This window comes from Eulemur rufifrons, chromosome 17 (genome assembly GCF_041146395.1).
Source record: "Eulemur rufifrons isolate Redbay chromosome 17, OSU_ERuf_1, whole genome shotgun sequence".
In the NCBI taxonomy this organism is placed as follows: Eukaryota; Metazoa; Chordata; class Mammalia; order Primates; family Lemuridae; genus Eulemur; species Eulemur rufifrons.
Window position 1 is genome coordinate 34617528 of NC_090999.1, and position 576716 is coordinate 35194243.

The 576716-nt window shown below is 37.7% G+C and overlaps 9 protein-coding genes and 4 pseudogenes across 20 annotated transcripts; 4 read left to right on the top strand and 9 right to left on the bottom strand.

Annotated features, from left to right (window-relative positions):
- Positions 1–1768: 1768 nt before the first annotated feature.
- CDC20B (cell division cycle 20B) lies at positions 1769–51262 on the bottom strand. Its single transcript, XM_069492385.1, has 12 exons — positions 51200–51262; positions 50820–50882; positions 32685–32913; positions 29690–29820; positions 26196–26289; positions 21086–21202; positions 16474–16670; positions 15323–15417; positions 12994–13219; positions 8374–8499; positions 7772–7889; positions 1769–2931 (listed from the first exon to the last, which is right to left on the bottom strand). Exons 1-12 carry the CDS (start codon positions 51260–51262, stop codon positions 2834–2836), a joined length of 1557 nt encoding a protein of 518 aa, XP_069348486.1. The 3' UTR covers positions 1769–2833.
- Positions 41034–44534, top strand: GPX8 (glutathione peroxidase 8 (putative)). 4 transcript variants are annotated; one of them, XM_069492496.1, is made up of 3 exons: positions 41034–41237; positions 41833–42094; positions 44194–44534. In XM_069492496.1, exons 1-3 carry the CDS (start codon positions 41034–41036, stop codon positions 44355–44357), a joined length of 630 nt encoding a protein of 209 aa, XP_069348597.1. In that variant the 3' UTR covers positions 44358–44534. The 4 variants fall into 4 exon arrangements, with proteins under 4 accessions (XP_069348597.1, XP_069348598.1, XP_069348599.1 ...); XM_069492497.1 differs by having other exon boundaries at positions 41034–41084; XM_069492498.1 differs by having other exon boundaries at positions 41034–41084; positions 41959–42094.
- Positions 51263–83470: 32208 nt separating the features above from the next.
- MCIDAS (multiciliate differentiation and DNA synthesis associated cell cycle protein) lies at positions 83471–89951 on the bottom strand. The gene is made up of 7 exons (XM_069492852.1): positions 89835–89951; positions 89653–89749; positions 89391–89482; positions 85646–85718; positions 84867–85090; positions 84129–84239; positions 83471–83911 (listed from the first exon to the last, which is right to left on the bottom strand). The coding sequence occupies exons 1-7, from the start codon at positions 89949–89951 to the stop codon at positions 83471–83473; spliced, it is 1155 nt and encodes a 384-aa protein (XP_069348953.1).
- Positions 89952–93722: 3771 nt separating this feature from the next.
- On the bottom strand, positions 93723–96112 carry CCNO (cyclin O). The gene is made up of 3 exons (XM_069492664.1): positions 95652–96112; positions 94884–95069; positions 93723–94439 (listed from the first exon to the last, which is right to left on the bottom strand). Exons 1-3 carry the CDS (start codon positions 96036–96038, stop codon positions 93954–93956), a joined length of 1059 nt encoding a protein of 352 aa, XP_069348765.1. The 5' UTR covers positions 96039–96112; the 3' UTR covers positions 93723–93953.
- A 16137-nt stretch (positions 96113–112249) lies between these two features.
- DHX29 (DExH-box helicase 29) lies at positions 112250–155909 on the bottom strand. 3 transcript variants are annotated; one of them, XR_011235944.1, is made up of 27 exons: positions 155729–155909; positions 147289–147362; positions 146283–146396; positions 144849–144978; positions 143990–144135; positions 142905–143033; positions 140995–141121; positions 140107–140268; positions 137745–137910; positions 137366–137489; positions 135565–136173; positions 133808–133951; positions 131409–131585; positions 130516–130656; positions 129200–129344; positions 128956–129073; positions 127963–128047; positions 126100–126188; positions 124921–125049; positions 124750–124825; positions 123752–123976; positions 122376–122512; positions 121834–121927; positions 118355–118737; positions 116866–116997; positions 115441–115537; positions 112250–112731 (listed from the first exon to the last, which is right to left on the bottom strand). XR_011235944.1 is itself a non-coding variant. In XM_069492634.1 (27 exons), exons 1-27 carry the CDS (start codon positions 155907–155909, stop codon positions 112676–112678), a joined length of 3957 nt encoding a protein of 1318 aa, XP_069348735.1. In that variant the 3' UTR covers positions 112250–112675. The 3 variants fall into 3 exon arrangements, 2 of the variants coding, with proteins under 2 accessions (XP_069348735.1, XP_069348734.1); XM_069492634.1 differs by having other exon boundaries at positions 118435–118737; positions 135718–136173; XM_069492633.1 differs by having other exon boundaries at positions 118435–118737.
- Positions 150448–150657, bottom strand: LOC138398573 (U2 spliceosomal RNA; annotated as a pseudogene).
- A 409-nt stretch (positions 155910–156318) lies between the features above and the next one.
- Positions 156319–248852, top strand: MTREX (Mtr4 exosome RNA helicase). The gene is made up of 27 exons (XM_069492635.1): positions 156319–156463; positions 165055–165192; positions 166750–166816; positions 170369–170431; positions 171369–171481; positions 180334–180508; positions 181665–181755; positions 182749–182873; positions 184243–184341; positions 184813–184915; positions 186293–186424; positions 188113–188192; positions 189393–189503; positions 191243–191344; positions 197081–197206; positions 202400–202550; positions 204674–204846; positions 205426–205494; positions 214256–214384; positions 222588–222698; positions 224783–224971; positions 230438–230601; positions 232385–232490; positions 235457–235513; positions 236658–236820; positions 247164–247268; positions 248791–248852. Exons 1-27 carry the CDS (start codon positions 156330–156332, stop codon positions 248841–248843), a joined length of 3129 nt encoding a protein of 1042 aa, XP_069348736.1. The 5' UTR covers positions 156319–156329; the 3' UTR covers positions 248844–248852.
- LOC138398363 (serine/threonine-protein kinase H1 pseudogene) lies at positions 194970–196345 on the bottom strand (annotated as a pseudogene).
- A 433-nt stretch (positions 248853–249285) lies between the features above and the next one.
- PLPP1 (phospholipid phosphatase 1) lies at positions 249286–336766 on the bottom strand. 3 transcript variants are annotated; one of them, XM_069492639.1, is made up of 6 exons: positions 336312–336766; positions 282970–283121; positions 278113–278393; positions 268017–268074; positions 249927–250103; positions 249286–249417 (listed from the first exon to the last, which is right to left on the bottom strand). In XM_069492639.1, exons 1-6 carry the CDS (start codon positions 336367–336369, stop codon positions 249286–249288), a joined length of 858 nt encoding a protein of 285 aa, XP_069348740.1. In that variant the 5' UTR covers positions 336370–336766. The 3 variants fall into 3 exon arrangements, with proteins under 3 accessions (XP_069348740.1, XP_069348739.1, XP_069348738.1); XM_069492638.1 differs by lacking the exon at positions 282970–283121 and adding an exon at positions 302045–302199; XM_069492637.1 differs by lacking the exons at positions 282970–283121; positions 336312–336766 and adding exons at positions 302045–302199; positions 325372–325496.
- Positions 336767–403915: 67149 nt separating this feature from the next.
- On the bottom strand, positions 403916–451688 carry SLC38A9 (solute carrier family 38 member 9). 2 transcript variants are annotated; one of them, XM_069492000.1, is made up of 14 exons: positions 451620–451688; positions 437851–437983; positions 434369–434490; positions 434172–434235; positions 433843–433936; positions 433078–433248; positions 432090–432149; positions 430989–431183; positions 428814–428921; positions 421879–421985; positions 412443–412556; positions 410684–410832; positions 406389–406478; positions 403916–405192 (listed from the first exon to the last, which is right to left on the bottom strand). In XM_069492000.1, the coding sequence occupies exons 1-14, from the start codon at positions 451658–451660 to the stop codon at positions 405027–405029; spliced, it is 1614 nt and encodes a 537-aa protein (XP_069348101.1). In that variant the 5' UTR covers positions 451661–451688; the 3' UTR covers positions 403916–405026. The 2 variants fall into 2 exon arrangements, with proteins under 2 accessions (XP_069348101.1, XP_069348102.1); XM_069492001.1 differs by lacking the exon at positions 451620–451688 and adding an exon at positions 448901–449358.
- A 25407-nt stretch (positions 451689–477095) lies between these two features.
- DDX4 (DEAD-box helicase 4) lies at positions 477096–537963 on the top strand. 4 transcript variants are annotated; one of them, XM_069492087.1, is made up of 21 exons: positions 477096–477181; positions 484873–484933; positions 492833–492910; positions 495777–495854; positions 497000–497047; positions 500202–500261; positions 509283–509384; positions 510342–510422; positions 510941–510988; positions 513270–513317; positions 513422–513469; positions 513700–513842; positions 514624–514776; positions 516659–516813; positions 519656–519785; positions 521455–521621; positions 525455–525600; positions 534577–534676; positions 535782–536052; positions 536202–536312; positions 537273–537963. In XM_069492087.1, exons 1-21 carry the CDS (start codon positions 477110–477112, stop codon positions 537348–537350), a joined length of 2178 nt encoding a protein of 725 aa, XP_069348188.1. In that variant the 5' UTR covers positions 477096–477109; the 3' UTR covers positions 537351–537963. The 4 variants fall into 4 exon arrangements, with proteins under 4 accessions (XP_069348188.1, XP_069348190.1, XP_069348189.1 ...); XM_069492086.1 differs by having other exon boundaries at positions 477110–477181; positions 537264–537350; XM_069492089.1 differs by lacking the exon at positions 509283–509384.
- On the bottom strand, positions 488565–490729 carry LOC138398364 (S-phase kinase-associated protein 1 pseudogene; annotated as a pseudogene).
- A 26603-nt stretch (positions 537964–564566) lies between the features above and the next one.
- On the top strand, positions 564567–565365 carry LOC138398023 (PSME3-interacting protein pseudogene; annotated as a pseudogene).
- Positions 565366–576716: the final 11351 nt, after the last annotated feature.

Here is a 576716-nt window from a genome sequence, read left to right on the forward strand (position 1 = left end):
ACCAAGCTCTTTAAAATTACCAACGCCCAGACCCCACCTCTAGACATTCTGATTTAAATGGTATTTGGTGGGACCCAGGATGTAGTACTCTTTATGTGAGCTCCCCAGTGATTCTAATGTACTGTCAGGGATGAGAACCCTTATACTGCAAAGTGAGGTCTAATATCTAAAAGAGAGGTCCGAAGAGAGTCAGTAGGATGATATTTTAGATATTTGTTATAATCTCTAATTCCTAGTTAGGATTTTAACTACAGTAAAAGGATGGAATAGTCCCTATTAGCGATATTTATTACAGATTTTGAACTCCATTTAAAGGGTAGTAGTATGGAACCCTCATTCATTGCTCATGAAAGTTTAAATTAGCACAACTTCTTAGGAAAATTGGTGTTGTCCACTAAAACTCAACATCCACATATTCTATGACCTGGCAATTCCACTCCTGGGTGTATACTAAACAGAAGTGAGTGCTTTTGTCCACCAAAGATGTGTTCAAGAATGTGCACAGCATCTTTATTGTTGTAAGTCAAAACTGGAAATAAATATCCATCCACAATAAAACAAATAAATAATTGTTATACATTCATACAATAAAATATTACATAGCAATGAAAAAAACAAACTATAATTACATGCAATACAATGTTGAGTAAAAGAAGTGAGACAAAAAAGGAATATATATGGTATGATTCCATTTACCTAAAGTTGGCATAAAGAAAAACTAATCCATGGTTACAGAGGGCAGAATAACGGGAGAGTGTTGACTGGGAGTTCACAAGGGATCCTTTTAGGGTACTAGAGATATTCATGTCTTGATCTGGATGGTGGTTACACAGTTATCTATTTAAAAATCATCAAGCTATAAACTTAAGGTTTATATACTTTACTTCATGTGATAAAAATTTTTAAATAAATTAATAAATTAAATTACAAAATTAAAAAATCAGTTGTACCAAAGGCTTCTGTTTTGGGTATTATCTGGAAGTTTATTTTTTTCTTTATGAAAACCATATCCCAAATTTCCCACCAAAACTAATAGAAGGTAAAAGATATATTAATATTGTTCTTAAATGAGAGCCCCTTGTTCACATACCAGTATGAAGAGACATGGACTTTGATCATGACATAGTGTCATGAGTGTTAAGACAGAAGTCCCCAGAACAGAATGGTGGGGGACTCTGGAAATGATCTAATCATCTTACTCATTTTCTTCTAAACATTTTCTTACAGTTTATAGCTGTCTAATTAAGAAGAGCAAATGAAAACCATTAGCTTAAACAAGAATGTGCATTGCAGAAAAGTATCACATTTATAGCTTTCAGTGGCCTAAAATTTTCTAAAATAAAAATTACTAGCACTACACCAAGCAGATTTTCTAAATTTAAAAAATAGGGAAAAGAAAAACAATTTATTGACAAATTAACACTAATTTACAGAAGAGTTCTAATTCCCCTTGTATATGCTATTCCACTTTTGAATTGTCAAAGCTTCTGTTTTGTTTTATGGATTTTGGTGGCATAAGGGAGTGGGTATACATTGGTAAAAAATGTTTTATGACAAAGCAAAAAGAAAAATCAACCAATATTTATTATCTGGCATGTACAAACATTCTAAGGAGCACGAAAAAGTATAATTCATGCTCCCTCAACTCCCATAACATGTTAAAACTAGAATAACCAAAGATTCACATAGTAATAAAAGATTTTTTAAAACAACTACAATAGTATATTAATACCAAATAGGTGATACAAACTAATGCCAAGAATTCAAACCCAGGTAACATCATTTCAAAACACTTCCTGGAGAGGTTAGGACTTGTACAGGTGTGTAAAGAAAAGGGAGAGAGAAGCAAGAATTCTAGATTAGAAGAAAAGCTCCAAGAAAGGTATCAAGGCCAGAAATCACCAGACTTAGCCAAAGGTTAATGTAGGAGATGAATGGGGATTAACATTAACAAGACAGAGCAGTGGACTGATCAAGCCTGACGGAACCTTAGCAGTGATCAAATCCAAATTCCTATTCTGGCAGATGTTGCGACACAGCCAAGGTTACACAGCCTGTTTATGGCAGAACCAAGGCAAGAACAGGTCCCGGAACTCCAGGTCCTGGGCTCAGGACTCCAGAGATGGAGGCCAAAGGGTTTAGGTAACAGGGTGTCATTGAGTTTACCAGCAGGGCACTGAGGGGATCGGCACGATGCTTTTAGAGGCTTAACCCCACAGTGCTGTGGAGACCAAAGATTAAAGACAGGAGGACCAGTTAGGAGGCAGTTACAACAGATGGGCCGTCAGGTACTCAGGACATAACTAGGAGAAACAAAAGAAAAGAGAGCCTGGGGTGAACCGAGGCAGCGTGGAGCAGAGTGATCAGGAGGCTCCCTGAGTGACAGTATGAATTTAACAAATGTTTTTTGAGTGAATGAGCTGTGTTTTCAAGGTATTGAGATTGAGCTAAAGCCAGGAAAGGATCTCAAAAAGGAAATATCCAGAGGCAGTCAGAAATACAAGGCTGGAGTTTGGGAGAAAAGTCAGGTGGGGGAAAAGTAGAAACCTTTGATATAGATACTATCTGAATAAAGTCATGAAGATGAGTCTTGAAAGAGAAGAGGAGGAGGAGGAGAGCAGAGAGATGAGAAGTCAAAGACAGTCTCTGGGAAACGCAATGGGAGGACGTGGAGGGAACAAAGTAACCTAGCAAGAAGATGAGAAGGCGTATTCTCATCAGGAAGGGCACTTCATCGTGCTCAATGCTCATGACAACCCCATGGAGAAGACACGCCAACGTCGTTATCTTCACTTAGAAATGAGGAAACAAACTCAGCGGGGCTGGGTGACTACTAGCACTTCCACACAGAGGCTGTCCCATCAGCTGCAGCAGAAAACACCCGGGTCTGGTCCGGACTCAAAGCCAGGTGCAGCACTCTGCCTCTGTGGCCTGGGGGAAGAGAGAAAGACAGTTCAGATTCCTTCCGCAGGACAAGGGCTGCTGCTGTCCCAGGATAAAGGGATTCCCACAGCCAGCGCGTTCAGAGCTGGCTCCTCCTGAGCCGCGCTGGCAAACAGCAGTCAGTGCTGGCTGGGACACCCTCCCATAGCTGAGGTGTCTCTTCAGTGTTTCCCCTTCAGGGTTATTCTCCCACCCCCAACCCTACCAGCATCCTGTGGCTGCCATAACAAATGATCACAAACTGGGTGGCTTAAAATAGGAGAAATGGATTCTCTCCAGTTCTGGAGCTGGGAAGTCTGAAATCAACGGGTCCGCAGGGCTTGCTCCCTCGAGAGACTCTAGGCGGAATTCTGTGCCTGGCCTCTTCTGGTTCCTGGCAGCTGTTGGCAATCCTTGATTTGTGGCCACATCACTCCAGGCTCTGCCTCTATGGTCACATCGCCTCCTCTTGCATGTGTCTGTTCTCTGTGTGTCTCTTATAAAGACACTTGTCATTAGATTTAGGGCCCAGCTGGATAATCCAGGATGATCTCATCTCAAGATGCTTAACTTAATTACATCTGCAAATGTAACTTTTCCAAATAAGGTCCCATTCCTAGGTTCCAGGGATTTGCCGTGGATATGTTTTGGGAGACATTTCTCAGTCTGCTACACCACTCACGCCCCACACTGTTCTCAGCTCTGTCTTCCCTAATCCACCCACAGCCAGGAATGCCAGAGCTGTGCTCCTGCCACGCAGCCCACCCTCCCCCAAAAGCCATCCCCTTAGGACCCAGGTTTCAGGGCACTAATCAAATAAATTGATGCAGCCTAATGAAAAATGACCTAAAAAGCTCTCCCACAAAGCATGTGTGAGTCTCACTTAGAAAATTCTAGAGACAATACCCTTCCTGTTGTCTTACACTAGTTCTACATGAGGTTAATAGGTATTAAAAATGAAAAGAGCATTTCATGTTCACATTAATTTTGGAGGTTTGGGTTAAGAAAATTGACCATATTTCCTTATTTCAGCACTTCTTTATTTTAGGACTACTACATGCATCGTAAACGTTTTGGAGATGAGGCCACAATAGGCACCACTGCTCAGACTGATTTGATCACAGTGTCCTTTTGACTTGAGAATCTCAAGGGACTAGTGTTCCTTGGAAAATGCTTTGCAAAACCTGGCCTATTCCAACAGTGACTTTAATGCTGAAAACTTTAGGGCAAAATAGATGAAGCTGACTCCATGAAAGGAGGCTGGGACTAGGAGAATATGGGCGGAAGGAGGTCGATAAGATTTTGAGTGGGTAGATATTTGGGGGCACAACTAAAATCAAACAAGATGGGTGGTCAGCTCCTCAAAGGACCCACACTGCTCACAACTCACCTGAGAGATGGAATTTCAGAAATGATCTCATACTCTGATACAAGGTTCTCAGCAGAAAGGAGTGTAAAAACACTATTCCCTCCTGAAGGAGCCATATCTCAGACACTTGGAGGCTTTCTCCATCTACACACATCACTCCCAACACTCTCCTATGTGCACACACGCCAGTAAAAGGTGCCCCCAAGGACATGGGATTGGCCCTTAAACATAAAGAAGTTTAGATTCATAGATAAAATGCAGCCCCCTGATTTTATAGGTGAAGACAAAGACTTAGAGATATTAAATGTCTTGCCCAAGGTCATCCAGCGAATTAGTGACAGAACCAGAACTAGGATCCAATTCAATGCTCTAACCATTTGGACCATACTCCAAACTCAGAACAATAATCTCTTTTTTACTGAAGGCCACTGTCCATTTTTAAAAAAAAAAAAAAAATTAGAACCATATAAATGAAAAGCAACTGGATTTAGTTGTTTTAAAAGGATAAATACAGGAGCCAAGTTCAGTGGTACACACCTGTAGACCCAGCCACTCAGAAGGACTGTTTGAGCCCAAGAGTTCAGAGCTTCAGTGGACTATGATTGAGTCTGTGAATAGCCACTGCACTCCAAAAAAAAAAAAAAAAAGATAAATGTAGAGCATTACACTAATGCTTTTAAATTAAACCTAAGAAAGAACAGTCTACTTAATAAATATAATAGGTGATAAATATGCCGTCATTCTTTTGTGTTAAGATGAAGAGGAAGAGAAAAAGGAAAAATAACAGTGAAAAAAATTCCAAGCCTTTTCTAAAGCATGCTTTGAAAACTATCTTGAATTAAAAATTGGATAGCTATTTCTGTAACTTGTTAGGAAAATGGCATTTGAATAGAAAGCAAAGGCAATCTTGAAGTTCTTCTCTCACATTGATGATCTTAACTTACTAATAATGGGAAATGCCATCTTTATCTCAGACAAAGGTTCTTTTTAAGGGTTTACATTCCCAAGTTCCAAGAATGCTGTCACTGAAAGCACTGAAAGTTTGGTTTTCTTTATGCAGCTGTAGTCCCAAATGAGACTACATACTAATACAGGTGCTATGAATTGATGAAACCAAGTCAAAGGCCAGATCTCACCTGTAAGCTAGGAAGTTATGTACTCCTGTTGGAAAGCTGAGAAATTATTAGTATAATTCGTTAGTAAGTGGGAACAATTACAAGTTACCTTTCTTCTGTAGTCAGGTGGGTGTGGCCTCTTTAACTGAAATTTTCCCCCAGAGAATCATGACTATGGTTAACAGGGTGAGGCTTAGTAAAGGTATGATCAGAATCTAGAATAGCTTTTTTCCAAACTCTGACCACAACCCATAGTCAAAACTACATTTTATGTAGCAAACCCATATGTACGCACATAAAGGTACTATATAACTATAGTAAAAATTTCACAAAATACTTACTTTTCCATTTTTTTCATTCTATACAATTCTATTTCATTTTTTTAATACTGAACTTGACTCACTACATTCATAATCCACTGGGTCACAACCCCCCATTTAGAAGACCTGATCCAGATCTCAGTCACCAGGGTGGACGTCCAGAGTGCTGTCCTTCACCCACAGTGGACATGTGGACTCACAGTGAAAACACGTGGGAACTAAATACTGAGCAGTCCATGCCACACAGCAATGCTCCCTAAAGTGTGCTCACGGAACACGTACCTCAAGATGCCCCCCTACAAAAGATTCCCCAAATGTGTTTGGGAAATGCTGAATGCTATAACCTTGTCTTACAGATGTACAATGTACATAATATGAATACATCCAAGCCTTTGAAAGGTCCTAAAGAAATAAAATATGTTCTTGTTTAACCCAGAATTTCCAAACTTATCTGATCACATGACATGTTTTTTTATAACAACCATCCTGGTAGACACTTTCGGGAAATACTGTATGTAGGAGAAACTACTGGGTTAAAGATGGAAATTAGCATCTAAGAGCTCAAAAGTAAACTCATCTTCTCCAACCATAATGTTTTAAGAGGAGAAATGGTTAATTGTTCTCTTTGAAATTCTGTCTAATATTAATGAAAAAATTTCACAAGAAGTTAAAACTAAAACCGTTTGTTAAGGCCAGAGAAACAAAGCAATGTACCTGCAGAGTGCATTCTTCATTCTCGATTCTAAGCATCAGCAAAATGATTTCGAGTATCTGCCGCATGTCCCCACCTAGCTTAAGGTCCTGCCTAGCTGCTGGAATTGTAGTTTTGTGAGGAACCAGGATTTAAGGCTTAATTTAAAATATTTAGGGAATTGCATGTCTTATGATTAAAAACACGGAAAGTATCAACTTATGCTCCTCCTACACTTGTACTTGGCCACCAAAGTGGCTCTGTCAAGACCTGCCTATGTTCTTATTTACCACACCACACAATGTCACAGCTGGCCAGAGGTTCAGCCATGCTGACCAGCAGAGGAAGGAAGTCTATTTGAGAAGGGTGTTTTTTTGTTGCCAAATAACATTCTCAGAATCTCCGAAGAGAGCTGTGGTATTATCACTGCCTAAAATTATACATATTTGTTTTCAGTGTGTCTCCTGCCACAGAAGCATAGGCTCCATGAGGGCAAGGACATTGTCTCTCTCATTCACCTGTGTGTCTCCAGCACCCCAAAAAGTGCCTGGCATAAATAATAGTGCATGCTTCATAAGTAGATAATGAATAAATAAATCACAGGGGTTGACCAGGAGGCCAGGTGAGTGGAGAGGGAAAGACAACAGGATATAGAATCAGAGTCTACAAGAGACTGGATGCCAGGGCTCTCTCAGTTCCTTCATCAACCACCACTTCTGTCTTCCTGTTTCCCAGGCTGGCTAGGAGACACCCATTCACCCTGAGCCACCTTTAACATTCCAGATGGCACCTACGAGGATTTAAGACCCTGGAGACAGAGGCTGGTCTTGTTCCCCATCATGGGGTCTTTCTCTCAAGAAGCGTCCAGTACAAGTCTGTAGAACTAAGCAGAGGGAAAACAGCAGTCTGCCTTGCGAGGGTGGGGTTCACAGGAGAAGTCTCACCGCCGGCAGTGGCTTCCCCACATGTAACACTGTCTCACCCTTCTGGATCTCCTTGTCCCCCACACATGCTGGCACTGCTGGCTTTCCTTCACAATAAGATGGTCTGTGATGCTTCCTCCAGAGTTCAACAACACAGCTCAAAAACTGCTCAAGATCCCCACTGCATCGTTCATACACATATGCGGGGAGGAGGAGATCGGACAGTTTTGAGTGATGAACAATCTTAGTCAAATTCAGAAACATTCATCTATTAATATACACTCTGTGAGGCGTAGCGGGCATAGGACTTTTTCCTCTTATGAAATATATACTTCAAAGAACCAGAAGGAGAAAATCTTTTATACAGGGCTTTTCCCTCCACTGGCTCACTTTTCTATAGGGACATGGCATTTTACTCACCGATTACTCACCAAAAAACCCACCTGACCTGGACAGAGTGGGACAGGTCCACAGAGTCACGTCATTCTTAGGAGTACCTTGGCCAGTTGCAATCTCCTTTGTCTTAGGTAGCCAGATTAAGGAACAAATCTGTAAAAATGACCAAAAAATAGAGAATTATGGCCATTTCCAATTCATTATGAATGTACTTTAACTGACTGTAGGCAGTAGGCTCTGTCCATAACCCATCCTCCAGTACAGTAGGGTTGGGGTGTTACAGGAATTACGTTAGTTCTAGGAAAGTTTATCCCAAGGCAACAAAGGGCCAAGTGTACAAATAGGCTTAGGTTCAATGAACTGAAGAATTCAAGTGAACTGTGGCCACTGGCCGGGAATAGTCAGACTATTCTCAAATTTCACAGTCAAAGCAGCAGTGAGAAAGGGGAAATGTGAAAAAAAGGAAATACAAATTAAATCGAAGAGGTTATATAAAAAAGAAACTCTTGGGAACTGATATTCCTTATGGATTCAGTAGGCAAAGAGAGGTGTGTTTGGGTCCTATGTTCTATCATAAATTATTTTTATAAGATTCTAGAAAACTGGAATAAAAGTGAACTCCAGGGGAGAACTTTACCTGTGAGTTTGTGCTTGGGGTCTGGATGCTTCTCCCAGTATTTAAATCCAAGATGCGTAAGCATCCATCCTTCATTCCGCCTCCAACAGCAAGGACTGCAGACCGCCAGGGACACCAATCCATGGCCTTTAAAGTTCCAAATAATAGCACAGGCAGGTCAGCCTCAGAGAATGTGCAGTTGTCAATGTGATGCACTCAGGTAGGCAGAAGTCCCAGAGCTTTGCACACAGGGCAGCTCTCCTGGACCTCCTATCCAAAGGTAGGAGCAACCACCCCTCCAGAGATTACTTCTCAGGGACTACAAGTCACTTCTGGAAGAGAAGGCACCTAAAAGGACTCTTCCTCAAATTATGATAATAATTGTGGATATTTTTAACATGAAAAGATTATGTAATAAGATGGGTGAAAAACTACATGGAACACATCATATGGGGCAAAAATCTGCTGCTGGAGTAGCTCACATGTGCCTGTACAAACTAGTTCTGGAATGCAGCCTTTCTGTTTGTCTCCCTGTGTCCTTAGGTTCCAGGTAGTGGTCAGAGAAAAGGGAGCTATACATGACTGCTCACAGCTCAAAAATCTCATGCATTTCAAATCCTAATACGTTTCAGAAAATAAAATTGCCTTTTATTTATTTAGAAATTATTATAGTTAACTCTGAAAAATAGGATTTAGTATCACACATTTATAGTAATCACTGAAATGACTAGTAACAATCACTTTAGGGGGAAAGGCGGTACACGGGCAATGTATGTAACCTGCAATTCTGTATCCCCCATAACAATAAGATGAAATAAAAAAGAAAAGAAAAAAAACAATCATTTTAAAGAACATTTAACAAATGCTTCAGTTATATTTATCTGTATGTCTTTAATCGTCCTGGTAACTACCCTCATTTTTGTATATTATCTTCTGCATGTAAAAATATTTTATTAAGTAGCAAACATAGTGCTTTTACTATTTAATTTTCCTGTTGTTTTACCTATTATAGTTTTCCATGTTTTAATATACTTTTTATAATTGTCATTTTTAACAATCCTATAATATTCCATCATGTTTTGTATGCTGATTAATTTTTTTTATCCTAATGTTGGACCCATGTTGGTCTTTTATTTTATTTTGGTTTGGTTTGTGTTCGGTTCACTTCTTTGGAGAGTAGATTTTTGTTTATTTTTTGTGTCTTATTTGTTATTTGTTCTTATAAGAACACTGTAATAAATACATTCTATATGTTTTTTGTTTCTGACAAATTTTTTAAAGTAAATTCCAAGGTTCAATAGAGTTGACACAAAGTTTTCCAAACAGTTATAACATTTTACAACACCAGAATCAAATGAGTATACTAATTTCATCCTGGCTAAAGGTTACTTGAAGTTAAAAATGTTATTTTGCATCTAATGACATTATAATAATTGTAAAACAGATAAGGATGATTTTTCATTTATTTTCTTATCAGCATGAATGAATTTTTTCCTATGCATTTGTCTCTCTAGCACTTCCCCCATGTAAATTGTTTAATTTTTTTGCCACTAAAATACCTATACCGTAACACTTCCTTACAAGCTCAAGTCCATCTTTTAAAAACACACATCTGAACATATAGTAGATGCTCATCAGTCTTCATTTAACCAACTTGCTATATTTACTAAAGTTCTCCATTTCTCCTGTAAAACATATTTACTCCTACCATAACGTGCTGGGAGTCTATTCTCTAGAAGGCTCCAAACTTCTGCTTCTACTAACTAAGCTGTAAGTTTGTAGAGCCCACTGTGTTCTACCAAACCTGTTTATGACAGATGAACTTGGTATTATAATTGTGTGATTTAATGAAATCACACGTAAATATTTGATTGAATCAGCTACTTTATTTGGGCTTAGAGATGACTGTTATTTCTATGAAAACTTAGTTGGAATATGTTGGAAGCTCTTTAGAAATATAGGCTAGTTCCTGAAAAGAGAATGTTGAATCAAAAGTGGCTGAATTAACTATCAAAAACTAGGAAATTTTTATGGAAATTTACAAGGACTATGCACTCTGATTGCTTCATAAGTGGCTTTAGGTTCTCACTCTAAAGATTCTGCAGCAGACTGTATTTTCCTAAGATAGCTGCAACACTATCTGCCATCCAACACTCCTTCTAAACCTTGCCCATTCCCTCCATCAGTAGGCAGAATCTAATTCCCACCTTGGAATCAAGGAGGATTTGTGACTAGCTTGTAACCAATAGAATACAGCAAAAGTGACTTCTGAAATTAAGTTCTAAAAGGTGATTCCACTTTCACTTTGCTCTCTGAAGCACTCACTGAACCTATTGCCCTGAGGCATAAACTCCAACTGGCTTAAGGTGATCATGTTATGAGGAAGCCCAAACAATGGTTGAGAAGCTCTGGAATTATAGGAAGAGGGGAGCGTCACTGCCTGGCCAACTGGTCCAGCCCTCAGCACTTTTAGCTTCCGTCACTGTCTGACTACAACCTCATGAAAGAACTTGAGCCAGAACTGCTCAGATGAGCCTTTCCCAAAGTCCTGACCCAGGGAAATCACAAAAGATAATAAAATGGTGGTTGTTTCAAGCCACTAAGTTTTGGAGTCATTTGTTGCACAGCAATAGACAACCAGAACACATAACATAAATAGAAACTTTGAACAATAAAATATGGTTATAGTTCCTACAAGAAAGATAATGAAGAACTCTAATCAGCCAACCTACATTCAAAGTAAAGGCCTTGGAACTACATGGTGAATGAATGTATAGTCTAATGAATATGGTGAATATAATATTTTCAGTCAAAATAAAATACTATATATGTATCATACTTTACAGGTACCTACTTTGTCTTTTTTAAATAATCATTCGGCTACACCTCTGACTGGGTGAGAGAAAAGGACTACCCCCAGTTTTACCACATGATGGATTTCAATATTTTTTATATTTATTAATAATCATTTTCTTAAATAACCTACTTCCAAATAGCTTTTGCTATAAATAAGCTGTTTTGACAAAACTAGAAGTTATACCATGAGAGGAATCACACAGATGTCAACCTCTCAAGTCCTGTCCTGCTACACCAGTCGGTTAATTGGTGCTGAATATAGAGATGTAACTAGTGACTGCTCCTGTGACTCCCCAGGTATTAGCTATCAGGCTTGGCTTGCTCCAGTTTCCAGAGACTCTTCATGAAGAAGACTTTCATTTAGTAATTCAATCCATTGTATTTTTAACAACAAGGCATCTGAGAAGGCAACTTGGCTGGGCACAGTGGCTCATTCCTATAACCCCAGCACCTCAGGAGGCCAAGGTGGGATAATCTCTTGAATCCAAGAGTTCAAGATCAGCCTGGGCAAAATAGTGAGACCCCATCTCTATATAAAATTTTAAAACCAGCCATGCATGGTGGTACATGCCTATAGTCCCAGCTACTCAGGAGGCTGAGGCAGGAGGATTGCTTAAGCCCAAGAGTTCAAGGTTGCAGTGACTATGATTGTGCCACTACACTGTACTCTAGGCAATAGTGCAAGACCCCGCCTCAAAAAAATAAAAAGATGGTAACTTGTTTTGCTTGGCTTTAGTTTTTCATCTGTTTGTTTTGTTTTGCTTTGTTATGTTTTTGTATTTTGTTTGCAGACAGAATGGTTTCCATACTTTTTTCCTAGTTTTTTTTCCAAGTCATGAATAATGGGTATTTGGACCTAACATCATTTTCAATGTCCTGTAGACATTAAGAGCCACAAGCCAGACACTGTGTAGTAGCAGCAATCACTATATATTCCACCCTATATTATGAAACTTTGTGATAAACTTGCTTATAGTTATAAGGTAGAACCATTTGTTTTTTCTATGAATGATAAATATTCTGAGACTACACTGAGGTCAAGACATACATCTGTGACACCAAGGCCTCCAAGAAGGAAAGTATGGATTTTTGTACTAGGAATAAGAATTTAAAATTCAGAGAAATAAATAATTAAGTGGAGCACAGTGGAGCAACGGTGTACCTCTACAGCACCCTTTTTGTCTTGGGTGTGAGCTTGTGACCCAGGCCCATCAGTGTGCCATCTCTCTGGCTGAAACTACCAACTGAGAGAGGAGAACGTGACCAAAGGCAGAGCAGAATCCTCCCTGGCACTTTTCTACCTGAGTTATAAGGAAAGATGACTTCTTATCCAGCTCCCACCTAAGAGAATCTAAATCAAAGCTGCCAAGAGCCATTCTGCCTACAAAATGAAATCCGAAGGAAGACTGAAACTAAACAGAGACAAGCAGAACCAAGAGCTAAAGAGTTGGGCTCAGAGGACGTTATTCAAGGCCCTACATCCAGCCAATATTTGAAACCAGCTGTATGTACACAGGGCTCCCCAGTTACATGAAAACATAAGTTTATTTTCTTGCTTAAACTGAAGCTTGACTTTGGTTTCAGTCATCTACAACCAAAAAATCTCACAGGTGGGGAGTATGAACAGGGTTGTCTTTCAGGATGGTGATGACAAAATCCAAAACAAATTCTGGAGGAAGAAAAATCTCAAAATGTTGGCTTACTGTTTTTTTTTTTATTTTATTTGTGAAAGATATTCAGTGGCCTCTGAGTAAAGGAAAGCTAGAAAGCTGTTGGATTTCTTACCTTGACTGCTGTAGATTGGGGTATGACTATCAGTGGTTGGCCCTGTGCACTGGCACCTGGATCGTGGGCCCACACTGTCAGCAGTCCGTCACTACAGCCACTGGAGAGCAGACTGCCTTCTGGTGACCACTTCAGAGAACACACAGCTTGCTTGTGGCAAAGAGTTCCAACACGATGCTGGGCCACCCGAACATCGTGATGATAGACACGCCCCAGCCTTGACCCACTGCAGGGGAGGTAAAAAGGCAGGTTTACATGACAGAAAAATGAAGCCCTATTGCCACATAAGCATTCAAAAACATGGAAGGAAGCAGAGTTCAAAGTAAAACTACTGAAAGACTCCTTCGGACTGGTTCAAAACACAGTTGGAAATTCCTTAGGTTAGTAAGTACGGGGGAGTAATCTGTCCAGGTGATTCTTTTCACAAGTGAATAGATTTTTTAGCAGAGTTTCAAATCTGGAATTGAAAAAGTATCCTTTGATAGATATTTCTAATGGCTTCTATATGATGCCATGGAAAAGATAAATGTAGATGATTGCCAGATTTTCCCAGGTAGTAGTTCATATCCTAGACTTTTCTACAACTCAGAATATTTCAGATTATCTCAGTGAAATGCTTTTAGTATATATTTATAGTAAAATGTTAGAAATTTATTATTTCCTTTTTCTAACTGGTAGATTCCTATGAATCTATAGATGCACTCTTAGTTTAGCTAATGTTACTAATATGTAAAAGAAGTTTAAAACTAACTGAATGTCACAGCAAACTGCAATATGATTCAAAATCAGTGGATAATGTCTCTACTCATTGTCAGTGACTTGGATCCAAACAATGATAAAGATCATATCTCCTTTTTAAAATAACAAAGTCTTTCTAAACTACTCTAATTTTCTCTAAGGAGCACATAAATAACATCCTACAATTATTCATAAAATTTCTCTAAGTCCGCTGTTAAATTTTTTAAAACGATTCGGGTACAATGCTGAATAGCATTCTGATTAACAACATGGGCTCTGGAGCCAGACCACCTGGGCTCAAACCCTGACTCTGTCCCTTGCTAGCCACATGACCACAGGCTAGGGTCTCAGTTTACTCATCTGAAAAAAAAAAAAAAGTTGAGGGTAAGAAACCACCTGATAGTGTTATCACAGGGATTAAAACATGGCGTGGTGGCTCACACCTGTAATCCTAGCACTCTGGGAGGCGGAGGCAGGTGAATTGTTTGAACTCAGGAGTTCGAGACCAGTCTCAGCAAGAGCGAGGACTGTCCCCCCCACCATCTCTACTAAAAATAGAAAGAAATTAGCTGGACAACTACAAATATATAGAGAAAAAATTAGCCAGGCATGGTGGCGCATGCCTATAGTCCCAGCTACTCAGGAGGCTGAAGCAGAAGGATTGCTTGAGCCCAGGCGTTTGAGGTTGCTGTGAGCTAGGCTGACACCATGGCACTCTAGCCCGGGCAACAGAGCAAGACTCTGTCTCAAAAAAAAAAAAAAAAGACCAAACATAAAATCATCAACTCTCAAATTTACATTTGAACTACTTAAAGGCCTTGGAATTGGTCTAATTTGAATCTACCTTAAGAACTACAGTACAAAGATAAATGGCTATTATTAAAAAGCAATATATATTTAGACCAATTACCTAAGATCATAGGAACAAGTCATTTAGCTTTTCTGGTTAAAAAGAAGCAGTTAAACTAAATTCGTAGTTCTCAAAGTGAAGCATTATCAGCATCAACTGGGAAATTAGAAATGCAAATTATCAGCCCCTCCCCGCCAAAACCTAATGAATCAGAAATTCCTGCAGTGAGGCCAGCAATCTGTATTTTTTGGAGCCCTCCAGGTGATTCTGACACATGTTCAAGTTTGAGAACCATTGAACAGTATAATCTGTGAGGTTCCTTCTAGCTCTAACCTCTAGGGGTATGTAAATTGGAAACATGCCCCAGAAGGCTTAACATATTCCATAGTATTAACACTAATAGCAATAAATACTTGACTTCAGCAAGTTTTTATTGTTTATGTTATATTACTTGGTACAGAGAAACCTTTCCCTTGAAGAGAATTTCACATTTTATCTGAGCAATTTGGTGAATCCTGTGCTGAAGGCACACGGCCACCATGTACGTGTGGCCAACAGAACACTTACATCACCAGCCCATTTGAACACTGAGCGGGCAGGATCATAACTGATACTAAGGCTAATGTCCTGTTTTGTTTTATTTTGTTTGGTGTGGGTTTTAAATATTATAGTACTGTTCATTCGGGCCCCATAATCAATTGGTGACACAAACATCATTGTCTCCAACAAGATGCTTCTTACCTGCTGAGGATACAGTGATTCCAGCTGAGAGCCCCAACTACTGACAGATGGCCAAGCATATTTCTCAGCCGCTTTTTAGTTACCACATCCCATAACTGGAAAAATGAACAAGCAGAGTTACGTAGCATTGGCGTTTTCACAGCCCACTGTCTTCTCAAAGGCCTGTCAAGTACTGTTGATACTGTCAGTTTTTACAGTAAGTGAAAACTCAGCACCTTTAACCAAAAGTTCTCAGCGTATTAGGATCAGCTGGGGAGTGTGTAAAACACAGACTAATGCTAATGCGCATACTGATGACGCATTTGGTGGTGTAGAGCCTGGGGATACAGTATTTGTTTTAAAGCTCCCCAGGTGAATTCAATGTGCAGCCAAAGGTTGAGAATAATTATCACACTTCTGGCTCCTTCCAAATTGTGGGAATTCCAAATATGGAAGTCTACCAGTTAACCAATAAATATATTAATAAAATGTGGGTGTCTGGACACGTCCTAAAGAAGTTCCACTTACTGCTAAGAGACTCCTTTCCTGCAGGTACAGATGATATTTGACCCATATAAGAAATGACTTTGGTGTAAGAAGAAATCATGACATAACCTTACAGCATCCAGTATCATTGCTGAGAGGAGAAGGCAGTGAGAGCCTTCTGTGTCCCTCCAAAATTATCTAGCACATGGGCAATATTGTTTACACTATGGCTAACAATAACTATAATGTATGATAAATTAGATAGAGTGATGGAAACTTGGTAAATCCCAATCTCAGAGAGCCTATCAGAAAAAAAAACTCACTCATTTTATATAACTCTACTCCTAATCATGGTGTCAGATGAGAAAGAAGAACTGGCAAGGTATCTTCTTCTCTTTAAAGTCCCCAAATTGGAGATTCTACAAGCCCAACTTCAATTTGAGAGAAAAGATTTTTTAAAAAAGGAAAGAATGTGGGGGAAACTAACAAAGGCATCCTTAAGTCCTCATTAAGCACCATTCAGGAAAAAAAACAGAATGGTATCTCTTCTCACTCCCCATAGCTTCAAGTGCCATAACTAATCTATTAATAGTTTCTCTGCTTTTTTATTAACCTGTTATTAAATGTCGATTCTAGTTTATCTATTAATTACATAGAGAACATGAAGAAAAAAAATTGTCCATTACTTGCACTTCTCCCTCGCTGGTGCCAACTGCCAGGCAAGTTCCCTGTTTTATCCAGGACACAGAAGATATATAATTACAAGTGGGACTCAAGTCTATGATTTCGGTCCTCTTGTGGTTCTCCCCATTCCAGATGGATACAGCAGATCCAAGGGCTATAGCAACAAGATTCTGAAAGCTCCAGTCTAGGATATTCAGATCTGTAAGAAAAGCGCTTCAAGTTAGGGTGATTAGACAGCCAAATAAAAACATTTTCAAATAAGCAACTTTATAGGTAGAAGAGAAAGATTAATACTTTCTCTATGGTCAGTTGGACAACAGAAACATGGATCCAGGCAGATCATTGGAAGTTCAAAAATGAAAAGCGGAATAGAATCTAGTGTCAAGACTTACATCTAATAAGCAATAATACTTATCATTCATGCTCAAATATACTTATTTAGAGGCATTTGAAGAACTTGGCGGGTTAATCTACCATCATTAGTATACATGGACTTCATCTAACAAATCACTGAAAACTAGAAGCATATAATTCTTATGGAGACATCCTTGGACCCATATCTACGATACACCACCATCATATCTAACCAAAACACCACCCAGTTAGAACATATCTAGAGAGGTAGTGGCTCACTTATGAATGATACCCAGAAGTTCTCAGCAGTATTCTCTAGCTTCTACTAATAAGATAATAAGAACACTTTGACAGCTAAACAAACCCATGTTGTATGATCACTTATTAAAATATACCCTCTTTTTTTTTTTTATTTTTAGAGATCAGGTCTTACTCTGTCACCCAGGCTGGAGTGCAGTGGTGTGACCATAGGTTACTATAACCTGGAACTCCTAGGCTTAAGCAATCCTCCTGCCTCAGCCCCGCAAGTAGCTGGGACTACAAGCATGCAACACCATGACTAATGAATTTCTTTAGAGATGGGGTCTCACTATGTTGCCCAGGCTGGCCTTGCACTCCGGGCCTCAAGTGATCTTTCTGTCTTGTCTTCCCAAAGTGCAAGGACTACAATCATGAGCCACCATGCCTGACCCCCTATCTTATCAGACAGAAACTCCTATTCTGACTTACACATCTCAGTACAAAACTATGAAGCGCACCAGTCCCACTACAGTGGTTTAAACCCGTACAGTGCATCCCTCCTACTGATGACAACTATAAACTTGTACAAATATAAAAAACAAACACCTGAAGACCCTGAAGAGTAAGCAAAAGCAGGTAAACTCAGCAAGAGAGTCAACCTGCCCAGGGGTGAGTTTCCCACTTTTTTCTCACATGCCCTGAGGACAAGCCCCAGTCATGGAGTAGCACCAACTGCTAAGACTCTGACAGAGAGGCCACCAACTTCCTGGTCAGAAGAACCAGGGAAAAGAGGCTGAAGTGGCCAAAGTGTGTGGAGAAAGTTCCGGAGGGGAGAGAGTCAGGGAAAGGAATCCTCTGATTATTAGTATATGAACCCACACACATCTCAGACTTACTCCTAAATCATTTAAGTGCAGAGGAGACTCGAATTAACTTAGCAAAGGCTTTAAGAACTGAACTGAGATTTGAAACATCCATACAAGTCTCAGCCTCGACTCTGATCCACACATATGAGGGACAGACCAAAACAAGCATAATAAAAGCTTTAAAAACTGATCTAAGATTTGAAACAGCACTCAGAGATGGCAAGACAAAACTTACAATGTGAATCTAACTAGGACAAAAACATCAACATTCCATGCAGGACCCAGTGAATATAACATAACATCTACAATGTCCAGGACACAATTCAAAATTACTGAACAGATGGAATAATCAATAGATGAAAACCCCAAGATGACCTAGGAATAGAAATTATGAAAGACCTTAAAGCAGCTATTATATTTTCTATGAGGTAAAGAAAAACATACTTGAAATGAAAAAAAGATATGACACTTCAACAGAGAAACTGAAAAAAGAAACTGTTTTCTATGTAAAGGAAATAGAAACCATAAGATGAAACTCTAAAATAGGAATAGAAGCTATAAAAACCATAAAATGGAAACTTTGAAACAGAAAAATACAATATCTGAAAAATTCTTTGGATAGGTTCAATAAAAGCATGAAACTAACAGAGGAAAAAGTGAGTGAACTGGAATATAGATCAACAGAAATTATCTAATCTGAAGAACATGAAGGAAAAACATTTTTTTAAACATGAATGGAGCCTCAAGGACTTGTGGAATAATATCCAAGATCTAATGTATATATAATTGGAGTTAGGTCGTAGAAGCAGGAGAACAAGGTTTCAAATGACCATGGAGTTCTCACCAGAAACTATGGAGGCCAGAGTCAATGGAACATCTTTAAAATGCTTAAAGAAAAATCTTCCCAAGAATTTTATATCCAGCAAAAATATTATGAAACAGAAGCTGAAAAATCCAAGAGAAGTCTGCCAACAGACCTGATCTGCAAGAAATGAAAAAGGCATCTCTTCAGGCTAAAGGGAAATAATATGAGAGGGAAACTTGGATCTTCAGGAATGAAAGAGAACATTGGAATTGGTAAATATTTGGGAAAATATAAAGGACCATTTTCCCCTCTCAAGCTATTGAAAATACTTTTTAAATTTTACTTCTGAAAGTAAAATGTATAATGATGGTCGGGTTTTCAATGTATGTAGATTGATGTAAAACACATGACAACTACAGTGACCTATGACACAGTTGGAGAGTTGGGGAGACCAATGTGATTGCAGGATCTTTACATATTGTTTGAAGTGTACAATAGTAACCCTAAGTAGACTGAGAAAGTTTAGATTACATTGTAAACCCTAGAGCAATGACTAAAAACACAATACAAAAAGATGTAGCCAAAAAGCCAAGAGATCAATTAAAATAGAAGTAGAAAAGAAAAGACGTCCAAGGAATGAGCCTTGGGTACTACAACATTTAGAGGGCAGGGAGATGGAAGAGAAACAGAAACCAGCAAAAAAAACCAAGAAGGAGTGAACATAAAACTAGGAGGCAAACCAAGAGAGTAAGATAGCAAGAAGGAGGGATTGATCAGCTGTCTCAAATATGGCTGAAAGGGTTAAGTAAATGAGATCTATTAATAAGTGTTGGATTTAATAATGAGGAGTTCTTTGGTGACATTTGGTAGAGCAGTTTCAATGAAGGATGGTGGAGTGGAATTTAAAGCCTGACTAGAGTGGGTTTGAAACAATGTGGGGAGAGAAATAGGAAATTTTGAGTATAAACATCTTTTGACAAGTTTTGCTGTCAAGGGGAGGAGACACAAGGAGCTATGGTTTAAAGGAAAAATGGGAACAAGTGGGTTTTTTTTTAAATATGGGTTTTGTGTTTTTTTAACATTCCTTGAAAATGTATCCTCCTTAGTTGGCCATAAGAATAAATTCTCTTGGAGAAGGAGCTGTATGAGTACGTAGATAGAGAACTGTTCCCTTTAATGGCTTTGCTCTTTCCTGTTTATTCCTCTGATGTTCAACAGAGCCCAGGCCCCTTCCCTCTGCTTCTGTTCCCCTCACCCAGAGAGCTCACACTGGCTCCTGGCTTGACCTATAATCATCTAACCTACCTACCAGTCCACCCTCTCTTTCAACTACCAACTTCATTTCTAATGATCTGCCAAACCTATTCTGTGTCTCACTGTCTCCTTTAATTTAATATTCCAAGAACAGTCTTCCCTCCCCAAACCACCTCCTCTGCCAACCTGTCTTCCCAGTGACACCACCCTTCTCTTGCTCAAAAACTTGGAATAATCTTAAATTCATTTCTCATTCCAGATATTTTTCTTTATGGAGGAAAAATGAGCCCTTACTCTTAGAAGGCTTGTTCCTGCTAAATGCATTCTGCATACTCTGCCATGAATTTTCCTTTTATGTTTCTCTTAGTCAACAACTCCCAAGATAAATATAAATTTCTAAATTTGAATCTCTTCATAATCTGTATCCACCTATTTATTCCCCAGTCTCCGATACATCCTCTTCATTGCCATTAATTATCATTAATTACCAACATCCTGCTTTACTCGTGCTGTTAACAATACCAAAAATGGTCTTTCTTCTCCTGTCCACCCTCCCAGGTCCTACCAATCTTTCAAGACCCAGCTTAAGTCTGAATATCTCCATGAAGTCTTTCTGGACAACCTTAGAGTTCACTGAGCCCCTTGTAGTCTTTACAGCTCCTTATACCCCATAATCCATTATTTATATTCTACATTGGCATGTTGGTGTTGGTTCCATGTGGGTTAGTCCTGTCTTCCAAACTAGATTACAAGCTAGGTACATAATAAGCAGACCCAATGTGGTTGTTTGATTAGAGTTACCCAAGTTTAAAATATATATGTAAGAATAGGCCACTGTTAGTACAGTTCTTTCTAATATAGTAACACAAAATGTATGTTTCTCACGCCCTATCAACATTAACAATACTCATTCATGAACATGAAAGTTGCAAATGAAAAAAATGACTACATTAATCATATTTGCATTGTACACCACTGGACATGAGGCACAAAGAGCATTTGGTTCTTCCATAATCAAATTACAAGTTTATGCCAGAGTACAGGATGTATTTTGTCATTTCAGATTTTTAATTCACAATCTAAATGATAACTTACAGTAGTCATTTCGAAGACCAGTAAGATGGATCTTCACTTCTGGTTGGATCATGGAAGACTTTACGTCACTGAACCTTTTAAGATAGAAGGATTCATCTCTGACTCCATCTCTGCAGCCTACAAGAAACAAACACTTCTACACATCTCTATGATCCTGAAAATATAATATTTACCCTTGTGGGTATCAAGAAATAACATTCATTGACAAAGATTAATTATGTGGGAAAAAAAGTGATCATCATGATACAACTGTAGTACCAAGAGCAAGAGAAGAAAGGCAATGAAGAACACTCCAGTATTAATTTAAAAAATAATATTAAAAACTTATTCAATGGAACTTTCTAACAAAAAGCACATGAACGCCAGACCTAAATGTAGATGACAGATCTTGTAAGGAGTACACAGAGACACTACATGATGCTTTGAATATTTATTCTGTCATTTGACATTTTTAAAACCAAAGCAAATTTTGCATATCCATATGTCTGTCACACCCACACTTACCTAGTATGGTAAGCCTGGTATACCTAAGCCCTACTCTGAGTCTTTGTAAATAAATATTTGTTGATTCATTGATTTTTAACTATTTCCCTCACTATTTCTGTACCAGAGCACATAGAGTTATTACTTTTGGCTAATTTTACCCATGACTATCTGAGGTCAGGATTATATATGCTTTGCTAAGTTTTATTTCTCATCAAAAGACCCCACTAAGTTCAAACCACAGGCTGCTGTCTTTTCATCTCCAACCACTTGGTTTGTGATCAAACTGAGAATGATATAATCAATAGAAACCAAGACCACTCAGGTGACTTGTGGTGTCTATGACCAGATGGCTTCTGATAAAAGCATGAGAGCTTCACAATGCTGTACCAAGAAAACCAAGAAACCAAATTGTTGCTCATAAATCCCTGCCTCAGTGTTAGCTGTGAAAACCTGCAGTTATAGGAAGAACTGCAAGGTTACTAGATATACTCAGGCCTGTTAATAAAGAATCACTAAAGGTTAAAAAATTGATATCCAAAGAATCAACAAAAAAACTCCTGGAACTAATGAGCAATTATATAATAGTAAGGTTGCAGGATACAAGCTTAATATACAAAAGTCAGTTGCATTCTTATATTCTAGCAATTCACAATTAGAATTTCAAATTAAAAACAAAATACCATTTACATTAGTACCTCAAAAAATGAAATACTTATGTATAAGTCTCACAAAATATGTACAAAATCTACATGAGGAAAACTAAAAAACTCTGATGAAGGAAATTAAAGATCTAAAGAAATGGAGAGATATTCCATGTACAAAGATAAGAAAACTCAATATTATTAAGATGTCAGTTCTTTCCAACTTCATCTGTAGATTCAATGCAATCCCAATCATAATCCTAGCAAATTACTGTGTTGATATTAATTTTGATTATTTTGTCAATATCAACAAAAAATTATTTTGATAATTTTGTTAATTCTAAAAGTTATCTGGAGATGCAAAAGATCCAGAATAGCCAATGCAATTATTGAAGAAGGACAAAGTGAAAGGCCTGTTACTACCCAACATCAAGACTTAGTATAATGCTATAGTAATCAAGACACACACATTAAAAATGAGCCAAAGATCTGGACACTTCACCAAAGAAAATATACAGATGGTCTACAAAGCATTTGAAAACATGCTCAGTGTGGTATGTCATTGGGGAATTGCAAGTTAAAAACAATAAGATACCACTACACACCTATTAGAATGGCCCAATTCCAAAAACACTGACAACACCAAGTGCTGGTGAAGATGTGGAGCAATGGGAACTCTCATTCATTGCTGGTGAGGATGCAAAATGATACAGCCACTTGGGAAACAGTTTGGCATTTTCTTACAAAACTAAACATACTTTTACCATATAATCTAGCAATCACACTCTTTGGTATTTACTCAAATGAAATGAAAACTTAATGTCCATACAAAGAAAATCTACACACATATTTACAGCAGCTTTATTCATGATTGTCAAAACCTGGAAGCAACCAAGATGTCCTTCAGTGGGTGAATGGATAAATATTAACTATGGTATGTCCAGACAATGGAATAGTATTCAGTGCTAAGAAGAAATGAGTTAACAAGCCATGAAAAGATGTGGAGGATCCTTAAATGTATATTACTAAGTGAAAGAAAAACCAATCTGAAAAAGCTATGTACCGTATGATTCCAACTATACAATATTCTAGAAAAGGAAAAGTTACAGATACAGCAGATACACTAAAAAGGTTGCTATGGGGCAGGGATGGAGGGATGAATAGGCAGAGCAGAGAGAATTTTTAGGGCAGTGAAACTATTTTGTATGATACTGTAATAGTTATAATGTCATGATAAGTTTGTCAAAACCTGTAGAATATACAACAAGAATGAAGTCTAGTGTAAACTATGGACTTTGGGGGATAATGCTGTATCAATGCAGGTTCATTGATTGTAACAAATGTACCATTCAGGTGTAGGATGTTGATAGTGGGGAAGGCTGTGCATGAGTGGAGGCAGGGGACATACGGGAACTCTCTCTACTTTCTGCCCAATTTTGCTATGAACCTAAAACCACTCCAAGAAATAAAGTATATATATACTTTATACATATAATAAAGTATAATTTTTATATATATTATCTCCTAGGATATTATAAAATATAGGTACATTATCTCTGGCTTCATAGAAAATATGTTTTTTATTTTAAGTCAAATATCAATATCTTACAAAACAAAAAGAAGATAAGAGAGCTGAGGGAAGACATGTCCCCAAACATTTTGTTTTGCTTTTAAGAAAATCTCATTCTAAGGGAAGAATAAAATTCACTCTCTCATCCCAACCATACGTTTCCAAACCCCCAAAAGAACATTTAGAAGGCCTGAAACTTTATGCCATTTTTATGCATCTAACTCTATCTTTTTTTCCCTTTTTACTTCTGGGAAACAGAGGCTTGAAAAACAAACATGCACAAAGTTCTAGAAGGTAAAAGTGTTATCTATGTATTATATGTATAATTTTCAAAAGAAAATTTTAATGAAAAATTAAGATAGGACATAAAAACAAAGTATACTTTAGCATTGAGCATTTCTCTCTCCTTGTTCACATTTATATTTGAGATTCTTTCAAAGAACCCCATGGATTTGCTTACCAGAACTTATCCCAGAGGGAAATGTAACAGGCAAGTTTCTCTGACATTGATGAAATGAACCACTAGTTCTCTCAACAAGTTTCTCACAGGCTCCCAATCACTTCTTTTCCAACCATGATAACAATCTCATGAATAACACAAAGATTTCCAAAAGGGAAAGAGAAAGCAGGAAGGAGAACATACGGGGCTTTAGGTAAAAAGATTTGGGGAGCTCTAAATGCTGCCTAGAATGAGGACCTTCTGCAAACAGCCACAGGCATTACCTCCCCACTGCATGATTGCAGAGCTGCCTGATACATTCTCAAGTTTCCTACCAGCTAAAAGGTAGAAAAAAACAACGACGAGATGAAAAATAGAACAGAAAAGACAAGAAAATTGGAGCACCAGTTCAGAAGCACCAACATAATACTTTCAGAAAGAAAGAAAAAGAACAGCTAAGAAATTATTAATATTAAAGAACAATTCCAGAAACTTTCTAAGAACTCTAGGACATGGGTCTCCAGATTGAAAAGGTCCACCAATGGATTTTTCAATTAAAATGAGTTTTTTTTTAAATGCCAAGCTTTATCATCATGAAATTTTAGAACACTGATGGTAAGAGACTTTTCTAAGAGCATCAAGAGATAAAAGGCAAAGTATAGGAAGTAAAAATAGCATATGACTTCTCAGCAATAGTGGATGCTAGAAAACAATAAAGCAATACCTTTAAAATTCTGAGTGAAACTAGAATTCATAACCAGCCAAACTATGAATCAAGTGTAAGAGTAGAATAAGTAGAATTTTCAAACCAGCAAAACCCAAAAGACCACTGCACCGCTGCCAGGAAATAGTGGCTCTAACATTGAAGAAGAGAAGTCCCAGGATTACAACTATGCAACTGGCCAAGAGAGCAGCCTGTTCAGCAGGCTCCAGGAGGGAGGTCACCATGGAAAAGAAGGAACTGGAGTGAGCAAGTGTGTAGAAAATGTTACTGATAGTTGTAGAACAAAACACTGGAACATTTAGAGGGAATATGAATGGTGTCCCATAGATACCTATTATAGTAAATGAAAAAATAAGCAATTTTTAATTCTCAGAAAAACAGTTCACTAGAAAAGACACATAATTATAGCACACTACTTAACTTGCTAGTTGGAATAATAGTTGTATGGTAATATGATGTAAACATTGAATACTAATTTTACTTTCTTGAAGTGTGATAGAAAGCACGTCAAAAACCTGAAGACACTGAATGAGGCAGGAGGAGAACTAAGTTTTTATCCACTGTGCTAGAAAGTCATGAGAAAGTCTAAAATTATAAGAAATAGCAGTTTACCGATATTATTTAGAAAATAGATGTAAATACCAGGAGTAACAGCTGGGAGAGCTGAGGTTGGTTGCCTCTAGAAAATGGGACTTGAGGCCGGGCGCGGTGGCTCACGCCTGTAATCCTAGCTCTCTGGGAGGCCGAGGTGGGCGGATTGTTTGAGCTCAGGAGTTCGAGACCAGCCTGAGCAAGAGCGAGACCCCATCTCTACTAAAAATAGAAAGAAATTATATGGACAGCTAAAAATATATATAGAAAAAAAATTAGCCGGGCATGGTGGTGCATGCCTGTAGTCCCAGCTACTCGGGAGGCTGAGGCAGTAGGATCGCTTGAGCTCAGGAGTTTGAGGTTGCTGTGAGCTAGGCTGACGCCACGGCACTCACTCTAGCCTGGGCAACAGAGAGAGACTCTGTCTCAAAAAAATAAAATAAAATAAAATAAATAAAAAAAGAAAAAAAAAAAAAGAAAATGGGACTTGAGAATGGGGTTGGTTAAGGCAGAGGATTTTAAGAACTATCCAAATTTTGTAATTATGTTAATTTAGTCTTGTAAATATTAAAAATAATATATTTTAAGATAAGGAAGAAATGAAGGAGGCAGAGAGAGAGGAGGGTAGGAAAGAAGGACAAACAGTCTTTGCCCCATACCTTTCCAAACACACTGGGATTGTGCACAGAGCTGCATTTTTCCATTAAGCTGCTGAACCACCTTCTGGGTTGCAAACAGGTGGTTTCGGCATTTCTGAAAACAAATACACATAAAGAGAATACTTCCTTAGAAACATATATGTACATCTCAGGCATGATGCATGATAGAGTTAGAACTGATAATTCACTGACGTTCAAAGACATTTTCCAATCAAACACCACAATAATTGCTAGTATGTATTAACTAAACACTGTGTAAGGAACAGTGCTGAGCATCTTACATATATTGTTTCTAATCTCAACAGCTCCATTAAGCCAGTATTGCTCAGCTAGAATAAAATCCTTTTTTATTCCTCTAGCCTAAATACTCATGTAGCCAATAAACCGTAGGCCAGTGGTATCACCAAAGGCTGCAAAAACTGAAATGTCAGGATATTTCTAGTACTCTCTGAAATTAAAAGACCTCCCCAAAATAATAAAGTTGAACATTAGTAGGACAACATTTTGCAAGAAAGATTTCTTTCAAGGAGTGATTCTCAACACTTAACCCAGAGATATTCTCTCAGTTTGTTACTGAGATCTTCTCTGGGCCTCAATTTTCCTCATCTATAATATGTTTGGATTGGACAAATCATCTTAAAGGTCCTTTTCCATTAACACCTTTACCCACTAGAAATGGGGACATCAGCTACTCAGAAGGCTGAGGCAGGAGGATCTCTTGAGCTCAGAAGTTTGAGGTTGCAGTGAGCTATGATGATGCCACTGTACTCTAGCCAGGGCAACAGAGTGAGATGCTGTCTCAAAAAAAGGAAGAAAGAAAGAAAGAAAGAAAGAAAGAAAGAAAGAAAGAAAGAAAGAAAGAAAGAAAGGCAGGCAGGGCAGGGCAGGGCAGGGCAGGGCAGGGCAGGGCAGGGCAGGGCAGGGCAGGACAAAAGAAAAAGAAAAAAGAAATGGGGGGGCACATCACATCACGAGATCTTAAGTAACTTGACTAAATTTCCATGACCACAAAAATCTGATTGATATTTCCTTGGGCCAATATATAAAGGGCACTTCTGGCTAGGCGTGGTGGCTCACATCTGTAATCCCATCACTTTGGGAGGCTGAGGTGGGAGAATTGCTTGAGGCCAAGAGTTCAAGACCAGCCTGGGCAACATGGCAAGACCCTGTCTCTACAAAAAATTTAAAACTTAGCTGGGCATTGTGGCATACCCTTGTAATCCCAGCTACTCAGGAAGATGAGATGGGAGGATCACTTGACCCCAGGAGCTCCAGGTTACAGTGAGTTATGATGATGCCACTGCACTCTAGCCAGAGTGACAGAGTGAGACCCTGTCTCTAAAAAATTTTTTACAAAAAAAGCGCTTCTGACATTCTTACATTCAATTTCCATCAAAAACAGCTAGGAAAATTAGTAATAAGTGGGAAAAAAAGTACTTATTGGAATTTTCTAAAAACATAGTGTTGAATAGTTAAACCACAGAAGATTCTTTTTTTCTTCTTTCACAACAATATATTTGTTTTCTTTTTTTCTATTTTTAGAGATGAGGTCTCACTATGTTGCCCAGGCTGGTCTCGAACTCCTGGTCTGAAGCAATCCTCCCACTTCGCTGGGATTACAGGTGTGAATCAGCACACCCGTCTCTCACAATAATATATTTAATCTCACACACATGACAATCACTGAATCACCATAGTTTAGACAGACGTCTCTCTGACAGGCATCACTTTGATATTTTGGTTTTCTTCCTCAATGTTATGACAGATAACAGGCATTGCCAGTCAATGAATCATGGGTTTTTAGGTATTCAGATAGAACAATTAACCATATATAAGGGTTTCCCAATCTCAGCATTATTGGCATTTGGCGGCAGATAATTCATTGTTATGTGGGCTATTCTGTGCATTTTAGGGTGTTTAGCAGTGTCACTGGCCTTTACCCACTACATGCCTTCCCCCTGGGTTGTCACAATCAAAAACATCTTTAGACATTGCCAAATGCCCCCCTGGGAGCACAGTCACCACCCCCCTCCCCCCAGTAGAATTCCTAGAATGACCTGCTGGCCAGGAGCTCAATGAACTCTTCACAAACTCACTTCTTCATAATCTCGTGGTTACCATAAAATTGACCATAGCACGGTCCAGCACACAATTCAGCTCCATAAACCCAGGGTGCTCTTTCCTAGCCGAGATCTACTTATTCCTTTAATTAGCAACTGAGCATAGACCTCGCTGACTATGAATTCTGACAGTCTCCATGCTACCCTCATTGCAGACATACCCTCCAGATGGTCAGGGAAAACCACATGAAGTCCACACACATTTATGGTAAAGACCTCTCTTTGTATCTTTACCACTCTTGGGTCATGACAACAAACACTCTGCATTGAACAGTAAAAACAGTTTCCATTATCGTCTGCCCAGGTTCTTCGGTGATCCTGGGATTGTGTTCTAGCTGCTATAACAATTGCTATAAAGAGGTATCTTGCCAACACCATCGTGAGCCCACAGACAGAGCCACCAACCTTGCTGCCACTGGTCACCAGAAAGGATAAGGGGCAGGGCAGTAAGAACTCCAATCAGCAGTAGAGGGTGGAAAGGACAGGGGTGTTAATAACCTGGCCTGGGCATGAGACCACCAGCACTCCCTAATTATTTCGGTAGAACTCCCTGGTCATTCCCCACTCCTCAAACCCATACTCAACAGTAAAACAAAAGACCTGCTCTAAAACATTTGTTTCCAATTGCATATGAGTTCAAATATTTAAAATTTATATTCACAATATTTTATTGTCCCTCTGCAAAATATACATGCCAAACACAGAAAAGGCACACACTAAATAAGTAATTTTGCCTAAATTGAGAATATATGAATTTTCTAGTTAAAAGCTTTTGAAATGAAACACTCATTTCTTCAAGGGCTCCTCATTGGATTTGATGAACACATGCTATGGATATTTAATATGCCCAAAAGATTCATGTTGGACTCTAAAGATCTTAAAATAGTAATGGGTAAGAACTACCTAAAAGAAGTAAATATACTTAATCAAAAAACAAATGAACAAGAACAAAGGCTTAAGAGAAATATTTAAAAGGTCATCTTATAGAGAAAGAATTTAACTTATCCTGAGACCCCAAAGGAGAAACCACCTCACCGAATAGTTGGAAATGACTGCTGCAAGAGTCCTTTGGCTGAGAGGAAGCAAGTCATAGCAAATAGAATTTTATATTTTTAATCTTTTGCCTTGTTGATGGTTATTCTCTTTTCACTTTTTGATTGGTCCTAACTCAACACTTTCTCATGTTTTGGGGGAGTATTTTCTTTCTTATATAAAGTGATTCTATTTGTGCCCTTCACTCATTTTTTCTATCAGGAATCCATGACTTTTTTATTGATTTGTAAGAGGAGCAAAGCAGCTCTTTCCTCACATTTGGGACTTAAGTTGTCTGAGCTTCTCAAGACATGGGATCTTCAGTTTTTTCTCTCTACCTACCTGGCGTTTTGAGGCAACATTTTCCTTCCAGCCTCTATCCATTGCATGAGTTGCCTTGCAAAAATGGAGAACAGAGTTATTTGTTTCAGAACTTCCTTTGATGGGGGTCTTCAGTGGTTCTTTGAAGGATCCTACAAGAAAGACATTTAGCTTTGAATTTGGTTTTTAAAATAAGATACTCACTTTGATTGGAGATCTAGCCACAGCATCTTTCACAGTAGAATAGAATATGTAGGCCCAGGCTCTGGTCTCTCCAAAATCCATGCAGGAGAAGAAGATCAGAGCCTTACCCAGAGCACTGGGTTTTTAAGTTTCTTACTTAATGGGAAACTGCCTCAGTGGCCTCGAGAGTGGGGAGGAAATACCAGGTTTAAAGACCTGACTTCAACTGGAGCACAGCAGGGGAAACGCTTACCTCTGTATGGAAAGAACAGATTTGCGTATTTGAAGAATGGAGAGGAACAGCTCAATAATTTAAAGTGATGGTGCGGAGAATATCTGGTTTGCCCAAGCTATGATCATCCTGCCAGGAAATAACTATGGGGTGCTGGCTCTGCCAAGCATTGACATTAGCTACATCATCATGAGCAAATCACTTTGCCTCTCCTCCTTCCTATTTCAGAAAGATGTTGTAAAGGTAGTTTGGGAGGGCAGCGGTGAAATTCTTTCTAGATTAAAATAACAGAAGATTCTGTGTTATTTGCATCAATATTATTCACATTTATTCTCTTCTCAAGATTGAGAAAGCCCTTGACCAGACTTTTAACTGTACTGGAAACCTGTCAAGTCATCCTCTAAAACTAAATATCTGCCATACCACTTGTTCATCAGAGGAGCCAAGAGACCATTAAAAAATCTTGGCCTTTTGCCATGTGACAATCCCGTCTTCATTTGGACAACCACAGGCTTGATAAATTGTCACTGATGTTCCTAGAGTTTGGCACCTCAAATCCTAGGATCTCATAAGAGAAAAATGTTACATTTCAGAAGGAGGATGGAAACATGAAATGTTCCTCAAGTTTTAGATCTTGCTCTTTGTCCCAAGAAATTATGCATGCTTGCTTTCTAGTGCTATTTGTACAAGAGTATAGAGCAGAAAAGGCCAGCTCTCAGAATCTCAAATGAGAAGGAAAAAGCTGTAATTGGATGCTAGTACTGATGATCATCCCAGTTATTAAAAAAAGAGGCCAAGTCCACCACCTAAGGAAGCAGGGACAGAGCATGACTGCAAATGAACCTCCGTACATGTCCCTTTGGGGATGGGAAGATCTTCAGTGTCTACTTTTCTGAAAGAAAAAGAAAGAAACCCCAGCAGCAAAGCACTCAGAAACCAATGTATCTGATTCATGCTCAGTATCAACTTAAGTAGAAAATAAAATAGACATTCTTATAAAATCCTTTAACTGATATCTGTCTCTTGGAATTTTGAATTTCTTACACAATGCCTTACAAAAAATAATAAATGTAGGGCCTAGAATGAAAAGGGAGCTCCTAATTTTAGATAGAAATTCTTCTAAAACAATCAGCATCAAAATTGCCCCTCAATCACAATAGGATTATGAAAGATTTCTTTCAGAAAATAGGGATAACAACGGTGTTTCTGAAAACCCTGTATTTCCTGCTGCTTCAGTCAGCTACTGTCAGTATTGATATTTGTCATTACGTGGGTATTTCATTGATTTGAAAAGATTTGGTCTCCCTTTCAGTCTGCAGAACTGCAATGCCTCATTGTGCCTAACATCATTGAAAAGAGTTGGCACTGCTATTAATATGTCTTAACTAAATAAGCATGCTGACAGTCAAAGAATTATGTTGCCTAGGATTTTAAAAGGGAAGAACAGGAATTAAATCACCCAATGATAGGTAGCAAATTTGGCTTCTGAAGAATGGGAATAAAAATGGCTGTGCCCGAATGAGAATGACATATTTCAGAAAGAGCTTGTGTTTCAGGGCTCTGACAGGTTGATCAGGAATCCTACTCATCACAACAGGGCTTTGGTGCCCTTTTTCCATCTGTCCATCGATCCGTCCCTCCATCTCTCCCTCTCTCTTGTTCCCTTCCTTTTACTTTCTCTTCCTCTCATCCTCTACTGCTTTCATCTTTTCACATAACCATTTCATATCTGATTATTCCATTACTAACATAAGTTTCTTCTGACTGCCATAAGCCAGGAGCCTTACCAGGGTCATTAAAATCCTATACTTTGCAAAACAAAAGTATATATACATTTATGTGGATATACACACACACACACATATTCACACATTCAGTCTCCACAAAAGTAATCATCTACCAATGCAAGTCTCAAAAACATGTTTAAAATGCAACATATGTTAAATTAAACTATATTTGGCCTGAGGAAGCCTCTATACTTTGAGCCCCTACATCATGAATTGCAACCTAACTTAATGTGTAAACAAACTGAAAGCCTAACTTAGGAATATACAAGCGCTGTCTGGAAAGCAGCTAGCCATGTAATATGAAAAATTATGGAAATTATGGCTGGATACTTTCCGGATAGCCCTCGTACTTTTGCAACAAACAGCGGTGCCTCAGCGAATCACAGAAGCCGAGCTTCAGTCAGTCACAGGTGGCCTCTAATCAGATCATGTCCAAATAAGGCCAACACTGAGCTGTACCCAATCAAACTGTTTCTGTACCTCACTTCCGTTTTCTGTTCATAAATGCTGCCTGTCCCCACGGCGTGGCGCACGGACTCTCTGAACCAATTCTGGTTCTGAGGCTTCCCCGATGAATGCTCTTTGCTCAATTCAACTCTATTAAATTTAATTTGTCTAATATGCGGTTTTTTTATTCATCCTTTCTTTTGTTTTTGTTTCATTCCCCCCAACCCCCACTTTGGAAATTTCTTATTTAAGGGAGAAAAAGAGAAAAGCACCTAACACTAGATAGTTCTAAAAGACAAAGTTCTCTCAGGGAATATATCTTTTATTAACATGTCAAAATTGGGCTGTGGCATTTCTGTCACCTTACCTAGAGTCAAGGTCTCTTTCTGAGGCGTTATCTTCAGCACTGATCCAGAAGATTCTGGGAGGTCCACGACAGAATGTTCTTCTCCAAAGGAGCAGGCTGACGAACCCCTGGTTTGACTGTGCCGCCATCTTGTGGAAATTGGGCTACTGGCAACAGGCTCCTCAGCTGACAGCCGCTCCACAAAGTTGCTCTTAAAGTTGGAATATGTAGTATTAACTGAATCAAATACCTGTTTAACAACAAAAAGAGCTGTAATTCATAGTGGCCTCGGTGATACAAAAATAAAAATTCCTTAAAAAAGAATTACAAATGACTCATTTAGTACAACACAAATAGAATATATACATGAGATTTTTAATTTTTGTAACCTGAGAGAATGTTATTTTATATATATATACTAAAAAAAACACCAAAACACCATTACATACTTAGAACTTCTGCTCAAGAATCTGTAGGTATGCAAAAGTAGTTTAGGAAGTAATTATATTTATGGTTATTACCACTACATATCAATGTAAAATATGACATATGAAATAACACTATAACCAGGCATGGTGGCTCACACCTGTAATCCCAGTAACTTGGGAGGCAAGAAGATTGCTTGAGGCCAGAGGTTTGAGACAAACCTAGGCAACATAGCAAGACCCTCATCTCAAAAAAAAAAAGAAGAAGAAGAAAAGTTAGCCAGGCATGGTGGTGCATGCCTACAATCCTAGCTGCTCAGGAGGCTGACACAGGATGATCACTTGAGCCCAGGAGTTTGAGGCTGCAGTGAGCTATAATGCCACTGCACTCCAGCCTGGGCAACAGAGTGAGACCTCATCTCTTAAATAACTAAATAAATACAAACAAAAGGAACACTATGTACTGAATATACAAGATGTGTGTATAAAATCATAAAATTTCAAATCAGGAAATAAATAGTAATTTTCTAATCCAACCCCTTTATTTCATAGGTGGAGAAACTGAGGCCTAGAGACGTTCAATGACTTGCTCAGCATCTGTCCATCCCTTCTGAGTAACACCAGGAGTTTGATATTTATAGATCCTATAGTGGTGAACCATGCCATTTAGCTATGTGACATTAAACCATAATTGACAAACTGGAAATTAATTATTTTTTAACAAAATGACAGACAAATTAGGTTAATATCCTTATATAAAGAGCTCTTATAGAAATTTAGACAAGTTTACCAGCCCAATAGAAAAACTGGCATAGGACATGAAAAGGCAATTCACTAAAAAGATATATAAATTCCTAAAAAAAAAAAAAAAAATTTAACCTCACTAGCAATTGAATAAATGCAAATTTAAAAGAACAATGAGATATTAGCAATGATTTTTTAATGACAATCCCCAGTGTTGAAGGTGCTAAAAACAAACACTGGCAAACACTGCTGGTGGAGTTTAAATTAGTATTTGGAAAGGACAATTTGACAATCTATGTCAAAGGCCTTCAAATATGTGATAACTTCTTTTTTTTTACCTTTTTATTATAAAATATCAAAATAGATACATAAAACCATGCATAACAAATATATAACTTAGTGAATATTATAAAGCAAACACTGTTACAGTCATCCATTATGTAGGTCAAGAAATTGCTCTTTGCCAACCTTTGCAGAAGCCCACCCCATGCCCATTCCAATCACAGTTTCTCCCTCCAACAGTAACCTGTATATTCCCTATTATCTTAATCACTGCCTTATATTCTTTTTGTGTTTTATTGACCATGTATGCATCTTTAGACTCAATACTTTAGTCTTGCCTATTTTTAAAATGTTATAATGCCTTTTAGGTATGTTTTAATCTACTCATTTTTCCTCCCATATTTTTCTTTTTCTTACATTTTATCTGTTGGAGGACTCACACCTTTTGACTCATTTTCCTACAGTCTGGATGATGCTGGCTGTACATTCATGGTGCAGTTCAACACATTCTTCTGTCCTCTGTATTTTCTGCAAATTAGCAGCTGGATCCAGAGACTTGATTAGACTCAGGTTAAATCCCTTTGTTAAGTCTGTAAGTGGCTCAGTTGTCTCTCTTGTAATGTTAGCAGTCTCTGAGGCTCATTGTCCAGATCTATTAACGCATTGACAGTAGAAAAATTCTACTTATAACATTTTGTAACCACTTATTAGCTGGAAATATATGTGCATAACTTCTGATCCAGCAATGTAACCTCTAAGAATTCAAGGAAGAAATCGAAGATATGAGCAAAGATGGAGGAAACATCCAGTATCTACTAAGCGCTTACCACATAGGAGCCCATATGTTTAAGGGTTTTGCTCATATTCATATTTAATCCTCAGAACCACCTGTGAAGCAGGTCTGTTATTTATTCTTATTTTACCAATGAATAAACTGGGGTTTACAGGTTAAGTGAATTGCCTAAAACAACATGGTAAGTGGAGATGCCACACCCTAAGTTCACCTGTTTGACTCCAGAGTGCAGGCTCTCAGCTGACAACATGAGGGTTTGCACTGCATTGTATATGTTCACAGGGACCAAAAGATGGCGGCGGGGGAGGGGGGGAATATTTACTCCTGGAGAATTGATTAGGTAAACTACGTGATATCCATAAAACGGAATACTCCGCAGCCGTTAGAGAAAGACATACATTCGGGAAATGTAAATCAAAACCACAATGAAGTACCACTTTACACCCACTAGGATGGCTATAATTTTTAAAAAAAAAAAAGGAAACTAACAAGCATGGGTGATCATGTAGAAAAATTGGAACCCTAGCACATTGCAAATGGGAATATAAAAGGATGCAGCCACTGTGGAAGACAGTTTGGTGGTCCCTTAAAACGTTAAACCTAGAATTTCCATGTGATGGCACAAAACTTACGGGATCCATGTCACCCTGAGTAAGTCCCACCCATGACGTACTGAAAGGGTTTGTCCCTGGCCTTCTGCTAGTCAGCTTATTAGCAGTGGCTTGAATAGAGATTTATTTATCAGAATTGTTGATTTCTCTAAGTTGAAATCATAGTTAAAATATTAAAAAACAGGACTATAACTCAGCCGGGTATGGTGGTGTCCCAGACTCAGGAGGCTGAGGTGGGAGGATCGCTTGAGCCCAGGAGTTCAAGTCCAGCCTGGGCAACATAGCAATAAAAAAAAAAGAAGAAGAAGAAAGAGAAAAAGAACAAAAGGGAAAGAAGTAAGACTCAGAATAAAGTCTGGGACAAGGGCCAAAACCAGCAAAATTAAATTCAACAAGGATGCATGAAAAATCTTCCCATCTAGATGTTTATTCATTGCACGGGCATGAGATGGAAGAGAACTGACACACAGTGGAAAAGACTAGCAATGTTAGACAATTACCACCAGAATATGAGCCAACAGTATGATGAAATTACCTTTTTCTTTAAAAAGCGGTACAATTTTCTTTAAAAAGCGGGAAAATAGTGTTCAGAACAGGAGCAGACAAAACCCCGTTGTCTCTGCAGTCAGAACTCATCCAGGGAACCATGTCCAGTCCCAGAACTGTCCTTTAAGAAGGGACACGGACAAGTCAGGATTCAAAACCTGAGCTCATTTGGAGGAAAGGGACCACAGGGACAGGGGCCAGGGTAAACACAGCAATGGAGCAATGCCCCAACACATGAGAGGGTCCTGCTCACATGGAGTGAGGAAACCCAGAGCATTGAGTGAAAGAAGGCCCAAAAGGAGCTGTCTTCAAATATTTAAAGGGGTGCAATTTATGGAAAAAAGAAAATTCTCCTGTTATTGCTTTCTATGACAAAGCCAGGACCAATGAATGGGTGGAGGCAAATTTTTATTCAATTCAAAGAATTTTGAAAGAGCACAATTTCTCTTAACACTTTGAATATAAAATATAATTCTCAGTTGCTCCCTGCACTAGAGACATATGGTTTATAGTGGTACAGATGAACATTATGTATTTTAATGTGACGTATTTTAATGTACATGTTTAAATGTTTTAAAACTTTCAGTGTTGACATAAAATTTTTCCTTATAAAAAAATAATTTGGAAAAAATAAGTATATTGGAATACTCATTTGTTAGTATGAGTATTAAAATGTTCAGTAAAGAACAAATGATATGCAGATATGGCAAAAATCACGTAGGTGGTATGCAAATGACCACAGTTTGGGAAACACTGCTGTAGATTGTGCTATTTCATCTTCAATGTTTTTAAACTTTTGTTCCAGGATCTATCTCCTGCTGAGGAAATGCCTGTCGCATAGTTTTGAATGACTCAAGTATTTATTAATAAAGAGGAAGAGGAAGATAAGAAAAATAAGACAAAGAAGGGAAAAAGGATGAATGACTCGATACTCCAAGCACATCAGTTCAGTTTGTTTACCTTTAGAGTTCACATCATATTGACACTAAATCGGGAGGAATTCAGAGCACTAGGGCCAAAAAATGAATAGAAAGGAACCTAGAGAGGTTAAAAATAAGGTCAGGAAGTTAACAAAATGAAACAACTGAGAAAATAGAAACAAATATAGCTAATGACAAATAATCTGACACACAAATATTCAGTGGGCGGGAAAATCTGGACGTGCCAGAAAAGACATGCTGGTGATGCCAGAGACTTGCTAGAACCTCGTGACAAAGACAAAAGTAACAAAGATGGCCCCGTTAACTCTCAAGCCCCTTCCTTAGCCTCTGTCTGCTATCGCAGTCACGCCACAACCACTGCCACCAGCCCAATGCAACAGCATTCAAATTTAGGGTCTCCATACTATTTCAAATCAGTCATGAAGACCAAAATGTTCATCCTCTTATTTTTGAACCTCCAATGTCCTTGCATCAGGTAGGCGTTATCCTTTGTTCTCCATTGCCAACGCCTGCCACTGGGGCCCCCAGAGCAACTTTAGCACCTACCCCTTTCCTCCTGTGGCTTTGGCCAAGGCTGCCTTCGCTAAGTCTGTGTTATCTGTCATCTTGACTTGTTGCCTGCAGACTTCCTGTGACCCCTTCCAGATAACTTCAATACACAGGAACAAGCTTTTTTGGTGGTGTTTTCCACTCCCTCTCCTCTTCAGACCCTTATGGTGATTTCATTTAAAACTAAATGTCTCCTGATAAATAAAACTCCTTTACCAGAGTACTACAGCAATGTTGCCGACCATATTTTCTTCTAAGTAAATATATTTATCTATTACAGAGAAATGGTTTAATGCAGTTGAAATAATTTTGGTTATGAATTTGAAAGTCCTAAACTCTATTCTTGGTTGTTCCATTCATTAGTTCGGTGATCTTGGCTGAGTTAACTTCTTCCTATTTCAAAGAATTATTGGGAAGGAAATAATATATATACTAAAGGAGATTGTGTATGATATAAAGTTCTTAAAAACATAAGTCAATTATTTAGCACTCAGTGATTTGCTGCCTTGTCATTCTTCCTTGTTTTGTGTGTGTTCTCATATCTCCAAAATCAATGTTGTGTTTGCATGAGGCTGGCTCCTTCACTTGCACTTGACTTGTACTGCTACAGTCCTGAGTTGGTGGATTCACTGAGTCAATTGCCTTAGACCATTCTTGACCCGAGGTCCCCCTTCCCAACCTTGACCTTCAACACATCAATCTCTTCCCCTCCTTTGGGAAGCCTGCCTTTTTCTACTGAAAGATGCAGGTGGTTTTTCTAGCATACTACCCGCTATGCAGAGAAATCTGCAATTTTGTTATATAGTCTGAGAATAGTGTTAGTATAGACAGAACATGGGAGCAATGATGACAGGTTCCCAGAAGGCTGAGAAATGATGACATCAAAACTTATACCAAGAAAGACTCTGCCAAATGAACAAAGAAGAGGTACGAAAGGAACAAAAACTGTGTGTTCATCCAACACTGTGCAGGGCGGGAGTTCCCCACACTGTTGTCTTGAAAGTTTGGTTAATGGGCCTGTATGGAAATTTATATACCATGCTTTCACTGTTTGAAGCTCTTATGCCTTAGGAACATTAAATTAACAAACTGGCTCTGATTTCATCCTTGACAAGAAACGTACACTTAAGCTTTCAAAGTCATGTTCATATAATAACAGATTTTCTGGTCAAAGCAATCTGAACATCAGGCCTGCATAATAGTTTTATGTCTGCTTGTAAAAACTGGCATTCTGGTTTATACAACAATCATGTGCAAGTTTGTACAACATAATTTTGGCCTTTTCAAATCCACTCAGCTCTGGATCACATGATGAGAATTTCTGTACTTTTAAAACAATGGACTAGAAACTATCACAATAATTTTATCAAAATAGTATCACCCTACGGGGCTGTGCCTGAGAGGTGATCAGTCAACATCCCTCCCAGAGATAACCACCTCCGTCTTCCCACCTCAAAGCACAGTTACAACGGGATGGGTTTACATGGTTCAAATTATAGCAGGTGTTCCATGAATCAACTTTTAAAATGCAAGTTCCTGAGCCAATAGCTTGGACAGCCTGAGGAGTTAGTTAAAATATCTCATGCATTGAAAGAGACATGAAACACACTCACTACGCAAGACAAGGGTTGAAACAAACAAATAAAAAAAGAGATCGATGTCTAAAGGTTCTCAAACTCAAACGTGCACGTGAGTTATGAGGGGATCTTGTAAAAATGCAGGTTCTGATTCAGGAAGTCTGGGTGGGGCCTGAGATGCTGTGTTTCTAACAAGTGCCCAGGTGGTAGCGATGAGTGATGCTGCGGGTCCAGGGGTCCCCCTTGGAGAGCACAGCCAGAGAGTTTAAGTAACGTAACAGTGTCAGTGTGCAATATTAACACAGGGATTTGACTTTTTAAACAACTCAACCAGAGAACATCAAAGTAAAATTATCACAGTTAAGAAGTAACACGTCTTGTGTACATTTTTGTTCTTTATTAGACATTATGTTGAAAAGGGAATATTTTCTGCATAATCATTCTTTCTATTATATCTATTCTTATTGGGCCGCAACAGTGGGAGTAAAGTGGTTTCTCTCACAGGTTTTACATGCCTAAGCTGTGAGCTTTGCTTGACTATCCCAAACACACACCCCCCACAGAGCGGGCACCGGAAGAGCAGCGCAGCCCCCCTCCCCCACCAGCACATCTTCTAAAGCTCCACAATCTGTAGCGATGAGAAGGGCACTCTATGAGCTTCTCAGCTCATTGCCTGCACTCTGGAAACACACCATGACACCAAAGGTCGGGTCCAAGTTGAACAAAGCACCTTAATTCAGAACTTTCTTGTGTCTTAGGGCAGATTCTAAGGTGACTAAAGCAACCATGGATTTGAGGATATGCAGCCCTCAATTGCCTTCCCATACCGACCCCTAAAATTCATGACCTTTAGCAACAGCAGAGTTAGGCCTCCTGTAGCAGACAACAGCCAGCGGAAAAAATAAAGATAAAAAATGAAGCAATTAGATGATGTACCCAAGTAAAAGTGGTTTGGAGTTTTTTGTTCTTGGTGGATTTTTGTTAAAATTACCATATTTAACTATTACATTCCTGCTTTATTATAGAGTTCAATGTTTTCCTGTCTACACATTGCAGCCCAGTGGTGAATCATGGAATCATTTTCATGGGTCAGAACCAGGCTGTTTTAAAAATGCAATGAGATACATCATAGTTCAAAGGGGAAGTACTGTTTCATGAAACTTTTCAGTTGTATGTGTATGTATGTATGTGTGTGTACTCAGTTATGTTGTAAAGTGCATTTCTTACCTGAAGTCATGATCAAAAATTTGAAAAACCCTATAGTTTGCTTTACGATAGAGGAGGGATTTTCAACACCTTCATTGTTTTCAATCTATCTTTACTGTATTCACCTGGCATTTGATTGCCTTAGCTAGATGAAGTCAGAGTAAATAGCCTTTTCAGATATTTCACTGCTCTTTCCACTATAAATTCCTTGAACTCATATAGCATGTTTAACCCACACATATAATACTAAATTCCTTCAGGTCATCATATTAATTCACATTTAATCAACATTCTAAACTTCCTGGGTATTATACTCAACCCACTTCATCCAACCAAGGTACATCAGTATACGGGATCCTTACCATGGTAGAGAGCACTTCATGGCTTTCAAGTCACAAGAGCACCATCTTCTGGTGAAATATTTTCTTTGTAGGGCCTGCTAAAGAGCTACCAAAAATGTCCTGATTTTTCTAGTAAAAATTGCAATTACATCACTAATACATGGAAATTCTGTAAAGCTCCTTGTTTCACTCAGGACTTTCACTCCATTCTCCTCCTAAGAAGTGTCTTTCTGTTTTTTAGCAGTGAAAGGAGCTAGTCTGTCCTTCCCGGTTTTCCCTTAAACTACGCTGGTTTCAAGTTTCAGCCCCTCCTTGAATTCCAGCCTGCTGAGACTTCTCTCTACAATCATCCAAAATGGAGCCTCTTACAGCTTACCCATTAAAATGTGCCGGGCCCAAAGCAAAGGTATTTGCAGTTTTGCTGTCGATGGTGCTATGCACAGTAATGCTGTTTCTTCTACAACTAAAATTTCTAAAACCTAAAATCAACAGTTTTTATGCCTTTGAAGTAAAGGATGCAAAAGGAAGGACCGTGTCTCTGGAAAAGTTTAAAGGCAAAGTAAGTTGTATCTTTTGATTTGTATTTTCATTGTTTTTCCATATCTCAGCTTATTCTTTTAATGGAATCAATTTTTTACTGTTACATGGTTATAAGTTAGAATTCAGTCTTCAGAATAATGGTATTAGTACATAACTTTAGTTATCAAAGTTCTGATAGTTAATATACTTGCGATAAACTCTGATTATCTTGTTTCCTTTAAAATGTTTTCATTTCTGTGCTGAATTAATACTTTAAGTTGCTTAGAAAATGCTTATAGTTGATAATGTGAATACAGTGACATTTATTAGCAAATGTATTAATTCTATACGCTAACATTCAATTATCCTATTATCTTTTATTTCAAAACAAACTTTCGGGACATGAGTACCTAATGCTTTTTTAATGACAGTACTATTTCAGGGTCTGCTTGAAATACACTCAGGTTATGGTTTTTAATAAAATTGAATATATCTGAAAATATAAAATAACCATCTATCAGAAGTTATAGTCCCCCCAAATGCTTTAAGACTTTAATTACTTGCAGGATTTTTTTTTTTTTTTTTTTAAATCTTTTGCTTCACTTTCCGGTTGGATTTTTTTCTTTTTCCGGGAGGTTTCACTAGTTGTAAACGTGGCTAGTGACTGCCAACTCACAGACAGAAATTACTTAGCACTGAAGGAACTGCACAAAGAGTTTGGACCATCGCACTTCAGCGTGTTGGCTTTTCCATGCAATCAGTTTGGAGAATCGGAGCCCCGCCCGAGCAAGGAAGTAGAATCTTTTGCAAGAAAAAACTACGGAGTAACATTCCCCATCTTCCACAAGATTAAGATTCTAGGATCTGACGCAGAACCTGCATTTAAATTTCTTGTTGGTAAATATCTACCTTGCCTCACCAGTATAACGTTTTCGATTGCTTTTTGTTTTTAAACAAATATACCAGGAAAATACTTTCCTATTTCATTTGAAATGTTGGATTGGGAAAGTTTATAAAAACTAACAAAGAGCGAGAATCTCATCCTTTGTAACTTTCGAGAAGTTATGCTTCCCTGAAATCAATGTTTTAGCTTCTTAGATGGCAAAAGAATTCCACTCCAATGTATTTTATTCCTTGAAATTACTTAAGGTGTAGCCACAGCTATTTTCACAAAATATCTCAATTCTCCTCTCATTTAACTAGCATTTGGGGAAATGTCCCTTCCCATGATTAAAGCTGCGTGAGCAATATTCTCCTGAATATTGCTGAGCATTTTTAAGCATATCTTTGTGGTTAATTTTATGTTGCCTTTCTTATCTGGGACAATATCCTCAAGGATGAATATCTCAGTTTACCAGATTTTTGCTAAAATTCAAAACAATATGACCAGATTTTTTCAGAGGGCAGTAGTATTAGGCTACCTCTACAATTAAGCTAGCTACAGAAATCTATTTAAAGACTTGCCAAGGTCAGTTAGCATGAAGGTAGTGTGGTACAGTGACAGTAAAGGCTTTGGCCTCAGACTACCTGGGTTCAAAAGCAAACTGTTGCTTTTGCCGTGTGGCTTCAGGCATGACTTAACTTCTCTGTTCCTGTTTTCTCATTTGTAAAATGAGGCTATCAAAGTACCTACCTCCTAAGATTGTTTGGAGGATTAAGTGTGTTAATAGTAAAAATAAAGTACTTAAACACTGCTTACTCTATGCCATTCTAAAGGACAATGAGCTAATGTTCTCTCACCTAACTTATTTCGATAACATCTTCAGACCTATTTGCACTGTAGATAATTTGAGTTTTGATAATACTATGACCTAAAGCAATCAAGCTTTCAAACCAACCAACCAAATAATGATGCCCTATAATATTTCCCGTAAGTGTGAAATCAGAATCTTCTGAAAGTATCATATTCAATTTGTAGGGAAAGTTGATATAACACCTAACACCATGAATAGCAACCACAGTGAGGTCTTTATTCCTTTTGTTCTTGAGGTACACTGAGGAAAGAAAAGCCAGAGCACATGCCCTTGAACTAATCACTCCTCAGTTACAGCAGCCAGATACTTGGGCACAATAGCTCAGAGGTCATTCCCCTTTATCACTAAGAAAAGCTTCTGAAACCCCACTTATGCTGTGTAATCAAAAAGGTAACGGTTTCGCTAAACTTAGATGCGAAGAGTAACAGAGCCCACAGGTTAAGAGCACAAGCTCTGGAGTAAGAAGGCCTGGGCATCGGTCCGGCCCTACCCCTCACTAGCTATGTGACCTTGGGTCTAGGCCTCCATTTTCCTCATCTGCACAATAGAGATAATAATAATATCCCTCCCATAGGGATGCTGTAAAGATTAAATGAGAGGATCCATTTAAAGCACAGAGCATACATTACTAGACACATAATAAGCACTTAATAGGTTTTAGTTATATTTTTCCTCATGTTAGTCAGTAATATGAACATAAATCCTGAGTGATATAAATAGAGAAAACATCCACATTTCTTGCATAAAGTTATATTTATCAAAAGGACATCATAATTTCTCAAAATGAGATGATTATTTAGAATTCCTTACCATTTTCAGCTACATAATATGCAACAATACTAAAAACATTGGTATATTTAATGTGAAAAGCAATCCATATATTTCCATTACCTAAGACATCATTTTGTTTTTAAAAGTGTTGAGAAACTGAAAGTTTTGAGCTGGTGACAGGTAAAATATTTTTAGATCAATAAATCTAAAATATTAATAAGCAGCATTGTTTCATTTCATGATTCTAGATAAGTAGATTCATAAGTAAAGTCATCAAATATATTGAAATCCGGCTACTCAAACCTTGAATTTTGCTTTGTTTGGGTGTTTTGCTTTATTTTTTTTTGTTTTTGACATTATGACAAACTAGTATATCATACTAAAGTTATTACTTACACAGATACTAATAGAAATAAAAATCTTGACAAAGAATAAAATTATGCTCATGCAAATATGTTCTGGATATTTTAGATTCTTCAAAGAAGGAACCAAGGTGGAATTTTTGGAAGTATCTGGTCAACCCTGAGGGTCAAGTTGTGAAGTTCTGGAGGCCAGAGGAGACCATTGAAGTCATCAGGCCTGACATAGCAGCTCTGGTTAGACAAATGATCATTAAAAAGAAGGAGGATCTATGAAAATGCCATTGAGCCATTCTAATGCAATAGTCAGAACACAGAAATGTCTCCCTGAGGGTTTGGTCTCGTTTAAACACTCTGACAATCAAATGTGGCAATGAAGGATGACTTTTTCATGTTATCTTGCTGGTCTGTGGTAATGAATGTCCCCAGGATAAAAATGTTACCCAAAGAAAAATAAAGAGTAGCCAAAGAATCAAAAGGAAATATATAAAATACCATACTAAAAAATTCAGAATACACAGTGATCAATGTGCTTCAATAGCATATTGCTCAACTTGACATTTTCTCGAATTGTATTTGATGCAAACACCAACACACTAGACCACTGTTTGGATTCAAGAACACTGTTACTGTGTGTGACTGAAATTTTTGGAGTAACTGTAAATGAATATGTTGATGTAATACACACAAAATAAATGTTGAAAAATGTAAAAAATATATACATAAATTCAAACCTTTATATATGATTGTTTTGTGTACAGAATTTTGTATGGTTTGTTTTGGGGTTTTATTTTTTAAGTCCTAGTGTGTTTTACTATATCTGGCCAGTCATTTATAAAAGGTATTATCATAACATTTGAAAAAGCTTTCATCATTTTTAATATTTCTCTCCCCATTATTTTTTAGAAGCAACTCAAATTGCATAATTAGAATATTAACAGTTCAGTCTATGTTAATTTTTAAGTGAAAATCCCAAGTGTAGGAAAAAGGACATGAGTATGAGCATTTAGCTTCATTCTTTATAGGTTGATTTTGGTTGCTAATATATTCACACTGGATTAGCCATTTGGAAAGAATCAATGCTCCATCATTCTGATAGCTATCAACTCCAGTCAAAACTCTAATGTAAAAAAGGGGTTGATTGCAATCACACAATCCTAAACTGTGGATCAGCAATCACTGAACCTTTTGGTGGAGTCATAATATACTTTTTCTCTCCAAGTCATGACCTTTATATTTTGTCAACCTTATAATTATTAACAAAGCAAGTTGCCAAGTTGGTGAAGGTTAATTACTGCTCTATGAAATATATATTCATTGCATAAAAGATTCAAACAGGGAGACAGGCCAAAAATATATGTGAAAATACAGTCAGGTAAAATTTGGCTAAGAAGGAAGAAGACTCAATTTAAATAGCCTGTGACTTGATTCCCAAATTCTGACCTGATGGATGCAAGTGAAGATTAGGGGTGTGGGCAGAAGTGCACATGCCAGCTCCACATGGGCAACAGAGACTCCCCACTGCCAGATGGGCGATAATGGAAATGCACAGGACTGTTCCTATGAACGTGATGCAGATGAACATCCTGCCCGAGTCACTAGTTCTCTCCAAAGCCACATAAAGTGGGTTTCTTCCCTTATGTATTTCCAGCCCTGGTTGCCTTATTTAACCTGTAGTCTCCACTATAGTCAGTGCTTGACTCTCTCCCCTTGCCTTTTGGGCAGGCAGAGCAAGCAAATGGGAATTTGAAAGTTTGTCATACATATTGCCTTGGAATAAATGAAATTCCTGTGTCCACTCAGGGTTCCATAACAGGCTATTTGTGCCAAAAGAGGAAGTGAAGCCATTTGCCGATATGCTGCTACCCGGAACTCAACTGTCTCATAGGAATGCCGCCAGACAAAACACACACTGAGGAAAAGTTAAATCTTTCTTGAATCTTGTCTCTACATCAAAAAGCCTGGGACATAGACTGCTACAGGGTGCCTGAACTATGGAGTCTAACTGAAAAATACCAGGCATCACACAAAAGAGTATTCAGTTGTTGTCCACATGACAAAAGAAAGGGGCAAAATCGAATGCATTTTAACTGTGGTGATGAATCCACTGACGGAGGTTTGCTTTGGTTTGTTTTCTTTGGTGGATGGTGGAGAGGAATACCTCATACCAACTCCATCATCTCACGGCAGATGTAACTACAGAGAATGTCAGAGATTGGAATAAATATGAATTTGCCCAAAATGTACCATGAAAGTTGTACTTCATTTTTGAAAATGTTTAATAATTATAGTGTATCTATAGTATGTACATACATACAAGTATATATAATTCTTAAGTATAGTATATATGGCATATACGTAATGGTGGCTGATAAATGTTTAACAACAGACTCTGGAGGAGGAACCCTAAAGTGCAGCATGCGCCAGTCTCCATGTAAACGCTCCCACGTGGCCAATTTCAATCTTCCAATGGTTTAATAACCAGCTTGGAAAATTTCTGGAAAACTTAACAATTAGTTCTTATAAACCAATACAAGCTGGCTCCAGCACACCAACATTCTTAAAAATTAGATTTTATCAGGGTAACATAAGACTCTCCAAAGGAAAAAAATCTATATCAAAAACATATCATGTATACTCTCTTTCATTATAAATACCCTACTTGACAGGTGTTATAAAAACGTGGAGGTATATGCAGTTTCTGAGTTATGAAAGGCTGCTAATAGTATTCTGCCTAGTCACACTAAAATCTAATGACCTTACTGGATTGTCTGCAGATAATATCAAGTAGGAAAATGGATGGAAGGAAGGAAGTCCAAGAAGAAATACAAAATATCATGTTAATTTGTGGTGTTTCTTTGAAAGAAAAATGACATGTTTCAATGGAGCTGATACAGGGTCACTCTGTCCATATTTAGTCCTCGGCTTGATTTCATCTTTCCCATGGAATAATAAAACTAATCCATCACACTCCTTCCCACTCTTCCCTTCCCCCCTCCTACTGAACTGTTAAGGCTGTACCTTGCGGAGTGTCACAGTCTCTTTGTGTTTGGGGGGGTGAGGGGTTGGAATAAACAGCAGCAAGGAGTGAGGAATTAGGCAGCCATTCAGAGGACAGTGATGGCAAGTGAGCCTCCCACTCCTCTCTCTCTCTTTTTTTTTTTTTTTTTTTGAGGGTCTCGCTCTGTTGCCAGGGCTGGAGTGCAGTGGCATCATCATAGCTCACTGCAACCTCAAACTTCTGAATCACGAAATCCTCTTGCCTCAGCCTCCCAAGTAGCTGGGAGTACAGGTGTATATCATCATACCTGGCTAATTTTTCTATTTTTTGTAGTGACGGGGTCTCGCTATGTTGCCCAGGCTGGTCTTGAACTCCAGGCCTCAAGTGATCCTCCTTCTCACCTTGGCTTCCCAAAGTGCTAGGATTTCAGGCGTGAGTCACCACACCTGACCTTCTCCTTCTCTTTTTTCAATCCCTTCCCCTCCGCTTGTTCCATGACTTCCCAATGTATATCCCTTTCTTTCCCTCTCCCTTCTATGGAAACATTTTCTTTTTGAATTTATGCCTTCATTTTCCTCCTTACCCATTGATCTCTTTAACTTATTATTATTTCATTCTATTCTTTCCCTCTTTTCTCATCATCTCAATAGTACGGAACTAAAGAACAACTTTAAATATGTATCCTGTTTATTAAGTATAAATGTTGGTGTTTTATGTCTTGCTCTGTAATTTAAAAAAAATTAAAACACAAAGGCCAAGCCTTCTAAATTTAGTAGGTTTTATTTTTTTATTTTATTTTATTTTTTTTTTTTAGACAGAGTCTCGCTCTGTTGCCCCTGCTAGAGTGAGTGCCGTGGCGTCAGCCTAGCGCACAGCAACCTCAAACTCCTGGGCTCAAGCGATCCTCCTGCCTCAGCCTTCCAAGTAGCTGGGACTACAGGCATGTGCCACCATGCCCGGCTAATTTTTTTCTATATGTATTTTTAGTTGGCCAGATAATTTCTTTCTATTTTTAGTAGAGACGGGGTCTCACTCTTGCTCAGGCTGGTCTTGAACTCCTGACCTCGAGCCATCCACCCGCCTCGGCCTCCCAGAGTGCTAGGATTACAGGCGTGAGCCATCACGCCCGGCCTAGTAGGTTTTATTTTTATCAACAGGTCAGTGACTCTACATAAAATAAGATGTTGAAATTTAACCTTAAAAAAAAAACAATATGAAAACAATATTTACATGCAAGAGATACTTAAACACAAAGATCCTGAAAATAAAATAATACTTGGGCAACAACAAAAATAGGATGAGATTGGAAAGTAGCAAAATGCATAAGAATCAAATTGTAGGTATCTACTTAACCTATGTTCTAGAAATATGTTTAAATTTAAATAAAGTAAGCATAAAAATTATTTTACCAATAACTTATAATCCAGTACAGTAGAGAGTGTGATATATTTCTCACATCTCATTTAGGGTGTAACTAACTGACCAGACCACCAAAGTCAGTTCCACTAACTGGCTGCAGGTGTCCACATGAGCACACTGCACACCTGGGAGCCAGCGCACATCTGCTGCTGCTGCACAGGTCAAAGTGGCCTCCAAAGGAATGAGAAAATATTCAAAATCACACTTTATGGTCAGTTCTTCCCACTTCACAAGTTAGAACTCATGCTCTCTTCCAAATATTTTATGAGCCTGTGATTTGACAGAAAATGAAGTGAAGAACTGAGACAAATCTTCCAAACAATTCAACCCATCCCCCACGAAAGAAAAATCCCCAATGTTCTTGATAGTTCAAATGAAAATGTTTTAGTTGATCGAATCATCTGAAAAATTACCTCGAGTCTCCCTTCAGCTGGTACATACACGGTCATGGTTATAGGGATCTACTCTAATGCCATATAAAGAAACTGATGGCCCAGAAAAAATACCAAAGATTTAGTTGAAAATTTGGGGAAACATTGTAGGCTCTCCATTCAAAATTATCATTATATTCTAAATCTTATATTAAGAATATATATATATATATATAATTTCACAAATACTTTACCACTGTCTACCTAGGACACCAAAAATAATACCTGAAATTTTTTAGGTAATTAATTGTAGTACTTTCTTCACCATTAAAAAGCTATTCATTGTATCATAGTTGAGTAACTGAACAGCAATAATAACTTTTGGTAAACAGTGCCCTGCTTCACAGCAAACACACACACACACACACACACACACAAATTACAGATTTAGTTACACTCCGATGTTCATTGTATATGCAATAAGATAGCAGTTGCATGTTAGCTGATGCCATTCACATAATCAACCAGCTAACAATACACTGCCAACCCATCACACACAGGTCACCGATGCACTTCACTAACAAGAAGAATTTATCCAGAAGCAAGTGGCAGGGTAGTTGTGGCTGCTGACTTGACCCAAAGCAGCCAGCTAACAACACACTGCCTACCTGATTCAGGTCATTGCCCATTTTCATGGCCCATGAAGTCACTAAGGCTAAATTTATAATATGAAACACAGTAGCAGAACTTTAATCTTACTTAACAGTCACATTAAAAAAAATTTATAGGCAAAAGTTGTTACTCTAAAACTATATGGAATAAAATCAATATTTTCTTGAATCTAGCCCAAAACTTGAAAGTTAAAAAAAACTAAAAAAGAAAAGCTTTCAGAATACTTACACTTAGGTTTTCCAAATTAAAAGTTTGGATAATGAAGATATGTTATCATTATACAAATGAATTTAAAAAATACTTAACTATAGCTTTTTAAATTACTTCTATTTACTGACCAAAAGATCAGTTGTCTGTAGTAGACAGTAAAATTTCTAGAAGTCATAATAATACATAAGCTGGGCATGAGACAAAACTGCAACAATGTTTGGGGGGAGGGGAGTCAATATTAAAGTATTTAAGGAATTTAAGTACTTAAATGACATTAGTTTTCTCCCACTATAAATGATATTAGTCATTGAGTTATGAAAGTGCAGTTATGTGTTCACTTCAGAGTGTCACCACTTGAATATAGAAAAATTTATAGAATATCTAGAAAAATCTATAAAAATGATGATGGATTTGAAACATCTATGAGTAAAGGTTAAAGGATGGTTAACTATTTAGTCTAGAGAGAAACATGGTAAATGATATTCATGAGAGATTTAGAGCATATGAGGGCTGTTATAAAAAATCATTTAAACTTGGTTTATTTTTACACTTATTAGAAGAGAAACTAAAAAGACTTTTGGGTTTGTTCTTTCAAGGAGAAAAGGTACTACGTTTGATCAACTTTTAAATGGCTAACGTAAAAGCCGCGCGTTGTGCCACTTCTCCTCATTGTCCACAAGATGGCACCATCTCCATTTCTTTGGGGAGCAGGCTTCCGCGTGCAGCAGAGGGGAGTGCAACCAGCAGCTGTTAAACTGACCTTGTAACAGCCAGCTGGCAATGCACGCCTACCCGACACATCCGGGCTTTACCTTTCGCTGTTGAGGCAAAAACTAGAAAGCACCAGATAACAAATGAGTACCATTATTTGTCCGTGATCTTCAGTTTCTTAAAGGACTTTTTTTTAGCATGTAATCAGATCCTGTAGTGACAGAGATTGATTTTTTTTTAATCCTCATATTTTCAGACCAGCCCACACTTCCTACAAATACCTTCTTTAGCAAGAATGAATTTGTTCAAGATCAGCATTGAGATAGTGAACAAGAACAAGCGCTGGACACTCACCTTGGGAGAACCTTGACTTCTCTTCTGCTTCATGTCTTCGGCGAGCACCTGCATGATACTCCCCTTTGAAAACACAGACAACATTGAGAGAAACTCAATTAGGAACACTATAATGTCAGGTGTGGAGCTTCTCTAGATCCTGTGCTTGTCAAACTACCTCCACTTTTAAGCCACTAGGCATCTCCAGAATATAACTAAACTACACGACTCAAAATTAAGAACAATCTGTCTCTAGTTCAGGACTGTTAAAAATAATAATACCACCAGGGTGTAGAGTCTTGTACCACCTCTTGATCCTAAACAGGTATCACAACCGGTGTCTTCGGCAAGAAGCCGCTTTACGGCGTCGTCGGGCGAACAAAGCAAAGGGCATGACTCACCCACAGCATCTCCTCCTCGGTGGGGACCCTCCGCGGGGCGGTGCGCTCCAGTTTCCACTCCATCTCCCACCTGAACTTCGGCCTCTCCTCAACCGCCTCTGGTTTTTTCCTAGGCCTGAGCCAGTCTTGACGCCTAACCGTCAAACCCCAAGAGCCTCGTCCCCCAGGATCGTCATATTTCACCACCTACCTCTCTTTGCCCCACTCCCCCCACAGCTCCAGCACGGCGTTCCCCAGGGTCCCACTTAAAAAGCCGGCGGGGCGGCACCGAGAGCGGGAATCCCCCTCGCCGGCTTCTCATTGGCCGGCGTCGCAGTGACGTCACAGCCCGGGAGGGCTTCCCCGCCCGCGTCTCCCGCTCGCGGCGCCCCCACCCGGCCGGCCGAGGCGCGCAGCCGAGCGCCAAGCTTTGCCGCCGGCAGTGGCGGGCCCGCGGCTGGGCCCAGCGCCGAGGGCTGCCGTGGTGGCAGGAGGCGGAGGGGCTGGCGGGCGAAGAAGCGGGTTCTGGGAGTTTATAATCTTTCCATTTTCAGAAACAAGAATATTTACTTATAACGGCCCTGATCCCTTTTCCTTAGCTCCCGCTGCTCTTTCTCCACCCCCACCCCGCCTCGGAGGGTTCGGAGGGTGCAGTAACTCCCGGGCCTCTGTCGGTTGGTAACGATCAGTCACCGTTTGTGTCAGCTACTGATTTTAGACGTGTTCCCCCATCAACTCTTCCCCCGTTTTAAACAGGCAAGAAAACGTGGCAAGATTTCTACGCTGATGGGAATATGCATTGACAGATTTATTCAATAAATTCTTCTCTGCTCTATACCCATTGGGAAGTGGTCAGGTTCTCACTTGAGCTTCGGCGCTACGTTCCTAAACTGGAGGTTGGTGAGAGAGGCGAAAGGTAGTGGAAGAGCCAGTGACAGGCTCAGAAGGAGTGACAAGCCAGCAAGACAACAGAGCAGACTGGGGACTCAGGGATAAAGGGGAGAGGATGATACTGAGGGTTGAGGGAGGGGTCTGGGGGGGAATAACAAGGAGCCAGATGGGCTGTGCAGCCTTAGCTGCCCATCTGAGCAGCCAAGAGAGGCAAGCTGTGCCATATGGCATGAGGGTAAACTGTGTCTGGGAAACCTCTGACAGTCTGGCAGCCTACTTTCCCTCCCGCCCTCTCTCCCTCTCTCTTCAGCTTCTCCCCCGCCCCCCACCGCACTTGACATTGGATTGCATTTTGCTCTAGTGCAATATGCGGGTTTCTGTATTTTTAAGGAAAGAGTTCATAGATACCAAATACTCAAAAGGATACGTGATCAAAAAAAAAAAAGAAAGAAAAAGAAAACCCTTTTTAAAACGGACTCTCCTGCTTTCCTTCATACTGAAAACAAGAAAAATTGGCGTTCACACTAAGACCCAATCTTAGACTAGTTTTCCACGTACAACGATAATGCTGCACAGGGTAACTTAATCTTCAAGTGAGATTTACCAAATGCTTGATAGTCAAATAACTCTCGGATCTCTAAGTTTCACTGACAAGAATTCTACTTTCTTTGCGTTGCATTCAAAGGAGTACTCTCATTCCAACTTCCAGTAAATCCTTTCAGCAAATATTGAGACTAAATAAAGTGAACTATCTTTGGATGAATGTCAGATGCATTGTTAAGTTAAATGATCAGTTTTGCAAATGCCAACTAAAACTAGCAATACGTCAGAAATAATATGAAAGACATTTTATCTGTTCTATTTTTAAATGTAGTTTACATTGACCCATTTTGTATTAACACAGAAGTAATAAAAAATTCAATTAGTAAGCTGGTAAATCCATGTAAATTGGGATTTTTAGAATCCAAGGTATTGCAAATACTAAGAATAGTGAATAATTCATTTAGAATGTAGTTATTTATAAGTAATACATTTATAAATTCCATTTTAGCCACTAATTCCACAGCCTATTTATATACAGCTTCCAAGTACCTTTTTTTCCTAGTGTAAAGTAGAAAATTATTAGTCAAATAGCTTCCTTTAAAAAGTTATTGTACCTTTAAGTATTCAGATTAAAATTTAACGTCAGAATGATGGAAATAGAAAATGGCAAATACCAGTTGGCAAATACCACAGTAATAACTGTCATAGTCAAGAATTACAAATGCTAAAATTATTGTGTATATGACGAAGATATTTGCCCCCGTGATTAAACAAAAAAAGTAAAATCGCAACTTTTCTTTGGACAAACCCAGAAGAAACCACCTTCACCAAGTGATTGTAAATATCATCACAATTATGAGACACATTGCCATCATGTGCCTCCTGACATGCTGCACTGAGAAGGGCACATCACTTCTGTGGTCTTCTCGCCAAAAATGCATAACCTGAATTTAATAATGAGAAAATACTAGACAAACCCAAATTAAAGGAAAATCCACAAAATAATTGGCCAGTACTCTTCAAAAGTGTCACAGTCGTGCAAAAAGAAAGACTAAGAAATTGTCACAGATTAATAGAAACTGAGTAGACAAGCCAACTGAATGTATTGTGAGGTTCCACACTGAATCCTAGATCTGAAAAAAAATAAAAGACATCGGTTGGATAATTGTGGAAATTTGAAATCTGTTGATTAGTTAGTTAATACAGTAGTAGTAATGCTAATTTCCTAGTCATTATTGTACTATGGTTATGTACAATGTTAACATTTGAGGAAGTTGGGTGAGGGACACAATGGGATTCTTTGTACTATTTTTGAAACTTTTTCCTATATCTGAAATTATTTCAAAATAAAAAAATTTAACATCATGTGGTCATTTTAATAAAAACACTTTGGTACAATTGTTTAGGGAAAAATAGAAATATAAACATTATCTTAATTTTTATCAAATACGGTTTAGGGACATGTCTAATTCAAATATTCATGTGTCTGTGAGTAATTTACTATCTTCGAAATGTTTCCCCTTTGAGAATGGGTTTTGCCGGGAGGATGTGTGGCGTAGAGAAAGGCTGTGAGGGGGCCTCTTCAGCAAAGGCCAATTCGAAGGATTTCAAGTAAGAAGGTGAGGGAGCCGAGGTGGAACAGTGAGGAAGGGAGAAAGAGTATGGAAATTTCCTTGACTCTCAAATTTGTTGCTGCTCTAAGAATCTGACCATGTCCCTACCAGTGGAAAGCAAGAGGATATTCAAGCTTCTAAAACGCAGATTTTTTTTTTCAGTTACATAATTACATTTTTGTTCTAAGTAATAGTGATGTTAAATATCTCAGAAATATGCAATGTACAAAGTAAACTCCATGCGCTCTCCCAACCTCCTTCCTCCCCCGGAGCTTCGTCAGCCCTTTTTCCACGTATACCCACATGTGTACACGTCGCAGTCTGGCCCTATGAATCTTCCCACATAAATGGGATCTCATTATACTTATCGTTTTGCAACTTGGTTTTTCTACTTCGCTGTATTCAACGGCTTTGCCAGCAATGCAAACTGCAGAGCTCCCCAGCCCAACTCCAACGGCCGGTTCGCGCGCCTCTCCGGCCCGCGGCCCCTCCCGCCGTGCTGTAGGCGGGTCCCGCGCCCGCGCGCGCGCCCGCCCGCTCAGGCTGCGGCTCTGGCTCCCGGCGCCCGGAGCCCCGCGCCCGCTCGCGCCCCAGCTCCTGCGCGCCAGCCCGACCCGCCCTAGCGCGCGCCTGCTGGACAAAAGGGACCGTTGGCGTTCTTTTCAACAGTCCCTGGGGCACGTGGCCCCGCCGCGTGGGGGTTGGGGGAGCGCCGCGCGGGCCGGCGGGCGTTAATCCAGCTCCAGGCTGAGTGGGACAGGGGTTAGACTGCACGGAGGGGAGAGGTTGGGATGGCTACACTCTAGTGGAGTGAGGATGTCAGCCCTGAAGGGAAAAAAAAGGGAAAAATGATCCCGGAAAAAAAACTCTCTGAGAGTGTTCCCCAGAGTAATAGAGCTCAGAATCGCGCGTGGATGGATGAATGAATCCCTTATAATCCAGACTATCAGTGAGGCTCGAAAAACTTAACTTGATGTCCAGCACTGTCCACTGTCCTGCCTTCGCACCTTTGCTGAGGCTGCCTCACTTTTGGACTTTTTCCCTATCTTCTCCTGGCAAAATAGTACCCTTCAAATTTCAGCTACCTTTTTCAAAAAGCCTTCTCAAATCATGCTAGCTAGAATTTCTTTCTCTTCCTTATGTTCCCATTGCATAGTTTGTACTTCTAGTCTACTTCCAGATTTTACATATATGTGTGTGCATACATTCTCCACTATATTGTAAGCTTCAAGAATACGAAGTTCTTGTCTTTTTCATCTGTGTTCTCTTCAGTGCCTTGCACATAGTAAGCTTTGCAATTGGTTGATGCTCAATAATTTTTTCACTGAACCGATTTGTAGACGAGATTAGAATCTTTCCCAAATCATGAAATTAGGATTATAGAATCGCAAAATAAAGACCTTCATATGGCCATGCTTAGAATGTGATAAACTCAATTTTAAGAAATGTGGTAGTTAAAAAGTGTAGTGGAAAGCAAAGTTTCTTGGAGTAAGGTAGGTCCTAGGCTTGACACTTACTAATTGTGTAACTTGAATTCACTCCTTTAAGTCTCAGGTTCCTTAACTATAAAATGGGATAATTATTATTAACTCTACAGATTCATGATGATGAGAATCAAGAGAGAAAATATATTAATAAAACCCCTAAAAGTATACATTTATTTCTTTGAGGATGAAGTGATGGTACTTAAATGGTGAATTTAAAAGGGTATTTGGATAATAAATATGTCTTTATAAAGCGCTTGTTCAGAAGACAGTATCCTCAGGTCCAGAACTTATATACAATAGGTACCTGGCACATAGTAGGTGGTCAACAAATATTATATGAGTGAATTCTAAACTTCAAACTCAGTTCTTTAAGTAGAAATATCTTCTAAATCAAAAGGAATCCATATGGCTACTGTAGTTAGTTATATCATTAGACAATACACATTTACATTTAAATGTGGTGCAATTCTGTGCTCACCGAGCAACTTTTTAATTTATGACTTAAGCTTAAATTTGGGAAGACTTAACCCTACAAGGAAAGTGCCCCTACTATGACAGCTACATATCTCCAATTGCAAATGAATTGGATTCTGGTTTATCCACCAGATTGAGCTTGGTTAATGTAGTCAGTACCCCATAATCGCTATAACTTGATAATGGTTCTGGAGTAGAATTGAACTAGACTGGTGAAAAGAACAGTGGAGTTCTGCTCCAGGCCAGATACTCTTGCACTGCCATTAACTTGCAGTATGATTTTGGTCAAGTTACTCCTCTCCGAAAGTCTGGTTACTTATAAAATGAAGAGTGTAAATAGTGGGAGTTCTAACATTCTTTCTGCCTCAGTATCAGTATAGCTCATGAATCACCAACCAGAGTGACCTCTGCATGGTGCTACTTGACTGGGAAGCTCTTTCTGGAATCACAGCCAGTCAGCCTCTCGACACGTCTGATGATGGCAACACTAAAGCCCACAGGAACCATAAGCACATGAGAAGTTAGTCTTCTAGATCTTAACATGCAAGGAAGCAGAGTAACACCAATGGACAATTTGGAGTTTTAAGACCTAAAAGCAGAGCTTCTTTATACTAAGCCAGGGGGTGAAGAGCTGGAGGATCAGTTTAGATAAATCCATGCAAAAAGTTGACTAATTTAAAGATCCGTAGTTGTCCTTTGTTAACTAGTTTATGATTGTTTGCTCTTACACCTTCTTTTTCCAAGTTTTCCAGGGACTACTGATTCTTTAGGTATAAACTTTTGGATCTGGGGTTTGATTTTATCCAACTTACAATCTAGTAAGTTAGCCCATTACTGTTTCATGGATGCTAGCAGAAGACACAAGACTCCTGGGTCAGAGAGAAAGGACTTTATTACAACACAACAAGCTGGGTGAGCATGAGATTTACATCAATTTACCTTGCTCCCAAATCCCACAGGGGCAATGGAGAGGGCCCAAATGGAGGCCTGCACCTGCAAGAGGTTGCATTAGAGGAGAGGAACGCTTAGCTTGAAGAATCTACTGTTTTAATGGTAAGCAAAAATGAGATTGCTCTTTGCCCCACATTACCTCAACCCTTAAAATGGCTTGCTGAAAATCTATTCTGAGTCCAGATAAAGAGTCATCAAGATCTTGCATTCCTAGCATATTCACCAAGGCATGTAGAAATGGGAGACACCACGGAGCAGTGTCTTCCAAAACAAATGTTGGGGTTGCCGCCCCTAGTGAATTTTACTTTTACTGAATTTTATTATCTCCTTTAAACTCAGAATGACATAAAGTATATGTCCTCTTGCCCTTTAGCTTCTTTGCAGCATAGGATTGTGGAAAGAACACAGGCTTTGGAGTCAGAGGACCTGTTGGACTCCTAGATTTTCCATTAACTGTTGTGTGAACTCAGTCAAGCCATTTAACACTCCCTTCCAGAGCCTCAGCTTCCTCATCTGCAAAATAGCAGCAATATCTACTTCAATGTTGCTGTGAAGACTAAATGGAAAAGAAATTGAGAAAAAACGTTGTAAAAGGTAAGAGCCAATCAGCAAAATCTGGGAACAACCCAAATCCACAAAAGTGTCTTTCACCTGGTGAATGAATAAACAAAGTATGGTAAATCCACACAAGGGGCTGAGCACTACAAAGGAATGAACTATTGATACAAGCAACACCATGGGTGTATTGCAAATGCATTGTGCTAACTAAAAGAAGGCAGACTCAAGAGGCTACATACCACATGATTCTGGAATAGACAAAACTGTGAGGACAGAAAATAGATTAGTGGTTGCCAGGGGAAGGGTTAACCACAAAGGAGTATATGGGAATTCTTTGAAATGATGAAATTGTTCTATATCTTTATTATGGGATGGTTACAGGATCTTAGCTAGCCTGATGCAACCTTTTGCCTGGGTCCTTACCAAATATCCAGAGTCCTGTCAACTTCAAGCACACAGCATCCGCCTGCCATACGCCTCTTGTCCCAGAGGTTGAGGTTATCTTTCCTAAAATGGCTTCTTCGTGTGTCTTGTCAAACTTAAAGTGGGATGGAGGAAGCCCCTGACCCACATCATAAGGAGTCATGCATTTATTTGAGCACTGTTTGTAAACTGAAAAAAAAAAAATACTGGAAACAATGTCAATATCCTTAGATAACAAATCGTTTTTTAAATGGTAATATATTCACAGCATGGAATCTTACACAGCCACAAACAGAATGAATTTAAGTTATGTCTGGTGACTTGGAGGGATTTCCACAGCTGACATTAAATTTAAAAAGCAAAGTGCAAAAAAAGAAAAAGCATATCATTTGAATTACTTTTTTATAAAATAATGATCAAGAAATTCAGTTGGGAGGCCAGGTGTGGTGGCTCACGCCTATAATCCTAGCACTCTGGGAGGCTAGGGTGGGAGGATTGCTTGAGGTCAGGAATTCGAGACCATCCTGAGCAACTGTGAGACTTTCTCTACTAAACATAGAAAAATTAGCTGGGCATCGTGGTGCAAGCCTGTAGTCCCAGCTACTTGGGAGGCTGAGGCAGGAGGATCAATTGAGCCTAAGAGTTTGAAGTTGTAGTGAGCTATGATGACTCCACTGTACTCTACCCGGTGCAATAGAGCAAGATTCTGTCTCAAAAAAAAAAAAAAAAGAAAAGAAAAGAAAAGAAAGAAATTCAGTCAGATTTGGTGCTCGTGCCTGTCATCTCAGCACTTTGGAAGGCAGAGGTGGGCGGATCACTTGAGGCCAGGTGTTTGAGACCAGCCTGGGCAACATAGCAAGACTGTCTCTACAAAAAATAAAAAATAAATTAGCTGGGCATAGTGATAATGTGCCTGTAGTTCCAGCTACTCAGCAGGCTGAAGTGGGAGGATTGCCTGAGCCCAGGAGTTTGAGGTTGCCCTGAACTATGATGCCACTGCACTCTAGCAAGGGTGACAGAGCAAGACTCTGTCTCAAAAATGAATTAATAAATAATAAATAAAAATGGCTGGTCATTATTTGTAATGGCCGAAAACTAGAAACAGCCCAGATGCCCTTTTGCCAACATGTGAATATTTAAAGAAACTGTGGTATATCCATACCACAGAATACTATTCAATAATAAAAAGAACAAACTATCTTTATTTAATCTCCAGGGAATTATGCTGTATGAAAGAAGCTAATCCCAAAAGATTACATACTATATGACTCTATTTAAATAACACTTTTGAAAAAGCAAAATTTTAGAACTGGAAATAAGATTAGTGGTTGCCAGGGATTAGGTATGTAGTAGGGGATGGGGAATCGGGATGTGTTTATAAAAGGGCAACATGGGGGATCCTTGTGGTGATGGAACTGTTCTGTATGTTGACTTTGGTGGCATTTCTACATATAATCAATATAAAAATTATTGAGATATTTTATGGTTATTTTTGTATTAGGTCTTCAAAATCCCGTGTGAATTCTACATTTTATAGCACATCTCCATTTGTACTATCTGCATTTCAAGTGCCCAGTAGCCATGTGTGGCTTGTGACTACCCTATTATATACAGGACAATGCAGCTCTAGTAGCTCTTCCCCTTCTCCTTCCCCAGGGATTTTAATCTGAGCCACACCAGCTTCCTCAACCAATTTTTCATACATTGGGCACTATTTCAAGTACTAGAAGTCAATAATTGTTTAATCACATTTATATTTGATATAATGGCATATAATGGAAAATTTCCTTATGAGACTGGTTAAAAGAACAAACGATCAAGGGAGATTGTTAATCACTTGAAGATATGTAAAAATTCCATAATCTATATAGGATGACCTAAGTATGGCATTTCAAAAGAAAAATAAATTAGAAATCACATGTATTTCATTTCTAGTCACTTTTTTCTAATACCCCACTTCAAGATTTAAAGGCTAACAGGTTGGTCTTTTGCATTAAGCACAACCAGGCCCAAAGAGTCAGAGTAGACATTATCACGGCAATCAATTAAACAAACACTGTCATTATTACACCTGATCTTTAGGTACTTGATCTAGCCCCCTCCAAGAAGGATGCATTTGCACTAAATTAAAATGAACACTTTTCTTTCCTGAAGGTGGCACTGTGAACGTGGAAAGTAGTTAGCTCTGTTCACTAAGTATTCAGGAACTATGGGACTATCTTATCAGGTTAAAAAATGCAACATAATATGCATCTCAGTTATTCTGATGCCTCTGATTATCTTAATTGCTATTTTCCTTTCATTTTGATTCTTCTCTCTTCCTTTTTGAAATCAAATTTATTGTCTATAGTAACTGTGCCCATCAACTTCTTGGGTTTTTATATTAAGATATTGCTTTCTTTAAAAACAACACAATAGCTAAAATTTATTGAATGCTGTGTTCAGCCACTGTACTAAGCACTTTAGTTTATAGCACTTTTGTACTTCAGTGGTGGGATAAAGAAAGGAGCTATTTGAAAAGAGTATTTAAGTCCTACAACTCCAACTTACTTGATTTTGCTAGGGAAATTAAGAGTTTATAAATTTGTTTCTCTGCTTTTTTTCTGGGACAACATATAAGGAGACACAATACGATGTTTGTCTGTATTAACTGGAGACTTGACCAAGTAAGAGCCTTTATTTTGTTCCCTGCTACCAAAAAATACAAAGAAAGAAAGAAAAGCAAGAAAGGAAGAAAGGAAGGAAGATGTAATTAAGGATATTTTCTGGTTTTTGTTAATAAACAACCACCAACAACCTTTACCAGAATCAGACTTAGTTTAACAAGGTATAAGCCAACTAAAATATTTTGTCATCAAATGTGGAAAGTCATGATTCAAACAACTTAAGAGTTTGCAGTTATACCTTAACCTTACTGCTCAAAAGACTAACATTTTACAATATTCCTTAAAGTCTGAGACGGCATCATTTGAACACATGAATTTGGTGTGTGCCACAGGTGCTACCATTCTTAATTTTTCTATAGATATTCTACAACTTTATCTCCTAGATATTGAGTCAAAAAAATAAAAACCAGAAAACTTGAACTGCATCACTGCTATAGAAAACTTGCCCCTCAGCTGCACTGCAAAATTGTCAGCTCATCATACTTAAATGAAACACTTCCAACTGTGCTTATCCAGTAAGCAAACATACCTGTGTAAATACAGAAGCATTTGGTTAGCATTTCATACAATTCAAATCAGCATGTGTGTCTAATTTCCACACAATTATGTTTACATTTTAGTAATATTATATACAAGGACCTGATTTACTAGAGTAAGACAGTGAGGAAAAGCCCTTAAATTCTTCTTCATGGGAATAGAAAACCAAACAGTAGCATACCATTAAAATGTACAGAGTCACGTGGCTAGCGATCCCTTTAGAAGCTTATAAAAATTAGCGTAGTGACTGTATTTAGTACTAAACTATCCCTGCTGTCTCCTCCTTTGAGATGTCATCATGATATATTCAGCTTTAGCTCAAAAAACATTTACTCTTTAAACAGCACACACTACAGGGGAAATAGATAAATTAGATAATTTTCTCTGGGAACTCTCAGACTAGAATGGAAAAGGAGACATAAACAATGATGACTCTAATACTGACAGTGTGAGTGATATAATGAAAATACAAGGTGCTATAGGATATTCTTTTTAGGTAAAGAAACGTAAATGTAGCCATCTTTAAGCCTTCTCTTCTTAAGGTTAAATAATTTCAATTCCTATTTCTCAATTCTTTGTTTACTGCCCTCCTTTGAATCCTCAGGTTTCAATGTTTGTCTTAGATTATAGAACTCAAAACTGCACCCTCATCATAAAGGCCCAAAAGGCTGAATTTGGGAAGAAATGGTGTTTACTTCCTTTAGTTTCCTAGTATTTTATTCACTTTTGAAATAATTGCAGGAAAAATTAATGATCCAGTGTGTATTTGTTAAATATCCAACCACAGGGCATTGGTTAAATAAGTTATTCCACATCTATACAGTAAAATGAAGTCATTAAAATATTTCAGACATAAAAATTATAAAAGAATCATAAACACTGTTAATTAGAAGAAAAAGGAGGTACACAGTGGGTTGTGATTCCTATTATTTTAAGTATATATTTGTCTGACTTTCTATATATATATGTATATTAAAAAAAGAGTCTGGAAGTCACCATCAAAGTGGGAGAGATACAGGTGGTTTATGTTATTCTTTTGGCTTGTAGTCATCAATTTTGTACCAAGAAAAAAATAAGATACTTCATTTTGTAACATAATTCTCAAAATTAAAGCAAATGTTTAAATCTTAGTTTACTAGCATAAGAGTCTTAATAAATCTAAAAAAAAGTAGTATGGGGCTGGACATGGTGGCACTTTGGGAGGCCAAGGTGGGAAGATCATTTGAGCCCAGCAATTTGAGGTTGCCGGAAGCTATGATGAGGCCAAGGCACTCCAGCCTGTGTGACAGAGTAAGACTCTCTCAAAAAAAAGAAAGTAGTATAAATTAGTATATGTAAGTATACTTAGTATAAAGTAGTACATGTAAGAGGATTCTCACATTTTTAGGACTTTTAAGCTAATCTTAGAATAAACAAAATTTATAATACATGCTAAATCACAGGCTTATCATCACAAAAATCAGAATCTCTCCTAGGAGTACAAAGGCCAGGCTGTCTCCTGAATGCTGTGATTAGAGATTTGCATTCCTTTGGATTCTACAGGCTCTTTTGGTTTTTAAGACTTCTCTTTTTACATGGAAATATCCTTCGCTGGATCCCATTTTGAAGCATTATTTATGACATCTTAGCAGAATTAGGTGAAAGCAAGAATCAAATGGTAACACACCCTGGGTATCGTGGAGTGGAGAAGAGGCCAGACAGGGACAGGTATGAGGAGGGTTTCAAGGGCCAACAACAAGCTGCTCAAAATTTTACTGAGGCAGAAGGAATGAAAATTTCCCAAGTACTTCTGTTATCAAGTGAGAAAATGTATGTAAGAGTACTCGTAAAATGTTAGAGCACTCTACAAACAATAGCTAACATTATTAAGCTCTACCCGTGAACGCTGCACACAAGCTTGTTAGCACACTCAGTTATGTTATGCATAAAGCCTATGCATAACCACCTCTGAGTGAAGCAGCCCCTGACAGTATCTCCATTTTCCAGACAGGAAAATGAGGCACAGAGAGGTTAAATAACATGCCTAAGATCCCACAGCTAATAGAGGGTGGACCTGGGATTAAAACCCAGAGCACCAAAGCACCTCTAAACCACTCCGACATTTTTGATTTAATGTTGGTGTTGACTGGGTTTCTAGGTTTTCTTGTTGCTTTCTTCAAAGACACTAGATGTGTTGTTTGTTTTTCCTGAAATGGGGTCTTGCTCTGACACCATGCTGGGATGCAGTGGCGCAATCATAGCTCACTGCAGCCTCAACCTCCTGGCTTCAGCCACTGAAGTAGCTGGGATTAAGGCGTGAGCTGCCACACCCAGCTCAATGCTAGGTTTTTAAACAGTTTTATTGAGATGTGTTAATAGTTCACATAGCATAAAATTCACCCTTTTAAAGTGTAGAATTCAATGATTTTTGGTATATTCACAGAGTTGTGCAACGATCACTACAATTAATTTTATAATATTTTGTTCACCCCAAAAAGAAACCCCTAACCCTTTAGCAGTCACTCTCTATCCCTCCTCTCCTTATCCCTAGGCAACAACTAATCTATTTTCTGTCTCTATAGATTTGCCTATTCTGGAACATTTCTCACACATAAAATCACGTAATATTGGTCTTTTGTCACTGGCTTCTTTGATTTAGCATAATGTTTCCAAGGTTCATCCGTGTCGCAGCATATATAGTATTAATACTTCATTCCTTTTTATTTCTGAGTAATATTCTATTGTATGGACATACTACATTTTATTTATCCATCAATTGATGATCATTTGAGTTGTTTCCACTTTTTAGCTATTATGAATAATGTTGCTATGAACATTTGTGCGAAAGCTTTTGTGTGGACCTATGTTTTCACTTCTCTGGGGTAGCTACCAAACAGTGGAATTTCTGGGTCATATGGTAACTTTTTTTAACCTGTTAAGGAACTGTCAAACTGTTGCTGTATCATTTGATCTTCCCACCAGCAATGTATGAGGATTCTAATTTCTCCATGTCTTCCCAACACTTGTAATTATCTTTTTATCATAGCCATTCCAGTGGGTATGAAGTGGTATCTCGCTGTGGTTTTGATTTGCATTTCCCTGATAGCTAATGATGTTGAGCATCTGCTATGGTCTAAATGTGTCCCCAAAATTCATGTGTTGGAAACTTTATCTCCAATCAAGTGTGTTGGCAGGTGGGGCCTTTTGAGAATTGTTAGGTCACAAGGGCTCTACCCTCATGAATGGGTTAATGCTGCTATGAGTAGGGCTTTCGGGAGTGGGCCCTCTCTCTCTTCTTCTTTTCTGCCAAGTGAGGACACAGTGTTCCTCCTCTCTAGAAGACACAGCAATGAGATGCCATCTTAAAACCAGGGATGAAACCTGCTGGCACCATCACCTTGAGCTTCCCCAGCATCCAGAACTGTAAGAGAATGAATTTCTGTTCTTTATAAATTATCCAGTCTGTGGTATTCTGTTATAACAGCATAAAATGGACTAAAACAGCATCTTTTCAAAAGACACCATGTTTTGATTATTTCCAAAACATGGAAAATCAAGACTTGAACCAATAGTAATATGGGAAAGACCCTAACCTAGGAAAGATCAAGTTCCTGACAGTAGGTTCCTGATCTCATTCATCTTGGAGACATTTTCAGGGCAGAGCACCATTTTTACATAGTAAATGTGTTCCATAAATGTTTGCTGAATTATTAATACACTCCTGATGTTCTTTTGTAAGTCATTTGCACTTTCCTATAGAGTTAATTTTAAATGGTATTTAACTTCCCAAATCAATCCACAAAAGTCTTTTTAACCTATAATGTAGCAAAGCCATGGTATTAATAATACAAGTCTGCATCCTGGGTCCTGTTAACACAGCAATGCAGTAGAGGAGAGAGCAGGAGAAGCAGAACTCTTCCAAACCTCTCCTACCTTGGGCAGAGGGCCAACGCTAAGGGGAAACACTTACTATTTCACCGACGCATGACATACGTAAAGCACACTAATCTTAAGTGTATAGCTTGATGTTTTTTTCATATGAATACACCTGTGTAACCATCACCCACCCAGATAAAGACATCGAACATTTCCACCCCCATGGGGTTTCCTCATTCTTTTCCACAGTCAGTACCTCTCACCACAGGTAACACTACTCTGACTTCAACACCCCAGGGAAAACTTATTTAGAATTTATCTCTGCCACCCTCCCACCTCTGTTCTGGACCCCTTTCTCTGGTTACTTGGAGGATGGGATTGTCACATTTCACAGCTCTTCTGTGTCCTAGAAAGAACTAGTCAATTTCAAATGGACTAGTGTAGACTATCAGAGAATATAGAAATGGGCCAGGAATGATATAAAAAACAAATTTTTAAAAGAAGGAGATCGATCGAGAGCAGGTTATGTATTAAGCAGCTCTGACCCAGAGCTTTCTCATCACCCTCCTGGGAAATGACCGGCAGTTAATTGCAAGCACACACTGAGGCTATCACCCTTTGTCATCTGCTGTACACATGAATGTACTTGTTTGTAAATTATACATGATTTGTTTTACAGGGTGTGAATTCTCTTTTTTCCAATAAATCAGTTTGTGTTATAACACAAGGTAAACGAATCTCATTGAGTATTTTCAAGGAGAAACATTCAAAATGGGTTGGCCCCAAAAATATTCTTAGATACTCTCCTGGGCAAGATCTTATGTTCAGCTGAAATCTTCCCACTGTAACCACCTCCAAAAATGAACAAAAACAAACCTAAGAGATTGTTAGACCTCTTAACAAGCCACTAATTACCTGATTAACTAAAAATCAGCTGTCAATATTATATAATACAGTAGGTGCCATAAGCTGGCTTGATAAAAATGTGTCACCAGTAAATATAATACATTTAGTGTAGAATAAGGACATTGTCACTTATATAACAAAAACTAGTTTACATTTTTACATTTTGACAGTGTGGTACTGATGTGCTCTTAGTTTTAATTTGTCATTCTAATTTGATCTAGTAGTTCCACTTGCTTGATAGCTTTTCAATCTAGCCATAAAAATTTTCCCTCCAGTATAAATCTATTAAATCTTTTTGTGTCTTCACATAGCTAGCTTTAGGGCGCTTTAAATTCTTTGTTCAAAAGATAAAATACTTCTTTGGTAAATAATTTTCTACACTAAACTCAGATACAAATTTCATTCCACTGTTAGAGTTGTGGCTTTTATATGTTCATATTTCTTTATCCCACAATTATATAAAGATTTTTAATAATATAGCTATTTGCATTATTCACTGAACAACTTTGGATTTATTTAAAAGTTCCCATAAAAGTAGGTTTAACACATAGGTCCATTTCCTCGGCACACTGTTCACAGCAAGCTCCCCTGTACCAACGCTCTTCTTTCCACTCCCCCACTTAGAAGAGTAGACACTCCATTCCTGGTATACACGCATTATGGTTAAGCCACTTACTGTGGAGTATTTACTTTTAAGAATAGGTATCAGCAAAACTTTCCAAATTTAAATACAAACATGTCTTGCTTTCAATCCAGAAACAAAAGAACTTAAAGCTAAAGTCTCTCTAAGTGGTAACACCTGTAAGTTCTCTGTTTATTGTCAGATTTGTAGTTTACATTTGCTTTGGCAATACTGGTGTTCATCTTGCTTTCCAAGTAACATTCTAATTTTACTTTTTAGTTTTTGCTCTCTGGTGGTTTCCTAAGGATTACATAAAAACCTAGCTGTAATTTCTCCCCTCCAGTCTGCTGAAGTATGTATAAAGTTCATTATTCAAAGACAAATGGGGGGATATTTTTTCTTGAAAGTCTTAAAATTTACAAAGAGATAATTAAATGTAACAAGGCCCAGTGAAGTAGAGGCAAAGCTAGGAATCAATTGTAGAGGCAGCTCATCCATTGATTTGCTGTAAGAATTTAGTAATGGCACTCAACCACTCTGTTCCTTCATCTGTAAAATGATGTTAATGGCGCTAGGCTACAGGCTTAACTATTGCAAAAATAAATAATAATAAAGTGGCACAGAGAGTTTTATTTTAGGTAAAAGCCACATATTAGTCAAAATGAAAGGAAACATAACATCATTCTGCTTAGTTAAGTTGTGGCATAGACTTGGAATTTATTGAGGCTTTTAATAATCACATATGGCCTATTTTTATAAATATTTCCTGCTATCTCTGAAAAACAGTGGATTTTCTTTGTTTGATATGCATATATATGTACTTAGATGTGCATCTATGTAATTTGAGCTTATTAATTCTTCATATCTGTGTTGATTATTTGCTTGAGCTTTCAGTTTCTCAGAGGGGAATGTTAAAGTCACTGATCACAGCTGTTCATTTATTTCTGTCTTTGTCAGTTGTTGCTTGATATACTTTGAAACTATGTTAACGGATATATAATTTTGATAATTATAAAAAAAGTTGTGGCATAGATTAAAAAAAGATATGTCACTTTAAATTTAGAAATAATATTGAACTTTATATAGCAAGGTAATTTATTCCTGTTTTCTTTGTATAGCCTGAAAAGGAAAGAGCAAATAGAGAGATGACAGATAGATAGAAAGCATTAAAATACAAATGTTATGAGGGATAAGAGACAAATTTCCCATGCAGAAGAACTTCAAATAATTTATGTGGCTGCTCCACTCCGAAGGAGAAGCAGCATTAACTCCCACTGCTAAATGCAGGCTGCACATAGCGACTTCCTTCCAAAGAGTACAGTATGGAAAGTGGGGTGTGGGGTGGAATATCTTTACAGTGGGAACACCTGACTAACACTACATCAGCCAGGTGCTCAAGGTCAACACTGATAGTCAGAAATCATGTTGATAGCATATACCCTTGGTATGTTATGATCTCTCCCCAAAAAATACATACTCCCACTCTAACCATCAGAAAAAAAAAAAATCAGACAAATTTTCAACAGAGAGGCACCCTACAATATATCTGACCAGTACTTTGCAAAATTATCAAGGACATCAAAAACAGGAAAAAGTCTTAGAAACTGTCATAGCCAAGATGAGTCTAAGTAGATATGACAACTGAATGTAATGTTGTTTCTTGGGTGAAATTCCGGCATTAAAAAAAAGGACATTAGGTAAAAACTGAGGAAATCTGAATAAAGCATGGGCTTTTGTTAACAATAATGTATTAATATTGGTTTACTAATTATGCCATACTAATGTAAGATATTTACTTTCTACCAATATATAATAGTAATATGGGACACTGTGTGCAGGGGGATATGTGGGAACTCCGAGCATCTTCTCAAATTTTCTGTAAATACAAAACTGCCCTGAAAAATAAAGTTTGTCTAAAAGTATATATAAATATTACATATGTCAAACCAAACCAAATTATGTTAAAATATCATAGTCCAAATTCTACAGATAATGTCTATCTCATTTATATCAGTATGTAATTGATACCTAAGTAAAGTAAAAGAAAATTATGTAAGGTAAAAGATTATTGGCTGGGTGTGGATGGCTCAGGCCAGTAATCCCAGCACTGTGGGAGGCCAAGGAAGGAGGATAGCTCAAGCCCAGGAGTTCAAGACAAGCCTGGGCAACATAATGAGACCCCTGTCTGTACAAAAAAAAAAAATTAAAAATTAGCTGGGCACAGTGGCATGCATCAATAGTCTTAGCTACTCCAGAGGCTGAAGTGGGAGGATCACTTGAGCCCAGGAGTTTGAGGCTGAAGGCTGCAGTTAGCAATGATGCTATGATCATACCACTCCAGCACCCTATCTCTAAAAAAAGAAAAAAAAAAGGATTATTAACTATTTAAGTCTCTAAGTCAGATGTAGGATGTGTACTAAACATCTAAATGGCTCTTTTTTAAAGTTTTCAAAAGATTCAAGAAAGAAACCACTTTCATTGGTTTTTCTTTTTGATATTTATGACTTTTATTTCTTTGCCTTATTAAACTGGCTAGACTCCAGTACACTGTTGGCTAGAAATGGTGAAAGTGGATATCCTATCAACACTAAGTACAACATTAGCTGTAGGATTTTTGTAGATGCCCTTTATCAGAGTGAGGAAGTTTCCATGTATATATAGTTTTCTGAGAGTTTTTATAGGGGAGATATACTGTATTGTCGGGTTTATAACTTACTTCTATGAAATACATGACAATAGTATTAAAAGGATGAAAGGATTATCAATAGAATTATACTGTTTAAAATTTTGTATATTTTACCTGAAGTCATTCAATACAACTCTAAGTAGATTATAATTAATTGAAGATACAGATTTTAGTCCCTAGATTAGCAACCACTAAAAAAAAAGTGATACAAAGAAATATAGCTAAAAGATATGCATATACAATGGAGGAATTAAAATGGAATTCTAAGAAAATATTTTATTAAAGCAAAAGGCAGAGAAAAAAAGAAACAGAGAAACCAATAAAAAGCAAATGGCAAAATGCAGACCTAAATCTAATGACAACAATTACATTAAATGTAAATAACTGAACACCACAATTAAAAGGCTGAGATTGTCAGACTGGGTTTAAAAAGCAAGAACCCAATACATGCTCTCTGTAAAAAAGTACTTTAAATACAAAGATAACAAGTTGAAAGTAAAACAAGAGGAAAAGATATTCCATGCACACAACATGCATAGGAAAGCAGGAGTAGCTATATTGATATCAGGCAAAATAGACTTCAAGACAAGTCTACTACTATAGACAAAGGGGGATACTGCATAATACTAAAATGATCAATACCTTAAAATATATATAAAACTTGTAAATACATGTGTCTACTAATAGCACTTCACAATACATGAAGCAAAAACTTACAGAATAAAAGGAAGAAATAGACAACTCCACAGTTGGGGATTTTAATAGTATTTGATAAGACAAAAAATCAAAACCAGTAAGGATATAGAAGGCCTGAACACTAATATCAACCACCTTAATCTAATTGACATTTAAAAGGTGACTACACCCAATAACTTCAGAATACACATTCTATTTAATGCACTTGGTACATGTACCAATTTAGACCACATGCTGGATCATAAAACAAACCTAAGTAGGTTTCAAAAGATCAAAATCTTACAAAGTATGTTCTCTAACCAAAATAGAACCACAACTAATTAAAGCAGAAGCTTTGCAGGTGAGGCACACACATTTTATACAGGTGTCAAACTTCCCCAGGTGATTCTAATGAGAGCCAGTGTTGAAAGCCAGTGACGTAGAGATATGACTTAAAGATATGGCAGCATCGAGCACCAGAAACAGCTGCATCTGGCGAGCGAGTGGGGATGGGAATATGAAAAGAGGCAGATGATTATTTTACATATAAGTTCTCTATTTTATTTTTTAATCAAGAGTATGTACTATTTTGATAAAATTTTAAATTTAATACTTAAAATCTCTTCCTCAGAGATGCATTCCTTGAGCTTCCTTATATAAGTGGTTTCTCCACTGTTATTCTCTATCTCTGGTCTCTGGTCTCTGTCTCCATCAAGGCATTTATTCCAATTTTAAATTATTAAATACATATGTGGGCTGGTCCAAGTACAGTGGTGTTTATAACTAATTGATCATAATCAGTTACAAATTTCTTTGTTCCTTTTCCACTCCCACTGCTTTGACTAGCCTTTTGAAAAAATAAATTAAAAAAATTTTAATTACATATGTGTTTATGTGTCTTTATTTATGTGTTTACTGTTTGTCTGTCTCATGCCCAAGTTTTTAAGCTCCTCTCAGGCAGATCCACATGTTTTATTTTATTTACCAATGTTTACCCAATATTTAATAAACAGTAGATACTCAGCATGTATTAAATTAACAAATTATTAAATAAGCAGATTTTTCTTTTCTACAATGAATGTGTATTACCATAATGAGAAGAAATACAATTATACTAAAAACATATTATTTAAATCTGAATTAATGTGGTATTCACATTCATGATTGCTTAAATTCCTTTCTTGGTTCAGTCAATTAAAGAGGAAAGAAATACAATGTAATTCTCAAGGCTCATTTTACATTAATTAAATCAGGCTTTCTTGTTTTCTAAGATCTTAGGCTATTATTTTATGATTTCTTACTCATAAATATTTTTATAAAATCTAAAGATTCGTGTGGAGATGGAGACATTTAGGTTAAATCTTTATGTTTAAAAGTAACTCTATACATATGTTGCTTTCAAATGATTTGCAATATTTCTATTTTTAGGGAAAAAGTAGTTTTTGGTTTGAACAAAAAAAAAAAAAAAAAAAAGATTTCTTCCACTCCTTTCTCTTTTCTGTTCCATGTGCTCTAATCTCCAGTAACACTATATTGACCTAGGTTGGAGGGGAGGATGACGGCTGTTTCCACCTAGTGACCTTTGTAAGACATCTCCCCCCCTCTCCTTCCCTCCCTCAAACATAGTAAATGGTGAAAGCCAGTCTACAGTAAATTTTTTTTGATTACTATATTTCTTTAAACGTTATTAATATCCACAAGTAGAAGGTGTCTAAATTTTAGTCATAGCTTTAAAAATATCCTCTTATTTACAGCAAGTGAAAGAAGCCAGTCACAAAAGACCATGTATTGGCCCGGCGAGGTGGCTCACGCCTGTAATCCTAGCACTCTGAGAGGCCGAGGCGGGAGGATCACTCAAGGTCAGGAGTTCAAGACCAGCCTGAGCAAGAGTGAGACCCCCGTCTCTACTAAAAATAGAAAGAAATTATCTGGACAGCTAAAAATATATAGAAAAAACTAGCCAGGCATGGTGGCGCATGCCTGTAGTCCCGGCTACTTGGGAGGCTGAAGCAGAAGGATTGCTTGAGCCCAGGAGTTTGAGTTTGCTGACGCCATGGCACTCTAGCCCAGGCAACAGAGCGAGACTCTGTCTCAAAAAAAAAAAAAAAAAAGAAAAGAAAGACCATGTATTATATAATCTCATTAATATAAAATGTCCAGAATAGGCGAATCTATAGAGACAGAAAATGAATTAGTGGTTGCCTAGGGCTGAAGGATGGGGGAGGAGAATGAGAAGTGACTGCTAATGGGTACAGGATTTAGGAAGGGCAAAAATATTTTAAAGTTATAAATAGACTGTGGGGATAGTTGTAAACCCCTGTGAATATAATTAAAAAACACTGAATTGTATACTTTGGGTGAATTATATAGTATATGAATTATATCTTAATAAATCTGTTTTAAAAAATAATCTCCTGGCTCAATCAGCCATTGGTGGTGATGAGGATGATGAGAGATCAGGGAGAGGGTGACAAGCCCAACCACACAGATCCAGCTGTGTATACGTGGGTCTATTCCCAGAAAAGGGAGAATCACTATGAGTTTGGAGCAACCGCAAGAGGTATCTTCTATATTAGGAACTTCCATTTAAAGAAATACATGCAATACAAATCCTGAAACCTTGAGAGTTAGGCATGATCTTATGCAAGTGCTCAACACAATTATTATCACACACAGAACATGGTATTTGTGTGTATTTGCTTTAAACCATGGCATGGCTTATAAGTAATTGAATTTTCCACATCCTATAACTAAATGCAGTTTCTAATTATTACTTGGCTACCCATATAAACCCTAAGCAAATCTGTGGAGTTTCTTTTCCCAGTATAATACAAATAAATGTCAATAATTGTCATGTCTGATTTACCTAGTATTTTGTTAAGCAGCTAAAAGTAAATATTGAAAATAGTTGTTAACTATGCAAGTTTGAACAGGTGTTTTCCTAAAGGAAGGCTATACATCTTTAAATTTAGGAATGATTGAATCAAAGCAAATTACTACCCTGATTTCCTTACATTTAATGGTACTCATTTTAACTGTCATTTCCTCCCCACAATTGCCTAAAAGTGTTAAGAAACTGTTGTGAATGTACTCCAGCACTTACTAATAAAGCGGCTCTCTGGATTTCCTCCATTTGACAAGCTCCAGAATATAGCTGTGGACAAGGACACCATTATTGCTCTCCCGGCAATCCATGCCCACACCTTTGACATCAGACTCATGCCTACATTTTTAGTTCTTGGGCAATTTTTTTGTCCAGTTGGAGGCAAAAGGGAGGTACAACACAAGGGGAAGTCAGAGAGATTCCACTGTGAGTAGGATTCGACACACCATTGCTGGCTTTGGATGTAGGGGCCCATGTAGAAGGACCAGAGTGATATCTCTAGAAGTACAGAAAAGTCCTCAACTTACAACAGGCAAGAAGACAAGGACTTCCATCCTACAGTTGCAGGAACAGGTTCTGCCTACAACTGAATGAGCTTGGAAATGGAGTCTTCCCAGAGCCTCACGGTCGGAGCCCAGCCCACACCTTGATTTCTAAGAAACCCAGAACAGAGAAACCAGGTGAGCCAATCCAGAGTTCAGACCTACAGAACTATGAGATAATAAATTTGTTTAATTTCAAGCCACATTTAGTTTATGTTAATTTGTTACAGCAGCAGTAGAAAACTAATGCAAACAGATAACACGTATTGAGTACCAGATGGTAGACACTGTGACAAACATTTGATATGCCCCACCACACTCAATCCTCACAATTTTTATTATCCCACCTTCAGAGTTGAACAAAGAAGTCCTTAACACATTCCATGAATAATTTTATTCAGACTTTTCACCTGCATCTTCAACATCAACACCTTCATCATCATTGAAGCTATCTTCTGTCAACCAACATCATTTTTCAAACCATACCGTCATCACTTCCAACTGTTTGAAACATAGCCTTTTGAATCTGGATATGATTTTATCATTAAAAACTTAATCCCAAATCATAAGAATCTTTGCAGAACGTTGTCAGTTGGTTTTTGTTTTTTAAAGTGATCTTTAAAAGGCTTCTTTACAACAGTGGGTCTCAAAGTGTGGCTCCAGATCCCAGCATCATCTGGGGACTTGTGAGAAATTCACATTTTCAGGCCTTACTCCAGACTTACTGAGTCAGAAAATCTGAGGAGGGGCCCAGAAAGTGCGTTTTAATGAGCCCTGCAGCTGATTCTGATACACCTTACAGTTTAAGAATCTCTACTTTACAACAACATCTAACTGTTGCAGTTATGAGATCATGTTGTTGGGAGTAATCTAGATAAAATGCGTGTACCTCCTTTTTAAAACTGATTTTACTGTTATAGAAACTGTTCTAGAAATACCCCCACCATATTATCTAAAATGGTAACTCCTGTCACACCTTATCCCTATACGCTGCTTTATTTTCTTCATACCTGAAACTAACTCCAGCTCACAAATCAGCACTCTTCTGACCTGGTGCCTTCTTCACTTCTTCAGGGAAGTTAGCCCCCCAATGCCTGAGTGCTTCTCTGAGCAGTGAGGGAAGCAATGGAAAGCAGTGTCCACCCATTCGTGTCCTTATATGGTGTGAATCCTTTGCACTACTTGTTACTGGCTTACTAGGAAACTTCAGTGAGAGCAACTTGGAACTGAATCTGAGTCATCTTTCCCATTTTTCCTGGACCCAGACCAGCTATGTGGTATAGCCTAGTTCATGAAGACATGTTGGCCTTCATTTCAAATAGGACCAGGCACTATTCTAGTTGTTGGGGAGACAACCCTGAACAAAACCAGTCTTTGCCTTCATGAAGCATGCATTCTAGTGGGGAAAACAGATACTAGACAAATAGATATTATGAAATAAAAATAAAATCCTAAGCCCCCTGCTGACCAAATGGACCCCTCTTGACCAAAGGGACCCCAGAGCAACCTTAAAACTGAATTCCCAGCCATTTGAGAATCATTTTGCCAAATAATAATGTCTGTTATATATCAGACATTATAAATTATTAACTGAAAAGAAAAACGAGGTTTATAATTTGGAAAAGGACAGCTTTATTTCTCGCACAGGGTTTACAGCCCTCAGTAGCCATTCCCACAGACTGGAAAACAGGGCTCCCCGACACAAGCCAGGAACCCATGCTTCAAGGGAGGGACAAAGGAAAAAGGATTTTATACAGACCAGGGTGGCTAAATATACATATTTAATGAACGATAGGACCATGGGGCTTTTTGTTGTTTTATGGGGTCCATGTTTTTAAATGGCTGCTCTCTGTCAAAAAGGTGAAAGGAGGACATGAAAACCCTTCCGTGTCTATTCTGTAGACTGTTAAAACCACTTCATGGTTGGTGGTCTTACCTCAGGAAAGAATGCTGGTCTGGCCCCTAGGAAGTAAAGCCTGATGACTGTTAGCAAGGGAGGGGTAAAATGATTCTCAAATGGCTGGGAATTCAGTTTTAAGGTTGCTCTGGGGTCCCTTTGGTCAAGAGGGGTCCATTTGGTCAGCAGGGGGCTTAGGATTTTATTTTTATTTCATAATATCTATTTGTCTAGTATCTGTTTTCCCCACTAGAATGCATGCTTCATGAAGGCAAAGACTGGTTTTGTTCAGGGTTGTCTCCCCAACAACTAGAATAGTGCCTGGTCCTATTTGAAATGAAGGCCAACATGTCTTCATGAACTAGGCTATACCACATAGCTGGTCTGGGTCCAGGAAAAATGGGAAAGATGACTCAGATTCAGTTCCAAGTTGCTCTCACTGAAGTTTCCTAGTAAGCCAGTAACAAGTAGTGCAAAGGATTCACACCATATAAGGACACGAATGGGTGGACACTGCTTTCCATTGCTTCCCTCACTGCTCAGAGAAGCACTCAGGCATTGGGGGGCTAACTTCCCTGAAGAAGTGAAGAAGGCACCAGGTCAGAAGAGTGCTGATTTGTGAGCTGGAGTTAGTTTCAGACTCCACATGTTTAAGGGCTCAGTCCACAAAATTTTCTTCACTTCAGATGCCAGTCACATATATTAGGTGCCAGTGTACCCACACTTCTGTCCAACTTGGCAAATTCTGGGGTTCCCATAATGCCTCCTCAGGTCCAGTAATTTGCTAGAATGGCTCACAGAACACAGGAATACATTCTCTTACTATTACTTGTTTATTATAAAGGATACAACTCATAAATAGCCAAATAGAAGAGATGCATTGGGCAAGTCATGGAGAGGGGAATGGAGCTTCCATGTCCACTTCAGGAATGCCACCCTCCCAGCACCTAGATGTCTTTACCAACTTGGAAGCTCTCTGAACTCCATCATTTAGGGGGTTTTATGGAGTTTTCATTATATAGGCATTGGCCATTGGGGATTAACTCAATCTCTATCCCCTCTCCCCTGCATGCAGCTGGGGGCAGGGGACAAGGGGCTGGAAGTTCCAACCCTCTAATCATGGCTTGGTCTTTCTAAAGACCAGCCCCCATCCTAAAGCTACCTAGGGGCCTCAGCCTCTAGACACCAGCCATCACATTAACATACAAAAGACACTCTTCTCACTGGTGAGATTCCAAGGGTTTTAAGAGCCATAAGCCAGCAACAGAGGACAAAAACCAAAAACATATTTATTATACCACACTCATACAGAATTCTTGATAGATCTCAGTTACTGTTATTAGTCAGGGTTCTCCAGAGAAACAGAACCAATAGAAGATATGAGGAGATTTATTATAGGACTTGGCTCATAAAATTATGGAGACTGAGATGTCCAGTGATCTGCCATCTGCAAGCTGGAGAACCAGGAAAGCAGGTAGTATAATTTAGCCCTAGTCTAAAGGCCTGAGGACCAGGGGAGCCAGTGGTACAAGTTCCAGTTCAAGTCTGAAGAGCTGAGAACTAGGAGCACCAAGTCTCAGGAGATGATTAATGGCTCAGCTCAAAAAGAAGCAAATTCACCCTTTCTCTGCCTTTTCGTTCTATTCAGGCCCTCAGATATTGGGTGATGCTCATCTACATTGTGAAGACGTTCTTCTTTACTCAGTCTACCAATTCAAATGCTAATCTCTTTCAGAAACACCCTTATAGGCACACCCAGAAATAATGTTTTACCAGATATCTGGGCATCCCTTAGCGCAGTCAAGTTGACATATAAAATTAACCATCACAGATACATACTTCTGTGTCTGTTCTCTACAGAATCATGCTCCTGTACCAATCTGATCATGGTCTTCTCCCCCTTCCACAAATAGTTCAGAATCCCCTAAGAGTGCATTCTATGGCATAAGAATATGACATAAGTTGTTCTAAATGTTGTCAATGCAAACTCTTTTCTGAGGGAAAATTCATGGAAGTGGAGGGGACTTTGCCTATAGCCAAACCTCTCTGTTCCCACTGTCCTCCCATCCCTGTCCCAAAGAGGATCCTTACTATTCTAGGCATCGTTCCTTGGGATACATGTGACTGAAAGTGGGTATAACACCAGTGACTCCTCTTGGGCCAGGCTTGATTGCTGAGCCTCCATCTGCAGATGCTTGTTCCATGGGGAAGTCAAAGGGTCCAGTCGGCATGGCTCCATACTTGGGTACTCTGCTCCCTTCCGTCAAAGCAGGGCCTGCCCCCACTATTCCATCCTCCCCACACATGAGAAGTTGGAGCTTCGTGTCATTGGCATATGTTCTCATACAGATTTCCCTAGAAAATCAGGAAAATCTCAGAAAATCATGAGTCTAATTATTATATTGGGTCTTTCTTAGAGAGAAAAATTAATTAATGTCAGGAATAAAAATGTCTTTGTGGCCATATTATGTTGATCATAAGAAAGGTATTTCTAATTCATTTATTCAAAACAGTATAAGAAAAAGCAAAGCATATTCAATATGCCTCTCACATTCTGTTTTCCCAGATAAAATCACAACAATATTCTTTGGGGAATTCCCCAAATGCACACGGCATCTCTCCATTCTTCATCTTCCAAGGGGAGAGAAACAACATAAATCTCCTATAAAATTGCCATTACTATTTATAGTAGTTATTATACTTTGGGGTTTTTTTGAGGTTTTTCTCAATAAAGCTTTCTTTCTTTTTTTGTAGAGATAGGGTTTCCCTATGTTGCCCATGCTGGTCTTGAACTCCTGGCCTCAAGCAATACTCCTGCCTTGGCCTCCGAAAGTGCTAGGATTATAGGTCGTATTATACTTTTGATACATCATCTTTATTATGCACAATAATTATTTCCCTATTCATTTCCTTTAAATGCTTCCTCACAAAGAAATCTATTATTAATAATACTTCAATTTTCTAGGGTTGTTTGCCATCTTCATTTATGAAGTTTTTAAAATCTGATTTCCAAGATTCATTTTTGAAAAATCCTCCTCAACTTTTTAGTTTTTGAGATTCCATAAAATGATCCAAGCCAAGGCAAGGGTCTAAAAACAGAGAGGCATCTATAACAGGCCACCCATTTTTTCTAGTAAATTCTTAGATATCTAAGGAGAGGAAAGCATCTCATCCCATCCTTTTTGTTTTTTTAACAGCAGGGCTGAAAGCAGAATCCAGGACCCTACTTATGTGGGATTCCTCAGCTTTCATATTAGATGATTGAACTAAATAATCTTTAATATCCCTGTCAGTTTTCAAATTTTATTCCATGCGCCTATTCAAACAGCAAATGTATATTTCATTGGACTAATTTGAACTGAAGGACTATTTCTCTAACTGTAGAAAAGTACCTGCTTTATACGGTACCTGCTAATAAGATGATACCTGCTGATAAGCATTTCACATGTTCACCAATTGTTTGAACACAAAGTTCTTCCTTATCACTGCAGTAGTGCCCGGGGCTCAGTCCTCAGAATTCTCCACGTACAATCTCCCTAGGTGATCTAATCCTGTCATGGAGCCTTATATGCCATACATAGACTGATTTCTCCCGGCTCCAACCTTTCCTCTGTACTCCAAACAAATATTTAGCCTATTCAACATCGTCCAGCTAGATGTCTAAGCTTAATAAAGTCCAAAAATAAACTTCTGATTTCACTGAATCCCCTCCAACAGCCTTCCTCAACTCACTAACTGACAACTCCATTCTTTCAAAAAACGTGACTCCTTTCTTTCTCTCACTCCACACAGCCAACCCATGCACATCCCAGGTGCTCCACTTTCCAAATACAGACGGAATCTGACGACTTCTCACCACCTCCATCCCTGCTACTATCACTAGTTTCTATCACTCCTGTAACAAATAACTACAAACCCAGTGGCTTTAAATGACCCAAATTTATTATTTACAGTTTTATAATTCAGAAGTCTGAAATAGGTCTCACCAGGCTAAAATCCAGATGTTGGCAGGGCTATCTTCTGAAGGCTCCATTTCCTTGCTTTTTAAAAAATATATATTAATATAGTTTGTTCATTTCCTTGCTTTTGCCAGCTTCCAGACATCACCATATTCTGTCCCTCAGGGCCCTCTTCGTCCATCTTTACAGCCAGCAAAAGAGGGTCAAGTGATTTCCACATCGCATTACCCGACCTCCTCTTCTGCCTCCCTCGTCCACATTTAAGGACCCTGGTGATTCCATTAGGCCCACCTGGAAATCCAGACTAATCTCCCTATTTTAAGGTTAATTAAGCAACCTTAATTCCATCTGCTGACTTAATTCCCCTTTGCCAAATAATATAACATATTCACAGAGATTAGGACATGGACATCTTGGGTGCGGGGTTGGGAGGAGCATTATTCTGCCTACCACAGCCACTTTGGTATAAATTATAATTATCCCTCACCTAGATTATTCCAATAGTCTCCAGATAGGTTTCTCTACTTCCACTCTTGCTTCCCCATACCTGCCCCACTACAATTCTCCCAAAGAGACCAGAGCACTCCATTTAAAATTTAAATGTGATCCTGTGACTCCTCAGCTGAAAACCTCTAATGGCTTCCCATCTCGCTTAGAATAAAGTCAAAGTCCTCAACAAGGCCTAGAGGAGTCCTGTCACCTCTTCCACTCAGTGTCCCCCATTTCCCTTCATTCACTCAGATCTAGCCACAGTAGCCTGCTTGCTGTCCCTACCAGTTAGACACCCACCCACCCCAACTCCCAGCCCCCATAGGACCTTTGCACTTCCTGTTCCCTCTGCCTGGAATGCTCTTCCCCCAGATATCCACAAGGCTTATTTCCAAACTTCCTCAAGTCTCTGCTCAAATGTCACTTTATCAGCAGGGTCTTCCTGACCAGACTGCCCTATTTAAAATAGCATCCCTGCCCCCAAGTTTCTCTGTTATGGACTGGATGTTTGTGTTCCCCAAAATTCATATGTCAAAGCCCTAAGCCCCAATGTGATGGTATTTGGAAGTAAGGTCTTTGGGAGGTAATTAGGTTTAGATGAGGTCATGAGAATAGAGACCCTATGATGGAATTAGTGCCCTTATGAGAAGAAGACACCAGAACTGTCTCTCTCCCAGTTATGTGAGAATACAGCAAGAAGATGGCCATCTGCAAATCAGAAAGAGGAACCTAATCAGCCAGCACCTTGATCTTGGACTTCTAGCCTCCAGAACTGTGAGAAATAAATAACTGTTGTTTAAGCCACCAGTCTATTTCATTATAAAAGCCCAAGCTAAGACACTATCCTTATTCTTCTTCATCTTCTTTATAGCACTTATATATTTATTTCTTTAGTATTTATCTCTTCCCAGGAGAAAGTTAGATCCATGAGGGCAAGACCTTTGGGTTTTGTTCTTTTGCTGTTTTCTTAATATCTGCATTACTGAGATTCTCAGTAACAGTCAATAAATATTCGTTGAATAAATGAATGAATCTAATTTTTTAACTCTATTACTGCTAACTAATGCAAAGTCAGTCATTTATGCCATTAGTTCACAAAAGAATTTTCCCCTTACCCCCAGAAATAAAAATACACAGTTAGAGTTGCCAGTGGCTAACATGACAATCATAAGGCTATAATATTAAAGGCAGTAAGAAGTATAAGTTTTTTAAAATCCAGGCATAAGACACACAGAAAAAAATACCTATAAATATTTTTTAAACTTTTTGGTTATTGTAAGTAATGCATATGAGAATACTAATACAGGAGTGAGAGGAAAAGACTTTTGATAAACTGATTGGTTTTTTTGGGGACAGGTTAATGGAGGGCGAGGTTTTGTTTTAATTTTATTTTTTTCTGATCCTGTACTGATGATCCAAACTTTATATTTGAGCTGATGAAAAAAAAAAATTCTGAACCATTCACTGTATTTTTTAAGAGTCCATTTGTTAGACAAAATATGAGGAAATGTGGTCTATTTTATCACCTTTTTCTTTTTCTTTCTTTCTTCTTCTTTTTTTTTTTTTTTGTTTCTAAATGGCTATTTAAATACAGATAACTGTGTGCACAGAACAAACTGGAGCAGCAGGTTCTGTCACCCTACCCAACTCATGGTGTTACCTGATATCTACACTCAGACTGGCAGAACCAGCAACACTGTGTGGTGTAACATAGTTGGATGCTTGCCCAAACCGAGCCCCCAAACACAAGGAGCAGCCCTCATGTTGAGAAGCATGAAAGTCAGGACAAATCACTACTTGACAATATGCCACTCAAAGAATTTCAGAACAGAGTAGAAAAGGAACCCCAGACAAAAGGGAACAGAGGAAAAGTCAAAGTGAAGGCATTTTGAAGTTTTGATGTAAGAAGTTTTTCTGACATGTTATATAGATCAAGCTGAGAAAGATCAAGCTAAGAAATGTAAAACATGAATGTGCACTCCAGTTTTATCTGTGGAATTCAAAATCTTTCACCAAGATTTCCACACTTGGTTTCTGGCAAAAAAAAAAAAAAAAAAAGAAAAGAAAAGAAAAAAGAAAAGTGAATATTCTTTCATGTGGTATATGCCGGGTTTTTTGTTTGTTTGTTTGTTTGTTTTTGAGACAGAGTCTCACTCTGTTGCCTGGGCTAGAGTGAGTGCCGTGGTGTCAGTCTAGCTCACAGCAACCTCAAACTCCTGGACTTAAGCGATCCTACTGCCTCAGCCTCCCGAGTAGCTGGGACTACAGGCATGCGCCACCACGCCCGGCTAATTTTTTGTATATATATATTTTAGCTGTCCATATAATTTCTTTCTATTTTTAGTAGAGACGGGGTCTCACTCTTGCTCAGGCTGGTCTTGAACTCCTGACCTCTAGCGATCCACCCGCCTCGGCCTCCCAGAGTGCTAGGATTACAGGCGTGAGCCACCGCGCCCTGGCCGTATGCCGTTTTCTTAAAACAACTTACATTTCTTATTAACAATGTTTGCTTTGGGGGTATTCAGTTTGCACACACACACACAAAAAAAACCACTATATGTATAATTAATGTAAACATTTACCATAAATCTTCAAAGTTATATGAATGACCATTACAAGCTTAGCACCCATTTTGTTTATAGCCCATTGACTCTGAGAATCTGCAATTTCAGAAGATAACTGTTTAGGTTACCTTTCCTGATGTTTTATTCTGGCAGCTAAAATAAAAGTCTTCAATAGTAACGAAATTAGGTGTCCTTCCAGGACTGAAGGAAATTCAGTAATGTATTAAAACATTCACCCAGAGGCCAGGCTTCTGGGCCTAGAATACCTAAATTGACCAATGACAGTGATTGGAAGGTTCCAATAATGCTTTCTATTGTAGAAAATTGCCCTCTTAGAGCCTCCTTTTCCTCCTTATAAAACTAGGACATTACATAACTATAAAAGTGGCTACAGTTTCTGAATCCTTTCCTGCTCTAAAAGTACATAATTCAAAGCTGTTAAAAATAAATATTTCTTGTCGGGTGTGGTGGCTCACGCCTATAATCCTAGTACTCTGGAAGGCTGAGGCAGGAGGATGGGTTGAGCTCAGGAGTTCAAGACCAGCCTGAGCAAGAGTGAGACCCCATCTTTAACAAAAATAGAAAAAATTAGCCTGTGGGCCCCTGTAGTTTCAGCTACTGGGAAGGCTGAGGCAGGAGGATTGCTTGAGCCCAGAAGTTTGAGGTTGCAAGGAGCTATGATGACACCACTGCACTCTAGCCAGGGCAACAGAGCGAGACTCTGTCAATCAATCAATCAATAGATAGATGAATAAATAAATAAATAAAAATATTTTTAATTGACTGTGATGTATGTGTATACACACACGCGTAGGTACACACATACATACACACAGTTTCGCTGTGCAAAGGGGAATAGCTAATACAATGTTTTGTAGCAGAACTTTATAGTGCACCAGTGATCAAATACTTTTTTGTTCCTGAAAAAGTAACTTTCAGGGTGGCATTCGCACTGCAGGGAGAGTTCTTCTAGGAAGCCAGATTCGATAAACAGTTCCAGCTATTCCCGCTCAGCCTCCAGGCACTTCAATTGAAATACAGGGCAGTGTTTTGGGAGACCACATTTCAGCTTAACTAGGGACCCAGCGGAATTTGTAACCCCCGTTGGCCGTGCGGATGGTGAAGGCATTGCCCTGAGGGAAGGCGAGAGTGCGGATGGTGCTGTGGCTGCGGATGGGAGTGCTGAAGGAGCCGCCCTCCTCCAGCTCGCTGTGGCTCAGGTGCAGCGCGCTCGGGCTGCAGTCGGTGCGCAGCCCCTGGAAGGCACCGTGCAGATTCCCCGGCCTGGTGTCGGTATTCGCGGGCCCTGGCTGCAGTCGGGGCCGTTTGGGATCGCGGCTCTGCAGGGCTTCGTCGCAGCGCTCGGAAATCTCCCTCAGGATGGCATCCACTTCCTCGCAATCCTGCCCTGCAGCACTGAATAGCTCCTCCAGGCTCCTTTTGGCTGTCGCCTTGAGCAGGAAGGGCTCGGCCGCCACCCCGCAGTCCCGGGACTGTGAGATCATCAGCTTCTAAGGAAGATAGGGAAGAGCGCCGCCCTGGGGCCTGCCGGACTCGCCCCGTGCGGGGCGCGCAAAAGGAGACCTGGGTGCGCTACGCACGGCGCGCGCCCAGCCGTCCTCTTTTCTCCCTGGCCCCCGCTGGGTTCCAACACAGGGAGCAGTGTGGAGGGGGCACTGGAACAGTTCCGACGTCCTGCACTGTCCCACGTTCCCGCGCCCCACTTACATCCAGCACGGAGGCCAGGTGCCGGGTCCGGCTGGCGAGTTCCTTCAGCTGCACGTTCCGCTCCTTGAGGGAGGCGATCTCCTCTTGTTTCTGGGTTAGCGTTACGTGCAGCTGCGGGAGGAGACCCAAACATTCAGCGGTAGGCCACTGTGCTCAGTCTTGTCGGCATATTCTGCATGAATTAAACCCAGATCCTGACGTTTCATAGGAACTGGGAACTCAACGGCATTTACGCTGGTAAGAATGACTTTTTTTTTTTTTTTAAACAAAGCACTTGGACTAAATGTATCTCAATTAATCTTCAGTGTAGCCTGGTCGTGAAGAGAACTGACTTGGGCAACAGGTAGATCTAGGTTCTATTTCTATGAAGTTCAACCATCATTCGATTTCCTTACCTGTAAAAGGGGGCCGGTAAGAGTAGCTAGCTCTGTGATTGTGAGCATTAATCGAGGGAAGAAAGTAAATTGATAAGCTCAGGGCCAGGCACACAGAAAGCTTCAATAAATACTGGCGGCCTTATTAACAATCTGGTGGGATAGGATTATTCCCACTTAGTGAAGTTAGAAACTGAGGTGGAGCCACCGGAGCAACAGCAGCCACGTGAATCCCTAGCCAGTCCACTGGTTCTGACATCCACAGGAATGCATCACCGCTCTTGCAATTTCCACTTCCGCGTCTCCCCACCCCCATACCCTGTCCCCGCCCCAGGATTCCTGATCGCCAACCCAGGGTCCCTACTTGGTTATTCTCAACGAGCGCGTCCCCCAACGCCCTCTGGTTCTGGTCGGCCACCTCCTTCCAATACTGCTCAGGCGGGGGCACGTCTGGAGGGCGTAGCGACGGTGACTGCAGGGCTCGTGGGTCCAGCGGTGGGGAGAGGCAGGGCCCGAATGGTGATACATCGCAAGGAGAGAAGGGGAAGTCTCCGCTGGCAAGGGGAGGTGACATCAAAGAGGACGACTCTGGGGAAGAGTGAGAGCTGGGTTTGCAGCCTCAATCTCTAGCCCCGCTAGCTATAGGAGAAAATGCCACTCTGGGTGTAGGGTTTATGTGAAGATTTTCCTTTATTAAGTAAAGCACCCCTCAGTCCACACCACCTAAGATTCCCAAGCCCTTCCTGATATCCTGTACGTACACAGCAGGTGCTCAATGGATGCCTGTTGAGTTGACCTGAACTCAATCAAGAAAACCTGCAGAGGCCTGTAAGTCCCATAGGCCTTAGATTCTCTTAACACTCGTGCCATTCAACCTCTCCCCGTCACATCACAGCGCAGGGCTCCCTCTCTCACAACTCCAACCCATAGTCGATAAAGAGCTATAGATCCAGCAGTCAACTTCTCCATTGCCGGGAGGGGAATGTTCAAAATATGAAAGAGCCAGACCCTTTGATGAGTTGCTGGACTGTCATAGACGTGTGGCTGGGTTTACCACCTTCAGGATCACAAAATCTAAACTAGTCTGATTTGGGGGTGGAAGGCAATCCCGCTGTTATCTAACTGCAAGGAGACTTCACTTGCCTGCAATGAGATCATCCACCGTGTCTCTGAAATCCTGCAGACCGAAGGCTGCTTCCGTTTGGAGGGAATGGTTCTAAAATAAACCAGAGGTGCAAACTGGTTAAGGTCGACTCTAGCTGGTCTGGGACAATTCCTAGACCGACAGACGTCCTCTCGGGCTCGACAGCGGGTCTGCACTCACTCGCGTTTTCAGCCCAGCCTCGTAGCTGAAAACTCAAGCCCCAACACGGACAGGGAACACGGCAGACTTGCACCGCCATGGTGGGGAGCAGGGCGCACGGAGCGCAGACACCGACCCGGAGACTGCAGTTCGCGACTCCCTGCAGGCGCAGACACTGTGAGCGCGGGTGTGTCTGCGGTCAGTCCTTCAGCTGGCGGTGCGGGGGACTGGCGCCGGGCCTCGGGCAGCTGCGCAGTCCCGCGTGCCTCCCCGTTGCGGCCCCGCGCGTTCCTCTTGAGCCCACAGAACCTCAACTCCGACTTACCCCCGACCTGCCGCCGAGCCACCGCTTTAAGAGCACAGAGCACCACGTGAACGCCTAGTCTTTCCTCCCCAGACCCGATCCGCTTGCAGGGTCTTCCAAAGCAGTAACTTGAAGCTGTGTTTTCCGCCAAGTCTCGGTCATAGCTATCCCCACTCCCACAACGGAGGGTGAAGGGTAGGCTATGATTTGAAGGACCTGGGATGCTACGGAAAATACTTCTGTTCAGCGCACAGCAGTGTGTCCTCTATTGCTCTTTTCAGTTTCTCAAAAAGTTGGGCTACACCTCCAACATCTTGAACTGTACCTCTCCTGGGCTCCTGCGAGGTGTCAGGGTGCGCAAAAAGCTGGATGCCCAGAATCCTTCTTAGTCCCTTAAATCAAGAACATTTAGAGTCGATGACACTCTTTTACATAGAGTGTCTTAGTTAATCCTCACACCAGTGCGGGAAGCAGGCAAGGCCTGGGAAGTGATTCCTCTTAAACTGAAGAATCTGAGGCTCAGAGAAGTTGTTACCCAAAGTCATCCAGCTCTAAAATAGTAGAATGGGGACTCTTGCCCTGGAATGCTACCTATTCCGTCCCTCTTCCCTCTATATCTCATTGCCTCTAGCTTTTCTCTCTGTTTAGGAAACCTGGCTTCCAAGCAAAGGCGGCCGGCCATGGGAAAAGAAGCAGCTCTCAGGGGCCATGCTGTGAGGCCAATATACCCGTCAGAAAGAAATAGCTATTCCATGGTTCCACTTACTGATATATTCCTTTGTGTTAATCACATTGTTCTCCCCAAAGCCCTTCTTTACTGTTTAGATATTTCTGGGAAGAGGAACTTATCCTGGCCCTAACTTCAAAGAATGTGCAAGTATCAGTTTTCTTCAGGGAGGGAAGAGTCAGGCAGGGAGGCCTCTAGCACCGGTTGGACACTGAGGCTATAAAGAAAAAGGAGCTGAGAAAGGAAGGACTGAGGGCCCTAGACAAATCCTGGAGTTCTGCCGTCACTGAATAAGTCAGAAATGAGACTCATTCTTCAAGGACTAAAAGGTCTTCCTTTCAGCAGGAATCCGAGAAAAGCCCTTACCATGAGGAGACTGGAGGCCAGCTCAGGAACTGTGGCCCAGCAAATGCTGCCTCCTATGCCATCCCAGGTTTTGGCCTATTCTTGACCCCAAACACTTCCATAGCACTTCCTCTCTCTGTCCACCTTCCCCAGCAGGAAAGGGACTGGGAAATATGACCTGAGTGTGTACCAGCCAGGGGTCTCACTAGAGGTTCTTCCCCTAGGGTCCTCTCTCCTCTGTATTAGCTCTGTCTTTCCCAGGAAAAATCCTGGACCGTTCAGACCATCTGGTGTGAGCTCTGTCCTTAAAACTTTGAATCCTACCTCCCCAATTGCATAAATCTGGCATTTCTCCAACTATAACAGCAAGAAAAAAATTACTAACACAGAACATGATGTCAAATTTAAATTTTGTATACTATCTGGCTGTGATGGCTCACACCTGTTATCTTAGTACTTTGGAGGACCCAAGCAGGAGAATTGTTTGAGGCCAGGAGTTTGAAACCAGTCTGAGCAAGAATGAGACCCCGTCTCTACAAAAAATAGAAAAAGAATATTAGCCAAGCTGTGGTGGCATGTGCTTGTAGTCCCAGCTACTTGGGTAGTTGAGGCAAGAGGATTGCTTAAGCCCAGGAGTTTGAGGTTGCAGTGAGCTATCATGATGTCACTATACTTTAGCCTGGAACAGAGCAAGACCTTGTCTCAAAAAAATAAAAAATGAAATAAAATAAATTCTGTATGCTTAAGCAAAAAATTCAGCAAGAGTTGCTTGGTTTTTGTGACTTGGAAAATAACATGTTGGGGTAAGGGAGTGACCTAGTCCTCTAAGTCAGTTGGAAGATGCTCAGACATTGTCTTTCCTTATTTGAGCATCCAGATCAAAAAAGCACAATTAAATGGCCCCTGCAGTGCAATGTCAACTTCTACCTCTTTCCTTAACAATCTCTGCTCTTAGCAGCCACCTACCCTAAGTCACCGTGGGCTCTATATCATGGTTGTAAGAGACCTTTGGAGAAGGCCTGAGAAGCTTGCTTCACCATCACCCCTAGTTCTGGGAGGTGGTCAAGTCTTTTGGAGAGTTCTGCATTGGGCCTCTCTCCAGGCCCTAGCACCTGCTGCCAGGAAGCCAGAACTGGCACTCTTCCTATGGGTTGCATCTGGCTAAGCCCTCCTGTCCTTCTGGGCACTTCATATCCCACCCATGAGCCAGGCTTCTGGCATCCAAGACACCAGTACTGGGAGGCTCCATCCTCTGCTGAGGAAGTGTCAGAGCTTGCAAGTGGTGGAAGTGGGATGGAAGTAAAAAAAAAACCACCACCACCAACAACAACAAAACAGGCCTAAGAGGAAAGAAAAAAGTCAAATGCCTTTTGCCCCTTGATGGTAAGTGAATAGAGCTTTTGGAGGGGCAGAAGAGGACCTTTTAAAAAGTGAACTTCCTTATTCTGAGCGGATGGGAAAAATAAGTAAATAAAAAGTGAACTTCCCCGGAGGAGCGAACTAGCCAAGCACAGAAACGGCGAACCCTCGGGCACGGAACACGCAGACCCTGCCCGGCCCCAGTCAGTGGCTACACCTTACTCTCCAGCTTCCCCGGCTTGCCCAGGGGCCTGCCCAGCACCCCCAGCATCCTGTTGGGACAGGTGCTGAAGAGTCATTTCCGAAGAGAGGGAACGTTTTCTGTCAGATTTCTTCCAGAGTCTTTTGTCCTTCCTGCTGTCTCCAAATGCAGACTCTCTTCCTCTTTTTCAGTCTTGATAAAGGAGTTATCCACCGACTTTCACTCTCCTTAGATACTCATGGAATGAAAATGGTCAGTGAATGGCCAGAAGGGGGATGTTGAGAAAACAGGACATGCATCAGGTGCCCAGTACGCAACTTCACTCCCACCCACCCACCTGGTCCCTCAGTGCTCGATTTCCACACTGCCTGTGCTCCAGAATAGATGGGGAAGGCAATGGCAGGAAGCCCCCCAGGTGAGCCCCGCTGTACCAAGTTGATCAGAACAGCTCCGGAAATGTGGCTTTCATAACATGCTAGAGGGGAGGAGGAAGTTTTGATCCAGAAGGCTCAGGTTGCCGCACCTCGCCTCCCTCCAACAGCTAAATGTGCCTGCGCTCCTGGCCCCAGACAAGCCTTTGAGGAAATAAACCCACCGTTCCGGAGTCGGGGTTTGGGCTACGCAAGGCTCCACGAGAAGGGGAAGTACCTGCGAGGCGGCCGGGTCACCACCAGGCGGCGCGTCGGACCCGAGTAGCGAGGAGCAGTCCGCGAGGTCCTGCAGGTCTATGGTGGTGAGCGCTGCGCGGGGAGACCGGGAGACACGCGCCGGGCGGACCCTGAGCCTCTCCGCCAGGCTTGCCGCTGGAACCCCGGCTGGAAAGTCAGAGCCCGGCGGAGAGAGAGCCGCGAGCGCCGCAGCCACCCGGTTCGGGGAACCCGAAGGGTCGCGCGGGTGCCAGGGGGCTCACCTGGCAGCGTAGCGGGCTCCGCGTCCTGGGGATCCTCGTACACCGACACTGGGCTGTAGCCAGTGTACCCGGGAAAGAACTTCCGCGGAGAGGCGAACTAGCCGGGCACAGAAACGGTGAACGCTGGTCAGCCCTCGGGGCACGGAGCGCAGACCCAGCCTGACCCCAGTCAGCGGCCCCACCTTCCTCTCCAGCTTCCCCGGCTTGCCGAGGGGCCGGCCCGGCACCCCCAGCATCCTGTTGGGGCAGATGCTGTCGAAGGCCCGGCGTCCCGCCGCACCGGCCCCGCACGCCTGCATCTTGCCACCAGGTGTCAACTGCTCGGAGGCGACGGCTGCGGCTGGGATGGCGACCCACACCCAGCGCTCCGCCCGGCGCCTGCAAGCTCAGATGCCCGCCGGAGGTTGAGGAAGGCGCGTGGCCGGGGAGGGGCCGACGGGCGGCGGAGGAGGTGCGGAGGGAGGGCGGAGAGGAGGGGGAGGACCGCCGCGCGGAAGGGGAGGCTCGCGCCTGAGCGCCAGAGGTGGCGCCTTCAGCACCGACAATCTGCGCGCGGGCGGGGGCGTCAAACCGAACCTGGCAACTAGGCTTCCCCCGGGAGCCGCCAGCGCGGGGCCCGGGCCCGCGAGCGCCCTTTAGTCCAGCGTTGGCGCCGCCGTCTCCCGGCCGCGCCAGGCGAAGAGAGGGAAAGGAGGGGCGGGCGAGCGCCAGCCGTCCCTCGCACTGGGTCCTGTCTTCCCGCTCCCCGACAGCGGGAATGGAAAAGTTAACGATTCTTATTTCCTTTTCTTGCCACTCCAGCCATAAGGCACGAAATAAACGTGGAGTGACACTCGCCAAAGCTAGGCTCCGCGTTTGCTCTGCCCTGCAGGATTTAGTGGGGTTGTAGAATTCCAGGAGGGACTCCCTGGAACAGCACCTTCCTCTAAACCTGGGCAGCATTCTGGGTCTTGATTTTGGGGCTTCCACTTATTCTTTCTTGGCCTTTATGTCAAAAGCCGCGCCCACACCCCTAGCCCCACACTTTTCTGGACAGTAGCCTGTGAGCACAGCCTTTAAAAGAGAAATTAAGAAAAGGTGACTCTACAAACCCTCCTCCAGTTTCTGAAAACGCCAAGGTGGACAAATCCCACCAAACCCTGTCCTCTCTCCCCTAGTGGCCTCACTGACCATCGCAACGTTTTGCTGCTCTCTTTACCGCTGGCCTTGCTGTGCCACAGTCTTAGGTACGATTTCCAAGCCTGACCCCTCTCCCAAGAAGGGGTATCTCCCAAGAAGAGGCATCTCCCAGAAAGGGGCATCCTTGGTGAGGGGCCTCTCTCAGGACTACTCATATTCATCCAATTTCAACAATCATCTGAAATCGGAATCTTTGTTTTCCCCTTATACCTAGTAGTAGTGAAAGTGTCACCGTCCTCTTTTATTTCCACCCATTTTCTGGAGTAAGAAACAAATACCCCTAACAGTGGTGGAGGGTAACCCAATGATAGGAGTGGAATTGACTTAGAGATCCTCTGACCTGTGTGTAGATGCAGGAACTGTATTGGGGTGAGATCTGCCAGCTAGAGTTGGTGTGGTGTAGCTGATGGTGAGGAGGAGCTTTGGCTTTAAGGTCAGAGTGCCCAAGGACCAGGTCTGTGAGCCCCAAGTGTTTAGGAAAAATAGTAACACTGACCTCAATAGAGTTGCTGTGAGACTATTTATGTAAAGTGGTGCTTAGTATGGGTAAATTAATAGAGTTGTTTGTTTGTTTGTTTAAGCAACCCTTTCAGCTATGCTTCCAGCTTCCCACAGCCTGTTTCTGGCTATGTCTCCTGATTCCTGGGTAGTACAACCGGTAGCCAGTTTATTTCCTCCCCATCCTTACCCACTTTCCAGTCTGTAAAATGAGTAGGGGAGTTCTTAGCTGAGTTTCCAGGAGATCTCTACGCATGGAGACAAGATTTTCCAGGATAAGCCCATTTCCCAATAATCATCATTGAGTTCCAAATTGGGGTAGAGAAATATGGGCATTGTACAATAGATTATCTGTAATAACAGGAACTGGAATGGCATGATTATATGACTCCTACTCTGGATGATCCTGGAACCAGTCATCTGTAACAATCATGGCTGAGTGATGGGGTAGATACTGCTGAAGACACCTCCTCCCAAAGTTACTCTTTTGCAGAAGGGCCAGACCCTACCCCCATACAACCAGGCAGAGGTTCCCAGATAATTTGAGACTGGTGACAGTTGATATGATCTTCCTTTTCCTCCTTTTTCACCAACACAGAATAGGTTTCCCCCAAACAGCTTGGAAATCCACCACTTCCTTTTTCCTGAGCCAAGGAAGAGAAAGTTCCTAGAGAACTGAGTGTATCAACATATCACAAGAAGGGTCCAAGGGGTCCAGAATAAGGCACCCCTGGCTCTGGAGAGCACTTGGAAGATGCCTTTGCAGTGCAAAGAAGTTTCTCTAAATTTGCTTTGAATTTGCTTTTTATTTGCTTTTGTCATATATTTTGATTATTCTATATGTGGTGGAATGTGACTGAGATTTTCCCCTCAAACTTATGGGTTTTTTTCAACCATACAGAAAATTTGAAAACACAGTACAATGAACAACCCCCAGTTAAAATTTTCCCATATTTGCTTTCTCTCTTGTTCTGTTCTCTGCTCCAAGTCTTTCTGCACGATCCCTCTCCTTCCATCATCGTGCAGGCCACCATTAGCCTTCTATTCTTGAGGGCTTCCCCTGTGCCAGGACCCGTGCTGCATTTGTGTGGAGCATCTCATTAGAGCCATACCTCAACCATATTAAATAGGTGCTATTGTTACAATTTTTACAATTGAGACATAGGCATAGGGGCCCAGAGCCCACTCATTTAATCACTGCTTTATTCTACCTCACAACACTTAAGCTTAATCTCATTTAAGCTTCACAACCACCCTGGTATCAAGAGAGCATAAGACATTTGCTGGAGGTGACAGAGCTGAGATTCAGGACCTGCAGCAGATTCACCACAGTGAGGCTGAAGATACTGTGACAGTATCAGAGTCACAGAACTCTAGCAAAAGCCTCTCATTTTCCAACACGTTTTTCTCATCTATAAAACAAGTCCTGTAACATGACTGGAGGTAAGGAAGGACTGTGCTGGCTCTCCAAATATATTCTCGATAGCCATGTTGAATGAAGAGCACTGAGTGATTAACTTGCCCAGCACTTACATCAGGGTTTTGTTTTGTTTTGTTTTGGTTTGGTTTTGGTTTTTCTCTTTTTTGTTTTTGAGAATTTCTAGAGGCCTATTACTGGAAGAAGTTTATCGGTGTGGCTAAGAGCATGAGTCTAGACTCATGTCACCTGCCTTCAAATCCTGGCTATTCTACTGTTAACATCTCTGTGTCCCAGTGTCCTCCTCTGAAAAATGGGATAACAGACTCTGCTATATAGAATTGTTAGAAGGTTGAAATAACCAATGCTGAATGAACACAGTACCTGGTACATTGCAAGCACTCATATAGCCATTATGACGTACGCCATTGTTACCCTGGGCTTACATGCAGCTTCGTGAACAGCTGAACCGTGCAGGGTAAATTGGCTCACCTTGCAATGACCATGACCACCTGCAAATCCTTCCTTTCTAACATCGGCCAGTTGCACCAGGGATTCTCGGTCTCTGGGTCTCTCGTTTCGCCCTCCGCTAATGCGCCTGCGTGGTCCCCAAAGCTTCCCAGCCCTGCTTATGTCGCACCTGCCAGAGCAACCCTGGCCCCTCCAAACGTCATCGACTTCTGTGGGTTCTATTTGGCCTCATATTCCACCCGCACCCTCTGGAGCCCTGGAGGTGCACAGTCCCCAGCCTCCTGACATGAAGGTCACAGGACCCAATCCCACAAGTGATCCTGGCTCCCCTTATCTCTGGAACCTTGGTATCTGGGACCTTGCCTGATCTGGCGTTCCTGCAGAGATACCCACGACAGTGGATTTAGAGAGAGGGAGGAGGATCCCTTGGAACGTTGGCGATCGCCCCTATCCCTGAGCTGACTTCACCTTCCCTCCCCGCAGACAGACACGTGCAATAGCAGCATTCAGACAAATCACGACTGACTGTTTATTGGAGAAAGGCTCGGCTCCTCGTGTGTTCTCAGCGAAATAAACTACTAGATGCTACTTTCTACACTATTTACAACCTGCAGCTGACAAAGCAGGAGCCCTGACCCCGCCCCCCACGCCCCCCGTGGACCAATACTATACTCTTCTAAAGCAATGGGAGGGCCATCAGTTGGTCCCGGGAATAAAAGGAGACCAAGGGTCTGTTTTATTTCAAGCTCGGGGACAGGCTGCACTTCTCACAGATTTGGAGGGGCAGCATCTGAGTCAGGGAGGTACTGTTTATGGCCACCAACAGCTGCAGCTTGCTCAGGCAGTCCTGCAGCGCTGCCTCCGGGTGCTCTCCCAGGCGCAGGTCCACCGCGCACGGGAGCCGCAGCATGCGATCAGCCAGCGTCAGGCAGCAGATGGCCAGCAGGGAGGGGGCATAGCTGGTGAAAGCATAGTCGGCCAGACTCAGCTCCGCCACCCCTTGGGCCAGGGCTTGCGCTTCCAGGGCTTCGGAGACCTCAACCTGCCCCGCCTCCACGCGAGCGTGTGTGAAATGCTCGAGGAAGAAGCTGATGGTGGGAGCGCCCAAGCTAAAGTGCAGCTTGTGCAGCACGATGCACTCGAGGTTGCAGAGCTGCTGCCGGGAGAAGGCGCCGCAGCATAGGGCCAGGAGCTGCTTCACGCGCGGCGGGTGCACCTCCACCTGCAACACAGGGCGCTCTCAGTCCCTCGCCTCGCGGCTGCCGGGGCCGAGACCCACTCCAGTCTGAATTCCGGGAGAAAACCGGGAATCCCCCTCCATCCCTTCCAGAAAGACAGCCCGTACTTCACACCTCTCCACTGCTGCCACTTAAAGTCACCTGGGTCATACTTCCAGCACAGTTCCTCTAATGTCCCCCCAAAAATTTTTTTGAAAGGTTTTTTTTCCGGAAACTAGAATATAGGTGCCACGGAGAGCTGTTCGGGACCGACTACAGCCTATTTCTTTGGAGGCTGAGTGACAGGATTGTTAGTTTGTGGAGAATTGTGACCTTAAGGCTGAGGGATATATAAATTTGCAAATATCTGCCAAAAAGAGTCCAGGGAACCCAGCACTGAATCCTGCAGCCGGGAGGCCAATTCGCCCCTCCCTGCCGCGTGGAGGTACCTGTTTGCAAGCGATGAGGAGCGAGGTGACCCCGAGCAGCTGGAAGCAGTCTGCAGCCACCGGCGTAGTGGTGAGGAAGCGGTCCAGAGTGTTCACCGTCAGGCACAGCGACTCGAAGGAGAGGCCGAATTGGCGGTGCACGGGGATCAGCCAGCTGAGCAGCTTACAGCGGGATTCCGCCGTCACCTGGCGGGAGGGAGGAGGGGAGCGGGCCGGTTGAGCCTAGGGCAGAGAGGGGCTGCGCGTGTGAAGGGCCAAGACGACCCAGGGAGCTTCCCCGGAGGGAGGCAGGAAGAAGGGGGGCGGGTAGCTAAATGCTCTGGAAACCGGGAAACTAGCGGGCAGCGCCGAGGCGGAACGCCTGCGCTCTGACCCGGCGCTCGGCCGGGTGCTTCACACGTGCTACCTCTAGTAATCCTCTAAGCAATTCATGGAAGGGGAGGGGGCCCATTTTGCAAACTCAGAAATAACCTCAGGATTGTTAAGTAGCTGGTCCGAGGTCGATAGGAATCTGAACTCGAACCGAGGAACTAACTTCTCTTACACTAAACAACTTGGAGGCTTGGGGCAAGTCCCTTAGGCCGTCGAGGCCCCACTTATCTCCCTCTGTAAATTGAGGCCGGTGACCCGCCCCTCCAAGGCCCCTGCTTGCTCCCACTGGGAGCAGGAACTGGGCTGGCGCGGGCCAGGGCAGACACAGCGGGAAAGAAGAGAGCCTGGGAGAGGAAGAAGAGTGGCGGCGGGGAGCTGGCTCTACCAGCGCCTCACTTGTGGCTGCCGCGCCAGCGACTCCCGCGGGTGGAAGTGGCTCTCCTGAGCCTTGCGGAAGGCGTAACAGCTCTGGCCGTAGTCACGGAAGTTCTGTAGATCTAGCTGCACTAACGGCTGGGAAGGGCCGGGCGGGGGGTTGCAACCCCGCGCCGCCGACGCCGTGGGGCTGTCTGCACAGTCCGAGCCGGAGCTGGGGGACTCGAACAGGTCGCAAACTCCAGAGTCTCCGGGGAGCAAGCATGGGTTCAGGGTCTGCAACGGCTGCTTCCTTCGGAGGCGCGGGCGCCTGCTCTTCTTCACCGGGGCGCGGAGGTTCTGGTCGTTGTCCCGCCTCCCCACCCCGGTGGCAGGGCTCGCCGGGCTGGTAGGACAAGGGGCCACCATGATGCAGCCGGGTGGCCGCTCTACCCACAACGCCCCGGCTGCGACGGGCTGCAAACGCAGGTGCGAAAGAGGCCAGGCTCTATGGCTGGCGCGTCCTTAAGTACCCGGTGGGCTCTTTCTCTCTACCACACCTCTGGCCGCTCACTGGCTGAGCCCAGAGCGGCACGAGAGCCGCGCTTTCCCTGATGGAAAACCACTTCCCCCAGCGCGCAAGCAGCGCGTCGCAGCCGAGGTCCGCCAGCGGGAGGAGGGGCTGCAGCCGTGCCTGCCTTCCGTCGCCCGCGTCCGCCGTTGCCCAGGCAACCGGAGCCCGGGTCGCTGAGGGAGCTGGGCGCGCGGAGCGGGTGGGAGTGGAAACCCGCGGCGCAGCCAGGTGAGCGGCGGGCCTCGCTGACGGGCTCGGCTGGGCCAGAGAAAGATATTCTCCCAGGGGCATCTCTCTCTCCTTGGCCAGATGGTCTTTACACTTTCGAGCACCTTCCATGCCGGCGCTAATCCAGGTCGGTAATTTTGTAAAAGTCTGCTTCTGAGCTCCAAACCAAGGTCGGGCTAGAATTCCGTCATGACAGGAGAAATTTTCTTCAGTGACCCAAACAAGCCGTAGGGTTCATTCAGTTGCGTTTGTGTTTTTTTGTTTCAGTCAGTACCCGCGTAGCCAGCGTCCCTTCCTTCCGCGGGTCTCACGGAGCAGTCTCAGCAGGTTTCCCTGTGCTGCTGTGCGTAGGAGCTGGTCCAGCCAGCCAGGCCTTCGTGCACAAGACAGAAAACTGCCCGTGAACCTCAAACAGCACGTCTTCAGTCCTGTGAAGACTTTCTCCCACACTTTCTACCCCAAGCCAAGTTAAGCTGAGGCTGCAGAGGCTTAAGAACACATTTGGAGGGTTGCATTTCTAGTTTTATCGAAACAGCCTGGTTTTTGTTTTGGGGGGGTTCTTTTTAGGCCATTAGCTTCTAGCCTTCTACCCCCGAGTGGCCTAATCCTTTCTTGATTATTCCCTGCTTCCCATTTCTGCACCTCCAGGGTGTTAAGCTCAGAGAAGCAGAGCTGGAATGGGGACGTGGCAGTTTCCTCAAGGCACCACTGGTCTAGTCCATGGCCTGCCTCCTGTCCTTGTAGAAGCTGAAGTCCTCCTCTGGCCTGAGTGGATCTTCCTGAGGGTCCCTGACCCTTGAGAAGGGGCTCTAGGAACACGAGTACCCCTAATCTTCCCATAAGCATTTCCTAGTGGCAGAAAGGCCAGACACCCTCAGCCTGATGAGCTTTCCAGAGGTGTTCGGAGAGGTGAGGTTACCAAGTGCCAAACCAAGAGCAGGTTCAGCCATCCTCGCCTCATTCCAGAGGAAAGCTGACAAATGTATGTAATCACCGTGCAAGTTTCTGTCTCTAAAAATTCAGTAGAGGGTGTGGTGGTGTCTCCTAGAAGTGTAGGTGAAAGAAAAGTAACATATTTCAGGTTCTGGCCACTGTTACCCCTATTTCCCTGTAACTCTAGCAAGCTCTTTATTTTCCTGGCCTAAATAGTGTCATCTGTAACGTGGGAGATGAGGTAAGAATCACCTGGGAGGGATGCCAGGCCTCCCTCTCTCCTCTCAGGCTATTGTTGGGGAACATTATGGGAGGAGCAATTGGATCTGTGGAGAGATCCCCATATCAGACTTCTTCCTACAGAAGCTTTCTGAGTGACAGAAAGAATCCTGAATTCGGATTCTTCATTTTGGCCCACATGGCCAGTGTGGTACAGTAAAAAAAGCATGAAGTCAACTCCTGAGGGTCAAAATTATCACTTGCCTTTATTGGTTATCTTAGGTAAGAGATTTACCTTTTCCCAATCTCCATTTCTTTATTTGTTAAATGTTTATATTGTTACTTGCCTTGAGGGTCAAGTGAAATAGGTGTGAAAATTCAAAGTCCTCTTTGAATGTAACATAGAGGGGTTACCTTAAAGTTGTTATTGGGGAGTCACTAATATTATCACACTGGAGATATTCTGAAAAGCAGTGTCATCGTTTGATTCACCTGTGGATGAGAGGGTCTCCTTGCACAGCACTGAAAGTGTTTTGGTCACCCAGGGAATTTGCCTGCAGTTAGAGTCAACTCTCAACAGGTGGTGCCTGAGCTTTGGCTTCAGGGCTCTATTTCTCAGTATTTGTGGAATGCCTGCTGAGTCTAAAACAGTAAAACTGCATGGGCCCTGTCCTCACAGAGCTGACATGCTAGTGGGGGAAACAACCACTTGTCCCACTTACTTTAACGATTAAAGTGTGATAAGGGTGATGGTAGAGGATTTCCTGGTTTAGGGTTGACAAAATACAGGACACTCCATTCAAATGTCAGATAAACACATTTTCAATTTATAAATATGTCTCAAATATTGCATAAGACATTTATAAGAAAAAATTATTCACTGTTTAGTATATTATTGCATGGGACATACTTATACTAAAAGATTATTTATTGTTTATCTAACATTCAAATTTAACAGGGCATCCTGACATCAGGCAGCCCTACCTGGTGCCACAGAAGCCTACAGTAGGAGCCACTAGCCAGGTCTGGAATGGCTTCCTAAAGCAAGTGCTGATTAAGACAAAAGGAGGGGGGCAGAAAGAAAAGAGGAGGGGGATTTGGGAAGAACATTGCAAATAGAGGAGCAGGATGTAAGGGGATCTGGAGGCATGATTCCTGGAATGTCCTAGGGCCTACCTCATACAGAACGACTAGGACACAGAGTCAAGGGGAAGAGATACAGGAGAGGTAATCACTAATACTTACCTAAAACTTATATGCCAGGTACTGTGTTATGCTCTTCGTGTATATTATACTCATTTAATCTTCACAACTGTTCTATAAGATAGCTTCCATTATTGTCCCCATTTTATAGATAAGAAAACTGAGGCATAGAGTAATTTTCCCAAGGTCACAAAGCTAGTAAGTGGCACAGCTAGGGTTCAAACTTAGCCTAGCTCCTTGCTCCATAATCACCATGCTATACTACTTGAACAGCAAGATCATGGCCTTGTTGGCAACATTAAATGTTTAGACTTTATCTGAAGCTACTGAAGAGACCTGACCAAGAGAAAGAGATGATCTTTTGTTTAAAAGATTACTCTGGCTGATGTCTGGAAAATGGATTGGAAGGGCAAGGATGAAGCCCAGTCAGGCACAGTAATTCAGACAAGGGATGATGGTGGGGAATGAGGACAGAGATAAGAGATTAGATTGTACAGATTTAGGAAACAGATTAAAAGGCAGGCTCAGTGTTGAAGGTTAGAAGTCAGTGAGGTCTCTGAGTCTGGCTTATGCATCCAGGTAAGTGAATGGATGATAGTTAAAACAACAAAGCCTCCATCAGTCTGGTTAAGGTCAAAAGAAAATCTCATGTTTCCATTCAATTAAGCCTTTACTGTAAAGATAGATTGCATCCTCAATCAGGAGGCAAGTATTGAAGGACACTAATTAAATAATGAATATACATATATAAGTACAAGTGGTTATCTTTTGTTCTCAATTGTTGCTTAGTTGAAACAACCCCAATATTTTGATTGAATTAATTCATGAAAATATTCAATATAAACTTGTACATAACTCCATCGTGCTTCATGGAATTTGGGGAGGAAGAAACTTGAAGGAGCTTTTCTGACTTAGTGTAGTATCTCAGTCATAAGCAGTCTCTTTTTTTCCCCCACCAATGGGTGAATAAAGACATACGCAGTCTTTTATTTTAATTCAGGTTTTTATGTTTTTTCTAACTCTTACTGTTGGTGAAACCTCATTTCTAATTGATTTAACTTAGATATAAATGCTCCTTCTTATACTTGCCTTCAAAAGTGAGGGCTAGATTTTATATCTAGGACTCCTGTCTACTGCTTCCTGGAAGAGCTATGTGTCATCTCCCCTTGGTTATCTCTCTGGCATTTGGGGTTTCTGCACCTCTCCTCTATAGAGTAGGAAAGCAAAGACTCTCAGCCATCTCCCCATTACAGTGGCCAGCATGACATCCTTACCTCTTTCCTCCATCCTCTGAAGTTATGGCTTGTATTCATTGTTAAAATCAATGTTTTCTTTTAGTCATTCATCAGCTTACCAAATATTTACTGAGTGCCTACTGTTGTGTTAGGTACTTTTCTAGGTGTTGGAAATACAGCAGTGAATAAACAGATGCAAATTCCAAGAGGCATAATAATCAAATAACTGTATATTTAATATGTTAGATGGTTGAAAAGAGGAAAATACAGCAGGAAAAGGGCATGGGGATTACAGGAATTTTAAATAGGAAGGTTAGGAAAAGCCTCAATGAGCAGTTGATGTTTGAGCAAAGACTTGAAGGAGTGGAAGGTGAGTCATGCATATTCTGGGGAAAGGGCATTCTAGGCAAAGGGAATAGCATATGCAAAGGCCCTGAGACAGGAGTGTGCCTGGAGCAGAGTAAGGGGTTAGAGTAGCAGGAGATGAAGACAGAGAGGTTCCAACAAGGGGTGCCAAGATTTTGTAAATCAAGGATGTTATTACAGTTAATTTCATATCTTTTTACTCTTTCAGAAAGTTAAAAACTATTAATACATACGTGGCTTGGCTCACATCATCTTTCTGTCGGGTCAGCAGTCTGAAGTGTGAGTTCTTGATGTGCTCTTGGCAAAAGAATGACCAGACACACCAAAAGCAAGGTAAGCATAAAATGAGGTTTATTAAGGAGAGAAAGATAGGATTACAGAGTAAGAGCAAGATACATTCACCACAGAATGGCAAACAGGGCCTCTTGTCATAACAAAAAAAGGCCTTGGTTATAGTCTGGGTCTTGTTTCATACTGTCTGGATTGGGACCTCCCTGTGGTTCAGACGTCAACATGAACCGCTTTGATGGACAGTTGGGAGATATATGACCTGAGTCTTACTGCGCCTGTGGATCTCCCATGAGCCTCTCTGAAAGCCTATTTGGGTGGGTGAACCGCAATGTAGATTTAAGCTAATGACATGATAGCTAGCCTTAGGTTGTCCTAGGTCACCTTCCAGACCCTATTGTACTTCTACATTCTTTTGCATTTGTTGTGCTAAGTTCTGATTGGCAGATTTATAGGGTGTTCCCTCCTCCCCCAAATGTAGCAATTGCAGGAGGGGCCAAAGGTCTCTGGCTGTCTACCTAACATTTCCATTATACACACTGTTGTAGAAGCATCACCCAGGCAGAAAATACATGTGGGTGGCCAGAACAGGGAGACAAAAGCAGAAACAGAAAACCACTCAAGAGGCTGTTAAAATAATGCAGGTGAGATATGATGATGCCTTGAACCAGGATGTCAGTAGTAGAGGTGATGAGAAGTGGTTAGATTCTGGATGTATTTTGAATATAGGCCAACAGAATTTGATGTAAAGATGTAGGACATGAGAGAGAGAGTCAAGGATGACCCCAAATTTTCTGGCCTGAGTAACTGAAAAGATGAAGTTGTCATTAAATGAGATGGAAAAGACTAATAAAGGAAGGAGAAGATAAGCAGTTTGATTTGAGTGTGTTAAGCTTGAGATGGCTGAGTGTTATGCATCCATGTGAGGATGCTGAATACACAAGTTGGGAGTTCAGGAATGAGGTCCGGGCTGGAGATGTGAATTTGGATGTCATCAATGAAAAAGGGTAAATGACATGATTGACATTCATGAATTTTGTGGCTCCCTCCTTCTTACCGCAATATTTTTCTGATATTCTACTCCCTTATTATAGAACGCACTATGTAAACCCAATTCAATGTTTAGCTTTAGACGGGACATGTAAAGTGACATACCTGCACATCCCCCAGTCACATGCTCCACTTTCTGAAGTTTTTAAACCATGACTATCACTCAGAGACATCAGTGCCACATTTTCCTTTTCTCAGTATTGGTGGTATGAGCAATATGGTCCAAGTTAAGATCTTTTTATTTTCCCCATGAAAGGTCTTTAAAATTAATTTCTGTTTACTAATCTCTCTGGGACTGGGCCCAATGCACCTTAAATGCACTAAGTAAACTTAAAATACTTTAAAAATGTAAAACCTAATTAAACCCAGGCTTCTAAAATGAAAGCCGCTTAACCACAATTTGACCTGTTTGTTTTCAGGTGTGTTTTATAAAATCTGCAAGGGAATATTAACATAATGGAACCAAAGTTGGTTTTGTTTTGTGTTTTTTTTTTTTTTTTTTTTCCTAGTTTGGCACTTCAGCTATAGATAAAAGCCCCTACCCTCACCCTGCCCTAGCTCTGTGGTGGGGGTTGAAGTAGGAACAATGAATTTACTGAGGGTACCTTGTTTTAGCAAACAAAATGAGTTGTCACCTAAATGTGGACAACTTTGTTAGCACCTTTAATAATACTTAAACTCAGATTTGATGTCACTAAAAACTAATATTTACTTAAGACTCTATTTTCTATTAATGTATTCAAGCATCAAAATTGAGAAGTATTTAAGGTACTTGAAGTCAGACAAGTTTTGCTGGTAGTTAGTAAACAAAGGACAAGAATTTTCAGCACATTTTTTAAATCCGAATGTTTGACTTACATGTCTAAATGACCACCTGGGGAAAAGGCTATCCTTTGTTACCTACTTTCCTGGCATTTTGCCAATTGCCAGTTCATCAAAGGTTCAGTACACACCACATGTTCAAGTGGCCTGTTTCTCCCCTCATGCATAGATGTGCTTTTTGTCCCAACGCACACCCACCTATGGCAATGTGCCCAGTACAGGCAGTACCGTACAATGGTTAAGAGCTTTGGTTCTGGAATCAAACCCCTGAAGTTCTATCCCAGCCGTAGCACACAAGCTCTGTGAACTTGGGCAAGTTACTCAATCTCTTTATTCCTCAGTTTCTCTAGCTGTTAATAAAAAATAGGGTAGTAAGAGTATCACATAAGATTGTTGTAAGGATTAAATAAGACATATAATATGTTCGTGTAGTGTTCAATATGATCAGCTTCTGCTTTGATTATGTTTCTTGTCCAGCTCAGTTATAAGGTATATGTGTTTTTTCACCCAGGGCAACTGGGGAAAATAATACCTGATCTTTAGTTTGTTAGGATTTTGTGTGTGTGTGTGTGTGTGTGTGTGTGTGTGTCTGTAAGACTTATAATTGCAAAAAGGCTACTTATTCATATTACATTTCTACTAGACTTTATCTAAGACCTGAGTCTGGTCTTTAAGTGTTGAAATAGAACTGTGGCCCTCCAAATAAGCATTACCTGGGACAGCATTTTAAAAAGTTTTACTTTTATAAAGTGTATGTCTCTTTGCCACATTCAGATGCTGAGTTCTAGCTATTAGAAGGAAAATGTAATATTGGGGTAGAAGGTCTCCAGCAGTAGCTTCTGTCCTTCCACGGTCTGGATCAGAAGTGGATGTCAAGAGAACTAAAAAGATAGTAAGCACAAAAGCATAATATGCTCGAAGTCAGCCCAGGCCTCAGCTTTCTCACAGTTTGGGAGACTAAGTGATTTGTTTCTGTGGGCCTCGAAAACATTTCCTCAATTTGTGTTTGTAGCCTGATGCTCACTCTACTGGATTCCCTTCATATTGATTGGTTGCTGGTTTCCCTTTAGATCTGCGGTCCCCAACCCCCTAGCCACGGATCAGTACCAGTCCGTGGCCTGTTAGGGCCCTGGCCACAGAGCTTCACAGTGGAAAAATTGTCTTCCATGAAATTTGGGGGAAGAGGGGCACACAGCAGGAGGTGAGCAGTGGGCAAGCAAGAGAGTGAGCAAAGCTTCAATGGTAATTATAGCCGTTCCCTATCACTCACATCGCTGCTTGAGCTCTGCCTCCTCCACAGCTCCATGCCATCTGTGGAAAAATTGCCTTCTATGAAATGGGTCCCTGGTGCCAAAAAGGTTGGGGACCACTGCTTTAGATGGTGGTATTGCCCACGTAGACTCAGAGTGTCAAGAGCAACAAATCTTCCTGACACTGGGTATATAACATATAGGGTGTTACCATTCATTTATGATATGGTCATGATGTTGTGTTATTAGACTTGTTTGGGTACTTACTACATGGCTTTATTAAGCTATTACCAGTGTATGGGGGGAGCATCGTCTCACCTGAAGAATGAGGTCATTCCTGATGTCATTTGCTTGGAGAAAAGGTACACTTTCCAGACAAGAAACCAGAGTAAAGGAAAAGATGTTGGTCATTTGCAGGAAGGAAATGTCTCCTTCCTGTATGTGCTACATGTTCCCCACCCCCCGCAATTGGGATATCTAGGAGATTTGCTCATCAGTGGTGAGTGTTAAAGTAATATGCCTCAGATTTTGTGATCCTCTCAGAATAGAAAGTATGACACAAAACCAAGATACTGTAAAAGAAAAGATTTATAGAGATTTGATTATGAAAAATAAAAAAAAAGTATTACTGGGAAAAACTGTATTTCTAGTCAAAACTGGAAAAATAATTATATCTCATATCAGAAACACAGGCCTAATTTTCTTAAAATATAAAGAGCTCCTATAAATCAGTATGAAAAAGAATGACAATCTAATAGAAAAATGAGCAAATATTTGAATAGACAGTACACAAGAAAAATGTTTTATATGAAAAGATGCTCAAATTCATAAGAAACATGCAAATTAAAACTATGAGATATTATTTTGCAATTAATCTGATTGATAAAAATCCAAACATTTTCCTGTTTCCTACTAATTGAGATTAAAAAAATCCAAACATTTGATAAGAGGATGTAGGGAAATAGGCCCTCGATCTGTTGTTGGTGGAAATGTAAGTTACAACCATCTGGAAGACAATTTGGCAAGATCTGTAAACATTCTTTTATTTATATATACATAAATAGGGTCTCCATCACACAGGCAGGAATGTCAAACTCCTGGGCTCAGGTGATCCTCTGCCTCAGCCTCCTGAATAGCTGGGACTACAGGCACATGCCACTGTGTCTGGCATTAAAAACATTTAAAATGTATAATAATCTTTAACTCAGCAGTTCTAACTCCTGGATAATTATTCTATATCAATGCAAAATGACTTTATAAAAGTACATTTATTACAATATCCTTGTTAAAAGTAAAACATTGATTGTCCTTGGTAAGGGACATCCAAAAAATGGAATATTATACAGCCAGTAAAAAGAATGAGGCAGATGTTTATGGACTGATACAGAGGGATTTTCAAAATAGAGTGTTAAAGCAATGCACAAAACAGTAGGTAAAATATGTGTACATATTTACACTTGTGTAAAATATATATACACACACACATCCTTATATAGGCACAGAATCTCCCTATAAAGACACACAAGAAACTAACACTGGTTGTCTTTGGGGAGAAAACCTGGGAGATTGAGAGACAGAAATAAGAAGAAGAGGGACTTTTACTGTATACCCACATCTACCTTTTGAATTTTGAAATATGTATATGTGTTATTTGTTTTAAAATGGCGCTCTTCATATGCAGCTGGCTGAAAGAAAGCAGCGAGCCTAGGAGAGGCCTTTGAAACATTGATAGCTGTCATATGTGGACATTAGAAAAGAGTAGATGCAATAAAATAGGGCCTGGGCATCCCAAGAGCTAAGTTGTGTAACTTCGTATATGAGACTGGTTTTGACTTTTATTGTGGCACTTGGATTCTATCAGTGAATAGAATAAACATCCCTTCCTTCATGGAGCTTATTTGGGGTGGTGATATAGGGAAAGACAAACAGTACAGGGAGCAGGGCATTGGGAGTGCCAGAGGGCAGGCTGCGGTATTAAACTGGTCAGAAAAAGCCCATTGGAAAGGTAACACTTGAGCAGAGACCTCTAGGAAGCAGAGGAGTTGGCCATGTGGACATCTGTGGGAACAGTGTCCTATACAGAGAAAAACAGCCCGTGCAAAGGCTCTGAGGCAGGCCTGATGTGTGGAGGAACAGCAAGGAGGCCAACATGGCTGGAGTAGGAGTGAGAACGAGAATAGCAGATGAGGTCAGAGAGGTAATGGGGCCAGATCATGTAGGATGTTATCATTAACATTTGCTGAGTTCTTTAGCTTATAAGGTTGCCTGATATATTTATTGTGGCATTTAATCATCACCTCAACCATATGAGATAGTACAATTATTGTCCCCATTTTGCAGATTGGAGAACAAGTTCAGACAGATTAAGGAGCTTGCTTGAAGATTCACTGCTAGTAAGTGGAATATTCAGGATATAAACCCAAATCTGTGATTCCATTCTGGACATTCACTGCTATGCTGTTCCATATTTATTAAATGCTAAGAGAAAACTAAGGGAATGCCATCCTTGGGCCACTGCTTTGAAGGGAGAGCAAAGCTGAGGGGGAGAGCCCCAGAGGAAGGAGGAGCCCACAGGGTCTGAGCCGGTTGCACTTTCTTGTGATAAATCCTGGAGGCTCTGAGGTGTGTTTTAGCAAGGCAGGCAGAATTCCCTTGCCCAAGTATGTGCCAGCACGTAAAAACTGAGCTAGAATTGAGAATGGAGTAAAGGAAGCAAGGCTTTAAAGCCAAGAAAGTATAAAGCTGTTTGAGTGTGATGACCACAGAACGCATCTAATTTCTATAAGCCACCTCTTAGGAGGTAATTACACAAGGAAATGACAGTTTACTTCACCTTTCAGAGGAAGCACTGGTACTGAATAGATGAGTTTAAATTGGCGGAAAAGTGCAAAGTCTTATATCTGGCACTCACTGGGAGTCAAGAGAAGGTCTCAGAATGCAGGCTGGCCTCAGGAGTGAGAGCAGCTCGTATCTTTGTTCTTGAGCCATGACTAATAGCCTGCTGGAAAGTACAGCTTATCTTTCCACCTCCCATTCCTGGTACAAACATATATTTCACATGAAGTAGCAGATCTAAGATAAACTATGGAAGGAAGCTCTTAAAAAGTTCTCCTGTTACTAGAATGTAACTGTACCTGGACACTATAGTTGCCTCTCTGTTCTTCTGTTGCCACCCAACCGGGTTCGTTTGCCTGCTGCCCAAGAAGCAGCCAATATGCTGAGCCAGTAGGTTTTACGGCAGAGAAAGAGTCTTTATTCCACATAGCACTAAGCAGAGAGACAGGAGAAATTTCTCAAAGAAAATTCTCCCCGAGAACTCAGGAGACAGGGTTTTTAAGGATAGTTTGGTAGGCAAGGAATTAGGCAATTAGGTTCGTTAATTGGGGCAAAATTATAGGGATGTAGAAATCATCTGCTTGTGTTGTTTCAGTGCCTGGGGTCACAATTCCAGTTGAGTCAGTTTCTTGGTATGGGCCACTGGTCTGGTTGGGTCAATCAATCCACTGGAATGCCAGACCTGGCAGATACCTTAAAAACTACCTTTAGGTTTCAAAAAGATGATGTTATCTATGGAGAAAGTTAAGAATCTTTATGGACACCAGCTATGGGGAGAAGTTAAGAATCTTTATGACCACCAGCTGTGGCAATTAGAGGGGAACAGTTACTAACAATTATCATTATTTTTAGCTAGGCCCTTACCACAGTTCTAGCCTTGCACCCCTGTTATTGAAGGGCAGTTTGACTTCCATAACAAATATTTAACAAGTACCTACTAAGTGCCGGGCATTGCTCTAGGTTTGCAGCAGGGGATAAGACACAAAAGGGCTGTGCTTGCATTGGGCAGGGACTGAGTAGGCTGAAAGTGAAAACATGAACTCTGTCAGACAATAATAAGTTCTCTGGAAAGATTTAAAAGTGTGGTGGCCTAGAGTGTGAAGGGGTAGCTACTTTAATTGCAGGGTCAGGAATGCCTCTTTGAAGAGGGTTCTCATGCGTTGCTAGTGTTCACAAGTCAAAATGTCAGTCTTTTTCTTTTAATGTGTAAAACCATTACCTAAGTGAGATTTCTCACAATGTTGCTGAAGTTGATATGTCATTGTTTGGGGAACAACATTTTCTGGTGAGTGGGAATCCTACAAATGTTTAGGTTCTGATAGTTAAATCCTGCAAAAATAGTTATTTCAAGGTAATCTACAAAGAAGTAGGAGTGTGAAGCAAGCCCACTGTATGCCACGAATACTTCCTGACTAAATGTAAGATAAAGCTAATGCAACTGTGTGTTGTTATTGATGATGATGATGATGATTTTAAATGATGAGCATCTAGCTTATATTAACATAACCTCAGGCTTCTCTGTTACGGACAGAACAGATCTAGCCTATGTTTTCTTTCTCTACCACATAGAAAAGAAAGAGGGCAGCAATTAGTACCTTCAGACCATGGTAAAATAAACCCGTCCCAAATGTAAAGCAAAGCTGGTCCTATTGAAAAGCAACAAAGGGGAAGGCTGATGGGGACAATGTGTAATGTGCCTACTTGGATGTCAAATCATAGGGTGCAGATCAAAACAGAGCAGCTGTTGAGGGCTGTCTAGTCATATGCTGCTTAGAATTTATGAGAAAAGGCACCAAGGATCTGTAGATAACAAAAGCACTGAGTGTATAGCAGATTGGACTGCCTGTTGAGAGGTAGAATTCAGTCTCTAAGTGTGTTCAACTATACAGATTCTAAATGAATTGATGAAGTGGCTAGTTGTTTGTTTGTTTGTTTTTTCTTTTTTCCATGTGGCAAGTCTGGATGTTAAAGTTGTTTCTTGCAGGAACAATGTTTTCTGATAGCTTTGGAGAGACTGAGAAATTCTATTTCCCTCAGTGTTCTAATGTGCGTTTCCATGTTATCATATCTGCTATTTCTAAATCAGCTTGTGGAACTGTTGAGTCCTACCTTACAGAAATACACGTATGAACCATTTATGGCACTCTATTCTGTTCCATTGGTCTATATGCCAGTACCATCCTGTTTTGATTATTGTAGCATTATAATATGTTTGAAATCGAGAGGTATAAGGTCTCCAGCTTTGTTGTTTTTTCTCAAGATTGTTTTGGCAACCCAGGGTCTTTTGTGGTTTATATAAATTTTAGAATTGTTTATGTCTATAAAAAAATGCCATTTGGATTTTGATAGGGATTGCATTGAATCTACAGATTGCGTTGGGTAATATGGACCATATTAAGTCTTCCAACCCTTGAACACAGGATATGTTCCCATTTATTTGTGTCATCTTTAATTTCTTTCAGCAATGTTTTATAATTTTCAGTATAGAATTCTTTCTCCTCCCTAGTTAAGTTTATTCTCAAGTATTTTATTCTTTCTGATGCTACTGTAATAGGATTGTTTTCTTAATTTCCTTTTTGGATTGTTTGTTGTGTTTAGAAACACAATTGATTTTGTATGTTGATTTTGTATGCTGCAACTTTGTTGAATTTATTATTTCTAACAGGTTTTTTTTGTGGAATTGTTAGTTTTTTACATGTAAGATCATGTCATCTGTGAACAAAGATAGTTTTATTTCTTTTAAATTGGATGCCTTTTCTTTTTCTTGCCTAATTGCTATAGCTGATACTTCAGTTGAATAAAAGTGGCAAGAGTGGGCATCCTTGTCTTGTTCTTATTCTTACACAAAAAACTTCTTAGTTTTTCACCATTGTGTATGATGTTAGCTGTGGACTTTTCACATATGGACTTTATCATGTTGGTGTAACCTCTCTCTATTCCTAGTGTGCCATTTTAAAATTGGATTATTTGTCTTTTTATTAGAGTTACAAGAGTTCTTTATATATGCTGGATAAAGTCCCAAATCAGAGATAATTTGTAAGTATTTTTTTCCCATTTCATGGGTTGTTTTTTCAATTTTTTGATGTTGTCCTTTGAAGGACATACAGTTTTATTATTAAGTTGTATCCAGCTTTATTGAGATAAAATTGAAAAATAAAAATGACATATATTTAAGGTATACAAAATGATATGATCTATATATACATTGTGATATGAGTACCAGAATCAAATTAATTAACACATCCTTTACCACAGTTACCATTTTGTGTATGTGTAGGGGTGAGGATACTTAAGATCTGCTCTCTTAGCAAATTTCAAGTAAAAAATATAGTATTACTAACTATAGTTACCATGCTGTACATTAGATCCCCAGAACTTATTCACTTTATAACTACAAGTTTGTACCTTTTGACCATTATCTCCCCATTTCCTCCATACCCTGGAAACCACTGTTTAACTCTCTGCCTTTGTAAGTTTGACTTTTTTAGATTCTACGTATAAGAAGGATCATTCAGTATTGGAAAAATGTTTTAATTTTGATAAAGTACCATTTATTTTTTTCTCGTTTTTTGTGCTTTTGGTGTCATATCTAAGAAACCATTATTTAATCCAGGGTCCCGAAGATTTACTCCTGTTTTCTTCTAAGGGTATTTTAGTTTTTACATTTAGCTGTATAATCCACTTTAATCTCTGTATATGGTGTTTTAGGTAAAGGTCCACATTCATTCTTTTATATGTGGCTATCCAGTTGTTCTGTTACAGTGGGTGGTTCTGAGGACAAACCAAGGGGCACATGCAGAGTTGGAGAATCAAGGTTTATTCCCCGGCAGGCTCAGAAGAGTCTTGCCACCAATTTCTGATCCCTGTCTACTGGGTTTTTTCCACATTTATTAGGTTGGGGTGGTCCAAGGGGTGGGGTCTCAGGTGGCTGATGCAATAATAGGTAAGCGTGATTGCAGAAGCCAGGTAATAGGTAAGTATGAGGGTCTTCCTTATCAGTTCCAGCACCATTTGTTGAAAAGTCTGTGGTTTCCCCATCAACACTCTTATTGAAAATTAGCTGACCATAGACACATGGGTTTATTTTTGAATTCTCAATTCTATTCCATAGATCTATCTACAGATGCTCCTCAATTTACAAGGGGGTTATATCCTGATAAACTCATCATAAGTTGAAAATATCATAAATAAAAAATGCATAATTGCCTTTCTCCTCTTCTCACTAGAAGCAGGAGACAAAGATAGGCATTTTGTAGACATGATGGGATGTGAAAACATAAAACACAATATGCAAAAAACACTGGCAACACAGTATACTATAAACTATCGCTTGTTTCCCCTTGTGATATTGTGACTGACTGGGAATGTGGATCACTGTTGCTGCCCAAGAGTATCATACTGCATATTGCTAGCCTGGGCAAAGGTTAAAATTTAAAATTCAAAGTAGTTTCTATTGAATGTGTATGACTTTCACACCATTGTGAAGTAAAAACATTGTAAGTCAATTCATTGTAAGTCAGGGGCCCTCTGTATATGTTTGTCCTTTTGCCAGTGAAATAACTTTCATGTCTGTGTGGAAGACTCTAACCCTATGACCCTACCTGTGAGCCACTGTTTCAACTTTTCAGAGGAATAATGATTACATTTCAGAAATTTAAATATGCCTGGAGCCATAATGCCTCTGTCACTTACTATCAGTGTGATCTTGGACCCCAAGGTATTTCACTTCTCTATGCCTCAATTTCTTCATGTGTAAAATGGTGCTAATACAGTACTTACCTCATGCATGGGTTGTTGTGAGTATTATGTAAGTTAATAGACAAAATAACTTGGGGCACTAGCTTGCACACACAAAATGACTGATCAATCAGGACTCCATGATTCCTCTGCCTTCATGCTTCCCAAGTGGAACTGCCTCCAGCATCCAATCTAATATTTCTTTCTCCTGACAAATCCATTTGTATTAATGACACTAGACAGAGATTCCAAACCACAGTCACATTTGACTCCTTGCTCTCAATTCCCTTGCCACACTCCAAGTAGAAAACTAAAATTAGAGATTGCCACTAAGCATTATTTTTACTTCCATCTGCACATAAGGTGAAAGTATGGCCTCTTTTATTTGTTCATCAACAAACATTAAAATTGAGTACCTATTATGAGAGCCAAGGTTCTAGCCAAGGTACTAGGTACCTATTCTAATCTTTTGTCCTTCAATTAAAATTTCTGCCATTTGATTTATGGAGGACTATATTTGAACTTCATCAATAATCTATTGATAGGAAATGAACAGAAATCCCTCTAAGTAATCAAAGTGGAGTTTCAAAAGATCCTCAGTAAGCAAAACAAATGAGATCACTGAAAAATATCTAAGCACGCTCTAGTATCTCAAGGTTACTGACCATAGCAGTTCAATTGTGGGTACAAAAAGGATTCAAGGGCAGTGATACCAAAGCTTTGGATTAAGGAAAATAGTGCAAGCTATCCAACCCAAGGTTGGCAGTAACATTAGACAATCCTGCACTATATCTGTATGCCTTTTGAATGTTACTGAAATAGGTGGCATCTATTAATAGTGTACTTACTTAGGTTCTGATTTTGAGTATCAAATATTAAATTAACTGATTTCTGAAGTTGTTCCTTTTCATGGATATGTAATTATAATTGGTTTTGGAACTCCTCTTCTGGGTCAAGATGGTCTAAATTCTGCAGACATCAAGGTCTGATAGAAGATTAGGTAGCTACATAGGGAATCACAACATTAAGTTAAAGACAATACAGACACAGGCTGTGCCCTTAAGGCACATAATCATGTAAAACTGGATGATACTAAAGAATTTATTGTAAATGTAGTGGCAAATACACTGAGAATCATCATCATTAAAAAGGAACTAGAAAATTACACGTTTAAAGTATGTGCTTTTTTCCCCCCACCACCTTTACATTAATGACCAGTACCAACATTTTAAGTAATGAAATACTTAATGGGATGTCCATTTTCACATAATTTCATGACTGCATCTTCATCTTAATTTTTAAAGGAGTTGACCATGAATTTTAGTTTTAATTAATATTCTCTGTTTTTATCAATTCCGTAATGATTTGAAGAATCTTGTCATCTGAGTGGAAGAAAAAAAAAAACCATGAGTAACTGCAACACTGGCTAATTTTTCAGTGTATACACGTGTAAATAAGAGGTATACTTCATTAAGATTTTCTTAAATTAGAATACAAAATTAAGACCAGCAATATTCACTATGAAACTAGAGATGCCTACAAAATATTTTTTGCCCTACAAATATTAATTTAAGTATCACTATAATTATATTACACCCACTTCAACAAAAAATTAACATTCTGAAAAAAGTTAGTATCTGAATATGTATAGGTTAAGGCCCAAAGAGATAATATGATATAAATTGTTACTTCTTTATAAGGAATTATTTCTTTAAAAATTCCTTTAAGACAAGAAGTTTCCCAGTTTTTTCACCTGCTTAAAATATACTGCAGGCTCTACTGACTCTTCAGTGTTCTTGAAGAGTATGGCAGGATTTCCAAAGTATGTGCATGGAGGAAAGAACTGTTATCAGATGTTTCTCCGTATTTAGTCCAAAGGAAACAAAAAATTCTAACAGGGAAGTGCTCTTAGAGAGGTGTCAATAGGAAAATGATGGCCCTCTTTACACAACAAAGGAATCAAACACCGGTTGATTTGACAAACAGAGCAACAGAGGCTGAGTTATTTGCTAAGGAAGTTTTGTTAACAGAGCTTCTACTTTTCAACAGTTGCTCTGAAATTGTGACTTCCTAGGAACCTCCTAACCACTCATTTGATAGTTATTAGGGCTGTAAGACTGAAATTCTACATTTATATTAGATAATAGAATGCTTTGGGTTTCAAGGGTTGCAATGGGAATTTTGATAAATGGGCCCATGGCCTGACACTCAGGTTCTCGGGGGCTACAGTTGCAAGGGAAAAAAAAGAAGTGGGGTGGGGAGAAGAAAGGTCTCTTGTCTGAAGTGGAATAATGGCAGGTCTAGAAAGGACTATGATTTTTTAATTTGAGGAAGAGCAGAGAGTAAAAGAAAGCACAAGTGCAACTTTAGTTACTTCTTTTCCAAAAGTTTGGCATTCTACCACAACTTTTCTTTATAAGTCCACTAACAGAGGACACTAATGTACTTCATCCTCCCTCCCAAGTCAGAAGTATACATAACATCCAAGAGTAAGTTTTGCTTTCTCTCTCTTTTTTTTTCTTTCCCTGTTCTGAAATAATGCAAGCGTGATTTCCCTTTTATGGCAAAGGGAAATACTGAAATCATTTAAAAAATTCATTTTGATTTATTTAAAAGTCGAGGTTCAATCTGTCTTTTATATTATGTAATGCTTTCTAATGTTAAAGCTGTAATAATGCACAGAGCTCCTTAAGAGCCCACATGTCTTAATATATCAAGACCTAATCTCAGTTTCCAGCAGTACACGAAAATCAATACAGTTTAATGCTTATACATTCACATTCAGTTATACAAATAAACAGAGTATGGGGCTTCGAAGTAGCAGCACAAGATCAGTAGCTCCCCAACCTGCCTAACTGAGAAATAACTGAGGATACTTTAAGTACGATCATACTGAACCCACTGATCAATTCTTATTATTAAAAGCAGGAAAACCAAATTTAAGCGCTTCCTGATGTGATGCAATGGGAAGAATACAACATCAACTAGAAAACACTTCTTTCCCTCAAAACCTGAATTTAATCAAGCCTCCAAATATAACTACCAAGTTTATAGGAAATACAAGAAGCAGAGAACATGTTAAAGCATGAGGATGCAACCAACCAAATCCTAAATGTGGGACATTTTACTTAAAACCCAGTTTAATAAAAATAAATGCATTTAGAGAAATGTTACAGAATAAAAGATTAAAAATAATAATGTAGCCATAGGCCTATCCTATAGAGGAGATCAATAAGTCTACAGGAAGTAGGTCTTTGGACCCTGTACTTTTTTACAACTACCAGGATGATTCTGATGATTTGGCAAGTCTGAAAAATACTGCAAAATAAAAATCAGGTGTCCATTTCAGATTTCTGTTGAAGGATAATGTATTTATTTTATATAGACCTAAATAATACCTCTGCATTTGTGAGAAAATGTATGCTAGAAAAACAAGCTGGGATAAGCCTCACAGAAAGTCCCTAATTCTTTCATATATATATATATATATATATATATTTATATATATATATATATATATTTTTATATATATATATAAAAATAAATAATTTTTAGAGACATAGTCTCACTATGTTGCCCAGGCTAGACTTGAACTCCTGGGCTCAAGTGATCCTCCCAAGCAGCAGGGACTACAGGTGTGAAGATGAAGCTGGTTTTATTTGTCATTTTTTTTTTTATTTTTTAAATAATAACTAGATTACCAGTTTACCAGGATGCTCCTAAGTAGCAAAGTTACTATGCTCAATTTTTTTTAATCTCTTTATTCCCTCATGAAATGGCCAGAAGTTCAGATATGAAATTTAGAAGACACAGGAGTAAACTAGATGAATCTTAGGAGGATAATTAGCTTGTGAATAATAACAAATTACCTGAGTTTGATGGAATTCAGAAAATAGATTTTATTAAAACAATTTTTAATCACATGGAATTTAAGATTCCAATGTGCTATAGTATATCCCAATGTTTCCAAAAAAAAAAAATCACAATTTCTAGAATCAGTCTTTCAGACTTTCTCTTAGAAAGTTTTTCCACACGTGCACATACACATACATGTATACTGTTTTTCACCTACATTACAATCACACACTTACTTTCAAGGGACATCTTTGGATTTTCAAGCTTTTTTCTTAAAACAGAATCAATGAGAACTCTTAGCTGCTTGAAAATGACGGCTATCTTTACAGGGGCCTGTTGAGAGGAGATGTAAAATTGGACAAAGTTAACCCAGGACAGTGTGAATGTATTTACATAAATCCAGGTAAGCATATATACCTTCCAATTTGCCATAGCACATCTTGATTTTAATATAAAACACAATGGGAAAAGTAGACACAAATTACTTCTGGTAGCTAAGCTATGTAAATCTCTCGATTTCCATATTAAATGTGACAACTCTTTCTAAAATAACTGTTATTCTACTAACTGTTTTATTCTCTTACATCAACTCTGGGGAAGGTAAGATTGCAGACTGCAGTTCTGGAGAGGCAAAATTTTTTAAACAGCTTTATTGAGGTATAACTTACAAACCATAAAAATTCACTCATTATTAAGTGTCTAATTTCAATGACTTTTAGCAAATGTATAGAGTTGTACAACCATCACCACAATCCAGTTATAGAACATTTCTACCATCCTAGTTTTTTTGCACAAACTGCATGTTTTTTAAGTTGCATTTAAAATTCACCTCTCCAATTCTAGATAAACAGCTATCACAGTATAATATGTTAATAAAAGATTTCTTACTGTGCTTGAGTGTCTGTCTATAGAAAAGAAATTATAGAAATTCTCTAACAAGGTTGTTAGGATATTATATTTGAGATACTCCATAAAGTTCACTATTGAAGTACCCAACACATAGTAAGTTAGAATTGTTATTGATGATTACAATTTGTAGTAGCAATATAGTTTTGTTTTGTTTTTTTGGAGACAGTCTCACTCTGTTGCCTGGGCTAGACTGAGGTGGCCCAATCATAGTTCACTGCAACCTCAAACTCCTGGGCTCAAATAATCCTTCCTGCCTCAGCCTCCCAAATAGCTGGGACTATAGGCATGCATCACCATACCTGGTTAATTTTTTTTTTGGGGGGGGGGGGTAGAGATGGAGTCTCACTATTGCCCAGGCTGGTCTCGAACTCCTGGCCTCAAGTGATCCTCCCACCTCAGCCTCCTAAAGTGTTAGGATTTCAGGCACAAGCCACTGTGCCCAGTCTAATTTTTTTTTTAAAGAGATGGGGTCTTGCTATATTGCCCAGGCTGTTCTCAAACCCCTGGGCTCAAGTGAGTAGCTGGGACTACAGGTACATGACACCACAACCAGCCTGTAATAGCAATATAATTTGATTTTCAAATTTTAACAGATTTAAAACCATATACCCATGACATAATAAGGAAGTCTTCTACCTTAAGTCATATTATAGTAAGAAATCATGCAAACTCTAAAATTTTAAAAATTCTACCTCAGTGGTATTAGAAGTTGAAAATTTTTAGTAATCCATAAGATCAGTTATACTATGTACCTGAAAATAGATCCAGCCATCAATAGAAAGAAGACGTTCTCGGTGTTGAACTTCTATATCACCACCAAAAAGTAAAACTGGAAAAGGGGTTATTAAGGTAGTTTCTCTCAGATATACTCTGGCATACCTTACCTACATGGGAAAAAAGGGGGGAAGGGAAAGAACTTCAAAGTCTAAAAATATAATAAATTCATTTATTTTTTTCATGTAAGCATTTTTCTATAATTTGTTCTGTATTTTAAGCCATAGGTTTTTGTAAAGCTATGTGTTTTCATTTATGTGCACAATTTGTCCATTTTATAATAACTGCTATTACTACCTGTGCATTTATACTATGAAAATGCATTTTAAATATTACTTGTGAGGCTGAATTATATACCTTGAACATAAATGAAACTAGGTACAAGCAATTTTATAATGCTAATGATCTTAAATAAGGTTAAAATGAAGTTATGGTTAAATTTCCAAGTTTCTGGTTTCTAGACCAGTGTTCAGCTGTGGCCATCTGTCAGTAATTTCTCATGTTTTCCATTTAAGTTTGATGATATGTTGGGTGCTTGAAATTATGGATCTTTATTACTTTAAAGGTCAAGAAACATAAGGGAGGTACTCTTTTAGTAAAGGGAGAAGAAATATGTTTCAATTTGACAGGTTTCCTTTTCTTCTCATACTGCCTTAAAAATGAGTGAATGAGATAAGCAATAAAAATCCAAAATATGAAGAAGAGAAAATGCCATCTTAACCTTCACTGTATGTTAAAATCTAAGACAATGGAGTGGCAATGCAGTTATAATTCAAAGGTTAGCAGTTTCAATTGTAATCTATAAACATTTGCTATTAAATTATCTTAGGTGATACTGTGACTCAAACTGTTGCCGAATCAACCACAGTTCTACCCCATCCAATTTTTTCCTTGTTTGGAAACAGCACATAAAACTTGTCTTTTTTTTTTTTCCACTTTTGAGATGTGAGCATGTTTAGTAAAATATTCAGGGAATTAATACATTATTAACCAACAGCTATTTACTATTTTTCTTTTTATTCCAAGTAGAAAAGATGATGAGCAGAATAGAAATCTTACTTTTTTTTTTTTTTTTTTTTTTCCCAGAGACAGGGTCTCATTCTGTTACCCAGACTGGCGTAGTAGCCTGATCATAGCTCACTATAGCCTCAAACTCCTGTGTTCAAGGGATCCTCCGGCCCAACCTGCCATTATACGTGCATGCCACCATGCCTGGCTAATTTTTAAAAATTTTTTGAAAAGAGATGGAGGTCTTGCTTTGTTGCCTAGGCTGATCTCAAACTCCTGTCCTCAAGCGTTCCTCCTGCCTCAGCCTCCTAAAGTGCTGGGATTACAAGCATGAGCACCTGGCCTTTTTTCTTATTTGAGAGAAATGAGCATTTTTTTGTTTGTTTGAGAAACTATGTGCGTCTTGATTTCAGATATGAACAAAAATGAACAGCTCAATTTGAGAACCAAATAAAATACTTGTTAAGGCATCCTAACTTGTTAGGAATGACTTCTAGAATAACGCCCTGCGTATTGGAATTTAAAAATGAGTACTTTACCTTCTCTTGGTATAAAAGCCATCCATAGGTTTGCAAATCTCTATTTACTGAGGATGGATGTACTTGTGCTTTGCCTTGGGCTGTCTCCACAATGCAAGCCAATTTTTCTGTAACATCGACTGACTTTGTATAGATTATCTTCCCCACATTGTCATACAGTCCAGCAGCCAATACAGCTTTAAGAAGGGCAATTTCTTGGAAAGAGAGGGTCTGTGAGGCTCTGTTTCCTTCCCAGCTGGTAGAAGTTGTGGAAGATGAAAAACCTGCCGCCTTAACCAACTTTATTAACTCCTGCTTTACATCCTGGATTGGTTTATGTTAAAAAGAGAAATAATCATAATTGATTAAAATAGAGAAATTTCCAAATAACTTTGCAGTTTACATTGTTTCCTATAAAAATTGACAAGATGTCAATTATTTAGTTAGCATAACCCAAATTAGGTTAGGGAAGAAAAATAAGATACTGGGAAGTCAAGAATTGGAGCCAGCTGTTCTCCCCTCCCCAAGACTTGAAATGCCAAACATAAGATTGTCTAAAATGTGAGAGCAATAAAAATGTGTCTAGATACATTTTGATTCACTACATCTACTTCAATAGTAGCTCTTTTTTGGGACATTTTTACTCAGTGAGAATGGTCAATATTGAAAAAGAATTACAGAAAAATCTTGATCCTAGGCTTCAAGTATCTTCATTTGGTTCTAGGAATCTCACCTTAATTTCTTAAAGAACACTGACAAAGTTTATTAATGGCAAATTCATTTAATCTAAAATTGTCACCTAAAATATTTTTCTACCTTTAGTAGTGCCAATCAGCAAAACTATTATAGGAAAGATGAGTATTTTTCAAAGTACACAGGATAAAAGCAATTAAAAGGTGACATTTACATTTAGGATATCCTTTAGGTTTTTGGTTTGGGTCTTAAGGGACTTTGATTCCAGGGGAGGAAAGACCAGACAGCTGCTGTAACACCACAGGGTTGGCAAAGACATCTAAAACTTTGCACCCCTGAGGAGGTGAAGAAAAGCCTCGCAGAAGGAAGGGAGTGGAAGGCAATTTGGAAGTTGGTAGGAACTAGAGAGGGGACAAAGGAGAAAGTGCTATATTGAAGACACAGCCACCTCTGGGTCAACTGACTGGGATTTTCACATCTTGAATCCCAAATCAGTTGGCCCAGAGGTAGCTATGTCTTCAATGTAGCCCTTTGTCTGCTTTGAGAAAAACAAAGTTCATTCTAGTTAGAGAAGTCCCTGCTGTCATCCCAGCAGTTATTTTAAATCACAAAAAGTAGTGGGTTAAATTATAAGGGAAAAAATATTTTTAACCTTGTAAAATATGAGTATAAAGGAATTATGTGAGAGATATATTAACTTTATTTTCTATACTTTAATAGGATATCTATATTACACATCATTTCCCTTTAAATAAATATCAATAAAAATATAAAGATCATGTTTGTGAAGGAGCACTGCTTTTCACAATCACTTGTCTTTACATTTTAACCACACTTCTATTGTCTGTCTTCCCAGAAATAATCCTGGTCATGAATGGCAACCTGAGTGATGGGCATAAGGATCTTGTTTCCCTTTCTAAGAGCAGACTGATAAACTTGGTCATAACCAGCCAGAGGGTATGATGCCTTGGATACCTTTTCATAACTAGCCATTCCACACTGTAACCAAATACCTGGCCAATATTTATGAACATATAAAAGAATTTCATTAAAAGGAATCAGGGCTTTTTGGAAAAATGACTAATTCCAAGCCTGGAGTATAAAATGCACAAGATATGCCTGAACAGCTTGTCCTACCCAAAGCAAGGAAGCCATCAAAGGTTGCTAGGGTTATGTGAAAAGGATGCAGGGGCCAACTTGAAGGGGCTCTCACTTTCCAAGCAATGGGCAATCTGAATTTTAAAAAATTAATATTCATAGAGAACTGAAACACATCAGATATATTTAAATCAATAAGCTTATAATGATTTTTATAAAAGACAACATTCATTGATTACCTGTGGAGATGTTTAAGAATCAACTCATTATGAAAACTGCTAAGTAAAATGAAAGAATCAAGCATTTATCCTAATTTTCTTGTATAAAATGGTACCTTGGGGTATTGAAATATTGATAAGGGAAAAGTTCTTTGTGAAATAATTCTAGCTAATAATCAGAATTATAGTGTCACCATTTTGCAACCCCAATAAAACAATGGATCTGAGTGTTATCAATGGCTGCTAAAACAATTACATTGCGGGGTGGGGGGACAAGGGCAATATACGTAACCTAAACTTACGTACCCCCCATAATATGCTGAAATAATAAAAATAAATAAATAAAATCATTACATGAAAAGCCAATGGGGAATTTTATAGTGGATGAATCTGGCTGACTCCATTGAGAAATTTTAACATTACAAAAAGGGAGAAAACTCTAAAAGGAAAAGAAAAATGAACCTGAATTGTATTAAACCCTCTTGACATAAAACACCAATTTACAGGGAATATAGGGCACAGAAGATCATATTAAATAATGTCACAAGGACACAAACAGCCATCTCCAGAATGTAGGAAATTCTATAGGACAATTTACCTGGTTTCTTCAAAAAATAAATGGCAAATAGGAAGAAAATAAGAGGGGGTAACTACAGATTGAGATTTAAGGGACATATCAACCAAATTTAATATGTGGGCCTAGTCTGGATCATGATTTGAACTAGCTGTTAAAAAAAATATTTATGAGATAATTGAAGATATTTAAGCATTGTTAGTATATTTGATGATATTAAGGAATTTTTTTTTAGGTGTGATAAGGCTAAAGAAAAATGAATCCTATACTTTAGAGACACACAAAAATCTGATGCCTTGGATTTGCTTCAAATTACTCTAGAAGGCAGAGAGTTGAATAAGGCAAGTATAAAGTAAAACAAGACAGACCACAAGCTGATAACTATGAAAGTGGGAAATGGGTACCTGAAAGTCCATTATACTATTCTGTCTACTTTTACGTATGTTTGAAATTTTCTATAATTAAAAATAACAACCAAATTTCAGAGTTGAGAAGAACTATAGATTATTCTCCTTCAACTCATGTTTTTAAATGAAAAACTGAGACTTAAAGAGATTAACTATCCTTCTTCCCAAGGTAGTGTTATTTTTATGAAACCATGTTGCCTCTTTTTAATTATTTCTTAAATATGATTGTTAAATACTGTTTTACACTGTGTAATATATATAGGTTACTTGTTGGAAGAAACAAAAAAAAATCACAAATATATTAATTTAACAAATATTTACTAAGCCCTTACTATGTGTCAAACACTATCCTAGGCATTCTTTTTTCTAAAATAAGCCTATTATAGTTTATCTATATGACTCTGAATTAGGGAGCTGTATTAAGAATTACCTCTAGGGTTAACAGTGATGTTCTATTAAGAAAGTTCCTCCGGCAATATGCAATTTCAGAACGATAGCCTCCTTCTTGCCGTGCTTTCTTCCACCTAGATAAATAAAATGTTAATTAAGTAACAAAGGTCACCATGTTTTCTTTGCAAACTCTCTTCCAGAGCTAGTAACCAAAGTTAAGATTTAAATAAATTATGATCATTTAAAAAGGGGAGAGGTCTTGCTTGTTGTAGCAGCTACCCATTGTATATAAGAATTTCAACTGCAATAGATATTTTTTCTGTTTATGTGTAATAGTAAGTTATTAAGTGACTGCAAATATGAGATAAGATACATATAATAATGTCAAGTATATGGTTCTTAAATTTTAGGATTATAAAACACATAAATCTCTAAAATAATTATACCTTGGACGATGAAATAACTAAAAATAAATTAAAATTTTAGATGTATAATTTTAATGATAGTCAAAGATAAATTTTTTAAAAAAGTAAATAACCTCAGGTCATTGGCTTATTGATAACATTTAGATCATTTCTTTACCCCAGATACGCATTGTAGATCGTCAGATGGTCTGAATCTGCCATGGCCAAAGCTGACTTTGCAAGATCTGCTTCATCTTTTCGACCAATTGGTGTGGTAAAAGGAGACTTCTCTGTCATAACTGCGGCCAGTGTTGCCTATCCATAAATAAGCAAACAATTTGTCACTGAAGAGGTATACAAGGCAGTTAATTTGTAAAAGAAAGTATATTATAAAACAATCACACTTTAAGTTGCCTGTTCCTTGTTTTCAGTACATTTATCATGTTCTACCATAGCTAATTTATATTTTCATTTTACTTATTTACTTATTTTTTAAGAGACAGGGTCTTGTTCTGAACGTCACCCAGGCTGGAGTACAGTGGCATCATCATAGCTCACTGCGGCCTCAAACTCCTGGGCTCAAGCTGTTTTTATTTTAAATAGTTACTTTTAGTTTCATTTTATGGAATTTAAAAAATATATCACTTTATTTTTATACCATTTATGTGCAATAAGGAGGTAATATCACCACAATCCAAGAAAAAAACTAAACATTTGTGTAAGTGATTTATAGTCTGTCATATAGTTAGAGGCAATTTAGTCTGTTTTCTTGACTCCTAGACTATTGAATTTCTATTGTCTGCAATGCTCTTTAAAAATAATTGGGACTACATAACAACCCATTTGTTGTTGCAGGTTATCCGATAAACCATCATGAAAGAGGTTATTTTTTGAACTTGGGCACAATTCTGGTGAGCACCTATTTCTGATACTAAAGAAAAAGCCCAGATTAGTTAATTCACATTCTCTCCATTCTATTTTTAATATAGCCTCAACCTGTAATCCCAGAAAAGGCCACAGCTTGATAAAGTTGGAAAGTTGGAATGAATGGCACAGCAGGCATAAATGCCCAGAGATTCAGACATATGCACAGAATTTGTTAATTCTGAGATAATTTGAGAAAATAGAACTCTGATAATTACTGCCTCAGAAAAAGAACCCAGAAAAGGAAAGGAAAAAATTTTTGATTCTATTTCTCAAAGTCTGTGGTGTTCAAAGCTTCCTGAGAATTGTCCACTACATATTCAATTAAATAAATATTTCATGTGGGTCATCTGATAGCAAAATTCTAGACAAGCCAAACTCACTTACAAAATAGTACCTACTATACACTTAAGAAAATGAATGGATTTTCAAGTATATAAATATAAAAAATTAAATATTATATTAAAAAATTTTCATCAAGCATTTAGGCCCCCTGGGTTTTAATGTTAGTACAGACATTCTAGTTAGTTAAAAAACACTTAAATTAAAACTTAAACATTGTTTCCAAATTTAATAATTTCCTGGCCAAATGACATTTAAGTGAAGTAGCAGCAGCATCGTTTGACTTACTACTGGGTCAAGGCAGCCAAATATGGCACCAAAAATAAGCATCTTGCCAATCTTGACATTCACAGGTAAAGCTGCCAGGTGTTGGCCCAATGGAGTCAGTTTTGGCTCATTTAGTTCACAAGCTCCAATTTTTCGGAGTAAATTCATTGCATTGCTGATTACTTGAAGCTGAGGAGGATCTAAGGCTTTAGAGAGGAAATCTTCAGGAGAACCAAGATTACATTTCTGCAGATTAAAAAAGAATGATAAAATTGGTATATGATCAGAAACAATTAACACTACCCAAAGACATGATATTGGAACTAAATCTCAGTTTAGTAAAATTTTGACCAAAGAGGGTGAAATTGTGAATACACTATCCTATTATTTTTCTTATAATGGAAGGGGGAGAGGGAGAGAGTATTGTGAGTATATGTGTGTTTTTTGGGGGGGGAATGCATAAAGATGAGATCTTCCAACCCACATTTTTAGTTTCTTCATTCCTGATTTTTACAGTCAAAAACCCAAGAAATGAAGGGCATTATACATCTTTCATTCTAGAAAGACCATGGTTTAGGTCAGGGTTTCACAGTCTCAGCACTACTGATATTTAGGGCTGGATAATTCTTTGTTTTAGGGAGCTGTCCTGTGTACTGTCAGATTTTTAGCAACATCCCTGATCTCTATCCACTAGATACCAGTAGTATTTTACACCTGCCCAATTATGACAACCAAAAATGCCTCCAAACATTGTCAAATGTCCCCTGGCAGGCAATATTGGCACCAGTTGAGAATTACTGGTCTAGGTTATGAGGCCATATTCTAATCTATAAAGTATGAGTATACAAAGCAAAATCAAAACACAGAGGATTTACTTATAAAAAGATGGAAAGGGACATACATTAAAGAGTAAAATACTTGAAAATGTAAAGCAATATAAGGTAAATAAATTTAGGTCTTCATTTTTTTCTAGAAAGAAATGAAGAACAAAACTCATCTGCACCTCCCCCAGGGATTACCATAATATGAAGACATAATTCCTCCAAAGGTACACGCAAAATTTCAGGAACCGAATAGTCCATAAAGCCTTCAAATCTGAAAAACAAAATAAAATAATACTAAATATACTTTATCAGAAATGTCACACAGTACTGATTTATGGGCTTGAAATTTCCAGTGCTATGCCATACCTTTCTCTTGTGTACATTCGGAAGCAGAAGCCATCCCTGACTCTCCCAGCTCTACCCTGGCGCTGCAGAGCACTGGCTTTACTGACAAATGTCTCGACCAAAGAACTCATCTGACTGCTTTCATGGTACCTAAAGAAATGTTTTAGGAGAGAATATGTAGACAATTGACTTTAAATCAAAACTGGAAAAAGCTGGGAATATGTGACTCTTTAAGTTGAACATAGGCTAAAAAAAGTTATTATAGTGGACCAACATTTCTCAAATCATTTTTCATATTTAATAACTTATTAAATAGCAAGCATTGCATACTAAATCTCATACTACCAAATTAAAAGCTCTGGCACAAGAAAAAAATTTACCCTTGCTCAAACTAATCTGATCGTGGAATCTTTTTTATTTTAGACGAATATCTATTAATTATACGATGAGAATCCTTTGAAATAGTTTGAGAAATGCTACTGTGAACATTACAATTCAAGGTACCTTCCACAAGATACAGTTAAACCCTGAAAACATTTCCTCTAAAGGCACAAATCAAAGAATCAAGAATTTATTTTCTATTGAATATTCTTTTTCAAATATTGCTACGGTTTCCTAATATTGGGGATAGTATATATAGATTATAATAAATTACTAAAGGTGGTCTCCTCTATTTATACAACATAAACATAATGTAGTAATCTTTTTGTTAAAGATTTAGTTATGGTTACCTATTATGTTCCAGTTACTGTACTAGGCACTTTCAGATATGAAATTTTCATTTTCCCCATTTACATATGAGGAAACTGATGATTAGAGAGGTTATATTACTTGCTCAAGAGATTTAAATCCAGCTCTGACTCCAAAACCCATGTTCTTTTTTTATAACCCCACAAATAATGCTTTTTCTTAAATAATTTATTTTACAAACAAAAAAGGATCTATAAAAATTTATGTTCTGAAAATTTTCTCAGCATTTTTCTAAAAGTAGCAGTACACTGGCATTACTTATGGGAAAACTCATGACATGAAATTCTGACATTTACTCTAAGACATTTTAAAGTTTCCTATAGTTTCTCTAAAGCTTCTTGCTTTGGGCAGAATTAGGACATTTGGGATTCCTCCTATATAATTCTATGACTTCTAAGAATCTAAGAGCCCCAGGTTAAAAATGTTTTGATTTGGGAAATTCAAACTTACTTATTTTCTTTTGTTCTTCCAGTATCAATTACAAATACAACATCTGGAATAGTGATACCCGTCTCTGCAATATTTGTTGCTAAAACAATCTGAAAATAAACAAAAAGCTAAAACATTTAGGCAACTTTCAGCAATATACCATCATTTAAATTTCTTTAGATAGTTTGAGCTGATGGATTTTTAAAAGTGAATTTCAATTTTATTCACAAAAATTTATAATCTATTTGCTATTGTATAATTTTGATATGTTCTCTTAGTTTCATAAGCTCAGCTTGCTAATTAAAGTTATAGATTTTTATTCTAAAAAAAATATCATTCCCCTAATTTTAGTCAGTCATCTTAAAAATAACAGAAGTAGAATGGGAAGCTGGGTCAGAGAATGGAGATAACACAACCCTTCACAATTATTAGGAAAAAAAATAGCACATTAATGAGAAGAACTGGGTTGCTGTCCTGGCTCTGTTATTTATTAGCTTTGTGACCTAGGAGAAGTCACTTTACCTCTCTGGGCCTCAGTTACCTCAACTGTAAATTGGGAGGTCGAAATGGATGATTGCTTAGGTCTAGCTCTAAAGTTCTTAACAATGATGGCTGAATAGTGCAATCTTCTGCATTTTTTTCTGTTGAATCCTTGGAGATAAAACGTTTAGGAAATTCCAGGTCAAATTCAATACGTATTACTCTATTTCAGCTGTGTAGTTCAATATTGAATGATTGCTTTTCTTATTCATTTATCCTAGGAAATGGAACCCAGATTATCATTAAGAGCTGCATGGGACCTACACGATCATTCTACATCAGTAGTGTTCAAATTTTATTGTTAATGGATGGAACTCTTCTTTAAATCAAATCTTACAGGGAAGCACAAATGTTACAGATAAGAGCACAGCCTCAGAAGCTCTGGAGTTCTTAGAGCACAATTAGAAAGGCATCAGTTATATCCAATCCCTTTTAAAGGTAAGTGAGGTTGGGTGGTTGCCAAAGGCTATACAGATGGCAGCAGTTTAGGAACTACAGCCCTGGCTTCCTGCATTACAGTCGGGTTCTTTCCAGATGCTCTGTGTTTCCCACACTTCCCACATTGTGCTCTTTTTACTCCTGAGAGAGGGTTCAAAATCTGAGAAACTCTTAGGAGGCCCAGGCAGGAGGATCGTTTGAGACCAACTCACGCAACATAGTGAGACACTGTCTTTATAAAAAATAGAAAAATTAGCTGGGTGAAGTGGCGCATGCCAGGTACTTGGAAGGCTGAGGCAGGAGGATCACCTGAAGCCCAGGAATTCAAGGCTGCAGTGAGCTATGATCATGCCACTGTCCCCCAGCCTGGGAGAAAAAGCAAGACCCTGTTTCAAAAAATAAAAATAAAAAAATCTGAGAAACTCTTTGCTAAGCAACTTTTCATTCAGAATCCTGAACAGAGGACACAATGAAAACTCTTGATGTTTTTTCCCCCCTACCTAATGGTCTATGTACTGTAAAAATAATCAGGGATGAACAGTCTAGAGAACAAGAATCCACCCAGGACTTAAATAGCTTCTGACATCCAATCTCCTTCATGATGCTTTCTTCGGAAAAAGTAGTGATTTATTTTATTTTATTTTTTTTGCAAGCAACATCCATACCACATTTCTCAACTACCACTCCCCCCAAAAGTCTGGTCCCTTAAATAGCACATAATGTAAATATTCAAATTGCTTGAATTTTATTATTGGGTTTACTTCTCATTATGTTAACCTGCCTGGAGTCTGCCATGTACTATATGGCACTTAATATTAACAACTGACTTTGATGATAAAAAGTCACAATGCTGTCATGAAATACTCCCAGGTGGACCACATGTAAGTTTGCTGTACTGAATTTTACCTTCCTGACTCCTGGAGGAGGGAGTGTGAATGCTGCAGCTTGATCTTGGGTTGAAAGAATAGAATGCAGAGCTATCACTTTATATCTGAAAGTTAAAATCATAGTTCTTAGCAAGAGTTTCTCTTTAGAAGACACTGCAAAGAATAACAAAATTTATTTGCATATAGGAAGCAACTTAAAAATTTTTTATTATGAAAAAATTTAAACACAAGAGTTCACAGAATGGTACAGTGAAATCCCATATATACCCATCATAGAGAAAAAAATTTAATATGAATAAATTGTATGAAATATAAGATTAAAAAATGTTCTAATGTTGAAGTGATAACCGTTACAGCAGTAATAAGCTATATCAAAAAAGACATAGTAAATAGCTGATTCAATACACATGGATGATAAACAGCAACATTGCTGGGGTTTTGCACAATTGAGTGGGTTGGGGGAGGGGAGTCACCACCTTACTCTTAAACACACGATCCCCTCTGCATATCATATTAAGAAAATAGAACAAATGCAGATATAGTACCTAAACATTTTTAGTAGATAAAATACTAAAATAGAAATGTAAAAAAACAAAAAGAAAACTTGTTTCACAATGGACAATTTTAACTAAAGGTGAAAAGACTGAAAACTCTGATCATGAGTTTTAATGTACCAAGCAGTTTTCTATTTTAACACACTAACTGCTATGAGAGTTGTATTTAACTCACTCTAGTTTTGACGCTGGGGCCACATGAGGCATATATAAAATCTTACTTATCAATGTTCTTATTGTTACAATTAATATTGACAATTTAATTCTAAAAACATGGGTTAAAGGAATAGAAGTCAATAAACTTCGTTTTTCTATTTATATTTACCTTTAAATTACACTTGAAGTTTTTATTCTATTATGGTAACAAACACTGTGGCCCCAAGGAAAAGTTTCTGGTTTTTTTATGTGGCAGACAATGTGTTAAAACTGCCAGAAATAAAATGAAGATGTATAGTTACCGTTCAGAATAAAATCTTCTATCATTTGACAGGAGATCATACAACTGTTGAATATGAGCAAGACCTGGTAAAAAGATCAATACTGCTCCTTCAATATTTCTGAATTGGGGACTTTTGTCTGAAATTTTAAAAAAGACACAATATTTAAAATAAGGAACAACACATAAAATATTAATAAAAGATCTCCCATTAGCAGAAATGTTTTATCAAAACAAATGGAGACACATTAGAAAAAGAAAGATACCTAAGTATGCAAGAAGTTCCAAAATGAGATCCAGGTTGATTTTATGAGGATTCATGTAGAGAATAGCATACTGAGTGCGGTTGCTGTACTTTTGGTAAAATGGATTTAAATCAGCATTCGCTCCAGTCTGAACTGGGATGTATTCCTAAAAGAAACCCAACCAGAGGGAGCTGAACAAAAACATTAAGTATCTTTATAACACAAAGAAGGAAAAAAGAAGGTATTCATTCAAATCTATATTTTCCTCATTGTCACCATTATTTTGTTAAAACATAGGAAGAGTACAATTTTTAAAAGTGGAAAAAGTTTCAGAAAATTTCATATCTCTCCTATAATTTAATTTCATCCAGCTCCTAATTATGGCAAAATCTTTTAATCTTGTCACGTATATACTAAAAGAATTGTTAAAAAATATATTATAATCATGTATGCATTATTCTGTGGTAATTCAAAAGCAGCCAGGCCAAGAGAGATTAGAATAACTTTAATAAGTAGTTTATACCTGCCTTATTCCTTCTATGTTCTACTTTGGCTACTGAATTCCAATCATCTCTTTTGAAAGAACTATACATTTCTGAAATCTTTCTTAGTTTGTAATTTTTATCTCCAGTGTTTTAGGGAAAAATTTTAGTTTTTGCTTTCTTGGTTTATCTGTTTATTAAAAGAGAAAGTAGCTTTAACTTTGTGTTTTCACCAGATTAGATATATGCATAAAATACCATGGACGTAATGAAAATGCTGGATCTAGTACCACTGGCTAAAATGCAAAAGAATATAGCTTTTGTGATATTTCTAAACACACATAATTTAGACTAATTCCCTAGGAAGAACTATGCTTGCCCTAGATAGCTTCACTATAGAGCTAAGGTTGGCTTCTGCCAGGACGAAGGCTGCTAAGAAAACCAAAGGCAAGGATCTAGGTTTTGGGCCTGCCCCATCCTGACTGACCACCTATGGTGTTGAGACAAAGTAGAGAAAATCACTATAAATTTGGTCAATAATTGATCATTGGTATGAAATTTTTATAAGAAGTTGTTTCTTATATGGTTACTTGATTTTATATTTGTATCTAAATAGCCCAGAACAGTGTAAAAATACAATTAAAATATCACAAATCAAAGACTATAGTCTATGAAATAAAGATTAAAGAAATGAGCTTTAAAATTTGCTCATACTCATATCTGTTCTTCTTCTACCAAATTATACTCAAATTCACTGTGTTAGCCATATGATTTTAACTCCTGGGGCATAACTCTCTTGGCAGGTTATGCCCTGGATATCATAATCGAACATCTTTCAAAAAGTTTTCTTTTTACCAGATACTTTCTTATTCCCCCTGCTTTGCTTGTAACATTAATGGTTATTTCTTCTTCCTCCTCCAGAAATTTCTGACAATACTCTGAGTCTTTCTCCAGCACAAAGCCTGTTTCTTCTATTATATCTTCAAGATGAAAAACCTGCATAGAGTAAGGCATGTAAGTGGGTGAATTCAAATTCGTTTCAATAAATATCATTTTAAAGAGAACAAGGGCGGGTACAATAACTTTGACTCGAACTGTACAAAAGCAATTTATGTAACCAAAAAGTTTGTACCTCCATAATATTCTGATTAAAAAAAAGAGGAAAAAAGAAAAAAACAAAACAAAAAGAGTACGAGGGGATCATCACCTTTTGAATGTCACGAAATGCTAATTTACAATATCATGAAAAAAAAATTTTTTTAGTATTATTTGGGAATGAAGAACTTGGTTGATATAAATGGGTTGTCCCTAAAGTCTCAGGGCAAATTACATTACGGTGTATAGGTTTTTCTTTTTATGTGAAAACGATAAAAGGAGGAGATTTTTATCAGCTGAACTAAAAAGGTAAGCATTAAGAATAGAATATGCAGAAAGGAAGCTTCAAAGACAACCCTAAATTTGAGGGATGGGTAAAAGAGGAATTCCTTACTGCCAGGTAGCCACTCGTAATCTGGATATAATGATGATGTGAAAATAAGTTTTATATTCTGTAGCCCTCAGGTCTGTCTTTCATCAGAACTCTCTTTTCTCTCCTACCCACCCCTCAGGCAAGGCAGCACCAGTCATGTGATTCTCAAGGCTGCCTCCAGGTTCTCTGTTGACTCGCTGTACCTAGGAATAGTCTTCTGGGGAAACTCCCTGTGGGGACTGCAGTTTCTGCTTACACACACCTTAGAAAGAAAACTTACCTCAACAGGATAACTTCTTCCTGAAATTCTGAGAATAGGGCAGTGTGTGAAATATGTAGAAAATTTTTCACTGTCCACAGTGGCACTCATTAGAATCAAGTGTAGATCAGAACGTTTCTGTAAAATTTCCTTCAAGATAATTAGTAGGAAGTCTGACTGAACACTTCTTTCATGAACCTAGTATAAAGGAAATAAAAAAACTAATCATATCCTATATAAGGTCTAGTATGAGGCTTATACAATCAAACACTCAAATCTACTAAAAGTTAATCAATATTTAAGTATAGTCAGTACACGAGCAGGGAAGGAGCTGTATGTTTCAAATAAGGCAGATCTTCAGAATTAAAAGTAAAGTCATTCTCTAATATTGAAGCCATTGAAAATCAGCATATAATGCACATGATTAGCCAGGACAGTAGGACTATCCCAGGAGATGGTTTGTAAAATCAAATCAGATGTGGCTGATAAGATTAGGGTATATCCCAAATTTCACTTAGAAACAAGGGTGACTCCTAAATCTCTGCCACTAATATAAAACGGTATGGTCACCATTACCACAAGACAATTTATCCACTATGTAGAAAATGGGGAGTTGACCAGTAGGAATATGACAGGGTATCTATCACTGTCCAGGAAAAAGGGTTTCATGGTCTTCCAACAAATGTATTTTAGGGAATAGCGCTGTAAAACTGCTATAGAGTATAGGCAAATTATATTGTCAGAACTTAACAAATATTTGCTGAATGTATAAGAATGTAAAGAATACTGAATGTATAATGTAAAGATAAGTCTGTCTTTCAATTTTCTGTACTCTGATTTATTTCTACTCCATTTTATTTCACAGCAGACTTGAGGTAGTACACAAAGATAAAGTACATCAAGATGATAAATTAAAACAGGTTTTATTCATTTACTTGGAAGGGAGATGGTGGTTAAGTGTTCAGGCTCTGGAATCAATTGCTTGGGTCCAATTCTTGGCTTGGTCACTTACAGGATGACTTAATTAAAGTTATTTAAATATCTCTAGGTCTATTTCTTCTATAAAAGAATACAAATAACGCAAACTTCATAGAGCTGTGACAATCAAATGAGATAATGCAAAGCCTTTAGAACAGAGACTAACAAATAGTAAGTACTCAGCATTGCGTTAGGTGCTACAGATTAAAAAGTGACCAAGACCAAGTTCTCTTCATTTGAGAGTTTTTAGTGCAGTAAGAAGATATTGTACAGGATGGTTTGAAATTACATATGAAGGGGAGCTAATCCAGATGGTCAGAAAGGTTACTAGGACAAATTGCCACTGATGCTGAGAACTGAAGGATGAGTTTGAAAAGAAAAGAAGGAAGAGGAAGAAACAGGATGAGAAAGGAAAGAAAAAGTGTTCATGTCAAGGGACACTGTGTACAAAAACACAGTGGAAAGAGGGATAATAATCATTTCAGAAACTGGAAAAACAAAAACATTTGAGAATGGGATAACAGATGGGTAAGAGACAAAACTAGGTACTGAATAAACTGCTACGCAAGGCCTTATAAACCATGGTAAGGAGTTGAGACTTTACCCTAAAGAGTCACGGAGGAGAGTGATTAAAGCATTGTAAAACAGAGGAATCATGTGATCCGAGTTTTATTTTAAAAAGGATAACTCTGGCTATAATGTGGAGAATGTGGTGGAGAGTAAAGCAGAAAGCAGGAAATTTAATTCATTAGTGGCTTCTGTAGTAACTAAAGAGATAATAATGGTGGACTCTATAAGGATAACACCAGTGAATATGAAGAAAAGTGAATGCATTTGAGAAAGGCAGAATAAAAGGACTAGGTAAATGGATGGAGGCAATGTGGGAGAAAGAAAGAAAAATCTTGGACGTTTTTACTTTGGTGGTTTGACCAGGTGATTGTGGGGATCATTCACTGAGATTCAGGAGAGGAGGAGGGGCAACTCATATAAGACGAGCAGGGAGAAGATGTTGAGTTTTGGAAAGGCGGAGTTTGAAGTTGCTGAGACTGAAGGTATTTAAAAGGTAGTTGGCTATTTATGTCTGAAGCTCAGGAAGCTCCTGATGGATGACATAGATCTGGAAAACCTCATCAAATAGATGGTAATTTATATAGATAAGAATTAAAAAAAAAAAGAAAAACCAAATTATATACTACTTCATTGGGTTGCTGAAAGGATTAAATGAATTTATGTAAAAATACATTATATATAAAATAGATAATTTGCATATAGCAAATAGTATTTATGAAATAAATCAATTAATATGAGACATTTGTTAGGAAATTACATTATTACGTATGAAGTATCTGGCATTTGGTAAGCACAGAGAAAATGTTAAAAGTAACGTCTCTTTAATATAAAAATATTTCAAATTTCTGGATGCAACTATAAAATCTACTCACCTCATCTACAATAACATGAGACACATTAGTGAGAAGACCATCTTCTTGAAGTTTCCTTAGCAAAACGCCTGTTGTACAATAGAGTAACCTGGTAGATTCACAAGCTCGAGATTCCATTCGGATCTGATATCCACACAGAGAATTCTGAAAGAAGAATACAAGGCCTTAGATTCTCCCAAGTAATCTGGGAAATAAGCTTTAAAAAGTAAAGCATGGGTGCTCTTCTTGCTACTATATGGAGCAGTCTAAGCAAATCTAGTGCAATTTATTATATTAGTAATAAATAACTGCATTTAATTTATTAGTAATATATTAGTAGTCAATCTGTTTAGTGCCATTTGTTACAATCTATTTAATGTAATTTATTATTAGAAGTATTTTCCATGGTCTTCAATTAATAATATAAAACTATAAAATTTGTTTTGGTAATTTTAAGCAGAAAAACCTTTGTTCTTTTCATGGTGCTGAGAAAAAAGCTATTCATTTTCTTCAAGTATAATTAACATAATTATGAAAACATAATTGATGTTCAACTACTTTCTTAATAGAGCAAAATATTGAGGTACTCAGGTATAGAATTTTAGCACAGCTTCTATAATTTGCTCTACTTTTCTACCAAGGTATCATAAAACTTGCTCCCATTATCATACCAGTGGTGCCTAATGGGAATTTTAATGTCCCATCTATTCCTATCATATTTTCTTACTCTTTCAATCATCCCTTTGTCTTATCTGTATACAAGTCTGTCATCCTCTTAGGCAGAAACTGTACCTTTTTATCCTCCTATGTTCCATAACAGAAACCCAATTTGCTAAATAAAAAATTGTTAATGAAGGGGTACCCATCCTAGAGACAAAAATATCACATACCATCTCCACAAAGAACAATTCAAAGTATAAATAATCTGATTTATATGAACTTTCAATTCATTGTATTTGGTTCTAACCACTGTAATTAATTCCCACAATTTGCAGTCATTCTGGTTAAGGTTTGGCCAGTTTTGTGTAAACTTGCATGACAGTAAATATTTAAGTACTTTTCCCATTAAAAAAAAAATGCAGGGCTTGAAAATAATCTAGCATTTTTTTTTTGCTTTCTTTTTTTTTTGAGACAGAGTTGTCACTCTGTTAGCCAAGCTAGAAGGCAGCGGCGTCACCATGGCTCATGGCTCACTGCAACGTCAAATTCCTGGGCTTAAGCGATACTCCCGCTCTGCCTCCCAAGTAGGCTGATTTTTCTATTTTTAGTAGAGACAAGGTCTCGCTCTTGCTCAGGCTAGACTCAAACTCCTGACCTCAAGCAATCTTCCTACCCTGGCCTTCCAGAGTGCTAGGATTATAGGTTGGAGGCACCATGCCTGGCCTAGCACTTTCATCTGTATTGTTTTTCCCATCTGCTCATTGAAAAGAATAAATAAAAATCATTCAGGATATATTTCACAGAAAAGATCTGCATATATTTGAGATACTGAATGTTCAATTTAGTGTGTAACATATTTGAATATTTAATTACTAAAGTTAATATATTTTTTCTTTTAGATGAGAATTTTAATGACAGAATTACTGATAACCCTTTTTGTATTAAGGACAGTGGCATATTAACACGTCCATTAAAGAAAACATGAAAAGTGCCTGAAATGTACTATTGAACAACCAGGAACAGTTAAAACTCATATATGTTACAGGTTTCCTTTGGATGCCAAGAGCAAAGGTGAGTAATGTCATCATTCACTGAGGTGGAGTTGAAGGACAGCTTACCCTTCCTCCAGGTCCATTTTCACAGCCCAATTCATCACATACTCTGGTGGCTAAACTCACTGCTGAGATTCTTCGGGGCTGGGTACAGACAATGTTGCATTTACTTGCTCCCCACTCATTTAGGAGTAAATCTTCCAAGAGAAAATGTGGTACTTGAGTACTTTTACCACTCCCTGTTTCACCTGCCACAACCACTACTCGGTGCCTTTTAAGAGTTTCAACAATTGAATCTCGATGTTTGAACACAGGTAATTGTTGTCTTTCCTTTAGAAGTCTCTGATACTTAGGTGTGCTTTGCAACTTTCTAAAGAGGTTTCTAACAGGTTCCAAATCTTCAGCATTTGCTGATTCCATGGGCAGTGCAGAAAAATCCTCATCAGAAACTAAATTTTCCCAAGATTCCTCAGGATCTTCGGAGTTTTCTCTCTTATTTTCAGAATGTTGTTGTTGTTGTTGCTGCTGCTGTTTCAATTTATTAAGAAGTTTAGCAATAAAAAGATCACGTGGTTTATTGGTTTCCATTTTATTTAATTCTTCCTTTTTCTTTTCTGCATCACTCCACTCCAGCCAAACATCTCGGTAAGTGGGTGGAAGTAACTGATGAACTGACTAAAGGGGAAAAAGACAGCAGTACATTATTTTTGGTAACTACTGAATATCAGAATTCAATTGGTTAGAACTTTGGATAGCTATATTCCTCTTAAGCTGAAATTTGGCTCTAAACTACTAAGTTACTTTAATATGCATATGATGCAAACTCAAAAATAGCATACCATATTGAGGGTTCTGGACTTGCTAGCTATATGATCCTGGGTGAGTAACTTAACGCGTATGTGCCTCAGCTTTTGCATTTTTAAAATGGGGTTAGCAATAGTACCTCCCTTATAGGAATATTCTGAAGGTAACTTTAAGTTAATACATGTGAAGTGCTTGTTCCTGGAACACAGTAGACTACTAAATAAATGTTTTATTATTATTCCTGCAGCGGTGCTATATAAAATGTAGATGAACCATAGAGCATTTCTAAAACATATAAAGCTTCTTTTGACATTCTAGGTAGTTGTATAATGTTACAGGACAAAGTATTTTAAATGAACTACACTGGATAGAATCTAAGTTATTCTAATTCTGTGCTATAAAAGAATGCACAATTATCTCTGACACTGACAGTCATTTTTATCAAGTAAACACAAGTTATGATACCTTATTTTCCAAAATAAGAAAAATAAAGACATTAAGAACATTTCCTGGCAGAAACTAGAATGGAACTATTGTTTAGAGTTTACTTAATCAGTGTCTAAAATTTTCAGTGGTTCTAATTTCCTATGAAGAAAGATATACACATTTATTGTAAAAAAAAATTGATAATCTAAATTTAAAAAAGGCATTATGTTCTCTTGAAGAGCTTCCTCCAGCAGCACTTTAATCCTTCCTTAAACTGGAAGTACATAGTTAAGATAACTTAAAACAAACTTTAAAAATCTTAATTCAACTAGCACAACTATTTTTAATCTGTAAATTAGTATAGTTCAAAAAGTTGAATCAATCATATTGTCTCTTTCAGACTTCTGGTCTAAGAAAGAAAGATTGAGCTGTGTTTAGAGTTGAAAGGAAGCCAAACTATGAATAACCAGAAATGAAGATTAATCAGAAGAAAACAGTCAGTAAAGAGAAAATTGGCACAGAAGGCCATAATTAAATACTACCTTCCACATGCAGATACAGTTTTATGTCAACAAAACATAGTACAGTCATTACTCCGCAAATGATTTTTGAAGCACCTAGGCCTAAAAAGTCTTACCTGCCCTTTCACTAAACGATAAAGGGCTAAAGTAGCTCCCAGATGCTGAGCTTGCATGCCATCCTCTGTTAAAATCGTAGGACATACTACCAGGATATCATCTTCAGACTTGATTACCCTTACCCTACAAAGAAGCAAAATATAAAAAAATAAAATTGATGAAGTCAGACAAATTCAGAATTCCATTAACATTGAACTTAATTGATGTTAATTATTTTAATATTTCCAAGGAAACCATGTATTAGATAATTTATAAGCACTATGAAACTGAGATGCAGAATTAGAGAGCTTCCTAAATGTCTATTTAATTCATAGGAAACAAAAAGATTTTTATCTTACATCTTTCCAAAAGTTCACTGAGTTAACTAGAAAAACATACCTACATTTCCAGTATCTACCTACTGGAACTTTTTCAAAGGAAGGATTTGGACTCTTGGGAAGATTCTTCCTGACCCAATCAATCAGAAATTGTTTGGGAGATTTTCCAGTCCAACTTCGAGCAGTATAGTCAAAATTTCTTACATCATGAGGTTCTTTCTTTTTATCTAAAATGGTAGACAAAGATTGGTTCTTTAAAAATGGCCATGCAATAATATAAATTCTCCTTTGAGTGCTCAAAGTCCCTCCCTTTTGGGAAGAGTACTTTTAGAAAAGAATAGGTGAAGAAAAGACAGATAGAAAGGCTTGCTTTTCTCTAAGTGATGTAACAAAATGCTCTTACTGGACGGAACCATGGAAAATTCTCAATCTTTAAAAAATTATCTTGAGGAAGTTATGTGTTCTTCTAAATATCTATGATACTATCCATATGATGAATTTAGGATACTTTGAATTATAATGTTTGGTAGGCTACCCTCTAGGTAAGATCATCAAAAAAACAGAAATCAAATGTCATTTCTCTGCTTAACAGCAGCAGCCGCCGCTGCTGCCGCCGCCGCCGCCGCCACCACCACCACCACCACCACCACCACCACCACCACCACATTCAATGGTTTCCTATTACATATAAAATAAAGTCCAAATTCCTTAATACTGCCTAAAAGCCCTCAATGGTCCATCTCTGCCTATCTGTTGCCATTTTTCCCTCAGGCTCACTATTTTATAACTACATTGGCCATCAGTCAATTCCTCAAATCTTCTAAGTATGCCTGTCCCAATACAGTAGCCACCAGCCACAAGTAGCTAGTTAAATGTAAATGAATTAAAATTAAAAATTTCACCTTCTCAGTTACACTAGTCACATTTCAAGTGCTCAATAATCAGAGTTGGCTAGTAGCTACCACATTGGATAGTGCAGATACAGAACATTTCTATAACTGGAAGTTCTGTTAAACAGTGCTGCTCTCTTTTGCACCTTAGACTTGCAAGGTCCTGTGATCCTCTCGGAAGGCTCTTTCCACCAACTTGTCACCAGGCTAACATCTGATCTGTCAGATCTCAGAGTAAATGTCTTCTGGAAGGTCTCCCCAATCCAAATTAGATCCCCTTGTCATCTCTATTAGAAGCTCCTTCTTTGATAGCACATACCACAATTCATAATTATGTATTATTTATGTACATTTAAAGCTTATCTTTTCTATTATATACTTCAAGAAGGCAGAGGCTAGGTTATTTTTTTCATTACTGTACACATAGCACTTGTCATTTTGCACAATAAGGATTCAATAAATATCACTGAAAGAATGAATAATTTTAAAAACTGACAATTTAGTGTGGGACTCAACTAACTACAATATAATCTTATAAATACTATACTACATATATCAATAATTGGGAGCACAAAGACGCATACAATTACTTCTGTCTGGTGGTATGGAAGCAGTCAGGGAAATCTCAAGAGATGCTGTTTTAGTTGAACCTTGAAGCTACACGCTGGCCAAGTAAGGGTTATTAGCAGGATGAGCAAAGTAATGGAACCATAAAACAATAAACGTTTTAAAGAATGACGGGGCTGAAGTATATAGCTGGGAGAATAAATAAAGTAAAAAGGTAGGCCGGGCGTGGTGGCTCACGCCTGTAATCCTAGCACTCTGGGAGGCCGAGGTGGGCGGATCGTTTGAGCTCAGGAGTTCGAGACCAGCCTGAGCAAGAGCGAGACCCCATCTCTACTAAAAATAGAAAGAAATTATATGGACAGCTAAAAATATATATATAGAAAAAATTAGCCGGGCATGGTGGTGCATGCCTGTAGTCCCAACTACTCGGGAGGCTGAGACAGGAGGATCCCTTGAGTTCAGGAGTTTGAGGTTGCTGTGAGCTAGGCAGACGCCACGGCACTCACTCTAGCCTGGGCAACAAAGTGAGACTCTGTCTCAAAAAAAAAAAAAAAAAAAAAAAAAAAAAAAAAAAAAGGTAGATTGTGGCAGAATGCAAAAAATCTTGAATGCAATGCTACAAGGTTTAGACTTGTTACTGATGTCAGTAGGTTTGGAATTACTAAAGGTTTTTATCAGAAAACTCATGTTTAGATCTGTGTTGCAGAAAGATAATTCTGGCAGTTTGGAGATGGATTGGAGAGAGATGAGACTGAGGCAAAGTACATATCTGTAATTATAAAATGTTATCCATGTAAGTTATCATAACTGTTATTAATAGTACTTTTTCAAGACAACTTATGGGTGTAACTTCATTGCCATCTTATGTAGCTTGCCAGAATGCAAAGTAACAAATTTTTACAATTATATATTCTTTGACATTTTATTATTTGTTAGTTACATCCTGACCACTTTCCCTCCGTTTACCTTTCTCTTCTTCAGTAGTAGCAGCTATAGATTTTTCAAATAAATTAAAGTTCAAAGCACTTTCTCCTTCTGGGGCTACAGAAGGCTTTTTCCTTTCACTTTGTTGATGTGAAATTTTCACAGCTGGATTGAATACTGGATGGTCTTCTAAAGTTTCCATTTCTATCAAGAAAATAGATGAAGTTTAGTTTCAGAATTATTTGTTTTTTTATGCCTTTTTATTGTACAAAATGGTTCAAAAACAGTTAGCATTCCTTCTTTTTCCTTGTAACCAATTATTTAGTAATTCCTACAAGGAATCTGCACTAGAAGTCAGAGGCAATTTATTAACTTTCACAACATATACTAAAACTTTAAAATAAATTGTGTAATAGATGTAGTAAGTCTAGAAAAACATCTTCATTAGAAATAAATACTCATGGAATTGTATTCACCTTTCTTTCTTGAATGGAGATGGTATTTTGTGGTATTATTTAGGGGCTGGCAAACTGCTGGCCAAATCTAGTCCACTGCCTATTTCTAATGGCTTGCAAGCTAGAATGGTTTTTATATTTTCAAATGGTTGAAGAAATAAAAAGAATATTTGGAGACATGTAAAAATTTATAGTTCAGTGTCCATAAATAATGTTTGATTAGAACATAGTCATTTGTTTTGTATGGGCTATGGCTGTTTTTATGCAGAAGAGTTGAAGAGCTGTGATAGAGGCTATATGGGCCATGAAGTCTGTAATATTTACTATTTAGGCAGTTATAGAAAAAGTTTGCCAATCTCAGGTATAAACTGTCAGAAAAGAGCAGACATACTAAAAAGAGGCATCATCTATTCTAGGAAAGTCAACAAATACAGGATAATTACATTTATACATCTAAGAATTTGAAAGCATTTACCTCTTTGAAATTTCCTGATTTTTTCTTGAGCCTCTTTTTGGCCTTGCTTGTTTTTTTCTAGTTTAAAGGTAGCTGCTTGCTCCTTTGCATCCAGAAGTTTTGCTGCAAGGTGCAAATACCTTTCGTTCTGATCCAAATAAAACCATAAGGAGGAAATGAAAAGAAGTGCAAGATTATCTATGGTCAACATAGTATATCAAAACCTATGATCCAGCAGATCTAATTTTAGGAATTTTTCATAGAGAAATAAAACAAATGCACAGATTTGCAGGTACACAGATGTTTACTGAAGCACTGACTATAAAAGAAAAACTGGAAACCATAAATGGTACATCTTTATAAAGAAAACTTCAATCATTAGAAAATAAAATGAGGTAGCAAAAGAAACAGGGTAATCCACAGGGAGAAATACCTTTGACATGTTAATAAAATAAAGAAAACTGCAGAATAAAAAGTATGAGCTCATTTTTGTAAAAACTGTTTTACAAGTATGTGTAAAGGATAGTACGTGTAATAATACAATAATACTCATCTGCAGGTTACCTTCACATAATCTCTATCTTATGGAAGATAGTCAGGGACATTAAAAAAAATGGCTTATAAAGAAAATGGATGTCACACATACTCAAGGCATGACTCAGATGGGCAAAAACTGGAGAGAGTTTAAACTAAATTACTGTGTTTTTCCCTTAGGCTAATAAGTGACAGCAAATTAGAAGCATAAAATCATGGGTTGGAGAAGATGATGGCATATGTGGTGCTGCTATGAACACAACTGTTAAGAGGAAGGGAAAAGAGAAAATTAAGCAAGCACAAGCAGCAGAATTCTGGGATCATTTTGTGTAGAAGCAAATATCAACACAGTGTAACAGACAGGAAGGTTAGCTATCTCCACAAGTTTACCCTAATCATATTTATCTTTCCATCTTTCTTGTACTTAGCACTGATACCACCATCCTTCCACTTACTGCATCTTTTGTCACCTTTGACTCTTTAATTCCTCCCCCCCAAAATTTACCACCCTAACCATTTTTAAGTGCAGTTTAGTGGTATTAAATACATTCATATGTGGTACAACCATCACCACCATCTATCTCCAGAACTCTATCTGGCAAAACTGAAACTCTCTACTCACTAAACAGTAAATCTCCATCCCCACTGCCATATGACTTACAGGTCACATGGTAAGTATATGTTTAACTTTATGAGAAAGGACCAGTTTTCCAAAATGGTGGTAACATTTTACACTCCCATTAGCAATATATGAGTGTTCCAGTTGCTCCACATTCTCCCCAACACTCAGTATTACTGATCTTTTTAACTTTAGCCATTTAGATGGGTATATAGTGGTATCTCAGTTTTCATTTCTCTAATGACTAGTGATGTTGAACACATTTTCACATGTTTATTGGCCATCCATATACCTACTTTTGTGAAGTGTCTGTTTCTTAAAAGTTCTTTATATTATTGTGGATTATCTGTCCTTGGTCAGATATATTTATTGCAATATTCTTTCCTATAACTTTTTTTTTCACTTAATAGTTTATTTTCTGTCTTATATTTTTATCTTACCTTATGATGTCTGTTTTTTCTCTACACTATGAACTTCTTTTGTAAAAGAATGTGCTTTATCTTTTTCATTACTGAAAGAATTTAGCATAGTCCTCACACATAGCAATCATTTAAAAATAATTAATGATTATGTCTCTAAACATGGGAGAAATGTAATTAACATCTATTAAGCAGTTATTTTGTGCCGGATTTTTACCTAAGTGTTATTTTGTTTAATCTTCACATCAACCCCAGAGGTATTTCTCTGATTTAAAAATTAGGAAACTAATGCTCCGAAAAGTTACATATATCTTGTGTAGGAATATCTAGCTAGAAGCCTAATCCAAATTTCTACTCACAGGGTCAAATTTTTCCTCCTCTTCTAAGCTTTTAGAGTTTTCACTCTTTTCTTCTTCATTTTGTTGCTCAGCGTACCGCAAAATCCATTCTTTCATATTTATTTCTATATTTTTTTCTTCCTTTTTTGGCTAGAAACAGAAAACAAATGTCTGAAAAACCAAAGTTAAAAAAAGGTATCAAAACTATCTTGCCACTGTATTTATAATTTCTTCACACTCAAAAACAGCAGGCACAGAAACCTCAAAAATCATACTCTATTGTTCAGTGAGTGAGGGACAAATGAATCGAACTCAACATTACTTTAAAAAGTCTACACTTGCAGAATCCAAAGAATATGTTTACTTAAAGGGGCAAAAAAGAATGAAAGGAGAACTATTAAAAATTAGTGTTATTCCTTAGAAACAGTGGTTTTATGAGGATGATGCTTCCATAGATGTTTTATAACATGTAAAATATTTAAATGTAATGCCCCAATGAACTACACCTCCCAGTATTCATGTCCTTCTGTAATTCCCTTCCAGAGACTTTGGCCTTGGCCATGTGACTTGCTTCAATGCATGAGACATTAGTAAGAGTGATAAAGCAGGGGCCTGATAAGAATTTGTACTCTGGGGCTTATTATCTTGACATACTTGCTCTTTGAAGCCAGATGCCATGTAAGAAGTCCAGCCACCCTGAGACCACCATATGTGAAAAAACCCAAGCTAGTCATGTGAAGAGACCACATAGAGAAAGGGATGCCTGGCTAGCTTCCAGCCGAGGCATTAGTCATATGCATAAAGAAGCCATATTGGATATTCCAGCCCCAGCAGATACTACCTGGGACGGAACAGCCTAGCTGTGCTTAACCCAGACTACAGAATCATGAGAAATAAATTGTTCATTTAAGCCACTACATTTTGGGGTGGTTTGTTATGCAACAATAGATAACTGAAACAGACAGTAATAGAAAAATTCGGCAAAATGATTAGCTATTTTTAAGAAGTAAAAATGTTACAGAAACCTAATCTTTATACTCTTATGAACTATTACATGTGCTTCATTCTGATTTTATAGAACTTTAAATGCTTAATTCTTAAATTACCTTAATTTTAGGGTCTTCTTCCTGTTTTTTGGTTTTAGGTTGCAATGGAGGTGAAATAGTGGCTTGTGTTTGAGGAGACTGGAATTTTGGTCTACTTTTAGATTGCTGCTCTTCAAACTCCTGACTGAATCCTTCAGGGAGTGCATCTTAAAATAACAGAAACTGTGTTGAAAATAAACATGCATATGATACATAAAAAAACAAACATTTGTTAAGCATATACATAAACCAGCTTAGTCTTAATGCACCTAATTTTCTTCTATTCCCTCATCTCCCAAGAATAGAAATCCTACGATGTTCCTGGTTTTATCTGTTAAATTAGAAGTGAGTACACTCATCGATGATAGCTAGCCCACTTGTATTTGACCACTGATTTCACACTCAGTATGTTAAGTTCCTAAATTTTCATAAAAGGATCTTAACCCTTCCCACTCTTTAGTTGTCTGTCATACTATGTGGTAGTATCCTTCGTCAGTGACACAAGCTATTTGCACTCCAGGTTCCTGCCAAAGATTGCAACCATGAGGCTCTGCTTAATGAAATATTTATCCAAGAATAGCCCTAATTTCTAACCAAAATCCAGGAGACACAGCCTAATATGTTACTGATAGGCAAACTTTGAGAATCTGTTGTACTCAGTACATTGTAAAATGAAAGCAACACACACAAAAATTTCCTTCATAGACCACAATCTTAAAGGAGAATATACTGAAAAGAACAGAAAAAGGTAAGAACATTTTAAAAGTAAATAATTACAACAGTGAAAAAACTCAAGTACAAGCCAAAAGGTTGATACAAATACTTAAACTATTTCAAAAGATTTTAGAAACTGAAAAAATTTAATGATGATGCTGTTTACCATCTGAAAGGTTTAAACAGAGCCAATCCAAGGCAGAATGAAGATCACCTCCATGTAAGAGTGTATTGGTCATTGCATCCTCAATGTCCTTAGTCTTAAATGAAAATGCTTGCAAAGCCATATATAAATCCTATGAAAGCAAAATGTAAGAAAATCATATTTGTCAATTTCTTCTTCTTTCATAACTAATTTTATTCTCCCATTCATTTTAAGCCAGAAACTCTTGACACAGATTCTAATTTCAAAAATATCTTTTTTTTTTTTCCAGTTAGAAGTTAAATGTGTCATTGAATTGAGAATTTGGACGGTACAGATATATCTTAAAAAAAAAAAAAAAAAGACCAGGAGAAATTGTTCATATTCTCACTATTCAAAGACACTATTTATAATGTAGTATGTTCCTTTTCAGTCATTTTTCTATGATTTCATAAAAAGAAATTTCACTTAACATTATGACATAAGTATCTTCCCAAGTTATTAGGAAACTCTTCATCATCATTTTCAAGTTACATACATATTCCATTGGGTAGACCTGTTACAATTACACATTTTCCTATGGCCGAAAATTTAGGATATTTTCTTCTGTTACAAGCAGTGCTTCAACGAACATCTTTATACATAAAGACAAAGCATTTTTATTTTTAGGTTGTGAGGAGGGTGTTCAGTTGCCTGTTTTTTGTTGTTGTTGAGACAGAGTCTCACTCTGTCAGCCTGGATAGAGTGCAGTGGGGCATCACTGTAGCTCACTGTAACCTCCAGCTCCTGGGCTCTAAGCGATCCTTCTGCCTCAGCCTCTTGGGTAGCTGGGACTACAGGCACTGCAATGCCAGGCTGGGTTTTTTTTTTTTTTTTTTTTTCCTTTCTTTTTGGTAGACACAGGGTCTCACTCCTGCTCAGGCTAGTCCGAACTCCTGAGCTCAAGTAATCCTCCTGCCTCGGCCTCCCAGAGTGCCAGGATTACAGGCGTGAGCCACTGTGCCCTGCCAAGATAAAGTATTTTAATGTACTTTCTAAAGCATGATCTTTAGAGTTGGACAGAACTGTGTTCAAATCCACACTGTTTACTACTTACTAATTAATAACCTTAGGCTATAACTTATGTCATCTTTCCAAGCCTTAATTCTTTCAATTAAATGGGGCCAAATACATTTACCTTGCAGGATTGCTATGTCAGAGATAATGTAAGCAAAGTGCCCAGGACAGAGTCTAATATAGTAGGTGCTCAATAATATAATTTTGGAAATATAACTTAGTTTTCATATCACCATTTTAATGGGTACATCTGTACCTGGCACAATTCCTTCTCTATTCTTGAAGATGGAAATGGCCTACATAAAATCTCAATGTTGAAAAAGTCATTTTTGGCTCACATGTGGAACTGTCTTAAAAATGCTCCAGTAAAACCAAGGAACTTTTGAAAAGTTTGCAAAATACCTGCAGTTTTTTGGCAGTAAGTCTTCCAGAAATCACTCCCTTGTCATTATTTTGCTTTTTATGCTCATTGATCACTCCAATAATTCTTTGCTCAAGTTTGTTATTAATTACCACCTGTTGAAGCCAAAAAGGTCATTATTAAATTAGAAGCCAAATTATTAAAAAACCAGAAGCAAACCATAGAATTTTCTATATTTCTGCCAACCAAGCCCAAAATTCCAGCTAAAATCAGACACAGTAATTATCATTTTTTGGACTACCATTCATTTGACCACATTTCTATCATATATTTAAGAAAAAATGGGATATGGAAAAAGTGGCAAGATAACGTATGGCAAGAAAAAAATCCTTTCCTAAAGCCTTTTGAGGCCAGTGTCAAGACATTGTCCTTGGGCTACCCTTGGGTTGCGATCACAAAGATTCCTATATCCTATCCTAAACATACTGAACCAGAAATTCTTAGGGATGCAGGCCAGACATCTGCCTTCATGTAAACCAGCCCAAGCACACAGCCGGAAAGAATGAATGCTACATGAAAAAAGGGATTAATCAAGTGAAATTTAAAACTAAATATATAGTAATAATAGGTTACACAAATTCTTTTGGCTCTCAGAGTTTGATTCCTATTTTTTCTTAATGGCCACTTTACCTTCTGTTCCTACAAAAATACTTTTCTTTTATTACTTCTTAACTGAATGCCTACTGGAAACTAAGCACAAAAATATATTTCAGGAATTCAGTCTAGCCCAGGAAACATATATAAAGAGACAAATTATAGCCCAGCATCAAACCATGCTTAGAAGTTTGGATCTTAACCAGACCCTCCTTAATTTCTTACCAACTCTGAACATATATGTATGACTTACTTCTATTTAGCAGAGATAAGCTCTTAGTACTATTTATAAAAATTTTAAATGTCCCATTGTTTACTTTAAGTATACATCATTTATTTTTTTTGGAAAAAAGGGAACACTTTTTGAAATGTCTCAAAACCTTGGTTACTTACTTTCAAAATAGATTTATCCAGATTTGCAGGGCCACCAGAGTCATTTGTAGAATTAAAACTATAAATTTTTGGACCTGTATATAACAGACAACAAATAGTCAAGGCAATTTAGTAATATCCATTGTGCTATTTTAATTTTCCTCTAAAGATTGATAAATATTAAATAGTTGATTTCAGTTTCCCCCCTACTTCACCAAATAGCCCTGTCTAGTAATACCCTCTCTAAATTTTCAACATTTTTCCAATTAGCATTTCTGTAAGTTAAACCAGTTTCAGCAAATGCCTGTATATCTTTTGGGTTAAATTTACCTTCATCTTCATATTTTTTAACCAGATGCTTTTCTTCCTGGCACTTAGCTGAGGCAAGACTTCTCAGAGGACACTAGATTGTTGTCAGAGAAGACAGGTAAATTTTAAAGAGACAGCATCTCTCCCCAAAGATGGAGTTCCTATCCTTTTTTCCTTGGACTCAAGTTTCCTAGGGCTGCCGTAACAAATCATCACAAACTTGATGGCTGAATACAACAGAAATTTATTCTCTCACAATTCTGAAGGCTAGAAGTCCAAAATCAGGTATGAGGACCATGCTCCCTCCGAAGCCTCCACGTAAAAATGCTTCCTTGTCTCTTCCAGCTTCTGGTGACCCAGGTATTGCTTGGCCTATGGCAGCGTAACTCCAATCTCTGTCCCTTCTTCACATGGTCTTCTTCCCTATGTCTCTCACTGTACAAATCTCTCTCTCCATTCTCTTGTCACTAGTCACTCTAAATCTAGGATGATTTCATCTCAACACCCTTAGCCAATTAGATCTGTAAAGACCTATTTCCAAATAAGGTCATATTCTGAGGTTCCAGGTGGACACAAATATTCATTCAACTTGCTACAGTTGCCAAGTGTGTCCCAGTCAACAGAAATGTCATATGTTCTCAGTCCTCTAATGAGTAACCAGGAAGGAATAAATATTATTTTCAAACTTTTGGTCTTATGACCTCTTACTCTCTTAAAAATTACTGAGGATCCAAATAGTTTTTGTTTATGTGGGTTATATATACTGATATTTGCTATATTATAAATTAAAGGGGAAAATTTTAAATATTCATTAAAAATAATAAACTTGTTATATTAATATAAATACTTTTAATGAAATATGACTGTATTTTCTAAAATGAAACAAAGTATTTTCCATTTTTGCAAATCTCTTTAATGTCAGAGTGCCATAACAAAGTACCATAGACTGCTGGTAGCTTAATCAACAGAAATTTACTTCTCACAGTTCTGGAGACTGTGAAGCCCAAGATCAAGGTGACAACAAGGTAGGTTTCATTCTGCAGCCTCTTCTTTTGGCATGTAGGTGTCTTGATGTATGTTAATATGGCTTTTCCTTTGTGCTTACTTGGAGAGATTGAGCTCTCAGTTATCTCATCTTATAAGGACACTAATGCTATCGGAGCAGGGCCCCATCCTTATGACCTAATTTAATCTTAATTATTTCCTTAGAGGCCTTATCTTCAAATATAGCCATACTGGGGGTTAGGTTTTCAACATATGAATTTTTTGGGGACACATTCAGTCTATAACATCTGGCTTCTGCATTCAATCTGCTGTAATATTACATATCATGTAGCCTCCGAAAAACTCCACTGTACACTCAGGAGAAAGTGAGCATGAAAAATGGCAACTAACATCTTAGAATTATTATGAAAATAGTTTGACTTCACAGAGTCCTTGCCAAAAGAGTGTCAGTGTTCCTCAGGACCTCCTGAGTATACTTTGAGAACCACTGCTGTATAAGAATAATCCCAGAATCTTATAAAACCCAGTTACTGTTTCTATAAACCTTAAATTAAGGAAAGTTTTTTTTCACTTTGAGATACCTGAACATTAAGTGTTGTTTATTATGATTTTAATGTGAAAGACTTTAGTCTCTGTTGGGTTACATTAGGGTCTTCGTTTTAAGATACTAGCTAATATAATTAGATATTTTAAAACCAAAAGTTTTGAGAATAACTACTTGAAAGGAACTACTTTTATACTTGGGCAGTCTGAACTAGGGATATTTGTAGTTCCCTGAATTACTGCTGTGATATAGTTAATAGAAGAGTACCCAAGGCTACCTGGAATATGTTAAAAGATAGTAACAATCTGGCATAGTAATATTATTAATACTTTCCTTATTTTCTAGTCTCTGATTTTACCTTAATTCTAGTAATCTCATAAATTCATGTCAATGGTCATAAAGGAGAGTATATAATTAGTTGCCTTTAATCATTTCTGGGACTCTTAACAGTTATAGTAAGCTCATTCACAAATTTAGCACACAAAGTTTTAGAGGTTCCCAAACCCAATGAGCAGCCCCAATTATATTCTTTTTAAAAAAGTACACATAGATGAGCAGTTCATTACCAAGACTATACTGAGAAACAGTTCAAAGTTGATGTGTTATTGACAGGAGTGTGATTGTAATTTCCTTTAAAAATACTGTTGGTTTTTCTTTAATTTTGTGAATTGAAAAGATTGAAGTTAACTCTCATATGTCTCCTCCAAATATTTCACCTAAGACTTTCGACCATAATACTTCCTTTAGGTCAGCTTATAGTGAGAACTTCTAGAGGGCAAAGAAGAAAAGAGCTGAATCCCTGAAAATCATCAAGGGAATCAGGGAATCCTGCTGCCACATTCAATGGGTGGCAATCAAGGTCCCTAAGAATGGATGTGTTTTCATTTTAATCAATATCCTGAGGAACTAAAGCAATAATGAAATCTTACCATAGACATATCAACAATTAAACCAGTTAGCACCTATCATCCTCAAATTCTTCCTGAAATATGTTTATATATAATTTTTAACCAGCATGAATAAAATCTCCAGAATTTGGAATGTACTTTTAATAATTTTTGAAGGAAATCCTTCTAAAATGTATTTATACTTCCTGCCATAGTATAGAGTATAATAAGCAAAATTCAAAGCTTTTTATGATACATTTATATTATACATATCTATTAACGCACTGAGGTTTGCAGAGGCTACTGGAAACGCTCAGTTTACCTTTTATGCAATTCTCTGCAACTGCTCTAACTTTCTATCTGATGAGTCTTTCCTCTTCTCTCCTGTCAGCTGTCAATTTTCAGAACCTCAACCTAATAGCTCCCCACCCACAGCTTCTAATCTGTTACCTAGGAAAAAGTGAAGATGCCAGAAGAAAACGGATATTCAAACTTGTTAAATTGGTAACCCTAATTTCAAATATGATTTTAAGTTAGTAGGCCATGGAATAAAGCTGGTTTCCACTCTTTTGCCAAGTAAAGTACATAGGATTTATGATAGCTACTTCTCTACACTTGATCTTAGCCAAAGGGCCAAGAAGAGATAGCTAGCTACTTTCCTTACTGTTTACGAGACCTTTCTCTACAACTTTTGGTTTTGTGTTTCAGATGGTGAAAGTTATTGAAACCCTGACTGGAAGTAAGGATGTTCGTATGCAGAATCTCAAAGGCAAAGGTATTATGAATTCCAAATTTATAAATGACAGATCATGGAACAATGCAACATATATAACTGGCTCTTAAAAAAATTTATTACATGAAAGTTGAAGCACAGATAAACTAAGTGATTTCCTCAAAATGACTCAGCTAATTAAAAAAACATCAACTGTAATCAGTTTCTTATTGCCCAATACTCTTTCTTTTGATCCATATTCTTTTTACAATGTATTTTCTATCAAACAATGATGTTAATGACCCACTATCACTAAGACATTCACTTTGACTTGTTAGCAGTCTGACTCTCTTCTGATCAATAACGTGTATATCTCCTTTTTGTGCCCTTCCTTTTGCTCTCCCTTTGTGGCAACAATAGGTCCTTGCCACAGTGGGTCCAGTCGTCATCTGTGGCGTGTGTACCATGCTCTGTAAACCTATATCTTGCTCTGGCCCTATAATCCTATCTTTCTCTCCTCAATAAACCTCATTTTCATGCTTGCCTTAAAAAAAATAAAAAATAAATAATGTGTATATCTGCAAAAAGGTTAGGCAAGGAATCCAAACAGGGACTTGGCTCTGGTGGTAAATAGGACCCAGTCCTTATCCTCATGGGGCTTATACTCTGGAGGAGTAATGTAATTAGTAAGCAACTAATTACCCAAATAAGCTATGAAGGGGAAGTACAGAGTGCCAAGAGACTAGATGAAGGTAAATTGATATACTCTGAGCAAAAGGTAAATTGATATACTCTGAGCAATTATGGCCTATGAGGCTGTACATGCTGCTAGAGCCACCTGACTAATTTTGAAATATAAATCAGCTAAAGTCTCTCTTCTGTTTAATACCAATGCCAGCCCACCACTTCCCATTGGTCTGGCTCCTCCCTTAGACCTCCAATATCATTTTAATATTTTTCTTCTCTCATTACAGCCACACAGAATGCTTTTTTTCAACCTGCCAAGCTTGTTTCCACCTTAGGGTCTTCGGGCTTCTTGTTCCCTCTGCCACAAATACTCTGTCTCCAGGTCTTTCGACAGCTTGGCTGCTTCAGAACATATCAGCTTAAGTGTTTCCTAAGGGAAACTATTCCTATTCCAAACCAAATTAGACACCCTGCCCCATTTAATCTTTATCAAGTCACTATTTTCTGTGACTTCTGTGACTGTGCTTTATTTTGGTGACCAGAAAAAAATATTTATAATGGCTTTTATGAGTTTATTCATGACATCAGCCCTCCCTGTAAGAGGGAAATAAAATCTTATAACATTTTATAATAGAGATTTTAAAATCTCTTAAGATTTTAAGTTTCAGCTAGGTTCATGGATTTTTCAGAAACACAAACCTTTTGGAAAGAAGAGAAAATTTAAATTATTGAACCTCTTATTTTGGTCTCATTCACCCCACGATAAAGCAGCTGAGCTAATTATAACCAGGCCAAAGGCAGTGGCACTTCTAAGGCAAAAGCACAGGAACAGAAAGAAAGGCAAAGGAGAGGGCAGAATGGGAAAGATCTTGCTGTTCTTAGATCATGCCAGCCTTGCATCTTAAAGCCTTGCATCTCAATGCCTTTACTGTTCCCTCTGGCCAGAGGGCTCTTTTACCAGTAATCTGTGTAACTAACTTTACCTACCTCCTTTGCTTAAATGTCACTTTCTATATGATGCCTGACGCACCCTTTTTAAAACTGAACCTCTCCCCACCCTCCTCCCTATTCTGCCTACTAGCTTTATTAAATCCCATGGCTCTTATCATCATTCAATATAAAAGAGATTTCAGCTGTTTATCTTCCACCCCCAAAATGTAAGTCTCCACCTCCCACCCACACTCTCACCATAATATAAGTTCCATGAAAGCAGAGATTTGTCTCTTTTGTTTGTGTGGTATCCCCAGTGACTAAAATTTTGCCTGGCATATATCAGCTTTTTGCAAATTTTTTGATGAACAAATGAAATGAAAAAATAAGAGTGGTAAGAAAGCCCATAATTGTGCCAAGAGTCATTTGGTAGTACCAACGATTTTGTATCTCTAGATTAGAGTACAATCTTGAGCAACTATCCTGTGTATAGTCCTTCAAATTGGGAAGATAAGGAGGAATGGAAGTAGAGTAGAACAATTACATTTATATTAAGAACTACAAAGAGTTGAGTACTTGTGCACTTTTTTCCTCCAAAGTAGGTTTATTATATGTTATCTAAAAGTACTCCAAAAGGCTGAGCACAGTGACTCACATCAGCATTTCAAGAGGCCGAGGTGGGAAGATCACTAGAGGTCCAGAGCTTGAGACCAGTCTGGGCAACTAACTGAGCGAGACCCTGTCTCTACAAAGAATTAAAAAAAAAAAAAAAATAGCTGGGCATGGCAGAGCGTGCCTATAGTCTCAGCTACTTAGGAGGCTGAAGTGAGATGACAGCTTGAGCCAGGAGTTCAAGGAAACTGTGATCAACACCATTGCATTTCTGCCTGAGAGACAGAGCAAGAACCCATCTCAAAAAAAAAAAAAAAAAAAACCCAAAAGAAAAACAAAAAAAAATCTATACAAATTTAGTAGTTAATCTCTCTTTTTTTCTCTTGATTTCTTGGTCTTAATAATCCCTTTGAATTTTTGCTTATCATTTATCCAAGAAATTTTTTGAATGAACACATGTATAGCACTGGAGTAGATACTGCAGAGATATTAGTACATATCCATGACAGTTCTTACCTCCTGTAACTTTTTAGGATATATAAAATGTGTAATTCCTCACATATCATAAAGCAAGACCTAACTATCAAAAAGAATGAGGAAAATAACTATGATACATGAGCTGTGGATATCAGGAAGAATTCAAAAAGCAGATGATATCTGAGATGGGTATTTTAGTGTTTTGGTAGATGGTGTTAAGGATGGATTGCACTCTGTGAAAACAAAATGGCAAGAATAAACATGAGGAAGGAGAAAGCCAATGGTTCCATTTGGAACAATGAAAATACACCAGATTTGTTATTGCTGAACACTAGGATTAGTAAAAACAATGGATAAAGGGTCTCAGATGCTAGCTAAATGGTTTGGATTTTATCATAAAGTCAGTGAGGACGCTGTGGCAGAAAATGGGAAATGCTATGACCAAAGCAGCATTTCTGGAAGATCAATCTGATGCTGATAAGCAAGACAGATTGGAGGAAAAATGAGCAAAGATAGGGAGACTCATTAAAAGGCTTTATTGGTAATCCAGGAGTTCATGAGACTAGGGTGTGAACTACACAAAAGTGAGAGGGTATATATGAGAGACATGTTAAGTGAAAACTGCATAGAGCTTGGCAACAGACTAAGTGCAAGGAAGAAAGGAAAATATTAAAAGTAACTTTTGACCTAGGATAAACAGGAATATGGAAAGACAGAAACAAGGAAATAGGAAGAAAAGTTAGTTTGAAGAGAGAAGAGTAGTTTAGTATTAGCCATGTTAAAGTAGAGATGTCTGCAAAAGATAGGGCCAAATGGGCCAGGTACATGTAGAAATGGCTGACTTGAGCTTGGAAGAGAAGTCTTCTACAAAGGAAAAGATAACAAATAACAGAAATATATGAACTTTTCTAGAAGGGCTGTAGGAGGCGACTATACTGTCAAGGATTGAATCCTTGAGAAAGGGTCCCATTTGGGGGCTGGAGCAAAGGGAAGCCAAACAATACAACAAATGACTACCAGAAAGTTCAAATGATTCAGAGAAATTTAAGTAAAAGTCAAAAACAAATTGATCCACAGAGAAAACTGCCACAGCACTCAAGGATTAAGTCTATGCATTTGTAATTACAAACATACTAACTTTGTAACTAAAATATTACAATAAATTGCAGAACAAAGAACTATTATCCACTTTCTAGGTAAAGGTTGGTACCTGCCTACTTTTTCTGACTGATTTCTCCTTTGGCAATGCCTTTATTCTATGAATTCCTCAAGGGCTTCAAGCTCTTCCCTGACTCAAGATCTTTGCACATGGTGTTCATTATCTCTGCCTAGAATACTATTTCTTCCATGTTTCAGAGCTAACTCCTTTTCATCCTCCTGATCTCAGCTTAACTGTCATTTTATCACAGAACACCCACGATCCTTGCTCCCCGCCCCCCCAGTAAAAATTAGATTACACTGTGATTTTCTTTGTGGCACTTATCAATTATAAAGCAATATGTTATCAGTTAATGCCTCTCTCTGACATTAGAGTGGTAAGCTCCATGAGACGTGATGTCTCTATTTTGCTCACCTCAATCCCAACAGAGGAATGATACACGTGTCAGATACACGGTTAAGTACTAGTGCATATACACACAGATGGGCAATAATTATTTGTTGAATATTCCAGTAAGAAATACAAGCAAACAACCCAGGCAGAACAAAACAGCATATAATCGTTCATTTTTTGAAACCAGCCATAATAGTGGCCTGCTGATCTGGAGCAGGAATCGGCCATCACCAAGTTGAGTTATCAAACCAATTTGCACGGTAAGCAAAAATACATGGCTGCAGAAAAAAGCGCATATAATTTCACAATAGGCTACATCCATGCTCAGTGTGTAAGTTTTGTAATTGTTATTAAGGATCGATTTTTCCCAGAATATGTGGAGACACAGGTAAAAAATGGGGCTGGCACCAAGAGATTAGGAACTCCACTCACTAACATCTCTGCACTAGCCTATCTAGCTGAGATGACGGCTCAGGACAGATCTCTGCTGAAACAGAAGCTAATGCAATTATTTTGTTCTTGGAAGGGAAACGCCAAGCTGCAACAGTGTTACCATCAGAATTTTGAAGTACCAATGAGCCTAGCCAGAACTAAACCGAGGCCACCCCCATGAAGAGCCAGCAGCCCCGGGTGTGGTAGGTAACAAATTTTGAGCCCCAGGGTCCGTCCGGGTTCGAAGGCTTCTTCCTCCGGACAAGCAGCAGGATCTCGGGACAGATAGCCAGGGGCCAGGCGACCTCTCGTACCTTGCTTGACTCGGGGATCCCTGGCACAGGCAGCGGCGGCGGGGGGCGGCCTGGCCACCGGCTTCTTGCTTTGGGCCTCCCCGGCAGCTCCGGCCTCGGCGGATTTGGCTCTGGAAGCAGACACGGCGGCCCGAACCGCTGCGGCTGCCGGCGCCTTGTGTTTCTTGTTTTTGCCGCCCATGTTGCAGCTGTGATAGAAGATTCCTCGCGGTCCAGGCCCCGGCGCCACCACAGCACAGCCACCGAGAGCTCTTCACATTCCCCGGCTCCGGCGCCGCCACCCTGCGTCCTCCATCCGGGCTTTTCGGGCAGGGGCGACCGCTGCCTCGCAATTGGTCCGATTCTCCAAGCTCCGCCTTTTTGCGTCCCCGAGTACCTGCCGCATGGCGCCGTGTTCCCTCTTAGCCATTGAGCTACCTACTCAGTAGAGGTCGGAAAGAAAAAGAAAGATCAAAAAGGAAAAAAGTCCGGAGAGAATTTCCGCGCGTCGTGCGACTCGACTTCTTTTGTCTCCCACGGGCCACTGTTTTGCCTTTACTGGGCGTCACTGGGCAGTCGCGGGGCATCGTGGGAAGGTTATTCGGTCTCATAGCTCTGAAAGATGGCGGACGCATTCGGGGACGAGCTATTTAGCGTGTTTGAGGACGACTCAACCACTGCGGCCGGAACCAAAAAAGACAAGGAAAAGGAGAAGGGGAAATGGAAGGGGCCTCCGGGGTCTGCAGACAAGGCTGGGTAAGGAAAATATACCAGTTATTTTTATTTCTTTCGGTGCTAAGGGAAGAAAACACGACACCCTTATGAAGAGCGCGAGAAAGTGAGGTGTACGTTGAGTGGCGTCGGTAAGTGAAGGGTTTTGAGAAAAAAGTTGGAGCGGGGAAAAGAATGCTGGTTCGAGGAAACCGGGTCTTGGCGTTTCTTGATGTAGGCAGGCAGCGTGAGCTTCTGACGCTTCACTTCCTTACGTCTGTGTTGCTAGCTTTCCCCCATCATCGCGGTGAGTTGCAGGCAGGTAAGCTGTCCGTTAGGTTGTATAATCACAGCACCTGCACACACCTGGCACATGGTGTTTAATAAACGAAACAAATGATTAGTTGAGTAAAGGGGGAAGAAGCTTAGAAAAGTGATTTGAATTGATTTGGGGGTGAGGAGGAAGGGCAAATAGCAACAGGAGAAGGGAGAGAAATTTAGTCTCCGAGCAGTTTTCTCTCTCATAAGATGGAGATAATTGTCCCTACTACTAGGGTTGTTGTGAGGATTAAATGAGGTAATACGTGTAAAGCACCTAACAACGTTTAGCACATTAGAAACTAATGAACGCTAGCTATCGTGAGTTTATTTAGAAAATTCTTTAAAATTACTGGATTCTACACATATGTGTAGACTGATGTATATAACCACCAAAAAGTGTACAAAACTGTTTATAGTAGAACAAGGAAAAGCTATTACTTGAATTAGATAAAGTAAGGTGACTCATTATTAATCAACAAAATGTACTCTTGGCATGGAGGGGGAGATACCTGATAGGTGCTTGAAATTAAATTAAATATTATTTTTGCTCTCAAGGAATTCGTTCTAGGTAAGAAGATAGAACAGATACACATTTTAAAGAGTTACAGTACAGGTTAGTAAGGGATGGACTTAAAATGGGTGTTACGTACAGTTAAGTGTTATAAAAGTTGAGGAAAGGGAGATATCTAGTTGTGCCTTTTGGGGAGGTTTACATGCAAGAGAATATTCTGGTTTGAGGAAATGGCATGTTAATGGTGCCAAGATATTTTTAGGAGCACAAATTGGGCTAGAGGGAGTGTTTGCTTAGGGACCACAAGAAATAACACTGGGAATATAAATTGGGTTTAGATAATGAGGGTCCTTTAATATCAAGCAGAGGAGTTTTTGGGTCCCACCCGCCCCAGGCAGTGTCTTTCTCTGTCCCACAGGCTGGAACTTCTGGACTCAAGGGGTCCTCCCACCTCAGCCTCCTGAGTAGCTAGGGCTACAGGAACTACAGGCCTGCGCTACCACAACTGGCTAATTAAAAAAAAAAAAAAATTTTTTTTTTTCCCAGAGATTTGGGTCTCAGGCTGGCTCAGCATGTTGCCCAGGCTGGTCTTGAACTCCTGGTCTTAAGTGATCCCCCTGCCTCAGCCTCCCAAAGTTCTGGGATTACAGGTGTGAGCCACCGAGCTAGTCCCAAAACGAGGAGTTTTTTATTTCATTTTTAAAACCCAGTTGAACAAGATTTTTTATGTTTTTATTTCCTAACTTAGTGATTGGATAAATAGAATAATAGTTTAGGAAAATTAATATGGTAGTGGTTGGCAGGGTACCTGTATACTGAAAAAGAATAAACACTCATAATAAGAAGGTAAATTAGTAAAGTGTTTCAGTTATCCAGTTACAGAAGTGAAAAGACCTTCAACTCAGGAGGTGGCAGAAGGGATGAAAAGATAGGAACATGTTAAGGAAAAATATTTGACAGGCCTTAATTAATTAAGGAAAATAATGGAAAGGGAGTCAAAAGAGATTTTTAATTTGGATGTCAGGGTAAAAAAAAAAAATAAGGAAGTTCAGAGGTTTTAATTTGGAGATAAAATTGGCTTGAGACAAAGTGAGATGATGGTAGTATACCTGTATGGAAATGTCCATTGAGTAGTTTTAATAGGAGTTTAGAGAGAGATCAGGAGTGGAGGTATATATTTGAATGTCATTTGAATTGGTGTTTGTTGAGGTGGAGATCCCTGTGGGAAAGTATAATGTTACTTAGCACAGAACTACTGGAGAAGATGCATAACACTAAAGGAGAGATTAGAGGGAGAGCAGAAAAATCTGTGTGAAATGTCACATAAACGTAGAACAAAGAGGAAAAATAGCTTCCACTCATTGATTTGGAGGGAGTGGGAGAGTTTGGGGGAATTTTTCAGGGAAAATGAGAAAGGAGGACAGGTTCTTTTTATTTTTTTCAGGACAGGAATTAATAGTTGCTGGTGTGTTTAAATGGGCAACTCTGACATTATGAAGACAGTGTGTATATTACCTCAAAATAGGTATTTTACTAGGGTAAAATTAGTTTGATTTGCAGCATAGTAGGGACAAGCTGTTTCACAAACTTCCACTTTGAAAATTGAGGAAATAAAAATAATCTGATTTACATTTTAATTTTATTGGGAAATATGTGAACATTAGAGAAAGGAAATAAGAAAAGAAGTACATTAGTAGATTAAGGGGCTTTGTTTACTACCAACAATTCTAGCTAGACCTTGTCTTCTAGGTATTTTTAGGAAAAAGTCCAATTTACCTGATTGCAACTATCATTATTTGTGTGAATTGTGATATTCCCATCTGATTTTTGTAACACAGGAGGGCAAATCATGGAACTTTAGAAGAAATTGTCCTGTGTATTTAATACTCTAGACCAAGTAGGGATTTTTTTAAATAAAACTATGAGAATTGTCTAACTGTATATATTATATAACAAATGTATGAAGAACTTCATGTACCCATAACTCAGCTTCAGCAATATCAGGTCATGGTCAATCTCTTCCCACGCCTTCTTTTTTCTTTTCTTTTTTTTTTTTTGAGACAGGGTCTTGTTCTGTCTTCTGGGATGGAATGCAGTGGTGCCATGATAGCTCACTGTAACCTCAAACTCCTGGAGCCTTGAGCAATCCTCCTGCCTCAGGCTCTCAAATAGCTGGGACTACAGGCGTGCCCCATCACACCTGGCTAATTTTTCTAAAGACGAGATCTCGCTATTGGTCAGGCTGGTTAGGAACTCCTGGCCTGAAGTGATCCTCCTTCCAGGACCTCCCATAGTGCTAGGATTATGAGCGTGAGCCACCACACCTGCGCCCCGCCACCCTTTTTAAAATCAAATGCTACTCATCTTGTTTTTTTCTCCATAAATATTTCAGTATTCATCTCGTCCAACAAAATAATAAATAATTCCTTAATATCATTGAATACTCAATCCCCAGTGAGATTTCCCCATTCATCTCAAAAGTTTTTTGGTAGTTGGTATTTGAATCAGGATCCAGAAAAAGCCCATACACTGTTTGGTTGTTACTATATATCCCATACGTCTTTTATTCTGTAACATCCTCCCTCTTTTTTTTCTTATGCCATTGATTTCTTTTTGGAGGGATGGGTGAGGGGAGAAACCAGGCTCTTCTCCCGTGGAGTTTCCCACATCCTGGATTTGCTTTCTTAAGCTGTATTTAACTTAACTCCTCTATCCTCAAGTATTTTCTGTAAACTCTCCTTACTTCTAGAGCTGCACTGTCTGATGTAATAATCACTATTCACATGTAGCTACTGAGCACTTAAACTATGACTTGTAAATTGAAATGTGAGGTAAGTGTAAAATACAAGATTTTGAAAACTTAATATGAAAAAATTGTAAAATTGCTCATTAATTTTTATCTTGATTATAATTGTGCTAATATTTTGCATATGTTGAGTTAAGTGAAATGTATTAAATTTATATTACTTGTTTCTTTTTACCTGTTTTTAATGTGGTTACCTAGAAAATTTCAAATTATGTGCATAGCTTGCATTATGTACGTTATATATTAGTGCTGATCTAGTGGCTTGATTAGATTCAGGTTCAGTTGTTTTAGATAACAATACTTTATAGTGTCACAACGTATCTCCTATTGCATTACGCCATGAGACACACAATGTCTGCTTGTTCCACTCTTCTGAGATTGATCAGTTGGTTAAAATAGTGTCAGCCTAATTCCTCTCAACCTTTCATGTGATGGCTTTAGCACCTGTTGATGATTGCGTAGGTCCATTATTTCATTAGTAGTTGTAAAATACTACTTGGAAATTGAAATGTGAGGTGAGTGTAAAGTACACACCTGTGATTTTCTATTTTTATCATTTCTTTCTGCATTTATTACCTAAAATCCATCTATAGAAAAAAAGAACATTCCCTCATCAGCTGTTTGTTTACCTTGAAATATTAATATGATTCATAAAGAAAAGTCGGGATAAATGCTTGATTCTTTCACATTATCAATTTTAAGAGAGATAAGTTGTGCCCTAAAGGAACTTTCAGTGGTGACCAATATGATTTTGTATTTATGAATGGATAGATTTTTATTTATTTGATGTGTTTTACTCCTTTCACTTATTTTCTTTTTCTTTTTTTTTTTTTTAACTTTATTGGGGTATAATTGAAGTATAGTAAACCATCACCACAATCAAGATACACATTTTCATCTCCTCCAAAGTTTTTTGTGTTGCCCCGCCCCCACCAAAGAGAAGGAGTCTTACTCTGTCACCCAGGCTGGAGTGCAGTAGCCTGATCATAGCTCACTCCAGCCTTGAACTCTTGGGCTCAAGTGATCATCCTGCCTCAGACTCCTGGGTAGTGGGACTATAGGCATGTGCCACCATACCTGCTAATTTTTTTGTTTTTATAGAGATGGGATCTTGCTTTGTTTGTTGCCCAGGCTGGTCTCAAAGTCCTGGCCTGAAGCGATCCTCCCACCTCAGCTTCCCAGAGTGTTGGGATTACAGGTGTGAGCCACTGTACCCAGATTTTTGCCCCTTTTTGATGCATCCCTATCACCACCCTAGATCCCAGGTAATCACTGATCTTTCCGTCACTGTAGAACTGCTTGTATTTTCTAGAATTTTATTTAAATTTGTTAAAAATTTTATTTATATACAGTATGTATTCCTTTTTACCTGGCTTCTTTTACTCAATCCAAGGTTTTTGAGTTTCATTCTTGTTGAGGCATGTATCAGTAGTTTGTTTCTTTTTATTGCTGAATAGTATTTTGTTTCTGGATATACTGTATTTGTTTATCCTGCATCTGTTAGTGGAATTTGTGTTGTTTCCATTATTATTTTTGATACTTGGATTTCCAGTCTTAAGTCAGTGAGAGCCCTTCAAGTTGGCTTTGCGTCTTTTTGACAATACCCAATCAATCTTTTGATAGCTTATATTCTTTCTGGATTTTCTGGACTCACTATACATTTTCAGCCCCAGACCTGGAATCAGCCATTTCTCTAAGGAGTTTCTAGTTTCCTGTAGTGAGAAATGTTATTTAGGGCTTAGAATGCACAGTGCTACTGGATTTCATTGCTTTTAGGCCTTTATCATGCAAAGAACTAGGGAATCTTCTTAGAAAAAATACAAGTGGTACTGACATTTCCAAGACAATTCATATCATAGGGTTTTTAATTTATATCTTTGATTTTTATAATTGTATCCTTTTTGGGTTTTTGCTGAAAATCCTCATTCCTAATGACAATTACCTAAACTTTATCTTACATATACCTATAATAGCTTAAAGATAAGAGTGAGAATATTGCCATTAGGAATAAAATTTTAAATGCAGTTTATGGTTCTGTTTGTCCTTAGAATGTATCATACCAACAGTAAATACTCTACAGTAGTTCTTTTGTTTAAATGTTTATGCTACTAACTTGATATTTATTGTGTTCATTCATTTCAGTGTATTTTCGGTTTTAAGGATTGCCAAAAATTTAATTTTTAAGAAATGTGAAACATGTTATGGTTCCCAAATCAAAAATATAAAACATACATTCTTGCTTCCATCCTGCCCCTTCTGCCCTGTTTCCTTCTTCTCCTTTAGTTTTTGCTTTGTCCTTTATTTCTCTTCAAAAATATCAAAAAATTGTGTACATGTGCGTGCACACACGTGCATGTCTGTCTTCTTCACTTCTCACTTCTTGTGGTAGCATTTAAAAACTGTAATTTAGCTTGCTTTTTTACACTTAATGTTAGGACAGAGATCATTCTATATCAATATATAGAGATCTTTTTTATAGCCGCATAGCTGTAATCTATTATGTTGGATTGATTCAATCAGTGCTCTTAATGAATGTTGTATTACTTTTAGTCTTTTGCTATTAAAAATGATGTAGCGGCCAGACGCGGTGGCTCACGCCTGTAATCCTAGCACTCTGGGAGGGTGGATCGTTTGAGCTCAGGAGTTCGAGACCAGCCTGAGCAAGAGTGAGACCCCATCTCTACTAAAAATAGAAAGAAATTATATGGACAGCTAAAAATATATATAGAAAAAATTAGCCAGGCATGGTGGGGCATGCCTGTAGTCCCAGCTACTCGGGAGGCTGATACAGGAGGATCCCTTGAGCTCAGGAGTTTGAGGTTGCTGTGAGCTAGGCTGACGCCACGGCACTCACTCTAGCCTGGGCACCAGAGTGAGACTCTGTCTCAAAAAAAAAAAAGAAAAAAAGAAATGATGTAGCAATGAATACCCTTGTATGTGTCTGTTTTTTGTTTGTTGTTTTTGTTGTTTTATCTTTGGCATAGATTCCTAGAATTGGAACTACTAGGTCAAAGGGTAATTAAGTGTGTATTTTGGCTAGGTGTTGCCAAATTCCACTCCACAGGAGATGTACCATTTTGTGTTTTCAACAATGTGGTAGGCAAAGTGATGATCCCCTAGTGAGGTCTATGTCCCAATCCTTAGAACCTTTGAAAATGTTAGGTTACATGGCAACCTAACGTGTCTGTTACTGTTATATAAATGGAATCATTTAAAATATATTCTTTTGCATCTGCCTTTGGTTTAGCATTGTTTGTACAATTCATGACTGTAGCTGTAGTAGTGATTCTCAAAGTGTGATTGAGTTTTGGTGTGGAATCAAAGGGGGAAAGCCACAATTATCTGAAGTCTATTAAAATACTCTGCCCTTTTTCAACTACATATCTGTATGAGGCTGGATTTTTCTTCATATGCTTAACCAAAACAATGTATCACAACAAGTTGAATATAGAAACAGATAAGAGTCCAGCTGTTTCTGTTAAGCCAGATGTTAAATATAATTACAAAAATATAAAACAATGGCATTCTCATTAAAAATGTTTTTGGAAAATAGTTATTTTTTTTTTTTACCAAAAATGTTAATTATGTTACTATGCAATGGTTTTATTGTTGCCATTTTAAAGTGAAGCAATAAGTAAATATTTAAAAAAATTTTAGTTTTAAAATCTAATAATGGCAATAAATATAACAACATAAACAAAATTCTTTGCAGTCCTTCATAACTTTTAAAATTGGGAAAAGACTCTGAAACCAAAAAGTTTCAGCAACTGACCTGGTATTGTCTAATTTATATTTCACTGATAAGGAATGATGGTGAGCTCCTTTTTGTATGCTTGTTGCACATTTGTATATCATCTTTTGTAAAGTGCCTGTTAGGTCTTTTGCTCATTCTTTAAATTGGGCTGTCTTTTTAAAAAATTGACTTATTATCCTCACCCCTCAGTATTTTAGATACCTTTTAAAGTTATGTTTCAGATGTCTTCTCCCACTCTTGTCTCTTTACTCTCTTAATGCCTTTTGATTAACAGAAATTCCTAATTGTAGTGCGTTTGATTTACCACACTTTTTGGTTAGTAGTTTTATGTCCTGTTTAAGAAATCATAGCCGGGCGCGGTGGCTCACACCTGTAATCCTAGCACTCTGGGAGGCCGAGGTGGGTGGATCGCTCGAGGTCAGAAGTTCGAGACCAGCCTGAGCAAGAGCGAGACCCTCGTCTCTACTAAAAATAGAAAGAAATGATCTGGCCAACTAAAAATATATATAGAAAAAAATTAGCCGGGCATGGTGGTGCATGCCTGTAGTCCCAGCTGCTGGGGAGGCTGAGGCAGTAGGATTGCTTAAGCCCAGGAGTTTGAGGTTGCTGTGAGCTAGGCTGACGCCACGGCACTCACTCTAGCCCGGGCAACAGAGCAAGACTCTGTCTCAAAAAAAAAAAAAAGAAATCATGAAGATGATTTTCTCATTCTGGAGTCTTTATTGTTTTTGCTTTTTCATAGTTATATCTAAAATTCACAGGAAATCGATTTATGTGTATGATGAGGGTAGAGGACAGAGTGGATTCCCCTATGGATATGCAGTCTCTTGAGCACCATTTATTGTCACCTCTTTTGACCAGCAAATCCAACTAAAAAAAATTTTTTTTCCAAATAGACATATCATGCCATCAGAGAAGGCATGAAATGTTTATTGAGGGTCCTCATATAAATGCTGAATGGTGTCTTAATTTATAATTTTAAAGAAAATTATGTTAATAGTTATGTTAGTGTGAGTTTTACAGTATTTTTAAAACAAACCTTCCAAGAAAATATGAAATGTGAAAGGAGTAATGTTCAGTTTTACTAGTTATAAATTTAGTATTCTGGGCTCTAGCCAGTTTTGATTTGTAACATTCATCTATTTAAAATATGCCTGGTAATGCTATGAAGCAGTATTTTATGGTATCACTCACAAAGTAAGAACTGAGATTATGGAATTAATTCTGAACTATTTACTTATCAGGAAACGTTTTGATGGCAAATTACAATCAGAATCGACTAATAGTGGAAAAAATAAGAGAGATGCAGATTTTGAAGGCACAGATGAACCCATCTTTGGGAAGAAGCCCAGGATAGAAGAGTCAATAACTGAAGACTTAAGGTAATATTTCCGTGGTCACAAATGTTAGTAACTCTTAATTTAGGTGGTTGCATGAAATTTTAAAAATTGATTATATTGATATTTTTAAAAAGTATTTGCTAAGTTGGAGAAAGAAAGGTAAATATTCTGTATATATTCATACAAGCATGTAAATATAGAACATTTATCTGAATTTGGGGAATTAGAAGACAATATATAAAAGACTCATCTTTTACTACTTTAGAATCCAATTTTGAGAAAGAATCTTAAAGCCTGATTTTTTTAAAAGAAGGAAATAGATGTTTCCCTTTTTCATTAATGTCTCAAGGCGAGGATCACTGGAAGAATGGAATAAAAGGAAAGAGTAAAACTGACCCAATGAAAGGAATAAGTGGGAAGGAACATTAGAAGAAATTAGATTTTCATTGTCACATGTAGGAGTAGAGTGGCTATGAATTTCAAGACTCCCGCCATGGATATCTGTGGCTGAAATGGCTGGTATTTATCTGATTTTGAAAGCTGGAAATTTATAAAAGTTGATGCCAGTATCTTTGGGTGGCTTGTTTCTTATTGTGGTGATGATCTTTACAACTTTGCTTCTCCCTTCTTATGTGCCATATTCTAGCTTGGCCCTACCGTGAAGAGTTTATTATTTCTATGATTTTTTTTAACCATTTAACTGTTGTTATAGCTAATAAAATCATCTTCTATAAATAGGGATAGATGTGTCACTGAAATATTTAAGATACACCATTTGCCCAAGCTACTGTAATAGGTTATAAAATAATATTGGTAGTATAAAGTCGTTTCTTATTGTTGAAACTTTTGAGTTTTATCCAAAATATTATTATTAACTTAAAGGAAATATCAGAAGCACAGTAAATAAGAGAGTAATGAATCTACCACAGACATTCATCTATTTTTCTTCAGTTTATTGGCAGTTGTGTCCTTTCAAAGACCAGAGAACCTTGATGAATATAACTTCCAATTTTGAGGACAATAAGGAAAACTTCTATGAATTGTAGCAACATCTGAATTGGGCTAGCCTATTTTGTACTTTCTATTGTATAATGGTTTTTATAACCAGCTTTGTGTTTTGAAGTAGTGACAATGGTTTGTGAAGGTACTTTTTATTTAAAGTAGTTATTGGAACTAAGCTGACATAATTCTTTGGATAATATACTTGCTAGTCTGTTGTGTATTTGTAAAAAAGATATTAACAGACTAGGCTCGGTGGCTCATGCCTGTAATCCTAGCACTTTGGGAAGCTGAGGCAGGAGGATCCATTGAGCCCAGGAGTTTGGGGTTGCTATGAGCTATGATGACGGCATTGCACTCTAGCTGGGGTGACACAAGGAGACTGTCTCAAAGGAAAAAAAAAAGATCTTATCTGACCATTTTGGATTCTCAGCATGTATGTGAATAATGTGAAAAAAATTTCTGAATAGCAGAAGTTTTTCTGATTTGGAATACTGATAATTGGGCAGTATCATTTTCCTTAACAATACAGATGAGAGGCTTATCAAATTATAGAAAAATAACTTATTTTTATGTAACTTTAACAATTTTCTTTTGAAGTCTGGCGGACCTGATGCCCAGAGTCAAGGTACAATCAGTTGAAACTGTTGAAGGGTGTACACATGAGGTAAGTGCAAATGGCATACAGTAGGTTAGTGTTAATAGATGTGATTTTTCTTTGAACTGTCTAGTATAATGATCAGCAGGCAGTTTAGCCTTGAGGGCCTTTGAAACAACAAATAGTTTGGGGTGCACATAATCTAGTGGAAGAGCTGGGTTTTTTGTAATTAAACCTGAATTCAGTCCTGGCCCAGCCTTTTTCCTAACTACAATCTTGGGTAAATTTCTTAACCTTTTGAACACTGGTTTTTTAATACATAAATTTGGAATAAGGGGATCTACCTCATGGGGTGGTTATGAAGATTATATAAGAAAAGTACTCAGCACAGAGTAGATATTTAGTACATGTTCATTTTCATGCTACTAAAGTCAAGTAACAGTGCTATTTTTGCAGGTTACATCTTATTTTATGTCTTGCTCCAGTGACTGAGAAATTGCAGTGTTTTTGTTCTGCCACAAGATGGTGGTCATTAATAGCTTTTAGTATCCTTTAGCTGTGAGAATTTAAACATGAAGGGGACATAAGGGAACTAGAACACTATTTCCCTCTTAAGCCTTTTATCATTACAGTATAAACTTTAGAGCAAGTTAGAATTACTGGTACTTGGAGAATCTTTTGAAAAGTCTATTGAATAAACAGTAATTCCAAATTAACAAAAATTGCTTTTGATATAGATTTAGAACCTTCTCTTTTAAAATACCTATTTTTCTACTGAAAGTCCTTTATTTTTCTTTAGAAAGAGGACTTAGTCTGGCTGGTATAATATCCATTTGGTCATTTCTTCAAGATTTATGTTAGAACCTGTTCAATCCTCTGGGCTTACAAATCATGGGAAAAAATACACACCCCATTCCTCAGGAGGTCAGAAGCTCTTTTTGTGCTCCACAATTATCTTCAAGCCCACCATTCTGTCACCTCCTCTCACCTTCTCAACAGGCTAACTTTACCTTATACTTCAGAAGCTTGAAGATATTAAATTCAGTGTCCTCTGATTATAACCTCTATTACCAAGCCTATCTGTACCTGTCACATTTCCCTTCCAGGCTAAGGATGGTGGTTCTGCCAGTGTTCTTGGTTGTATCTTATACTGTCTCCACTAAGACCTTGTTTCTTTTCATTTTCCTTTGACTGTTTCTAGAGTCTCCTTTTTTCTGTTTGCCATTTCTTATCAGTGTATGGAACAAAAGTTTCTCTTTTGTTCTAGGTTGATTTTCAGCCATTATGTGGTTTTCTTCTTCCCTGTTCTTCCAGGAAAATCCTGGGACAATATTGAAAAACTGTCCCCCAAACTGAGAGGGAGCCAAGAGACCAAAGAATGACTCAGACAAGTTCACCTTGCTGAGTTGGATGACTTTATTAGAGGCTGCTTACAAAGGCACTTGCTCCTGGGCGGCATAGCAATTTCTTTCTTGCATGCACAATCTGCATCATTGTTGCCGCCTTAAGTCCCCTGCCAATGAGTGAAGCAGAACTTTTACATTGTAACATTGTTCACAGTGAAACAAACCACACTTGAGTGTTACTGTCATCGTGGGCTGTCATACAACCCATGTTATGTTAATAATATTATAATTTCGTAGTAGGCAGATTTTAGTATTACAGTTAGCTAAAGGGCACTGTAAGATAGCTAAAGCAGTTTTAAAGCAATGAGGACTGGTCTGAGCTGGCTGTTTCAGGGTAGGAAAGTGCTGGGCATTCCCCCCACTGCTAGTCATCCTGTTACTTGCTTAATCTACTTTTTAACAATTTCTTGAGCACTCCAGGCTAGCACAGTCTTTCTGTTCTGTGGTAGGGAACTTGCATTTTTCCCTCACAAATTGTACTCATTTATTCAGTACTTACCTTTTGAGTACTTGGTGCATTTTAGTTTGTATTGAAGATAAAGACATAAACAAAAGAGACATGGTCCCTTCCTTCTCAGAGTTGTCTGTTTGAAAAGAACCCCTGTTAGACTTTCCAAACTTCCATTCATTTTTTTAATCCACTATAGTTAGATTTCTTGTCTCCATTTCTTTGAAACTACTCTGTCAAAAATCACCAGTGAGCAATTGCTAAGTATTTGACTCTTGATCATCCTGCTGGTGTTCTATTTTTCTGACTGCTTAGTCTCTTAGACTTCTCTTCTATATGTCATATGTTATTGTTACCCAGACTGTTCTGAGAGTAAAACATAACTCTTTGATTCTTATGGATGCGAAAACATAATTTTGTTTTTGGTGGTGTTATATCCGAGAGATGTTAAAAATCTATGCTGATATTCTTATTCATGTCATAGAAAATGTCAGGAGAGATGATAAGGTAGGTCAACTAACCAAGCAGTTATGCACCACAGGTTGGTCATACCTTAGTGGAGATCACACCATGATTTAGAGTTGTTACATTTTCAGATCTAGGAATTTGATTTTATTAATGGTGTCAAGAATTGGACACTTTAGGATAGACTCACTTTCATCATACTTGTTAAAGATGGAGGTATATTGAAGAATCTCATTTCAAACTTAATTTAATGGATAAGTCATCTTCTCACTATTAAACTATTTAATACCTGGGATTAAGAATTATAATAAAGGGGAATATATTGTCTTAAAGGAAAAACTGGTGAAAACTATCCCTATCCCCCAAAAGTGTTCATTCACTAATAAAAACAACTTGTAAGTTAACTCTCTCCTAAACTGTGCTGGACAAACTATCAAATCTAACTTTAGTACCCTTTTATAGGTTTCATTTAGAGCATCACATTTCTTCTGACACATTCTTCATACTGGGTATTATTTATAAGGTTTCATAATTTATTAGATTATATTTTTCTTAATTAGAGTCAGATTCAGTCATTCCTTTCTGAAACTACCCACATCACCTTGATTATAATTGAGTTGCAATTTTACTGACAATCTCTTGATATTTCTAAGGCAGCTAATCTCATCTAATACTTGTTTATTGAAGTTTTGCTCTTTGAAATAATTCCTAATTTCTGTGTGTACTTTACTTGATCCTGTGGACTATTTATACATTAATTGGTTAGATTCCTACTGTACAGGGAGGAATATGTAAACATTGCCAGTATTAACTTTTAAGTCATGGGGATTTAAGTATATTGTGAACTCCAGGTCTTAATCTTCACTGGAGGAAAATTAATTTCCTGTTCTGGAATATAGTGACTGTCATTTTATTTTACATAGTTTTCTTTCATGTGGTGATGTCCTATTTTATGTCTGTTCAGGTTTTTTGAGCATTGATTAATGTCAGGCAGTACATTAGGTGTGGAAAATATAAAGATACCCAAGATAGGTCCTAGACCTTAATAAACACACAATTTCTTCAGTGAGATAAACATAAGCTTTCAATTATGATTAGACAAATGCCAGTAGAGATATTTTTTGAATGTTGAAACTTTAGTTTTTTGCTTTGCTCTTAAAGGTAGTTGTTTAATTTACAGTGTCTAAGGCTTTCAGAAACACTCTAGTTCATCACTTTTACTTTTCAAATCATCACTGGTAAGTGCTGAGTGCATCAATTCTCAGTAAGTTGATGATTTTTTGTTTTTAACTTTGACATCAGGTTGCGCTTCCTGCAGATGAAGATTATTTACCACTTAAACCTCGAGTTGGAAAAGCTGCAAAGGTCTGTACTTTGGATGATATAGTTTGTACAGTTTTGTGAGTCTTTTTTTCTTAAAAATAAACTGTTTCAAATGAGATTCTTGTACTTCCCTCTGTGTGTGTACATGTGCGCGTGTGTGTGTTCGTATGTATGTATATCAAGAAGAAGACAACTGGAGAAAAATGATATAGTGAAAACCAAATAAGAAACCATGCTAGAAACCAACCATCATGTGATGAGATTTTAAAACATTAAAATAGTGATTCTCAGCCTTTAAAAAAAAAATCTAATGAAAGTTAGGTAAATGCATGTATACAAGTTTTGCCTATAGTTTTAGCAGTTTAACAAGCTTCCAGTGAAACCCAAACTCTGTGCCTCTAGTAGATGGATTTCAAAGTCCTGATAGACCTTAAAAGGTTAACAGATTTTTAAGGTTAAATTTTTCAAGTAATCTTCTGTAAATAAAAAAGGCAGTATGGTGTAGTAAGCGTAAACTCTTCAAGTCTAATAGATATATTATTCTGCCTCTGCTGCGTGAACTTAGTGAGGGACTTGAGTTTTCAGCACTTTAGAGTTCCCATCTATGAAAAGAAATAATATCTGTGTAAGAAGTTGTGAAAATTAATAATAATAATGGAGAATATGTTGCACAGTACCTATCACAGAGCATGTTTTTGATAAATGGTAATGATTATTATTAATAATATATATAAACATAGTATAATAATTGAAAGATAGCAGAATTAACTTCTGTGATGTCTGGATAAAGATTTTTTTTATTCTTCCTGATTTTCATTAGTGGGTCATATGTTTTCTAAGTAGAATCATAAAAGAATGCTCCCAGAACACTTCATGCTCCCAGAACACTTTTAGGAGTAACCTCTGTTTTGATTTTAAGTGTGCTCTGATATGGCTAAGTATTTTCATGCAGATACTAATTAATATTTTGTTTTTATAGGAATACCCATTTATTCTTGATGCTTTTCAAAGAGAAGCCATTCAATGTGTTGATAATAATCAGTCTGTTTTAGTTTCTGCACATACATCAGCAGGAAAAACTGTTTGCGCTGAGTAAGTAGCTCTCTTTTTAAATGAAATCTTAAGATCACTTTGTTTCTCATCTCTTTAAAAGTTTTTTTCTGTTTGATTTCTGCAAGTAAACACAGTTTTACTAGTCTCTTTCTATTTTGAGTAACTTTAATTTTTTTTTCTTGTCTTATTGTACTGGCTAGGACCTCTAGTACAATGTTCAGTAGAAGTGGTGAAAGGTGGCATTCTTGCCTTGTTCCTGATATTAGGGAAAAAATACTCAGTCTTTTATCCTTAAGCATGATATTACCTTTGGGTTTTTCATGGATGCCTTTTATCAGTTTGAGGAAGTTCTCTGTTACTAGTTTGCAGAGATTTTATTTCTGTATGTGTATATGTATATGCACATAAAATATTTAGATACTAGATTTTGTCAAGTGCTTTTTTTTTTTTTTGCATTTATTGAAATTATTTTTTTGTTCTGCTAATGTGATGAATTACTTTTGTTTTTTTAAATGATAAACCTGAGATAACCTTCACTTGCTCATGACATCTAACCCTATTACATATTGTTGGATTCAATTTGGTTTGTTAAGAATTTTTGCATCTGTGTTCATAGTGGGTATTAGTTTTTAGTTTTATTATATGTCTTTCTGGTTTGGGTATCAGGGTACTATTTGTTTCTTGGTTTTTTTTTTTTTCTGATTAATCTGGCTAGAGGTCTATCAATTATGTTGATCTTCACAAAAAAACAGGTTTTGGTTTCATTGCTTTTTCTCTATTGTGTTTTCTGTTTCATTGATTTTCACTCTGATCTTTATTTTCTCCTACTTTGGATCTCATTTGCTTTTCTTTCTAGTTTCTTAAGAAGCAAAGGAGGTAATTGATTTAAGACCTTTCTTTTTCTAGCATATGCCTTTAGTTATGGAAATTTCCCTGTAATATTGCAATAGCTGCTTCCCACAAATTTTATTATGTTCAATTTGATGTGTCTGTAAAATGTTTTTGATATGTTTTAAAAATAATTTAATAGGTCTTGATAGGTTATATTAGATCCATTTTTTTGTATGGCATCATTTTCCTTCTGTCTGAAGAAATTCCTTTAGCATTTACGGTAGGGCAAATCTCCTGATGATTTTTAACTTTCGTTATGTCTAAAAAAGTCTTACCTTTTCATTTTTGAAAGATATTTTCCCTTGAGATAAAATTCTAAATTTTTTTAAGATTGCTTTTGACTTGCATAGTTTGTAACAAGGCATCCACTATGATCTTTACCTTCGTCCCCCTGTATATAATGTGTCTTTTTCTATCTGGCTGCTTCTAAGATTTTATCTTTATCATTGGTTTTAAGCAGTTTGTTTATATTAGACCACTTAAAGTTGTCTCACAACTCACTGGTGCTATGTTCTTTTTTTCTCTTTTGAGTTTCATTTTTGGGTCATTTCTAATGCTATGTTTTAAAATTTACTTTTGCATCTGAATTGTCTAATCTGTTAGTCTCATTGAGTGCATTTTATTTTATTTTATTTTATTTTTTTGAGACAGAGTCTTGCCCTGTTGCCTCTGCTAGAGTGCCATGGTGTCACCCTAGCTCACAGCAACCTCAAACTCCTGGACTGAAGGGATCCTACTGCCTCAGCCTCCCGAGTAGCTGGGACTACAGGCATGTACCACCATGCCCGGCTAATTTTTTCTATATATATTTTTAGTTGTCCAGCTAATTTCTTTCTATTTTTTCAGTAGAGATGGGGGTCTCGCTCTTGCTCAGGGTGGTCTCGAACTCCTGAGCTCAAACGATCCGCCCACCTCAGCCTCCCAAAGTGCTAGGATTACAGGCATGATCCACCGTTCCCGGCCTCATTGAGTGCATTTTTAATCTCAGATATTATATTTTCTTTGCTTGAAGTTAAATTTATTTATTTTTAATATCTTCCATATCTTCTTAGCTTTTCCTTTAGCTTCTTAAACATATGGGATACAGTTATAAAAGCTGTTTAATGTCCTGGTGACTACTTCTTTCATCTGTGTTATTTCCTGGTCTGTTTTGGTGGATAGACTTTTCTCTTCATGTCTTCTGCTCTTTGCATACTGCTTTGATTGGATATTTTGGTGCTCTAAATTTTATCACTGACTTTAAGCAGTTTAATAATGATGTGACTTTAAGATAGTTTCTTTCATGTTTCTTATGCTTGAGTTTGTTAGGTTTCTTAGACCTGTGGATTTATTATCAATATAGTTTTCATCAAATTTGGGAAAATTTCAGCCATTCTTTACTTCAAATATTTCCCTTCTTATTCCTTTAGGGACTCCAATTATATTTATAGCAGGCCACTGTTAAGTTGTCCCACAGCCCACTGATGTTCTTTTTATTATTATTTTATCTTTTGGTGTTTATTCTCTTAACTTAGGATAGGTTCTATTGCTATGACTTCAAGTTTCTTCATCTTTTTTTTGAAATGTCTAATTTGCTTTTAATATTATCCAGTATGTATAATCTTAGACTCTCTGGTTTTTCAATTATAAAAGATTGATTTAGGTCTTTTAATATTTTTCATCTTTCTACTTAACATGCTATTAAATCCTCCCTCAGCCTTCTTGAGCATATGGAGTACAGTTATAGTAACTTTTAATATCCTTGCTTAATACCAGACACAGTGGCTCACACCTGTGATCTCAGAACTTTGAGAGGCTGAAGTGGCAGAATCACTTGAGGCCAGAAGTTGGAGACCAGCCTGGGCAACACAGGGAGACCCCATCTCTTAAAAAGAAAATTAGCTAGGTGTGTTGGTGTGCCTAGTGACTCGGGAGGCTGGGGTGGAAGGATCACTTGAGCCCAAGAGTTTGAGTATACAGTGAACTAAGATCAGGCCACTGCATTTCAGCCTGAGTGGCAGAGCAAGACCCTGTCTAAGAAAACCAAAATTCTTGCTTACTAATTCTGTCATCTGTCTTATTTCTGCATCTGTTTTTATTGATTTTTTTCGTTTTCATTGTAGGTTGTATTTTTTTGCTGCTTTACATACTTGATACTTTTTTTCCCCTCTAGATCCTTAGCTGAACCACACCTGACACCTTTTTACTATATACCAAAATATTGTGAATTTTTCCTTGAATGGTGCTGAATATTTTTACGTTCCTATACATATGCATGCAATTTGTTCTGGGGTATAGTTAAGTTACTTGGAAAAAATGGAATCCTTTTGAGGCTTGCTTTTATGATTTTTTAGGCAGGACCAGAACAGAATTTACTCTGGGGTTAATTTTCCCCTCTACTTAGTTACTATTCTATTCAATATTCTACCCAGTGTCTTGAGAATTGTGAGGCTTTTCACTATAGTGGGAACCCAAATTATCCCCAGTCATGTGTGAGATTTGCTAATTTTTATCTCTTTTCCTTTTCATTGGTTTTTCCCTGTCATCAGGTAATTCTTAAGACTTATTCCCTGATCATTGCTACCTGAAGACTTGCAAATGATTGGCAGATTTTCAGAACCCTCTCTGTGTGGTTCTCTCCACTCTGGTATACTGCCCTGCTTACTGTAGCTGCCTTGGCCTCCCTTAGACGCCAATCTTGGTTTGGTCAATTTAGGAAACCTCTAGAATCTACTTGGGTTGCCCCTCTTAGAACTGTGGCTTGGAAAATATAGACAGTAATCTGGAATTACCTACTTTATTTTCTCTTTCTCAAGGATTACTATCTTTATATCCAATGTCTAAATTATTGTTTCATATATTTTGTCCTCTTTTATAGTTGTTTCAGGCAGGTAGGTAAAGCCAGTCCCTATTGGTCCATCTTAGTATAAGTGGACATTTTCTCTCTATTTTTTTTTTTCTGGCCATCCATGGTACCATCTGTATTATTTTTGCTGTATATGTTACTACAGTAGTACACATTTTGTTAGGTGTCTTTTTTTTTATAAAATGTATTTAATAACTGTGGTTCTGGAGTCTCGCTACTCACAGTATGATTCTTGACATAACCTGAGAACTTCTTAGGCCCCACTCTAAAACTACCGACTCAGAATCTGCATTTTAACAAGATCACCAGGTGATGAATATTCATACAGTAAAGTTTGGGAGAAACTGGTCTGCTCCAAAAGTGGATTGTACTCTTTAATATGAATGATAATGTGCAGTCTGCTGTAGATTGACTTTTCTGGGTTAAAAGTTAATAATTTGTAGCATATTTTACTTCTCTATGGCCTTTGCTATTGGGCAGCTCAATTAGGTACTCTTAACAAAGAATACCTAAAGAGTAAAGAAGACCATAGGAATAGAAACAGATAAAAATGGCACTAATTACCTTGTCCAGCAGTCTCTTTACCTTGACATGGTGGTTCTCTTAGTGTGTTTTCTGTTGTTATAACAGAATACCATAGACTGGGTAGTTGTTAAAGAACAGAAGTTTATTTGGCTTATGGTTCTGGAGGCTGGGAAATCCAAGAGCGTGGCACTGGCATCTTGCAAGAGTCATCCCATGACAGAAGGCATCACATGGCAAGGAAGGGAGAGGAAATTAGGCCAAATTCATCCTTTTATCTGGCACCCACTCCTTCAACAACTAATCCACTCCCAAGATAACATAATTAATCCACCCATGAAGATGGAGCCTTAGTGACCTAATTACCTCTTAAAGGCCTCACCTGCAAATACCCTTGGTGATTAAATTTCAAAATGTGGGCCGGGCGCGGTGGCTCACGCCTGTAATCCTAGCACTCTGGGAGGCCGAGGTGGGCGGATCGTTTGAGCTCAGGAGTTCGAGACCAGCCTGAGCAAGAGCGAGACCCCACCTCTACTAAAAATAGAAAGAAATTATATGGACAGCTAAAAATATATATAGAAAAAAAATTAGCCGGGCATGGTGGCGCATGCCTGTAGTCCCAGCTACTCGGGAGGCTGAGACAGGAGGATCGCTTGAGCTCAGGAGTTTGAGGTTGCTGTGAGCTAGGCTGACGCCACGGCACTCACTCTAGCCTGGGCAACAGAGTGAGACTCTGTCTCAAAAAAAAAAAAAAAAATTTCAAAATGTGTTTTGTAGGGGACATTTAAATTATAGTAGTGGTAGAAATATTTCACAAGCCCTGGAATATTATTTTCCTTATCTGGTCACTGTATTATTAGTTCCTAATTCTGTCATCTGTATCATTTTTATATCTGTTTTTATTGATATTTTCCCTTCTTGTTATGGATTATATTTTCTTCTTTGCAAGAAAATATAACATGGTACTTTTTTATTGCATACCAAAACATTATCAGTTTTACCTTGTTGGGTGCTGAATATTTTTGTATTTCTGGTCAGGTCTTATCTGGTCACTGTATTAATTACTTACAGACCTTGGCTTAGCTGTGTAAGTCCCAAGTTTTCTCTATGCAGAGTTAGAGGAATGAAGTTTGGATTTTATAGTGTCATCTCAATGATGTCAGCCAGTTACAGTTGCAGAATAGTTTTTATTTCTTATCCTCAAACACAATATGGTTCTTTACGAATGAATTCTGTTCAAGGGAGTAAGACCATTTTCTCAGTGGTCTACTCCTTTTTAGAAGGTGCTGAAGTCATAAGCTAGTTTCTTCCTAGGGAACAGGTATAGATGAAGAGTTTTGACTACTTAGTTCAATTTTTTAATCTCACTCAGAGAAACAAATTTAATAGTATATTTGGCGCATTATGCATTTAAAGCCAAAATATGTAGTCATTTGAATTCTCATCATTAGTATAACCTTGGTTTCATTTTTTTCTACAAGAGGAGAGAGATTTTCAGTGGAGGAAGTTTTCATATATATGCTGAAACCTGCTCTCAAACCCTGGGCTAGGAAACCATGAAGAGAATTTTAAGAAATTCACCAGGGTCATAGACACTTTTGAAAATCTGATGAGGGTTGCTGTGGAAGACAGTCTGGCACTTCTTCAAAAAGTTAAACATAGAAGTATCATATGACCCAGCAATTCTCTTAGATATGTACGCGAAAGAATTAAAAACAGGTACTTTGACAAATAACTTGTACATGAACATTCATAGCAATACTATTAATAATAGCCAAAAGATAGAAACAATCCAAATGTCCATCAGTGGGTGAATGGATAAATAAGATGTGGTATATCCCTACAGCGGAATATTACTCAGCCATAACAAGGAATGAAGTAATAATACATGCTACGATGTGGATGAACCTCAAAAATATTATAGTTAGTAAAAGAAACCAGACACAAAGGTTACTTATTATATTATATGATTCCATTTATGTGAAATATCCAGCATAGGTAAATCCATAGAGGCAGAAAGCAGATTGGTGGATGGCAGGGATTGGTCAGAGGGGGGAGTAGAGAATAACAGCTTAATGGGTGTAGAGTTTTTGGGGTGTGATAAAAATTTTAGAATTAGATAGATGTAGTAGTTGCACAAAATTATGCATATACTGAATTATACATTTTAAAATGGTTAATTTTATGTCATATGAATTTTACCTCAACCAAAATAAAACTGATAAGGTATAGATTTGTATATTCACACCAGTAGTTATAATTTCAGGGAGTGGGTCATTCTCAGATAAAGATTTTTCCTAGGAATGAAAGGACTTCAGGTAAACTCCTACTTTAGCTGATAACTGTAGCAGGATGTAACATTTTATTTATAAACCTGGTACTAGGACTAACATATTGATACCACGCTATTTATGAAACTGAGTAGTTTTCTTGGCCCTAATGTGAATAGCTTTATTATATAATTTACTTAACATTAAATTCACCAATTGTAAATATACAATTGAGTTAGTAAATTAGTACAATTGTGCATCCCTCACCAGTTTTAGAAGACTTCCATCCATCCAATTCTCTTGTGTGTGTTTGCATTCAAACCCACTCCTACCTCCAGCTCTAGGCGAACACTGATCGTGTGATTGGCTATTATAATACTGATAAGAACATTCATGTGCAAATCTTTTAGGAGACATCTGTTTTTATTTCTCTTGGGTAGATACCTAGGAATGGAAATGCTGGATCTTACGGCAAATATGTATTTAGCTCTTTAGGCAACTGATAAACTCTTTTTCAAAGTGACTGTACCATTTTATATTCCTACCAGTAGTGTATCAGGGTGCCAGTTTCTCTGCATCCTCGTCAACTCTTGGTATTATCTTTTTTGATTCTACCTGTTTTAGTGGGTATGTAGTGACGTCATGTAGTGGTTTTAATTGGCATTTCTCTGATTTATGTTAAGCATCATTACATGTGTTTATCTGTTTGTGTATCTTTGGTGAATTATTTCAGTCTTTTGCTGATGTTTTAAATTGGATTCTTGGTCTTATTGCATTGTAAGGATTCTTTATTACTATATAAATTTTGGTTTTTGTTTGTTCATTTTTTTGATGCAAGATCTGGCTCTGGTTCATTTTTTTGATACAAGATCTGGCTCTGTTGCCTGAGGTAGAGTGCAGTGGTATCTGCCTTTCTCTTTGTCATTCAGCAGTTTAACTATGATATTTCTAGGTGTGGTTCTTTTTCAGTTTTTCCTCCTGTGTTCATTGAGCTTCTTGGATCTGTTGATTAATGTTTTTAAAATAAATTTGCAAAGTTTTTTATTATTATTTTTTCCTGCCTCTTTCTCATTTTGAAATTTCCATTGGGACGCTTGAAGTTGTCCTGCAGATTTCTGAGTGTCTCTTGTTTTTCTTCTATTTCTTTGTTTCTTTAGATATAATTTCTCTTTTTGATTTATCTTTATTTTCACTGATACTTTCTTCTGCCATCTCAGATTTGCTCATGAGCCCATGTAGTGAATTTTTCATTTGTTTATTGTAATTTTAATCTGTGGAGTTTTCATTTGGTTATGTTGTTAATAGTTTGAATTTCTCTGTTGAGATGCCTATCAAAGGCATTGTTCTATTTCCTTTTAATTCTTAGAACCTGTTTCATTGCATTTTTTTGGACATCTTTCTAGTAGCCGCTTTAGAGTCTTTGTCTGCTAAGTTCCACGTCTGTGACCACTCAATCAATTTCATTTGATTTTTCCCCCGTAAGTATGGATCATACTTTCCTGTTTCTTTTTACATCTAGCAGTTTTTGTTAAACAGTAGACATTTTAGATATATTGTAGCATCATGTATTCTTCTTTCTTTCTTTTTTCTTTCATGGGTATCTCTTACAATTCATATTTGATCATGTTTGGACAACTTTTAATTTTTTACTTGCTTATTTCACTATTTTGGAGGATACTTGGGATGAATATTATTTTTATTTCCCCAAATAGATCATAAGATTGTTGTGGGCAGGAACTGTATCTTAAATAAGGGGGATCTACCACAGTTTTAAGCTTAATCCTGATTTCATGGTCTATATTTAAATACTTACCTGAATTTTCTTTAAAAACAAATAAAACTACTGTATTACGTCCTGTTCATAGCTATGGAATGACTTTTCCATGATCAGAATGTACCATAATTTTCATAACTATTATATGTAGGAAAAGAATGCATATGGATTAACTTAGCTATGAAACTTGGGGGAAAAACATTTCATATTACAGGGACTATAAATATTTTCCTAATTGTCTTCTGTATACACATAAACTGACAGGCAGAGGTGCTAAACTTTTAGAGGATCATCTGTAGAAATAGGTGTTTTACTTGTAAGAAATAGGGTAACCACTAGTAATCCACTGATGTTAGTAATTAAGTTGCATTAACTCTAAGTGATCAGAGTTAAAATGTTCTAGATTATTTAGACCACTACATTTCAGATTTATCATAATAATTATTAGTGGATAAGATATTAATGTTCTGTAAAGTCCATTTAAGATAATTAGGAAAAAAATTAGATGTAATTATTAACAGAATTTTAAAAATCATATAATTTAAAGACAAGGTTTTATAATTATTTTTATTTGTTTTCACATTTTTAGATATGCCATTGCATTGGCCTTAAGGGAAAAACAGCGTGTAATATTTACCAGCCCAATTAAGGCTCTGAGTAACCAAAAATACCGTGAAATGTATGAAGAATTTCAGGATGTTGGTCTGATGACAGGAGATGTTACTATTAACCCTACAGCATCTTGTCTTGTTATGACCACAGAGGTAATTTATGTAGTGCCCCATCTGACTTTTCCTTTTTAATTTAATTAATGTGTCTATTCACTTAGAACACATAATGTTTTATTGCTTGCTCTGTTTAAATAAAATGTAATACTTTATTTTCTGAGTAGACTTATGTGAAGTGAATATAATTTATCCTAAAATGTTTTAGTAACATGTTTATTTCTAAATTACCAATATTTCTGGTATTTGTCATATAATTTAGATACTTTTTCTTCAGTTATTTTCAAAGGCTTATTACTGTCAATGACATGAAAATGTTTTATTGGTCTTATATACATAGTTATTAGTATTTGAATACATAGTTTCTTATAAGTAGTGGCTCTTTGTTTCATGTGATTTATTTCTTCTACATCTGAGTATTAATACAAGTAGGTAAGTAACGTTAAAGAATGCAGTATTACATTTAGCTTGTTCTCATAATCACTATTAATTTTTGCATATACTTATAACATCTTAAATTTTAGACATGATTAGCTATCTTTACTGTACTGAGTACTTTTGTACTAATACATACTTTAATTATATCTTTGCGTTTTATGAGGATATGGTATAATACAATAGTGAGCGTAACTTAGCTTCTGGTCTGCAGAGCCAGCCAAAGGCATTGCTCACTTTTCATTTTGGTGCCCCATGTAAGTTTATTTTCTGTTCTCAAAGCTTCTTCCCATCTGTCGGAGATTTTAACTCCAAAAATTAGAATAAATATTGCCAGGAAGTGCCCTTTTATAATTAGTCAAGGCAGAAGAAATTGGGCAAACAGTATGGGATCCAGTGTTTTGGATACAGGATAATTTAAGTTGCTCTCATGTTTTAGGAAGTCTGGATCTTGGAAAGGTGCTGTGCATATAAGGAAGTCACTTCGTATTCTAGATATACAGAGAGCAGGAGTGATCATAATTCTCTATGTATGTTGTATCTGATTAGTAACTGTATAGAAGTCATTTACTTTGGTTTTGTGAGTGAAGGAAGATGATTTGATTTATGAAATATTCTTAAGATCTGTAATTCCCTAAAGTTATTTTAATATTTCTATTTAATAAAAAGTACCCAAAATTCCTTATTGAAAACAGTTTTTGTTTAACTATTAGTTGTTATGTCAAAATCTTGCTAAGTAAATCTTATACTTCTTCTTTAGATTTTGAGAAGTATGCTGTACAGAGGTTCTGAAGTTATGCGAGAAGTTGCTTGGGTCATATTTGATGAAATCCATTACATGAGAGATTCAGGTATACTCTGCAGTGTTAAGATGTGTACCATGTATTTCCTTTAAGAATGGCATTAGGAATTTTGAATGAGAAGTTGTTAAATTTTGCTTTTAGTTTTTGTGTGGTTAGAGTTCTAATAAACTATTGCTTTAAATTCTGAACAGCATGATATAATTTTCACATTAGGATTTCATTTAACTCCTTAAATAGTAACTTTTGCTGGATGAAAAAATGTAAATTCAAATAGAGCAAGTAGAATTATTAATAAAAACTGGCTTTTAATAGAGAACTTACTAATGTAACTAATGTTAAAGAATTTCTAAAACTTCTAGCTTACAAAGTTAACTTTCTTGCTTTTTAATAAGTTAGTTTACTGTTTTAAAAAAAAAAACTAAATGGCTGGGCACAGTGGCTAATACCTGTAATCCCAGCACTTTGGGAGGGTGAGGCAGGAGGATTGCTTGAGGCCAAGAGTTCAAGACCAGCCTGGGTAACATGGTGAGACCCTGTCTGTACAAAAATTTAAAAAATTAGCCAGGCTTTGGTGGCACGTGCCTATAGTCCTAGCTACTCAGATGCTGAGGCGAGAGGATTGCTTGAGCCCAGGAATTCGAGGTTATAGTGAGCTATGATTGCACCACTGCCCTCTAGCCTGGGTGACAGAGTGAGGTCCCATCTCTATAAGCCAGTAACTATTGCTTCTTAAAGTGAAGTGGAAATACTATTCCCCTGCCTTCTCTTTGGGGCTCTTGTTATGTTGTTTGAAAGGATTCAGTCTGGAGCTGCTCTTTGCAGACTGTTTTAGAGTACATTGTGTTTATAGTGGTTTGATATGCTAACTTTCTACTGGATAGATTCATGGTAAGAACTAAAGTAGTTTTCAGTAAGGTTCTGTGGCTAAAGATATTCTTGCATAAAGTGGTCTGCATTTCTAATAATAAAGCTTAAGAGAATATAATTTTAGATAGTGTTGCAAAGTGACATTGTATTCCAAGGTATATTTATTTTTTCCAGAACGTGGTGTAGTATGGGAAGAAACCATTATTTTGCTTCCTGATAATGTCCACTATGTCTTCCTTTCGGCTACTATTCCAAATGCCCGACAGTTTGCTGAATGGATTTGTCATTTACATAAACAGGTATTTTTTCCCCTTTTTTGATGTGTTTAGTATTTAAAATGTTAAAGGTTGGCCTTACTATACCCTCCTATAATTTTTTCCTAATGCTGTCCAGAATAAAGAAAACATTTTTAATGTGAAACTACTTCTTAAATCAAGTAGCTTAACAAAATCAACGGACTAGCTTTTTAGAAATGTTGATTTCTGAAGCCTGATCTCAAACCCAGTATATGTAAATGTATGGGAGGAGGGCTTTGGAAGCTCTGATTTTCAAAAGTTCCCAAGTTGATCCTGATGATCTGCCAGGTTTAGAAACTGCATTTACTCAGATAGTAATCCGTGAGTAAACAATGGAGAATTTCTTCTAATGCCTTGATACCAGGAAAAGCTGGGGGCATTTCTTGAGCTTTTTTTTTTTTTTTTTTTTTGAGACAGAGTCTCATTCTGTTGCCCCGGCTAGAGTGCTGTGACATCAGCCTAGCTCACAGCAACCTCCAACTCCTGGGCTCAAGTGATCCTACTGCCTCAGCCTCCCGAGTAGCTGGGACTACAGGCATGCACCACCATGCCCGGCTAATTTTTTCTATATATATTTTTAGTTGTCCAGATAATTTCTTTCTATTTTTAGTAGAGACGGAGTCTCGCTCTTGCTCAGGCTGGTCTAGAACTCCTGAGCTCAAATGATCCACCCTCCTCAGCCTCCCAGAGTGCTAGGATTACAGGCGTGAGCCACCGCGCCTGACCTTTCTTGAGCTTTTGATTTGATTTTTCTCATGTAAATTTAGACTTAGTTCCATTTTCTAGTCCAACTTTAGCGTCTGTGTAGGACTTTATAACAGCATTTGTTTACATATGCTGAATTTATTCTTGTTTTTATTTTTCTGCCTTTACTTTATACCAGTATCCTCACGAACTTATTCTTACCTGTTTATAAGCTCTGTAGATGTATTTTTATAACATTCCCCCATGTTGCTCCTGTAGGATAGAAACCCAGTGGATTTTCTAGAGGAGCTTAGGTTTTGAAAAGCCTCTGTGGGGCAGAAAAATTCCATTTTATCTCAGAGAAACCTTTGTATCACCATAGTACTCCATAGAAACAGATATCTTCTGTAATTACAGCATCTCAGGGCTAGCTAATGGGTAATTGAAGCTCAGGTTATTTATTTGGCACTGATTAGGGAATGGTAAATTGATGAGATGGTAGTATAATTTGATAGACCTAATTTTTCTATATTATTGCCTGGTTTTTAAAGTATATTTTAAAAAGTTGGTTTCTTTTTGAAATGTTGGATTCACAATTTTATTTCCATAAGGTCTTCTAGATAGGTCAAATACACAATTTTATTTTGAAGAAATAAAACTTTACATGTTAAATTCTTTTTTTTTACAGCCTTGTCATGTAATTTACACAGATTATCGGCCTACTCCATTGCAACACTACATTTTTCCAGCAGGAGGAGATGGCCTGCACCTTGTTGTTGATGAAAATGTAAGAGAGTAATTGTCATTTCTTATTATCTATAATGTCATACTTTATTGTTAATACCTTGCTTTTCCTTAATTTTGAAATAGAGAATAATGGCAGAGACCTTTTTTGGGCTTTTTTGGTCTCAGTTTCACAGTTCAAAACTGATGGGGTTTTTTTGTACTTTTTCTCAAAAATGTTATATGTGAATTAGATTTTCCTCCTTTCTTAGTATTTAAAAATGCCTGGAGAACAGGGGCTCCAGACATGTTTCAGATGTCTTAATGTTTTGCTGTTTCCAGTTTTATTACTTCCTTATCATCTTTTATTACCTTTTACCACAGGACATTTTTGAATTATTTTAGTGACCTTTGTTATAATAATAATATTAAATTATTTTATTATTTTAGGAAGCTTTGTGTTTGAGGTATGAAAGTAGTTTGAATTATGATTAAATATTAGTGAAGTTACATAGAAAAAAATTCATGATTACAGGGTGACTTCAGAGAAGATAATTTTAATACTGCAATGCAAGTGCTTCGAGATGCAGGTGATTTGGCAAAAGGAGACCAGAAGGGACGGAAAGGAGGAACAAAAGGTAATTTAGAACTTTACATATAAATTGTGTATTAAATTACTCTGACTTTTTTTGTCTTTTATTTTTTTCTCAGGAAGCTAAATAAAGATCTAGATGGTATATGATAAAATTGGATAAATAAAGGTTGATCTCTTTTTTTATATGTGATACAAATTAAGTATAATTTACATCCTATACAAATCAGCCATTTAAAGTGTATAGTTGAGTGTTTTTAGTATATTCACAGAGTTGTACAGCCATCATTACTATCCAATTCCATAACATTTTCATAAACCCCAGCAGAAACCCTGTATACATCAGCAGTCGTTTCCCGTTTCCCCCCAACCTCAGCTCCCTCTACCTGCTAGACTTAGGCAATTACTAGTCAACTTTGTGTCCCTATGGATTTGCCTTTTCTGGACATTTCATATGTATGGAATCATAATATTTGTAGTCTTTTGTGACTAACTTCTTTCAGTTAACATAATGTTTTCGAGGTTCATTCATGAACTTGACACTAGCTATGTCAGTATTTCATTCCTTTTTATGGTCAAATAGTGTTTCACTGTATGAATATACCACATTTTATTTCTCCATCAGTGGACAGACATTTTGGGTTGTTTCCAGTTTTTGACTGTTAACGATAGACTGCTGTAAACATTCATGCATGTGCTACGAGTTTTTGTATGAATATGTGTTTTGTTTTCTTCCGGGTATATACCTAAGAATGGAATTGCTGGCTCATATGGAAGTCTGTGTTTAATCTTTTGAGGAACTGCCAAGTCATTTTCCAAAGGGCTGCATCATTTTACATTCCCATTAGGAGTGTATGAGGATTCCACTTTCTCGATGTCCTTGCCAATACTTAATATCATATCTATTTGATTATTGTCATCCTAGTGGGTGTGAAGTGGTGTCTTAATATGATTTTTGATTTACATTTCTCTGGTGGCTAGTGATGTTAAACATCTTTTCATGTGCTCATTGGCCATCTGTATATCTTCGGACAGGTGTCTATTTAAATCCTTTGTCCATTTTAAAATTGTATTTTTTGTCTTTTTGTTGTTGAGTTGTAAGAGTTCTTTATATATTCTGAATTATAGACCCTCATCAGATGGATGATTTGGAAATATTTTCTCCCATTTTTTGGGTTGGGGTTGTCTTTTCACTTTGCTGATGGTGTTCATGAAAGCACAAAAGTTTTTCATTTTAATGAAGTGCAGCTTATCTGTTTTTTTCTTTTTTTGCTTGCGCTTTTGCTGTCGTAGTCAAGAATCCTTTGTCTAACCCAAGATCCTATATTTCCTTTTAAGAGTTTTATAGTTTTAGCTTTTACATTTAGATCTGTGATCTATTTTGAGTTTATGTGGGGATGTGATTTATCTACTCTCTTTGCAGGACCATCAAATGTGTTCAAGATTGTGAAGATGATTATGGAAAGAAATTTTCAACCTGTAATTATTTTCAGTTTTAGTAAGAAAGATTGTGAAGCCTATGCACTTCAAATGACCAAATTAGATTTTAACACAGGTAATACATAATTTTGGTATAGTTTTAATGTTATGTGAAATGAGTATAAAATATATTTCTGGTAATATATTTATCTATTGTGTATTATTAAGACATGCAGTTCACCCTACAGTTAACAATAGTGGGTACTGAGCAAGTTTTAAGAGGCCCTCATAATTTCTTTTCTTTCCTCTCTTCTCTCTTCTTTTATTGAAAGATACAAGTACATTGCTATGTGTAAAATTCAAAGAACCCTACTTAGAAACATAAGAATCATACCTTCTTATGCTTTATTACCATAAACTCCTTAGTTATGGTAAGTACCTTGGTTAGACCACCGAGGTACTTATAGAAAGTACTGTGCTTCATTCTCACTGAATTCTAAACCAGGAAGCCCTGCTCTTTGCTTAACTATGCTATAATTTTCAAATTAATATAACTTCTACCAAATTAATAAATAATTCCTATTATATTAATGGTAAATGCAACTCAAAGTCACACAGTTAGATAAGAGCACAGCCTGGCTGTCTCTTTTTAGCTGCTATAACAGAATACCTAAGATTGAGTAATTTATAAAGGACTGAGATTTATTTCTTATAGTTCTGGAAGCTGGGAAGTCCAAGTTTGAGGGACCCCACATCTGGTGAGGGCCTTCTTGTTGTGTCATCCAACAGCCAGAGGCAGAAGGGCAAGAGAGTACACGAGAGGGAAGTAGGGGTAAGGGGGCTGAACTCATCCTTTTATCAGGAACCCACTCCCACTAGAACTAACTTTATCCTATGATAAAGGCATTAATCCATTCATGAGGGCACTGCCCTCATGACCTAACTGCCTCTTAAAAGTCCCACCTCTCAGCACTGTTGCATTGGGGATTAAGTTGTCAACCACATAATCTTTAGGGGACACATTTAAACCATAGCACTGGCCAAGAATTGCAGTGTGCTAAATACACAGTTGTCGTTCAGCTCTGCCTTTTACATATGTAATCCCATATGGTGAGAAGTAAATAATATCATGAATCATCCTGAAATTAAATTTCAGTTATATTGTTTCTTTATTAAGATAGATATTGTTTATCTATGCATTTTAAAGATGAGTCTTACTTTTCCATGGGTGAAAGTAACAAATAACAGATAATTCAGATAGCCTCCTAACGCTGATAATATTTTATGTTATTTGAGTGAATTGTTCTGTTTACGAACATTTTCTCTTAACTACCAGTGCTGAGTATGCTTAAAGTTGTAGGATTACATGTTGATTAATTTAACACATATTTATTTAATGCCTGTTATTTGATAGACACTGTACAGGAAAGCAGTATAGTAGTTGGGAACATGGGCTTTGGATTGTTTCTCTAACAGTTAATAGCAGTGCTGATTATTTACACTAGCTTCATTTTCCTCAGTAGTAAGAGGTAGGTTATAATAGTTCCTGTGTCCTGTAACCATTAGAATGAAATGTTTTATGTAAAGCAATGGGTGTAGTTAGTGTTACCATTTATAAGATAGAACTTTTCTTTGTGGATTAATTCTGCTAGATATGTTTTGAAAGGCAGTGAATTTTATTAGTATGTGGTAATTTTTATCTCCTTTTCCTTTTGACCATCCTGACTTTTTTATTCTTCTTAGAGTCTTATTGTTTGTAATGTGAAGTTTGTTATTACTTCACTCATTTTGATATTTTTTATACTCTTGGATTTACCCTCTTAGATGAAGAAAAGAAGATGGTTGAAGAAGTATTCAGTAATGCAATTGACTGCTTATCTGATGAAGATAAAAAACTCCCTCAAGTGAGTTTTTAATATCAGTTGGTAAAATGTGGGTATTAATAGATGGCATATATTCACCTTTCATTTCTTGGTTTTGTTACTGTGTTGTACTATTTGCATACTGCAACATGTGTGTTGCAGTACGCACTGAAATAATACCTTGATTTGTATTTTAAACTTCTGAAAAGGTGACAGGAAGAAAGATTTGCTGCCTCAAAGAACTTTCTCTGAAAGCTAGTATGGTCTGGAAATTACTGCTAATGTTCCTGATGTGACAATATTTTTAATATTAGTTTTAAGTCATTACATTTTTTAATTCATAAGGCTACCAAATAAAATAAGAGAACACACCTAATGAAAATCACGTGTTCAGTGAGGAATTTAACATCTACTTTGCTTTAATCTGGTGTATTTTTTTCTTTGAGTATTGAAATTGAAAATTCTAAAATATGCTGTTGCTTGGGTGCCACTTCCAGAAATGCTAATTTAATTGGTGTGATGTGTGTCACGGTCATTTAGAATCTTTCAAAAGCTCCCAGATGATTCTGCTGTGCATCTAGAGTTGAGAACTGCTTTAGGCAAACCTAATATATGAAAAGTTATTGTATGAAAAGAAAAATTGGGAGGTCACACTCTGCTTTACAAATAAATGCGAATGCTTTGATTTGTAAGAGATTTACCATACATATTTCTTGGTGTTTAAAAGGGTATTTAATTTCTAAGCTTTGTTTTGTCATTCTCCTTCCCAGTTGAATTATTAGTATCTAAGGGCTGTGCCATGTCTTTATACATCTTTGTTATCATTGCACTTTTCGAATAGTAGGTATTTAATGGCATTTGATAAATTGTTAATGAGGGTGAACTCTTCAGTAATTTGTTTGTTTTTAGATGAAGTACATATTCATGTTAAATATGTTTTATGGTTATTTGGAGGAGATGAAGTGATACTGGAAAATTTAAGGCAGCAAACCATTTGTAAAGTTTATTTACAACATGCCTCTTCTTGTTAAAGAGAGCTAGGTCTGAATTATATTTTGAGTTTAATAATCTGGGGGAATGTAGGGTTTGGGTTTGGCTTTTATTCTGAAAAGGTTTTTATTAACAGTTTCTTTAAATACAGAGCATTATTTAATCACCCATTTTTCTTAATTTGGTTAGTTTAATATTTTAAAATTCCTTCCCTCATATCATTATAAAATACACATTATTCTGAAATCACAGGTTGAACATGTACTTCCTCTTTTGAAGCGGGGGATCGGTATTCACCATGGTGGTTTACTTCCTATTTTGAAAGAAACTATAGAAATTCTCTTTTCTGAAGGATTAATAAAGGTATGGTTTTTGTTTTTATTTTTTTTTTTTTATGCCCCAGAGTTGTTTTGTATGAACAGTTTGAAAATTGTGGAGAACATTGTTTCTAGGCAGTTTTCTGTAGTTTTTTTTTGACTAGTTTATATGGAATGACTTAGGTAATGAACTTGATTTTTGTGTGTAGTCTTATACTTCATAAATTTTGGACTGTAGGTATAAAAATCTACAGTCCAATTTTCTCTCTTAAAGTAAGAAGTGGTAACACTATGGAGATGGTAGAATTATGAAGAAGTTGCTATTTAATTATTAGATGTGGTGTTGATAAGTGGACTTCTTTCTACATACAGATTAAAAGGATTAGTTTAGTGAAGACAAGGAGAATTGCTGGTTAGACTTAGAGAAGAGTTTTTAGGATGTTCTAATTTAAACCAAAGAGAGTCTGATTTAGTTTTAAAAATAAAATTACATTGATGTCTGTACCCCAAAATGGGAAATTAAAAATGTGAAACAACTTCAAAATTTAATCATAAGTCTACATATGACTCATAAATCATTTTATTTTTAAAAATTATTATAATTTTAAAAATCATATGGGAGATTTATCGTGAAAACCTCAGCACTAAGTAGAATATATAAGAGAAATTTACACACCTTGAAGAATGTATTTGGAGTAATTTAGATCAATAGCTGGTCGATATTTCTACCTGGGTCCTGGCAAGTCCCTGTTAGTATTTCCTTCCAGATTGTATGTTTTGTTGATCCCTACTTTTAAAGGATCTTTAAAAAAAATGAGTGATACTTGTTGGTTGTAAAATTCAAATAGAACAATTGTACATATAGTAAAAAAATGAGAGATCATCCCCTTCGCTTCCCAGAAATGTCCATTAGCATACATAAAAATAACATGTGGTTTATTTTCTAAACAAGTCATTATGTACTACCCATGTTATTTATGCAATTTTGTCGTATGTGTGGTTCTTCATTCTTTTTAGCAAATAAGTAGTATTCTGTTGAGTTGATGAGCTGAAGTTTTTTAATCTTCTTTCCTATTGATGAAAATGTAGTACTTCAGTGACTTATTCATATATCCTTTTGTATCTAAACCACTAGTTTTGTTGGTAAAGTCCTAGAAGTGAACTTAAAGAGTCACTGATTCTGATCTCCTCTAAAAGATCCTAATAGTGAAGTGGTCCCCCAAACTCCACATCATTAGTGAAGAAGCAAGGAAATTTGCCTATGTTTATAAAATTATTCTGTATCCTAAAGCTTTAACCATAATACCAGTGTATTCTCTCCAGTTACCATCACTAAAATTTAAGAAAGTAGATTTTCCTTTAATTAAAAATTTTCTGGGATATAGGGACATTAAATATTATTTAATAATTTTGTGTATGAAATACTTCTGGGACTGCCATGTTGTTTGTTACTTTTCTAGGGTCTCATTAATAACTAATTAAACATCCTGGGCAACATAGCGAGACCTTATCCCTACAAAAAATTTAAAAAATTAGCTAGGTGTGGTTCCAGCCAATCAGGAGGATGAGGCAGGAGAATTGCTTAAGCCCAGGAGTTCAAGGCTGTAGTGAGGTATGATCACACCACTCCACTCAAGCCTGGGTGACAGAGTGAGACACTGTGTAAAAAAGAAAAACTAAAAAAAAATGAATGATACATTTATTTACACTTGAATTATAAAACTAGGTTCACAGCTTAAAATGCATGTTTAGTTACGTAATTTATTTTATTATTCATTTATTTAGGCCTTATTTGCCACAGAGACTTTTGCTATGGGAATTAACATGCCAGCTAGAACTGTTTTATTTACAAATGCCCGCAAATTTGATGGGAAGGATTTCCGATGGGTAAGTAAAGTAATTCACATATTGAAATAATTTTTCTATCTAATTGTTTTACCTCAGATGACTTTGGCTCATATAATTTTTGAGATTTTTCAGTCCCAACTACTTAAGAACTTGTACCCAAGCTAATACAGATTTTTCAAGGTTAAACTCTGGATCCTTTCAATTTCTATCTTGTCACTCCCCACCCTCAAACAAAAAGATTCCTTTAGGTGAAGAAGAAGTTTGGGGATGGGGGTTTAGTGTGTAAGTGATTCATGAATGCTTTAAAACATTTTTTTTTAATCTAGAATTTTCGTTTCTTTAAGGTACTCACTACTACAGTGGCTACAGTTGCTAACTATTTTGCCTTTCAGGTTTAAATAGAAGTTGTAACAGGTTTGCACACTTCTTTTCCGAGGCAGAAGGAAAGAGAAAGTTGGGAGCATGAATGAAACCATGAGCTGGGGTAAAAAGTTAATCCTTAATCCAGAGGCTAGTACCCCATTTAGCAAACAATTACCAAACTTAAAATGTGGATTTAGAACTCTGGCAGATACTGGGGTTGCTAAAGTAAAAACAAAAATAAAAATATAATCCTGAGTCTAAAGAAGCTTCAGTTACAGTGAAAGTTAATAGACATACGATAAACGTTATGTTATAAACACTTTGAGAAGTATGTACGGGAAGGATATAGCATAAGAAAGAAATTCAGTTGTATATATGGGGTCAAGGAAGGCTTCATAGAAACAGACAATCCTTAAAATAAGCAGCAACAGCAGATGAGTATTTGCCAAGCAGGCAATGGAAGAACATTGGCAGGGGTGAAAAATAGGTGATGAAAGAAAGAAAGATTTCTAGTTTGAGTATCCATTGCAAGCCAAAGACTGACATAGTCTGAAATTTGGGGAAAATCGTGAGTAGTCCTTTACTTAACCTTTTATCCTTGAAATTGGCAATTCTTTGCACTTAGAGAAATTTCTGAAAGTAATTACGAATCATTAAAACCTTGAAAAGTACCCATGTTAGAACTGTAAAGACAAAGCATTTTTCTTCATTTGTTTCATTTTAAAATGCATTGGATGCTATATAAAAGGGAAATCTAAGTATAGTAAGGCAATGCCTTTTCTGTTTAGATATTTTTACCTAACCTTCGAAATTTTTCTGTAATTTATGACTTTAAGTTGAAGGAGGACTAATTCATGTAGAAGATGATTTTTAACTATAATGCAGTTAAAAGTTTTTCATATATTTTAAACTAACGTAAATTTTTTGTTCTTCATAATCAGTTTAAAACGACTTAATTCTGTGAATAAAATTAATGCCACAAGAAGATAAATAAGTCTTTTGTTTGTGACTTTACTTGTTCTTTGGCATTCCTTGTCCTTTTGTAGGTGGTACATGGATCCCAAGTGAGAGTAAATGGATAACTGAATTTAACAGAGCAGCCTTTTCTTCATGATTCCAGATCATAATTGTGAAATTTAAAAATTGGAATGTGTACAATGTAGTGATGCCCTTGGTCCCTGTTGAGATTTTATTGGACTGCCTTTTTGAAACATTCTTTTCTGATCTTTATAGAGTTGGGGTTTTTTGTTTATTCTGGTACCTTCCTTGCTCCCAGGTTTCAGGTCTGCTATCAGTAGTATGCCTTCTTGTAGCATAGTTGTTTTTCCTCCAACCGAACAAATGGGCAGCCTATTTATTGAATACAGAAGATACGTTTACAAACTGAGTGCGCAAAAACATGCACATTCTCCATCTGCAGTCCATGGCATGAAGGCCCACGTGGGCCTATCAAAAGCTCAAGTTTCTAAACCCTCTCTGTCCTACCCTCAGGACCAGGCCCATTCTAGGCAAGAGAGCAAATAAATCCCCAGGGCTTCAGGTACCCAGAGATACTTGGGGAAGTGAAGGGAAATGCTAAGGCCATGGGGCTTGGCTTTCCATTGCCTCCTGCCCAGGGAGCAGTGTGGACAGAAGGAAAACGGTGTGTAAGGCACAGTTGACTTGGTATAGAGTAGCGTCTTTGATTTAGTTCCCACTGGAGGTAGCATATGCAGACAGATGAGGGCCTGGCCCAAGGCTGTCCACTGGGAGGAGCCAAGTGGGAACCAAACCCTCCCTGCTGGCAGGGGCCCTGCAGTCTAGCTAAGGCCAAAGGAGGCTCTAGCCCCATCCCACCTATTAAAAACAGCTGTAGAGAGAAGGGGCTTGGGTTCCAGCCTGGATTTGTGGTAGAAGGAGACCCCATGACAGATATGGGGATGGTTCTGGCTCAGGCCTCTGGGAAAATACCCTCCCAACCCTACCCACCTCCCACAGGGGCTCCCTCTGGCCTGAGACTCAGAAGGGCCCAGACTGGAAAGTTAATGTTGTGAAAAGAAAGGCACAGAGTAGACAGGACAAGGCCAGCTGTGAGAAGACCAATGCCTCAGGCACCCAGGGTTCAGAGGTAGGTCACACAGTATGGCTAAGTTCCAGGGAGAGGTGCATAGTAGCTCAGCAGAAGGGTAGAGTTGAGCAGCCTGGGACTCTCCCCCAATATAGCAACTCCTTCCTTCCCAGTTCCTCGTGGAGGATAGTGGGTGTGCAGTGATCATTCCCAAGCTAACTGTATTCTTTTCAGACACCACGTGGCAACTTCATGCAGCTGCAGAGGAGAGAGCTATGGAGTGTAAAATTAAAAGGCAATTGTCTATACCAAAGGATCAGACTTGGGCTAACAGTGGAATCCTAATGGGAAACCCTCTGCCTTGGCCACTAGGTGCTCCCATCCCCCAGATAACAGCAGCTGGGCTCTCATTAAGCCCCATAGTTGGAAAGAAGGCTCCTGGGGAATGGAATGGGCATCCAAGGGGGAGAGGGAGGTAATGGTGGGCTCAGTAAAGAAGGGATTGAGGGTGGTGGGCAGAGACCCTCCCATTGTCAGAGGTTGGAGCCTCAGGCAAGCCTGCCACTAGCATGGCCACACTGTCCAGAAGGACTAAGTTCCATGCCATGACCCTATCACCAGAGGTCTTGGCAAATCGTGGGGCCAGGAGGGGTCTCTGGGGGTACTGTGAAGGAAGACAGATGTTGACCGAGAGGTTAAGGGACTGTTTAGGTGGAGCTATGTGCTTAGGGTCTAGTCAAAGCATGAGCTTTGTGCCTGTCTGGGCCTCCTGCTGGAGCATAGTCTCCATGGAATGTCGGGGGCCAGAGAGGAAAGCTCTGTGGAGGAAAGCGGGGAGATTCCAGAAGTAAATATCCCAAAATGCCCAGATGCTATAGGGCACCCACCACCCAGCATTGCAGGCCCATTTGATCTGGGGAAGAGCCAAAGCGCAAGGGAAACAGTGAAGGCCAGGTCCTGTCCCTTCCCCTACCCCGTATCAGAGCGGTTGCCCACCAAAAGGGTTGTCAGTGCCAGGCTAAGGTTCCTAGTTTGGAGGAGTCACAGTCTCCTGGGCCACCTCCACTCTGTCATATTTGGCCCAGGCCCATGGTGATGATGGGGGCTGCTGAAGGCACAAAGAAGGGACTGGAGCCAGACATTATGTACTGCTGCTATATAGTCCTGTCTTCCAGAGAGGGTACCAGGCCCAGATGGCATAGCAGTGAGTGGCCCAGCTGGGACCATGGCATGTCTGTACCATAGCCAGGTGGCTTAGCCATTGTACTGCTGTCGGTACCACAGGTTGAGCTCCCATAGCTCATACTTCCACACGTAGCACAACTTGTTGGGGTGTGTTGAGCAATTGGAACTTGTAAGTTAGGCAGATTTGGTGCTTTAGCATTTGGAGGAGGTTCTGGGAGATGGAATGGTACAGATTCTTCATGGATGAAGAGGCTGCTATGCTCACCACCCATGGGTACCTCAGGGCCTGCAGTGCAGTTATATGGGCTCTGGAGTCTGCTGTCAGCAGGTGGTCAGTGAAAAGCCAGGGCTCCCCCAAGTAGTTATACTTGTCCCTGAGGATCTGCTGGTAAAGCTGGGTGCAGGTATCATTTTCAAAGGGCATGGTGCCACTGAGTAGGATATAGGTGATGATACCTGGTGCCCACATGTCCACTGAGTTGGCTTGCAGACCAGAACGTCGGGGGCAGTGTGCATGGGCATGCCACGGGTGGTCTTTCTCAGGCAATTGTCACCCTTCTTGTAGGCACTGGCCAGACTGAAGTCAGTGATGATGATCTTAGAGTTGGTGCACAGGTGATAGCAGTGCAGATTCTCAGGCTTGAGGTCTCAGTGTGTGATGCCCAATGCATACAGATACTGGACACCATCTAACACCATCTGCAGCACCTGTGTGGCATCACGCTCAGTGAAGGAACCCTTGGTGATGATGCAGTTGAAGGGCTTTCCACCCGTGGCCAGTTGTATCACCATGTGCACATGCTTCTGCATCTCAAACACCTCCACCAACTGGATGATGTTGGCATAATATATACCAGGCACAGCACATGCAGATCAGATTCACATACCTCCTGCCCCTCCTGGTACTTGGTGTCAATCATCTTGATGGCACATAGCTACCAGATTGCCCAGTGCTCCATGTGTACTACTTGGCTGAAGCTACATAGGCCAGTCAGGGCCTTGGTATCATACTTAGCTGTCACACATGGGTCTGACGTGGCCCTGTGCTTTGCCACCCTGACCCTGCATAGAAGTTCTCTGTGGCCAGTAGTGGGGGCCCTGTGGCAGAGGTGTGCGTATTGACTGGCTGCTGGGAGTCTGGCTTTGAGAGGGCCAACATGTCCACCTCTGCGATGACGTGCCAGTACACATCACTCTTAGTGCCATTGAAGGGCTCCACCTTGACCAGATCCAGCTGGACATCCTTGTGATTCAGGAAGGACCTTGCATGCTTATCCCACAGTCTATCACGGACACGAGGGCATCCTCCATTGAGGCTGACAGGATCTGCTCTGTAGGCAGTGCCCCATCCACACTTTGTGCAGGTGGCAGGCTCTTCAGTGTCTTAGTAGCTCTGTGGTGTCTGGGCTGTGGTCACCTTTGCCATCCTCAGGCATCATTGTCATGGCCCATAATGGTTCTTAACTCTTCTTGAGTCATAATTTTTTTTTTTTTTTTTTTAGAATCTAGACCCTTTCCACAGGAGAAAAGTACACATGTGCACATAGAAAAAATGTTGCCCAGTACTTACGTGGTTCAGTGCTCCCCTGAAAGCCTATGTTTGGGAGGCTTACTAACTTCTTCCACAGGGTTGTTCTTAGTGACAAATGGACTCTACCAAACTCCAAGCACACATACCAAGAAAGTAGGGGAGAATTGTGCATTTTTTAAAAGTGTTAATTTATATTCATCTCATTTTGCAAATTAAAAAAGTTTATTATGATCAACTCAGAATTGATATTTGGTTAAGTTTGGGTCATTGTTTGCATTCTTAGATTTTGCTATTTTTCAGAATATCTAGCTCAATGATATTTTTTTCTGTCAGTAGATTAGCCAGTATTTCTTGGTAGCTATGGTATATTTGAAAGAATAAATGAACAATTATCGGCTTACTGTTAAAATCAGGTCATTTTGTATATAAAATTTAGTTTTGTAAGGTTATTCTCAAGTGTTTTACATTATTGTGCTTTTACTTGAACTCTCCTAAAAGTTCTTGCTGTTTTTAATCATGTTTAAACATGTTCAATCATGTTTTCTTTCTTGGAGTATAGCTTGTGAATTTTACAATTAGCCAAATTTTAAGAATGTGTTTTTTAACCAGGTTTTCTCCTAAACCCTGAATTTTAATTATGTTCATTCAGATTTCCTCTGGTGAATACATTCAGATGTCTGGTCGTGCTGGAAGGAGGGGAATGGATGATAGAGGAATTGTAATTCTTATGGTAGATGAAAAGATGAGCCCAACAATTGGAAAACAATTGCTTAAGGTAACTAAGTCAAGATTCTGTGCCTTTACCAAGAATTCTAGAAACATACTTCAAGAGCCACTTCAAAATTAATTGTTTCAGTCCATATACCTTTCTAAGATAATTTACTAAACTATTTGGGCTTGGGAAGGTAGAAGAGTCTAACTGCTCAAAATACTGATTATCTTGTATATCCTACTTCACCTAGTAAGTAGTGAGCAACTCATGCAGTGGATTGGGTGTGAAGATCCCCAGAGAGGGCAGAAATGTTCACTCTCTCCTCCAAATTTAAGATATCTCTGTATCTGCTCCCTCCACTGCATGAGTTGTTCTTGAACTATCAGAACAAGAAGGACGCATGATGTTAGTGTTTGGGGCAGGCAGACAGCTTCCCCTACCTTTGTAAGCCCAGATAGCTTAATTAATTAATTCAACAATCTATCTTTCTAGTTTACCATATTGATTATACATATCCCAATCATAAATTAGAATTTTTAAGCCTTATTACAAATTACCATTTTATTTTTCTTGCTTAGTATTGAGATTTGGATGGTGTAGGATTTTTACTTTTGTTTTGAAGAGTTTCTTAAGGAAATTTGACATGGTTGCTTTCTTTCTTTTTATCCGTGTAGTAAGAAGTTACTGAACAAATCCCTAGAGAAAATTGTTAATAAGATAGAAAACTTTAATTAAAAACATAAAATTAATTATCAGCTCATTAGCTACTTAAAATGATGATTGAAAACATGTTAAGACACACTGAGGTCAGTATCTATAGTACAAAATATGCTGTGTTCAACTTGGGCACTGTGCAGAGAATTTGAGATGAAGTCATAGGAAGCTTGTTTATGCTAAAGCAAAGGTAGACAAAGGAGCCATGTTCTATATGAGTAAAGACAAAGCTTGTCTGTACATAGGAAGTTTTATTTTCAGATTTAGAAATTAACACCTGGAAACCTATTTTTAAGGGTCCATATAACTTTAGTTCTTCGTGGGAGGAAAATTACACAAGACTGAAAATTTGTGTTTTTATTCTTTTCTTTAAATCGTGTCATATATAACAAACACTATTTTTCTTTCCTTGTACTCTATGTATGAAAAGAACAGATGCCAGATTGTAGAAGGTAATATTTTAATGACAGTATCTGGTTCCTTTAGTACAGAGTTTTTATTCCATGTACATGACATTTCTGGATTTATTACCCTATAAATGTAAAGTTCTATTGTCTTTAATTTTTTAAATTAACTTTTCTAATAGCTTTATTGAGATATAATTCATATACCATACAGTTCACTCATTTCTATGGTTTTTAATGTATTCAGAGTTTTGTCATCATCACCACAATCAATTTTAGAACATTTTTGATCAATCCAAAAAGAAACCCTGTATCTACTAACAATCATTCCCCTTTCTTCCCTAGTTTCCTTCTATACCCGCCCCCCACCAAGTCCTAGGCAACTATTAGGTCATTAAATATGAACTATCCGATTTCGAATCAAAAGTATAGGCAACTTATTCAGTAACAATAACAACTAGTACTTATAGAATGTTAAACATGTCCCAAACATTAATCACAATAATTATTATTACTAATTAACAGTAATTACTGTTAAACCTCATTTTACAAATAAGTAAGGCATGGAGAGGTTAAATAATTTCTTCAAAGTCATATTGTTAAATGACAAATCCTGCTTTTGAACTCAGGCAGTCTGACTTCGTAGTCCATGCTAACCACCATAACCACTGCTTCTCAGTACCTCATGCAAATAGGCTTTTCAACTGTTACCTCAAACACAAGTTGACATAAGTCAGCAGTTTGTTCTTTGATTACTTAATAAAGTATATGAGCTTTAAAAAATTAATTCATTGTAATGTCAGGTGTATTTTGTTTTCTTATAAGCAAAAATAATTGAGATTCACTCTTAAGTAATAGGACTGTAATAAATAGAAATACTGAGTATTTAAAGTTATTTTCTCAAATAAAAATTAAAGCATGTAACTTCTTCACATTCACCTTATATGTAAAAATAATAGGTATACTTTGTACATTAATACTATTCAGATCTGTTTGTCATATTTAATCATTTTTCCTCTTGTTGAAATTAGCAAGAAAGATGGCAGAATACACGTTTCTTGCTTGCTGGCTAAAGGATATTTGTAGTAGTTCTCAGTCTCTCAGTATATGCTTACACATATTTATGTATTTGAGCATGTAAATAATGATTATGAATTTGAAATATTTTAGTAATTTTTTTCCCGTCACCTTTTTGGCTTAACTACTTTTAAAAGGAGCAATAGAGAAATCTATTCAACTTTTTCAGTCCTTTTATTGCAATATCTTTTATTTTTTAATACTTTCAAATCCATTACTTTTTAATTATTGGGCAGATATTTTAGCTATAGGTGAAACAGAATTTGACATAAGACAGCAGTTTGTTCTTTTGATACACTTTTGATATACCTGATATGAGCTAAAAAAAATCAATTCATGGTAATATTTCTTCACATGAAAAGTTGAACCAGTGGAAAAGTGTGTGTTTAATAGCCTTTTAGAAAGACTGGTGAAGGCATCTTTTATTCTTTAGCAGTTAAGAGATATTTTACATTTCTCCAATATAACCAGAGGAAACATATGTTCCAATATAGTGCTCATATTTTCAAAAGAATGTAAAAATATCACAGTGTAAATGTCATTATTGGTTTTATCAATATAAAGCCATTTCTATTTCTGAAATGACAAAATAAACTTACTAGTTTCTTACAGTACATAAAGTGCTAATTCTAGCAATGTGGTGCTTCTAGTCAGTAGTGTGTTCTTTTCAATAATGAACCAGATTGCTAATGGATAAGGAAAATTAAACTGATTTGAAGGAAAAATAATTTAGACCTTACTGGTTATTTAAATTCTTTGTAACTTTAGGAAGAATATACCTAATCTCTTAAGGTTAATTCTGCATCTATACTTGGGATAACTACTTTTGGACCTTTTCTGGAGAAATGGGATGACTCACATTTATGTGTTCCTCCAACTTGTGCTGTTATGGTTCATAATGCAAAAATATTTAGATTGGCAGTTTGTTTTAGAACTACTTCTCCGAATGAACCATATATTCTAAAATGTTAGAGATCATTATAAATATACTAGTATTTGCAAAATATTACAAAGCTGCTCTAGAAAGTGTATCTGTTTGGCTCTCTCAGTCTTAATGTCTTTTCAGTAAGCAAATAGGCAACTAAAGTTTGCCTAGAGTGCTTCAAAGTTTGGATTAAATCTTATCATTAGTTGCTTGTCTTGTTCCAGTCAAATTTTAGGTGACTCTTTCATTAAGCTAAGGAATACCCTCTTTTGAGACTCAGGTGCAAGCTCTCCCCTTTCTCTTTATAAAATCCTGTCTGCATACGTTTAAAATTCTGGATTCTATAAGATTGGCCTGTGGACCTCAATTTAAGAGCTCCTGAGTACTCTAATAGTATTTGTGTATTTTGCTATGCCGTTTAGAAATATGTGGCATATATAGTGATACTTAAAAATATTTCTGTATGTATCTTCCAAGAATTTGTTCATTCTATGTAACTATTATGCATAACCATTTTCATACTTATGAAGTATTTTCATTAAAAAAATACTTTTGAAAAACATTGCTGAAAGAAAAGTTTAGATGTCAGGAAAATATTTTGGATATAAACCATGTTGTCAATTTAGGGCACATTATTCTACAATAAAATTCTACAATAGAATTTATTGTGTCTTATAATAAAATAGTTTATATTGTCTAATCATTAGCCAAGCCCTTCTTTGGTAAACAGCCACAGTTAGGAGGACAAAAAGAAATTATTAAAGTGTATGGGAATTCAGTATATTGAAAAAGTATCTGCACTCCCATGTTCATTGCAGCACTATTCACAGTAGCCAAGTTATGCAATCAACCTAAGTGTCTATCAGCAGATGAATGGATAAAGAAATTGCAGTACATTTACACAATAGAATATTATATAGCCACAAAAAAAGTGAAATCCTGCCATTTGAAACAACATAATGGAACTGGAGAACATTATGTTAAGTGAACTAAGCCAAGCACAGAAAGAAAAATCTCATATGTGGGAGCTAAATATTAAAAACAATTGATCTCATGAAGACAGAGAATAGAATGATGGTTACCAGAGGCTGAGAAGGGCAGTGGGGAGTTGGGGGTTGGGGGGGAGGCTAAAGTGGGGATGGTTAATGGGTACAAAAAATATAGTTAGATAGAATGAACAATATTCAATAGTACAACAAAGTGACTCTAATCAACAATAAGTTAGGGTATACTTTTAAAATAACTAAAAGAGTGGAATTAGAATGTACTTAAGACAAAGAAATGATAAATGCTGGAGGTAATGGATACCCCAATTACCCTGATTTGATTAATTCACTTGTATGCCTGTATCAAATAACATCACATATACCCTGTGAAGATACAGAACTTATATGCCCATAATAATTAAAAATTAAATTTTTAAAAAAAAGAAATCATTAAAGTGTAAAGAATGCTCTGTAAATTTGGGGACAATACAGTAGCAGTTTTATGTCATCACAGGAAGCTGAGAGTTTTAAGATACTCATTTTTATCTGAGTATCATTCTGAAATAAATTTAGTGTACTCTGTCAGTACAGTATAGGTTATGCTACAATAACAAACCTAAGTCTCAGTAACTTAAAGGTTATTTCTCTCACCTGCTATGTGTTCACTGTAGGTTGATAAAGGAGGTTCTGGTCATCATTACTGTTTAGGGGTCCAATCTGATGGAGACACCACCATCTCGAACATTGTCAGTCACTGTGCCAGAAGGGAAAACGATAGCTTTTCACAGTAGCAATTAAATACTTGGCTAGGCAGTGACACATCACTTTCCCTCACAACTTACAGGTCCCACTCACTGGGGGGCCAGAAAAAGCAATCCTATGTCATGTGCTTGTAAGACAAGAGGGCTAAACGTATTTGGCAAACAGTGTTTTTAACTACTTACTATCCTACTGATCTTTTTTCCCTTTGCTTTCCCAAAGATCAACTGTTTTGTCCTTTGTATTGGGCAACTAAAAGAAAGAACTAACACATTTCTATATTATTTCTTAACATAGGCTAAATTATTAAGCATTATAGCAGGTTAAAAATATTTGTGTAAATTTATTTGGAAAACCTACAAAATTGACTTTTTTTCCCCCGCTCTTTTAGGGTTCAGCTGATCCTCTAAATAGTGCTTTCCATTTGACCTATAATATGGTTTTGAACTTACTACGTGTAGAAGAAATTAATCCTGAGTACATGTTGGAAAAATCTTTCTACCAGTTTCAGCATTATAGAGCAATTCCAGGAGTTGTAGAGAGTAAGTATAAAATCACTTAGATAGAACTTAGTTTAGCTGGAACATTAAACAGCAATATGACTGCATAATTGGCTGCTTTGGCCATTGTTTTTTTTTTATAGTAATCCAAATTTTGGTCCTTATAGAAAGGACTGCACAATTGTGCTCTGGTCGTTGTAACTGAGTAGAACATTTCAAAGGGAAGGTAAGAAAAGTCTGGTTTTTCTATAGTTGGCTCAAACTTAGTGTAATTTCTTGTTTCAGACATATATATCATATGATAATTTATGTCCCTGGATAATGATATAACAAAAAGCCCGGTATATTCAAATTTGACCTGTAAGAAGCATGTGTAGATTAGCCTTGTGTTATCCTTTCTTCATTCTCATTATAATAGAGTGTCATAGCATAAGCTTATGAATGATTAAGGAAATATAATGCTTTAACTTGCATTTGAGTTCAGATTTTTTGGGATATTCAGTTCCTAATGTTAAGATGATGCTTATTACAGCCCAAAAAGTAAGTGTTCTATATTCAAGTAGTAGAATTGTGCTTTGATCCTTATTTTAGAAAGCATTGTAGCTGATCATCCTAAGAGTTGATTAAAAGCTAAAATAGAGGCAAGGACTTAAATTACTGGTTTGGATAAATCTTACACAAGTAATGCGTAGTCATCGTAAAAAGAAAAAAAAAATGCAGCAAAAGATACAGAGGAAAGTTAAAATCCTTTGTAATCTCACACAGAAATAGCTGTACAACCACCATTAACACTTTGTAGTTTTTGTCTTTTTTTTCTTACATATATGCTTTTTTTTTTTTTAAGGCAAAGTCAGATGTAGAATTTTTGTAATAATGGCATTTACACCAATAATGATGAAATTTATAATTGGTACTATTTGTTAAGTATTTACTGTATGTCTAGCCTTGTGTTAAATGCTTTACATTTACCAGCTCCCTGATTCTGGCTTTTTAAAATTTAATTTCAAGCATCCTTTGAAGGTATGATTTTTAATGACTGATTAGTATTTCTGTTTTATAAGTGTACTGTGATTTAATAACGATAAAGGCAAATTTGAGATTCCTTTCTGTCACAAGTGTGTAGGACAAGTCCACTCATTTCTCATGTTGCCAAAATTAAATGAAGTATAATAAGGTGCCTTAGAGGAATAAAAAAGGTTTAAAAGATCAAGTGAGTTAAATTCTCTTTTTGTAACCCTTGTCTGGATAATAGATCATATTTCCTCTTTCCTTAATACCTCAGGTCATGGTTAAGAAAAGCTCCTTCTTTATAAACCATAGAGCCAGCAGGAGCTTTGGCATCATTTTATAGATTTTTTAAAAAGGGAGGTATCTAGAGGCATTAAGTCTATATCTTACTGTTAACACATTTGATGGATGGCAGAATTGAAATTTCGAATCTTGGACTTCCGCTACCAAGCAGTGCAGTTTTTATTAAAGCATGGGTCATCCCTTTTTAATAAAGTGATAAGAATATATGTAATAATTTCTCTAACTGGAAAAAATCAAAGATGACCCAAAAAACCTTGAACTAGCTGGTTTTAAGACTTACCTTTACTAAATTTCCACAAGTAGAGTTATTAATTTTTTAACTAAAACCTTTAAGAATATGCACATCATTGGTCATAAGAGAAATGCAAATCAAAACCAAATTGAGATACCACTCCACACTCACTAGGATGGATATTTTTAAGAAAAAATAGTATCAAAATGGTACATATACTGTGGAATATAGTTTGGCAGTTTCTCAACAAATTAAATATGGAATTGCCACATGTGCCGTATTGTACATTTTAGGTCTAGAATTTCCGGAAATACTGACCTCTCTCCTCCAGTCCACAGGGATAGAATTAACTATTAGTAACTGCTACCAATTCAAATTCACTTTGAGTGTTTACTTTGAATGAGTTGGAGAACTGTAGGAAGAGAGAAAAGGTGAACCTTGATGGAGAGAGGGGAAACGAGAGCATATGCCTTATAGTCATCTCTTAAGAATCTTTTCCTCAAGACTTCTTTTGTAATCTGACTTTGTTCTCTACAATTGTAGTAGGAAAAAAAATATTTCTTGGATATAATTTATGTAAGGTCTATACTTTTTTGATTTTATACATGTGTTTTATTTACAGAGGTAAAGAACTCAGAAGAACAGTATAATAAAATAGTAATTCCCAATGAAGAAAGTGTAGTCATCTATTATAAGATCAGACAGCAGCTTGCCAAACTGGGTAAAGAAATAGAAGATTATATTCACAAACCAAAATATTGCTTACCATTTCTACAACCAGGTCGTTTGGTAAAGGTATGTCATTGTTTCTTCATAAAAATAATTGAATATTTCAATATTTAAAAATATTTTGGATAAAGATTCTAATTTTTCTTATTTTGGTAAAATGCTTTCTGCTACAATAGTTGACCTATATTAATTATATTATTTTACCTGTTTTAACATGGCACTGATTTAGGAGCTCATGTGAAGACCTTTTAATCACCACTGATTTTCATTTTGGGGAATTTAAGTTGAAGTAGATAGTTTTGGAATTAACTTATATTTTCAGTTATGAAATACTATTTTAAAATAAGATAGTTTTACGTTCTGGATGAATTCATTAGATACGAAAGACTTAAAATATTCTTGGAACACAGGCACTATGTCATTTTTAGCATTTGTTTGCCAATTGAGAGATTCCTGTTATTGCTGTTCTAGGGGGCTATGAAATTTGTCATTGATTGTTTTCTTTAAGGTTAATATCTTGTTCCTTAAATTTAGCAGTGATCTTTCAAAAAATATTTTATTGGGAAAATTCAGAAAGTTTTATTAGCTTATAATGTGAATGTGGAAAGCTAAAATTATTGTTTACTTGCTTTATTTTCTTTTCAGGTAAAGAATGAAGGAGATGACTTTGGCTGGGGAGTAGTGGTGAATTTCTCAAAAAAATCAAATGTTAAGGTAAACCATTGTCCTTAAATTAGAATTATACATAAATTTTTAGTGAAATGTCTTTTCAGACTCACGAAATTGGTCTAAGTAGAAAACTATTGCCTCAAGAGAAGCAGTAATATAAATTCTGCCGTAAGGAATTAATTTTTGGAGTAATCTTAAATTTTGTCCTTAAAGTGGTATGGTTACTTTCCTAATAACATTAATCGGTTTTCAGATGTTAAACCAACTTTGGGTTCCTGAGGTAAATCCCACTGTGTTTCGATGTATTATTTTTTATATGTTGCCGGATTCAGTTCGCTGACATGTTGTTCAGGATTTTTTGTTTTCACATTCATAGGAAATACTGATGTGTGGTTTTCTTGTGACATCTTTGGGTTTAGTATTAGGGTAATGCTGGCTTCATAAGATAAGTGAGGAAGTGTTCCCCTCTTTTTCTATTTTTTGGAAGCGTTTTTGAAGAACTGGTGTTAAATCTTTAAATATTTGGTAGAATTTGGCAGTGAGGCCTCTTAGGCTTGGGCTCTGTTTTGTGGGTAGTTTTTTGAGTACTGAGTCAGTCTCTTTACTTGGTATGCCCATTTGGATAGTCTCTTTCTTGAGTCAGTTTTAGTAATAAGTGTCTTTTTAGCAGTTAGCCCTTTTCATCTCAGTTATCTAATTTATTGATATATAGTTATTCATAGTATTGCTTTATAATCCTTTTTATTTCTGTAAGGTCATTAGTAAAGTCCCCTCTTTTTTTTGATTATAATAATTTAAACCTTTCATCTAGTGAAAGTTTGTCAGTTTTGTTGATCTTCTCAATCAGCTTTTGGTTTCACTGATTTTTTTTTCCTTCTCTCTCTCTCTCTCTCTCTCTCTCTCTTTTTTTTTTTTTTACCTCTACTTCATTACTTCCTGCCTCATCTTTTTTTTATTTCCTTCCTTCTTCTAGCTTTAGGTTTAGTTTTTTTAGTAGAAGCTTAGGTTATTAACTTGAGATGCCTCTTAATATAGGCACTTACAGCTATAAATTTCCCTCTACAGATGCTTTAGCTGTATCTTATAAGTTTTTATATTGTATCATTTTCATTCATTTCTAATTTCCCTTTTTATTTCTTCTTTGACCCATTCATTAATTATTTAGGAACGTGCTAATTTTCATGTTTGTGAATTTCCCAAATTTACCTCTATTTTTTATTTCCAATTTCATTTTATTTTTGTCAGAAACAGAATTATTTCAGTCATTTTGAATTGATCTATGTTTGTTTAATGGCCTGACATGTGGTCTTATCCTGCAGAATGTCCCATGTACAGTTGAGAAGAATGTACATTCTGCTGTTTTGGAGTGGGATGTCCTGAAAGTGTCTTGGGTCTGGTTGGTTTAGAGTGTTGTTCAAGTCATTTGTTTCTTTCTTGCAGATCTTTCTGTCTGGTTGTTCTATCCATTATTGAAAGTAGGGTAGGGAAATCTCTAAACTATATTGTTGTATTGTTTGTTTTTCCCTTCATTTCTGTCAGTTTTTGCTTTATGTATTTTTGTGCTCTGTTAAAGATTATTTTGTCTAATGTTAGTAATAGCCATCTGAGCTTTCTGTTAATTGTTCTTTTCATGATATATCTTTTCCCACCTTTTTTATTGTCGGTCTTTTTTGTATCAGTAAATTTAAAATGTCCCCTCTGTACACAGCATATACAGTAGTTGGATCTTGGTTTTTATTTTTTAATCTAATTAATTTATTTTTTGAGATGGGGTCTCACTCTGTTACCCATACTCAAGTGCAGTGGTGTGATCATAGCTCACTGTAGCCTCCAGTTCCTGGAGCGATCCTTACATCTCAGCCTTCGCGGTAGGTGGAACTACAACAAGTACACCACCACACCTGGCTTAGATCTTGTTTTGTTGTTTTTTTTTTTTTCCTATCCAATCTGAAAATCTCTGCCTTTTTTAGGTTGCTTAATCCATTCACATTTAATTTTGTTATTGATATAGTTGGATTTGTGTCTACTTTTTTAATTTTGTTTTCTGTGTCTCACATCTTTTTTTGTTTTTCTAGGCTTCCTTTACTGCTTGCTTTTGCATTTAGCAAATATTTTCTAATGTGGCATTTTAATTTCTTTAATGATTTTTTTCACTATATGTATTTTTTGTTATTTTCTTAATGGTTGCTAGGGCTTTCCATATACATATCAAATTATTAAAATAAGCTTTAGATTTATAGTGACTGAATTCCAGTGAGATATAAGATGTTATTTTTATATATCTCTATTCCATTTTCCCTCATTTTATGGTTTTATTATTATACATACTACACTATAAATCTTATAAACCCAAGACATTTTTATAATTATTACTTTATATAATTTTATGATTTTTAAGGAAGCTTAGCAAGGAAAGGAGAGCAAGTATATATTTATAGCTTTTGTTACATTAACCTTATTTATCATTTCTGGTTGTCATCATTTGTACCTGTGTATTCAAGTTCTCGTCCAGAGTTATTGCCTTAGCCCAATACAGCTTTGCTCCCAGCTGCCTCCTTTGTGCTGTTATTGCCAAATATATTAAATCTTGATATTTTACACATTCAACAATACAATATACATATTTTATATAATTGCTTTTTAAATCATTTAAGAGAAAAATACTCATTTATTTCTATCTTTTGTAATTATATGTTATAATTACCTTTACTAATGTTCTTTTGTGTCTGTGTGTATTGAAGTAAAGGTCTAATGTCACTTGCTTTTAGCCTGAAGAACTTCCTTTCTTAGTTGTTCTAAGGTTTGTCCGCTAGCAACAAATTCCCTTTGATGCCAGCCCATTGCTTTCTGGCCTCCATTGTTTCTGCTGAGAAGTTTCTGCTGTTAATCTTATTGGAATTCCCCTGTAAGAGATGAGTCTTTTTTTCTCTTGCTGCTTTCAAGATGTTTTTCCTTGTGGTGTGGATTTCTGCATTTTTACGAAGATAAAAGTGTCTGTGAACTTCCTTGCATTTATCCTACTTGGAGTTTATTGAGTTTTCTGGATGTGTAGATTAATTTTTTTTTAATAAATTTGGGGACATTTTCAGCCATTGTTTCTTCAAATATTTTTCCATTCCTTTTTCTCCACTCCTGGAATTCTCATTATGGATATGTTATCATTATTGATGTCCCATAATTCTCTGAGGCATGGTTCATTTTTTTCTTCATTCTTTCTCAGTTCTTTGGATTGCCTAGTTTCCATCAGTCTATCTTCAAATTTGCTAATCCTTTTATCTGCCAGTTCAGATCTACTATTGGGTCCCTATAGTGATTTTTTTTCATTTTAGTTAATGTATTTTTGAACTCAAAATTTCCTTTTGATTTTTTTTTTATAATTTTTCTCTTCATCGATATTTTGTTTGATGTTGTTATTGTACCTTCTTTTACTTCTTTAATTGTGATTTCCTTCAGTTCTTTGAACATATTTATAATGCCTACTTTTAAGTCTATTTAATCCAACATCTGGTCATTCTTACTGTAGGCAGTTTCTGTTGCCTGCTTTTTTTCTGGTATCTGGGTCATGATTGTACTTTGCTTCCCTCTTTATTGGAAATTGGACATTTCAAATAATATATTGAAGTAACTCTGGATATTCTCCCCCTCCCTTTGCCAGACTACTGTTGTTATTTGCTTGTGTATTTATTTAGTGACTAGCTAGATTACTTGAGTGAAATCTGTTCTGCCTCACTGCCCCTCCCCACCCCAGTGTTCAGACTTTTCTATTGCTCCTGAGGTGAGAGTGGAAGGAGGCACAACTTTGGCTATGCCCACAGTCCCCTTGGGATGACAGTGGTTTTGGCAGGGGTCTTTTTGACTGTATATTTCCTTGGGTATAGCCAGCTGTTATGCTCTACTGGCAGGAGGGCTCCTCCTGGCTATCTTTTTAAAAATCAGGTTCTCTCCTGCAATCTAGCTGGTGTACAATTTGGCCTTTATCTCTAGTGAATACAAATCTACCAATTGTATTTCACCATAACCTCCACTGCTTTTGAGAGTTCCATTAGGCTTGAACTCTCAAACTGCAACAGGTTTAGTTGCAGATGAAATCAGTTCTTTGGGGAGAATATTAAGAGCTATCCGTTTTAAGACCTACTTCTCACTGCAGGCAAAATCTCAAAGTTCTAAAGGTGGGGCTAGGGATGGTAGCACACTGTTCTCTGATTGTCACCCCTGCTTTAGGAACTGAGGGCTACGTGGTGGATGAGGGTGGTAAGGGTGGTAACCTCAGGTCTATTCAGCTTGCCTTTCCCAGCATGGAACCAGTGACTTTTAAGCCAGGGAAAGGGCTGTTGGGGCCCTTATTCTGAGCAGCGCCACACCCAAGATAGAGCCTCTGGCCAAGCTGTAGAGGCTGGGTGGAAAAAGGGAGCCCCCACCTCTCAACCTCACTTGCTGAGAACTTAGCCTCAGCCACAGGTAGGTGGGAGCAGGATGAGAATGCCGACATCCTCCCCCACCTGGAAAGCTAGCCCTCCAACTGAGAGCTGCTGGGAAAACAACCCTTCTGTATTTTTGGCTTCACCAGTCTGGAGTTTCTGTTTCAGTGAGCTAGAAGTAAAGGAGGGAGCAGTGTTGGCTCATCTACCACACACTCTTGCTGTTCTCACAGAATTTTAGTAAATTTTTTGACTAGCTGTTTCTTCATGTGATATATTCCCTTAGGACCATTTCCAGAGACTTTAAATGGTTGATTTTTCATAATTTTCTTTGGTTTTGCTGAGTGCCAGGTTTACAGAACTCCTTATACTGACTGCCATGCTCCAGTAGTCAATCTAAGGTTTTACATTTTTAGGAGAGAAAAATTATAGCTATCATAACTACATTTATGTACTTACACACAGAGGATATTTTTAAAAAGTTATCTGCCTTTTTGGATCCTTAATGCATGTAGCACGAGTTGATGAGAGTTCTTTCAGGCAAAGATGGAATGAGGCCTAGAGAAGAACACATTCTTTTTTTTTTCTGTTTAAATTGATAGTGAAACTAATTTTTCCATTGAGCTACTTGTATTTGTTCACTAAAAATGTTAAGTACATTTTTATTAATTTTGGAATCTAGATCAGAATACTAATCCAAAGATTTTTGTGGCCAGTAGAGTTTGCCAGAAGTAGATGGAGAATACACACTGATGAAGAAAACAGTTTGAGGCATTTTTAAAGAAATTTTAAAAAATGTAATTGTGAGTATTTGCTTTATATTGTTTGTTTCTTTGCATTTACAAGTTTGGGATTATCAAAATTTTGTTTTAATTTGGTAATTTCAATTTACAGCAAGAAATTAGCCATATTTTAAAAGGAGCAAAAAGATGTTAGGAAAAAGAAAGTTCAATTATATAATTAAGAAGTGAAAATTAGTGCTGGGTGCAGAGGCTCACGCCTGTAATTCTAGCACTCTGGAAGGCCAAGGCAGGAGGATCTCTTGAGGTCAAGAGTTTGAGACCAGCCTGAGCAAGAGCAAGACCCCATCTCTACTAAAAATAGAAAAAATTAGCCAGGCGCAGTGGAGCACACCTATAGTCCCAGCTACTTGGGAGGCTGAGGCAGGAGGATCGCTTGAGCCCAGGAGTTTGAGGTTGCAGTGAGCTGTGATGACATTAGTGCACTCTAGCTGGGGCGACAGAGCAAGATTCTGCCTCAAAAAAAAAAAAAAAATGGGGACGTATTAACAAAAATCTAAAGAATTTAAGGTAAGACAAATCATTGGAAAGCTAAATAGCTATTTTTTCTTATGTGAAAGGTGATGTTATTGATCCATCTTTACCCAGTTCAGAACTAGAATAAATTAGATAAAAGATTTTATAGTCCTAGGAAATATTTTTAACAGCAGTTTTCTATTGAATGCTACAATTAAGAATGCTTTCCAGTGTATTTCCAAGGTAACAACTATTTCCATAATGTTGTTATAAGTGGTTTGTTTTGGTAGCTCTATAAAGACGGATGATTATGACATGCTTAAGTTCTAATAGTCATTTCTGTGATTGTTGTATCTTGCAAATGGATATTAAATTTATAAATAAAATCTATAATAATTGGAACCAAACCCAACAACAGACTTCTAGATTATCTAGATACATTCAAGATTGCATAAACTTTAGATCAGTGGTCCCCAACTTTGATCAACAGTCGCCAACCTTTTTGCCACCAGGGACCAGCTTCCTAGAAGACAGTCCTTCCATGCGTTGGCTGGTGGGGGGTGGGGGTGGGGATGGTCCCAGAATGACCCAAGTGCACCACATTCATTGTGCAGTCAGACTGCTCTGCCAGTGACAATCTGCATTTGCAGGCACTCCCCAGTGCCAGCACCACTATCAGGCCCCAGACTCTCACAAGGAGCATGCAACCTAGATCCCTCACATGCGCAGTCCACAGTAGGGTTGGTGCTCCCGTGAGAATCCAGTGCCACCGCTGATTGGGTTGGGGACCACAGCCTTAGATTATTTTTGTCCAGGTACGCACATGTTCCCTAATACTTTGCAGTTAATATTCATTCATCAAATTGCAGAATGTATCTTATTTAGAGTTTTTCCCCCCTCTGAAAAGCTGTGACAACCACTGAGTCTTTTTGTAATCATTGGCTCCTGAGGAAGAGTTGACAGTTGGTCATAACTATTTGTTTAGCTCATTGTTTATAAAACTCATTTCATAATGAGTAAGTTGTATATATATATAATCTTTGCAGATAGAGATCATCTAGTCAAAAATACTATCTTTGTGTTTAAACCGAGGAATGTTTTGAAACTTCTTTTAAAATAACCATGTTTTGAACAAATATATGCTGAGAGAAAGCTAGTTTTTCTTTTGGTTTGGAGAAATGGATCTTAGGCTTTCTTTGAGGAAATTTGAACTCAATGATTTAAAATAACTATGATTGCATTCTTTTTTTGTATTTGGAAGTATGTCTTATTCTTGTTAAATAATTGGTAGTTTATTGCAGAATAGATTTTAGATAGGGGTTTGTTATCATTTATTGACAAATTTTCATCTTTTAATAAGGATTGTCCTGGGTGGAGGCCAAGCAATCTGGTCTTTGTAATGTTTCCTCTTCAATCAAAGAAACTTTCCTTTTATCTATTTTATGCAAAAGAGATTATTCAAATATCTTATTTAAAAATATAGAGAAATTCTTTATTAAAACTATTTGAAAGACACTACTCAAACATAAATTATCATAGTGCAGAAGATGTGGTTAGTCCTCAGATCTTGAGAATCATAGTTTTACTAGAGAGTATAAAAGACTTAAAAAAATGATATGGGACCGGGCGTGGTGGCTCACACCTGTAATCCTAGCACTCTGAGAGGCCGAGGCAGGCGGATCATTTGAGCTTTAGGAGTTCGAGACCAGCCTGAACAAGAGCGAGACTCCGTCTCTACTAAAAAAATAGAAAGAAATTACCTGCATAACCAAAAATATACATAGAAAAAATTAGCCGGGCATGGTGGCGCATGCCTGTAGTCTCAGCTGCTTGGCATGCTGAGACAGAAGGATTGCTGGAGCCCAGGAGTTTGAGGTTGCTGTGAGCTAGGCTGACACCACAGCACTCTAGCCTGGGCAACAGAGTGAGAGACTCTGTCTCAAAAAAAAGTGCTATGGAATCATACTATAGAAATGCCTGTATAATCAGTAAAATAATCGATCTGTTTTTTATATTGTTTAATTAGGGCGATTTGAAGATTTAAGTTAATTTTTTGACACTGATAATTTGTTTTCTTTTTCTAATTCTGGAATAATATTAAATAAAATTATAAACTAATTATTAGAAACTTTGAAGTGGCATTCTGTGTCACGGTTGACGGTGATCATACTACCAGAATGAGTGTCTGAGGCAAGAGTCTCAATCAATCGAAGTTTATTAAGCCAGAGCTTGAGGGCACACCCCGGAAAAAATGTGAGTCACAGAGGCATCTGTGGCTGTTTTTTCCAAAGAGATTTTCAGGAGGTTTAGTAATTATGTATTTCCTTAAAGGGGGAAAGGCATGTAGGAAGAGAGGCAGTAAAGTGGTTACATTTTTGTGAGACTTTAGTGCCCAGTATAGCTACATTTTTTTTTATAATATAAGGTGAACAGTTGGAAGAATCGGTTTTTGCAGATGCCTCTGGGTAGGTGGAGGAATGATTGATCTCATCTTGTTCTGCACCAGGGAAGATAAATTTGTAATCTACATTATCGGTGTTGAATCACATTATCAGTGTGGAAGGTATCAGACTTTAGATTTAGGAGCTACACTTAGATTGTAGACCTAGTTACAATTGGCATGTTCTTGTTTATGGGAGGATACATGTTGTGGAAGGTTTAGATGTCAGCAAAGAATTTACTTTGGGATGATTTGTGAGAGCAGTCATCTGGAGATGCTGGAGGCCTTTGGTCTTTGCTTACAGGGTCTGGCTGATGTATAAATGCTTTGACACAAAGTTGTGAAGTGACAGCTATTCATTTGGAAGAGGGTGTTGCTTCACTCAGCCTCCTGGCTTAACTTTCCCTTTGGCATGAGGAGTTTGGGAGTCCTGAGATTTTTTTTTTCCTTTACATACTAAATTAGAATTTATAAATATCAAGTTATTTCTATGTTTTCTCATCCAGTGGAACATGTTGAAGAATGCAGAGAGACAGCCTTCATTTCATAAAATCAACATTTGCTGCTCAGTATGTGCTAGACACAATGCTAAGTGCTGATAAAACAGTCCCTGTACACATGGAACTTAAAATTCATGGGCCAGTTTTTATGAAATAATGAACTTTTATCCTGTTTTGTTTTTTTTTTCCAAGCCTAATTCTGGTGAGCTGGATCCATTATATGTAGTAGAAGTACTTCTACGCTGTAGCAAAGAGAGCTTGAAAAATTCAGCTACTGAGGCTGCAAAACCAGCTAAACCTGATGAGAAAGGGGAGATGCAGGTTTGTACTTTACTTTTCATCTTCAGATTTGAGATCTTTTGTGAATTATTTTTAATCACTACAGTTTCTGAATGTGATTATAATGAACATACTATCATGATTTCTAAATTAGAAGTTTTCAAAACTTTTTGAGGTATATTATTAAAACCATCTAAAAGTAGGATGATTAATAAGACTTCAGTTTTATTTGTATCTTATCAAATTATTACAAGGAAAATAATGACAGTGAAAGCTAAAGAGAATAATTTAAAGTTCACATGCCCCTGTATTTTACCAGGGCTATATAGATTTTTCATTATCACTGTGACTGACTGATTTTACAGTTTGAATCCATCCATGGTGTTTATTTTCTGTTCCCGTGTAAATACAGGTGGTCCCTGACATAGGACTTTTTTGACTTTATGATGGTGCAAAAACAATACATATTCAGTAGAACATTAATAAATTACATGATATATTTGACCCTTATAGGCTTTGTGTTAGATGATTTTGGGCAATTATAGGCTAATGTAAGGGTTCTGAGCATGTTTAAGGTAGGCTAGGCTAAGTTATGTTTGGTAGGTTAGGTGTTCCTGTATTAAATGCACTTTTTACTTACGATATCTTCAACTTACAATGGGTTTATCGGGACATAATCCCGTCGTAAGTCAAGGAGCATCTGTATTGATTCAAGCAGTGTTTTGATAATGAAAAATTCTGCCCATTTCCTCATTTAAAATCATTTAATTTACATATGCATTTAACTAAATGCAAAACATTTGACTTGCCACATGAGATGCCCCTATTTCTTGAATGTTACTCTATTTTTATATTAGTATAAATAAAAACAATTGTTGGTGATATCTTATTGTAGAGATTCCAAAGTATCTAAAGTCTAACAGTGGAATTCTGTTATTTTTAAACATTGGTTTAAATATGTGGTACTTGATACTGACACTTGTATAATGATACTTGTTGTAAGATACTTGTTATATGTTATAAGGTACTTGTATAATGATACTTGTTATAAGAAGCTTGTTTTGTAGAAAGTAAAGTCTGCCACTGCAACATTATAGACTGTTTCTTCAGATCAATAAATCATTATGGGTTTCAGACTTGGCAGTATTTAAAAATACAGTTCATTGTTAATCATTTTTTAAAAGTTTATTTATAATTCTGAATACTACCTAGCCTTTGTTCTCTGTTTTTCAGTCTTTTAATGTGTTTGCCTCTGTAATTCTACCAGCAGGTGAAACTTGTATATTTTACCTAACATTTATTTTACTGATTGACTGCTTAATCAAAAATCAAGCTAAAACTCCCACAGTTTGGTACATATTCATTGTATCCAAAGGGACCTTAGGAGTTATTGCAGCTTGGAATAGCAAATGTGTGGCACACATCTCAGCATTCTCCCTTTCTCTTGGCAGACATTGTTAATAAATCATAGCACTCTCTCACACTGAAAGCTCACTCTTCCGAGAAAATTATATAGGCAGCTATGACTAATTCCTTGAAGTTAGCATTTTAGGTGAAACCTATTTGCTATCTGTCTCTGTTCTGGGCTAGGCCAAAATTTTATTAAGCCTAGCTACTGTGCATGTTTTACTTAATGATACCAAGAAACTTTGCCATCCTTTTTTTTTTTTTTTTTTTTTTTTGAGACAGAGTCTCACTCTGTTGCCCAGGCTAGAGTGAGTGCCGTGGCATCAGCCTAGCTCACAGCAACCTCAAACTCCTGAGCTTGAGCGATCCTCCTGTCTCAGCCTCCCGAGTAGCTGGGACTACAGGCATGCACCACCATGCCCGGCTAATTTTTTCTATATATATTTTTAGCTGTCCATATAATTTCTTTCTATTTTTTTAGTAGAGATGGGGTCTCGCTCTTGCTCAGGCTGGTGCCATCCTTAATAATCATGATTTGGTTCAGTTCAATAAACAACCTTTCCAGGGAAGCCTTCGCTGAATCCTGGGCAAATTGAGGATCTTTCTTCTATTCCTGTAGCATTTTTTATTCCATTTATTTCAGTCTACACTGCTAAAGAAATTGGGGTAGGGGGGTTAACATGAATTTTTTTGTGTGGTTTCAAGGCGATTCCAGCTTATTGGGGGAGCATTTTGTGCTTCAAAACTGTCCAGGGAGGGTAATTAATAAAGAAGCCTTTATAAAGGAAGTAGTGAGATTTGTACAAACTTGTAGGAACACAAGAACTTTTTTAGACAAAAATTATATTACCAGCAAAGGAAGCAACATGTGCATAGCATGAAACATTCTCTTTAGAAAGACCTTCACATTGTTCTCCTCTTTGTGGCCGAATGACAAAGGCATAAGAATAATACAGAGAGGTCTGTATCTTAAGAAACAGAATATTATATCGTTAGCTTGTGTATATTGCTATCTTGAATAGGAATCCTAAACATAGGGAAATAGTTCCATAGGCAACGTATAAAGAAACCTAAGCTCTCAACTGCAGTGATTGTGTAGCAGCCTTCCATTGCATGAGGTGTGAGTGGAAGTAGTTTCCATAATCATCCTTTCCCTTCAGTGATTTTGTATGTGATGCCAAATTTAGCTTTTTATCAACCTTTGTACAAGACTACTTTCTAAAGTGACTTTTCCTCTTACCTATGAAATATAATAAGTATTCTTGAACTTTCTTTTCCCTGTGTGTGCATGCGCGCGTGTGTATGTTTTTGTGTCTGAAGAGAGAGAGAGAGAACATGCTCAAGAGCGCTCTCTATACAGCAGCTTTGGATTACATTGGTTAACAGAGGTTAACAGTTTAGACTGTGTTTTAATGATTGCTTGCAGTTTTGTCACTGTTGCTTTGCCAGCTTCAAATGTGTCTGACAACTACCCCTTATCACAGCCACTTCATAACATTTAAATGAGACTCCGTGTCAGGGAGTGAAGACGATAATTGCAGGGTCTAGGTAAGTGAGTTCTCTTTTGTTTCTCCAGGCAAGGAACTCTCTAGAATCAGCATTAGATAAAAACATCTTTTAAAAGGACATGGAGTAGAAGATTACAGATCACAACTGTATACTTATGATATGTAACAATTGCTTGAGGATCAAGATACCAATAGTTGTGATAGAATGAGACTTTGCAGTTTGGACACTTTTGTAGTTTGCATTAAGGATGTACTTTAATATAAATCAAAGTCAGATTTTTGGGGGGTAAACTTTGAACATATTTAAAATAGCTGATTTAAACTCTTTGTCTATTAAGTCAAAATTCTTGGCTTCTTGGGGACAATTTCTATTAACTGCTATTTTAACTATGTGTGTAGGTCATACTTTGTTATTTCATTACATGCCTTACAATTTGTTGAAAACTGGATATTTTAAATAATGTAGCAACTCTGTAAATCAGTTTTCCTGCTCCCCCAGAGTTTATTCTTGTTGCTATTTGTTGTAGTTGGTTTTTTTGTTTAGTTACCTCTTAATTAATTCTAGTAAGTTCTTTTTTTTTTTGGTTATTGTATATGGCCACTGAGGTCTCTGCTTGGTTAGTTTAATGGTGGGCAACTAATTGTACTGAGACTTGCTTAAATGTTGCAGTCATTAAGTTCCCCTTCTTTGTTTAGGGTCTTTGTATGCATAGTCTAGGGCCTTTTCAGTCTTTTTTGAGCATGCACATAGCCTTATGTATGGACTTCTAGATTCCCAGAAATGTGTGAGAGCTTTTCAAATTCCCCATGGAACTCTTCCTCCCCAGCTTTTCCTTTTAGCTGTCTGGTTAACCTGTTGTTTGCCCCAACTGCCATCTACTACCTTGGGCAGCCATGGTGTTAACAATTGCCTCTTACTATTTTCAATAAATGCCCCCAGGGAAAAGATTGTTTGTACTGGGTAAGCTCAGATCACATAAAAACAGCGTTGTGAATGGAGTTTTCCAGGGAACCACAAGACAGGTGAATAATGACAATTTTTTTGGAGTGTGCCTTTTGAGATGGTTCCAACCCTATTCTTTTCCCTCCAGTGGCTACCAGACTGATTTTCATTATGATTGTAGCCTGTTGGTTTTTAAGCTACTGAGGGGCTAGGGAGTGGGAGAGGGAGAAGGACAAATTAAAACTGCCACAGAGCTTGCTATTCTTACATAAAGTCAGCCATTTTTCTTGAATGGATGCTTCTTGGATTGCCGCAAACCTTTGGTTAACTTTCAGAATTCTGAAGTTGTTTTGGACAATTTTTGCCGGTATTGTCATTGCTTTTATGGAAAACAGCATTTTTGGAGGTCCTTGCTCTACCATTTTCACTGACATTCTCCTGGATAAACTTAGAGAAAACATCTGGTACATTCAATGGATTATTAGTCAGATTTTAAATTAGATCAAGACACAAATTCAATTGTTTAAGTCAGAAATATAATCAATAACACATTGGTTTAAATAACTGTCTGCCTTGACTGGATTAAAATTTAGTTGGTTCAGAAAACAGCCTGCTTGTTTGAATGAAAAATTCAAAAACCGTATCGTAGGGAACGACACCAATTGGATATCAGACTGAGGTGGGGGGTGGGGGAGGGGATGGGGGTATGCCTACACATTGAGTGCATTGCGCACTGTTTGGGGAGTGGTAACACTTGAAGGCGCTGACTCAGGAAGGGGGGGTGGGGAAGGGAGGGATATATACCTACACGATGGGTGCAAGGCGCACGACCTGGGGAACAGACACGCCTGGAGCTCTGACTTGGGGGGAAAGGCGGTACAGGAGCAACGTATGTAACCTGCAATTCTGTATCCTCCATAACAAGATGAAATAAAAAAAAAAAAAGTTATAGATTAAAAACAAGGTACATATTTAAAATAAGTGGGGCAAAGTTGCAAGCACTGAAAGAGTTAATTTTAGTGATTAGATTAAGTGTAAATAAGAAGGAAAACTTTTCTTAAGAAAAACATTCCTAAAGTCAAACAAGAATAGCCATAGCAATATGATGAATATAAAATGGCAAAAATCTTTAACATTTATATTGTTAACTTCATTTAAGCAAGACAAATGAAGATAAGAAAATCTACAATTAGAAATTAATCAAGAACTTTTGGGAAAAGACAAAAAATAACTGACAAAAAATTATCTGCCAACCCATTGAAATACTGAGAGTTGAGAAACTACATGTATCCAAGGGTGAAAAGACAATTGGCTATCACTTATGGAGCTACTTATAATTACTTGCGAAAAATGCCAGTGGATTAGAAGCCCTCTAAGATGAATGGGAAATGCAAGAGTAGCTCTATTGATCCTGACCTTGCCCTGTAGATATGACATCAATGCTTGGTAAAATTAAGACATGATAACATGTTCAGACAGGTGCAAATACATTAGGAATCAGTGTGATTGAAGCTATTCTCTGGAATTAAATTAGGCACTTTTTGAAGACTGTATTGATTAACTTTTCTGTCCTTTAAGGTGATAAATAATAAAAAATAATGATAAAAAAAAACCGTATCGTATTGCAGCAACTAGTCTTGATTTGAAAAAATTGCCTGAAATTTATTTATAATGTATTGACTTAAAACTTACTGACTTCTTATTTTATCTACCATATCATTTGTGTATTTATCTGCCATATCATTTGCTATTTTAGGGGAAATTGTAATAGCAAACTTGGAAAGATCCAAAAGGTCTAAGGATAAAAATACTTTCTGCTATTGGTATTCTAGCAAGTTTCCAATAGTTGCCCACGTGGTTATTTGGATTTATATAGACCAGTGTTGCATCATGATGAATCTGAATTCTGAGTTATTTTATAAAGGTAATTAGGTTTAGAAAATTGAATAAACTGCCATATGCAAATATACATTTTAAAATCTCTTTGAATTTAGAGATTTATAATTTTGTGATGAATGAAGGAGCTCAGGAAATTTCACCCCAAAATGTGACTCCTTCATATAAAGAGCATTTTGAATTAAAGGCCCTTAGAGATCAACAGGCCTTGGAAAGGGGCTTTCTCTCTTTCTTCATTGAAAAACCAGACCCATCAAAAAGAACAATTTTCTCTTTCCTGTTATCTCAATATATCACAGGAAAGAAGAATGCAACCAGACCTGGCCCAAATAATTTTAAATGTATACATTTCTCTCAGGTTAACTTAATTTGTGAAGAGAATCATTTATAAGTCAATCTGTTTTCCCCCTTCCATTCATTCTCCCAAATATCTATTCATCCTACCTAGTAACCATTCATTGCCCCTAAATAGAATTACCTATGTTCTTCGTCTCTCCCTCCCCTGTAAAATGAGAGTATATAAATTTCTGGACCCCACTGGGATATTGGGTAATCACTCTGTGATGTCTTCATGCACACAGTAAATAAATCTCTTTTTCTTATTAATCTGCCTTTTGTGAGTTGATCTTTCAGTGAACCTTCCTGGGCAGAGGGGAAGTTTCCCCTCATCCCCACACAACTATTTATTTGGTGTTTTCCTTTTTTTTTTTAACCTGCCTCCTATGTGATGATTATTTGGTTTTTAAACATTTAACTTCTCCTACATAAAAATTCATGTTTCTAATTAGGGAAGTCTTAGGATCTCCCTTTCTTGTACTTAAGGAGACACTTATAGGAGGGCGTTTGTAGTCTCTTTTCTACCATTAATGTGTTAGTTGACCATTTCTTGGATGGAGTTTATTATAGGAACCAGCCTTAGAAATAAGACAGTTTCCGTCTTCAGACTGAATCAAGTTTTCACAGAATAGTTTTATTCTGTTTTGGAGGAAATTCTTAGATACCTGTGCATATTGAATTCAATTACAAATACATAAAAAATATTCTTACTCTTCCAAAGCCAAGTGAATTATTTTTAATTTTTATGCCATTTGGCAGACTATTAACAGTTCGAAAAACGTAGTAGAGAAATTTGTTGAGAAAATACAACGAACAGTTCATGGTATTATTAAGTTGTTTTCAAGTAGAACATTGGCTAATAATGTTGCTGTGCAGGAAAAATACTAATTTTTTAATGGCTAGGAAATAGGGAAAATGTAAATTACTTGTCAAATTTTAAAAATCAGGACTTTGAAATAATTTGGATTTCTGGCTTTAAAAAAAAGAAAGATCTTGAAACACTAGTACTGCATTCCTGCCTGGCACAATTGTAGTTGTCTTCTTTAAATCACACAAGTGCTCTCTAGTTTTTCAGTCTCCGTCACTTATTACCACTAAAAAATATTGCTTACGTTTTCTCTTTGGCATTTGAGTAAATGACCTCTGCTGTTTTAACACTGTTTTAATACAGATTTGTTAACATGTGTTGGACATTTGTTACACTAAATAACTTTTGAGAGATGTTTTAGGTACTAATTTAAGTATTTTTACATACATTATCTTATTTCTCAAAATAGTTTCATGAAATAGGTATAATTTTATCCCCATTTTTATGAATGAGGAAAACTGAAGTCTAGAAAGGTTAATTTGTTCAAGGTCATGCAACTAGCTGAAGACTTCACTTTAAACTCAGGCAGTCTTAATGCTGGAACCCATGTTCAACCACTTTGTCATTAAAGGACAGTGAATATATTTATCAGCAAGCCAATGACAATTGTGTTTTCATTGGTGATAAGTGTAAAAGTAGCCATGAGAGACCAACATGTTGACTGATTTGGACCTGTGAAAACATTAACCTTGCCCTAATTTATAGAGGCCCTCTGGATTCAAGAGCAATGTAAAGGGAGCAAAATTTGATAGTGGACACAGGGTATTGATAGGAGAAAGCATGGAAGAAAGTTTGTAGATAGGTGTTCTTGAAGACTGTATCTAATAGAATGTGCTGTTTTCTCTGCTTGAAATAATGTTTTTCATCTCCCTTTAATTCAGGACCATTCAGAAGTTACATGAACCTTACTTGGCCATCTAAATCTGTTCAACAGGAGTCTTTGTTCTTTTGTAGTACTGTAGTACTTCTATGTATTCAAAAAGTGCCAGAACTAAGAGCACAAAAATGAATAAAGAATGGATTCTATATTGAGGAGATCTCTTATTTTTATATATCATTTATTTTCCTGTTATTTAGAGGTTTGAATTAGTTTTTCCTTTTTAAATATAGTCTCTACTAAGATACAAGCTTTTGTGTAAGGAGCTACTCCACAGTGATTATTATGTACTTCTTACAGCTGTCACATATTGTAAATGCACTTTCTTTTTAATGATCCAAGTTTAGGAAACAGCAGAATATGAATATGTGCAATTTAAATTGTAATATTATATAACTTGTCATTCATAGGTTGTCCCAGTTTTGGTGCATCTCCTGTCTGCTATCAGCAGTGTTAGACTTTATATTCCTAAAGACCTTCGGCCAGTGGACAATAGACAGAGTGTTTTAAAATCAATACAGGTATGTGTTAATTTTATAAGTTAAATATAAAGTTTATATATGTAATGTAAATAAGATTTATAAAGAGGTAACTGAAATGTTTTAAGTATCTTACTTTCTTTCAGAAAAAGTATAATACCAATAATGGCAATTATTTTTCATAAAAACAGTGGCAGCAGATCTGCATGCATATTTGTCCTCTCTTTGAATCCACCAACAAAGTGAGTTACTAAAGGAGTACTTGCAAAGGAAAACTGCACCATTAATCTTCACTATTATATGCTAAATATGTTCTGCTTTATTCATTACAAGTGAAAATAACTATAGACTGTATTAAAAGTTTTATGTATAAAATAATATGCTGCCAGAACTTTTAACCATTTTTTAATATAGTTAATAAATGGATGAAATGATTTTTTTCAATAGGAAAAATTATGACTTTCTAGAAAATTTAATTTTCCAGTAGAAAAAAGTAGTGACCTATTTAGTCAATAAACCTTTGAATAGCATTTACTGTGCAGTGAAGGCTCTGTACTGGACTCTGAGAAAACAAAGATAAATAGGATGCTTTCAGTGTAGAGTAGGACTTTTTAAGCTATGTTCCATAGGTAGGCTTGCTGAAATGAATGATTCTCTTGACAGTTTTACAAAATTTTTATGTAGATGTGGATATCATTTCAAAAAATCAGTATAGAAATTTTAAAAACTAATAGTCTGGTGGTAAATAAATATTTTAAGGTCACTGAATTATAAAGTCCCACTGAAATTGTTTTTTCTAATATTTTCAAAATAGCAGCATAGTTTTGAGAAGAAATACACGTTATTAAGTTAGCATAAATAATTTCATTATTGTGAAAAAACTGATCACTTTGTGCTTCGGAATTAGGTCAGTTTTCATTTTGCTAAATTTAAACTTAAATTGAAATGTATTTTTCTTGAGGTCTATTGGCAAATTTCAGGTTTGTCTTTATTTGCCTTAAACATCACTGTGCTATGTCTGGCGATGAGATATTTCAGCTTTGACATTAACTTTAGCAACAGCCTAACTCTCAGTTTTGCCTCAGTATTTAAATAAAGTTAGACTGTTGTTTTCCTTGGTCCTTCATAGACCTTTATGTTGATCACCACATATTGGGAAAGAAGGAAGAAGAAGAAGAATCAGAATCAGGAAAATGAGCCTGCTAACAGACCCCTTCACTTAATGACTAAAGAGTTCCCTTTTGCTACTTAATTATACCTTTTTAAACTTTAGAACTACAATTTTAGTGTTTTCTCTGTTCTTGAGCTTTTTACCTGTGACTCAGTTTCTTTATATGTAAAAGTTGGCCAGGTTGTACTATATGCACTTAACAAAAATATCAGTCTCTTAAAACCGTGCATTATTTACATATTTAGGATGGTAATGTTCAAAATGGCTTTGAACCCTTTACATTTATGTTTTTTATTAACATGCTCCCACCCCCATACCCCTAATTCCTAACCAGCCAAATCCTATCTTAACTTTAAGGCCTATCCAGGACCCTGAAAGTTTCCCAGCGGGATACCAGCCCATAGTGAGCTATCCCTTCTCTGTGCTCTTATGCTTATTATATTTAATCATTAATTATGTACCTGAAAAAGTTAGCAAAAGGAATCAGGACCTTTTAAAAAGTTTAAATCTTCCGACTGAGTAGTGCTCTCCCTAGGAATCAACCCCAAGGAAATAATCTGAAATTGAAAACAGTTTATATATAACAGATGATCAATATAGGATTACTGATGATTTCAAGAAGTTACAGCAACGTAAATATACAATGATGGGTTTATTAGTAAGTTGTGCCACCTCCAGGCCTATTGAACTATATAATACTAGACCTATTAGTAAATTATAACACATCCCTATATCAGTTAATGATAGTACAGCATTAAAAAGGAATTTTCAGAAACACAGTGGGAAAATGCCCTACAATTTAAATGGGAAAAAGAAAAAATTATATGTGGACCATCCTTTTTTTTTTTTCTTTTATGTCCATGTGCATAGGAAAAAAAGGAAATATTGATTTAGCTTACTCCTACTAATTTTGTCTCTACAAGATGAAAAATAAATTTTACATATTTTGTTTTAGGAAGTTCAGAAACGTTTTCCTGATGGTGTTCCCTTATTAGATCCTATTGATGATATGGGTATTCAAGATCAAGGACTGAAAAAAGTCATTCAGAAAGTGGAGGCTTTTGAGCATCGAATGTATTCTCATCCACTTCACAATGACCCAAATTTGGAAACTGTGTATACACTTTGTGAAAAAAAAGCACAGGTATGGCAGAAACTTTTTTTTTTTTTTAGTAGAATTCTATGTATAAATGAATCATCATTATTCATTTTCTTGTACTACTGATTTTATCAGCTAAAACAGGAAAATGTCTGTCTTTTAAAACTATCAGCTCTGTAACCTGTAAATTCTTATCAGCAAGACAAAGTAAAGTTCATTTGCTATAGCTTTGGTATTTGATGTATGGTTTTTTAAAATTTTTTGCTTTTTAAAAATTGAGATATAATTCACATAAGGTAACACCCACCCTTTTAAAGTGTCTAACTGAGTGGTTTTTATTAATGGTACATACACAGATATTTGCAACCATCATCACTATCTAATTTCAGAACATTTTTATCACCCCTAAAAGAAATTTTATATCCATTAGCAATCACTATCTGCTCCCTCTATCCTTCAGCCCCAGGCAACCACAAATCTATTTTCTGTCTGTATGGATTTGCTTGTTCTGGACATTTCTTATAAATAGAATCATATAATATGTGACATTTGAGTCTGCCTTCTTTCACTTAGTATAATGTCTTCAAGGTTCATCCATGTTGTAGCGTGAATCACTACTTTATTCCTTTTATGACCGAATAATGTTCCATTGTATGGATATACAATATTTTGTTTACTCATTAATTAGTTGATGGATATTTGGTTTTTCCCCACTTTTTGGCTATTATGAATAATGCTGCTATGAACGTTTCTGTACAAGTTTTTGTGTGGACATGTGTTTTCATTTCTCATGAGTAGAATTGGGTAGGATTGCTGGGTCATATGGTAACTAATTTTTTGAGAAATTGCCAAAGTGTTTTCTATGGTGGCTACACCACTTTACATTCTTACCAGCAGTTTATGAGAGTTCCAGTATCTCCACGTCCTCACCAACACATGTTATTGTCTGTGTTTTTTACTATAGCCATCCTAATAGTGTCAAGTGGTAGTAGTTCAGCTTTTTAGGGTAATTAGCTATAATCTCTCACTGGTAAAAGCATTTTTATAGCCATTATCTGTAATGAATTTAGAAAAAGCTTTTTGAAGTGAACACATTCCTTCTCACTATCCACTTCTTTTCAACTAGAATCTATTATACTCTACAAATCTCACTTCTTTCATGAAACTTATAACTCTTTTTCAACTTTTATCACATACCAGCCTTTACCCAATACATCTGTTTCTCTGTCTCACAAACTATATTTTAAGCTCCTTTAGGTCAAGTGTTTCATTTCAACTTATTTACACTCTCTCATAATGGTCATCTTTATAAAATAAATGCCCAGTCTTGGTTGGATATATACATGAGTAGAAATTCTTTTGGTTTAATAGAGTAATATGTTTAGTTCATAGTTATAAAGCACTTCTCCCTTTCTGTTAATAGCTTTTTGTAAGCTAACGTCACATGGCCCTGTATCCTATGGAACACAGTGACTACTTGCTTAGTGAACACATATTATGCTATGCTCCGGTCTACCATGAAGTACTACTAGGCCCTCTCCAGGAAACTTGCCAGGTGCTTCTCAAGATGAAGAAACTGAGACACAAAAGCTTTAGTTATTTCCTCAAGTATCTAGTTGTGATCCTGGCCTGTTCATACCTCACCAGAACCATTGCAGCTGCTCCCTACCTGATTCCAACCACTCCCCACATGGCCACCAGAGGGTCAGCCTTAATGTTTCCACAACACAAGAACAGGGAGACTTAAGCATCGTTGAATGTTGACTGGAAAGCATCCGTGGAAATGGTTGAAACCATTATTGAGCTGCTTAGATATACTGAAAAAGGCATTAGTGTCTAGGTGAAGGGGACAAATAAACTTGTTATAAAGACTCTGCAATAACATGGAAGGATGCTTATGTGCGAGCATTAGGTGAACAAAGCAGGATCTGAAATTGATATGGCCCATGATTACAACCTGGCAAAAATAAAAATACACACTGGAAAAGACTAAAGGAAAACTTAAGATGGTTATGTTAGGGCAGTGAGATTATAATAGATCTTTTTCATTTTTTTTCCTCCCTTTCTCTCCCTCCATTGTCTGTAATGTGCTTTTTTTTTTTTTTTTTTTTATGAAAGAAAAATACAAAGAGTTAGCAATTTAGGGAAAAACAAGTCTTTTTATGGCTTCCTAGTGACTGCAGGACACATTTCACATCCCTTAGCCCTGCCTAAGAAGCCTTCAAAATCTGGTCCTTCAGTTGTCAACATTTTAAGTGGTTATACCATCTCTGACCCAACTTTCCAACCTCTAGGAATTGAAACTACAAAGTGAAGCAGTACAGAGGATGTTCTTGTAGCATAGTTTGAAAAAGCAAATGAATATAAGCCACCTCAGTCTTCATCAGTAGGGAATTAGATATATGAAATATTCCTATCCACACATTGGAAATTAACATGGCCATTAAGAAAAATGAGGTAGGCCGGGCCGGGTGGTACTCACGCCTGTAATCCTAGCACTCTGGGAGGCCAAGGCGGGTGGATCGCTTGAGGTCAGGAGTTCAAGACCAGCCTGAGCAAGAGCGAGACCCGGTCTCTACTAAAAATAGAAAGAAATTATATGGACAACTAAAATATATATATATATAGAAAAAATTAGCTGGGCATGGTGGTGCATGCCTGTAGTCCCAGCTACTCAGGAGGCTGAGGCAGTAGGATTGCTTGAGCCCAGGAGTTTGAGGTTGTTGTGAGCTAGGCTGACGCCACGGCACTCACTCTAGCCCTGACAACAGAGTGAGACTCTGTCTCAAAAAAAAAAAAAAAGAAAGAAAAATGAGGTAGATTCATATGTACTCTTTGGAAAAGAAGTCCAAATGTATTAAATGGAAAAGGAAGCTGATCTCACTTTTGTGGGTAAAAGCCCCTATACCTAGATATCCATGCATTTCAGGCATGTACAGTTGTCCCTTAGTATCTGTGGGAGATTGGTTCCAGGGCCTCCTGTGGAATGGTGTACTATTTGTGTATAAACTATGCACATCCTCCTGTATGCTTTAAATCATTTCTAGTTTATTTATAATACCTAATACAATGTAAATACTATGTAAGTAGTTATTATACTGTATTATTCAGGGAATAAGGACAAGAAAAGAAAGTCTCTGCATGTTCAGTACTGGTGCAGTTTAATTTTCCCCAATATTTTTGATCCATGGTTGGTTGGATCACGGATGTGGAACCCATGATTACAGAAGGCCAATTGTAAACATGTAGAAAAAGATCTCGAACAGCATTGTCCAATGCGAGCCACATATGTAATTTTAAATTTTTTAGTAGCCACATTAAAAAAGAAAAAAGAAACAAGTAGAAATAATTTTAATATTTTTATTTAACCCAATATATCCAAAATATTTCAACATTTTTGTATTCAAAATATAAAAATTGAGAAAAAAGTCTTAAATATTGGATTCTCTTATACTACCTGGTGAGCTTTATAAATCTCACAGTGCTTAACACAATGTTCTGCTCTGCTCATGTAGGCATCCTCAGTCAAAGAAAACCCAGAAAACAGAGAGGGCATGGTGGCTCATGCCTATAATCCCAGAACTTTGGGAGGCTGAGGCAGGAGGATTGCTTGAGGCCAGGAGTTCAAGACCAGCCTGGGCCACATAACCCTATCTCTACAGAAAATTTAAAAATTATCTGGCATGGTGACACACACTTGTAGTCCCACCTACTCAGGAGAATTGTTTGAACTCAGGAGTTTGTGGCTACAGCAAGCTATGATTGTGCCATTGCACTCCAGCCTGGGCAACAGAACAAGACCCTGTCTCAAAAAAAAAAAAAAAAAAAAAAAAAAAAAAGAAGAAAAGAGAGAGAGAGAGAGACAGGGTCTCACTCTGTCTCCCAGGCTAAAGTGCAGTGGCGTCGTCATTGCTCACTGCAACCTCCAACTCCTGGGCTCAAACAGTCCTCCCACCTCAGCATCCCAAGTAGCTGGGACTACAGGTACACACCACCATGCCTAGCCAATTTTCTGTTTTTTATAGAGATCGGGACTTGCTCTTGCTCAGTCTGGTCTCAAACTCCTGACCTCAAGTAGTTCTCCCGCCTCTGCCTCCCAAAGTGCTGGGATTACTTGCGTGAACCATCATGCCCAGCCAACCTGTCTCTTTAAAAGAAAAGAAGTTCTTTGGTTTTTTTTCTGATAGGCCTGATAAGTCATGCTATGGTAGCATATGTCATGCTAGCATAGTTTTGTCTAGCATGGAAAACGTTGCTTCCTGTGACATGGCATTATGACAACGTATCTGTTCATAGCAATATGAAAAATCACTAAGAGCTTAGATTCTCGAGTCTGTTAGCCTGGGTTTGAAGCCCATCTTTAGCACTCAGTAGCTCTGTAATATTGACCAGCTTACTTAGTAATCTCTCTGTGCCTCAGTTTTCTCATCTGTAAAATGCAGATTTAATATTAGTTCCCTACCTGTTAGGATTGCTATTCGAATTAAATAACGTAAACCATTAGAATTAGGGCACATAGGTAACTTGTAAGTAAATATCAGTTGCTGATCACCTTTATCATTTTCTCCTCCTCAGTTGAAACTTAATAGCAAAATTACAGATTCTTTGGGTTTCAGCTTCTCAAAACTTTTCCATCAGTGTTTTTCTGAACTTAAAGCCTCCACTTCAGGATACCATTGTTTCTGTGCTCTTGTACCATTATACATTTGTCACAGTTGGAAAATGTGTACTACTTGCTGATTAACTGAATTTAAAAACTCATCCACTCTAAAGGATGAACTCAAGATTTATTTTCATTTTAATTTTTCATCTCTATATTGAATAAAGGCCTATTCTCTTTGCTAAAGCTATTTCCAACTTAGGCAAAAAGAGGGAAGACTTTTCAGGGCATCATGCAGAAAATATAGTCAAGAGAAAAGATTCATAAACCTTCAGCTTTCTTTCCCTGTTCTCTAAGCTACGGCCTAATTCCCTATGGATGAAAAGCTGGAATTGCTAGGGTTGGTACTTTTGGAGTATGATTAATTGTCCCATGAATTCTGCCTTCGGAGAGCCCATCCTAATTCAACGCTGACTTTTTCTATCCCCTCTAGCCTACCTGGTCTAACTCATGGCTATTCAGCTCACTCCTCTTCTTGTAGCCCTCCTTCCTTACCTTCATTTAAGCAGGAACCATGCCCTATTCTCCATCTTCCTAAACCTTTTACAAGTTCTAATATCTCCCTACTCTCCCTCAAATTTTTCAAGTGGACATTTTATATATACATGTACTTAATATTTTAGGTAATATTTAATAACTTTTCAGATACATCATTAATCTTTTGTAATATCCTGAGAATGTATCTAAGAAGCTCCTGTATTTCACTTTCCCTATCCACTCAGCATTGAAGCCTTGACTGAGAAGTACGTTGTAAGGTGTCCTTAGAAAATATTTTTCCCTTTATTTCATGAATAAATCTCATTTTACATTGTTCACTTTATTATTGAACTTTATACTTTTATGTTTCTTAGATTGCAGTAGATATTAAATCTGCAAAGAGAGAACTGAAGAAAGCAAGAACAGTCCTTCAAATGGATGAACTCAAATGTCGCAAACGTGTTTTAAGAAGGTTGGGCTTTGCTACTTCTTCTGATGTCATAGAGATGAAAGGACGAGTGGCTTGTGAGATAAGCAGGTAAAATCTGGTTCTTCTAGAAATTTGATTTTAAAATGAGATACTAATTTTAATTTGAGGGTTATCAGTCTTTAGGAAAAAAGAGTTGTGCTAAAAATATGAGGTTTGTAGAGGACCTTGCACGTTAAATACAGTTTTGGCCATGGAATTGAGAAATATCTCTTAGATCTTAGTAATTAACACAAGTACCCCTAGCATTTGGATGTATTTCTTTTGACTTTTTTCAGACGTTGTGGGATTTTTACATAATCATAGTTTATACACAATTTTGTATACTCTTTTTATTACATTTATGAGTATTTTCCCACCTTAAAACTTAGTCTAATAACCATTATCCTTTTATATGCATAGATTTTACTGAAATTTTGGGCTAACAATGGGGTATTACAACTGAGTATATTATAGGCCACAGCTTAAAATTGGTTATATTATTTTCTGTTTTGGTAATCTTTTGCCACATTACAAAAGACCTCAAAACTAAATGATTTAAAACAGCAACAGTTATTTTATTCTGTAGGGGTTTTTATGGATCAGAAATTCAGGAAGGGTTCAGTTGAATAGTTTGGGCTCAGGGTCCCCTGTGATTGCCATCAGAGAAGTAGTTAAGCTGGAACAGTACAAGTCTGGAGCATGTGGGGAATGTTAGGCTCTCTCTCTCCCCTTCTCCTTCTCCCCCTCTCAGCCTCTCCATGTAGTCTTTCCATACAGGCTTGTTTGGGCTTCTTCACAGTATAGCAGCCTCAGGTTGTTAGTACTGCTTACATGGAGGCTGAACACTCCAGTGTGAGAATTCTAGCAGGCTAAGGTGGAGGTTGCATTGTCTTTTCTGACCTAGCTTTACCTTTTGTAACCTAGCTTGAATATCATACAGCATCACTTCCACCACCTCTTGATTACAGATGAGTCATAAACCCTCCCAGTTTCACGTGGAGGGCAATTAGACTCCACCTCTTAATGAGGAAGTAGCTATTGTCCAGTAGAACTTTCTGTGATGATAGAAATGTTCTATATTTGCACTGTTCTATATCGTAGCCACAAGCCACTTGAAATGTGGTTAATGAAATCGAGGAACTGAATATTAAATTTTACATAATTTAAATTGAAATTTCTACATGTGCACATGGCAGTCTACATAGATTTGTGCAATTCTAGAAGAACATGTAAGATAGGAGATGCTGTTGTGGCCATCTTTAGAAAATTACAATTTATGACACTATCCTAAAAATTCATCAGTTATTTCCTACCATGAGAAATGTTTCCTGCCATAGGAGCCAGCTTGCCCCTGTCCTCCTTAACTTGAAAGTTGCAAACTGGTGGCTCGTGAGCAGTATCCATCCTGAGGATATATTTTGTTTTGTCCATACAGTGATGGTCATCATTTTCAATGAATCTATAAAGGATATTTTTGAAACAGTCTTTTATGTCCTCAGCATGGCCCTAATGGACAGGACCCAAGAATTATAGGCCTTATAAATGGTTTCAGACATTCCTCGTGAAAACATATTGTTCATCTGTTCAGATGTTTTAAACTCAGATATCTGCACTGAATATGTGCATTCTGTTATTTGGGATATTTATATGAAATACCCATTTTACATTGATTATATATTAATAATTATAAAGATCTGCCATTCCCTTGAATAAATCTATGTCACTCTTCCTCATTACTCCTTAAGGTCGAATAATACATTTTAGTAAAAATTACATGTTAAGGCTATGGGTGCACAAGTGTGTCTTTATATTCTGACATTTCAAATTTATTCTTTTTTTTTTGGCATTATAGTGCTGACGAGCTCCTTCTAACTGAGATGATGTTTAATGGCCTTTTCAATGACCTTTCTGCAGAACAGGCAACGGCATTATTAAGCTGCTTTGTGTTTCAAGAGAATGTGAGTTAATGGAATTAGCACATCTTATTTACTAACTCATACATTATATAGTTTAGTTTTTATAATATTATGAGTATTTTTAATTATAAAATATTATTTTATATTTACACATTATGGATGGAAATCAACTGTAACACAAATATAGTAAGAGAGAATTAAATAAGATTCTTGTTGGTTTAACCGTAATTTTTTCCTATGAATAATTTGTTCACTTTCAACAGCCCTTAAATCAAAAAATGAAGTACTGATCGGAACGCACAAGGACATTAATTACTCTTGTACTGCATTCCAGAAACTAGTATAATTAGTTTTATTAATAAAAAGTAAAATGTGCTTTACATTTCAAATTTAAGACTTTATTTGTTGTAGTTGAAGGAGATAGAATGAGAATTAGACCAAGGACATTTACCTCTAAAAATAATAATTGTTATCTAAATATTTTGAGGACCTTTTACTGTATATACTTAGTTTAATTTTTAAGTAAATAGTTTTTTTGGTCCAGTTCTGCCATTGATCTGGTTACCTTTTAACTAGTTCCCTATTTATTAATCAGATAAAATATATTACTTCTTTAGGTGAGTATTGATTAGAATTACGGCTGCAGTGGCAATGCTAACAAATAGGACAATAATCCATAAATGGTTTGTGCCCTTCTGAGATTGCCTGTCATGCATCTATGAAGTAATTTGCATAGAAGAGGAGTGCATTACTTTATAAAATATTGTTTATTTTTCTTAGGTTCAAAATTTTATCGTATCAGTTTCTAGGATAATAGTTAAGGAAATTTCTCAAATTTCCTTTGAACAAGAAGATTTCAGAAATTTAGGTTTATAGATTGTTTGGAGATTGGTGGTCTTCTACCCATGCCAAACTTTGTCTTGTGGCTAATTTCTTGCATTGTGATTGGATTTTTTTGTTTGTTTTTTTAATGTGGCACTGCAATAAGTCCTGTCCTGTGAGAGGCCAATTATATATGACTTCTTCAAAGAAGTTGGGTTTAGGCAAACCACAACTCTTAAATCTTGAGGCAAGATGTCACTATATGCAGTTAATATTTGTTCAGTGAAACCACACTGTTATGTATAGTGTCATCAGTTCTTACGGTGGTGCCTCTTAACATTGAGATGGAAATTTGTAGTAAAAGTCAAATGGATTTTTCTTGATATTTTTAATAGAATATTTTCTAGACAAAAAGAAGTATAAATATAGTAAAAATAACCTTCACAATAAACATAAAACAAGAAGTATCAAAGTGAAATGTCATATCAACTACCAAACTTAAGTACTACCAAATTTAGTACTTAAGGAAATTGGACATTTCATACTTAATAACCTAATAGTTAGATACTTGTTATAAGTAAGGTTAAATATGCTTGATATACTAACTCTATTTAAAAATGTGTTTCTAAAACTCTACCCCCACATTTTTTAATAACATTAAAAGTAATTTAGAGATTACATAAATCTTTATAAAGATCAAGTATCTACAAATATTTATTAAGCACCCAGTGTGTGCAATGCACAGATCTAAATACTAGAGATACAGCAGAAATTTTCGCTTTCATGATTGATACTTATATGCTAGTGGGATAAAGATAAAGAAATACATTTGCATTCTGTCAAATGCTGATGAAGGCTTTGGAGGAAAGTCAACAGAAGAGTCAGGTAGAGATCACTGAGAAGATGAGGTTACTATTTTAAATAGGATGGTTAGTAAAGGCCTCACTAATAAAATGAAGTTTATATTGAGACCTACAGGGGAGATGAGGGAACAAACGGCACATACTTGGTGGGAGAGCTTTGGTAAAATCACAGTTGGCCTCCTTACATCAGGACCAGTGCCTTCTACCTATAGTGACCAGCAGAGAGGAAGGTGATCAGGAGCTGTTGATCATGAATGGACACAATATCAAAAACATCTAGCAGCCTTACATTCTTTATTCTACTAAACTGAGACGTTGAGTTCATTCTGGCCTTTTTGCTATAATTTTTGGTTTTAACAGGAAAAATGTAGAACCTCATTCATGATTTATTATGTAATATACATATATACATGATGCAAATCAAAAGGCAAGTCCTATATACTGTATAACTAAAGGCAGATGTGTTGCAACTAAGCTATAATTGCTTTTTAAAGAATTTTCCCATAATTACTTTGAATCCTGTCCCACACATACATATATACCATAATAATAAATTTATTTTGGTATATTAATAGTAACTCCACCTTTGTCAACATTTCTTCACAAATATTATCTTTTCTCATCATATACCTATCAGTTTTGAGGATCTGGCTGTATTATTTTTCTTTGACAGAATAAGAAGTCAGTACACAGAATTTAAGCAGCTTGTTGAAGTTCATTCATTTGGCTAGTTAGTAATAGACCCGAAACTCCATTATCTAATTGAGAAATTGACATATTTCAGTGAGAAAGCAGTATTAGGAATACTGAAACTCAAATAAACTTCTGCCTATTTTGTACTTGGTTAAAGAGGTAGAAACGTCTGGTAAAATAAAAAATGGGGGCATTATTTTTAATGTTCTTTATCCCAGGTTTTCAATTTCTGCAGATTGAAAGTTGCCTAGATGCTAAAACTGTTTCAAAATTAAACTGTGATAAAATTGTTTAATGTTGATGTAACTAAACCACTCTGTATGTTTACAATATTTGCTTGACCTCAGTTCCATTTATAGTGACAGAAAATAGCTAGTTAGCACACTTTGCACATTTAGCACTGTAATATTTTCCTCTGAAATGTAATGAGAATATTACAGTTTAGGATGGTAGGAGTAACTGAGTTTACATGTAAATTGAGTAAAGTGCTAATGACTAAGGTCTTAATAATTTGATACTAATGGTTATTATACAAGCCTTTTCATTTGTTAAAGCAGGTAATATGAAAAAACCCAAACCCAAGAATTTTAAACTTGGGTTTTTATATTTAATTTTCCTTTTCTTTTATAGTCTAGTGAGATGCCCAAATTAACAGAGCAATTAGCAGGACCACTTCGTCAAATGCAGGTAAGATTTTTTTTGAACTACATGTTTTATGAATAGTAGTTTGTAAAATAAACATTCTGACAGTCTAACCATAATAGTTTGTCACTCCACAGAGATAGGGATTAAATATATCACTTGATGTCAGTCGTCATTTGATGCTATTCTGATAACATCTTTTGTGATTTTTAAACATTTTCCCTCATCGTAATGAGTTATGTAGAGTTGCTGTAAATGCAAATTTAAAACTGCATAATATAAATTGGCTATACTGACAATTCAATGCTCGCGTCATTTTCTTCCTAACTATTATGAATGGCATCTTGATGGACTAGGATTAATTTTATTTTTTTGCATATTTTTTCATTTTAGTTTATAACAAAGTTTTAAAATCTGTTTTGTCGTAAGACATTATTTGTCTCTGGATTTTCAAAGCCACAGTAGTTTAATAATAAATTTGTGTCTTTTATTTTCTTAGGATGAACTGATTTTTATCTGCTTTTTCAACATTAGATGGAAAGACAGGAAAAGATGGGCTTAAGGCATTATAACAGAGGAACAAAAAATGTATCATAAAAGAGGCCCCTTTAATGGAACATTTAACATCCCTTAAAATCACTAAGAAATTTAAACTTCCAGAACCAAGGAAGTATTTATAGGCCTAGGCGTTTTTGACCTTTTAGATTACCAAGTAGAAATGGATGAATTTAAGTTTCTCATTATGGAGAAAAGAAAATCTTAAGATTTACATATTTTAAAGCGTCGTTTGGAGGAGGGGAGGTATTTTGCAATAGGATTTGTTTTTCTCTAAATCTGTTTTGTTATTGTCTTAGTTTTGTTAGTGAAGCAATTACAGGTTAGTTAAATGCTACTGTTGAATACTTTTAAGGCAAAGTTTTTTTGTTTTGTTTTGTTGTAGAAAAGGTATCACTGGCTGAAAATAATGCTCTTGATATGTTTTTCTTATTTAACCACTTCAACATAATGGGAAAGCTTGGCTGTTTGATCACTCAGCAACGAAGCAGGCTTAGAAGCAGAATATACACATTGCAGACATAATACTTAGGAAGAAAAAGGAACGTAGAACACTGGCTTTGGAAACCTAAAGAAAAAAATAATATGGGAGATCATAAATAAGAAATTTTAAGTGTATCTTTTATCTTTAAAGGAATGTGCTAAAAGAATTGCAAAAGTTTCAGCAGAAGCCAAATTGGAAATTGATGAGGAAACTTACCTGAGCTCATTCAAACCTCACTTAATGGATGTAGTATATACCTGGGCAACTGGAGCTACATTTGCCCATATCTGCAAAATGACAGATGTCTTTGAAGGTATGGTTAAATTTTGTATACATATATTTCTAATATAAGAGATACACTTAGGATGGTATTGTTTTAACTAAACAAGAAAAATATATTTTTTAATTATTTGGTAATTAAAGGGAATCTTCTGCCTATGTAGATCAAAAATATTCACAAATCTTTCATATTATTTAATAAGCATAGTCTGCTTATTATAAATTCCATAGGAAACTATTTTAACTATATAATTCTGTGCCAGAGTCTCCACAATCACAAATAAATAGATGATCCTAGTAAGTCATATTTGTGTGGGTATTTTTCCTTTTTTCTTGGTAAGAACTTACTGGTTTGCTATAAAATTTCACTGAAACTAACAGAGCCAAAAAGGATAGATCATTGTATATCTAATACCAAACTTGGCTTCAGTCAGACTGTTATTGCAGCATGAATCAGATTAAATTTAATGAGTAAGAATTTTAAGAGATTGAAGAATAACTATTACTCAACTGAAGAGAAATTATAAATGAAAAAATAAAAGCAAAGGAAATATATAAGGAGTAATCATAAGTGGATTACAAAAAGCAAAGAAAAATAAGTATAGTGTAATAAAACCATATTTGGAAATGCTGCATTCATTGGGAAAAGGTTGGTTTATGTAGATATTTATCATGATGAATCATATTTACTAAATTAGATTAATTACATTGTACTTTCTTAAAAATGAGAATAAATGACCCTGGCCTTCAAGGAGATTAGTATAAGAATATTTAAGATACTATTATTATTGCTTATAGGTCTAGTTTGAGAAAAATTGCATTTTTAGTACATCCAATATTACATGCTTTTCAACTATTATTAAAGAAGTAATAGAATACAGGTTTTATGAATCAGTTATTTTTAGCATGTATAGGTTAAGCCTCTCTGCAACAGAATATTAAAGTTTTAAACTAAGAGCCATCACTACATTGAACTTTATGGGTTTTAAGATTTGTTGTTTTTTTTTTTTAAGGTTTTTAATGTTAACATTTACAGTACATTATTTTTAAATTATGGTATGCTATCTTGTATCTTTCCTTAAAGCTTTTAAATTTTTAAGCCTCCACTAAATACTTATTTAGTGAAATGGTCCTAAATCCTTCTTTGACTACTTGTATTCCATTACTGGGAAGGTCATTGTTCATTAAGTAACTACTATGTGCTGGACACTACTAGGGGCTTTATATAATTTACATGTAATCACCAAAATAGCAATTTAGCATAGATACTATCATCTCCACTTTGCACAAGGAGACTTTGATAAACACTTTGGCAAAGATTATACGATGTAATGTGATGGCACCATGATTTGAACCCTGGTCTTTGTGACTACACATGATAGTTGATAACTTCATGTAAGCCCCATAACAGCTTATCCTTAAATTTTGGATCACCTATAGATTCCTTAAACCCTACACTGGACTATGCCATCTCATCCACAGATAATTCATGCTTGGAGGAATGGTAAGAAGGTCTCTTAGTAGTTCATGATGGGTAGCAGCAGTTGAGTGTGAGACAAGGGAAGCATGTTAAACTCACCTCACCTGTGAACATTGCTTAACCTGAACACAGGAACCCAGGTCTGTGTACGACAGCATGTGTTTTTCAGAGGCACCAAGACAATAGCACCACCACTCTGTAGTCTGACTACTTTTTGGAATGTAGGGATGAAACTAATAACTGTTCTGTGCCTAAATAATTCTAAGACTTGTTAATGAACTATTGTTCATGTTTATATAATATCTGCTCTGAGAAGTCAAAACACAATGACAAAAACAATTATGTATTGCATATATTTTATTCATTGTGTGTGTATATATATATGTACACACATCTTATTCATTATAAATCCATATAAATCCATTATAAATCCTATAAGATGTCTTTGTGGATTACTTTTCTGTTCTTTCTGCTTAAATGGAAACATTATCACGGGATGGAAGATAAATCCTAAGCTGTTAAATTGAAGACAGTTTGGTTCTTACCAGATGCCACCTATGAGTTGACCTTTTCCACAGCATACTGGCATCCTGAAGTCTGTTCTGCCCCCTTTCAGTTTCTCAGAGGCTGTTTCTACGTCACAGTTTGCTTGAAATCTTCAAAGTTTGAAAATTTGAGTAGTTCAGTTTTGTAGCTATAACTTGAAATTGGGTCTGACATCAGCACAATTTTTGTGTTTTTTCTGGTCTGGGTGCCATTAGATTCTTTCTGAAATGGAGATGGACTGTAGATTAGCTCCTAAAATTATTTTTTTGGTATAAGTATCAGAAAATAACTGAGAACCTTGATTTACTTAGGGTAGCATTTCCTTTTTCCAGTATACAATTTCTCCCTCTTTTTTATTTTTACCTTGTTATTTAGTTCTTCCATTTCAGAATAGCCATTCTTTCCACATCTTGTTATTGTACATGCTTTATATGATTGGAAAAATACCGTAATCAAAGCTCTAGCCCATAGTACAGTATGTCTCTTATTTTTACAGACAGAGATAATTACATTGGGACTTTTTATTGTGCTGTGCTCAAACCATATTTGTTCCTAGTAAGATCTTAATTTTCTTTTTATATGAAAATAAAAGTGTCTGATCATTTTATATCCTGAGCCTCAGAAGTAGTTTTAATGTTCTTCAAACATTAACTGAAGCTAGTTATCATCGTAATGATTAAAACCATGTATTTGGAGGACATCTGATGCAAGCGAACAGTTTATATTGTGATTGAGTTGAAAAATTTTGAAGACTTTATATAAATAATTATTCTGTTATCACCCTGAAAAAATGATAGAATGTAGTTGTTTTTCATTTCCATTAAACTAAATTAAAATATTTGTATGGGCTGATGCCTAGGGTTTCAGTCTGCTAATCTATGTTAGTTCTGTTGTGACCAAGGCAGAAGCTATTACTATTTATTTAGTATCTCTGATTCTGCATAAACAGTATTGTACTCTTAGGTATGAAACAAGGATGGACAAAGTGGTTGCTTTCCACTGAGCAAAAGTGTCATCAGGAAAGCTTCCATGACAAATTATCCATTGACACTGTTTACTTCTGCCTGCTGTAGGTTTTTAAAGCACATGCTGTGAAGTGTATTCGCCAACTCTGTCCCCACTGCGTGTTCTCATTCATGCCAATTCAAATGGCAATTTTACCCTTTACTAGGACAGGATACACCAGTGTCATAAGGGATTTTCTAGTGGGTTTCTTTTTCAAAAATACTGTTGCTAGTAATAGAGTAACATTTCGTTAATGTGTATTGTTTCCATGTTTAAATTTTGGCACAGTTTTAGTGCTAAATTACTTAGGAATTAGTACCTGATACTTAGTGATTTAATGAATAATTCTGAGACCCTAGTGGGAATGAGGCATTGTGCTAAGTACAGGGTGAGCAACGGTCTCTGCCCTCAAGAAAGGATTTGGCCTGAACTGGGATTTAGTGCTAAGTAGTTGCAGGATATACATGTGATCCTAACTTCAGGCCGAACTAGATAGGAGTGTTAAAGTAGAGTCAGGGTATGAGCTGTAGGGAACTGCTTTAGGGAATGCCAGAGAGCTGAAAGCAGAAATACTATTCAGGGAAATCTGCTACTTTCTGTCCTCCATGAGAATGATGCTATTTTGTTCATGAACCAGGTAAGGCTGATGTTTATAAATGTCCTTAAATGTAAGCATGTAGTCCCAAATGTCCTTCAACAGGTAAATAAATTATGGTATATTCATATAATATACAGTTTTCAGCTATAAAAAAGAAAAAAAAGTACTGATTCATGCTGCAATGGATGAACCTTGAACATACTAAGTGAAAAAAGGCAGATACAAGGCCACATACTGTGTAATTTCATTTATATGAAATGTCCAGAATGGACAAATTCATAGAGACAGACAGCAGATTAGTGGTTGCCATGAGCTGCGAGGAGAGGATTGGGTGTGACTGTTTAATGGAAACAGGGTTTCTTTTGGGGTGATAAAAATGTTCTAAAATTAGTGATGATGGTTACACAACGAAAAACCGCTGGATTTTATGCTTATTTAAAAGAATTTTTGTAGGATGTGAATTATATCTCAGTGTGAGTTCTTCTGGGATGATGACGTAAACCTGAATAAATTTTAAAAAGGGCAGTGACACTGAATTGTACACTTTAACATGGTTAGAATGGTGAATTTTATGTTTTGTGTATTTTACCACTATTTGGAAAAATAAAAGAGCAGTGAATAGAAAGAATTCAATTTCTTTTTCTACTCTGGCAGGACCAGAAGAAAAGACTTGTAACAAACCATTAGGTTCGTGTGCTTATTTCTGTTTCTGGTCAGCTTCATATAGCCTGGGATGGGTCCTGGCTTCGAAGCTTTTGTCTAACCCCTGGTCAGGCTGGTCCTAATTCATGAGGTAGAATGATTTCCAAAGCTGGGAGTAAGGACAGCCCTTGGATTGCAGAGAACTGTAGCAGGTAGGAAGGATGATAGATAATTCACCACTTAACAGCAGTCTTCATTAATCCTTGGGGGAGCAGCCTCTGTGCTGTAGGCAGCTGTGGATGGTTAGTGTTGTGCACACACAGTGATTTGTTGATGAGACTTAGTGGGTAACAACCACAGCCATTGTGTGTGCAACCCTGTACCTACTGGCCTCGTTTTCTTAATTGTTCTCTTGTTATCTGAAACTGTGTCAGAACCAAATTTTCCAGAAATTGAATCAAAGTGTTTACAAAGTATGACATGACAGTGCTCTCTAGCCTGGATGTGTGTTTACTTGCCTTTAGTTTATTCTTTTATTTTATTTCAGGATATTATGGGGGTACAAACATTTTGGTGACATGTAATGCATTTGCCTTACCCAAGCCAGGGCTCCAAGTGTGCCCTTCCCCCATACAGTGCGCTCCGCCTCCATTAGTTGTGACTTTACCCATCGCCACCTCTAGTTTATCTTAATAATTTACTTTATATGGTTTGGTCTCTGCTAACTTTTACAGATTCTAATTATTAACATGAGGTACTTAAGTTTGTAGAAATACTGAAACAATATCAGATGTGTTTCTTGATACACATTTGAAATCAGTCAGAACAATGTTTGTGAGAGAGTGTGCCTGGCTTTTTGATGCCCTACATAGATAGCAGAAGACTTTGTAAAGGATTTGATTTCAATCCTAAATGACCTGTGAGAATCTGCTGTGTTCTTTTGTTAAAAGGCCATATATGTACATTTTAAGCCACTACTTAATTTAATTCCCTTCAAATAAAATTCTTTGGATAACATTTAGTATCTGATTACATAGGTAATATGACATTAATTACTTTCTCTATCCCAACAGCTACCCTCTCTTTAGACACCCAGAAGTTTCTGCAACTGTATTTCCTCTTTCATTGCAAGGCAGTATTGGAGCCTTGTGTTCCTAGTAGCTGAGAACAGAAATAAATAGAGCCAACATTTATTGATCTCCTATTGTGTTGTTGAAACTTATTAAGCACCTTGCACACATTATTTCATTCATTTTTTACAATAACCCATTAAGTAGGGATTATTATCTAAGTGAGTAAACTGAACTTTTTTCATAGATTAATTAATAGAGGAGATTTGGAAGGAAAGGTAATGAGTTTACTTTTTGGAAATGTTGAGTTTCAGATCCCTGTAATATATCTGCGTTATCAACTTTTTGTTGGCACTGTAGTATCTAGCTAGAACAGTTTATTTTTGTAGTATTTTATTTTTATAACTATGGCCTATTTATAAAAAATAAGTGAGAGTGGCTTTCATTTATATAAGTTAAAGGTGGTACAGCAAAAACCTGGGTGATATGCTCACAATTGAATTTTGTACATACTATCTTTAAAGATATCACTGTGGGTCTACAAGTGATTATCATAATACCAGAAAAATCATACATGGACCATCTAGAACCATGTCATCAGGGCTGAAGCAGACTCACTAGTGCTTCCTACTGGTACTTGAACGAATGATAGCAGAAGGTTTAATGAGAAGTTAGAGGATCAGAGGGGTGTAGCTTCCCAGCTGCCTTTATGACTGCCACCCTGTACAAGAGCACCCAATGGAAGGGGCAAGTAGGAGCTGAAATCTTGTCCCATCCAGGGGAAGAGATAAAGGTGCTGTCCATTTGTCAAACCATGAATTTACCAGTGGAGCTGGGGATGCTGCCTTCTGGTTCCGGAACGGCTCGTGGCCATCTGGCTGCCCTGCCTTCTGTCCTGGGGAATAGGGTAACCCTTTCTTTACTCTATTTGTGAAGCTGGTGTGTTGTGTTTGCCACATGGTTTTGCTTTCAGTCCTGTCCCTTCCTATATTATAACCTCAAAGTGTTTTGTGCATTTTTATCCTCCTTATCTCACCTCGGGTAGCTGTCCTTCATGTGCCATTAAGACCTTTAATTTTTGTTCTCACTTAGGCCATTAACTGAGCTTTCTCCTTCACTGATCCTTGTCTGTTCATTCTACAGTTAATTTGTTCAGGCAAGTTCATAGCGGGAAAAAACCAAAACAAACAAAAAGAACCCCAGTATCTTCAACTTTTACAAGGTTCCACCTTGTAAAGGTCCAAGATTCTTCTTCCATGAACTCTTAGCCCCAAGGTCGAAAGGGAAGCCATTGCTCTAAAGAGTAGCCAATACAGACAGTTGTCTCCACTATTTCAAATGGCGGTTCAGGAGACTTGGTTTCTACTTCTAAATCTAAAGTCATTAACCTGAACTTGAAAGGCACTAACCACCTCTTCCATTTTTCATTTGTAAAATGGTAGTAGGAATGTTGGAGTGGCCAGTGACTCGGTCGTCTCCTACTTGGAAACAGCGTCTTCTGTGAAATCACTGTTTTCTCTGTTAAAGGCTACTAGGATAAGAAGTCTCTTTATTTTTCATTTGTTCTGTTAATTATCAAAACCTTGAAATAGTTTATTCAGGTCAGAATGAGTTGCTTCAATAACGGGAAGTAAGCTCTGGGTGGGTATCACATAACCACTTCCTCATTCTCTCGGAGGCTTGCCGTGGAGAGGACACAGCCATTCTACTTAGAGAGAACCTTCTCTTAGGGCCCATCAGAGAATTCCCTTTTTCTGGCCATGGAAATAGATTTAGGAAGCAACTGGGATTGTTCTTGCTTCTACCTTGTGCATCACTAGCCTGGATCAATCTAATAATTATCTTTCTCTACTCCTATATTTTTGCAGAAGTGTTCTACTGGAGGAAAATTAAATTGTATGGATTGGTGCCACCAAGAGCCATAGTCTCTAACCTCAGAATTATATCAAACTTTCCTAGTAATAGTAGTTAGTAGTAGTAAATAATGACTGAGCACCAGCTATGTGTATGAAGTGCTCAGGCACTTTTTATATGTGTTAACCTCATTTAGTCTTTCCCACAACTGGTTAGTACTACTTTGTGAGTACAGTCCCTCAGGTAGTAAATGACACAGCCGAAATGCAGTTCCAGGTCTATTTACTCCAGAGACTCTTGTCTTCTATGCAGGATTTCTTTCTGGGCTTCCTCTGCCTCTTCTCTTAGAGGCACATCTAGATCCTCACTTCTTTCCTCAAGAGTCTACCTAAACTCCACTACCAGCTATCTAGCTCATCACTCCTGCTTCATAAGGAAGGGAGAAGCTGTTAGGCATGTCTTTTTACCTAGAAACTCACATGCATGCCTCCCTTTTCCTTATTCCTTCCTGCTCAGAGGGAAAGACCATTCCTCCTGTTGCTCTGAGTCCTGGGGAATTTCCTCCACGATTTTTGCCACTCCTCAATCTTGCCTCACATCCTTTCTGCTGCCATTTTGGCATATAAATATGCTTAAATTTCTCATCCACGCCTTCTCCAGCTATCAACATAATGGTTAAGAGCACAAATCCTGAGCTTAAATCCTGCTCACCCACTAGAGAATGATCCTGGGCAGGTTTTACTTAACTGTGTCTCAGTTTCTTTGGGGAGGATAATGGCTCCTACCTCATTGTGAGGATAACATAATGCATGTAGAGCCTTTAGCACAGTGCCTGGCACATGGCATTCAATATATGTTAGCTGCTGTCATTTTTATTAACAGTTATATGGTTGGCTGTTGTCACCACGTCAGTCCCTCATTCCTTTTAATGCCAGGCTCTGGGAAAGCGTAGTCAAGGAAAGACCATGGTCAGTTCCTTACCTCCCATTTCCTTCTTAGTCCACAGTAATCTCATGCCCTCTCACTGAAATTACCACAAGTCACTAATGACTGTCTAATTGCCAAATTCAGAAAACAAGACCCTTCAACTGACTGGAACCTACTTGTCATTTGTTAAAGTATTTATAATATTTTCTTATTTTAAATATACAAACTGAATGTAATTATAAATTGAAATTTACAAAAGTAATATATGTTATAGAAAATTTAGAAAATTCAGATAAATCATTTCTGTGTGAGGTTCTATCATGTAATGTGGTTTAATTCTTAAGCTCTAGAATTTTAGTGCCTGATTCACATCCTGAATCCTGACTCTAACCTTGGTCAAATGATATATGTCACTTCTCTGAACTTCTTTTCTCTCTTTGTAACAGTACTTCTCTCATGGAATTGTGAGGACTAAACAAGAGAAAATTCACATAAAATATAGAGTACAGACCAGCCATAAAATCAGTGCTCAGAAAATGTTGGGCATCACTGATTTTTTCCCAAAACATAGTCAACTTAATTTCACCTTTCCTTGATGCCTGAATGTCTTTATAAACATCGATTACTCTCCTAGAATACAATAAAGCCCTCAGGGTGTGATGTGCAAGGTATCAGTCTTGACCCTAGTGTTTGATGGTTGAATTTTATGGAATTTGTTTCTCTGTTCTGGTTACTGCTTTTTGCTATTGACTCTCATCTAATGAGCTTTCCTGTGCCAGGAGCTAAATAACTGTACAGTTGTCTAGTGGAAACACTGTAATTGAGGACTGGAGGTTTTCTCCAACACTTTCCTCAGCTCACTCTTTTGAACTACGGCTCAAGTAGGTTAACATCCTACATGTAGGAGATGGTATCCTTTTAACTGGGACATCACCATTTCTCTTTTGAAGGGCCTATATGTTGGTGGTGGTCCTCCCCTTTGACCAGTCTCATCCCATAAAGCTACTACTGCCTGAAATAGCATCTTTGTGTTCTCATTGCTGTGGCCCGTAGGTGTGTTCAGAATCTAGACATTTTATCCTTATTGGTCCAGGGCATTGGCATGATATTCCTCAGGCTCCTGGGATGCCCCCTGGAAGAGAAGGTGCTCGGCATGTGCATGTGAACTTCCCGCTGGACTGTGCTGTTAGGTAAACAGCTTATACTTTTGCCCTTGTCCAAGCTCAAATTCCATTCTTTACGAGTTAAATCACTTAGCTGTTTTTCCCCCTTGGGGCACATTGGAACACATGCATAATGTAGATGGCATTAAAAGGTAAGAAGTAACTCTCAACATTAAGCAACGAATATAAGAACTTGATGAATGTTAATGATTTATTCCAGTGTTGCAAGGAGTTAATAAACACCTAAAGTGTGAGTTCATTGTTCCTACAGATTGCATGTTGAGAACTGGTATTCCTAATGCATTGCAGATAATAAAAATGAAGTCCTGAGAGTTTTAAATTCAGGCAGGTAGGGATCTCAGGCCCCTCCTTGCCCAAGTCTGACAAAAGTAAAACTATGTTTACAGCTTCAGCATCAATACAAACACTTTTCTCAGAGAGTCGAGACCCAGAGGAAAATGGTGGTCTCTTTTGCGCTTCCTTGAGGACACACTGCGTAAAGCACTGATGAAAGAGTCTGCGATCAAGAATGAGTGATTGCACCTTTAAAATGACAAATCTGATCTGTTACTTTCCTGCTTAAAACTCTGTTGCATTCTCTCTTCAGGACAGTATGGGCGGTATTTACATGCCTAAGTGGGCCACACTGAGGGTCCTTGAATAGCTGCAGTTTGTCAGGCTTTTCTGCATTGTTTCAGTGGCCTGCCTTTGTCGTTGCCTGACAGAGAGTGCCTCATTCTTACAGACACAGATTGAAAGTCATCTTTGCCAGCCTTCACCCAAAGTTTCTCTCTCCTCTGCTCCCAGGGCATTTTGTTTACCTGCCTTTTTAATAGCAAGTGTCTACACATTATTAATCAGTCCATGTCTGTCTCTACCATTAGTCCAGGGTAGGAATTAAACCTTTCATCTTTGTAGCCTTCCTGACGCCTAGCAGGCAGCCAGTCAAGTTTACTACCTGATTTACTTCATGGGAAATCCCTTTTTACTTATTAATAATTATCCCATGTTCTCCTGCCTTGCCTCATAACAAAAATTCTGCTGTTCCTGATTATTTCCATTTAACAAGTGATTTGTTTCTCTTCTGTCCAGGCAGCATAATTCGTTGTATGAGGCGCCTGGAAGAACTGCTTCGACAAATGTGTCAAGCAGCAAAAGCCATTGGAAACACTGAGCTGGAAAATAAATTTGCAGAAGGTCAGTATCTAATTCATAAGCTTTTTCTAAAAATTAGGCAAATCTTGTGAGACTTGAGCCCTCGACCAAAACCTAGGAGGACATTTTGATGATGTTCACTGGATTGTCACCTAGTGCCATCTGCTAGTGTTTCTGTGACATTTTAGTGTTTGTGTGGGGGAAAAGTTGAGATTTTATATATGTATCATTTACATATACTTATTGTGCACTTACTATGTGACAGTCACTGTTTGAAGCACTAGGGAATTGAGGGGTGGATAAGGTGTTCTGGGGTGGAGGTGGTAGTTGGGCCCTTGATATACTTGAGTGACAGCAAGAGGCCAGTGTGGCTAGAGCAGAGTGAGTAGAGTAGCACTGGTGAGAGGGAGAAAGGAAATGATCGTGTAGCTCTTAGGCCCAGGCTTTTTACTCTAGTGATTGGAGTTTTGGAGCATAGGAGTGTTGTGCTGTCACTTGGATTTTATAATACAAGGTTAATTCCTATAAGAATTATAAAAGACTATGATATATTTATGTATGTTATAATTTGTGTATATATTTATATATTTTTAATATATATATAATTATAATGCTGTTGCATTGGGAGCAAGTCTGTAGAGTAGCAAGGTGGAAGCCAGGAGACCAGATCAAGAAAGGATGGCTAGACCAGGGTGGTAGTGATGAGGCAGTCGGGGCAGGGGGCATAAACATGCTTGTGAATAGCTTTGTCATTTCCAATGAATCTTGACCAAGAAAAAGGACCACAAGTTAAAGCATCAACGAAGGCAACCACATTGTTGCTCCAAGCCAGTTGATGCTAGTGATTTCTGCTAACAACTTAGTGTCTTAAGAAGTTTGTAGAAACGGTTCCACATTATTGATAGAGGCAGGCCTATTTAATCACTCAGGGTTTAAGTGTAGGTATGAAGGTTTTTAAAAATAAGTTATAGGCTGGGCATGGTGGCTCACACCTGTAATCCTAGCACTCTGGGAGGCTGAGGAGGAAGGATTGCTTGAGACTGGTCAGGAGTTTGAGGTTGCTGTGAGCTAGGCTGACACCATGGCTCTTAGGGCAAAAAAAAAAAAAAAAAGGCAGCATTGATTAGGAATAATTCTTTCTTAAAAATAAAAAATATATAAAAGTTATAAATAAAATTTATACTTGTCCTGCCTTAATACAGAAAGAATTTCACATGGTAATTGGAAACATATTAATATAGGTTGAAAATCCAAGCTTTTGGATCAACTCACTTCTTTTGACAGTTTGGTCCTTCCCAGAATTTGTCGTTCTGAACAGTTTTAGACACCACCGTTCCCCATGGAGTACCTCAAAATCAAAAGAACAGAGGCCTGGTTTCTAAGTGTTCCTCCTCCCTGAGCTGGCTGTGAATTGCCCTAGGTGTCCAGCAGATTTTTTTTATTTTCAGGCTGCTCTTTCAACCAGTTTAATCAGGATTGCTGTGCTGTCTTTTTACAACCCCAGTAGAGAGAAGTAGATGTTTTGTGGTCTTGAAAGCTTAAACCTTATTATCTTTTCTCTTAGGGATCACCAAAATCAAGAGAGATATTGTGTTTGCTGCCAGCCTCTACTTGTAAAGAGTCAGCTAAAGGAATGTGGGACTTGAGATTATTCACCACCTGTGTGATTACAGTTGACTACAAATGCCTACAAGTGTTGATTTGCTTCTCCCATCTCAAGAGGGTTATCCTCATTTTAATGTGTATTATTACATTTCAATCAAACATTCTGTGAAAGCATATTACATACACGTTTATACATAAGCATTACATTTTTTTAATAAAAAAATGTATAGGTGGGGCAGTGTTTTGGTGGAAGGCTTGAAATTTTTTAATGAACTCAGAGCTATTAGATAACCATTGTGTTAAATGTAACTATATACACACGATAAAGTGGGCATCCAAGAGGCATAGCAGCAGCAGTCCATAAGGCCTGTACACTGGGAGGAAAGGCATCCTCTTGCCTTCTGGTTGCAATTTTAGAAAGCAGGCCAGCTTCACCTGGGCACCATGCAGCCCTTCAAGGCTGGTGATTGTTCCGATAGTGATTCCCGGTTGTCGGTGTTTCATGCAGAGTTGTATGCGAGTCCTCCTCTTTTCTCTCTTTAAAAGGAGAACTTTTTTCTTTGAAGAAATCTGATACATACACGGCCTATATAGATAGAACAAGTTGTATTTAGAAAAACCATATACAAAGTTGCAATAAGCAGCTTCCTAAAATAAACAAGGTATGTACATTGGAGGGGTACAGTTTAAGGATATAAAAAATTAGTGGCTAATAGGGATTCTCTTTTTAAAGGAGATTATTCCAAATTGAGAGTTGCTTTGCTATGTCTTCAGCAAACAGCTTCATTCTGCCAACACTTAGAGTTATTAACTTCATGTAAATTAGCTTTTTCAATTCATACCAAAAAGAAAACCGTTTATAGCAAGAGCCTTTTACAATAAAAATACTAGGATTTTTTATAACTTGCAAAAGAGTAACCTAGTTTTTACCTGTTGTCTATCCTAAAAATGACTTAATAACACGTGATTCTTACCCACTAGGAATTATTGAACCATAATCTCTGCCTTTGGGTAGTTTTCTCACTGGGGATTTTTTTTTTCTGTTTGTTTATCCAAAAGCTTAGCAATATCAACATGTAGGCCCTGTATACTTACAACTAATATTGCAACCAGAGCTCCTTGAATGAGTCCAGTCAACACATCACTCCAATGGTGTTTGTAGTCAGAAACTCGAGAAAGGCCCACGTAAATGGATACAGCAACCAGACCAAACTGCAGCGTGGGGCGTAAGAGTCTTGCCCAGTCTCCCTTCATCCTGGCTTGAAGATAAAGCTAATAGAAAAGATAAAAGTAAAATATTTAACATATCAACTTAAAACTGTATTTTATATTAAGTGTCACCACACCGCTGAAGGGTTGGCATTTAAATGATTATTAAAGTATTATATATGAAATAAGACTTTTAGGCAAGCATTCTTGTATTAATGACTAAAGATTAATCCTTTTAAACAAAGGGAAAAAACCGGAAAACTGTTGCCCTGGTAACTTCTGTTTACAAGAATTTATTACCAATCTAGCTACACCACCCTTTAAATTGTAAACAAGGCAAGGGTCCTTGTTTATGACTTTCTAGACAGGATTTCATGGGCAGCTCCTCCCCTCACAGTTTAGATTATAACTCTGACTGTCAAAGGCTGGTGTTGTCATCAGTTCCGAGTCTTGGGCTAAAACTGCTGGCATTCTGGGCACAGGCTGCCCTTGCCCTATCTAGTGACTATTTAATTATTTCACCAATTTACTTGAGAGCTCTGCTAGCCTCAAACTATTTAACAGGGCAACTGAGACTAAATAATTTGTACTTATAAATGTATATAATATGCTGCCCAAATAAATAATACAAGTTGTGGTTTAGTCATGATCCAGCAAAGGAGTGTATTTCAATAGCACCTGTACCCGGTTTAAGGTCTTTTACTTACCTATATACTAATCAGACCTGAGAACTTACCTTTCCTGTGTCAGCCTGCCTGTGACTTCAGGTGCATCCCTACCTAACAATTGTTATGTAAGAAACAACTCTTTTAAAGTCAATCTGCTCTCATTAAGACAAATGAAAACTGCCTAATTTCTATCTAATAACAATTTTTAGCATCCACTTTTAAGATTCTGTTCCATAATTTATGACTATAGACTTAATGCAGTCTTCAAATAACCCACATGGCTCTGCCCGTGGCCACTGCCTATTGAAAGTAGCCACACAGATCCACTCCCAGTTCTTTGGGCCCTGCTGCAGGTGTTCAGTTTCCAGCAGCTGGCAAAGACCCAGGGGCTAATTTTATCAGCTGCTTAGTATAAGCATCCTGTTCTAAAAGAGCATACCAGTTGTTTAACTGACTCTGACTCATTTGCTAGTTTAAGTGCTACTACTTTGCTGCGAGTCCTTATTTTTATGGATGCTTAAAGCTATGAAAATAAGTAAGAACCTTGTCTCAGGATTCACTTTATTTCTATCTCCACTGGAAGCTATTTGTTTTAAGGAGAAAATTTCCTTGACTGCAGATGAAAGCAAGGTTTGGATATTATTGTCAAAAGGTTCAGCTGTCCCCATTTGGTTATTTAGCTGCCTTTGATACAAAGTTTAAAAGCATAGCTTTTTCAGACTATAAAAATAAATACCTAGGAATTACAAACACTTATGAATACACGCATCTTAGGGAACACTCTTTGCTTAGGACAAAACAAGAAAAAAATAACTCCAAAACTGACTTAAGCTAGTCCCATTTTGTACTTGCAACCTAAAAGAAACTCAGAGATAGGATTTTCAAGGTCTTTACAACTCAAAACATCCCTCTAACAATATTTTCCTTCCAAACAACCCTGACTTTGATTCCAGGTAGCCTGCAGTCATATGTATTATTTTGCCCAAATTTCTTCCCTAACATCCGAGTGAAAAGAATTACCATTCACTTATGGATCGGTAATCAAATAAGCTCCAATACTTCAGGTGAAACCTTTACCCCTGTAAGTAGCTGGTTTTCTCCTTACACATCTACCCAAGAATAGATGTTTCCCCCGTCAGTAAGACACCGTGGACCCAGGAATTCTTTCATCCTGAGAGGGTTCTGGGATTCCCTGATTGTGGTTCTACAGCCGACCTTTCACTGTAGGCTTTGGCTTCTCTGCTGACTAATGATTGACTTGAGTGCAGTCTCTGGCCACAGAACAATTCTCAGGCCATGGGTGACGCTGGCTGTTTCAATGTGCTTCCTGTGTGCCTGCACCAGGGCCAGGATGCTCCATGTAGCACTGTGAAGGCCTGGCACCTCAGACAGTCTGCTCTTCCTGTGAAGACTTCCATTTCAGGAGAGCCCAAGCAAGTAGACATGCTGAGTTTCTTGGACCTTGGGTCACCTGAGCTCCACAGTGGACATGCCCAGAACTCTGGACTTTGGCTTCTCTCCTCCCATGTCGATAGCCCAAAATCTCCTATATGAGTAGGTTCAACAAAACACAGTGATTTTCTTTCTGTAGCTCCACCTTGATTTTGGGCAAAGCAAATACTTGGTATGACTTCCTTTAACAGGAAGTCTCCATTCCTCCAGCTTTCTCTGCCTCAGAGAAGTTCAATGTCTGAAGCTTCTCAGCACTGTTCTATTACAACTAGCTATAGGGACAGAGCTCACGCTTTAATGACAAATTTAATACTAAGAAGGCTGTGTATCTGTAGGTCCCTGCCTTTACAAACTCCACTCTTCCCCCTTCCCCATATATATGCCACTTGCCAAGTATGTATTCACTAAACCTATCCTAAGTAAGGCATTCGGATGTGTACTTTTTAAGAGTTATAAATAACTTACAGAACTCCTTGACCACTACTGTGTGTGGTATCAAACAAGCTCACTAGCAGTGCCTGTTACTTTCAAATTCCCCTTCTGGGGGAAACCTTCTATTCACAGACAAGTGCGAAGGCAGCCCTATCTGGACCACGCAGCCCTGCCTTCTGAGAGGGCACTCACTAGATGACTTGTACCAGGCCTCCCCCAGAGATCTGCTGGGCTGTGTTCCCCTCTGGAATTTATCCTGGAAGTATGAAGGAGCTCTCTAGTTTTAGAAGTTGTAGAAAGCACCTAATGGATACATGACAGATTATTTACAAAACTAAGGAAGCAAAAGCTATGGTTACTCAAGGAGAGCAAGCCATTTAGTAGAAAACAATGGAGTAGCTTTAAGATGGCTGACTAGAAGAATGTGGTACTCGCCGCCTCCACAAAGTAGAACCAAAGTAGTAGATAAGCATACTTCCAATAGATCACCTAAGAGAGAACACTGGAATTCAAGAGAAGTGGCAGGAAACACCTAAAGCAAGGAAGGAGAGGAAAGCAAGATTGCCGCTTGGCTGGGGAGGCTTCCAATGCCGGTAAAGAGTAGGTGAGTGACCCGCAGTGGTCCACACTCCCAGTGCAGACTCCTGCAATCCGAGCCATTAGGAGAGTCCCGTAACCCACACAGGCCTGGAGACTAACAGGGTACTGCCTGGAGACCATGCAGCTGCTCCAGAGAGGGAGCTCCCAGTCATAAGCAGCTACAAAAGGTGCCATTTTGAGAGCCCAGCCGCCACCAGAATGCATCCTGCCCTGGAGCCCAAGAGTCCCCGCACCTGTACATCTCTGAGCCCCACTGACATCCTCTGCATACAGCCAGAACCACAGCTGGCTGTTGCCACCAGAGCTGAAGTGCAAGCCATTAGCAGTGACCTCACATTTACAAGCACCCTGAGAACAGGCTTTCGCACCCCCTGCCCCCAGCTGCAGGGCCAAAGTGCGGCCACTGCCACCCCTACACCCAAGCATTCTGCCAGAGGCCTGGGAATCACCCTGCCCCTGTCTGCCACAGCCAGTGCCCGTACACACCACTGTGGTGGCCTGAGCACAGGCGCGCCCCCAGCCTAGCTCCACCCCCACCCCAGGTGCCCAAGCATACCATCCAGGGGCTGGGAGATCAACCTCCCTTATCTATCACTATTGGTACCTGAACACTCCTCCTAGGGGTCTGAGGTTGGGCCCACCTAGCCAGCTCCTATCACCACAGCTGACACCCATTCACACGGGCCACCTGCAGGCCTGGGAACTGGCCCACCCAGCCACCCCTGACACCAGCACAGACCACCTGGGAGTCGGAGAGTCACGGACACCACACCCACTGTCCATAGGCCCAAACACTCACCCACCCGTCCAGCCTACTGCTGCTCCTGCCAGCACCTGAGCAAGCCACCTGGAAACTCAGGAACCAGCCTGCCTGGACCCACTAACACTGGTACCAGCATACGCCACCATTGGGCACATGGACAGGCATGCTCGGCCCACTGCTGCCATCACTGAGGCCCTGAGGATTGGCCCACCTAATGTCCCCATCCTCAGCAAGCCACCACAGGAACTAAAAACCACACCCTATGCCACTAAAAAAAATCAGACACTACTAACACTGTTTACGGCCGAAGAAATCATATACAGACTACATTACTACATGCACCCAAAATCAAAACCAAAGTGCCCTACTTAATCAACACCATAGATAAATCTTCAGGAAGAAGCCCTTCCCCTGTGAAAGCAAATTCAAAAAAACTGGAAGAATTGACTATTATACCAGATACACAGATATCAATGTAAGGACACAAGAAACTGAAAAAGCAAGGAAATATGACATTTCCAAAGGAACACAGTAATTCTCCAGCAACAGATTCCAATACAAAAGAAACTTATGAAATCTTGGAAAAAGAATTCAAAATAATGATATTAAAGAAGCTCAGTAAGATACAACACAAATAATACAAAGAAATCAGAAAAACAGTTCAGAATATGAATGAGTTGTTTGCCAAAGACATATAAAAAAGAAACAAACAAATTCTGGAACTTAAGAATTCACTGATGAAATACAAAATACATTTGAAAGCTTCAACAATAGCTTCAAGCAGAAGAAAGAATGTCAGAACTTGAAGGCAGGTCTTTTGAAATAACCCAGACAGACAAAAAGAAAAAAGAATAAAAACGAGTAAGCAAAGCCTATGTGACATATGGGACAACATAAAGCAATCAGATACTCAAATTTTTGTTGTCCCAAAAGGTGAAGAGAAAATGAAAGGGACAGACAACATATTTAATGAAGTAATAGCTGAAGACTTCCCAAGTCTAGCAAGAGATTTAGACATCCAAATACAGGAAGCTTGAGATCCCTAAATACATAAAATTCAAAAAAGGTCTTCTCCATAACACATTATAGTCAAACTGTCAAAAGTCAAAAACAAAGAATTCTACAAACAGCAAGAGAAAAGCGTCTAGTCACTTATAAAGGAACCCCCATCAGACTAACCAGGTTTCTAGGCTAGGAGAGAATGAGATGATATATTCAAAGTACAGAAGGGGGCAGAGGAATGTCAGTCAAAGATACTATACCCAGCAAAGTTAGCCTTCATAAATAAAGGAGAAACAAAGTCTTTCCCAGTCAGGTAGAAGCTTAGGAAATTCATCACCACTAACCACCCCTACAAGAAATGCTTAAGGGAGTCCTGCACCTACAAGCAAAAGGACAATGCCTACCATTATGAAAACACACAAAAGTTTAAAACCCATTGGTAGAGCAAACACACAAATAAGGAAGAGAAAGGACTCAAATGTTACCACTACAGAAAACCATCAAACCACAATGAGAAACAGTAAGAGAAAGAAAGGAACAAAGGATATACAAAACAACCAGAAATCAAGCAATAAAATGATAGGAATAGCCATCACATATCAATAACCTTGAATTTAAAGAGATTAAACTTTGCAATTAAAAGATACAGACTGTCTGAATGGATAAGAAAACATGAACCAACTACATGCTAACTACAAGAAACTCATCTGTAAAGACACATTTAGACTGAAAGTAAGGGGATGGAAAAGGTATTCCATGCAAACAGAAACCAAAAGTGGGTAGGAGTAGCTATAATTATATCAGATAAAACAGCCTTTAAGTCAAAAACAGTAAAAAAAGACAAAAATATGATTCAGCAAGAGGAAATAACAATTCTAAACATATATGCACCCAACACTGAAGCCCCCAGATATATAAAGCAAATATTACTAGATCTAAAGGGAGAGACCCCAGTGCAATAATAGGGACTTCAACATCCCACTCTAGGCATTAGATAGATCATCTAGAGAGAAAATTAACAAGAAAACATTAGATTTAAATTACACTTTGGAGCAAATGGACCTACCAGACATTTGTGGAACACTTCATCCAACAGCTAAAGAATACACATTCTCATCAGAACACAAAACATTCTCCAGGATACAAGAGATATTATGCTACAAAACAAGGTTCAACAAATTTCTAAAAATCAAAATCATATCTAGTATCTTCTCAGGAAGGAGGAACTTCAGAAACTGTATAAATACATTGAAATTAAACAACATATTCCTGAATAGTCACTGGGCCAAGGAAGAAATTAAGGAAGAAATAAAAAATTTCTTGAAACAAATGCAAAATTAGAAACACAACATACCAAAACCTTACCAATGCTAAAAGGTAAGTTAATACCAGTAAATGCCTACATTAAAGTGGAAAGATTTCAAGTGAATAATCTAATGATGCACCTCAAGGAAATAGAAAAGCAAGAGCAAACCAAACCCAAAATTAGTAGAAAGACAGAAAAAGAACAGAGCAAAACTAAACAAAATGAAGACTAAAACAAAAATAGAAAGCATCAATGAAATGAAAAGTTGGTTTTATGAAAGATAAACCAATAAACCACTAGCTAGACTAAGCAAGAAAAAAAGAAAGACCCAAATAAAAATCAGAAATGAAAAAGGAAACACTACAACTGATACCACAAAATTACAAAAGATCATCAGAGATTATAATTAACAATGATACACTAACAAACCAGAAAACTTAGAGGACACAGATAAATTCCTCACCACATACAACTTACCAAGATTGAATCAGTAATAAAAAGTCTCCCAACAAAGAAAAGTCCAGGACTGGATGGCTTCACAGCTGAATTCTACCAAAGTTACAGAAAAGACCTAACATAATTGTCCTCAAACTATTCCAAAAAATTGAAGAGAATTCTCCCAAATTCATTCTATGTGACTAGCATTACCCTGATGCCAAAACCAAGTAAGAATACAACAAAAAAGAAAGCTACAGACCAATATCCCTGATCAACATAGACACAAAAATTCTCAACAAAATACTTGCAAACAAGCCTGGTGCAGTGGCTCACGCCTGTAATCCTAGCACTTTGGGAGGCAGAGACAGGAGGAATGCTTGAGGCCAGGAATTTGAGACCAGTGTGAGTAAGATCAAGACCCTATCTCTACAAGAAATAGAAAAATTAGCCAGGCGTGGTGGTGCATGCCTATAGCCCCAGCTACTCGGGAGGCTGAAGCAGGAGGATTGCTTGAGCTCAGGAGTTGGAGGTTGCAATGAGCTATGACGATACCACTGCACTCTAGCCGGGCAATAGAGTAAGACCTTGTCTCACAAAAAAAAAAAAAAAAAGCCTAGCAAACCAAATCCAATAGCACATCAGAAAGATAATAAACCATGATCAAGTGGATTTTATCCCAAGGATGCAAGGAAGTTTCAACATATGCAAATCAATAAACATGATACATCACCTCAACAGGATTAAGAACAAAAACCATATGATCATCTCAACAGGTGCAGAAAAAGCATTTGATAAAATTCAATATCCCTTCATAATACAAATTGTCAACAAACTTGGCACAGAAGGAGCATAATTCAACATGATAAAGGCCATATATGACCACCCCACAGCTAATATCATACTGAAATGGGGAAAGCTGAAAGTCTTCCCTCTAAGAACTGGAATAAGACAAGGATGCCAGTTTTCACCCCTCTTATTCAACATAGTACTGGAAGTCCTAGCCAGAGCAATCAGATAAGAGAAAAAAATAAAAGGGATCCAAATTGGAAAAGAAGAAGTCAAATTGTCCCTCTGTACAGATGACATTGATCTTTTATCTAGAAAAACCTAAAGACTACACCAAAAAATTCTGAGATCTGATAAATAAATTTAGTGAAGTTGCAGGATATAAAATCAACATATACACCAATAACTAACTAGATGAGAAAGAAATCAAGAAGGCAATACCATTTAAAATAACTACAGAAATTAAGTAAAATAAAATACCTAGGAATAAATTTAACCAAGGAGGTGAAAGACCTTTACAATGAAAACTACAAAACACTGATGAAAGAAACCAAAGAGGATACAAATAGAAAGACATTCCATGCTAATGGATCAGAATTAACATCATTAAAATGACCATACCACCCAAAACAACCTACAGATTCAATTCAATCCCTATCAAAATACCAATGTCATTTTTCACAGAAATAGAAAAAAATAATCCTAAAATCTGTATGGAATTAAAAAAGAGCCTGAATAGCTAAAGCAATCCTGAACAAAAACAACAAAGCTGGAAGCATCACACTACCAGACTTCAAAATATAATACAAGGCTACAGTAACCAAAATAGCGTGGAATTAGTATTAAAACAGACACATGCACCAATGGAACAGAATAGAGAACCCAGACATAAATGCACATAATTACAGCCAACTAATTTTTGATGAAGGAGCCAAGAACATACATTGGGGAAAGGACTTCCTTCTTTAATAAATAGTGCTGGGAAAACTGGGTATCCATACACAGAAGAATGAAACTGGACCACTACTTCTCAACTCAAGATGGATTAAAAACTTAACCGTGAGACTCAACACTATAAAACTACTAGAAAAAAACATAGAGGAAACACTTTAGGACATTGGTCTAGGCAAAGATTTTTTGGCTAAGACCTTAAAAGCACAGGCAACAAAAATAAAAAACAGACAAATAGGACTACATTAAACTAAAAAGCTTCTGCATAGCAAAGGAAACAAGAGACAGAATGAAGAGACAATCTGTTGAATGGGAGAAAATATTTGCAAAGTAGTCATCCAATAAGGGATTAACATCCAGAATACACAAGGAACTCAAACAACTCAACCACCAAAAAGAAAAACAAAAAAACAAAATCACATTAAAAAGTGGGCAAAGGACACGAATAAATGTTTCTCAAAAGGAGACATACAAATGGCCAACAGATATATGGAAAAATACTCAGCATCACTAATCATCAGAGAAATGCAAATCAAGACCACAATGAGATAGCATCTCATCCCAATTAGAATGGCTATTATCAAAAAGACAAAAAATAACAGAAGCAGAAGAGGATGTGGAGAAAAGGGAACTCTTATATGCTGTTGGTGGGAATGTACATTCGTACAGCCACTATGGAAAGATAGAAAAGAGGGCCTAATCCAGAGAACTATGCTGAGGGGGATTTGCATTAGTAACTGAGTTTTTTAAAGGGGGAAGCAAAGAGTATTTATTAATACAAGAATTAGCCTGACACAGGAAAATGGATGGGAAAGAACCCTCAGTTAGCTGCCCTGGCCAAAAAGGCTTTCCTTCCTTGCTTAAAAAGGACTGCTCCCTCTACTAACTACTCCTGCTCACAGATGTGAACACTGTCCTGAAATGCTTTCAAGAGTAATAGTCATATTTATAAAGGGAACACCTGAGCCTACCATTAGTGTCATCCCTGCTATTATGTACAGAAAAATAACTCCAGAACAACCGGAAAGGAAGAGACAAGTGGATTTCCAGGAGACACAAATTTAGAATGAATAAGAGTTAACAGGAAAAATAAGACATATACTTCATTAACCTTCACGTTCCTCCTCCTCCCCCGTTTTCATCTATTAAAAGGGACTGTATATACAAACACCACAGGAGGTAACTATGGAGAGGAAGTCTGCCGCAAGGCCCCAGAAGGAAACTATAGCTAGGCCTATCTCTATTTTTCCCTTTCTTCATTAGGAGAAATACTTGAACTTTCTATAGTTGAACTTTTCTAGATGGTGACTCAAAGTAAGAGCTCAGAGCAAATCAAATAATACCACTGACTGTATACAGCCCAGTTTTTAGAAAGGAGAAACAAGTTTAACAATTAGCCTTTAGGAGGACACAGACCAGTGGAACACAACAGAAAATCCAAATACAGAACCATCCTCATATAGTCACCTAATTTTTGACAAAGCAGGAAAGAATATACTCTGGGGACAAGAATCCCTATTCAATAAATGGTGCTGGGAGAATTGGTTAGCCACTTGTAGAATACTGAAACAGGACCCACAGCTTTCACCTCTCACAAAAATCAAATCACGGTGGATAACAGACTTAAACCTTAGGCGTGATACAATCAGAATTCTAGAAGAAAATGTAGGAAAGACTCTTACAGACATTGGCCTAGGCAAAGAATTTATGAAGAAGACCCCCAAGGCAATCACAGCAGCAACAAAAATAAATGAATGGGACATGATTAAATTAAAAAGCTTCTGCACAGCCAAAGAAACAGTCCAGAGAATAAGCAGACCACCTACAGAATGGGAAAAAATTTTTGCATACTACACATCAGATAAAGGACTGATAACAAGAACCTATTTAGAACTCAGGAAAATCAGCAAGAAAAAAATCAAACAACTCTATCAAAAAGTGGGCAAATGACATGAATAGAAATTTCTCAAAAGAAGATATAAAAATGGCTAACAAACATATGAAAAAATGCTCAACATCCCTAATCATCAGAGAAATGCAAATCAAAACCACAATGAGATATCACTTAACCCCAGTGAGAATGGCCTTTATCAAAAAATCCCAAAACAACACATGTTGGCGTGGATGTGGAGAGACAGGAACACTCATACACTGCTGGTGGGACTGCAAACTAGTGCAACCCCTGTGGAAAGCATTATGGAGGTATCTTAAACAGATTCAAGTAGACCTGCCATTTGATCCAGCAATCCCATTATTGGGCATATACCCAAAGGAAAAAAGGTCATTCTTAACAAAGACACATGTACCCAAATGTTTATAGCAGCACAATTCACAATTGCAAAGATGTGGAAACAACCCAAATGCCCATCAATACATGATTGGATTAGTAAGCTGTGGTATATGTATACCATGGAATATTACTCAGCTATAAGGAATGATGAAGATACGACATCTCTATGGTTCTCCTGGAGAGAGTTGGAACCCATTATATTAAGTGAAGTATCCCAAGAATGGAAAAACAAGCATCACATGTACTCACCAGAAAATTGGTTTCCCTGATCATCACCTAAATACACATCTGGGAACGACACCAATCGGATATCAGACTGAGGTGGGGGGTGGGGAAGGGGATGAGTGTATGCCTACACAATTTGGGGAATGGTAACGCTTGAAGGTGCTGACTCAGGAAGGGGGGGTGGGGAAGGGAGGGATATATACCTACATGATGAGTGCAATGTGCACTGTCTGGGGAACAGACACGCCTGGAGCTCTGACTTGGGGGGAAAGGCGGTACATGGGCAATGTATGTAACCTGCAATTCTGTATCCCCCATAACAATAAGATGAAATTAAAAATAAATAAATAAATAAAAGAATTTCAAAACAAAAAAAACAAAAAAAACAATTAGCCTTTAGGAATCTACCAATATCCTCCAGGATGCCCTCGCTGAAACGAGGCATCACTGCTGGACCTAGGTGTGGGTTTTGCCTCCAAGAAGAGCGACGTGAACAATGGTAAGCCTCCTGAGCCGCTCCTCCAGGTAGGGCTTCTGGTCATCCAGGAAGTCCCTCTGCTGACTTGAGCTTTACTGACTGCCCTAGTTACAAAACCCTCTGTGTGCAACTGGCAGTCCTGCCAGTGCCATGAGTTTTCCTACTTGTCCCCCTGGCTGTTCTGCTTCTGGCCTTCATGGAGCCTGTACTGTCCCTGCAGTAACACAGTGGGAAGCCTTTGCCTCTGAGGAGCACCTCAGTGAAGAACTGAGTATTAGTGCTTCTGTTCTGCCCTTTCCACCCTCTCTCTTATTTCTAGTTGTGAATCTCCTACTGACTGTGAGGGTTGGGAGGGCTCCCGAGGCTAGAATCTCTCCTGAAGCAGTGACCCCGCGTGAGAACCCAAGGTAAATCTTACCGCTCAGTGCAGGCTCAAGTGTCCTGTCTCTCTTAGCAGAAGTAAGGCTTTCCACTCAAAACATGATGGAGACATCTTTGTTAGTACGTTGGTGAGTAAAAAGAAAAAAAATACGATGGAGACAAGCTACTGGTCCTAATAATTGTAAAGAAATAAACAAAAGCTTCTTAGCTAGGATATTACTAGAAATTCAACAGGCAATTTTCTATTTCTTAGGGCAATAAGGACAGAAGGAGTAAATCTGCTCAAAATAACCAGATGTTCCAGGCCGGAAAGGAGGGCTGTAGCAAGCTGGCCGTTCCACCTGCAGGCAGCAAATCGCCTCCCTGCGAAGTGCAGAGGCCTCCTCCTAACCCAAACAGTCCCCAGCACTTGCGGGTCCACTTTGTGAAGAGCCTCACGATAGTTTTACAAAGTGCACAAGGAAGACACGGTCAAAATAAATGAAAGACTTTTCACTGCATATGGCCGTATCGGAAAAAACTTAGAGGGCATATACATTTTTTCTTTCATGTAAATATTAATATTTTTTAAATCAGAAAATGAAAAATTTTGAGATACTACTTATGCATTCTTTATTTCACTATCACTGAAGGATACTGCTATAGTCTAAATGTTTGCATCCCCCCAAAATTGATGTATTGAAATCCTAATTGCCAAGGTGATGGGATTGGGGGGGGGGGCCTTTGGTAAAATGATTAGGTCACGAGGGGCAGAACCCCCATGGCTGGGATTAATGCCCTAACGAGAGACTCTGGAGAGCCCCCTTTCCCCTTCCACCGTGTGAAGACAGTCTACAACCTGGAGGGCCCTCACCACAACCCAACCGTGCTGGTACGCTGATCCTGGAGTACCAGCCTCCAAACTAACAAACAACTTTCCGTTGTTTGTAAGCCACCCTCTCTGTCACAGTGATAGCATCCCAAACTAAGACAGGTAGGATATAACCACTTTTGGTTGAAATTTCTGAAACATTTAGCTTCCATTAAAGGATCTAATTATAGTATCTCACCCTTAAAATAAATCTGATTGTTGAACAAGATATTTTTTGAAACTGGTTTATTTTTATTTTGCTTTTCCTTGACTAACCTTGTTAACACTTCTTAACTACAAAATGTTATGATGATCTCATAGTCTCTTAATATTCTATTCTTAAAATAAGAGGTTTTTTTTTTTTCCATTTTTAAACTATAGTCAAGGGGTCAGTGTGCAAGCTAAGAATGGTTTTCCTATTTTTAAAGGGTTATGTGACCTACAAAGCCTAAATATTTATCATCTGATCTTTTGCTGAAAAATCTGGCCAACCCCTGAACTAGACTAACAACAGCATGCTCAACACAAAGAAATATACCTTGGTCTACTTATTTTGAAAGACTGCTTTTAAGACCAAGCCAGGCAAACCAAATTGAAATTGATTGTTCTACCTACATTTGATGACAGATCTGGCCAGAACACTATAAGGCAAGCCTAATTTTAAGGTGGGATTCATTCAAGATCTAAATTTAGGAACTCCATGAATCCCGAAGGTGGGGAAATGGAAGCCCTAAGAAGAGTAAACTGAGGCCATGGAATTGTTCATCATTTGCCCAGTGCCCAGCATCAATCCACAGTTTGGGAAACATCATCATGAAATAACAATGCTAGGTAGCATATGGTCGATGCTAAATGAGAGACTGAATTTTGAGGAAAGTGGGTGGTGTGAGAGGCTGTGTAAGATTTAGATAGGCGGGCAGCACTGTCAGAACACAGGGGAGGCGGCAAGTCCCGGATGAGAAGTATTTTGTGGCAGGGAGGAGAGTACAGCTGAAGCACAGAGAGTGAGAGGAATTTCAGAACAGGCAATAATATAAACAATCTGGGGTTTCAGCCTCAATAGAATGGTCTCAGGAAAAGTGTTATATTACATTCCTCATTGTATTGAAAAAAAGGACAGTCTCATACCATGGCTGTTCTCCTGAATAATCAAATAAATTTGGAATCTTTGGCATTCAGCCAAGTTCAAGGCAATCACTAAGCACATAAATTGGCCATGTGCAAAGCAGTCCTGCCCTGGGCTCCCACCAGCCTAGGAGATTTTCACCGATGCCAACCCTCTTGGCACCACAGGCCCGGGCTGCCTGCCAGAGGAGAACAAGGGTCAGAGTATTTTCTTTAAGAGACATTTTTAACTAGAAGTTAATGTCCTGGTGTCAGGAATTGACGGGGAAATTTTGGCTATCAAAGACTATCCTCAGAGAGGATTTAAATGACTGTATCTCCACCCAAATCTGGGACTGACCCATGATGCCAAGATGCCCAGGGAAACAAGATGAGTCATTGCCTAAGGAATTTGGGGGTGGAGAGGCAGAGGTTAAATATTGAACATAAATGTGAAAGCTGGAAAGCAAGGAGACATCTGTGTATTCAGGGCTGAAATCAAAGCTGGGCCTACATCCACATCAAGCAAATATTTCCACTGTCTAGGGTCAGTGAAATGCAGTGCATAGTTGCTCTGACCTGCTTTCTTCTCCAAAAGGCCTTGGTCTAAAACAAACCTATTTATCTGGACCTTTTTTTATCATTATAACTTTACATCTAAATGGCTCTTACCGACCCAATTACCAAACTATAGTTGAGGTAATTTTCCCTGCACTTGTATCTCTAACTTGCCAACTCATGTGTTCCTGCATGTCCACAGAGCAGGCCGACTAGTGAGGCCCTCTATACACTAATTTCATCTTCTCTAATTTCGTATTTCACGAAAGAGCCCTCAGCAAAAGTCTCTATTTGACTTGAATATATAGATGTAACAGATGTTTTGAGAAGAGTCAAGGAAAAAGAACAGAAAATGATAAAATATGGAATATGATATGTCTGAGAATTTTCTTTAAAATTAAAATCAGTGGGCCAGAGTTACCTGTCAGTCACTTCCTGACTGCCATTTTATTTCCAGCGATCTGTATCACCTGACCTTTCTCAAAATAAATGGACTAGGGTTCAGACCATGTCATCAACCAAAAAGCAAGAGAGCCTGATTACCAGAGACCCCCTAGAGGGCTCACAGACCTCGGCAGCCCTCTTCTTGCAAGGCTGAACTGGTAGCAATCATCCCTCATCTCTAACTTCATGGGGATCATTAGAAAGCGTCAAAAAAGTATTTTAAAATGCAAAGCAACATCAACCAAAATTCAGATTCCTAGATCTCTCATAAAGAAGGACTTAGACACTGACACACACAGGTGAGTGAATTACAAACCAAAAAAGCTGCCCCGTGCCCCGTGGCCCTCTTGTTACTACAGGGGGGTTGATTCATCTGGGGCAAATGTACCTTGTTCTTACTCTGTAAACCTATTATCTTGCTCTTGCTCTGTAAATCCATCTGGTCCTCAAATAAACTTCATTTCCTGGGGAGGTCTAGCTCCAGGGCATACAAAGCCTTTCCACACATTTTAAAGCCATTTGGTGTAGTCACAAGCTCATGCTTTGGGAAAAGGCCTCAGGATATCAATGGCTGGAGCCACTGCCTGGCCTTTCCACTCTCCCCCAGTCCCCATACCCTATTTAAAAAGAAAAATATATATATTTGGCTTCCTTTAGAAAGAATGCTAATTTTTCCTAATAAGATAAATGAACAGAGATGTTAGAATAGTATTAGCTGTTAACTCCCTTCAAGTAAGTCACATTTCCCATGGCACATCTGCAGGAACATTTGGATGTTTGTCTTAAAAAGGAAGCCTTAAATTCTGCTGAATCAGAACCCTATGCTTCCTCACAAAATTAAAGTAACATAAGACGAAAGCTTTAAAAATTAGCTCTGTTGTCATGGTCTGAAGTTGTGGATTTGAATTTTACACAACACATCTGCAATTTTTATATTCTTTTAATGTTTAGAATTTGGTTTTTCAAATAAAAGATTATAATAAAATTTATTTTAAATTCTAACACTAAACTAACTTTCATTGAAACCATCCTTTATAAAATTAATAAAGGTGGGAACTGTGGTAGGGGAAACATATAATGAGCCATTGTTCCCTAGCTTGCTTTCCTGTAATTGCTTACTAAGGAGTCACAACGCTGATGGTCCTAAAGATTCTTAGCCTTCTTCATTGCTTCCATAGATAACATCACCCTTGTGAAACCTAAGGCTAGTTTCTGAGACATCTTCCAGGCCCTGCATTCCATCTGGTGGCACGGCTGACCCACCCAGACCAGTGACCCATACCAAGAACTGTGGTATTGCTACCCTCACCCAAGAACTGACTCAGCAAAAAAGACAATTTCTACATCCCTGTGGTTCCACCCTGAACCCACCCAATCAGCAGACCCAACTGTCTAGCCCTTTGCCCACCAAACTATCTTTAAAAACCCTTTCTCCCAAATTCTTGGGGAGACGAATTTGAGAACTTCCATCTCCTCACATGGCGCCTGTGATATTTAATTCTTCCTCTGCTGTAACCACTGCTGTCTCAGTGTACTGGCTTCCTCTAGAACAGTGGGCAAGGAACCTGGTTGGCCTATAACATCATTAGTCTATCCTTAATATTACGTATCATGGATTTTTAATTTTGGCATTAAATCCTCATATAGCACATAATGTGGTCAAAGGAAAAAACCAGGAAACTGCAAATTTACACAATACACAACTAAATAAAAATCTACTTATAAAGAAAATTAAGACACAAAAATGATAGCTAGTTTGTTAGGGTAAAGATCCTCTCCCCTCTTCTCTTTTCCCCCAAAATGTTGACAATGCTAACTATACATATATATATATGTATATGTATATATATATACTATATATTGTATTTTATAAATAATATTTTATATATAGAGAGAGAATATTACAAAAAATAAAAATCAATTAAAAATGATCTTTAAAGATCCCTTGCTTGTGTCCTAAAGCCTGGTCTTCCGTTAGTTACTCTCAAAAAACTACATATTACATCTCTAGTTTGATATGCAAAATATGGGTACAAATCTTTTGTAACTCCTCACTGCCAACTCTGTATCATGCAAATGCAAATCCATAGGCTGCTCTACAGGTTAGCATTAGGATTGTTCCTGGAAGTTGTATAGATCTGTGGTCCCCAACACCACCTCGCTACCACCCCGGTGGTCCCCACCCTCACCCCCACCCCTGTCCCTAACCCCCTCAGACCAGCACTGGTCCACAGCCTGGTAGGAACCAGGCCAAACAGCAGCAGGCAGTGGCAGATAAACTAGCAAAGCTTTATCTGTATTTACAGCCACTCCCCATTGCTTCTCGTAAGAGTGTGAATCCTACTGTAAACTGCATGTGAGGGATCTAGGTTGTGCACTCCTTATGAGAATCTTTTATTTAATACATATATTTTTTATTTCAGAATATTACAGGGGTACAAATGTTTAGGTTACATATATTGCCTTTGCCCCGCCTGAGTCAGAGTCCTTATGAGAATCTAATGCTGACGATCTGAGGTAGAGCTGAGGCGGTGATGCTAGCGCTGGGGAGTGGCTGCAAATACAGATTATCATTAGCAGAGAGGTTTGACTGCACAGTAAATGTAATGCGCTTGAATCATCCCAAAACCATCCCCCTTCCCCAGGTCTGTGGAAAAACTGTCTTCCATAAAACTTGTCCCTGGTGCCAAAAAGGCTGGGGACTGGCTTCTGAAGCAGCAACTGCCTCTCCTAGAAGTCAAAACCTTTCTGGTCCCGTGCAAAACAGTCTAAGAAATGTTTCAGAAAATGGATGAAAAACAAAGCCTGCTCAAATAGGAGGAAGGACAGCTGCCTTCACTTCCAATGATCAAAACTCAACTCCATACCACAGCAGAGCCTAGGAGGAGAGCAGCTCAGCTGCTGTGTCCAGACCAGCCAGCTACTGTGTGTGTGTCCAGCTGCAGATGAGGAGAGCAGCTCCCAGTTACAGGGAGGAAGTTACCAGGCAACAGCAGTCCCCTTGGCCTGGCCCTTCTGAGCAGTGATTGCAAAGAAGCTGTTTGTGTGTTCCAGGACACCACTTCAGAAAATGTCCCAGAGTACAGGGACATTAACTCATTCTTAGCCCAAGACTTTATAGACTTGCTGATTGTCTGTTTAGGCTTCTGCCACTTGCTAATTTATCAGCACAAGAGAGGACACTGATGCTGAACACATTAATTCTACGTAGCACATAACCCAACCATCGACGGACACAAAGTACTTACTGCTACAAACAGCATGCAGTACATGGAGAACGAAGAGTGGCCTGAGTAGAAGGACAACCTAGAAGAGAAAGAGGAGAAACGTTAATTTTGTCTCCTGGAGGCTGAGAATATTCTTGATTTCATACATCGCCTGCTTAGCTTCAGGGTGCACACGGCTCCCTCCCGCCACACCTTTGGAAATTAGAAGAGCTGGGGTATGGGGACAATTAGGACACGAACATTAAAGAGTCCAAGAAGGATATGAGGTCACATTTCTAGACAGTATCATTTTATTGACACTCTCAGGATGGATGAATCATGGGAACAAACTTGCCAAGCATTTCTACAGATGTTAGAAGAGTAATACTTGACAACCCATAATCGGCATAAATGACCTTGACTTTACTACATATAAATTTATGTGACCATGATTAAAGTGCTGTTTTCCACTTGCAGGGTTAGGCCCTGAATAATGTAATACCTCCTCTGGAACACCCAGAAGTTGATTACTTTTTTCCACCCATATTAATATTTTAGTGTTTTAAATGGGTACATATTTTGCCTTACATTTCCCACTAGATTAAGTGCTTTTGTTTGATATTTATTTTAAAATTGTGCACTGACAGTACTGCACTAGATGAATCACCTTTTTCAATGTTATATTCTATAAACATCTGAGTATCTTCTTTCCACCTAAAAAACAGAATGCTCACAAAACTTAATTTTATAGCACTTCTGAAAAAGAAAAAGAAAGCTCACTAACATTCAAGATCTAAGTTGTGCTTACATAGAATTGGCCACTGATGCAGAAAAGGCATGTAAATTAGGTACAGTAAAAGTATGCCATGAAAAGATGCTCACACAAATAACGAGAATGCATCTCCTGACTGCTGTCCCTACAGAAGAATAAGAACTAAAACAAGAGGGACAGACCCTCAACTATTTTACTTACTAGACTCTGCCTTATTCAAAATGAATTTAAGGGAGATGTTGGTTCCCTAGATTCAGAGAGGAGAAAAGATTCCTAAAATTCATACCAGAAAGTTATGTGTATATGTTTGGTAACTGATGGTAGGTGGGAAAATGAGGATTATTTAAGTATATACTGATGATGTGTCTACCAAGGATTTTGATTATCTTTTTTGTAATCCTATACATTCCTAACTTCCTGTGTGAACCAGGAATTATAGAATTAAACCTAATAATTTTCTGGGTTTAATCTATATAAAACAAGAAAAATAAATCACGTATTAGCCTTACTATTTGACCACAGAGGATGGATTAATACAAATCTTTATTTTATTTTTTAGAAACAGGGTTTTGCTCTGTCACCCAGGCTGGAATGCAATGGCCCAACTATAGTTCACTGAAGCCTCAAACTCCTGGGCTCAAGCAATCCTCCTGCCTCAGCCTCTCAAGTAGCTGGGACTACAGGTGCACACCACAATGCCCGGATAATTTTTTAGTAGAGATGGGGTCTTGCTATGTTGCCCAGGCTGGTCATGAAATCCTGGGCTTAAGCAATCCTCTAGCCTCAGGCTGCTAGGATTATAGGTGTGAGCCACCATGCCCAGCCTAAAATTCTTACTTTAAATTCAATAATTGGAGCAGAGTTCTGTATGTTTTCTAGTTTCGGTAAGTTTTATCTAAGAGCTACAAGTTAATAAAAGCTAATCTGAAGGACTGTTAAAACCCATCGAGCCAATACAACCATGATCACAGAAATACTCTCAAAGCCAAGCAAGTTTCACTAAATCTTGTACATTGTGCCACAAAATCATAAATTACAAATTAATATATTAATAATAGTTTTAAATAGCTCTGAATCAGCCACAGGGTGATTTCATTAGTTGAAAACAAAATGGTTTCAGTTTATTATTAATACAAAAATAGATTTTTTTCTGTATAGAATCAGCAAACGAGTCTGGTTATGGCGTTGACATACAGGGATTAAAAATAAAGGGAAAATTATATTCAATCTCAGTTTCTAAGTCTTTACCCATAGTAACTTATCAAGAAGATCATGGTAATATGGACTTCTATTTCTATTAAAATGAAAATTAACACAATAAAGCATGAAAAACATAAATTCAAATTATTCATATTCCATGCAAATCTAACTCTTCATTGGAGTCTCTGGGAGATACAGCCCCTATAGGTATCTTATGTCCGTAATTTACAAATAGACTAAATATTTGTATTTGTATGTAATTTAATAAAACCCAAGGAGTAGTCCAAATGCAGTTTTCATCATAGTGACCTCAACTGAAATGTTTAAATTTTGGCCCTAACCTAAGAACCCTGTCCTTAGATTTAACCAATCTTAGATTTTAACCAATCCTAGACTACCATCTCACTTCATTATACCCTCTCTGATGAAGGTACATACAGTACAGTAACAATTTAAGTCAGCTTTCCATCAAATCTTAGGAAAATCTTTTCAGAAAGAAAATTTGCAGAGATAAAAATGTATTCTGAAATGCTACTGTTTTCACTAACTCTGGGAGATGATCTATTAAACAATAGCAAGCTTCAATTAGCAAGTAGACTGGTTCTGACCACATAACTTACTATGAATGGAATTCTATACCAAATGACAAATTTATGATGCATTTTTCCCTTACATTTGTCAGCCCGAGAAGCCCCTTCTCCTGGGAGAGCTGATTAAACTCAGCCTGAACTCTATATCATATCCTTCAGAGCATTAGTCGCCCCCATCTCCCTACCCCTGTGTCTGTGAGTTCCCTCCTCAATTCAGCATTCTTGCATTTCTGTATTCCAACATCCACATACGTGTTGGGTCCTATAAATTGCAAAGATGACCAAATCCAGCCTTTATCAGTCATTAAAAATAATCAACTTATAAAGTCTTAATTTGGTATTTTGGGGGCACATAAGGAGGTTAAATCACAAAGAACCCAGCTCATCATCCATCTCTCTGTCTTCTCCATCACCCAATTTTGTTCTTCTCCCCACTCTCCAAAGTTACAAAAAGTTACACTTTTAGCTATTCTTTTTTTTTTTTTTTTTTTTTGAGACAGGGTCTCACCCCATTGTCCAGGCTGGAGTGCAATGGTGTGATCATAGCTCGCTGTACCTCCAACTCCTGGGCTCAAGCAATCCTCCTGCCTCAGCCTCCCAAGTAGCTGGGATTACAGGTATATGCCACCAAACCTGGCTAATTTTTTGTATTTTTTGTGTAGAGACAGGGTCTTAATCTATGAAAAAAATAGATATTGCCAATGTGTAATCATTTCAAGAGAATACCAATTTGTCAGGCCAGGCACGGTGGCTCACACCTGTAATCCTAGCACTCTGGGAGGCCAAGGAGGGAGGATCACTTGAGGTCAGGAGTTTGAGACCAGCCTGAGCAAGAGCAAGACCCTGTCTCTACTAAAAATAGAAAAACTAGCCAGGTGTGGTGGCACATGCCTGTAGTCCTAGCTACCTGGGAGGCTGAGGCAGGAGGATCGCTGAGCCCAGGAGTTTGAGGTTGCTGTGAACTAGGCTGATGCCACAGCACTCTAGCCCGGGTGACAGAGCAAGACTCTGTCTCAAAAAAAAAAAAAAAAAAAAAAAATTATACCAAGCCACATAAGATATCTAATTTTGATACCTTAGCCTCTGATGTATTTTTCCGTTACAGTGAGTTAGAAATTAAGACTTTATCATCAAAGCCTAGAAGCATTAGGAAATCCAGCTTAACTTCCTGCTCTTGTCACTCTTCTGTCAGAAATCTTGGGCAGAATGCCAAAATGCGTTAACTTAAACAAGCAAAACCTAACGCATCTTCCCAACACATCTGGCAATCATTTCAATAATGTGTGCAAAATGCTCAAAAATCCTTTTTACATTGTCATCAAAGGCAGTCAGCTTAGTTGAGCAAATAATATCCATAATGATGAAGTGGCAGATGTATTCTCTTGTAAATTTTTAAAAATTCAGGTTTTAAAAACATTCTTAAAGCAAAGGTTAAGTGTCATAACAACAACAAAAGATAAAGAGAATTTAAGTATTGTCTGAATTCTGTTTTCCATTGCCTGTGTGAAGATTTTCTCAATTTTCAAAGGAGCATTTCTGTCCTTCAATAAACCAAAAGTCTTGAAAAATTGCCTTTTTCATAAGTTTCCAAACATTAGCTCAGAAGCAAAACATGGCAGTTGCAATAGATTACATAAGAAAAAATAATGGTTAACATAACACAAACATAAAAGAATAAAGCCAATCCTATAATATCTCCCTCCAATGCATAGATGATTAAGTTTATTATACAAATGGACAGTAATGTTATTCGATTATATTATCTAATATCTTCCCAAACCTCACTCTCCCAAAAGAGAGGCATTAAAATTTCCTTAGCAACAAAAGCTTTTTCTGTCTGTTTCCTCAATGGAGAACAGCATCACAGGAAGTCAAGTCAAGATCCACACAGGTCAGTAGATTGCTAGTCAGTAAATTAGCTGGTCAAGGCTGGTGCCATTTTGGTACAGCAAATTTCTGTACTCCTCATGGGCTATTGTCAGTTTCCTTACCTCCACATTCTCTGGAGACTGAGTAGCATTGTTTTTTTCCTTTCTTGCCAGGACCCTGCTCTTCAACTTCAGCAAAACTCTTATTCCCCAAAAGCGAGTTGCTAAATTCCATATATGCTCTGCTATGATATCTTTGTTCAGCCTTTCATTGCCTTATACCTGGGTTGGTATCACATTCTCCCAATTGGTCTCCACATCTCAATCCTTCCCTTCATTTTCTACAACATGCAGTTCATATTCCTTAGAGTATTACTCTAAGCCCTCTAATATTTGACCCCAAACTTGTAGACCCTAACCCTCTAGCCTGCCTGCCTTTGATCATATTGATCCATGGACCCGAGACATGTTCCATACCAATTCTACACATTCAAATCTTACTCATCCTCCAAAATGCCTCCTTCAACTAGAAGTAATATTACCATCCTCTGATTGTATGTAGCATTTTATCTTTAAGGCATGTATCACTTTCTGTCATCCACACTATCATGCACTGAATCTCCAAACATGTCTCATCTATGTAGTGAGCACCATAAGAGCAGCATGCACATTTTGGTAGCTCCCACAGTGACTAGGATATGAGAGCACTAGACATTAGTTGAATTTAGTAACCTCATGGAAGAGGCTAAGGCAGTGGTTCTCCAATCAGCAGCCTCAGCACCATCTGGGAAAGTTGTAGAAATGCAAATTCTTGGGCCCCACCCCAGACCCACTATAATAAACTCTGAGGGTGAGGCCCAGCAATCTATACTTTAACAAACCCTTTGGGTGTTTCCAGTGCAGCTCAAGTGTGAGAAACATTGGAGCGAAAGAGTCAGGGTGGTGTAGGGGTAAGGAAGTAGTCACAGCTACAGGCCTAAATTGTCAGGTAATGACATTCAGAACAGGAGTCTAGAAAGATACACTGGCCTTTAAGTTACATTCCATTTAAATACACTAGTAATTAATGTCCTTGCATAAAGTAAAGGAGTTTTTTAAATCATCCCCTTCTTCATTCTATATGCTGATATTATCATACAGGTACATGATTAAAAAGGTTGTAGGCCAGGCACAGTGGCTCACGCCTATAGTCCTAGTACTTTGGGAGGCTGAGGTGAGAGGATCGCTTGTGGCAAGGAGTTCGAGACCAGCCTGACCCAAAGTGAGACCTCATCTCTACAAAAAACAGAAAAATTATCTGCGTGTGGTGGCACACGCCTATAGTCCCAGTTACTTGGGAGGCTGAGGCAGGAGGATTGCTTGAGCCCAGGAGTTGGAGGTTGCAGTGAGCTATGATAACGCCACTGTACTCCAGACTGGGCAACAGAGTGAGACCCTGTCTCACAAAAAAAAGAAGGTTGTCTAGTTACTGATATACACATCCATGAGACATATGATAAACCTGAACAAATGAATCTTTTTGCAGTCATAAAGGCTTAACCAGTAACATCGGCAATTAGACCATATAGAAGAATCCATTCTCTCAAAGTATAAAGCAGGTTTCACCAGGTACTTAAGTACTAGAGCTAGTCACTCTAGATATAATGGGTTTTCACTACTTTAGAAAGTATTTCCTCAAACTTCAGCTTTATTTACCTGCATATGGGTTGCATTTAAATAAGAAAAATTATTCCTTATATTTAATCATACATACTACAATTAATACTAGGTTGCCAAAATCCAAACAGAAATACCTTTGTATTGAATATCTGATTCATAAAAGCTAGAGATTAGTCACTTAAAATTGATCAGAAACACTGAACTGGTATTTAAACATACATAATTTAAATAAAAGCCAGAAAAAAGCGAATCTCTTAAAGCAGCCAATAGTTGCTATACTGTACTATCACAAATAGACCAGCTAGCTGTGCACAACCTTAAATTCACCCTACCTAACAGGGTAAATATCAGCTCCCACTTTCTGGGATAGATGTCATGCAATGTCATGTTCCCATAATCCAGGTGATCTAAAGCAGTGGTTCTCAAAGTGTGGTTCCAAGATCAAGCCCCACCCAAAACCTTCTGAATCAGATACTTGAGGATGTGGCCCAGCAATGTGTTTTAACAAGCTCTCCAGATGATTCTAATGAACCGCTAAAGTTTAAAAGCCACTATTAGTCCAAAGAGAATCTTGACCTGCTGAGGGAGCTACAGTTCTCAACTCCAGTGCTCATTAGCTTTTTTTTTAAACTGAGAAGAATGGCATTCTATTAGCATAAGCAAGGACAGTCCTAATAACTATTTTTTTCTAATGTTGCAAGTATAGCCCTTTTAAGTTAGAGTAAATTCTCAAGTATTAATTTTAAACTATGAATAGAAACTCTCTAGATATAACAATTAATAAATATTCCATTAAAGTTCATTTATGTTCTCACTTCTATGTTTAAGACCTAATGGCCACCACAACTGAAGTCCAGTACCAGTCCTGTGATATCAGTAACAGCAGACAGAGCACCAGAGTGTGTGCACACACACAGGAAAAAGGAGGATGGTGGGGAGAAAATAAGAGAATGGGAAAAAATCAAGACCAAAAACCAAAATTGTAGGAGGATATTCTCATCCTAACATGTAACTCTGACTCATTTATACAGTTAACAAAAACAACTCATTTTGGGCGCTTATGTTCGCTTTTCCCCCAATGCTAAGCATTATAATTTTATAATTAAAAATTTACATGAGGACAGGCTGTGAAGATAAAGTTAAAAGAGCAGATTACGTTCTAATCCTAATAACTGCAGACAATATTTAAACCAAAATGTTTTTGCATTTTTGGCTTCCTGACTTTTAAAATTCAAGAGAAAAGGAATAGGAAAGTCTGTATCCAGCCAAACTATACTCCACAATAGAACAGCAATGCAAAGCCACAGTTATGTTCCCATATTACACAGCTCTGAAACCGGCAACAGCTGACTCATTCTGGAAACACTGATGGAAATCACATTTTTCTAAGATAAAAAGCCTTCCTAGAACTTTAATTCTACATTTGATTTTCCTTTCTCCTTCCTTCAGACCCCAAAGCATACCAATACATCTTTTCATTGAAAATTATAAACAATAATTATTGATGAATATATTTCTGTAATTTGAAGTTTTCAAATATTCATATTGCTTTTAAAGAGGTTGTTTTCCCAAACCTTACACGGGATTTTAAGTGGACAACTACACGTGCACTTAGTGTGGAAACGTTAAAGGCTGATGGGTAAAAAGCCTAAGTGCACTTAGGTCAAAAGTGTAATCACAGTAATAGTGTATGTCAGCCAACTTACATGCACTAAGAAGAGAGAGTGAGAGAGTATGACACATAAGGACCAAAATATAATTCTTCATATGCCATTTTAAATGAATTATGTTATTTCACATTTTACTAAAGTGGCTTTTGTAAAAAGCAAATATCTCATCAATAAGAAATATCACAAGAAAATTTTGAACTAAGACTTATGTACTTGAACCAGAGAAACAATATATGTGTGAAAAATTTGTGTCTCTTAAAAAACATTTATGATGACATTCTCTGGAGTTTAGGTAAACTCTTATCACCATAGTGACTTTCTTAAATTCCTTGGCTGAGAGAAAAGATTGCAGTTTTCCTGTCTATTTTATGTTGGTTGATTCAGGAAAGATATTAGGTTATTGAGTATGAAATATCCGAAATCCTTAAGTACTAAGTTTGACAGTTGATATCTCTGACATTTCACTTTGACACTTCTTATTTTATTTTTATGGTGATAGTACATCCTCAGTCTTCCAAATGCATGGTTTGGCTTGTGATTATCTTTCACATTTTTTTTTAGAGCAATTTTTGTGAAACCATGGATAAGTCAAAAATTCGTGTTATTTTTGAATATGAGTTCCGTTGTGGAACCAATGCAGCACAGACAGCTCGAAATATCAACAAAGTGGGAAGGATGTGTACCATTGATGGTTTGAGAAATTCCCTTGGTGATTTTAATCTTGAAAATGAGCCACGTGGGCGACCTGAGACCAAGGTGGATGAGCTGGAAGCTGTTGTGGAAGTGAATCCATCTCAACCTATACATGAATTAGCAGCAAGGTTTGACATTACTAACCCAACAATATTGGACCATTTGAAACAAATCAGTAAGGTAAGAAGCTGCTGGATAGATGGACACTGCATGAATTAAACAAACATCAGAAGAGAAATCGTCTTGAAGCTTGCCTTTCTTTGCTGTCAAGACATAAAGGTGAACCATTTCTACGCCATATTGTTATGTGTGATGAAAATGGATTATTTTGACAATTGCAAGTGTTTAGCACAATGGGTGGATAAAGTGCTGAACACAGTCCAAAACCGAATATTCATCAAAAACAAGCTAATGGTGTCTGTTTGGTCATCCAGTGCTGGTATTATACACTACAGCTTCATGAAAACTGGTCAATTGATTACAGCAGATGTCTACTGCAACCAACTGGATGAAATGATGAGGATGCTTGTGATTAAATAGCTGAGATTGGTCAATAGAGACAGGCCAATCTTCTTCCATTCCTATCATTTGTTTAATGTAAGTCTTCCCTGCTAGACTAAGCTCCATGAAGATGGGGACCACAGATATCTTGTTCACTGCTGAATCCCCAGCACATAGCATAGTGTATACTCTAGTTATATAAGGTGTCTTTTTCACTCCCACTAAATGTAAAAATAGGAGCGCTACTAGCAGGCCTATGTTGCTTACAAGGAACCAAGAGGACAATGAAGAGTCTGGAAATCATATATAAAAAACAATCAAAGGATGTTTTTCCCAGAGAAAATATTTGTTATTAATAAATGATGAACTAAGAGAAATTAACCTATCTTAAAATGTAAAAAGGTCAACCACATAGAAAAGGTAAGGCTGACAATGCTGAAACTTGAGATGAGGAATTGGCTCTGCTACTAATTAGTGGCTTTACTTAAGGTTCTTGGGCCTCTGGTATTTCCTCAATCTAAATTAAAGGAGCTGGACCTTCTAGGTTCTAAACATTCTATTTCATTCATGTCTAATAACACTTCTGAATGTAGAAAGTGGATGTATTATCAACCTGAAGACCTAGAGCTGTCACAACCTTAACCAAGTTACCTTACAAAAAAAAAATACTCTAAGAATATTAAAGATCTAGCAGACCTTCATAAATGGTTGTACTGCATCAGGGTTCAGCAAACTATGACCCCTGGGGCAGCCACTGTTTGTGTAAAGTTTTACTAGAACATAGCCACACCATTCATTCAAGTATTGTCTACGGCAGCTTTTCTACTACAGTGGCAGAGTTTGACAGTTGTGAAAGAGATCATATGGCCCACAAAGCCTAAAATATTTACTATCTGGTGTCTTAAGAAAAAGTTTACTGACCCTGGACTCAATGATCTATAAGGTTCATTTTACATTCTTACACATTGGTGATGAAAAGAGCTGTAGTAAAATGCTCTTAAATGGAGGATAGGAATAAAATAGAAAAAAAGAATGAAGAATGAAGAGAGAGACAACAGGTCAAACATGATTTCAATTCACCTCCCAGTGCTTCCACTAGCTTCTCTCTTTAAGCTAGTAGATGGCTTACTCCTTCTATTTAAAGAATATACAAGATAAAACAAGCATTAGAGATTTAACACTCACCTGCCTTCCTTAACTTTTTCTGCATTCCCTCGACATATGTAGTTTTCAATGTAACCATCACTACAGTTGATTTTTGACCAGTCTGGGTCACAAACATCCAAGAAGTGAGGTCGCAGTCTGCCTATTGAATACTTGGCAATGTCAGTCAGGGACTGACTAGCAGCTGCACCAAATAAAAATGTTCCAATGGCTTTGTAAATAGTGGCTATGTAGTTATTCCTGATAAAGGAATTTGAGTGCAAGAGGTTAAAGTAAACAGACAGGGTTTCTCCAAGAATCATCTGAAAAAGAAACAGAAAAATAGTATGTTAAAGTAGCAAGCAGGCACTTAAAACAAAACAAAACATAGAAAAGAACACAGTAAATCACAATAAGATCTATGTTTTAAAAACAGCCCCACCACTTTTTTTTCTTTACAACTGGGGAGTCAACTTAGGATATCTAATTCCAAACCACAAAAAAAAAAAAAAAAAAAAAAAAAAAGGTGTCAGATCAACTGTGGATACTGCTTACAAAGCCATGGCTCAGCCAAAATCATTTCATAGCCTACCTGAAACAACAAGACCTTATTTCTTTTCTTATATTAAAATAAAATTGAGCTTCAGTAAGTAGATACTGATGTATCCTGAAGGACAAAAACCACGGCTTGTGCAAAAAACACAAACTTCCCCAATCAGAAACTCCCTTATATAAGTACTTTTGACATCTTCATTTTTCTCAAACATTCCTTTGAATCAAAGACATCCATCATATTAAAAAGGGTAAAATAGTTTCAGGGAAGAAATAAATCTAATATAAAAGCCAGGATCTATCACTGATGCCAAAGGGTACAGAGGGCAGGGATTTAGCTGAGAGTCTACCAGTCCTGCCTTCCAGGAGATCTTTACATGGGGGCTCTGAGCCATAAGTTTAAAGATATAAAAAGGTTTCCAAATGCTTTACAAGTTAAATCAATATCCTGAGAAATTCAAAGAATACTGAACGGCAACATTATAAATAATAACATCTGCTGATTAAATAAGACAGTAAGATACTCTCTCTACCTAAGACCAAAATAAACAGAGAATAGTTTGCTTGCTAATTTGTGTATAGGGAATATAAGTAATAAAGTTTCAGTTGAGATGCATACTAGTTTCCCTGCTTCACCTTAAATTTATATAAACAATTTTATAAAGCATTGAAACATTTCCATTGAATGAGGATTAATTGCCTTCAGGATGAGCCTTACTACAAGAGAAATAAATGATTGCTTCCTAACAGGAATTTCAAGACCTGATACCAAAAATTCTTCCCTTATCTGGCTCAATGGCTCCTAGAATTCCATAATTAGAATGTTATAACTTTGACTACTGGACTATGAACTCTACAAAAGCAAGGACTTCTTAATTGTTGAATAGAGAGCTGGTAATCGCACAGTGATTTAAAACAAAGTAGCTGGTCAATAAATTTTAATTGAAGGTGCTGCCTTCAATTAAAGGCAATCACTCTTAATTTAAAAACATTAAGCCTCACAAAAACACAGTCCTCATTATAGTCCTTAATGTGAATGAATTAATCACATCCCTTTCTGAAACCATGTCACAAAAGAGGAAAACTATGTGTACTTCTAGGGACCTCATATCTTCACAATTTTCTTGGGGTTATCCCTGACCGCCTACAGAAGCCTTGTGTTTAAGTACATACTGCCTCCACAGGCCATTAATTACTGCACAGGGGGTGCAGTAATTCCTGATAGGTAAGTATCCAGAAAGGACTTCTCTAACATTTCATTATGGAATTGATCTTTGATAATTAAAAACATGCCAAGTATATTAATCAATCACAATTTTAGCAGTTCAAACGTCCACATCTCAGCTGTTCTTAAGCACTCAATTATTTTCCAGAAACAGGTACTGAACTTTGTGAGTCTTCCTAGTCATAATCATCATTGTTTATGGCCACTGAAATCCTAGTTCAAGCCACTGATGACAGAAAATCAGTTTGCTAGGAACATTCAGAGTACTGGGCACAGATTAAAAGCTGATCTACTGAAACTTAACCAGAGAGTGGAAAGGACTCCAAAGCTGGCAAATGCTTATGTCATCTTTTATTATGTGACATAGACAATAAATAAGTTCTAAATCGATTCTTCTGAATTAAATGTAAAGATATCTGTCCGTTTTATCTACACAAGATAGCCATATTCTTTTTGTTTCATTTTAATACCTTATCCTGCCCTTTGAGCCATTTATGCCAATTCTTAACCTTCAGTGAAGTCTACACCTAAACTAACTGCAGCCTAATCCTAGAACTGGGATGATTAATCATGCATTATATACTTAGATTCTAAGGATATGATAAATATTCAAAGAACTATAACATTTGGGGGAGTAAAACAGAATACTTATGACAATCAAAGCTAATAATTATTTAAATCAGTATAATTCAACCTCTTAAACCTATACCCCATTAGCATTCTCTTACCATGTCCTTTATATCTCCAACAACCAAGACGATTTTATATTCCTCTACATTGTCCCTACAGTTTTGTGTCTTTCATTCAGAGGCCACCTTCCCAAAAGAAGAGTCTAAAATCAATGGCACATTTCCACATCTTCCACTCCCCTCCTAAATATCTCTAACCACCTCCATTCCCTTTATTCTATGGAATCTTTCACCAAAAGTCAAAATTGTCTCATCAGAGCAAACAGATTTTTATCAACCCTCATTTACTTTAACTTCGCAGTAGTATTTGACTTCAGTGACCATTTCCTCCTTAAAATTCTCCCAAGACTTCTGAGAAACTATTAATCTTGGTTCTCTATCAGGTTCCCTCAATCACTCATTTATTAATAGATCACTTGCAAGTCACGTCAAAGGCCTGGTGTGAAGTCTGAATCATAGTCATCTTTTTTTAAAGAAGTGATCTGCTTTCTAGTAAATAAAGTTAAGCATATGTAAGTCTAACTAAGTACTGCCTGAAAGAGGTGGAGTTAACGAATAAATTGGAATTGTAACAGTCTGTTCATCTTAAAGAAATCTACACTCATATTAATTTACTTGATGTTTTGTTGAATGCAAAGATAACTTTCTCACAGGTTATGTTGAAATGGTTAAAAATTCCAAGTTAATTAAATATAATTCATGAGTTTTTGCTAACTAAGCATTTTGTAAGGCCCTGAGTATGCTATGCTGCTGCCCAGCAACTAGCACCCTGTTCTGTTGCAGCCCTCCAGTCTACAGTGAAATTCTGTAGTTTTGCTTGTGTGGCATCCTTTTCACGAGAAACAACGAAAAATAGAATTGAAAAACAAGTATGTTTCTGGCATTGTTTATTTGAATACTTGAATCTTGTCTGAAATCGGTTACTATTTAATATTTACAACTAATAGTCTTACTAAAAATTTTATATTTAAATAGCAATCTCTCAGAAACATATATACTTTCAAAAAGGCTTGGCTTTCTTTCTTTTAGTAGTAAAAACTCAGCATAAAGATTTGTCTAGATTAAAGGAATCCTTGATTTCTTAAAATTTCGCCATACTACAGGACAGTTAGCAAATTACTGCACAGTTACTCCATAGCTTTCATTCAAGCACATAGGACATGCCGGGCTCCACACCAGGCAGTGAGGATACCAAGATGAAAAAGGCATCATCTCTGCCTTCAACAAGTTCACAGTCATGTGAACAAACATGTGTATAGTACAGGTGTTCTTTTATTAATTATGCACCACAAATCATGATTAACTTTCATTGCTAGTAAGGTACTGTGATCATTCCCGATAAAGACATTACATTTCTAAATTTAAAATTTTTTAAATAAACTCGAAAACCAGACAAGATATATACACTGTCATTTTATTGGTCTATCTCCTAGATAGAACCATATTTTCTGCTTTTAACTAACAAAAATCTTGTTTCTAAAGTTACAAGTTATAGTCAGCAGAGTCACAAAGCCGAAGCATGATGGATCCATAAAGTTACAAGTTATGGAGCACAAACTGTCGAATTAAGTCACGGAATTTCCGAGTTGAGAGATTATAAAAATCATCTAGTCCAATCACTGAAGTCTTCTCCCTAGACACATTCTCTAAGGATTTCCACCTGAAATACTAAAAAACAACAGTTACTACTGTGGTTCAAGACTCAGTCTTGCCTTCAGCACCAGTGATTATATGTAGAACTGTAGCTTTTCTCTCCAGTGTACGGTATTATCTAAAAATTCATTAAATGAATCATGGGTTAAAGTTTTAACATTAGTTAGCAATTTTTCTTTTCTAAAACTCAGTAGAGACGGAGAATCAAAAGGAGTAAGTACATACACACAGATACAATAAATTATAAAATAATATCTTATATATAAAGCATGCTAGAAACATATTGCTATAACATTCAACTGTTGATCATACAATTATTTAAACAATAGGAAATTAGAGCCCTAATAATCACAGTGACATGGAAATGATTAGCATAAAAAATCTATGCATATTCAGTAAGGTTCTTCTAATTTTTTATTTATTTTAGAGACAAGGTCTCACTATGTTGCCCAGGCTGGAGTGCAGTGGCTATTCACAGGCATGATCATTGCACAGAACAGCCTCAAACTCCAGGACTCAAGCTATCCTCCAGCCCCAGCCTCCCAAGCAGCTGGGACTACCGGCATGCGCCACCATGCCTGGCTCTTCTAATTATACATTGTTATTCTTCTAGCCCCACTTAAAATAGCTGAGATTATCTTGACCAAATAAACCATCGATTAAAGGTTAAAAAAACACCCATTGTTTTGGGAGGGTTACACATTTAATCATTAACAGATTAACACAAAATTAAGCCAAGTGCCCAAAAGTTATAAACTTGGAAAAGTAGATTTAACTTACAACGACAATACTGAATGGAATGATTATTCCACCTAATAACGCATAAGGGATGGTGTCTTCTTTGTAAGGGTACTTGATGGATTCATCATTACAGAATAGTCCTCGTTGGAAGGGGGTATGCCTTGAAGTAAGAATTGCAAAAGGCAATCCAGCTAGCAAAAAGGAATAAATGAAAATATCATTAAAAAAGAAATACCAAAACTAATTAATGGCAATAATTATCCCAGAGACTGTGTTTAAAAATGCATTTGCCATGAAAACAAATGAGAGCACATACGAAAAAGGAAATGCGATGCATGCAACAGAAATTAGAAAGATTACTGTTTAGGGTAAAGATGTTTTTTCTACAGGAAACAAAGCTTCCCAGTCCTCTATTAACCAATTTAACAAGAAGCATTTTCTCTTTGTTTCTGCCCAAACACACTAAATGGATTTTGGAAAAATCTCTTCTCATGCTCTTGTCATTTAATCACCAGGTTTTCAACACTATTTCCAAACCAATTTGTCATGGACTTTGCTACCAAAAGGAAAATAACATTTTGACATTCCCCATTTTGTTCCAATATTACTACCACATTTGGATAGGTCATGGTCACTGGCTAAGCTATAACAGCATCTAAATAAGGCTTTATCCACTCATTTCTGTACTGTCTACAGCAGGTTTAAACCTACTAGAAAAAGGAGTCTGAACTTAAAGTTTCTTAAGAAAAGATGATAATGAAGTACAAAAGCACCTAACAGCTTTCTGTTTTTATCATCAACGTTTTCCATAAAGATCATGTCTCACATTCCCCTCTTAAAATGCCAAACTTGTGCCTAAATGTGAACTTTAAGAATTCAGTTCTTTTTTACTTCACTTAACTGGGCCTGCGTTTTGTAAAAGAGGCAGTTTAGCAGAAATCCTCAACTTAAGGTCTGCTTTAAGAATGATCACAGTCTGAAACTCTCTTCCTAAGTGACCCATGCTCCCTGCAGTAATACCATAACCACTAAGCCATCACACTCGCGGTAAGTGCAAATGCTACCTCTCCATGAAGCACCAAGACTTGATGACCACTTAAGTTCTCATTAACTCCACTACAGCTAAATGATAACCAAGCCTCTGCCACTCTGCCTGAGTGTATTTACCACAGTATCAAATTTGTTTAATTTGTAAGGGCCAAAAAGGAAACACGAACTCACATTTCTTTTATTCCTAGCTCTTTTATTTATCTTCCTCTTTTTTCATTCAGACACTGAATATGTGAACCCAAGTTTAGTTCCTTATCTTAGTCAATTTGCCAATTGCTGCTAACCCTTTAAAAGTCTTTAAGATGGTACAAAGTTCCCAAAACCATATTTCCAGTAAATGCTACACTTTAAAAAAAAAATTAAACTAGAGCTGGCTTTGCTAACTGACCCTTATACTAGCTATTATATCTGAATTCAGACTATTTCTGATTCACCAAATTGTTTGCATTCATAGGAGTATAAATGTCCAAGCCTTCCATACATATACCATGGTTACAATATAACTTCAAAAGATCTGTACAAACCTTTTGTACTTATTAACACACAGTATGGAGGTAAATACACAAAGCTGTGATTTTACTTGTTGCCTGCCTTGTAAAGTAACTAAACGCTTAGCCTTCAACCAATAACCATATTCTAACCGGATGGGGAAATTTATTTTGTATTTACAAAGACCCACTTTGTAAATACCCACTACTTTTTTTTTTTTTTTTTTTTTTTGAGACAGGGTCTTGCTCTATAGCACAGGCTACAGTGCAGTGGCATAATCAAAGCTCACTGCAACCTGGAACTCCTGGGCTCAAGTGACCCTCCTGCCTCAGCCTCCCAAGTAGCTGGGACTACAGGAGCCTGCCACCATGCCCAGCTAGTTTTTTTATTTTTTTGGAGATGGAGGTCTCACTATTGTTGCCCAGGCTGGTCTTGAACTCTGACCTCAAGCAATCCTCGCTTCTCAGCCTCCCGAGTTGCTGGGATTACAGATGTGGGCCACCTCACCTGGCTCAGAACTACTTCCATAATTCATTTTACTTGGAAGAACCCTATGCAAAAAATAATGGAAACTTTTACTGTCTACATATTTCTAAATTGGTTGAATTTTTCAATAAGCATTTATTTCTTTTGGAATAAGGTACTTAGAAATTAAATTCATATATAATATGATTAGTGTTGAAAACTCACTAGGCTTTATGTCCTTATTCTCAGAGAAAATTCATATGAATAGGCCCAAATATATTGAAAAATGCTATTAACATGTATATCCATTAATATTAAGGATTTTTTTTTCCCCTCTAACCACAAAAACATGTTAGAAATTATTCTTAGATCTCGAAAAAAGTTTATGGGTATTTTCCAGGATAGGAGGGAAACAAAAATCACATACAAGTGTGATAGTCCAGTTTTTTTTTAAAAAAGGAACTATTAGCCAGGCACAGAGGTACACATCTGTAGTCCCAGCTACTTGAGGGGCTGAATCAGGAGGATCACCTGAGCCCAGGAGTTCAAGACTAGTCTGGGTGATACACTGAGACCCCATTTCAAAAAAAAGAAAAAATTAGTATGGAGTTTGAGGGATCTTCACATATTCTGGATATGTAAAGTCTTGTTGAATATGTGATTTGCAAGTATTTTCTCCTAGTCTGCAGCTTGTGTTTTCATTTTCTTCTTCTTTTTCTATTATTTTCATTTTTTTTTTTTTTTTTTGAAACAGGGTGCCACTCTGTTACCCAGGCTAGAGTGTAGTGGCATCATCATAGCTCACTGCAAACCTCCAACTCCTGGGCTCGAGTGACCTTCCTGCCTCAGACTTCCTAATTTTTCTATTTTTTGGAGAGATGAAGTCTCATTCTTGCTCAGACTGGTCTCAAACTCCTGGCCCAAGCAATCCTCCCACCTTGGAGTCCTAAAGTAGTAAGATTACAGGTGTGAGCCACTGCACCTGGGCCCTTCATTTTCTTAAATTTGTCTTTTGAGAGCAAAGATCTTTCATTTTGATGAATCAAGTTTATTAACGTTTTTTTCTTTTATGGATTATACTTTTGGTGTTATGTATAATTCTTGCCTAACCCTATGTTATGAAGATTTTTTCCTATGTTTTATTCTAAAAGTTTTCTGTTTTATACTTAGTTTATCCATTTTGTGTTAAGTTTTGTATAGGTACAAGATTTAGGTTAAGGTTTTTTTTTTTTTTTTTGGCCTATGGATGACCAATTGTTCCAATACCTTTGACCCTCCTTTCTCCCTTTTATTGCTTTTCTACCTTTGTTAAAAAAAAAAAGTTAGTTGGCTGTATTTTGGTGGGTCTATTTCTGGACTCTATTCTTGTTCCATTGCTATGTGTCTAGGCTTCCACTAACATCATTACAAGTGATTACTGTAGCTATATATCAGGTGGTAAATCTAAGAATAATTTCTAACATGTTTTTTGTAGTTAGAGGGGAAAAAAAAGCCCTCACTGAACTTGCTGTTTTGGAGTTATCAGAGTAGTTTGTACCCCCTACAACAAAGCCCAATTTTACTTAAGCTACTTAGAATTTCCATTTCTTGCAACCAAATGAGATACAACTAAAATAATTATCATCTAACCATTCCCCCTACACTGAGAGCATGCAGATTATTTTCCATATTTTGATTACCCCATATAATGCTGTAGTGAACATTTCCAAATATAAATCCTTGTTTGCATTTACAATTATTTACTTAGAATGTATTTTCATGTGGAATTAAAGGATATAAACACTAAGATTCTTGACAGACTACTCCAGATGGGCTATTGCACACCACTAATTTACTTCACCAGCCGTAGTTCACAAAAGTGTGGAGAAATGCAAAAATTTAAGTAGATGTTTGATGTTATCTTTGATATTTACTATAAATTTCAAGGCAAAAGTGAAAAAATTCCATTCTTTTATCAATTCAAAGCAAACAACATTTTCCTTTTAACTGAAGGATTACATCTTTACAACAATCCCTTTTCATCATTTCTCAAATGACTACACTTGTCAAACAATGTTCCTCTTAACACTTCAGCTGGCAAAATTCATTTTCACAACCCCCCTTTTTCAACAACTTATTGAGGTATAATTTATATACCATAAAATTCATTCACCTTAAGCACATAATTAAATGGTTTTGGTAAATTTATAAAGCTGTGCAACCATCACCACATTCTAGTTTCAGAACATTTTCATTACTCCCCAAATTCCCTTCAGCCTATTTGCATTCAATCCCTGCTCCTACAGCCAATCTCAGGCAACCACTTATCTGCTTTCTAGCTCTATATAAATTTGCCTTCCCTGGACATTTCATATAAATGAAATTATACATTATGTAATATTTTGTATGTAGTTTGTCTCACTTAGCATAATGTTTTTGAGGGTCATTCATGTTGTAGCATGCATTTTGTTTCTTTTTATTAATGAATAGTATACTATTGTATGTATGTACCACATTTGGTTTACCCATTCACCAGTTAATGGATATCTGGATTGTTTCCAGTTTTGGCTATCATGACTAATCCTACCATGAACGTTCATGTATAACTCTTTGTGTGGATGTATGTTTTCATTTCTAATGGGTAGATGTGTATAAGTGGAATTGCTAGGTCATATGGTAAATTTATATTTAACTTTTTAAGAAATTGCCAAACTTTTTCCAAAGTAGGTACACCATTTTACATTCCCACATCCCACTTTTTAATATGCTCATGTGGCTAATCATAGTTAGCCAGTTTAAGACTAATTCTCTGCATAGTAAACCCATACTCAGTCACAAAGAAATACAGCTTTCTATCTTTTCCCAGTGAATATTTATAATGGTTCAAAAGAGACTGAAAAACTAAATACCACAAGAACACTTCTCCATCCTTTACCAGAGATAGGAAAAGAAAACGTAAGGACATGTTCATACCACATCTTGACTTCCTCTTGCACAAATACTCAGGATCTTGGAACCATAACACAAATACTAACAAACAGTTTTAGTTAGAAAGATTGGTGGTGGGGTGTCCAGCAAAACTGAGAAACTATGATTAAAAACTCTTTTATATGTGAAGGAAACTCTTTTAATATTAGTGAAAACTACACAAATGCCTCCACAAAATAATGTTTTAAAGTTCATATATATTGTACCATGGATTGATATTTTGTTCCTTTTTATTGCTGAATAGTATTACATTGTACGGATATAAAACATATCAGATGCCCACAAGAGAGTGGCATGCAACTCCAGAATCCATAGCAGCAAATCATTGCCTGCTATTGTTAACAGGGCTAACAGCAGCAGGCAATAGTCTGAAATGTCCTGACATACAGATGTCAGGCATCTTGAGATTTGTTACAAGGTCAGGTACCACCTAAAAAGTCTGGAAGAAGAAAAGTCCCCATCAGCAGACCAAAAGACTCCATGGAATAAAGAGGTATAGGCTAGCCTGTAAAATAATGGGGCTATGATTATTTTTGCCCCCTGACTGTGCCCTTAGGCTAAATAGACATGTGATGTGTGTATGTATTTAGTTCTACCTTCTCTATTAGGTCATTTGCAAATCTACCTTTGTTATTTACCAATGGGAAAATTCCAAATAGAGAAGAGTCAATTTTGAAAATATAAGCTGTCAAAAGATATTATGGAGTACCTAAAATATAATCATACTTACTAAGATAGTTAAAAGAACGTGCCAGTGCCTCATTTCTTTTTCTTCTGGTTATATTTAAGAGAATCAAACTGCAGTGAGAGAATCTGTCCAGTTCCTCTGCCCAGTTCATGCATGAGCTAAAAAGCACACTGGGGTACATGATAAAATGTAGTTCAGGAAACAAAGAAGGAATCAGAAACAAAAATAATTACTGAATTACACCAAAAAACAAGAGCCAAGAAGAAAGAATAAAGATCACGAGTATTATATAACTGAAAGAATATCTGGATTATTGCATTCCTTTATTACTTAAAGCATGAATATATTTCTTTCTTTCTTTCTTTTTTTTTCTTCTTTATGACAGAGTCTCGCTCTGTTACCTGGGCTAGAGTGCTGTGGCATCAGCCTACCTCACAGCAACCTCAAACTCCTGAGCTCAAGTGATCCTCCTGCCTCAGCCTCCTGAGTAGCTGGGACTATAGGTGCACACCACCATACCTAGCTAATTTTTTCTATTTTTAGTAGAGGCAGGGTCTCACTCTTGCTCAGGCTGGTCTCAAACTCCTGAGCTCAAGCGATCCTCCCTAGCACTGTGGGAGGCTGAGGCGGATTACAGGCATGATGAATGTATTTCTTTTCCTGTAAAGAATTAAGAGCAGTTACCTTAAGCATAATGTATTCTCATGTTACATGGAGTGCTTACCTGGAGTGTACTTCATTAATATTACTCTTTAATAGAGGCAAGGTCTTGAAAAATTAAAAAATAATTATTTTCAGACCTACCTTCCAAATTTTAACTAATATAAGCTGAAGATAGAATATTTTCCTATTTGTAAACTCTATCACCATATCTGGACATCTGAAATAGTTTAATAATAATTACATTTCAACACTTAATAGAAGTCTTAAGAGTTCAGAAACTTAAAGAAGATATAAAAATAATTGTTTTTTTGTCAACATTAAGAGATATTTCATTATAAAAGCCTGTAATTCAACTAGAGAAAATGAGATCTTAAAAATTCCTAAGTACTATTTCTTTAATAAAGAAGCAATAATTCAATTCAGTTCAACAATTAACTAAGTTCCTACTATGTGCAAGGCATTTGCAGGGGTACGGGTAAGTCTTATAGCAGTCAAATTCTGGATTTACTTTGAAAGTAGAGTCAACAGAATTTGTTAATGGATTGACTAGGTATGAGTGTAAGAAAGAAGATTCAGCAATGATCCTAAGGTTTTCCACCTGAGAAACCAAAAGTTTAAAGTTGAGTTAACAGAGGTGGGGAAGAATGGAGATGGAACTGGAAGCAAGGAATAGATCCAAGAGTTCAATCTTAGATGCATCTAGTTTGAGGTGCTTATTAGTAGAGATGTCAAGTAGGCAGTAGGATATAAAGTCTGCAGTTTGGGGGAGAGGTCCAGGCTTTAGCACTTTATGCTATAAATTTGGCATAGAGGTAGTATTAGAGCCATGAACCCTGATGAGATTACCAGGGAGTAAGTATAGATAAAGGAGAAAAGAGGACCTAAGCATTAATCCCCAGAGAATTCCAAATTAAAAGATCAAGGAGAAGAGAAGGAATTTACAAAGGGGCATGAATAAAAGTAGCCAGTAAGGCAGAATTAAAACCAGGAGAGCGTAGAAAATCTCAAGAAATCTATCCCAAAGTCCTAGAACTAATAAGTGAGTGCAGGGAGGTCACAGGATATAAGGTCAACACACAAAAATCATTCATTTCTACATACTAGCAATGAAAAATTAGAACCAAAATTAAAAGCATGATACCATTTATAATAGCTAAAAAAATTAAAATATTTAAGTATAAGCCCAACCAAATATATATTGGCTCTGTATGCTGAAAACTAAAAAGCACCGATGAAAAAAATCAAAAACCTAAATAAATGGAAACACACATCACCTTTATGAATTGGAACACTTAACAATGTAAAGTTGTCCATGAATTGGAATACTTAAGGTAAAGTTGTCAATTCTAAATTGAGTGAGTCTAAAATTATTTCAAAGTGAAAAATTTTTTAATGTTTTTTAAATGTTGTTGGATAGATCAAGTAAGATGGAGGCCACTGGATTTAGCAACTTGGAAACTGCTGGTGTCTAGCAGAAATTGTTTCCATGAAGGTGGTGATCAGAGAGTAGGATACTTACAATTCAGATTATGGAAGAGTTTAAGTTATTAGAAATGGCAACAAGTAGGATATGACCAGGGAAAATGAATTGCTAAGACAGAGGATAGGCTCTTTGAATTAGAAAAGTTAAAGAAACTGAGAATATAGTATTAAATTTGGAGAGGGAGAGGATCAGCTTATTCTTGAAAGATTCCTAAGAAAGCTACTGAACTATACTAAGTATAATAAGCAACCAAGCATTCTTCCAGAGTTGTTTAAGGGTTCAGAGAAAAACTTACTCAAGCTCTAAATGAGTAGTAAAGACAGACAACAAAAAAAGATCAGGGAAAGAAATATAGGCAAAGCATTTCATTCCTACTTAACAAGTGAAAAATTAGCGGTGCCTTTCTCTAAAGTGTAATACCAAAGTGGTTTGCTATACTGGAAGCTCAATCAGTGAACTTGTTTTTCTTAGGAATAAAGACAGACTTTAAGATTGATGTGGTGTTTGATTCAATGAAACAAACCTTCTTTTCATGGCCTTTGATAAGCAAAAAAGTACCTTTTTCATCAAGGGAGAAGTGACTTGTATAAGGTCACATGGAATTGCAGCAGTAAAGCTAAGAAACGGAGTAAAATTCAAATTCAAACCTTCATTCTTAAAGAGTCTTAATCAGGATTCAGAAATTCTTCTAGCACATAGTCAACCCAGACAATCGAGTTCCACTGTACGCCTTGGTGACCGCTATCACACTAACGCAAGTTTCCTACTATTCTTCCCTAATCTAATATTCACCAACTAGACTCACATGCATCATAACTTGCAACTGATAAAACCAAAACAAAAGAACTTACAGGGCTTACTCACTTCCATCAAAATAGACCCAATCCACACTACAGACAGTGAGGGACTGTCAAAAAAGAATATGAATAAAGTAAGGCAGACTTGGGGATAAAATCCCAAGTTGGCCACTTAATAGCTATTAAAGAGAAATACCTACCAACTTCAGGGAGCTGTTATGATAGAAAAAAATCTATAACATATCTAGCACAGTGCTTCATATGTAACACTCAATAAATGACAGAACAGAGCCCTCTGTTCACATATATATATAAAAATTCTAAACCAAACAATGAACATTATATTTTCAAAGGTAATAGCAAAATTATATAGTAAACAAAATGGGTGCCTTTCTGGTTGTTCTTTCCATCTCCTTGCCCAATGATTTCCTTAACAGGTCCCATGGAACGGAGTTATTTTCCAAGCTGGAAACAGGTAATCCACTGCTAAAATTAAACAAGGATATACTCTCCCAAGTTATAGAGAAATTAGTTTCACAGAAATCTCAGTTTTTCTCTCAAATTTTCATAGTTTCTAAAAGGATGCTTTGAGATATATCAGAAAATTGACACTCAAGAATGTATCTGCTTTAACACATGTGCATTAAACACATTATTATTGTATTGTACTTCAAAACTGCCATGTATTCTACTGAGAAAATCAGTGAATCACTAGACCATTCCTCCTACTCTTATTGTCCTGCCAGTGACTTCCTGCTTATCTTTACCCTAGATATAATAAAACCTACCCCTACACCCAACCTTCTAAGCCAAGACAACCATCGACAAATCATCTGACTAAAAACATTCTTCATTGTTGCTATCTACTCCCATAATAGAGAGGCAACAACTGGGAACCTCCTTCTGAAATTAGGTTACTTAAAAACCATGCTCTGAGCTGGTGTTGACTGATCATAGTCCAAAAACAGACATAAAAAGTTTTCTTGCTACAAGTAATATAGAATTCCATTTCTTGTCATGTTAGAAACACAGGCTCATGAGATAGCAGAAAATTGCAATTCTTAAGACCTTATCTCATTCTCATTCTAAATATAAAAGTTTAAAAGGTAATTGACAGAAATAGTGGAAAGATTTTTATATTTATTTAAATATGAAGCCCAAAGTAATTTTGCTACAATAAAATACTAAGTGATATTCTAGAAAGCTAGATGTGCAGTACAAGCTATTTGTAGCAACCAGGAAAACACCCAAGTGATTCATGAATGGCTTCTTTCCAGGACACTATTTTTGCTCATGCGTCACAATTACTGAATAAGGTAGTATTCAAAATCACTGTACTGCATTGCACATATGTATTTCTTATGGCTTAAATCACCAATCCTGCACTCCAATCACAAAAGAGGTAATTTCACATAAGCGGTTCTAAGCTTACACTTTTAACCATGGGCTATGCTCAACAAAAATTAAATTTGGGGGTTTATTTTAAAAATTACTTAAAGTAACCACATAACATGGCTAAGAAATTAAACAGTTTTAAGTCAGCTTTCATTAAAAGGCCCATAATCCCTTATCCAGGGACCCAAAACCCACAAAATCCCAGGTCTTTCATAACATTTGGCACCAAAACCCAACCTGAACTTACCTGATGGCAAAACCTAACCTGAACAAATGAAGGAACATATAACCTTTATTTACCCCCACTTACTGTAACCAGTCACATTTCACTATATAAACATTAAAGACTTTGATTATGAGGTAATGTCGTAGACCCTGCTGAGCAGTGTTACATATGGCATATGAATCACATAAGCTTTCAAAAATTCAAAAAGTTCTCACTCCAAGAGTTTTAGATAATGGACTGTGGGGTTGTATTTAGATAAAATCTCCACTATTAAAGGATGCCTCTAAATTCAATCTTTTTTGTTTTTCAGAGAGCCAAAATAATTTTAATGTTTTAAAGGTCTACTGCACAATAAATTTCAAAATAGTAATGGTCCCTTACATAAAATGTACTAAATATATTCCACACATATATTTCCTTAATCACAGGAATGAGTAAATGCCACAAGGTTCCAGTTCCTTGGTTTTTTTAATTATAAAAATTAAAAACCTGCACTGAATTTGTAAGTACTATCATGTTTTCTAAATTCAAGTCTTCACTAGATTATAATGTCTTATAAATTGAAAGTTTATTCTATTTATTTGTCAATCAATCTTGTACTCTTTTTTGGTTGGAACCAATGATCTCAAGTCAAAATAAATACTCTGGAATCCAACTTATCAATTATTTCCTTCATGGATCATCCTTTTGGTGTTGTATCTAAAAACTCATTGCCAAACCCAAGGTGTAAATTTTTTTTTTTAATTACAAAAAAAAATTTCTAACAAACAATTTCTTAGGACCTAAAAAAGGTAAAGTATATAATATCCTCAGTTAGAGCTTTCAAATAGCATTTATTAAAAAGGAAAATAAATTCATGAAATATTAACACAGATGCTTTCATTTCACTTTTATCTAACGTATGGCAGATGATATTCCCAAAATAAGTCATACTGAGATACTCTATCTTCAAACTCTTTGGTCTACAATAGGAAAATACAGACATCATTGTGCTAACATTTTTGTATATTCACTGATAAATATAAAAGGGGAAAAAAAGATTTTGGTATTAGCAAAGTTTAGGAATTAATGGAAAGGAGATTAATTTGACTTTTTTCATATATTTAAAAATAACTGTGCATATTAATATCCTTACATTTATCAAAAATATACTTATGTTTGGCCATTTTGACAATTGAATGTTCAACAAACAGAAAAATCATGTCATTTGAAAAAGGGAAAGGAGGTGGACTGTAACTCTGATTATAAGTTTAGATGGTTAAAAAGATTTAATTCCTGGTAGCAGCAAAATGAACATCTTCATTTCATTTGTCTTCTTGTCACAAATAATTTGTTGAAGGAGCTCATTTAGTAGAAACAACTTTTAGGGCTTCCAAAAAAAATGAGAGTTCAGATCTAAGAATAACATTTAACCAATTCAGATCCTACAGACTTATCAAGATATTTAACATATGCAGTAGAAAAGTTAGAAGATAATGTCTACTGATTCAGTGGAGCTGAATCCAGTACACAAGGTAATAGGCCTTAACCACCTAACCTTAGCATTCCACATCATGTCCCAAAACTACAAACTTGTTTAACACAAAAAGGCTTTTTAAGATTATAAGCAGATATTTCCCTTAAAAAGCCATATCATTTGGGAAAAACCATAGAATTTAGTAAGCTTGGCTAATGTGAAACTAATAAAGCTTCAGTTTTCATTATTAACAGTATACATACATTCAATACCATTGTCCCTCATATAAGTGGGGGGCTGGTTCCAGGACCCCAACCTCTACCTCTACCACCTCATCCCCCAAACAGATGCCAAAATCCATGGATGCTCAAGGCCATGATATAAAATGGTATAGTATTTGGCTGTAACCTAATACATCTTCCCATATGCTATACTTTTTTTTTTTTTTGAGACAGAGTCTCACTCTGTTGCCCAGGCTGGAGTGAGTGCCGTGGCATCAGCCTAGCTCACAGCAACCTCAAACTCCTGAGCTCAAGGGGTCCTCCTGTCTCAGCCTCCCGAGTAGCTGGGACTACAGGCATGCACCACCATGCCCGGCTAATTTTTTCTATATATATTTTTAGCTGTCCATATAATTTCTTTCTATTTTTAGTAGAGATGGGGTCTCGCTCTTGCTCAGGCTGGTCTCGAACTCCTGAGCTCAAACGATCCGTCCACCTCGGCCTCCCAGAGTGCTAGGATTACAGGCGTGAGCCACCGCGCCCGGCCATATGCTATACTTTAAATCATCTCTAGATGACTTATAATACTTATACAGTGTAAATGCTACGTAAATAGTCATACTGTGTTGTTTTTTATTTGTATTCTTTTTGTTATTTCTTATTGGGTTTCCCTCAGTAAATATTTTCAGTCCAGAGTCGGTTGACTCCACAGATGCAAAACCTATGCATACAGAGGGACAACTGTATTTATGTAACTTTTCTTCTCATTAAATTCACCCAACATAAAATAAAATTTACCAATATATTTCAAATCTCTGTAAAATGGATGTATAACAAATACTTAATATACCAAATCTAAGCATTCAGTACATTTTTTTGTTAGGATATTTAATTCTATACATTACTTCTTTCAAAGTTACCAAGAAAAACAGTTTTTTGTTGTTGCTTTTAATTTATTACTATTTTTTTTTAGAGACAGGGTCACACTCTTGTCACTTGGGGTGCAGTAGTCTGATCATAGCTCACTGTAACCTCACATTCCCGGCCTCAAGCAATCAAAAAGCACAGATTTAAACACAAAAAAAGTCTGTGATTATAGCAAATCACTGATGGACGCATTTGGTATTATTTTATCTTGTGACAATTATATAAAGAAAGGGTGCTGGGAAAATTGCTCGGAAGAACTGACAGAATGAGCACATTCCACAATGCTGTACATTGGAAATTTGGCTTCATATGGGAATAAGTAAACAAGAAAATAAAACTTTTTTCCAACTTAAGAAACCAACCTCCACAATACTGTATTTCTTCAATTCTAATAGGCATTTTCCCCATATTGTAAGATATCTCTAGTCAGGATACACGTTCAATATAATTGGGTCCCATTTTTTTCCCTAAAAAGCTCTTTTAATGAAGTATCTGATATTAAGAGATGATTTGGAAATACAGTATATTTCTATAGAGTTAAGCTGAATTTTCATGGTAGAAGTTATCAAACATAAACAATCTTATTCTACTTCATATTTCTTAGTTTTTCATTAAAAAAATTCTTTCTCTGTTTATTAGGCACCTATTACATGCCAACCACTGTGCTTTGCACTATGGATACAATGGTGAACAAAACAGACCATCCCTACTCTAGTGAAGCTTATTGTCTTGTTGCCTATTGAGGTGAAAGTGGGAGAGGGGGAAATGTCCAGCCTATCCTTGCCTGGTTTGCACAGCCCAATCTTAGCAAAAATTCTGCTAAGTCAGCTTAGCAACATTTCCCTAGCCCTTGATAGCTGATCACCCTTGATACATGATCAAGTTCCTCATCCCTCATCTTTCATGTCTAAGTCCTTGGCCTGCCTTTAGCAAGAATCCTGTTAGGTCATTTCAGCAAGAATCTCCTCACCCATGCTATCTCCTCTTAGTAATTTTCCATTCATGGATCCCTTCACCCTGATCCTTGGCTATAAATGCCCCTTGTCCTTGTATTTGCAGCCAAGCTCAATTTCTCTCCCCCGTTGCAACAGTCTTGAATAAAGTCTTCTTTACCATTTTATAAGTATCAGAATATTTTTTTCAACAACAGAAACTCATATTAGAGAGAAAGTCTCCAGGTCCTTAGTAAACCTGGGTTAGCAAAATGAAAGGAAAATAAAAAACTTCTTTTTAAAATTAAGTTATATCAATCCTACATCTGAGTGCTTAACTACATTCAAGGTACCATGTCTACACAGCAAAAAAAATACAGAGATAGGTGTCTATAACAAAGAATCCAGCCTTTGTCCCTGGAAGAGAGACTCTAAATCCTCGGAATTTCCTAAGTAATAGGAGTGTCTTTATCATTCTTGAGCCTCTTGGACCACACCTGAGTTTATGCTAATGAGATGACTCAGAATGGGGACAAGTCACCAGAAAGACTAACCATCTGATCAGAGGGATGGGGCTTTATGCCAGCTGAACCTCAAAGGAGGAGAGGGGACTAGAGATTAAGTTCAATCTCATGGCCAATGATTCAATCAATCGTGCTTACATAATGAAACCCCAATAAAAACAATGGACACCAAAGCTGAGAGGAGCTGCCTGGTTGGTGAACACACCAATGTGCTGGGAGGGTGACACATCCTGATTTCACTGGGAGAGAGCAAAAGAACTCTGCGTTCATGCTGCCCCCAAACCCTAGACCTCACCCTATGTGTATCTTCATTTGGCTCATCCTTATTGGTATTCTTTATCATAAAACTATAATCATAAATATAATGCTTTTCTGAATTCTATGAGTTACTACAGCCAATTACCAAACCTGACAGGGTCATGGGAACCCCCCAAATTTGTAGCAGGTTGGTCAGAAGTGTGGGTGGCCTGGGGATCCTCAAACTTGCAGCTGAAAACTACAGTGAGGGCAGTCTTGTTGGGGACTGTGACCTTAAACCTGGAGTCAGATGTTAACTCCAGGTGGTTTATGTCAGAATTGAATTATAACATATTGCAACATACAAGACAAACTTTCCACATTCAAGGAGTCATGTATGTATCTGTGGATCCACTGAGGTCCACAGACAACCAATCACTCCTAAGAAAGCCTAGTCAACCACATAGGCTGCTAAGCCCCAGGACAAGGAACAGAGTTTTAATTTATTGGACATTTTCAAAATATCATTATTTGGGTCTTTTTTTTTTCTTTTGGCACTTTCTTAGAAACAGATGAAACTAAACCCACATACATAACTGTTAAGCTTCCACAACAACTATGTGAAAATGGGTATGTGGTTAAAACAGTTAAACTTCAGGTATAGAAATGAAAATGGAATAATTTCTAATGGGTTTTTAAATAAAAATAGACTTTCTTCTTATTTGAAAAGCAATGGAAGGGAAAAAAACAGAAAATGTAGAAGATAAAATGAAAATAATCTCATATACTCATAAACCCACTATTGAGAGAGAACCATTACTGCTACTCTTCTCCCTTCTACTCTCAATATATTACAAATATCTTTCCATGTCAAAAAAATTAAAAAATTATGAAATGAACTAATATTATAATATTTCATCATTAGGGTAAATTATAAAACAGTCCCCTACAGCTGAATTAATTTATTTCTAATTTTCTACTATAAAAAATAATTCTGTAATGAAGTCTTTCAACTAATTCTCCACACAAAACTTATTTCCAGGATAAACTGCTTCTAGTATACTTTCTAGGTCCAAAATTATATATTTTATAATACCAATTTATAACCCTGCCAGGTTTGTGTACCTGTCTGTTTTCTATGCCTGACAAGCTGGGAAGGTTCTTTTGCTAATGGGACAGGCCAAACTATGTTCTCAGTGTTGCTTTAATATGAACTTCTTTGATATCTTAAGAATTTAAATTTTTTTTTATATTTCTTGACAATTCTTTTCTCCTATTGACAACTTTCTGTTCATGCCTTTTGTCCATTTTTCTTTGGGGCATTCATCTGTTTCTCATTAATTTAAAAGATATATAAAGTGATAAGCATTCTTCCACATACATTTCTAGTTTGTAATGATGCAGTTTGGGTCACCATGAATAATACAATCTCTCTCTAGGAGTTTTATAAGGCGATCATAGAAAAGCACTGGCTATGCTATCATTTTAGGCTAAATATTTTTGCTAAACAGTTGCTATAGAGTAATCAGGACCTACGACAAGCAACTATTCACAGTCAGTACTCAAGTCAATTTAAAATAGCCTATTACACAAAGATCATTTTTCTATCCCCAAACTATACATTTTAAAATCTAGACAAAGTATACGTATTCATTGTAACATATGGATTTGACAGTTAACACTAACTTTATCTTTACTATCATTAGTCTGAAAGTTTGCATACACATTGCAGCTTTTACCTTTTCCTAGAAATGTAAAAATTTACAAAAGTAAATGTATACGGAATTGCCAAGGGAGAAGGTAGACCTACACAAGCCAAAAAAGGATGGAAAAAACAAGTTTGGTGTCAAATCCAAAGTGCATCATTAAAATCCAAAAAGAGGCTGGGAGCAGTGGCTCATGTCTGTAATTCCAGCACTTTATGAGGCCAAGGTGAGAGGATCACATGAGGCCAGGAGTTTGAGACCAGCCTGAGCAACATCTCTACAAAAAATAATTAGCCAGGCATGGTGGTGTGTGCCTGTAGGCCTAGCTACTGGGAGGCCGAGGTGGGAGGATGACTTGAGCCTAGGAGGTTGAGGCTGCAGTGGGCTGTGATCACGCCACACCACTGCACTCCAACCTCGGTGACAGAGTGAAACCCTGTCTTTGATAGCTAAAGGAGAAACAGTACAGAATGCATTTTTAAAAAAAGATTACGGACCTCAGATTGTAAAAATGTCACTGCTTTAAAATTTAAATTTTTCTATCATCCAGAATCTTATTTCTCAAATTATAAAGTATATATAGTTACATTAAACATAATTTACTTTATAGAAATAATCTTCTCCTGATGTTATACATAAACTATTAAAACAAACACATAAATCTATCCTGGGAATTTGCAAAAATCCCTTCCACAAGGCATTAGTCCATAAGCCATCAGCATATTTAAGGCCTAGAAAATGGCCAAATACTACTTTTTTAATTATAAATAAATTTGTGTTGAAATATTTTTTCACGCCAATTCTAACAGCAAACTCATAGGAATCAATATCCAAGAACTTAAGGATTCACAACAAGTCCTCTTCCACTGCTTTTTAAAAAAATTTAGCCTTATTGCTATTCATTTAAATGATTTGGTATTTATAATACCATAACCTAAAAATATTTATTATAAAGATAAGTTAAAAACAAGGCACAAAACTGAATTTGCAATGTGCTCATAATGATATAAAAACTGTCTAATTAAAGGAAATAACAGTAGTTATCCTCAGGTAGTAGAACTAAGGGTTATTTCTTTTTCCTTTCTGCTTTATAATAAATTTTTAAAATTTATATATGAATATGTATTATTTCTATAATTAAATTTTTTTAAATAAAAAGATGAAATGTACTAAGTCAAATAACTAAAAGTAATTTCCTGATGATCAAGCAATTATCTCCTCAAATACAGGGGCAGTTCTTTTAAAAAACTTTATCTGGCAATAGCACAACTACCTTGTATTTTTTTTGTTTTTTTAGACAGGGTCTTGCTCTGTCTCCTGGGCCAGAGTGCAAAGGTGTCATCATAGCTCACTGCAACCTCCAAAACCTGGGATCAGGTGATCCTCCTGCCTCAGCCTCTCGAGTAGCCAGGACTACAGCCATGTGCCATCATGTCCAGCTAATTTTTCTATTTTTTGTAGAGACGGGGTCTCACTCTTGCTCAGGCTGCACTCCAACTTCTGATCTCAAGTGATTCACCTGCCTCGGCCTCCCAAAGAGTCAGGATTACAAGCATGAGTCACTGCGCCCAGCCAGCTACCTTAGACTTCATGCAAGTACAGCAACACCGTCTATTACCATCTAAGTGGCAGTACTTTATGCTTCCCTGCACACAGTTTCTCATAAGCCTGATGGCTCCAATGGAAGTTACCAGATACGGTGGGATTTACTTCTTAGGAAAAATGTATCTCAAACCAAATCTCAGACTTTTCTACCCCTTTACTCTCATAAAAGTAGTTATAATCAAGTTAGAATTATAAATTCATAGAAATACATCTTGGAATATAATAAAATCCAAGTCTCCTTCACCTTCAGGATACTGTGAAGACCATTTAAAAAAAATCTGCCAGCCAAAAAGGCAAAATGAGTTCAGATATATGAACTGGAAAAGCAAAGAATTAGGTTATCATTCTTAGCCAATTTGGGGGCAAAATAGGGAAAGAAAAGCCAGCCAGTCCTATTATGGAACAAGGCTGCTGAATTTGCTGAGACACTAAAATTTTGTAAGTCAAGTATCTAGAGAAGCCAAATGACAAGAGATAGATGGCCAGAGGAGAAATATGGTATGATCTGATGGACTCTCAAGACATTCAAGGAGGTAAATTTTTGCCTTGTTCCTTCCCTTCTATTTCCAGTTCACACAGAATGACAAAGGGTAAGATTTAGGAATGAGAGACAAGGATAAAGAAAGTAGGCACAGTATCTCAAGTACCAATCTTAACCTAGTTTGCAAATCTTAACCTAGAATGAAAGTTTTCAGTTATCTAAAACAATGCAACCCACACAATATTATCCTACAAAGTGATGAACTATCTAAAGGATAATACAACTTAACAAACAGTAAAACAATTTTAATATACTCTGAGAATTTTATTATACATTTATCATCTTTCTGCTGAGTTTTTTGTTTTCTCGAATTTAATAGCTAAACCTTTTCCTTTTTCATGGCCTCAATTTCTACTTAATATGATAAAGCAAGCATAATCTTAGTTTCAGCTCTGCCATAAAATAGCTTACTGGCTTTAGCAAGTGTCTGGGCCAAGTTTCTTCACTTATATACTGAGACGAGTTGGTCCAAGTGATTTAAATGGACTCTTCCATTCTAAAATAATCATTCTATAATCCTTCAAACCTTCAGGATGACATCAAGTTGTTTTGGGTAATATCCACCTTTAACTGGGAAAACATTGCCCCTGGATTAAAACAGGGGGTATATTCCTCAAGCGATCATTTACCACATGAAGACTGGTGAAGACAGCACTGTGGGTTTACCCCCAACCAACTCCATCACTGCATCCAACCTCCAGCACAACAAACCCATAACTACCTACTTATTTAATTTACTTACAGAGGAAATGGGCAAGCCAACCCCTACTAGGATGAGGACAGTGGATGTGACGGTACTGTCATGGTACGGATAGTTGATGCTGTTGTCTTTACAGAAAAAGCCTCTCTGAAATGGATATATTTGGCCCAATTTTAGAACAGCCATAGGCATGGAAGCTGTTGGGGAAGGGAAAAAAAGACACATATGAATAAATTCAATTCACTTCATTAGGAAGTAAAGTCTACTGAATGGGTTGAAAATCTTAAGTATAGTTTGCCCTTTATGGAGAAGAATCAATACGCTCTCCATTATACCCAGGAGTGAAGACTGAGGAAACCACACGGCATCTGCTTGCCCATATCAGCCCCACCTTTATCCAAGGATAAATTTTCTTACTTGCATTGACCTCTGATTTTAGGAACAATCAATAAAAGAAACTCCCAGGGAGGAGAACAAAATTGGCCCATGGCAAATAAAGCTGAGAAAACAGGAAGGTTTTCCATTTTGCACTCTGTCACTAATTCATTTGTAATTGAATTGCTTAATATGTAAATGTATTTAAGAAAAAAGGCAAAATTCTATAAACAAGTTTAATAATTAATATCATCATAATAGCCAAATATAGTCAAGGAAAATAAAGATACAAAATTTTGCTTCACATTAGAATTTAGACTAATAGGGTTAGAAAAAATAGAAACCATAAGTATATATTTGATAATAAAAATAGAAAGGACCAAGCCTTTTGTTTTCCAAAAACCAATAAAAAATGGGTTTTATTAGCCCTGGCAGGGCTCCAAAACCACTTTTTTTTTTCCTTCGAGACAGGGTCTCACTTTGTTACCCTGGGTAGAGTGCAGTGGTGTCATCACAGCTTACTGCCTCAAACCTCAAACTCCTGGGCTCAAGCAATCCTCCCACCTCAGCCTCCCAAGCAGCTGGGACTACAGGCATGTGCCACCATGCCCGGCTAATTTTTCTATTTTTTGTAGAGACGAGGTCTCACTCTTGCTCAGGCTGGTCTTAAATTCCTAAGCTCAAGTGATCCTCCCAACTTGGCCTCCAAGAGTGCTAGGATTACAGGCATGAGCCACCATGCCCAGCCTCCAAAACCACTTTAACAAGTTATACAGAAGTCATTTTCAGTTGAAATTTTGGACCTAAATAAGATGGCCCTGAAAGACCAAAGTTAAATAATTGAAATTAGTAGCTTCTTAATATATTCAAATTTACCATGCTTTTAGGCTTTGTTTGATACAATTCAAACATTCAAACATCTACTCACTTACTATATGCTTAATACTAGGCTTGGCCATACATAGGGAAGACAAATTAATATAAAATAAATACTAGGTTCAAGAACCTATATTGTACATGTCAAAAAAGAATGTATACTCAAGAAATTGTTTAAAAAGAAATACCAAGATAGGCTTTTGGGAGGAGTGAGGAAACTATTCTGTATCTTGATTAGGATGGTAATTCCACAACTCTATTATACTGTATCCAAATTTAAAAAGAAACATCATAAAAGGCAGAATTACGCCATAAAAATAGAAACATGACTAATTACTAAAATGGCATAAAGGGATCTATAGCAATTCAGAGGTCAACATGAACAGGAATAGTTAGAAAATACTATTAAAGAAGAGGCCACTGAGATGAACTTGAAACAGAAGGTAAAACAGAAGCAATAACGAAGAGCACGAGGAGAGCATTTAGTGGTAGAGGGAGGCAAGGGCAGCATGAGAATTGCATCAACGAGAGCGCAGAGGGAATGAGCAAGAAGTTTTCAAGGTACACAACATTTCAGAGCCAACATGCACTGCGTGCTCACACATGCGGGACAGGAGGCTACACAGGTTAACTCAATCCTTACCTCAGCCCTTTGAAGTAGGTACTATCACTATCCTCATTTTTCACATAAAATTATTGAAGCTTAAAGAAATGAGTGACAATGCTGAAACTAGTAGGTAGTGGAACCAGGATTCCAAAATAGGGTATCTCTTTCTAGAGTCAGTGAATATGTGGTCTGGCTAGATAGACAAACAGGTTAGAATTATGGCAAGGAAGATATAATTGGAGAATGGGGACCAGTCCTTTAAAAAAAACTTCATTCAGTATAACACATGTGTTCACAACAAAAACTCAAAGTTAATGGAAAAATATAATCTTTACTGCAGATTATCTCTGAATTCTGTAATTTTGTGATTTTTACTGGGATTAAGAGTGCTTGAGATTTTTGTGTTTATTAAAAGATTATGGGTTTAAGATACTGGCCTAGGAAAGAAATTATCCTGTAGGAAATAAAATACTACTGCCTAACTTGTGTTCAGAATTGCCAACATGGTAAAATAAGGGATTTTAGAAATTAATTTTTAAAAAATATGGGGGAGGGGGAGAGGAAGAGGGAGGGACGGGGGAGAGAGGGAGAGGGAAGGGGAGTATTTATTTATTTATTTCAGAATATTACGGGGGTATAAACGTTTTGGTTACATAAATTGCTTTTGTACCATTTGAGTCAAAGTTGTAAGTGTGCCCATCCCCCAGATCGTGTGTATTGTGCACGTTACGTGTGAATTTGCCCATCCCCTCCCTCCCGCCTCCCACCTGTTTGATTTCCAATGAATGTTATTTCCATAGGTGCACATAAATGTTGATCAATTAGTTCCAATTTAATGATGAATACATGTGGTGGTTGTTTTTCCATTCTTGTGATACCTCACTTAGAAGAATGGGCTCCAGCTCCATCCAGGATAATACAAGAAGTATTAGTTCACCGTTTTTTTATGGCTGAGTAGTACTCCATGGTATACATATAACACATTTTATTAATCTACTCATGCATTGATGGGCACTTGGGTTGTTTCCACATCTTTGCAATTGTGAATTGTGCTGCTATAAACATTGGAGTGTAGGTGTCTTTTTTATAGAAAGTCTTTTTTTCCTTTGGGTAAATACCCAGTAGTGGGATTGCTGGATCAAATGGTAGTTCTGATTACAGTTCTTTGAGATAGCTCCATACTGCTTTCCATAGAGGTTATACTAGTTTACAGTCCCACAGCTGTGTGTGAGTGTTCCTACCTCTCTGCATCCATGCCAACATTTATTGTTTTGGAACTTTAAAGTTAAGCAATATCTCATTGTGGTTCTGATTTGCATTTCCCTGAGTATTTAATCCATAATCTCTAAAGGACATAGTTTTGAAATAATCTAGTAATTAGGTGATAAGTAGTGTGTTGATAGTGAAAATATAAAAGGATGCATGGAAGAATGTTTTGAATATAGAAATGATGCAACTTGAGGATGGATCATAAATGCTGAGGCAGATCTTGAAGATGACACTTCAGGGTTTGGAAGTAGAGAGAATGATGGTCCCCACTGATAAAAATGTTTCTTCATAAAGATATCATTGTTGTATTTGTGGAGATGTTGTGTTTGTGAAGCTCCCCCCTCACGATTTCAGGTGAGAGGGAGCTCCTTTATGGTGGAAGAACATTAGTTTAGTACTGAGAATATTGCCTTTGGGGCAACCAATCTTAACACCTTCCTAAATGCTCAGCCTCACCTTCCACCCTCCCCCACGCAGCCCTTAAGGTTGTCATCACACTGAACCTTCGCTGTTGCGCAAACATACTATGCCGTTAAAACCCTAGGTGCCTGTACGTTTAGCGTCCTGTTGGGGATACTTGCCCTCTCATTTCCTCTTCAAGTCCAAGTCAGGCACTCCCTTCTTATGTGTCCCATAGCACCGTGTACATATGTCTATCACACTGTATTTTAAAATTGCTTTTTGTGTGTCTGTCAGCAACTCTGAGGGCAAGAACTACCTTTATCATTTTTGTATCCTTTGTACCAGGCACACAGATCTGAATAAAAATTTATTGAGTGACTAAATTAATAAAACTCAGGGTAAAGATCAGAAGTGAAGAGAGACATAATTTGTTGCCATTACAAGTTATAACTTAAGCAGTTCTCAGAGAAAGCATAAAGTCAAAACTAACAGAGACAAATCAGCTAAAGATTAATACCCATCTTGAAATCATGAAAAGAGTCTGTAGGAGAGCAAGGAAGAAAGGATAATTACACAGCGACTGTGTCTGTCTTGTTTAGCAGCATACAATGGCCATTCTTTGAACATAAGAATGAACAACAGAGAAGTAGGACAATGTTGTGATACAAAAACCAGAGGTTAGAGTATCCAGTATATATCTGCATAAATGTAGGATGTCAAAAGCTAAGATACCAATGAGAATGAGAACTGAGTAAGGACCATTACATCTTTACTCAGAATATATTATACCATCTCCACAAACACAATAATGATATCTTTATGAAGAAACTTCATAAATATTGAGCTTCCATATTGAGTTGTCATTGTCTAAGTGTGCCTTTTTCAAGTTAAATATGTCACAATGATTTCCCCTATTGCTCATATATATAACACACACACACACACACACACACACACACACACACAAAGAGGCATATCCGTCCATCCCTCTAGAGTAAACAGATATCTCTACTCCAAAAAGCAGAGGAATATTCTTTAATTTTAATGGTAATTTTTTAGAGTAGTGATGGAGAGTTCTATGTTCAAATTAGTGTTCTAGGAAGACTGTTCTCATAATAAACCCTTTCATAGGATAGATATGTTCTTTCTTTAATATCTAAATGACATAGATACCATTTTGGGCCCTAATGATAATTCTAGGATATTTTTCTCTTAATTAAAATTTCCTTAAGTCACTTTTAAAATTCCATAATAATCTTACGATAAGCCTTCATCTATTACAATAATAGATCACAGCAGTTCACATATGTCATTACCATAGAGCAAAGTGTTTTCATTCTCTTGCAGGTATCTTTCTAATGCACTTTCTACCCTTCTTCACTCAGCACTTTGCCCCAGGAAGCAGACTTATAGACTGTAGCCATGGGCTCTCTCACGTACTTCCTTCCAGTTAGGTTTGCCCAATGGAGGGGTAAGGGTGGCACTGGCAGAAGTCAAAGGACAGAAAGAGTATGGGAACAGGCTCCCCTCCTGAGTGGTTACTGGGTAGTTGCGGGGAGGCCGGGTACCGTTAAGAAGGAAGCATTGGCAGGAGTCAAGGGGCACAAAGAGTATGGGGACAGGGTATTTAATTAATTGGCTCCCCTCCTGCAGGGTCACCATGGGTTTTAATCCTCTACCTGAGACCACAGCTGTTATCAGGTAGTCTTCTCTCCACAGTTCCCTTTTGGAGGTTCCAGTAACCACTCCTCTTTGCCCCTCAGGTCTAAGGGGCAATATTCTGTCCTCTCTGTTGCGAGCCCAGGGTACTGCATTATCTCTTGTTGATTTTCTAAACCGCTTACATATTTGTGACTAGTTCCTTCATTTAATCCTCCTCAAATTATTCAGCTTGAAAGTGCCATCTGTTTCCCATCAGGACCATAGTTGATAGTGCCACATACATATTTCGATCCTACTAAAAACAACTGTTATTTACTGTATGTTTGTTCCTATTGCATTCCTTCTACAATATATTGAGGAAGATACATACATGAATACCTAGATAGATAGATATGTTTCTTATATTTGCCTCCAATTAAGTGATAATTGAAATCTCTCCCATTTTATATACAGTATATACTTCCTCAAAGATATGCTGTTATGAAATATTCCAATAGAGTAATCTAAAATGCATTTTATAGGTCAGACATGGTGGCTCACCCCTGTAATCCTAGCACTTTGGGAGGCAGAGACGGGAGGATCACTTGAGGCCAAGAGTTCAAGACCAGCCTAGGCAACATAGCAAGACCCCATCTCAACAACAAAAAATTTTTTAATTATCTGGATGTGGTAGCATGCTCCTGTAGTCCTAGCTACTCGAGAGGCTGGGCCAGGAGGATCACTTGAGCCCAGGAGTTTGAGGCTGCAGTGAGCTATGATCATGTCACCACACTCTACCCAGGGTGACAGAGCAAGACCTTGTCTCAAAAAAATAAATAAAATAAAATGCATTTAAAGAGAAGAGAAAAACTGAAGTAAACCAATGTTAATCTCTATATGTAGAAGCAAAGGTAAAGAAAAACAAGTACTAAATTGACTTTTTGAAAAGAATGAAATAAAAATCTAGAAGTTATTAAAGTGACTATACTGACTTCAGTACCCACTCCCTTTCCCTCTTTTTTCTAAAGATCTCATTTCAGACATCTAAATAAATATTATGCTATACACCACAGGGAAATTCAGACATCCATCCTCTCCTTATTCATTCAGACATTTCAGTTCCATTCAAACATTTCAGTTTCTGCAATGCCAGAAAAGGAAAGAGGAAAAAAAGACTATAAGAGGGAAGGAATGAAAAAGATCTCACCAAATAATTTTTAATAAAAGAGGGAGATCAGTGCTACAGGAAAATAACACAGCTGTAACTGCAAGCTTGACTGAAGCTTAGGTTTGGGGAATGTAGCACTCAGGATCCTAGTAGGAAACAGTACCCTCAAACTGGGTAATTTAAGGAGAGTTTAAGAAAGGGACTATTTACAAGGTGTGAAAGGTGTGGGCACAGTCAAGAGATAGTGCAAACTCCTCAGGCTGCTACCACACCCAGGCCTAAAAGGTACGAAGAGGGCCATGTGATAGGAGCCATGACCTCTAGGAGAGCCAAGATGATATGATTTGGCAGGAGGAAGCCTGGAGAATAAACACAGCAACCCTACTCTCCTCCTGCCAGTGCTTTCCATTGTCTAATCCCATCTAGATGCCAAAGGATAAGGTCAGCCTCCTGCCACTGAGAGCAGGGTGGACAATGACAGATAGCAGGTCCACAGGGGCAAATGGAAGATATGCAGAACTGGGAAGGAGAAGGTAAAGCCAGCTGGGGGTCTCAGTAGGAACAGACAGTACCTAAAAGTGACTGACTCAAGAGAGATTAGTAAAGGGGCTATTTATTTAATACAAAGTCTATATTAAGACTACATATTAAGAATTCTGAACTTTATTCTGTGGGTAACAAGGAGACACATAATCCAATCTGTGCTCTAATGAGGGGACTCTGAGAGAAGCTGTGTACAGAAAAAAGCAGTATGAAGGTAGAATAGGGGACAAGGCCAGAGGCAAGAAATATCAGTGTATATGAGAAATGCTGATGGCCTGAAATAAAGAAATAACACTGGGAATAGGAAGAAGAGATAGATTTTAAAGATCTTTAGGAAGTTGTTCCTACAGAACTGTGGACCATGTCTCCATGCACACATAGATATATATCTGTCTCTAACACACACACACCCCCTTCAGCCTTAAGTGTCTCTGCAGAATACATTTTCCGTTTTTCCCTTTCTCTGAGTAATGACCGTCTAATGGCATCCCCTCCACAATTTTGCTTCCAGTGAGGACTTCAAGGAATATGTACTGAATGAATGAACAAATGATTAAAGTGAGCAAAAGCCTCTGAAGCACATAAATAATAAGCTTGTGTAACCATAAACTTAGATCTTGAGAAGTTTTAAGAGATTTTTCTCTTCAAAAGATTCAAAAAGTTCAGGCCAGGTGTGGTGGCTCACACCTGTAATCCCAGCACTTTGGGAGGCCAAGGCAGGAGGATCACTTGAGGTCAGGAGTTCAAGGCTGCAGTAAACAATGATTGTGCCACTGTACTCCAGTCTGGGGGACAGAGTGAGATCCCATCTCTTAAAAAAGGGGGGGAGGGGCTCAAGTTCAAACAAACAAACCAAGAAAAGACAAAAAATGGTGAACAATCTAAAGTCTAAGACTGCGCTAGGGAAACAATTCTATACTCTAACAATTATTTTTCAAGTTTGTTTTCTATTGGGAACACAGACTGCTAACAAAGATAAACAGAATATACCCATGTTTACTGCTAAAACAAATTTGTATTTCACAAACTCCTAAAATCTTGAAGGCAATTTCTGTACAATTCAACATTACCTCCAAGCAAAGCTTCAAATATGGCTATCATAAAAGCACTTCTCTGAGCAGCACCCCTCACTCTTTTCTCAATGAGAAAAGAAGTTTGGGCCATCCTTTTTATTGATCTACCCAAGACAGAAGTCCACAACTTCGCTGCAGGGAAGTAGAAGGATGAGATTTCCAGATGAGATGCTGAAGAGTAATAGCAATCATATCTCAAAATAGCACTTCATAAATAATTAACAATCAGCTCCAGATCCATCCTAGTCTCTTCTCTAGAACCACTAGAAACCATCAGATCTGAAACTGCATCACAAATCACACACTTACATATCCCACTCCATGACACAAGTGTTGGATTTCCAATCTCAGCACCCATCCTACACATCTTCAAAATTAGCTAAAGAGTTAGACACCTGTGACTTTGTTCCAAGATTCCCATGTAAAAAGTTTTCAAATACTGTACAAGTTTATAGCTTTATACAGTATATCATATATAATATATTATGCACTCTCGGTAAAAAGGATAAATCATAATGTGGTCTCTTACTCAATGTAAAAAATATTTACTCTTACTGGAACCACCTAAAATAATTGAGACAGCCTAGCTTATAAGACTCTTAAATAGCAATCCTGCTAGTCTCCGAGCAATTTGTGAACCTGAATAAGAAAACACAAATGTGCTCAAGAGAAAGGTTTGCTTTATAATGAAAAGATTTATACCATGGTTGCTCATGGATATTTACTATGAGTCCTTAAGAGTTTCACTACTCAAAAGAAATAATCACCTTACACAGCCCTTCTCATATATGTCCAAAAAGAAGAATGGAAACAAACATTTACTGACCACCTATTTATTGTAAGTCACCACCATGCTAAGGCACTTGCACATACATTACAAGTGTACATTATCTTCATGGAAGAATATATTTCTATTTCATATTTGCTACCATAAAATCTGGAAAAATTAAAAACAAAAAATCTAACCAATAGTATGCGTATGGATGATATTTATAGAAATATGTCTGTTGTAAGTAAGCAAGATAATCTGTAAAAACATATATAATTTCATTTATCTAAAACAAATTATTTTTATGTCTAAATATACATTGGAAAGCCTGAGAAAATACATAACCAACTTTTAAATAGGTATCTCCAGAGATGATATTAATACAAATCAAATCAGGTAGAAGACTCATTTCCTACTGCATATACTTCCGTGTTTGAATATTTTACAATAAAATATTGTAAAAGACCAATATCATTACATCTGAATTTTTAAAAATGCTTTATCACAATGAAAACATTTTAAATTGTTTTCTGAAATTATATACGTAACTTACCTAAAATTATACATATCATTTATCTTTACCTACCTATATAGTAAAGAGATTTTTGAAATCAGAGCAAAGGAAAAGCCTACTTTCCTGTTCTTTCTTTTTAATTACTTCAAAATATTAAGGGGGTAACAAATGTTTTTGGTTACATGCGTCACTTTTGTAATGCTTGAGTCACGGCTGTAGGTGTGCCCATCACCCAAATAATGTTCACTGTACCCAATAAGTAGGTTTTTGCCTCTTCCCCTACCCCCCCCCCCGATTTCCACTGAGTTTTACTTCCCTCTGTGTACATGTGCTTATCAGTTAGTTCCAATTTAATAGTGAGTACATGTGGTATTTGTTTTTCCATTCTTGAGATACTTCACTTAGGAGAATGGTCTCCACTAATTTTCTTGTCTTTATAAACCAAAAAACAATGCAGTAAAAAGTAACCTTTTGCTTTTATGCCTGGTTGATAGATTCTCAGACAAGATTCTCAGACCAGTAGGCTCACAGTGAAATAACTACTTTTGGGGGTATTCTTCTCTTGCAACTTTTGAGATCTATGATCTCCTTAAAAATGTATAAAACAAAGGTAATTTTTCACATGAGAAATTTTATTATAACACTTTGGGCCCCTCCAGAACATTTTATATAGAGAGTAGAATTAATCTTGAGACTCAACAAACAGTTCAGTACAAGGAGCTGAATATAAGCCATAATGGTGCCTTATTTCAATGACCACTTCTTGAAAAATCTTATAAAATAATGGCACTCATGCAGATCATTATAAAAGGATAGCACTGCCTTTTTAATTATGTAAAGAGCAAGAGACTGTTACTCTAGCAAGGCTTTCAAGATTTTGATTTAAAAATTCAAAGTTAATTACATATTAATATACACCAGCTTCAGTCTGATGGGAGAAAGAGGGAAAAAATAAATAATAATTTAGGGCAGTGCTAACCAATAGAATTTTCTGTGATAAAAGAAATGTCCGATATAATGTGTTGTCCAATGCAGTAACCACTAGCCACAGGAGGTTACTGAGTACTTGATATATGGCTACTAGGACTGAAGTACTGAATTTTATTAAATTTTAATTGATTTAATTTTAAATTGCTACATGTGGCTAGTGTCTCTCATATTGGATAATATAGGTTTAGGGGGTTAAAAATAAACTAGTAGGTTGAATCATTAAATTTCCAAAACATATGAACACTTAATGCACAGCAAAACTAATTTTGATTCCAGAAACTTAATATAAAGTACTTTAGTAAACATAGTTTTTATGAGCCAGTGCTCAGAATAAAATTCCCCTACATTCATACCTTTGGCTGCTTCTTTTAAAGAACCTATCCCTGCTCCATCTCTCAAATTTTAGAATCCTGAGCTAGCTACTCTCTCCAAGCAACTAGCCTTCTTACAAAGGGAAACAAAAGGGCCAGTCAAGTATGTCTGGGGTACTCTCCTACCTCTCTCACCAACCTCAGCTCTTGCCTACTCTCTGGTCCTCAGGTAAAACCCTTCACCTCTAACCTGGCAGTGTCTTCTTGTCTTCTGGCTACCCAAAGCTCCTCCTTACGTGGCAGCCTCCCACCTCCACAGCAGCTACCAACTGCTTCCTCTTACTCCTACAACTATTCCTACCCTCGGGAGAGGTCAAGACTGCTCAGCTTAGCCGTATAAAAATCATACTAATCAAAGGCATTTAAGTTTTTGTAATTCATACCAGGTATCACAATATTTATGCATGCAAAATATCATGTACTATAGTTTTAAGTTTCACTTTAGTAAAAGGCAAATCCTGTTCTTAGTACATTGCCTGGTCATCTGGTTCTAACACGAGGAATTATAAGGAACACTAAATCTCACTTAAGTGGGCAGTAGTCATTACTATTAGAGCAGGAAAAGACAAATTTTTTCCTCTTAGGCTTCTCAAAGTATCTCACCTGGTAAAGTCTCTAAAATAGCGATTCTTAACTTCTTGAGGATTATGGACCTCTTTAAGATTCTAATGAAACTATGGACTTTTTCCTCAAAAATGTAAAAACTTCTGGCATACAGTTTCATGTGTATCTGCCCACCCTCCCCTCCAAAAAGGTCATCTATGGACACTGCTATTATAAAGGTATAAGAAACATAATTTAAAATAATTAGTATCTTGAAGCCCACAGACAAAAGTGATCAGTAGACTATGACTTCAAAGACGACTAGAATTAACTTGACAGTCTTACCTCTTCTCCTAACTTTCCCTCGTCTCCCCTTTTCTTCCTCTCAATTTTACCTTCTTCCCATCATCCCTCTTTACCCTCAATATTTCATCTCCTTATTTGGTTATAACACAGAACTAAAGTCATTTTTAGTATTATTTACACCTATTGGCAATTTTAGGTTTCCCATTCTAATTTCAAAAGCAGTTTATTTCTTTAAGGAAAAGTGAAAATATTTTTTAATATCTACTATTGCCAGATATTTTGCCTATATATTATCTCTAATCCTAATAATTCTATAAGGAAGAAAAAAACAACAGTCCTTCCAAAATCTGTTTGAAAACTTAAAAGTCAGTAAGTGATAGGTCAAGAAAAGTCAAAATGTAAATCACAAAACAGTAGGAAATAAACAATGAAATACTACAAATCAAAACTTAATGTATACAGCTAAAATACCACACATCAAAACTGTAGAGCCTTAAATGCCTACATTAGAAATGAAGCAAACATTCAGTACAACTTACTTTTCAAAAGCTCAAGTAAAAGTAATATAGAACAGAAATCAAAGAAATGGAAAACAAAAGGAAAAAACGATCAACAAAACCAAAAGAATTTGTTTTGTTTTGTTTTTAATAGGTTAATGAAATAGTCTTCCTTTAGCTTAAGAAAACAAAAGAGAAACACAATTATAGAAAATTACTAAAAATTTTTAAAGTCAGTAATTATATCTCCAGACTAAACTTTATCAGAAACTCAGAGACACCAAGTAACTCACCCAAGAGTTACTCCTTGGTGTATGACAGAGTAGATAACAGCATTACAAGTTGGTAAGCAGGGAAGCCAAGATTTTAGCAAAAAGTTTCTCTTCTTTTCCCCATATCACATCACTTCTCTCTTAGGAAAGGAGTCTTACTACCAAGGTCTTAGTTTCGTTATCTATAAATGAAAAAGAATGACATTATCTGTTAGGCCCCTTTCAGTCCATGATTCTATGAGTCTAAGCAGCTCTGTATAAAGACAAATAACTGATTTTCTTGTTAATTAAACTAGGAGTAGGGGTAGAGTTGTTCTATGTGGCCTAGGATACATCTTACACTTGTGCTAAGTAGTCATCCTAATATCTAAGTACACTCTGCTGCAATCTATGGCAGAGAAATGTGAAACCACAGCGAAATTTAAAAGAAAAATAAACAGTGAGGAAATGTCTTATGTTTTACCAAAAAGGTAATGGATAAAACTCATGTAAGAAACACATTCCATTCCAAAAAATAAAAATTCCAGCATATGTAAATTTAACCATGTTTGTGCATTTTTCTACATATATATTTGGATCTGACAAGTGAGCCTGCAGTTACTTTAGTGAAGTCTGCTTCTATGAACCCTTTCATTTTCGCCTTTCAGCAGTCGAAGGTTAGAAGTAAATAAAATTTTTGGGCTCTTTACTACTTTGTGTTACCTGAGCAGTTTCAGAAAGCTGTATTCATTCCAAACTTAAGGATTGTTCTTTGTGTCCAATTCAGTTTGGACAAAATACATTTGGGGGAGAAAAACATGCAATATTTTTCTTGCTTTCTTTGGAAACAGGTGTTGCAAATTCTTTCCAGAATCACATGAAAAAACTCTCCTACTAATCAACAGTTATGTGTTATTTCTGAACAGAAAGAGTTTTCTTCCCCTTTATAAAAGATCATTAGATGTCCAAAAGCAAAGAAAGTCAAAGTTTATACAATAAATGAAACTAAAAAGTTTGCCAGCTAAGATAGTTTGTTTCCTCTATAGATCAAATGCAGACTCCTTCTTCATTATTATTCCTGATCATTTGACAACTGTTTCTTTCATGTCTAGCACACAGCTAGACATCCATATGTAGCACTCAGGAGAGAATGCTACTAAAGATGACTATCTAGAATTATCAATTATAAAGGAGATAGCTGAAGCCATGAGATTTTAAGATCACTTGTAGAAAGTGACACAAACCATAATCTTGGAAAGAAAACATAAAGTAAACATAGCCAACTAAGAAGAAATAAACTACCAGGAAAGTAGGATGAACAGCATGAAAAAAAGTGTCAGAGAAAAGGAAGGAGCACTTTTCAAAAATGTCAAAACAGTAGCTACTTTTTACTTAACTCTCACTGCATGTCCTGACATGCTAGGTATTGCAGCTATCTAATCCTTCAATAACTTTAAAAGGTAAATATTATTATGTCATTCTGAAGATGAGGAAACCTGCCCAAGGACACTGGGTTGCAGAATTAGGATTCCAACCCAGGTAAGTGAGGCCCGATGATTCCACTGGGTTCACATGGTCTTAACAGAAGCACATGACATTTACACAGAAGCTGAGCAGAAAAAGAACAAAGTACAGATAAGTGGTCACCAATGATTCCTGACAGAAGGACTGCAACACCTGGAGTGAGAACAGAAAGACTGAAAAGAATGAAAAAGTGAATGAGTAGGTAGAGTCAACTTTAAAATGTCTTCTGCTAAAAGGAAAGAAAGGGAGAACTTGGTCCATACCTTGAAGGGCAGAAAGGTAAAGACATTTTTTTGTTTTTGTTTATAATGCAAAAGATGAGACAGTAAGGTGAGGTGAGGTGGTGAAATGGGGGGAGGGGGCAACTTAAGAATTTGATAATGAAAATGAATGGATGGTGCTAAATCCAAAGAAGATGGGAGGAAATGTAAGCACAGGTGGACAACTAAAACCATCAAGAGCAACGTAGCTATACAAATCAGTTATGAAGCTTACTTTTCCCCCTAACCTACTTCCTTTGACCCTGATGGAAATGGGATGGCAAAGTGGAAGGCTAAGACACTGTGAGCACCTCTATGTGTCTGGCACCATACTGAACATTTGTCATTAATTTTCATTTAATCCTCACAATTCTAGAACACAAGTTCCAAGAAGACACATATATTTTTGTTGTATTTACCAATATATCCCAAGTACCTAAATCATTGCCTAGAACAAGGCAGGCCCTCAACAAATATTTGATGAATGAATAGTCACCCTGTAAAGCAGGTATTATTATCCTCATTTTAAAGACCAGAGAGTGACTCAGAGAATAAGTAACTTAATTAAAATCATACATATAATAAGCAAGGATGAAATTAAAAATATTTAACTAGTACTGTGCCAGCAACTGGCTACTCAGAACAGACACCAACTGGTGCTGGAAAAGCTGGGTTCTGCTTCAACCTTTTAGCAGTGGGATCATGGGGAGATCTATGGAAGGGACCAGGACAACAGAGGTCATGGGCAGAGGAAGGGATGATTCAGATGTATAACTGGCTATCAGCCTAGATAGTAAATGGTACACCCAGGATTCCAACCTGTACTTCTCTGACTCAAAGCCTTCTGAATAAAGTGGGAATCAGTACCATTTGCTAAAAAGTAAGGAGAGCAGAGGACAACTGGAGCTATTAATAGAGTAGAAAAACTATTAAAAACAACACAATGCACAATGGAATTATAAATGAATTAAACATTTATAACTGAGCTCAGTCTGTTGCCAGACAACTAAAAAAACAGGATGATCCAACTAAAGTAGGGTAGAGTGGAATGAGAACAAGAGAAACATGAATGGGCAAAGCAGAAGTACAGCATGAAGTTTTTTCAATTTCAAGTAAATAATTTGGACATGTTTCAGTAAAAAATGAAAAATCAACACTGGTTCTTGACCAAGGAAGGACTTGGTGAAAACTGTACTTCAGGACAATGAGTTTGTACAAGGCAGAGGTAGAAAAGGGGCAGAGCCTAGTGGCAGGTGGGAGGGTCAGTGGTAGAGAGCACGATACAGTATTTGAGTGTGATTCACAGAGATGCTATGCAAAGCATTTCTAGGGAAGAGTGTAAAGAACAGTGCACCCTCAGCTTTTAGAAACACCTGCATTCTGGTCACTAGCTTGTAGTCACCACCTCTCTGTGGCTGATATGGTTTTATTATAAACATTATCTTTTTTAAGTTGGGACAAAAGGGAGAAAAAGCAGTTGGGATATAAGTGACATTTACCAAAGAAGGTTTTTACATTTTTGTGGTTTTGAGTCAATAATTACCTTCAATATTCTCAACCTTGGAGTTCATTAAGACACTTAAAATAAATTTGGGTATATATTTAAGGAGCTTTAAAAAAAATCCAGAACTGTTAGGGCTGGTTACTTTACTATGGGCTCTCAGATTGCTGCACAAATAAAAAACAAGTTAACCTATTTATTTATACACTAACAAAAATAAAAAGTTGTTCACCTGTTGTTCCCACCCCAGAAAGGCACACTAAAACAGTGCCAACTGGCCAAGAACAACATTAATTCCTTCCACTCCCTCATGGTAACAGCTGTTCCCTTCTTTTTCAAGCTGACAAAGGTCACAATCAGTAGCAAACTTTCCATATGAGTTTTATATGCACAAGGCAAGATGAATGACGTAAAAAGGACGTGGGGAGAGGCAGCTGACTTTTTCTATCTTACCTTCTCCTGAGCATTTATCAGGAATCTATTTGGGGATTCCCTGGTATTTGAAACTCTGAATCATTTCTCAGCAAAAAAGCATTCTGTATACATGGAACTAGAGTTGGGGGATGATATAAGCACATTTAGAAGATGGCAAAAAACCACAGCAAAACTGTACAGTAACATTTACATAATAAATGACTGGCATAATCAGAAATGCATTATGCTAAGCGAAAGAGACCAGACTCAAAAGGCCACCTGCTGTAGCCTTTATCATACCATTCATATGACATATAGGATGGAGAACAGATCAGTGGTTGCGAGAGGTGGAGGGTAGTGGGAGGAGTTGACTACAAAGGAGAAGACCAAGGGACTATGGGAAAGTAACAGATGATCTCTGTATCTTGACCATGTAATAGTTATACGATTAAATTATTAATTGTCTGAATTCATAGAACTGTACACCAAAAGAGTAGATTTTACTATATGTAAATTTTTAAAAAACAACAACTAAATGTTGGCTTAAGCCTCATCTCTCTATTCCCCTTACCTGTTTCAAAACTCTTGACCTGCTCTATGCAATGATTCCACCCCCTCCACTTAGCTAACGCCTACTTGTTTTCTAGCTTCTATTCAGCCACTCTTGGAACTGATCCTTTGGTGTGGCAGGGTGGGGTCCTGGACAGAACTGGGTAGTCAAATATGCCTGGCTGGGTTTACTTCTGGCATTCTCCCAGTTACTACTTGCGGGAGCTTGGGCAAATTATTGACCTCTCTGAGCTCAGTTTCCTCATCTGGTAAATGAGAATAAACACTATTTACATACCTCCCAGAACTGTTGTAAACTGATAGCCTAGTAGTGTGCCTAACTTAGCGCCTGGCACATTAAGAGGGTTTAATAAATGCTTATTCCCTGATCTTTCTCCTCTGCCTATCGCCCTCACAACCCCTGCTTTCTTTCTGAGCCGCCACAGACCTGACACATACATAATCCATCATAACGCTCAATTCATGTATTAGAATTGTTCATCTCTACAAATAAAATGCATCAATGTATCTCTTTAATCCCTAAATTCACAGAAGCCAGCATGTTCATCTCCTGATAGTCAGCAAATTGTCTGAAGAATAATTTGTCCACTTGATCTGATCTTATTGTTAAAGGAGACACTAGAAGAGAGAGAGAAGCAGGCAGAAAAAGCCAGGGTACACTGAAAGTCTGGAACGGACAACCCTAGGTTTTCCAAAATTTCTACAAGGGTGTTGTATACAGCATAACAGCACCAAAATTGCAATCGACCTAAATATTCAAAAATGGGGATAAAGTGGCTTATGCCAAATACATACAATGGAATACCACATAACCACTAAAATTTTGTGGAAAACTGTGTTAAAAATTATAAAAAATATATGCAGCAATATCTCAACTTGGTTTTTTAAAAAGCATGGGTTAAAAGTGTGGGCATATGGACATAAAAAAAAGCACTGGAAAGATATATAACCAAAATGTTAAAAGGGGTCATATCTCTCGGTGATGGTGAGATTACTTATGATACTCATTTTCTTTCATGGGCTTTTTAGCGTTTACCAATTTAATACATGTTAACTTTAGAAAATTTAGAAATCACAGAATTATTCTTAGTGGAATAAAACTAACCTAGAACTTACTAATGACAGTATTCCATATCACCCAAGGTTCAAATATCCAAAAATGGGGATCAAGTGGATTATGCCACATCTGCACAATGAAATATCACGTAGTTCCAAAGTCAAAAAAAGCAAAATATATTTTAAACTTATACACCTTTGGGGAAAGAAACAAGATATGGGGTGCTCCTCTAATGGAAAAGTAATTTTTAACTTGGAAAATCTGTAACAAATGCACAAGAACACTTCATCAAATACTAACTACATGTATTTTAGTTGTCTTTCTCTCTCTTCAAAGGTTTGTTAACGGCTAACAAATTTCAGAAGACAATGCAGGATAGTGAATCAAGGAAAAGGTTCTTCCTCGAAGTATAGTTTCTACAGAGTTTGTTTAGTCTCTAAAGAAGTTGTAACCTGTAGGGTTTTGTCCAGGTACTACTTAAGCTTATAAAACAAAGCATCCTGTATTCAGGTGAAAGCACCTCGTTAAGTTACTTCTCTCTTTGAACCAACAATGAGACTTCCAGCCTCAGCAATTCTACCCACAAAATTCCTTTAACCAATGAAGTCTCCCTTATTTGTAGCTAGGCAAGAAATAACTTCTCCCATTCAGTAGTAGGGCCAACATTCCAACAAAAAAACCAAAGTATGTGTTTACTACTATATTGATTCTCGAATAAAGCTGGAAAACTCTAATGCTCTTATAAAAATGCCAGCATATTCGCCTTCTAGAAAGGTTCATACATAAATGCCTCTTAGGAGCTTGTGGAGTGTGGTGGTTGAGAGCACATTTTAAAACCTTTCAGGAGACTGCTTTAGCAACAAAACTTATAGAAATCAGACTGGCTTGATTTCAATCATTTTGGTACAAAATTAGTTATCTCAGTGCTCAAAAATAGGTGTATAAAAAGTTTAAGAATCAAATATACAAATAAAAAATTTTGAATAAACAAACAAATAAAATCCAGACCTGAGACTTTAATTGCTTTTGACAGTTCACACACCAATAAAAAATATATTTTAAAAATATTTATGTGGATCTATCAATGTTTGGCCTGAAATTATGCCAAATGGCAAGGATCCAGAAACTAAAGTTATGCTAAGGTGTGTCTCAGAAGAAAAATATAAAAACTCTTACTTTGGCAGGAAGTCACCAAATTGGCATATCTAAATTAGTAAGCTTTGTTTAAAATACACACGTGCTTTTTTAAAAAGGCACACAAATATAAGGCCTACAATCCAAGAAAGACTGGCAAAATTCTTTTATTGGTTATGATTATTGCAGTAGCAAATCATATATCCATTTTACCAAAAATGTATCTTTGTACCACTCAAGTACTTTTATATAGAAAATAAACTGAAGAAGGAAGGACTACCACAAATTATTCCTTTAAGCCTAAGAGCAAACATACAATGATAAAACTATATAATAAACAACTGGTACTACGGGCAGCAAGAAAAAAAGACAGGCAGACATTAGTTTCTTGAGTGCCCACTAAGTACCAGGGTGCTTTACTAACATAGGTTCTCCTTTAATTCTAACAAATCTGTGAAGTAGCCAGTATTTTCTCCACTATGCAAATGAAAAAACTGAAGCTCAGCAGGACTAAATAACCAATTGTATGACCCAAAGCAAGAAAATAGCAAAGCAGAATTTTGAAATTTGAATACCAGGCTCCAAATCCTAGACTCTTTCCACCATACTTCGTGATAGTTGCTTTGGAAAACAATGTATCAAATAATCATATTCAGCAACGAGAGTTCTGTAAAGGGAGATCAACTATGTCTATATCATTGATCTAAAAATGACATTCTTCTGTCTGGCAAGATCATTCTTCCCCAATCCGGCACACATCATGGGTAACCATAACAAACTATGATCCCAAACTATTAGTGTTTCAGCTGATAACCCTAAAAGATCTCCCTCCTTCCTCCTCAGAAATCATCCTGCTAGCCTCTGCTTCTTATTTTCTCAAGGAGGTTCATAATGCACACTTATTCATTCAGCCAATATTTGGGTGTCTTCCCCATTAAACTTCCACATTCTTCCTTCTTTCTCAGTCCAACTTTTTAAAATAATCATCTATACCTAGCAATTTCCAACTCTTCACCTACCGCCCACTTCTCAGCCCACTCCAGTTTGGCTTCAACCTCTCCATTGAAATGGCTTCACATAGTTATAAATGATCTCTGTGTAACTAATCCAATGGACACCCTCCAGTCTTTATCTTACTTGACCTTTCAAGAGAATGCAGACATTGTTACCACTCTCTCTACTTGGCTTTCCAAAAACACCCACCTGGTTTTTAAGGTGCTGCTTCACAGTCTTGGTAGTGTTAATTTCCTCCAACCAATCTAAAATGTTAGTGTTTCTCAAATCTCAGTTCCATTAACAAATCTTCTTCCCTTTTACTTTATACCTTCTTTCCTGGGATTTCATCAATTCTCATGACTTCAATTACTGCGAATATGCCAACGACTCCCAAAAGTCAGGTCATTCCTCTGAGCTCTAGAGCCATTTATCCAAATGAAAACTTGATACTGCACTTAAACATTTCACAAGCATTTTTTAAAGGTTTTTGTTTTTTGTTTTGATACAGAGTCCTCCTCTGTTGCTGGGGCTAGAATGCAGTGGCATCATTATAGCTCAGGGCAACCTCAAACTCCTGGGCTCAAGCAATCCTCCTGCCTCAGCCTCCCCAATAGCTGGGACTACAGGTGCATGCCACCACTCCTGGCTGATTTTTCTTTCTTTTTTCTTCCCCCCCCCCCCACCACCACCTCTGGTAGAGATGGGGGTCTCATTATGTTGCCTAGGCTGGTCTCAAACTCCTGGCCTCAAGTGATCCTCCTGCCTTGGCCTCCCAAAATGCTAGGATTACAAGCATGAGCCACCGGGCCCAGCTTTCAAAGGCATCTTAAACATTATATGCCCCAAACCAAACTATCTCTCCCCATCCCCCTTCAAATCAAATCTGACTCTCACCTAGCACTCTCCTCCTCAGTAACTGACAGGAACCAACATCCATCCAATTATACAAGCCAGAAACTTCAGAATTACTTTTTATTTTCTTAATAGAGGCAGGGTTTCACTATGTTGCCCAGGCTGGTCTGGAACTCCTGGCTTCAAGCAATTCTCCTACCTCAGCCTCCCAAGTAGCTAGGATTACAGGCATGAGCCACTGTGCCCAGCCAAAATTATTCTTGACAGTTCTCTCTCTCCAACTCTCCACATTCAACATGTCATCAAGCCAGGTATATTTTACCCCCCAAATACCTCTCAAATCCATCAACTTTTCTCCATTTCCACTACCACCTATTTAGTCTCACTAGCTATCTCACTTGGACTATTCTAGCAGCCTCCTAACTGATCTCCTTAAATCCATTCTTTCCTAGCTTTAACCTGTTGTTCTACCCTGCAGCCAAAGTAATCATTTTAAAAAGTTATCTTATTATCCTTTTTTATACCCCTTATTATAAACTATCATAGCACCCATCCCTCTCCTTCTTAACACTCATTGGTCCATCCTTAATATTTATTTGTATGATTATCTGTATCTCCATTACCTAAGATAGTGCCTGGCACACAAGATGTGTGCAATATCTGTAGAATAAACAAATGCCTACTATATAATGAACACTGGGCCACATGCCAAGGAGAACATACCCAGTACTTTTCAGATAAAGAAAAGAAGTTGTGACTTACCCAAGCAGTAGGTGACAGAACTAAGGTTCAAACTCAAATCTGTATGTTTCCAGTGTCCATATTCTTAACCTTTATGCATACCATTAAAACAAGAAAATTCTGCAAATGTCTGTACATTAGTAAAAATAAATGGAAATGTGTTTTGTATCTTGATAAAATACAAAATATTTTACTAAAGTTCTGTTGAAATTGCAAGGTAAGAGTCAGTAGCATTCTAATTCTTTAAAATGGCACAACAGTCTGTTCCTCTTTTATTTTGGGTAATTATAGTTTACATAAATATTAATATAATGCTAGCCCACTCAAAAAGTACCCATTTACATCCTTTATTATAGAAAGTATTAATATGTCTATCTCATATAACGTAAACACCTTTTTCCTGAATTATATTCAGATAATTCACTAAACCATGTCTATGGTTATCCCCATATCAACTTCTGTCATAATCAGATTCTGATATATTTGACAGTGCAAAATTTCAAACTCCTCTGCTTTTACTATGACTTTAACTTACAAAATGTTCAACCAAATTGCCCTATCTTCCAAATCCAACAGTTCCTCCTTAATCATGAAAAGTCTGAGGACATGAAATAAGGGCAACCACCACAAAGTTCTACTAAATCCTAAATACCGTTCTAATTAGTTGACCAACCTAAAAGACAAATTCCTTACTTCAGGAAATTTAAATTACTATAAATGTGACTCTAGACTTAATCCAACTGAAATTCAAAACCTCTACCACGATCTCTTTTCTGGGCAGGAATCTCAGACCTTGTGAAGCACATCCTCATGATTAACCCCCCTTCCTCTCAAAGAAGCCTCATCCTCTCCTAAACCCCTCTCGGAAGGCAAAAACAGAGAAACCAGCAATATTTACTTTTTTCATTTTTTTATTTTCCTTTTCCCACTCTTGTTTTTGCCTTCCTTTTTATCAGATGAAACTTATTTAACTAAAGTCCACAGCAGGGCCTGTGGGCTACAGAGGCTCCCTGGAGTTTATAATTTCATTCATGACTATTGAATAGTTCAATGCTTTTAAATGTAAGTTTTAAATTATTGGCAAGCAAAGAATATGGCTCTTAAATGGCACACAATTTTGTCAAGATTTTCTTACAACTCTGGCTAAGGCATTTCAATACTAGTACACATATTTTCCAATCAGTGTTGGGTCGCCAAGGCTATAGGGCAGGTGAAATTCCTTAACTTTTCAATGATATCTATATCCCAATGCCCTACATAGTAATAAATCATTCTGCCAGCTATAGCTACACAGTAACTTTCAAGTCTCACCATTCTAATCATTAACTGGGTAACAAACTACAAGACTAGTACTGAGGAAAAGAGAAATACAATCTTAAATAACGTAATCACTCTATGTCTCTCTCCTGTTTATTATTCTGCAAGTCACAAGTGGACTACAATGTTAAAAGACATTCCATGTCAGAAGATATTTGCCAAAATAATGTGAAAGACTTTGCTAGTATCAGAAGACAAACTGCTGTTGATATAGATGACAGTCTCTTGATATTCAGTAGACTAGGTTAGAATTACGGTTTCTTTGTTTTTGCTGTTGTTTTATTAAATGGCAAGTGAACATTAACCTTTATCATTTTTCAAAACTGAAAATACTCCTTTGTGAGGGATTTTGGTCAGTGTGTTTGACCAAATTATATTCTGCTTTGCCTTCTCAAAGTAGCATGTGTCACCATTTCTCACAGTATGGCTGACACAGGAATACCCAACCAGTTGCAAGATTTCATTAGTCACTTAGTCACTGAAGTAGTCTACCTATATACCACAAAAGAAGAAACTCAAGTAGGGGGACTTCATGACTTTGTACCAGAGCCCATTTTCCTATATTTCCACTTCCTATTATAAATATTTCAGTCTTCAACTTTTTCCTATCTTCTGCTGACAGTAACACTCACCCCATTCTTCCCCAGGCTAGATTTATCATTGATCTCCAGCAAGTCTGCTGCAGTTGCTCAAAATAGCCCCCTGTACACCATGTGCTCTTTGTCTTCCTACCCTGAGTCCACTGGTGTCAACTGCTGCAAGATTTTCTGCAGCAACTGACTGTCCTTAATAAGTGAGGTTCACTTACCACTATGATCCTGAGACACAGGCAAGGCAGACATTATTCTTATTATAATTTCCATATCCATATCCATAAATGAAGCAGCCATGTGATCTTATCCTGAGATCACACAGTAGTAGACGTAAGACCAGAATCAGACTTCCAAACCAAATGCTTTTACAACCGGATCATACTTTGAACCCTTGAAATAAAAATTACACAAATAGCCACTCACTGAAAAATCAATGTCAAATCCTAAGAAAGAGTGAAAAGTCCATGAAAAAAAATTATCTTCATAAAAGGTTGTTACTGATTTATTTATAGATTTGGTTAATAATTAGACTATATTTAATGGCAGCACCAAGAATTTCACTCATACTGTGGGACATAAGGTAAGTTTTAGTATAGATAACCAAACTAGCTGTAAAGTTGAACATTATCCATAACCTAACAAGTTTTGATAATGTCACAATTTAAGAAACTTTTTCTCCAACTGAGCCATTAGGTCAGACAGAGACAACATTTGGAAAGAAGCACTTTTAAAATTCCTTTCTCTTATCCGTACCCTTTGAAAAAAAGTAAAATACAAAAAACGTCACTTCCCTCTGCCATACTGCATAAGGGCATTTTCCAAAGCAAATTGGGATGTTCTCTTAGAAATGTCTAAAAAATTTTAAGGAAAAATTAAAAAGTATACATTTTTATTATATTTAGTCATCTATTTAACAAGTTGCCTTTCTGAAGAAGACAATTATCTAAAATTAGCACAATCAGGAAACACTATAAATGGACGTGATCATTATACACATCTATTTCTTAAACTCTACAGAAAGAAGAAAGGATGAATTCTTATTCATCAAAAGAATATGATGAGAACCGGTATGTTTAGCTTATTCAACCTGTACTTTAAGTTAGCTCTTGACTGGTTTACATTCAAGAAACAAAATCTTCATGTTTTTGGAGCTGAGTACTAAGAGAAGTTATGACTACCCAAACCATGACATTCCTACCTCCCACACATCTTTGTTTATTCCTATTTCTAGTTTGCTCTCTCCAACCATGAACCTTCATTTCGGTACCCTGCCTATGAGCTGTGGACCACTGCTCACACTGAAGTAAATGAGAGGATCTGAAATATCTGATTCCAGAAAGAAATGAGTTATAAGTAATCAAAACATTTCCCATAGTGTTCTGGGCACTAGGAACTGAAATACAAACACATTTAAATAGCAGTGGTACCAAATTGGTTTATTAGCTTAATAATGATAATGATAACAACAGCAGCAGCATTTGAGTGCTAGCTGAGGGCCAGGACTATGCTAAACACTTCACATACATTGACTCATACATTATCTCATCTAATTTCACAGGACTATGAGGAAGGCACTTATTAGCATCATCTTTTTCCTAATGAGGATGAGGAAGGAAGGAAATAAGGATGATGAGGGGCCGGGCGCGGTGGCTCACGCCTGTAATCCTAGCTCTCTGGGAGGCCGAGGTGGGCGGATTGTTTGAGCTCAGGAGTTCGAGACCAGCCTGAGCAAGAGCGAGACCCCATCTCTACTAAAAATAGAAAGAAATTATATGGACAGCTAAAAAAATATATATATAGAAAAAATTAGCCGGGCATGGTGGTGCATGCCTGTAGTCCCAGCTACTCGGGAGGCTGAGACAGGAGGATCGCTTGAGCCCAGGAGTTTGAGGTTGCTGTGAGCTGGGCTGACGCCACGGCACTCACTCTAGCCTGGGCAACAGAGTGAGACTCTGTCTCAAAAAAAAAAAAAAAAAAAAAAAAAGGATGATGAGGAAACTCAAAGAGTTGAAATGACCTGCCCAATGTCACACTGTAATAGATGGAGCTAGACTTCAAACCCTGGAAGAATAGCTGACTCAAGTATATTGCCTACTTCTTTATGTAACAAATATTTGAATGCCTACCATATGCCACACACTTTGAAAGCACTAGGTGTTTTTACCTAGTAATGTGGTAACTTCTGAACTATCTACAGGAATTATTTCATAATTTAGCACTAGCCAAAAGTAATGTTCCCAGAGTTTTATGTTATCTCTGCTATAAAGTAAAAGCAATGATCTCAGGGGACCTGGAAGCAGTGGCTCACACGTGTGATCCCAGCTACTCGGGAGGTTGAGGCTGGAAGATCACTGGAGACCAGCCTGGGCAACATAGTGGGACCCTATCTCAAAAAAAAAAAAAAAAATATATATATACACACACACACACACACACACACATACATATATATATATATACACACACACACACACATACATCTCCTAGCTGGGCATGGTGGCGCATGCCTATGGCCCCATCTACTTGGGAAACTGAGGCAGGAGAATCCCTTGAGCCCAGGAGTTCAAGGTTGCAGTGAGCTATGATCATACCACTGCACTCCTCCTTCCAGGGTGACAGAGTGAGACCCCATCTCTAAAATAAATGAATAAACAAATAAATAAATAAAATTTTAAAATGGTCTCAGGAAAAATTGTTTTAAAATAAAAAGACTTTATTAAAAACCTGCCTATCTCATCTTACAAGGTTCTGTGTACTTCTTGAGAATAAAGACCTTATCTCACTCATTCTTAGTAATCCCAGTGCTAGGACGTGACAGGCACTTAATAACTTATCATACAGTATTATTTCTTATGAGTCTGCCACAGTAAGCAAGAAGCTACGAGAGATCCATACGTTTTGTTTTATTTTTCCACCTACATTTGTATCTCCAGGGGTAAGGCATAAAATGAGGCCAATACTATATACCTCATGGAGTTTTGTGATTATAGGAGTTTATGTAAAACATTTACCAAAGGCACATTCTAGGCATTCAATAAATAATAGCTTTCTTCTCTTTTCATTTACCTCTCTAGCACCTAAGCAGCAAACCCACCTCTCCCATTACTGACGCAAATGAACCAAAAGGCAAGGAAAAACCTGGCTTAACAAGCTGCCAATTAACTAAAGAGCTCATCCGCTACACATTTCCTATATGTCATTTTCCCAGACACCCCACCCTGAAAAAGACTCAGGAAACATTTCCAAGCAGTGACAACTAAGGACTAACCACGAGGTTCTAACTATATCTGCTGGAATGCATTACCAAAGGTCACTCTGAACTCTATACACGATTCACTCGAAATACGAGGAAGGACAAAGGTCTTCCTTTCCTGTGAAAACTTGAAAGGAATGCATACAACAGCTATGCTGTTTGAAGACAAAGTCTATGGGCACGTTACTGAACAGGGCAAATTAGTTACCTCCTCCAGTATGATATAACCTCATTGCCAACTCATATAGTTATTAGGAGTCTGAAATATGAAAAATTAAAGTGCCTTTTTTAGACAGCAGACACATGCTCAAAATGGTAAGCAGAAATTGACTCTGAAACTACATCATAACTAAATAGGATTAAGATGAAGTCATAAAACATTTAAGCCACCAAAATAATCATTGCTTTTATAGCCAACTAATTCTCCCAGTCCCTTCTTCCTCACCCTCTACATTTATGACAATCTTTCCCAAATCTGGATCAATTAATCTGCATTCAAAAATTATAATCCTCAAAAATGCATCTCCCAGTTCCAAATTATATCACCTCTTAGCTGAGTTGTCTTGTGTGAGTTTCCCAACTACACTAGGCTTCAGTTCCATCATCTACAGAATGGAGATGATCAAACTACCCTCCCTGAGCAAGTTGTTGAGAGAATGCACAGGCTGCACAAAGGCTACACAGCACTAAATAAATGTCAGTTATTATTTTTATTCACTCTGATGTGTAGAAATAAGAGTCACAAAATTCACTATTAAAAATGCCATGGATGGATTCCATATTCCAGTCATACTCTTTTCTTTCCTGTCATAAAATGCCCTTTCCTCCTTTGGCCTTCAACACCTGCTCTTTCCTATGCTTGGAATCTTCCCCCAGCTCCTTCATGGCCAACTCATTTTCATCCTTAAATCTCAAGTCAAATCTCTCTCAATTCAAAAATCCTCTCCTCAGAGAAGGCTCCCTTGAGATTGCCATCCCCAAAGTTTCACTCTCTTATAAGTTTAATTCTTTCATAGCCTTTACAAACATCTTTAATTGTCATATATTGGTATACAGAACTTATCTTTTTTACACTGGTATTTCCAGCTTCTAGCATTGTACTACACATATAATGTGTGCTCAACAAAGAAACAAAAATGATGCAAAGTCAAATACTTTAAAAACATTGCACTCACATGACATAAAAAACAATGTCAGGTTACCATATGTCAAAAGAAATATTTAAAAAACAAGGGTTAGAGGGAGAGAGGAAATGGAGGGGTATTACACAAATAGTTTTTCTTTGCTGCCTAACCACACAGAGGAATTCACATAATGGAATTTATACAAACGAGGATGTACAATTAAGATCATCCAAATGTTTTAGGAATATTAACTCTAGTTTTTCACACAGGGAGTAATCATTCCTAAGACTTGGGCAATAAAAACAGTGAAAGTGACTAGAGTGTACCTAACTCCATTTTCTGAAGTAAACTGAAATTCAGGACTCACCACTGTATAAACTAATAGTTTTTCCATTTGTTTAATTACATTCTACCACAGACCTATACAGATCAATTTCCACTTATGGCTGGGATTACCACTACCTGGAGATCATGTATGTGGTTTTTACAGATGACTGATAAAACACTAAGCTTTAAAGACATTCCGTGAGTACTCATGGGAAATGTTTTAAAGTTTGTGTTTTTATCTCTAATACAAAAGTAGTTGATATTATTTCTACTAATTATTACGTTCTAGATGGGAGGATTATAAAGGATTATTATACTTGACAAACATATCATGCATATTAAGTGCAAGGCACTTCTCTAAGTACTTTACATATTGACTCCTTTAAGTCTCATTTAAGACAACCGTCTGAGATAGGTACTTTCATCATTATACAGCTAAGGAAACAGGCATATAGAGGAAACTTTCCCAAGGTCACACAGTTTGTAAATGAAGGAGCTGGAATTTGAATCTAGAGTCCATCACTAGGCTCTGCTGTCTAATATTTTAAAGAAAAACCCATAATTTATAATGAGTAAGTCATTCCCAGTTTTAGACAAGTTTCAGTTAAGAAAAAAAAATGCCTGAGTCAACTGGACTTTAGACCTAAACAGCAAGAAGGTTGAAGGGAAGAAGAGGAGGAGGAGGTGAAAGGAGTGAAAATGAAAAAGAAGGTAAAAAGAGAACGGAGGAGGACAGAGGGAAAGACGAGAAAGCTATCTGTAATCTCCATTCATAATCTCTGCATGGCAAATGCTTTTTTGAAAAGAAAATAAGAGACAAGGTAACATCTATATAATCCCTAGTAAACTTGTACAGACTGTATATTTCCATCCCAAATGCTGAATTAAGGAACCTAAATTAGGAGGAAGTAGACAAATAACACTACAAATTTCTTTCCATAAAAATTGAAGCTACATGTTAACCAGTTCACTTTAAAATCTGAGAGTTTAGTGACTTTGCTGCCAACTCTTCTTTTTTTTAATAAAGTAAATATTAACAATATAAATTTCAATTTCTTATCCAAAAGAATCACAATAATTCCCCAAACTGAGTAACACATCGGAAAATTTGGTAGAGCTCAGCCAAAAATGACTAAACGAGAAAGAGATTAATAAAGATTCACAGCATGTCCATGAGTTTCCAAAGGATGTAATTCAAAGAGAATATAAAGGAAGAATTTACATTTCATAAAATCTATAGGGGGAAAGTTCTCTGAACATTTCCATACTCTATTCCAAGTAAGGTAAATTTAAGTTAAAACTTAACTGAATAAAACCAACTACAGCCAAATAGTAGCAGTTTCCTCCAGGCCTCTGCTTTTGTTCCAAACAACCCATTAAAAGAAAGAAAAATCCTTGCAACAGGATTCCAGTCTGACCCAAGAATATGCCAGTTTGACAAATTTTTGTTCATTTTTTGAGATTCCTTCCCTCTCTCTGTGACCAGAAGCAAAGAGAAAAGTTAAATAAAACAGAGAAACAAAACCAGTAAACTCCCATCAGCAGCAAAAGAACTTTCCATAATATAATAGAAGTTATCAGAAACTGAAATGACAAGTCAGGATAGGCACTTGTTCTATTTATTTGTTTACTTATTTTTATATTCAGTCTCTAACACAATGCCCAGCACCTACTAGACAGTCAACAAATGTGTGCTGAATAACGAGTGAATGAACAAATAAACGCTAGGAGAAAAGAGAAGGCACAAAATGCTGGATACTTTTTACCAAGTGAGAACCTTTCCAAAATATTTGACTTTTTTCCCCGTAAGGAAGGGATCCAGATTCGGGGTTAAGAAAGGGATCACTCCTTAGGGGTAATCCTTAAGGGGTAAAATGACGTCAGCATTATGTCAATAACATAGCATTTGAAATAATTACTGGGGTAGAATGAGTAACAGGGATTCCACAACCACCTAATATTGGTTGCCAATGTTTTTGCTGCCCGATTTTACTCTACACCTATTAACTTTGATTTGGCATAATGGTGATATCACATTCAGAGAATGCCAAGGGAACCATAACCCCCTCCCTCCCAAGAAAGCCAACATGGGCGCCCATGGGCTCCTGTTTGCATCTGCTATAATTGGTATCTAGTGCAGAAAGGGAATCTACCTCCAATCTGTTTTTGGACATAGTTGGGTATTATCAGCAGGGTCCTGGCAAAAAACAACACACTCAAATTAAGTATTCAAGAGAATTTAATGAAGGAACCATTTCGAAAGGTATAGGTAGGGTTTAGGGAAAGCAGCAAAGGATGGTGGCATACTCCCAGGCTAGCAATGTCAAGAAGCCATTATCATCTCCAGGTATAAAGGAGCAAGTGAAGGATTACCAGAACCTAGAAAGATCTGTAACTATTAATGGCTGGCAGAGAAGGCCATTGAATAGAGGTTGTAACTTATTCACAAAACACACAAAACAGAACGGCCTTGGTAACACAAAGTCTAGCAGGCGGGAATTGGCTCTTCCAGGGAGGCTGATGTCTTTCCCACTGAGCAAAGTCAACGAGAAACCAAAAAGGAGGGGCTCAAGTGATGTTAGCCCTATAGAAGTTGCTTCCCAGAGCACAGAGTGGAGAAAGGATCTGGACAGGCAAATGGAGAACATGCAGCACAGAAAAGTAGTCTAAATAACTGTCACATAACAAAACACAGGTACATGGAAAGAAGGTTTTATCAGTTCCATTTAAATCATCTAGATATCCTGAGACTGCCTACAAATAAGTCACAAACACAGGTACTTACTTGGTTTCCTACTGCCCTGTGTCAAGTTGGAGAAGGAAAAAAAAGATTCTAAGAGTAATTCCAAGTAATTTATGACATTTCTGCATCTCTAAGAGTAAACAAACAAGCCATTTATCTATAATGAAGCAATCTAAGGCCCTTTTCTGTACTCAAAGGGCACCCATTCTAAACCTCTGTTATCACACTTACATGATGTATTATAACCTCTTGTTTTTTGTTTCTCCCTCATTAGACTCTGAGTCCCTTTAGGGCAGGGACTGTCTTATTCATCTTTGCATCCCTAGAACCTAAACATGGTACCAGGCACAAAGTTGGCTTTCAATCAATGTGCACTGAATAAATTAATGGTCTCAATGCCCATTAATTGGCACCCTAATGCTATGGTGCCTAAAATTCGAAATGACCCTTAGCAATTAAACACTAATAAGTTGTATTCAGGACATGGTTTAACGCAATGGACTAAACAGGCGTGGGGAACCTGCGGCCTTAAGGCCACATGTGACCTTCTAGATCCTTAAGTGCGGCCTTTTATTAAAAGGATTTGTTCTGTAAAATTTGTATTCAGTCAAAAGGCCGCACTTAAGGATCTAGAAGGCTACATGTGGCTTTAAGGCCACAGGTTCCCCACCCCTGGGCTAAAACATAGCCCCCTTCATACCAGCTCACCTCCATTCTCTGTCGAGCAGCTTTTCTTATATGTTCAGATGTGTACAGTCTTTCTTAGAATCATAGAACCAGTCATCAAAAGAGCCAGAGAAAGATGGCAAGACTATATGCTCCATTTCAGAAAGCAATCAAAGATACATTATCTCTCAAAATTCTCATTCCTCTTCCAAGGCTTTACCTGAGCCATTGAAGTAACTAATAATTTGGGCATGTATATAGAGGAAATCATGTTTCACTGATGATAAAGATGACTTGGGGTAGAAACATATACACACACACACACACACACACACAGAGCATGTTTCATGATCACTTTGACAGACATCACTGTCAGTAAAATTATAACACATTCATGTAGCATCATCATATTAAAATGGATATACTGTATGATGCCAGTATTTACAGAATCTGGAATATATTCACATTATAATTATGAATCACTTTCACATAACCCTGTACTTATGAAGTGCTTAATCATCTTTTTGTTGGTATAGTCAACTCTTACCTGTAGTTTCCTCACAGAAAAAGGAAAAAGTTAGTACCAAGTTGATAACCCTCTTCAAACTACCATGATTTTAGACTTAGACTGCCAATCTCCTGCTGTCAGTGAAATGAATAAAAACCAAATTCAATTTGACAGATTCCACTAGAAAGGTGAGTTTGCTGTAAAAAACATGTATCTTCCAAAAGTCAGCATGAAAATGTTTTGTATCTCCTGTACCACTGTTCTCCTTCACTGCTGTTTGTAATGGAGAGTTGATGTCGTTAAATCTAATATCATCTAATACAGCCAACTAAAATAAGTTAGTAAAATAAGTCCTTTTTATTTAGGAAAAGGAAATTCTAGGCTTATCTTTTTTTTTTAGGCTTATGTTGATAATACACTCAATTACTTTAAAAGAAACTCCAATAATATGAAAACAGGTAAAATACAATGTTTCAAATAGATTGTCTTTTTTTAAATCAAACTTAACGTGTAAATCCCCAAAGCAGCTTTTTCCAAAACCACTGAAGACATTTAAAATCATAAACACAATTTTATCTTTTTGAGAGCCACCATACTGCTGCAACTGTCAGGTCAATGAAGCAATAAAATTACTCTAACCTATATACGATAATTATGTGATACCTGCATCATGTTGAAAATATAGGCTACAATCTATAATGTATAAAATTGTACTGCATATATTAATAGCTTCCTCCATTATACATGAATTTTTTAAAAGAACATAGATTCTACCATATGGCTTTGTGTTTAATTACAGCTTCAACTACCTCAGAGCAGTATTACATTTCATCCCTCCTAATCAGTATTTGGCCTATATAAAACAACATCATGTTTTTTTCTAAGTTAATAATTCCCACAAGGTAGGAAAAGGGGAAGATGATATGTAATTCAGAAAATACACAATGTGGCAATGATGGAATAACATCCAACATATTAGAATTACCAAAATGACTTTCGATTTAACATTTTCCTCTCCTTTCACTAAAATATAAATGAAGTCTAACAAAGCTCCACTCACAGAGTACAAGTTAATATACTTTTTAATTCAACATCTCTACCAAAGGTAAATTTTTCACTGCAAATAAAGAAATTTGAATATGTTCAATATAGTAATTAATATGCCCTGACAGCTAAAAGGATTATTTGTGTTTTTATAAAGACAGTACTCCAAAATTGTGTTCCCCTTTCCTAAACTTAATTCCTTAAATTCACTGTGGAGGTAGGTACACAGGAAGTGTCTTGATAAACAATGAAGATGTTTCGCGGCTAACAAAAAAATTTTTCCAAAAAAAACCAGGTAATAGATTTCTAAGAATTCAACAAGACTGCAAGTGCCTACAGCAGGAGTGGAATACTTACGAACCACTAGATAAAAAACGGGGCAATTTCTGATCACTGAGAAGCCATTATTATACGCAGACTTCCATCTAGGATGCTCAAGCCACAGATCACCGACCCTGAGAAGTTGCCGGTACTAGTACCTACTACTTTGATTACTTAAACATGAGTAGCACTATCCAAACGTCCAGCAGGTCTTCTTGGGTTTTGTTTGTTGTTGTTTTTTTTTTTTTTCATAACATATGGAAAAACAGTTCACAACATAACCGCCTTACACAATACATATAAAAAAAGGTGAAAGCCACTCCTTCCAGCGTCTATCCCTTATCCAGATGATTCCAATTCTTTCTCGTCAAAAAAAAAAAAAAAGAGGAGCAACTGGCAACCAGAAGCTCCAGAACTGAACTCTTCCAATTAGGAAGACAGCGCCAAATTTGCTGCAGCCAAAGAATGTCTAGAGCCCCTTGCGAGGCTGTCACAGGAGATGGAAAGCTACACCACGGCAAGGTCTGTGCAGAGAAGGACAGGTCTGGAGTCCCCCCTCGTCCCCTCCGCCAAAGAAGAAAGCTCCTCTAGACCTATAGGCAGAAACTTGGCATCCTTACTCTCATCTGCAACCTGACAATTTACAACCTGGCAACACCTTCTAATTAGGAACGTTCTAGCTTTTATAGCTGAAAAATTAAACTGCTTCTCACAGTAAGATAAACCAGGCACTGGCGCCTGCTACTGACAGCCCCCAGAGCATCAAACCTCCAGTTTCGCCACTGAACCTGATGAGCCAGTGACCAGGCTTCTCTACCGTAGAGAGTAGGAGCCCACCCGCTCTGCTAGAGTGGAATTGGAAACAGAGGACAGGAGCAAAGGACGGAGCGCAGAGGAGTGAACAGTGTCCAAGCAGGCTGGGCTCAGCGCACCGGCGGGCAACAGACAGCGGCGGCCACACGGGAGCCGGGGTGCAGGCTGCAAAGCGGGGTCCCCTGCTGCGGAAGTCGCCCCAGCGTCTCGCCCCGCAGCTGCGCGCGCGTGAGGCACCCCCCCCCCCACGCCCGTCCGCGGTTCCGCGACTCTCCCAGGGACAGTCGTCCGCAACGATGCACACCCAACCCCGGGCTCGCGCGCTCACGCCCCTCGGGCCGGCGGCGCGTACGTACCCAGCAACACGCAGAGTACATCGAGGGCCACGTACGGCAGCCGCGTCTTGTCAAACATGGTCTTGGCCGGGGCTGCCCAGCGCGGGCGGTGGACTGAGCTGCGGGCCGGCGGCCGAGGCCCTCGATTCTCGAGCCTGGGCCAGGGGTTGGCGACGGCCCCGAGCTACGGTTCCTCCCAGCCGGAGGAGAGCAGCCGAAGGCAGACTGGGGCCAGGAGGTGCTCCCACCGCCAGCAATGGCGCCCAGGACCCCTCCCCTCACAGCCCCCGCAAACAGTCAGGGCCGAGACGCTCGCGTGCCAGGCGCGGCAGCTCTGTCGCCTCAGGCCCTCCTGCGTCGTCCCTGGGCCGCCCCGGCTGCTCGCCGTCCGGATCCCGGCGCCCTCTCCAACAGGCGGGGCGTCAGACTCGTGCTTTAAGGATGCAGACCGGTAGGGAGGAGGAACACGGGCTCCGGCCCCTCCCGCGGGTCAGCGCGGGACCGGCCAGCGCGCGGCCTCGCGGACTGCGGGAGCACAGCAGGGGCGGGGCCGGGGAACCCCGGCCGGGGCGGGCCGCCAATCAGCGCCGCCGGCCCCGCCCCGCCCGACCTGCAGAGCTCGTCCTGAAGTTAGGCGCAGGCCGAGCTGAGGGGCGGGGCGCGGGGGCCCTCCGGTTACGGGCGAGGGGGTTTTGCCCCCGACCTGCGCCCCTCTGGCGGTCTCCGAAGTCGGCCTCCTTAGCCCCACCTGCTAGGCATTGCTGCCTTCAAAGGAGAGGCAGGCCCGCTCCCCACGAACCTGGAGCACCGACTGCCTGCCACTCCCCTCCTCCTCCAAAGGGATCCGGTGATAAAAGAGGGATTCTTACTACAGAGTTTGGGGGGGGGGGAAGGTCAGAGTAGGCAGTAACAGAGACTCTCCCCTTGACTAAACTTTGGTTAGGTCCCTCTGAGACCTCTGAGACTGGGCCTCAACATTGACTTTCCTGTGTACTGGCTGAGCCCAATTTTAGCAAGGATCATGCTAAGTCATCTATTCTCAATATCTGATTACCCTTGATATTTGACACCTGATCAAATTTCTAATACTCCACCTTTGATGTAGAAGTCCTTGGCCTGCCTTTAGTAAGAATCCCCCTGCCCTTGATGTCTTTTTTTAAGAAATTTTCTATCCACTTACACTCACCTGTGCGCGCACACACACTCTGCTTGTTTCTTGGCTATAAATCCCCACCTGTCTTCGCTGTATTCTGAGTTGAGCTCAATTTCTCTCCTCTGTTGTAATAGTCATGAGCCCTATTGCAAGAGTCTTGAATAAAGTCTTCATTGTGGATTAACAAATGTCGGAATAATTTTTCTTTACCAGCAACAAACACTTCCCCTCCCCGACTCCCAAGAGGACCGTGGAGCAGATTTAGTAATCTCAGTCTCCAAATCTGTAAAATAGGGGTGTTAAAATAATCCTTGCTCTATGTTCCAGTCAAGAAGAAGTAGTGAAGCCCAGAATAGACAGTATGAACGTTACTTTATAGAGTTAAACTCTCTACACATGTTAACAAATGGTATTTTTCCTTCTTATTCATAATTTACCTTCTTATACAAGGCTGTGAAACACAAATCACAAAATGCACCTACTACTTCCAAGACTTTTCCTGCATAGCAGCCTTAAAGCCAATGGAGAGATAAGAGTAAACTCAGGGAGTCTGAAGATACAGCCCCAAGTGATCCCCCACAGCAAAAAAACGTATTTAAAGAAGGATGTTTTTCTTTGCATGTAAATTTTGGGTTTTACCTTTTGTTTGAATAACTTCTAAAAGCTTTTGAACAATTTACACCTGAGAAAGATGTGGCTTCCCTTACTTCAGAGTTATAAGGACCCCAGATTGCAAGGCCACAATAAATTGAAAATACTTGTGATAATCTAAGTATTAGGTATTCATTAAATAAATTATTGAGCACCTACTGTGTGCCAGGTACAGTCTAGGCTCACTGTCTTATTTAAACAGCTTTTGAAATAAACATTTACTTTTAAAGTTCTCTTTCAAAAGTAAGCATTCAAAAAACCTTATCAATTAATGATTTTGTTTATTCACTCATTCATTCATTCAGCATTTCCTGAGTCCCCAATATATACTGGACCTGATGCTCAGCTGTGGAGAGGCCAAAATAAGCAGGAGAAGCTCTCTGCCCTCAAGGAGCCTGAGGCCCAGTTAGGAAGTATGTAATTAAATGAATACTGTGATAGAAGTGTGTTGGTGTACAGCAGGCACACAAAGCAAAGAGTGGGGTTTTTACCTGGGAGCTCTGGAAAGACTTCATGGGGAGATAATATTTATATTCTTCCTGCCCCTCTCCCACACCCACAGACATTTTCTTAGGTGAGAAGGAAGTAAACAGTTTATAGATCAACAGGTTTTTTGACCTTAGGAGGAGATACAGATAGCTTTAAAAATAGACTAAGAAACCAAAGTCCATTAAAATGCATTGTCATTTCCATTTTTTTTAAATGGGACCTGTGCTATGTACAGATTATAAGCAAATTCATAAGTCCTCATTTGAGGAAAGAATTACTAATAAATATTTTGTTTCGAGGTGGGGAGTTTTTGTTTCTTTTGGGGAGATTTTGTTTCTTTTGGTTTGTTGTCATGATTGGATTCCGTTGTGATCTTGGGAATTGAGAATGAGTGAAATAATTTCAAAATGGTGGTGAAAATAATAAAAAAGGAAACACTGATTGAATAGTGACACCATTACCATCCCCTGGAAGGCAGATATGAGTGTGTCCCAGGACTAAACATGAAACCTAAGAGGCTTCTTTAAATGCTTAACAAAGTGTACTTGGACCTGTATCTTTCTCTGCATAATACAGGCATCAAACGAAAGCCCAGTAGGGTGGGCTTGGGAGTAATAGTCCTGAAGGTGCCCTGAAGAAGGGAGAAACTAATTTCCTCTGTTCTGTCATTACTAAACTTCTTGAACACTAGTCTATGATCTACATACTGCATATCCATTTTCTCTTTAAATACCTCTGTCCCCACTCCGTGCGTGCACTACTCTTTAACATGATATTGCGAAGTCTCCCTCTCTTCATTCTAACAGTGCTCCCTGTCTCAGCTACTTATTTATTTCACAAAATATCTGCAAAGTAGTAAGACTCAATTCCTCTAGGGTATTTGTGTTTCCATGTGCACAAGTCCTTTCTCCCCAAATGGATTGAAGCAAATATAGTTTTTATTATGCTCAAATCACGCTGTAAAACTAAAACAACCAAAAATGTAAATGTCTGGTTTCCCAGTGCATATGCTCCAAAAAGAAAATTTCACTCTATGGTGTATTGCAGTTTTTTTACACTTACTGTCAAAGCCATTTGCTTCTTACCTTATTAAAGTTTCTATGATGTAATATTTTATACATAAATGCATAACATAAGTGAGTTACGAAGCATAATAATAAAATAACTATTGGCTAAACTGAACACCTAGATCATTACAGTATCATTGAATCCACCTGTGCTTTCTTAGCCACTTCTTATTCCCTGGTTCAAAAAAGGTAACCACTATCCTGAATCTTGTGTTTATATTTTCCTTGCTTTGTTTTTTCCCTGTGGTTCAACCACATGTGTATGTATCTCTAAAAATATATATTGTTTAGTTTGCTTGTTTTTTAGCTTTTAAAAATATTATGCCATCTGTGTAGTCTTCCACTCTTGATTTTTTTCACCCAATTATATTACTTACATTCATTCGTGTTGCCGCACTTGTAGGTCTATCATACGAATATATCACATTATTCATTTTCCTGACAATGGTCATCTGGATTCTTTCCACTTTTGCAAATAATGCTGCTGTGAACATTCATGTACATGTCTGCTGTGTGGAATTACTATCTGCATCACGGAGTATGCCCACATTCAACTTCAAGAGATAATCCCAGATTGTATTCCTAAATGGTTATACCATTTCATCCCCACCCCTACTAGTGGTAGATAAGACTCTACAGTCTCATCAACACAATATTTTGAGACTTCTTAATTATTGCTAATTTAGTAGGTATAATGTATATCTCAGTGTAGTCCTAATTTGTATTTCCCTGATCACTAATGTGGTTGGACATCTTTTCCTAAATTTTTTTTTTTTTACAATATCACCTTTACATTCAATTTTTTCCTAAATTTATTTACCAAAATGTTTCCTCTTCTATTAACTGCCTTTTGGTGTCCTTTGCTATTTTTCTATTGGGTTGTTTATCTTACTCTTATTATTAATAAATTATAGAAGTTCTTTAGATAATCTCAATAGTAATTGTTTGTTTTATAAATTTTTTCTCACAATTTGTGTGGCTTGTTATTTCACTTCCTTTATGAGCAGCTATGTGACAGAGTTCTTATAAATGTAATGTAAGCAGAAGTGTACTGGCAGGTTTCTCTAAAAGTTTTTGCTTTCCTGACCAAATGAAAAGACTTGGCTTCCCCTCCCTTTCCTTTCTACCTGCTTTGAACATGGACATGATCACTAGAACGACAGCAGCTATCTTGTGATCATGAGGGAAAGACCAAGAAAAGCAATGTCACTGGTCTTTATGACATTGAACTACTAAAACAACCAGCAACTGGTTACCTCCAGATTTCTTCTTATGTGAAAAAAAAAAAAATTGTATTTAAGCCTAAAGTATTCACAACAGATACAAGGTTTAAGAGTACTAAATATTCAGAACAGATGCAAGGTTCAAGAGTACTTTCATTTCTATTTCTGAGAAATTTCATGTCAGTATTCCAAGAAAACCTTTTACTTAAGCTAACTTAATTGAATTTCTGGTCCTTGAAACTTCAAAACCCTGAATAAAACAATTTGAGTAGATAGAAAAGAGTGCTGAAGGGGAATAAACTTTGAAGATTGAGCGATGATTAAAGCATAGAGGAGGCAAAACAAATGGCATTTTCTGAAGTCTTTGAGTAGGAAAGGCTATAAAATGGGTGACTCACATAAGGCCTTAATGGAAGATAAGATTGATTCTGGTAGGTAGGTCGTAACAGTTTGTAGCTAAAAAGTATGTCTAGATACAAAGAAAAATCACTGAAAATAGGTAATGACGTGCTAAAAATAGTCCTCAAAGCAAGTAATCTGGTAGTGACAGGAAGTCATAACCTCTGCAGTAGACTGTATGTAAAGGTTAGTAAACTTTATTTTGTAAATCAGATTATCTAGATTCTCGTTATTTTCTATGTTTATTTCCATTTTACCTTCTATCTTTTCTAAAATCTTGTTTATGGCATCCAGCCCTTTTTCAGCTTTGCTACAGGATATTAAGGGAAAAGTCTCCGGTTAACACTTGAGCCAGTCTACAAGTGTGAAGAATTTAGTTGCAATCTTTAGTGAAAAACCACAAAAAGGAAGTGAGTGTCTAGGGTCAGATTTGGGGGCCTGTGGATGGGTAATCCCGCTCCACCAAGATACTCTCCTTGCACCAAGACTCTCCTTCACTGTCAAGCTTGGAGCCTGAGTTTTATGTTGTTGTGTTGTAGGAAGACAGTATTTTCTTAATAGTCTTATTGTAATGATCAAATACAAAAATTCAGGAACACTTTCCTACCAGATGTCTGACATATGCAAACACACAATCCATATTTTTTTCAAAAACAGTATTGGGTTGAGTAGGTGGTAGGAAATGAGTGGGTGGTAGGTGATTTCCTACCGTGGTTCCCTAATCTACCAAAGCAATGGGGTTGGTTTGTCGTGACTTATTCTTAGTAAATCCACATCTGGCCCTGATGATCACCACTTCCTTTCTCTAGGATGCTCACAAATTATTTCTTTAACAATCGCTTTTAAAAATATATCACCAGAGATATATAAGTTAATTGCCTATAAAATATCTATAGTCTTAAAGACATCACATATATTTTTTTCTTTTAAAAAAATCTTGCAAAGGCCGGGTGCCATGGGGCAAACCTGTAGTCCCAGCTACTTGGGAGGCCAAGGAAGGAGGATCCCTTGGACCAAGGAATTCAAGTCCAGCCTGGGCAACAGAGCAAGACCCAGCCTCTTTAAAAAAAATCTTGGGTAGGATTGCCATCCAGTTACTGGTCCCTAATCAGAATCCACCTTCCTTACCTGTTTTAGAGATCATAATGAAATGTGCCCTCCTGTCATCCTCCAACTTGTTTTCTGTGCAGGACCCCCCTGTTTGTGTTCCTCTCACATTGTACTCACCCCTCTCCTAGTATTCATGCTTGTGTTGATATCTCTGGTTAATGGATCTCCTGAAGTGAAGGGAACAGATGATCTTCACCTCCTAGAGTTGTACTTGGCAAAATGAAGACACGTTAAAAAAATTGCTTTAGTAAATGAATGAATGAGAAAAAGAAAAACAGAAGTTCAGACAAGAGTCAAGCTGTGCCCATGCTCTTTTTATTGTTGTTTTTCTAGCTCTTTCCTCCCCCACTTAAGCTTGTCTGGGGGGTAGAAGTGGGAAGTAGGGTTAATTCTCCTGTATAGATCCATGACAGCCCTTTAGAAGCACTTTTCTGTGTCCTTAATAATGTGAACTGCTTTTTTTTTTTTTTTTTTTTTTTGAGATAGGATCTCACTGTTGCCTAGGTTGGAGTTCAGTGGCCTGATCACAGCTCATTGTAATGTCAAATTCCAGGGCTCAAACAATCCTCCTGCCTCAGCTCCCAAGTAGCTGGGACTATAGGCCCATACCACCATACCCAGCTAATTTTTTTATTTTTTGTAGAGATAGGGTCTCACTATGTTGCCTAGGCTGATCTTGAACTCCTGGCCTCCAGTGATCCTCCTGCCTTGGCCTCCCAAAATGCTGGGATTATAGGCATGAGCCACTGCACCTGGCCTGTGAATTGCTTTTAGAAGTGGATCTTTCCCCTTCTAAGTGACTGCATTATGGAATACTCCCAATGGGACTACAGGGGAATCTTCCAGGGCCACTGGACTTTTCCCCCTCATCAAGATCAGAGTGAGAAATACATGTTTAAGAACTTCATAACCCTCAGAACCACCTTCCCTTTCAGAGTTTCTCACACAAAAAATTTCATTTAACTCTCCTTTGGACTCTTAAAACTCTGCCTTTGAAAAGTCTATGACAATGATACTCAAACTTTGCACATGGGAATCATCTGGGACATTAATTAAACATATAATATCCCAGCCCCACCCCGGAGATTCTGATTCAGAAGCTGGGATGGAACCCAAGCATTGTTTTCTTATTATGTTTAACAAATTCCCCGGGAGATTCTGTTGCCCATCAGAATTTGAGAACCTCAGGTCTAGTCAGCCCACATTTGCACTCTTCAGACACATTTAATAAAATATAATCACTTTCTTCAAAGTAATTACTATACATTAAGACTGCAGAACTACTCAGTAATTAACACCTGGGCTCAGGAATCAAGCTCCTGAATTCACTGACTACCCTTGGGCAAATTACTTAGAACCTTCTGTGCACCAGTTTTCTTACTTGCAAAATGAAAATGATAGTAATAATACCTACCTCATAGGTTTGTTGTGAAGATTACATGAGCGAATATGGCTAGAACTCGTAGCAAGATGCCGAGGCACATAGGAGGTGCTCAATAGATGGTGAACATTATTATTCAAAGATCCCTGTCACTTCCACATCAGCACCAGGTTGATGGTTTGTCCTATTAACATTGGGCCTAGGGATAGTATTCGGGGACCCAACAAATCCTCTGCAATTGCATATTAAATTCTATGTTTATGCATTTTACTGTGAACTGGCTCTATCGCTCTTCCCAGATTCTCTAACAGGGTCCCCGACACCGTACTGAGCTCTAGAGTCTCGCTCCTGAAAACGTGCCCTGGACTAGCAGCACCTGTGTTACTGGAGGCTTCTTAGAAATGCAGACTCTCAGACTCCACTCCGAATCTACTGACTCAAAAACTGCATTTTAAACAGGATCCCAGGTGATTTCTATACACATTAACTTTTGAGAAGCACTCAACCAGAAATTTCCCAAAGTTCCCTAATGAAAAGAATCACCTGGAATGCTTGTTAAGTATGTAGATTATCCAGAATATTTCTTGGAAATTCTGATTCATTAAATCTGGCAATTTAAAAAATTACTGTAGGTTAGTTTTATACGGCACGTCCTTGAATGACATCATTTCATTATAATCTTGATGAGAAACAAAATCAATACCCAGCTGGGGCCACTGTCTGTGTGGAGTCTGCACGTCCTTGGCATGTCTGCCTGGGTTTGCTCTGGGTACTCTGCTTTCTTCCCATATCCCAAAGATGTGTGCGTTAGAATCACTGGTGTGTCTACACGGTCTCAGTGTGAGTGTGGGGTATACGAGCGCACCCTGAAATAGGGTGTTGTCCTGGTCAGGGCTGGTTCCTGCCATGCGCCCTAAGCTGGTGGGACGGGCTCCAGCCATCCTTGACCCTGAACTGGACTAACCAGGTTGGAAAATAAATGAATACAAATTATTGTAAAATAAAAATTCATCAAGTCCACAATAGTCATACAAATGCACAACAACAAACGATGTGGTACAAAAGCACTCAGCAAGCCCACCATCTTTGTGATTTTTGAACGGCATCGTGGTAGGAGGTGCTCCTTACAATTTTGTTTTGCAAACATTTATTCCCTGATTGAACCCACCACCACTACGACTCTGTCACTCACTGACTGACCAAATATTGGGTAAATCATTATCTTACTTATTTTTATTAATCTTTCTTAAAGGTATGTATAGCTCACATTTATTTCAATGTTTAATATTGGAAGTGTTTTGGTCTTTATTTAGAAGTTTAAAGATGTTTTTGAATGCCATAGAAACTTAACTCTTATTTATATCAATTAGCCTATGGTAAAATTGGTGTCCTTATATATTGTTTCACTTAAAGTTGCAGTTTCCAAGAACCTATCAATGACAGTAAGTGGGACTTACCGTATTTAGGGAAAGAAACACTATTCTCAAAGATGATTTGTCTAAGAGCTGGGCACAGTGGCTCATGCCTGTAATCCCAGCAATTTGGGAGGCTGAGTCAGGAGGATCATCAGAGCCCAGGAGTTCGATGCTACAGTGAGCTATGATCAGGCCACTCACTCCAGCCTGGGCAATAGAGTAAGACCCCATCTCAAAAAAAAAGGATAATCTGTCCATAGCTGAAAAGCCTTCTGCAGCAGCCTCTTCCTCCTTTGCATACAAACTTGTATTTTTTTTTTACAATGCTTGACATACCTTTCTATATTCAAATCATGATACTGTAGACCCCAGTATTCTCCATATAAGGTAGAAAACTCAATGAAAGCAAGAATTATTTTTCATTTATCTTTGTGTGCCCAACACAATGTAAAACTTACCCACAGTAGGGACATAAGAAACAGTTATTTGGCTCACTTGATGTCCTTGATCAAAAGGATGTGTTGCCATTTAGTAGTCTAGACAGCTGAGGAGTATGAAGCCTAGAAAAGTTGTGATTTAAAGGAGGAAGAACAATAAACAAATTAAGTACCAACTCTGTGCCAGAAACTCTGTTAAGCATCTTACGTCCATTCTCTCTCAATGAAGAATGGCTTAGTTAATCAATTTGCCTGCTCAAGGTGACAGAGCAAAGTCATTGGCAAAGCCATGATTCAAAACCTGGTCTATCTCACCATGTCATGCCAGGGTGGGAGAAACACGAGGCAGAAATCACTAGGCAAAGAGTGAATAATGGAAGCTAGTGAAGCAGATATCAAGCATGGTCAAAAACATGCCACATGTCAGGAAACCAAGAGCTAGAGGCAAAAGTTTGGAAGGCTCTCATTGACAATAGCCAGAAAGCGACAATCTAGGACCATCACAGGGAAGGAAATTTAATATGAAGAAAAGATGAGTGTGGGTTTAGGAACATCAAAAGTCCTGTCTCTTGGCTAACAGAAATGTACATATCCTCCCTCACTTGCCCCACCACCCTTCACCCTCCCAAATGAGGTTTGCTGTTATGGGCAGGTCAAATGCAAGGGCATACAGTGAGCCAGGTTTTCTTGGCTGGATACATTTCTTCATCCATCAGGCTACCAAGGTGAAACAGGGCCACAGGCTGCTTTCCCTGGGGGGAGCCCCATCATCTGCTGGTCTCTTTGCTTCTCTCATTGGCCCCTGCTGCCTTGTCTTCCCAAACAGTGGGTAAGGTAAGAGAGGCAAGCACATTGGCTTGGGAGAATGCCCAGCCATCTCTCTGTGATCTCCTTTTTCTCTTTTCTGCCTTCTTTTCCATTTGGCTAGTGAAGTTATGCTATAGACTGAATATTTGTGTCCCTCCAAAATTTATATGTTGATATAGTAATCCCCATTGTGATGGTATTAGGAGGTAAGACCTTTATTTAGGAGGCAATTAGCTCATGAGGGTAGAGCCTTCGTGAATGAGATTAGTGCCTTTATAGAAGAGGCCACAGACAGTTGCCTTATCCCTTCTGCCATGTGAGGACTCAGCGAGAAGATGATTGTCTATGACTCAGGAAACACGCCCTCACCAGACACCAAATCTGCTGAAATCTCAGTCTTGGACTTCTCAGCCTCCAGAGCAGTGAGAACTAAACCTCTGTTGTTTGGAAGCCACCCCAGTTATAACTTTTGTTACAGCAGCCCGAATGGACCAAGAGAGGTGAGATGGAGTCCAGAAGCCTCTCCTAAAAAGAGATGTCCTTTTGACTCATTTGGAAAACCAAGTGGGAATTGCTTGCAAAACTTTTACTCCCAGGCTTTAAGATTCTGCTGGTCTGAAAGTCTTAGTACCTTGGTAGCTGTGATGATGATAAAGGCAAAGGAAACATGAAGAGCATTTATAGGAAGGAAATCATATATACCAGCTGTGTCTGGCTGCAGAAATAAGGACCACTGCCTTCATCCGTACTTAATAATTGGTAAAGTTGCTATTGTTAGTATATAAATGTTGTGTTTTTCACCCCCTCCCAGTATTGTGTATAGCAGGGGTCCCCAACCTATAGTGAGTTGTATAATTATTTCATTATATATTACACTGTAATAATAATAGGAATAAAGTGCACAATAAATATAATGTGCTTGAATCATCCGAAACCATCCCCCCACCCCATGGAAAATTGTCTACCATGAAAATGGTCCCTGGTACCAAAAAGTTTGGGGACCACTGGTATATAGGATATGTTAAAGTGGTTAAATTTTTTTGTGAGCCTATCAGTAGGAGAATGGTGAGGAATAACAGCAGAACCAGAGGAAAAATGGATAGCAGCTTCATTTTGAGCCAGAGATGCAGCTTTTAACCTTTGGATGCCATAGCAGGACTTGCCTTTGTTTGTGACCCCGCTGGGGGAAACCAGAGTATGTTTGTGATGCATGTAATAGTTGGCTTATGTCAGAAGGGGATAAGTGTGTTCCTTCCTGCCCAGGAAAGGAAAGAATGTTCTGTGCAATCATAAAACCTTCCTAGTGCTTGCCAGTTCTACTAGTATCCCACTGCCTGTTTAGAAAAAAAAATACCCAGAAGCTTGGAGGGGAAATGAACGTGCCCACCCTGGTAGCCACAGATGATTAGACTGGATTACCCACCAGTGACTCCCCACAGCATGATGGTGACTGATGAATCCAAAAGATCCTCCCTACTCAGGGAATTTGAAGTTAAGAGTTAAAAAACAGAAAGAAAGATTACATAGACTGTAGAAAAGGAAAAGAAAAAGTAGTTGGTACTTAGACTGCTTCAAATCCCAAATGCTTTCCGCTTCCTATCCACATGCATCCTTGCAATAAATCCCTTTGTATTTTCCAGCAAGCTTGAGTGAATCTGTACACCTAGCTATGTAAAAAGCCTAACATATGCTGCTAAATACCTAAGTAACCTTTAAAATGCAACATTTGGTACATATGAAGGAACATTTGTAGCATGGGTAAATTATAAAGCATAACAAAATAAACACCAAAGGATTACCACCCCACATAAGATCTAAAACATCTCCAACACTGTTGAAGTTACTTGGGTGTTCCTCTTCAATCCCACATTCCTGGCCTGCTCCATTTTCCACTACCACCAACCCAGGAGTGACACTATTCTGAATTTTGTCTTTTTTGGTTCCTTTCATTTAAAAGAAAATCATGGCTTTACCACATACTTGTCCCCCTGGTCAATATCTGACATGTTTTGAGCTTTATAAAAACAGTATCATACCGTATACACTAGTAAGTGAGGATTTGCTATTTCACTCGTTGTTTCTAATGCTTATTCATGTTGTTGCCTATTGCTACAGATAAATCATTTTCACTGGTGGACAAATTTCTGGTGGTGTGAATATGCTACCCTTTACTTATCCGTTCACCTATCAATAGGTATCTGGATGGCTTTCAGGTTTTTTGGCATTTCAAAAAATGTACCTGTGAATATTCTTGTCCGTGTTTCCTGGTGCACTTAGGCAGGAGTATCTCTAGAGCACTTAATAGGAGTGGGATTGCTAGGATATTATGGAAAACTGATAATGGGCCCCCCAGATATGTCCACATCCTAATCCCCCAAACCTGTGACCGTTACTTATATGGAAAAAAAAACCTTTGAAGGTATGATCAAGTGAGGATTTGAGATACGGAGATTATCCTGGATTATCTGGGTGGTCTGTAATTATAATCACAGGTGTACTTTTAAGTGGGAGATTTGACTCCAAACAGAAGAGAAGAAAGCAAGGTGCCCTGCCAACACGCTAATTTCAGCCCTGTGAAACTGCTTTAGGACTTCTGGTCTCTAGAACTGTGAGAGAATAAGTGTCTACTGTTTTAAGCCACCAAATTGTGATAATTTGTTACAGCAGCCATAGGAAGCTAATACAGATATGCATATGTTCTACTTTAGAAAATCATGCCAAATAATTTTCAACCAAAATTGGCAAGTATCTGTAATTGATGATGTGTCAATGCTGTATCAAATATTAGTTCCAGTGGTGATTCCAGAATTCCTTTATAGGGGTGGCGGTGTAGGTTAGCAAACTTGAAGCTGTGTTTACATAACACTCTAAAAAACAATTGGGAAAAAAGTCATCAAAAGTCCCTGTCACAGAATGTGCATGGAAAGAGCGGGTCATCATCGATTGGCACACTCCCAAGTTATTACTTTGCAGGCTCGCTAATAACAACCAAGTTCTTTGCTTGGTTATATTACTCTTTTGTTGTTGGAGACCTTAAAGCGATCATATTTTTGGCCCCAAATCAGGGAGGTATAACCAGTTCTCAGACACATGAACAGATTTTTAGGATCATTGCCATGCCATATGCTTACTTGAATGATCTCCCAATATATGAAGGTATTTTTCTTGTCCAACCAAGAACAGGTTTATATAGGAGCATTGCCCTGGCTTGAGTACCTTGCAGAAACAGCATTTCTTTTTATGACAGAACCCCCAAAAACAGTGAAGGGGGTGCACTAAAGATAAACCTTTTGTGCCCTTTTCTCCTTGCATATCTGATTTGATTCAGTACAGTTCATAACTCTCAATCTTGCCAAATTTCCAACAATCTGGGATCATTGCTGCTGCTACTACTGATAGTAGCAACTCATAAGAGATGAAAGCATGAGGTTTTTTTTTTTTTTTAAATGTTGCCTTTCCAACTGAAAATCAGGAGAAGAAAGGTACATTAGTGTTCTATTGCTGCTACAACAAATTACCGTCAACTTTGTGGCTTAAAACAATACAAATTTATTACCTTGCAGTTCTGTAGATCAGAAGTCCAACATGTGTCTCACTGGGCTAAAATCAAGGTGTTGGCAGGACTGCATTCCTTTCTGGAAGATCTAGGGGAGACTCTTTCTCTTTGCCTTCTCCAGCATCAAAGGCTGCCCACATTCCTTGGCTCATGACCCTCCTCCATCTTCAAAGCCAGCAACGTGGCATCTCTCTGGCCATTCTTCCATAGTCACACCTCTCTCTGACCACCCAATTTTAAGGACACATGTGATTTTGGATTTGGCTTACCCAGATATTCCAGGATAATCTCTTCTTCTCAAGGCCCTGAATTTAATCGCATCTGCAGAATCCCTTTTACCATATAGAATAACACAGTCACACGTTCTAGTAATTAGGACAGGGGTGTCTTTGGGGGGACATTATTCTGCCTACCACAGGTTTGTTTAAAGGGGGAAATATGGGGACAAATGCAATGCTTACGTAGCTGCTAGTGTTATAGACATACAAGCCACATAAGCACACTGTTGTTCAGCAGGCCCATTAGAACATTGGAAAGCATAACAAATAAACTAATTTTGCATGCATTTCAAATTCATATCATTGGAAGTATATAGTTTGTACTCAATGTCAATGGAATTGTATCTATGTACTTCTTTCTCTCAGTATTATTTTTGTGAGATCTATCCATTTGTTACATGTAGCTGTAAATTATTCATTCTCATTGTAGAGTTTTCTACATTCTACTTCTATATTCTATGAATATACCACAATTTATTTATCCGTTCTATTTTTATGGGCACTTGGAGAGTTTCCAAGTTTGGGGCTTTTATGTATAGTGCTGCTGTAAACATTGTTGTCCATGTCTTTTGGTGAACATATGAACACATTTCTGTTGAGTTACACTTGGAAGGGATATTACTGGGTCATAAGTTATGGATATGTTCAGCTTTAGTAGATATTACCAAACAATTCCCAAAGTGTTTGTACCACTCCTACCAGCAATGTATGAGGATTCCAGTTATTCCACATCCTCACCAATACTTTTTCTTCATAGTCTACCTTTTTCTTTATGGACACACTGGTGGGTATATAGAGGGATTTCATTATGGCTCTGATTTGGATTTCTCTAACGACTAACGAAGCTGAGCACCTTTTAATATATTTACTAGCCACTTGGGTAGCCTCTTTTATGCAATGTCTACAGAATTCTTTTGTACATTTTTCTATTTAGTTGCTTATCTTTTTCTTGTAGGTTTTTAGGAGCTCCTAATATATTCTGGAAACAAACCCTTTGTTGAATGTATCAGTTAGTTGTATACTGATGAACAGAAGTACTTAATTGTAATATAGACCAAACCAATTTGTTAATTTTCCCCTTAATAGTTGGCACTTTTGCTATTCTTTCTTTTTTAAAAAAAATCTTCTTCTTATATTTCAATTTCAACTTTGCATTAAAAAAAAGGATAGACTGGCTCACACCTATAATCCCAGCACTTTGGGAGGCCAGGGTGGGAGGATCACTTGAGGCCAGGAGTTTGAGACCAGCCTGGGCAACATAGAGAGACCTCATCTCTATAAAAAGTAAAACAAATAGCCAGGTGTGGTGGCAGGTGCCTGTAGTCCAGCTATTTGGGAGGCTGAGGCAGGAGGATCCCTGAGCCCAGGAGTTGGAGGCTGCAGTAAGCTATGATCAGGCCACTGCACTCCAGCCTGGGCAACACAGCAAGACCCTGTCTCTAATTAAAAAAAAAAAAATAAGTAAAGAAATAAAAGGATGAATGCTTATTTTTTTTAAATATATGGAAATTAAAAAGAAAAAAACTAACCATAATTCAATACCCCAAAGACAAAAACAATTAATATTTTGTAAACTTTTAATTTTTCATGTAAAAAAATTACATATCCTAGTTATTGAATGGGACTACATGGGAAATTTGACTTCACAGAATTTTAATAAATAAAAAATTTACTTACACTAAAATTAACTCATTAATATCAATGCATTTTGATTTTTCCTGAGTCTTAATTGTTCTCACAGTAAACTAGGTTTTCACTTTCCTAGGAATGTGAACATTTTACTACAAAACTGTGGTAGAAATCTAATGTAACAAGTATCTGACATTGCTTATCTCATTAACATGTATTTGTTGCAAAAGCAAACTATTGACTAATGCTCATTACCAGGTAGATAAAAATAAATTCGCTGTTCATAGGCCTGGTTTTCTAGTTTGAAAAAACCCTGACTTAATTCCAAGAAGATATTGTCTAGTTCAGAAAAATTCCTGGGTGCACAAAAATAAAAATAAATAGCTTTAGAAAAATAAACTTTCATTTCCTTTTCATGCCAGAAATATTCACAGGATAGGTGAAAAAGAATCTCTTTCAAATTCTTCCCCCTAAATCTGATCAGATAGTTTCCCTTGTAAACTATGCACCCCTAATCAATGAATATTTATTAGGCATCTGTTACGTGCTAGACACTTCAGTAGTATTGTTTCCAGAAGACATTATACGCCTGTGACCTTTTTTGAAGTCCGCAGAATGTAGCCTATGGTGGGGCGGCACTTAGGTTAATCGAACATTTGGAGAGTCCTGAGGCATAAACCCAAGGGCCCCACCCCATGACTGGGGCTCTCCCTGCCTTGTTCTTGCCAGTCCTACTTGCCCAGGACTGATTGGAGGCCCCACCTAGTTAGCTCTGTGACTCCTACGACCTGTGTCAGCCAAAATCCAACAAGAAAAACAGAACTTGTTCTGAGGATTTAGAATAGACAGAATTTAATGAAGGGATTTGGTGACATGGGTGATGGAGTAGCTGAGAAGCCTATGTTAAAGCATCCCAGATATTAGCACCAACAGGAAGGCACCTCCATCTCTAGGCTGGAGGGACAGAAGGAGAAGATGGGGCTGTGGTCAGTTAGTGGGAACAAGAACCATAGTTAGTGTCTGTCTGATAAAAGCTGGAAGCGCAAAGAAGACACAATTGCAGACAGAGAAGAGGGAGAAATGCTCTGGCTTCTCCCTTTGGCTCTCCAAACTCATGTCAGTACCTTTCATCAGCCGCTCCCAGCTGGAAGTCGGTCAAGAAGGGGCCTAGGAAACAGACTGCAGGGTCAGGCCCCCTACCATCCTGAGCAGAGCAGGGAAAGAATTGAGGAATAGATCTGAGAACAAACAACCCAGGACTGGTACAGGAGTGGTTTGAGACTTCTCAGATGTCAAATGCTTACCTGTTCTCTAGCTTCCTTGCAGCTTAGCTCTCCACACTAACTTACCAGGATTCTCTCTTTTTTTTTAGAGACAGGGTCTCACACTGTCGCCCACGCTGGAGAGCGGTGGCCAGATCATAGCTCACTGTAACCTCAAACTCTTGGGCTCAAGTGATCCTCCTGCCTCAGCCCCAAGTAGGTGGGACTACAGGCACACGCCACCATACCCAGCTAATTAATTATTCAATTATTTTGGTAGAAACAGGGGTCTTACTATTGCCTAGGCTGGTCTTGAACTCCTAGCCTCAAGTGATCCTCCCATTTTGGCCTCCCAAAGTGCTAGGATTACAGGTGTGAGCCACCACTTCCAGGCCTAGAATTTTCTATTATCTCTTGCTGGAACTGCTTATTGCCGACTTCTTGCCTGAGCCCACACTGGAATCACCCCGCGATCACTTGAAAAAGTACACATTCCTGGGCTTCTCCCCAGATACTGAATAAGAATCTTTGGAGATGAAATAGAGAAATCTATATTTTTAATATCTCAAGATGATTCTGATGTAGGTGATCTTTGGACTCATTTTTTAAAGCAATGCTTATAGGTGGAACTACTGTAGTTCAAATTTCTGAATCCTCCAAGTTTTCTTTCATCCTACTATTAATAGAATTAAACCTCCCATGCCCAGCTGATTTGTAGAATGAGGGTGGTCTCCAGACAAAGATACAATATTTAATATAGAAAAATAGATAGAATTTTATATTTACATTATGGCTAAAATCCAAATGATAAATTAATTTCAATATCATTTTTATTAACTGCATAATATCTAATGATATTTGTAAATACTGTACTTTTTTTTCGTTTAAATTGAGCTAAGCTTGACATTAAAAAACACTTTCAGCTGAGTGTGGTGTTGGGCGCCTGTAGTCCCAGCTACCGCAGAGGCTGAGGCGGGAGGAGCCCTTGAGCCCAGGAGTTTGAGATGAGCCTGGGCAAACAGCGAGACCTCATCTCAAAAAATAAATAATTAATTAAATAAAAACAAGCTGGGCACAATGGCTCACGCCTGTAATCCCAGCACTTTGGGAGGCCAAGGCAGGTGGATTGTTTGAGGCCAGGAGTTCCAGACCAGCCTGGACAATATCATGAGACCCCATGTCCATTTAAAAAAAATTAGCTGGGCGTGATGATGCACCCCTGTAATCCCAGCTACTTGAGAGGCCGAAGTGGGAGGATGGCTTGAGCCCAGGAGTTCAGGGCTATGGTGAGCTATGATTACACCATTACACTCCAGCCTGGACAACAGAGTGAGACCTCGTCTTTTAAAAATAAAGAAATACATAAATATAAAAAATAAAAATAAAAAAGACTTTCTCTGTAATCTGATTTAGGTTAATGTTGAGATTGGCCATTTTAGACTTTAGCCATAATTGTGTATATTTCACATAGTTTAAAAAGTACTAAACGTCAGAAAGCATGCACATGTAGAAGACAGAATTCATTTTTTGCAGATTTGGCCCCTCTCCTTACAAATATCTCATCTGTGACTTTGTATTTTTACTCACTTTTAGACTCAACTGTGGTCAGAGGAGGCGCCTCAAGGACCACAGTACTGGCCTGGCATGGTGGCTCACGCCTATAATCCTAGCACTTTCGGAGGCTGAGGTGGGAGGGTCACTTGAGGCAAGGAGTTGGAGAGCAGCCTGAGCAAGAGCAAGGACCCCCACCCCCTTCTCTAGAAAAAAATTAGCCCTGCGTGGTGGTGTGCACCTATAGCCCCAGCTACTGGGGAGGCTGAGGCAGGAGGATCGCTTAAGCCCAGGAGTTTGAGGTTTCTGTGAGCTATGATGATGCCACTGCACCCTAGCCAGGGAGACACAGCAAGACTCAGTCTCAAAAAAAAAAAAAAGAAAAAAAAAGGACCACAGTACAGGCAGTCCCTGACTTACGACGGTTCAACTTAAAATGTTAGGACTTTCTAATGGTGCAAAAGTAACATGCATTCAGCAGAAACCATAGTTTTTTGAATTTTGATCTCTTCCTGGGCTACTGATATGCAGAACAATTCTCATGAGACGCTGGGCAGTGGCGAGGAGCCCAGCTCCCAGTCAGCCACACAGCCAAAAGGGTAAACAACCCATACGCTAGAGTGCATGGTGGGGATGCCCCAGTGCCTCCTACCAGCTATTCTCCAGTCTCCACAAGATAGAGAAATTGACGGCCTTGTCACTGTAGCATCCCCGTCAAACTGCAATTTAGGTCAATGCTGCAAACAAACGCTCTTCAGGCCCAGTGTGCTTTCTGCTGTGGACGTTCACTTTCAATACAGTATTCAATAAATTACGTGAGATATTCAACACTTAATTATAAAATAGGTGTTGTGCTAGATAATTTTGTCCAACTGTTGGCTAAAGTAAGCGTTCTGAGCACCTTTAAAATAGGCAAGGCTAAGCTATGATGTTCACTGGGTTAGGTGTATTAAATTCATTTTCGACTTGCGATACTTTCAACTTATTTCAACTTACAATGGTGTACGTTGACGAGCATCTGTACTCAGGAAAGGGTAGGGCTGAAGAAGTGGGGCTCTGCACCCCGATCTAGCTTGGGCCAGAGTAGACTTTTCTCTAGTGTTTTACATATTAGGTTTCTATGTAAAATTTTATTTGAAAAAAAGGCTTAACTTTTTCATTTTTGACAGTCATGGATTCTGGACAATGCTTACATAGAGCAAATTAAATAAAATAAAAACTTCCAAAACAACGGAGTTTAATATGTTTGATGTTTCTAGGAAGCAGGTGTGATTTAATGCAGCTTAGAGACATATGTTTAAAAAGGCTCATTAGTCTGCATTTTAACTATAAGGTTTTTGGGTTTTTTTGTAGAGACGAGGTCTCACTATGCAGCCCAGGCGGGTCTCCAACTTCTGGCCTCAAGCAATCCTCCTGCCTCACTCTCCCAAAATGCCAGGATCACAGGCCTAAGCTCTGATGTGACTATTTTTTTAAAACACCTTTTCACTGAAATATACAGCTTAAGTGGTTTGAATTTGCTATCAAGAAATAATTTTCCATCTTTGAAATATTGGCTTATTTCATTAGTAAAATTATGGAATGTGACTCCTTTGACTACTTATACTTTTTTTATCTTTTTTTACCTTTACAAATATTATGCAATTTTAAAAATCACTTACATATTTCTTTGCCCCTAACATGACACATTTTACAGCTACCTTGAGTCCCACTCAGGATGTAGTTAAAACCAGCCATTAGTGTTAGTAGTTAAAATCAGTGAGAGGTTAAGTGTCTCATGTATACTGTTGGCAAGATTAATATAAACTCTAATGACTTAATTATCATATTCATATGACTTAGAAATATGGATTCACTTGATATTATGCAGCCATTAAAATGATACAAAGTTAATGTAATATTATGAAATGATATAATATTCAGTGGAAGTGGAGGACACAATTATATAAAATATAATTGTGATTGTATGCACAATATCCTTTGATCCAACAATTCCACTTCCCAAACAGGTGTGCAAAGATAAATATATAAGGATGCCCACTGCATTGTTTATAATAGCAAAAAATTAGAAACAACAAATCTTCACCAGTAGGGATTAGATAAAAAAGTATGGTACATCCATGGAATGGAATACCACATAGTCATTTTATAAATGGAATACATATACATATCTGGACTTTGAAAGATGTCTGGAGTTATGTGAAAAAAGAGAAAATTATAGAATAGAATATATAATGTAAGCCATTTAGTAAAAAAAAATGCAAATCAATATATACAATAAATAATAGATAACGTATAATAGATATATATTATATTAGATACTATATGTCAAGATTATAAATACATATAACACATAATATATACATCAAGCTTTTATAATAGCTCTAGGATTGGTATTATAGGAAATGTTAGTTTTTCCTTCATTTATGTATGTGAATTGTTTTTAGTAAGCATGCCAATTTATAATGCATTATAATATAATACATATTTTAATAATACAAAATACATAAAATTTGAATGCAGAAAAAACACTGGAAGGAAATACACTAACATGATTATGGTGGTTGTTTCTAGCTGATGGAACCATGAAAGATTTTTAAAAAATTATTTCTGCTCTAATGAATTTTATTCCATGCCTATGTCACACTTTTGTAATTAAAAAAAGAACAAAAAAGGAAGGGAGTGGAGGAAAGAGTTGTTAGGGGTTGGACTCAGTCATTTAAACAGCTAGACAGCTTCTAGGTTCAATTTACTCTCACTAGTCACTGATAAAGTTGCATTTTGGAATGCCAAAAGTGCAATGAGGTGAATCAGGCTATTTAAGAAGGCCAAATTATGGGGGGGAGGAAGTCCTTAGGGACAGATATATAAAGTGTTTTGCTGGGGATTTCCGCCAAATGTGTTATTACCATTGTGTTAATCATAAAACTGTTGGCGCTGGAGTTCCTTAAAGCAAAGGACACTTGCTCCTAGGGCAAAACTTCTCCATTTGTTTGTAAGGAACAATCAATGCATGTGACTCCAAACTAGAGTCAATTTTTTTTTCCCAAAAGAAACTATTTATTAAAACCCTCTGAGCACTGTGCTGAACACGTAGATGTATTGCCTTGTTTAATTCTCAAGACAGGCCTTTATTTTGTTTGTTTGTTTTGTATTTTTTATTTGATATATCATAGTTGTACATATTTTGGGGGTACATGTGCTATTTTGACACATGTCTACAATGTGGATATTTTGATACATGTCTACAAGTCAGGGTAATCGGGATATCCATCACCTCAAATATTTATCTTTTCTTTGTGCTGGGAACATTATGATTTTTCTCTTCTAGCTATTTTGAAATATACAATGAGTTATTGTTAACTGTAATTTCTCTACTGTGCTATCCAGTACGAGAACTTATTCCTTCTGCCTAACTGTATTTTTGTACCCATCAACAAACTTCTCTCTGGAGTCAATTTTAAATAAGAAGTAGATTTGGCAGGTCTCTGGAGCATTAGTCTCAAGGCCATGGGTCCTTCCACTCTATGATGTCAGCTTATTTCTCGGAAGACCTCACAGCTTACTTTTTCTCAGAAATTTTGACCATCCAATGCAAAGATGTGGACACCAACCAGCTCCTCACCTCAGAGATTGCTTTTCTGGTAAATTCCCTAGTGGGCAAATTTTAACAGGCCAAGAAAACTTCTGCAGCAGACCTCATTTGCCCCAGGATTTAAATTCCACAGATCATATTCCAGAAATGGTACTGCCCTCAAGACGCTCCTGCCAGGACCCCTGTTTTCTCAGCACCTACACCCTTTGCTGATTTTCCACCTTTCTAACAAAGGGGAGATGAGGAAAGGGCTGCCAAACCAAAATCCGCACAGAAAGGCAACCAGACCCATGGCATCTGAGTCATCAAATTTTGCAGGGAGCTCACTGATGGAAACTGTTTCATCGATGGAAAACCATCAAGTTGTTTCAGTTCTTTGCCGTTTTGTTTTTAATTGGTACTCCCCAAGGCTTCATGGCAAGAGTTGTAGGGGACATAAATACAGTCTTTTCATGACATAAAACCTTTTGAAATGCCAAAATTAGGAAAGGAAAGAAGAGTTGATTCAAATGCCACGGAGACAAAAATGTGTTTTTCTGGGACAAAGGAAAATGAATGATTTAGTCTCATTTGCGCACACATACAAATAATCCTTTTTAAAAATTCTATTCAGCACTTGGGTACAAGTACATGGCGTACCCAGGAAGTTCAAATGTCGATTGTCATTATTAATGCCCTTGTTTTCCTTGCTTGCTCATTGCCAAATAAAACAACAAATTAAGCACAAGCTGCTGCAGCAAAACGACCAGGAGCACAAATATCCTAGAGAGAAAAGGCCCAGTCAGCATTTCTGTTTCCTATGGGGGGGCTGGGGGAGGGGGTCTTCACTTGCAAGGGAAAGGTTCCGCAATGTGTCATATTGACAACTGTCCTACTTCACAGGCAAAGGAATGTCCTACATTTCCCTGAATATGATGGAAACAGGGACGAGCGCTCTTAAGAGGGTGGTTACCTGCTCAGCAGGCAAAGTAAAAAGAGACCCTGAGGGATGCTACTATCTCAGACACTGTTTTCTCTCTGGAAATACAAGCTCTCTGCGGTGGCAGGTGTGGTTTTGTGTTGTTTTCTCTGGGGGGTTTTGCACAGAGTCCTCCTATCTTTGTAGACAGTTCTCAGTCAGTTCTGAGACAGGAGACTGGAGCAGGGATGCTGTAGTCACAGAGGTATGCAGTTTTCAGCTCAAGTGGCCAAAGGAATGTCCCAACCAAGCATTTCTACCAATGAGGCAAGCTAAGGGATTCTTTCTATTTTTTGGAATTTCACTGAGCTGTGGAAGGAAGAAATGAGTATGGTTTCCTTTTTTTTCTTTTTTCTTTTTTTTTTTTCAACCTGAAACAGGAGCAGGATTGTAGCTGTCACAAGCTGACTAAATATTTTTTTACAGCACCAAAAGCCTTTAAAATCCTTGGAATACTCGTGAGAACTAATGTTTATGTTGGGACCTTTACATTAGTTGAGGGCTGTGTGTGTGTGTGTGTGTGTGTATGTGTGTGTCTGCAAGTTACATGTGCACAGTGCCAACCATCTGCCCGGTGGCTCCACATCTGAGGAGGGTGGGAAGAGGGGATCATTCTATCCATGGTCTGGAATAACTTAATACTGCAGAGAAATAGACTTCAGTTAACAGTCTGAAAATGGAAGAATCAGAATGAGGTTTGCAACAAGCCCAAGAATGCCCTTGACATTCAAACCACGCACCAGAGCTTCCCTGACTCCCAGACGCGTAATTCTACTCTCTCCACCCTGCCTCTGCAAGTTCTGTGCAGTGTCAGAATTCAGCTGTTAGGCCTCAAAACCCTCTGATGATTTTGTTTCTTAGAGATAAGCCTAAGACCCAGTTGTAGAGGGTCGATTTCATTTTCTCCCTTAAAAGAGGCCACTAAATTAAAAATATATAGAAAAAAGAAGACTATGTAGCTTGAAAAATTCATTTTTACCACATTTATACTAGGGTGACTTAGCATTTATCCAGTAATGGGTTCCCAAGTTGAAACATTTCTAAACGAACGTATGAATCAGTTCACTGGAATGTTCCCTGGGTACTCCTTTGCACTTGTAAAATATTAGCTTTTAAATGGGTTGTTGAACCAGTTTACCTGTGAGGTGACCCTTAGGAAATCTTGGTGTGACCGAGAAGGTCATTATGATGGTTAGAAAAATGACAAAGGAGTTTTCTTTCTGTGGTGGATTGGCAGTGTCATCTTTCATGTGAGAAATATGGTGGGTTATTATTGTCAAAGTATAATTTTTAGAAAGTGAAAAGCAGGGCCTTTAATACAAATATTTAAGTGAGCATATGTCAAATATTCATTTACTCTGTTAATTGGGGAGCCATCAAAGTGGCAAAACTGGTTCATAGGAAAAAAATCAGGAAACTGAGTATATATAGTTTATGAAAAAGAATCTAGGAATAAGATTGCTAAATTAGATTTTTTTAAAAAACTTGATGGGAATGCAAAATGGTACAGTCACTTTACAAGGCAATTTGGCGGTTTCTTACGAACCTGTACATACTCTTATCATACAATTCAGCAAATATCCTCCTAGGTATTTACCCAACTGAGTTGAACACTTATGTTCATCCAAAAACCTGCACTCGAAAGTTTATAGCAGTTTTATTTACAAGTGCCAAAAGCTGGAAGCAACCAAGATGTCCTTAGACAGTTGAATGGATAAACAAAATGTGACATTATCCATACAATGAAGTATTATTTAGCATTAAAAACAAATGAGCTATCAAGCCACAAACAGACATTGGGGAACCCTAAGTGCATAATGCTAAGTGAAAGAAGGCAATCTAAAAAGGCTACATGTTATTATTTCAACTATATGACATCCTGGAAAAGCCACAACTGTGGTGACAATAAAAAGATCAGTGATCGCCAGGAATTCAGGGGAGGGACGAATGGGTGGAAGCACAGGGGAGTTTTAGGTTAGTGAAATATGCTGTATGACACTGTCATGGTGGATACATGGCAGTACCTATTTGTCAAAATCCATAAAACTGTACAACACAAAGAATAAACTCTGATATAATCTATGAACTTTAGTTAATAATAATGTATCAGTACTGGTTCATCAATTATAACAAATGCACCACACTAACACAAGATGTTAATGCAGTAATAGGGGAAAGGGTAGGGGTGGGGGTAGGGGGGAGAGAGGATATATGGGAACTGTCTGTACTACCTGCTGAATTGATTGGCAAACCTAAAACTTCTAAAGAGTAGAATCTATTAATTAAAAAAAAACTTGTATAATGTTCTGTAGAGTAATACAACTAAAACCTTGGGATGCCCTCTTCTATCCAACAAAAACAACTTTACAAAAATTATTTGCTACTTACCAATCTTCTGCAAGTTTATGACTAACTTCACATAGTATCGGCCCTAAGCATAAACAGTAAGTTAATCAAAGGTGTGTTTCCCTGGAGAATTATGTGTAAGTAGGCCTGTTAGACAATTCCAATAAGATACTGAAAGGCCAGGCATACAGTCATCCTTTTGCCTTATTTATAAGTTTCAAATACTTTTTCTTATCGTCACAGATCCTACTTGCTAGAGTGAATACTTTTGCCACAATTTGTATTTCAATCTTCCAAATAAATTTCCAAATTATAAGCCAGCTACTTACATCAGTCAGAGTCTAATCGGGAGACAGAAACCATACCGATCATTTTAACAGAGAGCATTCCATATAAAGAATTGTTTATCAAGCGTTGGAGAGTTGGAAAGGCAAAAAGAGAACATTAAGATATCGCGGAGGTAGTGACTTTAGGAAGTGATTATCACCCTTAAGTCTGGAGGAACAAAGGGAAGAGGCTGGATTATTAAAATTTGGAACGGTGGGGCCAGGCTAAAAGGCCTAAAATGCTGTTTGCCTGATGTCTCAGGAACTCAGAGGAGGGACCCAGATCTCTGAAAAGGGAGTAGGGCTGGCTGGAGCTGGTCTCACCAAGGGGGCACAGGGAGGGTGGTTTGGGGAATGTGGACAACATGCAAACTGGAATCAACTGTTGGTACTAGAAGGAACTGCCACTGCCAGGGTGAAAAGCTGTTTCCAAGGTGACACTGACACCAGGAAGCAAACGGGAAGGAGCAAGTACCTTGTTCCCTAGCGCCTCCGATTGGCAGGAGATATGGAGGAACAAGCTGGCAAAGGAGAATTGTAATTTGTATTACAAAGCAGTGAATAGAAGGATGAGTCTGAGGCTGAGAAAAAATAGTTTAACAACCGGCACACAGCTCCAAATGGAACACTTGGAATTAACGTTTACTGTGTGCAAAAGCATGAGCTTTGGGGCCAGACAGATCTGGTTTTGTATTAATATCTTAGCTTGAATGTCTTTTGTAATAGTATGTTAGTGTGTTACTCTGGGCAAATACAGTATTGTATTTCATTTCTCTAAGGGTCACTTTCCTCATAAGAAAGCAGGGACAAAATTGCATATTTCACAGGGCTTTTGTGAGCATGAAATAAGATCACGTATATAATTACCTAGCTTGGTGGTAGAGTCAGGATCTAAACCCAGGCAGTGGTGCTTCAGGGTCTATGCTCTTAATCACTCTAACCTGACTTTCTAACCTACATAGAAAACTAACCTATAGGTCAAAATATAACACAGTTTGCGGGGGGTGGGACGGGAATGTGTGTGGTTACAAAAAGGCAACACAAGGAATCCTTGTGCTGATGGAACTGTTCTGTATCTTGACTGTGTGGTGGATATACAAAACTACACAGGGGAAAGCCTTGTGTAAACACACACACACACACACACACACATCCATCAGTACAAGTAAAACTGGGGAAATCTGAATTAGATGGCTGGATTGTATCAATGTCAATAGCTTAGATGTGATGTTATACTATAGTTTAAGAAATGTTACCATTGGGGAAAACTGGAAAAAGTGTACAAGGGATCTCACTATATTATTTCTTACAATTGCATGTGGATCTACAGTTATCTCAGTAGAAATTTCAATTAAAAAATAATACAGTTTGTCATTTACACTGAGACCATCTTCCGTGATGCATTTAACATTTAACTGCAAGATGAAGAAAATACAACTAAGAGTATATGCATGTCATAGCGAACATTCTAAGCCATGTGTCTGGGGATATGTAAATGAATAGTTCGAGGTTTGATGCCAATGGATTTAACTTTATGAACATAAATAAAAGCTATATGACCTTCAAATGACCTTTTGATTTTATAAAACTTAATAAATCTGATATTTTGAAAGATTTGGGATACCATCCCAGAACATAAATGCAAAGCTTGAAGCAACACAAGATATTTAGTCTCTGTCCATTTTATCTCATTCACTGAAAGTGAAACATAAATGAAACTGGCTCCAAATTACCAAAAGAGTTCTTTTTGGACCAAATCATCCAGAAATATACCTAGATTCTCCACTTCAGCTTGTGTTTGGATACAGCCAGTAAACTAAGCTTTCATCATCATTTGGAATGTCAAGATGAAGTGACATTTCAAAGAACTCAGCTGGTTGCACAGATAAGAAACTTCCACAAACGTATATATCACAAAGTTCTGGCCAAACAGCTGAAGTAACAAATGAAATCTAGCTGGTTTCCACAGAGTCTTATCTTCTCTTTGTGTGGGTTTGTTCTTATGCAAGTTCTGGGGCATTTATTTGGTTTTGGATATCTTCCTGCTGTGTGATTGTGGCTGAAATAATCAGTTGTTTTAAACCAGCTGCCCATTCTCTAAGACTGTCCGCTGACTGAAGACATATTTGACCTAATTTCTTTGCCTGTATCAGGCTTACTGGCTCAAGAAGTGATTGAGAAGAGTAATGAAAACACAGGTCAAGTTTTTATTGCCAAATAAAAACAGAGAATTATCCTGAGACTTCATTCCTCATCTCTACTGTGGCAGAAGCAGATGTTGTATCTCTCTGTTCTTTGGGCTTGGAACATTTCTCCCACCACGAAAACTATGCTTCCATCAAAAGCCAGAGGAGGGGAGGGAATAGAGATAAATCCTTTTCTTGGTGGCTTCATATCATTGTCCCATCTCATTTGGTAGTCAACTGCAAATTTATGATAAATCATGCTATGTGATAGATGCTACATAATTCTATTATTGAAATATGTTCCATCTCTCAGATAAAAGATGGCTGTTACAAAGAGGGGAAAAAAACTCTTTCATTGGATTTATTGAATTAGCAAATTGTTTTGAACTCTCAACAATGGCAATACTATTATTGTGCTCTGAACACAGTGTGTGTTCCACAAATTCTTGTTAATTATCTGTGATAAGAAGTGGGAAGAAAAAAATCCACACGTGGAATTATCCCAGTTGGAATTTGATGAAGACATTTAGCTTTAAAAAAAAAACCCCAACCCTCTTTTTGAATGTGCTTCTATTATTGCTTACAGTTTAATTAAAAATTTTTTGTCTGTACAGCAAGTGCTATGAATATATCTCAGAACTTTCCAAAATACCTTACAATTGTGGCATGAGGTCAAACCACTGAAAAAGACAATGGAGTGGATTGATGAACAGAGAAGAAAATTGCATGCATGTCTGGACTTCTTCCTCTCGGGCTCCCATGAGCTCTGCGGAGAAGAGACTGCCAATGGTGTACAAAGGTCTGCTCTTGGCTGCAAATAACTGTGCTATTCTGAGGACATCAAGGCCTCCATAAGGCAATGAAGCCAGTGTATTTGTGAGTTGAACTCAGTTGTAAAAGAATTTCAGATTCCAGCAAGGAATTTTCTAGTGGACCATATTAAGTCAGAATAAAATCAGAATTAGATTAATGCTTTTCTAATGGCATTTGTGCTGAGAGTGGGTAGAAAGCCAGAATTCACGATGCCACTTTTCTGGTCTGAACCCACACAGGCCAGTTTGGCCCCAATCCCAGCATGCAAATTTCCCTCTCTACTTCTAGTCAGCTGTTACCAATGACTGTTGTCATGGGTAGTAAGGAGACAGAAATCCATGTATACCAATCACTCCCAGAAAACCAATTATAAGCCTAGCAGGTGTTCTTGTAGACAAAAGACAGAATAATGTTAACTAATAATCAGAGAATTAAGGCAAAGTTATCTCAAGTAACCTTTCTTCTGCCATTGTGATCATAGTATGCCGGGCTGTGCCAGAATACAAAGTTGGTTGGGGCAATTGTTGTGGTTGTTTACTGGGAGGAAATTGTTTTATAAATCAGCATGTTTCATGATGTCCCTAATTTTGCTAATGGCACCATCATTTTCCTATCATCCATCCACGAAGCATCAGATCGTCACCCTAAACTCTTCCATCACTTGCCACATGTAATTAGCCAGTATAGTCAATCTATTATTATTACTCCCTCCCCCACGATATCTCTTGTATCTGTACCTGTTCATTTTCATTCTCTCACAGCTAAATGTGGTCTTAGCCTTTTAACACTCCAATTAGAGTTGTTCCCTCTGGAAAATTTGTCTTCCTAACCCCATCTCATCATATCACTCCTTTACTAAAAAGCTTTCAGTGGTTTTTACTGTATACTATTAGATAAAGGTCTAAATTCAACCAAGCATTCATAGGTTATAAAAATCTGTCCTGGATTTTCACTTCCCATCTTATCTCCCTACATGCATTATACATTCTTCCCAAATGAGTCTATTCACTGTCCCTAAAATACTTGACTCATTCCTATTTCCTTTGCCTTCCCAGGGCTGTGGCCTCTGCCTGGAATGCCTTCCCTTGGCCAGTACTTAGTCATGCGCCCTGGCCTCCGTAGTTAACTTCTCTGTGTATAGCTCTTGCCTCCTCTGCTAAATAGCCTGCTCAGTACCGGGCTGGTCCTGCAACCTGTGTTCTTAGCTTTGAAGAACTTCTTTCTTAGATACATAGATGGGTTATTATTTTTTGGCTGCATTATTGAAATTATGCAGAAAATTATGGAGTCCAGGCTATGGTCAGTTACTGATTTTCATCCACTGGATTCTGGAACCTGGTGGGTGCCATGTGATAAGTGGCTTCTATACATTAATTTGGTCCTAGGTGAAAATACCGAATTATGGAATATTATTGCTGAAAGGAATTTAAGAGGCTGTCTTGTACCTGGCTATGCAAAGTGAAATTCACAGACCAGCATTATTGTATCACCTGGGAACTTGGTAGAAAATGTCTCCTCTTGAGCCCTACCCTGACCTACTGGTCAGACTGTGCATTATAACAAGATGCCCGGGTGATTTGTGTGCACAGTAAAGTTTGAGAAGCACTAGGACAATGTCCACCTTGAGACCTAGAATGATTGCATGACAAGGTGAAAAGAAAAAGACAGTGTGACTTAATGGAAAATTATTCCGAAATATGAACCAAAAGTTGTGTGTTTCATGCCATTTACCAGCTGGTGATTCTGGAAAAATCACTTAACCATTGTGGGCCTTGTTTTCCGATCTTTCGAATGGGAATCATTTCTCCCTGTTGTTTCGTGGGGGTGGTTGTGAGGTCCAAAGAAATAAGCAAGCAAGCAAGCAAACATGTGACAGTGATTTAAAAACCATGTGAGTGTGACATATTTTTTAAATCACTATTATTGGCGTTTTTTAAAAAATTGCTTTTGTTAGGGTCCACATAGCTGGTTTGTGGCAGAGCAGGGACCGTGACACAGCTGCCCTGCCTTCTTGTCCAGTGTGCAATGAGTGAGGCTCCCATCGCCACAGCCTGGGAGGGCCCTTGGCACTGCAAGAAGCAGCTGCAGCAATCTTTTCCGAAAGGAATCTGACCATTTGTCTCAAGAGTCTTCAAATGTGTTAATACCCTATGACCCAGTAATTTCTCTTCCAGGAATCTATTTTCTCTACCAGGAATCTATCTTAAGGACATAAACTGAAATGCAGATTTCATAATTTTAAGTAATTATGTTCACTGCAGATTTACTTTATAATAGAAAAAAACTTCAAACAACATGAATGTCCAACAATAGGGAATGGTTGAATAAATTGTAAGACATCCGTAGGATAGTACATTATGTAGCTATTAAGAGTTTTGTCTAAAAAGAGTTTTTAAGGACATGAGAAAATGTTTGATATAATATTAAGCCAAAAAAAGAGGTAGATCATAAAATTATATATTGAGTATGATCTCAACTATGTTTAAAAAGTGTGTGGGGAAAAGGCTACAAGGAAACATAGGAAAATATTAATAGTGCTTGTCTCTGGGCAGCCACATGTTTTGCTTTGCCTTGCATTTTTTAAAATGATACTGGCTGCTTTTGATCAGTGTACATGGGAAAGCCTAAAACGAATTAGGAAAAGTAACTGTTACTCTAAAATGTGCACAGTGGAAGTGAAGTGTTTGACGGTTAGTAGCTGTGGCTAATTTTAAAATAACTTGTCTTGTTCTCCCTGCCCGCCTGCTGCCTCCTCTCTCATTTTGAATAGTGAATATGTGCCCAAGATTAAAAATATTTTCTTTTACTCCCAACAGTACAGTTCGGTACATAATACAGTAAATTTCCCTTGTACCCCAACCCTCAGGCCAATTCCTCTTCCCAGAAGAAACCAGTGGTATCAGTTTCTTCTATCCCTTTCAGAGGTAGTGTATGCATTTCTTCCAAAAGGTAGTACACTACAGACTCTTCTGCACCTTTTTTTTAAGACAGGGTCTCCCTCTGTTGCCTAGGCTGGAGTGTGGTGGCCCATTTATAGCTCACAGGAGCCTCCAACCCCTGGGCTGAAGCAATCCTCCTGCCTCAACCTCCCAAGTAGCTGGGTCTACAGGAGTGCACCACCACACTCGGCTAATTTTCAATTTTTTTGTAGAAATGGGGTCCCACTATGTTGCCCAAGCTGGTCTCAAACTCCTGACCTCAAGCAATCCTCCTGCCTTGGCCTCCCAAAGTGCTCAGATTATGGGCATAAGCCACCACACTGCCCAGCTATACCTCTTTATTAAAAAAAAATTCTAACCTTCAGAAAAGTTACAAAAATAGTAAAGTGAACTCTTGTATACCTTTACCTAGATTCATCAATTTTTAACATGTTGCCACAATTGAATTCTCTCTATATATATATTAAATATACATATATTGTATTTTGATTATTATTACTACTGAACCATTTCAGAGTGAGTTGCAGGCGAGGCACGGTGGCTCACGCCTGTAATCCTAGCACTCTGGGAGGCCGAGGCAGATGAATTGCTCGAGGTCAGGAGTTCGAGACCAGCCTGAGCAAGAGCGAGACCCCATCTCTACTAAAATAGAAAGAAATTATCCGGCCAACTAAAAATATATATATAGAAAAATTAGCTGGCCATGGTGGTGCATGCCTGTAGTCCCAGCTACTCGAGAGGCTGAGGTAGTAGGATCGGTTAAGCCCAGGAGTTTGAGGTTGTTGTGAGCTAGGCTGACACCACAGCACTCACTCTAGCCCAGGCAACAAAGTGAGACTCTGTCTCAAAAAAAAAAAAAAAAAAAGAGTGAGTTGCAGACATCTTCATCCCTAAATACTTGTTTGTATATTGCCTGACAACAAGGACATTCTCTTACATAAACATGATACAATGATCAGATTTAGGAATTTAATATTGATATAATCCTGTTGTCTAATATACAGTCCAAATAAAAAATTTTCCAGTTGTCCCAATACATCCTTTGTGACAAGATCTGATCCTGCATCAAACATTGCATTTGCCTGTCATGTGACTATAGTCAACCTTACTATGATACACATTTCAGTCTGCCTTTGTCTTTCATGATGTTAATATTGTCAAAGAGTACAGACCAGTTGTTCTTCACGCACCATCTTCTTTTATTCAATGATATATCTTGAAGAGCAGTCTAAGAAGTTTATAAATCAGCCTATTTCTTTTTTAACAACCACATAGTATTCCATTAAATGGATAAGGCATAATTTACTTAACCAGTGTTCTATTAATAAAATTTCAAGTGTTTCCAATCTTCCCCCCACTATATAAAAGATGCAATGTACAATTTTTCTGTGTACCTGTACAAAGAGGTGTATACCTATCTGATAAATTCCTTGCAGTGAAATAGCTGTCTCAAAGAGTATGAACATTTTGCATTTTGATGGATGCTGCCAAAACATAGCTTCAGAGAGGGTGTATCCCTTTACACTTCCACCAAAAATGCGTGTGATTATTGTCTGTTGTCTCACATCTAACTTAATGCTGCATATTATCAAACCATTCAATCTTTGATAATGTGCCTGTGAAAAGTATACTTTAAATTTGTTTTTTTTCCTTATCATGAGGTTGAAAATATTTTCATATATTTAAAATGTATTTGCATGTCCTTTTCTATGAATTGTCCTTTGTTATTATTTTTGACTCTGCCTCAAACTCAGGCCTAGTCCCAGGTCAGGGCTCTCAGGAAGCAGCGCTTTTCTAGAAATCTGTATGGGAAGCAGTTTTTCTTTACCAAATAAATCCCAGATATCTTTATAGCTTCAGGCTCTGAGTGCGTGGGAATCCTATTGTCCATTCTTTTTTTTTTTTTTTTTAAGAGTTCAGCTTTTTATTGAACATATTAGAAAAGAGGTTTAGTTTAAAAGTCCAAAGCCCATATCATCATTAGACTCCTCAGATTCTTCCTTCTTTGCTTCTGCTTTCTTCCCTCAGCTGGGGCAGCAGTGGTGGAGGGGGCAAGACCTCCTGCAGGTGCAGCAGAGGCTGCAGGAGCAGGTCCTCCAGCCCGTACATTATAGATGAGGCTTCTGATGTTGACATTGGCCAGGGTCTTTGCAAACGTACCAGGCCAAAAATTTCAACATTTACAAGAGCTGCTTTAATGAGGGCGTTGATCTTATCCTCCGTGAAAGTCACCTCATTGTCGTCCAGAATGAGGGCCAAGTAGGTGCAGGTGAGCTCAGAGACCGAGGCCACCGTGCAGGTGAGTGCAGGGCTGGCACTGCTGGGCACGGTGCTAGTTGCCACATGACATGAGGGCCTCACCCCGGCGTGGGCTTAGCTTCCTCAAAAGAACCGAGCACCTTGGCGGCAGCTGAGGAAAGGGCCTCTTGTTCATTTAGCAAGTGCTTAGCCTGTCAGAATTATTCTTTAACAAACCTTGCTTCCACTGATGAACTGGATTATCCCAAGCCTTTCGTCATTGGTGCTCTCTGAGTTACATATTCACTAGAGTCCAGAGGGTAACAGCGAGCCTATTGGGAAGCCATAGATGTCCTCTAAGACTGGTCTAGCTGTGAGTTGTCCATGAGGCTAGAGAGCAACATCTCTGCTCTTCTACAGACCCTCTCGGATGACACTTGGAGTTCTTCCCAGGACAAACCAGTCTACTGGTTTTGTTCTGTCTCCAGGCCCTATCCCTAACATTTGTGGAACTTAGGACAAGAATACAAATGAAGGCCCATATACCATGTGTCTAAATATTTAAAAGTTATAAATCAAGCCAGTAGAGCAGTAAATAGCACATTTAATCTTCCTATGTTTACAAATATACCTTCACAATGATCTGGAAGGCTGGCTTCAAATTTGGCCTTATCAGCGTCCTCAGAGTTGCACTCTGGAATGTGGCAACATGAGAAAAACCCGCCTCTGTCCTGCTCCCCATTCTCCACCCTTTCCTGAACACCCTAGGTCCCACTTCCAGGGACTCTTGCACACCCTAGTTATCCATAGCCCCACAGATAAACACCCTTTGGCTACCTTGTGGGCTTGGGAAGTGCACACGGGAGGCACAGTTGATGCCTGGAGGTCAGACTGACATGAGGGAGAGGTCTGTGCAAGAAGCAGGTGCAGGGCACTGTTTTAGTTCCCAAATATTTGGAGCACAATCTGGAAGGGAGTGAGCTTGGCTCCTCAGATTCCTGGCCCTAGGAGGAGGACGATGGCCACAGGAAGACCACAGCGGGGCTGTCAGCAGCATCTGGCCCAGCAAAGGCCCCTCCTGACCAGGTCTGCCTCCTGTGTCCACCTGGTGCGTTATCACACAACGAGTTGCTGAAGAACTCCCTGTGACTTCTCTTTTTGTATTTTCTTTGAACAAATTTTTGACAACTTGTTGAGTTTTCCTGGTGGCAAGCTGCTACAAGGACTTTGTCATCTTTAGGCGGTCCTGGCAAGATATAAAAAACTGCAAAGCAGTTTATGCTTACTTACATGTATGTGAGTTTTAGTAGTACATGTATTAAGAGAGAATATTATTTTTTGATTGTTGTTCAAAATGGAAATATCTTTTCCTCTGATCATCAAAGTAATATATGCTCATTGTACAAAATTCAGACATTACTTAAAATTATAAATAAATATGCAATCACCTATAATCTCATCATTTAGAAAGAACCATGATTTATATTTTGGTATATATCCTTCTAACTGTTTTTTTTTGTTTGTTTGTTTGTTTGTTTAGAGACAGGGTCTCACTCTGTCACTAGAATACAGTGGCCCCTGCAGGCAGTGCGTGCCACCAAGCTGGGCTAATGTTTTAATTTTTTTTTTTTTTGTAGAGACAGGGTTTCACTATGCTGCCCAGGCTAGTCTCCAACTCCTAGCCTTAAGCAATCCTCCCGCCGCAACCTCCTAAAGTGCTGAGATTACAGGGGTGAGCCACTGTGCCTGGCCTCTAAACTTTTCTCTGTGGATACACACACACACACACACACACACACACACACACATTTGCTTTTTAAAAAAAGGAGATGATTCTCTCCATGTGGTTTTGTAATCTGCTTTTCTTTTTAGCAATATATTAATATGACAGGTAGTTTTCCATTTCAATAAATATATATCTGTATCATCATTCTTAATGGCTATAGAATTTTTTACTATATTTATATGTTCATTTATTCAAGAAATATTCACATGCAGACCATGCACTGAGCTAGACCCTGGGGATGCATTCATAGGTAAGCAAGTCTTTGTGAACACAAATTTGCCATAATTCATTAATTACCTCCCTCGAGCTGGACAGTAAAGTTATTCAATTTTTGCTACTGTAAAAAGAGGTATGATGAATATGTGTACCTACATTTTTGTGCTATTGCCTTGCAATAAATTCCTAGAAGTGTTAATTACTTGATCAAAAGTAAATATATTTTAAATATTGATAGAAATGCAGACTGTTTTTTAGAAAATTTGTTCTAATTGACATTCTCATCAACAGTGCCTATTGCTCCACATTCTTGCCAGCATTGGGTATTAGCAAGTTTTTCAATTTTTGCCAACCCAATAGGAAAAAAATTAAAATCAAATAAGTGTTCTCTCTCTTTCGTAAACTGACAGCTCATATCCTTTGCCCTGGGATGTTCATCTACTTCTTACTGATTTCTATAAGGAAATCAATGTGTATTTTACAACTATTTCTCAAGTTTTCATTTGTCTTTGGATTTGTTTGAGGTATTTTTAAACCATATTAAAGTCCACTTTTTTCACATAGAACAATGTCTGTATGACTTATACATGGCTTGTAACAATGATTGATGATTAATAAGCCCATTGAGTTGAAAGAGTTTGAAACGATCAGATTTCTGTGTGTAGAGTCACTGACGTTAGTTTGCCCTCTCCTGTTGAATTCCTGGCATGGTGAGAATTAAGGCCTTTGGGAGCATGTAGGAAGAATAGCAGGTGACTGGAAATTCTGTTCCTTGACGTAGGGGTGAAGGGACTGGTTTCTGCTGGGTGGGAAATGCAAGCTGAGTGATTTAAAGACAGGGACTGGGGAAAGAGGTGACAGCCAGTGTGGCCGTAAGCCGTCTGGTGAGGAAGATGGGGTGGAGAGAAAGAGATGTGGTAGGTGTGGTAAGCAGCGGAAATTTGAGGAAAGAAAAAGGTTTAAAGATAATTTTTAGGAAGTCTATCAGAAGAATAGCCAGTTCTGACAAAACCTGCAACAAAAACCACATTTTACATCATGCTTTGAAGTTGGACTTGGACATATTTTGGGATGCAAATGTGGGAGACAGGCCCCAAGGCAGGTGCTGGTGAATGCAGCGCCAGCCCAAGGCAGCCGGCTGTGTTTAGGGTCCACAGTGTGGTCGCACTGAGGCTGACTCCCCAGCATGGGTTCCACTGCTGGACAGTGAATCCAAGCCGCTCAGGGGTAACTCCTCCTCTCTCACCAGGGGTCAGTTCAGGAATTTGTGCCAATGAGATGTCTGGGAAGGCTTGCTGGGGGCTTTCAGAAAAGAGAAGTGTCTCTCCTGCTAAAAGAGGACAGGGAAGCACGTTGTCCCAGGTCATGTGGCCTCAAGGGGAAGTTGCCTTGGAAAGAAGCTGAACGGCTGGATAGCAGAGAGAAAGGGGGGAGAGAGGGAGAGAGAGAGAAGAGGAGCTCAGTCCCAAGAGACATGGTTAAGCTCTTAAACCCACCAACTCTGACGTCTGCCCTACCTCTAGTCTTCAATTATGTGAAATAGTAATTAGCCTTAGTCTTTAAGTCTGTGGAAGTTAGGCTTTCTATTACTTGCAGCTGAAAACATTCTAATTGACACAAAGAATAAATTTTGAACAAGTTGGAACTCTAGCCAAAGTACTGAATCCCTAAACATGACAGTCTGGACTCAGTTCAGATGAACGTTTAGATTGGACCTTTGCTCAAGAGCCCTTCTGAACTGTTTTGGTTCCCAGGATGTGCTGTGTTCTCTCTCACCTCGGGGCCTTCTTTTTTTTAAAATTATTATGGGTACATAATAGTTGCATATTGTTATAGGGCATATATGATGTTTTGCATACAATGTGTAATAATCAAATCAGGGTAATTAGGGTATCCATAACCTCAGGTATTTATCATTTCTTTGTGTTAGGAACATTCTAGTTCCACTCTTTCAGTTATTTTAAAGTGTATCCAACTTACTGATTATAGTCACTTTGTTGTGCTATCAAATGTCCATTCTCTCTAACTACCTAACTATATTTTTGCACCCATTAACCATCCCTACTTTATCCCCCTCAGCTACCCTTCCCAGCCTCTGGTAACCGTCATTCTACTCTCTGTTTCCATGAGATCAATTGTTTTTAATATTTAGCTGCCACATATGAGTGAGAACATACGAGATTTGTCCTTCTGTGCTTGGCTTATTTCACTTAACATAATGTTCGCCAGTTCCATCCATATTGTTTCAAATGGCAGGATTTCACTCTCTTTTGTGGCTATATAATATTCCATTGTGTATCTGTACCACAATTTCTTTATCCATCCATCCACTGATGGACACCTAGGTTGATTCCATATCTTGGTATTGTGACTAGTGCTGCAGTAAACATGGAAGTGCAGATATCCTTTCAATATACTGAAGTCCCCTCCTTTGGATAGACACCCAGCAGTGGAACTGCTAGGTCATATAGTTCTACTTTCAGTTTTTTGAGGAACCTCCATGCTGTTCTTCATAGTGGTTGCACGAATTTACATTCCCACCAACAGTGTACTAGGGTTCCCCTTTCTCTACATCCTTGTCAGCATTCATTAGTGCTTGTCTTTTTGATAAAAGCCATTTTAACTGGGATAAGATGATATCTCATTGTAGTTTTGATTTGCAACCTCAAGGCTATTCTCTCTTCCTGGAACACTCGTTTGCATGTACTCTTTGCATACCTGACTCTGGTTCAACTCCAGGTTTCTATTAGGAGTCAAGGGCTCCAGGATGATTTCCCTGAGCCCTCCCGTTTGAGTTGGGTGTTTCTTTCACGTGCTCCCATGGAGCTTTGTACTTTCCCAGGCATAGCTCTTTTCAAGCAGTATGGAAACGGCCCATATCTCTCTGCAAAGGCAGGGACTACGACTGTGTTGCTCGCCATTATCTCTGCAGGGCCTGGCATATTGCCATACTATATGATCAATAGTTGCTGAATGAATGAATAAAAAAGAAAGCATTTATTCTTCCTACTTGGGCTTTCAAAGGATTTTGCCTTTTACAAGAACACTGCAGTTTGTTATAAACATAGATCTATAAAGCAACTGTTTAATTTTTCCTATGAGAAGCAGGCTCTTTTTGGTGCTGACTGCTTAGTATGCGGTAAAGATTCATTTTTAAAACCGAGATATACTGCACGTACCACGAAATTCACCTCCCCTTTAAAGTGAATAATTCAGTGCTGTTTAGTGTAGTCTCAAGTTTGTGCAACCATCATGTTTATGTAATTTCAGAAGATCTTCATCATTCCAAAAAGAAGCCCCAGATCCATTCTCTTCTCTCAGTCCCTGGCAATCACTAGTATGTTTTCTGTCTCTGTGGATTTGCCTATTCTGGACATTTCATATAAATGGAATCACAATATGTGACCTTTTGTGTCTGGCTTCTTTCACTTAGCATAATGGTTTTGAGGTGTATCCAAGTTGTAGCATGTGTCAGTACTTTCTTCATGCTGAATGGTATTCCACTACATGGATATCTTACATTTTGTTTATCCATCAGTTGAAGGACATATGAGTTCTTTCCACTTTGTGGCTCTGATGCATGATATGCTGCTATAAATATTTGTGTACAAGTTTTTGTGTTCACATATGCTTTCAAATCTCTTGGTATACCTAGGGATGTAACTGCTAGGCCATACAGTAGCTAAAAGTTGAACTTTTTGAGGAACTGCCAAACTGATTTCCAAAGTGGCTGGTACCATTTTACACTCTCACCAGTAATGTTTGAGGGTTCCAGTTTCTCCCCATTCTAGTAAAGATTCATTTGAATACATTTATTTTAGGCAAATAGAATACTGACATGAAGAAATAGGAATGATACACTTCATACTCATGTGGTTAATGTATATGAATCAAATGGTCAGTAATAACTTCGTCAATCTGTATCTGACATCCAAGAGCTCATAAGGACAAGGCAAAAGAAAATGAGTAACTTCAGAATGAATGACTGACGTAAGCAAAGTTGTGTGTGTGTGTGTGTGTGTGTGTGTGTGTGTGTGTTTTAAAGCACTCATATTGATGGGTAAAAGAGCTTGTCGTAAATTTAAAGTTGAGTCATGTAGCAGTGGCCCTAGCTTAAACCTAAGCCATCCCTCCCTGGGGTTCAGATGTGTCTGGACCTGTTTGGTGGACTGAGCTGCCAGAAACTGATTTTTAAGAGAAACCAATGAGCCTGGAAGAAAGAACTCATTTAAGGGAAGAGAGACTGAAACAGAAAACCTTGTTAAGGTTTCTGGTGGGAGGCACAGTTCTGAATACACAAGACTCCCCAAACTCTAGACCGGCCTCCAAAATCTCAGGACTGAATCCCGGAAGAGAAAGGCTTATGTGTAAAGTCTGAAAACATGATTTTCATTAAAAACTCTAAGATGTTAGATGCTAGGGGAGGACTGCCTCAGTAATTGCTCATGTAGACCCATTATGCAAAAGGAGGAGAGACTTTCTCCCACTTGGGCAACAAACTTCATGACTTCCAGAATATTCATCTCCTCATTGGTACACCACAGGTCCCTGTGTAACAGGGGTGGTGGCGGTAGCAATGGACCTGTAGGGGTGTCTGATTGAGGACATTGGAGATAGGCTTGAAACACCTTCAGACAGCTGCAAGGGAGGTAAAGGCCTGAGAAGCTGTCATCCGTGCAGAAGGACTGAGATGAAGACAATGGCAGAGGCCCATGGTGGTCCTGACGGTTGTGCTGAACCCAGGTGAGATGCTCCCTGGGGACTCCTAGATGGGACACTGATGAGGACTACCATGAGGATAGGAGCAAGAGACACACAGATCGTTACCATTTGTATGTTAACAGTGTACAGCATTCTGGCTGGTGTAGACTAGGGAAATACAGTCTAAGCATTAATGAAATAAAATGAAAAATAAGTAGCAGAGGAATGAGCCAAACAAATTTGAGTTGAATGACTAAAAAACACATTGTTTCTGTTGGGATGAATGGTAACCCCATAAAATAAAATTTTTTTCCATCTCAAGAGTCATCATTATTGTGATAGCTGATGAAATAAAGCTGTTTAGTGGCCTTTCCCACCATAGGTTGCCGTGTTGTTCTCACATTTGGGAACTTTCCATTGCTTTAGAAATTAACTTTCCCACAGTTTTCTATCCCATGACGTTTGTGGTTATAGACGAAAATGTAACTAGCAGTCAATGGCAGGAAATCTAAGTGACTGACACAGTGTGTGACAATAAAAAAAAAATGAAGCAAGTTCAGCTGAATCCAAGATGTTAACCTAAAGGCAATGCAATGGAACCTGTGAGTATAGCCACACCCTGGGGGCCTTCCTGCTCGTAAGGGAGGAGAGGGAAGGATCCATGAATGCTGGCTTTCAACGTCACTAAATGAGACCATGTGATCACACCTTTATTTTATTTTATCTTCATTTATTTATTTATTTTGAGACAGGGTCTCGCTCTGTCCCCTAGGCTAGAGTGCAGTGGCATCATCATAGCTCACTGTAACCTCAAACTCCTGGGCTTAAGCAATCCTCCTGCCTCAGCTTCCCAAGTAGCTGAGACTACAGGTGCGCACCACCACACCTGGCTCATTTTTCTTTTTGTAGAGATGGGGTCTTGCTCTTGTTCAGGCTAATCTCGAACTCCTGGCCTCAAGCAATCCTTTTGCTTTGGCCTCCCAAAGAGCTAGGATTACAGGCGTGAGTCACTGGGCCCGGCCTTATTTTTTTATCGGATGAAATATATTAAGTTCAGGCCAATGCTCTTTTTTGAAGGTATCATGAGTTAATCCGTTTTTCATCAAAGGACACTTTCTGGACCTTTGTGTAACAGGTCTTATCTGATAAAGTTCTTGGTATGTATCGAAGCATAAAAATAGCTCAGGTGAGGTGTTATTTGAGGAGCACATGGGAAGGCATGCTCAGGGAAGATTCCCTGTTCCCTCTGTATGGGGAGGACAGATCGAAGCAATGATTTACAACTCCTGGACTCTGTGAGGGCCCTAACAATACTTTGAAAGCGTCCTGGGCTACAGGGAGGGTCCATACAGGTCCACAGTCCCCACAAAAACAAAATCAGACAAGCTGAGTTTTGATCTCTTTTGTATATTGGTCCTTGCCGAAAATTTATATTTGAACATAGAGATTTACTGCTTAAAAACAATAGAAAGACATAGAGATTGAAAACCACTGGGATTTGCCTTGAATCCACTTTTGCAAATGTTACAGTTTCTCGGGAGGAGCCATCTCCTAGTTGAATCCTGCACGTTAATCACAGCTGTAGCAAACTCAGTTGCTGTTTTCCTTACTCACACCGGGAATTCGTCTACTCCTGGCTCCCAACACACGGTCCTGGCAACACTTGTTGTGCCTGCTTTGTTGCCGAGCCACATGGTGGAAACTGACGGCCAGGTCCATCACCCCAACCCCTGGCTGACCTCCCGCACATGTACGGGGGAGAAAACGCAGGACCCCCGGAGAGCAGAGGGCTAAACTGCAGGCCTGTCCAGGATTTGGGAAGCTCTGCTCTGCACAGCTGAGATTAAAAGAAAGTCAGGAAGGAGAAATCAGCAATTCCTTTAAGGGCCAGAAAATTTATGGAAATACCAGAGGCTCACAAAGCCAGGGGGCTTGGTCACTTCAGCACTCAGCTCCGTGACCTTTGGAAACTGTGCGTCACACTATCCAGTCCAAAACCAGCTTTCATAGATTTTTATTTTGCATCTTTGTCCCCAGGCACTTTAAGACACTGTTAGAGAGGGCTTCTAATATTTTCCATACACCATAATGGCATAAGACCAGGAGAGGAACAAGGACAACTAGAAACAATGACAAATAGAGAATAGAAGGCAAAAAAGATGGAAATCAGAATGACATCTGTGGGCTTAATCAGTAACCTAATCTGGCAATGCAGAGTTTAACCAGTTAAGCACAAGCAGAACCCAGGAAGCTCCACACATCCTGATAAGCACCTCCTTCCCCCGCCCCCCTCTGTCTTACCTTGGGCTTTTGGCAGACCTGTCACTTCCTGCTGGCTTCAGTCCTGTCTAGTCCCTTGATCATTCAGCATTTTCCAAATCTTGAGCCTCGGAAGTCCACACGTGGCATTATTGAGAGTTCTTTGCTTGTTAGTGGATCTGGAATTTACCTGCTGCCCCTACACCTGGACCCTAGGTGGTGGGGCTGGTCTGAGGCTTCCAGGTGCGCACTAAGCTGTGGCTTCCCTGTGTTCACAGCGGTCTGCCTGCCTTTGTTTTTTCTTTTTGCCTATTTCCTGCTCTTTTTACTGGGACTAGACTCTGGCCCAGAAGCTGTCTGGGCCTACCACGCTGTCACCTGGCTCCTGCCAGTGTGCTCATGACATTTTCCCCATCTTACTGCCTATTCGCCCACCACTGGACTGTGCTAGAGTTCTAAACTTGTTTATTTATTTACGTTTGAGAAAGAGTCTCACTCAGTCACCTGGGCTAGATAGTAGTGGTGTCATCATAGCTCACTGCAAGTTCAAACTCCTGGGCTCACGCAATCCTCCTGCCTCAGCCTCCTGAGTAGCTGGGACTACAAGCATGTGCCACCATGCCTGGCTAATTTTTTCTATTTTTAGTAGAGACAGGATTCTTGCTGTTACTCAGGCTGGTCTCAAACTCCTGACCTCAAGCCTCAGCCTCCCAGAGTATTAGGATTACAGGCGTGAGCTACCAGGTCTGGCCTAAACTTATAATTTTAAACAATTTCAAACCTACAGCGTGAGAAAACAGTACAACCAATAGCCATATACATTTCAATTAGATTTACTAATATTTAGCATTTTGCCACACTTTTCTTTCTCTTTCAACACACCCACACCCACAATCACATCCATAATTTTCCCTATATATCTGTTATGGCTATATTTTTTTCAATCCAGGATCCACTCAAGGATCATGCATTACATTTAGTTGTCATGTCTCTAATATGGACATTTTGGAAGAGTCCAGACCAATTAATTGTCTTTTTTCTTTCTTTCTTTTTTTTTTTTTTTTGGATGTCTGATTATCTTCTCATGATTAAATTCAGCTTAAGCATTCTTGAGAGGAACACTCTACAGGCTAGGCTGCATCTTACACAGAGGCTGTGCCCAGCGCCCACTTGCCTTCCTCTGCGCATCACCACGCAGTAACTGCGTCCTCCTCCCACCCCGACAGAAGGCAGAGCAGCAAGGCTGGCCGAGGAACTTGCGCTGGGCAGACCTGGGCTCTCAGGGGGCCTGGCAGGGTTGCTGTCACTGCACACGACTCTGACAGCTCAGTCAGACTGGAGTGGTTGAGAAGGGAAACAAATGTTGACCTTTGGCTCTCACTTTCATTTGTCATAGTTCACGCTCTCAGATACACGGGGCTCTGAGAACTCTGTCACAGTCCAGTGGTGGCCAGGCTTAGGGTGGACCCAGGAGGAAACACACGGGACAGATATAACCTTCACCGTGTGGACAGAGCTTCCAAACCCAAGTGGAAACTCCAGGCAAAGGAGTGGTCATGCTGGGCTTTCGGCAGAAACAGGAAGGGCTAGGAGAAATCAGGACTGGAAGTCTGATTGCGTACAGGGATTTGGCAGATATCCAGGCTCAGTATTAGCACGGAAGTCAAGTTCTTCCTCGAAAAGGAAGCATGGGTACTTAAGTTCAAAAAGTCAAAGCCAAAAGCCAAGCCCAGAAGCTCTCCTGGGTCAGAGGAGACAGTGGACCAGGAGTTCTTCTGAGGCAGGAAGCCTTTCCTGTTATCCCTTTGGCTGAACACTGTGCTGGATAGATGGGAGACATCCAGGCCTTGCTTTTGAATGGATGAGTGAATAGATGAATAAATAGATGGACATGGCTGGGCACAGTGACTCACACCTGTAATCCTAGCACTCTGGGAGGCCGAGGCGGGGGGATCATTTGAGCTCAGAAGTTCGAGACTAGCCTGAGCAAGAGCAAGATCCCATCTGTACTAAAAATAGAAAGAAATTACCCAGACAACTAAAAATATATAGAAAAAGTTAGCTGGGCATGGTGGCACATGCCTGTAGTCCCAGCTACTCGGGAGGCTGAGGCAGGAGGATTGCTTAAGCCCAGGAGTTTGAGGTTGCTGTGAGCTAGGCTGATGTCACAGCACTCTAGTCCGGGCAACAGAGTGAGACTCTGTCTCAAAAAAAAAAAAAAAAAAAAAATCAAATAAATAAAATAAATGGATATGATTTCTAAGGGGCCAGGTTTAGTATCCAAGAGTCTCATTTAATTGGGAGGATTCAAGAGTTAGTATCTGAGAGTATAGATGGGGAGAGGCAGCAAAACATAGCAGTTTGGGGTACACAAGTCAAGGCCAGCCCAATGGGGTAATGGGGTTGAACGACAACAAGTTGTTACAGTCTCAACCCACTAACTCCAGACTTTTTTTTCCTCAGTGAGCTTATTGGTATCCTGGTTGTCTGCATGTGGAGACCCCGTGTTCAGCCACGGGGTAGCAAGGAACATGCCTGCTCCACCAGGCACACATTTGGCCTCCAGGAAGCTGGGAGCAGGGCCACAAGGATGGCTTTTTTTCCTCCCCTGCACTGCTGCACATGGCAGAAACAGAAAGTAAGACGTGGACACTCTCATATAATATCCAGGCTTTTCAAAAGCCATAAAGCAGCATCCAAGTGTCACTCTTTAATATCATAAAAGCTGGGAGGAAAGTCCAAAAGTAGGAATGGAGAAATTGCATGGAAAAAAGCCCAAGAAGCTCCTTAAGCGTAATAGAACAGCTTAAGCACAAAGGTTTGGCGCACAAGGATAGTCGGGGCTCGTGATGGAGCTGTGGACTGACCGCATTCTGCATCTGGAGCGCACGGAGCGTCCAGCAAGCTCTGCTAGACTGATAAAGTGGCTCTGGAAGATCTCTTACTGGATGTGAGCACCATGCAGGGGGAAAAAACACGTGTCAGGTGATTCAGAAGAAAAGTATTTTTAAGCTGAGAAGAGTGCAATTGTATTACCCTCTCCACATTTAGGGATGAATAAAAAAGGCACAAAGAAAGGAAGTGGGCTGTTCCTGGGCCTCTCCTAACTACAGCCCAGCTCTGCTTCCTTATATAGATTTCTTTTTGCACACATACTCTTAGTTTAGGTTTCTAAAACCGGTGGTTTTTATTTATAGGTAGGCAAACCCCAATTTTTCTAAATTCTCACCAAAGATGATGCTGGCCAGACCCTAATTTGTGTTATCACCGTGCCCAGGGGCCCCTCCTTCCTACCTTCCTGTCTGAGTCCCTTGAAGAAACTGGGTGACCTGCTCAGTTCTGTAAACTTTCCTAAATTTCTTTCTTTCTTTACTCTTTTTCTCTTTCCTTTTTTTTTTTTTTTTTTTTTTGCCAACGTGTCAGTACATCTGAGCCCTCCTGATCCTTGTTGGCTGCACAGAGAGCTCTGGTTCTGTCCTTCTTTTCCTGGGGAACTGCTGTCAGCCGGCTGGATAGCAGCCCAGCGACCTTTCTGTTGCTAATGAATTGGCAGGAAGAACAAAACACTGCAGCTCTCCGGGAACTATTTTGTCATCTATAGTTGGAGCACATAAAACTTCGGATTTGGAAAAGAACAAATGCCATTTGCTTATTTGTTTTAGGATGTCAGGACCCCCAATTCACCACACCCTGAAGGTTTATCTGATTACAGAACTCATGCAAATGACAAAAGGTTAAAGGAAAACTCCACTCTTATAGCATTTCCCCCCCTCATTTCCACCCTCCAGGACTGGCTGGCAGGGCCAGGGAGGGAAAATTCTTATATTTATAGCCCCATGGGTAGCAGGGCCAGGCTTGGCAGCTTCAAAAGGACTGAGCAAATCTTGGAACACTGGGATTGAAAGAGCCCTTAAGGAGTATCGAAGCCAATGTTCTCCTCTAAACCTCCAACCAAAGCCAGGGAGGTTGCCTGGTGTTATGGGTTGAATTGTGTCTCCCCAAAATTCATATATTGAAGTCCTAATATCTAGGACCTCAGAATGTGACCTTATTTGGAGATAGGGTCTTGACAGAGGTAATTAAGTTAAAATGAGGTGATTGGGGTGAGCTTTAATCCAATATGACTGGTGTCTTTATGAGGAGGGGAACTTGAACGCGGACACACGCAGGGAGAACACCACGCACCACGTGAACGTGAAGACGGCCCTCTACAAGCCAAAGAGAGAGGCCTGGAGCAGACCCTTCCCCACAGCCCTGGGGGCGGGGGGAGACCAACCCTGCCAACACCTTGATTTTGGAGTTCAAGCCCCGAGAACGGTGAGACTATACATTTCTGTTCAGGCCACTCAGTTTGGGGTCCTCTGTTCCAGCAGCCCCTGCAATCTCAGTTCTAAAATGGCGGTGCTGGGTCTCCTGACTCCCTGTCCTGTGTGCCTTTTGGTCACACTGCCCCCGAGACTAGAGATGTGCTATGAAATTACGATTAAATTATGATTTATGGAAAACAAGGGTGCTTTTCAAGAGGAACAATGCTCCCACCCACATCTCATCTAGTTTTAAAAGCTGCCCCCATTTAATGCATTTTCACAGAGCCCAGAAAATAGACATGCTCTTTTTATGTGATTGACCTCATTTTTAGTATTTGTACTCAATTTCTTTAAAAAAATTAAGTGGCTGTTCATTCTTTCAGTATCTCTTTTTGTGGGAACATTCTCAACCTAGCCACTTTCACCTTCTACTTTGTCTAAAGTGTGTTCCTTAGTTGTTATTAATGCTGTCTCTAAATCATGAATGGGCTTCAATTCCATTTTTATACAGATGAACAATGGTTCTTTATTATTGGACGGATGACTTTGAGGAATGGAGTGACATGGATACTTTGTAATAACTTCTCATAATAGAGTGAAATTCTGATCTCAAAGGAGTGAACAAAACACCATCAACAACAAAAGCAGCCTTTCCGGTGAAGGCAGGCTCTCTTCCAAAGTGAGGTCCCCTGAGGGGACATTAGGAGGTCAGGTGACTGGTCTGTGCACCTCACGTCTAGGTGCTGAGGGAGGAGTAGGCACAATGAAGCACCTGCCTGGTGCAAGCTTAGGAATTTCCCGCAGAAACCTTGGTGGACAGGTGAAGAGCCAGGACAGGCACTGGGCTTGAGGGGACAGGGATTAGCCCGCTGGCCCCAGAAGAATGCTCTGTGGGAAAGCATGTTCCTTAGGCCGGCCCACGCTGCCAGAGACTGGTCCCCATGGCCAGCTTGTGTAAATCCTGTGTCACAGGAAGGGTGTGTCCACGTGGGTTTGGGATCAGGGGCTCCTAGAGTTTAGGATTTCATGACCACCCCACCCCCCATGAAAGGGGGCAGTGAAAAATGCTTGGCAGCTTTTAATCCTGCTAAATAAGAATATTATAAAAAATAGTATCTCCTATTAACAGCATTTCATAAAAATATGACGATTTTAACAATTTTTTAAATTAAAAAGATAAAACTTAAGAACAATGACAGCCTTTTCATCAAATGATATCCGGCAATCCTAAAGTGACCTTTTTTTCCAAAAAGAAGGATATACAATATTTATAATTTTTTTCAAATGGGAAAAAAACCCCAGTTAATCTTTTACTTACCATCGCTGCCCGTGGTGCAGTTCCTGGTGCTTGAGCTTGGACCATCTCGAGGCCCCAGGCTCTTGTGGGGCACGCGGCACAGAAGTCTGGGAGTTCTCTTAGCAATCCCGGCGTCCTCACTGCTTCAGCTAGGAGGCGTCAGGTAGGATAGGGATCGGTCTGCCTGAGATTCATCCCCACCCTTTTGTAGCTCCCTTGCTTCTACAAAAACAGATGCTACCCCCCAACCCCGTCCCCAGTAGTCTTTGTATCTATTTACAGAGTGAAGAATTAAAATCCTTTATTAGTCACAGGTAGCTCTTTCAAATGCTTGTTAGCTAGTACAGTCTCAGTGTTCGAAAGGACATGTCACCTCCCTCTAAAAAGGTGATATTCCCCCTGGCCTTAGGTGAGGTTCTTCCAGAAACAGATTTTGAGATAAGGATTGGAGAACAAGTAGGTGAGTGGGAAGGGTGTCCCATAGGAGAACGGAGGAGTGTGACAGGGAAGACCCATTAATTAGGAAGGATGCATTCATGAGGTGGTTACTGCGGGGGCCAGTGGAAGGGGCATCTGCTGTATCTCCCTTCTGCAACCTCTGAACTCTTGACTTGAAATTATATCATCGACTTTGCCCTTCTATAGAAAGCAGAAAGACCTGTGTCTCACCTCAGCCCTTTAATGGAGAGAGGAAGGGCCTTCTTCCCCAAAGAGCTACACTTTACTTCTCTGTGAGTAGCCAGGCCACCTCCAATAATCCTTGTCTCATATCCATGGGCTAGAGCACTGATATACATCATGGTGATAAAACACATACACTCAAGACAAAAATCTCCCACTGCTGCATTCCACGGGACATTTACTAACATGACCTAGACCAGAGATGGCAAACTGATTTCACCTGTGCCAACTCTGATCCACTGGTAGTGGCTGCCCAGAGCACTGTGCTCAGAAGAATTCTGAGGCTCAGAGAGAAAGAGTAGGTTGGCTATGGATTAGGTCAGCTAAGTACCAATCCTAAGGGGTGCAGAAAAAAAAATCACTGGAAAACTCCAAAACTCCAATCATGTGAGGTGGAGAACACTGTATTTTCAAATTCCTTTTAGGAACATACTATATATGCATAGATACGATTGGAAGGAATATTTTGATAAGATCCTTGGAGGTTGTGAGTGAGGGACACAACAAAACCCTCAAAAGGAAACATGCTTTAGTCACATCTTGGATATATCTGTTGGGGGCACATTCTAGGTTCTGTTGTCAACATGGAAGGTAAAAATCACTGTAGGCAAAATTACATTTGAAGGCCTCTTAAAATGTCCCTAAATCGCTAGTATCTGGCCCACAGAAGCCTAAAAGCCTGTAATAGTCAAATCTCCAAATGCATGTATGATGCAAATCTACTGTAACAATGGATAGTCCCTAACTAGCCTTCTTAGGTGGCCACAGGGGGCAGGCCTGGTCACCTGCAGGGCTTTTATTTTGCAGAGTGGATGGTGCAAAATCTACTGGTGGTTGCTTTTAGCTGCCTTCCTTATCCTCCTTACACTTGGTGCTCTGCTCCTACGCTCATAGTAAATATTGAAAACAATAAATGTTTGACCCATACTTCACATAATACTAAAGAGTGAATTTCACATAGACTAAGGAGCTAAATGTAAAAGACCACAATTATTTAAAAGACTTAAATCAAAGGGTTGATAATATCCAGCGTTGGCAAGGATGTGCAGCCACAGGCACAATCTCATAGGAGGACTATTTCTACTAAAATTTAGACTTCCCTTCTGATAACTATCCTGTTAAAATACTCACACATTGAACTCTGATTCAAGTACAAGCTTATTTATTGCAGCATTGTTTATAATGGTGAAAATCTGGAAAATAACCAAAATATTCATCAAAGAAAAGTGGCTAAATAAATTGAGGTACATATTTGTATTAATAGAATATTATGCAGCTTTGAAAAAGAGTAAGGTAAAAGCCAGGTATGGTGCCGCACACCTGTACTCAGGACACTGAGGCAGGAGGATCACGTCAGCTCAGGAGTTTGAAGCTGCAGCGAGCTATGATCATGCCTGTGAATAGTTCCTGCACTTCAGCCTGGGCAACGTATGGAGACCCTGTCTCTTAAACAAAATGAGTAAGGTAAATTTATACATATTGATATGGAAACAGCTCTAAGAATCTAAAACTTATTTGAATTCAGTTTCTTCATCTGTAAGATGGGGAGGTTGGGCTGAAAAATCTCTTCAGATTCCTTCTAACTTCACCCTATGAAAAGAGAAGTATGTCATAGGGCTCAAGAATTTTGTGCTCTTAAAAAATAGAATTATCAGCCAGGCATGGTGGCCCATGCCTGTAATCCTAGCACTCCGGGAGGCCGAAGCAGGAGGATTGCTTGAGCTCAGGAGTTCGAGACTAGCCTAAGCAAGAGCGAGACCCCTGTCTCTACTAAAAATAGAAAGAAATTAGCCAAACAACTAAAAATAGAAAAAATTAGCCAGGCATGGTGGTATGTGCCTATAGTCCCAGCTACCCGGGAGGCTGAGGCAGGAGGATTGCTTGAACCCAGGAGTTTGAGGTTGCTGTGAGCTAGGCTGACGCCACGGCACTCTAGCCCAGGCAACAGAGTGAGACTCTGTCTGAAAAAAAAAAAGAAAAAAGACTTATCTTTTTCCTCTGTAAAACCCAAAATTTGCAATACCAATGAACTCCCTCTCCACCTTTTCTACTTCCTCAAAGCTAAATCTGCTTTCCTTCCAAACTCAAAGGACCAAAACATCTTGAAATTTAAAATTAAACAATACACTCCATCCAGATCCAGCAATTAAATGAGTCAGTCCTTAAGCCTTCTCTATCGATTGGTAAACTCTATCAATGAAACCGCCTTTACAAATCAATAAAGGGGTGCAAGGGAAGAATGTGGTAAGGGCCTAGCTAAAAACAAGGCACAGGCCGAGCTAAAAATAATAATTAGCCACAGTCCCCCTGTTTGCTTCTCTATATCATTGCCACTCTGGAGCCACATAGCCGGTGGTGATAAAGATTGTTAGCTTTTTCCATAGATAACATCACCTTTTTGAAACCTAGGGATAGTTTCTGAGGTATCTCCCAGGTCCCGCATGCCAGTGGAACAGGTGACCTGCCCAGATCAGTGGCACATACTGAGGAACTGACTCACCTGGTCTTATGACCCCCACTCAAGAACCTGGTCAGCAAAGAAGACAATTCCTACAACCCCATGGTTCTGCCCCAAACTCAGCCAATTAGTAGATTCAATTGCCCACAACTGTCTTTAGAAATCCTGTCTCCCAAATTCTCGGGGAGGCGGATTTGAGAAATTTCTCCCATCTCCCTGCTTAGCGCTATGCAGAACAAACTCTTTCCCTGATGTAAATCCTGCTGTCTCAGTGCATTGGCTTCCTCTCGGGCAACGGGCACATGAACCTGGTTGGGCGGCAACATCAACAACGCTCTGCTCAGCGAGGAGAGGGCTGTGCTTGCAAGGGCAGAAGAGGCTCCTCAAAATCCAATGACTGGGGGGTCCTGAAGAAAACGGTTCCACTTAGGAGGAATTCCAAATTCACACAGGTCAAAAAACCAGTCTCCTGGGAACTGATGAAATGGAAAGATTTCATTTGAAACAAACAGAAAAGATAACCCAAGAAAGCAGAAGTTTCATTTCCATTTTGACAAAATTTCCATAACCACTTGAGAACCCAGAGTTCCTTGTTGTGAGATGAGAGCAGGAAATCTGCTTCACCTTTCTGGGCACTCAGCTTCCCCATGTGGAAAGCAGGTATGGAACTTTTGACTCATCTTTCAGGGCCACTGAAGAAAGGTGAATATTAGAAAAGCCTTCTGAAAACAGAGGAGAACACATCAATCACAAGGGAAAACCAGGATGTAGAACAAAACAATAAATTGTCTACTGCCACAGAAAGTGCTGGATCCAATACAGACAGTCATTTTGGGTCTTATTTCCAGTCAGGGAGGCCTCTGAAACTCATTAGAGTCTGGAATTACTTCATACACTGGGCTGGAAATTTCAAAGGAAACTTCCAAATCTACTAGCTGCTTTGCTCTTCACTAGATGTTAACTGGGTCATTTTACTTTTTAAAATCAGGCTGAATTTCGCACTGGCTGAGCCAAATTTTGCCTCTATCTCTGAGCAACTCTCGCTGTTGTCAATGTAGCTCTGTGTGGACAGCAGAAGAGAATATGGCCCATTGTCCTACCAGATGCAAATTATGGTCCTGATTCTACAACAACAACAAAAAATCTGTCCTCCAAGTAGGGAAAATAGCAAGAGACTCTGAAGCCAGACTAATGTTTTGTGACATGGGAGCATGCTCTTGCAGAAATTCACATTGCAGTTTGTGATTAGCAAGCCAAAAAAACCAAACCAAAACAAAACAAAACAAAAAAACAAAGCATTCTGAAACTGATATGATTTATAATTTTCTGTTTTGAGGCCTATGCTAATGATAAAATCTCTATCAAAATCTGCTTAGAATAAACTGATAGTTTTTTGGAAGAGGGAAAAGACTTTGAAACAGTAAGTTTTTATTTGTATTACGTGGCTATATATGATGAAGTTGATGCTTCATTCTCTTCATTCCTCTCTCTGGGAAAACAATATAAACAGTAAAAAGCAGTATAAATAGAACAACTAATTTCATAATTATCTGTAGTCACCGAGGATCCTTTGACTGAAGGCAATAGGTGTAGAAACCCCTCAAATTAATACAATATATTTGGTTACTATCTACTTTAATAGAATAATATTTTAATATTAATAGAATAATACTTTAATATTAATAGAATATACAATAGGATAACTTTAATATTAATCTATTATAGTTTTATTTTTCTTTTTTTCTGAGACAGGGTCTCACTCTGTTGCCCAGGCTGGAGTGCAGTGGCATCATCATAGTTCACAGCAACCTCAAACTCCTGGGTTCAAGTGATCCTCCTGCCTCCTGTCTGAGTAGCTGGGACTACAGGCACGCACCACCAAGCCCAGCTAATTTTTCTGTTAGTATTTTTTGTAGAGATGGGGACTCACTCTTGTTCAGGCTGATCTCAAACTCCTGACCTCAAGGGATCCTCCCACCTCAGCCTCTCAAAGTGCTAGGATTACAGGTGTGAGCCACCATACTGGCCTATAGTTTTCAATTCTTTGTACTCCTACTCCTAACCCATTGTTCTAGTGGCATTGAGGGTTTTTTATGTACTCCTCTCCTCAGGTACAGTGTAGACAGCTAAAATGAAGACAAAGAAACTGAGTCAGTGTCTAGCTTTGAGATTTAAAAACTCAGCTTTAAAGATCCGGAATGGAGTGTGCTGAGCTCACTGTGTCCTACTCAGCAATAAGTACTATAATTTTTTCTTTTGGTTAATAACAGATGTTAGAAAATGTGTTTTCTTTGTTATATTACAGCTGTTAGTATTTCACACTCTCTCTTTTGTGAATTGTTTGTTTCACATTCTTTTCTCATTTTTGTACTGGAATATCTTAGGTTTCCCCCTTACTTATTTCCATATTGACATATCATATATGTAGCAAATATTTTCCCAGTTTGATCTTCTCTTTTAATTTAGTTTGTGATTTTTTTAGATCTATAGAGTTTAACATTTTTATGCAATCAAATCTACAGCTCTTTTTCCATGTGATTTCCTCCATGGCTCTTAAACTCAAGATAGTTTTTATACACACAGAGTTGAGAGAAACATTCATCTATAATTTCTTCTGTTTTTGGTTGCAGTTTGTTTACAATGAACTCTTTTCTTCTTATCAGAAATTTTATTCATTCTAGCAACAAATGGTTCCCGAGTGCCCATCTGTGTCTGACAAGATGTAGGCGTTAGGAATAAAAGAGCAACCAAATTACTTAGAGCAGGAGAGATGAGAGAGAAAAATAGGCAGTTTTTAGACAGTTGGGGAATGTCGTGCTAAAGTGGTTTGATGCCTCTGAGGACAGTACTGAGCCTAAAAGAAGTCGCTCAGGGTTGAGAACCACTGGAACTTCTCCAAATCTTAGTTTAATTCTCAGAGCATCCCCTTAAGTTGATAAACTAAAACAATATCTTTAGCAGGCTAAATATGATTAACCACGGAGCATTATTCATGCTCTAGCTAGTAGGCAAAAAGTCATGAGAACCACAAAGGAACCAAGAGAACTATTTTAAAAAGACTGAGAAAAATAACAAAAATTTCAAATCAAGATTCAGAGTACCAGGGCTGCCTGAGATGATTTAGGCTTGGACTTTGCACAATAAACATTTAAAGGAAACCTCAAAATGACCAGCAAATGTGAAAAAAAAGAGAACAATTTCGCTTATAATCGAAGAAGTGCAAACTGAAAGAGGAAGATACCATTTTAAACCTATCAGATCAGCAAATATGTTTTAAATAGGCACTCTCATGGTGTGGGTATAACTTTGAAGACAGTTTGGTCATATTTATCTAAAGCCTTAATGATATTCATAGTCTTTGACCCATCAATTCTACTTCTTTAAATTTATTTCATGTGAATGGATATAGTAAAAAATATGTGTACAAGGATTTATAATAAAAATCATAACAAAGCTGAAAAATGTGTCCAACAATAGAGGATTGATTATATAAATTATTAAAATAGCATAGTAATGCAATCATTTGAAAAATATTGAATACTTGGGAAATAAGTTATTTTTTGTCAAGGGACTCATGCTTCAATTTATTTTTCCTTCTGAACACTAAAATGTTAATCTGATAATCAAATTATGGCTTTTTTCTCTTACTATTCTGAATTTTCTAGTTTTTCTTCCTTTTTCTGTTTTACAACAAGCATACATTACTTACATAAGCATATTTTAATTTTTCTCTTTAGAGTAAAATGGGGTAAGGAGTCTCTGGCTCACAGGGGGTCTTTGGATTCATTTAATGTACCCTATCAAGACTTAAAAAATTAAGTGCAATGGCACAATCATAGCTCACTATAGCCTTGAATTCCTGGGCTCAAGTGATCCTCCCACCTCAGCCTCCTGAGTAGCTAGGACTATAGGCACGCACCACCACTCCTGACTGATTTTACTTATTTTTTGCAGAGATGGGGTCTTGCTATCTTGCTCAGGCTGGTCTTGAATTCCTGGTCTCAAGTGATCCTCCCACCTCAGCTTCCCACAGCCCTGGAATTACAGGCATGAACCACCTCACTCAGCCTAGATCTGTTTTTTAAATTAAATATCTGCTTTAATCCTCTTGTGAAAATTAAAAAGTATCTGAATGACTGTGGATATGTTTTAGAGACTCTCAGGGGTATGTGTGTGTGAAGCATTCCCCTCCTACACCTACCTAGTTACCCTGAGTGACTGAGAGAGCCATGTAGGATGGGGTGCTGGTTGGACAAGGGGAGGAGGTAAGTGGATTAATCTATTTTTGTTTTATCAAGCCATATGTCCAGGGCTAAACTGAACAGTGGTGGTCTTTTCCTACTTCGTGGAAAATAAAAATAAAATGATACATAGAATGTCTTCCATATCATTGTCCCAATAAATTTCTTAAACTTTTTGTATCTGCTAATGTTTGTCTGTCTGTTAGTGCTAGGAGACAAAAAGAGAAAAATATAATTGATAGAAAGCAAAAATATAAATGGAAAAGCCGTGGAAACAATCTTCTGAGATTAAGGATTAAAAAAAAAGAAAGAAAGAAAGAAAGAAAGAAAAAAAGCTGCCTGGCAAATACAGGCAGAACTTTGGTGTAATCCTAGGCGACAAGAAAGAGGGTGAGATCTGCTCTATTGTGTTTGGGGAAATCTCAAAGTGGGAAGAGATGGGCTTCTGGGGGAGAAGGGAAAGAGGAGAGGCTCTGAGCACTCCACAAGAGAGTTGGCACATAAACGTGACCTGATGCTGCCTTTTGGGGTCAGTCTGGCCTGGGAGATGCCCAGTGGACAGGGATGAGAGGCCCCAGCACCTCCCAGGCTAGATGTGAGGGCACTGTTTGCTGCTGTGCTTGCGCAATGGCCTGATCAGCGGGTCCATTCAAGCACCTCATTCCAGGTCTCAGGGTGGCTGGTCCATGCAAGCCATCCCCGTTGGGTCTCACCCATTAGTGCTTCCGAGATGCTGTCTGCTGGTCCTGCCATCATACAACATGCTTTCTCCCAAACATAGCATGTACATAATCACCCCTGGACATTCATATGCCTTAGGGAATTCCTTGATAATTGACAGGAAAGGGAAGGGAAATCATTTCCAACCTGCTGCCATGGTCTGTAAGTTGGTCAGTGTGATGGTTAATTTTATGTCAACCTAGCTAGGCCACGGTACCCAGATATTTGGCCAAACACATCTGGACATTGCTGTGAAGATCCTTTTTTAGATAAGATTGACATTTAAATCAGTAGACTTTAAGTAAACCAGATTATCCTCCATTGTGGGTGGGCCTCATCCGATCAGTTGTAGTCCTTAAGAAAAAGACTAGGGTCCCCCAAGGAAGAGAGAATTTTGCCTGAAGACTGCCTTTGTACTCTAGTGCAACAATGACTTCCCTAGCTCTCCAGCCTGCCAGGCTACCCTGCAGATTTTGGACATGCCAACCCGTCAACTGCATGAGTCAATTCCTTAAATCTCTCACTCTCTCTCTCCATATATATACATACATATATACACACACACACACATATATACATACAGATGCATATACAAGCATACCTCATTTTATTATGCTTTGCTTCATTGCACTTTGCAGATATTGCTTTTTTTTTTTTTTTTTTTTAACAAATTGAAGGTTTGTGGCAATTTTGCATCAAGCAAGCCTATAGGCAACACTTTCCCAAAAGCATGTGCTCCCTTTGTGTCTGTGTCACTTTTTTTTTTTTTTTTTTTTTGAGACAGACTCTCACTCTGTCGCCCCAGCTAGAGTGCAGTGGCATCATTATAGCTCACTGCAACTTCAAACTCCTTGGCTTAAGTTATCCTCCTTCCTTAGCCTCCTGAGTAGCTGGGACTACAGGCACACACCACCACACCTGGCTAATTTTTCTATTTTTTGTAGAGACAGGGGTCTCACTCTTGCTCAGGCTGACCTTGAGTGATCCTTCCACCTCGGCCTTTCAAAGTGGCAGGATTACAGGCATGAGCCACTGCACCCGGCCACATTTTTCGTTATTATTATATCTGTTATAGTGACATGTGATCAGTGATCTTTGATGTCACTATTGTAATTGTTTTGGGGTGCCATGATCCACACCCATATAAGATGGTAACCTTAATTCATAAATGTTGTGTATGATCTGACTGCTCCATCGACCAGCCATTTCCCCATCCCTCTATTCTCCTTGGGCTCCTATTCCCAGAGACACAACAATACTGAAATTAGGCCAAATTAATAACCCTACAATGGTCTGTAAGTGTTCAAGTGAAAGGAAAAGTCACATGTCTCTCACTTTAAATCAAAAGCCAGAAATGACTAAGCTTAGTGAGGAAGGCATGTGGAAACCTGAGACAGGCCTTAAGCTAGGCCTCTTGTGCCAGTTACTAAGCTGGGAATGCAAAGGAAAAATTCTTGAAGGAAATATAAGGTGCTACTCCAGTGAACACATAAGTGATACGAAAGCTAAACAGACTTATAGTTGATACATAGCCAGTTTGAGTGGTCTAGACAGAAGATCAAACCAGCCTCAACACTTCCTTAAGCCAAAGCCTAATCCAGAGCAAGGCCCTAACTCTCTTCTATTTGATGAAGGCTAAGAGAGGTGAGGAAGCTGCAGAAGAAAAGTTGGAAGCCAGCAGAGTTTGGTTCATGAGGTTTAAGGAAAGAAGCTGTCCCCATAATAGAAAAGTGCAAGGTGAAGCAGCAAGTGCTGATGGAGAAGCTGCAGCAAGTTATCCTGAAGATCTAGCTAAGATCATTGATGAAAGAGGCTACACTAAGAAGATTTTTCAATGTAGATGAAACAGCCTTCTGTTGGAAGATGATGCCATTTGGCACTTTCATAGCTAGAGAGCAGTCAGTGCCTGGCTTCAAATCTTCAAAGGAAAGGCTGACTCTTCTTAGGGGCTGATGCAGCTGGTGACTTTGAGTTGACGCCAAAGCTCATTTACCATTCTGAAAATCCTAGGGTCTTTAAGAATTATGCTAAATCTACTCTTCTGTGTTCTATAAAGGAAAAAGCCGGATGACAGCACATCTGTTTACAGCATGGTTTACTGAATATTTTAAGCCAGGTGTTGAGACCTGCTGCTCAGAAAAAAGATTCATTGCAAAATATTATTGCTCATTGATAATGCACATTGTCACCCAAGTGATAGGATGGAGACGTACAAGGAGATGAATATTGTTCTCATGCCTGCTAACACACATCCATTCTGCAGCCCATGGATCAAGGAGTAATGTCAACTTTCAAGTCTTATTACTTACGGAATACATTTCATAAGGCTGCCATAGATAGTGATTTCTCTGATGGATCTGGGCAAATACATTAAAAACTCTTCTGGAAAGGACTCGCCATTCTAAATGCCATTAAGAACACTGGCGATTCATGGGAGGAGGTCAAAATATTAACACTAACAGGAACCTTCATGCATGACTTTGAGGGGTTCAAGACTTCAGTGGAGAAAGTAACTGCAGATGTGGTGGCAACAGCAAGAGAACTAGAATTAGAAGTGGAGCCTGAAGACGTGACTGAATTGCTACAATCTCATGATAAAACTTGAATGCATGAGGAGTGCTTCTTTTGGATGAACAAAGAAAGTGGTTTCTTGAGATGGAATCTAATCCTGATGAAGGTGCTGTGAACACTGTTGAAAGGACAACAAAGGATTTAGAATAGTCCATAAACTTAGTTGATAAAGCAGAGCCAGGGTTTGAGAGCATTCACTACAGTTTTGAAGGAAGTGCTACTGTGGGTAAAATGCTATCAAACAGCCTCACATGCTACAGAAAAAATTTTTGTGAAAGAGTTATTCAATGCAGCAAACTTCATTATTGCCTTATTTTAAGAAATTGCCACAGCCACTCCAACCTTCCGCAATCACCACCCCGGTCAGTCAGCAGCCATCAACATCGAGGCAAGATCCTCCACCAGCAAAAGGATTATGACTCACTAAGGGCTCAGATGACTGTTAGCTTTTCTTTCTTTTCTTTTTTTTTAAGCAATAAAGTATTTTTAAATTAAGGTATGTACATTTTTTTAGACAGCATACTTAATAGACTACGTGTAAACATAACTTTTATGTGCACTGGGAAACCAAAAATTTTACCTGACTCGCTCGCACTTTACTGCAGTATTTGTTTTATTGCAGCAGTCTGGAACTGAACTCGCAATATCTCTGAGGTATGCCTGTGTACACACATGTGAACACACACACACATATCTGTTATATATCTATTTTCATATGCATTTATCCTATTGGTTCTGTTTCTCTGGAGAACTCTGACTACTACAGTGAATAAATAGCTCAAGTAACTCTACTTTGGGCTCAGACTGAGGCAGGAGGAACTGGGGAGCAGGATTTCTCCATTACTTTTTATTTGTATACATCTAGGAGAATTACAGTTTTGCCAACAAAATTAGGACTAAATAATTCTGATTTGTGAGATATAATTAAATACATCAATATATTGTGTTTCTATAATTTCGAGATGTTTTATCACCCACACTCACTTGAAAACCACTACTGATCTGATTGTACAAGGGAGACAAAATGTCCTTGCCCAACCCACTGTCAGGCTTCTCTTCGTAAGCTCGAAAGCCCCTTGGAAGAAGTGGTCTGGCCAATTCCATGAAGAGGTTTCAGGAATGTGATGATATAATCCTACAACTGAGTATTGGTACAGCGTATCACTTTAATAAAGTGCATACAACATGTTCTAAATTCTTCTAAACAACTAGAGTGAATTAGGTAAGACAGGTATTATCATTATTATAACCACCTCCATTATGCAAAAGAAGAAACTGAGGATCAAGAAGTTAAGTGATGCGTCACAGATCCAGTTTGTTCAGCTAGTCTACGACAGAGCCAGGACTAGAAACTGGTTCTTCCATGCTTCATCCAGCACTTTTTCTTACCACCCAAACATGTGTCTGGCCAGGTAAGCAGACTCTTTGCCAGGACATTAGAGTGCCAATTCAGCATCCTAACAAAGAATTTATTGTCAGTGATTTTTGACAATCAGCTGAGAGGAAAGGGAAGATGGGGCAGTGAGGACAGCTGGGGAGCTGAGGATCAGGGTGCAACTTGGTGAGTCATCCCTATTTTTTTCGTAGAATGAACTCAAGGCTTTTCTTCCTTTCTTCTTTTTCAACTTTAATGTTAAAGTAATTCTAATTCCAATGGACCCTACTCTGGGAAGCAATTCCTAATCACCCAGTCAAAATTAATCACTACCTCCTCTGTGCGCTCATTCACATCTTTTATCATAGGATTAATTATACATTGGACATGCATCTGTCTCCCTAACTAGCCTATGAGCCCTTAAGGGCAAGGCCTGGGTCTTTTTCTGGGCATTCATTCAACTGAGATTACTGCAAGCACCTCTTCTGTTGCAATGTGCTAAACCCATGGATATAAAGTTCCTAATCTAGTTGGGAAAATACACACGAGCTTGTAATGATAATACAATGTGATAAATGCTACAATATAAGCACGCATAAACTGCCAGAGAGCACAGAAGAGGGGAGCATCAAAACTATCTGGGAGGAAGCTGAGAAGGTGCTTTTCCCAGCAATGTCTGCAAAGATACAAAGGAAAAAGGACACGCCAGGCCCCGAGCATATCATATACAAAAGCAGACAAACTAAAGGAGCAGGGCCAGTCAGAGAAGAACAAGTAGTTCCGTGTGAAGTGGCATGAAGTGTAGTTGGATAGGTATGAAGACTGTAATAAAATGGCCCTTGGATACGAAGCTAAACAATTTATTGTTAGCTTAGTCCGTCCAAACCTGCAGACCACAAAGTGGTTTCAAAGGGTTTTGTAACGTAGACTGAATAAATAAGCCTGAAATGTGTAATTGTTTAAATGTCTGCAGGCACTGTAATAATATATTCAAAGCTACGTATAAATGTTATAGAAGTTATAGTAGCTTTTTGTCATTTGTATCAATCAATAAACATTAAAAGTACAACTACTGTGTGAAGGTACAAAAGATTTTTGTTATTAATATCAAAAGGAGTCCTTATAGTTTTAGGTGACGAGAAGTCAATGAAAGATTTTTTAAAAAAAATTTTATTGCTTTTTCCTCATGAAACATGATACATTTTACTTTAAAACTTTAGAAAATATAAACAAAAGACAATAAAAAAAAATCCAATAGTCCAGCACCCAGAGATAACTATTTGTTAAACTTCCAGCCCTTTTTCTATACATATGTATATAAACAGATGTTTTTAATTCTACACATAATTATAATCTCTTCACTTATAAACAGCTTTTTGACATTACATATATACATCTGCATCATCATTTAAAATAGCTACACAGTATTCCAAGAGATGGATATTTCATATTTTACCTCCTACTGTTGAACATTTAGGTTGTTTCTAATTTTCCGATTGCAAATAGCAAAGAGATGAACATCTGTGTGTGTGCCCACATTTGTCCAATTATTTCATCAGGATGTTCCTCTGGAAGTGAGTCAAAGTATGAGCATTTTGAGGCTTTCAAACATGGTGCCAAGTTACCTTCAGAAAGTCTGCACCCACATTTACAGCTACCGCTTGTGTATGTGTATATTTTCCACACCTTTGTTAAGGTATTATTATTATCATTTTTAGTATTTGCCAAGTAGAAAGCAAAAGATACTACTTTTCCTAATGGTAGGACTAAACGTTTTTTCTTTAACGGCGTTAAGGGATAACTTACGTATCATAAAATTCAGCCACTGTAAGTGTACAATTCAAAGATTTTTGTAAATATATAGGGTAACCATCACAATCCACTTTTAGAACATTTCTATCCCCCTACAAAGTTCCCCCATGCCCATTTGCAGTTATCTCTGCTCCCACCTCCAATCCCAGGAAACCACTGTTTTGCTGTTTTATAAATTTGCCCTTTCTAAACATTTCATATAAATAGAACCACACAGTATGTTGTCTCTCGCATCTGGCTTCTTTCACGTAGCATACTGTTTTGAGGTGTATCCATGTTGCAGCATGAATCAGCCTTTCGTTTCTGCACTCCCCCCCCACCTTCATGTTTATTTGCAGTTTTCGCTCTGTTACAAAGGCCCACGTGGGGCATTGAAGGATTTTACAGAGGAGGAACATGAACAGTCTCGTGTCAAAGAGAATTCTGGCAGCACAGAAGGATCACTCTATCTTTGCATCACCAAATCTAGGACAATCAGTAAAAGTGTTCTGCATTGGACTGGGCTTTACCTATCTGTAAAAAAGAACTATAATATAGCACTGAGGACTAATTAAGATTATTTATTTGAATCAAGTTTTAGTTTCCTCTCCTCAAGGGGCATCATAAAATTCTAATTTACTTTCTAAAAAAACCAAGCTAATCCTTTAAAGTTGATATTACTTTAGTGTAGTATAGATATAGATCCTTTCCAGAACAAGGTGGAATATAAATAAATGTTGTCTTACCCTAATGTTGCTCTTGGTAGCTTGTTTTCTACATCAAGAACCCTTAAAAGGTCCCTTATCCCTAAGATAGAGTAACACTAATAACTTTGAAAATTAAACAGTATTCTTTAACTTTTTATCTCCAAAAAGATTTTTAAAAAATTAACCTACAATACCCATCCCCCAGGTAAAAACTCTACAATCTAAGAAAGAAAAAATGTCCTATTTTAATCCCAATGTGTATTCTATGCTATTTTGCTAAATCCAATCTGACCCTTCCAGAAATAAAAAGCTTAGGTTTGGTAATGTTGCAGTTCTTAAAAGTAGTAGAGAAACTCAAAGCTTGACACATCAAACAGGGTGCCTGAAACTTCTCTACTCCTTTGACCTCTTAACATCCACTCCCATCGCCCTGCCCAGAGTGGTTTGTGGATGAGTTACCTTAAGGCTAAAAAAGCTACAGTCAGGGTTCCTCACTTGAATGGGCTCCTTCCTAATTTGGGGCTCCTAATTTTGTATTCTTCCTTAATGAGGGAACTCCAAACTATATAAACTTTAGGTCCCATAAAACGTGGATCTGTCCCCCTGTAATCAAGGATCTCTCTTACCCCTTCTAGAGGGTTCTTTGTAAGCAGGTTCTTTATTTCATGGGTTGGTGGTAGATATATTTCTACAAGTCGTCTTTTCCGTGACTTACTTTATTTATTCATTTAGAGACAGGGTCTCGCTCTGTCGCCCAGGCTGGAGTGCAGAGGCATCATCATAGCTCACAGCGACCTCGAACTCCTGGACTCAAGCATTCCTCCCACCTCAGCCTCACGAGTAGCTGGGACTACAGGCATGTGTCACCACACCCAGCTAATATATATATATTTTTTTTTGCAGAGGCGGGGTCTCACTATGTTGCACAGGCTTTGTGATTTTTTTCCAGACATCTTATTAGAAAAATATGTCATGCAAATAATAAAGTAACAACTTAAGTGATTCACTCAGAACCCCCCTCAACAGGTCACTCATGTTCACTCTTTTGTGGCACCTTCCAGTTCTCATCCATTTAATTTTATGTAATTATAATTAACGTAGGATTTTAAAACATTTTACCTTGATAAACATGGTTCACTTTACAAAGACCCATTTATTGCACCACTGTCCTATACTGATTTCTTCAAAACATGTGTAAGATGTGGCTATAACACATCATTCAGTAGACGGTGCAAGCGGAAAGGGCAACAGCCTGGCACTTGTGAGGCACCTGGGAAAGATGCCTTGCTGGTGCTCGGGAGGGTGGGCAAGGATGCTAAACCATCAGGGCCACATCTGGCTCGTTCACCACTGTATGCACAGTGCTTAGCATAATGTCTGGCATTCAGTAAGTACTTAAAATATTGACTGAATGACTAATCCAGAACCTGACCCAATTTTGTTTTGTTTTTGGGGGTATAGAACAAAATCCTAGAAAACAGCAATTAACTTATTGTTTCTTATTAAAGTAGAATCCTGACTAGTTAATTGATTAAACAAGTGTATATTGAGTGCCTGCTGTGACCAAACATAACGGGATCACTTGAGATCAAGAGACAGCCAAAGGAAGAAAAATCTGGCGCGTGAGCTCTTTCCTTTCCCTATCCTGGGCCTGTACTTCATGGCCTGAGATAAGTAAGGAGGATGGAGAAGTTTTTAATCTTTTAAAAGACATAGCCTTATTTTACCTTTGCAGAAGAGGTGGAAAATAGAGAAAAATTATATGGGGTGGGGGGAATATTAATATTACTTAGGGAAGGCAGAAAATTAGAACTCTATATTCACTTAGGTGGCTCTGGAAGATTATGACACCACGCTCTTTGCCAGAAGGTGGGCTACACTTACCTGGTGTCACATTCATTCTGAATGTTCTTAGAAGGAGAGGTGACAACAACATATTGTCCTAAGGGATGGTCATTTTAGGTTTTGGTTAACAAAATGTATGCCTTTCTCTAGGATCAGAACACTAGGAAGGGCTCCCTTGTGGCCCGATGTGAAACACTGGCACAAAGTCACTTGAGAACTTTGACCCTGCAAAAGATAAAACCCAGCTTCTTCCCACTCTGGGGCCAGCGCTTCTAGGCAATAACGTTTCCCAGCAAAATTCAATTAAACAAAGTCCCAGAGTTGTTCTTCTTCAAAATAATTTTGATTTAATTTCTTTTGTATAAAAGGACAACAAATTACATTTCAGAGAATAATGTTTAGGTTATGAGGTTCCTGTCAGAGCTGTTTTGCAATACATGTTTATATAATCAGAAGTGAAGTTGGCAGTCAACTATAACATGGGCCAGCCAGGCCGCTGGTGCACATGTGGGGGATTAATTTCACTTTGGATCACAAACTAATGTAACAGTCTATTGTTTAAGTGTCAACTAGATTTGGATTTGGTTTTGGACATTCAAATTGGGAAGAAACTGAGTTAAAAAAAGAAAAAAAGGAACACCATCACCAGATTCTACAAGGCAACAGGTCAGTATTTTGTAAAGAAAACATACAGCATCAATATTTTCTGCTCTTATCAATGAGTTCAAACATTTGACATTTTGAATACTGATAAAGTCAGTCAAGTCTTCAGAGAGAAAATTTTATAAAATTTTTCTGTTTAAACCATCCAATGTGTTACTAATTATTTCCTCTATTAATTGTGTTTTGCTGTCCAATATTCACAGAAGTGAATAACAGTGTGTTCAAAATGTAAAGAGAAGAAATGGCATAGAGGAGCAATTAAACACACCTCATAAAACTTATCTTCAAGGCAATTTACCAAAATAAGAGCAAATACACTTAACATACATGATCCCATTTGCTGGTGAACATACCAACTACTTAAATTTTGGACAGTTATGAGGAGGAACATGAAAACAAATCTTTGCTGCTTTACCACTCAGCTTCTTTTATCAGCCCTCCCTGAGGACGCTAACTGAAAGGACTCTGTTTCTCTTTCTCTAATAGTCCTCAGTACAAACTGCCTTGTATCACAGCTAATTGTGCACATAGTTCCTTTACTAGATTAAAATTTCATTTAGGACATGAATGATGTCTTATACATATTTATCTCCTCCAAAGCAATCAATGCTGTAGTTTATTAAATTATTTATGGAAATAGATAAATCAAAACACAAATAAAAAATTTTCCCAGTGAACTCCAAGTAGAAACAGAAACCTCTTCTATTTCTACAGTTAGTAGCTGTGCTGTATTTGTCAAAAATACTTAATGTAAATAAAGTATTTCCCTTTAATATAGTCCCTTTTTATGGACTAATTTCCTTAGGCTTTCTAATGAAGATCTCTCTAAACAGCACATTTAAAATTTTATAACGTCCTCAGTTGTGTGTCAAATAAGCTAAATTCAAAGCAATTAAGGTTAACCATGTCTGAGGAAAAAGTGAAAAAAATTTAATTGAAAATTCAAAGAGATGACAGTAGAGAAAGAGTCTAAATTTAATGGTAATGTGATCTGAATGACTTCGTGTCTCATCATGCTAATGTGTGGGCCAGGACATACACACTGACATACAAAGAGTTCTCTGACCAAGCCAAATAACAGGCCAAAGGAGCTGATCTCATGAAAAGAAACTTAAGAGGGCGAAGTTATTCATGTAAGTCTAACATAAGACTTTAGAAATTAAAAAAAAAAAAGATTTTAGAAATTCTAAATGATCAAGTCTTTTTAAAGAAAACAAAAGCAAAGATCCACATTGCTTTTTTAGTTTAGTAAATAACACATGCATTGTCATATTCACTTTGTTAAGTGGACAAAAATACATCAAATCCTTTTTCCATTTGTTAAAACATTCAAGTACATTATGGAAAAGAGGCAATGAAAACTCTGTCTTTAAAGTTTTTAAAGACAGGGGAGACAACTAAGGATAAACAGGGATTAAGCCTAGATCTCTCAAAGTGTTATCTCGCTTTTGAATCCTATGTCCTGCGAACAAGACCCTGAAGTCACAAAGATTCAGGGACCCTCAAGCACAGACAGATACTTTTCTCCATTCATTATACTCCTAAGAGAGGTTAACAGGGATCCAGACACCTACTTCAGAATTTTCCAGTTAACCTAACTTCCACTAGTTGTTTCTCCTAACAATTTTCAGACTATCTCCCTTAATGTAACTGAGTTCAAAAGGCTATTAGCTGTGTATTAAGGTTTATAGAGATGAAATGATACAATGTCTGAGACTGACTTTAAAATATTTCAGTGGAACGGAAAAACAAGAGATAGGTGAAGCAAATGCAGCAAAGTCTTATAATTACTAATCTAGGAAATGGGTATATGGGGGTTCAACATATTAGTCTCTTTACTTTTGTGTGGGCTTGAGAATTTTCAAAATGAGACTTTTTAAAAAAGGGCTTTAGGAAATGTAGTTAATCATTAACATAGGTGTATGGCTCTATGAACAGGACAGAAAGTTTTGCTGAAAGAAATTAAGACTGGTCTTGAATCTGGGGCTCCCTTACTAGGTTTAAAAAACTATTTCACCTGTCTTTCTCAAAGGAAGGAGATAACACAAATCTATACACCATCCTTGGATATGGATATATATTTTTTAACTTTAGATTAAACTTTAGAGAAATCTAAATTTTTCAGAAAAGAAACATTACCAAGTTGTAGTGCTAAACTGAACACAGAGGCTGTATTACATGGAAGACATGAATTTGGATTATGGTTTGGCTTTTACTTAGGAATAAAAAAGGGGAGAGTGTCAATTCCAAGAATCCAGATTCCCTAACCCTTTTCTCAGATCTAAGGACTTATGGGGATTTAACTCTCTGCCTCGCCAGTCACAGAAGTGAGCAGTCTCCTTCTGGAGGTCATGACTCAAAATGAATCCTCTTCTGCAGTACAGAAACCACTTCCACCCCCAGAGGATACAAGATATGCTGGGCTGAGGCCTCTCCCTTCCTGGCCCCTTTTCCATTCCTCTTCTCTCCTGTGGGCCTCACTGGTCCCTCTCTGCCATGCTTTCCCCACTGGCCTGTCACCATAGCAATGTTCAGGGATCCAAAAAGCAAAATAATGCCCTGGGTCTATGGGGACAATCATTCTTGTTCAAAATCTGGCTTGGGGAACTGTGATTTTGACCTAAGTCACTGGTACTGGATTAGAAATAAAAGAGAAGTCAGACAGCAACAAACTCTCCTACTTTGTTTATTTTACATATGTTTCATGGCCCTGGGTCCTATACTGATACTGTTCTGTTTTTTCACTTTTTTCTTCAAATAGAGATTAAAGACGTAGCTAAGAATTCACTCTATTGACACTAAATACTATGGAAACTTCTTTTTAAAAATGAGGTATTCGATTTGCTGTCCCAAACAGTAGAGGTTTGGGCAAACTGCAGAAATGGTCCAGCAAGAAAGAAAATGAAAGTGAAAACACTGAAACATAAAACAGAAACAGGATCTGGCAATATGCTGCTGTGACACCCTGAGAATCTTTACTGTAGGCAAAATAAATCTGCCCACTTAATACTTCTAAAAGCAAAACCCACTGTGATTTTTCCGAGGGCATACATTTCTACCCAGAAAAGACGATGAGAATGAAGAGGTGAGTAAATGAGAAAGGTAAAGTTACAGACTAAGATCATTCTTCTGGCCCCTTTCCCTACCCATATCAAAAATACTTAGTGGACTACTATTTTCCCTTGCTTTCAAGTTATATTAGAAAACACTTAAAATTATGGCAACAACAGCATTTACAAGTGAATTTATGTAAAACTGTTGTCAAGGTTCAAAATACCATGAAAGATCTTGAGAAAACAGTTGAATATTTCACATAAAGAACTGAACAATCAGGTTAGCCAGACCCAAAATGATGATGAAAACATGAAAGATTAATTTAGGCCACGTCAGACGCTCTTCGTGGTAGAGGGAAATTATATAGATGAGTGATGGATATATGAATACAAAGGCCAGGCCACATGCTGCTCCTGAATATCTGCAAAATAAAAGCTTTTGGGGTTAATATTCATCTTGTACTTTGCTTTTTCTGATTTACAATTAAGGTAAATATAGTATAATTTATTAATAAATCCTCAGTCTGATATTGCAACAAAACTATTTTTGATTCATTTGTTGTTGACATAAAGCATTTGAATTTAAAACTTATTTTACTTGCTAAGTTAATATATTATTTCCTGCTCATCTTTATAGCATCTGCTTGACAAAGACTTGTTATTCATCCCTCAAATCTCCACAGTTCCTCTATGTCTGAGTGATTGTGGCTACTTCCTCAAAAACATCTGGAGATAGGCTTCCTATCTTTGATCTTTTATAAACTAATTATGCATTCCGAGTTTTGGGGGGACTGTTAGCATCTGTTTAAAAATGAGAACAGATGGATGACTGCCTCTGGGCATTCAGCATAATTATCAAAGATAATAACAAAAATATCTAAATATGAGGTTGTGACAAAGAAATATGTACTTTCTCCTCCTTTTCTCTATACTTGAGTTTTCCCGAGGAACAGCTTAATGGGAACTTGTAAGTCCATTATATTCAATAAGTGTCAGGCTAACCATCTCCCCTCTTGTTTCTTATTACTTTCTTAGGTACAGATCAGCCCTGCTGGAGAAATCAGATCATTCTAAACCTCAGTTTCCCTTGAGAATCTGAGGTCACAACTTTAGTCCCATTCTATTCAACCTGTCACAATTTTTTTAGGGAAAGGATATTAAGGGAAAAAAAACCCATCTGGGATCTAAACTCTTACTTTCTGACTATAGGTAGCACTGAAATATGTTTTTGGGCAGAAATGGATTAAGGAAGTTAGAATATAGTCTTGATATATAAAGGACCTCCCAGGTACCCCCAAGAAGTTATATATTACATATTAAAAATAACTTTTACTTTGGATAAAGAAAAAGAAAATACGGTGGAATATGATAAGGAAAGAAAGGGAAAGGAGCCTGAGGCTATGGGATAATGCTTCTAGAATCAGTTCTCCATCAGGAATAAACAGAAATGGAAGCTAATGAGCACTTTAGCTGATACCAGGGAACTACATTTAAATGTTACCAGTTTTAAATACTCACAGGAATTTCATACAATTAAATTAAAACAGTAACAACAGCTCCAACAGGAAAAGCCTAAAGACCAAGACACAAAAGGCCACCATTCCCTTATCAGCAGTACCTTATGATCCCTCCTATGTTTGGGTAGAAACAGGCCATAATCACTCCAGCTCCCACAATAATTAGATTAAGAATCAGCACGTGGAAAATGCTAGAAGTTGAGAGTTTGGAGAAAAGAAAAAATAGGCAAATTACAACCACTAATATGAGAATAAAGTTCATTCTTTTTTTTTTTTTTTTTTTTTTAGACAGAGTCTCACTCTGTTGCCCGGGCTAGAGTGCCGTGGCATCAGCCTAGCTCACAGCAACCTCAAAGTCCTGGGCTCAGGTGATCCTTCTGCCTCCGCCTCCCGAGTAGCTGGGATTACAGGCATGTGCCACCATGCCTGGCTAATTTTTTCTATATATTTTCAGTTGTCCAGCTAATTTCTTTCTATTTTTTTTTAGTAGAGACGGGGTCTTGCTCTTGCTCAGGCTGGTCTCAAACTCCTGAGCTCAAAGGATCCATCCACCTCGGCCTCCCAGGGTGCTAGGATTACAGGAGTGAGCCACCACGCCAGGCCTAAAGTTCATTCTTAACATCTTTAAAATGAGAATGTCTTAAGCTTGACAAAATCACAGCAAAAATAGAAGGCAACAATAATACTCAATGTTGGTAATGAGACAGTGAAATTGGCCCTTTTGTGCAATTAAATTTTATAGGAGCAAACTGGTAGTGTGTATCCATATTCTTTGATTTATAATTCTATTTGGAATATTTTGAGAAAAATAATCAAAACCATGAAAAGCTATAAAGATATTTCTGGAAAACAGAAGATACAGCCTAGATACAGCAAGTCAACAATTTACTTGACATAACATATTAAAATTATTAAAAATAACTTATTATTACCTAGATGGGTAAAAAAAAAAAAAAAATCTAGGCAATTTTGAAAAAAACTAGCTAGATTTTCACCATACAGGAAAATAAAAAAAAATTTGAAAAAATATCAGAAGGATATATACTGAAAAGACTGAAAAGGCAGTAGTAATTGTGTTATAATTTGGCATTTTGGACAATATTTCCTTTTTTCTATATTTAAAAAACTTTTTGTGAAGTGTTTATTTTACTTTCATAGGAGAAAAATAAATTTTATTAAGGGAAAGGCAAAATGGGTGGGTCTTTATTTTTCAGATTTAACCACTGAAAGCTACTCACTATTTACCATGGATAGAATATTTTCTAAATACTTTAACTAGATAGTAACAATTCCAGGTTTGGAAATCAATTTTGGACACAAAAATAATGGAGAGGAAATTTGATGCTCAAGAAATAACTTCATTTCCCCAAGAAATGTGCCAAATATATACAATAAAGCCACACTTCAGGCTCACGTTATCAGAAGTTAATTAATCCCAGATAAAGATTGCAGAGAGAATTAAAAATAAGGAAAATTATTTACACAAATAAGTGGTTAGTCATACATCTTGATGAATTACAAAGATATTAGGCTTCCAGATTTACTATTTATCCAGAAACTTCAACCCTAAAATTGCTTGAGAGCTTTGAGACATTGGCTGGGCCTTTGTTATTTCTGTATGGTAAGAGGAAACAACTTTGTATATTTTCCAAAGTAGCGGTTCCTAAAGTGTGATCACAGCCCAGGGGGGTCCCAATACTCTTTTAGGAAGTCCCTGAGGTAAAAATTATTTTCACAATAATTCAAGACATTATTTGCTTTGCAAAAGCAATGGTGGGTAAAACTGTTGGCCCCTTAACATGGATCTAAGGAGTTGCACCTATTTGTATTCTATACTGTGTTCTTTACTGCAATATACTCTCAAAAGAAGAAAAACAGAAAAAAAAAAAAAAAAAATCCTTGATAAAGAAGTAAAACTGGGGGCGGCAGGAGAAAAAAAGAAAAAAAAAAAAAAAGAAGTAAAACTAGTTCTATTAAATTTCATGCTTTGAATACACATCGTTTTAATATTCTATGTGATCAAATAAAGCACATCTGCTGCATACTGAGGTACAGTTGTCTTGAGGAAAAGTATTTCCATGGCTGAGCTGGAGGCTGACCTAGCTGTTTTCCCCAACAAATGCTATTTTTACTTGAAATGCAGACAAACTATGGTCATTCAAACTTGGGTGTCGACAGACATTTTCCTGAAAATGAATATGAGTTTATCACTTCAAGAAAAACAACTGGCAGTATTTGTTGCCAAAGACAAAATTTGAGCCTTCAAATAAAAACTAGAATTTTGGAGAACTTGTATTTGTTGCCATGACCTTGAAAGTTTTCCAATATTTAAAGACTTTTATAGTGGAATTAGTGGTGATAATGACAATGTGGGTTTTGATACTATATAATGAAGTGTGTCAACATTCAGAAGATCCGCAGAACTCAGTTAACCAGTATTTTCCAAATGACCAAACACAAAATCAAGCATAGGTAAAAGATCCAAACTGCAAGATGGACCAATATAGGTTTTAACGTAAACACATTTCAGATTCCACATTGCAACCAATGAGAAACTACCACTTACCAAGTTTTGGCATAGTATGGAAGAAGAATATCCACAGTCACCTGAAAAGGCTATTAAAAGTAAGTACCTCTTCTATTTTCTAACTATGTATGTATGTGAGGCTGGATTTGCTTCTCATATTTAAATGAAAACAACATATTATAACATTGAATGCAGAAGCAGACAGGAGAAACCAATTATCCACTAGCAAAGCAGACATTTTAGAGTTTTGAAAATGTAAACTAAATAATTTTTTTGAAAGTAGTTATTTTTCAAAAAATGTTTATGTTAAAAAGTAATGGTTTTATTGATTTTTAAAGGAATTAAAAATACTTTAAAGTTCTCAGTTTTAATTTTTCATGTCAAATATTGACAGACATACCCACATAAACTAAATCTCTTGGGGTCCTCATAAATTTTGAGAATATAAAACGGTCCTGTGACCAAACAGTATGCTCCAAAGAATGCACACTCTGTAGAGTACCTGTAACTAGGGGAACTGATAGTGTGTTCTTGGTGGTAGGTCAAGAACACATAACAGAAATTCCAGACTTTTTCCAAGAAGAAAAAACATTCTTCTAGCAGCCACCATTCTGTAAAATAATGGCAGAACATAGGAATAATGCATGTGCCAAGACTTTTTCCATCTATGACTTCACTGTAGATATTTTATTTTGGTGAATATAAATACAGCACAGAGTATAAACACAACAGGAGTCTTAAATTTACTGAACTCCAGTCATCTAAATTAGCAATGTTAGAACTGTAGCTGCTGCTGTTATCAATGCTTGAGACCTGGTAACTTGACATTTGCTTTGTTTTAAGCTAACATATTTATAGCTAAAATTATTTACTGAGGGGACAGACTACATCAGTTCACTTCAAACAGGAACTGATTAAGACCACTTGTTTAGTTGGTTACTGTAAATGCAATTTTTTTCCAAATTTTATTAAAAAGTTTTCTTCATTTAAGATAATTCATTTCCAATAAAATATAACTAGGTAGCTAGGTGTGGTGGCACACGCCTGTAGTCCCAGCTACTCAGGAGGCTGAGGCAGGAGGACCATCTGAGGCCAGGAGCCCAAGGTTGCAGTGTACTATTATTGTGCCACAGCACTCAAGCCTGGGTGACAGAATGAAACTCTATGTAAAAAAAGTAAATAAATAGAATGAGGTATTTTTCACTAGGCTAACACTATAATAAAACTTAATGTAAGAGTAGGAGTTAACCAGGTGTCCATAAGAAGACTGCAGGAAAACCTTGAAATGACATATAGAAATTTCTCTTGGATGAGGGTAACCAGCTTTGAACAGATTTTCAAAATGACTCACACGCCTCCATCCCCAATAAGAGGTCAAAAATGACAGGAGGAATTTAAACTCATTATATATCAAATAAGAATTTAAACTCGTTAAATATCTCACTTCAATTCTAAACAACTGATCATCTATGTAAACATGCACAAATGTTAATAAATATACAAGTAAGTATCAATGACCAATAATTAAAATAAAAATGTTGCTAGCTACACACTGCCAATGCAGGGACTATATATTATAAACTTCTTGGTAATGTGTGGATTAACAGCAACTAAATCATAAGATAAATATAACTGGTATCAGAGCTAATTAACTATGCTAGAAGGAATGAACTTTAAATAATTCCAGAGAAGGCAATGGCTTCTACTTTTAAAGCTCTTCAGGGAAAAGGATACCAATGATCTATCCTTAGTAAGCATTTTCACTAGGCAAATTTTTATAGCAAAAGGATCAGTCACACTTTAAAACTGACCTGCTTGCCTAGTCATATGCTGCTTGGCACATCTTGCTGGTCAAGAGAAGAGCCTTACCTAGGATAAATGTCACCGAAGACATGGCCCAATAGCTGCACACGAGCCAAGTAGCCTAGGAGTGGGTATACAGTCATCATCTGGAACAGCAGGAATATCCTTGCAATGAAGGACAGGGTGTCACTGCTAGGGAAGTTGTCTAAAAAATTCTAATCCAAGAAAGATAACGAGGTCATGTTAAAAATCAAATTCCGTACATACAAATTTATAAAATAGAATGTCTTCTGCTTATTTTCAATACAGGGGCTACTCAAATTGTGGTTCGTGGACTGGTACCCAACCACAAATTACTTGTAAACTATTTTTCAACACAGTAAGTACAGAAATTGAAAGTAAGTGTTTAGAAACTTTTACAGAAATTTGATATTTGCCTCTGTTTTACAAAAGTATCAGCCTGTAATTGATTTGACATTAAAGCAACAACAAAGAAAATCTTGTCTCTCACCACAGATAGATTGAGCAGCACTGCTCTATATGGTTCAAGCACAATACCCAAATCTGTTGCAAAGATTTAAAGGGATAATTTAATTTAATGCTGTTAATATTTTATCCTCACTAGCTCTCTTGCTTTTCTTCCTCTGGGGCATTGTAGCACTTTCAAAGTAAAGAATACAGAACAAGGTGAGAGTGCGTTGATCACCTAGGATCATCATTGTTTATAGTCTATCACTAAACTGAAAAGGATTTATTTCTACTTCCTTTCATGACCCTTTCTCCATTTTAGTTTGGTGTCTAAAAAACAAAAAATCACTCAGAATTTTTATTTTTCCTTTCAAATACAAATACCACAAATATTTCTATCCCCAAGGGAGTGGCCTTTGTATGGGAATGCTCATACCAACGAAATTTTCAGCAAACATTTGGTTGCCAAACAACTTCTGGAATCAAGGAAATCAAAAGAATAAGAATATTTCAAGCTATCATAACAGAGGTAACTCAAACTTATTTCTCTCATAAAGATGAGAACACTACTAACACTATTTGGCTGAAATAACCATTATAAATCAGCTGTAATAAATCACACTGCATATTCAACTATGCTCTATTGGATGAATTTTGTCTGACTAGAAAGTCACCTGTGAAATGTTGTTTTTTTAATAAGAAATTCTTCAGTCACATTTAACTGCAGACTATACTACTCCTAAGTTTCTGATGGGTTAAATAAATGAAAATATTACTTATGGCAACCTTTTATTAAAATATTTTTTTCTTTTATTCTTTCTTTCTGTCTGTTTGTCTCTTTTTTAACAGCCAAATACTCTTTCTTTGTTTTGCTGCCTGCCACTCAGTATCAAAAGGAGAGTCAGATCTGTCATCAGGGACTAATGAACTAAGACAATAGTTTATCCAGGGCATTTCCAGATGTGGGCTTTGGAAAATAAGGAAATTCACTATATTCTCTGTGGAGGTTTTATAAGTTAATGAGAACTACTTGTAACAGTTCTACACAAAAAGAGAAATATATGTACATGATAGTAGTCATTTATTTGAACACCACAAGGCGCCTGGCACGCAATATGTTATCTCAGAGCTCATCTAAAAATCTAATAGAGTATGTATTATACTAGTTAATAGAAAAGGAAACCAAAGTTCAGAAAGAATGAGGAAGGTTCCTACCTTCCTCTACTTAGAGTGGATAACAGAGATGGCATTCAAATCCAGGCCTGTCTGATATTAAATCTTGCCACTATATTACTCTGCCTACTATGCATATATGAAGGTCTTAACATTCACACACAGAGGGTACACAGTGCCTTACCTGCTCAATACAATCTTTGGATAATGGTGGTGAAGGAAATGAAGCAAAAACCAGGACTCCAATATAGAGATAAGTTAATGTCACTAGCAAATAAGCAATACACAGGTCCCTCACCTGCAAATAATAGAATAAAATTCCCATCATACTATAGAAATTTGCAATAAGTCTACATGAATAGGTTAAATGAGAAGACTGACAAATAAATACAAAATTTGTCTTTTTCCTTGTGTATGTGTATGTATACTTTCTAGGTATCTAATTTATTCACAGAAAGTAGTTAAAACAAAATCCACATACTTTATCACTAGTCTGCCAATTTTTTTGTTTTAGTAGTCTGAAATATGTAGACTAAGCTACCTGTTGGCCAACTTAGGAAGTTAACATAAACAGTGGTCTTACACGATTGAAATTCTGACTTAATTTCAAAAGGTAATTTATTTACCAAATTATAAAATATTTAACTACAACAATAAAGCTAAGGGACAAGAAAGTAAGTGTAAGCATGACCTGTAAAATTTAAAAAATTCTTCCCTTAGTAAATTAACTTATAGCATCAAAACATGCCTAGACCATGAGAGTGGAACATATTAAAATATATTTAATAAGGAAGGAAAGCTAGCTAAAAAGCAGACAACAAGCAGGTATTAAAGACAAGCTTTATAAGCCTAAACAGTAAACAAAAGGAAATCAGAAGGCAGCTGTTCAAACAGCTGCACAATGTTATTACTGGAACCAGCAAACAAACACAGAACATTAAATAAAGTGGACTGCTTTCTTCCACTGCTGTTCCCATCCTCCCAACCTCCCATCTCCATGCAAAGTAAAAAGCTCCAAGATATTTAATGCAGCCAGCTGTCAGATCCAAAAAGAACAGATTCCACAGCTCACAAATCTGGTCTCCATCACCCCTAAAGTTATAGCAAAACGATTCAGCACAACTAAATTATGGCAATGAGCCTAATCCTTTTTCATTTTAAACACAAATTACTTTGAAAGCTAAAAAAACAAATTAGAAAAAAATTATATATGATTTTTAAAAAAATTGATGACACTAAGAAAACTGGACATTTGGTATTTATGATTTTTTGGATAACTTTCCTCCTTAAATGGGCTAAAGCAATAATAGAGTTTTATAAACTTGAATGTTGATAAATTCAGTTAAAAAGCAAGTAACAAGCTACAACAAATCTTAAGGTCAGTGCTCAGTTGACAATCAGCTTGAAAGCAAACCAGGGATTACTACACCCTGTATTAGGTGCTAGATAGGCCTATGGAGCTAAAGGCTTATACAGATTGGTTCTGGCCCTCTCAAAGAACTTCTAATTGCTTAGGAATGAGAGAGAAGAGGACGACCCAACCTGGAGGCAGGGGCAGTTTCAAAGTCTTTGCTCTTTAGTTCATGAAGCTCTAGGGCCCATGGCTGGCTAAACTTCAGTCAACCCTACGGTTGCCTTATGATCTTCCGTGGGATGAACGGAAGTTAATCAGGCAACGCCTATTTTCATATCAAAGGGTAGTAGTCTCCCATTATGATGTTTGAAAGTCATTTTATCCTCAACTTACTCGATGCCACTCAAGAACAAAGGTAGCCTTGTAAAAAAAATCTCAGAGGCAAAGCAGCTGTGCCAGAGAGGACTCTATGTAAAGAGGGACAGCAGTCATTCCGTGGACTGTCTTTAGCTATATACCACCTGATCACCACTTTATTTTGGTCTGACTTCCTGCAGAAAAATGTACCTTAGCACACTTTGGGGGAAATCTGATGAAGATGCAAAGGCTAAGGTGGAAGGGCTTCCCAATAAGATGGTTTCCCCCTATGCTTTTCCTGTTCTCATGGCACCATGCAGACATCTCAAATATAGCAGCTATTACACTGTAACTGTCATTATTTTTATTATAAAAGTAATCCATGTTCATGATATAAAGGATCTCAAGTGGAGATAAAAGGTCCCTTGACATCTTCAAAATAGCCATGGTTAGTTGTTCTTATATCATGTTGGTTTTTAAATTTTTGTCTAAATTGATTCATACCACTAGACTATGTGATTCTGAGGATAAAGACTGTGTCTTTTTCATCTTTATATCCCCAGTATCCAAGACAACACCTGGCACATGGTAGGAGCTCAGTAAATGTAGAGAAAAAATAATAACCACATTGGCTTTGTTTACTACATGTTTCTAGGCATGAGGCTCTATGCTAAGAACATTACATGTGTTGTCTCATTTAATCCTCTTAGCAACTTTATAATGTAGATATAGCCATTTTCTTCATTTTATAGATGAGTAAACTTAAGTGCAGCAAGGTTACAAAACTCATTCATGGTTACAAAGTGAGTAGCTTGTGAAGCCAATATTTAAATCAAGGTCTTTCTGGTTCCAGATTGTATCCCTTAGCTACCATGGAGATCTGACCAGTTACCAATGTATTTGTGTCATAGTTAATAAATAACAACAATGAAAAAAAATGAAAGAGATAACAAGTTATGAGTAACAAAGTATACAATAGAGCTCACATAGAGATGCAAAAGAAATACTAAAACCAGAAAAGTTCTATTTCACGGTAATCCAACATACACTTGGTAAAACTGGGTCAGGAGTTACATATCTGTTTTCATCTGAAAATAAACTAATGAACAGAAATGATGCTTTTTATTATAAAAGCAGCTGAGGTTTAGCATGATCCTGGGAAACATGCCACCTATGAATAGTATACACATATGTGAGATTTGCTATTTTCTGGCTTAAACCCAAGCCATCACTAAGGCCTAAAGATATAGCCTCTTGAAAGCCCATTTAGTGGAAAAGGGTAGGAAAAAAGTTACCTTTTAGAAAATGAGGCTCAAAGTAAAAATATATTTAAAAAGAGGCACAAGTGACATTATGAACTGGTAATATGTCAAGAAGTCTATACATTAATAATGTAACCTACTCTGCCTCATGAATAAGCAATGGCTGGCACAGTTGATGGTAGGGAACTAAAAACAGGTAGAATGCCAACTCAGAATGAGGACTGGATTTACAACAGGGCCAGAAGTGGTCTGGGAGCACATTCAGTTTGTCAAACATGGTTTATTATTTGTTCCACGTACCGTTTATAGTGAAAATACTATCCAGTGGAGTATTTACTAACAAGACTGACAGAATCTGACCACAGAGACCTACCCCAAGCACTTACATAAAAACTTCTGGTGTACAGCCTAGTAAACTACAGACTTGTATGAATAAGGAAGAAGTAAATAAATTAAGATATTAGGCATCTCAAATCATTTTAAAGACCAAAGCAGGGTAATACAGCTAAAGACAGACAAAATAAAGCTGAACAAAAAAAGCACAGTATTGGTTCTGATTCAAACACAACGAGGAAATATAAAGAGTTGTTAACCCACATATCCAGGAGGGTTACAGGGACCACATTTCTGAAGATAAGGAACAAGTTGGGTGATCTTCAGCCCCCTAACTTTTTTTTTTTGGTAAGGTATGCCAAAGGAATAGAAATGATATCCCATTTAGTTATACATGTGAAAAATGTTCAGTGAAAGAAAATACTACACAAAATTAAGTTGAACTTGGAAAACTTGGAAAATTTGATTGTTATACCTGTTTTAGGAACTTCATTGTTTCAAAATGTTTTTAGATCCAAGTTCAAATATAGTTTATACAGAAGAGAAGGCCTTTTCTACTTTTTTTGTCTTCTTTTCTACTTTGAAATCTTTGTTTACTGAGTTTGGAATAACTAATCCAGTATCAACATTATGAATTCAGAGTCCCTGGCAAGCTTTACATTTTCTGACTTTAATCTCAAGAAAATATTATTCCATGATATTAACAGGACTTCTATAAATCAAATTACTTACTGAAACCTGATGAAAGGTATAATCATTAACTAAATCAAATGACAAAGTTTTTCTTAAAATATAGTACCCATTACCTTGATTTATGCTAACATATGAGCCAATTTCAGTATAACTGAAAGGAGAGTATATATACTTATACATATTTGAAGTGTTTAGAATGTTGATGTCACATAGTGCTTCACAAATATTAGCTTTATCATTAGTAATTACTAATATGTTAAGAAGTTAACATGAATTACAACTGGTACCCCTAGTTTTAATTAAGACAGAAAGAAAACATCATCCATTTAAACCTTGGCTTTTAAGCCCTTGTTTTAAAAACATTTTCCACAAGTGACAAAAGTTGAGTCAAAAATTCTATTAGCTGAACCTCACATACCAGTTCTACAAAGCCCTAGTCCCAAAACTCAGTGGAAGTAAGAACTCATTTTTATGGTATTTACATATGAAATACAGATTTCAAGGCCCGTTGAGTGTTCTAATAGAAAGGCAGTGACCCTTCTTCAATCCTTGGGGGACCATGAAATAAAACGTCCATCTCTCTATCCAGTCCTAGCCTCTCACACTAAAGCATGTACACCTCTAGATAAAATGATGTGATTTTCCAGGAAAGAAATTCTACTTAAGAACTGTGGGGAGCAAAAAGTTCAGCACAGTCCTCACTTTGTATGGTAGTACGAGACTGTAAATATCACTGTACAACTTGAAACTGTGCAAAGCAATCACAGTAATCAATGGTAAAATTTATGATTATTCTGTGATCTTTAGCAATTTTTGTCAAAACATTAAAAACTCTCTTACTATTGGTTATAAATGTCTAGGGAAAAGAGTAAATAGTAAAACTAATATTTATTTATTTAGTACACTGTAACTTAAAATATCAGAAGCATTGAGAATTAAAGTGTTTTATTTCTTAGTAGAAACTTAGCAAGAGTAGTCTGAACTATTCTTGTCTCCTTCTCATTGTATAACTTACAATATGCAGCAAGCATTTTTTTGTGTCTTGGTGAATTGTCATACTCCTTCATTCTAACTTTGTATCAGCTTCTAAGATTTCATCCTTTGTGCTTTCAATGTTGTGAAATATCTCCAAGAATTCTTTTAATGTGAAGTTTTCTGACAGTGTCCCTTCGTCTGGGATTTCTTCATTCTTGTCATCACAACCACTTTCCAAATTCATGTTGATAAGCTCACCTTCCCTAAGTTCCTCTGGCTGCATATCTAGAGTCTTTTGAATGGCAGCAATGTCAACATTTCCAAAACTGGCTATTTCTTTTCTAACTCCATTTATGTTCAATTCAAATTTCACTTCTAGCATTATCGCTTTTTGCTTCATTGTCGCACTTTTACCTTTGTTTGCCAATTCCCTCTCAATTATCCATTTTTGTAAAACATCACATCAGTTTATCACTGAGAGACAAGGAGGCAACACAACTACCTGCTTTATAGACTGTGTGTAAAGTGACTAACATGCACAGTGACTAATCACCGACAGACTTTGAAAGCAGCGATGTGACCAGTCACTAATCATGATGTACACCTGTTATTTACATAGTGATCTGTGAACTGAAGGGCTTGCAGCTGCTACTATTTTATGCAAGTACTCATAGTTCAAATCCTGTGGTAACTGAACTTTGAACAATATTGGGAGTGACTAATGTAATTTAGGAAAATCATAGTAACTGAAATTTGTGCATACAGGAACCAGGCAACATGAGAACTGCCTGTAATTTAACTCATTATTTTGAGACCGTTTTCTAGTAACACAAACTAATTATGAGCCGATAGAAATGTGCATGAGTATTTAAGACAAAACACAAGACTTTAATAAAATTGTATTCTTCCCCAGATTCCCAGGTATACAAGGTTGTTCTCTGTTATTAGGGAGACTTTGGTGGCAAACTTTGAAAAGCATAGCCTTATGGATAGAATGATCCAATACATAAGAATTCTACTTCACAGAATGGGTTTCTGGGGTACTTGGTCTAAGTTGGCTTATGAGAACAGGCTGTAAATGTCAAAAGAGAAAGGGTAAGAGGGGTAAAGAAACTAAAAATTTCCAGCCCCTACTGTATATCATATCATGTTAAACACGTTTCCTATTTTATTTTTTATTTTTATTTTTATTTTTATTTTTATTTTTTTTTTTTGTTGAGACAGCGTCTCACTTTGTTGCCAAGGCTAGAGTGAGTGCCGTGGCGTCAGCTTAGCTCACAGCAACCTCAGACTCCTCGGCTTAAGCGATCCTACTGCCTCAGCCTCCCGAGTAGCTGGGACTACAGGCATGCGCCACTATGCCCGGCTAATTTTTTCTATATAGATTTTTAGTTGTCCATATAATGTCTTTCTATTTTTAGTAGAGACGGGGTCTCGCTCAGGCTGGTTTCGAACTCCTGACCTTGAGCAATCCACCCGCCTCGGCCTCCCAGAGTGCTAGGATTACAGGCGTGAGCCACCACGCCCGGCCGTTTCCTATTTTATAATATTAGGTTATTAAGCATGAAATGTCCAATTTCCTTGAATATTAAGGTTGACAGTTGATATCTGACATTTCATTTTGACACTTGTTTTATGTTTATTGTGAAGGTACATCCTCAGTCTTTCAAAACCACGCTGTGGCTTGTGATTATCTTTAAAAATTTTTTTAGAGCAATTTTTGTGAAACCATGGATAAGTCAAAATTTGTGTTATTTTTTTAATATGAATTCCATCGTGGAACCAATGCAGTGCAGACAGCTCGAAATACCAACAAAGTGTTTGGGAAGGATGTGGCTAATGAACACACAGTATGTGGATGGTTTGAGAAGTTCCATTGGTGATTTTAATCTTGAAAATGAGCCATGTGGGCGACTTGAGACCAACGTGGATAATGACAAGCTGAAAGCTGTAGTGGAAGCAAATCCATCTCAACCTATGTATAAATTAGCAGCAAGGTTTGACGTTACCGTTCCAACAACATTGGACCATTTGAAACAAATCAACGAGGTAAAGAAGCCAGATAGATGGGTTCCACATGAATTAAATGAGCATCAGAAGAGAAATTGTCTTGAAGCTTGCCTTTCTTTGCTGTCACGACATAAAGGTGAATCATTTCTATACTTACTGTTACATGTAATGAAAAATCGATTCTTTTTGACAATTGCAAGCATTTGACACAATGGTTGGATAAAGATGAGATCCCAAAACACAGTCCAAAACTGAATATTCATCAAAAAAAAGCTAATGGTGTCTGGTTCATGGCCCGGTACTGGCATTATCCACTACAGCTTCAGGAAACGTGGTCAATTGATCACAGTGGATGTCTGCTGCAACCAACTGGATGAAGTGATGAGGATGCTTGTGATTAAGCAGCCGAGATTGGTCAACAGAGACAGGCCAATCCTCTTGCAAGACAACACTCAAACACATGTTGCACAGACAATGCTGCTCAAACTACAGCAGCTAGACTTGGAAACTCTCTGTCATCCACCATATTCACCAGACCTGCCACTTCTTGCAAGGGAAAATATTCAATTCTCAACAAGCTGTGGAAAATGCCTTTTGCGATTTTATTACCACTCGCTCTCCAGGCTTCTTTGCTGCTGGAGTAAACAAGCTACCATTAAGATGGCAAAACTGTTGATGGTTTAGGCACATAATTTGATTAACTGTACTGTTTTTTGTTTGAGATACGATAAACCACACTTTTGATTCAAAATTGGACATTTCATATTTAATGACCTTCTCATTACAACTCTGACAGGTATCATTAATGCTATTTTTACATATGAAGAAAACAAAATGTGAGATAAGGTCACCAAGTTAGGAAGTATGGAAAATCCAACTCCAATTCCATTTGTAGGTAACATGCCAGATGTGTGGTCAGTAAAGATGAAGAAGGAAGAGCTTGACTTATACTCTTGCCCTCATTTGAGAGCTAACTTCCCTCTACTTAGGAAGCTTTTTGCCTTCATAATGACTCTGCCAAGCTTTACCTTTTACTCAAAACCTTCTCAGAATCCCCCAGTCACAATCTACCCATCTTTCCTTCCTTTATATTTTCAGTAACAACTATATAGACTTCTAGTTGAGCTTCATCATGATTTTTGTTTACATGATTAGAAGCTGTTAAATTGAGCTCAAAATCTGTAGACAAGGCAACAAGTAACTACATAACTTCTGCTTGCTCTGGGTTTAGTTTGCTCTTCTTTTTCCAATGGCTTAAAGTAGAAGGTTAGGTTTTTGAGATCTTTCTTTATTTTTAATGTAGGTATTTAGAGCTATACATTTCCCTCTAAGCAGTGCTATAGCTGCATCTCATATGTTTTGGTATATTGAGTTTTCATAATCTCAAGGTATTTTCTAATTTTTCTTGTGATTTCTTCTTTGACTCTTTGGTTATTTAGGAGTATGTTGTTTAATTTCCACATATTTGTGAATTTCCAAAATTTCTTTGTTATTGGTTTGTAACTTGACTCTATTATGGTTGGAGAACATCCTTTTACATTTATTGAGGTTTGTTTTATGACCCAGCCTATGATCTATTTTGGTAAATGTTCCAGTGTATTTAAAAAGAATGTGCATTCTGCTGTTGATAGAAGACTTTATGAATACTGATTAGATCAAGTAGGTTGATAGTGTTTTTCATGCTTTCTATATCCTTCTTTTTGTCTATTTGTTCTATCAATTACTGAACGAGGGGTCATAAAAACCTCATTATGATTGTAGATTTGTCAATTTCTTTCAGTTTGGCAATTGTTACTTCATTCACTTTGAAGCTCTGTCACTGGGTGCATATACATTTAGGATTATTATGTCTTCTTGATGAATTGATTCCCCAAAGATCATTAGATAATGTTCCTCTTTATATGTGGCAATACTGATTGTTCTACTTTGTCTGATATTAATACAGTCACTCTACTTTTCTAATATCTAACGTTTGCATGGCATATCTTCAAGTGTAACATAAATTTTTTGCAGACAGCATATATAGTTAGGTTTTGTCTTTTAACAAGTCTGACAATTTCTATCTTTTAATTGTGGTGTTTGGACCATTTATATTTAATGTAATTATCAATATGAGTTTAAATCTACTCTATATCTTGTTATTTGTTTTCTATTTGTCCCATCTGTTCCCTTTTCCCTGCCTTCTTTTGGATCAGTTGGGTATTTTTTATGATTTTATCACCATTATGTGCTTATTAACTATACTTCTTTATTTTTTAGTGGTTGCTTTATGGCAGGGGTTGGCAAACTATGGTCCATGGGCCAAATCTGGCCTGCTGTCTGTTTCTGGAAATAAAGTTTTACTGATACACAGCCATCAACCATTTGTTTACTTATCATCTACAGTTACTTTCATGCCACAACAACAGAGTTGAATAGTGATAACAAAGACCATGTGGCCCTCAAAGCCTAAAGTACTTACCATCTAAACCTTTACAGAAAAACTTGCTGACCCTTGCTCTATGGCTGAAGTTTAAAAATTAAGATACTATAACAAAATTACATAATTGTACAACAAATATAAAGTGCTTCAAATACTGATTTAAAATGTCTAGCCTCAGGAGATATAAAAGTCAGTTCCTTAGATAATTACTCACATTGTTTTCTTGGTTCTTGTTATTCTTCAAGAGTGTGATAATACAATTATGAATAAAAAAAGCAAGGGTGAGTACTCCAGTCAGCTGTGGAAATTGAAATCTTATCTCTAGGAGAAAAAGAGACAAAAACGTTAAAACTGACAACTACAAAATGAATAGTGTTAATAGCAGCCAAAACTAAAAATCAGTTTTTAGTTTAGGGAATAAGAACACTAAAATGTCTTTACAAAGTTCCTCAAGGACAGCATCATACTGGGGCAAAGCACTTAAAAGGGGGGGGGGGGGGGGAGAATCAGGAAATATCTACTCTGTGTATGTACTTTATATCAGTTATTCCTATTTGAGGTCACACAACCAGCATATGGCAGACCAGGATTCAAATTCAGGATCTATCTGATTTTAAAGCCCTTCATTTTCTTAACACCTGAATTTTTCAGAAAAGTACCTCTAGAAAAGGAATTATGGGGAGGAGAATTAGTCATTTAACATTCTCTAATGACAAATCTAAAAAACATTAACTAAAAATATGACAAATAAATGTCCACCAAGAGAGAATTGGTTAAACTAAAATCAGTTGCATAGTGGTATACGGAATTTAAAAATTATGTTGTAGAGGAAGATTTTATGTTCTGGCAAATGTTCATGATTCAAATAGCATGCATAGTGTAATTTTACTTTTCTTTTTTAAAATGTGTGTACATAGATGTGTGTATGCAAAAAAAGATGTAAATAGTGGTTATCTCTGGTTGATGGGATTTATTTTAAATTAACCACTTATATTCTGTAAATATTCTATAATAAGCACAAAGTTATTTTAAAATAAGAATAAAAAAACATTTTAAAGCACTGCCAATTTCTGCTTTGAGGTCTGCTAATAAAGAAGTGAAAAATTAATTTTATATAGAATAAGACCATGATTTTACTTGAAAATACTGCTGGATAGGCAAAGTAGGTGGCAAAATGGAGAACAAAAACTCATCTCAGAGGATTCTTTAGTGTAAAAAGTAGAAATATAGAAAAAGTCTACTGACTCATTGCCACATTATTTTAGGAGAGGAAGCAAGAACAATTAAGAATTAAGCACTAGCTCTAAAAGAAACCAGGAAGACCAACAAAATTATATATTCAGTTTGCTATCAAGTTTTTTGTTTGCCTGTTAGCTTTCATCTGAATGTTGGCTGTGGAAGCAATTCAAGGTATATTTTTCTTAGGCAAATTCCCCCCTTTCTGTCTATAATTTTTTTAATTTTTAATATTTCAGCAATACAATTTGGAAGCAATTCCCACTTCTGCTTTTTTAAAAAAAAAATCTCTTGATAAATTGGAACTAGGACAATTCCTTAAGAAGAAAAACACTGATCACTTCAGAACAACAGTCAGCATTATATAATTATAATAGAGGCACTATATTTGAAAAGATGATAAAGTTGTTATTTGCAGATGATCTTATTACTTGCAGATATTCTTGGCAGAGAAACAATTGAAAAACTCTTCAGTAAGAATTCAAAGTAAGGTAGCCAAATAGAAAAAATATATATTTAAAAAAAAATAACATTTCTTATACACCTATAATTGGTTAGAAGTTGTAAGACAAATGAAAGGATCTTAGTCACAATAGCAAAATAGACATAAATTTGGCCTACAGATAACTTTAACATGTCAAATTTACATTAAAATATTACAAAGCTTTACTGTGACAGGTGTGGAGATGTACTACTCAGATCTCCTTTCAAGTGAGAACCTGAAGCAAGGAGGGCAGGTAGCTGATACCCTCCAGCTGCAGCCCCTTTTGGACCTGCTGCTTTGTTCAAGCAGAAGTCACACTCTCCCTGGGCAGCTCCTAGCCAACCACTGAGCACAGTAGGGTAGTGGGCCTGACCACTTTTGCCCAGCCCTGGACTCCAGGCAATCTTTGTGCCAGAGCTTCATGTTAGGTTGGCTAAAACTTTCTGAAATCTATTTCTACCCAATCTTCCTTCTTTCCCTCTCTCCTTTCATAGATACATGAGCTTCCCTGCGGTCTGATGTAGTTACCTACTGCTGTGCCTAATCTCCTCTATCTTTCATAAGTGCTGCACTAATAAATTTCTTGCCCATCTTACTCCATTCTGTTGTCTGCTTACCAGAGAACTTGAATAGATCCCACTTGGTATTGGGAGTGGTATCAGAAAGCAGGCAATGAGATGGAATTTGGGCCCTGGATCACTCATCACCCAGCTTTTAATTACCATCTAAGCTGTGCTTTAGCTATATCCCAAGGTTCTGATAGTGTTTTCACTATCATTGCTTTTCTAAATATCCTGTTGATTCAGAGACAGTGAATAAATGAGACCATAGCATCTCTGACCTCAACTTACCTTTTAACAAAGAGGTTGTTTGTATTTGACTATAGCAGCTCCATTGTGAATTCCATTTTTAGGCAGGGAATTATAGGACTATTTCTCCTGTACCCTATTGATCTCTTGAAGACACAGAAGCCTATCTCCTAGTTTAGGCCATTCCAAATAAGGAGGAAGGAAAGTCTCATAGCTGGCCTCCAGAGTTATTTTTAGCTTAAAATAGAAGGCTCTTCACATTTGACTTTTGCCTTATCTCCTATCACTTCTTCAGCAAGTATTCCTTTCACTCTAGCCATTCAAATTCTTGTAATTTCCTAAGTGGATCATGTTATTTTAGGGTTTAACTGCTGCTTAAACATGTTCCCTTGACCTGGCATACCCTTTCCCCCAATTCTCCATTTAGGGAACTCCTTTTGGCCCTTCAAACATTCCCTTTTGAGAACCCTTGCCTGACTCCTAATTCTTGTTTATATGCAATTCCTCTATACTGCTATCTCTTGTGTATATTGATTGCTAATTCACAAATTGGTTTTACTGCTCAACGGTAAGCTCCTAGAGGGCAGTGGGTCATGTCTTACATGACACCATGTGGCATACAATCAGGGGCACTCATTTATTTTCAGAATAAAGGATTCTCAGCCATGGAAGTGGTCCAAATTCTACTTTAAACTGTTTTTTGAATGATTTTATTTTTTGCTAATATCTACTAGTTTTCAATAAGTTCTTTTCAATTTAGCTGACCTTTCCTGTCTCTCAGAGTAATCAACCTCTACTACCTCCAAGACAGCTTGTGAAGCAACTTGTTAGCTGATTCTGTTCTACCTTTTCTAATTAAGACAAGTAATACCACTGTCAGGTTTCTAACTTGTCCAATCAGAGTGGGTAAATATCCAGCTTATTTTCCAATTAACCAACAAAAACTGTTTTTTGAGTAACTTTCTTAAAAACCCGACATTCTCTTTAACAGTATTATTGAGATATAGTTCACGTATGTTTCATCCATTTAAAGAACACAATAAAATAGTTTTTAGTATAGTCAAGGAGTTGTGCAACCATCACTATAGCACTTTCCTTTTCTATTGCCAAATAATGTTCCATCACACGGCTATACCACGTTTCATTTATCCATTCATCAGTGATAGACATTGAGTTGTTTCCACTTTTTGGCTGTTATGAATAATGCTGCTATGAACATTTGTGTACAAGGTTTTTTTTTTTTTTTTTTTTTGGTGGAAAACATGCCCTTTTAAAGAATACAGACATTTACACCATGATCACTGCATTGTAAATTAAAGAACAGATTTCTTCACAAAGTGGTTTTAAAGAAGCCCCAAATTTCTGATCATTTTCAAACTGCTTACTTTATTTCTTTGAAAAGGCATATCAAGAAAGGATGTAAGCAGATGGAGAGAACATAACTGTAATACATATATCTGAGAAAGGACTTGTATCCAGAACGTATAAAGAACTACAGATCAATAAATAAAAACAGACAACTAAATAGAAAAATGGGCAAGAGACTTGTAGAGGTACTTCACAGAAGAGGAAATCCAAATGGCCAATGAACATATGAAAAGGTGCTAAAACTCCATTAGTCATCAGGTAAATGCAAATTAAAACCACTGTGAATGTTCCCAACACAAAGGACAGATAGATGTTTGAGGTGAGGGATACCCCAATTACCCTGATTTGATCATTACACATTGTACACAGGTATCAAAATATCATGTGTACCCCCAAAATATGTAAAACTATTGTATATCAATAAAAAAATTGAATTAAAAAAGGAAAAACAAAAAAACCCACAATATAATACCAATACATACTCACTAAAAAGGCTAGATTAAAAAGAAAGAAAATACAAGTGTTGGTGAAGATGTAGAGCAACTAGAACTCTCAAACACTGGTGGTGGGAATGCAAATTGCTATAACCATTTTGGAAAGCTGTTTGGTAATATCTATAAAACAGAACATATGCATATCCTTTGACCTAGCAATTCCACTTCTAGGCTTATACTCAACAGAAAGCAGCCATATTGACTAAAAGATTTGTATAAGCATGAAGAATGCTGCAATAAACATAATAGTCAAAGACTGAATACTACTCAAATGTCCACTAACAGTAAAAGATAAATTGTGGTAGTTACACAATGAAATATCAATGAGAATGAATGAATTATAAATACAGCAATATGGATCAATCTCACAATATAATGTTGATTGAAAGAAGCCAGACGCAAAAGAAACATACTGTATATTTGATTTGTGTTATGTTCAAAAAGCAGGCAAAACTAACCTTTGGTGTTAGAAGTTAGACCAGTGACTACCCTTGCAGGGAGACAGCAACTGGTAGGGATCATGAGAGGTACTTCTGGAGTGCTAGTGATTACTCTTTTGATCTGGGTGCTAGCTATCTGGTGTGTTCAGATAGTAAAAATTAACCAAGCTATACACTTAGGAGTTGTAAACTTTTGTATGTAAGTTTTATAAATAAAAAGTTTAAAAGCAAAAAGGAACAAAATAGGGGAGTGAGGTATAAATGTAAAAAATAAGGGCTAAGTGTGGTGGCTCATGCCTGTAATCCCAACACTTTGAGAGGCCAAGGAGGGAGGACTGCATGAGGCCAGGAAATCAAAACCAGCCTGGGCAACATAGCAAGACCCTGTCTCTACAAAAAATAAAAAAATTAGCTGGGCATGGTGGCACAGGCCTGTAGTCCCAGGGGAGGCTGTGGCAGGAGGATCACTTGACCCCAGGAATTTGAGGTTGCCATGAGCTATGATCATGCCACTGCACTCTAGCCAGGCAACAGAGACCCTGTCTCTAAAAAAAAAAAAAAAAAAAAGTAGAGAGAAATTCCATTATATTTGAAGACACTATTAAGGATTGATGAATGGTAAAACATAGTCTGCTCCTAATGGAAAGTGAACAATGAAACTATTCAAAGCACATATGGGTAGAAAATTATCTTTTCTGGTGACAGAGATACATATTAGATGTACATATTTTTAAGGCACATATGATAATTTGCATAACATTTAGAAATGAAGCAAAGTTAAATAAATCACTTCATTTCTATTTAAATATTTTTTTCATTTTCTGTCTTCTAAATAACTACCCTCTCCCTTTCCCGTATATCTATCACTAATATCCCATCATTAGCAGAATCTTTATTACTGAGACTATCTATGTAAATCACAGTGGCCTTAAATTTAGAAAATAACATCCTAGACTATTTTTATCAATCAATGAAAGAACTAGCTTAAAGTTGCCTTTTCATCAGTGTCCAATTTTAAATACAATCTTGGGAGAAAAGAAAAGTGCCTTTCAATCTCCAATACTTCCTTTATTCTGAATTTACAATGACTTTTAAGTCTTTGTAGGCTTCTAATAGAAATGTTAAATCAAAGCTAAGTAGTCAAAACATGTTCTGAAAACAAGTAGCCATGGTGATACAAACAGCAGCTTCCAATGAGTACCAATTCCATACACCTGGAAAACCCAGGCATGTTGTAACAAAAGAAACAAAAAGAGTGGTAGATAACTATAATTATAGATTTCAAAAAGTAATACCAGGTTGGGTGCGGTGACTCATGCCTGTAATCCTAGCAGTCTAGGAGGAGGCCAAGGCAGGAGGAATGCTTGAGGTCAGGCGTTTGAGACCAGCCTGAACAAGAGTGAGACCCTGTCTCTACTAAAAAATAGAAAAAATTAGCAGGGCACGGTGGCACAGGCCTGTACTCAAGAGGCTGAGGCAGGAGGATCTCTTGAGCCCAGGAGTTTGAGGTTGCAGTGAGCTATGATGATGCCACTGTACTCTAGCCCAGACAACAGAGTGAGACTGTGTCTCAAAAAAAAAAAAAAAAAAAAAAAAGTACACCAGATACTGGTGTTACTGAATAGAATTCTAGACTGCCTGAATCAACAGTTGAAGAGTGGAAAGAAAGCAGTCTTTCTAAATCAACAACAGCATTTTGTACAATTTTCTTATTATTAGTTTTCAAGATACTAGTAGTCACCTCCATTTTCTAATGATCTCTCCACTTAGCATTATTCATTCATTGTTTCTTTTCTCTTATCATGTCCAAACTATTCTAAATTTGAGTAAAACTGAAGAAATTATGAAGTTATAACCATGAGAAAAAAAGGGGAAGGCGAAGAAGCATTTAATAATCACCATTTTAATTAGCCTGAAAAACATTAATATTTCAAAAAACGAAAAACCCATCAGGGGAAAAATGATTTTAATGAGCACTGTTATCTATATACATTACTTACCTTGTTCTAAGTCTCTCAAATTCTAGGGGTATGTTTCTCAGGAAAGTCTGATGAATGAGTTTTTGATTTTTCAACTCCATTGTAACTCAAATGCACTTCAACTTCCAAGCAGAAATAACAAAGGGCCCTAGTTACCAATAAACTGCAAGAAACCTAAAGTAATCTCAATTGTAGTCCTGTATTTAGCTTTATAGCATTAATAAAAATGTTCACCATAAAAAACACCATTATTTGTTTTAGAAAAGCATACAATAATAATTAACTTAAAGACCACATTACTATAATTTAATAATTCTTTATTTTGCCAAAATAGCTCACCTGGTACAAAAAATTCTGTTGGTATAAACCAATGAAATTCCAAATGAAATCCCAAGCGAACAGCCTTCAAGGTGACAAGGAAAATCAAATAAAGAACGGATACTGTGCCTGAGAGAAAAAATTCAGAAACCATTTATTATCTTTGTGTGTTTTGTAGACTATTTCAAAATCAAGCTTTGTTTCCACATTCTCAGCAAAGTGTGGAAAATTATTACCCTCATTGATTATCCCCACTAAAACCCCAACTAGGATCTAAAGAATACAGAGACAAGCTACGTGAATTACCAGAAAGCAAAACAAAACAAAAAACTAGGTAATAGGCCCAAGAAGAACTAGATGAAGGTACCTGATACACTGCTGAATGCAAAACTGCTTTATTTACTTATAAGCTGAGTTTAATGGAAGAATACAAGCAGAGAGTCCATTATAAAATGTTAAGGTTACATAGGGAGAAAAAAACCCATGAAAGTAACTTTTATTCTTTGTATCAGAAGTGTTAGAGACCGTCAATAGGCCAGAAGTCTGTCACAGTATTTGATGTGAGATGATAAGAAAGTAAAGAAAGGCTAAGCATGGTGGCTTAGGCCTGTAATCCCAGCATTTTGGGAGGCCAAGGTGGGATTATGGCTTGAGGCCAGGAATTTAAAACCAGTCTGAGCAACATAGTGAGACCCTGTCTCAAAAAACAGAAAGAAAAGTAGTGAATGTGCATCTTAAGCATCATAAGCACATTTGAGAAAGGTGATAAACCAAATAATCCATGAACAATCTAACATATAGATGAGGTTTTAACTGGGTAGTACCACTTGCTAGATGGAAAGATTCCAGATTCCATTTTCAGGTATGTGAGCCCACAGGATAAAGTGGGCACTCAGAATTTTTCAGCAGTGTAGAAGGTAGAGGATTATTCCTCTTAAGGAATTAAGTCCAGTCATTGTGGAGTAGAGTCTGGAAACCCAGGAAGTTCACTGGATGCTAATTCCTCTAAAGGAGCTGTGGTTTTAAAAGGGAAAGTACCAAGGAAAAGGATGAAAGCAGAATATCTTTAAGAAGTTGGAGAATAATCAACCTGGTTGGAAGTCTGGTGATTGTTTTGTCCAATTGAACAGATCCTTCAATAAAGCTTGTATTCTTTTAGAAGATTCATTCCATAGGAAAGTTGGCAAGCAAACCAGGAAACCACAAATGAGCTATACAAGCTCTACTGTGGGTTTGGAGATTAGCTAATTCAGAAACGATGAAAACAAGAGGCTGAAGCTTATATAACCACAACTCTTCAGTTTCTGTGTGTTTATGGCCGCTTACAGTGAATCCTGTTGTGAGGCAGAGGGAGGCATAGGAAAATACCTTTACTTTGTCCTTGGTCTTCTGGAAACCCAAAAGCCACCTCTGAGGGGTAATTTAATTATTTTGTACTTTAGGCTGCTTACCAGGAGATCAGATCAAGGAGGAAGTAAAATTCTATGGTCTATTTGGAATTATCAATTCCTTATGAATGATATCCTTCATACTAGAGCTGAGCTTTCATGGGGGGTTCCTTCTGTCATCTTAAATAGGGTCAAAACATCCTGTTAGAGATTTCTGAAAAACGGAGCTCAAAGAAAGAGGTCAGTTCCTTTAAGAAGGCAATAGTGTTCTAAAGAAAAAGCACTGAGGAAGAGAGCAAAAGCAGAATAAACCTAAGAAGCCTGAGCTAGGGAATGATCGTCCAGGTTCAAAGTCAGATGATAATTCTGTCTCATACTTTTAAATAGAGACTATAGGAAAAAATATTCTATAACCTCCTTTAGTAAGTTGTAATGTTTCCAATCCTCAGAATTGAGAATTCCTATAATAGCCAATTTGGATCTCTCCTCCTGAAATTTTAGTTTATTTCCTCTAGTTGTACCCTCAGAGGAAATGAGGAAGAGTTGTTCAGTAAGGTTAGAATGGGAAACCAAACAACTCATGTCTCAAAGAACAAAAAAATGGGACTTGTGGTCATCTACATTTTTCTCTGTGCCAAACTCCATAAAAAACAAAAAACAGCAAAAAGCAGGGGACCATATGAATGAACAATGAAACATAGATGAACAGGCCTGGAAGGTAATCCCCTCCCCAGTCAGACCGTATTTCCACAGAATTTACCATGTATTCTACTACACAAAGGCTCCATAACTCAGTGCCACAGCTTACCTAGGATATTAAATTTTGAAAAAAATGAAGGAGATTTGAAATTAAGCAGTGGCAAGAGGAGTCCTACAAGGTAAAAGGGCACTGTCTTGGACTTATTCCACCACTTTTCAAAGAGTTGGATTTCCGTGTCATTGGCGTAGAAAATCATAGAGCTATTGTCAGGCTGGCCACCATTCCCGGCACTTGGACAAATCACTGCAATAGGAATTAGAGAAGACCGCAGATTAGAGAAGACTGCAAAAAACAGAAAATGACTGTCCCCAGTTTGGTTTGTTAAAAATAAACCTTTATGGCCGATGTGTTTAATCTAATATGGCAGTCATAGGGAAAGTGAATATAAAACTTAATGTAATAACCTTGTTAACAGTTATACTGTTAACCAAGAACATGACCTAAAGCTTTTATGTATTTGAGTTTCAGGGATACTAAACTGATGTCATGTTGACAGAGGTATACGTTGATAACTAAGAGGGCACTTCATTTAACACATTTATTAAGCCTATTATGTATCAGGAACTGTTCCAGGCTTTAGGGATATAATAATGAACACACAAAAGTGTCATGACTGACACTTGCTCTACCAATCTCAACTTTACCACAAGCACTAAGTGTCTTTCTGGCAAAAATCAAGTGTTATATATAGGCAAAGCTTTAATTTATTTTTCTATATTTACTTACTAACTTCTGTTCATTATTGGGAAATTAATTATTTTATTGGTTACAAATTTGTGTAGCCTACATATTGGTAACTAAAACAATAAATTACTAAAACTAAGTTAACAAACTGAGAACTTCTAGACACCTAATATAATTAGCAGTGACACAGGTCCTTCAAAATATTTACTGATTATTCAAAGGCACTTATAGATACTATAGGTAAAACTGTGAGTTGTATAATACAAATTAAATGTTGCCTAGCTCACATTAACACAACCATTTTTGGAGTTTTCTAACACACTGATTACCAACAATTTAGAAGCAGCTCAGTAAACATAATTTTGTGTTACTCATTTACCTAAAATAAGGACATAGGTTCTACCTTAAATCCTCTTTGGAATAAAGTGGGGAATAAAGAAACAAATGAAATTCCAAACTACTTACCAGGGTTGCTATTATTGGTACTCAGCACAGTGTCTGTGTCATTAATGTGATGAATAAAATCTAAAAATTAAGGAAAAAATACAGTTTAACATTGAAAGATTATAAATCTATCATCCTCGAAGGTCTTTTATTTATAAAAATCTTTTTTTTGAGACAGGGTCTCACCATGATCATAGCTCACTGCAGCCTGGAATTCCCGAGCTCAAGCAATCCTCTTGCCTCAGTCTTCCAAGCAGCTAAGACAACAGGTATATGCTACCATGTCCACCTTTTTTTAAAACTTTTTGTAGAGACAAGAGTCTTACTATGTTGCCTGAGCTGGTCTTGAACTCTTGGCCTCAAGTGATCGTCTCACCTCAGCCTCCGAAAGTCCCAAAAACTAGATGTCAATCATATATTCCATGTTCATAATTTGTTTCCCAGATTAACTCAAAATACTTAGCAAAGGACTATGGGCATTCACCAGCTGATATCAGAACACATTATGCAATAATAGCAATTAAAACATTATAGAAAAAACACATAAAGAAGAAAAAACCAAAAAACAACATTTGAGTCTTATTCCTGATCTTCAATCCTAATGTGTTGAAAATAAGGGACTGAAATTTGTTTTCCCTATAGTCTACACATGAAACTCTTTAGCAACAAACGCTAATGACCTTCATAAACTTTTCTGTTATACTAAAATTTTGTGGTAAAGATTGAAACAATGTTTAACAAATCTGTTGGCTTATAGAAATATTTTATATTAATATTTTGAAGGAATATTATTCATTCAAAAATTAATGTTTGGAAATGAACATTATACACACATTATATTTGAGATCACACCCATAGAAAACCAACTGAATAAAATATATTTTCCAAAATTACATATATTACTTTTTACTTTATCCCAAGTCATGGAATTTGAGGCTGGAAATAAAACATTACAGTAGTAATTGTATTAGAAAGGAATTGTGTTAAAACATATGATATGGATACTTACTAAAAATAAACTTTCCAGTATTAAAAAGAAAATTAGACATAAGCACCCAATAAACTATCATTGCTCCAATGAGAGACACCAAGGAGAAAAGAAGACTTGACCACTGCCCAAAGGAGCCAAAATAATGTCTGCAGACATCTGGATATTCCCACGTAGTCGTATCCAATGAAGCTAGATAAAAATAAAAGAAATAAAAAGAATAAAACTAGATATCAATCACATATTCCATATTCACAGTTTGTTTCCCAAATTAACTCAAAATACTCAGCAAAAGACTATGGGCATTCACCAGCTAATATTAGAACACATTATGCAATAATAGCAATTAAAACATTATAGAAAAAACACATAAAAAATGTAGATCAATGAAATAGTACAGATAATCTGAGAAACAGATTATAACATTGTAACATTTTATAATTAATAAAAGCAAGTGACAAACCAAGGCTAGACAAACCCACCAGTAAGGGACAGAAAACATTACTTAATACTTGGCATTTGTGAGTTATTCTCATGAAGAAAGCAGCACCAAAGTGAATGCATTCTGCAAGTAACTCCCAGCCTCTTTGAATTTCAAAGGCAGTCACTAATGCATTAGCAGATCAGTTCAGCTTAAAATTGTGAATTAGAGAAGTAAATTTTCGTTTTACTTTGTTTTACAAAGTAGACAGTTCACACACGTGAAATATACACATTAGTGATCTGCCTCAAAGGGGAAATGTTTATTAATACCCATAATCTATTTTTACTGTGTCAAATTCTTACATATCATAGTCCGTGATTTCACTACCCTGTAGCAGCAATAAAGTGTCAAAAGGCCCATGAGTATGATGACACACATTCCAGTAGTAAATCCAGCCTGTTTAAAAATAAAAATATAGAACAATATATATCATCAGGTAAGCATAAATTCATATGCAACCATGTTACCCTAAATAGTCATGATAAAAACCTGACAACTCATGAAAAACTAAATATAATTCATCAATTTTCTTTAATGAATTTTATATAGATTTATTAAAACCTCTATTACAACAATTACAATATAAAGAGAAAAAAATTTAGGTAAAAAGCATGCTAAAAAATTATGTTACCTGTTTTATGCCCCAGGGAATACTTAGTATAGATGTTCCCATCATGGTATTCCAAATCATAAAACTGAAAACACAGAGCAATAGCAGTAAAAATGTGGAGTTTGACTCTTTAAACATTTTAATTGAGACAAAAATTAAATCAGTAATTTTCATTCACACACAGTTTATGTCATGCTTCAAAAAGTAGTTTTACTCACATGGTTACTAAACTGGTATTTTTACCATATCCTTCAGTATAACTTTGAAGTTTATAAGCAGAACCCAGTGGACTATACACATAGCACTCTCCGGGAGCTGGAACTACATGGTCTGGGGCAATCTGGTAAAAAAGAAATAGAGAAATGTCAGAATCAATTCCTAGATTTGCAACTGTCAAAATATTTTTCTCTTTATTTTCATGAGAAAGGAGGAAGAAGAGCCACCAAAAACTGAGATTAAGGACATCTAACTGGAAGAGACTCTGGCCTTAAGTGAGAGTAATTTCAAGAACCAAGTGGTAACTGAACTCCTATGTGAGTTAAAGAAAAGAATAATATATAATTTTTAAAAATGCTTTAGTAGCAGAAGAATAAAATGAGCTAACATGGCTTAAGGAAAAGTCAAAACAAGGACTTCTAAAGATGGAAGAGATTTAAGTATGTAAGCAAAAAGAAAGGAGCCAATAGAGACAGGTTGAACACCTAACAGAAAGAATGACTGAAGATATGTTTCGTATACACATAGCTCCCACCCTATGCCCATACATTTCTTTCTAACTTCTTATCTTCCTATTCTGGAGGGAAAAAACACAGCTTCCTGATGGAATTCTGCCCATCTCCCTAAGAGTAGTTCTTTGAGAATAGGTAGTCCTTAAAGACAAAGAACCTGACTGGTATAAATCAACAATCTTTTATAGTTAGCACCTACTATGTAATCTACAACTTTGTGCTAAGTTTAGTATTCAAGACATAGACCCTAACTTTGTGCTAGGTTTAGTGTTCAATATACAGACTCTAACTTCAAGAAGTTTATATTCCTGTTGGAGGACACATGAAGCAATTACATAAGACTAGAAGACAGAATAAAAATTAAGTGTTCACTGTGTGGGGTACCGTGTCTCAGGAATGACAAAAAATAATAATAATAATGGGGACTAGTTGTGGAAGACTTCAAGGAAGGGATAGAACATTAGCCTCAGTAAGAAGACAGGATATGAAATGGTACAAAAAGAAAAAGTGTCAAATGGTACAAAAGCAATTTATGTAACCAAAATGTTTGTGCCCCTGTAATATTCTGAAATAAAATTAAAGAAAAAAGAAAGAAAAAGTGTCAAGTCCTCTTTTTATACATATGATTGAGGATGTCTTATAGGCAAAAAATGTCTTGAATGTTTTGCATGGTGTGGCTTTGGAAACAACTATTTCCTAGAGACACAAAGGCATAGCTGGAAATGGGTCTGCTGCCTCCTCTTTACCCTCAGTCCTCTTGGGCCTGGATTCTGTTGTCTTCTGCCATGGAGTAAAAAGGAAAAAGGACACAACTATGTCTACAGGAGGCAGGAGAAAACCCACACTATAGCTAGCAAAGCAAATTCAGAAAAAGTGAAAATTAAAAGCTATCTGTGGCAGGATTAGAAGATAAGAAGTGGGGCCAGGCGCAGTGGCTCATGCTTGTAATCCTAGCACTTTGGGAGGCTGAGGCAGAAGGATCACCTAAGGCTATGAGTTCGAGACCAGCCTGAGGAATACAGACCTTGTCTCTACAAAAAATAGAAAAATTAGCCGGGCGTGGTAGCGTGTACCTGTAGTCCAAGCTACCTGGGAGTCTGAGGCAGGAGGATTGCTTGAGCCCAGGAGTTTGAGATTGCAGTGAGCTGTGATGATGCCACTGCACTCTACCCCAGATGGCAGAGCGAGACCCTCTCTTGAAAAGAAGAAGTAGCAAATTCTTAGGAGATAGAGAAAAATGGGAGGGTTGGATTCCACTCTGGCAGTGGTCTACAGAAGCACTTTTCAAACTTTAATGTTCCTATGAATCACACAGGGATCTTATTGAAGATTTTGATTAAGTCTGGAGTGAGGCCTGAGATTCTGCATTTTTACTAAACTCTCAGTGATGCCTATACTGCTGGCCTGTGCAGGCCACACTTTTATTAGCAAGGTCCAGTCAAATAATTTTCTTTCCTTCCCCATTTTAGAATTAAAATATTAAGGTATATGGGAAAATGTTTATGAATAAAAAGATTTAACTCTGTAAATACTATGTAAAGACCCGTGGTTTCATATTGTCCTCTTAAAAATCTTTTAGGAAAAATAATTTTAGGATTTTCAAAAATGAGTATATACAGTATATACATATTCATTAAAAATGGTTATATCACATTGTTAATTTTAGATCACTGTTTATATATCTTGATTCACTAGAGTCACTTCTGTCACTTCGCTTTTAACAAAAGCGATTAAACTTGCTGCACAATGCTGACTTAATTTCTAAGCAAACAATGTAATTCAGGTCTAGACTTGCCCAGCTGGTATCTCTGAAGTTTGCTTCCAAGAGAAGAGCCTCTAGAAGGTCTGAACTAGACTCAGAGATGCTGGATTACCTCTATTCCCCAAAGGGCTTAGATAATTCTATTATAGAACTAAGACTCTACCACAACTACTGATGTAAAGGCCTAGGGGGAGAAGCCCCACAAAATTGGGGAAAAAAATTATCCCACCCAGAACATTTTAGAAATCCCTACTTTGGCCATATAAAAGGAGATCTTAATATTTCTTTCAGGGCCACTGTGAGGATTAAATGAGATAGCTATGTTTAAGTGATACCCAAACCTTAGTAAATGTCTAATGAATATTAGTTCCTTTCTTCTTATTACTAATACTATTTAAAAAATCATGTTTTCCCCCCAGAATGTTCCCATTTTCCTTTAAGCTTGTAAGTTTCTGAATATCTCACGTGATAGTTTTTATAAGCAACCAAATTACTTACATATTTTTGATTCTAAAATAATAATACAGATTTCAGAAGATCAAGAGTCAACACACTCTGGCCCATGGGCCAAATCTGGCCTTCAACTTGATCATATAGCCCCTTCCCCAAGAATGGTATTTATATTTTTAATGATTATAAAGCAAAATGAAGAACAGCATGCCATAATATGTGGCCTGCAAAGTCTAAAACATTTTGTATATGGCCCTTTGACCCCTGTCTTTCATCAATAAAAGGATGATGCTAAATAAGAAAATATTACATTTATATATGTACGCATTTCCATTTCCCACTTTTGTAGAAAGTTCCAAAAAATATTTTCCTTGTAGCTTCAAACTTAAAAACTGAACAGACTAACCAGAATCTGTTATTATCTGTTATGAATCAATGACCTAAACTGCCACTTCAAAAGTAATTTATCCTCCTTGGAGATCTTAGGATTGGGAATTAACAGAATTTAATACAAAAACATCTCCAGGGTGTTGTCAACACAGAGAGATTGTTTCAAATCTCTCTATGCCAGGCTAGATAAGAATGAACTAGCCTGAAATGTAGGACATGTATTAATTATTATACTATCTTTGACTCTGCATGATGCTGTCCTTGGAATATGGCCAGCAAAAAGTTCAAACACCGGGAGTTGCCCAGGCTTATGCTGCTCACTATTCATTTCAACTTAACTTTAGACAATTAGTCATGCTTTGCCTCTTACCAGTGCCTTGTCTGCAGGAGTGGTGAGCCGGCTGTAGTAATGAATTCTCTTGTTCATGGCAGAGGCATGGTCGCTAACCCTCTGAATGACATTATTCACATTGACGATGTTTGTGGGCTCTATATAGAAAGGCCTAGAGAAGGGAATATACACTTGACAAAAAGCGTTCAGCCAAAAACTGTGGAAATCAGCCTTTGAAGAAAATACCTTCTTGTCCTCCATTAGAAATGGGATGCACAGAGGCAAGGCATTCACTTCTCACTTTTGGTGGAAAAAGAAAAAGGTCACAAAAGAAGTATTAACCTATTTACAAAATAAAGCTTTTGTCTCATAATAGTTTTACTTTAAACACCCTTTTTTAATCTTAAGAAATTTAGCAACATAGCAGAAAGAGCTTAAATCAGCTATTAAAAAGAAATATAGCAGTTATAAGTATCCAATAATGAAGCTTAGACGGCTTTGAATAGGCTCTCAAAAAAGCTTTTGGTGCTAAATCAGATAAATCATGGACTAAAATGTCCCTCTACTAAAGAGTCTCTACTTCCTCCTTATGGGCCAAAGTTACTTGCTAGGATAAACAGAATGCTTATTTCTTGGTTCATGTGTTAACGATTAGTAATCTCAACCATCTCCCTAGGGAGACTTATTCAAAGCACTGTCAAATGGATCATCAAGACACTAGAGATATTTTGCCTCATTCTATTTTTTTTTTTTTTTTTTGTGGATTTTAGTAACATACCCTCTTATTTATCTGTATGCTTCCTTTCCATGACTACGTCCTAATCGACTGCAGATTTTGGTTTTCAATCATCCTTTCCAGTCATCAACCCTTTCTGTTCCTTTCTGAAACTCCCTCATTTTCTTTCTAAGCTTCTAGTGACAGACTACCCAAAATGGAAAGACCAGGCAAAGATGTACGAAAGGACTGCATTCCTCTGCTGATTCTTAGACCCCTTGAAGTCATAAGTGACACTGTGGCTCAAACTGTATATAATTTGTCATTTCAGATTATACACAGATCCAAATAACTCCTCTACACTTTTGGTTCTGAAAGAAGCTTAAAATTTATTAAGTTATGGTAATAATTTCTGGAGACACTGTTGACCTAATCTTGTGGGCAGCAATTGAAAAACCAAGTGAGTGAAAATGTATTTTCTGCTATTTTTCTAACTAATTCTGTGATATTTGAGAAATGGTAGTATAGATTTGAGTCTTGTCTTTCTAGTTAGCATACAGAATCTTTGAATCTTTTATTTACTCTGTACTACAGCACCTAAATACAGTAGGTGCTACCTGCAATCCAATGAATATGAAAGTAGAGCACTTACTAGAGCAAATATGTGGATTGAGATCAACATGATATATTATATATACTAAGTGCTACAGTTTGAACATGTCTCCCAAAGGCCATATGTTGGAAACTTAATCCCCAATGCAACAGTGTTGAGAGGTAGGACCTTTAAGTGGTGATTAGGTCACGAGCGCACTGCTCTCATGAATGGACTAATTGCCACCATCGCAAGAGGGGTTAGTTATCACAGGAGTGGTTCCTGGTGAAAGGATCAGTTCAGCCTCCTCATTACCCCCATCCACTTGCATGCTCTTTTGCTCTTCTGCTTTCCACAGTAAGATGGCGAACAAAAAGGTCCCCACCAGATGTGGGCCCCTTGACCTCCCAGCCCCCAGAACTATAAATTCTTTATAAATTACCCAGTCTCAGGTATTCTGTTATAGCAGCACAAAACGAACTAAGATATTAAGCATATTATTGCTAGATGAATTAAGTGGTGTCAATAAACTTCAAGGGGATATAGTGAAAATGAATGGGTCAGAAGCTGAATAAACAACTCCTACTTATAAATTTGGTAGCCTGATATAACTACCAATCATCCCAAAATATTATGTCCTATATAATTTACACCTTAGTCTCTACTATGACACTCAGTAGTACTAAAAAGCAATGTAAAAATCTTTGTATCTGGGAGACAGTTTAATCATACCAGTGGTCACACTCTATAGGGCATTCACCTTTCGCTTTGCAAGAATGACGCCCCATAAAATTGAAGAAAGAATTATAGCTTTGATGCCAATGTAAGGCAGAGACTGAAGTTGGTCATAGATTACTAAAAGAGACTGATAAGTATGATACTGATAGAGAGATGTAGAAACTCTGCTTTTAGCTTTTTACTCTGAAAATTCAATGGTATTAATATCAACCACTAAGTTGGTTTGAAGGCCTGCTTGCTGAAAAGCAGTCAGGAAGTGCTAAATTTCTTGGCTCCTGGCTTCTTACAGAAGTGTTAACTGTACCAGTTTAGTTGGCTTGACTACTCTGAGGGCAGAACGACTCTGAAAGTTTTTCTTTTCCAGCAGTTTTCATCGAGATGCTGAGTGCCTGTTCAAACAAATATTTTGGAATCTTTTCAAAACAGATTCTCTCTATAAATATATAACTCAGCATATTTTAACTGAATTATTAGAAACATATGCTTAAAGCTTCATTTGAGAGAGTAAAAATATAAATTTTATTTCTAAATTGAACTTTAGTTGGTTCTGAAAACACTTTTAAAATGCAACAGTACTATACAAAGAACAATATTCAGAAAAAGACTTGAAACTTGGGCTTTCTTCTTTTGAACAGTTTCACATGGGTGCTCCCCATCAATGTTATTTCTCATTTGAAATGCAGTTCAACTGTACCACACTGAAAATAAAGAAGTTATATTTGCCTTACCTTATAAATATTTATGGTCATGCCACAGAAAAAAATGCTTTTAATATTAAGAAAAATTTATAAAATATTTTAAAATGTGAGTTGACCCTCATATTTTCATTTAATATACTTCTTATAAACAGAGAAACCTTACTACTACCTAACACCTTTTCAAGGTTCCACTCCTTAAATTCCTTAAAAATTTTTGGCTTATAAATCTGTCTCCACCCTTCTACTGACCAGTTATATATGCTTCTCTGAAGTTTAATAACAATTCTATGACTCTTAAGAAGGTTTATACCCAACATTGACGCACAAAACCAGGTAAAACTGAATTATGTATTTAGGGATATATAGACAATAAAACCATAATAAAAGTCAAGAGAGTGGTCACCTCTAGAGAGGAAAGGGGATGTGTTTGCTGAAGGACACTTAAGGAATTTCTGGGGTGCTGCTACTTCTTGACCTTGGTGGTGGCTGGATGGGTACTGGCTTTACAATTATTTCTTAAATTGTACATACACAATGTACTTTCCTGTACATGAGATATATCATATGATAAAAAGCTTTAAACATAGATCTTAAATGAAAATTTCTTTCAAAACTTAGTAATGAGATTGAAGGCCAGACATGGCAGTTCCCACCTGTAATCCTAGCATGCTGGGAGGCCAAGGTGGAAGGATTTCTTGTGCTTAGGAGTTTGAGACTAGCCTGAGCAAGAATGAGACCCCATCTCCAATAAAAATAGAAAAGTTAGCCAGGCATCATAGCACACGCCTGTAATCCCAGCTACTCGGGAGGCTGAGGCAGGAGGATCGCTTGAGCCCAGGAGTTTGAGGTTGCAGTGAGCTATGATGACGCCCTTGCACTCTAGCCCAGGCAACAGAGAGAGTTTGTCTCAAAAAAAAAAAAAAAAAAAGAAGAAGAAGAAGAGGTAATGAGATTGAGAGGGACCCTAAAAATCTTTTGTGCCATACAGAAATTTGTTGGTTATCTTGTAGCAAAGTACCTTAAAGAACTGTCAAATTTAAATGAGTTATTTATTTTTCTTCTACAGCTAAGACAACCATTCCAAATTTGCTGACCTCTTCAAGGACACGTGGCTGTCAACAGTGTGCTACATAGGTACATAGCAGATATTAAAAACCAAAAAACAAACAATCTCCCCCACATACTTACTCTATCTCCCTTTAACTCCCTTCAAGGTAAAGATAGTGTGGGTTTTTTGTTTTTGTTTTTGAGACAGGGTTTCATCATGTTGCCTGGACTAGAGTGCGGTGGCATTATCACAGCTTACTGTAGCCTTGAACTTGTGGGCTATTCGTGGGCTCAAGCGATCCTCCTGCTTCAGCCTCCTGAGTAGCTGGGACTACAAGCATGCGCCACCACACCCAGCAAGTTTTTTAACTTTTTTTTTTTTTTTTTTTGGGTGGAGACAGAGTCTCACTAGGTTACTGGTTTCAAACTCCTTGCCTCCAGTTATCCTCCCACCTTAGCCTCCCAAAGTGCTGGGATTACAGGTATAAGCCACTGTGCCCAGCCAGCCCCATGATAGTCTGGAAGTTTTTAAATCTTTGAAAATTTTGAATCCATGTGTATGAAATTGCAGATATGAGTTTTTATTGGTGACACACAATATTTTCAGCAATAATATCATGTAAAAATAGAAACATTTCTGAACATCCATTATCAGAATTTTCTTTGTATAACATGTTTTTTTAAAAAGCAACTACTTTGTCAGTCAGTGTTAAAACTCCCCCCAGCCAGCCCCATGATAGTTTACAAATGCCATGGCAACTTCCAGAAGTCACCCTATATGGTTTAAAAAGAGGAGGACCCTCAGTTCTGAGAATTTCCCACCCCTCTCCCAGAAGAAATCTTATGAATACTTCTCCCTCTGCTTAACATAAAATTAAATAGAAGGTATAAAATAAGATCCTGGAAATTCACAAAGTGCTCCTCTCTGTTGCTCTGCGAGATAGTCACTGCTTTGAGAGACAGCCAATGCTCTGTCTATGGGGTAGCCACGTTTCTTTTTTCTTTTCTTCCCTCATTTAACTTGCTTTTGCTCTGTCGGCTTGCTCTTGAATTATTTCCTGCATGAAGCCCAAAACCTACTTGGCCTTCAGGCTGGACCCCAGTTTTGGGGTCCACTTTTCTGTATCAGTTCTATCAACTCCTCCCCTTTTCCCAGCAGAGAGATTTACCACCTTCTGAGGGCTCTCTTTAAATCATTACTGTTTTTTTTCTTCTGTGTGTGTGTGTGTGTGTGTGTGTGCATGCGTGCACACGCACACTGGGGGGTGATTGCTGGAACTGAGTGATAAAGTAGAGCTGGGAGGGTTTCAGGAATGAAGGAGAAGGCAGAAAAGTGGAAAAGAGGAGAGGAGAGGTTAGGGGATAGACTAGAGAGAAAATTAAGACAGGTGAACAAAGCTACTGGTTGTTTCTACATCAACAATATTAAACCAACAAAACATTAGTATTTTGAACTTTAAAAACAGCATGGAACATGAGACTATACAAACTAGCAATGCAATCACTAAATGTAAGAATTAAGTGATACCACGAAGGATGAAAATTCACCAAGCAATTTCAACAAAACATTACACATTGTGGGAAGAGAATGAAATGAACTTTGAATAAGTTTAAATTACTGTGTTACAAGGTGTTATAAGATTTAAAAATAATAAAGCATAATGAATTGTTATTGATAGAAAGTAAAAACAAATTTTACTATACTTTAATAAATAAAACTTAAAGTTAATTTTATCAAGATTGATTACATCTTTCTTATCATTTAAAAATTTCTATTATTATGTATGTTGAGTACATAATACGTAAGTACAGAAGTGTATGTACATCATAATTTACAAATGAACACGTGAAGGCAGACATACAAATACAGTCCCATTGTTTTAGATTGTTATTGTTATCTTTTTACCTGATAAGAGTGGTATGATGAAAAAGGATTGGAAAAAAGTAAATGTTGATAAACACTTGGTTGAAGGTTATGGGTTCCCCATTTTAGAATTCTAAGCTGTTACTTAGCCACAAGCAAACATCTTCATCAACAACATATGGACAAAGAATTTGACCTGAAAATTAATTCTCAGGACCATATATCTTGATTAAATACAGATTCTGCTAGGAATGAATTTCAAAATTCCTTCCAATGCAATTCATGCTTTCAGATTTTGGTTTTAAAAAAAAAATCCATAAATTATGTTTTAATTCTACTGTGCTGAGACAAATAATCTTTTATGGCTACAAAATGATGAGTAACAGAAATATAAGGTTTGGGGGGTTTTTAAAGTATCAGCACTGGAATGAGACTTAAAGAATTCTAAAATCATCCAGGAACATTTCAATCAAGTTAAGATGCTTTGGTTTTTCTCTAGGTTGATGTAAACAGCCATGCTACCACCGCCACTCCCTCCCACCTTTCACCTAGAAAGAGCACCTCCAAAAGGGACACAGTGAGTGACATTCCATAAAGGAAGATTAGGAATGCGAGAACAATTTCCCAGAGGGCACAGTTCCCCAAGTAGCTTCTCCTTTTATCCACTTTATGAGGATGCCAAAATATATCACAAATTGTCTCAATTTACTTAAGTGTAATAATTGAACAGGAGTATTATTAATTTAATATTTTGAAATAAAGAGCTTGTCTTAATTATAAATAAATGGTAGGCTTCAGCCTGCAATGCCACGCCAATTGTTGTTCTCCTTCTTACACAAATCTACCAAAAGAATTTCTGGAAGAGAAATAAAATTTCCAGTTTCATAACCTAATAATTCCCCATGAGAAAAAGAAGTGGGGAATAAGAAAAATGCCAGGCTAGCATTTTAACTAAAATTTCCTTTCCTTAAAAACCAGACAATGAAAGAAGGTAAAGAAGTCAATAAATATGTAAATATATTGAGATACATCTTATTTTTAATACAGTGATTTTCAAACAAATACTAAAATTGCTTTCTTAATTATCTTAATTAAAAAAAAAAAAACCCAAACCCCACATCTACTCTTTAAACAGATCAAAGAAAGAGAGCCTCTTATTCCTCTCCCATAATTTTATATGATAGTTTGAATGGGTATCCTGCAGAAAGCAAGTGTTGCCAATGTGATGGTATTAATATTAAGAGGCAGAGCCTTTAGGAGGGGATTAGGCCATGAGGGCTCATTCCTCATCAAGGGATTAATGCCTTTTCAAAAAAAGGCTTCACATAGCATTTGGCTAGCTTGCTCTTCAGCTCCTCCGCCCTCACCAGGCCAAATGCCTGGTGCCTTGATCTTGGACTCCTCAAACTCCAGAACTATGAGAAATAAATTTCTTTTCTTTATAAATTATCCAGTCTCAGGTATTCTGTTACGGCAGCACATAACAGACTAAGACACGTAAGAAAGGGATACTACACATCAAGCCTTAGAAATCATCATCATGGCTCTCAAGAAAGGCAGATGGACTAGAGAGAACTTCTGCTTTACCACTGGAAAGACACTAGCAACAAATGGCCTACACAAACTGGTCATTCAGGTGATGACGGCTGTATTTTCAATCCAGATGCTGAATACTGTAGTAGCCTGACCAGAATCCATTGTTTGTTGCATAGCATGTTTTCCAGCAGACCAATCCCAGAATAACAGAACAGATTTATAAAGGCAAGAGTCCAAAATGAAACCTGCTCTGCCAGTTGTCTCCTGTCTAACTAACTTTTACATATAGGAAAATGTTACAAACAAAATATAAGAGATATCTTAGGAAAAAAAAAAAAAGTAAGCAGGGCTAGAAAAGGTATGTTGAAATAGGAACTTTCACACCTTGCTGGCAGAAGTTGGCACAACCTTTCTAGAAAGCAATTTGGCTAAATGTATCAAGAGGGATAATTGTGTTTATATCCTTTATTCTAATAAGTATATTTTTGAGACTCTGTTAGAAAGAGATAAAATATGCTATAAAAATGATGTAGAAAGCTGCTAATCACAGCATTATTTAAAATAATTAATGCTGGGTTCGGTAGTTTGTGCTTATAATCCCAGTTACTTTGGAGGATGAGGCAGGAGGATTGCTTGAGGCCAGGAGTTTGAGACCTTTTTCATGTGGCTTCTTTCACACAGCATGTTTTCAAGGTTCATAACATTATAGCGTATATCAGTACTTCACTCTTTTTTTATAGTCAAATAATACTCCAGTGTATGGACATATATCATACTCAGTTAATCCATACATCAGTTGATAAATATTTGGCTTGTTTCCACTTTTGGCCATTCTAAATATTATGAATATTTGTTCACAATTATTTGTGTAGACATATGTTTTCCAATTCTCTTGGATAGATACCTAGGAGTAGAATTGCTAGGTCATATGATAACTCTATTTAACATTTTAAGGAACTATCAAACTGTTCTCAAAACTGGATGCACCATGTTTTAATTCCACCAGCAATGCATGAATGAGGGCCATGCCCTCTTTTTAAGCAATTAGTTTTAATACCCCATTTACTAGCCTTAATAAAACAGAGAATATATAACTACACATAGACATAATTTAGAAAAATAAAATGATAGTAGCTTATAATAAAATAATACATATTTTAATGTGTAGATTCTCAAGCATGCCTACACTCAAAGACATAAGGAAGAAGACCAATGCTTGCTTCTATTGAAATGAATAAGCCAGGATTTAAGAAAGGCAAGATTAGAAGCAATTCTGCATATGAAGTATAGGTTAATAAAAAAGCAGAAATATTGGTAGACATAAATAAAAACTAGCATTAGAAAAAAAGTCTAGTGTTAGAATAAACAATACCAGGTCAGATATGTATACAATAAATGAAAAATAACCGTAATTGAAGTATCATGTCAAGAAAACTATAAAGTATTGAAGTAGAAAAAATAAGAAGGTATGATGTTCTTGCAAATGAGCCAGGCCTTTTTATAAGTTCAACACCAAAATAATCCCCTACATTATTTTATGCAACACATATGTCCTAATTTAAAATGTTGAGGCATTCATTTATCTGTTAATATTTGAAAGACCTTGGAAACCATATCTTGTGGCAAGGGAATAAAGAATAGATTGGAATAAGAAATATCAATATAAGAGCCCCTAAAAAAGTTGTATAATAGGCTTTTGGGGACAATTTCAGAATAAGACTAAAAAATAACAGGAAGCTAAATATACAAAATCTCAATAGATGATTTTTAACAAGATCAGTTCCATATTATTGGGCCATTGGACTTTAATAAGATCCTTGCATTTCATGTGCCTCCATTAATTCAATAATATTTGGCTTTAAGTTTATTAAAAGAAGTCTCAAATCTCTTGTTATATACTTGCCATTGGTTTCATTGCTTTTCAGTACTATTTCTCTATTTCACTAAAACCATTTTGACTAAATATACTTGGATATGTTACAATATTGAGCAGAGAATGACACTAGCCTAATGCGTTATACCCTTTCCTCTCAACAAAACACACTTTTGACTTGGCCCTAATGAGCACTAGTCAAATCCAACTAAGCCACCACTTTCTTCAGGCTTCTCTTGTGCTTAAAGAGAACAATAATGGCTATCAAGCTGGAGATGCCTTAAATCTAAACACAAACTTTGTTAGACTGGGACCTTATTTCCAGTCCCATCTGAATCCTTTTATTCTTTCAAATTATTTTTCTACATATTTTTCTTTCTTCCCCTCTCTCTCCTAGGACCACAAGCACCAAAAACAGTCAATTTAGGCTGTTCTACAGTGACAGTATTAGTGACAGGTAAAACAGAGGGGCCAGTTTACAGAGGAACAGACATAAGAAATAAGGTGCCATAGCATACATAGTGTGTTTGGTGAAGAACACTAGAAATGCTGCCTATTCTAAATATCCACCTCTACCCCACTGGCTTATCAGAGCACTTGAAATGTTATCAATTAGAAAAATCTTAAACTTTTAGGTTAGGATTTTATATTTTCAGGATTCTTCATGCTAAAATGCAAGGAACCATTGAAAGGTATTAGACTAGGTCTCTGACACATCAGATTGTTTTCCATTATAATACCAAGCCAACAACCGAGCCCTGGCAGGAATAGGACAGATAAGTACTGGTAAATAAGGGGCAGAAGAAAAGTATGGTTTATAAGGTATTGCCTAGGGGGTTAAATCTGAGTAAATTCCTGCCCTGGATAACACTGGGCAAACACAGAAGGATATGAAAGCCCTAGGACCTGGGAAAAATGGAAGAGGAAACAGTGGTAGAGGAAGATTGAAAAAAAAAAAAAATTAACCATTTCACAATTTGGTTATAGGCTAACTGGGATGATCAACTCCCCCAGGGCATAGTCTCAGAGCAGCAGTAGAATATGAAACAATCCTGAATACTAGGCTCTATCTTTGGTTAACAGAAGGTCTGGGAAAAGCAGGAAAATAATCTCTCAGACCGGTAACTGCTAGCAGAATATATCAACACAGGAGACTTCTAAACCTTTCTATCCCTCCACACACACTCTTCACTCCACCCCAAACCAGGTGAAAAACTGATGGGGAAGGGGAGGTGTGCAGAGCAAAAAGTGGGCCTGCATAGTTTGAAAAGCTCCCCAAATGATCCAAATGATTATGACATGTATCCTTCCCCTATAATGACAAGCTCCTTCCTCCCACTAAGTTTAGTTAGACCCCACTTCTACCAAAATGATAAGCAGATTCAGTATGCTGCTATCTTTTAGTCCAAAGCAGTCACTAAAATTCTTACATTTTAACGAATACATGATTTTGATTGCCACCTAGTGGAGGAGATTGAAAACCACAAGCTAAAATGAGAATGAGTAATCTCAAAAGTATCAAGTGTTTTCTATACACTGAGAGCCAAATACAGTTTCCCAAAGTATGGTGATAATGTAAGATGATTCTACGTAGCACAGGATGAATACTATTTTAACTAGTTGGTATTTAGCAATGCATAATAGAAAAAAGTATAAGCAACACTTCAAATCTACCATTTCACAAATAGGTGAAGATGTAGGTAAATTAACCCTAATTTTTAAAAGTAGATTTTAAAGAAATATTAAATTATAATATTACACAGGTGGTACTGAGATATCACCAAAGTCATAAGGTGACTATAAAATGAAGTTTTGGAAACAGTTGTCTAAGTTGGTTCTTCTAAATGGAAGATACTTTTCCCTCAGTGTACATGAGTTTTATAGTAATCCATCTCTTAACAGAAATAACAATGTTTTATGGTACACTCATGCTTTTTTCTCATCAAATAGTTTCTGTTTTCTTAATAGAAAATTAGCATTCAGTACCACTAAGTCCCTATATTTGCCTTTCTTAAAACATGCTTACCTAGGTAGTTATGCCATGATTGTAGAGTTGATTCCCTCTCATTTTGACAAATTTCATTACAGATAATATATTTCCATTTAATCTACCCAGTTAAACAAACTTTCAGAGAACTGTTTGAACTCCTGCCAACTTATTGTAACGGAATACACTTTTATGACCTATGTTCTATTGTCACAGTGGTCAATTATTTGTCATAGAATGTAGAGGTTTCAGGAAACCCTGAGCATTCAGTTAGCATTCATTAGTACTTATATTTGCTGATGTTGGAACATACAAGTGAGAATCAAAAGATTCATTTCATTATCTTTTCTGATGGCCAATATAAATGACAATGATAAATTTCTTCTGTGATAAATTTCACATTGCCACCTATAGCTGTAAGAAAGTCTAAAAAATTAAGAATCTAGAAAACCAGGAACAGGTTATCAAGATTATCTTAAGCCAACCCTACTTCATCTTCTGGATTAAGACCCATTGTGACTTTTACAAAATTAGGATTCTGTTGACAAGGAATAGGTGGGGTTGTTGAACAATTGTTGGGTATCCATCTGCCACACCGTCCCACCTCAAGCACTCAGTTTCTCTCTAAGGAGGCAACCACTCTTATAGTTTCTATTTATTCCCCCAGATTCCATTTATACATATTGTATTATATATAATGTATTATTTTTACCCAAATGGTGGTATACTATTCATATTGCTCTGTTCTTGTATTTTTCACTTAGCAAAATAGTTGAAAAGTTGTTCCATTTTGACATATAATAAAGCTACCTCCTTCTTTTTAATAGATGAAAAATATTTCATTGTATAAATGTAATGGGCCACAATTTATCCATTCTTGTAAGAAAAGACATTTTGATTGTTTTCAATATTTGCTATTATAAAAAATACTGTATTAAACAGCCTGGTACATATATCATTTGACACGGTAAATTAATGCCTACAACTGAAATTGCTGATCCATATAAACTTTGCGATTGGCTGCTAGCATTTTGGGGGGAAATCATATTAATTTATGGATTAAAATTTAAAGAGTATGACATCTTTATTTTAGAGCCTTCCCATTGAGAGCAGAATATGCCTTTTTATCATATTTTACTGATTCTAATATACACATTTAGGCCGGGCATGATGGCTCACGCCTGTAATCCTAGCACTGGGCGGGGGGGGGTGCTCGAGGCCCCGAGGCAGGAGGATGGCTTGAGATCAGGAGTTCAAGACCAGCCTGAGCAAAAGGGAGACCACCGTCTCTAAAAATAAAAAAAAATTAGCCCAGCATGGTGGCGCAGGCCTGTAGACCCAGCTACTTGGGAGGCTGAGGCAGGAGGATTGCTTGAGCCCAGGAGTTGGAGGTTGCAGTGAGCTATGATGACACCACTGCACTCTACCCCGGGGTGACAGAATGAGACTCTTGTCTCAAAAATAAAAAAAATAAAAATTTAAAATAAAATTTTAAAAACTAATATACACACTTAAACATTTCTAAATAAGGATGCATATGATAATCTAGAATACATTTTTATCACTGTCAGCAGGTGGCAATATGATAGTAGTTATGCCTCGTGGCATGACAGGTAATTGCCATTCCTGGTTATTTCAGACAAACCATTTAAAGACTATCTGAGGAAGACATATGAGTCATGCTGTTAAAAAAAGCCTTCTGTGACACCTTCTGGCAAGATCAGGAAAGTACAAGCATCAACACAAAGGGTCAGTGATCTGGAAGAAAATCTTTTCAAGAAATGCTACATCATCAATGTTCTTAATGGCACAAAGGACAATTCAGTGTGGGAAAAACACCTATTTTGAAGACTCAAAGCCAAAAAGTGATTCGGAAGAATCAGATTCTAAATGTGAGGAGTTAGTAATACCGTAACTGATATACTGTGTTTGTATTTTCCTTTTTATATTGCACAAGAAATACATGATAAAATATCAAATAAGCCCAAGAGTTCTTTCAGTAAATACGAAACAAAAATTCTAAGTCCTAAGAGATTTTGTATCAGAGGTATTGGCAATTTTGCTTAGTGTTATATTTTATAAAATGCAGTTTATAATTAGTAGCATCTCAGACTTGATGAAATACTCGAAATCATATTTTATGCCCTTCAGGAGCATTTTAAAATTTCTCTCATATAGATTTTACACATTCTTGTTAAGACTATTTCTATGTATTTTATCTTTTCTTCCATTACATTTTCTCATTGGAAGGCCATTTATTTTTGCCTATTTTGTAAGCAGCCACTTTACTGAATTCTCTTATTATTTATAATTTTTCAGTGGATTCTTTTGGGTATTCCCAATATACAATGAAATAGAATTTAAACTCAAATTATCTTAAATTATCTGTTGGAATTTAAGTTCAATGAAGGTAAAGATCGTCTATTACTTTTACTTGTGTATCTCCAACACCTAGCATATTACCTTGCACAAAGCAGGTAATCAATACATATATGTTAAATGAATTATATGAATGTATTTTACTTGTAAAACTTACCCCAGCCCCTCCCCCAATAGATGTTGAGTTTAGTAAAACAATCTCGCTCTCATATATAAATGAGGAAATAGTATTCCTATTTACTTCCCCCTTATATACATACATACAAATCCTGTAAGAAATTTGGTATTTTATAATCAAATCTATACATGTTTGGTTACAATTAATTCTATTTTAATAATTAAAAATCCTAATTATGAAATAAATGTTTTAAACACTTACCTTTTGGATCTTAGATCTGATGAATCAAACTGGATATTCATAGGTCCAGAATTTACTTCATGATCTACCTCAGAGATGAGAAGATGCTTAGAATCACTATCCATTTTTGCCATTTTCCTCAGAGTCTAAGCGTTGAGGAAGTTAGTCCTATATAAATCAGAAAATAAATAATTTAATTTTAAAATATCTTACTATTTATAAGTAATACATTTGCATTCATAAGAAATTAGAAAAATATGGGAATTTGTTAAAGATATAATGATGTACATGCCTGAAATATTTACCAGAAACTTACTAACTTGAAATGAGTTACTTTTGTGAATAAAATCTTAAACCCCCCTGCTGACTAAATGGACTCCCTCTTGACCAAGGGGACCCCAGAAATACCCTAAAGCTGAGTTCCTGGCCATTAGAAGGGAGGTCAGACATGCCTTGTCATGCTCCCTTCCCTTCTTGGAGATATCCTTTGTGATTCATCAACAGGCCTAAGGTTATGCAGGTGTGGTTAAGCCACACCTGCAGGTCATCAATTTACTTAACAGATCACTTGAGTCTGGGTATATGTCCAGTACATACCGGTGGCTTGTCTCTGATTAACAGACTTCTTTATTTTAACTTAAAACATTCCAAGTCTTTAGATAAAGCTTCATTTCCTTAACCAATTACAAATCAAAGAATCTTTAAACCCATCTATAACCTGTAATGCCCCTCCTTCAAGATGTCCTGCCTTTTTGGGCCAAAACAATGTACACCTTCCATGTATTGATTTATGACTTTACATGTAATTCCTGTCTCCCTGAAGTGTACAAAAACCAAACAATAATCCGACCATAGGGAGACCACTTTCTAAAGCCCTCTTGAGTGTGGCTCCCCGGGCTATGGTGACACAAATTCAGCTCAGAATAAATCTCTTTAAATTATTTTACAGAGTTTGGGTTCTTTTCCATTGAAACTTCAGCTTACTAAATAATAAATGGGGCAATTCATTTCCAGCAATAAAGCAGATTAGGCTATTTGGACCCATTTTCCTACAGAAAACAACTAAAAATACTGGGTAAAATATTTTAAAAATCTTTTGAAAAGCATCAAAAACAGTGAGGAAAGTCAGACCATTGTAGAAGAAGTTAAAGAACCTAGGGAGGTAAACAACTCAAGGAAACTGCTGCTGCCTAGAGGGTAGTTGCTATACCAGGAGAATCTGGGCTGAGGTTTTCAAAGCCTTTTGTAGCATTAGGGAAATAGAAGACAAAGCCCAGTGTTCATCCAAAGTAAGAAATGATCATAATAAGAAATTATCCCCTCTTCTACTTCCCCACAATACAGCTGGAACTCTAAAGAACTTTACCATCAGAGTAGGTGTTAACAGGAAGTAAAAAAGTGCCTTACTCCCTCACAAAGGAACTACAGAGAAATTTTCTTAACTTTGACCACAACCAGAGTGTGGGACTGTATCTGTGGAGGGGGAACTGTTATAATTTGGTACCATAAACTGCACTCCTTGGGGATTTATAAGGTGGTCAAGGAACACTTAAAGCTGTGAATGTAACTTAAAATTAACCTGCTTGGTAGTACTTCTAGGCAACGGATACAAGCAAATGTAAATCCTTTCTATGAGGACACATCTCCACACCAGGCCTCAAAGAAGTCCTGCTAATAATCTTTTAAGGACAACGAACAGTACAAAGTTGAAAATAACCTAGCATGTAAGGAAATAAAGTACTATGAGTGAGAACCAGAGGAAACAGCAGAAATAGATCCATAAGAACTTCAACTATAAAATTGTTGGAATAAAAATATAAAATGATTATGTTTAAATAAAAGAAAACATGGAAATTTTTAAAAATTGACTTAGAATGTTTGAAAAAGGATGAGAGTGAATTTTTAGGAAAAAACAGTCACTAGCCAAACCTTAACACTCTATGGATAAGTTCAAAAGTTGCAGAGAAAATTAATGAACTGGAAGGTAAGTCACAAGAAACTATTTAGATTGTGGCAGAGAAAAAAAGACAGAAAATGTGGAAAGTGGTTAAGACACATGGATAGAATGAGAAGGTCTAACAAGCATGTAATTAGAGAACCAGAAAGAAAGAAGACGAGAGGTATTAAGAATATTTGAAGAGATAATGGCTGCTAATTTTCCAGAATTCATAAAAGATACCAATCTGCGGATTCAAGAAGTTTAATGAAACTAAGAGAATTAATAAACATTATAGGGTTAGGAAAAAAATAATTAAATTCCAGACCAAAGAGAAAAACAGTCAGGTGAAGGTCTTGGAATTTAAGTGTTCTGAGATCCTTGTATTGTCCAGATTAATATTATACATAGATGGCATAATTTTAAAGTAGATATTAACATAATATATAGAAAACAGTATACAACTTTAAATCTAGTAGAGGGGAAAGAAGAGAATGATTAAAAAAACTGAACTAAAATAAGGCAAAAAAGGAGAAAAAGAAAATATAAAATAGGTGAGATAAACAGCACATGATAAATAAGACCCTCTCATTTTTTTTCTTAAACCCATGCTATCTTCCCTATCACCACACAGAATCTATTCTTGTTGGATTAGCAATGACCTTCACATTGGTAAACTCAATGGTTATTTATGGTTATACTATGGGGAAGAAAAGCCATCTATAGAGTTCTTAAGAAATGCTAGAGAAAAATTTTAATATTGATAAGTGGGCAGAACCTTATCATTCCTAAATCTCCAACAACTGATAAAAATACCTTCAAAAAATTGCCAAGGCATTAATTTGTTTGAATTATACACACTGGGTAACTTGGGATATGGCCTATTCCAATTCTATCAAGCAGAGTGTGGTGGTTGGTAACTCACACGTAAGACTGCCTGGATTTGAATCTTGGCTCTTCCCTTTACTATGTGACTTTGGGCAACTTATTTAAATTCCCTAAGATTCATCAGTTTGAGGGATAATAAAAATACTAGTCTTACAGGGTTTGAGATTTAAATGAGACAATATACATAATGTGCCTGGCACACAGTGTGTGCTCAATAAACACAGCTATCACTTTAATTATGAATCTGGCTCTTTAAAAGTAACTAGAAAAATTAAATATTGGCTTAACTTAGTGGTCTGAAAAAAATCAGCTGACATTATCTACATGCCTTTAGTATAAAGCAAGTAAACTCAGCAAGGTATGAAAAATAAAAAGGTTCACCTTCATAGAATTACTGAACTGTCAAAAATAGTGCTAAAGGGAAGGAATTCATTGCTAAAGAACACTGGGTGTCATTTTGGGAAAAAAAGACAAATTAATATTATAGAATGGTAGTGGGAGACATAACTAACATTTATTTATTGAATGCCTACTACTGGCCTAATGTTTTAAATATTATTAATTCTAACTAATTCTTAGTATTTGGGAAATGAGTATTTCCTTCATAATACCAAAAAAATAAAAATAAATTAATTAATTAAAGCTCAGAGAAGTAACTTGTCCTAAATCACTTAGCTACTAAAGCCACATCTAGGATTGAAACCAGGTCACCTACATCCCAAATGGTATTTCCACTATACTCTGATATCTGCTTTAAAGGAGTTAGGCTATTTGGAAGACAAAAGAAGCATCTGAAAATCAGGTCTCTTTTGTCTAGATTTTAGAATGGCAATGGCTGGGACTAGAATGAGTGAAAATGCACGCCTAGATATCCAGAGTTAAACATAATGAATTTGTTTTTCTTGAAGCAAACTAGTTTAGATGAATTTGTTTCCGTTGTTGCAAATGTTTTTGTCTCAAGGCTAGATATTTCCTTGGCCAGCAACAACCCTTCCAGTGGCAGTGAAACAGGTAAAAGGACAATAGCCAATCAGAGTGTCAAAAAGATACTTAAAGATGCATAAACAATGACAAAAATGCATGGCTATACTTCTTGATTTACTTTGTAAACCATTACACCCTGCAGTATTGGTTCCTAAATTAAACTGAGAATGTGGTTTAGAGAAAGAGGATCCTTTCAACTTCTGGAGATTACTACTTTAACTAAAGATGGAATGTGAGGAAACCAGAAACGAGGAGAAATCTAGATAGATCCTTGGATTTCAGTCATCCTTACCAAAAAGTGATAATCAAGGTTAGGGAAAAACGTGAAGGTTGTTCAGGAATTAAAATAAAGTTTCCAGTTTAGTCGTATATGTTTTGTTTTGTTTTGTTTTTGAGACAGAGTCTCGCTCTTTTGCCCTGGCTAGAATGCCGTGGCGTCAGCCTAGCTCACAGCAACTTCAAACTCCTGGGCTTAAGCAATCCTCCTGCCTCAGCCTCCCGAGTAGCTGGGACTACAGGCATGCGCCACCATGCCCAGCTAATTTTTTCTATATATTTTTAGTTGTCCAGCTAATTTCTTTCTATTTTTTTTTTTTTTTTAGTAGAGATGGGGTCTTGCTCTTGCTCAGGCTGGTCTTGAACTCCTGACCTTGAGCTATCCGCCCACCTCGGCCTCCCAGAATGCTAGGATTACAGGCGTGAGCCACTGCGCCTGGCCAGTAGTATGTTTGTTCTGAGCAAATCTGAAATTTTGTGGCATAGTAAAATTAGCTATTTATTACAAACAAGCAGAAAAATGATGATACCACAGTGATTTAAAATAACAAATCATAAATGAGGAGCCCAAACTCCCTGGTGCCTTTTAATCAAAGATTTAACGATATTCAAGTAAATATGAAGAAGTGTAAGGAAACTGGTAATTTTTAGTTATCTCTATTGGCCTGATCTTCAAATTCTCCATGAATGTTTCAAAAGAAATTTAATACCTTTTTAAATGTCTTTCATGAGTAGAGCTGTAAGGGTATTCTGAAGTTTGATGAATTAGGTTCAGAGGTAGAGTTCCATAGCTAATATTACAAAGATGATAACACAGAATAGTCTATCAATGATAAAATGCTAAATACTCCTACAGCATTAACTTGTCATAGATGTAACACTGATACAATTCCATGGGAGCTAAACATACAAGATGACATAAACAGACATATTCCCTTCTAAGTATCTCACTCGATCTCTGAGTTTAAAAAAAAGTCCCAGATGCAAGACTACTAGGTCAAACCTAAGTCATTTAATAAGTCCCTAGTTGTTTACTTTAAGATTTTAGTATGGAGTCCTGCTATGATTTGACTATTTATGTCCCCTCTAAAATTCATATGTTGAGAGCCTGAGCAACATAGTGAGACTTCATCTCTACAAAATATAGAAAAATTACCCAATCATGATGGCCCATGCCTGTAGTCCCAGCTACTTGGGAGGCTGAGGCGGGAGGATCACCTGAGCCCAGCTGTTTGAGGTAGCAGTGAGCTATGATGATGCCATTGCACTCTAGCATGGGCAACAGAGTGAGATCCTGTCTCAAAAAAAAAAAAAAATTCATATGTTGAAACTTAATCATCAATGTGATAGTATTTACAGATAGGGCCTTTTAGAGATAATTAATTCATGAGGTCAGAGCCCTCATGAATGGGATTAGCAAACTTATAAAAGCATTGAAGGGAACTAGCCAGGCACTTTTTGTCTTTCTGTCCCTTCTACCATGTGAGGACATAGCAACAAGGAACCATCTTATAAGCAGAAACCAGGCCCTCACCAAACACACCAAATCTGCTGATGTCTTGATCTTGGACTTCCCAATTCCAAAACCGTAAGAAATACATTTCTGTTGTTTATACATTACCCAGTCTCAGGTATTTTGTTATAGCAGCATGAACAGACTGAGACAGGTCCCAGTAGGGAATCACAAGCTTAACTGACTTGCATGGTACTTCCAAGTTCCATTTAAAATGTTAGTGCACTTCTTTCCATGAAAAGGACATAGAGAGCAACCAAAGAAAGCTAGAATGACATTATTTTAAAAAGGAGTATATCTCAAAGAATATCAGCCCTTTTCATACTAAGGTCAGAAACTTCCTTTCACAATTCTTTGCAAAAGCAAATCTATAGTATCTAAGCCAAGATGCTAGCATCAATCTGCGATAGAATACGCTGGTTTTTGCATAAACAAATGTGAATGTGGACCCACATACAGCATTTATATGCTCTTTCTCAGAGGCTAAAAATTAGTATTACCTAATCTCTGCAAATGTTATAGAGTTTCAGATACTATATTTATATTCGGTTTACTAGGCTAGTGGTTGACATATTTTTTTCTGTAAAGCGCCAGACAGTAATACAGGCTTTTTCAAGCTATATGTTACCTGCAACTATTTAGTTCTACCTTTAAGCATGAAAAGCAATATATAAATGCGTGCACGTGGCTGTGTTCTAATAAAACTTTATAAAAAGAAAATATATCTGTCAGCAGGTCAAATGTGGTCATAGTTTATCCGCCTCTGTAGTATGTCAATATAAAAGCAAATGGAACCACACCATAAAAAAGGCACCCTGGTGGAGGCAGTTATGCTACGTATATGTGCTTTCTTCTATGTAAGTCTCTAACTGTTATAAACATATTAAAAGATATTTAGATAACAAACTTATCTAAATCCTTTCCTTATGAATCATTTACTGGTCAGCCAATTGGAGCTATAATGCTCCAATTCTGATGTGACAGTTGGAACATGCTTCCACCCTGATCAATAAATGCTTCAAAAGGCATTAAATTTGACAGTGCTGGAGGACAATGTGGTTTAATAAATTACCAAAGCAATATTATAGTACCAAAGAACCTCTTTTTCTACACCAAAACACTATGTGCTCTCAAGTTACATTTAGGCAATAAAAAAGAAAGAACTCTAGCAAAGGACTGAAATATAAGTGTGTTATAAAATGCAGGCATGGTAGAAATTTTTAACCTCTTCATGATTTTTTAAAAATTTTTATGCACAAATATCCTTTTGAAAAAAATACTATAATTATTTTAATTTATAATTCAGGTTGGTATTCCATCCTCCCATGCTGAGTTCACTCTTTATTGTAAATATTTAGGGTATTGCAAAATCACAATTAACATATAATATTTTTATGTATATAACTGAAATATATAGTATTTATTTTGTGAAAAGAAATCTAAGGCTAACTATTCCCAGAGCTCTAGTGGACATAAGTTGGGGAAGGAAAGGTAAATTTTATCTTTTTAGAGGCAAAAGAAACTACAGGTGACATCTTTGCTACTAACCTTTTATGCTAATATGAAGTTTGTAGTTGTTTCTGAGGCACAGTGATTTTTCTTCAAGTTACAACAAAGGTTATTTTGACCTATTGAAAACTTAAACTTTTCCTTTAGAGGCTGCCTGTTATCCTGCATATGCCAAATCTTTGTCACGTCTGAAGGCCTTAAAAAGAAAAAAAGATGGGGCTACAAGTTAGAGTTTGCGGATCTACTGATGTCAGCAATGGATAAGGCATTCTCTAGGAGTCATAACACTTAGGTTTTAATCAAGTTCCTCACTAAATTGTTGTCTGGTGTTGAGTGGGTTTCTTCAACTCAGTGGACCTCAGTTTCCTTACCTGTAGGAAGTGAGGAGAATGCAGCTGCTCTGAAACTCCCCTTCCAGCTCAACTATTCTAAGACAGATAAAATGTCAAGCCACCCACCATCAAGACACTCATTCTCATAACTGAGTCGTGTGAAAAGCTTGGCGAGGGCTTACCAGTCATGGCCCTCACCCCATCTGTGGTCCGAGTTGAAAGGGGCTTCCTCCCCATCTCCTCTCTCCAGCTCTTTCTCTACTTGGGATAGAGAAAGGCGCTCCCATTCCTGCAATTCCCCCAACTCCCCTGCTCCCTCCTTCTCCCACCTGGGATTCAGGGTATTCATTCTACCCTAACCCTGCCTTTTCGCTAAGGCGCCAGCAGACACCGATTCCCACAGCCCCTCGGCGTCCCTCAGCCCCTGCGGGACTCCCTGACTTTCTTGTCTCGAGCCCTGAGAGGAGCTCACACCACCTCTCCGGAGCAGTCTCTGCAGCCCCCGGCTTTGGCCTTCTCTCTCCCCTGAGAAGCCACTGTTCCGACGCGCTGCACCAAAGAACTAACGCAGGTGACAGCTGGCTTCACCGCTTGCTAAACCCTTCCTGCCGTCTCCCTTCGGTACCCTTCCTACCTTCCCGAGGGGTGAGTTTGCTAGACGTGGGAACGTGCTCTACCCGGGCAAGCCAAGCACTCAATCTCGGAAAACTGGGCAGGAAAACAAAGACCCCTTCCCAAATCCTCGCAATTTGTGACCGCCGGGTTCCTTGTCCACCAAACAGGAAGCGGCAATGGCCTCGGCCGCGGGGGCCGGCGGGGAATAGAGTTCTGAGCGCGCCAAGCCGGCGGTCCTTGTCAAGCCTCCCGCCGCTGCGAACTACAACTCCCAGAGGTCTCTGCGGCTGCCGGCACGCTCCTCCCTGCAGAGCCCAGCCCTCTCGGCTTCAGCAGGCGCGGCTGCCGGCGCCCCAGGTGGGCGAGTGTGGTCCGAACTGCAGCCTGATTCCAGTCTCCTTTCAGTGCTTGAGGCCGGGGATCTAGAAGGAAGGTCGAGATCTCTTGCTGTCCCTACAGCCCCGGAGGCCACGTGAGAAAACGCTGATGCGGCCTCTCCATCTAGGGCTGACTCCTCCTCTCGGGCTTTCCAGGCTGGTGTTCTGTACTCTGGTTACGTGCTTGGATCCTGTGGACACGAAGGGAGGCTGGTTTGAAAAAAAAATTGTTGGGTTGGCATGCTTCCTCTCTCGTCTACTCATTTGGATTTGTTTTTTGTGTGTTGAAAAAATGCGTCTGTAGGCTAAAGAGGGACTTTAGAAGGATTGTAGCGCCCCCCAATTGTTCCCAAAGCCACCCCAAATAAACATACAATATAAGTAAAATTAATGTGTTTGCTATGAAAGTCAGCTCAAGGTAAGCCCCCGAAACCATATGGCAACCCCTAAGCTCTTCTTGCATAGGAACCCAGTGGCTCTTTTTTAAAAACCAAACAATCTGAAAAAACAATGTAATGGGATAAAGAACTAGAATTTAAAAACTCAAATTTAACAAATAGTAACAACGAGTGCCAAGAATTTTACATGTAATATCTCTAAGTCTTTACACAATTATAGAAGTGTGTGTTTTCCCTATTTTACAGTTAAGGAAACAGTCCTAGAAAATTTAAGTGCCTTGTACAAGGCCAAACAACTATTAAGTGGCAGCAGATCTGGAATTCAAACTAATGTCTTATCTCAAAACCTGTGCTCTCAAACATCACTTTTATTGTAGAGGGCTTTACATATATAAGGCAAATGACTTAGTAAATGTTGCCTTTAAGGTAGATAAAAGTTATTTTATTGATGGCGTCCTTGTTCAAAAACTTTTGCAATTGCTCTTTGGCCCTGCCTTCAAGTCAATAATATGTTTTTTTGATCGCTTTAGGAATAGCAAAATTTTCTTCTTTCTCTGCATTCCAGGCTTAGAACATAATTTTAGCAAGGCTAGAAAGCGCAAAAATAAGTGGTATGAAGTGATGTCAGCAAAAATGGCACAACAGAGAACTCAAACACACTGTCCCTTTACAAAAGTAACAAATAAGCTGGCAAAACTGTCAGAATCACTGGTTTTGGAAACTCTGGAACTAAAAAAAACTTAAAACAGCCAGAGGAACACTCAATGAGGAGAAAACTGCTGAATTTTGGCAAGAGAGCTCTGTGGTCATCTCCCACTGTCTGGGTTGACAGTAGCCTTAAAGATGGCAGCCCACATTTCTGGTGTGGATTGCTGGCACCAGATGGAACAATGTGATTCTTATTCTCAAGAAATTGTAGTTGTGTATTTTGACCTGTCTGATGGTTCCCTGAAGGTTCAGTTCAAGGGCTTAACTTTGTTTCACCTACCTCAGAGCTTTCTCAGGGCTGAGGCAGCTTCCCAGGCAGTGTTTGTCAAAAACATAAAAAGGCAAACATTAGCCACTGCCATGGGGGGCAAAGTATAAACAGACCAAAAGTCCTAGGAAAGAAGAGGCTGGGGAAAGAGATACTTGAGTGAATAAAGGCTTTGAAAAGCCTTTTATTCTGGGGAATCTAGAAGGCCATGTGCATGCCCTAAGTGTGCATACATGTTCTGAAAAGACCTAAGAACACCTTAAACTCTCACCTCTGGCTGACCTTCAGTCTCCATGCAAGCTGAAAGTAAAGGCTAAGGCACTGTTGTAGACTACCTGGCTAAGGATTGAAGGAGTGCCCCAACACAGCTGATTGGCAAAGGCTGGGAGTATTTGGTCGTATTTTGGCTGTTTATCTTTTTATTTTTTGGTTACAGGCTTTTAATAAAGGAAATCTCTGTTAAATCACTAGCTGACCACTAAACTAACAGGACCAAACAATAAAAAATGCAGACTTTACAGAATTGGTTCAGAAAAGTCACTAAACAGTAAAGTAGGCGGTTCCTAGGAGAGACTACAGGACACTCACCAGCTCTGCCATGCAGTTTATCCTCTGAGAATGAAATTAGAAATGAAGATCAAATCAGCCATTTATAGAAATAACAGAACTAGAGATCCAACTGATTGGTCTGGGAACATGGCTGGATTGTGGTGTAACCAACAATGCTGACATTGAATTTTTTGGGCCTAGAATATGCTCAAGGAATGGCACTAGTGGCCACAGTGTTCAGGCAAAGAAGCTGGCAATTTGCCACCACATCTGAGGGGCTAACCTGCAGAGTGCCACGAGCCTTGGGCACCACACTGTTGGGCTGGGCCCTCCACCCCTAGTGCCCACCAAGCACTCTGGATATAGTGTAACTCCCCAAGGAAATTTCCCTTCAGTGAGAGAAGGCATTGGGTAGAGACCCTCCCTTATGTTACTAATATAGACAAATATGTAATGACTGAAAGGTAGATTATAGGTATAGTGCGTTTCCTAGCCTGCTTCCCCCACCTACACTTGGAAATTGAGGAAATATGATTGCTGTATGACTTTGTGTGTTAATATAGGATCAGAGCAGAGGCATACAAAGTTGGACAGGCTTTGAGGCAGGGTACATTGTTGGTCAAGAGAAGAAAAGCAGAAAAAGCATTGTCAGGCACGAGCTATCCAGATTTCCAGACCTATTAGCTCTTTTGGGGATTTATTCTTCAGCCTGTCTTAGCTTATCACCATTATGCTATTTTGGTATGTATTCAAGTATCCTAATGGAGATTTGGCTTCCCATAAAGGTCTGCCTATAGGGTGAAAATGCCAGTGTGAATATTCTAGCTACTGAACGTTATTTTTTATTGTTGATAAACTGACTGTCTGTTGTCTACCTCAGGCTTTGTATGTTTGGGTTATCTCGAGCCAGTCACTGCAAAGGTCTCTAGGTCTGCAAAGCAAGGGCTAGTTTCGGGGCCCAGTAATAGAAGTTGTACCAAAATGCCTGTGGTATTTAGTGGCATGTCTGTCTAATAGGAAGTATAGGTGTATGGTGTTACAACCTCACTAGTTGCTGTTGTATCAAATACTGCACACCTGATAAGTTTTTAATTTTGTGCCCTCTGACAGAGCAGCATTCCTAATTCTTTGAAGGCAACCAATGCAATGACTGCTACACTTATTTAATAATATACTTATAACATTTATTAAGCTCCTACCTATGTTAATCATTTTTCTAAATTTTTTTTTACATGTGGTAAGTCATTTTGATCTTTATAACAATTCTATGAGGTAAGCACCATTATCCCCATTTTAATGATGAGGAAACCAAGGCATAGAGAGGATATAGACTTGCTTAAGACAGAGTCAGGATTTTAACACCTCCACCCCCAAGTTGGGCCTGTATTCCAATTGCATGTTATATACCTCAAGGGTGTCAGGCCCAGATGGCTCCTTGCCCATCCAGTACCGGCAATTGAGATGTTAACTATTAGAGCACCTTCCTTTTGGTTCAAAACTTTGATACTTACTTAACTGTTTCTTGAGAGGAGCATTTATTCCTAAGAGGCTTTGTTGAGAGAGGGTAGAGAAAGCAGGAGAGCACTTGAGCACATTGGCAGGAAGCAAAGATGGACTTGGATTTCACAATTTGGTAGACCTGCTCCTTTAACAGCCAGACCTATAGCAAATCTAGTTTAGTCAGTAAGGGGGAGTGGTTCTCTTCCCACCCTCACCATTTGGAAGTGACAGTTAGGAATTGAGAGTCCAAGTGTGAAATTGTAGGCAAGGGAAGACGCTGAGAGAGAAGGAAACATGCCATCCTGAGCTGAGTATCCGGACAGAGGCAAATCATTTTGTTTAACTTTTTATTGAAGTGTAACATCTATACAAACAGCATCAGTGATTTTTCCCAAATGGGACACGTGCATACATACAACATCACCTCAGAAGCTCCTATCAGGTTCCCTTTTAGTTACTTCCTCTCCAAGGGTAACCACTCTCCTGAGTTCTAAGAGCATAGATTAGTTCTGTCTGATTTTGGATGTTATGTGAATGGAATTAAACATTATGCATTCTTTGTACATGGCTTCTTTTCCTCAATTGTGTTTGTGAGATTTTTGTTGTATGTATTTGTACATGATTCTTCATTTCCATTGTTTTCTAGTATTCCATTGTGTGAATAAATCACTTACTATTTTTCAAAAAAAAAAAAAGACAAAAAAGTCACTAAACAAACAAAAACCAGTCACAACAAGCAGCAGCAACAAACCCTTGTGGGGAGGGGAAGAATATGATATCTAGAATTGCTACATTATAATAATCAAAATGTCCAGTTTTCAAAAAAAAAAAAAAAATTGAGGCCTGCAAAGAGACAAGAAAGTATGGCTTATTTACTGGGGAAAAAAAATTTAAAAGAACATTCCTGGCCGGGCGTGGTGGCTCACGCCTGTAATCCTAGCACTCTGGGAGGCCGAGGCGGGTGGATCGCTAGAGGTCAGGAGTTCGAGACCAGCCTGAGCAAGAGCGAGACCCCGTCTCTACTAAAAATAGAAAGAAATGATCTGGACAGCTAAAAATATATAGAAAAAATTATCCGGGCATGGTGGTGCATGCCTGTAGTCCCAGCTACTCGGGAGGCTGAGGCAGTAGGATTGCTCGAGCCCAGGAGTTTGAGGTTGCTGTGAGCGAGGCTGATGCCACGGCACTCTAGCCTGGGCAACAGAATGAGACTCTGTCTCAAAAAAAAAAAAAAAAAGGACATTCCTTTAGGAAGCCCAGACATTGGAATCACTAGACAAATACTTCAAATCAACTGTCTTAAATATGCTCAAAGAGCTGAAGGAAACCAGGAACAATAACTGTAGGAAACCAGGAGAACCTGTTTTTTCAACAAATAGAGGATATCATTAAAGAGATAGAAATTATTAAAAGTAACTAAATAGAGTTATTGGAATTGAAAAGCATAATAACTGAAATAAGAATTAACTAGAGGAGTTCAGTAGCCTATTTGAGCAGGCAGAAGAGACTGGGGAATTTGAAGATAGATTAGTTAAGATTATCCAGTCTGAGGAACAGAAAAAATATGAAGAAAAAAACGAACAGGGCTTATGAGAACCATGGAAACACCATCGAGCAAATATATACATAATGGGAGTTCCAGAAGGAGAAAAGAAAAGAAAGAAATGTAAAGAATATTTGAAAAAATCATGGCTGAAAAATTCCGAAATTTGATGAAAGACAGGAATCTACACATCTAAGAAGCTCAATGAACTCCAAGTAGGATAAATTTAAAGATATCCACACCAAGATAAATTATAATTAAATTGTCAAAAGATAAAAACAGAGAGAATCTTGACAACAGCAAGAGAGAAATGACTGGTCATTTACAGGGAATCAACAATAAGATTAATAGCTGATTTTTCATCAGAAACTGTGGAGTCCAGAAGTCAGTGGGATGATATAAGTTAAGTGTTGAATTGGGAAAAAAAGTGTGAAAAAAGAATCCTATACCTTGCAAAACTATCCTTCAAAAATAAAGGAGAAATGAATATGTTCCCAGAACAAAAACAGAGGGAGGTTGTCATTAATAGACCTCCCCTACAAGATAAGCTAAAAGAAGTCCTTTGGGCTGAAAACAGGACAGTAGACAGCAACTCAAAAACCTTATGAAGAAATAAAGAATACCAACTACAGAGGTAAATTTAAAGGTCAATAGTTTTGTACTTTCGGTTTGTAACTCATCTTTTAAAAAAAGATTTAAAAGATAAATACATAAAACAATAATTGTGAGTCTGTGTTAATGGGCAAAAAAATGTATAAAGTTGTAACCTTAGACAGTGTTACACTAATAGTTGCAGAGTTCAACACCCTACTTTCAATAAAGGTCTAGATAGAAGATCAGCAAGGAAACAGAAGACTTAAACAACACTATAAACCAACCAGACCTACTAGACACTAATAGAACATTCCACCCAACAACAACAGAGTTCTCAAGTGCACGTGGAACATTTACCAAGATAGACTATATCTGTGGTCCCCAACCCCGGGGCCATGGACTGATACTGGTCCACGGCCTGTTAGGAACCAGGCTGCACAGCAGGAGGTGAGCAGCAGGTGAGTAAGTGAAGCTTCATCTGTATTTATAGCCACTCTCCATTGCTCACCATCTCCCCCATCCCCAAACCCCAGTACGTGTAAAAATTGTCTTCTATCAAACTGGTTCCTGGTGCCAAAAAGGTTGGGGACCACTGGACTATATGTTTGGCTACAAAACAAGTCTCAAGGAGTTTTAAAAGACTGAAATCATACAAAGTGTCTTTTCTGACTACATGAAATGAAAGTAGAAATAAAAAATAGAAAGAAATCTAGAAAATTCACAAATATGTGGAAATTAAATAACATTTTTAAATAACTAATGAAAAATTTTATGCATATACAAAAATAAGGAATACCGTATAATGAACCTCCGTGTATCTATCACTCATAAAAGTAATCAGCACAAAGCCAAGTCTTGTTTCATCTATAAGCACACCCCAGTGTGTACTAATATGTTATTATTTTTAGAGATGGGTTCTTGCTGTGTTGCCCAGGCTGGCCTTGAACTCTTAAGCTCCAGCAATCCTCTTGCCTTAGCCTCCTAAGTAGCTGGGATTATAGGTACATGCTACCGTTCCTGGAAACCTGGTGTGTACTTCTAAAAGATAAAGACTCCTTTTGAAAAATTAAGACCAGGCTGGGCATGGTGGCTCGTGCCTGTAATCCTAACACTTTGGGAGGCTGAAGTGGGAGGATCACTTGAGCCCAGAAGTTTGAGTTTACAGCGAACTATGATGATGCCATTGCACTCTAGCCCAGGCAACAGAATAAGACCTTGTCTCAAAAAAAAGGCAAAAAGTTATAACCACAGCATCATTATAAAATCTAAAACATTAATATTTGCATAATATCATGTAGTATCATCAGTTTACAAATTGAATTGTATTATAATTTTTTGTGCAGTTAGTTTGTTTGAGCTAAGGACCCAAACAAGATCCACACATTGCATTTGGTTATGTTTCTTTTCTTTTTTTTTTTTTTTATTTCAGAATATAATGGGGGTACAAACATTTTGGTTACATGTAATGCCTTTGCCTCACCTGAGCCAGTGCTACAAGCTTGCCCTCCCCCAATACAGTGTGCTCCACATCCATTAGTTGTGTTTACCACCTCCACCCCCGCACCTGACCGTCACCCAGTGAATGTTACTTCCATGTGAGCACCTTAGTGTTGATCAGTTAGTACCAATTTGATGGTGAGTACATGTGGTGCTTGTTTTACCATTCTTGTGATACCTCACTTCCAAGGAAGGGCTCAAGCTCTATCTAGAATAATATAAGAGGTGCTAGTTCTCCATTGTTTTTTGTGGCTGAGTAGAACTCCATGGTATACATCTACCACATTTTCTTAATCCATTCATGTATTGATGGGCACTTGGGTTGTTTCCACATCTTTGCAACTGTGAATTGTGCTGCCATAAACATTCGAGTGCAGATGTCTTTATTATAGAACGTCTTTTTTTCCTTTGGGTAGATGCCTAGTAGTGGGATTGGTGGATCAATAGCCATTATTTTTGGGTTTTTGCTACAAGTCTCTAAAGAACAGGGTTTTGGCCAGGTGCAGTGGCTCACGCCTATAATGCTAACATTCTGGGAGGCCGAGGTGGGCGGATTGTTTGAGCTCAGGGGTTCGAGACCAGCCTGAGCAAGAGCGAGACCCCGTCTCTACTAAAAATAGAAAGAAATTATATGGACAGCTAAAAATATATATAGAAAAGTTAGCCGGGCACGGTGGCACATGCCTGTGATCTCAGCTATTCGGGAGGCTGAGGCAGGAGGATCGCTTGAGCCCAGGAGTTGGAGGTTGCTGTGAGCTAGGCTGATGCCACGGCACTCTAGCCGGGGCAACAGAGGGAGATTCTGTCTCAAAAAAAAAAAAAAAAAGAAGAAGAACAGGGTTTTGATTTTCTTCATGATATTTTTATTTGGCTCCAAAATGAAATAGGTTCTTTTTTGTTTGCTTGTTCTGTCATACAAATTCTTTTGATTGTAATCCTTGCATACATTATATTTCTACTATTCAAATTATTGATGTTACCTATCTCTTATTGTTTTCCTTCTTCCAAGAAAACCAAAATCATGATATTCCAAAGACTAGAGATGATCTAACAAAGCTGCAAATCTGTCTTCCATTGCTAATGCACTGATGCTAAAGTTATTACAATATTACAATATCGAGCAGCCTCTACCTAAAGATTCAGAGACTATCACGGAAGAGGATGGCACGTGAGATTTTAAGAGCTGGATTAGGGGGTGGAGTGTGGAAGATGCTAATCTGCTATGCTGATACCTGAAGAAACCCTGGTCTGGGAATGCCTCTAAGATTTCTTTTATGTATTTAGCATAAATCCTGCCCTTAGGCAAATTCTTGCCTTTCCCTGAGGGATCAACTTTAATTGTCATACAAATTTCCTTCCCTGTGGTATGTAAACCGTGGGTCTGAGGGTAAGAGTGCCAGGATGTGCCATTTCACCTCTCTGCTACCCAGGACACAGCTTATGTTCATAGGTTCCCATTAAATGTTTCTTTCTGAGAAAAAAATTAAATTAAATTAAATTTTTAAAAATATAAGGTCAAAGCTGTATATCACCATCATAAGATAAACTGAGAATGAATTAATATTATGTGAGATGTAATTAAAACTTTTTTATTTTGGAATTAAATTTTGAGATATTTAATATCACAGGAAAAAAATACACATTGAAGGAAATATACAATTGAAATACACAATTGAAAGAAAGAATAATACTTCTATTTCATTGTTATATAACCACAATTGCTTGCTCATGGAATGTGTATACCTGTTGGGCACTATATAACTTCTCAAAACTTCAAATCAGATGGGACACCACTATCTTTCCTGTTCCACATTGGATTTTGCCCAACACTTGCTTGAGATCATAGCAACCACTGAAAACTGGGCTGGAAGATATAGTATTCAAAAGAATATAATTTGATCTGATGTTGAAACTTTGAATTATCTCAGGCTGGTAGGTAGTTCACATGGTGTCTGACAGATGTCACTGTGGTTTCCTCAAAAACTTAAAATACTCTGTGGTGTCTCTGTGAGTTTGCTATGGTGCCCTCCAGTTTAGGAGCTGGAGGTCATCTAGCCATTATTTTTCTGGAATACAGCAAGGATTGGCAAGCTTTTTTTGTAAACGGCCCAATAGCAAATGTTTCACGCTTAGTGGCCAGATGGTCTCTGTCACAACTACTCAATTCTGCCTTTATAATGTAAATCCAGCCAACACAGACAATATATAAACAAATGAGGTGGCTGTTGCTATGGTTTGAATGTGTGTCTCCTCCAAAATGAGTTTTGAAACTTAATTGCCATTGTTGTGACAGTAAGAAATGGGACCTTTTTGAGAAGTCATTGGAGTAGGGCCCTGATCAAAGTGCTTGAGAGTGAGTTTGCCCACTTCTGCCCTTCTACCATGTGAGGACACAGCATTCCTCCCCTCCAGAGGATGCAGCAGTGAGGCCCCATCTTGGAATTGGAGACTGGACCCTTTCTAGATGCTGAACATGCTGGCACCTTGATCTTGGACACCCAGCCTCCAGAACTGTGAGAAATAAGTTTGTGTTTTTTTGAATCACCCAGTCTCAGGTATTTTATTATAGTAAGTACAAATGGACTAAGACAACTGTATTCCAGCTGATTTACAGAAATAGGTGTTGGGCTGGATTTATCCTGAGGGCCTTAATTTCCTGACCCCTGGCTTAGAGGATAGAGTGGAGATTTTCATTTATTAGCTGAATTTTCCTTCAACAATTTGATTACTCCAAGGTAAAGTGTTTTTAGGAAATGCAGTATAAGCATTTGCTTCTTTCTTTTGGCCGCTTTTCCAAATGCATTGGTTCTCTAGCATCCTGCAAAGGCGGCTAATGAGGTATTTTGGTTTTGACATTTGGCTTTTTTTTTTTTTTGGTATCACTAAGATGTGAAGCCATGGAATTTTAAAATCTATTTGATGTGTTTCAATCCTTTGAAGATATTTTCTTTAAATTTGCTTTAATTTGAAATAATCTCAAAAGTACAAAAAAGTTGTAAGGATGTTATAAAGAATTCCCATGTACGCCTCACCCAGAGTTAATCAATTGTTAACATTTTGCCATATTCATTTTACCGTTCTCTCCCTCTTTCCCTTTCTCCTGGTGCTGTCACTCTTTCTCTCTCTTTCTATCCCCTCCCACACACATTTTTTCCTAAACCACTTGAGATTAAGTTGCAGACAATTTCTCTGCCCCCAAGTTTCCTTGGTGTATATTTCCTAAGAATGGGGATGTTCACAGTACAATTATGAAAATTAGATCATTTTTTATTAATACAATGCTCTTATTTAATCCACAGGACTTACTCAGATTCTTCCAATTGTTCAAATAGTGTCCTGTATAGCAATTATTTTTCTCATCCAGAATCCAACGCAGGATTAATCATGCATTGCGTTTAGTCTCTATGTCTCTTTAGGGTCCTTTAATTCAGAATGATTCCTTAGCCATTCTTTCTCTTTCAAGATGTTGACATTTTTGAAGAGTGTAGGGCATTTAGTAGAATGTGCCTTAATTTGAATTCATCTGAAATGTTCTTATGATTAGATTCCAGTTTAGCATTTTTGGCAGAAATAGCACGAGTATTGTAATGTCTTTCTCACTGCATCTCACCAGGAGGCACAATGATGTCAACTGATGCATATTAGTCATCATTAATAGCTACTCTCCAAATTCTTCAGTGAACCATGTCTCCAGTTTTGATAGCCTTATGTAGTTCCCTGTCCTTGAATCTGGACTAGCCCTATGACTTTCTTGTAACTAATAGAATGTGACAGATGTGAGTCTGTGTTACTTCTTATACTAGATCTGAAGAAGCTTGCAGCTTCTGCCTTAGTCTTTTGGAATACTGTCTGTAGAATGTTTGGTTGGAATGCTTCATCTGGGGGTAGGCAACCACCGTGAGAAGTTTGACTGAGACCACCAACCTGTGAGGAAGACCAGCTAGCCACTTGGAGAGAGATGTCTGGCCAGCACCCAACTGTTCCTGCCATCCTAACCACCAGATATCTGAGTAGAACCATCTTGGATGTTTAAGCAAATTGATATTGAACCTTCGGATGAATCAAGTCCCAGCCAACATCTGATTGTTACTGCAGGAGAGATCCCAACTAAGCCCCCTTAATCCACAGAACCATGAAAGATAATAAATTGTTTTAAGCCACCCAATTTTGGAGCAGTTTGTATGCAGCAATAGATCACCAAAATAGTACTGTTAACTTTGATCACTTGGTTAAGATAGTGTCTGCCAGGTTGTTCCATTCTAGTTATTTTTTCTTTTTAATTGACAAAAAATTTGTGGGGAGACACTTTAAGACCTCATTAATGTCATTTTTTTTATTAAACTTTCAGCTGCTAGTTTAAGTAAGCCAGAATGGAATATTATTATGATAGTTGCAAAATGGTGATTAAAGAAACCTCTCAGCTGGGTGTCGTGGCTTACACCTGTAATCCTAGCACTTTGGGAGGCTGAGGCAGATCACTTGAGGCCAGCCTGAGCCAGAGTAAGATCTTTTCTCTACAAAAAATAGAAAAATTAGCTGGGTGTGGTGGTGTGTGCCTGTAGTCCCAGCTACTTATGAGGCTGAGGCAAGCGGATAGCTTGAGCCTAGGATTTTGAGGTTGCAGTGAGCTATGATGACACCACTGCATGCTAGCCCAGGAGACAGAACAAGACCCTGAAACTGTCTCAAAAACTAAACAAACCTCTCTATTAGTTCTTCTACGCTTATTAGTTAGCATTCTGCTATAAGAAGGAGATTTTCCTTCTTGTTTACTTATTATCAACATCTATCATGGGTTCTTATTTTATTCAATAATTTGTTACTATTGTTGTTTACTTTGATGATCAAATTGTCCAGATTTGGCCAATGGGAGCCAATTTCAGTTGGCTTCTTGTGCTCTGCTAGGTTTTGAGAAGTTCCTTGCTTTTTGCCCAGGAGGTTGGTTTCTTGTAGTGGAAAACTGTATTTAGAGAACACAATCTGTATGCTAGCATGCTTATTGCTAATGGGTGGGTCATTGTTTCTAGGCTTTTTCAGTAGATAGGTAGGAATTTTTTTTAGGAGATAATATGAGTTCATACTGATATTTCCAGTTCAAATTTAAGAGTACAGGGCTATTAACTCAGATTTTATATTTCAGTTATCTCTCACACTGCAACTCTTACTTCGTAACATTAATTTAATTATATGCCATTTTATTACTAACAATATGATTACAGAAATATATATTTTTTTGAGACAGGGTCTTGCTTTGTTGCCCAGGCTAGATAGAGTGCAGTGGCGTCACAGCTCACTGCAACCTCCAGCTCCTGGGATCAAGCCTCCTGTCTCAGTCTCCCAAGTAGCTGTGACTATAGGTGCATGCCACCACATGCAGCTAATCTTTCTATTTTTTGTAGAGACAAGGTCTCACTGTTGCTTAGGCTGGTCTCAAACTCCTGGCCTCAAGCAATCCTCCCATCTCAGCCTCCCAAAGTGCTAGGATTACAGGCATGAGCCACCTTGCCCAGCCTAGAAATAGTTTATTTTTCTGCAGTTCTTTTTGTCTTAACATATATCCCACTACGGACAGATGGTCACATTACTGTATTTCAAATCACTTGAAATAATGCCTTTCTGTGTGGTTAAGCCACTGGCTCAATATATATTTACTTAAGTATGTTTGTGTTGTTTTGCTGTAAATTTTAGATTGCTTTTTAAATTTTGTTTTCTGTTAGTTTTATAATTTTGTATGACATGGTTTCACAATCAAATTAACTCAGAGAAGTCTAGCACACATTCTTTTTTTTATTCCACAATAGAAAGAAGACCTTTATTTTCTTTTGCTTCTTGACACAGTAGGTGAACAAGATCTTTGAAAGGAAAAAAACCATCTTGTTTGAGTACAAAGTGATCAATTTACAAAAGTGGAGATAAAATTAATAACTACCTATGGAAGAAAAATAAGGTTTTCTACAGTAGGAAAACCCTTTAAAGGGTTTTCGCATACCCTTTAAAGCAGGGCATCTTAATTTTTGAAGTGTAGCACACATTCTTAGCACTACCACTAACTTAAGATCCTGACAGAGGGAACCAGGAAATAGAATAATATATAATACTAGCTTCACTTTCTTGGCATACACATCAAAGAGCAAATGTTTATCAAACTGTGCTTATTCTTTTTCACTATTTATGTTCAATTTTTGAATTATACTATTTTCACCCATTGTTTATTTATCATTTCCTCATCAGAATTCACTTTTTTTTTGAGACTGAATCTCACTCTGTCACCCCGGGGTAGAGTGCAATGATGTGATCATGGCTCACTGCAACCTCAAACTCCTGGGCTCAAGCATTCCTCCTGTCTCAGCCTCCCAAACAGCTGGGACTGCAGGTGTGCACCACTACACCCAGCTAATTTGTTCTATTTTTGGTAGAGATGGGGGTCTCACTCTTGTTCAGGCTGGTCTGAACTCCTTTACCTCAAGCGATCCTCCTGCCTCAGCCTCCCAGAGTGCTAGGATTACAGACGTGAGCCACCACACCCAGCCAGAATTCACTTTTTCTTAAGCAGAGCTTGCTCTCACACATTATATATATTGATATTTATATAAAGAATCATTTCATCGCAATACCTGAAAGCAACAAGAATCTATTCTCCCCAAGAGTGACTAGCAGAGAATGTTTGCTAAGTGTTATAAAAAATGTATTCATTTTAGAAAATTTGTCCATGTTTTCCACACTTCAAAAAACCTAGTTGCTTATCATTCTATCTACATGATTTTATATCTTGCTCTTTTTGCTTAGTACATATTTTCCCATGGAATTAATAACTTTGCAAGAACAACATTCAAATTGAGTTAAAATACCTCATTGCAGTGGTCCCCAACCCTTTTGGCACCAGGGACTGGTTTCATGGAAGACAATTTTTTCACAGACTGGGGTGGGGGGGGCAGGTGGAGCTCAGGCAGTGATGCAAGCAATGGGGAGTGGCTACATAGATGAAGCTTCGCTGGCTTGCCCACTGCTTATCTCCTGCTGTGTGGCCCTCTGGTTCCTAAGTTTCATAGAAGACAATTTTTCCACTGATGGGGTAGGAGGGTGGAGAGGTGGTGGAGCTCTGCTCCCTGGTCCCTAACAGACCGAGGAGCAGTACTGGTCCACAGCCCAGGGGTTGGGGTTCACAGCCTCAGAGGACCCTGGATACGAATTCAGAGCATCAGAAGGAGGACTGCCTGCTCTTCTCAACATATATACAATTATTTAAGGTACTAGCTGTCTCAAGGGTATGATGTGAATATTTGGTTTAAATATGGAAATTATTTAAAATGACAGTTACGTTAAAATATATTTTGGTTTTGTTAATGAACTTGCAAAAGGTTTTTCTTCCCCCCTCCCACCCCCCAGTTGCTCGCTGCACAGAAAGCCGGAAGAAAGGAAGTTTATTGCAGAGGATATAAAGTGGGAGGTGGGAGGACTGCCTCAAATCTGGCCTCCTTGACTGATGGGGTCAACGGTTTTTCTAGAGGTGAAATGAATAATGCATGAAATGAGTATCACTATGTTTGAGGTGGAGTATAAGGCACAGAAGAGCAGTGAGAAATCATACTGGTGCATATACCACAGGATAGAACATGGCAGATAAGTACCTCCCAGGGTGAAGATTTTAGTAGTATAATGAGCTACTGGTTAATATCAGTCATCCTTTTGGTTTTGTGCTCATATGGGTGATGGGAGTAGGTTGCTCGGTGGGTCCTTGGGCAAGATTTGTGGTAGAATGCCTTATCTTGACTTCTCTGAACATTTGGGTAGTGTAAGGCGTTATCTTGCTACTGCAAGGAGGGTGTGGTGTTTCTGAAAAACAACTCGGAGGGGTCAATGAAACAGAAAACTACAAAGTTCTGGTTGGCAAATTTTACTGGCCTGGGAACTTGAAACATAAGAGAACTGCAAAAAGGTGTTTTTGTTCATGGAGCCGGTCACAGTTTGGCCTTTGTCAAACATAACCTTTTAAAAATAATTCACCTTGAGAATAGTCTGACAAAGTTTAGTGCTAACTAGATAAATCCTGACATATTCTTGGTGATTCTAGAGATGGAACAAATGAAGCAAGTCTGAGCCCATAAAGTGTCTCGTCCTTTATGCACAAGTATCAGACTGTGTTCATCAGATTTATGTTCCTGCATGAGATATTCAGGAATTTCTTCAAAGATTCAGAGAAGGAAAAATGATGGATATAAAATAAAAAATGAGAACTAGCCGTTAAACAGCCCGTTGCCATGGTTTTTGGAGGGATGGGGAATACTGAGGGATTTTAACTGTTTTGCAGGGTGTGTGTGTGCGTGTGTGTGCGTGTGTGTGTGTGTGTGTAAGAACAAGAAAATCTGATTGATGACAACATTAAGTACTTAAATGACCCTTTGCCACTTTGGCCAGTGACCCTAGGGATATAAACAAGTGGACCACAACTCCAACCCTTGATGAACAACCTATGCAAACACCAAATTTCCTCCTTCCTTCTGGATAGGAGGCTGTTTCCTTCCCAAAGGGGTGGACCCCCAAGTCTTAGGGTTTTCTTTACAACTTCCTGGGGTAGCAGCTGGACAGAGTCTCACCCGCCCGTCTTACTGGCAGGAAAAGAGAAAGCACCACCTCTACCAGCCTCAGTAGCACGTTGAGGCACCTGGAATCCCTGGATGTGAAGCGCTTCTTAGAAATACAGAACCAGGGGAGCCAACCGCCAGGGACTGCCATAGGTAAGGGCAGAGAGAAAGCCAAAAGGACAGGAGGGAGGGGGTTACCCCCACCCCTTTTATTTTTTATTATAAATGGGGGAGGTGGACATCTTCGGCTTGCAGGGCTTGCACAGGGAAAATCTAGAGCTTCTCCTGATTAAGGACCCCACCCAAGAACGTGGACACAAGTGGGGCAGTAGTCCCATGGCAGCCTTGTACCCGCAGGCCCAACGGGCCACTCTTTGAGGAGGCCAGTGGGCCCGACCACAGTAGGCTCCAACGCGAGCAAGTAGGGAATGCGCAGCCGCAGATGGGGGAGGGACGTGGCCGGCATTCTGAGCGCTGATTGGCTGGTGGTGCTCGTTGCCTGGTGCCATTTATTGTTGGAGCGGCGCACTTGACGCAGTCGGCGTCCTGCACGTGCAGCCGTTTAAGCGGCGTCGCCGCTTGTGAGGACTAGGGGAGAGCAAACAGGACAGAGGTGAGTAGGCCCGCGGCCTTTCTCCCGGCCTCGGCCTGGCTGTCTGGGCTTCCCAGTAGCAGGCCTTGGGACCAAACGAAGAGCGGATGGGGAGGGCAGGGGTTTGAAGCCGTCCTTGGGAGCCTTTACGCCTCTGCCTGAGAGTCCTAAAACCCCACAGGTGCCCAAAATGTGGGCGAGAGGCCTGCAGAGGAGGCAGAGTCTTCTTTCCAGTCCCTGAGCGGCTTTTTCTCTGAACAAAAATGGTTATACCGTTTGTGTACAAACTCTTTTTGGAGAAACTCCTTTTTTTTTTTTTTTTTTTGGAGGGATTTGGGCCACCTAACCTTTACCCTCTTTCCCCCCTAAGCTCCAAGGCCTGTCTCCCTCACTGAAATAAATAAATAAATAAATGAAGCCCCCTAACCCAACATCCTATTTAACATTGTAGGGAAGCAGGTGAAGGGAGAAACCTTAAGTGGTTTCTGAAAAGTTTTCCCTTCCCTTAATATCCAGTAAGCCATTTGGGGACCCTTCGAGGGAGGAGATAAAATCATGAACAGACTTTGGGGAAAGCATCACTGGGGACATGATGATGGCTAACATGATTTGGTAAGTGGTTAAACTAGTTTTTAAAGATAAAAAGGATGAATATAAATGCCACCTCTAGGTAAGAAGCAAGACCTAATTTCTCTTTTTGCGAAAACTTTTGGGGAAAATCAGCACCTAGTTGAGTAGCTTCGAGAGGTGTACGTGAAACAATCGTAGTTTATACTTAGAAAGACTCGATTCTGATCTAATGGAGGCCAAAAGTGCATTTTTTTTTTTTAAAACAGAACTTGAAGCCACCATGGGAGATGAAGATTGGGAAGCAGAAATTATCAAACCTCACGTATCTTCCTATGTTCCTGTATTTGAGAAGGTAATGAAATTTAAAGTTCGTAGTTATTAAATGATATGGATTTTAGCAAAGTTGAAAATCATTGTGGTGGGAAAGTTCTAAATTACACAGTCTGTTTCAGTGTGTATCTCCATGTGATTGTTATTAACTGTTTTGTGGGGAATGAGAAGAAGGCATGCCACGCCTCAAATAGAATAAAATTTTCTGAGGTAATTTGATAATTAAAAGCTAAATTAGGTGTAGTAATATTAATAACCTAATTTAAATGTCAGTGATTTAGGACTTACTACAAGTGAAAGCAAATTTGTGCAAATGTGGTTGAGTGTCTCTGAGAGGCACTTGTGTGGAAAATTGAAGACAATAATTTGGTTTTGGGTGATAGTTTAAATTCTGAAAATCAGTTTTGTGCAAGGAGGGCTGTCAAGATAGGCTGATTCATAAGGTACCGTCAGTGTCTACAGATCATCAGATCTTTTTTTTCTTAATGGCATTTGAATAGTTTCATTGTAATTCAGAAGTAGGGGCCCTGGGGTAATTTTTTTGGTTTCAGATCTGACTTGAAAATTGACTTTAAAAAGATTAAGAGTGTACTTTAGGAGATAATGTATGTTAAGGGATTGTTTCCACATAAGTGTTATTTACTTAATAGTGTCTCCAAAAGTTTATCTTTTTTTCTTCAGGATTTCCAGTTTGTATGTTGGCCAATTCTGACACTTCTGATTTCTAATGATGCCTTAGTGGAAGTTCTTATTTTACACAAAAATGTAAAATATGCAATCCTTTGTCTTCATTGTATTTGAGCTATATATGGAGTTATTATTAAAATATCTGAAATATCATTCTTAATTCATCATGTTTCTTGGGCCTTATTTTAGAAATAACGTATTTTGCATGTTATCTCTTTATGGTCCTCTTCCTATCAAAAAAAAATATTACTATTTGGGAACAGAGGAAAAAATCATCTAAAAGTCTTGCTTGTTAGACAACCATTCCTGTTAATGTGTTTTTTTTTTTTTTTTTTTTTTCTTTAAGAGACAGAGTCTCCCTCTGTGGCCCAGGCTAGAGTGCAGTGGCATCATCATAGCTCACTGCAACCTCCAACTCCTGGGCTGAAGCAATCCTGCCTCAGCCGCCTGACTAGCTGGGACTACAGGCATGTGCCACCACACCTGGCTAATTTTTTCTAGTTTTGGTAGAGACGAGGTCAGGCTCTTGCTTAGGCTGGTCTCAAAATCCTGAGCTCAAGCCATCCTCCCGCCTGGGCCACCCAGAGTGCTAGGATTACATATGTGAGCCACCACACCTGCCTTATTCCTGTTAAATTTTTAGTAAATTTTCACAAATATGTTTTCCTATCATTGTAATGATAGAATATAGTAGTAATTTTTGAATCCATCTTTTTTACTCTTCAGCACTATTCCATATTACTAACTTCCTAGAATTAATTTCTTTTGGTTATCTAATATGTTGTGGAAAGGATCTATTAATACCATAATATAAATGATTTTCAGTTTGTGGGTATTTAAGGTGGTATTAGTTTTTCACTATGGTATTGTCATGAATATCTGTAGCTTACTGTATTTTTTTCTTTGCACTGTGCTAATGAGGATAATATTTTAATTTGGTAATTTTTTTTCAAAAATGGAATTACCTGGTCAAAGGACATGTTATAGTTCTTTTTCCCCCTGGTTCTCAATAGATTTGTATTATTACACAAAGTTTAATTCATAGATACAGACTTTGTTCCACCTGGACTTTAATTCACCTGTCCAGTTTTTATTTTTTCTTAGTCTGAGATGTTTGTCTTCATGAAGTGTTCAATCAGCGCACTGCCCTATCACATGTGCATATTTATTGCAATTGAGGTCACTAACTCAGATCTTTCAAATTTACCTTTTGGAATCTTCGTGCTATTCAGTTTCTTGACATTAGGAATACTAAATTGAATATTAATTTATGTTGAGAATTCTACCTTATTACATTTGTGTGGGGTCGATTTGAGTACGTTTTTTGCATTTGTTGGCAAACTTGAAAACTGTGCTGGTTGTGCAATTAGTTATTTGCCCTAGTTGACTTTAAGGAATGTTTTGCCTCCCTAGGTTGATTAAAAGTGCAGAAACTAGGGAGAATAAACAACATTTTTATGTAAAAGAAATCTGAGGCCTTTTATTCAGCGTAGTTTCTTTTAAAGGCACCATTTTGATTTGTTTTTCTAAGTGACTTTGTTTCGTTTCTTTTCTTTTTTTTGGAGACAGAGTCTCGCTCTTTTGCCCTGGCTAGAGTGCCCTGGCATCACCCTAGCTCACAGCAACCTCAAACTCCTGGGCTTAAGCAATCCTTCTGCCTCAGCCTCCTGAGTAGCTGGGACTAAAAGCATGTGCCACCATGCCCGGCTAATTTTTTTCTCTCTATATTTTTAGCTGTCCAAATCATTTCTTTCTATTTTTAGGAGAGACAGGGTCTCGCTCTTGCTCAAGCTGGTCTCAAACTCCTGACCTCGAGCAATCCTCCTGCCTCGGCCTCCCAGAGTGCTAGAATTACAGTCGTGAGCCACCACACTCGGCCCTAAGTGACTTTGCATTTCAAGAGAAAGCTGGCTTCCCTTTTAAATTTATAGTGGCTTTCAAACAGTCTTAGGTTATTGATATCATCTAAAATATATCAGGCTTTTCTAAGTGCTTCTCAGGAGCTTTATTTGGAGATTTACTGTTGAGCACACTTATATAATTTTGAACTAATAGGGCACTGTGCTGGTAGAATTGGTAGAATTAGGTAAAACTTCCTGATTTTAGATTTTAAAGTGAGTGTACCAGGTGGGGATAGAACAATGAAAGATGTGAAGTTAAGAAAAATTCAATAATCTAGTAATTTATGTAGTCCAGAAATGTTAGTGATTAGGCGTTTGCCCATTGCTTACAGGCCTATTAGGATGAGTATTAGAATGGATGGGTGTGGTGAGTCTATTATGTATTCAATTTGCTTACTTACTAGTTGACCATGCTTCTTGCTAGCTGACCATGGAAATAAGTCCATATAGTGATCACTTCTGTCTGATCTATTTGCCTTTTTTTGTGGCACATTCAGAAGGCAAAATTTCTTGTTAAAGTAGAAACAGCTTGAGATAATTAGTCCCTCCACAATTGTAATTTTATTAAGCAGTAGTAGCAAAGTTAGTAATAATTGTTTAGATAAGAAAATAACATGTATATGATATTCTAGAGTTGCAAATAACAGTATAGGTGAAAAGAAATGTGTTCATCAAAGTGCAAAAGGATTATTTATAACTGCATATGAAAACTCTTATGTGTTAAACATTTTGAAATTTCTGAATTGGTTCATTTGGGTGGTTTAAGAAATTGTAATTGGTTTACAGGTAAGTGTTGTAAATGTAAGCTAATGACAAGACATTCATTCAACATATTTTTATTGAGTTCTACTAGGAACTAGAGATAGTGGTGAATATGATAAGATGCTTGCTATCATAGACATCGTATTTTAATGGGAGAGACAGAATAAGCACATTTGACAACCAAATTATAGTGAAAAGTGCTCTGAAAATAGGGAAATGTGTGTGGCTGGTATGGGGTGGATTTAGATCAGGTGGAGAGGGAAGACTTCCCTGAGACAGTGACTCATGAGCCCAAGACTTGGGAGTCCCAACAGGACATCATGTGCAAAGGTCCTGAGGAGGGAACAAACTTGGGGTATTAGGGCAACAGGAGGAAGGCCAATGTATTAGTTGCCTATGGCTGCTGTGACAAATTACCACAAACTGGGTAACTTAAAGCAACAAAAATTTATTCTCTAACAGTTCTGGAAGTCAGAAGTTAGAAATCAAGTTGTCAGCAGGACTACCCTCTCTCTGGAGGCTCTAGGAGAGAATCTTTGTTTCTCCTATTGGCTGTGGGCATTCCTTGGCTTGTGGTTGCATCTCTCTGCCTTCCCCTGGCTTCCTCCTCCTCCTCTGTGTCTGTGTTATCTCCCTTTGCTTCTCTGTTCTAAGGACACTTGTGATGGCATTTAGGACCCAGCTAGATAATACTGGGTAATCTCCTCATCTCAAAATCCTTAATTTAATCACATCTGCTTGACCAAATAGGTGCCATTTATAAATTCCAGGGATTAGGATTTGGTATCTATGCGTGGCCGTTATTCAGTTTACTAGCCATTATGACTAAAGCACGGTGAGGTAAACCAAGAGTGGTGGAAAATGAAGTGTTAGAGAAGGAAGGGGAAAAGAGAGGGAGAGGAACTGGAGGTAGTTAGGGACGTAGAGTTGATAGGATTGAATGGGTATGGATAGTGAAAGAAAGGAATCAAACATGACGACTAAGGTTTTTAGTTTAGGCAACTAAATGGATGATGGTGCCATTTACTGAAATGGGAAATTTATGGAAGGTGAGCAAGTTTGGGAAGAAAAAACAATCAAGAATTCTGTGCTGGCGTGTTCAGTTTGAGATGCCTATAAAGACATGTAAATAAGGATATACCAGTCAGAAGGATATATAAATTTGTTGCTTAGGAGAGGGATAAGCACCATAGATATAAATTTGGGACTTATCTGCATATTAATGGGATTTACAGCTATGAGATTGGGTAAAATAAGGTAGAGGAAGAGCATAATAGACTTAAAGGGCTCTGCCATGAGCCCTGGGGCACGCCAATATTTTGAGGTCCAGTAGATGAGGAACTGTCAAAGGAAACTGAGGAGGGAGTGGCCAGTGGGGCAGGAGGAAAACCAGAGGGGACTGTGTATTTTAAGCCAAGAAAAGAATGTTGTGAAGAGGAAGGAAATAGTCAAGTCTTTTCAAATGCTGCTGAGAGGTTTGATAGGTTGAGACATAAAAATAGTAATTTTGTTACATACCTTCCTTATTAAAAGCATTGTCATTGCAGATGTGGGGATGGAAGGTAGGTTGAAGTGCCTGTAGTCCTCCTGCCCAGCTACTTGGGAGGTTGAGGCAGGAGGAGCACTGGAGCCCAGGAATTTGAGGTTGCAGTGAGCTATGATGTCACTGCACTCTAGCCTGGATGAAAGAGTGAGACCGTCTCCCCCCCAAAAAAAGAAAAGTGGTGCAACGGCTGGAGGGGAATGTGGTGAAGTTAAGTTTTTTTAAGGTAATGGGAAAGATTAAGATTTTTTTGGCCGGGCATGGTGGCTCACGCCTGTAATCCTAGCACTCTGGGAGGCCGAGGTGGGCGGATCATTTGAGCTCAGGAGTTCGAGACCAGCCTGAGCAAGAGCGAGACCCCATCTCTACTAAAAAAAATAGAAAGAAATTATATGGACAGCTAAAAATATATATAGAAAAAATTAGCCGGGCATGGTGGTGCATGCCTGCAGTCCCAGCTACTCGGGAGGCTGAGACAGGAGGATTGCTTGAGCTCAGGAGTTTGAGGTTGCTGTGAGCTAGGCTAACGCCATGGCACTCACTCTAGCCTGGGCAACAGAGTGAGACTCTGTCTCAAAAAAAAAAAAAAAAAAAAAAGATTTTTTTTAATGAAATGAATTGTTGGAAAACTTTTCAGTGGCTTGTTTCAAAATTTGCCATGGAATTTGTATGTTCAGTATATGTGGGATATTAAATTCCATGACATGAGGATCATCTAATAATAGTTTTTCAATTCTTCAGTGCAAGAGTGAATTATTACCTTTTATCAGTTTTATAACTTTTATACAACTAGCCTTTTTTTTGCTCTATTCACCCAATAGGACTTAGGTCGCTAGAAACAAAAAAATCTTCAGGTTTTACTTTAAGTAGGGGAGATTGGATGAATGTTCTTGTTTTAATGTCTATGGTGGTTATAAATTGAAACTTTTTTACTGTAGCAATTACCAAAAGCCCAAGGCATTTCAAGTATGCTGTTGTCTTTCTGCTCTTAATAACTCAGAAAAATGGATGACTCTCAAGCTTTATAAAAGTAGTCCTAAAAGTCATTTAGTGTCTCTTGTGAAAGAAATTTTAGAAAATTATTATAACCTAACGATACCTACCTTGATGGACTCTCTATAGCTTTGGAACTTATTTAAATGAATTTACTTGAGAGAACATTGTGACCATTCTAATGCAGGTTGATTAATTCTCATGCAGTCAGTTGATTATAAGGTATCATCCAGAGGTTTTAGATCACCTTTTATTCTTAAATTATTAAATTCTGATTGTCATTTGCAAGAATTTCAGAACTCTATTCTGAAGGTTTTTTCCTAGAGGAAGCTTATGTGAGAAGAAATAAAGGAGTGGATTAACGATAAGGACACTCTAGAAGTTAGAAGTGAGAAAAAAATTACTCAAGTTGTTAATCCACAGATAACCTGAGAAATGTTGGAAGGTTCCAGAATTAACTTGGCATTCAGCTATTGATATAACAAAAGTTGAATTTTTAAAATCCAACAGTCATACTACTGCCAATGTACAGTAATAGTGAATAAATTTTTTTTAGATTAAAGTGGGGAGAATGGAACAGTCAGTGTTTGAGAACATCGAAGATCGTCTTCAACTACTGCTGTGACAAGTTTGATTGAAATTAACCATGAATATTCTGACCTTATAGCTGAAGGACACACCGCTTAATTGGATTTTCAGTGCAGCAGCAGGATGCATACATAGATAAATTGTTTTCAGTGCATAAGAGAATTTTCTTTAGAGTTAATTCCTTTAAAAAAATGTGAATATATTATTTCACTTTATATGAACAGTGGAGGTTTTTAAAATTTACATAATACTTTACTGTAGAAACTGTTAGGAACTAATCTCACTCTGTGCTCTACTCTGTACAGTTTTGATGAGTATACTGTAATATATGGAACTCTGTAAACTATATATATTGTATATTGGCAAGCATTGATTTATTCGTGTGTTACTTTGGTCAGATTTTATTTACCTGTTAATAGTATTTGATTATACTTTTCAAGCATATGGGTAACTTAAATGACCAAACTCCTAAGTCAGGCATCAACAAACTCTTTCCATAAAGTGCTAGCTAGTAAATTTGTAAGTTTGTGATTTAGACTTTGTAGGCCTTATGGTCTCTGTCACAGCTTTGCTGTTGCAGTGTGAACATAGCCATAAGTATATGTAGATGAATGAGGATGGTTTTGCTCCAGTAAAACTGTCTACAGGAACAGATGGCCCACCAGATTTGGCCCATGGCTATAGTTTGCTGACCACAGTTTTTTTGTTTTTTGTTTTTTTTTTTGAGTCAGAGTCTCACTCTGTCGCCCCAGGTAGAATGCAGTGGCGTCCTCATAGCTCACTGTAATATCCAACTCCTGGGCTCAAGTAATTGGTTTGCCTGAGCCTCCTCCCCAGTAGCTGGGACTACTGGCGCAAGCCACAACACCTGGCTAATTTTTCTATTTTTAGTAAAGATGGGGTGTTGCTCTTGCTCAAACTGATCTTGAACTCCTGAGCTGAAGCAATCCACCTGCCTTGGCCTCCGAGAGTGTTGGGATTACAGGTGTGAGCCACCACGCCTGGCCTCGACCACAGTTTTAAGTGACATATTAATATGTTATACATACAGTGTTAAAGTGAAGATGTCTTGGAATAATTAGTAAAGGAACATCCAGTGATCCAGAAAACCTTACGTTCTATCATTGTTTTGTTCTGAACAAAGCTCAGTTGTTAACAGTTTCTAGTATTTGTGAAATAGTTGACACATTCTTATTATTCAAAGTAGGAAACTAGTGTTTTCTTTCTTCCTTATTACAGGATAGGTATTCTTCTGGAGCAAATGGAGACACTTTTAACAGGACTCCCTCGTCATCATCAGGTATGTGTTAAGGCAAAAAGGTGAAACTCTTTTTACATTAAGGGTTTCATTTAGTGAATGAGGAGCAGTGTAGAAGATATCTTATAGAAGGTGTTGTATATTTCCTATTGAAAATTAATTCTGATTTGGCTATTTTGGGATGGGGCATTTCTAGCTAGAGGAAGGGAGAAAGGGGAGAATGCAGTGTTATACACTGTTTGATTTGATTTAGTGGGTTGCTATAAAACCTTTGCCCAACATAGAAGTTGCATATTTGGCTTCCAGGTTGCTAGAGCATTGTCAGGGTTCCTCACATAAAGGAGTAAGACATTGGACTTACAAGGTTATTGAAGCAAGTTACAATGGTGGTGAACTGTCAGGATAACAGTTGTTTCAGCCAAGCCTGCCATACCATCAAGAAGATATCAACTCCCCGTATCCTTCTCTCCCCAGCCCCTCGCAACCACCATTTTACTGTCTGTGAATCTGAATTACTATGAATTTACTGTGGGTCTTTGAATTTGAGTTACTACTACTTTTAAGGCTGACTAGCATAAGAAAGAGGGTGTAGGGGCATCAGGTAGTATTTTTGCCATTTCTCTTATCAAAAATTAGGTAAAACATTTTATAGTCAAAGAAATTGCTGGCTTATTGAAACCTGGCCTAAAGTGAAAAACCGTGTGAGAGATAGTGTCTAAAATGTGAGGCTAATTTGAGAGTCAGTTTATCAGATTGAAGCAAATTTAATTCCCAGGTACATCTCAAGTTCAAGGTAAATCTATTGACAGAAGTTAAGTTTAAAAGAGATGCCTTTGATGTTGTCAAGATGCACTTGTCTTTCATAAACATTGAAATGTAGTAGTTTAATATAGAATATTCAGATTCTCAAAAGTTTTGGAATTGCTACCTGCTGAAGCTCCAGCAAAAGGCTAATTTTGTTTTTCCCCTGTGAACTCTGTGTGTTTGTGTGTGTGTGTGTGTGTGTGTGCGCGTGCGCGCATCCGCACACACACTTGGAATTGTCAAGCATGGGTAAAAGTAATCTCTGCTTCTTAACATGTCTATTTGCATAGATCACTGGGTAATATCAGGACAAACCTGGTGTTCTGAGGTATAAAAAGAAGCCAGTTTTTGTAAACAAGTGAAAATTTAGGTCTGTAGTATATTGAAGATTCCATATTTTGTGTTGGAATCTTCAAGAAGCTACACTGAAATAACCACCAATTAAAAGCCAGGACTTTTCTTAGCATTAGATCTGGTTAATGAAATGAAATCAGGTAATGAAAAATATTGATTGCTTACCTTCTTCTGGATAACAAGTACTTTTTGTAGTTCTTTTAATTTTTTTTTTCATGAAAATAGGTTTTCTTATTATGGAAGTATAAACCAGGCCAGTGAATGTATATATCTAAATATGCTTATTGAAGAAAATTTTAAGTAGAGGTAAAAGGAAGAAATAAAATGATCTGAAATCTTGGCCCCCAAATTTAGCCACCCTTGACAGTCTGATTTTTTTAGATCTCTGTGTATATGCCCACATATATAATTATATTCCACTGGTATATTATATATGTTCCTTTTATTATAAATACCTGCCTTGCTTTGCCTTTGCTTACCTTCCCTTCCATACTTTTTCATGCTCTTAACATTATATTTAGAAATGTTTCTTTTCATTGTCTAATTCCATTTCATGGAATCCTGTTATACTACATCTTGCTTTTAGTTAAGTAGTCATGGAAAGCCTTCTAAGCAACTGGTATAATGTAATTCTTTTCAAAATTAAGTGAAAAAATTCACATTACCTGCCTTTAAGATGTCAAATATTAACAACTTATAATGAAAAACAGTCCTCTTTTTCATCTTTTGACTTCCTAGTATGAAAGATATAAATTTAGCTCTTCCCCTTCCCCCACCCACCGGACTCACACTTCTTTCCTTCCCAGGTGCCTAATAGTTATCACACTTTTTGTTTAAAATCTATATTCAGTTTTTAGATCATCATAGCTGCATATATATCATTCACATTTGAGCCACATAATATTACAGTTTCATTTTCTTTATTATTAAATCTTCTGTTTTGTTTTTACAAGAGTTACTTCTTGTTTTTTTTACTTGATCTACTGTGTTCCTATTGTTAATTCATTCCCAAACCCTCCCCCAGAAGCACAAATATCCATTCAGTTTCTAATACATAAGGTGATCTGTTAGTTTCATTTTTAAAAAAGCTTCATCTTTGAATTCTCTGTCCACCTGCTCCAGTATAAACTGGCTACTCTCCAGCCTCTCATCCCAGGAATTATCCTTCACCTCTTTCCTGGGTCATATTCCATTTCCCTGGGTCCCATGTTTTTTCTGTCTTGACTCCCCAGCCCCCACCCATCTTTGGTGGAGCCTGTTTTTCTGTAGCTTACTGAGAAAGGAAGTACATTTGAGAGATTGAAAATGTCTTTACCTTCATGCTTGAGTGCTAGTTTAAAGGTAAAATTTTAGGTTGGAAATAATTTTTACCCTGAACTTTATTACTTGATTATATATGAAATTCTAGTGATGCTGTTGAGAAACTTGATATTTTGAGTCCTGATATTTATTTATGTAAACATTGCTAATATTTTTAGGATCTTCTTTTTCTTCCATATTCTGAAAACTTTATGATTATGTACCTTGATATGAGACTTTTAATTTATCATATGATACTTGGTGAGTCTATTAAATCTGAAATTCATACCCTTCACTTCTGAGAAACTTACTTGTGTTATTTTTTTCTCTGAGGATTATTATAATACTCTTTGAAGGTTACTTCTGTTACACTTATTGTCTTGGAATTTCTTTTTTGTGTATGTTTTAGTCTGTTTCTTTTAGATAGGTAGCTTGCCTGCCTTTTTCTATTTAAGAGTGGACCATTAACGTACTGATTGGAAACTCAACTCTGTGTGCTTGGGCACAGCTGACTGACTGATGAGCTCTGCTATCAAGTGATTGGGCCAGAGCCAGTGTTTTGTTTGGGAGAGCAGTTTCCCTAGAGAGAAATCTTCTAGTTCTGTCTAGGAGAGAGATGTAAGTTTTTGTATCTCTGTATGTTCTGGTTTCAACCTTCTCTTCCTCCCTCCTTCCCTCTCTCCCTCTCTCTCCTCATTGTATTGTGCAGATTCTATGCTGCCTTTGCTGATTCCTTTATTACCCATCTTTGAATTATTTGAATTCTTTATAGGCAAGCTGTTTGTGAGAGAGAAAGGTCATGGATTTTTTACCCCTTCCTTCTCCAAAGAAGCGATTCTTTTTTGTGTGTGTTTTTTTCAGAAAACTTTTTGCAAGTTGTTTTATTTACAAAGTCAACTTTGAAAAGGTCACTAAAGATAATTGGACAATAAACTAGGCAGAAATTGCTTTACAAAAAGAGGGAAAGTTCAAAATATCATTTTCTGTGGAGAACCCAGAGTTCAGTTTTATTCCGAGCAAAGAAAAAACTTTTAATCATACTAGAAGAATCTCAGCCATAGGTTTGGAATCTGTACTCAAACTACACATGCAGCGAGGACAACATTTTGCTAGTACAATTAATTTGCTGCTGCATATGTCTACTGTTAACAATTATAAACAGCAGTGCAACTAGTATTTGGAACAATCGTTACAGTGTTACAGTGTCAGGCACATCTCACTTCTCTTCACACCACTGGTTCTCTTTGCATACCTGGGCTTTCTCCTCTTCAGTAAAGTTGTTCTTGATATTGAAGGCCTTGTGACTCTCCTCAGGTGTTTTCCCCTTGATCATATTGGCAACAGTCTTGTGTGTAACGTCAAGCAAACCTTTGATGTCTAAGTATAATAGTTTGCAGCCAGAATAAGTTTAAAAAGTGTGCCTTGGTCAACTTTCAAGAATTACTGGTCCCAAATAGGGATTTTTTGTTTGTTTGTTTGTTTGCTTTTCTTTGTTCTTGTTTTCAGGAGGAGGAGGAGAGTCATTCTTTTGGTGAGTGCACCACTGAATGACCTTTAAAAATATTGCTGCATTAATATTTGGTAGGGGAACTGTGTCATCATCTCCTCCATCTTCCATTTCCAGATCTTCCATCATGGTCTTGGTAGTACAGATTGGCGATTTCCCCTTCTCCAAATACTTCTCCATCAGAATTCTGCACCTTAATTGAGGTGGGCCAGAGGCTGACACTACTGGGGTGGGATCAGCACAGGAAAGAGAAAGGTAGAAGATAACTAGCTCAAATTTAATTAAATTTGCTTGACGTAAGTGTGAGGTCTCAGAATACAAAATTCAATGCTGTTATTATGAAATCATATCTCACCACTCTCATCATTATTATTTCCATAATACTAATTTTTGGCTAAATTGCATTTTTGTCTCAAAAGTTATGAGAAGTGTGTATGTATATCATAGTAACCAAATGGACGTATATCTTGTGGCTTTTAAGTGCAAAATGAAGGAGATAAAAAGTTACATAAAATTATAGTATGAGGGAGAAAAACTGAATGAATAGTGGCTAATTAATATAAATACCAAAAGATAGCAGAAATCTTGGGAAGCACATGCAGAAACTTTAATGAGTGTAAAGGGTACTTTATTCTGTTTATTAGGCCTAAAACAATAACTGTTGACTCCAAGAGTTTATTTCTTATATATGAGTTACTTTCTTATGTTTTGAATATCACTGCACTGAAGTCTGTTTTACACCTTGATTCAAGATGGAAACATGAATGAGCACCTTGCTACCTTTTGTGTTGATTCCTTGGTTTCAAAACTTGGGAACTACTTAGGACAGTGCTGTTCACTAGATCTTTCTGCACTGATGGAAATGCTCTCTAGCTGCACTGTTCAATATAATAGTCACAAGCTACATTTGGCTATTGAGCATTTAATATGTGGCCAGAGCAACTAAGGAACTGAATGTTTAATTTCATATTAATTTTGAATTTAAATAGCTACGTGTGACCAGTGACTACTGTACTACAGAACATAGCTTTAAAATTCGTGCCAGGCAAGACATACTATTTTTGTATATTTAGGGAGAGGCTGGCAAACATTAGAAGCAAACGTTTGGAAAATTGTTAATTTTTCTGGCTGTGTCTTGTCTGGAATGCCCTTGTAATGTCACCTCCGCTTTCCTCTTTTTGCTAAAAGCTCAGCTACTCCTTAGTGATACTAACCTGATACCTCCCTTGGGGGGGGAATGCCTTGAATGTTGGAGCAGCTAAATTTTGAATAGATCCTCTTAAATTGGTTTTGAGCTTTCCATGATCTGAGAATGTTTGAAGTTAACCTAGTTACTAATGCCTTGAACTCAGTGGCTGTTAGGTTACTTGTTGAAATGTCTAGCCTCATCACAGAGAGAAGGAAATTGGTATGAATGGTGATGCCAGAATCTGGCTATTTTTTAGCATTTTTATTTTTAGAAGTTTTTTACCCCCTTAAATATGTGGCAACTAGTGAGAGTTTAAGAATCTAAAGAATAATTGTTACCACGTGACTGTATTATAGAATCTTTATTGAGGACTTTTTCATGAAAAGAAATAGTTACTATATTAAAAATGTCATATGTAAACTATAAATCTTAATGTTTTGAATGACCACTCATTTTTTAAAAACATTACCAATACTGTTACATAGCTTATGTGTTCTTTTCCTGTCTGTCCAACCCCTATCTTGCATTGTTTCTTTCCCTTTTTAAAGATTTTATTATGTATATATTATCTCCAAACAATATATTTAATTTTGCTTCTTTGAATTTTACAAAAATGGTACCTTCCTTTGTTCTTTGTTCTGTAATTTGAATTTTTCACGCAATGATTTTTTAAAGATTTAGCCATGTTTCCAAAAGTTGTATAAAAGTTCATTTATAATCATATTATTTTGTCAATATACCATAAGTATTGTATAGGTACTATATACGATATTTAAGTTATATTCACTCCATTCTGTGAATATACCACGTTTTCATTCTGCTTTTGAAAAATTCCCATGCACATTTGATTTGTTTCCTATTTTGCTGTTACGAACAAACTTCCATGAGTATCTTGTCTTTTTCTAGTTTACTAAGTGTCTGTTTTTAAGTCATGAATGGTGTTGAATTGTGTCATATACTTTTATCTAGAGAGATAATTAGATTTCTCTTCATGTTAATGTTGTAAATTACCTTTTTTTTAGATGTTCTAATGTTAAGATATCCTTACATTCTGGGAGAAACCCAACTTGACTGTAATATATTTTATCCATTCAATTTACTGTTGGGTTTGGTTTACTAATAATTTGTTTTTGAGATTTTGCATCTATGAGTAACTGAGGTCTATAATTTTCTTCTGAACTTGTCACATCAAAGTTATGTTGGCCTTGTGGAATGAGTTGGTGAATAATTCCTCTTCCTATTTCCTGGAATAATTACATGACATCTGAATGATTTGGTCTTCGAGAGTTTGGTAAAACTCACTTGTAAAACCCTATCTGTGCATCTGCCTGATTCAGAGATTTAAGTACTGATTTAATTTCCACAGGACAGTTGGGTTTGTTTTTATTGTTTCTTGAGTCAGTTTTAGAGGATTAATTTTCTAGGAATTTTTCCATTTCTTTTAAGATTTTGAATTTAGTAATGAAGTTGTTCAGATAAATTCTTCCATTGTCTTTGTCTTCTATCTTCGAGATTCTTTTAAAAAAAAAAACAACTCTAATACTCTTCATTTGTGCCTTTTCTATCTGTTGCCCTCTTTACCCCTTATTAGTCTTCAGTAATTCATCACTCTGGCAAATTTTATTGATCTTTTCAAAGAACCAGGTTTTGGGTTTATGAGCCACTGTATTGTATGTTTGTTTCCTGTTTTATTAATTTTGGCTCTTACCTTTACTTCCTCGTTTACTTTTGTGTGATTTACTTTGTTCTTCTAATGTTCTTATTCACTGAGATGGCTATTAAGCTTATTAATCAAGTGCTTATTTTCTAGTATAAATATTTCAATAACAAGTAACATTTTTATCATATGATTCTAAGTAATTTTAAACTTCCATATTGTGGGGTTTTTTTAATTTTTTGAGTTGTGGGTTATATAGAAGTGTTTTTAAAAATATGTTTCCAAATATGAGGGGATTTTAAACAAGTTTTTTGTATTTAATAACTTTTAATTTGATTGTATCATGATTAGAGAATTTTGTGTATATGATATTGACTTTTGAAATCTATTGTTGAGTTTACACTGTGGCTTTCTACATGGCCAGGTTTTTAATGAACATTCTATCTGTTGAAGAATGTCAATTCTTTCACATTGAATGCTATATATTTCTATGAAATTAAAGTGCATAGTATTCTGTGGATGACCACAATTTCTTTATTCTCCTTTAATCAGTTTTTTGCTATTACAGAAAGTGCTTACAAAACCATCTTTGTGTGTCTGTGTAGCTGTTTGTGTATATCCAGAGGAGATAGTCATATTAGTGTACTTTCAAAAAGTATATGCCTATTAGGATTGATAATACAGTGTGTGGTGTGTGCTTGTTTCCCTATGTCCGTTGACTTTTCTGGGTATTAGCAAACCTAACTTTTTAATTCAATCATGTGGTTGAAAATTGCTGTCTCCTTTGATTTCCAATTCTTTAATTATTAGCAAGATTTAGTCACCAGTTACTTTTTTTTTTTTTTTTTTTGAGAACTACCTATTCATATTCGTAGCCCATTTTCATTTATTTATTTATTTTTCAGAGACAGGGTCTGGTTCTGTCACCCAGCCTGGAGTGCAGTGGCACGATCATAGCTCACTGTAACCTTGAACTCTTGCATAGCACATTTTTCTATCAGGTGCTTTGTCTTCTTATAGCTATATAAAATTCCTTCTTTGCCATGTGTGGCACATTGAAAAGGCCTAAGGCCTACAACTACTTAGATATATGTTTTTGTTTGACTTGCTTCAAAATGTTATTGGCTTTAGAAATGGATGATGGACCTTCGAGAAGAGATCATTTCATGAGAAGTGGATTTGCCTCTGGGAGGAGTTTGGGAAATAGAGGTAAGTATCTTTGTCATTCCTTAATCTCCTGAACTGTTGAATAGTGAACTGAGTAGAGGCTTTCGTAGCTGTTTGGTGCAAAGCTAAGGTCTTTTATAACTCAGCATGTAGTAGACTTTGTGCTGAGATAATGAGTCATCATTTTTTCAAGTGTCAATGTTCTTTTTGCCATTTTACTTTTTGGGTATAGTAGGAAATAGTTGTACAGACGGACAGGTTGGATGGATAGACATTTCATAGAGCTGCGTCTTAATATATATATGGTATTGATTTCCAGCAGTTGAAATGGGAAGAATGTTTGTAAAAAAATTCAGGGATTAGGCTGGGCCCGGTGGCTCACGCTGTAATCCTAGCACTCTGGGAGGCTGAGGAGGGAGGATCATTGAGTTCAGGAGTTCGAGGCCAGCCTGAGTGAGAGTGAGACCTGGTCTCTACTAAAAATAGGAAAATTAGCTCAGTGTTGTGGCACAGAGCCTGTAGTCCCACCTACTCAGGAGACAGAGGCAGGAGGATCATTTGAGCCTAGGAGTTTGAGGTTGCAGTGAGCTATGATGTTGCTACTGCACTCTAGCCTGGCGACAAGAGCAAGACTCTGTCTCAAAAAACAAAAAAACAAAAACAAACAAAAAATTTCAGGGGTTAGAGATGGGAAGGACCTCTTCCTTGAGTTTTATATTTTTCAAGAAGAGGCAGTATGGGAAACATTTCTGTTAGCTCATAGTGTTAATTTTTTAAGAGGTTATTTTGCTAAGATTGGATATTAAAATTTTACTTGTAGAACTACCAACATTGATTTTAACAGATAATGACCAGTAAAGCACCTTTCTGTAGTTCGTTTTTAGACTTGATGTTAAAAAGTTGAGAATATTCTGTACTGTTTTATTATAGTGCAATAACATTAGAACTTCAAGTTAAATTTATTTGAAAATACATATCATTTATTTCTTTTAGGGGGTGTCATGGCTATGGCTGCTTGGTAGTTTTAAACACATATAACATACTCTTGAATTTATGGGATGTTATTTTTTGAAAAACTTTTCATATTTCCAGATATTTTTATTATCATGTAAACTAAAAATTGATGTGTGGTGTTTCATTTGACATTTGGAAAACTTCTTATTTAGACAATGAACACAAATTTGGATTTTATATTTTGACATGTTTCTGCTACTAATGGAAATAACTTATTCAAATATATATGTATTTTTTAAGCCTGCATATTAATAAATAAGATGCACTGCTGATTTTGACCATGTGATTATGCTAAGAGGTTCAAATGTGGGTTTTGTTAGCTACTATTAACATTAGAAATATTTTAATATTACATTTAGAGAGTATTTAGTATTTAGATATATTTTAAAATTCTATTTTAGAAGAAGTTATTGACATTTTTTGATGCAGACTTCTAAACATTGTTGAGTACTCTTTTTTATTGAGAAAACCATCATTGAGACAGATTTTACCATAAATTATTTCCATGTGTTTAAGGTTGAAATACATATTAAATTTCTTATCAAAACTATCTGTTGAATGTTACTACTTTAAAAGTTGTCTTTATACTGCATATTATCTGGGAAATTCATAGACCCATGATATAACTTTTTTCCTTATGATTCAACTAACATTTTATATAGTTTCAATTTGTTTTTTTCTTGGTAGAACTTGTATAGCTAGTAATGTGTTTTTGAAGTTGACTCTTAATTGCTTAAAATTAGCTTTTCATGTTCGATGAAGTATAGCTGAATAGCTTTAACCTCTTGAATCACACACATCTTTAAGATCTGATGAAAATACTTATAGTTGGGCATGCACAATTTTGCATGTGGTTTCAGGAGTTTCACAGACCCCCTTCAACTCCCCTGTACTAAGGTATTACAGAGATAGGTAAGACAATTTATAGGGATCACAAAGAGTGCTTTCACTTTTCCCAGTGATAGTTTGAAGTGTCAGTTTATGCTGTTTTGGATGTCTCTGCTCTTCCTTTTTTTTTTTTTTTAACATGTTCCTTGCTGTCAGATCTCTGTCCTGAGGATTCTTAATTGAGTGGTAGAGAAATACATGGAAAGGAATATTGTTTAAAAAGGGTACAGATAGTGTGTTGTGGGAATGTAGAAAGATTATCATATGACTGGAGAGCTGAAGACTTCACAAAAGAATTTTTTGAAGGGTGAAAAGAATTTTGATAGGAAAAATGGGAAAGCAGGAATGCCATGCTGAAGCAACAGCATATACAAAGGTACAAAATGTTAGAAATTGACAACGTGGCGTGCGGGAGGTTTTAGTGTAAACTAAAATGTTGTGTGTTCAGAATTATATAGTGGAAAATAAAGCTAGGTAGGTTAATATGGGGAAATAGTGTGGCAAGATGGGGAGGTGTGAAAGGGAGTGGTATTCATAGTTTTTTTCCTTTTCTAGCCCCTTATCCCTTACTGATTTCAATTTTAGAAGAGGAAAGGTTGTAAGAGATACAAGTACTGGAAAAATAAATAGAACAACAGTTAAACAGTACCAGAGCATAAAGTTTTCAATAGCAGTGACTTTCACACAGGGGCAAAGTGTAATACTGGCACTATTAGGATGAATATAGAAAATCGTGGTGCTGAATTTTCTGCTTAAAGGTCTCCACTAAAATAACAACTAGTGGAAAGCTATATTTCATCAGTAGTAGGTTATGTTTTTATCTTGGTATCACAATTTAAGTGTTGTTTTAAAAGAAGTTACAGGTATGTTACTAATTTTGAGTTTTTGTATTACTCTCTTCCCATCCTTGAAAGTCTCCTTAGCCAAAAGATTCATTTAATTCCAAATTTATGATGATACACTTAATTTTATACATTGAAGATTTTAACTGTCTGAACTTTTTCAGATGCTGGTGAGCCTAATAAAAGAGAGAATACATCCACAATGGGTGGTTTTGGAGGTGGAAAGGGTTTTGGAAACAGAGGTAATTACTTATGATGTCTTACCATCAAAACTGGAGTGATTTTGTAATTTAATTTTAATACTGATTGACAGATATTCCATATTGACATTTAATTTTTAAGGCTTATATTCCCTGTCTGTGCATTAAAGATCATTTTATTAAGGCTCAACATTTTTTAATTTTATGAAAGATTACTGATGGATGCTTTTGAAATTAATCTTAGAAATGAATCTGTATACTTCAGAGATACATAACTCTTAGACATAGGTTTTTAGGAAGTGAGAAATTTGAAGCAGAACTTGATTTTTTTTTTTTTTTTTTTTTTTTTTGAGACAGAGTCTCGCTTTGTTGCCTGGGCTAGAGTGAGTGCCGTGGCATCAGCCTAGCTCACAGCAACCTCAAACTCCTGGGCTTAAGCGATTCTACCGCCTTAGCCTCCCGAGTAGCTGGGACTACAGGCATGCGCTACCATACCCGGCTAATTTTTTCTATATATATTTTAGTTGGCCAGATAATTTCTTTCTATTTTTAGTAGAGACGGGATCTCGCTTTTGCTCAGGCTGGTCTCGAACTCCTGACCTTGAGGGATCCACCCGCCTCGGCCTCCCAGAGTGCTAGGATTACAGGTGTGAGCCACTGCGCCCGGCCAGAACTTGATTTTTTTTTAAGTTGTGAATGAAAAGAAGTTAACAGGATTTCTGTGTTTTACTGAGAAGGACAAAATTATCACATGTTGTATTATAATTTACTTATATTGTCCTTTAGCAAATGAAGAGATTGAGTTAATTTGCAAAATTTTAAGAATTTTGATGTTTTGAACTAGAAAGTACATAGTGCTCATACTGACATATACTTCTGATTTTCCCATGAACATAAGAAGAGTATATGACTTGAGGTAATATATAATTGGCTGAAAAGAAAGTTGTTTTTAACTTTAAGGGAATCGAGTTGACAAATTGACACAAAGCAGAATTCATAGTACAGCCTAAATTAGTTCTCATTCAATATCTATATGTATGGTTGTATATGGTTTATCCTATTTTAAAGGACATTTTAACTAGTAGTCCCTGCAAGGTGGTTTTTGTGGGTTTTTTTGTTTTTTAAACCACACAGGTATAGGAAATTGTTTTCAGCAATTTGCAAGTTTCATTTTATATTTTGTATAGGTTTTTCAAATAAGTTTGAAGAAGGTGATAGCTCTGGTTTCTGGAGAGGTAAGTCCAGTGTTTTTGTGTTGACTTTTAAAAATTTAATGTTAAGAATACTTGCTAAAGAGAAACTAAGATTAGGTATCTTAGTCCCATTCTAAGTTATTTTAACCCAGTTTTATGAAGCAGCTATATCCAGAGCCTTAATGAAGGATATTACTGGTTTATAGATAGAGTTCAGACATCCTAATTTGGCCTATTGCCACCTGCCTTAATCTGTGAGATGTAGCTTTTCAATGCTCTGCTACCTTAGGAAAATGGGTATAGATAGCAAAAACAGCAAGTCAAGAATTGAAATTCTACTCCATATATAAATACAGTTTGAGATTTGTAGGGTCCCATTTAGGCTCAAATAAGTCTAAGAAAAAGATTCATGAGAATGTACATCACTGCTGAAATTAAAGACATTTCTGTACGGACATTCTGCAGGAATACAGAGAATGATGAGAATAATGTTACCAGAAGATACACTACAATAACAAACAGTGTTTGAGTAGATTTGGGTGAGATTTTGGAACCTGTATTTAAAAAGCATCCCTAGTAATTCTGATGCCTCCTTTGTTTGGTAAACATTGGATTGATCTATGGAATCTTTATAACATGGTATCCTTTGGAGTTCCAGACTTTTTCATGTCTCTGCTCCCTACCTGCTAGTTGAATGAAGCAGAACAAGTTGCTTAATCTTTCTAAATCACAGTTTCCTATTCTGTAGAATGGAGGCCATCTGTTTCATAGGTGGTTAGGCAGATTAAGTGAGAATGTTTATAAAAGCAGAAATCTCAATACCAGACACCTTCACGGTAAACACTCAATAACTGCCATCTGTCCATCTTCATTAAATATTTGAGGCTTGATGTTATTATACTCTTTGATTCCCAAAGTCAAAACCAAGCCTAGACCTGATCACCTTAAAACTCTTTTGGGATAAGGTGGGATTTTAATTACCAAATAAGACTGTTTCCCTCAACAATTGCTAGTCTCTTTCTCCCTGCTTCTCTCTGCTTTTTCTCCCATTCCATTCAAATGTAAAACATATGTAACAGAGCTAGTATAATGAGAGAAGAAAAACATTTTTATTCTTTTCCATTTCTTTTTGACTGTTACTATTGTAATCTCTCAACTTTTAACCCATTTAATATTCAAGATCATTTCCACTTACCCAAAGACCTTCTTTCCCAATTGAGTCCCTTCAGAGAGCTTTTAGTACAAATTTCAGTTTCTCACAGAACTTGAGAGAACTTCTCTTCTCCAAAGTGGTCTGCTTGCTTTGCTTTGATCTGCTCCTGTTTTCATTATTAGTTCCCCTAAAATAAAAAATTAAATGGATGGATTAAATTCTTTCATTCTTCCAATTGTTGACCGGTCCAGAAGCAGGTTTTGAGCTCATGGTAGAAGCTTTTACTCTGCACACAAATGGATGGTGTGTTTTGTGGTTGTTTTTTTCTGTAATCTAGTTCCCTTAATCTGGTACGGTGTAGTGATAAGGAGCTCAGGTTTTGGAGTCAGAAACCCTAAGTTTGAGACTCAGATCTTCCTCCTGGCAGTTGTGTTATTTTGAACAAGGTATTTAACCTTTCTGGTTTTCATTTCCCTATTTATAAAATGAGGATTATACCTACTTCACAAGGTTTTTTGTGAGGATTTAAAAAGTAAATACATATGATGTATTTAGAACAGTGCCAGGTACATTCTAAGTTCTGTATGTGTTATTTTTATATAATTAATAGGTTGCAACTGTTTTTGGGATTATTATCTCATTTTTGTTTGTGCTTGGGTTTATTTTCTAACTCTACAGTGATCATTTCTTTTTTTAAAAATAACTTTATTTTGAAATGGTTTGGTTCACAAGAAGTTGAAAAAAATAGTACAGAGCGTTTCCATGTACCCTTCACCCAGTTTCTCACGATGTTATTCTATTTTAATTCCCTGCGTGATCAAAATAACTATAGGCTTGTTTTAGGGGAATAATTGGCAAAAGATAATGTGAGATTGTCTCTTCTTGCCAGGCCCCACGTTAATTAATAGGCTTTTTCTCTAAGGCAATAAATGTTAGCTATCATCATCATTACTCCAGGGCCAACCTTCTTTCTAAAATTCTTTCTTTCCTGCCCAGCTCCCTTGTATTAAATCCTGCTTTCAAGAATGCTGTCTTGTTAAATGGCTCTTCAGGAATGTTTGTCTTGTTGACTACAGCACAAATAGTTTATAACAAGAGCTCTGGAATATTGTTTACTGTAAAACAATATTCATTAAGTAGATTAGTACTTTTGCACAAAAACTTACCCAATAGCCTGCAAGCTGTTTATTCACTTGCTGCCATTATTCTAACTTAATTATTAATGACATTTACAAAGATCTCTGAAAACCGTCTCTGTTTTTCCCAAATGTGACTTTGCTGGAATCTTCTGGAAAGCTTGAAGTTATATTAATAACAGAACTTTTATATTTTCAAAAATTATTTGTTCCTTGCTCTCACTCTACAATTCAGAATAAACATTTCTGGGAATGGAGCCTAGAAATTTATTTTTAACCAACTCTAAGATAATTCTTAGGCAGCCTTTAGTGTAGTGATCCTGTCATAAGACTGTTTAAAAACCTGGGTAATGTTACTTGTCAATGCCATTAAAAACAGAAAGTCTGGATATCCCTGAATTATTTCATTAGGATGAATGGGACAATGTTTGCATATGTTTAAGAAAGTACCAGTGTCTTAGGCTTATTGAGAATGGTAAATTACAGAAAAATATATGAATTATAAATATAACAGTTGTGTGTTTCTCATGGTCTGTGGAACACAGGTGAGAACCACTTGATTATGTAGTATAATAGTTTAGATATTCCTGAAACCATTTTTAGTCAAACTGACACTTATGAAATTCTTATTTGGGGGCTTGTTTTCCCTAGTATAGCACTTGGCAAATAGGTTCTCAATTATATACTTAACATTTAATATTTAGGTACATTAGGTGATTTGTACAGGGAATTGACTCTGAGTAATGCCTTTATTTCTGTTGAAATTATTTGAAAAAATTAAATGTTTATATTTTAATTATGAAAATATTTTGTTACTAATTTGTCTTGTGACAGTACTGTTCTTTAGATACTATATCTTTAAAGTGAATTATTTAGATGCTATTCACATGTTAAATTTTTATTCAAGGATCCAATAATGACCGTGACGATAATCAAACAAGGAGCAGAGGGTTTTCCAAGAGAGGCGGTAAGGACCACATTTTGGAACAATTTGTACTTAAGACAGAAATTGGTAACTGACAAAACTGATTTTGGAAGAGTAGAAAGAAAGAAAAATTCTGGTGCTGAAAACCTTTGAAGAAAAATACTTTGGCATTTGTTTTCTGCTTTTGATACTTGAATGAATATTCAGTAAGTGTTCCTCCTTTCACTTTTTAATGTCACTGGATCTCCCCCCGCCCCCGCCCCCCCCCCCCCCCCCCCCCCGTCCCAAGATCTCCAGAATGTGCTATAAATTATAGAAGAGGGACAATGTGAATCTTGGTTAGTCACAATTTAGTTGAACTGGGATGTCTTTGTCTCTGAGTAAAATTATTGGAAATTTGGGGTAGGAAAGAAATTGTAGATCATTTTTTGTTCAAGTCTAACAGTATTCCATCATGCTTTGCTAATTCTGCCTCTGAAGAATTTGAGGTGAGATGATGTAAAAATTCTTATGCTTAGTTCTTGATTGTATATATGTGGGCAGTCATGTTAAAACAGCAACAAAAGTAAGAGAGTGTACCTACCATGAAATTGCTATAAATGTGCAAATAAGAGTTTATTGTTTAGAACTACATGGTAATCAGATATATCATTGTTTTTGCTGCAACTTGAGGATATACTTTTCCTTTGTCTTAGGTGATTAGCTGGCTGAATCAGGCCTTCCCTAGTAAAACTCGGGAACTTGAGGATGTCAGAATGAGGGAAGGTGTTTTTGTCTCCTAAATTGAGTCTTATGATAATTGTGGGGAGAAAGTTTAGCTGAGAAAAAAAGACTCATCTTTTAGCATTGCTTTTTTTTTAAACAAGCAATTTTTCATACTTAATGTTCCAGAAACATTGCTTATATTTAAACACGTTTGATTTTCTGCAGACCAGTGAATGTCTTCCTTACTATTACATTTACTTTAAATCAATTTAATTCATATTTAAGTGAGGCAGTCAAAAGCCATTTGCAGGTCTCTGTACTTGGTCTTGGCTTATAGACTACTGCAGAGTGACTAGCCAGGAACACAGCCATTTTTCAGGGTGTCCCTGATACCCATTCTCTGTAGACATACACATTTGGGGGTAGGAAGCTTGCACGTAGTGGTCATTTAGTAAATATGTGTGTATGTATAGTTTATATTGAAATACAACATGATACAGACAGGTGCACATATCATAAGTATTTTAACAAACTGAACACAACTGGGTTCAGTGTGTTCACCAGCAACCAGGTCAAGAAATGGAAATTACTAGCACCTCAAAAGCCCCCTTTCATGTTCATTTTTTACTCATTAGTAACTCCTTACCTCCAAGGTTAACCTCTATTATAACTACTAAAAGCATGGATTCATTTTGTCTGTTTGTCTTAATATAAATGGAATCATATAGTATTTACTGTTTGTGTCTGGCTTCTGCTTAATGATTTGTGAGCTTTATTCATATTATAATACTATTAATAGCTACAGTTGTAAATCATTGTCATTGCTCCGTGGTATTCCTTTATTCTGCTGTTTTTCTAATGATGACTATTAGGATTACTTTCAGTTTTGGGCTATTCATCCCAAAGTGCTAGGATTACAGGTGTGAGTCACCTCACCTAGCCTAGCCAATTTGGGGCTATTTCGAAAGTGAGTCTGTATGAACATTCTCTAGTATTCTTTTGGTCACACTGATACATACTGAGAAGTAGCATTGCTAGGTCATTGGCTTTTTGTATATCTTTTGCTTGCATAGCTATTGTCAGATGTTTTATATAGGATATACTCCCACATCCTCACTAATACTTGGTATTTTCTTTTTCTTTGCTATTTGTATAGGATATACTCCCACATCCACACCAATACTTGATATTTTCCTTTTCTTTCCTATCAACCATTCTTCTGAGTGTGTGGTAGTATATCTCATTATGGTTTTAATTTGTGTTTCTTTGGACTAATGAGATGTGGAGCACTCCATATGTTCATTGGCCATTTGGATATCTTTTGTCAAATCTTTTGCCGATTTTTCTATTGGGTATCCTTATTTTACCTTTTTATTTGTAAGTGATTTGAAACTTACAGAAAAGTTGCCAGAATAGTATAGATGACTCCTGTATGACATTTATATTGGAGATCTTTGTGAATAAAAGTTACTCATTTTAATCAAGAACAACTTACCCATCTTTTAAGGTTATTGCTTTCTGTAGGGAGGGTTCCTGTTCAAGAACTCTTTCCTCCCTCTAAGGTCATGAAGATATTCTTGTATTTTCGTTTCAGAACTTGATCTTTTTGGCTCCCACATTTAGATTGCAATTCATCTGGAATTTAATTTTACTTTATTTTTTGAGACTGGGTCTTGCTCTCTTACCCAGGCTAGAGTTGTGTCATCATAGCTCACTGCAACCTCAAACTCCTAGGCTCAAGTGATCCTCCTGCTTCATCCTCCCAAATAGCTGAGACTACAGGTGTATGCCATCACGCTCAGCTAATTTTTCCATTTTTTGTAGAGATGGGGTCTCACTCTTCCTCAGGCTGGTCTTGGACTTCTGGCCTCAAGTAGTCCTCCCACCTCAGCCTCCCAAAGTGGTAGGATTATAAGCATGAGCCACCACACCCAGCCTGGAGTTTATTATTGTATATATTTTAGAGTATAAGGATTAAGATTTTTTTTCCATATGGATGTCAAGTTGACCCTGTATTACTTATTGAAAAGAATGCCCCTTCCATTCTGCACTACAGGACTGCCATTGTCCTAGATTAGATGGCAGTAAGTATGTGTATCTGTTTCTGGACTCAGTTCTATTCCATTGGTCAGTTTTCCTATTTTTGTACCATTGCCTCATAATCTAATTACTGTAGTTTCATAATAGGTCCTGATATCTGGTAGTGTCTTTCAAGTTTGTTGTTTTTCAAGTGCTGTGGTTTGGATATTTGTCCCTGCCAAACCTCACTGTTGAAATTTGATCTCCAGTGTTAGAGATGGAGCCTAATGGAAGGTGTTTGGATCATGGGGGTGAATGGATCCTTCATGAATAGATTAATGCCCTCCTAGGGTTGGAAGGAGTGTATAAGTTCTCTATTAGTCCCTGTGAGAGCTGGTGGTTAGAAAAGTGCCTGGCATCTCTCCCTTTCTTCCTTTCCTACCATGTGATGTCTGCACATGCCAGCTCCCTTTCACCTTTAGCTATGAGTGGAAGTAGGCTGAGGCTCTCACCAGATGTCTGAACTTTTCCAGACATCAGAACCGTGAGCCAAATAAACCTTTTTTCTTTATAAATTTCCCAGCCTCAGCTGTTCCTTTATAGCAACATAAAACAGACTATGACATCAAGATTACCCGTTATTCCTTTGCATTTTCATGTGATTTTTAGAATTATTAATAGCTTATCAATTTCCAGGAAAAAAAAAAAACTGTCTTAATTTGGGCTGCTATAACAAAATACCATAAACTGGGTAGCTTGCTCACAGTTCTGGAAGCTGGGAAGTCCAAGATCAAGGCATCAGCAGATTTGGTGTCTGGTGAGGGCCCATTTTCTGGTTCATAGATGATGCCTTTTCTCTGTGTGCTCATATGATAGAAGGGGCAAGGCAGCTCTCTGGGAGCTTCTTTTATAAGAGCACTAATCCCATTCATGAGGTCTCCTAAAGGGCTTCACCTCCTAATACCATCACCTTGGGGGTTAGGATTTCAAAATATGGATTTAGGTGGGCCACAAACAGACCATAGCCAAAATCTAATGGGATTTGTGTTGGGACTGCATTGAATCTGTAGATAATTTGGGGAAAATTAGCATCTTTATAATAGTCTTCCAATTCATGAATCTCTCTGCTTATTTAGATCTTTAATTTTTCCTAGCCATATTTTGTAGTTTTTACTGTAGAGTCATTATACATATTTCTGTACTTGAGTATTTTATATTTTACATATCATTTTTATATGAGCTAATATTTCATATAACATAAAATTCACCATTTTAAAGTGTATACTGGCATGGTTTATAATATATTTACTATGTTGTGCAACCATCACCATTACCTAGTTCTAGAACATTTTCTTTTCCCCCAAAAAGAAACCCTTTACTTACTAGCAGTTAGTCCCATTTGCTCCTCTCTACATATCCTCTGGCAACTGCTAATCTTTCTGTAGCTGTGGATTTGCTGATTCTGGACATTTCATATAAATTAAATCATACAGTATATGGTCTTTTGTGTCTGGCTTCTTTCACTTAGCATAATGTTTTCAAGATTCATCCATGTTGAAGTACATGATAATACTTCATTCCTTTTTATGGCCGAATAATATTCTGTTATATGGATAATACCGCATTTTGTTTATTCTTCAGCTGATGAACTTTTGAATTATTGCCATGTTGGGCTGTCATGACTAATGCCGCTGTAGACATATATGTTAAGTTTTTGTGTGAACATATGTTGTCATTTTTCTTAAGTATATACCTCGAATTGGTATTGCTGTGTCAGATGGTAACTCTTATGTTTAAGTTTTTGAGCAACTGCCAAATTGTTTTCCACAGCACCTGCACCATTGTACATTCCTAATCTCAATGTATGAGTGTTCCAATTTCTCTACATCCACCAATATTTGTTAATGTCTTTTTTATTATAGCTATCCTAGTGAATGTGAAGTGGTATCTCATTGTGGTTTTAAGTTGCATTTTTTGATAACTATAATGTTGAGCAGCTTTTCACATACTTATTGGCCATTTGTATATGTTTGGTGAAAAGTCTATTTGGATCCTTTGCCCATTTGCACAATTGGGTTGTCTGTTTATTATTTGAAGAGTTATTTATATATTCTCAGTATGAGTGTCACCGGATACATGATTTGCGAATGTTTTCTTCAGTGGGTTGTCTTTTTACTTTCTTGATGGTGTCCTTTTGAAGCCCTAAGGTTTGAAATTTTTATGCAGTTTTTTTTTCTTGTTCTTTTGGTGTCATATCTAGAAAACTGTTGCCTAATCTAAAGTTATACAGATTTTTACCCATGTTTCCTTCTGAGAATTTTATAGTTTTCATTCTTATGTTTAAGTTTTGATCTACTTTGTTTTTGTATATTCTGTGAGGTAGGGGTCCAACTTAACTATTTTGCATATGGATATCCAGTTTTCAACAGCATTATTTGTTTTATATTAATGTGTCTAGGTGTAGATTTCTTTGGGTTTATCCTCATTGGAGTTGAGCTTCTTGCATGAATAGATTAATATTTTTCATCAAATTTGGAAAAATTTTTGGCTATATTTTTGGTAAGATCTCTATAACAGAAAATTTCCAATTTTAATGGTTTTTAAGTGTACAATTTATGGCATTAAGTACACGCACAGGATTGTGCAACCATCACCACTATCATCACCCAAACAGAAACCTTGTACCCATAGGTAGTAACTCCCTATACTCCCTTATCCCTGGTCTCTGGTTCTATAGTCTGTGTTCTCTATGAATTTGCTTTTTCTACATATTTCATACAAGTGAAACCATACAATATTTGTACTGTTGTGGTTGGCTTATTTTACTTTAGCATCATGTTTTCAGTGTTCATCCATGTTGTAGCATGTATCATAACTACATTCCTTTTTATGGTTGAATAATATTCCATTGCATGTATTTACATTTTGTTCATTCACCTGTTTATGGACACTTGTGTTGTTTCCTCTTTTTAACTGTTGTCATGTACAGTTATCTGTTTGAGGCCCTATTTTCAAATCTTTTGGTTATATACCTAGGAGTGGAATTGCTGGGAGATAGGATAGGGTTAAATTAAAATAACACAAAGTTTGATCTTCTTATCAACAATCATCCCTTTTTTCTTTTTAATAAATATTTCCTGGGTTTCTGTAAGCCTGTGATTCATTTCTAGTTCGGAAAAAGTTTAATCTTGATGGTTTTTGCCTGTTTTTTTTTTCTTGCTTTTTTGGAGTAGTGGAATTTGGAGTTCCTTACATGGCCATTTTTGCTAATGTCAGTGATGCATATCATTTTACAATTTTCATTTTATTAGTGCATGGAAATACAATTGACTTGTATATTGAAAGTTTAGTGACTTCTCTTCATTTCTGTTAAGTACTTTCTTTAAATGAAAAAAAGATGTTCACTGTTTTTTTTAACAAGGTTAAATGATTTATAAACTCATCCCTTTCTGAAGATTGTTGTTACCATACACCTTAAAGAATTGTAAGAGATTGAGGTTGGGCGTTTTCATGGAGAAGAACTGGACCCTTTCTATTGACCAGTGCTGGCTGCAGGTGTTGCAGTTTTTGGTGCATCTCATCGATTTGCTGAGCACACTTCTCAGATGTAACAGTTTTGCCAGGATTCAGAAAGCTTTAGTGGATCAGACCGGCAGCAGACCACCAAATGGTGACCATGACCTCTTCTTGGTGCAACTTTGGTTTTTGGAAGTGCTTTGGAGCTTCTTTTCAGTCCAGCTACTGAGCTGGTCATTCCAGGTTGTCATATAAAATCCACTTTTCATTGCACATCACTATTTGATTGAGAAATGGTTCGTTGTTATTGCGTACAGTAAGAGAAGACAACACTTTAATAATTTTTTTGATTTTGAGTCAGCTCATGAAGCACTCAGTTATTGAGCTCTTTCACCTTTCCAATTTGCTTCAAATGCCAAATGACCATAGCATGGTCAATGCTGAATTCTTCAGCAACTTCTTGTGTAGTTGTAAGAGGATCAGTTTCGACGATTGCTCTCAATTGATTTGGCCCTTGTCAACTTCTGATGACCAGCCACTGCACTCCTTACCTTCAAGGCTCTCATCTCCTTTGTAAAACTTCTTGAACCACCACTGCACTGTACGTTTGTTAGCAGTTCCTGGGCCAAGTGCATTGTTGATGTTACAAGTTGACGACCCATTTTGAACTCAAATAAGAAAATTGCTTGAATTGCTTTTTGTCTAACATCATTTCCATAGTCTAAAATAAATACAAAATAAACAGCAAGTAATAAGTCATTAGCAAAAAAGCATAAAGTGAGAAGTTGCATGTTAAAATGATGTACAACCACATTTATTTAAGAATATATTCCAATATCAAACGGCAAATTTCAACAATGCTAAAACCGCAATTACTTTTGCACCACTCTAATAATCACAGACTGTATTCTCTTATTGAGGTACAATAGAAATTGTAGAAATTGGTAATAATAAGCCTAATCCTCATGATTTGGAAACTGAATTTCTCAGTTTATGAATAACAATTCCTATGGAAATCCTAAAATATTTAGAACTTAGTAAAAACATAGTAAAACTTCTGGGATACAGCTAAAGCAACTAGCTCTGGGAAATTTTATGACCTTAAATGCATCCATTAGAAAAGAAAATGAACTAAGTGTTCAAGTTAAGTAATTAAAAAAAGGAGGAACAAAACTCAGACAGTAGAAGGAAGTAAAAAAGATAATAGAAATGAAATAGAAACAGATACAATAGGGTGTTATTCAGCAGTAAAAGTGAATGTAATAGTTTCACACATCAACAAAAACAAAGTTGACTAAAGGAGGAGGTAGACGAATATGTTCTGTATGATTCCATTATATAAAACTCAAGAACTACATAATGTGTTGTTTGAGGTTATGTACACAGTTGATAAAATAAGAGCAAGGAATTGAAAAACAGTTCAGGGTATTGGTTGAGTGAAGGGAGTGGTGCTCAGGGAGGAGGAGAGAAACACGGCAAAAGAAACATGTGGGCTGAACATGCTGCGAACACATTTTAGTCTTAAGCTGGGTGGTCGGTACAGATTTTCATTTTATTGTATTTTAAACATACATATTTTATATGTTCTTTTACTTTCAGAAAGTAACTTACATCTTAAAAAGATCCAGAAGACAAATCTTTTTCTTTGAAAAGAGATAAACCCTGACAAGAATTCTTAAAAGATAAGGGAGGCCTTGGCTCACTTCTATAATCCCAGCACCTTGGGAGTTTGAGGCAGGAGGATCACTTGAACCTAGGAGTTTGAGACTAGCCTGGGGAATATAGCAAGACCCCTGTCTCTACAAAAATAAAAATTGTCCAGGCATGTTCATCTTGGTGTGTGCCTATAGTCTCAGCTACTTGGGAGGCTGAGGTGGGAGGATTGCTTGAGCCCAGGAGTTTGAGGCTACAGTGAGCTATGATTCTGCCACTGCACTCCAGCCTTAGCAACATAGACCCTGTCTATACTGTCTCTTAAAAAAAAAAAAAACAACAAAAAACCCACACACACAAATAAATAACTTGGAATAAAAAAATGGATGTAGATATTGATATATAGATTGTTGATTGAGAAGTGTAAGGTTTAGGTAATAGATACATAACTATGAATCTGCTTTGAATTAGTTCTTCCATTTTATTATAAATAGGCTTTAAAATATGTATAATATCAAGAATAGCATGTGCAGAATTTTTACCTTTATCAGTCATTCTTTTTAGGTATAAATAGTTGCAAATTTATGAACTAAACGGTCTCAGTTTCTTTTGTTTCCTGCCCCGTTGGCACTTTGGTTTTGAATTGATCTAGTTCTTTCATAGGTGGAATCAAATTTTACTTCAACTGTTTCTGATTTTTTTGGTATTCAATTAAAAATAAATTGTTTATAACAGGAAATCAGACTGTATATGTTACTACTACATGTCCGTGCTTTGAGTAAGATGTTTACTCTTTTCTGCGAGGAGCAAATATAAGCCTAGGATTTATTTAATCCTTCTGTGGGTTGTGGAAATGCAGTTAACGGTGCAGTTGTGGTGACTTTCAGTGTTTTATTCAAGTGACACTTTTTCCTTTTAGTCATTTTTAGTTTTGATTCTCAAAGTAAGCAGTGGATTTCTTTTAAATCATAGCTGTATATATTAGTAAAGTTGAATATTTGTAGGTCAAATATGGCATTCCTTTTTAGTAACTACCTATTAATGCCATAAAATTTTTAAAGTTATTGAATTATTCAAAGCTTAAATTAAATTTAGCCACCATGTACCCAAGATTTCTGTGTTGTTGTTTTGTGTTGTTCTTGTGTGTGTGTGTGTGTTTTAATATTATAGGCTATCAAGCTGGAAATGATTCAGAAGCTTCAGGGCCATCCAGAAGAGGTGGAAGAGGTAGTTTCCGAGGTTGCCGTGGAGGATTTGGTCTAGGAAGTCCAAGTTAGTAGTGTATTGCAAATGGTTTGCTTCATCTGTTAAGAAGGAAATAATTTAAAAATTAAAAAAACCCTATCAAAGAATATTTTTATCAGGATTATATCAGAATAGCTTAGCACAGTGGCTGATACAAATTAATCACCCACATTGTATATAACATAATTTTTTAGACACATATGTAATTCCATGTTGGTTAACTTGGAATATATGAATTTTTTAAATAAGTTTGTGTGACTCAACTTTTTAATATTACATGCTATTAAGTGTTTTAGAGTCTTGGTAATGTGGCTGACTTTATAAATAGGTGGCCTTCTATATGGCTCTACCTCCCAACACACCTTCCTTTACCAACGTGGCTTTCTGCCTTAAATTTCTCCAGCTGTCATTCCTTGGAGCTAAGGTACTGTCTTCAGAAGTCACTGTTGGAATGTATGTGTCTATTAATAGAGGAGGACAGATTAGTGGTTTTGGAAGCTAAAAACATAAATTGTAATAATGATTTAATAGATGCATAGATAAGAAAATTGTCACTTAAAAAAAAGTGTAGCGATCTGAAGGGTTGCTGTGCAGGACTGGTAAGGTTTGATTTGGCAATAGTGGGAGCAATGGGTGCTATTCTGGAGAATAAATAATGAAATGATGCGATGTGATGTTTCTGGGGCAGTTTCTGAAGGAGACTTTTTTTTTAATAATATATATTTTGGCATAGCATTGGCCCTAACTACTTTTATTAAGTAATTATAATAAAATAAAAATTTTGAGAAAGTAATTTATAATTGAAGGACATAATTTGTAGAGAAATCCTTTGTGTAATAATTAGAAAAATACTCATAATTCTTGTTAAACTATTTTACTCAGTATCTTTTAACTTCTGGCACTATAACTTGATTTTTTTCTCTTTACTGAATGGTTAAAAAATTTTTTAAAAGTAACATCTAATTTTACTTTCTTCAAATCAAGATAATGAATTCGACCAAGATGAGGGTATGCAGCGCACTAGTGGCCTTTTCAGTTCTAGAAGACCAGCATTAAGTGGCACAGGTGAGAAATAAAAGTTATTACTGAATATTAATCACTCATACATGTTTTTAGTGCTAGATTAGTAAGACTAATATATATATTTTAAGCACACTAGGTTGGCTCATGATTTTCTCTGCTTTTAGATCTGTAGGTAAAAATACATGAACAGTTTTGCCTCCTTTATAAAATTTGTGCACTGTGAATTATTTCTATGTTATCTATCAATTAATTTGAGGTGTAAATTATTCTTGTAACTGGAGGAAGGAAAATGGAGCTTGCACTGGTTTCAGAGAAGGGATATGAGCTAGGGGAAAATGATTAGCGTGATTTGAGGTGAAATGAAGGGGAAAAAAACCCACGATTAATGAAATGTTCAAATGAGGTTAAGGTTTAAATTAAATCTAGAACTGAGATGGATGGGTTAAAGGACTAGGATTCCTAAGTGATTACTCTATATTGAGTAGAAATAGCCATATGGTTTATGTGCTCAAGGAGGAGCTGTGTTTTCTCTAAATATTCTGCAAAACAATGCCTTACAGGTAGTGGTGACACTTCTCAAAGCCGAAGTGGCAGTGGAAGTGGACGAGGTAAGGGTTATTTTTTGGTTCATCTATAAGAAGTTAAAATTATTGTATTCCAAATTTAATTTTTGAAGTTAAAGGTTACTGTTACTAATTTTATACACAATGAGGAGTATACATTCGCACAGCCTGCTTCAGAGAGTTCGTTTTCACTTGCCAGGTTTTTTCCTTTCTGATCCAGCAATTCTAGTACAGGAATTATGTATTATAGATATATTTGCAAATGTATAGGGATGTTCACTGAAGCTTCATTTATAATAAGTAAAAACCAAAAATCACCTAAAATTCATCAATTTATAACTTTAAGTAAACAATATAAGCATAAATGGGGTACTGTGCGGAAGTTAAAGATTGAGATATTTGTACAGATACTTATTAAAACAATATGCTTTTTTCTTATGGGATAGTTATTTGATTTGGTCTAAGTAAAATATATATATTTTACTTTGAAATATTTTTCAAGGTATAAATACTTTCATATAAAAGTTAAAATGCTTTCCAGACTAGTAAACCACTGGAGCTTATTTGATGTCTTTGAAAGATTATCAGTAATCAGTAGTCTGAGAGCATTCAAAGGGACAGCTCCCCCTTTCCCCAATTCTTGGATTCTTCAATATAGAAAAAGTTTAAGACTAGCTAAACCAATCTTCCACAAATGCTCATATCTTGTGTGAAGAAGAATTTCAAGACTTGTGGACATACAGACAGGACAAGGAAATCAGAGAGCTCACATGTAAAAACTGTTGTATCTAATTAGCTTTGAATCTAATGCATCATAGTACCTAAAAATCCACAATAGATGACTAATTATGTAAAAATCAGAAAAGTAATGTATAGAAAAGAGTTAACAGGTCTGTTTACGTAAAATTCATCAATAAATGAAACTGAAATTCCTGCTTACAAGGTTGGTCCCTGACTAGTATATATTAATTAGGGTTCTCCAGAGAGACAGAACCAATGGGGGATAGAAAAAATAGATGGATAGATGAGAAGGAATTTGTTAAGGGAATTGGCTCATGAGATTATGGAGGCTGAGAAGTCCCATGGTAGGCTTGTCTGCGAGATGGAGAACCAGAGAAGCCGGTAGGTAGCGTGGCTCAGTCTGGGTCTGAAGGCCTTAGAACCAGGGAAGTCGATCGTGTAACTTTCAGTCCAAAGCTGAAGGCCTGAGAACCCGGGGCGTTGGTGGTGCAAGTCCTGAAGTGCAAAGGCTAGAGAACCTGGAGTTCTGATATCCAAGGGCAGGAGAAAGAAGGGTATTCCAGCTCCAGGAGAGAGATAAAATCTGCTTTTCATTTGCTTTTTTTTTTTTTTTTTTCTATCTGGCTCTTGGCCAATTGAATGGTGTGCCTACCCATGTTGGGTGAAGGTGGATGTTTCTTTCTAGTCCATTGATTTAAATGCCAGTCTATGCCAGAAACCCCCTCACAGACATACCTGTAAATAATGCTTTAGCGGCTATCTGGGTATCCCTTAATCCAGTCACTTTGACACCTAAAAGTAACCATCATGGCTAGCATATGAGAACTTGGATTTGGTTAGGGTTCCCACTACCCCGCTTAAGAGTGACTCATTGTGCCTAAACAAATGGACAATGTGTTTCATGCTGAATACTTGCTTTCCTTCTGGGAGGCCGGAATTTTGGTATGTGCCAGGCTGAAGGTAAGTACATTATTACCCCCTAATAAAAACCTTGGGTACTGCATCTCTAATGAGTTTCTCTGGGAGATAACATTTCACATGTGTTATCACAGCTCATTGCTGGGGGAATTAAGCATGTCCTGTGTGACTCCAGTGGGAGAAGACTCCTGGAAGCTTGTGCCCCGTTTTCCGTGGGCTTTGCCCATGTGCCTTTTCTCTTTGCTGATTTTGCTCCCTATTCATTCACTGTAATAAATCAAAGTAGCCATGAGTATGATTATATACTGAGTCCTGTTGGTCTTCCTAGCAAATCATTGAACCTGGGGATGGTCCTGGGGACCTCCTAACACAGATTTTTAACTCATTTTAGAAAACATATTCCTTTGCTGATTAGGAAAGAGATATAACAGATTAAACAAAAAATAGTAGTGTATAATCTCATCTGCATAAAATCAGCATTTTGAATACTAAGGAAACCTAAAATGTACAAGATTCTATTTATCTTAATTGTCTCAAGTATTATCTGTAAGAAGGGACTTTAAAGATGCTTATTTTTAGAACTGTCCTCTTTGAAGACAAGCAATGAAAGTAAGGATGTACACAGCTTTTTATCTTGACTGATTGTCACTATGAATTTCTTTAATAGGTGGTTACAAAGGTTTAAATGAAGAAGTAGTAACAGGTTCTGGAAAGAGTAAGTTTTACTTTAGACAAGGTATTTGATTTTTATAGTGAGTTCTTTTACCCCTAGATTTAAAAATAAAATATTTATCTCTTTTTGGTTTGATCCCCTTTAAGATTCTTGGAAGTCAGAAGCAGAAGGAGGAGAAAGTGGTGACATTCAAGGTATATTAGCATTTTTGTGATCCACATGAAAGTATACTGCATTTTAGTAAAATGCAAAATGTTTAAAAGCAAAGTTAACTTTTCAAAACTTGAATGATGAAAACTTTAACAGTAAGTAATGAAAAGTTCTGTGGTATTTAAAATTTGATTTTGTCAGTTTTTGTCTATTGTCTCTTATTTTTTCTTCTAGTCTGTGTAATGTAAATTATGTTTTTTATTTAAATTCCAAGGACCAAAAGTCACCTACATACCCCCTCCTCCACCTGAGGACGAGGACTCCATCTTTGCACATTATCAGACAGGCATAAACTTTGACAAATATGACACTATTCTTGTAGAAATATCAGGACATGATGCACCACCAGCAATTCTGGTCAGTGTATTAATTGTTTCTGTATTGACTATGTAGCAAATTTTGGTTTTAAAATATATAGTATATTTAAGTTGATATCAACATGGAAATTTCATCTTCAGTATCTAATGTCTTAGGTTGGATATTAGATACTAAATGTAGATGTCTACCATCTACAGTAGAATTAATTGCTATGGATAAAGAGAGGGTACTAGATTTCATCGTCACTCCCCATACCAGGATGAGAACTTTGTTTAAATTTACTAAAAAAGATACTTTTCCTAGATTCAAGTTGTTTGCTTCCTAAGTATGTGAGAAGGTGTGTCTTAGGGGAGTGATTTTTTCTAAGCAAGAGTGGGGAAGTCCTCTGTCCTGTGTTAGTAATTATACTTATAATGAGCTATTGTTATGGATCAGAGTTTTTCGTATCTTCCTGAAATACTATAAAAAATTTTTGTTTCTCATCTTAAATTTACCAGCAAGCCAGAAGCAGAATCTAAAGGCTGTAAGATTAGGAGGAATAGCTTTCCATAGGAGAGAAATGATGCACTATAAAGTTGTTTTTAAGTTTTAAGGGGGCAGAAAAAATGTTTTTAGAACCACTGTCTATGGGGAATACTTCCTGATTCTATCAAGTTGTGGTATACAGGCTCTGGATATTTACTTTTGAATGAGGCATATTGGTAAAGTAACGTTAGTATATAAAGTGGAATTAACGTGAAACTAGTTCAGATGGAATGTGTCTATAAAATTATCTGCACATGACATATGGAATTTAATCACTGCTTTTTTTTCCTTTTAGACTTTTGAAGAAGCTAATCTCTGTCAGACACTGAATAACAATATTGCTAAAGCTGGTTATACTAAGCTTACTCCTGTGCAAAAATATAGTATTCCTATTATATTAGCAGGACGAGATTTGATGGCTTGTGCTCAAACAGGGTCTGGGAAGACTGTAAGTTATTTTCCCACATGTATCCTGCTCCATATCCAAACTGTTTCTGGAACTTAGGGTTTTCCTAAATAGCTTGAATCTCTTTTGTTAGATAGAAGGTTTGTAGATGATTTCAATGACCTGTCATAAATATTCATGTTTTTGCATCTGATTTCTAATTTTATTGGGGGTTGTATGCTTCTGAAGAAAGAATTTTGAACTATTTCTAGGGTAGTGTTGTAGTTCGTAGACGTTTAATCTGTTTATAAGTGTGTTCAACTCTTTCTGGAACATGGCAGTATCTAAAACAAAATACTGAAAGTTGAAGTACCGAGGATTATAAAGCATTGATAGAGGGAGAAAATAATTTCTGTAATATAGCTGATACAGTCTTAGAGTCAGAAGATAGAGAAACAGCTATTAATATATGCATTGTACATGGTTCTTAGTATCACGTGACCTCAAGTTATGCTAATTCTAAAAGAACTCTGATGAGACCAGGTTGGTCTTAGGACTAATTTGGAGGATTAGTCTGTTAAGTAGCATTCCATGAGATGAGACTATTCGCAGGGTCATAGAGTCCTGGTTCATACCATTTTAGTCTTAATCAGCCTCCATAGTAGAATTGAAGGGAAAATAGGTGAACTGTATAATATAGTAGCTGATGAGAGTTAAACATGGTTTTGGAGGTAGATTTTAGTGTCTTATTTGCTTAAATGAGAAAACTATAGCACAAAATTTGTCTTGCCAGATGTAACTTCAATAAAAGTGGTGTGTTTAGTAATCCCAAATGATGATATCCAGATTTTTACTCTGCCTATGGACCACTTTTGCCATGCATTCTGAGTGATAATTTTATTACATACCCCAAAAGGACTCATTTAGAATAACTGTTAAGTACAGTGATTTGAATCAAGTTATATCTACATTCCTCTCTATAAATAATATTTTTGGCTGGGCTCAGTGGCTCATCCTGTAATCCCAGGACTTTGGGAGGCCGAGGCAGGACGATCACTTGAGGCCAGGAGTTGGAGACCAGCCTGGGTAACATAGCGACACCCTATCCTCTACAAAAAATAAGAAAAATCAACTGGGTATGGTGGTGTGCACCTGTAGTCGCAGCTACTCAGGGGACTGAGGCAGGAGGATCACTTGAGCCCAGGAGTTTCAGGGTGCAGTGAACTATGATCGGACCACTATACTCCAGCTTGGGCAACAGAGCAAGATCCTGTCTTTAAAAAAAAAAAAAAAAAGTCATTGATCTATTTATAACCCATGGATCTGTTTTTTAAAAAATTCTGAAAAATATTTTGATAGGTTAGATTGATTTTGTCAAACTTTTTCTATTGTATAATATGAGCATAAAACCTAAATGTTAAGAATTTGTTGATGGCCGGGCGCGGTGGCTCACGCCTGTAATCCTAGCACTCTGGGAGGCCGAGGTGGGCGGATCGTTTGAGCTCAGGAGTTCGAGACCAGCATGAGCAAGAGCGAGACCCCATCTCTACTAAAAATAGAAAGAAATTATATGGACAGCTAAAAATATATATAGAAAAAATTAGCCGGGCATGGTGGTGCATGCCTGTAGTCCCAGCTACTCGGGAGGCTGAGACAGGAGGATTGCTTGAGCCCAGGAGTTTGAGGTTGCTGTGAGCTAGGCTGACGCCACGGCACTCACTCTAGCCTGGGCAACAGAGTGAGACTCTGTCTCAAAAAAAAAAAAAAAAAAGTAAAAAAGAATTTGTTGAAGTAAGAATTTTTCGTTTCTCATCATAAACTTAGCAAGATAGAAGCAAAATCTAAAGGCTGTGAGGGCAGGAGGAATAGCTTTCTGTAGGGACAAAAGTGATGCCTGTGGAAGCAAGATGATGGCACATAAATCTTTAACTCATTTAACTTCCAGGCAGCTTTTCTCTTGCCAATTTTGGCTCATATGATGCGTGATGGAATAACGGCCAGTCGTTTTAAAGAGCTACAGGAACCAGAGTGTATTATTGTAGCACCAACTCGAGAATTAATCAACCAGATTTATCTGGAAGCCAGAAAATTTTCTTTTGGGTAAGTATATCTTGAAAGCCACTCACAAAATAGTCTTTCTTTAGAGATTTTTTAAAATCACTTACCTTGGGAAGAACTCAGAAATAATGCATTCATGTAATTTTTAGCATTATTGATTGAAGTGTATTTTTTCATAATCTTATGGAATCCCATTTATTTTTGAAAAAAAATTATTAAAAGTTAGATAACAGAAGTAGAATATAAGAAAATAGTGAACATATGGGTTTTTTGTAGTTTTTAATGCATATATGAATTTAGAAAAAATAAATAAAAATGAATTTAGGATATTCCTAATAATTTTCTTTTACATAAAACTTCATAATATGGAAAACTGCATAATCTGACCTAATTTTTAGTGACTTTAAAATTGTACATGTGTATATATTTTATTTCCCTGTTTTGGAGTATTTAGGTTCTTTCTGTCTTGGAGCTATTGTAAATAAAATTGTAATGACTGTCTTGCTATTATATAAAGTTTTTGTTTTAAGTATCTCCTTAGAATAGATTTTTATCAATTTTAATGTTAAAGAGCATGAACTTATTCTAAAGCTCACACTAATATACATTTCTGCCAGTAAGTAGTATATGAAAAGTCCAATTTCACTATACCCTTTGCCAACATTTGGTATTGTGTGTCATCTATTGCTTCCTGACAAATTACCTTAAAACCTAATTGCTTAAAACAAACATTTACTATCTCTCAGTTTCTGAGGATTAGGAATTGGAAACAGTTTAGCTGGGTGCTTCTGGCTTGGAGTCTTTTATGAGGTTGCAGAAAAATCTTCTCAAGCTTTGATTGGACCTCTCCCTAAGGATGCTTGATTATTTTTAGGAAATAGCAACTGGCTTCCCCTAGATTGATCAGTAAGAGCAAGGAGGAGGCTGCAGTAGCTTTTATGACATAGTCTCAAAAGTCACACATTATCACCCTGCCACATTTTGTTTATAAGAAGCAAGTCACTAATTCTTGCCCACACTCAAGACTAGCTGTATAATTTGTCAGAACTAGTGAAAAATGAAAGTACAGGGCCCTTTGTTCTAAAATTATTGCAAATTTCAAGACAGTAACAGCAGAGCATTAAACCAAGCACAAGGTTCTCCTGAATTTGGGAGCCTGTGTGATTGCACAGGTTACACACCCATGAAGCCAGTCTTGCCCACACTTAAGGGGAAGGAGAGTCAAGATCCATATTTGGAGGGAGAAATACTGAAGAATTTGTTTATACATTTTAAAACCACCACAGGTATATTCATTTTTTTATTTGATTATTATGAGGTTGAATCACTTTTTTGAATGTTTAGTACATTTTCTTTTGTGAATTATCCATTTGATTCCTACCAGTTTATCTATTGGAAACTTAGTGTTTTCCTTTATAGTTTTTAGAGATTTCTATGTAGAAACTGTTAGCTTATTTTGTATAAGTTTAATTTTAACCTTATTTTGTATTCAGTTTATTTTAAATGAGAGAAGAAAAAAGTAAAAAGTTTAAAATCACTTTAATGTCAAACTTAATGGATCTTTTAGAAAAAGATGTGGATTGCTCTTATCAGTATTTGCTTTTAGGCTTTTAAATCAAGTAAAAGAAGACCATGGATATTTTGTTTCTTTAAAAACAAAAGTGTAATGCATGGTAAATTCATACAATGTGTGTGCACAGAGATGGACATTTCTGCATGGATATTTGTTGCAGTGTTGTTAAAAAGACTAAGAGATACCTAAATGTCCGTCAGTAGAGGACTGATTAAATATGGTACATATAGAATATTGTAATGATTAAGTTATTGAGTAATTAGCATATATTAAGTTATAAGTTTTTATATTTCATTTAGTCCTCACAATAGTGGAAAACAAGCCATTTAAAATGGTTCATTTAATAAAAAATAAGATTTTCCTATGCTGTTTTTTGATTCTCCAGTTACCCACTATTAACAGTTTCATATGAATCATTGCAGAAATAGTCAGTACACATGTATGCACTTTAACCCTCCTCTTGAGAAATGGGGGCATATTTAGCTGTTAGCACGGAAGTTTTTTTTTAATTGACTGTATGTTGGAAATAATGTTTAATCTAGAACTGTAGACCTTTCTTTTTATGTATGCACAGTATTCCTTTGTATGAGTGTACAATAAGTGCTTTACTAATAGACACTTAAGTGGTTTCAGCCTTTTGATATTAAAAATAATGGTGACAATGAATATTGTATGTTCATCTCTATTTTACATTCATCTGTATTATACAATATGTATTGTACATTCATCTTTATTGTACATTCATCATCTGTGGGAATGCATCGGAATGGTAAATTTCTAGATATGAATTTAGTGGGACAGGGTAAGTTTTTAAATTTTAAGAGACTAAAATTCTGAGAAGTTGTGTCAATTTATTCTCTTCAAATGCCAATTCCCCCTATATCCTGGCTAACATGGTGTTACCACACTCGAGGGAAATGTTGTCTTAGTCTTCATTTGTCTTTTTAAAGTAATGTTGAAGTTTTTTTTTTTTAATATTTAAAAGCCATTTATATTTTTTATGAACGATTTGTCTTTGGCTTGGTTTTTGTGTGTGTGTGTGCGGGGGGGTGTATTTAGGGAGGAGGGTAGTGGTGTTAACTCATTGTTTTTGAAGAGCCCTTTAGCATGTAGGTTGCAAAATATTTTTTTCCCAGTTTGTCATTTGTTTTTCAACATTATCTTTTCAACTTTTTCCTGGGCAGAATTTATTTTTTGAAAGGGTAATTAAATGTATTTTTTTTCGTTATGGATTTTGTTTTATATGTTGTGAGAAACAAATGCCTAATTTTTAAGTAACTAGAAAATGCCATTTATTTTTCTTGTCATTAGGACTTGTGTAAGAGCTGTTGTTATATATGGGGGAACCCAGCTGGGGCATTCAATTCGACAAATCGTACAAGGCTGTAATATATTATGTGCTACTCCTGGAAGATTGATGGACATCATAGGCAAAGAAAAGGTAGGCTATAGTGAGATAACAGAGTTGTGAGATTGATAAATTTTTTTTTTGTATGGGAAGTGGAAGGAATGGGGTAAAGAATATATTTACTAGAGCACCATTTATATGTTAGTCTTCATCAGATTCTTTGTATTCTCATATAATTCTTAAGATAATCTTGACAGGAAAATAAATATTAATAATATTTTCCATTTTATTCTTGGGAAAACAAATTCAGTGAGATATGCAATTTATTTGAAATCCCTTAATTAACTCTAGGAAATGATAGAGTGAGGGTTAGAGTATGGGTCAGCTTCCAGAATCCATATCCTATATCCCCCCACCCCACTACGCTGGGAGAAAAATACAGTTAAATATTTTCATGTGGTTTCATATATATCTTAGTGGAAGTTTTTCTCCTGGAAGAAACCCTTTGTGGCATCAATAATTTTGTCTCTTGTTTAACCATGTGAATGATATTAACCAGGATTGTTAATTTTCTAAGTCTTTAAAAAGATTTTAGAGCTAATGTATTAATTTAGGAATTCACATACCAGATTTTTACATCCCCAAATCAATACTTTAAGTTCACTTTAATGAGTCTGATTTGCTTTAAACATGTTCTTTCTGCATCAAGGCACTTTTCTTAGGATACTTATTAAAAGCATCCTTTATTAAAATATTAGAAATCTATCTTACTTTCCCGATAAACACCTTCACAGGGATACCAAAGTCACTTGTTGTCTTTTTGCAAATGTGTTTCTCTATTTATAGCAATAAATGTTGTTCATGGAAATATAAGAGAAGCTTCCCAGTTGTTCCTGAGTGATTAGAGAATGGGGAATTTAAAGATGTTAGAAAAAAATTTACCAATTATAAGATGCCTGAATATGTCATGCTGTTAGGAGATTTTATTTCTTACCTTAAAGAGTCTAACTTTATCAGATAGTACAGTCTAGATCTATGCTTTACAATTCAGTAACCACTAGCCAGATTTGGCTATTTATTTTTTTAGAGACAGGATCTTGCTCTGTCCCCCAGGCAGGAATGCAGTAGCATGATCATAGCTCACTGTAGCCTGGAATTCCTGGGCTCAAGTGATACTCTTGCCTCAGTCTCCTGAGTAGCTGGGACAACATACCCAGCTAATTTAAAAAAAAGGGTTTTTTTTTTTTTTTTTTTTTGTAGAGATGGGGTCTTGCCATGTTACCAGGCTGGTCTCGAACTCTTTGCCTCAAGTGATCCTTGGCCTCTCAAAGTGCTGGGATTACAAGTGTGAGCCTGGAACATGTGACTATTTAAATTTTAAAATGATAAAAATTCAGTTCCATAGTCATAGTAGACACATTTCAAGTGCTTAATAGCTACATATGACTAGTGGCTAAAATGTTAGTGCAAATAATAAAACTTTCAAGTAATTGCAGAAAGGTTTATTGCATAGTGTTGATCTACATGTTTGGTTTCTTTTAGCTTTAATTTAAAAATGTTTTATAATACTAGATAGAGAAAATTGAGAACTGAAACAAACAATAATAGTATTGTCTAAGCATAATGATTCTCACCATTTTATGCATTGATTTCTAGTCTTTGTTTTTAAGAATATTATAGCAATTGGAATTGTGGGGAATATTTTACTTTAATATAAACTAGTATGCATTTTCTGTTCTTACCCTTGAATATATCCTTAAAGATTGGTCTGAGACAAATCAAATATTTAGTTTTGGATGAAGCTGATCGCATGTTGGACATGGGTTTTGGACCAGAAATGAAGAAATTAATTTCTTGCCCAGGAATGCCATCAAAGGAAGAGCGTCAAACCCTTATGTTCAGTGCAACTTTTCCAGAAGAAATTCAAAGGTAAATTGTTTTTCTTTTCAGAAATCATTTGGTTATATACATATGTACCTTTATGGAAGTAAAAGCAATGTGAATATCCTAAGTTTTAGAGATTTGTCTTTTTTAATATAAGATTTTAATATAAGTAGTTTAAAAAGTTGTATTCCTAAAAAGTCTACCACATTTTTCATTGTTTCTTGCCTTTATTCCTGGCTTTGCATTAGCATCACATTTTATTAAAAAGCATGTGTGTATGTGTTGTAGCACAGCACCTAGCTAGGATTTAATAAGTGCTTATTAAATGAAGTTATTTTTATTTGCCTTCTTTTCAAGCCTAAATGTATAGGATTTAGGTGGAAGAGGACTTTGGTAGACAGTTCACGTGACTTAGCACAGCAGAAACAAAACAAACAAAAAGAAAATTCATGTACCAATTGTTGACAGATATTTGAGGATCATGCTATATATGATGTGGTCTGATAAATTCAGAGGTTAGGATGACACATCTGTGCTAGAATGGTAACTCTTTTTCCTGCCAGCTGGTTCATTGGCACAGGGAACCTGAAGTGCCCATGCAACAGAAGTGGCTTATACAAATCATCCTGGACTTAAGATGATTTGATTTTACACTGGATTTTTTGGGATATAATCCTATTGTAAGTTGGGGAGCATCTGGACTTATGATGATTCAATTTAAGATTCTACAGTTTTTTGGGTTGATAATAGGTTTATTCAGGGTATTAAATGCATTTTTGATTTAAGATTTTTTTTTACTTAACAAAGGGTTTATCAGGATATAACCCTGTTGTAAGTCAAGAAACATCTGTAATTCAGTAGGACTCTTGCTGTTTTCTCTAGTGGAACTTTTCTTTTTGGGTTCCAACCCCTCTAAACCTGAAGAACCTAGAGTTGGAGGAGGAGGAATGGGAATCACAGATGTCCCATGTGGGTTGTTGGGAATGATGGTGGTGGGCCACTCTTGCTTGCACTGGTTGGTTCCCAGACTAATGCAACATACAAAGCTTTTTGATTCAAAGAGTTACTATGTCCTCTTGGATGATGCCCTGTACTCATAAAGATTTGCCTCCTACCTAGCCCTTGAACTGTTCTTTCTGTGGACTGTTCCAGTAGTCTTTGAGATTGGTGCAGTATATGATGTAACCTGTGGATCCCATGTTTATGGGCCTGTTCCAATACCTACTTTGCTGTGAAGTTGGTCTCTTGTTCTGACAGAATGTTATGTGGAATCCACTGCTAGTGTATCAAACATTCCATGAGTGCTTGGATAATGGTGGTGTTGGCTATTGATTTGTTTTATTAATACTTATTGTATATTAATAATAATCTTTGTGTAAAGTTAAAAAGAGTCCTTCACTGGGGGAAAAATCTAAATCCTAAAGCATTGGGTCACTTGACAGATTTTTTTTTTTTTCTGAGTACATAAAATAATCATTTCTTAACAATTGAGTGGTATCTTAAATTGGAAATGGGGTATTTACATTCCCACCATTAGCTTTGGTAATATTAAGTAGGTAATTACCTACCTAATTAGCAGGAATATTCTTGATGCCTGTCTCTTTTTGGATTTACCCTGAAATAGGAAAGTATTTGGATGTTGGCCACCCAAAATAACTAGTGGGTATATACTACTGTCAGTGATATTTGTTGAGGATCTTTAATGAGCCATATTTGATTATAAGCCCTGGGGATATATGGTAAACGAAATAAGAGTCCCTGACCTTGGGTTGTTTATATTTTTGCTTCCTGACTCTCCCTCAGTTACTTCATTGTTTATTCTTAAATGTTACCAGTTGCCCATTGTTCTATCCATAATCCTTTTTTCATTTTGGATGTTCCCTGAACCATGGTAGTATCCATTCCCTTGACTTCCACGTCTACCTGTAACTCTCCCAGATTTATTCGCTATATTCTTAATCTCTTTTCTGAGCCCCCCAGAGTATTAAATTTAACTCTTTGGGAATGTTTTGCTTCCCAGATGAATGACCATTTTCATGTTCAAAATTGAACCTACTTTTTCTTCATCTCCCTCTCTCCAGTTTTCTTTATTCTAGTTATATCATCATGGTCTGTCAAAGCCAGGAATTTTTGAATCATGATGATCGCTCACATTTCATTATCTGCCCTTTAAAAATATTCAGCTTGGCAGTTATCTTTAAAATATTCCAAATCTGTTAGTTTCTTCTCTATTTCTCACTCTAAGTTAGGTCCTTTTCAGCTTCCTCCTGCTCCTTGGCAGTAGCTTTTTAACCCATCTCCCTGCCTTTAGTCTCACTTTTTAATTAGTAATAATTCCAAAATAAGGTCTGATCCTTTTGGACATTTAAAATCTTCCCATGCCTTCCTGTTTCCACAGACTGATTTTTAAACTCTTTAACGCAAAACACAATCTCTGCCTCATCTGCTACTTTCTTACCTGGAATCATGTATTTCTGGTCTATCAAAGCTATTTCCTGTTGGCTGAGCAAGCTGAATTCTATCCCTCCTCCCTATATGTTCTTGTTTCTTTTTTCTTTCGGGATAGAATACCTTTCCTCAGTTGTCACTGTTCCACGTTCTTGCTTGCTGTTTCCTTAGATCAGGCTTCAAACTTGAAGTCTTTTCTAAATAGACATCATTTTATTCATTTCCTGTCAGTGAATCTTGTGAGAGAAACTATAATATGTAAAACATTTTGCACACTTCTTGGAATATAGTAAGTGTTCATTAAATGTTAACTATTGTAACAGTAAATTGTAATGATTTTTTATATGACTATATCCCGCTTGATGTGAAGCCTCAGAGGCAAAACACCATCATATTCATCTTTGTACTCCCAGCACATTGTACATGTATGCCTGATACAAGACGTAGTAAATATTTTAGTGAATGAAAGCAGTGATGGAACAATGGAGAATTTCAGATGATTTCAGAGTTTGTGCCTAAGTGAGAGAGGGTGCTTGACTCTAAGAGGAGGTATAAAAGAAGCTTTTCTTTTATGGTAAGAGAGTAGGTGAGGAGAAAGCAGAAGCAGTGATTAAGATTCTGGATATATGCTGACTTTGAGCTGTTTTCATGAAGGTGACAGCTAGAAAATATGGGACTACTACATAGGAAGGAGGAGGACTGAAGATTTGGGCCTCCACATTTATTCCTAAAAACTCAGCTCTCTAATCAGCAACTACTGCAGCGTTTCTGGGTGATGTAAAGCATGACTTCTCATTTGTATACTGATGATGAGTTACTGTGTATCAAGATGTTGATACCTTCAACCTTTGGGGCAAGACTGACTCTGCCAAGGCCATAGAGCAAACCCTGACTCTTGCCCAATTGTGCTATACAAACATTATTTTCTGTGTATGTTGTGGTGTGAAAAGCACTGATCTTAGATATGATGTGCTTGAAATCGTTTAAAGCAGAGGAATTAACAGGTAATATTTTCAGAAAACAATTCCCAATAATAACATACATAAAAGCAATGATGAAAAGAATTTGTGCCTTAGGCTTACATTTCAATTTTTAATAGATTCCTGCTTGTTGTAGTTGATACTTAGTTCATATTTTGTATTTTTATTACATGTACATTTTATAGTTTTACATGGATAGCAGATCCATTTGAAATTACTATATCCGTAATTTGACTCAAACTTTTCACTAATAGTTAGGTATTTTGCAAAATGTTAACATATTATATTGATCTTTGAAAATAGTACTTGGGCAATATAAGTAACCACCTTATCTTAACTGTTATAATCTGCTGTCTAACTAATATAGATGTAACACTTGTAGGAATTCAGTGAACATTATGAGTATTAATGGAGGAGGGTAAGTTAAGGAATAATCCTTTGTCTTTCAAGGTTGGCTGGGGAGTTTTTAAAGTCGAATTATTTGTTTGTTGCTGTTGGACAAGTGGGTGGAGCATGTAGAGATGTTCAGCAGACCATTCTCCAAGTTGGCCAGTACTCAAAAAGAGAAAAACTTGTCGAAATTCTACGAAACACAGGTATTTTACATTGATATTTTTTTAAATGACTAATTTTTAAAAATTACCAAAGAAGTTTGGCATGACTTCTAAGTTTGTTTTAATTGTTTCCTCTTCCTCTAAATCTCTTTTATAAAAGATTTCCTGATTCAATTTTATGTGAAAATTATATGAAAATATAGTCCTTTCTCCTCCATAAAGGTTGAAAATAGGATAGATTTTAGGCATAGTTTAACTGTTCCAGCAGAAATATATATATTTTTTTGTTTTAGAAAACTAGAAAGGTAATGACACATCTTTGTATCAGGCTTATTGCTTCATCAAAAGCAAATTCTTGTTTTTGTGTTTCTGGTTCCTAAGTCTTGCTTCCTAAAGCTTCCCCCATTCATAGATTCAAAGAATTTTAGAGCTGGAAGGGACTGAAGGTCTAGTTCTGTTCTTCTTTAATACCTATGAGAAATCTTTTCCTCTCCCTCATCCCGCAGAAAACCACTTTTCATTTTTAAAGTCATATTTTTTGTTTGAGATAGCCTTATTTTGAGACTATTAGTAAAATTGTTGAATATAGTCATTTTAACACTCTCTTGTTACCTCACAGGCCAGGTCTGTTTACAGTGCTGTATACTTTGTCCTATCCCTGCCCACTCCCCATTTTAGTAATTCTGTTTCAGCTGAATGTCACTATTGAGATGGAGGAATGAGAAGGCAGCAAATCAGCTAATTTCCAATAATGAGAAAAAGAGAAAATTGAAAGAAAGGTGATTTAGAAAGCACTTAAAGACTTATTTTAAAAAAAACTTTTTAAAAATCAAGTACTCATCTTGAGTTTAAGAAATTTTATTGGTTGGCTTCATCAAATGTTTCATTATACTTTAACATATAAAAATAATAGCTGTGGGCCACATACTGTTCTAGTTGTTTTACATATGTTAACTCATTTAATTCTCAAAACAACCTTATGAGGTAGGTTTTATTGTTATCCCCATTTTACAGATGAGAAAACTGAAACACAGGTCAAGTAACTTGCCCAGTATAAATTGAAGCTCCACATGCGGAAGAGATGAGCACTATACGGTTTTGCTAAAGTTAGAATGTATTTCTAGTATAGTCAGCTTAAGATCTTTTTATATATGAACCTGTAGAATAAAGTTTATTTGGAGAATAAGCCAAAAGGAGAATGTTTTTCAGAAGTGCTGGTTTGCCCTTGAGAAAAGGTCAACATGTATGAGTACAATTAATATACTTCTGTATTATTTAAACAGTTAAATTTTTTGTAGTTTAAAGTTCATTCACACGCACGCGCGCGCGCATGTGTGTGTGTGTGTGTGCACGTGTGTTTTCTTTTTCTTTTTCTTTTCTTTCTTTTTTTTTTTTTTTTTTGAGACAGAGTCTTACTCTGTCGCCCTGGGTAGAGTGCAGTGGCGTCATCGTAGCTCACTGCAACCTCAAACTCCTGGGCTCAAGGGATCTTCCTGCCTCAGTCTCCCAAGTAACCGGGACTACAGGCCCATGTCATGCCCCCCAGCTGATTTTTCTATTTTTAGTAGAGACGATGTCTTCTAACTCTTGCTCAGGCTGGCCTCAAACTCCTGAGCTCAAGTAAACCTTTCCACTTCAGCCTCCCAGAGTGCTAGGATTACAGGCATGAGCCACTGCACCTGGCCTTATGTGTTTTTAATTTTGCATGGAATGTTCATGCAGAATATCATCAAATTTTACTTTTTTTTGCTTATATAATTTATCTCCTTTTCTACTCTTTAATTCTGTTTTTCCCTTTTGCCTTTAAATGCGTAAGTTTCTTTACTTCAGAGTAGTATAACCAACTGCCATTTTCATAATTTTAAGTAACAGAGATGAAAAATTTTATTGAGGTCTTTAATTACCAAAGGAACCAGTAAGATGTTACAGCTAGTTCAAAGGAGAATTAAAAGAACACATGTATGTGTAGTGTAGGTTATTAGGAATGCTAAAATTAATTTATAAATAGATGTAAGACTGGTCAGTATCCATAAGGCAATAATCACATTTGAGGGGAAAACTTCATTTGCATTTTCACTGAGAATAATTTGCATTACTATCAATTGCAATAGAGTTATAAAATTAAAAGACTGTGGAAGGCACAAATAACCCAAAGGGTATGGCAGACAGTGATCTTTTTTTGCTCATTTCAGTGTCTTCACAATTTTTCTTGACAACCTATGTCCACCTCATGGACGTGGTTGGTCTTATGTTTGGTTTGCTTATTTGCATTTGTGCAGCAAGACTGTTCATTAACAGTATAGATCTCCTTCAGTTTATTCTGCAAATCTAGAGCCATACAGTGGTCTGCTTCAGTAAGTCACAAAATTAACTTTTGTCCCGAAGTGTTCACAGGAATCTCAGATCGAACTTTTAAAAGCCTCTGTTACTTGATACCTGAAGGATAGGAAACTAAATCTCAGAAACTCTGCTAGATTTCACCTGAAGTACTAGAAATTTAAGTGAATTTTACTCAGAGGTGCCCCAAATTTCCTGTGGCTCCTGGCTGGGCCAGCTTATCTGGGAGGGCTTTGTAGGCATTGGTTCCATGAGGAAAACCAATTTTTGTTCATTAAAACTATCTGGTCCTGTCTACCATGCCATTCTCAAATATGAAGTCCAGGTAAGACCTTAGTTGCATGATCAACTTGTCCGATTATACCCTGGTAAAAGAGGGAGGACAGATTCTTATTGAACTGATGCTGATACTCCATGAAAGTAAGGAGACTTCTGTAGAGAGTTTCTGAATTTGGGTTGAGTGGAGTGTCAGGAGGAAGTGATATCAGATACTATTTAAAAATGTTTCATTGTAGTTTATAAAAACAGTCTACTAAATTGCTGGGTTATAGCTAGTTAAGAAAGAAGCTTCCTGATATATCCAGAAAATAGAACATTAAAATAATGTTAACAGTATTTCAAACAAATGACCACAATAAGATTTCCTCCATTAGCTCATTGAGTACATATATAATTGTTGTTTCATTAAATCTGTTAGGAATCTACTTTCATGATTCTATCTACGTGATATGGTCTGAAAATTGTCAAAGCAATGTTAACTTAGAACTTTCTACCCAAGACTCTATTCTTTGAAGTATCAGTAGTTTGAAGTGCCTGGGACAGTCCTTTTTCACAAGGCTCATAGTCTGTCCTTTAAGATACAGTTTCTGATCTATAAGTTACAGCAGAGCCTTTGGGCAAGCATCAAAAGAGAATACAAAAGCTGTAGATGACAGACTTCATGGCTTGGTTAATTTATTATTGCTAATTGTTAAATATGGAAGGTCTGAGGGAGGGTTCATAATAATAATGCTACAGATAAATAAATTTTTTTCTATGACATGCAAAATAAAGATAATAAAGCCATTCATCCCTCCCACTACCCAAGAGGCAGTCTCAGTCTGTTGCCCAGGCTGGAGTGAAGTGGCACCACCATAGCTCACTGTAACCTTGAACTCCTGGGCTCAAGTGATCCTATTGCCTCAGCCTCCTGAGTAGCTGAGACTACAGGCGCATGCCACTATACCTGGCTAATTAAAAAAAAATGTTTTTAGAGATGGGGTCTTGCTATGTTACTCAGGCTGGTCTTGAAATCCTGGTCTCAAGCGGTCCTTCTGCCTCAGCCTCTTGAGTTTCTTGGATTACAGGTGTGAGCCACCACACCTGGCCCATTCCAAAAAAATTTTTAGACCAAATATCTCAGATGATTAAGCCTATTTTCAAAGAAGTAATCTGATTTATGAAAATGGGTAAACATAATTTTTCATACCAAGAATATCAGGTAAATAGAGCTAATAAGTGTAGAATAGGGTCCAGAGAGCTTTATTTTTACGAAATGCCATGTGTAAGTCTGACATATGTGTTGAGAACCACTGGAGGAGATGCTAGATTCAAATAAGGAGAGAAATAAGGCTGTAGACATATACACATTTTAAATAAGTGAAATGATGATTGGCAACACTATAATGTTGTATCAGTCAACATACCTGTAAGGTTTCTTTGAAGTAGCCGGCGCCAGAGAAAGAAAGATGAGCAGAGTTGAAAGGGATAAGTAAAGAGGCTTTATTGGGGCGCTCCCGGGTGGGGGTAACGAGCCCCTGAGAGAGGGACCCGGGCGAGCCTCACGGGACCCACAGGACCCAGAGAAGCAGCCCCGCCCAGAAGTCTGAGTGGGTTTTTATAGGTTTTTAGGGCTGGGGGATGGGAGTTTCTTCGGCCAGGAGATGTCCGTGCGAGAAGTGAGGAATTTCTTTGTTTCAGCTTTGGGGCCGGTATTGAGGGACAGGAGGAGCCGCCTCTTTTTTCATTAGGGAAGGGATGGCTGCCTGCCACCTGCCTTACAATACCTTCAGGACTCTTTATAGGAAAACTCTAGAATTATTTCATGAGGGTTTTGATCAGTGTTTCTCTTGAGGATAAAAAACATACTAAAGCCAGTGAGAGATTTATAGATCGTCAGGGACTCACATTAAGAGACATTTTTGAAATATACAGTTTGAGGATCTTTTATCCGAAATGCTTGGGGTCAGAAGTGTTTCAGATTTTGGAGTATTTGCACTATGTTTACTGGTTAAGCATCCCTAATCTGAAAATCTAAAATGCTCCAATGAGCATTTCCTTTGAGCATCATGTCAATGCTTGAAAACTTTCCAGATTTTGGAGCATTTTGGATTTTGGATTTTTGAATTAGGAATGCTCAACCTATATTGACATTTTACTTATGCTCTTTAATCTTGAAAGCTTAATGTCTTTCTGATTTGACAACTCTTATAACACAACTCTTAAATAGTAACACATCAAACAAGCATAATTATTTTTAACATCCATTTTTTTTATAAGTTGAAATCTTTGTACTTTTCCTGGGGCTCTGAGAAATCTCAGAAGTTTTTTAGGTAGATTTCTTTTTCTGAATTTATAGTTTGATCTTTTTTTTTTGAGACAGAGTCTCACTCTGTTGCCCAGGCTAGAGTGAGTGCCGTCGCGTCAGCCTGGCTCATAGCAACCTCAAACTCCTGGACTCAAGCAAACCTTCTGTCTCAGCCTCCCGAGTAGCTGGGACTACAGGCATGTGCCACCATGCCCGGCTAATTTTTTCCATATATATTTTTAGCTGTCCATATAATTTCTTTCTATTTTTAGTAGAGACGGGGTCTCGCTCTTGCTCAGGCTGGTCTCGAACACCTCAGCTCCAACAATCCACCTGCCTTGGCCTCCCAGAGCGCTGGGATTACAGGCGTGAGCCGCCGCACCCGGCCTATTGTTTGATCATAAAAAGACAAACCAAAAAGAGTTGTCAGAGAAGAGTTGAACATTTGATTATTGTAGGATTCATGGGTGTCTGAGAAACAATATTTGGTTACCAATTTAATTGAAGTGACAATAAAACATTTAGAAATAAACATAGAAGTTAATGTGGTTCATAAAGAACCATCATCCTTTTATAAGTAGAGGACCTTTGCTCCTTAGTCTTTTTTTTTCTTTAAATAATCAAAAACATAATAAAGTCAACAAAATCACAAGGCTGATTAGAAGAAAGGTAAAGAATAACCTTTCATGTTGTAAGTGAAGACATTAAACAGTAAATCAAGGGAATAATTCCATCCAATTGGGTTGCTGAAATATTAACACATTTCATAGGTTTTTTTCCAGATTCAAGTGTTATAAATCGAAGGAAATAAAATTGTTTCCAAATTTTGTCTTTCATGTGCTTTTTCAATATTCTGAAATGAGCTTTAGGACAAAATATTTGAGAGCCACCACTTTAGGAAAAAACTGCTTTTTTTCTCCCTTTGAAAAACAAAAGCACATACGGTTTGTATTTTTGTCACTATTACTCCTAGTATAGTTGCAATCACTTACTTTATTATTTTATTTTATTTTTACAGTTTTTTTCCTTGCCATTGATTTTGCAATAAACAACCACTTACTTTAATAATAACTTTTAACCATAGTAACTTCTTCAGAGAGGAAACTGGGAGCAGGGGTGGACTGTTGAGATATGTCGTACATAAGCATTGTCTACTGTTTTTTTTTGTTTGTTTTTATTTCCAAGTATTACAGGGTACAAATATTTTTGGTTACACAGATCGCTTTTATAATGCTTGAGTCAGGTTTATAAATGTGCCTGTCACCCCAGATAGTGTTCGTTGTACCTGTTAGATTGGTTTTCGCCCATCCCCTCTGTCCCCCTCCCTGCTGCTTGATTTCCATTGAGTTTTACTTCCCCATTGTCTACTGTTTTTTACTTGAAGCTTTTGGAAATTATCTTTCAAGATGACATTTTTCAAACATAAATACTGTTGAATAACTCCATTTAGTTGAACAAAGATTTCCATTTTCATAATATTATGGAGAAATAATATTAGCTTATTTGACTGGTAAAACCTTCATATTTTAGGAAAAACAAACCCAAGTAGAATAAGATAAATGTTTGCATTATACTTAACACTGATAAATAGGAAAAAAGACATAGTGTTTTTTTAAACCAGTTATTAAATTAGTTTCATTTACCAGAGACTTCACTTAACTAGGTGAACTTGTACTCTTAAAATGTTTCTGATTTAGTTCCTGTAATAAGTTTTGAAAAAACTTTTAATACAGTTAGTCTTAGAAGTTCAATTTCTTTATTTTCTGGGATTTTAGGAATATTTTCTCTGTAACATTTCTCTATTCATCTCTATAAACCAATCTGAATAGAGCTCCTTTAAGAGACTTCATAATTTAATGTTTTAATACTTCCATAGGGTATTAACATACTGATATCACATAATGGTAAATCCCTTTTTGAATTAGACACAGAGAATTTATAGCTTCAGTTCTACCACTTTAGTCACAAGTCAAGAGTGAACACAAACAGAAGAAATTATAATCAAGCTATCAAAGCCAGACTTCTTTTTAGATTCTTGAGTTTAGCTCACAATGGAAAAACAGACAAAGAAATAGACTAACCAAATGGATTTTCTGTCATTTCTTACCTAACAGAATAAATAACTATAATTAATCCATTTACAGAGACCACCAAATAGTCTGATCATAAAACTAAATTTATAATCATTGCTGCCACCAAAGGGAAATAGCATATTGTCTTAACTAGAGAAGAAAGAAACTAGAGAAACAGAGTCAGCAGAGTTAAATTTTTATTGCCACTTGGGAAAAATCATTACTTTTAAATAAATATAAAATGACCATGACTCAAAGATTTAACTCATTTATTACTGTGGGAACAAGTTGCCTTTTTGATTTTACTATTTGGTTGTCTAAACAGCAGTCCCCATCCTATGGTGAGTTGTATAATTATTTTTATTATATATTACAGTATAATAATAATAGAAATAAAGTGCACAATAAATGTAATGTGCTTGGATCATCCTGAAGCCATTCCCACCGCACTCCCCCAGTCAGTGGAAAAAATTGTCTTCCATGAAAAACAGTCCTTGGTGCCAAAAAGGTTGGGGACCGTTGGTCTAATAGCTATCTGAGACTTAAATATCACCTCTAAACCATTTTTTTCTTGTGGTCCTCCCATTTCAGTTAATGTCAATTCCATTCTTCCAGTTGCTTAGGGACAAAATCTTAGTCACCCTTGATTTCTTTCGTTAACTGTACATCTGATCTGTTGGCAAAATCCTCTTGGTTCTGCCATCAAAGTATATCTAGACTGTATTAACTGCTCAGTTAAAACAAAGATTGTGTCATTTCTCAAAACCTGATAGCTTCCCTTCTCAGAGTAAAGAAGTTATTTTAATGGCTTTCAAGGCTTCTGACTTCATCTACTGCTCTCCCTACTCCAGCCACACTTTATTCACATCTATTCCTTAAATATACCACTCATACTTTTGCCTCATGGCCTTTGTACTTCCTGTTCCCTCTGCCCAGAATGTAGAAGCCACATGAGGGCCTTTTTTCTGTTTTTTATGAGCATAAGGACACCATGTCTCAGTCTTACACTTATTCTTCCCTTTGCCTTGTAATGCCCTTTCCCCAGATAACGTGACAGTTCACTATTTATATTTCTACTCAGCTACCCCACCATCTGATTATCCTATCTGAAGTAACCCTCTCTGGACCCTTTATCCTGCTGACTTTTTGCTTTTTAGGTCTGAATGCATAATATTTATTATTTGCCTCCTCACAATGAGAGCAGGGGCTTTATTTCTACATTTCCAACACCTAGAGTAGTGTATATAGTAAGCATTAAGTATTTGTTTCATAAATGAATGAAGTAAGCTGATGGGGAGATGGGTGGGGGGTTATGAACAGTAATACATTTTTATTTTCATGAAGACTATAAATTATCTTCTCTAACATTTTATAGGGAAATTCTCTCTATAGAAAAATCTTTGGCCCATGCTTGAATTTCTACCAATACTTAAATACTTTAAGCTAAGAATTGACTATTCCTTAATGAGTTAAGAGTCTGGGATAAGGTTATTTAATTCTTTTAATATATATTATAATATATATATAGAATGAAGAGATTTGAATTAAGAGGTAATGTTTGGAACATGGATTATAGAGTTCAGCAGCCCCCACTTCAGATGCCATTATTATGAACATCTCAGGCAATCAAGGCAGAATGAAAGACTGGATTATCTTGGGAGGTAGAGAGTAAAGACATTCATAGAGAAGGAGAATGGAGGGGCCGAAGGGACTGAGATAAATTTGAAACTACTAATAATTGGTGGGAGGATGTCATTTACCTTTCCCTAAGTCTCTACTTCCTGGTGTTGGCCTGGGAGGAGAAAGGTTACAACCTAATTTTCTTAAATCCCTAAACTTGGGAAAACAGTCTTTGTTTCTTTATCTTTGACATCCATTCAGGAAACCTTTGGATTCCCCTTACGCACCAGGCCTCAGGCCTGGCTCTGGGTGCTGGTAATAGAGTGGTGGATGAGATAAAGTTTCCTATTCAAATACCCCGTCCCTTTATTTTCCTTCTTCTAATTTTGTAGTTTGAATGTTAATAATTTCATCGTTTTGTAGGTGATGAAAGAACTATGGTCTTTGTTGAAACTAAGAAAAAAGCAGACTTTATTGCAACTTTTCTTTGTCAGGAAAAAATATCAACTACAAGTATTCATGGGTGAGTAGATTAATATGATTTCCTAGTAGGGGAATGACTTCTATTTGGCATTTTAAGAAACATCAGTTTATATAACTAATATGATACAATCTTAGGATTAGGATTCAGAATTCTCTCAAGATCTAAACTATTACTTCCCTCCCTCCCCCAGGAAAGGGACAGCACCCAGGAGGACCAAACTATTGTTCTTCATCTTCATTCTTAGTTTTTAGAAGAATAAAGTTGTAGTGGTGAGCGAGTCTGCCTTAGGCCCCTCCTCATGAGTGGGAACTTCTCAAGAGATCTCAAAGGATCTCTGGTCCTTGTATCTTAAGTTTTTTCTTTGCCGAACCTAATCTTTCTGATGCCTTTTTTTTTTATTGGAGTGCTTAAAAATGTCATATTAACATTATTGGCACATTAGTGAACCTAAAATACTAATCACTGAGTATATGGATTCTGAAATTATACTTTTAAAACTATTTTTTGAGCAAGCATTCTAATCACGTAATTGTATACGTTGTCAAGACTAGAAAGCATAGTGATTATTTGTAGGTAAGATTTGACATTTATCATCCTTGAGTTTGTATTCTGGTTCTATGTATTAGCTGTTACCTTATCTTATCTACAAATAGGGATAATTGTTACAACTCAAAGTGTTACTGTGAGGATTAAAATGGTGGCTTGGAAGGAATTATTATAGTACCTGTTATGTAAGAAGTGGACATTAATATTAAATGCTATTTTTACTATTAAAAAGAAGTTTGCATGTTGAACTTCAGTGACTCTCTTTAACATATTAGCTGCCATGTGAGTTGTATTTAACTCATGCTAGTTTTGAGCATGGGGCCTCGAGAAGCATATGTAACTCACACATCTCTTTACCTTGCAATCCTCTCAAACTGTTTTTCAAGTTGCATATAACTCACACACAGAAAACAATAAAAAAAAAAAAAACAAACTTTTCATTAAATTAAAAAGGATTGTTTTGTTTTTGAAGTTTTTATTCTATTTTCATAATAAAACATTGTGGCCCCGAGAAAAAAAATTTTTTTCTAGTGTGGCCGTCAATGTGTTAAAGATTTTCTTAAAAGTGCTCCTAATATACGCTTTCTTTTCTTTCAAGTGATCGGGAGCAGAGAGAGAGAGAGCAAGCTCTTGGAGATTTTCGCTGTGGAAAGTGCCCAGTTCTTGTTGCTACTTCAGTAGCTGCCAGAGGGCTGGATATTGAAAATGTTCAACATGTTATCAATTTTGATCTTCCTTCTACCATTGATGAATATGTTCATCGAATTGGGCGTACTGGTCGTTGTGGGAATACTGGCAGAGCTATTTCCTTTTTTGATCCTGACTCAGATAACCATTTAGCACAACCTCTATTGAAAGTACTGTCAGATGTAAGTTTTAAAATTTTAAAACTGAATGGATAGTGTTGTTACTTCATCGTTGAAAGTAGACATTTTATGCATATGTATATAAAGAGTAGTTTCCAGTCCTTGAGACTTTATGTTGCATGTGAAGTTACTTTTTTTTTTTTTTTTCAAAGGCTCAACAGGATGTTCCTGGGTGGTTGGAAGAAATTGCCTTTAGTACTTATGTTCCTGGCTTCGGTGGTAGTACAAGAGGAAATGTGTTTGCATCAGTTGACACTAGGAAGGTTAGTTGAAGGGAAAAATTCAGAACTTGGCTTCCAGTTACTCTTTGTAAATGTTGTGCTTAATGTTGTGAAGTAACTATAATATTTAATAATTTTAACCATTGTTTTCATGCTTAGAAGGTAGCTACTTCATTATTTCTTTAAAATTTTAGGTACTTTTTTTTGAGACACGGAGTCTTGCTCTGTTGCCCCTGGTAGAGTACAGTGGCGTCATCATAGCTCACTGCAGCCTTAAACTTCTGGGCTCAAGCAATACTCTGACTGGCCTCCCTAGTAGCTTGGGACTACAGGTGCATGCCATGACACCTGGCTAATTTTTCTATTTTTAGTAGAGACGGGGGTCTTGCTCTTGAGTAGGCTGGTCTTGAACTCCTGAGCTCAAGCACTTCTGCTTCGGCTTCACAGAGTGCTAGGATTACAGGGGTGAACCACAGTGACCAGCCTATTTTTGGTTTTAAAAGTGAGGAATTAACTTTGAGATGTATTCCCAAACATCCTCCTCTCTCAAATTATAAATTTTAATTTGGGGTCTTTTAAACTTCCAATAGAATTCTTTAATTTTTAAAATCTGACCATATTAAAATAAAATACAGGAGCTGTGGGGCTGCAAGTCTTTTCTGATATGTCAGTTTTTATAGGCAACAGCACCTTTATACAGAAACAATGAGCATACTAGTTAAATACTTAGCTTCTTCGTTGAAGTGTAGCATGTTTTTTCCCACTTGCCAAAATTAATGGCTTAAATCTTTTTCTGGAAATATTTTACACAATTTAGACTTCTGGTTTGATATGGGCCTTTTTTCAAATGAATCAGATTTAGTGAGAATGAAGTTCTTTATGTATTTGGGGAAGACAGGGTAGATAACTTGAGTCCCTGCTATCAGTCTGGGTGATATAACTTTAAAGCTATAACAAAATTAAATATTTCTTTCTTTTTTCTTTTTTTTAAAGAATTACCAGGGCAAGAGCACTTTGAACACAACAGGGTTTTCTTCTTCACAAGCTTCCAATCCAGTAGATGATGAGTCATGGGATTAAAGCTAGAGCATCCTTCAAGTCTGTGGTACAGTTTTGATGCAAAGAAGAAAATAGTTTTGATTTTTGATTTTTTTAACAGAAGTATGAAACCTGACATTCTCATCTCTGGATATCCTTCTGTTCTCACTCCCACCCTTAAAAAAATTCTTACTGACTAGTTATATGAGATGCTAAAAGTTACAACGTTGCAGTTACTGATACAAATAGTGTTAACTGGAAATATTAAAGCATTCTAAATGTCTTATTTCTAGTGTATTCTTCAGGGGGTTTAGACATGTTTTATGTCTAAATTCTAAGACTTAGCATAGTGCTTAAAACAAGCTATAAGATACGATACACTTTTGGTTAAAAATTGTGTCTCATTTTTACTTGAGCCTTTAAAACAGTACTGTAGTATGTCACTATAATGTGATAACATGATTTTCATGAAACAGTAGAAGACTTAAGCCTTTAAAAGTGATTTTTATTTTAGACCATCAGATATGTGATGAAAATGGCTAAATGTTTGCAACGTGAGCTCTGTACTCAATGGCATAACAAATGTTTGTTTTTATAATATACAGACTTTCCTTGAAAATAAAGGCTGAAACACATTTTTCCCCTAAGTTTTCCAACAGTACTTTTAATTTTTCTTTGTTGCATATCATAGTTCTCAACTCTTATATTTTGAAACTTTTGTTGTGTCTTGTGAAACCAATGCAGTGAACAAAGTCTTACATAAATTAAATATTAATATACAATATTCAGTAATACACAAATGTAATGAAAACCTTAGAACTCAAATTCATTTTATCAACAAAAAATGCTGTTCACTCAACATAACTTTTTGATTCGTATTTTAAGAATAAGGAAAAGAACTCTGTCTTTCTTTTATTCACCATTATGTATCTTGAACTTACTATGCTTAGAATTTAAGAGGTTCTTAATAAATCATTAAATGAAAGAACCCCAACATAAAGACACAAGTAAGGTGTAAAAATTGAGGCAAATGATCAGGTTTTTTTTTGTTTTGTTTTTGTTTTTGAGTCTCCCTCTGTCACCTGGGCTAGAGTGCAGTGGTGTCATCATAGCTCACTGCAACCTCCAACTCCCTGGGCTCGAGCAATCCTCCTGCCTTAGTCTCTCAAGTAGCCGGGACTACAGGCACACGCAACCATGTCTGGCTAATTTTTTCTGGTTTTTGTAGAGACAGGGGTCTTGCTCTTCCTCAGGCTGGTCTCAAACTCCTGACCTCAAGTGATCCTCCCACCTTGGCCACCCAGAGTGCTAGGATTACAGGCATTAGCCACCACACCTGGCCAAAAATGATCAGTTTTAAGTGTTATTCACCTAAACAATCCAAAGTGACATGTCCCCAGTGTATATCTTGTTACAGGAATCTAATAAATGAGGCATCACATAAGAAAATGGAAGGCATATTTGACAGATAGTGTGAGGATAACTGGTTAGATGCCTACCTCATGCCATATTCAAAATAAACTCTATGTGAATAATAAAAAGTTAAAACTATAAATATTAAACCTATGAATTGGGGATAAAGGTTGACTTTAAGCTCTAAGAACAGAAACCACAAAGAGGGAAACAACAGATTTGATCACTAAAGGATTAGTTGCCTATATAAAAAGAGTGAAAAGTAGACAAGGAAAAATATTACTGTGACTACAGTGGATTATCAGTATGTAGTTCATTATATGTGGATATGTAGGAATACCAATAGAAGAATAAAAAAATACATAAACAACTCAAAAAGGGAAGTTCAACTAATAAAAATATGGGAAATATTTTACCTTTACTCTGTAATCTCACTTCTGGGAAAGGCTGAATGAATGAAGGTGTTTGCATTGTTATTTGTAATATTTGTGTGTCTTCTCTTCTAGTTTGTTTACAAAGAACATTTATAGGCCATTTTTGTCTCCTGTTTTTCATTTCCTCAAAGAGCTGCTTGGTCATAGCTGTCCTGATTGCCTTTTTTTTTTTTTTTTGAGACCATCTTGCTCTGGCACTGGGACTAGAGTGCAGTGGCATCATTGTAGCTCACTGCAACCGCCAACTCCTGAGCTCACGTGATCCTCCCACCTCCCCGAGTGCTAGGATTATAGGTGTGAGCCACCATTCCTGGCCCCTGATTGCTTGTTAAAAATTTTTGATTTTGCTTGCCTTATCAAATTACCATAATAGCTTTAGAGAATCAGATATAAAAAAGGAAAGGAAATCACAGAAAATCATGCCACTATTACAGACCAAGTGTAAATGTCCATATGTTCAATTATTTATCTCTAGGTATAGGTTTGAATAATTTCTTTAAAATTATCAAAGTAACAGTATACTTATGATTAGAAAATAAAATACTATAGAAGCATTTATAATAGGAAGCAATATGATTCTGCCCCTCTTTCCAAATTGCCATCCCACATCCAACAATCAGCTATTAATACCTTGAACCATTTCTTCTTGTTACCATCGTATACAGTTTGAATATCCCTTATGCAAAATTCCCAGGACCTGAAGTGTTTCAGATGTTAGATTTTTTTAGAATTTTGGAATATTTATATAATATTTAATGAGTTATCTTGGGTATGGGACCCAACTATAAAAACAAAATTCATTTATGCTTCACATACACCTCATAGCCTAAAGGTAATTTTATACAGTAATTTGTGCATGAAACAGTTTGTGTATGTTGTCAGAGAGCAAAGATGTCACTATCTCAGCCACCCATGTGGACAATCTGTGACATCATGTTGGTGTTCAAAAAGTTTTGGTTTTTGGAGCATTTAGGATTTCAGATTTTTGGATTAGGGGTGTTCAATCTGTATTTTTGACTCACTAAGTTTAGACATCTGTATTGAAATCTTAAGCCTTTATCATTTTGTAAGTTGTATGTACAGATGCTCCTTGCCTTACAGTGGGGTTACATCCCAATAAACCCATTGTAATTGAAAATATAATTTTTGTACCTTTCCCTTCAGTCCTTAGAGTCTAGTGCCCTTTCCTCTCTAATTCTGTTCAAAGTCTGCTCTCAAGGCATAGGTTGAGATGTGACTGATAAGGCTTTACTTTTCTTCCTTGAATCCTTTGCATTTTAGTAGGAGTGAAAGATTGTGGCCTTAAGCTACAGTAGAAAGCTCCAAGTGTGGAATAGTAATCATCAGGTATATGTGTAAGGGTTTGGGAGTAATGGTTATGCAGTTGGGAAGGAAGGTGAGGGGTGTACCCTATTTCACACTGGGTAGATAATCTCCTACTCCACCTGTCTCTGGAGTCTTGGGGTAGGGTAGAAATGTGTTCTGATTTCATTGTTCAGCATTAATTACATTTCTATATAGGGTATCAGCATTGGTTAGTTGTTTACCCCTCCTCCCTTTCCCATAGTTTCCCGCACTTGGCTGTTTGCGTACTTCTCTCTTTGTGGGTACCCTAATTTGGGAGAAGGCAGTTTTTCATTTTTTTTGGTGTGGCCTTCATAGAATTTTAAATATTTTGAAAATGGGGGCCGGGCGCGGTGCCTCACGCCTGTAATCCTAGCACTCTGGGAGGCCGAGGTGGGCGGATCGTTAGAGCTCAGGAGTTCGAGACCAGCCTGAGCAAGAGCGAGACCCCATCTCTACTAAAAATAGAAAGAAATTATATGGACAGCTAAAAATATATATAGAAAAAATTAGCCGGGCATGGTGGCTCATGCCTGTAGTCCCAGCTACTCGGGAGGCTGACAGGAGGATCGCTTGAGCTCAGGAGTTTGAGGTTGCTGTGAGCTAGGCTAACGCCACGGCACTCACTCTAGCCGGGGCAACAGAGTGAGACTCTGTCTCAAAAAAAAAAAGAAAGAAAATGGGATACGTATTTAGTCTTCTAAAGCATCTTCCGAAGGCCCTATTAAAACTTCAGTGACTTTCCAGGGTCTGCTTATGCTCACTGTGGGATTTAGATTCCCGCGCCCTATGAACGTGAACCTAACACCTTCAAATAATTAGTCCAGGTGGACTCAATCCCTCCAGAAGAAAACCTGAGCCTGGACACCTGGGGCTTGTGTGCAGCGGGAGCCGCAGTGAAGCTGCCAGTCCCGGGAAGCTGCTTCCGCCCACGTCCAGAGCTCACGGAGGCGGTTCCCAGAGGCAGCCTGACAACGGTGGTCCTTCCGCTGTCTCCACCTAGCGGCGGGAGCCTTCCCCGGACGGCGCAGGAGGTGGGACGGGTGGGACGGAGGACTGGGCTGAGCAGCCGCGAAGGAAACCTGCCGCGGGACTCTGGCTGCGCTCAGGTGAGTGGCGCGGTGAGGGGTGGGGGGCTGGGTTTTCCTTGGGCTCTCACTTTAGAATTGCAGTTCCTTATCTTTTTGGATCACATAAGTTATAGATTCAAGTTTTACTATAACATTTCAGAGGCTTTATTAACCTTTCTGAAATCTATTAACAGACCTACCCAAAGGGTCTAGGAACCACTGATTAAGACCCCTGCTCGGCCAGGCCTGGTGGCTTCCACCTGTCATCCTGGCACTCCGGGAGGCCGAGATGCTGAGGCAGGAGGATCGCTTGAGCCCAGGAATTTGAGGTTGCTGTGAGCTAGGCTGATGCCAGGGCACTCTAGCCCAGATGACAAAGCTAGGCGAGACCCTGTCTCAAAAACAAAAACACCCTGCTCTAGGGACAGATGATGCCTTCAGGAATCCCATGTCAAGAGAAGATGGGGGACAACAGAGTTAGTGTGTAGGGACACTAATGCTGGACACTGGAAATTGAAGTGAACAAATGAGATTTGTCCCCGAGTTTGGGGGCTGATGATTCAGGTAAATTCCTTAGATCTTTACCTAAGTAATTCTATTGTTTTGCTATAATTTAGGGGGTGATTATTAAATCATCAAAGTAGGGCATCTGGAATTTACTTTTCTATGGGGGATTCCTTGAAAGAATTTTTTGTCTCCATCAGTTAGTGTTTTCTGGATTTGGAGTCCTGTACTTCTGTGGGGTTCTTCTTCACTATTCACAAACAAACATTTGCTTCCCTTGGATATATCTATTGTAACTTGATTTTCGTTTTAGTTTTGGGATGGCAGTTAACTGTGTGGGATATTTAAAAACTCTCAACAGAAATTAAAACACTTTAAAATAATTTAAAAATTTATATTACAGCAGGAAGAGCTATAACAAAGTGAGCGTGACGCTTCCTAATACTAGTTGGAGTAGCCTTAACACTGGCTTTATTCGTCAACTTGTGTGGTGCCTAGCATTGCAAGGATCTGCTTCAGGCCTTGGTTTGCTTGTATGAAAAGGCAGACAATAACTAGGTTGTTTTCTTTGGGCGGGGGGGCGGGGGGGGGGCGGGGTACATCTCTATCTGATGAAGTCACACAGTTCATGCAGTTACATAAAATATTTTTAAGAGGCAATCTTGTGTAAGAATGCAGGTGTCGTAGCTGAATGTTGGTGCACTTATATTTTAATGCTCAGGTCTTATTCTGGTATTGCATTAGCTGCTTTATCAATGTTAAATAGACAGTTGATTCTTGAAAAGTCAGTGACCACATTTCCAACTGTAGTGGTTGAATCTCTATTATAAATACAGTTTGCCCTTGGGATATCACATGGCATGAGTAATGCTTGCTAATTGACCATTTTGGCATCATCTCATATTCCTCATCAATCAGTTATTTCCTTAGTCTTAAGAGTGTTCCACCACTGGAGATTTATTCATGATAATCCATGAATGCTAATGAGCTAAGGATAAATCCCTGGCATGTTCTTGCCAGTTAAATGTTGCAATGAAGATCTGGCAATTTTATCGTAATGTGTTCTTCAGCTGAGGTATGTTACTGGGTTAGCAGTCATCTGAGAAGGTGGAAAGTTTGGTTACAATAATTTATTTAAATTCTATAAACAGAATTGCTGTTGCTATGGTGCCACAAAGAAAATACTATCATTTGGAGTAGGATTTAGAATGGATCAGTGCCCAAGTAAGTACAATTTATCCTAGTGTGGATACTATTAATATGAATAAAATATGTGCAGAGTGATGCTAATCACTTATTTAAACCAAGTAGTAACAGACTTATAGTTTTCTCATCTGTGTACATAGTTCAGTAGGAAAATGAACCATAATTTACTGAAATGACTCAAATTGACCAAAGTTTGAATCCAATTTTGTGATCTTGAGCAGGTTAGTGTTTTAAATTTGAAATAAAGTTTACCTATAATAAAAAGCAAAAATCTTTAAGTATACAGTTTAAGTTTTTACCTACGTGTACTCCTTATAACCATCACCCAAATCGAGATAATGGAGCATTTTTATCACCCTAGACAGTTCCCTCGTGCCATTTTCCAGTCTACTCCCTTGCCTGTAGGTAACCAGTATTCTGGTTTTCGTCACCATAAATTAGATTTGCCTGTTCTTGTACTTCATATAAATGGAATCATGGAGTATGCTCCTTTTTGTGTCTCGCTGCTTTTATTCAACATAATATCTGTGAGATTCATCCATGTTTTGTGTATCAGTAATTCCTTTTTATTCTTGTGTGGTATTCTGTCGTTTGAATATACTACAAATTGTTTTGCAGTCTTCTGTTGATGGGTATTTGGATTGTTTTTGACTATTATGAATAAAGCTTCTGTGAATATTCTTCTACAACTCTTTTTCGCAACATAAGGACTCAGTTTTCTTGTGCATTTACCTAGGAGTGGAATTGCTCGATAATAGGGTTTAACTTCACTAGAAACAGCTAAAGAATTTTCCAGAATGCTTGCACCATTTAATATAGCCACCAGCATTATAAGAGTGTTCCATTCATTCCATATTCTCACCATTACTTGGTATTGCTGGTGGATTTAATTCTAGCCATTTACTGTCGTTCTATATTTCCCTGATGATTAGTGATGTTGGACACTTTTTCATATGCTTATTGGCCATTTCTGTCTTCACCTGTTTACATGTCCATCCAGTCACAGTCTTGCAAACACTATAGCTGCCAGTAGTAAAAAGGGGGAGGAGAAAAGACGAACTCACAGGATGGGGTGCTGTCTTGCTGCTCAGTGGTGATCCCAAGAATTGTGAAAATAGTGTATCCTTAGGCTAAGTCCTTTGGGTCACTGATTGGATCTTTAGGGTTGACACTTGCTGCTTTTACAAACCCCAAAACTTCAGTGGCTTAACGCAATAAAGGTATGTTTTTTTCTCACCTGACCTGTGGGGGTGTTCTTGGTAGGTAGATGACCTCTCTAGCAGTTATGTAAGAATCCAGGCTCCTTCCCACCCTTTGGCTCTGCAGTCTTTGGTGTACGGTTTCTAAGGTCTTTATGCTTCTCTTCATCAAACCAGAGAAAGGGAAACAAGATTGGGGGAGAGGGGAAGTGGACTTCTGGAAGATTTTTATGGGTCAGGCAAGGAAATAGCCTTCTCACATTCCTCTGTTGAGAACTTGGTCACATCTAACTATAAGGAAGACTGGGAGATGTAGCCTTATCTGTGTGCTTCTAAAGCTGGGAATTGGCTAGCAGTCTCTGCCAATACTGATGAAAGGAGATGTTCTCCAGAATGGTCAATGGATTTCTGTACTAAATTGAGTCAGGACAAAGACCTCTTGATCTGCTTCAAATAGCAAGGAATCTATGTAAACTGCTAAGAGTTCTTAAATAAGATATCTTCTCATTCTCTGTTTTCTGCTGCATGAATATGCTGTAGGAATTGGAGAATGACCACAGCAGTCATTAAGATAATAAATCCATTCTGTGATGGCTTAAAATCCTTGGGTGAAAGTACTTCTCCATTCATTATGATTTTAAAATCTAGTATCTGATTTTTTTTAAATAAATGCAATTTAGAATAAAGTAGTAAAATTACTTCGTCTTTCATTCATATTTTGGGACTAAGGATTTTAAAAACTTTTAAAAAATATTAAGTAGTTTTTAGTGACTTATTTAGAAAACTTCTACAAAAAACTTTCCATGGGGAAATGCAAAGCTATTTGACATCTTTCCCTTAGAGCTACTAAGATACTCCTAATATACTGGGGTTGCCAAGTCATAATACTGTTTTTTGTAATTAAAATCTCTATCAATAAGAGAGAGACTGCCCTAAATCATTTAAACCCTGGGTCATCAGTCTTTCTAGCTCTTAAAAGTTCTGTGTGCATCATTGTTAGAGGGAGGAAAGGAAGAAGACAAAAAGAACAGGAAGAAAATGATCATGAGTTGAGGTGCAGTAGAGCTTCCCCAATTTTTACGTCTTATAATTAAGTGGCCCTATGTTGTCTAAGCTTTTCTTGTGTAAATCATTGCTCTAGAGCAGTCCAGTAAAAATATAATGTAATGTGAGCCACATGTGTAATCAGTATATCCCAAATATTGTAATTTCAACATGTAGTCAATACAAGAATTATTGAGGTATTTTACATTTTTGTGTAAAATCTTTGAAATCCAGTGCACATTTTATGCTTACATCTCAATGTGGGTGCTGTTATTGGAAATACTTGGTCTGTATTTAAATCTTATAAAATGGATAGTTATAAAGTAGAATCACATACTCAAGTTGTTCTAAACATAGTTGAAAAGTTTTTCAATAGCTGAATCGAGTCTTTTTAAAGTTAAATTTAGATTAAGTAAATAAAATTTACTTAAATAAGATTCAGTTTCTTAATTGCACTAGCCACATTTTAAGTGCTCAATAGCCACATATGGCTAGTGGCTATCATATCAACAGTACAATTCTGGAGTCTAGACTAAGTTTACACTGTGAGTTCTAGGAAGGCAGGGACTTCTGCCTGGCGTTCAGAAAGTACTCCAAAAATATTTGTGGGTTGAAAATATTATCAAGCCTGGTTTAAAAATGTCTATAATAGGCAGAGTTGAAAGTGGGACTTAATAAATAGGCTAATTTAATTGAACAGCTAGAGGGAAGCCAGGTTTTCTAAGCTAAATCTTTATTTCCATAACTTAATTATTCCTAATAAGCATTCAGAGTATGGCTATTTAGAACAGAATGGCTCTACCTTTTGGGAATGCCTCTTTCTAGCCCAGTGCCTGACAATTCTGGTCAAATTGCATATTAATAGCCATGTAATGGATTAACTAAACAACTTTGGGGCAAAACTTTAAGCTGTCCTTTCTGTAATCCATTGGTTTGGATTTGGGGAATACAGATGACAGGAAAATGAATGTAGTCAAAACAATGTTGAAATTCTGAGAAATAATTATATGTCCTATTCTGTATTCCATGCCACTCTACAGAAGAAATTTTTATTGTTATAAGGGCATACACCACTAATTAATATCAACCTTCAAAATGTTCCTCACTGTGAAAAAAGGAGTCTATATTCTTTGAGAATGTGAATCTTATACCCTAATGCCCATGTTTTTTCCACTAATTACCCAAATTTTGCTAGTTCAGTGCTCTACTCAAGTTGACCTTCTTTCACAAAGCCTTTCTTGATTACTGTAGTTCACATTGCTCCCTCCTTTCCCTGAATTCCTTTCTCACTCATAAGAACCAAATATTTTATCATCCCAATGGTATATGTCTACAGTGTTGTGAATTGTTTCCCATTTGATTAATGTATTTCATCACGTTTAGCACATCCAACTCAGTGTTTTATAAGTGGCAGTTGCTTAACATTTGCCTGAGTACACAGAAAACAAGAACAATATGGAAATCCTGGCTAATAGATAAGAACCTCTGACTGTTCGCATGCTCTGTGCTCAGATTGCTTTACTGCCTTCTGCTTGACTTGAGTAATGTCAGCTCTCTTCAGCTAAGCTGGAGAGCCCTGAACTTCCAAGAATTGTTGAAGTGCTGGATTAAAGGGCAAGTCAAAATGAAAGTGATACTCAAGCCTTTCATCAGTTACTGCAGTAGTACTAATACAAACAAGAGTCTAAACCGGAGAAAGCACCTACTCCCCTGTTCCATTTCCCCTATGGGATGGCCGTCTGGCCGAAGATCAGATGGATCAGCACGGATGTTAGGGTTTTATCTCACTATCAAGAGAGCCCCCCCAAAAAAGGCTTGGGCAGTTTTATGGACCCAGGGCTTAGGAGAAGTAGAGACAAGGGCTAGGAGTGTACTAAGTACTAAGAACTGAGTCAGAGTGAAGAAAATTGCCTTCAAGTGTTCTTGATAAGGAACCCTCCATAATGGAGGCCACTGAGCATGGCCGGCAATGACTTCCAGAAACTGCAGTGCACCGGGAGTGCATTAAGTCTGATGTGGGGAGGGCAGCTTTCCCCCGTGAGGCCTGCCAAGTAAAGCGTTTGTAATCTATGATCAGGCCTGAAAAATCACACAGGTTTTTTGGCCAGGAACCAAACTCCTAAAGTAGAAATCACTTCTATTGTCAAGGCCCAAACCTACTCTTATCTCTTCTCAGATGAACATTTTCCCACATTTTAATTTATCTGAAAGCAGGATGCATTTTGCAATTGATGTCTTATAATTGCTGTCAGCCAAGTAACAGTTGTGATCTAGCTGAGTGAAAAGCTTCCCTTAACACTTTTGGGTAAAATCAAGAAAGTACCACCACCAAAAAGTCTTAGGTTTGATGAGATACAGTATCCTTTTATATTCTCTTATCATCATAAACAGTGTCTACATCAGATCTAGAGTTTGGCAGTTTATGTCTTTGGCATCTCCATTTTTTGCCTTCCTAACACGTTCTGGTGAGCTTCCCAGGACCAAGTCCATGCTTTCTCAGCCACCTGAGGAGGATATAGTTTGTTTCTTTTTTATTTTCTTGACGAAAGGCCCTTATTCTGTAAAGGTCAACATAGTCTAAAAAAAACCTATCAGGTCTTATGTCCTTCCCCCTCCTCCCCCCGTGGTGTTTACCTTTTCCAGGGATTGTTAGAACCTCTAATCATGACAAGCCTTTCTGGGAACTGCTTGAAGTCTTGCTCAGGAGTTTTGGGAAATGAGTGACATGACTGAAAGTGAAACTTCACTCATTTGGCCAGCGGATAGGTCTAAGTGGAAGGAATTGTGAAGAGACTTCAGATGTGAAATGGGTCATTTTACTGGACTGTGTCAGGTCTGCTGTGAGCCGTTTCATAAGCTCTGCCAGGGAAGAACAAATACATTAAACCATGGAATGTTCTGTGTGCTTTGCAAGATCCACCTGGAGCCATTTCCCCAAAATCTAACTGTTAAACCTGCCCAGGAACAAGGATGGGGGTAAGATTCCGATGACATTACAATGGTGTTCCTCTGCACTGTTTGTCTTGAATGTAATTTGGAAGCCAAATTCAAATGGTAGACAGGGGCAGGAAACCTAAGGATCCTAAGGGACCACATAGGAAATTTGGCAAGCCAGAGCATTTTTATAGCAAAAAGATTTGTAGACCAAATCCTGGGACAGTGGCCCTGACAGCCCCATCTGCCAAGGGCTAAACCAGAGGCTCAGGCATGGAACTTCTTGAAATGGACTCTGTCTTCCCTTTTTATTACCCCTCTTTACCTCTTTCATGTATTTCTCCCTTCTAACACTCCCCTTAGCCTTGGGTTATTCTGATGTGCATCCCAGCTCAAGAACCACTGGCTAGGCCGGGCGCGGTGGCTCACGCCTGTAATCCTAGCACTCTGGGAGGCCGAGGTGGGCGGATCGTTTGAGCTCAGGAGTTCAAGACCAGCCTGAGCAAGAACGAGACCCCATCTCTACTAAAAAATAGAAAGAAATTATATACACAACTAAAAATATATAGAGAAAAAATTAGCCGGGCATGGTGGTGCATGCCTGTAGTCCCAGCTACTCGGGAAGCTGAGACAGGAGGATCCTTTGAGCTCAGGAGTTTGAGGTTGCTGTGAGCTAGGCTGACGCCACGGCACTCACTGTAGCCTGGGCAACAGAGTGAGACTCTCTCTCAAAAAAAAAAAATAAATAAATAAATAAAAATAAAAATAAATAAAAACAGGAGAGAATATTAAAAAAATTAAAAAAAAAGAACCACTGGCTAGACTTTAGATACAGATAGCATGTATAGATAGGTGTATGTTACCACCTCTTTGTTTTCTATTTTCTTGAAATCTGTTTTAATTATCAATTGCATAATAAATTACCCCACAGCCAAGTGGTAGAAAACATCATCTCACCTTTTCTGTGAGTTAGGAATCTGGGCAAGGCTTAGCTGGGTCCTCTGGTCCTGGATCTCTCACAAGGCTGCAGTCGAATGCAGTCATCTATGGGCTTGACTGGGAAAGGATCTGCTTCCAAGCTCACGCAAGTGGTTGCTGGCAAGATTCGGTTCCTTGTGGGTTGTTGGACTAAGGGTCTCAGTTTCTCATGACCAAAGGCCGTCCTGAGTTCCTTGCCATATGTGCTTCTCCACAGTGCAGTTTACAACATGGCGGCTGCCTCCTCAGAGTGGACCAGCGAGAGGGCTAGAGAGAGTGTGAGAAAGACAAGTTACGGTCTCATAACCTGATCTCAGAAGTGACATTCCCATCACTTTTGCTGTATTCTATAATATTTGTTAGAAATGAGTCACTAGTTCAAAACCATGCTCAAGAGAGAGCATTACACAAAAGTGTGAAATGGGAGACATTTTAGAAGCTGTCTGCCACAGAATGTAAATTATTATTCATACATGAATGATATACAATTTAGAAAAAGTATGGCTGTGAATCCTATTCCACATCACTCTCTTTCTCTCTTGGTTTTTTTTTTTTTTTTTTTTTTTGTAGAAACAGAGTCTCACTTTGTTGCCCAGGCTGGAGTACAGTGGCACAATCATAGCTCACTGCAACCTTGAACTCCTGACCTCAACTGATCCTCCCACCTCAGCCTCATAAGTAGCTGGCACTACAGGCACATGCCACCATGCCCAGCTAATTAAAGGAAAAAAAGTGTACACATATATATATATTTTTTTTTTAAATTGCTACGTTGCCCAGGCTAGTCTTGAACTTCTGGCCTCAAGTGGTCCTCCTGCCTCACCCACCCAAAGTGCTGGGATTATAGGCAAGAACCACCATGACCAGCACTATTCCATATCTCTTGAATGTAATATCGCACCTTTAAAAATTCAACTTGAATCTGACAATCCACATCCTATTGGAATAGTTGGAAGTTTGATCTCAGTCATTATTGGGGATCACCCTCACCCTGACACATACACCCATGGCTGTGCTGAGGTTCCAGGATCACAAGCACCACCACAAAAGCCCTGGGAAGCCCTTCAGTTATCGATCACCTGTCCACATTGCTCAGTGCTGAGATAGATGTGGTGCTTCAGCCTCCATGGTCAATGCCTTCCGTGCCACTGGCTCTGCTACCATGTCATACTGGGGCAGGGAGTCTTTGCCAAGGCCGAGAGCTCTTGCTCCCAAGGCCTGGCCACCCTAGGTGTACCCTCCAAGTCATCCTCTTTGGAGCGGGACGCTGAGAGGGCCATAGGCCACCAGATTATTGGAACCTACAAATCCCTGACCTATACCCAGTCTAGGGTTAGGTGGGATTTTTTTTTTTTTAATTCTTACTCTCTGCCGCCCTCTCCATTTCCTGAGGTACCTCCTTCATTAATCTGGGCTGTCCCCAAAGACCAAAACAGGGTTTCACTGTTGAATCATTGACTTCAAATAGACATTTCCAGTCTGTGCACATTCCTGAGTTGAATAACAAAGATCCTGGCTTCTTGTTTATAATGGAGAAGATTGGAAAAATAAGACAGTGGAAGGTTAATTAACATCTCAGAATTATCCTGTTGGACAAGGTTTAGAGAGGAAAACCTCTTAGACACCATTTAATTATTGTTATTGCCCTAACATGTTAACAAGCTCTCTCTTGAAATTTTTGCTTTCCTTGATTATAAGATCTCCTGAAGGATTGATTTATACTCACACCCTCCCATTTTCTGCCCAACTTGTCAGTGAAAGTGCTAATTGTTTTTGCAAACACCCCTATTCTACTTACTCTTGGCTTGCGTTGCTCTCATGTTGCTCCATGTAACTGAGATAATACTCTTAGTTTCTTCAAGCAGAAGACCACTGGACCTACAGAGTTTGGAATCCTTAGTCTTACTTTTAATTGCCAGTTACTGACAGATTTCTTTAATAAAGCAGAAAGATTTCTCATCTTCCTCGCCTCCTTTCAGCTCACCTTCCCCCCAATCTGTGACTTTGTTTTTTTTTTTTTTTTTTTTTTTTTAGAAATCCAAATCTTATTGGGTGAGGGTTATAAAGCATATTTTATTGCAAGACAGGTAAATATGAGAATTTGAACAAGAAATAATTGTACATTTAAAAAATATACTTGACAGAACCAAGCATTTATGGCCTAAATGGAAGGAGCCTTTTGTAAGTAGTCAAGTGAAATAGAATTGATTTTTCTTTTTTTCTTTTTCTTTTTTAAGCTTTGAAACATCAAAACACTGGTATGCTTGTCATACTTCTATTTTTTTTTATTTTTTTCCCTATAAATGTTAGCCAATAGTGAGAAATTTCTTCTCCAAAACTATTTTTTTTTGTACTTAAAAAGTGTGTACCAAGTGTTTAATAAGAGCAACCCTATTTAACTAAGAGTATATTAGGTCACCAGCAGTTTAGTTGATCCTCTTTTATTTTTACCTTAAAATTTAAAAAAAAAAATCAACTAAAATACGTACAAGCATTTAAGGAGTCAAAAGTTCTGTAAGACTTGTTAACCAAAAAATAGTCATCTCTCTATTTCAGTTCTGTATCACTGCATTAAAAACTATTACAAATGTAGTGGCTTAAATCATTAGCCATTTTATTAATATTTCTTACAGTTCTATGGGTTAGGAATTCAGACAAGTCACAGCAGGTGGCTTGTCTCCATTCCATGTGATGTCTGTTGGGTTAAAATGTCCAAGATGGCTTTTTTACTGAAGTATCTACTGTCTTAGGATGGCTCCAATGACTGGTGGCTGGCTAGAATAACTCAACTGGCACCCATATATGTTGTCTTGGTTCTCCTCTGTGCAGTCTCAGGGTCTCTTCTCTATGTATTTCTTACACGTCAATTCAGGACACCCAAGAATGCAAAAATGGAAGCAGCTAAAACTTCTCAATTTTTAGATCTGGAACTATCACAATCTTACTTCTGCTCCATTCTGGTTAAAACAAGTCATAGGACAAATCCATATTTAAAGGAGGGGAATACACCAGGACACTCCTCTGGGCAGCCAAACTCTGCCTTGTATCTGCAGTTGGTCTTGGGCTAGAAAGAGTTTTCTGTTTCTCCCAGTGGTAGCAGATATCTTCTGAATAGAAGTATAGGATCCTGGGCCTGAGCTGTTTTCCTGTGAGTACAGGGTTTCTTCTACCCTCCCCCAGTGGCAAATGAATCTTTGCCTGTGTCCTGGGTGAGAGGATTTCCTGCTCCCTCCCAGAAGCAGATAGATTTTGCTTTTATTTCCCTAAGGAAGCAGTGGAGTTTGCACCCTGGAGGTGTGAGGGTTTCTTGCCCTCTGCTTTTGCCAACTGATCACATCTTGCTCCTCTCCTCCACTGAGGGGATGGTGAGGGGAGTCTGGTCCCTTGTCATGCTCCCAATCTTTCTGGTGAACACTTAGTAAAGGACTTTGGTAAAGAGCTTGTGTCTGTGTCTCCCAGCTATTTGAAACAGGCATGCTAGCCCACTCTTGGCTTTAAGAATTCATTACAAGTATTGCTGACCTCTTAACCATCTTGTATGGTAGCCACTTCCTTCCCCTGTGCTTGCCAAAGGTGAAGCAGCTCATATGTTCTAGCTTTCCTTGCAGGCAGTTATCCCTCTTCAGAATTCATTTTATTGGTTGCTTGGAATCCCATCTCAGGAAAAGTTTTGTATATGATCTTGTGTTAGTTGTTAAGGTGGAAGCAATGTTCTTTTTCAGTTTTCTACATTCTAAGCAGAAGTCTGAAGTCAATTTTCTATGACATTGAATATGCAAAAGATATTTTTCACAAACACTAGTATAAGTAATCTTAAAGATAAAGGTTATATCATAAAATGGAACACGAAGTCTCCATTATAATTAATGTAGAATCTCATAGAATTGCTTCTTACAAAACAGCACATACACACACGTACACACACACACGATGATAACAAGGTGAGTGTATACATAAATCTGACATGAAAGAGACCTTCATCCCAACTTGGTTAATTTGTGTTCTTAGTGTCTTCAAGATACCTTTTATTTGCATAAATATCTTTCAGTTTTTTATTTGATCGGTGTAGCAAGATGTAATGGCTATCTGTGTTAATTGTTTTTTTTTATTCTTTTGAAATTCTTTGATAAATTGCAATTCGAGTCCTATGTGCTCTGGCTTCAGCTCTACTTGGCCAAGGCTGATTTGCTGACAGTGAATATATTAAGCACACCAATAATAATAAAAGCTGTGTTTGGATTCTATACTTCCATACTATTTAGACCTAGACCTTTATTTATTTTTATCTGCTGCTTGGACCCTTAAGATAAATACAGAGTGTGTGTATTGAAATCAGCTCTCATGTTCCACTTTATGACAGGGCTTACTTTGTAACACATAAATTCTTACTTCTTTTGCCCCTCACACATCCTGCAGATTTCGAAAGAATGACCTGGAGAAGATTGCTGTTACCACTATGTCATCTATCCCTTGTCCCACCTTTGGGGCAAGTCAGTGTCAGAAGCAGTGGTTAGGCCAGGCATGGTGACTCACACCTGTAATCCTAGCACTCTGGGAGACCGAGGCAGGAAGATTGCTTGAGGTCAGGAGTTCTAGACGAGCCTGAGCAAGAGTGAGACCCCATCTCTACTAAAAATAGAAAAAATTAGCTGGGTGTGATGGGGTGCGTCTGTAGTCCCAGCTACTCAGGAGGCTGAGGCAGGAGGATTGCTTGAGCCCAGGAGTTTGAGGTTGCTGTGAGCTATGATGACACCACCGCACTCTAGCTGGGGCAACAGAGCAAGACTCTGTCTCAAAAAAAAAAAGGATACTGAGACCTGATTCAAGGCAGAGAGACCACAAGACCTACTCCATGGAGGGAGTACATGCTTGTCATTAGAGCTATGCTTGTTTTAGTCTCTGGTCCATTTGATACTCTCTCCTTTTGTCATCCTTTCCCCTGATTGGAATATGTAATCTGAGGCCTGAAACAGTCAGCAAGTTGTATTATAAAAGAAAACCTGCTTGCCTTCTATTCAGAAAGCCCTTTTATTGCTAAAATTTCCCACTTGTTACGTGTTTTCTTTCCAGATCAATTTACACTTTGATTTTATTCATATGTTTAGTAATTTTCATTTTGTTTCCATCTCCTCATGTTTCTTAAAACCAAGTTACTCCTAAGCATTGTTGTTAAACCAGGGAGCCTTTGTTGTAAGGGTCAAAATCTTTTTCAATCTAACCTTAGTACTCAGCAGTTTATTGCAGTGACAGAATAGGCAATGTCATGGACATCCACAGGCAGGGAACAAATACAGCAGGGTCTCACATGGTCCACGTGATCAGCTGGGAAGTCAGGTATTCAACTGTCCGTCATCACGTGGACTCCCACCGCTGCTTCTCTTTGCTTCCCTTAACTCCCTTCTTCACCTGCTTTCTTTTCTTGCATGTCTAAACATGGCTGCCAGCACCCATGACCTGTTGGCCCCACTGGCCAGCGCCACCCAACTGACTCCTTCCATGCTCCCAGGTGAGAGAACTCGATGGGTCAGCCTGGTCTATGAATCACATGTAACCTGGGATCCAATCTGGATGGGCGTGTGTATCAGTTTCCTAGGACTGTTGTAACAAATTACCATAAACTTGGTGGCTAAAAACAACAGAAATTTATTCTCTCACAGTTCTGGAGGCCAAAAGTCCAAAATCAAGCTGTCAGCAGGGTTGGTTCCTTCTGGAGTGTTGGACGGAGCATCTGTTCCATGCCTTCTAGCTTCTGGTGGCTCTGGCAGTGCTTGGCCCTCCTTGGCTTGTGGACACATCATGTCAGTCTCTGCTTTCCTAGTCGCAGAGCTTTCCCTTCTGTCTCTCTGGGTCTGTCTCTTCTTTTCTGTCTCCTATAAGAACATTGGATTTAGAGCCTACCCTAATCCAAGATGATCACATTTTGAAATCCTTTTCTTAACTTCATCTGCAAACACCCTTACTCCAAATAAGGTCATATTTGGGGGTAGCAAGTGGACATATCTTCACAGGGTGACTATTGGACCCACTATGAGAGGTATAGTCAGGGGGTACCAGCATGGCTTTGAGGCCCCATTCCAGGTACCAGTAAATGTCTAGATATTCCACACCTCTACCAGGAATATTTGTTATTTTATTATTTTGTACATTTACTTCCAAATAACGTATTCTGCTAAAATGTCCCTTTCTCTAAGTGACTTTCTGGGATCCACTTCCCTTAGGGTGGAATTAATGGTTCCCATTTCCTGTAGCACTTTATGCACACCTCTTTGACAGCACTTGCATTTTCATTTACAGCACTTTATTTTCAAGTCTGTTCTCCTACTTAAGTTGTGGACTTTTCCTGGGTGGGGCCCCCTCTTTACCTAGTTTTGCTTCCACAGTGGCAAGCACAGAACCTGACACTGAGTTATGTTTCTGGACTTGAGTTGAAAGGCTGGAGTGCCTGGATTGAGTCTCTCCTCCTCCAACCTCAGTGTTACTTTATTCACTTGTATTAATAATCCATTCCAGTCAGTTTTGTCTGATATTGTACTCTGTCGTGTCCTCTGTTGCATGCTCAGATTGTCCCCATCTTTCCTGCTGCCACCACCTAGTTTAGCCCTCATCAGCATGCTTCTGCTGCCCCGGCTTCAGTGAGCCCTGCGTGCTCAAGTTGACCCCCTCCCAGTTCACGTTGATCTTCCCTTTTACACGAATGTGCCCATCACGGGATCCACTTTACCCATGTTTATATTGGCCTGGATCTTAGCCATGATCAGTGCATTTAGGATTTTGGAATTATACCATTAATACAAATTAGGTTAGAAAAAGGGGAAGGGGGGAGGGGAAGGATTTATTTCTTTTGTAATCTTGTTACAGTGCTCTTTGTGGTCCTGGAAATCATGGTGGAAAGAAAATTAGGATTTCAGAAAACATTGCTTGTTTCTGTAGGAAGTGAACAATGTTTTCTTTAGTTTTGAGAAAAAGAAACATGTCCAGTGTTTCTGGAGTGCTTTAGGAGGGGGTAGTGCAGTCAGTGGCAGAAAACATGTTTTCCACTCCCTGTTAAGTTCTCTGTGGCAGATCTTGAATATTGGCAGTGAATGCCTGCTCCTTTTTAAAGGATGAAGATAGCGTTCTGCAACTTTGACTTCTGAGTTCAACTGTGTATTTACTGATTTTCTGCCTACTGGATCTGTCCATTTCTGATAGAGGGGCATTGAAGTCTCCAACTATTGTAGTGGATTCTTTTATTTCTCCTTGTATTTTCCTTTTTGCCTCATGTACTTTGATGCTCTGTTGTTAGGGGCATGCAAATTAAGGAGTATTGTGTTTTCTTGGAGAACTGGCCCCTTTACCATTATATAATGCCCCACTTTATCCTTGATAACCTTCCTTGCTGTGAAGTCTGCTCTGTATGAAATTAATGTGGTTATTCCCACTTTCTTTTGATTAGTGTTAACATGGTATATCTTTCCCCATCCCTTTACTTTTAATATATACATGGCTTTATATTTAAAGTGCGTTTCGTATAGACAACATATAGTTAGGCCTTATTTTTTGATCCACTCTGACAGTCTCTCTCTGTTTTTTGATTGGTGTATTTAGACCCTTGACATTTAATGAAATTATTATATATTATAGTTAGATGAACATATACCATATTTGTTATAATACCATTTTTTATTTGTTGTTCTTCTTACTGTTGTTTTCCACTCCTTTCCTGCCTTATGTGGCTTTAATTGATCATTTTATATGATTCCATTTTCTTTTCTTTCTTAGCATATTAATTATACTTTTAACTTTTTTTTTTTATAGCAGTTGCCCCAGAGTTTGCAAAATACATTTATAACTAATCCAAGTCCACTTTCAAATAATACTATACTGCTTCACAGGAAGAGCAAGTATCTTAGAATAACAAAAAAATTCTAATTCCTCTCTCTAATCTTTTGTATCATTTCACTTATGTATAAACTATAATAATTAAATACATTGTTGCTATTATTTATTTATTTTTAGAGATGCGTTCTCACTATGTTGCCCAGGCTGGGCTCAAGTGATCCTTCTGCCTTAGCCTATGGAGTACCTGGGACTACAGGCATGTGTCATTGTGCTTGGCTCCATTGTTGCTATTATTGTTTTATCTGTTGGGTCAATTCACAGTAAGAAAAAAAAAGTGTTTATCTTACCTTCATTATTTCTTCTCTAATGTTCTTTCTTTCTTTATGTAGATCTGAGTTTCTGACCTATATCATTTTCCTCTCTTGGAAGAACTTCTTTTAACATTTCTTGCAAGGCAGGTCTACTGGCAATAAATTCCCTTAATTTTTGTCCGAGAGTCTTTATTTCTCCTTCACTTTGGAAGGATAATTTCACAGAATACAGAATTCTAGGTTGGTGTTTTTTCCCTCTCAACACTTTAAATATTTCACTCCACTTTCTTCTTATTTGCATGATTTCTGAGGTGAAGTTGGATGTAATTCTTTGCTTCTCTATAGGTGTTTACCCCCCTCCTCTGGCTTCTTTCAAGATTTTTTCTGTGTTTTTCATTTTCTGCAGTTTGAATGATATGCCTAGGTATAGTTTTTCTGGAATTTATTTTGCTTGGTATTCTCTGAGCTTTTTGGATCTCTGCTGTGGTATCTGACATTAATTTGGGGGAAATCTCAGTTTTATTGCTTAAAATATTGCTTCTGTTCTTTTTTCTTTCTGGTATTCCCAATACAAGTATGTAACACCTTTTGCAGTTGTCTCACAGTTCTTAGACATTCTGTTATTATTTATTTCTTTATTTTCTTTTTGCATTTCTATTTTGTAAGTTTCTATTTTCATATCCTCAAGCTCAGATAGTCTTTTTAGCCATGTCCACGCTACTAATGAGCTCATCAAAGGCATTCTTCATTTTTGTTACAGTGTTTTTAATCTCTAGAATTCCTTTTTTATTCTTGCTTAGCATTTTCATCTCTCTGCTTACATCATCCATCTGTTCTTGCATATTACCTTTTTCCATTTGGGCCCTTAGCAGCTTAGTCATAGTTGTTTCATACTCATGGTCTGCTGATTCCAACATTCCTGCCGTATCTGGGTCTGGTTCTGATGTTTTCTCTGTCTCTTTCAACTGTGTTTTTTTTTGCCTTTTAGTATACCTTGTAATTTTCTGTTGAAAGGTGGACATGATGTACTGGGTAAAAGGAACTGTGGTAACCAGACCTTTAGAGATGTGGTGGTAAGGTATGAAAGGAGGGAAATGTTTCAAAGCCCTGTGTTTAGGTCTGTCTTTTAGTGAGCACGTGCTTCTGGACTGTGAACTTAACAAGTGATTCTCAGTTTTTTCTTTTTTCCCCCCATCCTAGGTGATACAGGATGGCCAGAGGGGTCTGTAGTTAGGTATTTTCCTTTCCCATTACGCTCTGGTAAAATAGTCTCTCTTGAGGGCAGGCCTTGCTAAGAACAAAATGCTCTGGTATATTTCAAAATGGTTACTTTCTCTCTCACTTGCCAGAAGGCTGAGGGCATTTTTCTCCAGTCTTTGCCATGAGAAACTTGGTAGAGCTCCTGGAGGTAAAACTCACAAAGTGTGAGGGCCTCCTTAAGACTGAGTCTCTCTGCAGTTTTTAACCTTCATACGTTTCCACATTGAGCCTCCAGCAGTTCAACTGTTACAGTTCAGGTTTTCCTACCCTGGTACTGATTCCTGTGGAAATGGGTTTCTGCTGCGGTAAGTTGTGATTCCCTGTATCCACTTGTCTGTCTCTCCAATTTTAGGGGTAGCGGTTTGCCCTGTCACCTTGCTTCTCTGATAGATCTAGCAAGAATTGTTGATTTCCAGTCTGTTCAGCTTTTTACTTGTTAGGACAGAGTGACACCTTCTAAGCTCCTTACCTGGGGAACCAGAAACTGGAAGTCTCAGCTGTAAACTTTGGAAACATAATGCATAATGATTTTTAACTTTTATATTCTGATTCCTATTATTTTGGTCTGTGTTTCTCCAAAGCAGGAGTTGACCCCATAGTATTTCTGTACATTTTAGCTGGGAATCTTGAGACCTGGGTAGTTTCTAATCTTGGCTCTGCTACTAATGATGTTACCCTTGGGTGAATCAGAGATTAAGTTTTCTTATCTCTAAAAAGTGAAGGGTTTGGACTTATTTCTAAGGTACCTTCTAGCTTTAAAATTCTGTATTTTATGATGTTAAAAAATATTCGGTGATTTTGAAAACCAATACCAGTACTCCAGGTAAACCTGTTTACTCAGGCAGAGGCCCTGTTACACTTTCTGGATTTTTAAAATAAACTTTATATTTGGGAATAACTTTAGATTTATAGAAAAGTTGCAAAGGTAGTATAGGGAGTTCCTGAGTACCCCTTACTGTTTTCCCCCATTGGTGACATTTTACATTATCTTGGTGCATTTGCAAAAACTAAAAAATCAATACTGGTACATCACTAGTAACTGAACTCCAGACTTCATTTGGATTTCACCAGTTTTTCCACTGATGTCGTTTCTTTTCCAGGATCCTGTGCAGGGTACCTTACTGCATGGGGTTGTCATATCTTCCCAGTCTCCTTTGGTCTGTGACATTTTCTCAGTCTTTTCTTCTTTTTCATGACCTTGACAATCTTGAGGATACTGAATAGCATGCAATAGAATATGTCCACCAACTTGGATTTGTCTGATGCTTTCCTTGTTAGACTGGCATTGTGGGTTTTTGGAAAGAAAACTGCAGAAATGAAGTGATTTTCTTGTCACATTATATTAGGAGTTGGTGATATCCATGTAACGTCACTGGTGATGTTAACCTTCATCGATTGATTAAGGTGATGGTTGCCAGGTTTTTCCACTGTAAAATTACGGTTTTTCTCTTCCCTACTTCCTTCTTTGGAAGTGAGTCATTAAGTCAGGGAAAGAATTAAGCTTCACTTCTTGGAGAGAGAAGTATCTACAGGTACCATTTATAATTTTACTGTAAGGAAAATTTGTCTCTTCATTTATTTATTCAATCATTCATTTATATTAGTGTGAACTGCTGCATATTTATTTTATACTTTGCATGATAATCCAGTGCTCATTATTTACTTTATTTCTTAAATTGTTCCAGTTTTGGCCATTGGGAACTTTTCCAGACAGGTTCCTGTGTCCCATTGACATTACCTATCCTTTTGATTTTTAAACATTTCCCTAATTTCTGGTACTACAAGATGTTCTAGGCACATCTTCTATTATATTTTCCCTGCCCAAGTCCTAGAATTAGCCATTTCTCCGAGGAGCTCTAGGCTTTTTTAATTACAATTTTTCTGTTTTGGTTTTTATAAGCATTGACATGACGACCATCCTTGAGTGTATGTCTCTGGAAAACTCCATGATTATTTCTTTTAGGTAAATGTCTAAAAGTGGAATTCCTGGATCAAAGGCACATACAAATTCTTTGACTATGTTTTCCACTAACAAAGCTTGATATGCCTACTGCCTATTCACAGGAGGAGAGGCCTCCGGGGCTGCAACTCAAAGACCATTTCAAATGAGACCTTATCCATCATTCAATCAATTTATCTATCTTATTACTGTCTATGACTTCCCTACCTTCAAAACAAACAAACAAGGAATAAAGAAAGAAAAGAATTGAGGCTGGGTGGAGTGGCTCACGCCTGTAATCCTAGCACTCTGGGAGGCCAAGGCAGGAGGATCCCTTGAGGTCAGGAGTTCAAGACCAGCCTGAGCAGGAGCGAGACCCCCATCTCTACTAAAAATAGAAAAATTAGCCAGGCGTGATGGCGTGTGCCTCTAATCCCAGCTACTTGGGAGGCTGAGGCAGGAGGATTGCTTGAGCTCAGGAGTTTGAGGTTGCTGTGAGCTAGGCTGACCCCAAGGCACTGTAGCCTAGGTGACATAGCAAGACTACGTCTCAAAAAAAAAAAAAAAAGCAAAAAAAAAAGCAGAATTGAAACAAGGAAGCAAAAGACCTCATCTAAATCTCTACCCAAGAAACCACAACATCGGCTCCTCATGGGAGAAAATAGTTGAGGTGCTAGATTACGAATGACATTTCCTATTTCCTTTAATGGGAAGAACACTAGTTAATTCACCTGTTAATTTACTTTTTAAATGTAATCTTACTTGCTATCAAAATAATACATGCACACAGTTTAAAAATTCAAACAGCACTGCAAGGCTTACAAGGAATAACAGCAACCCAGGGCCGCATCCCTCCCCATCGCCAGACTTTCCTCCCAGAAGCAATCACTTCCAATTCTTTTAGCTGTTTTCTGGGGGATTTATTGCCATATCTATAAAGAGCATGTTTATACTGCAATTTTTTGATTTTTCAATTTTAGACATTGTCTGTTACCTTCTTACTATGGAAGATAAGGACTTAACCCTTTTACCAATCCTCCACTCCTCTCTATCCACTCTCCCCCCCCCCACATACTTTCCTACTCCATCCTCCCAATATATTTATCTCACAACTTTTGGTTAAATCCATTAATGTGTACATTGTTGTGACTGTGTAGTTATTTGTAGCTGAGCTACATATTGCACTATAAATGTATTTTCTTTTTTATACAACTTTTTCTTTTTCCTGGAATTAATATAATTGTGCCTGTTTTTGTTTCCTTAATTTACTATGTATCTATCACTAATCCTTGTCCATACTTCTTTCCAAGAGAGCTGCAAAGTTTCCAGGTTTCAACATCTGTCAAATCCATCAGGTCCTCTCCATATTTTTTTAAACTTATTTGGGACATCCCTCCTTGAGCCCTGAGTCTGCCACGCCTCTGGGCTAGTTGCTCCCCAAGCGTGCCACACTGTTGTCTTGGCATCATTCTTGGAATTCTTTCTGTGTCCTAGTTGAAATTCCTTGTTTTCAGGAACCCATTTTTCCCCTTGTTGTTTTGGTTTGTGCTCTTGTTTTGGTAGCGCACTTTTTCCAATAATATCTTGAAGAAGGTTGCCTGGCAGATGAAGTTCTTGAAACTTTATATGTTTTAAAATGCCTTTATTGTGCCCTCCTCCCTTGATTGATTATCTTGTGGGTAGAGCATCCAAGGTTAGAAATAATTTTCCGTTAGAGTTTATAGGCATTGATCCATTGCTTTGTAGCTTCTGGTTTTGCTATTGCAAAATCTGAAGCCATCCTCATTCCTGATCCTTTGTATGTGACTTATTTTTTTCCTATCTGGAAATTTTTTTTCCTCTTTATTCTTGATATTCTGAGAATTCATTGTTTTGCACTTTAGTGTAGATTTGTTTTCATTTATTATGCTGGTTACAGCAGACCCTTTCAATCTGGAAACAAATATTCTTCAGTTCTGGGGAATTTTATTGTGGTGTTATTTCTCCATGATTTCTTTTTTCTTTTTCTTTGTCTTTTTTTTTTTTTTTTTTTGCAAGCGCAAAACGAAGTTTATTGAGGAGGAGCAAGATAGGTTTACAGAGCAAGAGCAAGATACATTTGCCACAGACATCGAACAGGCCCCCTGCCGTAACAAGAGGCTTCTCTCATGATTTCTTTCCCTCCATGTCTTTGTTCTCTGTTACTGGAACTGCTTGTGGTCAGATATTGGCTGTTTTTCATCTCTTTGTCTTTTCTTCTGTCTTCTGGGAGAGTTCCTCAACTTCTTATCCTTTAGATTTTAGCTCTTATATTTTTGATTTCCAAGAGTTCTTATTCTCTGATTATGCCTTTATCATATCATCCTATTCATATTTTATGGGTACAATGTTTTCCTTGTTTTCTATGAGGGTTTAAATAATAGTATCTTCCTTTTTTTTTTCAAGACAGGCTCTTGATGTCTTGCTCTGTCACCCAGGCTAGATTGTAGTGGCATCATCATAGCTCATAGCTCACTGCAACCTCGAACTTCTGGGCTCACGTGGATCCTCCTGCCTCAGCCTCCCAGGTAGCTAGGACTGCAGGCACATACCATCATGCCCAGCTACTTTTTGATTTTTTTTTTTTTTTTGTAGAGACAGGGTCTCTCTATTGCCCAGACTGGTCTAAAACTCCTGGCCTCGGCCGGGCGCGGTGGCTCACGCCTGTAATCCTAGCACTCTGGGAGGCCGAGGTGGGCGGATCGTTTGAGCTCAGGAGTTCGACACCAGCCTGAGCAAGAGCGAGACCCCATCTCTACTAAAAATAGAAAGAAATTATATGGACAGCTAAAAATATATATAGAAAAAATTAGCCGGGCATGGTGGCGCATGCCTGTAGTCCCAGCTACTCGGGAGGCTGAGACAGGAGGATCGCTTGAGCTCAGGAGTTTGAGGTTGCTGTGAGCTAGGCTAACGCCACGGCACTCACTCTAGCCTGGGCAACAGAGTGAGACTCTGTCTCAAAAAAAAAAAAAAAAAAAAAAAACTCCTGGCCTCAAGAGACCATCCTGCCTCGGTAGGATTACAGGCGTGAGTCACTGCACCTGGCCAGTATCTTCATTTAAAAAAATAAAATAAAATTCTGCTTTCTGCGTTGTCTTTCTTCTAATTTTTTTTTCCCCAAATGGTGTTGCGGTGGGAGAAATTTAATCAATTTTGCTTTGTGGGGTTAGGAAGGGATTGGGTGGTCTGTTTCTTTTTCAGATTTTCAACTGATTTTATTTTCCTTTTTCAGAGGTACAGTTACTTCTTGCTATTCCTGGTAATTATGTTCTATAAAGTTACTGAAAACACTGAATTAGCAAGTAATGAACCATTCTCCCTTGGGGAAATACAGGGTTGGGTTCCTGTGAGCTTCTAGTTATAACATTTTTGTCAACTGATAATACATAACCTTGTTTTATGTGTGTTTCTGTTTAAAGATACCTTATTTCATATATATTATTGATTCATCAACATTGAACTCATGGCCAACAGCTCTATAACTCAGGCCTGAATGAAGCTTATCTAGCACACATATTTTGTCCATGAGGCACATCACACAGCCTTCTTGTACTTACAGACACTTCAGCACTATGCTTGGGGGCCATTTGAAACAGCGAAATCACCAACAAAAGGCACAAAAATGGAGCTTCCGGATAGGGGACCATGTGGAGGTTCCTGAAGGGTTGTGTGCCTGTCGAGAGCCGGGAAGCTCCGTCCCCTTCCCACACGCCTTGCTCTGTGCATCTCTTCATCTGTAGCCGTTATAATATCCTTCATAATAAACTCATAAACATTGTTCCATTATGGATGGAGGGGGTGATGGTAACCTTGTTATCAAAAAGAGGTTTGTGTCTGAGGCAGAACTAGATGAACGGTCCAAAAGGAGGCAAGAAGAATGGGAGAAAGTTCGAAAAACTGAAGATCCACAAGAATGCCCGGAGGAGGTTTATGACCCTCAGTCTCTGTATGAAAGGCTGCAGAACAGAAATATGGGAAGAGGGAGGAGTATGAGGAGCAGTTCAAATTCAAAAACATAAGAGGTTTAGATAAAGATGAGACCAACTTCCTTGATGAGGTTTCTCGGCAGCAGGGACTAATAGAAAAGCAACGAAGAGAAGAAGAACTGAAAGAACTGACAGAATACAGAAATAATCTCAAGGAGGTTGGAATTTCTTTAGAAAACAAGAAAGAAATGGAGAAGAAAGTGGCTGTGAAATCCCTAGAAACCAAGAACAAGTTCTCTCAGGCAGAGCTGTTGGCAGGAGCTGTGAAGCCCAAGAGCTCAGAGAGTGGCAACAGTGTGAAAAGACCGAAAGCGGACCCTGACCCAGATGACAGGAATGAAGAGGCCTTGTCCTGCAAATCTCCTGGAAACACTTCCCTGAGCGGCCCCTCCATCCCCTGCCCCTCCGCCCCGTCTGCACTGGCATCCCCCCAGGCTTGGGCGCCTGCTCTGGGGGGCAGCGACTCTGAATCCAGCCCAGACAGTGAAGGCACCATCAACGCCACCGGGAAGATAGTTTCCTCCATCTTCCGAACCAACACCTTCTCCCTAGCTCCTCTGTCCCTCCCAGGGGGAGCTGCTCCCCAAGGGTAGATCAGACCTTTCATTCTGCCTCCAGGCATCACATCCCTCACAAAACTCCTTTGCCTGCTTCCTGTGTACACTGTGACACTTTTAGCCTAACCTAAAAATGTGACAGAATCTACTTGTGGCCCAAATTGTGTTTGGTTTCTCTTCCTACTCCAGTGCAGGTGGCCATACCTGTCCCTCTGCCTCTTTTCTCAATGACGTGAGGGAATGTGGGAAAAGGCTGTGGGGGAGGGGCAGGCACCAGCTGGCTTGCAGAGGAGTTTGGGTTTTATTGCTTTCTGGTAGTGTCTTTTTTCCTCTCCCAACAGCACAAAGAAGCAAGGGCAGTTATTGGGCAGGTATTATTTAAATATTTCTTGCAGATAGACAACGTTGTTTGGTCCTACTGCATTGTGGAGCATGTGGGGAGCATGTGGGGGAAGGGAACTGACCCGGGGGATGAAATGGGGCCTTTCCCTGGAACTAACCAGTCCTTGATGTTGTGTGACTAAGTAAAGATTATAAATTATATCTGCAGGGGGTGTCACTTAAAAAAAAAGGCACAAAAATACAACAAACATGGGACTAAACAGACCACAAAAAGGACACTTGCATGTAGTATGAGAAGGCAAAGAAGAAGGCAGAGTGTCATCTTGTTCGACCCCAGTTGGGAATGTGTGCATCAGGCGACTCAAGTTTTTCACCACTGCACATGTCTGTGAATGACCACAAAAGCACCCTGAGTATTGGCTTTGGGGTTACAAACAAATTGTAGCAAGTAGGCAAATTCACGAATAAGGAATCTGTGAATAATGAAGGTCGATTGTATCTACCTGGTGCCTCAAATTCCTGAGCCATGTGAGATTCCATGGCATAATCATGCTTGCTTCTTGTTTTAGGTTTCAGCCCTTTTAGGTTTCAGCCTTCTTATCTTTTCCTATTCAGTTACCTCTTTTTTTTTGAGACAGAGTCTCACTTTGTTGCCAGGGCTAGAGTGCCATGGCATCAGCCTAGCTCACAGCAGCCTCAAACTCCTAGGTTCAAGCGATCCTCCTGCCTCAGCCTCTCTAGTAGCTGGGACTACAGGCATGCACCACCATGCCCGGCTATTTTTTTCTATATATTTTTAGTTGTCCAGCTAATTTCTTTCTATTTTTAGTAGAGACGGGGGTCTCGCTCTTGCTCAGGCTGGTCTCAAACTCCTGACCTTGAGTGATCCTCCCGTCTCAGCCTCCCAGAGTGCTAGGATTACAGGTGTGAGCCATCACGCCAGGCCTCAGTTACTTCTTGATTCCCTTCTGATTTTCTAAAAATGTGTTGACATCGCTTATTTCCTGTTGTGTCTTCCCTTTTATTTTGTTTTGTGGTTCTATACCTTGCTTCGCCTTTACTATAATTTTTGTGGTGGTTTCTGAGGGAGTGGGGATAAATTCATATGCTCTGTTGGCCATGTCTTAGCCAGAATTCTGTTTAATATACACACTTTTATTCAGGTGTCATGTATGTAATAGGTGTTTACTAAGTATTAGTTGAATAAATTAAGGAAGTGCTTGCTATTTTTATGCTAATGTTTAGCTTTCCTATATAGTACATTATAATGGGATTTTAAATATACTTATCATCTACTAGGTCAAAGACTACCTCTTTCTCCCCCTTACTTCTCCTACTTAGTGGAACATTGCTAAGGGAAGTGGTGAATGGGTTTAAAATAAAAAAACATGAGGCTGGAAAGTATAAATTGTTTTAACACTTAAGTAGAGTTTCTTTCCTTTTGCGTTGTAATCTCTTCCCTACTCTATTTATTTCTTTATGATTTTGTCAGTCAGTTACAAAAGGCTCAAAATTGTAGTACTGAAAGGGATCCCAGAAATAATCTAATTTAACCCCTTGATTGATAGGAAACTGAGAGTCAGGCTGCCTTGGTTCAAGTCTTGGCTCCACCATTTACTTTGGATACATTTCTCATTGTTTTGGCATCAGTTTCCTTGCCTGTAAAATAGGAATAAAAATACAACCAATGTTATGTTGTTGGGAAGACTGAATGAGATAATTAAAGTCCTTAGTACTATGCCTGACACATAGTAAGGGCTCTACATATTATTAATTATCATTATTAATATTAGTGGCTAAGCTAGAGCTCCTACTTCTCAGTTCAGTGTGTTTTCCTTTAGACGTAAATAAGAATTATAAGCCTCGTTTCAGAGTTAGCTACCATTATTTTCTTTCCTTCGTCTCCTTCCTTATGTAAAGACAATTACATGATTGCATATTTCTCATTTCAAGCTAATGATAACTCTCAATGTTTCACCACATTTGTAAGGGCTTCCTGAATAGAAAATTTAAAATTAGCAATTTCTTTTAGTTGTTTACGGCTTTTTCAGATGACATTTTTCCTGTAAAGTTGAGTGGTCTGCTGGAAGCACACGATTTTTTAAAAAATTTTAGTTACAATAATGCCATCCATTTCCCAGCATAAGTGGTTGAGTGCCATTCTGGCTTGGGCTGGGCTTAGAAGCAAAGGAAAAGCCCCTAGAAAACCACAGAGGAAATACTCACACATCTTTGTGTGGATAAATTACGTACAGATCATCCTTCCTGTCCTGACTTGTGCTGCAGGGGATGGAGTTGCCTTTGGTGCAAATCCTCTGAACCAGCGGGACATCTGTGGGACACCTCCTGATACGTGAAGGTGAGCGCCGGCTGATTTCAAAGAGTCTGATAGCTTAAATCATCTTGTCTGCTATGTGTGGATTTTTTTCTGTTTTCTTCAGCGAAATTATGGGTCAGGTCCATCACGTGAATTTCTGCTTAAACTGGCTGTTTGTTGACAGTTAAGGGGAAGCTAATCTTTGAAGGCACTATTTTGAGATGCTGGGTGAGAATGGAAAACCACAGGGGCCAGAGGTCAGGGTGGGGAAAAGATCAGAATATAATGGGTCTGTCTTTCAGGAAACTGTAGCTAGAGAAAATCAGACCTAGGAAATGCAGAGGAAAATCCTTGTGCACATTGGCATTTCATGGCAGGAGAGCTGAGGAAGAGTAAGTCACTAATAGCTACCACGGGATTTTAGTGGGAAGAGTCTAGGCTTTGGAATAAGACAGTCATGGGTTTGAATCCCATTTATGCCACTTACAAACCATTGTTTTTGGACTGTTCACATATCTCTAAGCCTCAATTTCCTTATCTGTAAAGTAGAGATAGAAATATTAACTCAACAGGGATTTTTAGAAGTACGGGATACAATTTGTGTAGTGTAATTCACACTTTGCAGGCTCTGACTGTTCCATCATGATTATGTTTTTGCCTGTCTCGTTGCTGATTGCCTCAGAATGTTCTTTGTATGAAGGCAGCCCACACCCCAAATTGGTTTATAGACTTTGAAACTGAATGTCCAAATCTGACAGCTCTTAATCTCTTCTTGGGCAAGGTATAAAATAAATAAAATATACAAATATAAACATAAAATATATAAATAAATATTAAAAATCTGCCTCATTTACCACAAAGGTGCCAAGGATCTAAGGAAATCATGAATATGAAAGTGCTTGTAAAATCTAAGGCCATTATTATCACTGCAGGCTCCATAAACATTTAAAAGAAATTGAGAACAAGAAAACCTACTTGATCAGTGAAAGTGAAACTATAAACCAAATCCTACTGGTCTGTGAGGAATCCCAAGGGACTGAGTGAGGCTAGCAGCCTGCTACCTGCTTCCGCCCTCCTGGTGTTATGAATCTACAGGTACTTGAGTTTATGGCCAGAGTGCTGTCTGGGGAATTTACTCCCTCTTCTTTGCCATTCTTTAAAAACCCAATTCCATACTACGGAAGATAGTGTCTGGCGCAGAATGGGAGTCAACAAACATCAGTTGAGTGAATGCATGCATGAGTCAGTTAAAGTAGGGCCAGCCCTGGGAAAATTACAGAGTGGAACATTTTTGTGCAAGTGAAATGAGATGAAGCTTAGCACCCAGGACATAGTCTAGAGTGGGAACTGAGTTGCCAAAGGGCAGCCTGTGGGTATGCCTGTAATGGGGGAGTGCTAGGGAATAGAACAGCCACCCTCTCTGTCCTCTGCTTTAGTCCTGTGAGATAGGTTGTGGGGAGGTGGTGATAATTTAACCTGCTAACATTTGTAGCATCTACTGGCAAAAGCAGTAGCTTCCCCCTTTGCTTTCTCCATCTTGCCTTGTCACCAGCTACTGCTAGTAGCCAGCAATAATTGCTTGAATTTGTTTCCAGCCATTCGACTCCCAACAGTAGCTACAACTAGGTTTACATCTCTAAAGAGGGGACACCACCAGCTACTTAAGAGGCATGACTGTATATTCTAAGAGCCCAGTGTGGCATACTCATGGTGTGATTTGAGAATTCTAGGGCTCCGCTAAATGCTTTATTCAGATGAGGTCCCACCAGTGTGAGATTGTCTATTTCTAGGAAGTGACCTCTCTTTGGAGAACAGTTATTCAAAGGTGCTGCATTTCAAAAGTTAAGGCTGGTGACCCAGGGATGCAGGAAGTGGTTGATGGGTCTCCTGAAGAGCACAGCAGAATCTTTGGAAATTTCCTGTGGCCCAGATTTGGGGAGGCCGATCAGCCTCATTTAAGCCTTCAAGAGACAGATAGATTGAAACAAATGAGAAAATCTATCTAAAGACTAGAAGGTTCATATTCCTTGTTCAGGGCACCCTTGTGCTAAATTAAGCCCAGAATCAGGGAAATCAGAAAGGGAGGCTTTTGGTTTTGAAGTATCTTTCATCATGGTGGTGGTGAGGTCTTGTGGCCTGCCCTGTTCGAGTCTGTCGCTCCAGTGACAGGAAATTCATAATTTCCTCTCATAGCACTGGATAAAAACTGCCAACTTCTGTTTTTTAACCATCAATGTTTTACATTCTAAGCTGACCTCTCCTTTCTGTACTCAAAGTCTTCTGCCAGTTAGGATATAATTAACTGAGTGTGTTCCTACAACTAAATGACCATAAAGATTTTCCAGATCCAATCCTCTGAGATTGCACACAGGTTTCCTTGCCTGGAGTTTTAAGTGAACTCACGATCTTCAGTTGCACAGTTGCCCACTGCAGATAGCTAGGATCAACTTAGCTGAACTCTCATCCTAAGCTCCTGGGAGGAGCTCACGTTTGTTCACATTGACTACCACCAATGCAGACCTTTTGAGGGTGGTTCTCTGGTGTGAGAGGGAAAGTGGAAAAGGCTCTGGAGGACAAACAAGCGTTAGAATGAGGGATTTCATCCTACTGGCAGGGCTTGTTGACTTTCCACAGTCGGTAGCTCATTTCTCTCCCCAGATGCTCTGTGTGCACATTGCACTGTTGTAATTACAGCACTTACCATGTGACATTTGAAGTTACTGGCCTTGCTTCTGTCTCTGCAAGTAGACCAATGGTTCTCAGCCCATTTCTGTTCAAACTCACTGGAGGAATGTGCCACAAGGGTCATCAGTAATGGTAGCTCACTATGAAATTTATAGTTTGAAAAAATACTCCTGTCACTCTCTCCGTCCTCTGCCTCCTTCCCTTTGTTACTAACAGTCGCTGAACTAGAATATGAGCTCTTTGAAGTCAGAGATGGGCTCTTTTTTCATTCCCAACACTTAACATGTGGCTGGGACAGTGCTGAATGAATAAGAGAATGCCTGAGGTCACCAGCTACTTTATGAGAGTGCCAGCACTGGAACTCAGGCAGTCAGTCTCAATTTCTAGAACGCCACACTTTTCAACTCCTGCAATGTTTCCTGCTTTGATTCTGGGTACGATTAAGTACTGTTGATTTTTTTTAAGTTTATTTTTAAAATTGCACAAATAATAGGTGAGTATTCTCATTGTAAAGGAATCAAGCAATAATTACCATTAACTTAAAAATATTTATATATATTAATATTTTATTCAACATTTAATATTGATAAGATTTAAAATGCAAAACGAGGCAGGGTTTGGTGGCTCACACTTGTAATCCTAACACTCTGGGAGGCTGAGGAGGGAGGATCGCTTAAGGTCAGGAGTTCGAGACCAGCCTGAGCAAGAGCGAGACCCCATCCCTATTAAAAATAGAAAATTAGCCGGGCATGCACCTGTAACCCCAGCCACTCAGGAGACTACAGCAGGAGAATCGTTTGAGCCCAGGAGTTTGAGGTTGCAGTGAGCTAGGCGACACCATGGCACTGTAGCCCAGGTGACAGAGCAAGACTCCATCTCAAAATAAAATAAAATAAAATAATATAATAAAATGCATAACCACTTGTGAGAATAACAGAATCAATAGTAGCATCCATAATTATTCATTTATTTAATTGTTAGGACTGCCAGCATCTTGGCTTTTATAGTCTCCGCAGCTAGACCCTCCTCCCTTTCCAGTATGCTTTTAGGACTTATAAATAATGTGAGCTAGGACCAAAGGCACATCTTCTGCCTAAGAGATGGGGAAAATTAAGACAACTTTCTGAATAATTAGACACAAAAGAATGCTATTAGTGTTACAATTAATTTTTAAAGACATTTATTCTTTATTGAAAAGTGTAAAATTTTCCCTTTGAGTTTTGTACCCATTTAAATCAAAGCACCTATTTTTTGAGAGAAAAACTACTGCAATTCAGTAATATCAGGCATTACCACTTGCTATTATGTAGCCAGTCTTTTATTGTTTCATGATAGTATTTTGATTATTATAGATCCAAGTTCTCATTGTGCTTTATTACATTAGGAATTTTAAATTAATTGTTTTAATTGCTTTGTGTATGAGAAAATTTTATCCCTATAGTTTTTGCCAGAAATGCTGCATGCGAATTTTTCTAAAATGATTTATTTTGTTGAGAACCCTTTTCTCTCTTTTTTTTCTATAATGATCTGGCAGATGAAAATGTAGCATCATGTCTTTCTTCCTGAAATGAGTTATTGCTTTTACATTTGCTTTATCCTTGGACTATCCCACTGTTTTATCTGGGATGAGATCAGGAGCCTGCAGGCTTCTGGTTCTAATTAACAACTAAATTCCACGAAGTACTGAGTGTCTGCCTAGTACTGGGCACTGCCTTAAATACTAGGGCTTCAAAGAGGACTAAGAGAGGCTCCAGGTTCGAGAAGCTCCCTGTGTGTAGTAGGGAAGCCAACAGGAAAACTGCTGAACACCGTTCCGTGCGTGTGACATGCTGTAGTACAAATGCCGCACAGCGGAGGGTAGGACACAAAGGAGGGACTGACTGGTCACCTCCATGTGAGAATTCAGGGAGGGTGTCTTGGAGAAAGTTAGCCTTGAGATGAGTCTGGAAAGATGATTAATTTGGCAAGAATGAGGGGAAAGGAACATCGTCAGCATGTCCGAGGCGTGCAGATGTGAGGTAGCACGCGGCTTTGGGGAACTCTGAGTCGTTCCATTTGGCTGGCGTGCTGGGGAGCTGTGGCAGGGCCAGAGGAGGCCTCAGATCCGTACAGACTCACAGTGCTTGTTTTCCTGGAGCATATTCTTGGTTGGTGTACTTTTCCTATTACACAATGCAGTGGATTGTGGACAAAAGGAAAACATTGTAGTAACTCATCTTTAAAACATTGACTGGGATTGATGGAGTAATTATAAAGGGATCTATGTGATGATAGTCAATAAAATTTTTTAAAAAGAATCTTTCTTCCCTCTAAAATTCCTAGAATCTGTTTTCTCTGGAAATAGAGTGTTTGAAAAGAGGTAGGAAGGAAACCAACTCTTGACAGATATTTTCAGCTCTCTCCCCAGCCTTCGTGTGTTAACTTGGGGACGATGTGGACCTGGGCACTGTGGACGTTTCCTCTGCTCTGCAAATTCAGCCTGGCAGGTAGGTTGGCCTGGGCCTTTCTATGGGTCATGTGATTGCTGTTGCCTTCTTTGGACAAGAATTGTTGTCTTCAGAGCAAAGGGACCTCTGGACCACAGACGTCCACAGACAGACAATAGAGGGTTTGTGATCACCTGAATTTGTGTGTGTGTGTCTGTGTGTGTATGTGCCAGGGTCATGTATACTCACGCATGTGCAAATTTGTCAGGATGGCTTATCATGCTTTTCAAGGGAGACATGACCCCCAAAATGCCAAGATCCACTGTTTTAGAGTATAGTATTCCCCCCTTATTCTCAGGGGATATGTTCCAAGACCCCCAGGGGATGCTTGAAACTGTGGATAGTACTGAACCCTATGTATACTATGTTTTTCCTACACATACATATCTATGATAGAGTTTAATTTATAAATTTTAATAAATAAGTAATAATTTATTTTTCTCACAGTTCTGGAGGCTGCAAATCCAGCATCGAGGTGTCGGCAGGGTAGGTTTCCTTTGAGGCCTCTCTCCGTGCCTTGCAGATGGCCACCCTCTTGCTGCCTCTTCACGTGGTCGTCCCTCTGTGCCTGCATGTCCCGGTGCCTCTTCTTGCAGGGATACCAGTCAGATTGGCTTAGGGACCACCCTACTGGCCTCATTGGAAGTCAGTTACCTCTTTAAGGGCCCTGTCTCCAAATATAGTCACATTCTGGGGTACTGGGGGTTAGAGCTTCAGTTGATAAATTTTGCAGGGGATACAATCAGCTTACAACATGTAGTAATTGGTGATCAGCAAGAGGGCAGTTGTGACCCAGAGACAATGAGAATGTCTTCAGACTTCTGACCTGGTGTAGCCTGCCTTGCAGCCCCCTGGGGTTACACGTGTGGCACTCAGGGCCTTGAGAGATTCAGGCAGGAGGCCTGTTGCTCTCCTCTCGTCTGGGCCCTCATGGCCAGCTCAAGATCAACAATTGCTCCCAGTTGGCCAGTTTGAAGCTCTCATGCACCCTGGCTCCTGTCAAGTCATCCTTTCCCTCAACTTGTCTTTTTCTGTCTTCTGTCTCTGTCTTCTTCTCTTTTTCTCACCTGCACATATACCATGTCCTGCAAAATTACTCCAATTTCCACCACTCTTCCCATCTAGAATATCTTCCCCTTGGACCTGCTCAGCCTTGCTCTTTTTCCATGTCAAGGTATTTTTCAAAACACTAACTTTGAAACAGCACCAGAGTGATACATCATAGAGGGAAAGAGGAAGATTGAGAACATCTTATTTTGAAAATGCTCCTCTTGCATATGGGAAATTGTCTGATAAACAAGAACATTATCCCAGTCTTCCTTAGAGGAAAATTAATGAATATTTCCCCTTATTTCTAGAACTAGGAATATATCAAGATTTTTTATTTTATTTTATTTTGTTTGTTTGTTTGTTTTGAGAGTGTGGGAAACGATAGATGGAGGGGCTAGCAAACCTAGCCTTTAGTTGTCTGTTTTCTTTAAAATAAAAAATTATATTTTTGAATAATTTTAGATTTATAGAAAAATTGTGAAAATGGTATAGAAAATTCCTCTGTAGCTCTCATCCAGTTTCCCCATTGTTAATATCTCATAATATCATAATATATTTGCCAATACTAAGAAACTGATATTGACACATTACTTTTGACTAAATTCCAAATTTCATTTGGATTTCACTAGTATTTTCTTTTAATGACCTCTTTCTGTCCCAGTATCCAATTCAGGGTCCCCTATTGCACTGAATTGTCATGTCTTTCTAATTTCTGCTGGTCTGTGACAGTTTCATAGTCTTTCTTATTTTTCGTCACCTTGATAGTCTTGGGGAGTACTGGTCAGTAGTCCTGGGTTTTTTGGGGAAAAAAATGCAACAGAAGTGAAGTGTCCATTGCTCTATCACAACTTTACTCATGTTCGTGACTGTCTGCTAATGGAGAGTCCAATAGGACTTAAAATAGGCACACTGGTTGCCAACAAGGAGAAAGACAGGGCGATAGGAGTGTGTGGGCTCTGCCAGCCACGGCAGTTCTGTTAGGTGAAGTCCAGGCAGTTCAGATGTGTGGCATTCCTCCAGGTCACTGAGGCTAGAAGTGGTGAAGTGAAGCAAGAAAGAAGTGAAGTCCAACATTGCTGATTTGGTTTGTTTTTATTCCAGTTCCCCCCAACCTCCTAATTTGTAATAAGATAAATCTAAAATAATCATAGGCAGAATGAGAGCATCATGGGGACAGAAGAGAAGACTAGAGAAAACTCCTGTTAAATTCCTCCCTCAAGTCTTAAAATTCTGGATTTTCAAAGCAGGCAATCTATTTTTGTATTAGTCAGGGAAAGTTGTTTATGCTGTGGTATTAATAGTAAACAAGCCCCAAATCTTAGTGTTCAACACAGAAAACTCTAATGCATGTTGATCATCTGTAAGCAGGGACCCTGGCTCGTGGGGGCTCCACCGTCCTAAGACACACCCATCTCAACGTGTGTCTCCAGGGTGTGCAGTGGCAGAGGAGGAGAGGAGGCTCACGGACCAGCAGTTAGAAGTTTCCTCTCATGTGTCCAAGGCCAAGGCGAGTCACATGGCTGTGCTATTGATGAGCACTGGAAATATTGCTGAACATTCATTTTATTAATATCTACCACAAATCTCTTCTGTAATGTCAAGTGGCCTCTGTAAGACTATTACTCTCTCTTGCCATATGCCAAGGAATCAGGGTACAACAAACATAGCCCCATAAAAATATCCAGACACACACACATTCCACACACACCACATCCCACACACACCACACACACTACTCACCCCCCATAAACACACACACCCCATACATACAGACACACACACTGCCATTATCTCTGAGCCGTGGAGACAGGGAGTGAGGTGGTCAGTGTGCGAGCCATTCCTCCTAGGATGTTGTTGGCTAACCCTTGGTTCACCCCTTGTGGGATTTTGCACATTCCTCCTGGCAGTTGTGAAGTGTGCAGTCTGTTAATATTCTGCTTGCTGAGCCACAGAATCCCCCGGGAGGGTTTCAAGCTATGTGGACTCCTTGAGGAATGTGTTAGTGGTGTAGCTTCTGATCTCCACGTAATTTGCAGTATTATTTGGTTCAGGTCCAGTTCACTTTGGTCTTTTTCAGCATTTGGACTTGGAGATTACTAGCTTTTGTCATGGCTTTCAGCATGCAAGTAGCAAGGATTGAAAGTCTCTGACCTGAGCTGCTGACCAGGGGGTGCTGCAGGTGTTAGGCCTGTGTGCAGGACTCAGAGGAAGGCAGCTTCTCTGGAAAGAGCTAGAAATGTTGCACAGCATAAAGTCATCTAGCTCTCCCTCACTCTCATTTGTCGTTATCAGTGGCTCCTTATTTCATAGACCAACTATATGAATATATACACGCATGCATGTATTTAGAGCCCTTTGAAAAATCAGAAAAGCCCAAACCTAAACAAAACTATGCGTGCCACACACACTGGAGCCCCTTACTACTGCCTTCCTGTTATAGGGTCACACTTTGCCAGAGTTGGCATCTACACAGTATTATTCAGATGTACAGAGACAAGGGACAAGGG

Bases quoted from the DNA above. Each gene is read 5' to 3' on its own strand.
- GPX8 (XM_069492496.1), top strand. From the start codon at position 41,034: ATGGAGCCTCTTACAGCTTACCCATTAAAATGTGCCGGGCCCAAAGCA. The intron at 41,238-41,832 runs GTAAGTTGTATC...TTTTTCCGGGAG, and splicing joins TGGAAAAGTTTAAAGGCAAA to GTTTCACTAGTTGTAAACGT. The intron at 42,095-44,193 runs GTAAATATCTAC...TGGATATTTTAG, and splicing joins TGCATTTAAATTTCTTGTTG to ATTCTTCAAAGAAGGAACCA.
- CDC20B (XM_069492385.1), bottom strand. From the start codon at position 51,262: ATGGAGTGGAAACTGGAGCGCACCGCCCCGCGGAGGGTCCCCACCGAG. The intron at 21,203-26,195 runs GTATGGGGCAAA...TGTTTCTTGTAG, and splicing joins ATCCCAGTGTGTTTGGAAAG to GCTGCAGAGATGGAGTCAGA. The intron at 16,671-21,085 runs GTAAGTTATCAT...CTTTTCTTACAG, and splicing joins TGGTCTTCGAAATGACTACT to ATCTGAATATCCTAGACTGG.
- MCIDAS (XM_069492852.1), bottom strand. From the start codon at position 89,951: ATGCAGGCGTGCGGGGCCGGTGCGGCGGGACGCCGGGCCTTCGACAGC. The intron at 84,240-84,866 runs GTAGGGACCCTG...CTCCTCCCGCAG, and splicing joins CGCTCGTTGAGAATAACCAA to CTGCACGTAACGCTAACCCA. The intron at 83,912-84,128 runs GTAAGTGGGGCG...TATCTTCCTTAG, and splicing joins ACCTGGCCTCCGTGCTGGAT to AAGCTGATGATCTCACAGTC.
- CCNO (XM_069492664.1), bottom strand. From the start codon at position 96,038: ATGGTGGCCCCTTGTCCTACCAGCCCGGCGAGCCCTGCCACCGGGGTG. The intron at 95,070-95,651 runs GTGAGGCGCTGG...CCCTCCCGCCAG, and splicing joins CGCTGGCGCGGCAGCCACAA to GTGACGGCGGAATCCCGCTG. The intron at 94,440-94,883 runs GTACCTCCACGC...CCTGTGTTGCAG, and splicing joins TCCTCATCGCTTGCAAACAG to GTGGAGGTGCACCCGCCGCG.
- DHX29 (XM_069492633.1), bottom strand. From the start codon at position 155,909: ATGGGCGGCAAAAACAAGAAACACAAGGCGCCGGCAGCCGCAGCGGTT. The intron at 136,174-137,365 runs GTAAGACTTTTT...TTTCCCCTTTAG, and splicing joins ATCGTTTAGTGAAAGGGCAG to TCAGTTCATCAGTTACTTCC. The intron at 128,048-128,955 runs GTAACTATACAT...TTTAACTTTCAG, and splicing joins AGAAGATTTTATTCTGAACG to ATATAAAGTGATAGCTCTGC.
- MTREX (XM_069492635.1), top strand. From the start codon at position 156,330: ATGGCGGACGCATTCGGGGACGAGCTATTTAGCGTGTTTGAGGACGAC. The intron at 165,193-166,749 runs GTAATATTTCCG...TTTCTTTTGAAG, and splicing joins TCAATAACTGAAGACTTAAG to TCTGGCGGACCTGATGCCCA. The intron at 184,342-184,812 runs GTAAGAGAGTAA...TCATGATTACAG, and splicing joins ACCTTGTTGTTGATGAAAAT to GGTGACTTCAGAGAAGATAA.
- PLPP1 (XM_069492637.1), bottom strand. From the start codon at position 325,453: ATGGCTGCTTCATTTATGGATATGGATATGGAAATTATAATAAGAATA. The intron at 302,200-325,371 runs GTAAGTGAACCT...CTTCCCCAACAG, and splicing joins TGTGTCTCAGGATCATAGTG to CTTCCATGCCTATGGCTGTT. The intron at 268,075-278,112 runs GTGAGTGTTAAA...TTTCTCTTCTAG, and splicing joins GAAAAAGTTAAGGAAGGCAG to GTTGTCCTTCTACTCAGGCC.
- SLC38A9 (XM_069492000.1), bottom strand. From the start codon at position 451,660: ATGAATATCCAGTTTGATTCATCAGATCTAAGATCCAAAAG. The intron at 432,150-433,077 runs GTAAGTATCCAT...CTTAATTTTTAG, and splicing joins TACTGGAAAGTTTATTTTTA to ATTTTATTCATCACATTAAT. The intron at 431,184-432,089 runs GTAAGTAGTTTG...TTCCTATTGCAG, and splicing joins TACCAATAATAGCAACCCTG to TGATTTGTCCAAGTGCCGGG.
- DDX4 (XM_069492086.1), top strand. From the start codon at position 477,110: ATGGGAGATGAAGATTGGGAAGCAGAAATTATCAAACCTCACGTATCT. The intron at 484,934-492,832 runs GTATGTGTTAAG...TATTGGCTTTAG, and splicing joins GACTCCCTCGTCATCATCAG to AAATGGATGATGGACCTTCG. The intron at 525,601-534,576 runs GTATTTTACATT...ATCGTTTTGTAG, and splicing joins CGAAATTCTACGAAACACAG to GTGATGAAAGAACTATGGTC.